At 46.1% G+C, this 576,716-nt stretch overlaps 2 protein-coding genes across 2 annotated transcripts; both read right to left on the reverse strand.

Moving 5' to 3' along the window:
* Positions 1-42,247: 42,247 nt before the first annotated feature.
* On the reverse strand, positions 42,248-309,844 carry LEMD2 (LEM domain nuclear envelope protein 2). Its single transcript, XM_086923192.1, has 9 exons — positions 308,953-309,844; positions 267,082-267,122; positions 210,079-210,154; positions 184,477-184,553; positions 160,386-160,465; positions 149,560-149,708; positions 59,815-59,916; positions 58,836-58,938; positions 42,248-43,745 (listed from the first exon to the last, which is right to left on the reverse strand). The coding sequence occupies exons 1-9, from the start codon at positions 309,740-309,742 to the stop codon at positions 43,601-43,603; spliced, it is 1,563 nt and encodes a 520-aa protein (XP_086779318.1). The 5' UTR covers positions 309,743-309,844; the 3' UTR covers positions 42,248-43,600.
* Positions 309,845-476,228: 166,384 nt separating this feature from the next.
* MLN (motilin) lies at positions 476,229-495,855 on the reverse strand. The gene is made up of 4 exons (XM_086920349.1): positions 495,606-495,855; positions 492,385-492,489; positions 481,185-481,293; positions 476,229-476,394 (listed from the first exon to the last, which is right to left on the reverse strand). Exons 1-4 carry the CDS (start codon positions 495,720-495,722, stop codon positions 476,387-476,389), a joined length of 339 nt encoding a protein of 112 aa, XP_086776475.1. The 5' UTR covers positions 495,723-495,855; the 3' UTR covers positions 476,229-476,386.
* Positions 495,856-576,716: the final 80,861 nt, after the last annotated feature.

A 576,716-nucleotide genomic window follows, 5' to 3' on the forward strand; every position in this document is an offset into this window, starting at 1 on the left:
CCTCCGATCCACGGGCGTCCATAGCAACCAGGACTCCACCCCTTTCCTCTTTGTTACAGGAACCAGTCCCGACGAGGGGGATACCGGAAGGGCTTTCCCGTGACCCCGGAAGTCCCTCCCCCAGCCCAGAGGCGGACCACAGAAAAGCCGGAACAGAGGACAACAGGGCGTTCAAGCAGGAAGACTCGTGGCAGGAGACAGCGTGCGAAGAACCCCGGGAGCCGAGCGAAGAAGCGGAAGGAGAAGACGATGTCTGGACGGAGGACTGGTGGAGTCCGGTGGAGGAAGCTGGAGAGCGGCCGCAACTCGCGGACAGAGTTGCGGCGGGCCAAGTGAGTACCGGCTCCCCTTAGTGTAAATATAGTAGAGTGTAAGTATAGTAGCGTATAGTAGCTCCTCCCTCACCTTTCACCTCGCACTGTGAGATAGTGTATATAGCCCGTGTGTTATCACTGTCACGATTGTGTATACTACCTCTCACTTGCCGGCACAGAGTCACCCTTCTCCCTACCCGTGCTGCCTCTTCCCATCTCTTACTCCTCCCCTCCCTACCTCACGGTCGCTTGACTTCCCACACGCCCGGTGAAGGTGAATGGCAATAAATAGTTCTGAGGATAAGAACTAACGGCCCCTTTTTTCTCTCATTTGCATACCTCCGAGGAGCCACCGTCCCGCTGCTGAACCGACCATCACCTCACGGGAACAGCCAACCCAGCTTACGACCCGGTGTCATCCCTGACTGAAGAACCGTCACCTCATCGTCGGAGCCAGCACCGACCCAGGACTCTGTTCTCCCTTTTGCCTCATCCTTGAACCGTGTACCATAATAAAAATCGGCTAAGAGATAGCCCACTACATACGGCCTCCACGCCTGTTATTCCGGTCCGCCCCCACTCCGCGCTTACAGCCACCTGTAAGTCTTTTTTGTCCAAGGTAGCTTGTTGAATGTCTTTTTCAAAGTCGCCATGAATCTTTCAATGGTGCCATTGGCCTGTGGCCACAGGGGCGTGATCTTGCGATGCCTGAAGTTGAGGTGCTTCGCAAATTCACTAAAGTCATGTCCGTTGAAAGGAGGACCATTGTCCGTCTTTAGTTCCTTGGGGACGCCCCAGGCAGCGAATACTTCATCTAGCCCAGCAATCGTGCTGGAGGCATTGGTGGAAGATACAAACTGTGCTATTGGAAACCTTGAGTATTCGTCCATTATTGCCAGGACATATTTGCCTGACTGGAGGGGTCCATAAAAGTCCATGGCAAGCTCTTGCCATACCCCACTGGGTAGCTTAGTCATTTGGAGAGGAGCGGGCGGTTCTCCGTGGCTAACCAATTGACACTGAGGACAGTCCTTTAAGGTGAGCTCCACCATTTGATCCAGCAGTGGAAACCACACCCTTTCTCGGAGAGCTCTTTTTGTCGCGACCACTCCACGGTGGCCCTCGTGGGCTAAGTTGATAACGCCTTGTCGTAACTGCCTCGGGATGACGATTCGATGATCTCGCAGTAGGAGCCCCTCTGAGGTGGCAGATAACTCTTCGCTGATGTGCCTGAACGCTTGCATCTCTTGGCGAACCTGAGGGTCATTCCTTTCTTACTCACTGTCATGTCTCCAGCAGTGTGTTCACAGTCGACACACCACCTTCTGAAGGATGTTGTCCTGTGCAGTGTCTTCCTGTATCGCTTTCAGAGGAACCGCCCGTGGCCGGGCTACGCCCACTACGAAGTGTATGTATTCTTCCGCGATTGAGGGAGGTGAGACCTTGGATGCTTGAGGATGTCGGGACATGTAATGCGCAGGATTCGCTGACTTCCTCGGTTTGTGTATTATTGTGTAGGTGTATTCCTGTAGGCGCAAACCCCACCATTCGATTCGAGGTGGCATTTTGGCTCTGGGGTTTCCAAAGATGGTGACGAGCGCCTGATGATCAACCACCATAGTAAAATGTTTGCCATAGATAAATACATGAAAATGTTTGCAGGCCCATACAACCGCAAGGCTTTCTTTTTCGGGTTGGGAATAAGCCTTCTCAGTGTCTGATAGGCTGCGGCTGGAATAGGCCACTATGTGTCGTTGATCAGTGTCATTGTCATACTGAGCCAGTATTGCACCCAGTCCCACTGGACTGGCATCCACCGTTATCTCCGTCTTCCTCTTGGGGCTAAAATAGGCCAAATTGTCCGCTGATTCTACAGCTTGTTTAATCTCTTGAAATGCCCGCTCACACCGGGGAGTCCAAACAAACTGTTGTCCTTGCTTGGTGAGGGTTTGTAGTGGGTGACTGATGGTGGCGTAATCTTTTATGTATCTGGCACAATAACTGGCCATGCCCAGAAAAGATCAGATGTCACTCACATCCTGGGGGCTCTTGGTGTCATTTTGTGCTGTCACTTTCTCTGGGTCAGGCTTCATCCCGGCTCCAGAGAACACATGTCCGAAGAACTTGAGAGTAGATTGATGGCACTCACACTTGTCTTTATTGAGGGTAAGGTTGGCTTCCAGGAGAGCATGGCATACCCGATCTAATGCTTTGTCAGGTTTGCATTATTTTCCAAATTCCCATTTGAAATTGGGGGCACACCCGTCAAAATAATAACAAAATTAGCCGAGTCTGGGGGGAGGTCTATTATGTTCCTACGATTTGATGTGTGTCTATGAGTGGAGTTATTAGGTTTTAAAGCCCCTTGATTTGCAGATGGCTTTTTTCCCAATGGAGTTGGCTTATTTGAAGCCAACATGGGCTTCTCTTTAGCAAGGTTAGTGGAGCAGGGAGGTTTAGATGGCAATTGGGAAGCATTAGATTTAGTATTGCAATTGGTGTTACTATTGTTTTTGTGGGGCTTACTAGGAACAGCAGTGTTAGCACTAGGCTTTGATAATGGAATAGGCTTGGAACTCGTTGAGTGGGGTGTAGCGGTTGAAGCCAAGAAGCGATCCATTTTATCTCCAAGGATCCTAACACGCTCCAAAAGAGGGAGCATATATGATTTTAGGAGTTTCTCGAATATATCGATACACTCCTTATTGAACCCAGTAACGCAATCTTGGGGAAGAGATGGTAAGTGAGGAATACCTGAGGGAGCCTCAGTCACGGGGAGAACCGTGAGATCAGTAATAGGATTTGCTATAGAAGGAGAGGGAACCTGATGACTGGTACCTTTTCTTTTAACACCACCCTTTTTCCTTGGTGGGGAACACACAGCCCTTTTAGAGTTCATAGGCTTAGATCCAGTCTCACTGTTAGTATGTGGCAAGATATTCTCGCATGGACCACCACTGTCTAAAGAGCGATTAGTAAGGGTTGAATGCAGGTTGGGAGCTATAATCTGGGCAACAGGAGTGTTAAGGTCAATAAGACTAATAGAGACGATGGGAGGGCTATTTATATTACCCTCACTATTGATTACAGAGTGAGTGGGGGAGGTATTGGGGGCCCGAAAAATACTGGGAATTTGGTCAGTACTAAATATATCAGCCTTTCCGGCCGTCCTCCCGGTACTGGCCACTTCTTGTGTGTTATTTAATTCTGGTTGAGTAGACAAGGGTTTTTTTTTTTTAAGATGTTCTATAGAGCGACGACGCTCCGCGCGTTTCTCAGCTAGTAGGAGTTCTTTATCCATCTCCTTATTTGCCTTCTCGAAATATTTATCGAGAGGCCCAAGGAACGAAACTCCGACACAGGGTGGTAGTGAGCTAGACATATCAATACCTGGACAGAATTAATAATGTACCTCAAAAACTTACTACACCTATGAGACAATACAGCAGAATAAATAAAACAGAGAGTAGATGTCAGAGACCGGGCCCAGCCCAGCCTCCTTCGGCCTCTGACGGCCACAGACGGTCCCGTCCTTGTCCCGGGCTTCTCCCGCGCGCTCCCGCGCAGCAGGACTAGGCTGTTGTATTTGTAAGGTCAATGTGAGAGGGGGGAGGAGCATGCAGGGAGAGCGGCCCAGGTGCTGGCTATTGAGACTGGTGGGCGCTCCTGGGACTTGAAGTCCTGCGCCCGCAACTCGCTCGCAGCCCAGCACAAAACAAACACCCACAAACACAGCCTCAGGCGTAGGGTGACAGACTCCTCAAACGAGCTTCTCTGGTGATGCTGTAGATCAAGGCCCCACACAAAGCGGGTTCCGCGAGCAGTAGCGGCAAGAGCAGGGAAAAGTTCAGCAGCTCACAATCCCAGCGTGAGCACAAAGGAAAAGTGTTCCAACAGGTATCCAGGGGCAAAGGTTTTTAAAGAAACGATGGTGGGGAGGAGCATGCAGGGAGAGCGGCCCAGGTGCTGGCTATTGGGACTGGCGGGCGCTCCTGGGACTTGAAGTCCTGCGCCCGCAACTCGCTCGCAGCCCTGCACAAAACAAACACCCACAAACACAGCCTCAGGCGTAGGGTGACAGACTCCTCAAACGAGCTTCGCTGGTGATGCTGTAGATCAAGGCCTCACACGAAGCGGGACCCGCGAAGCGGGTTCCGCGAGCAGTAGCGGCAAGAGCAGGGAAAAGTTCAGCGGCTCACAATCCCAGCGTGAGCACAAAGGAAAAGTGTTCCAACAGGTATCCAGGGGCAAAGGTTTTTAAAGAAACGATGGTGGGGAGGAGCATGCAGGGAGAGCGGCCCAGGTGCTGGCTATTGGGACTGGCGGGCGCTCCTGGGACTTGAAGTCCTGCGCCCGTAAACTCGCTCGCAGCCCTGCACAAAACAAACACCCACAAACACAGCCTCAGGCGTAGGGTGACAGACTCCTCAAACGAGCTTCGCTGGTGATGCTGTAGATCAAGGCCCCACACGAAGCGGGACCCGCAAAGCGGGTTCCGCGAGCAGTAGCGGCAAGAGCAGGGAAAAGTTCAGCGGCTCACAATCCCAGCGTGAGCACAAAGGAAAAGTGTTCCAACAGGTATCCAGGGGCAAAGGTTTTTAAAGAAACGATGGTGGGGAGGAGCATGCAGGGAGAGCGGCCCAGGTGCTGGCTATTGGGACTGGCGGGCGCTCCTGGGACTTGAAGTCCTGCGCCCGTAAACTCGCTCGCAGCCCTGCACAAAACAAACACCCACAAACACAGCCTCAGGCGTAGGGTGACAGACTCCTCAAACGAGCTTCGCTGGTGATGCTGTAGATCAAGGCCCCACACGAAGCGGGACCCGCAAAGCGGGTTCCGCGAGCAGTAGCGGCAAGAGCAGGGAAAAGTTCAGCGGCTCACAATCCCAGCGTGAGCACAAAGGAAAAGTGTTCCAACAGGTATCCAGGGGCAAAGGTTTTTAAAGAAACGATGGTGGGGAGGAGCATGCAGGGAGAGCGGCCCAGTTGCTGGCTATTAGGACTGGCGGCGCTCCTGGGACTTGAAGTCCTGCGCCCGCAACTCGCTCGCAGCCCTGCACAAAAAAAACACCCACAAACACAGCCTCAGGCATAGGGTGACAGACTCCTCCAACGAGCTTCGCTGGTGATGCTGTAGATCAAGGCCCCACACGAAGCGGGACCCGCGAAGCGGGTTCCGCGAGCAGTAGCGGCAAGAGCAGGGAAAAGTTCAGCGGCTCACAATCCCAGCGTGAGCACAAAGGAAAAGTGTCTAATGCTTTGTCATGTTCCTGGGTGTTGGACCCATACACCAAGATGTCATCACTGTAGTTCAGCATATTGGATATGTGTCTGATGGTCTGACGAATGACTTCTTGAAATATTTCCGCCGCAGTGGAGATACCAAAACTCAGCCGTGTGTATCGAAACAAACCCAGATGAGTGGGGAACGTTGTTATGTATCGCAACTTCTCATGCAATTCCAGCTGGTGGTATCCCTTGTTTAAATCAAGTTTGGAGAAGACTCTTGCTCCATTCAATGCGGATATTATGTCACTCAAATGAGGTCCTGGGCGACGCTTTCTTTCTATGGCAGTGTTGGGAAGCCTCATGCCCACACATAGACGCACCTTCTCAGGGGTGCCCTTCTTTGGTACAATGACGACAGGTGATACCCAGGGTGTGGGGCCATCAGTTCTTTTAATGATGTCTGCTTTTAACAATTCCTGAATTTCATTCTCTACCGCTTGCTGAGGATGAAAAGGCACTCGCCTGGGGTGTTGTGCCACAGGACGCACTTTCTCATTAATGTGTAGTTGAATCAAGCATTTGTTCATTTTTCCAAGCCCCGTGAACAACTTGGGGAACTTGTGGATAATCTCTGGATCATCACGGACTCGGTATAAGATCTCAACCAACCATAGGCGCTCCGCAGTAGGCAGACTGAGGCAATCAGCTTCTGGACCTTCAATGACGTGAATGTATGCCGGCACAGAGATGGATTTGTGTTGGAGTGTCGTTGCAAATTTGCCCAGACATGGAAGAGGTTTTTTAGACATCCAGGTGAACACTCTGACATGTGGCAGAGTCAAGGGGGGTGACGGCTTCATTTTCTTGTATTCAGTTACGGGGATGTAATTTAGTGACGCCCCGCTGTCTAACACAAATTTAGTTGCATGCGTTCCCACACTGATATCTAATGGGGGATATTTCTTTAGTTGATCCGGGTCCGCTACCATGCAAACATATTCATCCATGTATTCGGATTCCAGAGATGCCGATCTCGATTCTCTCGACGGCGACCTTCTCGGTGACCCTTCTCATCCATTGGGACTTGTGAGACTCCCTGCTGGAGTGAGAAGAGCCGGAGGATGACTTTGCTCGATCCTGTACTGCTTGCGCATGATGTCACCTTGTGTCCGGGCGAGACGACCTTGTAGCTTCACTCATTCTTTCTTTGCTATATACTCCACACATCACCTCAAAGTGATTCTTCCGTCCACACTTCCGGCATTGTTGACCCATCGCTAGGCACGCATCTATGTGTGGGAAGTCGTACCCACATTGATAGCACTTTCTTGAGCGATCTGGTTTCTTGTCCCTCCGGCCAGACTCGTAGCGTCTGTGTCTTGTGTATTGATGGCGGGATACTGGTCGGGACTTTCTCGGTCGTTCTTTTGATCTTCTGCGAGTGCTGTGGGCTTGCATCCTATACACTTGTTCTCTTCTTTCACTACGCCCTGTCTCCATTCTTTTGGCATGTTCCTCCGCCTGATCATGCACCCTGGTCATCTCCTCAATCTCATCGAGATTATGGCTTTTCCTCAGCAACCGCCTTTGAAGTGTCTCAGAGTGACAACCATCAATGACTCGAAGTCGGATGGCATCCTCCGTTGAGAACGCGCCAAAGTTGCAATATCGAGACATTCGGCGTAGCCTTGAGATGAATGTGCTCATCATTTCCTCCTTCTCTTGACGGGCCTGATGGAAGATGTATCTCTCATAGTCCACGTTTCTTTTGTGTAAGAACTTTTTGTTTAATGCATCTCGCACTTTGTCATATGTTCCTGTATCGTCTGTCGGCAACTCCTTGATCAGTTTGCAGACTTCCTTTCCCACCAGATTGTGCAGTGCAATTAATTTATCTCTGTCTCCCGTGACCTTTGATTCTTCAATATTGTCTTTAAAGTCTTCAAACCACTCTTGCCACCTAGGGCCCATGCTTCCGCCAGCTACCAGAGTCAGGGGTTCCGGGGGGCGCAGATTTGAAACTCCTGTTACAACTGGTGTGGCTGCAGCTGCACCGTCGCCATTCCGGGGAGGTGAAATCGCCATTTCAGTGCGACTGTGTCAATGACACTCTCCACCTGCTTGCTTCTTTGCCACTGCTTCTTTGCTTATTTCTTACCTTTGCCGGTGCCTGTTGTGCTTTTACCAATGTTTGATTACTGGCCCCTTGTCTTTGCCAGAGCTTGTTTAGTTCTTGCCACTGCTTGTTTTGCATTTACCAATGCTTGTTTGTTTACTTCTTGCTTTTGCCAATGCTTGTTTTGCATCTACCAATTCTTGTTTGCTTGCCTCTTGTCTTCGCTCGCCAGTGCTTGTTTGGTCTTTGCCAATGCTTGTTTGCTTACTTCTTGTATTCACCAATGTTTGTTTTGCATTTGCCAATGCGTGTTTGCTTACTTCTTGTCTTCGCCAATGCTTGTTTGGCCTTTACCAATGCTTGTTTTGTGATGTCTTGTACTGCCCGACCTCAAAATGGCCGCTTGCAATCTGCACAGAGGGTTTGTCCTATCAGATGCCTGGTTCCAAGATGGCCACTGCTAAGGAAATCTCGGTTCCCACGAGATTTCAGCTTCATTCATTCCCCTCATGCAGATTCAGTCACCGGGACTCACCGAAGAACCGGTCTTGCAGGCAGCAACACAGTGGCAGCGCTCCACACACCCTCACTTGCTGGATCATCCAGGTAGGATCGGGGTGGGCTCCCGACTTCACTTCTTCACTCTCGGGCCATTTCCAACGCCATGCTAAATTGCACGCATCTGGGGTGAGCTCCCAACTTTGGCGCTAAGTAGCGCTCGGCTCCGATTCTATTCAGCGCTCACTCTCGCTGGTCAGGTAGGGCTCCACGCGATCAACGCATCGCGGAGCTGAGGCGCCTACCGCTGGCCTTTGGCTTCAGGCGGCGGTTTCTCTGGGGGAACACGTGTCACGACGGCGACCACTTTTCTCGTGCTGCCCGGGACAGGACGTTTACTTCTAATCATCCAGGGATGGCAGGTCACAGCATCCCACCCTCGTCGCCAGCTGTAGTGTCGTGCATGCAATAATGACTGACACTTACTTGATGGTTATGGAGCTTTACTAACACACTTCTCATTCGTCCCTGTCCCTACTCTAACTGCCCGTTTCCTGTCCTCGCTCCTCCTCTTCCTCCAACCCCCTAGCTCCACCCACACCCAGCTACTAGACTGCTCACATCATTACACCTTTCTCGCTGCTGGCCGTAGCGCTGATGCCTCCACTCTGCTTGCGAGAAGCCCAGGGTCCAGGGCAGTGTCTAGCCCCCTGTAGTCGTGGCCGGGAGTCACATCAGCCGTTGGCGCCTTGCGCGCCACTCCGTCGCGGGCCCTGTCGCCGCCAGTCGCCGTTCGCCTGCTTCTCCGTGGCCCCGGAGCGGGACCCGCCGGGCTTTCGCCGCATCCTCACACCAGCCCCCAGCAGTGCAGGCCCAGAGAACACCTCCCTCAGGCAAAATGTCAGGATAAGGGGCCTCGCTATGGAGCTCTACTCAAGTGCGTCTACCATGTTAGCAGGCTAGCCACCCCCCCCCCCCCCCGAGGGGTCAGATCTTCTTGACAAGAATTACTATTACCTTTCGGGTGCACCTGGAGTTTCCAAACCTCATCTGTCGGCTGTCCACTATAAGGTTCTCCTCCCGAAGAGATCGGCGCTGCCCTTCATACATATGACACACCCCCTCCCCAGTAGCTCACCTTGTTGGCACTTTGTTTTAATCCCTCAAGCCATTCCGCTCCTAAATCTCTGCGCCAATTTGCAGAGGTTCCTGTTTTCAAACAAGGAACAATTTTGTGTGAATGGTGGGTGCTGCTTGGCCCGGTTGAGCTTGCCAAGAACATTGTTTTTCATTCGCCCATTGCAGGCTTCCTGCAGAGCAGTGGTTACATTTCTTTAAATACCCCCTGCGCCCCCCCGCCCCTGCTGTTAGCAGCCAGGCATAAAAGTTTATACCTGCTCTCATTAACCAGGGCTGCTTGTGTTTTTTTGGTACATGTTAAATTGTGGCGCACATTATTATTACAACAGTTCTCTCTCTCTCGGATCTGGCTGTGGAGCGAGGCACAGCGCTTTTCCTCAATTTGTATCTGCATAAATCACTGTCGATTCTAGCATAAAGGTGAGGGGCTCGAAAACACATGTATTATACACACTGCTATTCTCAGACCGTGCAGTACAGAACTGCCTAACAGCAGAGGTGAACCCGCTCCGCAGCATCGTCTGCCGTCCACATTGCAATTGTATCCAATGCTTTCTATATTTTTACACCATTCAACCCCAGGTAAGCTTAGGCTCCGCCTGCATGTCTCCTACACTCTCCCAGCGCTCCCCAGCCCACTCACTGTGCTCCAAAGCCTCTACCCCCACCCCTGCGCCCCTACCCAGTTAGCAGCCGGGTTGACAGATTGGGCTACATCAACAATTCGGCAATATTTTCCTTGATTTAATTATGCAAATGAAAAAGTTGGGCTGGCAGCCACATTTTGGGCAATAATGACAATCCACGCAGTGTACATCCAAGTCACACAATTATCCCTTGCAGCCATATTGGGCCCTGGGGTTGCTTCGCCACGCCCCTCTTCAGTGTTTGCCGCCCCACAGTAACACCGCAGTCAAACATCCTCTGATCCATGGCCTATAAGGGTGTTGCTGTTCTTAGATTCACCTTTAGCCTGCCCCCATCAACCTACAGACCTGCCCCTTGGTTCCTTTGACCCAATTGTGCTCAGATGCATACCTCACTGCTTGGGCCAGTTAATTCAAAGGTAATTAAGTTAAAGAGAGAGTGCCTTTCTGGTGTTTAACTTTCAGCACCAAGGAAGCAGCAGCGTGTGTAACAGGAGTTGCTAAAAGGTGCGAGAGAGCTAAAACATTGCCTAGTAAAGCTCAATAAGGTTTCTGCTATTCCACACGGTAATGCATGAACGTGTCTACAAAATAACGTGGACAGTCTTCTTTATTGCTGTGGGATCGGAAATGAGTGTAGAACATTTTCACTGATGTGGCACTAGAGGATCTCTAGTGTCATCCCTTACCGGGCACACAAATATTTGTCTTCCCACTCAAAGAAGACTTTCAATCCAGTGTTTCAATTGTTCATGAAATTTATTTTATATTTTTAGAAGAATTTATCATCATCATTTCATGTAGTTCGTTCAATATGATTCTCATGTTTGTAAATCAGACATTGTCATAATAAGGCATCCAATGCATTTCGGGCATTATATAGCATGCCCTTCATCAGGGAAATAGACACTGTAAAACAAGGAATAATAAAATCATATCATCAAAAAGGTTCTGTGTGAGTCTTATTAACATCAATCATGACATAAACAATATAAGGTCTGCTTGATATGTGCTTATAAGTCAATATGAGCTGTGTGTGAATCACATGCTGTGGTTAGTATTAGTGAAAAAACAGAAAGAATCTTCTCAAAGAAAAATACTCTAACTCACATGGCTGGGTCTCTAACAGTACTTGTAGTTCTGCAAATCAAAAATAAAGCAGTGTTACAAAAACAGCCTCAAATAGGGAGGCAGTTCATAAGGCAAAAACATACTAACAACCAGGCTGGTGGTCTATAAAGTCCCTCACAACTAACCTTGCTCAAGAATAGGCGCGCGATTACGTCCTTCTCTCCTCGTACTCCGCGATGGCTCAATGAAATGCCGATCGCGTTCACCTATTTAACCTGGATTTTGGTCATGTGACGAGTCACATGGCATGGCCATAGAAGAAAGACTCATTATCAAGGGTAGCGAACCAGAATATGCTGTCTTAAGTAATACCTGAGTCACTGATCTAAATGCTGGTTATCATGATGGGTGGCCAGGAGAACCGGTTGCGAAAAAATTCTAGAAAATATTAAAAAGGATATGTGTAAGCTAACGAGATTAAAAAAATTAAGTTAAAAAATAGAAAATGGTTAGAAAGAAATACCGGGAATCGAACTAATCACTGCTGGGATGTTAGATGAGCTGTTCTATGGTTAGTGCTATTGTAGAAAGTGAAGAAATGGAAAAGAATATAAGAAGTGTAAGTGTCAGATGTGTATATGAACTCACATAGTATACACAAGGAACAGTCAGGGGAGCAATTAATTATAGGTAACATGCAAATTCAATTCTTTCATTTAACCCCAATGGTTTCTGGCAGGATAAATTTTGTATCCAATAGTTCTCTCTCTGCAGAAGGTATTTGGAATTGTCTCTGCCTTCTACTTTCTGGACCGTTTCAAGGATGATGAATTTGATCTGGGAGATATTATGATGTTCTTCAACAAAATGGGAGGATAATGCAGATTTCATATTTTTCAAACGAATGTTGGACTTGTGTTCAGTTAGACGTACTTTGATTCGACGTTCCGTCTTACCAACATACATTTTGCCACAAGGACATCTGATTCCATAGATGACATTACTCGATTCACAGGTGGCATTTACCTTTAGTTTGATGGGGTAACCTTTTGAAGGATGACAGAATGTGTTACCACGGATTACGTTGTTGCAACTTCCACAGTTAAGGCAAGGTTTCGTACCAGAGAATTTCGTTGCAGGTGTTGAGGTTGTACATATTTTGTGTTGAAGAATTTCTCCAAGATTCTTTGATCTAGTGTAAGCAAAGATGGGAGGTTGATTAAACGACTGTTTGAAATCGGGTTCAAGATTCAGTATGGACCAATGTTTTAAAATGGTTTGTTTGTATTTCCTGCTGGATGTAGAATATCTAGATACCACCACTGTACGTGTTTGTTCAGATTTAGTTTTGATGGTTAGAAGTTTCTCTCTGTCCAATGTTTCAACCTTTTTCTTTGATTCCTCGAGTTTTCATCAACCCAACTTGATTAACAACTTGCCGTTTTCACAAATGGCCAGAGTAAAGAGAATTACCTCAGATGAAAATGCATTAGGTCTCAAACTAAGAGAAGTCAAAAAGAAATTCTTGGATAGAGGTTACCCTGAATCTCTACTAGAGGAATCAAAGAAAAAGGTTGAAACATTGGACAGAGAGAAACTTCTAACCATCAAAACTAAATCTGAACAAACACGTACAGTGGTGGTACCTAGATATTCTTTGCTTACACTAGATCAAAGAATCTCGAGTAATGTCATCTATGGAATCAGATGTCCTTGTGGCAAAATGTATGTTGGTAAGACGGAACGTCGAATCAAAGTACGTCTAACTGAACACAAGTCCAACATTCGTTTGAAAAATATGAAATCTGCATTATCCTCCCATTTTGTTGAAGAACATCATAATATCTCCCAGATCAAATTCATCATCCTTGAAACGGTCCAGAAAGTAGAAGGCAGAGACAATTCCAAATACCTTCTGCAGAGAGAGAACTATTGGATACAAAATTTATCCTGCCAGAAACCATTGGGGTTAAATGAAAGAATTGAATTTGCATGTTACCTATAATTAATTGCTCCCCTGACTGTTCCTTGTGTATACTATGTGAGTTCATATACACATCTGACACTTACACTTCTTATATTCTTTTCCATTTCTTCACTTTCTACAATAGCACTAACCATAGAACAGCTCATCTAACATCCCAGCAGTGATTAGTTCGATTCCCGGTATTTCTTTCTAACCATTTTCTATTTTTTAACTTAATTTTTTTAATCTCGTTAGCTTACACATATCCTTTTTAATATTTTCTAGAATTTTTTCGCAACCGGTTCTCCTGGCCACCCATCATGATAACCAGCATTTAGATCAGTGACTCGGGTATTACTTAAGACAGCATATTCTGGTTCGCTACCCTTGATAATGAGTCTTTCTTCTATGGCCATGCCATGTGACTCGTCACATGACCAAAATCCAGGTTAAATAGGTGAACGCGATCGGCATTTCATTGAGCCATCGCGGAGTACGAGGAGAGAAGGACGTAATCGCGCGCCTATTCTTGAGCAAGGTTAGTTGTGAGGGACTTTATAGACCACCAGCCTGGTTGTTAGTATGTTTTTGCCTTATGAACTGCCTCCCTATTTGAGGCTGTTTTTGTAACACTGCTTTATTTTTGATTTGCAGAACTACAAGTACTGTTAGAGACCCAGCCATGTGAGTTAGAGTATTTTTCTTTGAGAAGATTCTTTCTGTTTTTTCACTAATACTAACCACAGCATGTGATTCGCACACAGCTCATATTGACTTATAAGCACATATCAAGCAGACCTTATATTGTTTATGTCATGATTGATGTTAATAAGACTCACACAGAACCTTTTTGATGATATGATTTTATTATTCCTTGTTTTACAGTGTCTATTTCCCTGATGAAGGGCATGCTATATAATGCCCGAAATGCATTGGATGCCTTATTATGACAATGTCTGATTTACAAACATGAGAATCATATTGAACGAACTACATGAAATGATGATGATAAATTCTTCTAAAAATATAAAATAAATTTCATGAACAATTGAAACACTGGATTGAAAGTCTTCTTTGAGTGGGAAGACAAATATTTGTGTGCCCGGTAAGGGATGACACTAGAGATCCTCTAGTGCCACATCAGTGTTGTGTATCTTGACGTCGCAGGACCCTCGACGCCACCTTACGGTGCACCAAAAAAACGACTAACTGTTGAACTTTGAGAGGTAACAAATCGCTGTGCATTTATCCAATTCTAATATTGTAGCACATTTTCCACATACCGGGTCGTCAAAACGAAGATTAAGGTCACCCAAAATGGTGAAATTAGCAGCATTGGGAAGGTGAGGGGTTACTAGATTAAGAAACCACAAAGCCCATGGGCCAGATGGCCCAGGGGGGCGGTAAACCAGAATGACCGAAAAAGTAAACTGGGGAGTCAGATTGAGTTGAAATCAGGAGGTCTTGCAGCCCATAAAGGGTAAGTCTTCGAATTTACAATCGAAAGACTTATGGTACATTACTGCAATGCCTCCCCCGATCTTAGATTTCCCGTCTTTCCTAACAATGGCATAGTTGGCAGGCAGTGCTGCAGCTACATCAGGGCCAGAACACTTATGCAGCCAGGTTTCAGTAAGAACAAGCATTTACAATGCAATGGTTTTGCCTTTGTTAAAGTTAGAGCTATTGGCATTGCTCTTGACATTATTTTTATTTATGGTTTTTTTAACATAAATAAATGGCATTGTCATTTACAATGCCACTAGCTTTATCTCTCGCAAATGACACACACAAAAGCCCACAGAGAGCCCCCCCAAACACACATAGAGCCCCCCCCACACACACAGCCACACAGAGCCCCCACACAAACAGCCACACAAAGCCCCCCACACACACAGCCACACAAAGCCCCCCACACACACCCACACAGAGCCCTCCACACACACCCACACAGAGCCCCCCCCCACACACCTTCTGGCCCATTATCTTTTCTCCTCATTAAATAACTGCCACGCCCCTTTCTTTGTTCTGAAAATGTGCCTACATGTAAGAGTGCAAGAGGCTAAAATGTGAATGCACTAGTGTTTAAGAGACCCATGGAACTTCAGTTCTAATTGATATCCTGATGCCGGTAAGCAGAAATGTCAGCAATAGATGTTGGCATTCTTTACATGCATTTCACTTGTCGCCGTAAAGCTCTACTTTCGCCTCTATTATAATGTTTCACCTTGAAAACACAGTGGCACTCTTCGAGTTGGTGGCACCCAGTAGAACACAGGAACAAGGACTTCACACTACCTAAAATACATGGACGAGCTACAAATGATCACGTTCGCTGTCCCATGATAGCTACAGCACAACAGCTAAATAAATGGCATTGTCATTTACAATGCCAATAGCTTAATCTCTCGCAAATGCCACCCACATACACCCACACAGAGCCCCTCCACACAGAGCTCCCACCCACAGACACAGGGCCCCCCCACACAGAGCCCCCCCACACACCCACACAGAGCCCCCACACACACTGCGAGCCCCCCCACACACCCACACAGAGCCCTCCACACCCACACAGAGCCCCCCACACAGAGCCCTCCCACACAGAGCCCCCCCCCACACACCCACACAGAGCCCCTCCACACAGAGCTCCCACCCACAGACACAGGGCCCCCCACACAGATCCCCCCACACAGAGCCCCCCCCACACACACCCACACAGAGCCCCTCCACACAGAGCTCCCACCCACAGACACAGGGCCCCCCACACAGAGCCCACACACAGAGCCCCCCCACACACTGCGAGCCCCCCACACACCCACACAGAGCCCTCCACACACCCACACAGAGCCCCCCACACAGAGCCCCCCCACACAGAGCCCCCCACACAGAGCCCCCCACACACCCACACAGAGCCCCTCACACAGTCCTCCACACACCCACACAGAGCCCCCTACACACCCACACAGAGCCCCCCCACACACTGCGAGCCCCCTCCAGGCAAAACCTAAAAAATGCAAGTCCCAAATATTCATGGATTTACCACAAACATAGCACCTTTACGCAGGACCAGAAGCAATTAAACCATGAGGCATTTAAAAGTTTCAGTACATTAGTTATTCAGTTGCCATGAAATAATGCTTTAGGCCCTGGAACACCAATGGTAAACACATGTAGCCGCCTGTCTCAGTCCCTGTGTTTTTATCTATTTATTTATGCAACTTTATATAGCGTGGACTTTAGCCGAAGGTGTCAGAGCGCTTCACAGAAGTACCAATAATGAAATGAATGTGTGGTGACTTGTGGTGACATCGAGTTGCATCACTAGCCTGTGACATACGAGAAGGTCGTGTTTTTCAGCTGGCAAATGACGGAAGTAGAGTGCCCCATAGGGTCTGCTTCAGTGTTCATTGTTGGCTTTACCGGGGAATCCCCTGGCACTCTTCAAGCACTGCTCTTCATGCACACTCTCGTCCTTCAATTCCCTCCCCTAGTACTCTTCCCACACGGTCTCCTCCTCTTACACTACACTCTTCCCACCCGTCCCTCGCCCATCGTCTGTTGTGAAGAAGATTGTCTATTGAGCAAGTGCTTGCTTGACTGTTTGTTTTTTTTTGCTTTTAATTCGAGTAGCCTTTTTTCGCATTCAGTTGGGCCAGACTAGAAGCGATTTTGAGGAACCTTTAGTGGCCCAAACCCAAACATCACTCTTTAGTTAAGCTTAAAGGGCACTTTTGTCTGACACGAAACACGCTTTCCTGTCCCTTCCACTGAAGCAGCTGCAGTTCGCTGTGAGTAACTAAACTTGGAGTCAGAGGAAAATGTGGTTCCTGGCTTTATCCCAATACAGGGTAATGTGGCGCATCGTCCATCGGCATAGAGTGAAGTTTCTTACCTGTTGGAAAGGGAAAGGAGTTTAGGCTTAGTGGTAACAGCAGCTGGACAGAGAGCAGCAGCAGGAATGAGCTATCCTCAATGACCCTCTGCGTTTAAACCGCCCTCTTCTGAAACGATCAGCTGAGATAGGCCCTGGGACTGTTTGTGTAGCCCACACAACCAATTAGAGTAAAGTACTGGACTCGTTTATTGCTCTTACTCCAGAGCGCGCCTCTTGCAAAGAAAGTCACGTAACTGCGCGGAATCCCAAAACGACAATGGGCACAGTTTATTTTTCCTCCCTCTTCTATTTAATTTTCGCACCATTGCCCTTCGGGCAGTTTACCGAAAGGGACGGCTTTTCAGGTAACCGTCACTGCTCCTCCCTCGCCGCTGGCCTGTCCTCTCAGAGCGCCACCTCCACACTGCCCGGTGCTCCCTGCTGCCTCCCGAAGCCCTCTTCCAGACACACTTCACCCTCACCCTACCGAGGTCCTCCCCCCTCGCCTGTACTCACTGTGCCGCAGTTGTACCGACCTCCTGAGCGCCATCCCTGCTGTTCGCGGGCATCTTGCGGAACAGGCCTGCTATATATACATCGGGAGGCTGCCAAACCGAGCATGGTGTCCCCGCGGTCGGTAGTAATTAAAACAAGCGCATTTCTCTCACCGCCGCGGGTTCAAGTTCCACTTTCTGCCCTGCCTCGGGCTCCGGGGAATGGTCGGCGGCTCCTTTAAGCGCATACAAAGGCTTCTCGCTTCTAATGCACTGACGGCCACTAAAGTTCAAATGTGGTCAGAGCCTTCGTGTTCCCTCTAATTCTGTCTGCTTTGTGCTGTCCTCTATGTCGCAAGAAGTGGCCTAAACAGTCACTGCTGCAGTGCCGTCTAATCTGCAATTTAACACTTCTCTCAGCCGAGCCCCTAGGCTTGTACTGCCTGACCCTTTCATACTCCTCTAACAAAGAAACAGTCCCTGCTGCTGCCAGCACCTCACAAGCTGCATTCAGGGGTAACATCCCTGCCTGCGCGTCTCACATTATCAATACATTCCAAGGTCACTTCTAAAGTGCTAAAGACTAAAAGGCATTCGAGCTCCGGGCCCTTCCTATACCCATTCACAGGGCCCAATCCTGTAAGCACATACATATATACCCCACTTCAAGACAGTACACTGGTGCGATAAACACCAAAGTGCCTGCAGTCTCACAGACCTCACACACTTCCCCACAGGTAATTAATGGATTTTGTGTAACATCCGCGACCCTAATGCATTCTGGGCGTCATAGTCTTGTTTTGCTACAACTGAACTGATTAGACTGAAATCAATTGTGGTTTAGTTCATGGCTGGCTCAGTGTCCGCACCCAGCTAGAGTAGGGCGGCCACGCTATATCCACATTCAAATTGTTACCACTTCCTAATTACTCTTAGTGCTGCATCTACATAGACTACACCCCCCTAGAACACTCAGCAGTAAATGCATTTAACCAAACGCGTCTTTGCCACACGCTAGCTCATTGCAGTGCAACGGACGAAAAAGTATATAGCACTGCCCAAATATAACAAAGGTGCAATAAAATGCCACTACTTATTTGCAGATTCCACCAAAACCAATGGTAACAATGAAATGTCCCTTCGTGAAATAAGCCGCTTTCCTTTCACCTTAAAAACGTTTTATTTTTAAATAAATGGAATCCTTCACAAATTAGCAGAAAGACTCACTGTAACATTCGACAAAACACACCACAAAGAATGTCCGTGACGAGCTCTTGAGACAAAGGTACACTTGCTAGCTCCGAGGTTAAAGTAATTTCGCACGCACATCTTTTTTTCCTGTTAGGCTTCGAAGCACTTCATTATATATATTTTATTTAACTTTTCGTTGTGGTTTATGAGTTACGAACACGGGCTTTATTAAGAGCGCTTTACATGTCATACAAAGTTACAAGTGAGTGGCAAAAGTACAAATGTAAAGGTATTTCAAAATAAAATAAGCACAACTGGAAAAACGAAGGCAACAGTAGCAAAGGGAAGCGATTGTTGCCATTGCCAGCATAGGGGCATGTTCCTCCACACAAGTTTTCTAGACACCCCCATTGGGGTCTGGGGCCCCCACTCTTGAACGACCCTGCCTTAAGAAGGCCTGTTCCCCGACGCTATGCCGAAATCGTGTCTGATGGGGACTGTCGGGTGGCCAGCGCCTGGAGGTAGCCTCTCTGGCGTGAGGCGCTAAACAGAGGCAGCGTGCCTCATTCACACACTTACCTCGCTGCCCGCGATGGGCCGGAACCCAGCCGGCATGGCTCCGACCTGGGTGGGACGCTGTTCAGGCCTCGACCTTGGCCAATGTGAAAGGTCACAGGAGGGTGGACCCGCTGAGCGCTGCTCCTGCAAGAAGTCCCCAGGAAGCCATGGGATGGGGGCACAGGGAGGGACCCTTGAAGGATGATGGGCGCCGTGTGGGCGAGGACGTCTTCTTGGCGCTGCTTCTGGGAGCTCTGAGGAGTGAGTGGGCAAGGAGGGGAGTGAGTGGGCAAGGAGGGGTGTGGAGGACGGGGTAGGGCTGGCACGGGAGGGTGCAGAGGGGAGGTGAGTGTGCTCGGCTTCACAGGGGCTGGAACGTCCTTCAGAGCGGAGTTCCTGCCCTCCGCCTGCCCCTCCCCGCCACACCGCCCCTCATTGGTCGGGAGGAGGGTGAGATGACACCCGAGGAGCCCTGCCTGACGCTCACTTAGTCTTCGCTGGGGGCATTGACGGCAGGGAGAGCAACTCTACAGCCAGCTGACAGCCTTCCGAGGGAGGAGGCCCCGCGGAGTCGAGGTGTGCACAGGAAGTGCACACTTGTGTGCACACACAAGCCGCAGCTCACTCCTCGTGTGCACACAAGCTGCAGCGCAATCCTCGTGTGCACACAAGCTTCACGGAGGCTGACAACTGGTCCGGGGCGCTGCACTGCTCCACACCCCCACAGGTAGAGATGACTGGGTTGACAGAAACGCTGCAACCTCCCCTCACCCGGCAGCCAAGACTTCCGGCCACTGAGGCCAGACAATTGGTGAGAAGATTGGAGACGGCCAGGTTTGTCATTAGCAGCTTGTACGGCTGAAATCGGCATCGTGCCTTTGGCAGGGAGTGCAATGAGGGTGGGTGCCGTGAATGCAAGCACAGATTCGGGGGCGTTCCCGAGAACAGGCTTTCGGCTGACGTAGCCAAAAGCCAAAAAATTTCGGGAACGCCCCCGAATCTGGTCCGAGATTGACGGACAGAGCCTTCTCCCAATGGCTAGCCTCCATTTATGGAGCTAGCCAATGGGAGAGTGGGGACGGTCCAGTCCCCACACACAGAAATCATTACGTTTTTCCTAGCGCATGCGTACTTCGTACGCATTGGCTAGGCAAAACCTAAAAATGGCATCAGGCTACTCATTGATCAGAAGATCAAAGATGTCAGCCTTGTGTTTGGGAAGTGATCGACCGTTAATGTTAACAAGCATTTGCAATGCAATAGGTCTCGCATTAGGAAAGTTTGAGCTATTGGTATTGTAAATAGCTATTTTTTTTAATTTATGTTTTGTTTTTGAAAATAACGAAATAAATAGCTTTGTCATTTACAATGCCAATAGTTCTAACTTTCGCAAATGGGACACCTATAGCATTTGTAATGCAATATGTGTTGTATTTACTTGACTTATATGTATTGATATTACAAATAACAATGGCTTTTAATTTTTTTAAATAATTAATACTTAAATAAAGTTTATTGTAATTTATAATGGCAATAGCTTAAACTTTTGTAAATAACTTTTGTGAAGATTATGTTCAGTGTATTTTATTGTGACGAAAATCAAAGAACAGAAGTGAAATATTAACATCTTTTTGTTACATTTGTAATGAAGCTTGAAACATTGAGAGAACATATTCGAACCAGTTGTTGTTGAATGGTTGCAGATTGATGCTGTGGTGGCGCTGAGTGATGTTGTGATGGCGAACGAGTGATGTTGTGATGGCGAACGAGTGATGCTGTTGTAGGGCAGTGATGTTGTGGTGCCCCTGAGTGATGCTGTGGTGGTGCTGAATAATATGCTATGTTTTGCTTCCTATGTTTTGTTTCGTAATGCTATGCTTTGTTTTGCTATCCTATGCTTTGATTTGTTATGCTATGCTTTGTTATGCTATGCTTTGTTATGCTATGCTTTGTTATGCTATGCTGTTTTGTTATGATATGCTATGTTTTGTTGTGTTTTATTATGCTATGCTTTGTTTTGCTATGCTATGTTTTGTTATGCTATGCCATGTTTTGTTGTGTTTGGTATGCTATGCTATGTTTTGCTAAGCTATTATATGTTTTGTTATGCTATGTTTTGTTAAGCTATGCTATGTTTTGTTGTGTTTTGCTATGTTTTGTTATGCTATGCTAGGTTTCGTGTTGCTATCCTATGCTTTGTTTTGTTATGCTATGTTTAGTGTGGCTATCCTATGCTTTGTTTTGTTATGCTCTGCTATGTTTTGTTGTGTTATGCTCTGCTATGTTTTGTTGTGTTAGGTTATGTTTTGTTATGCTATGTTTTGTTGTGTTTTATTATGCTATGCTTTGTTTTGCTATGCTTTGTTATGCTATGCTGTTTTGTTATACTATGCTATGTTTTGCTATGCTTTATGCTATGCTTTGTTATGCTATGCTGTTTTGTTATGCTGTTTTGTTATGCTATGTTTTGTTATGCTATGTTTTGCTATCCTTTGTTTTGTTATGCTATGCAATTCTTTGCTATCCTATGCTTTTTTTTGTTATGCTATGCTTTTTTTTGTTATGCTATGTTTTGTTATGCTATGCTGGTGAGGGTGGGTGAGGGTGAGGGTGGGTGAGGGTATGTGAGGATGAGAGGGTTGAGGGCGAGAGTGTGTGAGGGCGAGAGGGTGACTGTGTGAGTATGTGTGAGGGTAGGGTGTGAGTGAGGGTGAGAGGGTGTGTGAGGGTGAGTGGGTGTAAGAGTAAAGGGGTGGGTGAGGGGGTGTGTGGGTGTGAGGGTGTGTGTGAAGGTGAGGGTGTGTGTGAGGGTGTGTCAGGATGAGGGGGTGTGAGGATGAGGGGGTGTGAGGGTGAGGGGTTGTGAGGGTGAGGGGGTGAGAGGGTGAGGGGGTGAGAGGGTGTGAGGGTGAGGGGGGGTAGGGGTGAGGGGGGTGTGAGGGTGAGGGGGTGTGAGGGTGAGGGAGTGTGAGTGAGGGGGTGAGTGAGGTGGGGGTGAGAGTGAGGGGTGAGGGTATGTATGAAAGTGTGAGGGTGAGGGTGTGTGAGTGGGTATGAGGGTGAGGGGGTGGGAGGGTGTGGGAGGGTGTGGGAGGGTGTGGGGGTGTGTGGGGGTGTTAGACGGGAAACCTGAGGGTCGGCCGAGTAAGGGGGAGAGGCCTTCTGGCGAGGGTCCTCTCCTTAGATCGTACGGACGAGCAACCACCCCCCTACAGATGGACACCACACAAAGATAGGTTCTTAACTCTTTTATCAGTATTCTTTGGCAGGTTATCGTTCGATACAGTAGAAACGGGATTCGAGGATCCCCTTGAATTTATTCTCTATGGGAAGGGGGTAGCGGGACAGTCTTGGTACCGGTTTGGTACAGGGATATCTGGCGGACAGCTCTCAATCCTCGAGCTGGAGGGTTCTTCGGAGGGGCCGCGGCAGCGCCAGCAGGACTCCCAAGATGGTTCAAGAGGATGGGCCGGGGCAGCGCCAGCAGGACCCCACGATGGTTCACGAAGATGAGCCGCGGCAGCGCCAGCAGGACTCCAAGGATGGTTCACGAAGATGAGCCGCGGCAGCGCCAGCAGGACTCCAAGGATGGTTCACGAAGATGAGCCGCGGCAGCGCCAGCAGGTCTCCAAGGATGAGTTCGTCTCGGTGTCTCTCGACTCCAGGATACAACTGCCTTCCTGCTCTGGAGCTGCCCCAGTTATAGGTCTGGTGCTCTTTGATGTCCGGACCCTCGCACGAGGTCGGGGGGTCCGGGATGTGAGAGTCCAGACACCCAGCAGGGGGGTGGAGCCAGCGCCCAGGGAGGCTGTGGGCGATCAAAACTAGGCGGATGGGGGACCATCGAAACTCCTTCCCCCATTGACTCGCCAAGTGGTCTCTTTACCCCCTGGTCAGATCGTGGTGCCTCAATGTCGGGGCTTTGCTGGGCCTGCGGCTGGGGTCGGCCCGAGGCCACGGGGTCTGGTCGTGGAGGGTCCAAGATGGCGGCTGGGCCGGAGACGATGGTCCGGGAAATGGTCCGGGCCAGCCAGGAGAGTTGAGGAGATGAGGTCGAGTTCCGTCGGGGGAGAGCTGGGGGCGGCCCGGAAGGGCGGCACTCGTGGAGGGTGGAAGGTGCCGTTCTTGGTCGTAGAACAGGGGTCGAGGTAGTCCGGGACCTGCCATGCGGGAGGAGTGGGGCCACGCCACGAGGTCCTGTCCAACACGCGTCCCCCCCAGCTGAAGGCAGGGAGAGTCACCCATCTTCTTGGGTATTCTCCTTGCCGAGGAGGAAGAAGCGGGACAGGCCGTCTGCGTTGGCGTGGTCGTTGCCTGGGCGATGCTCCACAGTGAAGTCCATCCCTTGCAGGGAGATGACCAACGCAACAGCTTCGGATTCTCTCCTCGCATCTGCATCAGCCATTGCAGAGGACGGTGGTCGGTTTGGACCCGGAAGTGGGTGCCGAAGAGATAGGGTCGGAGCTTCTTGAGGGCCTACACCACGGCGAAGGCCTCCCGCTCAATGGTGCTCCAGCGCTGTTCTCGGGCCAGCAGACGTCGGCTAATGAAGGCTACTGGCTGGTCAATCCCCTCAGCGTTGATTTGGGAGAGGACTTCTCCGACGCCGTGATCGGAGGCATCGGTCTGTACTATGAATTCCCGGCTGTAGTCAGGGGCTTGGAGCACGGGGGCGGTGCACATTGCTGTCTTGAGGGTCTCAAAGGCGGCCTGACACTCCGGTGTCCAGTGTACTTTCGGTGGGTGTTTTTTGGACGTGAGTTCGGTAAGGGGGCCCACAATGCTGCTGTAGTCCTTCACGAAGCGCCGGTAATATCCTGTGAGCCCCAGGAAGGCTCGGACCTCGGTTTGGGTGACCGGGGGTTCCCAGGCACGGATGGCGGCGATCTTTGGTTGGAGGGGGGCCACCTGGCCACTTCCCACCTGGTGCCCCAGGTAGGTCACGGACCCTTGGCCGATTTGGCACTTGCTGGCTTTTATTGTCAGTCCTGCCCGTCCGAGGGCGGCCAAGACCTCATGGAGGTGTTGGAGGTGTTCGGCCCAGTGGAGACTGTACACCACAATATCGTCTAGGTACGCAGCGCTTAATTCCTCAAGCCCCGCCAGCAACTTATTCACTAGTCTCTGGAACGTGGCGGGGGCGTTTTTCATCCCGAAGGGCATCACCTTGAAGTGATAGTGGCCGTCCGGGGTGGAGAAGGCGGATCGCTACTGGGCGCCCGGGGTGAGGCCGATCTGCCAGTAGCCCGCAGTTAGGTAGAAGGTGCTCAGGTAGCGGGCGGCCCCCAGGCGGTCGATCAGTTCATCAGCCCGAGGGATGGGGTGAGCGTCGGTTCAGATGACGGCGTTCAAGCCCCGGTAGTCCACACAAAATCTGAGTTCAGGGGCGACGCCAGGGGCGGTGGCCTTGGGGACCAGAACGACCGGGCTGGCCCATGGGCTGTTGGAGGGCTCGATCACTCCAAGAGCCAGCATCTTGGATACTTCTGACTGGATGCAAGCGCGTACCCGATCGGGAACGCGGTAGGCCTGGTGCCGTATAGGTGGGCTATCCCCGGTGTCGACATCGTGGAGGCACCATGGGGTGACCCCGGGGGTGAGAGAGAATAGATTGGCAAATTGTTGTAATAGGTCTTGGCAGCTTTGGCGTTGTGCTGGGGTCAGGGTGGAAGAGAGGCTGACGCCTTCCACGGAGCCGTCTTTCTCGAGGGTCTTCAGGAGGTCGGGCAGTGGCTCAGAGTCCTCTTCAGCCCCGCTGTCAATAGCCATCAGGAGGCTAAGTTCTGAGCGAACAAAGTGAGGCTTGAGTCGGTTGGCATGGAGGACCCGGAGGGGGTTCCTGGGGGACTCCATGTCCACCAGGTAGGTGACAGGCCCCTTGCCCTCCACCACTTTGAAGGGCCCCGTCCATTTGTCCTGGAGGGCACATGGTTCGACCGGGGACATGACCCAGACCTGTTGTCCCGGCTCGAACTCGATGGACGAGGCGTTTTGATCATACCACCTCTTCATGTCTTCTTGGCTGGCTTCGAGGTTGGCCTTGGCAAGTTCCCTGAACCACCGAGTCTGGTTCCGGAGGGTCAGGAGGTACCGGTACACATCAGGGGGAGCATTCTGGGGGGTCACCTCCCATCCTTTGATCAGACTCAGGGGACCCCGGACGGGGTGCCCATACAATAGTTCGAAGGGGCTGAATCCCAGGGACTTCTGTGGGACCTCCCGGTAGGCAAATAGGAGGCAGGGCAGCAACACGTCCCATTGGCGTCGTAAGGGCTCCGCCAAGCCCATGATCATGCCCTTGAGGGTGCGATTGAAACGTTCTACCAGTCCGTTCCCTTGCGGGTGGTAGTGTAGTGTAGTTCCTAGTTTCCCACTAGGCCCTGCGCATTGGAATAACAAACAGTAGTATCGACGTGGAACTGCGGATATTCCAGGCCTCCACTGACTATGCTAAACTTAATTGGGTGTGTTACCAACTAGCTCAGAGGTCACTGGAAACTTTCTTCTCTGCATGGGAAGTGATCAGCTTCCCTGGCACAGACAAGAAGGGATTCAGCTTTCCAACAACCGTGCAACATGACAACTTTGCTCCTCAGATCAGTAGTCAATCTCTAGGGTCGTGTGAAACAATAGACAGGTATTTCACTCAGTCAGGTTAGTGCAGTTTACTTTCACGATATGTAGAGAATAGAGAGACGGGCGTTTGTCAATAAAGGATTAACATTTATTGAACAGTCTTTCTTCTCGTACAAGAGAAATGTATTGCCACAATTGCAAGACTTGTTATTATAAAAAGTACGTACAGTAAGATAAGAATTGCGAAATAATACTGTAAAAGCATTGATATGGTTTCTTAGCCATACAATGGTTAAAAGTAATAAAACATATATACATTCATATATACATTAGGCTAAAATACTCAACTGGTGCTTCTAACTAAGCCTACCCCAGTGTGCCTGACCTAAGCCTAACACGTGGAAGGGGAGTAAGTAAGTAGCTTTAAGTTAAGTTGGTTTTGCCAAGGTTTGCTTCAAGAATGCTCATCTAAGGGTTTAGTCAACACCATACCTCTGAATAGAATGATGGAAGTCTGGTATTTCCTTCAGGGGGAAACTCGATATCCCAGCCACCCGCGAGGGCAGACCAGAAACGCTGGAGCTCTGTTCAGCGCGTCGAGAGGAGGAGGGGGGACAGCGTCCGCGGGCAGCTTGGCATCTGCTGGGCTCTTCGCAGAGGGACGGCTGTTCAGCTCCTAAGCTCACCACACCATCGTTCGCGCTTTAGCAGCGATAATGGTATCAGTAGCTTCACCAACAGCAGCGGGGCAGCAGCATCAGCTGGCAACAGGGTAGCAGGCTGCAGCACAGGCTACGGGCCACAGGCTCAGCAACACAGCATTTGCTTAAGGCAACGTTGGTAATATTTATACATGACAGGTGCCGGGTTTGACGCAAGTTTGCTGGACATAAAACGTCAATTAAAGATGTCACTAGGAAGTGATAGCTATCAGTTGCTCATTAGAGTTCCATTACTAATCAAAACACAGCAAGCGGGGATTTCCAGGTTTGCTGAGTTTTTATCTTGTTGAAGAACTCGGAGTGTTAATCTAGGAATATCAGATAGTGACTTCTGCTCTGTCATTGCACTAATTGGTTGCAAAGGAAGTGGCAGAGAACTATTCTGGAATGTGGCTCTGTTCGTGTGAGGCCAGAGATGACTTTCTGAATATCGCACTTGAACGGTTATGCCAATATAGGGAATAAATGGATTTATAGCCGAATAGGGGCATAAGGTCGCAGTATCGATCAGGAACCTAGATAAACACGCAACAGTAGGGGGTCGTGAATTTGTAGGTGACCCCACACTGTTGCCAGAGGGACTTCATGTATCGGGAGATGAAGTTCGTGCCCCGATCACTGACGACTTCTCGGGGGAAGCCCACCCGTGAGAAGATCCCCATCAGGGCTCAGCCCACCACGGGCGCTGTCACGGTCCGGAGGTATGGCCTTGGGATAGCGGGGGGCATGGTCCACCAGGACGAGTATGAACCGGTGACCTTGTGATGTCCGGGGCTCCAGGGGCCCCACAATGTCAATCCCTACCCGCTCAAAGGGAGTGTTGACGACCGGGAAGGGTTGCAGGGGAACTTTTATTTTTCTGCCACTCTTCCCGCTGGCCTGGCAGGTGGGGCAGGCTCGGCAGTGATGGATCACGTCGTTCCTCATCCTGGGCCAGTAGAAGTGGGTCACCAGGCGGCTGTAAGTTTTGTCCTGCCCCAGGTGCCCGGCGAGAGGTACATCATGAGCCAGGTTCAGGAGGAAGTCTCTGAATCGGAGGGGGACTACCAGAACCCGGCTTGCCCCGAGCTCGGCAATCTTCTGTTCGCTGTAGAGAAGCTCATTGTCCCAATAGACCCAGTGAGCCCCCGAGGCATCCCCTGTGCTCTGGGCTGCGGCTTGCTGTCGGAGCCCCTCGAGGGAGGGACACGTTTTTTGTTCTTGGCGGAACTGTTCTGGCTTTGCTGGGCCTGCGGCTGGGGTCAGCCCGAGGCCACGGGGCCTGGTCGTGGAGGGTCCAAGATGGCGGCTGGGCCGGAGACGATGGTCCGGGAAATGGTCCGGGCCAGCCGGGAGAGTTGAGGAGATGAGGTCGAGTTCCGTCGGGGGAGAGCTGGGGGCGGCCCGGAGGGGCGGCACTCGTGGAGGGTGGAAGGTGCCGCTCTTGGTCGTAGAACAGGGGTCGAGGTAGTCCGGGACCCGCCATGCGGGAGGAGTGGGGCCACGCCACGAGGCCCTGTCCAACACGGTGTGTGGGGTGTGAGGGTGTATGTGAGGGTGAGGGGGTGTGAGGGTGTGGGTGGGGGGTGTGAGTGTGAAGGGGTGCGTGGGTGTGTGTGAGGGGGTATGTGAGGTTGAGAAGGTGTGAGGCTGGGGGGGTGAGGGTGTGTGAGGGCAGGGGGTGTGAGGGTGAGGGTGTGTGAGGGCAGGGGGTGTGTGAGGGTGAGGGTGTGTGAGGTTGAGGGTGAGTGGGTGTATGAGGGTGAGGGGATGTGAGAGTGAGGGGGTGTGAGAGTGAGGGGATGTGAGGGTGAGGGGGTAGGGGGTGTGAGGGGGTAGGGGGTGTGAGGGGGTAGGGGGTGTGAGGGGGTAGGGGGTGTGAGGGGGTAGGGGGTGTGAGGGGTAGGGGGGGTGGAGGGGGTCTGAGGGGGTGAGTTTGTGTGAGGGATGGTGAGGGGGTGTGAGGGTGAGTAAGGGTGTGTGAGGGTAAGTGAGCTGGTTTGAGGGTAAGTGAGCGGAGGGGGTGAGAGGGTGAGGGGGTGAGTGTGTGTGAGGGTGAGAGGGTGTGTGAGGGTGAGAGGGTGTGTGAGGGTAAGGGGGTGTGTGAGGGTAAGGGGGTGTGTGAGGGTAAGGGGGTGTGTGAGGGTAAGGGGGTGGGGGTGAGGGGGTGTGTGAGGGTGAGGGGGTGGGTGAGGGTGAGTGTGTGTGTGAGGGTGAGAAGGTTGTGAGGGTGAAGGGGTGTGAGGGTGAGTGAGGGGGGTGAGGGTGTGTGAGGGCAGGGGACATGAGGGTGAGGGTGGGTGAGGGCGTGTGAGGGTGAGAGGGTGAGAGAGTGAGTGAGGGTGAGAGGGTGAGAGGGTGAGAGAGTGAGTGAGGGTGGGTGGGTGAGGGTGTGAGGGTGAGTGAGGGGGTGTGAGGGTGAGTGAGGGGGGGTGAGGGTGTGTGAGGGCAGGGGGGGCGAGGTGAGGGTGTGTAAGGGCAGGGGGTGTGAGGGTGTGTGAGGGTGAGGGTGTGTGAGGGTGTATGAGGGTGAGAGGATTGTGAGGGTGAGTGAGGGTGTGTGAGGGTGAGAGGGGTGAGGGTATGTGAGGGTGAGTGAGGTTGTGTGAGGGTGTGTGGGTGTGAGAGGGTGAGAGGAGTGAAAGTAAGGGGGTGTGAGGGTGTGTGTGAGGATGAGGGGGTGTGAGGGTATGGGGATGTGGGGGTGGGTGAGGGGATGTGGGGGTGGCTGAGGGTGTTGGGGCGTGAGGGTGAGGGGGCGTGAGGGTGAGGGGGTGTGAGGGTGAGGGGGTGTGAGTGTGACAGTGTGAGGGAGGGTGAGGGGATGTGAGGGTGAGGTGATGTGAGGTTGTTTTTTCTGTACTGTCTAAATATATGCCTGTGTTTTGCGGCGTTGTAGACTTGTTCCCTGGGTGCACATGTTTGGGTGACCGTTCTTTGTGGAAAAGGATGCAGGCAGCAGTCTGCAAGCAATGTGCACTGGTCCCTGGGAAAACTATTTTCCACTAAAAATTAACGTAAGTAATCAATCTTTACTCAGTATAAACTCTTTACTGCAGAAAAAGCACAATTCTTCATAGCAAAACAAATTCATCATTTCTAAATATGCAGTACGTATTGTGTACATACAATCGTGGGTACTGCTATCCAATGTTTAGACCAAAAAACATTGGGTATCGGGTTTCTAGGATACTGTGGTCGTCTTTTGATATCAGGTTTCTAGGATACTGTGGTCGTCTTTTGATACAGAGAACACACAACAATGGAGTCGATGCCCATGCGTACTATCACCAAAAGGAGGAGTCACCTTGGCTTGTGATTGGAAAATACTTTATTTGAAGAAAACAACTTGCTAACATCCGGGTACAACACTAGATGGCAGGAGTATGCAAAGCATGTGTATCTACAGCACACATGCCTCGAACATTAAATTTAGGTACAACTAGTACCGAAATACTACAATTTCCCCACGTTTCTCCCTCAGTCTTTTCCTGAATGTCAAATGTGCTGCACTTCATCTGAGACATGGGTACTCGCAAACATTTCCCCAGGGGGCCCAGAGTACGGTTTGTAGCATAAAGAAAAAGAATCCTACTCACAGTGGACAGGGAGAGTGTAGACCACGGATGTGGGGGACACTCAGTGTTTTGTAAAATACCCCTCACACACCAACAGGCCCCTTGGTGTCATGCTTCATCATCGGGGTCTTCGCACCCCTCTAACGGGATGCGGCGTGCTGCGACCTGCGACTACGCGGGAGCACTGAAAGTATAGACTATGTGTGGTGCGTGTGATGGGAGTGGTTGGGTATTTTAAATGTGAGTGGTGGAGTATAGTGAAGGTTAAAAAGTACCTGGCTCGTAGGTATCAGGAAAACACTTTATTCACAACCTCGGGCTGGTACTAATAAAAGAAGTGCAGTATGAGGTAGTTAATTGTCGTAATTATGGACATTACCTCTGGTGTGCGTCGACATGTTTCGGAGCTTGTGCTCCTTCTTCAGGACGGGGGCACAACTTCCCCACCTTACTCATGTTTCTCTATTAAAGGTGTAAATAACTAAAAGTGAAAGATTATTTACAGTGATAAACTAAGGCTATAATGTGCCTACAGCGGTATTGGTCCATGCAGTTGCATGACCTGAAAGAACAAAAAAATAAATTTGGTTGCCCTAATTAGGCTGGCTCAAACAGGTGCAGTCGCCTGGAGCACCAATGATGCATTGATCCTGTAAAGGGAAAAGGACCTACAAGACACACAACAATAATGACACACATTGGGTTAAAAGAAGCACTATAGTCATACTCATTATGCAAGGTTTTGTGGCTCCATGAGCATTTCAAGAACGTCGGGGTTGGTTGCTAGATTCGTAATCTATATGGACAAAAAGACGGTTTCAGTACTCTTTACTCACTGTTTGGGTAGAGAATGGTGATTTGGTTTGTTTACTCAATACTCACAGAATCGGGACGAGACTACCTCCGTGTTACCCCTTACGCTGCTCCGCTGGTAATGGCTAAGGGAGTGCGCCCTATCTTATCATTATTGACAATCCCCCTTACAGTGTCATAAACCAAAGCACATTAGAACTACCTGCCATCTACCTCGTAATGGCCCAGGACTCTTCGCAGGCGCTTTGAAATCGTTTTCCATTTAAATATAACAAATACAGAACTTTCACTAAAAGGTACATTTGCGCTGCACCAAGAGTAGCGTAACCGCATTGAGAATTGACGCATGCGCTTTAGAGATCGCTACCAGTAGGCACAGAGACGTCTCGAACACGCATGCCCCTCACGGACCTCTACACGTAGAAGTAACGGTCTAGCACAACGCGTGCGCACATCAATAGACTTCCGCGCATGCGCCCCACGAGCCGTCCTTGCTACAACACGGGCAAAATCCTTACGTATACCTAATAAGGCGAGACATTTAACTGGCCAGCAAATGGATTACCCATGTATGGGCTTAGTGCGCATCCGACAATTAACCTATTACCAGTCAATCAATTAAGGAATTCGAGCATATATAAGATAGGGCGCACTCCCTTAGCCATTACCAGCGGAGCAGCGTAAGGGGTAACACAGAGGTAATCGAATATGCTACTTACCAGTATGCATCTGTTCTTGGCATGTAGGGCTGCTGACATTCATATCTGTGCATAGATTGCCGCCTAGTGTTGGGTCCGGATGATTGCACATTGTTGTCCTGGAAGAGTCTTCAAAGTATCACGAGATAGGTGGCTCCTCCCCTGGACTACAGTGCGCATGGGCATCGACTCCATCCTCAGATTGTTTTTAGCCATTGTGGCCAAGATGGAGTGAAACTCAGTGAATGATGACCATGCTAGAAGTATATGTGAATTCTGCAGCTGCTACAGGCGCCGGGGAGGAGGGCGGGCAATATGAATGTCAGCAGCCCTACATGCCAAGAACAGATGCATACTGGTAAGTAGCATATTCGGTTCGAGGCATGTGGGCTGCTGAATTCATATCTGTGCATAGAATACATAGCAGTCCCTCCATTAGCGGCGGCCGCCCGTGCCAGCTGCAGCAGTTTGGAAAAGTGTTTTGAGAACAGCCTGCCCTACAGCTGCCTGCTGTTTGGAGTGCACATCAACACAGTAATGCTTTGTAAATGTGTGTGTGGTAGACCATGTGGCTGCTCTACATATGTCTTCCAAAGGAATGTTTCCAAGGAATGCCATAGAGGCCCCCAACTTTCTGGTGGAGTGGGCTCTTGGTGGAATGGTAAGGGTACGTTTTGCTTTCAGATAGCAGATCTGGATACATTTAACGATCCACCGAGCAATACCAGCCTTGGAAATAGGGTAACCTTTGTGGTGTGGTGCAAAGGCGACAAAGAGTTGCTTAGTTTTCTTGAAATCCTTGGTCCTATCGATGTAATACATTAGCGCCCTTTTGACGTCAAGGGCGTGGAGCATCCGCTCCGCCAATGACTCGGGATTTTGAAAGAAAACAGGTAACTCAATAGTCTGGTTGATATGGAATTGAGACACAACCTTGGAAAGAAATTTAGGGTTGGTGCGAAGCACTACCCTGTTGGAGTGAATTTGAATGAATGGCTCGTGGATAGTAAGGGCTTGTAATTCACTAACCCTCCGTAGCGATGTAATTGCTATGAGGAAAGCCACTTTCCACGTTAAGAACTGAATCTCGCAGGAATGCAGTGGTTCAAAGGGAGGACCCATCAGCCTGGTGAGGACCACATTGAGGTTCCACTCCGGAGCTGGTGGAGTCCGCGGAGGAATGACTCGTTTGAGTCCTTCCAGAAAAGCCTTAATGGCAGGCACCCTGAAGAGGGAGAGGTGCTGCCTATTCTGGAGATAAGCGGCCATTGCAGATAGATGAATGCGAATGGAAGCATATGCCAGATTACATTTGTACATATGGAAAAGGTAACAGATGATATTCTGAATAGAAGCATCTAGCAGGTTAATGTTGTGGTCTGCACAATAAATTACAAACCGCTTCCATTTGGCCGCATAGCATGCTCTAGTGGTGGGCTTCCTTGCCTCCCGAATGATGTCCATACAGCCGGAAGGCAAGTGCAGGTAGCCAAACTCTAGGACTTCAGGATTCAGATCGCCAGGTTGAGCTGTTGCGGATCTGGATGCTGAATGTCGCCATGGCTCTGCGTCAGAAGGCTGGGTGTGAGACGTAGCCTCTGATGCGGTACCACGGACAGTTCCAGAAACGTGGTGTACCATGGTTGGCGAGCCCACGTTGGAGCAACTAGGATGAGAGTCATCGAGTGCTGCCTGAGCTTGCGTGCCACCAGCGGTATCAGAGGTGCTGGGGGAAAAGCGTACGCAAATTTGCCTGACCAGTTCATCCATATCGCATTGCCCTGCGACTGTGGGTGTGGGAACCTGGCGGCGAAGCTTTGGCATTTTGCGTGCTCCCTTGTGGCGAAGAGGTCGATCTGTGGATGACCCCCACCTTCGGAAGTACGGTTGGAGAACTGATAGATGTATCTCCCACTCGTGCAATTGGTGGCTGTGCCTGCGGAGCAGGTCCGCCATCTGATTGTCTTTGCCCGGGAGGTGCTCTGCCATGAGGAAGATGTTCCTCTGAATGGCCCACTTCCACATGCTCTGAGCCAGATGAAACAACTGCGGAGAGTGTGTCCCTCCCTGTTTTTGAATGTAGTACATTGCCGTCATGTTGTCTGTCCGGATCAACACGACCTTGTTGCACAGATGTACTTTGAAGGCTTTCAGTGCCATGAAGATCGCCATCAGTTCCAGAACATTGATGTGCATCTTCCTTTGCTGTTGCGTCCATAGGCCCTGCACAGTGTAATGGAGTACATGCGCTCCCCAACCCTGGAGAGAAGCGTCCGTCGCCAGGATAATCTGTGGCACAGGCTCTTGGAACGGTCGGCCCTTGCAAAGGTTTCGTGGATTCCACCAATGCAGAGAGTTGTATGCCCGACCGCTTACCAACACTAGGTCTTTCAACTGCGCCTGAGTCCACTGATGTGCTAAGCACTTCTGAAGCGGGCGCATATGTAGTCTCGCGTGCGGGACTATGGAAATGCAGGAGGCCATCATGTCTATCAACTGCATGAACACCCTTGCTGGAAGTGAGTGTTGAGGCCTGAATTTTTGGATCAGCGATTGAATGCTGCTGACTCTCACTGAATTCGGCTGTGCTGTGGCCGCCAGAGTGTTTATGGTCGCACCCAGATACTGTTGTATGTGGGCGGGCTGAAGTTGGGATTTTGGGTAATTCAGTGAGAATCCCAGATCGTGCAGGAGGTGAATGGTGTGGGACATGTGGGCGGCACACTGCTGGGCTGACTTCGCTTGGATAAGCCAGTCGTCCAGATAGGGGTAGACGTGGATGTTTCGTCTCCTGAGATGTGCCACCACTGTCGCCAGGCACTTTGTGAACACCCTGGGTGCCGTGGTGACACCGAAAGGCAAAACCTTGAATTGGTAGTGCTGGTTTTGGATGGTGAACCTGAGGTATTTCCTGTGTGAAGGGTGCAGTGGAATGTGAAAGTACGAATCCTTTAAGTCTAAAGTTGCGAGAAAATCCCCCTGCCTGAGCAACGGGAGCACTTGCTGCAGGGTCAGCATATGGAAGTGCTCCGTCAGGATGTAGAAGTTGAGTGGCCTGAGGTCCAGGATGGATCTGAGGGACCCGTCCTTCTTTGATATCAGGAAGTACAGGGATTAGACCCCTGTGCCTCTTTCTTGCACAGGCACGAGCTCTATTGCCCCTTTTTGCAGCATGACTGCGACCTCCTGCGGCAATAAGTGCAAGTGCTCGTCCGACATAGGACGGTGTTTTGGGAGCATGTTGGGTGAAGTGGACGTTAACTCCAGACAATAACCGTATTGGATAAGTTTTCTGACCCACCTGTCCGTGGTGATGGACTTCCAGACGGGCAGGAACTGCTGGAGTCTCCCCCCGACCGGTGTTGTATGGTCGGGGGGCAGTGACAAGGTGTCACTGTTTGCAGGCGGTAGAGGACCTGGAACTGTTGTTGCCACGTCCTCTGCCCTTGGCGCTGTTGCCGCGATATACACCTCGACTCTTGTTGGCATAAGTAGTCTGGGTGTTGCCCTTGTAGTATTGCGTGGATTGGGAAAGCTGACCCCTTGAGACGCCTCTAGTGTTGGAGCGACGAAAGGACCCACCCCGAAACTGCTGGGACTGCAAGGCACCCATGGATTTTGCAGTGTCAGTGTCCTTTTTCATTTTTTCTAGGGTGGTGTCAACCTCCGGTCCAAACAGGTGATCTGGGTTAACCGTTTGGTTCAGGATGGTGGTTTGGATGTCTGGCTTAAATCCAGAGATTCTCAGCCAGGCATGTCTCCGAAGCATAACACTGGTGTTAATAGCTCTGGCAGCGGTATCGGCTGCGTCCAGAGCGCACTTAATGGAAGCGTTGGAGATTAGCTTCCCCTCTTGAATTAGCATCTCAGCCCCTTCTTTGTATTGATCAGGCAGGTGTTGCAACAGGGTCTCTAGTGTATCGTAGTGAGCCCTGTCATAACACGCTAAGAGCGCCTGTGTGTTAGAGATGCGCCATATGTTGGCTGCCTGTGCTGCTACCCTCTTCCCCGAAGCCTCAAAGACCTTGGATTCTTTGTCTGGGGAAGGAGCATCACCCGTAGTCTGAGAATTGGCCCTCTTCCGGGCATTCGAGACGACAAGGGAGTCCAGAGGCAACTGTCCTTTAATGTAGGTAGGATCAGTAGGTGCCGCCTTGTATTTCTTGTCAATCCTAGGGTTTATCACCCTCGCCCTGGTAGGTTCCTTAAAGACCTCAGCAGCATGCTTTAAAACACCTTTTAGTATAGGAAGAGTTTTCACAGTCTTTTCCGATACTGAAAAAGTGTCAAAGAGGAAATCCACATCCACAGGGTCAGCATGCAGCTGGACATTGTGATTGTTAGCAGCCTGTTCAATGAGGGCATTGAAAGCAGCAGAGTCTTCAGTAGGTGAAGTCTTAGCAGAAAAGAGTTGAGGGTCTTGTCCCGAATGACGATCCCCAGGGTCACCACCAGCTGCCCAGGGCTCATTTGTATCCTCAGGGTCTGTATAGACTGGATAACTGTATTCATCCTCGTCATCACCCTCACCAGCGTCCACATCAGAGTAAGTGGGCGACACATCATGAGTCTGTGGTGAAAGGGGTTCCACCAAGACAGGAGAGCAAGTAGAGTCCTTCTTCTTCTTGAGAGGGATCTTGTAACAATGTCCGTGGCCGGGCCCGAAGGCGGGCCGTGGAACCCATATCAAGGTCTTGGGTAAGGCCCGAAGGCGATCCCTCGACCTGGGCCTTATAGATAGGCACGGCCTCAGAGTCTGTTTGAGGGAGCTCCTCGTCCGAGCTATCCTCCATGGCCCCGAGGGCAACGTCGTCGTCTCTTACCTCCTCGACGACTTCTTCGCTTTCGAACACCTCAGCATCAGCGTCGTAGTCTTCTTCGACGTCCGACGCGGGGTTCGATTCCGGAACGTCCTGGATATATTCTTCCTCGACATCTCCAGCATCGAAAATGTCCGTAGGCGCCCGAGCAGATTGCTGGGCCTCCAGGCGCGCAGCTCGTCGGAGCTGGAGTGTCTTCTTGGACCTAAACCGTGAGCAGGCCATACACTTGGCCTCATCGTGGTCCGGTGACAGACACTTGTTGCACACCGGATGAACGTCGATGTGTGGGTACTTCGAGTTACAGACCGGACATCTTTTGAATGGACTTCGTTCCATGATGGATTGTCGATAAGTCAGGAGCGTCGACTAGGCCTTCCGCGCCGTGAGCACGCGGAAGTACAGAAACCAGCTCGGAGCCGAGCTAGAAGAAGTGAAGCCGAACGCAAGACAATACCGACGTATAGACTAAAGACCTTTTGGTCTTCAGAAAGTTTTTCTATCGATTCCGACAACAGGGAATTAAAGACATCCGAACCCAATGGCGGAAAAAAACAATCTGAGGATGGAGTCGATGCCCATGCGCACTGTAGTCCAGGGGAGGAGCCACCTATCTCGTGATACTTCGAAGACTCTTCCAGGACAACAATGTGCAATCATCCGGACCCAACACTAGGCGGCGATCTATGCACATATATGAATTGAGCAGCCCACATGCCTCGAACCTCGTCCTGATTCTGTGAGTATTGAGTAAACAAACCAAATCACCATTCTCTACCCAAACAGTGAGTAAAGAGTACTGAAACCGTCTTTTTGTCCATATAGATTACGAATCTAGCAACCAACCCCGACGTTCTTGAAATGCTCATGGAGCCAGAAAACCTTGCATAATGAGTATGACCATAGTGCTTCTTTTAACCCAATGTGTGTCATTTTTGTTGTGTGTCTTGTAGGTCCTTTTCCCTTTACAGGATCAATGCATCATTGGTGCTCCAGGTGACTGCACCTGTTTGAGCCAGCCTAATTAGGGCAACCAAATTTATTTTTTTGTTTTTTGTTCTTTCAGGTCATGCAACTGCATGGACCAATACCGCTGTAGGCACATTATAGCCTTAGTTTATCACTGTCAATAATCTTTCACTTTTAGTTATTTACACGTTTAATAGAGAAACGTGAGTAAGGTGGGGAAGTTGTGCCCCCGTCCTGAAGAAGGAGCACAAGCTCCGAAACATGTCGACGCACACCAGAGGTAATGTCCATAATTACGACAATTAACTACCTCATACTGCACTTCTTTTATTAGTACCAGCCCGAGGTTGTGAATAAAGTGTTTTCCTGATACCTACGAGCCAGGTACTTTTTAACCTTCACTATACCCCACCACTCACATTTAAAATACCCAACCACTCCCATCACACGCACCACACATAGTCTATACTTTCAGTGCTCCCGCGTAGTCGCAGGTCGCAGTACGCCGCATCCCGTTAGAGGGGTGCGAAGACCCCGATGATGAAGCATGACACCAAGGGGCCTGTTGGTGTGTGAGGGGTATTTTACAAAACACTGAGTGTCCCCCCACATCCGTGGTCTACACTCTCCCTGTCCACTGTGAGTAGGATTCTTTTTGTTTGTGTAACAGTGCCCGTGGAGTAAGAATCCTATCTCTATACTCTACCTCCCTTCTGTTGTTATTTTGTGGTTTGTAGCATGCCTGATGGCTGCATTGTTGCAAGCAGGATGTGGGTTGGGGTGGTGTAACGTAGACATAGGGTGAAGCGAAGCATATCCATGGTGTGGACAACAAGCTGACCTTTCACGTGACTTCTGTCTGCCAACCACACTCTAACCTCATGCACCAAGAATTACAGAAAAAGTTTCTCATTCAGTGGCTGAATTGCACAATGTGAAATCAGAAAGCCTGGGATCAATTTCAGCTTCCCCACTTTACCAAATTGTGTGATCATAGGCAATTATTTTATTTAACTTTGCCTCCATTTTCTTTGTTACCACTTAAGAAAGCACTTTGAATACACGAGTTCAGGATGTGTGCTGTACACTTGTGTTTCATTCAATAAACTGTATTGTTGCTCTAATTATAATAAGAACCTAGACCACAAAGAAAGTGCATCTGACAAATGACGCCTCTTGCTTCACGAATGCCATTGTTGTCAGGAGGAAGGGCATTAATGTTTCTAAGTTCATATTTGAAAATTATTACTTCTAATGCAGTGATTTAATCTTCTGTACTTAGGTGAAACGCTACTGCATGTAACTGAAAGACATTTTTAACATTTGAAGAGAGTTTCCCACATTTTTACATGTTTAATGCAAGATGTCTTCAAAAATGAAAGTATTCCTCAAGATAAGTTGTGCAGGACATATTTTTTGCTTCTTTATTTTATTTGAAGTGCAAATACATGTGTGCCCAGCTTTCTTAATGTTCGTGCTCTGTCAAGTAGTTCACCAAGGCATGCGGCCCCCGTGGTATCCCTGATCTGGGATACCAAGCATGGGCCTGTAAAACAGAAAACACCAGGGGCCCTCATAGTGGCTCAAAGAGCACATGAAGGTGCAATTATTTACCGGCACAGCCTTTCTCTAGAGGCCAGCATGTCTTTTTCATCCCTGCTTCCATTCTGAGCTCAACAAACAATAGTGTCCAGTCATTAAATGCCTCCCTAGACCTGCAGCCTGTAGCGTGCTGTGCCCAGGCGGCATGAGCAACCACAGTTCTTTTTTAGGTCTCAGCCTGCGATGGCTGCGCTTGCGCAGTCTCGTTGGCGAGATTTAATGAGATAGAGAGAGCATCACTAGTGAGGTTAAGCCCCGCCCCTCTTCTCCATTGGCTGGCCTCCTAAACAGTGGCCAGCCATTGGAGAAGAGATCCTAGTGACGTTTTTCTTTCTCTTGAAGCCCCGTCCTTTTCAGATTGGGTTCCTTGACTTACTGCTGAATTAAAGGTTTCTTATCTTCTTCATGGGTTCAGATGGCCCCATAAAGAAGATAAAGAACCTTTTACCCCAGCAGGAAGTCCGGGAGCCCAGTCTGAAAAGGACGGGCTTAAAGAGAAAACTTGCGTCATGGCGAGCAGTTTTTCCATCGCTTGTGGCAAGGCGGTACGTGTTCCATGTTCATTATTTCGCTTTTTCGCTGCTGGTCATTTAGCAGACCTTGCGATTAGTGACCTCCAGCTATTCGGAGTCGACAGTGGCAGCAGAGTGCGGGTTAAGTGTGCCCGGGCGCCCCTTCGCAGGGAGCCCAGCACTAACCCGTCGCACAATCTACCCTCACGCGCACAAGTTAGAGAGGCCCACATCTGCTCCAAGGGGGAAACAATCCCCGCCGAACTGGAAGCATCACATGCCAGCCGCCTCCGCGCTACTCTGGAAAATCCGTGACCGAGGCGCACAGGGGCTGTGGGAAGAAATCTGAAACCGGTGCCGCTCTGGGGAGGCGGGGACAAGTGTAGCCAAGAATACCGAAGCTCAGGGGTCCATTATACCCCGCAATCAATCCGCCACTGGGAGCAAGCACTAATAAAAACAGCAGCCACGTTCACAGACGGCTAGCACGTGAAAATATGTTGAGGCACACAGATCCACAGTATAAAGTCCGCCTCCAAAAAACTAGAAGAGAAGGAAGAAGTGAGTACATCCGGGCTAAAATGCAGTCTGATTTACAATCCAAGCATTCTCCCAAGGCTGCTTATTTGCATGATGAGGGCTCTGTGAGATTTTTGTTCTTCAGTCTGAAGTCCTTGACCCCTGTATTGTTTCCACCTGCAGGGTGCCAACTGTGCGGAGGTGATGTGTGTTTACGGACAGCGCCGAGGCGTCGATGAGAACTTCACCCCCTCCACTCCCCCCCACCCCCTTTCAGGGTTGTTCGGGAGGTGTGGAAAAGTTCACAGAGGGTCCATTTTCTGTCAGACACCTATGTATCTTTGCTGGTTCTCTGGGTATTTTCCACAAAGGCAACTTTTATTTTCAGCCATCAGCTTGGATGGAGCACAGCGCCAACTGTACCAAACATTCCAGACATAACATTCATCTTAACACCAAATGTGATTGTCACGAGGAATTGTTAAATAAACAAAAAAAAAGATAATTCAGCACCCTGTACATGGTTTCAGACTCTGCTAAAACAGTTACTTTAAACGCAATATTATTGTAGAGTATGCATTATGTGTAGGTATTGTATACAACCTCCACACCGACGACTAACACATTTAACAACTTAATTTATCACACGTCTGTTGCATGTGTTACTTTATTCAAGCGCATTTACTCCAACACGAATGTTATCTGTTGTGTATCATGTCGCAAATACAGACGCATTTTGAGTCAGACTAATGCAATTAGAGATCAGGTGCCGCGTTACACGTGAAAAATACGTGTTATAAACTAACATATAGTTAACTGTGGATTGTGTTTGCATAACACACATCTTAGAATTTCCCCCTTATGAAACACACTGGACGCTTGTGACTCACACCCATCTCTCGGCGCGCCTTGTGCCTGGGGTGTGTGTTGCAGTTTTATCACATGTTCTGGCCCATGCATGTTACCGCCACCATTTACAATAAGGAGAGCCATAGGCCGGAAACGGCAGAGGTACGGTCACTTAGCTTTTGGCTTGAAGGTGCACACCCTCTAAAAGAAGACAAAAAATAACCCCCCTTGCAATTGCCCCGCAAACAAGGATTGTAGGGGCAAAGACCGCTACTCGGGTCTGGCGCAGAGATGCAAATACCGTACTGGGTCCAACAAGCATGCTGTCAAGGGTACCTCCTCAATAGGCTACACTTCCACCTATCTACTGTCACACCCTGCACTTTTTTTCTGAGTTGCAAGTTTGCACTACAGTGGGGAACAACGGCAGAACAACTACCAAACCACCACCACTACCAAACCACCACCATCACCACTTTCATCACCACCACCACATCCACCACCACCACCACATCATCCACCACCACATCTACCACCACCACATCCACCACCACTACATCCACCACCACCACATCCATCACCACCACCACATCCACCACCACCACCACCCCCACCACATCCACCACCACCACCACCACCACCACATCCACCACCACCACCACATCCACCACCACCACCACATCATTCACATTCACATCCACCACAACCACATCCACCACCACCACATCTATGTGTGTGGCTGCATGTGTGGCTCTGTGTGTGTGTGTGTGTGTGTGCAAATGCAGTAGGTCTCTCATTGCCGAGAGATTAAGCTATTGGCATTGTAAATGACAATAACATTTATCTGTTTTCAAAATCAACACATACATAAAAAAAATTGTCATTTACAATGCCAATAGCTCTAAATTTTGCAAGGCGAGACCGTTGCATTGTAAATGCTTGTTAGTTCATGGCAGGGACACGGAAAAGGTCAAAAAACATAGCACAGCACCAAGACAACAACACAAACAGAATCACCTTTAGGTGCTCAGCGTTTTTCTAACCATCTGTACACATTTTTCATGTGCGTGAAAGGAGACAGGCCAGAATAAAATGTTTTGGCCATAAAGGCGTAATAGTGTTGAGTGAGAATGCCATGGATAGCCTTTAATGCTACACTCAACAATTATTAAACCAAACAATTACTAAATCCCATCTCATGCCCGATCACACAAGACCATTCTAATCACCAGGAACTCACCATCGCATGTCTGTACTCACCTGACCTAAAAACTGGTTCCTGTCTCCTGTATCTATTAGCATAATGCAACAGCTGCCTAAAACTAGCGGCTGACTACCCACTTTGTCCAGAGGCCCCATAACGCTTAGCGTGCACGGGCCGATGGTCAGCCATAGTATCACAGCCATCCCGAGAATGAATATACTTTAGGTATTAAGTATTTTTCTCAATATTCTCCGCCCTTGTAGATAAAGGAAGCAAAGTAATTATTTACTTAACACACACACTCGCGCATACATGAGAAAAAAATACACTTTTATTTGAGCGAGGTTTTTAGACAACGTCAAGCATTCGGAGTGGGAGAAGTGGTGCAAACGATCTGAATTTCAGGGGAGAAAGTCAAGGGTTAGGCATGGACGGAGTCACCCGGGCTTCCGATTTCAAAATCCACTTGCCCCAAGACTAGCTAACAGACAGCAGCCCACATCTGGAGAGCAATAACTTATGACAATTTAACTCCGTTAGTAGATAAGCTTTTCTGTCAGGCAAACACGATTGTGAAAAGGCCCTATTTATAGCTGCATAAAAACCAACAATTTTAAGGTTGTGTGGTTTGCTTTTGCTTTGCAAATAGCCTATGTGCAAAACGTTTGCTTTGCAAATAGCATATGTGCAAAACTTATTAAGATGGCCTATCTTCACTGGAAATCTAAACCAAGAGGCGATTACACAAAAACATTTCGAAAACGGATCTAAATTCAAGATCAACTAAAAGCTGTAAAATGTAATTGTTATATTGCATCTGGATAGTCATAATTCATGACAATTTAACTCGGAGACTAGATAAGCTTTTCTTTCAGGACAGCACGATTGCTGAAAGGTCCGATTTATAGTTGCATGGCACTGCCATTTTCAAGTAATGGGAGTACGGGTTCTTAAAATCTGTGCTTGTGCACTTGACAACATTTGACTAACAAAACCCCAACAAACCAAGGAAACATTCCCTAGACGTCTCTTTGGCATGGTAAGAGTTCCAAAGCTTCTGCCGTGCGTTCAAAATGCCCCACGACCCTTGTATTGTGCCCTACGAGCACCATTCTATCCAAAGGTACGATCTACAGCAATGTCATTTTGTGTTCAATGCACTGTGTACCCAGCTCTAGGGCAGCGAGCTCCCTTACACCTACCACAGGCTGCCTTTTATGGAATTCACTAATCGATTTCCTGCATTTACAAAACTACAGCAGGTCCACCCTGGGTGAAAGTCAGGTGAAGTTCACACAGGTTTGTAGTCAGGTGCAGTTCACACAGGTTTGTAGTCAGGTGCAGTTCACACAGGTTTGTAGTCAGGTGCAGTTCACACAGGTTTGCAGTCAGGTGCAGTTGACATAGGTTTGCAGTCAGGTGCAGTTCACATAGGTTTGTTCTCATGAAGCAAGTTTACTGCTACTGCAGAGCATTCTCAAAATTTGGAGCAATTTTTGCTGCTGCTGTTCACACGTCAGAGCCTGCGCCATCACCCAATTTACCAACGCAAATTTAATTTCCTGACATAAATATGTGATATGAAGGCTGAAAAATCGCTGGCTACTTGATGTCCACAATCGGTGACATGAGAAGCATGGTCTGCTGTCCCTCAGATGCTTTTTAGGAGTCAGAATATTTGGCAGAGCGAGTCCAACGCCAAACAAGCATATCCTCCCCTGCGATGCGGTGCGATTCGGTCCTGATCCGGGATTCATTAGCAGACAGAAAATCTACTGCTTTGTGCCAGACTGGCAACATTTGTTTCCTGCAACAAAAAGCAAGACAAATTAACTTCAGTAAATCAGAAAACAAGCTGTGGCAGTAAGTCAATGAATGGGTTTTGACCTCAACTTGATTTCTAGGGATTGAATTATAGCCAGGCAATGAGCAATGAGACTATATGCTTCTCTATGGTTTATAAAATTCAGATGGGTTTAGAAGTGAAGGTTCTGCATACATCGTTAGGTATTTCCAACTCAACTAGTGTCGGATCGAATATGCGTAAGTGAAACACGACCATAGGAATGTCTGTTCATCACTTGACATTTATTCATATAAGTGATCATCATAAACATCTGCCTATGAAATGGGACCCAAAAAATGAAATCTTTCTCAAATGATTTTAAAGTACATTGCCATTTAAAGAGACTCATGTTCTCAAATATAAATACAATTTGATTTAATAAGCACGGCCTGAAAAGCCCTTTTTAAGTCCTCTCACAAAAAGGAAGAATAAAGCAGGATACGGAGATACTTAAGCAATACCCAGATTAGGGTCCCATTTTGATATTACTTTACGGCAGTAAAAGTGGCCAGCTCCGCTCCGCTCCTTCACTGAAAGTTTTGGGGGGATTCGTGAAGTGGGGGCTGAGAAAAAAGGGGGTCCCAAAACGTGTTTCCCCATGTTAATTTCCATAGGATGGTCTGACAAGTCTACAGCCCGAACCGCTGAACGGAATAACGACAAACTTTGCAAAATTGTAGGGACTGGTACGCAGATGTGCCTTTGCTATGCTTGGTGAAAATTGCTCCAGTGGTATTTATGAAAATTAACTTCAAAAACACATATATATCTGGGCGGAGCCTAACCACACATCTGATCTGATTGGCTGTTAGCACTTCATCCAAGAAGTGTTGGCAGCCATCTTGGGACCAATATACATGATAGCACCTCATTAAAAAAGCATTGTAGTTAATAGAGGGTTTTAGGACTTTAGTTACATCATAAATCATTTGTTGAGGGTACCATACTCATTTTAGGAATTGTGGTGTGTTCTAAGGTGATTTTACCATGTGAAAAAGCCTTCTGCTGTGATATCATGAACCATGTTTGAAAGAAAACGATTATCTCATGCTTTTCCCACAGTGGTTTGGAAGGGGATCTATAAGCTAAACTGAAAGCATATTTTCTGTACATTTACATTATCTTTCTCAGTCATGTGAGAATGAAGTCTGACATTCTCAGTAAAACATGTACATCCAACAAGGACAGAGACTGTCAGTTGATTCCTTTGTGTTCTACTGCAGCCTCCTAGAGTGTTCTAAAGAACAACTAGAGCGCTACCAGTCCTACTTATTACAAAGGTATAGCACACCTGAAGCCATCTTGATTGGAATAAAGTGGTAACTCTTAAAACATTTAATTTAAAAAGGAACACAATGAGGGGGTATATTTTGCCATAGAAAGTATGATTAGTGCTGCAGAAAAAAAAAATCAAGGCACATTTTAAGTGACTTCTCAAATCCTCTTCAAGTTCATTAAAAAATTCTGACATGCAGTCTCCCAAGATGACTACCAGAGACAAAAGAGCCTAAATGTAGCCCAAATATCACCCAAATGTAGCCCAAGTATAGCCCAATGACAGAATGTCCCAGAGTGTTCTAAAGAACAACTAGAGCGCTAACAGTCTTACTTATGACAAAAGTATCAGCAGTATAGACAACAATTGGTCCTCGACATAAATTTATCATTAAGAAAAAATCATAGTACTTAATCCAGTTGACTAATTCCACGTTGCGACTGAATCGGTCGTCTTAGTAGTATAGAACAATACTAGCCCACAGCCTCAAAAATCATTTACAACAGATGCCCATGGATTAATAAAACCAAAAAGAGGAATCGAATCAGGATAGTTAGTTTAATGTAACATATGTCAACGTATAGACTATCAATGCAATATACAAATATTTACATAAATCATGACGTAAAAAACATTTTCTTAAAAAGAGGGGAGACCGTGCACAGAGAAAGATAAAGTGTGTGCTCAAGTGAATGATCAAGAAAGATCAGAAAGAACAGTGTGAGTCATTTATACAAAGAAGAACATTGAGCCTGTGCTACGTAGTGCTTGTAAAAAATAATTCTTTTTTACTTTGCAGAATGCTATTTACAATTCCTTGGTCCTTAACCTGAACCACTGGCAATAGGATCGCCAGACAAAGGAATGGGGGTGGACAAGGGGCGGGGGTCAGTAGGTACAGGCTCCCAAAGGGGAGTGTCGTCGACGTTTCGACCCAACCATGTAGTGGGTGGTTCAAGTCCTCAACAACAGGTCTTCATCAGGACGGTGAAAATGGGGGAATATCTCTCAGAGTGCACGTCAAGTTAAAAGTTCGTAGGGCACCCTTCCGTGGTGCCTTTACAATACAAAAGTGCGACAATTGGTCCGCACTCCGAGTGTGTCAGTATCCAAAGTTATACCAATGCGTTCAACTAGCTGGTAATTCTGTTGCCCATTTAATTTGCACGCAAAACTTGCATCAAATGCCTGTTAGCTTAGTCGAGCTGGAAGGAAATGAATCCGTAGCTCCGTGTATCCATAACGCGGTTCCAGACGAGAGGCTGGTCACGGATACACGGAGCTACGGATTCAGTTACTTCAACTGTCACAGTGAGTTCGCAATATATGTCCTGACGTGTACCTGTGGCCTACGATATGTAGGCAGTACCAAACTACAGGTGCACGCCAGGATCTTGCAACACTTACGTGCCATCGTGAACAGTGACAACACGTACCCAGTAGCACGTCATTTCAAGTCCACACATAACAACGATTAATCCAACTTATCATATTATGTTATTGATGTGGTTGCGCCCCTCGCACGAGGAGGCGACAGAGAAAGACTGCTACGAAAAAAAGAAACCGAATATATCATTGAATTAGACAGCAAGTACCCCAATGGGTTAAACACCACTGAAGACTTACATCATCTGTTGTAGTCTTACTAATTTCAATATTCTCATGTGGTTTTCTCCATATTTTTCTCCTCAAGGTCGTTCTGAAAATAACAACTGATACCAGATGGCGCCGACTAGGCATCATATGGGAGTCCAGCAAGGATTCAACTATCATACTGACCTTGATGTGTATTGCCTTCTTGTAAATATTATCTCTCTATCCATTCAAAAAATATTTTGGGGACTAATGAATCTTAAGTCAACCAATAACTTGTTTTTATCTCACGATTTTGCACTTTCACTATTATTTTTTTAATATAGATCATATTAAGATTTATCACTAGTGGGTCAATCCAATATCAGTGTTGCCATGCTATAAGTATATGTACATATTGATGTTATACATTTTTCCAAATTATTGTTATGAATTATACATTGATATGTGTCCATTTGTCCATCTTAATGCCATGAAAGCTCTAAATTGGGTATGTAATAGATGTAGATTTGTAAATAAGAATGGAGTATATATTTTTGTAGAATATAGATATGTATAGATATATATTTATATATATATTTTTTTACATAACGTTAGGATATTGTACATAGATAGTTGGTATATATATATTTTTCTAGGTGTATATAGATGGATTTGAATTCAATGGACACGTTTCTGTATGGTATTGATAGGTGTGTATATAGTATATATGTATTTGAATATATTTTTTGTACATGGTCATGGTTTAATGAGTTAAAATAATTGCATTCATGCAGATATAATAATTTTTCTCAATGCCACCAACACTGGTATTTGTTTTGATTGTAAATAGAGGTGTGCACGTAGTATACAATGAAATACGTGTTTTTTCTATGTCTACACCTTGTGACTCACGAAAATGGGTGGAGCATCACTGGTAAAAAAATGTACAAATTTGTAGCTGACCTGGTGCGCGGTGTGTGACAAAGGGCACTAGGTGCTCGAAACGCGTAACCAGCGAGGTTTTTATTAAAGATATCCTTGACTGCAGCCATTGGGTCCGTGTCTTCGTTTCCACGACAGGAGTGTGGTTTATTTGAAGATTACTTGGTATATATATATATATATATATATATATATATATATATATATAAATGCATATGCATATATATGCATATATATATATGTGTATAAAACAATACTCGTCTGGCGCAGCCTGCGCCCCCAATTAGTACTTCAATTGGATTTAAGAGCGAAGAGTCGAACAGTCACTGACCTTGAATGATGTAATATGTGACATCAGCAGTGGATTGCGGGTGCGTGAAATATAGTTAGTACAATTAACTATATAGGAGCAATTTCAATGGTTTTGTAGGAGTGAAATGTCCAGCTAACTATAACACCCCTAAAACGAAGTTTTTTGAGTGAATTTTAAAGGTTTTTTAAATGCTAATTCCTAACTATATAAGGCCTGAAACCTATGGTTTTTTCAGTGAATATATATATATATATATATATATATATATATATATATATATATATATATATATACACACACACACACACACACACACACACACACACACACACACACACATTTTAAACAAGCAATGCATCTAAGAAGGAAGGAAGGAAGGAATTTTAAACTCAGAACAATTCTAAAACCCAGAAATACTCCTCGCAAGCCACTACTTCTGTGAGCAGAATGCAAAACAGACCTATTTTTTTCCCAACAACCTCTTGCAGGGTGAAAGGTTAAAAAAAACAAAAAACATGCTAACGTTTTCCCATTAAATTAAAATTGCATACAGACGGAGTCGTGGCTTGTTAAGCCAAGATGGTGGATGTGAGCTAAGTGCGCTCTGTCCGGCCTCATCATTTATCCTTCTTTATCCTGTCCTCCGGTCCTAATCTCTCCGCGCCGATCGTTTCCCTGGTGGGGCGCGTGTGGGGGCTGCGATCGGTGCTTTCAGTTGCCCCGTTTCCTGGCAAGAAGAGCAGTGGTGGCAGAGGCCTGGGCTGCGGCAGGGGGGCACAGGGCGGAGCCGTGGCATGGAGTGGAGGCCAGTACCCGTAGCGCGGTGTGCCTGTGGTCCCGGAGCAACTGCTGCACCTTTGGCTGTGCCCCTGCGGCGGCGGCTTGTGAGGAGCAAGGGTAGGCAGAGGCGGCTTGAGGGACTCGTAAGCGGAGCCGTTCATGTGCTCGTCCCCCTACCCGTGCGCTCCTGCTGGATCTGAGGCAGGGAGGTCTGGGCTCTCGGCGGTCGTGTTGGACTGCTGGGGGAGCTGAGCAGAGAGGGCACAGAGATTTGTGCCTGGCGACAGCTGTGATGCCCTGTGCTGGGATTGTGCCCCCATGGGCAGCGGAACGACTGGCGAGCCCTCCTCTGCCCTGAGCTTTGTTGATGGCACCATGCCCTCGCCCCGGCGGCCATTTCGGGTCGCGCAAGCTGGCAGAGACAGATTGCAGGCAAGTTGGAGTTGGTAGGGATCCTCGGATGACTCTCCTGGATGTAGGGCATTGGTATCTGCGTGGGCCCCGAGGCAAGTGGGGGTGGCCCTCCCAGGATCTCCAATACTGAACCCTGGGAGCTGCGGCCACTACTTTGGGTGCGATGCCTTATTGCAGTGAGTGGGGGCCTTGACGTTGGTCCGCTGTAACCTGGCTGACTGCCAGTAGTTCTGCATCCGGGCTTGCTAGTGGGGGATTTTAGACTGGCCAGTGACGGTCACAGGAGTGTGACGCCTTTCTGCTTCTGCGGACGGCCCAAGAAGTTGAGGCCAAGTGACCCGACAGTCGGTTGGGTCCCGCAGGAGCAATGACGAGGGACAAGACGAGTGGGGGCTCGGCCAAAAAGAGCACGCTGGATAAATACATGGCCCCAGGGGCCACCGCAGCTGCGCCTGGTGAATCTCAGGGGGCTGCACCAGATATTCCGGACAATGCTGCGCTCATGGCCGCTATTATGCAGTCCAGAGATGTCCTTGATGCTAAAATTGGGGCGGTTGGATCGGATGTCATGCTCCTTCGGCAGGACCTGCGGAACGTTGTAGCCTGCATCACCGAAGCTGAAACGCACGTTTCAAGAGTGGAGGACGAGGTAGCTGGCTTGCGGAAGCGGGTGGCTGCCCTCGAGACATCCCAGCGGGGCTGGGCGATGCTCGTGGAGGATGCGGAGGGCCAGGCCAGGCGCAACTATCTGCGCTTGGTGGGCTTTCTGGAGAGTTTTGAAGGGGGGACCTGGAACAGTTCCTCACTCAGTGGCTTGAGAGCTGGCTTCCCCTGGAGATCCTGTCCCGTTGTTTTATCATTGAGCGGGCCCACAGGGCTCTCGCTCAGAAGCCTCTGCCTGGCGCACGCCCAAGGCTAGTTTTTGCAAAGCTTCTGAACTACCATGACAGTGATGTAATAATCAAACAGGCCAGGGCCAAGGCACCTTTGCTCTTTGACAATCCGCGCATATTGATCTTTCCTGACTATAGGAAGTTAGTTCAGCAGCAGCAGTCTTTTTGGCAGGCAAGGCCCGACTACGTGATCTAAGCTTCCCTATGTGCCTCAGTACCATGCCCGGTTGCGGGTGGTCTATCGATCCCGCATGCATTTCTTTGATTCGCCGGAGCAGGTGTTTCAGTGGACAGATGAGACGGTGCGCCTGCGTCCCCACACGCCTCCTTGGAGGGAGTCAGATTCCTCTTCCAGCAAGGCAGCTCGTGGGTAGCCCCACAAGAAGCTCATAGATCACAAGCACTCCAGGTCTAATCGTCGATCACGCTCCTGCAGTACGTCCTCCTGGGCCGGCTCGGTCTTCCAGCACACTCCATCGGCTTCCTAATTGGCGGGGAACATTGTAGTCCTCTATGACTTTGATATTACTGTTTGGATCGAAGGACTCCATGTGTGGGCCGGCTTCTCTGTTGGACCTTCCGAAGGAGTAGGGGCCTGCTGATTTTGGGCTGTAACTTGGGGATCCATTGGTTGAGGTGGGCTGGGACTCCCTGTTGGGGTCGGCGGGCCGCACTTGCCGCAACAGATGCTTCATTGTTCGATAAGTATTGGGTGGGGGGGATTGTTGGATTGTTTTTGTTTATGTTGTTTTCAACAGGTCGCACTGTGCTACAGAATACTTAGGTCTCCTTGTATGCACCACTTGCTTTCTCATGCACAGGTGTTTCCCATTGGGATCTTTCATGGTCGTCTCAGGTGATGGCTCTCGGGCGTCCCCGGGGACTCTCAGAATAGTGAGCTGGAATGTCTGGGGGTCCTGGATAAAATTAAGCGGGGCCTGTTCTCCAGCAGGCTAATAGGGCTCATGCTGATGTACTCATGCTCCAAGAAACACATTATGGGTTCGAAAGTGCTCTGCCTCCAACCTTATGGCTATGTCCAAGTGTTCCATTCAGGGTTTGTAAGGTGGTCACGGGGTGGCGATTATGATTCACCGCAGGGCCCTATACACACACGTGTTCCTACAGGGCATGGCCAGACAGGAACCGGTGATTCTAGGTTGTATACATGACCCGCCCCTCTGCTTTCGTGGGGCTTGGTGGAGCGGCTTATGTCCTTATGGGTGGATATGCCTGATGGCCTGTCTGTAGTTGGAGGTGATTGGAATAACTGGTTTGATATGACTTGGGATCGCTGGAGGCCGGGGGAGGGTGCGGCCTCTAGCAGGGTCACAAAGCTTTCCTCTTTGGTGTCTGGGCTTGATTGGGTGGACACATGGCGCCGGATGCACCGGAATGTGCAGGGCTATACGTATCTCCCTGCGGTTCATAATTCCTTCTCTCGCCTTGATTATTTGTTTGTCCCTCGGGTGGCAGCAAGTAGGGTAGCAGAGGCAGATATCCTTCCGAGGGGTCTCTCAGATCACTCGCAGATTACTTTGATGGTTCTGATGGGCTGGGCACAGCAGCACTTCCGCTGGCGCTTCTCGACGTGGAATCTCCAGAAGGCGGATTACAGGGAATGCCTGGACGGCGCCATTGACCAATAACTTGGCACTTAATGTTGGGTCGGTCTCTGGGGCTGAACCTCAATGGGAGGCACTGAAGCCCATTGTACGGGGCTTTGATATCTCCTATTGCGCTGCTGCCCGCAGGGCTCAGAGGGAGCTCTGCTATTGGGAGAGACTAATGTTGCAGAGCTTGAACATCGTAGTTGGGGTGAAGGGGGTGAGCACATATGTCAACAGTTGCTGCTGGCGGGGTACGTGGATGGTGCTTGGCTGGCGGTGTGCATGGATGGCACTTGGCTGGCAGTGTGTGCGGAGCCGTTTTTGTCATCAGTGGGACATTTTCCAAACTACCTTTCTGATCTACTAACCTGTTACACCCCACCCATAACCCAAAACCTGTTAATCAGCACCTATTAACCAAATCCAAATTGCCCTTTATTTAGGGGCCCCCTTACTGGAACGCATTTCCACTGTCTATGTGTTACACTCCTGAGGCAAAAACAGCCGGGAGATTGCTTGTTTGTTTTAAAATCTTCTTGTGCTTTATTCTGTGTTTTAAACCTCACTTAAACCTCACTTACCTGAAACTGCTCGCCTTTTACAGCGGATTTAGCGCTGTTGGTGACCCGGCGCAGGACCCTCTCCCCAGCGCCTCGCCTCGCCCGTAGGCCACGCCCCCTTTCGAGGCCACCCCCACCCAACATTATATAGGAACGCTGACTGAAAGCGCCGCCATTAGGGTGTTACACTCCTGAGGCAAAACAGCCGGGAGATTGCTTGTTTGTTTTAAAATCTTCTTGTGCTTTATTCTGTGTTTTAAACCTCACTTAAACCTCACTTACCTGAAACTGCTCGCCTTTTACAGCGGATTTAGCGCTGTTGGTGACCCGGCGCAGGACCCTCTCCCCAGCGCCTCGCCTCGCCCGTAGGCCACGCCCCCTTTCGAGGCCACGCCCACCCAACATTATATAGGAACGCTGACTGAAAGCGCCGCCATTAGGGTGTTACACTCCTGAGGCAAAACAGCCGGGAGATTGCTTGTTTGTTTTAAAATCTTCTTGTGCTTTATTCTGTGTTTTAAACCTCACTTAAACCTCACTTACCTGAAACTGCTCGCCTTTTACAGCGGATTTAGCGCTGTTGGTGACCCGGCGCAGGACCCTCTCCCCAGCGCCTCGCCTCGCCCGTAGGCCACGCCCCCTTTCGAGGCCACGCCCACCCAACATTATATAGGAACGCTGACTGAAAGCGCCGCCATTAGGGTGTTACACTCCTGAGGCAAAACAGCCGGGAGATTGCTTGTTTGTTTTAAAATCTTCTTGTGATTTATTCTGTGTTTTAAATTTAGTTGGCACCTACTCGCTAGCGCTCACCTGTAATCCCCAAACAGCTGATCTTGAACGCTGTAAAGGGCAGGAATCGCTTGGACGGCACCATCACTCACCTCGAGGAGCCACGGGACACGCCCACTCCTGGTGACCACGCCCACCCCCCTAACGCCTAGAATCTCCTCCATAAACCATGTGTCAGCACAGGGAGCGCAGCGGACGGGCGCAGCGGGCGCGCCGTCAGCGCGCCGTCGGCGCGCCAAAGGCAAGCCCGTCTGGGCCCGTCCGGGCCCAGCCGGCCCCAGGCCCTGCCACTCTGCCCTTTGTAGTCAGGCACGCCCGAACCTACTCCCGGGAGGAGCTAATAGCCTTAAACACCCATACACATCCCTTGAGCACGCACACCCTGATGAGTGACAACCATCTCGCCAGATGCAACACCTGCATTCCTGTAGATCTGACCCCGGCGCATAAGGGCTTGCACCTAAGCTTACTCAACTGCAGGTCGCTCGTGAAGCACTCACATGAAGTTAATATGCTAATCACAAATCACGCCCTAGACATCTTGTTTCTGACAGAGACCTGGCTCACCCCTAGTAGTGGCCCCGACATAGTCCTGGCACTTCCCCCCGGGTACTTTATGTGCTCACAGAATAGACCAGAAGGCAGAGGAGGTGGACTAGCCATAATCCTTAAGGACGGCCTCTCCTGTAGAACCTCGGACGGCAACATCAAGGGGCACGAAAGTTGTCATTTCACTATTCAAATCTCCCCCGTCACTTCTCTATCAGGATTGCTGGTATATCGTCCACCGGGCAGCCTAGGAGACTTTCCAAATAAAATAATTGATCAGATCTCTATTAAGTGTACGTCCTCCACCAATTACATACTATTGGGAGACCTTAACATACACTTCCTGGACCCAGGCAATAAGCAGGCCAGTGAATTACTTCAGGACCTCACTTCTATTGGCTTTGACTTAAAGAATCCACAGATCACCCATGAAAAAGGGCAATTGCTTGACCCCTTCTTTTCAAACTTTTCTAGCTTGACAACTCTTGATCACATCGCCCTCCCCTGGACGGACCACTTTTTAGTTCCCCTCGTGTGGGACTTCGACACTCCGTCCCCTCAACCCCCCAAAGTTAAAACTCACACCAGGCGATGGCAGAAACTAGAACCTGACACATGGGCAGCCAAACTAAGGGAACACGTCCCCCTCCCATCCTTAGACCCCATAACTGGGGACATAGAGTTTAACACCTGGATCACCCAATCTCTAGATTCCGTCCTGCCTAAAACCCACTCGCTAAAACATACCAAGAGAGTTAACCCCTCACCCTGGTACACCCCTGAACTCAACACTTTGCGCAAAATGTGTAAAAGGAATGAACGTCTGTGGAGGAAAAGTAAAACAGAGGAAAATAAAGAAACATTTCGCACCTCCATAAAATCTTATAAAAAGGAGCTACGCAACACCAAAATTCGCTTCTACGAGAGCAGAATTAAAAATGCTGCCTGCTCGGCCCACGAAACCTATTCTGTTCTCAAAGAACTCCTCCATGCCCCTGACCCCCCACTCAAAGCCCTCGATCCCAAGGAGGCAGAAAGTAAATGCAGTAACTTAGCCACATTCTTTGACGAGAAGATCCAAAAAATCCTTCTGGACATACCCCCTCTTGAACCGGCCCACACGGATCGGAATCTCACCATCACTATCACCAATCCCATCCCTCCGGCCAATAACCCTCAACCCTCTCTAAACGCCTTCGGCCCAGTGACAATGGAGGAGGTAGAGGCAACAATGGCCTCAATCAAAAGTGGCTCTCCCCTCGACCCTGCACCCCTCCGCTTCCTGAAAAAAGTGTCCAGGACCATCATCCCCCCCCCTCACGGCTCTAATTAACTCCTCCTTTTCGGAAGGTATAGTCCCCCCCGGCTGGAAAGCGGCAGCTGTTAAAGGCCTCCTAAAAAAAACCTCCTTAGACCCGAAGGACCTTTCCAACTACAGGCCCATCTCCCTTCTCCCAGGAAACAGCAAGATCACAGAGAAGTTGGTGAACAAACAACTGTCACTCTTCCTAGAAAACAACAACCTATTGGGGGTCTCCCAGACAGGGTTCCGTCCAGGTCAGGGCACTGACATCGCCCCCCTGGCGGCAGTAGAGAAGGCCAGAAGCATTCTGGACACGGGAGGATCAGTGGCAGTGATCCTCCTGGACCTCAGTGCGGCCTTCGACACTGTAGACCATCCCACCCTAGTCCAACGACTGGGAGAAATTGGAATAAAGGGTATGGCCCTGAAATGGCTAAAATCCTTCTTAGCAGGACGATCCTTCCAGGTTTGGGAGAACGACAGCCACTCACCTATCATCCCCCTCCGATGTGGAGTACCGCAGGGCTCATCCTTGAGCCCTACGTTATTCAACGTATACATGGCTCCATTGGAGAAGAGGATCACCCCGTTCGGCGTGTCCTTAATTAACTACGCCGACGACACCCAGTTGGTTGTCACCCTCACCCATCCCCATCATGCCCCTTCTGACCTTCACAGCTGTCTCTCGGAAGTCCATCGATGGATGAATCTTTCATCGTTAAAACTGAACGGATCAAAGACCGAGATACTACTGTTAGGTCACACGGGCCCCACCCTTCCACCTCATCTCTGGCCCAGCTGCCTGGGCGACCCTCCCGCACCTAAGGACGAGGTTAAAAGCCTAGGTGTGTGGATTGATAAGGACACGACCTTCAAAACCCAGGCAAATAAAACAGCAGGGACTTGCTTTGGTCTCCTCCGGGCCTGCAGGAAGATCTTCCCTCTGCTCCCAGCCACCGCAAGGAAGCTCCTTATACAGGGCCTAATCCTAGCGAGATTAGACTACTGTAACGCCATCTACCTGGGAGCTCCTGAAGCCACCCTTAATGTGCTGCAGAAAGTCCAAAACGCTGCCGCCCGCCTTCTCACGGGCACACCTTCAAGATCTTCCGCCAAGCCAGCTCTCAGGTCTCTGCACTGGCTGCCAATCAGAGAAAGAGTCATCTTTAAGGCCCTCTGCCTGGCCCATAAGACCCTCAACAATAACGGCCCCCCCCTTCTCAAAGAAATCTTAATCCCCTACAAAGTGAAAAGAGACCTCCGGTCCAATGGAGAAAATCTTATTTCAGTTCCCAGAGTTAAAAAAGCCAAAACCGGTGGCCGCCGTTTTTCGGTCCATACGGCCAAACACTGGAACTGTTTACCACGAAGTCTGAGGACAGAATCAAACCATCTTCGGTTCAGGAAATCCTTAAAGACCCTCCTTTTCCCCCAAACATAACTTCAGTCAGATGGCCGGAAGCCTCAGGAGAAACAGCTAAGCGCTGGGATGCTCATCGAGTTACTACGCGCTTTATAAAACCATTAAATAAATAAATAAATAAATGTAGTCAGTCACTTACTACAGAAGTTCATAACAAGCTGTTTTTTATGGATTGCATTCCTACTGGCCATTACAGTGGCCTAGTGAAAAAAAGCCTCTCTTTCAACAACTCTTTCCCTGCATTATATAGTAATGCATTTTGCGTCTCAACTGACGAAAAACATGCTTTTTTTCAATTATGGACCTACCCGTTCAAGTGTTACAAACCTTTAAACAATCCATTTCTATAGTGGTAAATATACTTTCCTTCTAGCAGAAGATCAACAAGCCTCTACCAGGAAGGCCTAAATGCAATGCCACAATAGTAAAGACAGCCACTCCTGTGCTCCAGGATGAACACCTTATAAGTGACATTTTTGGGATCACCAACCTCGAGTTCAGTTTGTGCTTTTGCCAGGCACAACTGTTTGGATTCGGACTACATAGATGACACTCAAGCTTCTACAAAACATGAATGCTAGTAATTAATTTTACCAGTTTCGTGTAATATATGAACTATTAGTTTCTACTCAGTCTTTCTGAATAGCACAGCAAATTAAAGAAGAAGCAAATGTTACTCGTAATCTTAGTTATCTATCATGAAGTTGTAAGTAACCCAACCTGTCCTCGAAATACGAGAACAAAATCTGTGAGGTTAGCCATTAAGATTCCCTCATAGGCTCTTAAGTGAAAATTATCTGTTTCCACATCAAACTGCTCTCATGAACAATGGAGCTGCTGGGCTACTTTACAGCTAGTGTGAGAAATCGCACTAAAGGTGATGCTTACCTGCTACATTTCATTCTCTTCAACAGCTCAACCAATTAGATTTAAGAGCAGAAAATAACTAAGCAGAAAAGACCATTGATAGGCAATTCCCTTAACCACTTCGATGCTGATGACTAGCTCAGCTCGTCATCAGGCTTACCTGCTGTGTGCTGATTTATTTATTTATTTATTTGTTGGTTTATATAGCGCTTGAATCCACTCCAGCTGGAGTATCTCTGCGCTTTTGGAACCGGTAAGACAACGGGCGTGGTATAGAGATGGAATTAGATTTCATTTTTGAACAGGATGGTTTTTAAAAGTTTTCGGAATGTAAGATGTTCTTTGCATTGTCTTCGAGACAGAGGGAGTTTGTTCCACAGGATGGGACCAGTGATGGACAGGGCTCTACCTCTGTGTCTAGACTTTTTGATGCGAGGGACCACAAGGAGGAGATTGCTACTTGATCTGAGGGATCGTGCTGGAACGTAAGGAACAAATTTCCGCTCAAGATAAACCGGCCCCTGTCCATTCAAACACTTATGGATCAGGCAGCATATTTTAAATTTGTCTCTTTGTCGAATTGGGAGCCAGTGCAGCTGTTCAAGGAGGGGCTTGGAGGCAGTTCTCGGGGGAGCATTCAGCACAATGCGGGCTGCCGTGTTCTGAATGACTTGTAACTTAGCCAACACTCCTTCATTTGCCGAGAGCAGCAAGCCATTACAATAATCGATCCGACTAAGGATCAGTGCTTGGACAAGTGTTTTCCTAACAGAGTCGGGTAGAAGTGGGAAAACTTTGCGGAGCAGACTGATGGTATGGAAGCATATCCCTGAGATGTAGCTTGTATTTTGTTTTAGTGACAGGTCGTGATCAAGCCGAATTCCCAGATTCTTCACGACCTGTTTAGGTTCAGGGACTGCTCCTAATTCTGCTGGCCACCATTCCGGAGTCCATAGTATTTTAGCCTCCCCAAACAACATGACCTCCGTTTTGCTGACATTACATTGGAGATAGTTGGTAGATATCCATTTTGCCACTTCCTTCATGCCTGAAGAAAAGGAGTTTCTAACCTCAGCGGAAAGAGTTTTAAAAGGAAAGAGGAGCTGTGTATCATCTGCGTATGATACGGGGATGAAGCCGTACCTACGCAATACTCCTGCCAGGGGTGCCACATAGATATTAAAAAGAGTGGGGCTCAAACATGAGCCCAGTGGCACCCCCTTAGAAATCTCTATTTCCGCTGAGCGATACGTACCCATGGTGACTCTCTGGGTGCGATCAGATAGGAAACTCTTCAACCAGTCAAGGGCTTTTTTCTTAATGCCAGCGTTCGACAACCGTTGAGTCAGGATGGTATGAGACACGGTGTCGAACGCTGCCGACAGATCTAATAGAACCAAGATGACTGAAAGGCCCTTGTCCTGGTACAAGGAGCTGAGCTCGTCATGCAACGCAGTAATTTTAAAAATGCAGCACACAGCGGGAAAAGCCGCCGCAGCGATGCGGTTAAAAGAGTTTAAGAAAGATAAAATATACAACAATGCATAGATCTTTTCTATCTGGTACACTGGACAAATGTCACAACTTAATATCAATGCAGTTTCGAGATTACGTGCCACATTGAGCCATTAGTGCCACACACACAATTCCCAGACAACTGTCAGTTGGCGATTAGACCATGGACTTTTCATCACTGAATGACAAGGAAAAATACAAATACTCCTTTGTCTCCTTATTCTATTGGCTGGTCTTACCTGCTGCGATGTGGAATGAGGGTGTCCCGTACATGGTAAACACCAACATAAGGAAATGTCTCCATACCACTCTCCCAGTCCTTATAATGATCCCGTACAACGTCTAGAAGGAATCAATGGAAGAAAACAAAATTATTTGTTAGTAGGAAAAAGGCCAGGTCAACTTTAGAATACAAAACGGCTTACAAAATAATTAAATACACAATAATGGATCATGCATTAGATGAAAGTAATCATACCCTCCAGAAAGATAGGTATCCAGGGTACAGCATTGTGATGGACACAAAATGTTCAATGTATGTAGATTTCTGACAATATTGAACTTGTGGAAGTACACGAAAGGAATACTAGAAGTTTTCCTTTTCCATTCAAAGTGAGAATTTCCCCATTAAATTTCAGTTTTTTAAGAGAATGCTAACCTCAGTGTGAACCTGAACACAAATATGCCAAATTATCACACATGGAGTGTCTGTGGCCAAAGCAACTAGGTCTTCAACTGTGTGAAATTAAAGCTAGTCATGAACACGTCTTTGTTTGTTGGGCTCATTCCATACTGCTCCAAAAAGAAACTAGATGTATATTCCTTAGACAATATCGTAAAAAGTAATGCAAACAGCTTCAGGTAAAACTGCATTTCAACTAGAAAACGCAGTTTATTCCGTTTGTACACTTGAGGATGACTGCGTGTTTAGTAATTAAGGTTATTTTTGGGACTATTTAAGCACAATATATAGCTCTTACACAGCACTGAACTATTGTGACAGTGGAGCAACTGAACTGCCTCTATGTAATAAAGGTAAAATTCCTGTTTGATAAAATTGATAAATAGCAATAACAATGAACAAAAGTGGATGTGTTTATGCCTCCCAATAGTGTTATCTTTTGATATCAGTCAGCAATATCATTCAACTGTTAAATAATTTGAAAAGATGTATTACCTGGAGGACATGTGTGAAGCGAACTAATGAACAGAGCATACCTGTGATTTTATTAACCATATCGTACATGGCCTGCTCAGCTTCTTCTATTTTCCTCCATCGATACTTTAGAAAGGCGAGAAGGCCCCAGAGAAGCGCCAATGCTGTGCAAGGAAAAGAAGGAGATTTGGAAAATGGTGTAAATGTAGGCAAAGGGTGCCCATCATTCAAACATATACCAAACTACTTCTTGTCACAAAGACAGATGTAATTCATTTCAAAACAGCAATTAAGAGAAACTGTAAGATAAAGGTAAACGAGTATTCAGGAAATCATGAACTGAGAAACCATACCTGGATAAAGTGCAACAGTACATGGAGAGTAGCACAGTTTCCTTGAACAACTTTACTTGATGAAGTTGTCAAGCATGAGCCTAGCATCGACACACACTGGAGCACAGTGCCACATTGAGCCATTAGTGCCACTCACACAATTCAAAGGGACGGAGGCATTTGACAATAACATGAGGCGGTGTGAGACAACAAGAGGATATTTTGTGGAGCCATTTATAGTTTTCTACATATAACCACAGTCTCTCTAGAGATCTCTGGCCAGGCTTCTCTCCTTTTATTTAGCAAGGCCTTAAAAACATGACTCTTTAATTGACAGTCCTTTAGCTCTATTCCTTTCTGTGTTCCGTTCCTTTCTCCGCAACAGCGCCTTGATGCCCTTGGGCTAAGTCTGCGCTTAACAAGATTACATTCATTCATTCACATATACATGTAACTGTTCACATTAGATTATGTTTTCCATGTTAGGAAAACAGTTAGAATGATTGTGGAAATGTGGATGGTGTGAAGTCAAGACGCAAATGGGAAACAGATGGGTCAAAGACTTCAAAATATTCAGAGATCCAAATGCTGTTCCACATTTGTGAGGGAGGGTGCCATACATACTGCAAGGAATGCTATCACACTGAATAGGGCATAGCACAACCAAGAAGGTAAGGGTAAGAATCGTGTGGTACAGTTAAAGGTTTCAAGCTCCATACCTCCCACTAGGACGACGAAGTACAACAGGAACATATACAGGTTATTAACCTTGTTTTGCTTGTCATTAGTAAATTGCATCAGCATTTTATGGAGCTGTTTGCACTTTTTTCTATTCAAAAAAGCACAATTTGCTTCACAGTCTCATGGATTAAAACTTGTTAGCAAGCGCAAATATATATTTTTTAGGGTAAACATATGGTGCATTTCAGGCGAGATAAAGCAGCTACAAATTCTTTTTTAACAAATGTCATTAATACAAGACTTTTGTACATATGCAACGTGAAAAGAAGGACCCATATTTCCAAAACATTACTCTTATCACTCCACAACACATATCCTTGTGGGTCAGGGCATTCAGTATAATCTATTTACTAAGGCTCTTGGAAAGCATACCTCAGTTGGGTTCTGGTTCCTCTCATCAGAGGGTGGGTTAAGCCTACCACTCTATTCTACTAATCATTAATATTAGAAAGACTCCCACGACAGACAAGGAACAAACACTGGTATTGTAATGGATACATTCTATATTCATAAATATTCCATACTTAAGATTATTTGTTTCACCTAGGTGTCAGTTTTCTCACTGGTGTCAGCCTTACTCTAGAAGCGCCTCTTCCTCAGATTTGAAATGCCATTTTAAGGTGGGGTTTTCAGTCAAATGCACTTTTCTTGACTGATTGAATTTGAATTGAATGCACTTAGTAAATAAAGTAAAAATAAGGCCTACAAAAAGTCATGTTTTCTTCACGTTTCTCGCAATCGTAAATACATATAGTTGTGTTTCAGCATCCTGTTCAAGTGAATGGTCCCCATGATGGAGAAAGATAAAGTTACCTTTATATGAATCTATTACTTCCACAGAGTGCAAGGTGCGCTTGATGTGCAGATTGTGCAAGTTCCCGCAGCCAAGAATGTAGGAGGATGTGAAACCAATATAGAAAGATCATTCTAATTGTTCAGATTACACTCCTAAAGTACTTTGAATTTGAAGGAAGGGAGAATTCAGACAGCACTGTCCCCATGCAACAGATTTTGTCTCAAAAGATCACTACATATGCTTTATTATAAATATACATATAATGAGGAGTCTTTTCTCCACCTTTTCTTCAAGCAGATTTCTGTATTGGGACATTGCCATACTGTACTACTCTGTATCACACTGGTATGCCATTCATCAAGTGGGTACAGGTAATAAAAAAAAATATTTACTCCACAATGCGCACTTTGTGCCTCACCGCTGTGATGGTAGAGGGGAGGTTTTGAGGGGTAGGGTTACAATCTTGTGCTATTCATTTATTTATAGGTCGTTCCAAGAACATTTCATTGTATTGTGTATTGTGGTATACTTATATAGCGCAAACCTGTCACCACCAAGGGCATCCTGGCGCTTTGACCTATGATCCAGCAAATTCAGCAGCTTAGCCTGTCCTAGGGAAGAGGTAGGTTTTCAGCGCCTTTCTGAAGGCCAAGAGATCCTCAAGACTTCTCAGGGATATTGGCAGGGAGTTCCAGAGTTTGGCCGCCGCTACTCTGAACGATCGGCCACCCATCCTCACTCTCTGGAAGCGCGGAACTATTAGTAGCCTGGATGAAGAGGAACGTAAAGCTCGGGATGGAAGGTACCAGGCAAACATTCTCCGCAAAGGGATTGGGCCCAGGCCATGGATAGCCCTGAACACAATGCACGCTGCTTTGTAGCGACCGCATAAATGGACCGGCAGCCAGTGGAGTTCCTGTAACGCTGCCGTGAAAGAGCTGTGGTAGGGGCGGGAGAGGGCGAGTTTGGCAGCCATATTTTGCACCCTTTGGAGCTTGCCCAGAAGTGTTACCGGGGCCTCCAGAAGTAGTGCGTTACAGTAGTCGAGTCGACTTAGGATGGTACTTCGCACTACTTCGGGTCTGGCTTGCTCAGGGAGGAGGGGTAAAACCTTGCGCAGCATGCGGATCAACATCATGCACGTTGAGGTGGTCATCTGCTGGTATTGAGCCCTCGGGCCATGAAGAAATTGCTCAAAACAATGCAACAAACCATGTTGCCTAAAACATAAGAAAACAAGTTACTTACCTGTAACTTCAGTTATCCAGTATTGGTATCTTTCATAGATTCATATGCCTGAATCATTCCCCATCGCCGAGGCAGGAGTCCCACGGTACATAAAAAAGCAGTGCCAAAAGTAAATTATAGTAGTAGGCCCTAAATACAGGCCTGAGGCCTAGATTGCAGTAGCCTATCTACCTCAGTATGCTGAAAAGACCCAAGTCTTTGCCACAACCAATCAGCTCACAGCACCCTCTAGAACCCTCTCTGCAGAGCCAGTTCTCCTCAGATTTTCGGTAGCACAAGTGGGGAATAAGTATCCCAATTTAGAGAACTGACTCTCCGGGGAGGAGGGTGGGTGCATGTGAATCTATGAAAGATGCCAATACTGGATAACTGAAGTTACAGGTAAGTAACTTGTTTTCTTATCCAGTATTGGGGTATCTTTCATAGATTCACATGCCTGAATCAGACTAGCAAGCAGTAAACCAGGTAATAGTCGGTTGTGGATGGTGGGAGACTTATACTGATACACTCCCAGTAATACCATCATCAACAACCTTACCAATGCTACACCATCTTATTTTCACAGACAAAGATGACTATAAATCTTATGCATTCGTTAGAAACATTAGAATGGACATGTAATATTAACATAGTAGCAATCATATTGAAATGACCTCCTCTACAAATGAATATACATAAGAACATCAAATATATGTTACCTGAAGTTTTCTTTAAACAAAGAGGTGTCGTAAGACGGCTTGGCCAACTGCTGCATCTCTCTGGCTTGTCGATTGCAGGCAGTAATGTCTGGTGAATGTGTGAACATTCTTCCATGTCGCAGCACGGCAGATGTCCTCGAGCGTCACTCCTGCAAATAACGCTGTAGACGCTGCTACAGCTCTTGTAGAATGTGCTTTAACATTTCTTGTCAACGGTCTGTGTGACTTGGTGTGGCAGAATTGGATCGCTGATGCTATCCATCTGGAAATAGTAGCCTTGGTGACCGCTGTTCCCAACGTAGTCTGGCTGTAGGCCACGAACAATTGATCAGATTTTCTGAAGCGTTTTGTTCTCTGTAAGTAGAACTTTAGACAACGTTTAATGTCCAGGGAGTGCAGCGTTCTTTCTGCTGGTGTAGTAGGATTTGGAAAGAAGACTTTCAGTCGGACTGGTTAATTTAAATGGAATTGTGAGGGAACCTTTTAGGTATAAATGATGGGTTCGTTCGAAGGGTGACACAATCCTGTGAGAAATGTAGGAAGCGTTCCTTAATAGTGAACGCTTGTATCTCACTCACTCTTCTAGCTGATGTCAAAGCTAGGAGTAAGGCAACTTTCCATGTAAGGTATTTGGTCTCGGCTTTATGAACAGGTTTGAATGGATGCTTCAGGAGCTGTGAAAGAACCGTATTAAGTTCCCATTCCGGTGGGGGATGCCGAATCGGAGGATAAGCTCGGAACAGTTCTCTCATGAATTGTTTAATTAGAGATGACGAACAAAGTGAAGAAACGTTAGACACCTTCCTGAATCTGGACAGAGCCGCTAGGTGAATCTTTATTGATGAAAAAGAAAGGCCAGAGCGAGCTAAGTGCAGCAGATAAGGAAGAATTTCCTCTCCTGGAGCCTCAATCGGGTGTACACTATTGGAGACACACCAGGAGCAAAACCTCGTCCATTTTAGACGGTAAGTTTTCAATGTGCTTTGAGCTCAAGACTTCCTTAAGATATCCCTGCAATCCTGCGAAATCTGAAGGTGTTGAAACTCTAAGAAATCAGGAGCCATGCATGCAATCTTAGAGATTGAGGATCCGGGTGAAGAATCTGTCCCTCGTTCTGTGACAGTAGTGTGGGAGACGGAAACAGGCGAATTGGACAATCTTGGGATAACAACGGAGCCCACACATACAGCGGGCCATGTGTTGGATTGTATCTGCACGAATTTGAAGTCAATAAATGTCTCTACGCCCCTACCCCAAACGTGGACAGATCACAATTTCATTACATTTCACCTTAAAACGGAAGAAATGAAAATGTCAAAACCAGATAAATTCAGAGATGAGAAGCCAACTCCTTGCTGGACCAAAATTATTGAACACCCGAACCTACAAGACTGGGTTAGAGAGAATAAACCAGAGACAGTAGGAAACGTTACCATTGACAATCTGAATTATGATAAATGGATGAGAACCATAGGTGAGAAAATGACGTCAGGAAGAAACAATAAAAAATCCACATCTAAACAGGGGAAAACATCAGCTCCCTGGTTCACAGAAGAACTAAAAGACACACGACGCACAGTTCGTAGACTCGAACGCAAATGGCGCAAACAATATGACGAGGAAGATCAGGTCAATTTTAAAACTGCCAGGCAGAACTACCACGCACTTATAAAAAGAACTAAAACAACTTATTATACCAACAAAATAGAAACTTCACAGAGTGACCAAAATGAAATTTTTCGTATAGTCACAAGTTTTAGAAACCCAAAAATACTATCTCTCGAGATACCACCATCACAAAGTTTCTGTAATGATATTGCAGATTACTTTGAACAAAAAATTGTAAACATCACCAAAAATTTCCCTGCAATTACGGAAAATAAAGAACATAATTCGCAAGAAAGTAACCATGGGATAACAGCTAGATGGAATACTTTTGACTCAATTGAGAAAGCAGACACTCTGAAAGTTCTATCAAAAATCAAATCCGGATCGCCACTTGACCCCTGCCCTCCCTCACTAATCCAGGCTATTAAAGAGGACGTAAGCCCCATGATAAATGACATCATCAACGCCTCACTTCAATCTGGAGAAGTCCCCAATGCGTGGAAAACAGCCATTGTAAAGCCATTACAAAAAAAGACTTTACATGACCCATCTGTTCTAGCTAATCTACGACCGATCTCCCAACTCCCTGCATTGTGTAAATGCACTGAAACCCTGGTCAACAGACAGTTAACAACGTTTCTGGAAACAAATAACATTCTACATCCAAACCAGGCTGGTTTCAGAACTAAACATTCTACTGAATCAGCTCTGTTATTTACAACAGAAACCATAAAAACTGCACTAGACCAGGGGGGCAGGGCTGTTCTTGTCCTCCTTGACCTATCGGCAGCATTCGACACGGTGTCCCATACCATATTATTACATCGCCTAGCAGAGGCAGGTATAGGGGGCACCGTGTTGAACTGGTTTACAAACTTTTTGGTAAACAGAAAACAAATCGTCAGGTTAGGACAATTCTATTCAAAGGAGAAGGAGATAGGCTCAGGGGTACCTCAGGGCTCCAGTCTGAGCTCTACCTTATTCAATTTGTACATGGCTCCCCTGATCAGTCTTATTGCGTCCTTCAATGTGAATACGGTCGCATACGCTGACGACACCCAACTGGTCCTGATTCTGGACAAAGATATAGCCAAAGCAGAACGAGACCTAAAAGAGTGTCTGACGGCAACCTTTAAGTGGATGCACGAAAACCATCTAAAATGCAATTCTGCAAAGACAGAGATTATACCATTTGGAAATAATAACTTATTTTCCCCACTCACCTGTTGGCCACCGGATGCGGAAGCCCCCCCGACACCATCAATGCCACTCGAAATCTGGGCATAAAATTTGATAACTTGCTTTCTTTTAAGCAACAATCCAAAGAAATAGCAGCTGCCTGCTTTAACATCATGAAAGGGCTACGCACATTTTTTGATTATCTACCATTGCCCGCCCGCCGAACAGTAGCAGTTGCCTTAATAACATCCAAAATTGACTACTGTAATAGTCTGTATGCTGGAGTAACAAAATCCACCTTACATAAACTACAGACTATTCAAAACGCGGCAGCGAGATTGGTCCTAAGGTTGCCCAGAAGATCATCAGCATCAGCTGCCCTGAACAAGCTACATTGGCTTCCTATTCAGAAGCGGATCTTATTTAAAATCATTGTGATCACATTTAGGTGTTTTCACAAACGGGGCCCAAAATACCTAAATGACAGATTCCACAGGTATTACCCCTCGAGAGAACTTAGATCAGCCACAGCCAATTTGATTATTGTCCCCAAGTTTAAACTCACCACCAAGGGGGGAAAATCTTTGGCAGTTCTTGGGGCCAAGGCTTGGAACACACTCCCTACAGACCTTCGTCTAATATCTTCAGAACAAACTTTCAAAAAATCTTTAAAAACTTGGATATACGGACTCCCAGAATCCAAATGCAAAACTCTGGTCTGATTATATTTAAATGTTCCAAACACAGTCGAAACATCATACCACCGGTTCAGCAATGAAGATAAAGCGCCAGGATGCTCCCTGGAGTGACAGAGCGCTATATAAAAAAACCACAAACTTCAAACAACATTAGCTCCTGAAACCAATACTGGCGTGGCCAACTTGGAGCAATCAGTATTAGTCAGCAACTCTAGAACTTCATCTTGCGCAACACCTTTGGTATCAATGTGATCAGGGGAAAAGCGCAAGCATAAATCCCTGATCATCGCATGGACAGGGCATTCCCCCTTGATACCTGCTGGCGTAAAATCGGCATTTTTTGTTCTGCTGTGTTGCGAACAAGTCCAACATTGATTTGCCCCAAGTCTGGAACACCTTGTGCAATTGAGTTTGGTCCAACTCCCACTCGTGGCAATCCGACAGGGATCTGCTGAGTTTGTCCGCCAGTGTATTGTGGAGGCCTTTGACATGCTCTGCCCTGAGAGTTATGTTGTGAAGTGTAACCCAGTCCCATAACTCTTGAGCTTCCTGTGACAGCATCATAGATCTTGTTCCTCCCTGCTTGTTCACATAGAACATGCTAGTGATATTGTCGGTTCGGACCAACACCAAAGTTCCTGCGATTCTGGGGAGAAATGCTTTCAGAGAAAGGAAGATGGCCCTCAACTCCAGACTGTTGATGTGACGCTGTCTTTATTCTTGAGTCCACCCGCCTTGGACTTGCAGATCTTGAAGAGGACCTCCCCATCCCTCCATGGACGCATCCGATGTCAGTATGAAGTCTGGAGGCATCTGCATGAATGATAGTCCTTGCTTCAGATTGTGAAACTGTGACCACCACTGAAGAGTGCTGATCATGCATGGAGTGACTTTGATAATGTCCTCGAAGGAACCTGTTGCCCGTCTCCATTGATGATGCAGCTCTTCCTGCAGAGGTCGCAGCTTGAGACGTGCCAAAGGGATGAGGTTTATGGCTGATGAACACATTCCCAGGAGGGAGGCAAACAGTTGAACCGAAAGTGACTTTCGTTTTGACACCTGGATTGCCAATTTCTGCAAACGGAGTTGTCTCTCTTGCGACACGAACGCCTTGCATTTTATTGTTTCCAGATGTGCTCCTAAGAAAGGCAGGACTTGTTTTGGACGCAGTTGGGATTTGCTCAAATTTACCGTTAGCCCCAGAGAAGCAAAGAGAGCACGACAGCTTGTCATGGCATTCTGAACACTGTTTAATGAAGGGCCCTTGAGTAACCAGTCGTCCATGTACGGGAATACTTGGATTCCCCAAGAGCGCAACGTTGCTGCTACCGGGGCCAGGCACTTTGTGAATATTCTTGGTGCCGATTTGAGGCCGAACGGTGGTACTTTGAACTGATAATGGGCGCCAGCCACAGTGAATCGGAGATACTTTCGATGTTTGGGATGGATGGGGATGTGGAAGTATGCGTCCTCCATGTCTAAGGAGGGCAAAAAATCTCCTTTGTTAAGACAATTTAGGATCTCTGAAAGCGTGACCATGCGAAACCCCTGCTTCTTGAGGAACTTGAGGCTGCGCAGGTCTAGAATTGGTCGCCATTCCCCCGATTTCTTTTTTATAAGGAAAAATAAGGAATAGAAACTTGTTCCTCTCTGCTGAAGCGGGACTTTTTCTATGGCGTTCTTGAGGAGCATGGTTTGAACCTCCTTGAACAATAAGTGAAGACGAGGGGGAGGGGGTCCCTTGGGCGGAACAGTTGGCGGCTTGGTGACAAATTCTAGGGTGTGTCCATGCTGTACCAGATCCAACACCCACTGATCGGAGGTAATTTTCTGCCACTGTTGATGGAACAAAGATAATTTCGCGCCCATAGGAAGGGGAGAGGATGCGGATGGCGCCCGGTTGAACTCACTTGCTCTTGTGAGTGTCTCGCCCTTGATTGTTGGAGCGTTTGTGGCCTCCTTGGCGAAAAACCAGACGTATTTGGTTCACGGTAAGAAGATTTATAATCTTGACGGTTGTGTGATTGGTATTGCCTGCCCTGCTGATGGTAATTTCCTCTAGAGGAGTAGCCACGTCCTCTAGCCCCTCTGTAAGAGCCTTGTTTGAACTGCAGGGAACCTAAAGACCTACCGGTATCCGTGTCTGTCTTGATTGCCTGGAGGGCATCGTCAATGTGCTTGTCAAAAAGAGACTCGCCGTCGTAGGCCATGTCTAATATCTTTAACTGAACCTCTGGTCTGAAGGTGATAGCTTTCAGCCAACCCTGGCGCCTGAGGACGTCGGCTCCAGCCAACTGCCTGAAATTCGTGTTGGCGATATCTAGGGCACAGTCGATAGTCTCTGAGGCTGCGCGTTCACCCTCCATCAAAATTTTGTGAGCTTCTCCTCGGTTGTCTTCAGGGATCAAATCAATGAAAGGTGTCATCTCTGACCACATTTGGCGATCATAGCGCCCTATGATCGCCAACGAATTTGCTACCCTGATAGAGGCGGCAGCCATGGTTGAGAACTTCTTACTGATAAGGTCAAGGCAACGTCCCTCCTTATCCGGAGGAGTAGTGATGGGCGTAGCTGGATTTTTTGACCTCTGCTGTGCAGCCAGTGAAATAACAGTCTTGTCTCGGGTGACCCACAAGGCAAGATGGACTGTCGGATGTTGCACAATACTTTTTATCAATCCGTGGTAGCACGGCTGGCACAGAAGCAGGATTCTTCATTATTTTGATGCCTTCCTTCCGGATGTAATCAATTATTGGAATTGCTCTGGAAATTTTTCTAGTGTCCTCCTTAAAATTATGTAGAAAACAATCAGTTTGTTCTACTGTAACTGGAAGCTTGAACCTTTGAGGCTCTTTGAATGAGATTGTGGAATTCACCTATGTCCTCAGGTGGTGATTCAGATGGCTGTGGAGTCGGCGGAGATGGCATGGGGATAACGTATGAATCCAACGGATCTAAGGGAGGATTCTCAGGAAGTTCTCCTTCTTCTACCTCTTCGTCCGAGGATGTATCAGGCGTACGAGGAGGCGGAGCAGGCTGGTGTGTGTCTGCGGTGAAAATCAAATGGGGGTGACCGCAAACCCAAGAGAAGGGGTACCACTGGTAAGTCAAATAAAAGGATTTCTCCTGGGACTGTTACAATCCCCACCAATCAGTATTGACGGTGGAAGGTTACCCTAACCAATAACTCCCACTCTGCTATATCATGCATCCATTCATAACGGGTTCAATTCCTCAAAAAGTGGTGAAGTGACATCAAAAGAACAACATAACTAAATATGAAAAATACTGTGTGTCTTTAATAAAATTGATAATAGTATGTTCTACAGCATTTATAAAACAATTTGTATATACAAAACAATTAAAAAGTCCTATTGACCAATCATTCTAGCACAATTCTAAAATTAAAAAAACACAATATACAATAGAAAGATACCACTGTGTACATAAATCTGAATATATGAAAGCTAGCGACCAAGTGTAGTGCAAACAAATAAAAAGCATCTCTAGTTGATTACTCCATATAGAACTCAATAATTATCTTTTAGAACAGGTTAATTCATCAAGAGCGACACCCGTATGGTTCTTTGGATGTAACATTCAATGATGCGTCGACGTGTTTCGGTGGCTCATGTATTTCTCTATGCCACCTTCTTCAGGACAATATGTATGTGTAAGGCAAGCTTTCTTCTTACAACGGCATATATGACCTTGCTGATTTTGAATGGCATCCCTGGGAAACTGTTGATTTGGTGTGTGTCTGCGACCGGAGACATGGGTGCCGGAGTTTGAGGCTGAGGCATCGGGTCTGGTCCTGCCGCAGAAGTAGGCGGTGAAATGACCTGCTGCGATGGAAATCGCTGCCTGTAGTCTGTCAACATGGCCTGCAGGTCCTGAATGAGGTTATGAGGCAGATGGCTGGTATGTGCAGTCCGTGGTTAACTTGCTGTGATGGAGGAGTTGCAGCGGGCTGGAAAATCAGGCAAGGAGGCCGGATATAGTGAGCTATGCCGGGGTTTATTAAACAGAAATGTCAATGAACAGGCGGGTCGACAATAAACAATGAAGTCCAGGGTGGATCCGAGTCCTTCTTCGGGGCTTGCTTCCGGATCCTTTCTTGGGGTTCTTGTGCTGGGTCTGGCGTCGGGGAGGAACTTCGGAGGGCAAACAAGAGAACAAGATACTGTTTGTCCAGGCGGGGACTCTGTGAGCCTGCAGTCACCGACACCCGGGCAGTGCGGAAAGGAGCGAGAGGCGTGAGGAAGGGAGGTATCGGGAAAGAGGGGGTTGAGATGAAGGAGAGGACGACAGCGAAAGAGTGCCAGATACATGCCTGAGTGGGAGGAGGGCTTTCTACAGTGTGGGTGCTTTACATACAACTATACAGTGCAGTCGCTACAAGATTGGTGCCTAAGACAGGGATACGTACACAATTTACAAAGAGGATTACGGGTACTCATACGGTCTGCCGCAACTCTCCAGTGAGCCGCGGCCGCTCTTCAGCCACCTCCAAAGGACTCCACCAATCTTCCGACCATGCTACGTCTTCCGGGTTCTCCTCGTCTCAGTCTTCTGCACCAGTCCGAGTGTCCTGCCACGATGCTCCGACGGCGTTCTGGGCGTTGTGTTCGGTTTTCACTGGTTCTGGAGCTGCCTCAGGGGTGGGACTTCCGGGGTCGGAACGGAGTGCTTCCTGTCAGTGGCGGCCGCTGGTTGGCTCCTGCAATAGAGAGAGGGGCGGGGAGCTTCGAGTCATGGTTACCGCTCCGGCAATGCTGCGAGTCACAGGAGGACGGCTGAAAGGGCTTGTGCTTGGCACCCCAGATATCGGCATGTTTCTAGGGGGGTCTAGTCCTGGGGGGGAGAAAGCGAGACCGGATCACATCCCCTTCCCCTAGCTGTCCTTCCAGTATGGGTTGGGGAGGAGGGGTATCTGGATAGGAAATCAGCATTACCCTGTTCTGTTCCTTTCCGGTGTCGAGTACTGAAGTGGAAGGGCTGGAGAGACAGGAACCAGCGGAGGACCTGGTCGTTATGTCCTTTATTCCGGGCCATCCACTCCAAGGGGGCGTGGTCTGTATAGATGGTAAAGTCCCGACCCTCCAGGTAGTACCTAAGGCTCTCAATGGCCCATTTGATTGCGAGTGCTTCTTTCTCCACTACAGCATAGTTTTTTTTCTCTGGGGGGAACAGCTTCCGGCTGAGATATAGGATAGGCCTTTCGTTCCCTAGTTCGTCCTTTTGGGATAGGACCGCCCCTAGTCCCTGGTCAGAGGCATCCGTCTGCAGAATGAAATGCCAGGAATAGTCAGGGCTTACCAGGACAGGGCTGGAGGTCAAAGCTCCCTTCAGGTCGGTGAATGCCTGCCATAAGAGGGGTGTGGGTTCTTTCAGGGCAAGTTCGGTGTGGGTGGTTTTGTTCAGGAGATCAGCAAGAGGAGCTGCTCTCTGGGAAAAGTTGGGAACAAATCTCCTATAATAACCTAGGAGTCCGAGAAAAGCTCAGAGGTCTTTTTTTGTCTGCGGAAAGGGAAGGGTCTGGATAGCTTCGGTTTTGGTTTTCTGGGATCTGATCAGGCCTTCACCCAAAAGAAAACCGAGGTATTGGACGGTTTGTGCACCAAGGGTGGTTTTGGCTGGGTTAATGGAAAAACCAAAAGAGCCTAGGGAAGAAACAACATTGTTTAAATGCACTAGGTGTTGCTCCCAGCTATCACTGTAGATGACAATGTCGTCCAGATAGGCGCCTGCATAAAGAGAGTGTGGACGTAGAACCTGGTTCATGGCTCGCTGAAAGGTAGCGGGGGCACCGTGTAGCCCAAAAGGCATGACGATGAACTGAAATTACCCCTCAGGGGTAGAAAAGGCGGTCTTTTTTTATCTTGGTCTCTGAGGGGTATCTGCCAGTAGCCCTTGCAGAGGTCGAGGTGTGGATATATATCTGGCCTTCCCTATTCTTTCGACCATTTCGTCAACCCTAGGTAAGGGATATGTGTCGAATTTGGATACCTTGTTGACTTCTCGAAAGTCTATGCAGAACCTGACAGACCCGTCAGGTTTTGGTACAAGGACTATAGGGGAGTTCCAATCCCTGACCGAAGGCTCTATGATCCCCATCTTTAGCATGTCCTCGATCTCCCTTCTTATGACTGCTCTGCGAGCCTCAGGGACTCGATAGGGTCGCAATCGAACTACCTTCCCTGGCTCTGTTTCGATAGCATGTTCGGTGACGGTAGTCCGTCCCGGATAGGAGGAGAAGACCTCCTTCACGGGTGACAGGGCTTCTCGGAGTTCCCTGGTTTGTACCGTGGTCTAAGCGGGATCTAGGCAAGGGTCGAAAGGGAAGGAAGACGGCAGCCTGGACCCAGTTAGGACAGGACGGGGTCCTTCCGACTTTTTCAGGAGGTTTACGAGATATATCTGGGACGTGCCCCTTGTGGGGTCCAGTTCAACCTCATAGGTAACCGGGGTCACCTGTCGCCGGATGGCATAGGGCCCTTGCCACTGTCCCAGGAGTTTTTGGTTGGACGAGGGCATCATCAAGAGGACTAGGTCCCCGATGGCGAAAGCACGGGCTCTTGTGCCCTTATCATACTGTTTTTTCTGTGTGTTTTGTGCTCTTTCCAAGTTCTGTTTGATTATTTCACGTATCTCCGCTAGATGAGTCTTCAGGTTGTCCACATACTCGGGTAAAGGACGGGTGCGATCAGGTTCAGCTTCCCGGGCTTTTGAGCCATGTCCAATAGTGTACTAGGGGGCCGCCCATACAACAACTCATAGGGGGAGTAGCCTGTACTGCTCTGTGTCTTACACCGTATGGCGAAAAGGGCCAGCGGTAAGATTCCCTCCCATCGTTTGGCTTCTAGCCCTAGCAGTTTCTTCAAGGTCTGTTTTAGGGTGGCATTGTAGCGTTCGACTAATCCGTCGCTTTGCGATTGGTACGCAGACGTCCTGATTTGTTTTATGCCTAGCCGCTCGCAGACATGTTTCAGTAGTGAAGAGACAAATGGCGTGCCCTGATCAGTGAGGATCTCCCGGGGAAACCCTACCCTGGAAAACAGAGTTATAAGGGCTTTGGCTATGTTCTGTGCTGTAGGTTGGTGTAATGGAATGGCTTCAGGGAAGCGTGTGGCATAATCCACGATGTCCAACGCGTAGCGACACCCGCTTTGGGTAGGGCAGTAGAGGTCCTATAATGTCCATCCCTATCCTACTGAACGGGATGTCAATGAGGGGGAGTGCTTGTAGCGGTACCCTAGGTGGTCGGTAGCGACTATGCTTTTGGCAGAGTGCACAATTCGCGACAGTATGCTTTAATGCGCTGATGGACACCGGCCCAATAGAACTTTTCAAGGACCGCCTGGCTGGTCTTTTCATCCACAAAGTGACCCCCTAGAAGGTGGCTGTGTGCTAAGAAGAGGACTTTGTCTAGGAAGGGACCTGGGATCAGTAATTGTGGGTTCTGGAGTGGTCCTCCCTTTCGGTACAACAACCCCCTTTTCTTGAAGAAGTAGGGACCTACTTGCGTGGGGTCCTCGTTGTCTAGGGCCCTTCCCCAAGCTTCTTGTAGGAGCGGGTCCTCCTGTTGCACTGCTCTGAACTCTTGGTCGGTTTGCCAGGGATGTTCTTCAACATTCGTGGGGTAGGCATAGGGATGGTCGTTCTTCTCTTTTCTTTTTTGGCTTTTGGTTTTGCGTGGTTTGGGTTCCTTATTTGTGGAAGACAGTCCCTGGGAATAGGGGGCCTCTTTCCACCACTGGGCTAGGGAGTCAGTAGTGTCCTGAAGGAGCTTAGGGAGTCCGGGGTAATCACTCCCCAAAATGGCTTGTTCGGGTAATGCCGGCACAAGACCGACCGTGAGGTTGGTTCCTGGATCTCCGGGGTGTTGTACCCACACCTGGGTGGTGGGGTACCTTTTGGTGTCCCCGTGGACGCACTGGATAGCTACCACTCCTGTTGGGGCACTCTGAGGGAGAGCCATGTCTTGAGGATAAAGGACGCTTTGGCGGCAAACAGTATCAGCAAGGGCAAGGACCTCCTGTCCGTCGAGAGACACGGGACAATGAAACGGAGGGGGAGCAGCCCCCGGCATGTGGCAGACGTAGTTTCGTACCAGGCCTATTTCCATCGGCACCTCCTTCTGGGGACATACTCGGGCTATATGTCCAAAGTTACCACAATTGTAACACTGAGGTCCGGGGTTGGGAGGGCGGTACAGGATCGGAGAGGGCAAGAGGGGAGCAGGTTCTGGTCTCCGGGACAGCAGAGGGCGGGGAGGACGGGTGGCGGTTGTGTGATGAGGCCTATGGACGGGTTCCTCCTTACTGTGTTGCAGGTCTTGGGCACGGCCATAAGCATAGGCTATTTCCACGGCCGTCTCCAGGTCGAGCCTGGAATGTTGTCGCACCCATCTCTGGGTAGCTGGATGTAGAGAGTTCAAGAACTGTTCAAGATAGATCTTCCCGAGGATGTCTTCTTTCGTGGATGTTTCTGGTCTGAGCCACCTATTGGTGAGATCCTTGATCCGGAAAGAGAGGGCCCGTGGGTTTTCTTGGGGCCCTTCTTTAGCTTGTCTTAGCTTTATTCTGTATGTATCGTCGTCCACTCCGAGACGCTCCAAGATACACTTTCAGCATAGGGGTTGTTGCCCTGGATTTTGGCCTGGTGGTAGGCGGCCTGCAAGTCCCCGGTCAGAAGGGGACCCAGATATTGGCCCCATCGCTCAACAGGCCAATTCGCGGCCTGTGCCAGCCTCTCGAAATTGGTAAAGAAGTAGTCTGGGTCTTCCCCCGGGACGTACTTCTGTAGAACCACGGATGGGAGGGAGGTCATAGGTCTTGGTTGTCCTAGGGCGTCGGTCAGCTTGCCCATAGCCTGTTCATGCACAGTCCCTTGGCCCTTGAGAACATCATGCAACTGACCCCTATCATCCTCTGCGGTTTTCAAGAATTGTTCCATTAGTTTCCCCAGTTGTTCCTGGGACTCAGCCATTCTTTTCATGAAGGCCTCCATGCTTCCAGCTAATCCCACTTCTGACACCACTTGTGATGGAGGGGTTGCAGCGGGCTGGAAAATCAGGCAAGGAGGCCGGATATAGTGAGCTATGCCGGGGTTTATTAAACAGAAATGACAATGAACAGGCGGGTCGACAATAAACAATGAAGTCCAGGGTGGATCTGAGTCCTTCTTCGGGGCTTGCTTCCGGAGCCTTTCTTGGGGTTCTTGTGCTGGGTCTGGCGTCGGGGAGGAACCTCGGAGGGCAAACAAGAGAACAAGATACCGTTGGTCCAGGCGGGGACTCTGTGAGCCTGCAGTCCCCGACACCCGGGCAGTGCAGAAAGGACCGTGAGGAAGGGAGGTATCGGGAAAGAGGGGGTTGTGATGAAGAAGAGGATGACAGCGAAAGAGTGCCAGATACGTGCGTGAGTGGGAGGAGGGCTTTCTACAGTGTGGGTGCTTTACATACAATTATACAGTGCAGTCGCTACAAGATTGGTGCCTAAGACAGGGATACGTACACAATTTACAAAGAGGATTACGAGTACTCACACGGTCTGCCGCAACTCTCCAGTGAGTCACGGCCGCTCTTCAGCCACCTCCAAAGGACTCCACCAATCTTCCGACCATACGTCTTCTTCCGGGTTCTCCTCGTCTCCGTCTTCTGCGCCAGTCCGAGTGTCCTGCCAGGATGCTCCGACGGCGTTCTGGGCGTTGTGTTCGGTTTTCACTGGTTCTGGCGCTGCCTCAGGGGTGGGACTTCCGGGGTCGGAACGGAGTGCTTCCTGTCGGTGGCGGCGGCTGGTTGGCTCCTGCAATAGAGAGAGGGGCGGGGAGCTTCGAGTCATGGTTACCGCTCCGGCAATGTTGCGAGTCACAGGAGGACGGCTAAAAGGGCTTGTGCTTGGCACCCCAGATATCGGTATGTTTCTAGGGGGGGTCCAGTCCTGGGGGGGGGGGGGAGAAAGCGGGACCGGATCACACTTGCGTAATGAGGAACCACAATGTCCTCCTGATAATAGTGCGCAATGTAATCCTCCTCATCGTCGTCTTTACATTTGATTATTAGGTCAGAAGTTTGGCGAGCTACTCCAAAGGCTCCTTCATTCTCGTCATCATCATAATCTCCTTCATCCTGAGCGTAAGTGTCCAAGAGGTGAGAAGGCGCAAGTGGCGAGATATACGAGTATTCCTGTCTCTGGAAAGATGTGAGCTGGAAACTCTTGGATGCAACAGGCGTTGAAAATGTCTGCATCGTTGATATAGATTTATTTGAAGTTGTTGCCAGTGCTGTGGATGGTACAGCTGTTATTGGGCTCTTCTTTTTCGCCGTCGACGGACTCGACGTCGACGGAGGCATCGTCGACGGACTCGACGTCGATGGAGGACTCTACGTCGATGGAGGCTTCGTCGACTGGGTCATCGTCGACTGGGTCGTCGTCAAAGGACTGGACTTCGTCGACGGGGCAGTCGTCGTCAACGGCATGGATGATGACTTCTCGGACGACGAAGATGTCGTTGACTGAGTTCTCTTCGACGAATACTTTGACGACGAGGTTCTTGTCCACGATGGAAATCCTAGTTGACAGGATTGGTGAGGTGATAGCAGTAGTAAAAACAGTAGCCGTCGACGATGGCGTTGAAGATGTTATATTAGATACAGAGAAAGCTGAAGACAGAGCAGCTTTTACTCACGGTTTTGTGTTTCTTAGAGTCCTTAAGAGTAGATGGTCCTGAAGAAGCTGATGGAGTTCTTTTAGAATGACCAGGAGTGGAGTGGGAGGTTTTCAATTGTTTTCTCCCCTCACTTGATGTACTCTCCTGAGATCTTGCTCTCTTGCTTGATGTTGAAGCTGCATCATCATCATCATCATCAGCTTTAGAAGATTTGAGCCATAACAGGACTCTAGCCTCCCTATCCCGTAGGGTTTTAGAAGGGAAGGTTTGGCAAATCTTACAATTCTGTGCCTCATGAGTAGGATAGAGGCAATAAATACAGTTCTTATGTTGATCATCAACATGGACTCTCTTTTTGTCGCATGTCCGGCAAGGCCTGAACAAGGCCTTCCTGTCCGACATCCTGAAGGAAAAACTGAGTAGGCACTCAGGGAGACTCCCTTCCACATGACGTGCGGTGAAAATCTGAGGACAACTGGCTCTGCAGAGAGGGTTCTAGAGGGTGCTGAGAGCTGATTGGTTGTGGCAAAGACTTGGGTTTTTTCAGCATAATGAGGTAGATAGGCTACTGCAATCTAGGCCTCAGGCCTGTGTTTAGGGCCTACTACTATAATTTACTTTTGGCACTGCTTTTTTATGTACCGAGTGACTCCCGCCTTGGCGAAGGGGAATGATTCAGGCATGTGAATCTATGAAAGATACCACAATACTGGATAACACATTCTTTTTAATCATGTGCAATCCAGCTTTATACAATAACCAATTTGAACTGACACAAATACATTTTCAATTATTTTGAGATAGTCTGCGGTTTGAGGACATTACTCATAAACGGAGCACAATTTACATTCACTTTAGACTAATCACAAGGACACAAAGTTTCTTAACATAGAGGATGTTCAATGTGTAATGTTTACTTAATGCAACACAGTGGTAGCCTTTTCTATCATACATGCTGAAAAGGACGGGGCACTAGGGTTTTATCATTATCATTATCCCCAAGGTTGCTTCGCAAGGTGCATCCTTTTTAATGTAAATGCTTACATTCATTATGTAGTGCACATGGTTTGTGGTTGCCACAGCATAAAATCTTTTTGGGGGTGGGTACTGGGAGCCTGGACACTTGAGAGCAAACACGAATGGTGCTAGTTGAATGTGTTTCAGCTTGAGTGGAGGGGGCTCTACTATCGGAGCTTAATTTGAGCCAATGTTTTCCAGTGCTCAGAACCTACACCAAATTCTTAACATATGCACCAATGGCAGTCACATTACAAATGAATAACACCTGCAGCTCGCACAATTCTTTTAGCTTTCAGTGGCCTGGAGTAGTTTAAGTGTTCCCACTTGTCGACGTGTGGGAGCCTGTAGTTGTGTTGGTACGGTCATTGGCAGTGCTGGTGGAGCAGGGGGTGGTGCAAGCTGCAGTGACCTATGAAGGGACCTGACACTTAATAAAAAAAAAATGAAGAACTGCCTACTGCATTTATCCCCTTTACTTCTTTTGCTTAGAAACAGAAGGAAAACTTTTTTTACCTAGTGAGCATCTGTTCGTGGCTTGTTGTGCTGTAGATTCACATGCTGTGCATAATCCTGCTATCTAGTGTTGTGCCCGGATGTGTAAAAGTTGTTTTTCTTCTAAGAAAGTCTTTTGTGTCACGAGGTACAGTGACGCCTCCTCTTGCTGGTAATCCACATTTTCAATGACTCCCTGGTTAGATTGTTTTCCCGCACGGCACTCAAGCATGGAATGTGAAAAGAAGTGTTGTACAGAGAGATGTCCATGCGAATAAAGAGGATATAGAAAGTTGATTGCAACAGCCACAGGCATCTAGGAAGGAGGGTGGGCACATATGCATCTACGGCACTACATGCCAAGAACCGATGTTTACAGGGTAAGTAAAATTTTCTGTTCGATCCATGTGTGGCTGTAGATGCACAAGCTGTACAGACTGTAAAGCAGTCCTCTCCAAAAAGCTGTGGATAGCCTTTGGAAGTTGCAGTGGTTTGAAAAGGTGTACATACAACTGCCTGGCCAACACTGGCTTGTTCACGGGCTTGCACATCTTATCAAGAATGCTTTGGAAAAGTATGTGGTGTGAGCCATGTAGCTGCTTTACAGATATTAACTATAGGAATGTTCCCCAGTAAAGCCATAGAGGCTCTATTTTTCCACGTGTTGTGTACTCTAGGAGGAATGGGCAAGGTCCGTTTATCTTTAGCATAGCATGTCTGGATGCATTTAACAATCCATCTTGCAATGTCTGACTTCGATAGGGCTTTCCCTTTGTGGGGTTTAGAGAAAGAAACAGAAGCTGTTCCTAAAGGATTTACTTCTGTTCATAAAGGCTCGTTTGACATCTAAGATACAGAAAGCCCGCTCCACAACAGAGTCAGGTTGCTGGAAAAAAACAGGAAGTTCTATGGATTGATTGAGGTGGAAGGAGTAGTTTCTGTCCTGTAACTCCAGTTCTGTAGTAGGGGTATCTCTGTTATAGTCATAATCTAGTGAATAGTCCCGCCCATGTGCGTGGACCCCGGCAATCAAAAATAATCTCTTAAGTTGTCAAAATAATGCAGAAACTGCAAAGACACTTAAGAGAGAATTTAAAGACAAATAATGCAGCCTATATCCACAGGCTACACTGTCCAGTACTTCAACTAGAAATTCCACCAAAATACACCACACACAGTACAGCCTGCTAGTTTCTACCATAGAGAAACCTGCCTCCCCCAGTCAAAGACTCAGGAATGATAGAGAGGAAGGCAGGGACAGACAAGCCCCATAGGCTGCCATTATGTGGCTTAAATAGGATACTGTGCCTTTAAGAGAACTTTCCAGAACTTCTCCCAGTATCCCAGAATGCATAGCAGGTCCCTCTTACTTCAGTTCTTTTTGAAGGCGAAGCACGCCAGACCTGTCGCATTCTTGTATGATGAAAAAAGTCTCCACCGGGGAGGAGGGCGGGCGCTTATGACTATAACAGAGATACCCCTACTACAGAACTGGAGTTACAGGACAGAAACTACTCCTTCTGTAGTAGGGGATCTCTGTGTATAGTCATAATCTAGTGAATAGAATGGCAAGCCCATCCCCACACCAAAGCGGCGGTGGAGAATAAATACATAACGCCACTACTGTGCGAACAAATTCCGCAGCGAAGCCTGGCCAACCTGAGCGTCTGCCCTGGCATCAGTGTCCAGGCATTAATGCTTAGCAAAGGTATGAACCGACTTCCAAGTGGCTGCCTTGCAGATTTCAGCAATCGGCACGTTACGGAGCAGAGCCGTCGTGGCAGCTTTGCCCCTGGTGGAATGAGCCTTAGGCTTACCTCCTAAGGTCTTATTAGCCTTCTGGTAACACAATTGTATGCAGGACACAATCCACCTAGAGATGGACTGCTTCGAGGTCGCAAGACCCGTCCTGACCGCTCCATAATTGATAAACAACTGGTCAGACCTACGAATATCCTTGGTTTTATCCAGATAAAATTTCAACACCCTCCTAACATCCAGGGAATGGAGAGACCTCTCCGCTGGGGATGAAGGGTTCTGAAAAAACGTAGGCAAAGTTATAGTCTGGTTGACGTGAAAATCAGAAATAACCTTGGGAAGAAATTTAGGGTGAGTACGCATAACAACCTTAGCAGCATGAAATACAGTATAAGGTTCAGTACAACACAACGCCTGAATTTCACTCACCCTGCGGGCCGATGTAATGGCCACGAGGAACGCCGCCTTCCAGGACAGGTGCTGCAACGAAGCCTTATGAATAGGTTCAAAAGGCTCCTTCATCAATCTGGACAGCACCACATTCAATTCCCATGAAGGCGAGGGAAGCCTGACAGGAGGGAATACTTTCTTCAAGCCTTCCAGAAAGTCTTTGATCACAGGGATCTGGAAAAAGGAAGTCTGTGAAGGGCATTTCCTGTAGGCAGTCAATGCAGCAAGATGAACCTTAATGGAATGGACATGAAGGCCAGACTGTGCCAAATGCAAAAGGTAAGGAAGGATGACATCTTCCTTGCATGTCGTAGGGTCATGGTTCTTAGACTGGCACCAGATACAAAACCTCTTCCACTTGTAAGCATATGAAGTCCGAGTGGAAGGTCTCTTAGACTCCTTCAGTATGTCCATGCAATCATCGGGAAGATTCAGATGGCCATATTGCACTATCTCAGGAGCCATGCCGCCAAACTCAAAGACGAGAGGTTGGGGTGTAACATCCGCCCCCCGAACTTCGTGAGAAGGTCCGGCCTGCACGGCAACCGAATGTGAGGAAGGAGAGACCGGTGAAGTAGGTCCGTGAACCACCACTACCTGGGCCACTCCGGGGCGATGAGTATCATCCGAGCTCTGGACCGGGCCAGCTTGATGAGTACCGCCGGAATCAGGGGAATGGGAGGAAAGGCGTACAGAAAGCCGTTCGTCCAGTTGATCCATAACGCATTCCCCAGCGTCCCTTGCTGGAAGTACCTGGAGGCGAAGTCTCTGCACTTGCTGTTTTCGGCGGTGGCGAACAAATCTACGTCTGGAGTTCCCCACCTTGCGAAGACTTCTCCTAGTACTTCGTCGTTTATGACCCATTCGTGGTTTTCCTGAAGCAGTCTGCTCAGTGCGTCTGCCTGAACATTCTGCACACCTGGTAGATGGGAGGCCGTTATCGTCAGTCCTCTGGCCAGGAGCCAGTGCCAGATCGTCTGCGCCTCCTGTGACAGTGTGCGCGATCTCGAGCCCCCCTGCTTGTTGAGGTAATACATCGTGGTGGTATTGTCCGTCTGTACAAGCAGAGAGTTGTTCTGGAAGGACGGAAGAAAGGCCTTCAGCGCCAAGTGAACAGCCCTGAGTTCCAGGAAATTGATGTGATACGTGGCCTCCATCGGTGACCACGTGCCCTGAATCTGCAAAGTCCCGGAGTGCGCTCCCCATCCCAGAAGAGACGCATCCGTCACGACAGTCTGCGTGGGAATGTCCTTGTGAAAGGGAACCCCTCTGAGGAGATTCTCCGCCGAACACCACCACTTCAGAGACTGAAGAGCATGCAGCGACAGTCGAATCTTGTCGTCCCAAGATCCTTTCCTCTGATCCCACTGGTCCTCCAAGCACTCCTGCAGCGGTCTCATGTGCAGCCGTGCGTGTGGCGTCAGGAAGATACAAGAGGCCATCGATCCCAGTAGAGAAGACACCGTCCTCACTGTTGTAGATGGAGTCGTCATAAGAGCCTGAGCCTTTCGAAGGAGTGATAATCGTCGCTCTTCCGAAGGAGACACGCTTGCTGACAGCGTATTGATGGAGGCTCCCAAGTACTGTATGCATTGGACCGGAGTCGGGACAGACTTGGCCATGTTGATGTGCAGCCCCAACTTGTTCAAGAGAACGCACGTCTTCTGGAAGTGTGCTCGCGCTTCCGAGAAGGAGGATGCCTTGATCAACCAATCGTCCAGGTACGGGTAGACGAACACCTTGTTCTTCCTCAGGTGTGCTGCTACCACCGCCATGCACTTCGAGAACGTTCTCGGCGCAGACTTCAGTCCGAATGGGAGTACTGTGTATTGATAGTGATTGGTGCCGACTTGGAACCGCAGGAACTTCCTGTGTTTGTGTGCAATGGGCACATGGAAGTAAGCATCCTGTAGGTCTATAGCGCAAAGCCAGTCCCCCTGTTGCAACTGAGGGTAAATCTGATGCAACGACAGCATGCAGAACTTTTCTCTGCGAATCCATTTGTTTGCCTGTCGCAAATCCAGAATGGGCCTGAACTCGTTCTTGTCCTTCTTGCGAACCAGGAAGAACCGGGAGTACAGACCTCTTCCTCTCTGAGACCGAGGTACGTCTTCTATCGCCCTTTTCCTCAACAGGATATCCGCTTCCGCCTGAAGCTCGCGCAGCTGAAACTGCGAGCTGACGGGGGGAATAGCTGGAGGAGGGCTGGTGAACCGAAGACTGTATCCATTGCAAACAATATTCAGCACCCACTTGTCCTGAGTAATTTTTCTCCACTCTGCCAGAAAAAGTTGGATGCTTCCCCCTACCGGAGTGGGTAACGGATCCGGGGGAAGTAAGTTCCTAGGGCCTAGGCCCCGCCTGGCCCTTGGGCGCCGGAGCCGATTGCTGGCCTCCCCTGCCCCTCTGCTGCTTCTGGAACGGCTTCCGGAACTGCTGCTGCTGCTGGGAGTGTCCTGAGGCCTGTCCTCGACCTCGGCCCTGTCCGCCGAACCGCCGTTGGAAGGGGCGGTACTGCTTCTTGGTCTCTTTGGGCTTTTCCAGGCCCACAGCCGTCAGCGTTTCGGCCTCCGCCTTCATGCGGGCCATTTCATCATCAGCATGTTTCCCGAAGAGGGTCTCACCGGAAAACGGCAGATTGGCCACCCTCTGCTGTGCGTCCGGTTTCAGGGACGTAAGCCGGAGCCATGCGTGACGCCGCTGGTTGATCCCGTGGCAAAATCCGTGAGCCGCCAACAGGGAAGAGTCCGCAGCCGCGCTGATTATCTGGTTGGCTACCAGCATCCCCTCACTCAGGACTTCCGTGAAGTCTTCACGCTGCTCCCGTGGCAAATGCTCCGCAAAGCGCTCAAGGGAGTCCCAGAGGGCGCGGTCGTAGCGACCCAACAAAGCCGTGGCACTCGCCGCTTTCATGGAGGTCGCGGAAGTACCACAAACTTTCCTTCCTGCCGAGTCCATCCATCTCGATTCCTTGTCCGGGGGAACCGTGGAGGTCGGGGTGGTGGCATGCTGCTTGCGGGCCGCCGTGACGATGACGGAGTCAGGTGGAGGCTCAGCCCTCAAAAAGGCCGGATCCGATTCGGGAGCTCGGTACTTCTTAAGTAATCTCGAAGGGGCCGCCCTCGTCACAGCCGGGGTGAGAAACAGAGCCATAGCAGGTTCTTCCAGGCCCGGCACCAGGGGCAGGAGAGGACGAGACAGATGCCTCTGATGCAGCGTCTCGAAGATGACCGATGTCTTCGGTGTAGGCACCGTCAGGGAGATGCCGAGCTTCGCTGCGCCCCGCAACAGTACGTCCTGAAAGGCCACCAGGTCATCTATCGGGGACACTCTGGTGTCCGGAGACCCCGATAGGGTAGGTGAATAATCCCTGGTCCCAGAGGACCTCGTGTGAGAGCGAGACTCGCGCCTCCTATGGCGGTGCCTCGACCTCGTGGATGATCTGTGCCTCGATCTGTCCTTCCGCCCAGAGCGGGAGCGAGACCTGCCAGCTCGTGGGCGCTCCTTCGGTTTGCGCGGAGGGGTCTTCCTCGGCTCATCACGAGGCGTCTTCGGTTCCTCCCGGGGTTTCGGTTTCGGAGTCCCCTTGGGAGGAGCAGGCAGGGACGGCAGGGAAGTGGACCTCGGAGGAGGAACCTTCGGCTGCGGTGCGGGCCCATGCGGAGGGACCGGGGGTGGAGGAGTGTCCCCTGACGGCAGTGGTGGTTTGGGCGGAGGGTCCTCCTTAGGCACGGGGGGGGGGGGAGTCGGAGTCCTGGGCCGGGACGGAGTGTACACTTCCGAGTACACCGAGCCCGGTGTCCCTCCAGGCGAGGGGCGCGGAGATCCATCCCCATCCGCAGGCGACCTTTTCCTCTTGCGACCACCGCTGGAAGCAGCGTGACTCCTGGGACTAGAGTCCCTTCTCCGCCGTTTCGGAGCGGGCGACCTGCTCCCCGACGCTGACCGCTGTCTGCTGGACGCAGAACGACGCTTCTCCGGCGTCGAGTGACGTCTCCTGGACTCCGGCGTCGACCGCCGTCTCCTCGGCGTCGACCGCCTCCTCCTCGGCGTCGAACGCCTCCTCCTCGGCGTCGAACGCCGACTCCTCGACGTCGACCTTCGGCGTCCTCGACGTCGGGCGGTCCGCCCTCGACGACGAGCGCCGCCGTCGCCTTGATGTTCCCGACGTCGAGGAGCCCCTCGACGTCGATCGGCGGTGTCGCCGCGACGGAGATCGACGGTGTCGCCTCGACGACGACCGACGGTGTCGCCTCGACGGCGAGCGCCGGCGCCGCTTCGACGGCGAGCGTCTATGTACGTCACTGTGCCTTCGGCGTCGGTATGACCTCGACGTCGACGAAGACGATGACGTCGACGGCAGCCTCGACGTCGGTTTCTCCTTCGCCGTCGAGCCGTCGCGCCGTCTCGACCCGGAGCCCCGGGGAGAAGGGGAGCACGCCGTCGTCATCCCTCTCGACGCCGTCGTCGATGCCATCGACGCCGACGGAGAGTGGGATCGTTGGCTGGACTTCCTGCCCCTGGGGAGCCCCCCAGGGGCCTCAGCAGAGGCAGAGGGATCCCTCCCAGGCTGCCCAGACCCACCTGCAGCACGTTGGCGCCTATCCTCCAGGCCAGCCAGCCTGATCTTCAATCTGTCCCTGAGGGTCCTAGCAGAAAGTTGCTGGCAGATAACACACTCCTCAGGGCCATGATCTTCTGGAAGGCACACGATGCAGACATCATGGGGGTCGCTTTTGGCCTTCTTCCTCTCACATGCTGGGCACTTGACAAAAAGGCCAGGCATTTCGGAGCCCCAAAACGCCTAAAAACAGTACAAAAGTGAGAAGAGAACACCAAGCAGTAACAGCAACACTTTTAAAAGTTAAAAGTGCAAAAAAACGAATTCAATAAACCCTTGTAAAAGGGAGAGCTCAATGCCAGGGTCCTGTAAGCAGGAGCCGGAAAAAAGAACTGAAGTAAGAGGGACCTGCTATGCATTCTGGGATACTGGGAGAAGTTCTGGAAAGTTCTCTTAAAGGCACAGTATCCTATTTAAGCCACATAATGGCAGCCTATGGGGCTTGTCTGTCCCTGCCTTCCTCTCTATCATTCCTGAGTCTTTGACTGGGGGAGGCAGGTTTCTCTATGGTAGAAACTAGCAGGCTGTACTGTGTGTGGTGTATTTTGGTGGAATTTCTAGTTGAAGTACTGGACAGTGTAGCCTGTGGATATAGGCTGCATTATTTGTCTTTAAATTCTCTCTTAAGTGTCTTTGCAGTTTCTGCATTATTTTGACAACTTAAGAGATTATTTTTGATTGCCGGGGTCCACGCACATGGGCGGGACTATTCACTAGATTATGACTATACACAGAGATCCCCTACTACAGAACGGAGAGACCACCTTTGGGAGAAACTGGAGGTTGGGGCTGCGGACAACCCTATTTCCGTGTTACTTGAAGAAAGGTTCTTCCAAGAATAGTGCCTGAAGGTCACTGACACACCTGCGTGAAGGGATGGTGACCAGAAAAGCTACCTTCCAAGACAAAAACTGGAGGGGGCAAGAGTGGAGGGGTACGAATGGAGGGCCCATTAATCTTGTTAATACGACGTTAAAGTTCAATGTCGGGGTTGCCAGGACCCTTGGAGGAAGGACTCTAAGACCCTCCATAAAGGCTTTAATGACAGGAATTCGGAAGAGAGAAATGTGTTGCCTGTTGTTGGAAAGTGCCCTTTTAGGCATTATAATAGGAAGGTTTATAAAGCGCGTGGTTACGCACACCGGCGTGTCCCCGCGCTATGGTAAGTGGAAGCAGCACAGTCGCAGCAGCCCAGAGAGGCAATCTACTGACCAAATAGGTGAGTTTTCAACTTTCCCCTGAATCTGGACTCAGACGGTTCCAGGCGCAATTCCAGCGCGAGTTTGTTCCAGCTTCTGGGTGCAAGAAACCAGAAAGACGTGCCTTTTTCACTTTGGGGATTATCAATAGCCCAGAGCCAGAGGATCTCAAGGCTCGGGCTTGCTCGTAGCGAGTGATAAGGTCCTGTAAAGGCTTAGGTGCTTTACCGCCCATAATGCGGTGGCACGTGCACAGAGCCTTAAACTCAATTCTACTTCTCACCGGAAGCCAGTGAAGTGCCTGTAACGCGGCCTTCGAGGCGGATCGTCTGGGCAGCCTCAAGACCAAACGAGCCGCAACATTTTGTAACACCTGTAGGCGGTCAAGGCTCTTGCTAGTGGCACCCAGGTAGAGAAGATTGCCATAATCCAATTGTGCGGTGACAAGGGCATGCACCAACGTCCTCCTGGCCTCCGTAGGGAGGAGCTCAAGAACCTTCCGTAGGCCTTTCAGGACGCCAAAGCACACCCCCACCACCCGGCTGATCTGGGGCACAAATGTTAGTTCAGCATCAAGCCATACACCCAGATTTTTGGCTTCCTGACAAGGTGTTGGAGCCGACCCTAGACAGGAAGGCCACCATGCCGATGACCACACCGAAGGGGCCCCCCCACCACGAGCACTTCCGTCTTCCGCCATTCAGCCTCAGGCAGTTGGTCGACATCCAGGAGGCAAGCTCCTGCATGCATGCTCTGAACCTGTCCGCAGCAAGATCGCGTGCACGCGATAGGGAGATGACCAGCTGCGTGCCATCGGCATAGGACACAATACGCAGCCCATGGCTCTCAGCTATAGTTGCTACTGCGGAGACATATAAATTAAATAGAGTTAGACTCCGGGACGAACCCTGTGGTACGCCCTGACCCAAGTGAACCATTCTCGAGAAGCAGTCCCCCTGCTGGGCCTGAAAACCCCGGTCCGCCAGGAAGGATTGGATCCATTTCAGTTCAGCACCCGAGATCCCACCTTCGTTCAGACACTGTAGCAAGGTGACGTGTGCTACAGTGTCAAATGTGAAATGCTGCACTTAAATCCAGGAGGATCAGGGCCATAGTTTGGCCCTCATCCACCCCCTGCCTGATGGTCTTGACCATCATGAGCAGAGCCGACTCCGTAGAGTGTCGGGGTCTGAATCCAAAGCGTGAAGGAGGCTCGCTTCCTCCACATATTCCATCAGCTGGGTACTCGCAACCTTTTCCGCCACTTTCGCCATATAGGGTAGTAATGTGATGGGGCGGAGGTTCTCCAATTTCTCAAAGCTGATATTCGGCTTCTTTTGAAGAGGGAGAACTACCGCCTGCTTCCACCCCATAGGCATCGTGTGAGTCCCAAAGGATACATCCAGCAGATGTCTAATATAAGGCTCCAGGATCGTGAGTCATTTAGCCAGCCGCTTGGGCGAAGCAGGATCCCTAGGGGAGCCTGACTTTATCGATCTGCAGATCTGTATTAGTGCCTCTGGGGAGGGGGTAGTAGTAAAATTCTCAAGAGCGTATCGTCCCCTAACTCCCCCAACCGCTTCTACAAACTCAGATCCATTTTTGGCCTGTCCCGGAAAGGATGAGTACATTTTAGCAACTTTTTCAGCAAAGAATTTTGCGATCCGATTGCATGAGTCTACTGAGCAATCCTCAGGCGCAGCGGCGGACTTGGTTGCTGAGATAGATTTGTGAATCATAAACAATTCCTTCGCGGAGTTCTCCGCGTCCCTAATCCTCTTTGCATAGTAAGCTGCCTTTGCCTTTCTAATCAGCCCATGGTAGGCCCTCCTCTTAGCTAAATACTCGTTTGCATTGCGCCTTAGCTAGACGCAGTTCGGTGCCCAGCATTGGTCAAACAGAGAGGGACAGTACAATCTAGTGCCTCTGTTATACGCTTATCCAGATTACTACTAGCCGTTTCCACATCTAATCCGCCCGGCCAACCCTCCCTTAGTGAGTGCTTCCTCAAACCTAGCCTGAGAAAATGTAACCCATTTCCGGCTAGGATAGTTACGGGGTGGCTGCTCCAGTGCTCTTGCTCCTGGAATCTGCACCACAAAGGGCACAAGGAAGTGGTCCGACCACGGGACCGGGATGGTGGGATTTACCTCCACTTCCCCCCCAATTGGCAAATATCGGGTCCAGTAAATGGCCCTGCTGATGCGTGGGGGTCTTTACTCTCTGATCGAGCTGTAGTGCCTGCAAATCCTGACAGAAGCCTGCCGCCCCTCTGTCGAGAGGGTCTTCCAAATGTATGTTCAGATCCCCTAACACGAGGAATTTATCTCTGCGTAAAGCGGCTTCCGTGATTCCCTCCACCAAGCTATCTGTGAACCGGGTGAGGGGACCTGGAGATCTGTAGATCAGGAAGCCCTTCACTGTAGTGCCAGCGTTCACCCTAATAGTCAAGGCACCTGCCTCACTGTCTGTTACCATCACTTGCTCCATTTGGAAACACAGTGGTTGTTTGAAAACAATGGCTATCCCCCCACCCCCCCTCTACCTATTGGCCTGCCCTGCCTAACCATCAGGTACCCCTCTGGTAGAGCCTCGCTGACATCCGAATCTGAATCAGCGTCTAGCCATGTTTCCGTGAGGAACAGGAGATCGAATTGTTTCTCTGTAAGTAGATCATAAATGTCCAGTCTGTGTTTGCGCATGGATCTGACATTGAGTAGCCCACATACCAGGTTGGTGTACTCCTGTTTTCCCTCGCCTCCTGCGCAGAATGCATACTGACAGTACTTACAGCATACGTCCTCCTCCACTCTCATGCTATGATAGCATGGATTGGGGGTTTTAGTGCGAAGACTCAGGAGTTGATCTCTGCTCCACTGTGTTCTAACCCCTGTTGGACCAGGGGTTAAGGCCCTGGCCCGCGCCCGGCCATGGACGGGCGCAGACGGGCATGCCTTTGGCGCGCCGCCGGCGCTCCCGCTGCGCTCGTCCGCTGCGCAACCGAGCGAACAACAGCTTTTTATCTCCCCCAGCGTCCAGATAGCCTAGACTGCTGACCGTCCTCCCCGCGCACCGGAAGTGGCTGCCTCGGACGTTCCACGCGCTCCGCACAATCGGTGCTTGTCACCGTGTCAGAACAGGGCAGGGAGAAAAAACGAAGGCAGCCCCCCGGAGCGGTGACGCGTGCCTGCAGGTAAGCATGGTCACCCCTCACTTTTTGCCTGGTACATGATGTGATTTTGACTCCTACTGCACCGGGTTCCTGCTAACCAGGTTCCCAGTGCCAGCTCTCTTTAACCAAAACTGTACAATTGTGCCTCTAATTGGCTACACCTGTAAGTCTCTGGTAAATGGTAGCCATGGTGCCTAGGGCTTGAAGCAACTAAGGAGAGTCCCCAAAGGCTGCAGCACGAAGTGTGCCACCATAATGGACCCCACACCAAACCCATGCAAGGCTGCCAATGCAGGCTGCGTGTTTTGGTGAAGTCACTCCTACAGAATGCCTTACAGCCATAAGGCAGGGTGCCTTATATTACATGTGAGGACCTATCTGCATTAGCAGATATGCCCCAGTGCTGGTCAGTTCCATTGCTGCAAGAACAAGTGATCAGAGAAGCAATTTTTAAACCACGTGCTGGACAAAGGTGAAAACTAGTTTCTCACCTACATGATGGCTTCACTGAAAATAGAGGTGTTTGGTATTGAACATCTAGTATTCACAAACACACTCAAATTACAGTGGTGGGTTTGTGAGGACATACACACAGAGTGCACTTTAGAAGTGCCATTGAAAACCTACCAGCCTCTCGTGTGTTGGCGGACTGTTCTCTGCCAGCCTGCAACCGAGACAGAGTTCTGACCTCCCAGAGTGAGGGCCTTCAGGAGGTCAGAAACAAAGCCGCCCCGGAAAGAGGGTGTTCACGCTCCCGCCCTCAGGATGACCTGCTGATTAGCATTCCAAGGCAAGGGACCTTCAAAGAAACCCCACCTTTGAAATGCAAATATGGCTCCACTCGCAGGAAAGGAAGCTGGCCTTCTTTGTCTAGAGCCTTTTGGCACCTGGCAGGTGGAATATTAGTAAGTCAGGTAGGCGTGCCCACCCCCCGGCTAGTACCACTCCTAAGGAGGGCTAACTGAAGTGGGGGCGACCTTTCGGAGTTGGCCATCTTTGTGATGGTAAACGAAGGAATTCTGAAAAAGGGTTATGACCACTTCTCCCAGAAAGTGGTCATATAGGGGGCATGGTTACTCCAGGGGCAAATAGCCCACTTGCTACTACCCTACACTCATTTAACACCCAGTAATTCAGTATTTAGGGGAGCCCCTGTCACCAGAGAAACAGATCCTGCCGACCTAAAAGAAGAAGACCGACGTGAAGAGTCACAAAGAGCAAGAACAGAAGACCCAGTAACTGACTTGGCGCAAACTGTGCCGGCCTTCCCTGCTGACTTCGACAATAGTGCCAAAATACTACTTGTCCAGCAGCTGCTAAGTCCCCAAAGCCCGGGAGACCTGCCAGCACTTTACCCAGTAACCAAGACTCCCCGGAAGCAGCAAACCTGCTTCCCTGCAGGTAAGCAAAGACTCCTGAGAGGACTACGTGACCACAGAAACCAGACGCTGGAAGACACCACTGCACCAGTCGCTCCAAGCCCTTGTTCAAGGGGGCCGACAGTGTCATTGTGGTCCCCCAGCCCTCCAGAGAGAGTACACAGTGTTTTCTCCCTCAGTGAACACTCAGACATTACCTGCAGCCTCTGCACATAGGCACCCTCTACTGCAACTGTTTCCAGTAAGGAATAAAACCAGAGATTTCCTATTTAAAACAGGAATTTTTTTCTATGTAACAATTGGGAGTAAATCATCGAGAGAACTAAATAGTGTCTTGATAAAGATGGTTTAAATTTATGAGTTTCATCAAAACGCGTCAACGCAATTCCTTACACAATTCAGTGTTTGATGGTTCAACAGATACCTTTAGAGGAAGGGGTATCGAGATCCAGTCAATAATCTGTTCTCTTCACGAATGTGTTACAGTTAATGACAAAACGGACTGTATTATTTTCTCTCGGGGTGTGGTTTTTTTATGGTGGTATTAGCTTTCTGTTCCCCATTTCAGGAAAGGAAAGAATAGTATATAAAATAGTTTTTGGTGTTTTCTTTTTTTGACAATATTACTTACATGTATTATTTGTAAATATTGTGGATTTTATGATTAATTTTAAAGAACATTCTGAAATAAATTGTGTATTGAATTCTACTTTGGGCTAGTTCTGTTGAATCTATTGTTTGGGCTACACTGCATATTTACCTTTTATATGTGTTGTTTGAGTGATAAGATACAAGATTGAGTTGTTATTATTTGTCTAGAAACCAAGGGAAACTTAGCTTTCACTTGTTAACAGTATCCTATTTTCCTTGGTGAGATTAAGGAGTCCCTCTCTTTTTTGCACACAACTTCGACAATTGTGCCAAAAGACTACTTGTCCGACAGCTGCTGAGTCCCAAAAGCCCGGGAGACCTGCCAGCACTTTACCCAGGAAACAAGACCTCGCCAGAAGTAGCAGACCGTCTTCCCAGCAGGTAACCAAAGACTCTTGAGACACCACTGCACCCGTTCCTCCAAGCCCTTGTCCAAGGGGGCCATCAGTGTCATTGTGGTCCCTCGGCCCTTCAGAGACAGAGTACACAGTGATTTCTCCCTCAGTGAACTCTCCGACATTACCTGCAGCCTCTGCAGATAGGCCCCCTCTACCGCGACTGCTACCAGTAAGGAAACCCCAATGCCTAAAGACACCTCTGCACTGGTCGCCCCAGGGCTGTAGAGAAAAGGACCAAAGTTGCCCTACGTCCCCAAGCATGAGGCCCGAGCCCCCCTGTTGATTCAGTCCGACTGGCCTCCCAGTCAAAGCCTGCAGCCTCTTTACGCAAAGACAGATCCCCATAGAGCAACACTGGGCAGCCAACACTGTTTTGCACCCCTGCACACGGCCACCCTAGTGCTGCTCGTGCTATCTTTGACCTTGCCCACCTCTTAACCTTAACTCCTGGAGACGGTCCTGTAAGTCGCTGTTCTGTAACCGAATACTGCACCTGCTTTTCCTCACATAAGATAACATAGCAGCTAATCGAAATTGCACAGGTCGACTTTTTAAATACAGAAGTATTTTCTTTTGGAAACTGTACGTACCTGAACAAATTGATTCTGGTGCATATATATATATATATATATATATATATATATATATATATATATATATATATATATATATATATATATATATATATAGATATATAGATATATAGATATAGATATATAGATACGTGTTATTTTTATACATTTCTGTGGATCGCCTTATTGAGTCGTGTGTCTCACTTATTGACTATTAACTTAGCTTTCACTTGTTAAGAGTATCCTAATTTCCTAATTGTGATTGCCCAACACTCCCCTCTGATAAGCTTTAAACTGTTCGACCACACTACCCCCTAGAAGAGCACCTTGGGATTGCTAGATCATGCCCCTGTCCACTTATAAGGGAACCCCATGGACTGTTTGCACAATATATTTTATTCTGATATATAATATAAACAGTGTTATGAAGGTAGCGGCTACATCTGCTAGATGTAGTGTTATGATGTGAAAGCTAAGCCACAAGTTTGCAAGTGAAGCAGGTAGCAGACAATCCCTTGTACTCCGACTGCTAATGGGTCAATATGTTTGGAACAACAATAGTAGATGAATCACATCCACTTGGAAGCGTAAAAGGCACGCGTAGTAGACCTATGCCCCTCCTAAAGAATGTTCATGCATTCGGGTGGAAGATTAAGGTATCTAAATTCTAGGACTTCAGGAGCCAGATCACAAGATTGAGGGACCTGGGATCCGGGTGCCTGATTACTCCATGGTTCAGCGGGAGAAGGTCCGGTCGGTTGAGGAGTCTCTCATTGCGAAACACAGGGTTCGAGGAGCATGGCCAAGGTGGTACCCACCAGAATGAGTGTGAGAGATGTCCGCTAAATCCTCTGAACAACAAACTGAAGTAGTGAGAGAGGAGAAAAAGCGTAAGCAAATATCCAAGGCCAACTCATCCATAGTCTATTGCCCCTGGACGGTCTGCATGCGAAGTTTGGACACTTGGCATTTCCTACAGTGACAAAGAGTTCCCTCTTGTAGACTTGTTGCCATATCCTGAGGAGGAGGTTGGCAATGTCATTGTCCACTGTTCACAAGTGTTCCGCTAACAGATGGATCTTGTGCCCCAGGACCCACATCCAGAAGCTCTGGGCTAAGTGAGAAAGAAGAGAGGATCTGGTGCCCCCTTGCTTCTGAAGATAATAAATGGCTGTTATGTTGTCCATTTTGATCAGGGCTGCCTGCCTATCAGGTGGGGAAGGAAACCTTTTAATACACGTTAAAGAGCTAATAGTTCTGGGTAATTTATGTGGAGACCCCAGTGACTGAGTTTTCACTGGCCTTGGAATGTAAGGTCATGTGAGTGCACTCCCCATCAGTAATGGACGCGTCCGTTGTGATGGTACTCAGTGGAAATGGGCTGAGAAAAGGTGGTCCCTGCAACAAGTTATTGAGGTTCCACCACTGCAGAGTGTGACAAATTTGACTGCCGATCAAGACTAGATCATCCCACTGACCCTCCACTTGAGATCACTGGTGTGCTATGCACTCCTGCAATGGGCGCATGTGTAATTTGGCATGGATTACTATGGAGATACAGAAGCATTCATGCTAAGGAGGTGCATAACTGTCCACCATGTGACTTGTTGGTCGAGTTGAAAAAGAAGGATGAGAGTCTGGAAAGACTGTATCCTGGCAGCATTTGAGTAAGCCATGCCATCGTCAGAGTTGAGAATTGTCCCTAGGTAAGGTTGGATCTGGCGGGGATGGAGGTGGGATTTTGAGAAGTTGATAATAAAACCTAGTTTGTGAAGTCAGCTCATGGTGACCTGAGTGGGTTTGCGGCATTTCTGACTGGTGGCACTCTTAAGGCACCAGTCATCCAGCTAGGGGAAGAAGTGATGCCCTGTCTGCACAGGTGATACACCACTGCCACGAGGCACTTGGTGGACACCTTGGGTGCGGTGGTAACTCCGAAAGATAGCATCTTGAATTGTTAATGCCGTTCGCCGACAACAAGTCTGAGGTACTGGCAAAGTGCTGGATGGATTGGAATGTGGAAATATAGGTCGAGTGCAGCTATGAAGTTCCCTTGTAATAGTAGCAGGACAACTTCCTGAAATGTAACCATGTGAAAGTGCTTTGAGAGAATATATTTGTTTAGGGGCCAGAGGTCCAAAATTGGTCTGAGGGACCCATCTTTTTTGGGGATCAAAAAGTATAGAGGGTATACTCATGTAGGGCGCATGGACCCATTTCGTCCTCAACAGGGCATTAAGGACTGATGGAGTCTATAGCCCATTTATGAAGGAGCGCTTGGACTCTAACCAGAGTAGCCTATTGTGTTGTGGAGAGTTTGAGAGCGCAAAATGGAATGTTAGGAGGTATGGAAGTTAGCTCCAGACAATAGCCATGTTGGATAATATCTAATCCACAGGTCGGAAGTGACATTTCGCCAAGTGGGAAAGAACCTTTGGAGACTACCTCTGACAGGTGTTTTAAGGTCGGGGAATGAAGAGTCAAATCAGGGCAGGCTGCTGGTGGCAGCTCCTTTGGGGAAGTCACCTTTTTGTGGACTCTGTAGGACCCTTTGGAAACAGCCTCTGGGAGAGGACTGGTGGGTGTGTAGTGTTTGAACCTCCACAGTAGGGCATGCAACAAAAGGAGCCCAGAGGGGAGGGGTTTAAAGGGCACCAATCGCTTTAGACATTTCCATGTCATTCTTTACTTTTTCAAACAACTGGTGAATCTGTGGTCCGAGCAGATGCTACTCATCGAAGGGCAGGTTGAGCAAGTTTTGATGGACTTCCGGCTAGAAGATACTGGAGTTGACATCCCCCTCCCCCTCCCCCCTTGCAGCATTGTCCGCAGCATCATGTGTGCAGCGAATGGTGGTGTTGGAGATCTGCTTTCCCTCAGACGATCTCATTACCCCTTTTCCTGTGCTCCTCTGGGAGATACTGTAGGAGTTCCTCAATTTCATCCCAATGGGGACAGTGATACCTAGAGAGGAATTTGCAATCCGCCAGAGGTTAGCAGATTGTGAAGCTACCCTTTTACCTGCAACATCTGTTTGTTTACTCTCTTTATCTAGTGGAGGGGCATCACCAGTATTTGAGTTAGCCCTTTTACTGGTGGTAGCAACTTCCAGAGAGTTGGGTGGAAGCTGGCCGCGGATGTAGACAGGGCCAGTTGGGGAAGTTTGTATCTCTTGGCCCCCCTGGGTCTAATGCCTCTGGCATGGACCGATCGTGAAAGATGTCCGGGGTGTGACGGAGTATGCCTTTAAGCATGGGGAGGTACTGTGCAGGAGGAGGTCACAAAAGGAAATCCTCCTCTAAAGCTCAGTGTAGAGATCCGCCTTGTGGAAGGAGGCAGCCCTATCAAGGAGTTTGTGGTAGGAGGTGGAATCGTTAAGACAGTCAGGGTACAGGTTGGGATCTGTGTGCCCTGGTGGGTCAGCGTCATAAGTGTCCCAGGGATCCCTCTGCGGAGGAAAGTCGTGGGTATCCCCTCCGCCCTGTAACTCCAAGTCTGAATGTGGCGACCTCAGAGGTGACCCGAGTCAGCATTGTGGAGCCAGAAGAGGTAGTGATGGAATAGTTACAGCAAAGGGCTTGTAGCCTTGTCCACTTTCTTGTGCTGCTTCTGTGGAGGTTGACTGGGGTGAGTGTTTGCAATGTTCAACACTCCAACCATCATCCCTTTTGGTTTTGCTTCTGTGGAGGTGGTATATGGCTGTAGAACGAACTTGGAGGAAAGATTACTCGCTAGAGCAGAGGTCTTCAAGCTTTTGGTTGCCGAGACCCCCCCAGTCAAAATTTTCAGGCGTAAGGACCCCCTCCTGACAAACAATTCTAAAACTATAGGCAGAGCTACTGGAATTATGAGGCAGGTGAGGACCAAATTATGCGGCAGGCTCGATTAAATTGTATGGTCAGAAAAAAAAATAATACTATGTGATGCTGCATATTTTGGGATACTATTGCTTCATTATTGTGACATTTTTACGCACAGTAACACTGAGGTAAAAAGATTTCATCTCATCAGTACCAGTTTATAATGAAAATACAGCAATAAACAACAGAAAGATGTCTAGTTAACCTTTGTAAAGGGCCTTCCACTCCGCAGGAATAAGTGCTGCCACATTAGAAGCCCACCTGGCACTGGCCGGGAGCAGCAAAGTTCCCTTAAAACCCTGGCAGCCTTATGCAGAGTTAAGCAGTTTACCCATGCCACTTTCCTCTCACCCTCCTTTCCATCCCTCTCTCCTCTTCCAACCCTGGATCCCTCTCTTATTTTGCAAGCCATTTTTACAACTTCGGAACTCTCCCCATTCAACCTCTCACTTTATGTTTAATCACCTCTTGCCATTCTGTATTTTCACTGCCCTCCTCTCTCGAATTTATCTAATGGCCTCTCTGGACACATCACCTCTCTCTCCCCTCAGCACCTATCATTCACCTCAAGTCTCTTCCTTCAAATTTTTGTCTATTTGTATCTTACACCTCTCCAGTCCACCATTCATCTTTCACACCACCCCTTTGTTCTTCCACACCTTCTGGAACCAATGTCCCTCTCTCCTATTACCTCAGCACCCACCTCAGTAGTCCCTCTCTTCCCTCATCGCTGTTGTCCCTCACCCACATCATAACAAATTCTCTTTTTATGTCACAGATCATCACTCAGCTATCTTCTCTCACCGTTTAACAGTATCCTTCCTCTGTGCCCTCACCTTTCGCTCACACTCACTTCTCCTCTTGCGTTTCTGAACTTCTTCAGCACTTCACATTTCTCCTCATCATTGACCTCTTCAATCTAATTCTCTCGCTCCCATTCTGTCCTCTCTCATCCCATCTACTCTCACCCGTTCATCCTTCCTCACTGGGCATACCCGTATGCTCCTCTCGGCCTGTGCCAATCTTCTTATTGTTCCCTACTGCAAAAAAACATGAATAGTCAGCCTCACTGTTTTGGTGCGGGCCACTAAGTTGTAGAACTTTCACCCACCTTTGCTTCACTCCACCATTGATCTATTATCCTTTAGAAAGCTATAAAAACCTGGCCCTATACCCTGTGGGTTACCCCCTTTGGCTTGTTCTCCTTTCCCCTCTGTGTCTTTCTTATTTGCCATTTCAGCCAGCAGATGTTATTAGCCCCAGGACACCTTTTTGGAAATAATAATAATAGACAGAAGTGTGACCTGGAAGTTGGGACCCACTTTCTATCACTCCACGACCCCCCTGGGGGTCGGGCCCCACAGTTTGAAGACCCCTGCGCTAGAGAAAGAAGATCATTGCAGAAAAGCTATTGAAAATTACAAAAAAGCTGTCATTGCGGAAAAATCATGCTTTTTCTCTGAGAAAATTAACTCGGCAAAAAACTCAGCCAGAGAGCTTTTTAAAACAGTTATAACCTTATCTAAACTAGACGAGAGCAAACAGCACATTCCCAACGCTGATTTCTGAGATAAATTAGCTGATTTCTTCCTCAGCAAAGTAAAAAATGTCTTTGACAAATTCTTTAGCCATCAAACTGCAGACTGCCTAGAAATAATAGATAGTCTAGAGAAGGGGAACGTGACAACGCAGGCCCAGTTTAGCTGTTTCAGCCACCTAACGTCCAAGCAAGTGGAGAAACTTATCCTATCTACTAAATCAGGCTCCACATTGGACCCCTGCCCAGCTACGGTTTTCCATTTAGCACCTAGCACCTTAGTGGGCCAATTAGCACCTCTTTTAAATAACATCTTAAAAGATGGATCTTTCCCAAAAATGGAAAAAATCTCTAATACGGCCCATCTTGAAAAAAACCTTCTCAAGACCCCACATGGGTCAAAAATTATCAGCCAATTTCCTGCTTGACGTTCCCTTCTAAAATTCTGGGAAAAGAGCTTAACGAAGGGCTGCTGGATTTCCTGGGGTCAAATGATAAAATGGACCCAGAACAACATGGAATTCGACCTTTACACAGCATGGAGTCCGCCCTCATAGCCACCGAGGAGATCAGCATCCAGTTGGATGGAGGAGGGAATACAATACTTATCTCTCAGTGGCATTCGACTGGGGAAATCATCAAGTTCTCATTGGTTGTCTAGCCGAAACGGGGATCACAGGTGTAGCCTCTAACATACTAAAATCATTCTTAACAAACAGAGAACAAACTGTTACGATGAGTGGGCACAAATCACATCCTTATGCCCTACCATGTGGAGTGCCCCAGGGGTCTTCAATAGCCCAAACACTGTTCAATGCCAATGTGACCCCTCTTGCCAAACGTATCCGCTCTCACGGTTTCACCACTATCTGTTATGCAGACGACACACAACTAGTGGTATCTTTATCATCAAACCCTGGTAACGTGGCAAACAAATTTAACAACTGTATGGTCCATATAATAGGTTTGATGCGTGATAATTGCTTGAAATTGAACACCGATAAAACCAAGGGGCTACTTTTTGGAAAAAACACGCCCTGTGGAATACAGATTGGTGGCCTGAAGGATCCTGCCCATCCCCTTAAAGAAGGTAAAAAGTCTAGGCGTCCTTCTTGACGATCATTTATCAAATCAGGTTAATTCTATTACATCTTCCTGTTATTACACTCTGGAGCTTATAAGACAAATTCTTTTGTTTATCCAATGGATCGAAGGAAAACAGTAATCGTAACCCTAGTGCTATCAAGGATTGACTACTGTAATGCCCTTTACTTAGGTGCAAATAAAGGGACCATACGTAAACATCAAACACTTCAAAATGCGGCAGCACGATTCCTACATAAACTGCCCAAATTTAGCTCAGTGTCCAAAGGGATCCAAGAGCTGCACTGGCTGGCCGTCCACACAAGGGTACAGTTTAAGTCCTTGTGCACTGTCCACAAGACCCTTTACGGGATAGGACTTGCGTATTTTAACAATCGAATTAGATGGCATATTACTCTACGCAGTCTTAGATCATCGACTGCCTCGTGTGTTGGCCGTAAAGTGGGGTGGAAGACGTTTCTTCTATTTGCACCTAAACTTTTAAATACTCTACCTTTCAACCTTAGATGCCAAACTAACAGACAGCTGTTTAGAAAGACGCTTAATACTTTGTTGCTTGTGCCCAATTCCAAATTTTAATCTACCCCCTCTGTTTCAGGATGTGACGGCTCCAGCACTAAGACGCCTTGGCATACACACGCTTTATAAACCCCTCCCACACACACGCATTTTGCCAGACCACTTTGACTCTATGTGCCCTGGGTCCCTGCCAATCAGGTTCCCCAGGCCAGTGTTCTTTCCCAAAACTGTACCTTGTACCCCTCAATTGGCATCTCTCTGGCCACATGTCAGACCCTTGTAAACGGTACTGTGGACAGGGAAAGGCCTCTAAGGTCTGCAGCACTTATTGTGCCGCCCTTAGAGGCTAGATATATATATATATATATAAATATATATATATATATATATACACACACACACACACACACACACACACACACACACACACACACACACACACACACACACACACACACACACACACACACACACCCACCCACACCCACACCCACCCACACCCACACCCACCCACACCCACACCCACACACACACCCACCCACCCACCCACCCACCCACACCCATTGCAGGCTGTGTGTTTTGGTGAAGAACAAAGTAAAGAGTCAACATGGCACACATCCCTGTGGGCCATGCCCTCAACCCAGTGCCCTGGCTTAGGTCAGCCACCCCTCTAGTTGGGTGCACTATACCAGTGGTGAGGGTACGGGTCCATGAACCCTGTACCCATACAGTGTCTAGACCAATTCTTAAACACTGCAAGTGCAGTAATGCCATTAAGAGTATATGGTGCTGGGAGTTTGTCATTACAAACTCCACAGCACCATAATGGCTTTACTAAAAACTGGGAAGCTTAGTGTCAAACTTCTCAGCACATAAACCCACACTGATGGCAGTGCGGGATTTAATGGAAAATGCACTCAGGGGGCATCTCGGAGAAACTACAACTGTACAAAACAGATTTTACTAACCTTTTCTCTAGGAAATGTCCCAGTGTGATATCTAGGCATATACAACACTGAGTAGAACAAGTAACTTAAAAAGAAATATGAAAAGTAACTGAAAAGTCATCTGAAAAGTAATTTCGACTTACCTGTATTTCAATCAACTGCCTTTGAACCTGCATTCAATTGTTAACTCCTGCATATGATTGTGCAGAGCATTTATTTTGCTTACCTGTGCCAGGCTTGGCTTGGTTCTAGAAATAAAATAACTTAATATTTGTATCCAAACAAAACTGGTCTGAGTTCAGTCTATGAGTGTGTGACATAATTTGCTGACAGAGTGTGTACAACAAATGCTTAACACTACCCTCTGATAAAACCTTACTGCTCACGCACACTATCACAAATAGACAGTAAGGTACTATGTACTTTTACCTCTGCCTACCTTTTGGGTTCCATTGGACTCTGTGAACACTATACCTGATTTTGGTATAAAGAGCTAGCTCCCTACAGCATCTCCAAGGCTTCTTTGAAGCACAGTTCCTGTTTTGACTCTTGAGCAGTAAATCTCAAAGAGCGGGCGAATATCCTGCCCGTGTGGGGATGTATCATGACATGTTTTGCTGGGTGTCTATCTCTTCCTAAAGTTTCTGAAGAATCTGTTTGACGGTCTCCGTACTGGTGCAGATTTTGACTTCCATGCCAAAGTTGTGGGCTGGGTCTGAGATGGTAGCGCTCGGCCCCAAAGCAGTCAGTCTCGATTTCTCAACGTCAAACTGGGGTTGAGTGCTATATTAAAAGAAGGTGGGCCGAGGCAGACCATGGCCTTATTGCATTGCCGGTCCAGCAGTGTCTCTCTGGTGCCCCAGAGTACCTGGATGATCCTTTGTAGCGTGGGACCGGTGTCGAGGTGGGTGGGGCACTGTACTCACATCTGGCTGTGCTGGTGGAAGATCTTTGATTTCCAGATTGGAGCCGTAGGGGGAGAAAGCCTCTTCGTCCACAGCCGACAACTGTGGCTGTTGTTCCCCCTAGATATCCTCAGTACCAAAAAAGTCTGGGGTGTCATCTCTGCTCCTATGTGACCTCTTGAGTTGTCCGGTTCGACGGTCGCACAGTGTCCCCCCCCCCCCCCCCCCCATGAATTGAAGGAGTGGCAGGCGCTGGGTGCAACCTCGTTGCTTTAGGAGACAGATACAAATTGCAGACATGAGGGAGCTCTGTCTGGGATATTTCATGCAACAGCGAGGAGAGAAGCAAAAAGGACTCCATTTGATCACAGTGAGGACATGGTTGGGGGGACGAGGTTGGAGATGGAAGCAGGCCCCAAAAGGCAAAGATCCACATGGGTCTGAGGTTGATGGAGAGCCATTCGGTCAAAGCAGAAATCGCTGACTTAAAAAGAAGAGAAAAGCGATAGAGAACAATACGGACGGAGGTAAGGAACCTGGGTAAACCAAAACAGTGCACCAGGACGGTGTCACTCAGGAGCACACATCAGACCCGGACATCAGAACGAAAATCTAACAATGGAGTTGATGACCATGCGCATTACTAGCCAGAGTAGAAGTCACAGTACCTTGTGACTCAAAAGACTTTCTTCTTAGAAAAACAACTTGCATACATCGGTGCCCAACACTAGATGGCAGGATTATGCACAGCATGTGTATCTACAGCCGCACATGCCTCGAACATAAAGTTACCATGAAAGAATGTGACAAATACATGCAGCTCTTTTTGAGTGGACATGGCCAATCACCATGGGAGTCAGTCAACCACTTGACAGAATACTTTTTGTCCTTGGGCAATGTAAGACTAGAAGAAAAGAAAATAATTGGGTTTTACTTCTATCTAATAGGATCCATCGTAGATAAGCACATTTTCCATTCATTGATTCTGTTATGGCATCTTTATGCGACTGTGTCATCTTGGCTTCGACTCGGAGACCTCAAACAGGATGCTGAGCAGAAGTTGCTCAATCTGCATCACATATTTCATTCCAAACAGTTGTCTACATGCTAAAAACAAAGGAGGACACTGATGACTTCCCTCTTTAGTGGGTATTTCCCCAACTGCATTATTTTGTATTATGTATCCCTTTGTTTTGGACTTCTGCTTAGGACGTTAGTTTGCTAAACAGGCCTTAGTTTTCTGTGTTAATGGTGCCTATCCCATCCCTCTGTTCAGCCTCTGCTTATGGCAGAGCAGACCCAACAAGTGGCTTCCATACTAGGACACTGAAAAAGTGTAAACAATAACTTTGCATGTAACAGTAGAAATAAGAATGATTATCCTGACTGTTCACTAAATAGATTTGACGGACAGAACGTCCCTCAAAATGTAAAGGAGTTAATGTACCATATTTCATTCTCAATTCATATGGTCCACCGGTACCTGCATTTGAAGGGGCTAGTAACTAAGTAGGACAGACAAAACAGATAATCCATGTGGAGGAATCCCAGTTAAATGGAATAAAGGAGGGCAGGGAGAACAGGGTTAAGCAGTTTCCAGTAGGGTATTTGCTTCCCTTTCCCCCATGCTTTTGTTTAAGAAGAATGACCACAAGGAAATACATACTGAAAAACGTGCAACATGCGAACAACATGATTCAAACAAATGTAGCCACGTTTTGCCCAGTCCATTAGGCTCATAGGGCTGGTGATTAATGCTAGATTTTCAGGGGTGTAGTGATACCCGCAGATGAACTGTATTAAACAAACAGGTTTCTGGTATTCTGTTATACTACAGCACTATATGTATGCATTGATGTGTTCTTTGCAAAAAGCAAACCTAACCAAAAAGATTGGAGGGATAGCTGGATTCTGGGAGGAAAGTGGACTGTTACCTTGTGATTTACTGTTTTCCAATGAGGTGTGTATTCATTTCTTTCCCAAACGGAACCATGTTCAGGATAATTTGGGGCAGGTATCTTCAAGTGTGATGACTTCGTAGATCTAGTAGAGGTTTTTTTAGGTGGTGGGAGTTAGCAAGGGGGCCAGTGCAACTCCATCAGGGTCGGCGTGGCCATATTTCCTCAAGCCCTTGATGAGGCATGCTGCTGTTTGTACGATGCATTTAAGGGGCAGTGTGGAGACTCTGTGATTGGCAGGAATTCTTTTTTGGTACGGTTTAGCATCAGATAAGTGCAGGCTATCCAGTTGGGATGAGAAAAAAGGTAGTACTTTAGGCGTTAGATGTCTGGAGCAAAGTAGGTTTTTAGGGAGGATTGTGTCAGAGTAGTGGTACATTTTGATGCTCTTATTGGTGAGTAGTCCCAAGGGAATCCAAATTGAGGTTGAGGATGATGGGGGACAAGATGGATCTGGAGATCTGGAACTTCTGTTCTCTGGACATGCCATGTGAACGCAATTATGTTGATAGGATAGGGAAGAGACCCAGTGAAGGACCGTACTAGTGAATCCCATTTGAGACTTCAGGATGTCGATGATGGTGGCTCGGTCAACAGTGTCAAGGATGTCTAAGAGTCGTAAGGTAGCCATGCGATTTGAAGTTAGATTTTCACAAGATGGAAGAGAATGGGATCATGCAGTTGTGCGTAGATTACACTTTCAGTTTTCGACACTGCTTTCAGTAGAAAAGCAGGATGAGTTCTAAGAATAACCCTGTTGGAATGAAAAAAACTAATATTCCCCTGAAGATAAAGCTTGGAGCTCACCAACTCTTCTTGCTGACGTGACAGCCAGTAGGAGTACTTTTTCCATGAAAGATGCTGTAATGAAGCCTTATGAATGGGTTCAAACAAAGGATTCCATGAACAAGGATTCATGTCTAGTAAGAACGAGATTCAGCTCCCATGAAGGAGATAGGTTACTCACAAGGGGAAATACTTTTTTGAGGCCCTCCATAAAGACTTTGACAACAGGAATTTAAAGAACGAAGTTTGATAAGGTGATTTTGTGTATGCTGTTGTGGCTGCTAGGTGAACCTTTACGAATGAAAATTTGAGCTGGCATTTTACTAGATGTCATAAATATGAAAGAAGAATTTCCACTGGCCATGAAATCAGGTCATAGTCGTGTTGGCAATCCATTGTACTGGCTAATGAGTCCAGGGTTTAGGCTCACCGTGACTTTATGAGAGGAATCAGTTCATAAGGATCATTTTCACCTCTTCCTTGATGATGTGGATCAATGGGTTAGATCGAACCTTGTGTGGTAGGGAGTTCCAAATCCTCGGAGCTGATCCTGAAAAGTAAAGTGTGTAAGTTTTTTTGTTTTCTTAATCAGGGAGGCTCAAGTCAGAGAGCTCGGGCTTCTGAGGAGGAGACGAAAACCTCCTGAGATTCTAATTTTTTCTGCTAGGTACTTTGGTTTCTTACAATGCAAGGCTTTATGTGGGAGGAGGCCAATTTTCAGTTGAGTTCTGGCCTTGAGAGGGAGCCAAGGAATTTAAGGTTTGGTGTAATATGGTCAAAGTATCTACTGCCTGTTATCAGTTTAGCTGCTGCCTGGAGGATCACTAAGTGGGGCTGTTCTTGATTTGCAAAGACCTGAACCAGTCGCAGATCCATTTTCTAGTGTTGATACCACTTATGATTGTACTGCTTGTTTGATGTCTGGAGGTGACAGGCACGGTTTCACTTTCTTCAGTAGATGGAGTAGCATGTGGGTGCACTGATGTGTGCTAGCATTTTCAGATTCTTGTCAAGCGTTCGTCCAAGGTATTTAGTGGAATCAATAATGGTCGGTTTACTTTTGAGGGTGTCAAGGTGATTTAGCCAATCTTGGATGCCTGTGGATCTGTTATGACGGAGAAAAGTAGGAATTCTGTTCTCAGAGAGTTGAGCTTGAGTTTGGTTTGCGCTAGCCAGGTCTGAGTTTTGACTCAAGTGTTATTTAATTGTATAACATCCTTTGGGGAGGATATCTTTAAGTATAATTGTGTGTCATCTGCGTGCATATGGTAAGCAACGTTAGACTGTTTGAATATTTCGGTTAGTGGCTCTATATTTAGGTTAAAAAGTGGAAGGAAATGGTAAACCCTTGTGGGACTTCGCATCTCACTGGTGCGGTACCTGAGAAAGAGTTGTCTAGTTTGATTCGTTGTGAATGGTTCTACAGGAAGGATGCGAACCAGGAGAGCACTTTCCCGGACAGCTCCATTTTGTTTTCTAGCATTTTAGTAGGTTGTTGAGATTAACCGTGCCACAGGCCGAAGAGAAGTCTAATAGGATGAGTAGACCGATCTTAAGGATATCATCCATTATTCGAACAATGGACGATTCCGTGATGGGACTTGGTCTAAATCCGGATTAAAATGTATCAAGAAGGTTGAATTGATCAATGTGCCGTCTCAGTTGGTTGTGTACATATTTTTCCAACAATTTGGCCAGAAAGGGAATGTTCGACACTGGGCAAATGTTGCTCAGGGTTGTAGTGTTGGTTGGGCAAGAGGAGTCACTTGCCCAACCTTCAGACAGTTTGGGATAATGTTCTGTTTTGGCGATGCATTTACAATTTTCGTCAGTATGGGAGAGATGAAGTGACGGAGTTCCTTTACTGTTGTGGAGGGGATAGGGTCGTTGAAATGTGAGAGTTGGTTCATGGATACTAAGGCCTAGTGGACCTCCTCCTCAGTGTTTCAAAATAACTCCAGAAAGCTTGATTCTTGGCCTTGAATGGGCGAGTTGTCATCTGTTCCTCCACTGGGTAAGGAGCTACAACGTTGGAATGGAGACTCTTACACTTTGTCTGTTACAATTTCCTTTTCAATTTTTATTGAAAAATGACGCAAAAGCTTCACAGTTTGCCATGCAGTTATTGCTGATCTTGGTTGCATTGTTTGCTCAAGTTTGTTAGTTGATGATTTTAAACAATTGCCTTAGGCGATCCTTTGCAATTCAGAGTTGGGATCTGAAGGACATGCTTTTAAGTTCCAAAGATGGTTTTTGTTGCAGTTCTATCATTCATGTAGTTTGATTAGGAACAGTGCCAAAGGTCCCTGTCTCCATCGCCGTTCTGCAGGTCTAAGACTCCTCCTTTCCTCATTTAGAGTATGATTGTACCAAGGTTCGGAGGGTTTAATTTTTTTTCTTTTGAGTTTAGTTGTGCTACTGACTATTATGTTTCATATTGTCTGGTTATAGTGCTTTGTTAATTGGAGAACATTGTACGTTACTGTTGTAGGCAAGAGGTTTTTCTTGCAAAGCATGGTCAGTTCCCCCTTGTCCATGTTTTTGGCATCTCTGACCCAGCATTTCAGTTTGGTTTCTTGTCCTTAGTCCTCTGTGTGTGCATGTATTTAGGTGGAAAATGATTGAGTGATGATCATACTAGTCACTGGGTGTGATTGAGTCAACTGTCAGTGCTCCTTCTCTGGGTATGATTAAGTCAAACCTTAATCCATTGTTATAAGTTGGGTTTGTGCATGATTTGGTCAAGTTCTAATCTGAGAGGAACTGTTTTAGAGTAGATACCAGATACCTGTTCCAGTGAAGGTTGAAATCTCGGAGAAAAATAGCACTGGGGTGTAGCATGGAGTATATGGTGATTGTTTCCATCATATGTTCAATGAACAGTTGGTTGTCTCCTGGAGGGTGGTAAATGAGGTGTACTTTGTCTAGGGATTTCTTTACTGTTGAGATTTCTACACTCATGTATTCACAGGATGTGAGAATGTCTCCTGTCTAAGTCTTAGCTAGTCGGAATATCTTTTGAATGATTGCGATCCCTCTTCCCTGTTGCCGTTGTCTGTCAAGATGCTGAATAGAGTAATTTGGAAGCACTATGTCAAGCATGGGTGTGGGCCATTGATTTAGCCAAGTTTCGGTCTGTAATAGTGTGTCCAATTTGTGATGAAGGATATTTTTGGCAATGTCTGTGGCGTGTTTGATCGCTGATTTGCAGGTGAGAAGTATGCATTTTAGGGTTGGGTTTGCTATGCACAAGGGAACATTTTGTGTTCAATTATAATCAGGTCACCAATACCCGTATATTCCTTTAATAGAAATGGGAGCTTATTAGCACTCCTTTACATGCTACCAGGTTGTTCAGAGTAACCTCCTCTATGGGCTACGGGGTTGTTCCAAACGAAAGGAAAGATCAGCCAGTGTAGGCACACTGAAACCTTAAGTCTGGTCTGTGGAGCAACGCGCTACAGGATGTTATGTCAGTTTCACTAGGTGAAGCACAACCACCCTTTTGACTGCGATTGGAGAGATGGGGCCTCCAAAATGGTGGGTTAGCCACAGACCAGTGTGATCACTTCTAGCTGCCTAAAAGTCATAAATTGGTAGACTTCGCGTGTAATAAGAGTGTCATAGGTCCTCTGAGTTGTCCTCCAGTCCTTCTTTGCTATTATTTTTAATAGCATATTGGAGATTGATAATTTAAGTTGCCAAGTGCAATTGTGGACATTGCTCAATGTATTGTGATCTGCCACTCTGGATGCAAAGTCTAGGTTTTGTGGCAAATAAATCAAATGTTGGAAAACACCATTAGTGTGAGATTATATGAAACTATTTAATCGTTTAAGACCCATTCATGATTTTCTTTGTGATGTCTGCTGAGAAAATAGTCTTAATTTTCCCCTTAGATTTGGATCACTGATAGGTTTATTCCTCTGGATTGAGGCCAGCACCAAATCACTTCTGCTTGAAGGGACAGGTGCCATGATCTGGCACCTCCCTATTCGTTTATATAGTGCATGGTGGGGGTATTGTCTGTTTAAATCAATAGGTCCTTCATGAGAGTAGGAAAGCAGTCAGGGCAAGATGGACTGCTTTCAGTTTCAATAGATTGATGCAATAAGTTTTGTCCTTTGGAGACTAAATGCCTTGAATCGTAAGACGCTCTAGATGAACTCCCCAACCTTTTTTGGTATCTGTTACTATTACACTCTGGGATTTTCTTTTGAAATTATACTCCCTCAGATTCACTGTGGCCACCAAGGTAGAGATTATTTTGCTTGAGTGTTAGAAGATGGTCTTATCGATTGTTTCTCATCTGTGACCATTGGCCTTCTAAACACTGTTGATGAGGCGGCATATGGAGTCTCGCATTTGGGACTATGTAGATGCAGGATGCCTTGCATGGTAGTAGGTAGGAAAGTTGTTGAGCAATGGGATAGCAGGTTTTCTTTAAAGAAATACTTTTGTGCTGGATAGATGGTATTTTCTCCCCTGCACTTTATCTGACTTTTCTATCGATTAGCGCTCCAAGGTAAATAAGAGCCTGCACTTGGTCTTTCATTGGTTTTTGCATGTTGATATAGATTCCTTGACGTCTCGCTTGTGAAGTTATTGGCAGAGCGATAGTCCTCTCGGATATCACCTATAATATTGAAGCTTTTGATTTTGCTTTAGTAGAAGCTGGTAAGGCCATTTTGGGTGTTGAACCTGCTGGAAAAAAACTGAGTTCTTTAGCCTATATGATCTATAGACCTTCTGTTTTCCAGTCCAACCACCTCAAGAGTCTCTGCTCCATTCATTATGTAAAGCATCTCTAGTTCAATATGTTAGCCTAATAAAGAGATGCTTTAGGATGGAAGGGAAGGTATTTTTAGTTGACCGCAGGATTTTTTTTTGTTTTTTGTGGGGGGGAGGGGAGGGAACGAGTACTGGCTCTGTCCATCTGGTATGAGGTAAAGGCTTCCAGAGTGGTTGCATTAGAGTCTCCGCCATAGCTGGTACAGGGAAAAGAGTTCTTAGATGTAGCAGTCTGTAGGGCCCCCATGACTTTGCCTTTTCAGTGCCTTTCTTAATTTTTTCTAGGACCTCTTCGACTTGGGGTATGAAGTGATTTTCTTCATCAAAAGGGACAAACAAGTTACTTACCTTCGGTGACAATATATCTGTAAGAGACATAGATTAGTTAGGGATTCCTCAACTTAGAATTACCCCCAGACGACAGACTAGATCCAGAAAACCTTTTCCGCAGCAGTACCTCTGCACATCGATAGGTGGTGGCGGTCGACTCCACGTTCCGTCGTTGGCATCGTGGTCACCGGAATGATGTTGCCGCACCTACTTAGACGCCACCGTACCGTGCTGATGTCAGTTCTTTACATGACATTCCACGCCAGAAGAGCAGAGCCAAGCAAGACACTGACCACTGGTGCACGAAAACTAGGGTCATGAAAAGGGAGTCCCTTACGCTAGGAGTCAGTGCGCAGAATGGGGATGATAGGTAGAGCGGTGAGGAATCAATAAATTAATCTATGTCCGTTACAGATATATCGTTACCAAAGTTAAGTAACTTGTTCATCTGAAAGAGACAATTAGTTATGGATTCTTCACCTTAGAATAGATACCCTAGCAATACCAACCCCGGTGGTGGGTCGGCGAACCAGATTCACACTAGAAAGTCCTGGAGAACCGAACGGCCAAGGAAGCCGTCTCTCTGGACTTGGCTGTCCAGGCAGTAATGTTTGGTGAACGTGTGCAATGAAGCCCACGTAGTTGCCTGGCAGATGTCATGAAGAGGGACTCCACGTCCCAAGGCAGTAGTAGCTGCCATTGCCCTGGTGGAAAGGGCCTGCATCCCTACTGGAGGCACCTTTTTCGCCAAGGAATAGCAGATATTTATACAAAGAACGACCCATTACGAGATGGTCCGTTTGTGTACGGCCTGACCTTTCTTGGCACACACACGTAGCAAACAAAGAGTTGGTCATCCCCCCGGAATTGTCTTGCGCGATCCAGATAGAAAGAAAGTGCACGTTTTGGATCCAGACGCTCTTCCTCTTTGGAAGGATGCAGAGGTGAAAAGATGGCAGGCAAAGTGATGGTCTGTCCTATGTGGAAAGAGGTAAACACTTTGGGAAGGAAAGAAGGCCTAGTGCGAAGGACTAGCTTGGCCGGATTAACAGCCAAGAAAGGAGGCTTAGAAGAAAGGGCTTGAAGCTCACTCACCCTGCGAGCAGAGGTGATGGCAACCCCAAGAAGCTAGTTTTCAAAGTTAAAAGCCTGAGAGGACAATTATGGAGCGGCTCAAAGAGAGCACACATAAGAAAAGTTAGAACCAAGTTCAAGTCCCACAGAGGCATTACGAATGGAATAGGAGGGAAAATATGAGTAATTCCTTCAAGGAACCTATTTACAATAGGGGACTTGAAAAGACAAGGTTGATCAGGAAGCCTAAGAAAGGCTGAAATGTCAGAGAGATAGCCCTTAAGAGTGCCCAGAGAAGAACGGAGGAAGAAGAGAACTTCAGAAAGCGGGGCGCAAAGGGGATCAACAGCCTTTGATGTGCACCATGCCACAAATTTGTTCCATCTGCAGGTGTATACCGTTTTAGTGGAGGGACGCCTGGCTGCCAAGATAACATTACAGACTTTGGAAGGAAGATCGAGACCGTCAACTGCCGCCGCTCAATCTCCACGCAAGGACGTGGAGAATGGACACGTTCGGATAGGGGACCGTCCCCTGCTGCTGCTACTGAAGATCCTCCCAAAGAGGTAGTCGGATCGGAGGATCGATGGCTATGTGCAACAGCTTGGGATACCAGACTCTTCGTGCCCAATCCGGAGCTACAAGAATGAATAGGGACCAGTCGCGCTTGATCTTCTTCCGTACTCTGGGTAGAATAGGCTGAAAAGCATATAGAAGACCACAACTCCACTCACGACAAAAAGCGTCGCCTACCGAGTGCCGCCTTGGTATTTCCAAGGCGAAGAACTAACAACATTGCGCATTCTCTTCTGTGGTGACCAGATCTAACCAAGGCTCTCCCCACTGCTGAAAGAGACCTTGCAGCACCTCCGAGTGAAGACACCATTCGTGATCCATCATGTACCTGCGACGGAGATTTTTCGCTCTGGGGTTCAGAGAACCTGCCAGGTGTTCAACCACCAGGGATATGAAAACAAGTTACTTACCTGTAACTTTGGTTCCCCAGTATTGGTAACTTTCATAGATTCCCATGCTTTGTATCATTCCCCGTCGTCGGAATGGGAGCCTCGGTAAATAGAAAATACCATAGTAGTAAGCACAAAGTGAAAAAATAGGCCTAGGCCTCATCTCATTTTGTAGCTTATCCACCTCTTTTTGTAAAAGAGACCAAAATTCTGCAGTAGCCAATCAGAGCAACCTCACCCATAGAACCTTCCTGAGAGAAGCTCAGAGCCTCAGATTTTCGTAGCCGTTGTGAACAGCTAGCCACCAAGACCAGAAGACTGAGCTTTCCCAGGGGAGGTGGGTGGGCGCATGGGAATCTATGAAAGTTACCAATACTGGGGAACCAAAGTTACAGGTAAGTAACTTGTTTTCTTGCCCCAGTATTGGAACTTTCATAGATTCCCATGCTTTGTATCAGAGTAACCAGCAGTAAACAGAAAAAGCATATTTTGCCACATATGAACCTGAAAATGTGATACATCTCTGATCAGAAAAGCAGAAACACATTAGGATCATAAAATACGACAAGAACACAGCAATACAAAATATGCGAATAGGAAGGCGGGATAGAAAGGAAAGCTCACCGACTTATTGGAACAGATTCCTCAGAACTGCTTGGCCCACTGCCGCATCCTCCTTCACAGAAGAATCCAAACAGTAGTGGCGGGTGAAGGTGTGGACACTGCTCCACGTTGCTGCCCTGCAAATGTCCTTGATCGGGACTCCTGCGAATAGAGCCGCAGAAGAAGCCATTGATCTGGTGGAGTGAGCACGAACTGCTCGCTGCAGAGGTTTCCCAGCCGCCTGGTGGCAAAATTGTATAGCACTGGAAATCCAACGGGAAATACAAGCTTTAGAGACTGGACAACCCTTGCGTGGAGCACTGAAGGAAACAAAGAGCTGTGAAGATTTTCTGAAATGCTTCATTCGTTCCAGGTAGAATTTCAGGCATCTGTGAATGTCCAGAGAGTGCAAAGTTCTTTCCGCGGGTGTAGAAGGCTGTGGAAAGAATGGTTTCAAGACTACCGGCTCATTTAGGTGGAATTCCGAAGGTACCTTCGGGATAAACTTAGGATTTGTCCGTAGAATCAGAACATTATTCTTAAACTGGAGAAATGGTTCCTCAATCGTGGAAGCTTGGAGCTCACTTACTCTTCGAGCCGATGTCAGGGCCAAGAGAAGAGCCAGTTTCCAGGAAAGAAACTTAAGGTCAGACTTATGAACAGGCTCAAAAGGGGCTTTCATGAGAGATGACAAAACTAGATTCAAATGCCAGGCCGGTGGTGGCGGCCGGACTGGAGGAAAGACCCTGAATAAACCCTTCAGGAACTGTTTGATAATCCTCGCTGACCATAGGGAAGGACCTGAAGATGAACGTCTGAATCTAGAGATGGCTGCCAGATGGACTTTTACAGAAGATGGAGCCAATCCAGATTTCGCCAATGAAAGTATGTAAGGCAAGAGTTTGTGTGGAGAAGAAGTATATGGGTGTAAACCTTCCTTCCGGCACCAAACACAGATCTCTTCCATTTAGCACGATAGGTCTTGTTGGTACTAGGGGCTCGAGCCTGAGCCAGAATGTCTCTACATTCCCCTGATAGATCTAAACCTTGGAACTCTCTGAACTCAGGAGCCACGCTGTGAATCGCAGTGACTTCAAGTCCGGATGTAGAACCTGTCCGTGAGACATTGTTAGTAAAGTTGGAACAGGATGCAGGAGAACTGGCTGGTCCTGGGAGAGGAGAAGAAGTTCCGAGTACCAAAATTGTCTGGGCCATGCTGGAGCGATCAGAATCATCCTGCACGGTTCCACCTTGAGTTTGCTGATCAACATCGGAATCAGTGGAATGGGAGGAAAGGCGTAGACAAAGGCGCCTGACCAGGCAATCAAAAGCGCATTCCCCAAGGATTCCCGATGGTGAACCCTGCTTGCGAAGGACAGGCATTTGGCGTTCTGGGGAGTCGCAAACAGGTCGATGGATGGTGTCCCCCATCGTGCAAAGAGCTCCTCCAGAAGTGTTTGATCCAGTTCCCACTCGTGAGAGACTGTTCTCTGGCGACTCAAAGCGTCTGCCCTGACATTGAGTGTCCCCGCTAGATGTTCCGCTGAGAGGGATACATTGTTCTGGATTAACCAATTCCACAGCGTCTGGGTTCCTTGGAGAGAATGGAGGATCTTGTTCCACTCTGTTTGTTTATGTAGTGCAAAGCTTGCAGAGCCAAACGGATAGCGAGAAGTTCCAGGAGGTTGATATGGAACTTGCTCTGTACTGGACTCCAATGACCGCTGATCTTTAGCTCTTGGAGGACCGCTCCCCATCCTTCCATGGAAGCATCCGTTGTTAAAATAAGGGGAGATGGTGGAAGTCGGAACGATAATCCCTTGGAAAGATTGTCTTTCAGCAACCACCAGCTGCCTGCTTTCCTCATTTCCTGGGTAACGACAATCCTGTCGTCGAAGGATCCTGTGACCTGCCGCCACTGTCTGTCCAATTGCTCTTGTAGTGGTTGCATCCTGAGCCTGCAGTGCGGAACTAAAGGTATGCAAGATGAAATCGATCCGAGAAGCGATTTGTACCTGCAGACTGTCAGTGTCTTTCGAGATTGGAGAAGACGAGCTGAACACATTAGTTTGTTCTGGCGTTCCTCCGATGGGAGGGCTAAGCAACTGTCTGTGTTCAGGATGGCCCCTTGGAACCTTGCTGACTTGGATGGGCATAGAACCGATTTTTCCCTGTTGAGTCGAAGACCTAGTCGCTCGAACAGATCTTTGCATGTCCGTACTGCATTGGACGCTTCTAGAACAGATGGAGCCTTTAGCAGCCAATCGTCCAGGTATGGAAATACTTGAATTGCTTGCTTCCTGAGAAAAGCTGCCACCGGAGCCAGAATCTTTGTGAAGATCCGCGGGGCGGACCGGAGACCAAATGGCAGTACTTTGAATTGAAAGTGGCTCTTGCCCACTGTAAAACGGAGATATTGCCTGTGAGCTGGATGAATTGGAACGTGGAAGTAGGCGTCTTCCAAATCTAGGGTCGCCATATAATCCCCTGGATTGAGCAGACGAAGGATGTCTTGAAGAGTGACCATCCTGAAGGACAACTTCACGAGATAAGTGTTGAGCTGCCGTAGATCTAAAATTGGACGCCACTTGTCCTTTGTCTTCCGAACCAGGAAGAACCTGGAATAGAACCCTTTCCCCTTCTGCGAAAGGGGTACAGGCTCTATCGCCCCCTTGGTGAAAAGTTGGTGGGCTTCGAGATGAAGGAGCCTGAGATGTTTGGGAGGGAAGGCATCCGGCGCTCTTGATGGAGGAAGGTCTTGAAACTCCAATGTGTGTCCTTCTCTGACAATTTGTAGGACCCACTGATCCGATGTAATAATCATCCAGTTGTTTAGGCAATGGGCAATCCTGCCCCCCACTGATGTGAATGAGGGAACAGGAACAGTGGAAAGAGCCACCTGGCCGCTATTGTTTCCTGGTGTTGTCTCTCCTTTGCTGCCCCTGACGTCCTTTAGGCTGCTGGCGAGAGAAAGAACCCCTTTGAGAGTATTGAGGCTTATACGTCTGGCCGGACTGTGATCCAGAAGAGTAGCGATTTTGATTTCCTCCACGATAAGAAGAAAAACCTCTACCTCTAGCCCCCTGAAAGGCACTTTACGATACTGCAATGTACCCAAGGACTTAGCTGTATACGTGTCCTTTTTGATGCCTTGCAGGGCCTCATCGACGTGCTTGCCAAACAGCATCTCACCGTCGTATGGTAGATCCAAGATCTTATTCTGCACCTCCTGCCTGAACCATGTGGCCTTTAACCACCCTTGGCGTCGCAGAACCGCCGAGCCGGCAAGTGCTCGGAATGCGGTGGTCGCTATATCCATTGCCACATCAATGACCTCCGAAGAGGCTCGTTCCCCTTCGAGCAAAATCTTCTTCACCTCCTCTTTAGAAGAATCCTGCAGTTCTTCTACAAATGGAGCAAGGTCGCACCACATTTGCCGATCATAGCGTCCCAGAATCGCTAAAGCATTGGCTGCTCTAACCAGGAGACTGGCCATAGCTGAAAATCTTTTGCCTACATTGTCTAGGCGCCTGCCCTCCTTATCCGGCGGTGTAGTCATCGGCGTAGAAGGATTCTTGGATTTGCTCTGGGCGGCCTGAGAAATGACCGAATCCGGTTTCGGTTGGCCAAGCAAACATGCCGGACTGCCATCAGGTGCCTTGTACTTCTTTTCCAGTCTCGGTAGCACCGGGAGGACTGTGGCCGGATTATGCATAGCCTTCAAGCCCTCAGACCAGACATGCTCAATGATCGGTATGGACCTCACTGATTTTCTGAATGGCTCTTTAAAGTCATATAAGAAGCAATCCGATTGAACCGTGGTCACTGGGAGACCAAATCTTTTGGATGCCCTGTCCATTAGGTTGTGAAACCCTCCAACGTCCGCTGGAGGCGAAGTATTGTTATCTGGATCTGTGTTGTCCGGATCTATAGGGTCAGTAGTATTCCACGGCGCCTGTTGATCTTCATCCGGATCCGCTTGTTGGTCTGCATCTGAAGAAGCAGCGTCATCATCAGTATCCTGCACCCGTACCACCTCCTGTGGGCGCACTTCCGGCGCAGTGGCACGCTCTCTTGGAGGCAAAGAATGGTCTGCCACAGGTAGTAATGTCTGAGGCGGAGGTGTTGGGGGACGCACTTGTTGGGTTTCTGGAGGAGCAGGGAAACGTTGCCGGTAGTCCTGCAACATAAGTTGTAAATCCGCAACTAAAGTGGATGGTATTGCCACCATCCCTTCAGGTACCTGACGCATAGGCTGCTGTGAAGGCATGTGCCTGGTAGTAGTGCGCTCCTCCGCATAATAATGTTCTGGAACATAGTGCTGTCGTTCCATCTGCTCTTCCTCAGAGCTAACATCCTGAACCTTAACCTGGAGGTCAGATGGGCTATAGGCTTGCCCAAATTCACTAAAAGTCTCTTCATCAGAGTCCTCTTCTAACAGTAGGCTAGGTGGTAATCTCTGAACCTGGTGAGGAGACGTCATCTCTGGCGTTATTTGCCTCCTTTTACGCGAAAAAGCATGTTTTTCAGAAAATTCCGTCGTCGACGAGGTAGTCGTCGACGAGGCCGTCGTCGACGGCAAGCTCTTCTGGGTCTGCGTCGACGGTGGAAGTGCAGACGTAGACACTGTCCTCGTCGTCGGGGATTGCGTCGTCGACGAGGTGAAACTCATCGTCGACGATGGTGGTATCGTCGACGGGATCGTCGACGAGCTCGTCGTCAGCAACATGGTAACCGGCGTCGTCGACATCGTCGTCGAAGTCGTCCTCGTCGTCGACACCGCCGTCGACGCCAGCTTTGCAGTCATTGTCGTCGACGTGGAGATGGTCACTCTCGTCGACGACGAACAGGAATCTGGAGCCTTGAAAACCGTCGACGGTGTAGGCGTCGTCGACACAGCCGTCGTCGACGAGCCCGTCGACGAGGCAACCTTGGCAGAGTTGTCCTTTTTAACACTCGTCGACGACGTACCTGACAGTTTAATCGTCGACGACTTCTGCCTCTTGTCTGAAGCGACCTCCTGAACAGGAGTTGAAGGCTTCTTGACCCCTCGATCCTTCTCCGAGGGAGGTGAAGAGATTGTTGAAGACTTTTTCACCTTCTTTGAGGACTGTTGTTCCTCAGGCTTACCCTGCCTCTCCTTTTCACCGTGGTGAGGAGATTTTTGGGCAGCAGGCCTGTCAGACCTATCAGAGGTCCCTGGTAAGGCCTTGTGACGGGACTCGTCTGAAGCAGAAAGGGGGGACCTACCCCTCTTCAGAGACTTCCTGGATGACACCATCGACGAGGAGTCCTCATTGTCCGAAGAGATAATATCCTTCCGGTCCTTCATCTTTTGAAGCCATGTGAGGAGACGTCCTTCCCTGTCCCTCAAGGTCTTTGCTGAGAAGGATCTGCAAATCGGACAGCCTGTTGGTTTATGGTCCGGATACAAGCAGTAGATACAATCCTTGTGTTTGTCCTCGACAAACAACCTCTTTTTGGAGCAGGTGGCACAGGCTCTAAAAAGGGCTTTCTTCTCCGACATGATGAGAAAATATCCAAGTAGTTGAAGAAATAACAAGAAAAAACTGAAGAAAACTGAGCAGAGCTCAATGGAGACTCCCTTGCACAACGTGCGTTAGAAAATCTGAGGCTCTGAGCTTCTCTCAGGAAGGTTCTATGGGGTGAGGCTGCTCTGATTGGCTACTGCAGAATTTTGGTCTCTTTTACAAAAAGAGGTGGATAAGCTACAAAATGAGATGAGGCCTAGGCCTATTTTTTCACTTTGTGCTTACTACTATGGTATTTTCTATTTACCGAGGCTCCCATTCCGACGACGGGGAATGATACAAAGCATGGGAATCTATGAAAGTTCCAATACTGGGGCAAGCCCTGATGTTCCAGCCATGCTCAAAGGTGGAGAGCCTCTTGACATAGGGTCCATGACCCCACCCCACCAGTTTGTTGCAGTACCACATGTCGGTGGTATTGTCTGTGAACACCTGCATTACTCTTCCCCGGCCTTTAGTGCAAGACTAATCGCCCAAGCTTCAGAAGGTTGATGTGGAGCCCGGACTCGACCGGAGACCAGAGGCCTCTGATCTCCGCTTCTCCCATGTGGACGCCCCACCCCAGAAGTAATGCATCTGTCACCACTGTAAACTCTGGCTGGGGAAGCGAGAGGGATCTGCCATTGACCCAATCCTGGTTCGTGAGCCACCACTGAAATTGTTTAGCAGTGTCTTCCGAGATCTGGACGCAATCAGACTGATTCCCCTGATGCTGTGACCACTGGAACTTCAGGTCCCATTGCAGAGCCCGCAAACGCCATCTGGCATGATCCACCAGCAGGACGCAGGAGGCCATGAGGCCCAGCAGCCTCAGGGTCCTTCTGACTGAAACCCAGGATAGAGGCTGAAAGATCGGAATCATAGACTGAATATCCCGAACTCGCTGCTCTGGAGGATACACCCGAAACTGCGCCGTGTCCAGAACCGCTCCGATGAAAAGGAGCTTCTGAGAAGGAGTCCGGTGTGACTTTGGCACGTTGATAGTGAACCCCAGTGAATCCAGGAGGTCGGCTGTAGTCTGGAGGTGGGAGACGACTGCCTGGGGCAAGCCCGCCTTCAACAACTAGTCGTTGAGATAAGAGTGAAGACTGGAACCACTGATCTGCGCAGATGAGCAGCGACCAGAGCCATCACTTTGAGCAACGACCAGCACAACCACTTTCGTAAACACCTGAGGGGTGCTGGTAAGGCCAAAGGGGAGCACAGTAAACTCAAAGTGCTTGTGGCCTACCGTGAACCCCAGGTAACGCCAGTAGGTCGGCAGGACGGGGATGTGAAAATAAGCATCCTGCAAGTCCAACGCTACCATCCAGTCTCCATGGTCGAGAGCAGACAGAACCTGCGCCAGAGTCAACATCTTGACCTACTCCTTCCGGAGGAAGCGGTTTACATTCATGAGATCCACGATAGGAATCAGGCCCTTGTCCTACCCGGGCACCAGAAAGTAGGGGGAATAACAACCACAACCTACTTCTGGGACAGGAACGCGCTTGATGGCTCACTTGGTCATGGGAGCCGTAACTTCCTGTTGGAGAAGGGCCAGGTGATCCTCCGACATGCGATGCAATTGAGGTACATGGATGGAGGGGTAGTCTCGAAGGCGAGGGAGTAGCCCCTTTGGACTATCTGCAAAACTGTCTGACGTGATGTTGAGCCAGTGGGGGAGGTGATGGTGAATCCTGTCGCTCACTGGCGAATGATGGGCCTGAAAGGTCGGACTAGGAGGGTTTGGAGGCTGCTGATGAGAGGGCGCTGGTGGACTGGCCCGCCCATTTACCCCCTGGCGGTGGGATCCAGGCCCTCGGCCGCACAGATGTGGAACAGCTTGCGCAGGCCTGTGGCTCTGGGCGGGACGTGGAGGGCACCTCTTCGGTAACCACGAAAGGGGCGAAAGGCAGGTGGAATCGAGGCCTAAGGATCTGGCCGTAGCTCTAGAATACTTGAAGCGCTTGAGCACGTTGTCTGCCTTGTCGCCAAACAAAGTAAAACCAAAGGAGATGATGGACGGAGTGTTGAACATTGGAAGCACTCACCCCCCGTCAAGTAAAGAATGATGATGGATTAAACCCAGATAAGTTGACTGGGGTGAGTGTTTGATTTGCTCAAGCGCTCCGTCCATCATCCCCATTGGTATCCCTTTTGTCACTAAACAGGCAACAGCCATCAAAGGCCATGTCAAAAAGCGTTGCTTGGAGATCCCCTGAAAAACCAGCTGACCTCAACCAGGCGTAGTGCCTCAGTGCTACGGACGTGGAAATCGTCCTGCCCAGTGAGGTGGTGTCCAGCCCACACCCAATGGTGAACGTTTCTGCGTCACTCCCTTCTGCAACAGTATGGGAGAGCATGGCCAGGGCCTCCTCCGGGCACTGTGGCAGCACCTGCGCAACCGTTTCCCACACCAATTGTGAGTAAAGGCCCAATAGGCACAGTGTTTACCGTCCGCAGCCCCAAGCTGGAGGAAGAAACAACTTCTTCGCAAGGTGGTCCAGCTCCTTGGATTCCCCATCAGGTGGTGCGTAAGGGAATGCGCCTTTGGAGGCTTGGACTACCAAGCTCTCAGGGGTAGGATGGGAAGAGAGGAAAATGGGGTCGACCAGGGCAGGGTGGTGGCATCGGGCAATCATCCTGTGAACAGGAGCCCCTGTGTTGGGCTTGGACCAAGTGCCCAAAAGGATCTCTGTAAGGGCCTCATTGAACAGCAGCAGGGGCTCCGAGGAGGCCACTGCTGGTTGAAGCACCTCTGTCAAGAGGTTAGTCCTGACTGCCACCGTAGGAAGCTCGAGGTTCAGAGCCTCGGCTGCACTACGCAACACCACTGCGTAAGATGCACCCTCCTCCATAGCCACAGTAGGGGGGAGAGCATGCCAAGGTCTGGGGAGGTGTCCAAACCACTGGCCTCTCCAAACTACTCTCTCCAGTCCGGTTCCTTCAATTGGTCTGCAAGAGGGTCCACAGACCCCTCCCATTCCTCCTCACCCTCTCCTGTGAGCCCTCTCCTGTGAGCCACTCATTTACTGAGCACTGTGTGCGGTAGGAAACATAAGGAGAGAACAGGGATACAAAAGTACCGGTCGGCGCTGTGTCCTCATTGAGGGGGAGGCTGGGATCGACGCCGGCTGGGGATACAACCGGCGTCTGAGGTGGCGGAAGTGTAGTCACTGGATTCGGCGCCAATGCGGATACAGGCCTGAATCCGTGGGGGCCCTGCGGCGCCGAAATCGAAGGCCTAGGACCCCCAACCGAGTCTGCGGGGCCCGAAGGCGTGCCGGTGGAGTCGGGCTGCCAGAAGATTGAATGCAAGGCTTCGTAAAAGCTACAAAGCTGGGCAGGGGTCGCTCTGGGTCCCCGAAAAAGAGGGAAGGCCGGAGTTGACCCAGAAGTCTCCGAGGGCATAGCCAGACTCCTCCCTCCCACGTCCTGCCTTGCGTTGGCTGTGGGAAGGAGAGAACGCGAAGAGCGATGATGCTTCTTAGCCTTCCTCTTGTGCTTCGACTCACCCGAAGACGAAGACTTCGATGACGAGTGGTGGTGGTGGCTTTGCGACTGGTCCCGCAACCTCCCTCTCGACCGGGACCTCGAACGGCGTGGGCCTCGAGAAGCTTTTGGGACTGCTCCTGCAAAGACTTTGGATTCATGGCCTGGTAGTCGGAGCACGACTTTTGGTGCCTGGAGCGCGACCACGACCCAAGGCACACGAGGTCCGGGTCCATGACCAACATCAATTTGTGACAGGAGCCACAAGCATTGAAGCCGGTCCGATATGACATCCCTCAGAGCACCAGGAGTCGATCGACTCAAAAAAGATTTTGACAAAAGTGGCAAAATCGAAGTAAAAAAGTGATTCGAGGTACCGCTCTCTCCGGATCTGCACTGGCTGGCACGGAAAAAGAAAGAACTGACGTCAGCGCACAAGGGCGGCGTCTAAGTATATACCGCGATGTCATTCCGGCACCATGACGCCAACGACGAGCGCGGAGTTGACCGACGTCACCCAACAACGCCGCCGAGGTACAGCTGAGGAGAAAGTTGTCCAGATCCAGTGTGACGACTGGGGTACTTCTAAGGTGAGGAATACATAACTAATTGTCTCTTTCAGATGTGGAGAATACTCTGTTGTACCTCAGACTTGGAGCCTGAAATAAGCAACCAAGTGTGTTGTTTAGGGAGAACACTATTAATACCCCTGGCTGCAGTGCCAGCAGAGTTAAGGGCACATCGAGATGTACTGGATTTAAGTTTTCCCCCTGCAACTAGTTCTTTACCCCCTTTCCTGTGCTCATTCTAGAGATTTTGGAGGAGCTCCTTCATCTTCTCCCAGGAAGCACAGTCATACTTAGAGAACAGTTGCAACCCTTTCCCGCGTGGCGTCAATTCTTTGACTTTTTTGTCAGGTGGCGGGGTATCTCCAGACACTTGGGAGTTGGCTCTTTTCCAAGCACAAGTGACTTCCAAGGAATCCGGGGGCACTTGCCTTCCGATGTAGACAGGGTCTGAGGGAGAGGGTTTATATTTTTGGTCGACCTTGGAGTGATAATATAATCCCTAACTGGTTCCATGAATTTCTCCGCCTTTTGTCATAGGCAGTTACTGTGTGCCCTTTTGTGCAGAGGATAGTATGTTAAAAAAGAAATCCTCTTCCAGAGGTTGCCTATGGAGTTGAACTTCATGAAATGTAGCCAGCCCTCACTATGAGCTTCTGGTGGTTGAGTCATCAGGATGTGGTGAGTGTGTTGGCTAGAAGTCTGGGTTTGTGACCCCTGGTGGGTCAACATCATAGGAGTCCCAGGGGTCAGTGTCTGGTGGAACATGAAGAGAGTCATCCCTAGTTTCAGGGGGACTAAGTACATCACCGGGGGATCCCTTAGGGAAGACATCTAAGGGATCTATGTCAGTCAGTCACAAATGCCTCGAACATAGGTTTATTCTGAGGTTTAAAGCTCAGCAGTGTTACTGGGATCCTTCTCACATGTACTGGAAAAATGTAAACTTCCAGTACAAATTCAATCCAAATGATACTTACAAAATCAATCTAAATGATACTTATAAAGCGCACAGCTACTCAAACTAAAAAGCATCAATAAAAAGCCAAGTTTTCAAACTGTGTTTAAAAGAGACCACATCCCTGCTTGCAGAAAGATGTAGTGGGAGGGCATTCCAACTAGCAGCAGCTAGCGCGGAGAAAGAATTACCTCCCCAGCTATTCCATCTCATCTTTGGCCTAAACACCAACAAAGCATCTGCTAAACAAAGGTTTCAAGAAGGATGGAAATTGGAGAGACGCTTGGATAGAAATGTAGGGCCTATGACATAGAAAGCTCTATGGGCAAGCACCAAACCCTTAAACTTCACTCTAGCTCGTATGACAAGCCAATGTAGCTCCTTAAGATGGCGCTTAACAGAAAAATTCTTAGGATTTGTGAGCAAGAGCCTAGCAGCCGCGTTCTGAACCAACTGGGGTCTCCTAAGCTGGTACAAAGGGAGACCCCAGTAAAGTGTATTGGCGTAATCCAGCCGAGATGTTATGAGGGTATGGGCTACCATCTTCCTACAAAAAGCTGGAAGAAGAGACAGAAACTTCCTCAAAAACCTGTGAGGGCCAAAACATATTCCAACTGTGCTCTCCACTTGTGGTTTGAATGACAGGTTATTATCAAACTTCACTCCCAGGTACTTTATCATCATGGAAGGAGTAGCAGAACTAAGCCAAACTTCACCCCCACACACTGGGATTGCGGGGGGAGGGGGTGGTCGGGTGAGTGGGGGTCATAAAAGACCAGTACCTCAGTTGTGCTTGTGTTGCACTGAAGATTACTCTGGCACATCCATTGAAACACTGCTGACAGGCACGCCTCAAATCTGCGTTGGGCACCAGAGATGTTCCAGTCCCAAGATAGAATAATTCCGTGTCATCAGCACAACAGATGATCTGCACTGCGATGGATTTACCCAGGGTTGCTAAAGGGGACATATAGACACTGAACAATATTGTGCTCAAGGCAGAATCCTGGGGAACCCCAAACTTAATGGACTTCGAATCAGATGCAAATGGCGGCATGCACACAGACTGATCTCTGCTCAATAACAAGCATTTGCAATGCAATAGGTATCGCATTTACGAGAGTTTAAGCTATTAGCATTGCAAATGACTATGCCTTTTATTTGTTTTAAAAACAAAAACATAAATAAAAGACATTGTCATTTACAATGCGAATAGCTCAAACTCGAGTAAATGCGAGACCTATTGCATTGCAAATACTTTGTTTTTTGGTAGGCACCAGAATATTAAATGATTTGTCCAGAGTCACAGGATGTTGAGCTGATGCCGAGACTCGAACTAAGTTCCCTAGGTCCAAAATCATCATGCATTGATGGCCCAGCATGGTGGCATATGCATGCTATGATGGCCCAGCCTGGTGAGATATGCACTCATAAGGCATGCCACATGCATGCCATTTTGATGACTTTTTTATTCACCTGTTCTAAGAGAGCAGACTCCACTTGGAGTACAAAAAATCCTCAAAATTACAAAAAGAGAAACCCAAATAAAGATGCCTTGAACAGTAAACCACCTGGTGTAGGTGGAGATCCCTAAAACACTTACATTGAGCAAGTTTTCCGGTGTAACTTCAGAACTCTTGATGAATAAGTACTTTTATATATTCCCTTTTTTGCATTTTAAAATTTCGCTATCTCGACCCGAAGTTATGGGGCGCTTTACATGAGCACCAGATAATTCAGAACCACAGATTTACTGAAGCGGGGAGAGCACCGTTTCCTGTGAATAACACTGCACAAAAAAGTGTAATGTAGCATGTGTTACGAGTCTCTGCTGACCCAGGCCGGGATCTACGGAAGTGGAACTGGACCGAGGGGACGCTGACCTCCAGTTTATGTACAGAAGATTCATGGGTGATGTAAAGAAAGGGATTCGAGAGACATACCAGAGACATACACAAGTCTAGGACAGCTGTTTCCATCAGAAATAAGGGTGCACAATCCGTGCACAAACACAGGTGCTTAAATTAGCCAAGAAAAGAACATGGGAGTGGGAGAGATAAAACACTGCAGGATTCATCATGGCTGCTGCAGTGTTTCCACGCCACATCTAGAGTTGCCAACTGGGCTCATGACATGAGTGACGACATCAGCCAGCCTAGTCATTTGACCAACTGCACTGAATACTGTGATTATTTAACCTATCGCAGAAACTGGTGATAGAATACGAGCCCCAGCATGCAAAGTGCTGTCCAAAACAGCTAGGACTAGCTGTAGGTGTTCCAAGTGGCAGATGCAGTGACGTAATGCAATTAATACCCCCTTCCCCGCAGAATGCTAAGAGGACCCCCATACCTCACAGATACTCATTGTCCTTTGGCTTATGATGGGTTAGTGGGCCCCTGAAGGGTGGCGCCTGCCTCTCTGCAGTTGACCCGTGTTTCTCCGCTGTTCTGTATACAAAGTTTAAGGTAGTATACAAAGTTTAAGTCAGCATCAGGACAGCGTCTTTCGAGGAGCCTCAAATGTTATGATAAGAGGGGATTAGGGTACAGAGTGATAAAGTGCTTTGCTGAGGATCAGAAGGCAACAGGGCAAATTTAAAGCGGCAGTAGGCCACGCATCACTGCACATTGTTGAAAGTATTGGCAGAGGGGGAAAGGGTTAATGATCTGTACATGCCGTAGGCGCCAACAAAGTTAACAGAGGCAGGCAATGGGCGAGTGCTGGGGGGGAAGGGGGATTCGCAATGCGAGGTCTCAGCGTTGGCTCTCCCCTGTGAGAAATCCACAGCTGCGTTTATGCTTGCAGGGTGGAGAGGGCTGCAAACACAAGGAGGGAGGGGAAAGCCAAAAACGAAAAGGGGGCAACAGAAGGGAAAGTTAAGGCGGGGGTAATATCAATGCTGTTCAAAACATAAATGAGTGGAGGGGGAAGGAAAAAAAGCTTGCCAAGCATCCGCTGTTTATTTTTGCATCGTGCTTTCACTGTAAAGTGAAAGCGAGATGCAAAAATAAATACGCGGCGCCATGTCTCCTTTTTTTTCCGGCCCAATCAGAGAGCCGGACTGGCGCATGCAAGGCAGCGTGATAAATCTTCTAATAAGAAACTTCGTCACGACAGCCGTAAAGCAGGCAATCCAGTCCGGATGGGCCGGGCAAAAAAGCCAAAGGGAGGTAACACAGAAAGCTCATTTCCAATGGCAGGCCACTGTTTAGCATAAACGGTGACGCCAGCCAATGGAAATGAGGGGCGGGCTTAAAGCCCTTTTGTAAAAGTACTCATTAGCAATAAATCTCGCCGAGCGAGCAGCACATGTGCGCAGCAACGCTAAACGAGACCTAAAAAGGAACACAGCCAAGCCAGGGCGGTCCCACCCAACACAATATCCCACAAGCACTGAATCCAGATGGAATGGAAGACCGTATCAAATGCTGCTGATAGGCCTAAAAGCAGCAAAGCTACTTTCTGCCCATTGTCAACCGCCATTTTAATAGTGTCTGTGACGTCAACAAAGGTAGACTCAGTGCAGTACCCATCCCGGATTGGGTAGGATGCAGCAACTAATTAGCTTTGAGGTAGCTGGAAAGTTGGGAACTGACTAGACTTTCGAGGACCTTGGCGAAGGCTGGTAAGAGGGGAATTGGCCTGTAGTTGGCTAGGACGGACTAACCCGCCAAAGGTTTTTTGAGCAGTAGGATCAGCCTGGCTTTCTTCCAGCAACTGGGAACACAAGCCTGGCACAATGAGTTGTTGATCAGCACATTCAGGGTGGGGTTTATGGCCACTATACTGGCACCAAATATTCAGTGAGGACAAGGGTCATCGGGAGACCCCGACTTACAGGCTCTAGGAGCAAGCTCAGAGTCCTCCAATAACATGGGGGGGGAAACTCTGGAAGAGAGGAAAAGGAGCTGTCAAGGGCTGATCTTCTTGCCCGCGTGACTTGCTACTATCAGCGCCAATGGATACTCCTAGGCCATCTAACCCATAAGAACAAATGCTGCTGTTAGGACCAGCAGCTTATAAGGGTCAGACGATGTCTGAGATCTTGTTCTCAAAAACGTCTGATAGTTGAGAGGATTATGGTACTTACCCACTAAGCATCTATTCTCGACATGTAAACATGTTATGTTATGTTAGACACATTTATAAAGCGCATGACTGACCCAGCAACGGGGCGTCCCAGTGCTAGCGGACAAGAGGCCAGAGAGAATTAGGGCTAGATGGAAGAGAAAAGCCAAGTTTGAATCAATTTCCTGAATGCCCAATGATCTTGTGTGCCCGGGCAGTCAGTGGGATGGAGTTTCATAAGGCAGGAGCCTGAGCCTTAAAGGAGCGTCCCCCTGCTCGACACCTGCACACCAGAGGAGCGCAAGCTAGATACAGGTCAGCAGAGCGCAGAGTTCGCAAAGGAACATATGAAGTGCACAACCCCTGTAGAATTTGGAGAGCCTGGCCATGGAGAATCTTGTGAATGGTGCAGAGAGTTTTAAACTGGACTCGCTGTTTGATTGGCAACCAATGAAGGCAGTGAAGAAGTTTGGGAGTGTAACAGTGCTTTGGTAAGGCGAAAAGAATTCGTGCCGCCGCATTCTGTACCCGCTGGTGTCTTTTAATGACTTTTTTATTCACGCCAAGCAGAAGGCCATTACAGTAATCCAGGCGTGATCGGACTACAGATTGAACAATCAGTTGGCGTGTAGGGGGTCCAAAAACCCCAGAATGGTTTTTAGGCCGCATAGGAGGCCAAAGCAAGTACCAGCCACTTTTTTATTGTGATGCTCGAATGAGAGGGCGCTATCGATCAGGACCCCCAAGTCCTTGACTGCAGTTTTAGGGTGTGGGGTGGGGAGGTACCCAAAACCCAGGGCCAACATTGGTAGTCCCATTTATGAGTATCACAGCCTACCAAGAGCACATCCGTCTTGGCAGAATTAAGTTGCAGATAATTGTCCGCCATCCAGTCTGAGATAGCCAGGACATCTTCACGGAGTTTCAGTTGGTCCTGATCAGGATTGTTGGAAAAAGTGAATATCAACTGGGTATCATCCGCATAAGATACCATATCAATATTCCTAGCTTTGGTCATAAATGCAGGAGGGCGGACATACACGTTAAACAACATGCGACTCAAGGCAGCGCATTGAGGAACGCCACAGCTAATGGGGTACTGGATAGATAAGGGGGAGCCAGGACCTGAAAAGAGCGCTCAGATAAGAAGGAAGTAAAGCATGCCAAGGCCTTGCCTTTGACCCTGATCTCCCCTAACTGTTGGAGAAGAGTCACGTAGGAGACCGTGTCAAAGGCCGCACTGAGGTCAAGTAGAAATTCCATTCAGCGAGCGGAGCAGTCCAGCAAAGAAGTCTTCAAGATTGTTCAATCTTTTTTTAAGCCCTCATCTATTGAGACTGAAGTCACTCCGTCGGAGAAACTCTGCGAGGATATCTCAGATTTTTTTGATAAAAAAATTGAGAAGGTTTATGCCTCTTTCATTAGCCCCGAGCCCACAGTATTGACGGATATGACCGACATAGTGCTGCCCTCCCCCTCCCTAGCCCATTTTCACCCCATTCCCTTGGCCGAGGCCCTGTTGGAAATAAAAAAATGTAAAGCAGGGGCCCCTGACGACCCCTGCCCGCCTAAGCTTTGGTCAATGATGTCGGAGGCGATCGCTTTACCGCTCTTACACATATGGAACACGTCCATTGCATCAGGCATATTTCCGGATTGTTGGAAACATGCCACTCTCCTTCCCCTGAAAAAGAAGCCAAATGGCGCTCCGGATGATCTAAGTAATCTCCGCCCAATCTCCCTTCTAGCAGCCCCGGGCAAAATGCTCGAAAAATTGATACAACGTCAATTGAACAGATTTATCGAGGACAACGAGATTCTGCATGAAACTCAATCAGGCTTCAGATCGGGATTTAGCACCGAGACTGCCCTCATTGAGGTGGCTGAGTCGATTAGATGGTCTTTAGATTCAGGAGCATCAGCCATGCTGGTAACTCCTGGATCTATCAGCCGCATTTGATACGGTGGATCACGACAGATTGATCTCACGGCTGAAGGATATAGGACTGAAAGATAAAGCGTTGGGCTGGCTACAATCCTATCTTACAGATCGCTCCCAGAAAGTAGCGCTGGGCACCTTCACCTCAAAACCAAAACACCTCAAGTGTGGCGTCCCTCAGGGGTCGGCTCTCAGTCCATTACTTTTTAATGTTTATTTAGCCCCACTCTTTACCTTGATCTCAAAATGGGGAGTGAAGGCAATTTCGTATGCAGATGATACGCAATTAGTCTTCCCTTTCTCTGACGTATCGGAGGCAGCCTTCAGCAAATTGAGGGATGTCTTCGGGATATTTCCAGCTGGATGAATACTAACAAATTAAAACTGAATGCTGGCAAAACGGAGGTTGTCTTTTTTGGCAAACATAATCGTCCTCCCTCTGACTTGTGGTGGCCTCCTGAAATGGGTCCCCCCCCTCCTCCTAGCACCTATGCGAAGAACTTAGGTGTCAGATGGGACGAGGGTCTCTCCTTTTCGTCACACATACAACAAGTCACAACTGGCTGTCTTTTCAAACTTAGGAACCTTCGGAAGTTCCTTGCGCTTTTGCCAGCAGACTGCCGAAAAATGGTAGTCCATGCAACAGTTACATCCAGATTGGACTACGCGAATGGCCTATATCTTGGCCTACCCAAATACTTGGTACATCGCCTGCAGATCGTGCAGAATGCGGCTGCGAGACTGCTAAAACACATCCCTTTTAGACAGCATGTCTCTCCGCATCTACACGACCTGCATTGGCTCCCTGTGGCTAGTAGAATAAAGTTCAAAGCTCTAACCTTGGCGTTCAGAGCACTTAAGGGGTCCTGTCCTGATTACTTAAAACTTAGACTCCCCAGGTATCACCAGGAGAGGCACCTGCGTTCTAACGCTCGGCTTCAGCTCCTTGTCCCTCGCGCCAAAAAAGCCAGACTCGGTGGCAGGTCCTTCTCTGCTAACACGGCAATTCTTTGGAATACCCTGCCGGTCGCCATCCAAGCTGCCACGACTGAATCCTGTTTCAAGAAGCTAATAAAGACCTGGCTTTTTGCCCAGAAAAAATAAGCACTCTCCCCCCTTTTTTGTTTTTCCTGCCTAACAAGAGTTGCCCACCTAGCGCCAGGACACCTCCTTGTGAGGTAGCTGATCGCGCTTTAGAAATATCAGTATTATTATTATTATTATAGAAATAGTGCCGGAGTGCTACCCTCATCTAGAAGCCCACAGCTGCTCTGTAACCGCCAGAAGAGCAAATTCCGTACTGTGTCTAGATCAGAACCCGTTTTGTGAACTGTCTAGAATTTCATTTGCTTCCAAATATTTAGTCAGAATGATGTTAACATGGGACTCCATAATCTTGGCCAAATATGGGAGCAGAGAGAAGCCGAAAGTTCTCCGGCAGCGATGTGTCTAGATTGGGCTTTTTCAACAGTGGCATGCTTCCATGACTTGAGGATCTCTGTTGACAGGAGCGATCTATTAATGAGTTCACTACCCTGAACCATAAGACAGTCATAGAATTTCCTAAAGATGTCTAGTCTTATAGGATCGTCAGGAGAACCTGATTTAACCTTAGCTGCCAGGACCTCCAAGTTTTTAAGAGAGATGGGTGGGAGATCCTGCAGAGAGTAAGGAAGGTATATAGAGGTGGACATCATCGCAGATTTCTAGGTCCCCTGCCTCAAGTGGAGTGTGTTATAGATGCATTCAACTTTATTAATGAAATACCTTGCTAGTGATTCATATTGGGTATTAGTTGATATAGTGTCGTTAGTTCCTGTTGGGGATTTTAACATATCTTTCATCAAAGAAAAAATAGTTTTGGAGGGGTTGGAACTAGACAGAATTGAATTGGCATAGAACGAGTCTTTAATCTTTTGCACTAATTTGTGGTAGGCTTTGCTTTTCTATAGATATTTTTTGCAGTGGCGTCGTAAGAGCACCTCCAGGCACTTTCCAAAATTTTACAGTTTTTCTTTTCCATCAACAGAGTTTTAGAGTACCAAGCGTCCGTTTGCGTGCGCTTGGCACCGGTCAATTTCTTCGGGATACAGTGGTCAAGCGTATTGTTAATCCAGCCCCTAAAAGCTCTATCAGCTGCCTCCAGATCAATTGGCCAATCTGGGCGAGACGAGTTTAAGGCAGATTTGTGCCAAGTGCGCTTCATGGATAACTTACAAGGGGTCCTCAAGGGGGCGCCTACAATACCGATGCGTATTGAAATACGAAAATGGTCCGTCTAGATCAAAGGAAGGGGTGTGTTCACTGTCAGAGTTTCAAGATTCGAAAATATCGGATCAAGTAATTGGCCTGCCAACTGTGATGGTCACTTCACTAACTGAGTTAGTTGGCAGACATCCAGGTCATCCAGGTAGTTGGAAATCTCCTGGGAGTCCCGGCGTTCCAGATGTAAATTCAGGTTTCCTATGATGTTCAAGTTAGCGGACTCCAATGCAAGAGTAGATACAGTATGAACTAAGGTTTTTTGGAAAGCCTTGTCTGGCCCTGGGGGATGATAAACAAGAAGGTAAAAATATGTGATATGGTCATTTTAAACAGGGCGCTTTCACAATCTGAGATAGTCTGGGAGGACAGTGTACAGTGGAAGGCAGATTTTAATATAACCGCTAGACCCGCCACCCCCTCCCGCTAGGCCTGTTTTGTGTAAGAATCCTGTAGCCTGCAGGGAGAGCCAAGGGGGAGATCGCCACGGAATGTAGATTCACATGCTTTGCATACTACTGCCATCTAGTGTTGGTTCCGGATGTTTGCAAGTTATTTTTCTTCGAAGAAGTTTTTCCAGTCATGATATAAGATTACTCATCACTCATGGGCATCAACTCCATTGTTTAGATTGTTTTCCTGTAGATGCCCCTATTTTGCGTGTGGAATGTGCTCTAGGGGGTATAGATAAAGTTCTTTTAGCTTTTGCGTACCAAGTTTGAATGCATTTAACAATCCATCTCGAAATGCCAGATTTAGAAATAGGATTGCCTTTGTGACGTGGTGTAAATGAAACAAACAAAAATCTTTTGTTCTTTGAAGATAATACATTGAAGCTCTTCAGACGTCAAGTGTGTGAAGAGCTCGTTCTGCTACTGAATCAGGGTGAAGAAAGAACACAGGCAACTCAACTGAATGGTTAATATGGAAAGCAGAAACCACTTTGGAAAGGAATTTGGGATTGGTGCAAAGTACTACTGTATCTTAATGAAGCTGAAAGAAGGGTTCTTCTAAGGTTAATGCCTGTAGCTCACCAACTCTTCTAAATGACATGATTGCAATTAGAAATGCAACTTTCCATGAGAGAAACTGTTAAGGACACTTGTGTAGTGGTTCAAAGGATGGAAGCGTAAGTCTTGTGAGTACAACATTAAGATTCCACCCTGGTGCTGTTGGAATTCTTGGTGGTATAACTCTTTTTCAGCCTTCCATAAGGCTTTGAAGACAGGAACTTTGAACAAAGACAAATGTTGACTGTTTTGTAAAGACACAGCTATTGCTGTGGGGTACAACCAAATAGATGTGTAAGCTAGCCCACATTGCTGTAGGTTTAGAAGGTAACAGACAATGTTCTGAACAGAAGCATCTAGAGGTAGAATTTTGTTATTTCAATAACCAACACATCGCTTCCATTTTGCTGCATAGCAAGCTCTGGTAGTGGGTTTTCTAGATACTTTCAGAATAGTTATACAATCTGGGGGCACATGTAAATATCTAAACTCTATGGCTTCAGGAGCCAAATTTATTTATTTATTTATTTATTTATTTATTTATTTATTTAAACCATTTATAGAGCGCGACTGTCACCTGGCAGGTATCCTGGCGCTGGTAGCTTACTCCTGAGTTAGAAGCAACGGGAGTTAATTCAGGGGGGGGGCGGGGTGGAAAGCTGGGGGAAGAGCCATGTTTTTATTCGTTTCCTGAAGGGTAGGAGCTGAGGAATTTGGCGAATGTCGGCAGGCAGACTGTTCCAGAGCTTGGCAGCAGCTACTCTGAAGGATCTTCCCCCGATCCTAGCCTTCTTAAATCTAGGTACTGTCACAAGGCAGGCAGTCGCGGATCGTAGCGTTCTGGTAGGGATGTACCAAGAGAACAGATGTTGAAGAGGTCTAGGTCCTGAACCGTGTAGTGCCAAGCAAAGGGCCTTGAAGGCTATTCGTTGCTTCAAGGGCAGCCAGTGCAACTCGGCCAAGGCCGCAGTGGCCGAGGATCTCCTGGTCCATCCTAGGGCCAGTTTGGCTGCTGCCGACTGGACTCGTTGGAGTCTGTCCAACAGTGTCGAAGGAGATTCAAGCAGGAGGGCGTTACAATAGTCGAGGCGACTCAGAATAGTGCACCTGACTATCAATGCTCGGGCTGGAGGTGGTAATAATGGAAGGATTTTGCGCAGAGAGCGCATAAGGGCTGAGCAGGTGGCGACTGTTCTTGTAACCTGCGTTTCCATGCTAAGTTTGTTGTTTAGCATGACGCCCAAATTGCGAACGCTGGCGACAGGTAGTGGATTGTTTCGGTTTTCCGGGGGCCAGAACTCCGCAGGCAGAAGGCGAGGTATACGGCTCGCAGGACAGAACAGAACCTCAGTTTTCGAGGAGTTGAATTGGAGGGAGTTCCGGTGTAACCAGCCTGCGGTGTCTCTTAGGCAGTTGTGGAAGGCTTCCAGAGGAATGGAATCTTCGCCCTCCCAAGAGAGAAGGAGCTGGGTATCGTCCGCATAATTTACTGTAGTCATCTTGTGGGATTTGATTAAAGTGACCAGTGGTTTTAAGTACACATTGAAAAGGATCGGACTGATAGAGGAACCCTGGGGTACACCGTGAGGGACAGGGGAGAAGGCAGATTGGAAAGGAGGGAGGGATATGGCCTGTTTTCTATCTCTAAGATAGGAGTGAAACCAGAGCAGGGCCGTGCCATCAACCCCAGCCTCTCAAGCAGGGTCACGTGGTTGACAGTATCGAATGCGGCAGACAGGTCTAATAAGATCAGTGCCACGGCTTGGCCCCTGTCTGCACGCACTCGAAGTTCTTCTATGGCGGTAAGCACTGCTGTTTCTGTGCCATGGGCTGGACGAAATCCGAATTGGAAATCGTCCAGAACGTGATGCTGCTCGAGGTGGGTTGAGAGGCAGGTGCTGACCCAACGTTCTATCACTTTCGCCGGAAAGGGCAGAAGTAATATGGGGCGAAAATTGGAGAGGCATTCTGGATTCAAAGTTGGTTTCTTCAGTAGCGGGGTGATGAGCGCTTGCTTCCAGGGGTTGGGAACGAGGCCACAACCGAGAGATTGATTGCATATCCTCCGGAGGGTGTGGAATAGCTCATTCCTGCATGCTTTCCAGGTTTTCGGGGGCAGAGGGTCAAGGGGGGATCCCGAGGTAATGCCCAGTGCCAGTTTCTCAAATTCTGCTTCAGGGATCTGGGGAAAGGGCAGGAGACTTTCCCTAGGAGGAAAAGCTGAACTTGGAGGATCAAGGTTAGCGGAACCAGCTCCAGGGGGGGGGGGGGGGGTTTGGAGTGTTATGTGATGGGGGAGTTGCCAGGTTGTTGATGATGGTCTCGATTTTGTCTGTGAAAAACTGTGCGAGATTGTCACAGAGGGTCTGAGATGGGGGAATAGATTTCTTGGCGCAGTCCGGATGTATAATATTATCCAGAATTTGGAATATGCTTTTTGGACTGTTAGCTGCGTTAAGTATAGTGGAGCAGTAGTAAGTCGATTTGCTCTCTGCAATGGCAGATTTGTAGTCACGGAGCGTATTTTTCCAAAGGGTTTTATTATTGTCGCAGTATCCGTGTCTCCACTTTCTCTCGGCCTGTTTACAGGCTAATTTAAGAGTTTTCAGGGAGTCATTGTACCAGGGAGCCGGTGCTCTACCTTTGGGTTTGCAGTGTTTTAGTGGGGCAACAGAGTCAGTGATGGAAGAGATTCTCGAGCTGAAGGCCCAGTAGTTGTTTTCCACCGAGCTGGTGGGAGAGAAGCTATCCTCCACATCAAAGACTTTGGTGGTGGCGCTGAGTTTTTCTAGGGCTTCCAGTTTCGGTAAGAAAATTCAGGTAGAGCGCTATTATCGGACTTTCTTATTGTGGTGTTGGTAATGTAGAGTTTAATGAGTGAGTGGTCCGTCCAGCTCATTGGCAAAATGTCGCCTACTTGTATTAGATCAGGGCTTGAGAAAATAAGGTCAAGTCGATTGCCTGCAGAGTGGGTGGGATCCTTGATCAATTGGTGAAGCCCCACGCTGTCACAAGACAGCAAGAGGTTGTCTAGGCCTGTGTCTAGGCTGCCATTTGGCCAGAGATTGAAGTCTCCTAGAATAACTAGTTTGTTGTGGGAGGTTGCCATGTTTGTAATGATAGTAAGAAGAGCTTGCTGTTGCGGGATGGAAAAGGCCCCTGGAGGTCGGTAACAGATGATCACCGTGAAGGTGACTCTTGGGTGGCAGTTTATGGCCAAACCAAAGAGCTCAATTCCAGGCACTGGGTCTATGTCTATGGTGTTTATTTGCCATGAGGCTCGGAAGATAATGCCCACTCCGCCGCCGCGGCCTTTGGGTCTGGGGAGATGCAGGATGTTAAAGTTTAAAGGGCAGGCAGATGCTAAGTCGATATCACAGTCGGCATGTGCTAAGTTGAGCTCCTTGGGTTTTGGATGCTTGATTTCTCCATGGTTCAGAGTGAGGAGACTGGAAGCGAGATGTAGCTTTTGATGTGGAACTAATGAGAGCTCCAACAGGGTGGTGTACCATGGTTGACAGGCCCATGTGGGAGCTACCAAAATCTGTATTAGTGATATTTGTCAGAGTTTCCGAAGTAGAAACGGAAGGCATGGGAGAGGCGGAAAAGTGTAGGCAAATATCCATGACCAATTCATCCATCGGGCATTGCCTTGGGACAGAGGGTGTGGGAACCTGGAGGCGAAGTTTGGGCATTGTCTACTGTGGCGAACAGATCTATTTGTGGGTGTCCCCAATGTAGAAAGTATGGAAGGAGAACTTGGGGATGAAGTTCCCACTTGTGTATTTGTTGTCTCCTGCAGAGGAGGTCGGTAATTTGATGGTTCACTCCTGGGAGGTGTTTTGCCAGAAGGTGAAGCTTGTGATCGATTGCCCATTTACAAATTATCTGAGACAGGGGTGACAGAGTGCCCCCCCCCCTGCCGCCCCCCCATTTTTGAATGTAGTACATTGCTGTCATGTTGTCTGTGCGGACTAGGACAACTTTGAATGTGAGATGAGACTGAAAAGCTTTCAGTGCTAGAAACACTGCTAGAAGCTCTAGATAGTTGATGTGGAGACGTTTCTGTTTTTCGTCCCAGAGACCTTGAATTGTGTAATGAAGGAGATGTGCACCCCAACCCTTGAGAGATGCGTCTGCTGTTAGCACGACTTGTGCAACAGGATTGATGCAAGACCACCCTTTTGATAAATTTCGTGGGCTCCACCACTGCAGAAAGTGATGGGTGCGGCTGTCCACCAACACTAGATCTGTTAATTGACCCTGTGACTGATTCCACTGACGTGCTAAGTATTCTTGTAATGGAGGCATGTGTAGCTTAGCATGAGGTACTATTACAATGCATGATGCCATCATTTCCAATTGCAAAAACCACAGGTGATGGACAGAATGCAGAACAATGTCATACATTCACCCCAGTACAGAGATCTGGGCCTAAATCCATCGTTTTTTGCACTCCACCCCACCCCAGTTCAGACATGGCCATATGCAAATCAGTCTGACCCTGTGCCTCATGGGAACAGTCCAGCCCGAACTGCCAAGCAATTGCCTTCCCTGGACCGGAAACAAGCTTCCGAGGACCGGTTTCTGGCATTCCAGCCGTCTTCAGCCCGGCTTGCTTGAATCCAGTGGTGTGGAGTTCATCATTCCCAGTGGCAGCATGAAAGTCCTGGCTGGCCAGGTTTGGTTGGTTTGGAACTGCAGCAATAGATTTTGGATATTGGAAATTCTGGCTGCATTGGGGAAGGCTAGAGCTGTGTGAGTGTTGAGGTTGGCTCATAGATAAGATTGTTATCTGAGAAGACTGTAGGTGAGACTTTTGAATGTTGACCATGAAACCCAATTGGTGGAGTAGGTGTAGCGTGGTCTGAGTGATTTGTAAACACTTTTGGTGTGTGCTGGTTCTGATGAGCCAGTCGTCTAGGTACGGTAAGACATAAATTTGTTGTCTTCTGAGATGAGCCTCTACTACTGCTAGGCATTTTGTAAAGACCCTGGGAGCAGTAGTTACTCTGAATGGAAGTACTTTGAACTGATAGGGTTTGCCTGCTATCACAAATCTGAGATACTTGCGATGAGCTGGATGGATGTGAATATGACAATATGCGTCTAAAGTACATGGTGGACAAAAAAACGCCTTGCTGTAGGTGAGAAAGAACCTGGTGAAGCGTTACCATAGGGAAATGTTCTGACAGTATGTACTGGTTTAACTCTTTGAGATCCAATATTGTTTTTAAGGAAACGTCCTTTTTGGGAATTAGAAAGTAAAGAGAGTAAACCCCAGAACCTTGGTACTGAAACGGAAATTCTGGCTGCATTGGGGAAGGCTAGAGCCGTGTGAGTGTCGAGGTTGGCTCATAGATAAGATTGTTATCTGAGAAGACTGTAGGTGAGACTTTTGAATGCTGACCATGAAACCCAATTGGTGGAGTAGGTGTAGCGTGGTCTGAGTGATTTGTAAACCCTTTTGGTGTGTGCTGGCTCTGATGAGCCAGTCGTCTAGGTACGGTAAGACATACATTTGTTGTCTTCTGAGATGAGCCTCTACTACTGCTAGGCATTTTGTAAAGACCCTGGGAGCAGTAGTTACTCTGAATGGAAGTACTTTGAACTGATAGTGTTTGCCTGCTATCACAAATCTGAGATACTTGCGATGAGCTGGATGGATGTGAATATGACAATATGCGTCTAAAGTACATGGTGGACAAAAAAGCTCCTTGCTGTAGGTGAGAAAGAACTTGGTGAAGCGTTACCATAGGGAAATGTTCTGACAGTATGTACTAGTTTAACTCTCTGAGATCCAATATTGTTTTTAAGGAAACGTCCTTTTAGGGAATTGGAAAGTAAAGAGAGTAAACCCCAGAACCTTGGTACTAAAACGGAACAAGTTCTATGGCTCCCCTGCACCTCTTGTTTGAGTAACTGCAAATGGCCTGAGAGTTTGTGAACACAAGGTGGAATGTTTGGTGGATTGGAGGTGAGCTCCAGGCAATAACCATGTTGGAGAAGGCGGAGTAGCGATTTTCCGGTTGTTATAGATTGCCACATGGGGAGAAGCTGTTAAAGACTTCCCCGACAGGTGTTGAGTGATCGGGGGAAAGTGTGGGCAAGTACTGTTTATTAGGGGAAGGGTGTTACGTGGTGTGGAGCCTTTACCCCAATCTTTGGAATGGTTTCCTCTATAGAAACCTCAAGAGGGAAAGGATTGATTATTGCCCTTGTAAGAGGAAGCATTTGGATCGGAGGATGTTGTTTTGTAGCCTGCTCTGTAAAATTAGCGGTGAAAGGAGCCTCTATTGGATGGAGATTGGAGCGCTCCCATGGATTTTGCCACTTCAATGTCCTTTTCATCTTTTCTAAGGACTGGTTGACCACAGGGCCAAACAGGTCTTCCTTGTCAAAGGGGATGTTTAAAATGGACTGTTGAACCTCCGGCATAAAACCCCGGATCCTAAGCCATGCATGCCTTTTAAGGAGAATGCTGCTATTTATCTCCCTTAGCTGCGGTGCCAGCTCTTCTAAAGTACATCTTGCAAGCATTAGACACAACTAGGGAGTTAAGATGTAATTGTCCCTTAATAAACACAGGATCAGATGGTGAGAGTATATATTATTTATCTACTATTGGAGTTCAAATATGCCCTCTGACAGGGTCTTTGAAGATAAAATCTGCATGCCTCATCATGCCTTTAAGCATATGGAAAGTGTTTGACTTGACCTATGTGTGGACTCAAGTGTTTCAAATACCACTGAAAGGTGTCCCTGAAGAATTAAGGGTCCTGATTATGTAGCGTCTATGAGCAATGCAGAGGACCTTAAACTGACTTCCCTTTCAGTTGCCCTCATTTACTGATCCAGGTACTCTATGTGGTGTGTTTTTCATTCAATAATTTAATACTTATGGAATTCGTAATCACAAAGGCATAAATGTTGGCTTTTGAGGTCACAGGAATTAGAGTATATTTCTGTTTTATTTTCCAGATTCAACTCCTTATCAAACAGATGGATAAATTAGAGAGAAATTTGGAAAGGAGGACCTGGGGCCAGATGTACAAAGCTTTTCTGCATTCACATAAGGTCTGATTCGCAAGATTGGACAGTTTGCAACCACAAAAAGGCTTTTTGCTAGGTATTAAACTCAAATGGCGATTTGGTAACACGCTACAGAATCGGCAATTACAGTTTGTGACCACATTTTGATCTGTATTTGCAAGGGTGTGTTTAGGGCATCCCTTCCAATTACTAAGTCAGAATGAGATGAGTTAATGTTTCCCAAATGAAATCTGACGGCTAAACTTTAATATTTTACCGACAACACAAATGTTGTGGTAACCCATTCACATATGAGAGCGGTCTCCTTGGGAACACTTCCACTTTATGAATGTTAAGGGAAAAAGAAATTAAGAGTAGGTGGTGGTCCAATGGGCCACTGCCCACAATAGTAGGAGTGGTCCAATGGACCACTGCCTACTCTAAAAGATTTTTACGAAAACATTTAATTGAAAAAGAAATGCATTGTTTATATAAAACTGGTTGCATTAAAAAATGTTTAAAAGCATTCACATACATGATAGTCTACTTACCTCAGCAGACCACCATCTCTGTGATGGCTGTGGTTTATAGTGAGCAACTTGCAACCTACCTTATTAATATTAATGAGGTAGGTCAAATTGCAACTGCAAAGAAATTCCTCTACTTGATCAATCACGGCCAAGTTTCTGGACTGATGCCACTTGTTTTTTTACTCTAAAGGTGCACTGAGCCCTGTCGAACAATCCTCAGTGCCAGTGCTCTGACCCTTAAAACGTGTATGCCTGACTGCAAATTGCAAAAGTTAATTTATTTATATCTCCCTTTTACATGGTACTTTGGGCCTGTAAGTGAATTGTCCTTTGTGGAACGCAACACTTACTGCGCCACAACGAGTGCGACAAAGTACTCTCTGATTCTCAGTTAGTTATTACCAGTGGGCAGAGCAGTTTTCAAACTGCTAACGACTTTTGGCATAGCCTGAACCTCCGCTTTTAATTTTAATTAATATTTGCAAGTCGTCTCTAAGGCAGGCCCACTGAACCCTAAAGGTAGGGTGCATTATATTAAAAAGATAGATATGTGCTTTATTAACTTTGTGTGTCTTAGCCGTAAAACACCCATAGTGTTATTTTTTTACTGCAGAAAGGATAGTAACCTCATTGGCGAATATGGAGGTTCATGCTGACAACTCAGCAGTGCTAACTTTCAAATATGGTACTTCAAGGTATCAAACGGATTGTTACTTGCTTATCAAGTCAAATGTAATGTCACCTTTATATAAAGGGCAACTTTAAGAAGTTGTCACTTTGTTGCTCAAAGTTTCCAGTAGCCGCTGACAGTTGCACACTAGCCTTAGTCCTCGAGACAGCCCTTGCCCTCCTGGTGAGAGCTGTGACCGACTCTCTGGAAGAGAGACAAAGAATCTGCCAAGAGCAGGGATGTGTCCTCCTCGTCCAGGGCTGACAGATTGGGTGAGAGCCCAAAAGGGGAAGCTACTTTTGAAGGGAAAATAGTAATTACACATGAGAGGGGCCGTTCTTTTGTTGTAACAGGCAGGCTCGCATTTCAGACATTGTCAAATAGTTTTTTCATGGGCATGTAGCCACACCTATGAATTGGGCTAAGGGGATCCACCTTACGATATTGGTATTGGGCACAATGGTGCATTTTGGGATGGCTAGATGGCACACTTCGCAGGAAGTTGTCACCAGGCTGGAGGTGACCTGGTAACCCATTGGCTAATTTGTAACCACATCTTGTTAGGCTTCTAGTGGGCATGAAAGTTGCACCTGTAACCACTCAATGCCTCAGATCACATCTGCACTGAAGAGAGGACTGAAGGGCTGCCCTGCTGTTCCCTGTACCTAGAAAAGAGAGGATGCACCAAAGGCTAGACTTCACCTGCTACATCTTGGGCTGGAAAAAAAAGGACTGTGGAAAAGTCATCCCAAGCTCATACAGAAAAGGTGACTCCAAGTGTCAGATGGCTAACTCCCTGTTACAGCCACAGGGCCGTAAAAGCTAAGAAGCCTGCTCCTCTGAGAGCCCAGCGATAAGAAGCCTGATCTCCAATGGAAAAAACGAAGTGTAGCGTGAGAGACAGAGACCCGACCCTCAAAAGTTCCACTGAGTCTCATGGACCCAGGAGAGTCATCGGAGTGCAGTTTGGCCACCAAGCACAAGTGCTACTAGAAATGAAAGAGAATTGCTAGTTTTGCTTTAAACAGAGACAAATAGACCAATGGCAACTGGTTTTGTGCTGGACTTTACCGGGACTTCGTGGGACATCGACCCCCATGAGCCGAAAGCGCCCCCATGCTAGTGGACCAATGGGTGGCCACAGGAAGGTCCTCAACACTGGCTCTGCATCCTCAGTAACCTTGAGCACCTTAAGCATCCTGCATACCGTGCACCAGGACTACTCTACTGGCTTCTATAGTGGTTCACGTATAGACCCTGGGCTGGAGACTGCTTTAACTGTGTGGTAACTATTAAACCCCACCGTTTTAGTCCCCGTGACGGACGCCCTATCTGAGTTGGCCCCCCAAAAGAGTGCCCTCATAGGCATTTTCAAGTTACTTGTTGTGGCTAACCGTAAACCGCGAGTCATAGTAGATTTCAATGATTTATTTCATGGAGTGAAAACCTGTGTTTTATGGTTTCATAAAAAATCCATATCTTCTCCTGTGTATTTTTGTCATTGGGGTTTCTACTTGAAGATAAAAAAATACAATCTACTTGTTTCTTTGATAAAGCCGGACTGCTCTGGGCCACAGTTATTCAGGACTCAGCTAAGGTTTTACAAACAAACCTGACAGGACCCGATACAGAATTAGAATTTTATCGCACAGACAGCCACATCCTTATAATTGCTCACAGCGACTCAATATGAATAAGGTTTTTGTGAACCAACCTATTAATACATAGGTTGGTTCACAAAAGCACAATGTATTTAGTATAAGTTGGGTCACAATTTACAACAAGTTTTACATAATTCATTCTGAGTATATCAGACCCAGGTTATTTATGTCAGGCATCAACAAAGAATAACGTAATGCTTCTCTTTATAATGCGTTTGAGAATCCCCACATACATATAGTGTTTGTGAATCTACGGAGAAACCCATGTTGGAGCACTAGTAATACAAAAACATTTCTTCCTACATGTGTATCATAAGAAGTTAGTGCTTGGCTCTTCAGCAATCAAGGATGAGTTTTTCATGTAATCTGCTCACATTCTAGTATAGAACAGACTACGGTCTTCAAATTGCAAATGCTACTTACCAGTATGCATCTGTTCTTGGCATGTAGGGCTGCTGACATTCATATCTGTGCATAGATCGCCGCCTAGTGTTGGGTCCGGATGATTGCACATTGTTGTCCTGGAAGAGTCTTCGAAGTATCACGAGATAGGTGGCTCCTCCCCTGGACTACAGTGCGCATGGGCATCGCCTCCATCCCCAGATTGTTTTTAGCCATTGGCAGAGATGGAGTGAAGTATGTGAGTGATGACCATGCTATGAGCATATATATATATACATATGAATGAATACTGCAGCTGCTACAGGCGCCGGGGAGGAGGGTGGGCGATATGAATGTCAGCAGCCCTACATGCCAAGAACAGATGCATACTGGTAAGTAGCATTTGCAGTTCGAGGCATGTGGGCTGCTGAATTCATATCTGTGCATAGAATACATAGCAGTCCCTCCATTAGCGGCGGCCGCCCGTGCCAGCTGCAGCAGTCTGAAAAAGTGTTTTGAGAACAGCCTGACCAACAGCTGCCTGCTGTTTGGAATGCACGTCTACACAGTAGTGTTTAGTGAAAGTATGTGTGGTAGACCATGTGGCTGCTCTACAGATATCTTCTAAGGGAATGTTACCTAGGAAAGCCATAGAGGCCCCCAACTTCCTGGTGGAATGGGCCCTTGGTGGGATAGTGAGAGTGCGCTTAGCTTTAGCGTAACAGATCTGAATGCATTTCACGATCCACCTAGCGATCCCAGCTTTGGAGATAGCGTTTCCCTTGTGGTGTGTGGCAAAAGCAACAAAAAGCTGCTTGGTTTTGCGAAAATCTTTTGTCCTGTCTACATAGTACATCAAGGCTCTCTTAACATCAAGGGTGTGGAGCATCCGCTCCGCCAGCGTCTCTGGGTTTTGGAAAAACACCGGCAACTCAATTGTCTGGTTTATATGGAATTGAGATACAACCTTGGGTAAGAATTTAGGGTTAGTGCGGAGCACAACCCTGTTAGCATGTACCTGGAAGAAAGGTTCTTGGATGGTGAGCGCCTGCAGCTCGCTAACCCTCCGTAGCGATGTAATTGCTACTAAGAACGCAACCTTCCAGGTCAGAAACTGAAGCTCACAAGAGTGCAGTGGCTCGAAGGGAGGACCCATCAGCCTTGTAAGAACCACATTGAGGTTCCATTCTGGAGCTGGTGGGGTCCTTGGTGGAATGACTCTTTTGAGTCCTTCCAGAAAGGCCTTGATAGCAGGGACCTTAAAGAGTGACAGGTGTTGCCTATTCTGGAGGTATGCTGCCATAGCAGACAGGTGAATGCGGATGGAAGAGTACGCCAAATTGCATTGATACAGGTGGAACAGGTAACAAATGATGTTATGAATGGAAGCATCTAGCGGGTCAATATCGGGGTTAACACAGTAGATGACAAACCTCTTCCATTTAGCCGCATAACAAGCTCTAGTAGTGGGCTTCCTTGCCTCCCGAATGATGTCCATGCAATCGGGAGGAAGATTGAGGTAGCCAAACTCTAGGACTTCAGGAGCCAGATCGCCAGGTTGAGCTGTTGCGGATCTGGGTGCTGAATGTCGCCATGGCTCTGCGTCAGAAGGCTGGGAGTGAGATGAAGCCTTTGATGCGGTACCACGGAGAGTTCCAGAAACGTGGTGTACCATGGTTGGCGAGCCCACGTTGGAGCAACCAGGATGAGCGTCATCGAGTGCTGCCTGAGCTTGCGTGCCACCAGCGGTATCAGAGGTGCTGGGGGAAAAGCGTACGCAAATCTGCCTGACCAGTTCATCCACATCGCATTGCCCTGTGATTGCGGGTGTGGGAACCTGGCGGCGAAGCTTTGGCATTTTGCGTTCTCCTTTGTGGCGAACAGGTCTATCTCTGGATGACCCCACTTTCGGAAGTACGGTTGGAGTACTGATGGATGTATCTCCCACTCATGCATTTGATGGCTGTGCCTGCTGAGCAGATCCGCCATCTGATTGTCCTTGCCCAGGAGATGCTCTGCCATGAGGAAGATATTCCTCTGAATGGCCCACTTCCACATGCTCTGAGCCAGATGAGACAGCTGCGGAGAGTGTGTGCCTCCCTGCTTCTGAACGTAGTACATGGCCGTCATGTTGTCCGTCCGGATCAACACAACTTTGTTGCACAGATGTACTTTGAACGCCTTTAAGGCCATGAAGATTGCCATCAGTTCCAACACATTGATGTGCAGCTTCCTTTGCTGTAGTGTCCAGAGTCCCTGCACTGTGTACTGGAGTACATGCGCTCCCCATCCCTGGAGAGAGGCGTCCGTTGTCAGGATAATCTGTGGCACAGGCTCTTGGAATGGTCGGCCCTTGCAAAGGTTTTGTGGATTCCACCAATGCAGAGAGTTGTATGCCCGACCGCTCACCAACACTAGGTCTGTCAGTTGCCCATGAGCCTGAGTCCACTGACGTGCAAGGCACTCCTGAAGCGGACGCATATGTAGTCTCACGTGCGGGACAATGGAGATGCAGGAGGCCATCATGCCTATCAACTGCATGAACACCTTCGCTGGAAGCGAGTGCTGAGGTCTGAACCGCTGGATCAGCGCCTGGATACTGGCGATTCTCACTGAATTTGGCTGCGCAGTGGCTGCCAGAGTGTTGATTGTCGCGCCCAGATACTGTCGCACGTGGGCGGGCTGGAGATGGGACTTTGGGTAGTTCAGAGAGAATCCCAGATCGTGCAGGAGATGAATGGTGCGTGACACGTGGTCGACGCACTGCTGTTCTGTCTTTGCTTGAATGAGCCAGTCGTCCAGGTAGGGGTAGACGTGGACTTTCTGGCGACGGAGATGCGCCGCCACAGTCGCTAGGCACTTTGTAAAAACCCTTGGCGCCGTGGTGACCCCGAACGGCAGAACCCTGAACTGGTAATGCTGGTCTTGAATCGTGAATCTGAGATACTTCCTGTGGGAAGGATGCAGGGGGATATGAAAATATGCATCTTTCAGATCCAGCGTAGCCAGGAAGTCCCCCTGCTGAAGCAGGGGGAGCACTTGCTGTAACATGAGCATATGGAAGTGCTCCGAGAGAATGTACCAGTTTAGGGGCCTGAGGTCCAGGATGGGCCTGAGGGATCCGTCCTTTTTGGGGATCAGAAAATACAGGGAGTAAACCCCTGTTCCCCGTTCTTGCAATGGAACGAGCTCTATTGCCCCTTTTTGCAGCATGACTAGAACTTCCTGCTGCAACAAGGTCAAGTGCTCGCCGGACATAGGACGGCTCCTTGGGGGTATGTTTGGTGGAATGGAAGTAAGTTCCAGACAGTAACCGTACTGGATAAGAGACTTGACCCACCTGTCCGTGGTGATGGATTTCCACGCTGGCAGGAACTGCTGGAGTCTCCCCCCGACCGGTGTTGTATGGTCGGGGGGCAGTGACAAGACGTCACTGCTTGTTGGCGGTGGTGGACCTGGAGCTGTTGTTTCCACGTCCCCTGCCCTTGACGTTATTGCCTCTGTAGCCACCCCTACTGTTGTTGTTGTACGAGGTTTGGGTGTTACTTTTGTAATACTGTGTGGACTGCGATGCCTGACCCCTTGAGGTGCCCCTGGAATTGGAGCGGCGAAAGGAACCACTCCGAAACTGCTGATTTTGGAGGGCCCCCATAGACTTGGCAGTTTCCGTATCTTTTTTCATCTTTTCCAGTGTCGCATCCACCTCAGGGCCAAACAGGTGGTCAGGATTAACTGTTTGATTCAGTATTGTAGTTTGAATGTCGGGTTTGAACCCTGAAATTCTAAGCCAAGCATGCCGTCTAAGCAACACACTGGTGTTGATCGCCCTGGAGGCTGTATCTGCCACATCCAGTGCACATTTTATGGATGCATTCGTAATGAGCTTTCCTTCCTGAATCAGCATTTCTCCTGCCTCCTTGTACTGGTCAGGCAAGTGTTGCAGTAGTGATTCTAAGGTGTCATAATGAGCCCTATCATAGCGTGCAAGTAGGGCCTGTGTGTTAGAGATTCTCCAAATATTAGCTGCCTGTGCAGCAATTCGTTTGCCTGAGGCCTCAAAGATCTTGGACTCTTTGTCTGGGGGAGGAGCATCACCAGTGGTCTGCGAGTTCGCCCTCTTCCGAGCGTTGGAAACAACCAACGAGTCCAGTGGCAAGTGTCCCTTGATGTATGTTGGATCCGAGGGCGCTGCCTTATATTTCTTGTCAATGCGAGGGTTGACGACACGCGCCCGGGTGGGCTCCTTGAAGACCTCCGTTGCGTGTTTGAGCACCCCCTTAAGCATTGGCAGTGTTTTGACCGACTTTTCAGCCACTGAGAAAGTGTCAAATAAAAAGTCCACATCCACAGGGTCCGAGTGCAGCTCGACATCGTGGTTAGCCGCAGCTCTCTCGATCAGAGCGTTGAAGGCCGCCGAGTCCTCCGTCGGTGACGTTTTGGCCGCAAAAAGTTGCGTGTCCTGGCCCGACTGCGGGTCCTCCGGGTCGCCTCCGGCCGACCAAGGTTCGTGCTCCTCCTCCGGATCCGAGTACGCCGGATAGTTGTACTCGGCGTCTTCCTCGTCCGCATCGCCTGCGGCGGAATGCGTTGGCGAGTGTCCTAGGGCTTGTGGAGACATAGGTTCTACCAGAGCCGAAGATTCCGCAGAGTCCCTCTTATTTTTGAGAGGGATCCGAAAATGTTCCAACACCGGCTCCGTGGTGATTTTCCTCTTGAGGAGAGACAGTTTCCCGGTGTTGGCGTCGATGATGACCTCTCGACGTTCCTCTTCAGCAAGCGGCTGGAGCCGAAGCTTTGACACCACCAAGGCAGCTTTCGGTGTCAATACCTCCTTTGAGGGCCCGCCATGTTTCGGCGCGAAAGCCTTCGGCGTCGACTTGGGCGGCAGGGTAAAACGGATAGGCGTCTGCGCCTTCGCAGGCTTCGGCGTGAGCTTAGGCGCCACAGTGTCCTGATTGGGAACCACACTGTCCTTCCGTATCCGCTGCAGGGATTCCGCTACCTTCTTTGTTAAGGCCGGAGAGGGCTTGACCGGCTCGAGCGAACTTCCCGCGTCGAGAGTCGGATCGATGGCAGGCACCTTCTTCGGGGCCGACACCTCACGCGCCTTGTCCCCAAGGGCCCTGTGCGCGTCGTCGCCCTGACGCTTCTTTGGAGCCGTCTTCGGGTCCCCGACCCCTTTCGGCGCCGACGCAGCCGCGTCGGTCGACTTCGCCTTCGGCGCCGACCCCGAGGGCTTCGGGTCGGCCATCTTGGCGTGGCTCTTCAAGTCGGCCATCTTGAATTTTTGGGAAGTTGACGCCTCCAGAACCTTCTGCCCCAGCGCAACTTTCACTTTCGGTTTCGCATCCGAGGGTGCGTGACCAGACGGCTTCACTTTCGTTTTCTTCAACGGGAGTGGCGCCTCAGAAATGTCCGGGCCCGGAGGCGGGGACGTAGGACTTATAAGTAGATCTTGGGTAAGGCCCGAAGGCGATCCCTCGACCTGGGCCGTATGAAGGGGATCGACCCCTGAGTCTAGTTGGGGATGCTCCTCCTCCGAGCTATCCCCCACAGTGGCAATAGCCCGATCGTCGTCCCCTACCTCGTCGGCGACTTCGTCAAAGTCCTCATCACCCGCGTCGTAGGCATCTCCTTCGGACGCAGGACTAGATTCCGAACCTTGTACGTCGTCCTCGTCTCCAACAGATTCTTGGAATAGGTCGTCTGGTGGGGGCGCCGCGGTAGCCGAGAACTTAGCCTGGAGCCTATTGGCCCGACGAATCTTCAGAGTTTTCTTGCACCGGAATTTCGAACACGCCATGCAGCTGTCTTCGTTATGGTCCGGTGACAAGCATGTATTGCACACGGGGTGCACGTCGAGGTGTGAATATTTGGAGTTACACACCGGGCACTTCTTAAACGGTGTCCGCTCCATAGCAGAAGTGTAGTGTAGGCCCGTCCGCGCCGAAAGCACGCGGAAGGGTAGCAAGAGTTCGGAGCTGAGAGTCAGACAAGAAACCCGAACGCAACTATACCGACGCCCAGCCTAAAGACCTTTTGGTCTCGAGTAGAAAGTTGAACAACTATCGGTTCCGACAGAGGGAACCGAAACACATCCGAACCCAATGGCGGAAAAAAACAATCTGGGGATGGAGGCGATGCCCATGCGCACTGTAGTCCAGGGGAGGAGCCACCTATCTCGTGATACTTCGAACACTCTTCCAGGACAACAATGTGCAATCATCCGGACCCAACACTAGGCGGCGATCTATGCACAGATATGAATTCAGCAGCCCACATGCCTCGAACTTATTGTAGCGGCACAGCTAAATTATTATCCTGAAGACCAAGAAGTTATCACTTCAGGTGGTAGTGTATTAATAAAAGGACTGACCGAACTTGTAAAGTCACGCATCACATTTTCATACTATTTTTTTTTTTTAGATAATTGCTTCTTTTGTCATACAAACAAATATTTTTGTGTAATTTCTAATGCATATGCGGCAAACATTGAAGAAACAGCTTCCGTAAGCATAGTGGTAAACCTGGAGTCAAATAAGGCCCACCTGCCATTAGCAAGCTGTGGAAGACCTTCTGAGGCAAACATTTTCAGTTATTATTAACGGCATTCGGCTTATGGCCAAGGAACTTACCCCAGAACAAGAGGATCAGATTAGTGACAGCAGTAGAAAGGGCTCGACTGAGCCGACAGCTTAACCACAGCTCTGGGCGAGTGGACTCCAGGCATGCTACCTTGTCCAGAGAAGCGACTGGCTCCGAAAACGGATCATTGCCTCTCACCCTGGAAAAAAGGAGACCTCATATAGTATGCTATGTCAAGAGACATCTTATATTTATTAAAGGTACTGCCTGCAGGTCCACAATAGTCATTTTGATTGATCCTAAGCGTTCACACTCCCACCAACTAGACTCCATAGCAGTACAACAATGAACTTCTCAGACACCACACTATGTAATGGTTGGATCACAGTTCAGAAGGTCCTCCATGGTCCTTCTAAAACATCCAAATAGTGCAATAGCCGACAGCATTGTGCAACTTATGAGATGACTGCATAGTAGCCAGAAGACTGCAATTGTTTTTTAATAGTGTAGTGAATAAACCCAAATGTAACAATAGGTTACATCATACCCAACTTCACAGAAATCATGAGATTCAGCCCTTTTCTAATCTATGAATGCAGCATCTTTCCATGTCCTAGATTCGATACAAAAGTCAATCAACTAAAAAAAATAAAAAAATGTGGCAAAATCTTAAAGGAAAAAAATTACTTACCTCAGGTAACTATCTTTCTAGAGGACACTCCATCTACCTTCAGATTCCTCGCCTTTGAATAACTGAGACATGGAGTTGATCAAAAAATAATTAAGTATTACCTTTCTGGTACCAGTGGGAGGTGTCGAATTTGTTCCCACGTCAGATGTGGACTTGTGGTGAAATCATATATAGCAGAAAGACTTGTGTCCTAATGTCAGTCATGCTCTGTTTTGCGGTGACTTTCGAGGAGTATTAAAGAAGAAGAAAAACTGGTGTATTAGTAACTTTGCTTTTTTTTTAAATGAGAAAACTAGAAAGGCTTTCTATACAAGAGGGGATGGTAGGAGGGCCATTAGGAGTCTCTAGCTAAATCCACCAGAAAGATTGTTACTGAAGGTAAGTAACTTTTCCTTCCGATTGATTATTCTACCTGCAGATTCCTCACCTTTGATTAAGCAAGCAAGCAATAACTTGAAGGAGGTGGTTGTGGAGAAAAAACTGTTTAGATAAGAAAATCTTGAAGTAGAGCTGGCAAAGGGAGTGCCTCTGAATCCCAAAAATATTATTTCTCGACACATAGTCGTTCTGCATATGTCTGCTACAGGTAAAGCTGCTGTGGAAAGAACCCTTATTCCTTTAGGCAGACCTATTGTAACCAAGGTGTAACAGATTTTTATACTTTTTATACGTAGTATAATCTATCTGGAAATAATGTGTTTCTGAATTTGCTTTACTATTTTGGCAACCAGTGTAACCAATCAACAGCTGGTCTTTTTATCTGTATTTAGTATGCTTGATGTAAAAGTTCACTGCTCTTCTAAGGTATAACCTGTGCAGCCTTTCTTCATCCTTAGAAATAATGTGATTAAAAAGGTTGGTAGTGTGATAGATTGTCCCAGATGGAATGGGGACAACACATTAGGAAGAAAAAAAGTCTTAGTTTGCAGCACCAGTTTGCCTTGGAAGAAAGAGCTTGAAGTTGTTAACTGTTCAGCTGAAGTAATGGCTACCAAAAACTGTTTGGAGGGTTAGAAGCCTCAACTGACAAATGGGCAGGGACTCAAGAGTCCCCATGAGAAATGTCAGAACTAGGTTAAGATCATATTGTGGCACAATGAATGGTATTGATGGATACAGGTTTGTCAATCCTTACAGAAATTTCAATACCAGCAGAGATTTAAACAGAGAGGGTTGGTCAGGTATTTATTTAAGAGTTTTATATAGCGCTGGCTAGACCCGGAGGTATCAGAGCGCTTTACATGAGGTTCCACAAAAATTACAATTACAAGATTACATCAGGTCCAAATTACATCAATTGGTAGAAAAACAATTGCAAGAGCATAGAAGACGAGATAATTGAAGTGTAGAGGGGAAGTAGTGGGGGGTAAGGGAGGTGAGAAAGTGAACATAGGGGAAGAGACAAACAGTAGAGACGAAAGGAAGTCTGTCTAAAGACCAACTGGGTAGGTGATGACCAAGGAGGTTATCCACAGCCCATCTCCCCTATAGCTAAACCAGGTAGCTCCATTGGACATCAGACAGAATAGGTCAGTCTCACTACATTGAGAGAGGAGAGAAGGAGAGAAATAGAAAGAGGGAGGAAGCGAGCAGAGACGACAAGAGAGATGAAAGGAAGTCTGTCAAAAAACCGACTGGGTAAGTGACGTCCAGGGAGTGAATCCCCGGCCGGTCTCCCCTATAGCTAAACCAGGCAGCACCATCGGGCGTCGGACAAAATAGCTAGATCTCAAATGACGAGGGAAAAATTCACAGATAGAACGGGGGGACTAAAGGGCCAGGACAGGTGAGGGCAAAGGTCAGAAGCAGGAAAGTGGAGAAGAGTAGAGTGGGAGGAGTAGAGTAGAGTTATTGCGAAGTTCCTTTTTGGAATTTTTTTAAACATAGCCGCCAAACCGCTTTTGTGATCACCATTGCAGTGGCTCCTGCGTCATCTTGCAGTGTCGGGCGTTTGTCTGAAGGAATGAAAAAAAATCTGAGACTTTACCTGTCTGCTTGCTCATTGTCTTTTTTGACGGCATGGGGTGTGGACCAGGCTGGCCCCTGAGTAGTTGTCTGAGATGAGGCTGCTACACTCCCAGTTCTAGGTGACTGAGTGGGGAGATTAAGGCAAAGTGACAGAGAAAAAGTGAGAAGGCAAAAAAAATCTCAGTAGTTACCACACAGCCTTGTTAAGGACAGAGCAAATTATAGCACCTATTCCTAATTCAGTGCACCTCCCTGAATAGATCAATTTGATAGAAGGGTGACATGCCAAAAGGATCACATCCATCACTTCTGATGGGAGTTGAATGGCGCTTAGATTGCACTGCTCAATCTCCACGCATGAAAGTGTAAGCTCTGAAGATTTGAGTGCTGGATCTCATGACTTTGGCCTGGGCTTTCTGAACCTTCCTTAAACTTGAGAAATTAAGGGGTATTGGTGGAAATGCATAATGAAACGCATAATGAAGAAATTTCCACATCAACTGAAATGCATCTCCAAAGCTCCATGTAACAGATCCTGGAGGGCGCATAATTTCAGGCAATGAGCGTTGCTCTGAGTTGCGAATAAGTCATACTGAGGAAAGATCTGAAAAGATCTAAGACTGCCTGTGGGTGAAGGGACCAATCATGGTCGGCAAGCTGATGCCAACTTAGGCTGTTGGCTTTGTTCAAGGAGGCTGCCATGTGATTTTCTACTAGCCACTGGCCGTGTTGATGTGCCCAGGTCCAGAGCCTAAGGATTTCAGGAACTTTAGCCCATAACTCCCCCTCCCCCCACACACACTTTTTTGTTTAAGTATCAGACTGCGGTTGGATGTGGTGTCAGTTAAGATCTGCCCCGGCCGACCTAGAAAGGAATGGAGAAAAGCTTTTAGCACCAACCGGAAAGCCCTCAATTCCAGCAGACTGGGGAGCGGGGTAATCTCAAATCCTCTGAATTCCTCTCAACTCCAAATCATCCAGATACTACCAGGATCATTGGTGAATGGGGGCAGAAAGGTCTCTTTTGAACGCGGTTGTCTTCTTTTTCCCACCAGCTCAATTCCACTCCAGTGTCCCTAGAGATCACCGTACATTCGGTCTCCCAGAGCTGCGTCGCACATGTCAACTTACCCGCCCAACCCATATGGCGCCTGTGGCTCTCTGCCAGACCTTTATTGCCACCTGGGTGGCCGTCAGCAATCGTCAAACTGTTGTCCCCTGCATAGGAAGTAGAGACTGGAGCGGCTATTAAATTGGTTGCGTTCCAACCTAGAAGTGTAATGGTCCAGAGGTGCAAACGCCCAGTCATTCACCGCAACCAGATACACTGCCCAATAGTAAGCCCTAATGTGGGAGAAAGATACCCTCTTTGTAAGAGTTACGTTAAAGCATGGTGCAGGCTATTCTAGGGTGCTTACCACACCATAGCAGGGAACACAGATCACTCTACAGCTTGACAAACACAGACTCGCAGAGCGGGTAGTAAGTATTCTGCAAGGCATATAATAGTTTTGGGAGTGTAACAATTTTGAAAATGGAAGCTCTTCTCAGCAATGTGAGGGGAAGCGCACTCCACTGTTCCACGTCCTCCTGAAAAGCGTAAATCACTCTCTTAAGGTTTCTGGTAAAACATTGCTTCCGGTGCTGTGTGACAAGTACGTCTAGATATTGAAATCCTTTTGTCGCCACCTGAAGCACCAGAGGCAAAACTGTGGGCTCCAAAGGGGTTTAGAGATGGCAGAGCACAAACCTATTCCAATTAATATGGTAGCCCGAATGGGCCCAGCAAGACTTGAAGGTATTTAGGATCACAGGTATGGTAGCCTCCGGTTCAGTGACATACAGCAGAATGTCGTCGGCATGGAGAGATTTTTTTCGTTGTCCCTAGCCATCGCAGAGATCTTGTACCCCCGGATATCCAGGTGGGAACGGATCACCGCCGCCCGTGGTTCGATGTTGATAGTGAACAACAAGGGGGATGAGAGCATCCCCATCGGTGCCCAGTTCTATTAAAAACATAGAGGCGAGAACCCATTTCACTCCGACTCCGACTTCCGTGCTTGGCAGAAGAAGATCCATTGTCGAAAGTAGGGACCGAAACCAAACTTGCAAAGCACCTGGTGGAGAAAAGGCCAATGTATGGCATCAAATGCCTTTTCCACGTTCAATGCTAAGAAAATATGGGGGCTTCTCTCAAAGCCACCTTTGACATCCAGTTGTGGAGGCATCAAAGGTTAATTCTAGTAGACCTACCCAGCAATTAAGCCATACTGGTCTCTGTGAATGAGTGGGGTAATCACTGTCCAGCGTTGCGAGGCAAGAATGGTAGCCAGCACCTTCACCTATATATTTCACAGATGGGCCAGATGGAGCGGCAGTTTGTTTTGGGCTTGCCCTGTTTGTGATCACGAAAATGGTTGCACATTGTAGATCCTGTGGTAATGCTCCACTGTCTCTCACCTCCCTAAATAGGTTGAGCATTTGGGGGGCTGATAAACGTGAGCATTTTTTTTTCTCCGCTAAGAGGCCGTTTGGTCCCAGGGTTTATCCGGTTTTCATTTTTGCGATGGCAGCCCTGACTTCTTCCAGAACATTATCACCAAGTGCCTCCGATCCTCAGAGGACACCACAGGTAAGTCTAACCAAGCCAAATACTCAGCTATATTAGGGGCATCTGCCAATAGGTGGGCCTTATAGTAGCCAGCAAAGGCCTCCGCAATGGCAATATCAGTCAAGTGGTGGGAGAGGGGGGCACCACCTCGGTCTATAATGCTCTGAATCCAGTAAGATGCTGCATCCCGCATTCCAAACCAGGCAAGCAACTTGCCCCCATGGTCGCCTGCATCATAAAGACCATGCTGTGTGGTAAATAACGGACTGCCAATAATTGACTGTGGGCCTCTTCTGTGGCCAGATCTTGGTATTCTCGCCAGAGTTCCATGCATGTCTTTGTAGGGTTACAGATGCTCTGATAACTCTAGCTAAAGAGACAGCAGCATCAAGAACAGCATGCATCAAGGCCAGCTTTTATGTTGTGTATTGACGCATTTACCCATTGTTTACCACTTCTTAAAAATTGTCTTTGAGATGGCCCATTAGACTGAGGGAAGCTGATACTGCCATGTCCAGAGGGCATGCATATAATGGCTAAGGAGGCATGCAGCATTAAGGGATCTGAGGGCGAGACTTCCTGCAGAAAATTATTTCTTACCCACAGATTCAAGTGTTTTAGATTAAATATAAGATGTGTCTGGAATGCACTTGCGTTGAGTTTTGAAGTGGGGGGAACTCTTCACCACCAAACTCTCTGGTGATGGGTGTGCCGTTAACAACACTGGATCATCAGGCGCTGGTCTATATCGGCAAGCGGTAGTTCTTTGAAAGGCCAAGGACGTGGAAGTTTGAACCATGGCGGACCTGACTTCTAGTAGTGCTCTATGAACATGTTCAGTGATCTCCATGTTGTTGCATTGCAGATGACTAGGACGCAGCACGCTAACGCAATGGTCGCAGCCTTGGCTCTGGTGGAGTGAGCTCGGGGGCTGCTTTCTTGGCCACTGCGTAGCAGATCTTAACGAACAGGACAATTGATCGCGAGATGAGTCTCCTCTGTAATGCCTTCCCTTTGTTTGCTCCCACATAGCCCACGAAGAGTCAATCATCCATCCGGTAGTCTCTGGTGCTGTCAAGGTAGAACGACAATGCTCTTTTTGGATCCACATGGTGGAGTCTATCCTCTCTTTGGGGGGATGAAGTGGAAAAAAGAAAGTAGGCAGGGTGAAATTCGGACCTCCATTGAATAGAGTTCCAACCTTCGGAAGAAAGGAGGCATGTGCCTAAGGGACAAGTTTGTGCGGGTAGTCAGTAATGTAAGGAGTGTGTACTGAGAGTGGCTGGAACTCGCTGAATCTCCTCGCTGAGGTTATTACCACTAGGCATGCTGTTTTTAAGGTCAAATGCTTGAGAAGGTACCTGTGAAGAGGCTCGAAGGGTGTACACATGAGAAAAGTGAGAACCAAATTGAGGTCCTACTGAGGCATTATGAATGGTGTAGGGGGAAACATATGTTGCAGGACTTTAAGGAAGCTAGCCACTATGGGTGACTTAAAGAGAAAGGGTTGGTCCGGCAACTGCAAAAATGACGAGACGGTAGAAAGGGAACACTTAACTGTGCCCATGGCAGAGCCTTGCTGGCCCAAAGATAATGCAAACAATAGGACTTTAGACAGGATACATAAAGGAGGTCAATTTTGTGGAAGGGACACCATGACACAAACTTGTCCCAAGGGCAGGCATATATTGACTTGGAGGAGGGATGCCTGGATGATAGAATAATGTTACAGCCTTTGGGAGGAAGGTCAAAAGCTGTAAACTGTCGCCACTCCTTCTCCATGCATGAAGTGGAGAGTGTGCAGGTTCGGGTGGAGAATCCACACCTGTGTTCAGATAGGAGATCCTCTCGAAGAGGCAGCCAGCAGATCGAAGATCATGCTCAACAGCGCGTGATACCAGACTTTCCATGCCCAACCTGAAGCAAAAAGAATTACTTGGAACTGGTAGTTTCTGATCTTCTTGAGCGCTCCGGGAAGGAGGGTTATTGGCGGAAAGGCATACAGGAACCGAGTGCTCCACTCAAGACGAAAAGTGTCTTCAAGAGAGCCGCTTTGGAAACTCAAGCCCGCCAACCTGCTGACATTGCACATTTTGGGGGGTGGTGAACAGATCTAACCAAGGCTGTCCTCACTGTTGAAAGAGACCTTGCACCACCTCTGAATGGAGATATCATGCTCTGACATTCCAGCCATACCAGAAACGCAGGGCCCCCTCCCTGACAATGGGTCCACAGCCTTATCCCGCCTTATTTGTTGCAATGCCACATAGCGATAGTGTTGTCTGTGAACACCTGCACCAGCCTTCCTCTGATCAAAGGAAGAAAGGATTTCAGTGCCAAGCAAACAGCCATGAACTCCAATAGATTAATGTGGAGTTCTGCCAGAGACCAAAGGCCTCTGATCTCCACCTCTCCCATTGGGTCACCCCAGCCCAGAAGTGATGCATCTGTCATTTAAGTTAGCTCCGGTGGGGGAAGGAGAGGGGTCTGGCACTGATCCAGTTGCAGTTCATTACCCACTACTGCAGATCTTTGTCAGTTGCCACCGAGATCTGAACCATGTCTGAGAGATTTCCCTGATGCTGTTCCCACTGGCACTAAGATCCCACTGTAGAGCCTGCATAAGCCATAGGGCATGAGTAAGAAGCAGGATGCCGGAGGCCATGAGGACCCATCAGAGTGAGGCTCATCGAAATCCAGGATAGAAGCTGAAACATCGGAATTGTAGCCTGAATATCCTTGACTCGCTGCTTGGGGAGATGGGCCCAAAAAAGGCACTATGTCCAGAACAGGTCTGATGAAAAGGAGCGTCTCAGAGGAAGTCAGATGTGAATTCAGCATGTTGATAGTGAACCTCAGCGAATGCAGAAGGCTTGTCGTAGTTGGAGGGTCTGAGATGCCTGGGCCGAGCCCACCTTCAACAGCCAATCGAAGAGGTAGGGGAATACTGTAATCCCAGACCTCTGCAGTTGAGCTGCAACCCCTGCCATCACTTTCGTGAACACCTGAGGGGCACTGGTAAGGCAAACTGCAGGTAATGTCCGTGGGAAGGCAAGATGGGGGATGTACAAATGTGCATCTTGCATGTCCAACGCTACTATCTAGTCTCCCGGGTCGAGAGTAGACAGGATGTGGACAAGAGTGAGCATTATGAATTTCTCTTTTTACAAGAAGAGGTTGAGAAAGAACAGAACTAGGATAGGACGAAGTCATCAGTCCTTATTTGATACCCGAAAGTAGTGGGAATAACAACCAAATCCTACTTCTGATGTAGACATACATTCTATAGCTCCCTTGGCCAACAAAGCCTGCCCTTCTTTATGGAGTAAGGAGAAATGGTCCTCCGATCGTATGTGAGTGGCATGGGTGGTGGGATAGAAAAGTAGCCGCTTTGGACAACTGTGAGGACCCAGTGGTCTGATGTCACTGACCGCCAGTGGTGCAGGTGAATGGTGAAACCCCTCCCAATGGATGCTCATGACGGTCAGAAAGCTCACTTAGGAGGCTTGGAGGCCGTGGCTGCTGGGGCATCGAGGTCTGTGGGACCCACGCCGTCTGCCATGAAAAGGCTGGGAAGTCTGTTGGCTGTGATGACTTGGAGGGTAAGGGCGCAGTTGAAGACCCCTTCCCTGGCCACGTAAGGGACAGAAGGTGGATTGGAGTGGACGAGGGCCCATAGACAAACACAAGGACATGGCAGTAGCTCTGCTGTCCTTAAAGTGATCTAGCGCAGAATACCTCTTCCATGCAAAGAGGCAAGACCCATCAATGGGCATGTCCATGAGGAAAGCCTGGCCATCCCCTCAAAAAAAAATTCTCTGCCAGGCATGGTGCTGCAAGGCAATTGACTAGGGTCTCACTCTCCCCAACAAGCTAGTCGTGTCTAGCCCACACTTTATGGTGAACTTTGCTGCATTTCACCCGTTTGCAATAGTCTGGGTGAGTATGGCAACTGAAGGTCCAAGACCTCACCTGTCCGCCGCACAACCATTGCAAAAGAGGATCTCTCCTCCTTAGCCACGGTAAGAGGAGGGACCAGGACAGTATTGGGTGAGGTGTCTAGTCCACTGGCCTCCACCAGTTCCTCATAGCAGTTTCCTATTCCGGCTCTTCTTCAGGAAACTGGTAACCATAAGGGTCTACAGATCCTTCTCATTCATCTCCCTCTCCAGGCCTATCAAGTAAATAACGGTACAAAAGGGGGTGGTGATGGACGGAGCATCTGAATCAATTAAACACTCACACCAAAAGATCTGGGATTAATCCATCACCGTTCTTTAGACCACTCTGCCACCCCAGTTCAGACATGGCTATATGCAAATCAGTCTGACCCTGTGCCTCATGGGAACAGTCCAGCCCGAACTGCCAAGCCATGTCTTCCCTGGACCGGAAACAAGCTACCGAGGACCGGTTTCTGGCATTCCAGCCATCTTCAGCCCGGCTTGCTTGAATCCAGTGGCGAAGTGAGCAAGGGACTCCCGTCTGAGCATACCCTGCCACACTTATGGCGGCCAAAAGCGGTACAAAAGGGGGTAGTGATGGACGGAGCATCTGAATCAATCAAACACTCACACCCAGTCAAAAGATCTGGGTTTAATCCATCACTGTTCTTTAGCCCACTCTGCCACCCCTAGGATGCTTGTTTCCGGTCCAGGGTAGACATGGCTTGGCAGTTCGGGCTGGACTGTTCCCATGAGGCACAGGGTCAGACTGATTTGCATATAGCCATGTCCGAACTGGGGTGGCAGAGTGGGCTAAAGAACGGTGATGGATTAAAACCATCCAGCTCTGAACTGGGTGGTCCTTTGAGAATTTGGTGGATTCCGACCATATTGAGGAAAAACTTGATCTTGCTCAGTACCTTGTTCGACAACAGCTTTTATTACTCTTTGGAATAAACCACAAACAAAGTTTGGACCAACGTTCATTGATGGTCTTAAGGTGGCATCTTTTCTAAAGAGTTCACACAACGATGTGTCATGCCTCGAACCAAGACAGTTGTCGTGCAGGCGTGTGATGAACATCTTTGTCCATGACAGTGTCCGGGCTTAAAGTTCAAGTATTTTGGGGGTGACATGTCCCTACTATACTAAAATGTTGTCTTGACCTTGTGAGAAATCCCCTCACTAGGTGTTAGAGCAGAGCTCCCGATCACGTTGATAGACGCAGAAAATAAAAGATTTATGCTATGGCATTAGTTCTGAGGCTTCATGACTCCGATGAGGTCATCACGACTTCATGTATGAATGGAATTGACACCATCTACTGGTGCCACAGAGCTATTGCAAACGTTTTCCAAATTGAATCTTCCACTGGGAAAGTCAAAGCTGAAAAATTTGCAGGTAAAAGTATCCATCAGAACGGTCTCTTCACATGTAGTGCTACCCACTTGCTCTGAAGTGACAATGAACCAAAATGTCCTACAACTCCTATATTAATAAATCTTGTGCCCCTGTTTTGCTGCTGCCCCCTCTTTTAATGTCAATCTAGTGTGCCAACTGTATCTGGTAATGTAGCATGAGCTCTCTACAAATAGGTGACAAAGCCTGCTGAGATGTCATTAAAAAAAAAGGCAATGCCATCACAAATTCCAAACACTTACTCACCAGATCCCTAAATCACGGTTACTATTCATGACTCTCTGCAGTGCCAAATCGAACTTCTCTGGAGAGTGCCCACTGATATTCTATCAAAGAAAAGCAGAAAAAATATTATTATGTCATGTCTGTGAGCAAGACAGACTTGCATATTTAACAGATGGTTTGTAGAGCCCTTAACATGCAATCTTACAGTTACATCTGTGTTATCTAGGTACTGCCAAAGGCCGGTGTTGACAATTAGGGTCGAAGCTTCATGATGCACACCTATCTTGCTGATCATTTTAGCATAGAGATGCACCAACGAGTTCAGCAACTTTCAGGGTAAAATGTGTTTAGGTGAAAAACTGTACAGGGTTTGAGGTAAGCAGGCATACTGGATGCAGCGTATGAAGAGTGGTGAATAGAAAGAGGTGCATTGTAAATATGTGATTCTACTGTAGTATACTAGTCACTGAAGAACTGTCTGAACTCTAAAAGATGAATATATTCAGGGTCACTCTTTACAATTATAAATTTGTCGCATTTGCCACATATTCCATCACCTGTTTGCTGCATAAGTTGCAGATTTGACTAAAAACCTGTTTCAGATGGATACTTTAAAAAAAACATTTTTTTAGGTTTTATTACACAACAACTTCAAAAGCATACAGTTGTGCAGAGCAGCCCGCCTGAAGATTTTTTATTTTTTTTGCGGCAGCGCCCCCCTCCTAGTTAATACACAGCCATAATGCCAACAACTCAGCATGGAGCAGGCGGCGCTTTGTGCACAGATCATAAACATTAACACCAAATAGAAGGAGTCCTTTCGAATAGTGCTGCGCGAGTCTCAGCGGTGTTCCTGCTGCTTTCTATCCGGCGATATCCCAGTACATCAGTGGTCTACCCCCCACTGTATCGACCTCAATCGTCAAGGCCCCCGGCCCCGGCCACTCTCTCCATCTGCATCTATTCCATGTGTTCCCCTACTCTGAGTGGACACTTTAGATGTAGAGCCAACCCCAAGTCCCTCTCTCCGTTCCAGTTATATCCATCTAGTCGTGCTCATTCATTGTGCGGTACAGTATGTTGTATTGCTTCCTCCCGAGGGGGTTCAGCTCCATCGGAAGTGCTTCCCCATTCCCACTGGGCAATTGTGTCAGAAATAGCCCCCAGAAATGTTTAGGTCTGCTGCGTGGTGGGAGCAGTTCGTTGTAGTTTCCAGACTGCGTGCAGCAGTACAGCACATCATGTGTCAAAGCGCCTCACCGTAGGCGTCGGCCCCCTCATCCAGCACAAGGCCACCACCCGTTTAGCTATTAGCATGCCCATATCCACCAATCTGGGCTTTGCCTTAGGCAGCCTTTTGGAGTATCCCAGGAGTGCAATCACTGGATCTGGGTCCAGCGATATTTCTGCTATTCTACTCAATTCACTGAAGATCTCTACCCAGTACGCATGTATTCTCGGGCATAGCCATGCCAAATGCAAAAAATCTGCTATCGGCGCATGGCATCTCTCACACATCCCTTCCTCCCGCAGCCCGTATCGGCACAAACGTTCTGGTATATAGTATACCCTATTGATGTATTTAAAGTGTATAAGCCGGTGCCTACCATGTAGCGAGATTCTCCTTATATTTGTACAGCAGTATCGCCACATGTCATCATCTGTCTGCATTTGTAAGTCCAGTTGCCATGCCAGCCTTGCAGCCGTAAACCTGGACTCCCTGTGAGACATTGCTATTTTATAGATATTTGTAACTATCTTGCGTGGAGATTCAGCCTTAATCACATAGGTGAGTTCAGGGACCTCCTGTGGCGCATCTAGGTCCGCTCCTAACTGTTCCTGTAGGGCCCTACGGACCCTGTAAAATTGGAAGCGTTGCAGTGCTGTGCCTACTCCCGCAGTCTCAGATGCCTGTTCCAAGGTCTTCATCTTCCCATGCAGAAACAAGTCCCCTACCGTTAGTACTTTCAGTTGGTGCAATGCTCTTATCACCCCCACGTCCCTGCAGGGAGCTAACCAAAGGGCCCACTCAAGCGGCATATTAGGTGAGTACAAAAGCACTCTCCCCTGCTGCTGCAGCAAACAGTGCCATGCATGACTGGTAGCAGTTATCGAATCTAGTATTCCTGTTTAGCGGTCAACCGGCTGGAGTATCTTGGCCGGTAAGGGGAGAGGGTCCGCAAATAGGTTTTCCATCCGGACATAAGGAATATTCGAGTCACCATGCATCCAGGTATACATGTGGGCTCCCTGTGCAGCCCTGTAGTACAATTCGAAGTCAGGGGCTCCCAGGCCTCCCATTCTATATGGCAGCGTAAGGACCTGCCATCGTACCCGGGCCTGTTTGCCCGACCATGCAAGTTTAATCATGGTTTGTTTCAGTCTCTGAAAGAAGACCCGCCGAAGCACCATTGGGATGTTTGTGAACAGAAACAACAGCCTAGGTAACACCACCATCTTCATAATGGAGATGCGCCCCATGAGTGGGACTCGGCACCAGGCCTCTAAATCGTCCTCCAATTTGCTGATGGCAACCCCATAATTTTCTCGAAATACTATCTCAGAATCCGTATACAGTTGGATCCCCAAGTACCTGACGGAATCTGCAGTCCACTGCAGTGGAAACTCCATCTCGAATTCCTTCGTGGATGGGTGAGAGGGAGAGCTAAAGACTTCGTCCAATTTACCTTCAGACCAGAGAGCACGCCAAAGTGCACCACCTCTCTAAGCACCGCCAACAAGTTGTTCTCGGGGTCGCGAACGTATAGCAGTGTATCGTCCGCATAAGTGGAGACTACGATCCTGTATGTCGGGAAGCCAATGCCCTCGTTTCCATGGTATTCTCTGAGCGCGCACGCCAACGGTTCCGCGACTAGGGCATACAGCAAGGGGATAGCGGGCAGCCCTGTCTGGTCCCCCTGGAGAAGGTAAGGGAGTCCATGACTAAATTGCCCAAACGGATCCTCACCCTGGGGTTAGTGTATAGTGTACCAATCATATGTAGGAACACCTGCCCTAGTCCCATTCTCCGCAAAACGCGGCTCATTAAGGGCCACTCCACGGAGTCAAAAGCCTTCTCCATGTCTAAAAATACCGCCACTGCCTTCGTACCTTGATTAACATGCTGCATTGTTTCAAAGACAGTTTGAATGTTATATGTCAGATTTCTGCTCGGAATAAACCCCGCCTGTTCCGGAGCCACCAGATGCGGAGCCAGGAGCGGCAGGCGATTGGCTAACATTTTTGCATATATCTTGGCGTCAACATTTAAGAGGGAAAGCGGACAATAACTACTGCACTCCTCCAGCGATTTTCCTGGCTTGGAGATCGCCACCAAATTGGTCTCCCTCATCAACGGCGGCATACTACCCGCTTCGCACAGATCATCAAAGAGTGTTGCCAGGTGTGGGAGCAGGAGATCAATAAAGGATTTATAATACCCCACCGTGAGGCCATCAGTTCTCGGGGCACTCCCGGTCTTCATACCTGCTAGGGCGTCCACAATCTCGCCCCTCTCAATGGGGAGTGTTAGAAATTCCCTCTGAGCGTTCGTAAGGTACGGAAGATCAATGTGCTCCAGATAATCTAGGATTTCCCTATCCAGGTCTCCTATTCTTGTTGTGTATAAGTCTGCGTAATATTGTATCGAAACCGAGCCGCAATATCTGTTTCATCAGTTAAGGGCTCTCCATCCGCCGACCTTATTGTCGTGATTTGCGACTTCCCCCGCTCCGCACTTAGCACCCTAGCAAATACCCATCCCGGCCTGTCTCCTCCTCCTTCCCCATGTGCTTGACCTCCCTGTCTGCCTCCTCATGATATTCACTTAACAGTTCCTTCATCTCCTCCTCAAGGCCTTTATTATTGTATGACACCAAGCGTTCCTCTAACTGCCCCAGTTTCAATTCCAAGTCCCGTAGCCTCTGCCTTATGGTTGGGAGGACCCCTGAGTGTTTAGTCATCACTATGCCTCTAACATAAACCTTAAAAGCCTCCCATATTGTCTGAAAACTATTCACTGTTCGTATATTTGCCTTAAAATATATTTCAATCGCCTCCGCAAGCTCCCCCTTGAAGAGTGGATCCAGCAGTGAGTAGGGCGGGAAGCGCCATGTAAATGGTGGTATAACTTTCTTAGGGGCGGTCAGCACTAATAGCAACGGTGAATGGTCAGAGTGTACGCGGCAGGACCTGACAGTTCTGGATTTGGCCTAACAGTGACGTGGAGGCCAGCCAGTAATCTATGCATGTATGCAGATTGTGAAAGGCTGAGTAGTGCGTGTAGTCCCCCTGTCCCAGATTGCACGTCCGCCGTACGTCATCGAGGCCCAGACTAAGCATCACGCTGTTCAGTGCGAGTGCAGCCACAGCAGGTCTCCGGGGAGGACCTGCTGACCGGTCTAGGTCTGGATCTCTTACCAAGTTGAAGTCCCTGCCCCATAAAAACTGTGCATTGTGAAAACCACGTTTAGCCGTAGCCAGCGATGTGTAGAACTCTGGGCAGTTGTAGTTAGGTCCATGCACGTTTACTATCACCAAATCAGTACCCCACCCTCTACATCGGGATATAACAAAACGACCCTCCATGCCAGCCCTCAACAACTCCAACGTGTATTCGGACTTGGGGTTCACCCACGTCAGTACGCCTCTACCGTGTGTGGGGAATCTGCTACTGTTATGTTGTCAACAAGACCTCTGCAACGCGGCATCGTGCTTGTCAGTGGTAGGTGGGTCTCTTGCAGTAGGGCAATGTTAATATTGTGACGGTGCAGGTAGCTCAGAACCCTACGTACCTTCCGATGGTCATTAAGACACCTGACATTCCAAGACAACGCTCTTACATTGTGGGCCCGACCAGGGCTATCAGCCGTATACTGTCCCGCCATCGGTGTGATCGCTGTGTCTGGCGTCCCCCAATCTATTATGTGTACGTGCACCGTACTCTGCACGCCTTAACAAAAAAAGAACTCTAAAACATACAATACTCATCGCAATCAACCCCTCCCACAGCTGACCGCCCCCACCATGGCCACGCAGTACCCCAGGTCCCACCCTACCTGCCCATTATAACTCCCCGTAAACAAACCCCAAAAAAAACAAGTACTGTGGTGCTCAGCACGTGTGGGCAGAGGTCACTCTGTGTATAAAGTATGTGACTGTATCACTGTTTGCTAGGTGTCCCCCTCCTGGCGCCGCCGTGTAAAGCCTCATGCATCACTCAGTTCTGGAATTGTACTTGTATGTCTAGCTTATGCCTACTAGCCCGTTTCATTTACACATACCTTCTACCCAGTAGTTACCATACTCTGTCTGCCCTGGGATTTAGCAGTGTCACAACGATAGTTATGCTGTCCAGGATCGCGGTCCCACCCCCACGTGTTCAAAGTGTCCTACTTTGTCAGTCCTGCTCCTCCATCGGGCCACCTGCTGCCTCGTCCAGCAACTGACTTTCTGTACTTCTGCAGTGTTCCTTCGACCACCTTTTTAACGCCTGCGGGTCCGTGAATAGATGGCCCCTGCCGATTGACCCGGAGCCTCACTCGGTACAGCATAGCATAGTCCATTCCTAGGTCACGTAGTAGTCTCTTTAGCGGAACAAAATGTTTCCGTGCTTCCTGCTCTCGCACTGTGAAGTCAGGGTATATCGAAATATCCGAACCTCAGTGATTTATTTTCCCGTGCCGTGTCTCTGTCTCTATAGCAAAGCAGTTTTGCAATAATGGGTTGCGGTGGGGCATTCGGACGAGGTCGAGGTCCAAGGGAGCGATGTGCTCGTTCCACTACATTGTCGAAAAAACTCCCTCCCCGAGCAGCGTGACCAGCATCTTCTCTATGAACAGCTCCATGTTTCCAGTAGGGGTAGTCTCCGGCAGGCCCGTGATCCTGAGGTTGCAACACCGTGAGCGGGCCTCCAGGTCCTCAGTCTTGTCCTGCAGGGTCTGCATGAGTTTCCCCAGTTTCTTGTGGTCAGTGTCCAGTGTGGTATGCGCTTCTTCCACTTCTGTGATCCTCCTCTCCAACATATCAAGTCTCTCAGCATGCTTATCCAGTCTTTCTGCCACTCTATCCATCCTGTAAGGGGCCCGACCGCCTTACAGGCCTCCTCAGATGGATACTTCTAACAGTAGATTCCTAACCATGTGAATATCCCAGTGGTCACACTGGATCCAGTGATTTTTCGCAGCAATTCCCACACATGAAAGTAGGTGACATTGGGTGGCTCAGTGTTGACTGTGTCCCACTCCAGAAATGAAGCCAGAGCCACATATAGCCAACACCCCTGCGCCCTGACATCAGTTCCTTTGTTTCTGTGCCTTCTGATGCAGACTCAGAGCCTTCTCCCTCGTTTTTCTGTCTTTTGACTGAACTTATTTTGCCAAACTTTTTACAGTGTGCAAGGGGCAGGTCTCGATGTAAAAACTCCAGGTTTCAAAATCTTTAAGGACTGCCTTAAGCAGATGTTGGTGACGATCCCTCAACTAGTTATGTATCTGGTATCTGTGTTACTCACACAACATGAATTTGTAAGACTACTGCGCTAGGAAGAACCCGAGACCGCAAGGCCAGGCTCTATATCGCTGAACACCATTGGAAAGTGTGTAAGGACCGGTCTTGCTCTAAGTCGCAGATACCCACTTGCACTCAAGGCTGTTCTAGACAGAGTTCCTCTTTCCACTCCAATCACCAGTTAGGTTGTAGTCCAAGAAAAACAAAAAGAATAAACGTAACTTCTCACCTTTCGCCACTAAAGAGATGTCAGATGGATGTAAGGGTGCTTTCCAATCAGTCCAATCACCCGTAACCGATCCCTCAGTTCATCCCGACCCAACTTGTATACCCAAATCCTTCAGCGACTCTGCAACATGTTAAAGATTTTAAGGAGAACATGTTGCTTTTGTTTGGCACCCTACCAGCTCACTTTGGTGCACCTTCAGGCCTCATGATTCCGAGGAGCCCACTAGACATGCTACCACCAGTGGATCAGTCCCAGATAAACTGTGCCACTTGACTGCATAACAGGACCTGCCATAGCTTCTTACCGGGCGCAGAGATCCTCACCATTTCCTCATGCACCAGTGTCAGCACTGTTGCCACAGGAGGACCACCTCAACTGAAGTCACGCCTATTTCGACCACAGATGCAGCCCTTGCAGCCCCATTCTTACTCAGATGGAGCACTGCTACTACCAGCAATTTTTTCAGAACCGAAACTCCATGATGGTGATAACGGGGATGACTACTCCTATATTATGATAAAAATCTGTTTTTGGATCTTGAAAATTCCAGCGGCCTAGATGCTGCCCTTGGCACTGACATGAACGCTCAAACTGGCCCTTCCACTCGGGAGTCAGCATATAGAGGGGATGAAGAAGTTCTTAACCGCCAACTGTCATCAGCGGAGTTAAAACCTAATATTCTCTCAGAAGCTCTGCAGAGTGGCCACACTTCGTCAGAGCCACTCCTCCATTCAACAAGCCCCTAACAGATACCTCAATGGGGATTTGTGCCAAACCTGAATCTTGAATGCCTGGCAATAGGAACATTTCTAGAGGAAATAGGCCTGCTACTGGGGACATTTCTTTCCACTTCCAGCACCCTACACCATACAGCCTTGTGGTGCAAGTTTCTACGAGCAGGTTGACCCCTAACTCTTTCTCCACTACTTCCCTAGATAAGGAATCCAAACACGTGAAGGCCTTTCAGAAGAGCCTAGCCATCAGATCAGACAACTCAAATTACCTCTCAGGACATTACTAGAACATGCTGTGGGACATAGTGAGTGAAATCTTTTCGATTGTCTCTGATCAGTTTCACGTATGTTTGGTGCAGATCATGCAAGACGCTGTGAAGTACAAAACACCAGGTCGGTGTGGACATCACAGACTGCTTGGCAAGGGCAGATGGTACTATGGTCATGCTTCAAAGCTACACCTGGATGAGATCCACATGCTTGCTATTCACCCGTCCTCCTAGGTTTCCCACACCACAGTGACTTTCAGGGGTCCACTTGCCCATTGTCCACATGAAAGTTCAGGCTCTTTTGGCCAAGGAAGGTGCACTATCAGAAATAGGGACTGGATGCTACTCCTGTTATTTTCTGGTGCCGAACAATTACAGAGGACGTAGTACTAGTTTGGATTCTCACCCTCTGAATGTCCCCCTAGTTACAGTCCAAAAACAGGACAAGCATTTTGTCACGTTGCCAGACCAACTCAAAAGTGCACTCTGGGTTCCACCATGTCACCACCCTCGTAGTGGATCGATTTCCACACTGATAAAAGATACTCTTTGCTCTCCCGCAGATTTCTGGACCACAATCGATTGATGAATGGTCCACACACAACAAACTTCAATGTAGGATTCCCACCTCCCTTGGGTAACATGAAATCAAAGACTAAGTGTTTCCTCACTTTTTAGAATAGATTCCGATCCTGTTTCAGGTCCGACCATCATGCAGGAACTCATGATCAGACAAAAGCATGCAATAAGAAAAATCAGCCAGATGCACCAAATAAGGTAGCCATAAAGCATCAAGCATAACAGTACGTTCTCCGACAATATTTTTATGAATAAGTGGAATTAATTCCACACGGTTCAAGTTTTTGGCATACAAGGACTCTTGCCCCCTATCACAAAAGGGCCTAGTAGTAATGTTTAGCACTACACACCAGAGGACACGAGTGGCAGAGATCCCAAAGATAAGACATTACAGCACACCAGACAGGCAACTTTATATGTTTTGTTGCATGCTTGTAAACAAATCCATGAGCTGTATTCAAGACGTGGTGACATTTTTGTTGTATATAAACGGTCTTCTGGCTTAATCCTTTACATGTATCCAAGAAATTTTGTCATGTTAGTTTTGTTTTCTATACAAGTTTTGTCTCTTGTTATGTCTGTAAACATGTAGCATGTTCTCCTTAAAAAATATTTCTTATAAAAACAAGCAAAGAAAAAATGGTATGTTTTAAGAAAAAACTTTCAGTGATTCATTCTAAACAAAAGGCTTAAGAGAGACATACACAACTGCTCAGCACCAGGCTACCTCCTGGGTGATAGTGTGCTCTACAAATCTGCATAACATATCAATTGGACTAGGACTGGACCCTCCTGTTGGCCTCTGTCTGCCAACCTGCGAGTCTCAAAGGACCTCCCCTGAGGTCCTAGTGGGCTTTAGAAGTGTAGTGCTCTGGTGCATTGGGAGTTAAAGGACTAAAGTCTGAAGGTAAAATCTGTGACCAGGAAACACCTGGTGCGTGTATCGAACCTGAACTCCATCGCAGTCAGCGTTAAATTGTGCATACATGCTGTTCAACTGCAACCATTGACTATCATTGAACGTTGTTCTTCTTGGCAGCACTTCAGCTTAAAACTTTAAAATGAATATCTCCAGTTTCCCTTATGGGTTTTTGTAATTTTGGTGTAATTTTGTTAATTACATTTTACTCTCTATTTCTACTTCCTTTCGGGATTTTTTTATTGTTTTGCATTTCAACTTTATTACTGTTCTAGTTCTGCATAAATACTTTACACATTGCTGTTAAGTCAAGCCAGTCTGCTCTGTGCCATAATTAGCAGGATGTTGAGCTCGGGTTTATTTGGTGAATTTAGTGGTTCACCCTGACAAGAAATCAATAGTTACTTACCTGTACACTATGGTTCTCCAGTATTATCTTTCATAGATCACATGCTTGTATCTTCCCCGTCGTCATGGTGGGAGTCTCACGGTAACAGAATGACCATAGCAGGAAAAGAAAAGTGCATAGAAATCCATAGGGGACAACATTATTTGGTAACCAAACCTCATCATTATTTGGTCCAAAACTCAGCCAATAAGCTGCCAGTCCTGACATCACACTCCCCAGCAGAGGCATCATCCATCAGATTTCCAGCCCCAAGTGAGAGACATGGATATATCCAGAGATAAAATGGTCTGCCTGAGAAACGGGGAGGTGGGCGGGCCGCATGTGAATCTATGAAAGATAATACTGGAGTACCATAATGTACAGGTAAGTAACTATTTTTTTCTCCAGTATTGAATCTTTCATAGATTCACATGCTTGTATCAGAATAGAGAGCAGTACACGTACCAACTTGCGTTTCCAGGATAGAACCCTCTATTGTCACAGGGCTCTGATCCTAATCATTAGGATGTATGAACTCCTAGACGCCATCCAGTATTAATGAATAGGCAATGAGAGGAATTTATATGCAAAGACAATATTCATATAAGAATGGCTATTAATATACATAGCTTCAGATCTACATCCATACTTTTGATATATAAGAATATAGTTTGAGAAATACCTTATTGAAATAAATGACGGAGAACTATTTGTCCCACTGCTGCATCTTCCTTCCACGCAGTGTCTAGACAATAGTGTCTAGTGAAGGTGTGCACAGTCTTCCATGTCACTGCTCTGCTTATGTCTGGAAGCGACACTCCCGCGAACAGAGGTGCTGAATTTGCCATTTTTCTCGTGGAGTCAGCGTGCACTCTGGATCGCAGAGGTTTTCTAGCTTTCTCGTGGCATATGGCAATGGCAGAAGTTATCCATCTCGAGATACTAGATCTGGATAGTGCAAGACCTTTTCTAGGCCCAGAAAAGGCTACAAATAGTTGGTTCGTTTTCCTAAACAACTTCGTTCTGTCAACGTAGAATTTCAAACATTGTTTCATTTCTAGAGAGTGCAAGGCTCTCTCCGCTTCCGAAGAAGGATTTCCAAAGAATTTAGGCAACACTACAGGTTCATTGAGATGAAAAAATAGAAGGGACCTTAGGAATGAATTTTGGATTTGTCCTAAGTATAACTTTATCTTGTTGAAATTGAAGAATTGGTTCTGCAATTGAGAAAGCTTGAATCTTGCTGACCCTCCTAGCTAATCCTTATCCTCGGAAGCGCCGGAGGGACTCTGCAGTAGTGGCTCGCATCATTGAGGAGCCATTGGTGGACGCGTGATCTATTAACACGAAGTCCAACAGGTGGTGACCGGTACACACTGATTGGTTCACCATAAGGTCCGATGATACATTGTATATGTGAAATTTGAGAATAGGAAAACCCTCATATGCCCTGAAGAAATTGCTTAAAATAAGAGCAATGAAACATGTCGGCTTGAGGAAGAATCTGCATGGTATTTAATTAACCATTTTTAAACGGGAGGTTTTTGCAGCACCAGAATAAAGGATAAGTAGCCAGCAAAACTCTGCCCGGTCTTAAATTTGTTTGTGTGGGGGTTTATGGTTACACGTTTGTGTTCAGTAGTGTTTATGTGTATACACTGGTTTGTCTTTGTTGCTATTCTCACGTGTGCACTCTGTATTGTGTCTATGTGCACTTCTGTTTTCTTTAATAGAGTGAGTGACCATTGACGAGAAGTGGGTATACCGGTGATTGCTAGCCGGGAACCCCCTCGGGTGTTGCTACCGTGAGGCACTCACTCTATTCTTCACATATTTTTCACATTTCTTCTAGTCTATGAATGTGGTGACCTGTGTTGTTGTTTTTGTTGTGTCAAGTTACTTATACATCCTGACCATTGGAGTAATGCTATTTCACACACCCTAGGTATATGTATTAAATTAGGATACTATACCCTTTGAACTGGTCTGGCATACGGATGACTTTGATTTGGTGGGGCAACTGTTGTTTAATCTTGCGAACAGATCCAACAATGGGGTGCCCAGCTGACGAAACACTCAGGAGTGGACTTTGAGCTAGCTCCCACTCGTGAGAAACACTGGCTGATCTGCTCAGGATATCCGCCCTTGTGTTGTGTATCCCTGGAACGTGCTGAACTTGGAGAGAGATGTTGTGAAGCAGTAGCCATCTCCTAATCTCCTGTGCTTGTTTCTATAGGAGCTTTGACTTTGTACCTCCTTGTTTTAATAGGTAGAACATTGTCGTTGTACTGTCCGTCCTGACCATTACCGTAGAATCTTCTGGGGAGGAACTCCTGCAAACCCAAGAACACTGCTTTTAGCTCAAACAGGTTGATATGAAGTTGAGCTTCGTGGTCGGACCAATGCCCTTGCATTTCGAGTTTTTGGAGATGCACTCCCCAACCTAGAAGCGATGCATCTGTCATCATAACGTAACTGGGGCGTTGAGGCTCGAATAGCAAGCCTTTTGTCAAATGTTTTCTGATCCTCCACCATGACACGGGGTCTTGAATCTGAGGAGTGATGGTGATCCGATCTGCGAAGGACCTTTGGGAATGTATCCATTGTTTGTCTAGAAGCTCTTGTAGAGGCCTCATGTGCAATCGGCAATTGAGAAGCAAGGGGATACAGGAAGACATCATCCCCAATAATTGCTTTGTGTGAAGCATGGCCCCTAGAAATTGAAGGGATTGTGACGGAATAAGGGACGACTTTTCTAAGTTGATTTGTAGACCCAGACAATGAAAGAGATCAATGCAGCATTGTAGGGAGATCAGAACTTCCTTGTAAGATGAGCCAATCGTCCATATACGGGAACATCTGGTGACCCTGTAGCCTCAGGTGTGCTGCTACCGGCACCATGCACTTTGTGCAGACCATTGGTGCCGATTTTAGACCAAAGGGCAAGACTTTGAATTGGTAGTAGCGCCCGCCACTACGAAATGCAGATATTTCCTGTGATTTATGTGAATCGGAATGTAGAAATAGGCATCTAAGAGGTCCAGGGATGCCATGAAGTCTCCTTTGCGTAACAGCAGGAGCATTTCCTGAAGGTATAGCATACGAAAGGGAATTTTCTTGATGAACTGGTTCAGACTTCTCAGGTCCATTACCTGCCTCTATTTTGAGGTCTGCTTTTTCTTTATCAGAAGGAAATGCAAGTAAAATCCTTTCCCTCGCTGAGGAAACGGAACTTCCTCTATTGCCCCTTTTACTATAAGAGATAATACTTCTGCTTTGAGAGCGGACAGGTGTTGTTGCTGTCTGTGAACAGGTGGTTGATTCGGGGGCTTCTGTATAAATTCCAGAGTATGGCCTTGATGAATCACATCCAGTACCCATCTGTCTGTTATCGACAGCCATTGCTGAGAAAAGAGAGAAAGGTAATGATCATTGTTGATGTCTGACCAGGTGGCGGGCGCCTTGAGAAAGACACGGTCGACTATTGGATTGTTGAGCTCTTCCTCTCGCAGCATTCTTTCCTCTGGATTGCTGGTGATAAGAGGTGTTTTTGGAACAAAACTGTTGGTTGTTCGAATACTGGCGATACCCCTGTTGACTGTAAGGTTGGTACCTATTGGACTGGTACGAAGGCCTTTGATTGTATGGGCCTCTAGAACCTCTCTTCCGAAAGGACTGGAATCTGCCTTGTTGTATAGAACCCAATGCTTGCGCTGTGTCCGTGTCAGCTTTGATTCCCTGGAGAGCATCGTCTATATGCTTCCCAGAGGAGATTCTCTCCGTCGGAATACATGTCCACAATTTTTGCTTGTTCCTCTGGTCTGAATGAGGTGGCCTTAAGCCATCTTTGTCTTCCGAGAGACAAGGCTCCCGCTATTTGTCTAAACGCTACTGATGAAATATCCAAAGCGATATCAATGGATTCCGAGGCCGCCCTAGCCCCGTCTTGTAAAATGTCGGACGCTTCTTCCTTTTTGTCATCTGGGAGGTGAGCCAACAATGGCGCTATATCTGACCACATTTGTCCGTTGTAATGACTGATCAGAGCTAGAGCGTTTGCAGCTCTAAAGGAAGCTGCTGCCATCACAGCAAAACGCTTCCCCGTGCCATCCATCCGTCTTCCCTCTGTCAGGGGGGCTACTGAAGTCAAGTCAGGATTTTTGGATTGCCTCTGAGCCGCTTGCATCACTATTGATTCTGGGCCTGGATGTTCAATCAAGCATGCAGGTGAAGACTCTGGCGCACAATATTTCTTTTCTATTCTGGGCACCGAAGCCGCCACAGAGGCTGGAGTTATCATGATCTTCAAGCCCTCGTCCTAGATATGCTCAATAACGAGAATTGATCTCATAGACTTCCTTGTCTCCTCCTTGAAGCTGTATAGGAAACACTGTGCTTCTTGCACTGGAAGCGGAAGCTCAAATCTTTTTGAGGCTTTTTCCATAATGTCATGGAATCCTCCAAGGTCCTGTGGTGGAGAGTTTGCTGGTGACAGCGATGGAGATGGTGTCGTAGGCAAAATATATTGATCCCATTCAATACCTACAGGAGTATCTTGAAGAAGTTCACCTTCTTCTGGTTGGTCTTCTCCCTCACTCTCTGCGAAATCATCCCTTATTGTGATATTTGGGGGGGGGAGATCGCATCTTTTGCACTGTAGGCGTAGGTTGAACTACCGGAACTTGTGCTGGAGCGCCTGAAGTATTTGAGGCAGGAGCGTTAGCTTCAGGAAAACGACGGTAATAGTCGATCATGTGACGTAAGTCAGTCACCAGAGAAACAGGCATCGAGATGGACTCTTCTCTCACCTCAGGATGCGTTTCCTTTTCCTCCTCATACTCATATGACTGTTGGAACGACTCATATCTTTTGGAGTCGGACACTGGGCGATCTTGAAAAGAATAAACCTCTTGATCCTCTTGGCACTCCTCTTCATCAGTGTCCTCTTAATCTGTAGCTGAGGGGGACTGTAAGCTAGACCCATTGAATCTTCATCCTCCGATTTCTGTAAACCCAGCAGATTTGATGGAGGAAGGGGAGAAATTTTCGTCCATGTAGTGAATGCCGTAGTTTTCTTGACCGTTGATGAGCCAATCGACGGTTGAAAAGACCTTATAGATATTGATTTTGGTGACTTAAATGTCGTAGACGGAACTCCCATCGTCGATGCTACCGTAGATGCTGAAATTCGAATTGTCGTAGACTAGGTCGTCGTCGATGGTGTCGTCGACGAGGTTGAAGCTCTTCCCATTGACGGAGTCGTCGACGAACCTTTTCTATGTCACTGTGGTCGACGTCGCTGTCAAGATTGTAATCGTCGACTGTGTTGTCGACGTCTTCACAGGAACCAGTGCCGGAGACGCCACAGATTTTGTCGACAGAGCTGAAGACACTACCCTTGACTTTGAGGATTTCTTCAGAGGAGTATGAGGGAATGAAGATGTCTCTTTGCACTTAGTTTTTTGCTTCTTAGGTTCCACTGTTCCCTCAGAAGCAGATGACTTCCTCTTTTTTGAAGATTGACTAGTAGATTCCTCTTCTGAGTCTGATTCTGGGTGGCCTTTATTTCTGAGTCAACAAATATGCAGCATAACTAGGTCGCAAACTCATTCGCACTGCTTCCGAAAAATGCGTTACAAACTTTCAATCAATCAATCAATCAAAGACATTTATAGAGCGCACTACTTACCTGTAGGGTCTCAAGGCGCTGGGAGGGGGGGGGGGGGTGCCGTTACTGCTCGAACAGCCAGGTCTTCAGCTTAGGAGAGGTGGTCTTGGGTCAGGCGCAGGTCGGGAGGGAGGGAGTTCCAGGTCTTGGCGGCCAGGTAGGAGACTTTAAGCTCATTTTATTATGAAATGTTCAGAAGTTATCCAGCTTGACTTGATTGATCACGATAAAGCTGTCCAAATATCCATAAGCTTCCCACAAAATAATTGTGTCCATCCAGGCCTCTTATTACATTGCGTCAAGTACATTTAATTCATGAATAGAAGCAAACGTCTTATTCCCAATGCATTTCGAGCATCTTTAATTGCTCTTCGTCAGGGGAAGCTGTTTCAATAAAGTAAAACCTATGTTAGTGCTCCATTTTTCTACTCCGACATGTTCATCAACCTTGCATACTGTAAACATAACCTGTTTTTTTGCCCTTTTGGCTAAATAATTCACACACTAATTAACCCACAATACCCTACTGCCAAAGTGGAAAGTTTACTAAAGGCGGTAACCTCCCCCTCTCCAACCTCGATGCAAAACCTGCCAAAGTTGCGCCCGCGTTGTTAAATAAACCCTAAATATCCCCAGTGCATTTAAAGTGTCCTAAGCATCTAAAAACACAACTCTCTACTCCCAGTTATCTCACATATGCTCAATGCCTACATTCCCATCATGTATAATTAAACAAAAATATCCTCCAAAATATCGTGGACTCAAGGTTACCTGCTTCAGAATGCTGATCGTATCTATTATGTGCCATCTCTTTGCTCAACCTTCCCTAATGTTATTGAGCACGCTATTTAAACTTTCACTTGTGCGCAGAATACACCCGAGACATCCATTCCTTCACCTTCAACTGCATTTTTTTCTCAAGCCACAACAGCAAACGTGCCTCTCTGTCCCTTAAAGTTTTAGCCGAAAAGGTCCTGCAGTGCTTGCAGTCCTTAGCCACATGTTTGAGATGAAAACAATACAGACAGTCTTTGTGGGGGTCTTCAGAATAGAGTCTGACTTTCCCACAAGATCTGCAGGGCCTGAAAAGCCTCTTTTTAGATCTTTCAGCCATATTAGATACTAGATGTAAAACAGTACCTTAAATCCAGAAGAAAAACTTGTAGATGGAAAGTTCAAAAGTTCACTCGGGAACAAAACTGAGCAAGGCTCAGGGAGACTCCTTCTCACACAAAGGTGGTTGGAAATCTTGGGATGATAGCTCTGCTGGGGAGTGTGATGTCGGGGCTGGCAGCTGATTGGCTGAGTTTTGGACCAAATAATGATGAGGTTTGGTTACCAAATAATGTTGTTTCCTATGGGTTTCTATGCAGTTTTCTTTAACTGCTATGGTCATTCTGTTACCGTGAGACTCCCACCATGACGACGGGGAAGATACAAGCATGTGAATCTATGAAAGTTTCAATACTGGAGAACTATGATCATCTGAGGTGAGTACATACACACGCTCAAAATGTATTACCCAATTTCTTACAATCAGGATGGACCGGGACAAGTCATCTTAGTGGCCCCAACTTGGCAGGGCGGTGTGGTACCTGAATTTCTGGCCGCGAACATCTATTCTTCGATCCGGCTGCCACTTTTGGAGGATCTGCTCTCGCAGCAACATGGCATAGTCCTCCACCAGGACCTGCGCAACCTACACATCCATGTGTGGGGAGTGAATGGAAACAGTTGAATGTTTTTGATCTCCCTACTATAGGCATAAATGTCAATTTGTCAGCTGGGCATCAATTTACCATGACCATTAGTGGTGGACACCTGGAAAACATTGTCACTTGGTGCACTTCTCAGCACATCCAACTTTTGCAGGCCCACCTATCTGATGTGGTGTTGTTTGTTTCATCACAAGCACAACAGGGCCTTGCTTTGACTACTGTTAAAGGTTATTTGCCAGCTCTTTTTGCCCATATGATCAACTATAGTTATCCAAAACGCCTGTTGTGATTTTATTTTTTACAGTGCTAACCCACGTTTCCACCAAAACCCCTTGTGATGCCACAGAAGGACGCTACCTTGGTGCTAACATTATTGATGTGCACCCCACTTGAGCAGCTGCATAGCTGCTCTCTGAGCCTGTTTACACTGAAGACAGTTTTCCTCATAGCGATAACATCGGCTCTTCACATGAGTGAGTTGCAATCACGGTCTGTCCCACAACCAAAGATCACCATTTTCCCAGCCAAACTGGTGCCCAGAAGCAGGGCAGCATTCCTACGAAATGTTGTGGTGGAGTTTCACGTCAGACAGTCTATCACCCTTCCTGGAGTACTTTGCTTTGCCACATCTAGCCAAGAGGAAGAGAGGCTACATCGCTTGGATCAAAAAAAGCTCTAAGTTTCCTTGTTGATTGTACCAGAGAACACCAAGAGGACGATCAGCTCTTTTGTGGGGTTTGCAGCAGCAAAGAATGGCAAAGCAGTGCAGAAAAGAACACTCTCTAGATGGATAGCCCTCTGTATAAAGATGTGCTAAGCAATGGCCAAGAATCCACCTCCAGAAGGGATCAGTACCCACTCAACCAGTGCCAGGATACCACCTTCATATTGGCACGTGGAGGGCCAGTCTTACAGATCTGTCAGGCTGCTGAGTGGGTGCCAGTACATACGTTGACAAAGAACTACTGCCTGCAAGATCCGTCGGGAGGGACACTTTGTTCATCGAGTCTTGCAGGACTTTCTGGTCTGAGCCATGCTACAGACTCACAATCAAGGATACTGCTTTGTTATCTATTCACAAGGTAAGTAATCTACAGTAAGAAGTAGCCATCAGCAAAACAAGTTACTTACCTCCGCTAACGTTCAGTCTGGTGGATACTTCAACTGCAGATTCCTCACCGAAACACTCATCTCCCTATTCTATGAGATGGACTTTTTTTCCACCTAGTAAGATTCCAATTTAGAGATCAGCATACTAATGAATCTGTATTGCCCCACGTTTAATGGTGTGGACAGAAACTGACGCCAGCGCACAGGGGTAGCAGCTGTATGGGACTTCAGTATTATGTATGGGGCAAGGCAGAGTTGGCACAGAGCTGCACGACGCCACCTACTAGCACTCAGTGGAATTGCTGAGAAAAATCTCTGGAACCAGTCTGGTGCCTCGGAATATTCACAAGGTGAGGAATCTGCTGTTAGATAGAGTATCCACCAGAAAGGGTGTAACTGAAGGCAAAAAGCTTGTTCATTTAGCGCAAGTGGATCAAAGTTCCTAAAAACATGGCAACACATGTTGCTGTGCCGTGGTAGCACTTGGCAAAAGTTGCGTGAACAACTTTCTGTTGTGTATTACTGTATTTGGGTGTCAAAGTTACCGTAGCGAGGCAAAATGGTTGCCCTATTAGCCTTAAAATGTATAAAACTGACAAAATAATGAATTCTATCAGAAAATGTGCCACATTATACTGCATATTTTGCTTTTTCTAGCTACATAATTTAGTCAACCCTGACGTATAATTCGGTACTTGCCTGCAACTTTATTCCAGTGGCTCTGCTTATGTGTGTCCTTTAATATATAAATGGAATTTCGGAAAAGCTGCTACTGAGTGCAGGCCCCTCTATTGTTTATTTGTAGTTGTAATTTTGATTTGTAGCGCACGTTATCACCCAAAGGTCTCTAAGAGCTGTCAGAGGGCGAACCTGAACTAGGTGGAGAAGAGGGGGGAAAGGCTGCTTAAGTCGTGCCCCATGCTTCCAGGAAGAGCACGGTTTTAAGCTTCTTCCTAAAGGGAAGGAGTTTCACTTCCTAGCGTAGGTTCACCGGGAGGCTATTCCAGACCAAGGGGGATAGCAGTTGAAAACGCTCTCCCTCCCATGGAGGACCGTTTGAAACTAGGGCAGACCAGTAGGATGGCCTCTGCTGACCGCAGTGCCCTGCTGGGAACATAGGTGGCAATGCGGTCCTTGATGTAACTTGGAGCTTGGCCGTACAGGGTTTTATGTGTGGTGCAGAGAACCTTAAACTTAATTCTCTGCCTGATTGGGAGCCAATGAAGCTCGCGTAGTAGGGGTGTGGCATGTGCTCGTCTTGGTCTTTTAAAAATTAATCTGGCTGCATTGTTAATGCCGACTTTTAATCTGGCCAACAAATGTTGTGGGAGGCCAGAAGACAGAGAGTTGCCTTAGTCCAGACGCAACAGTATCATTGCTGAAACCGCCCGTCTGAGCGTGGCAAAGGTAAGGAGTGGAGACAGTTTTCGCAGTTATCTCAGGAAGCGGACACAAGTTCCTACGACTGCAGGGACTTGTTGCGTAATGGATAGTTTGGCATCAATTTTGATTCCCAGGCCTTTTCACGGCCACGGCTGGTTCAGGAAAAGGCAAAAGTTCTTTTGGCCAAAAGAGGTCATTCCATGGGCTGGAGACTGCGGTAACCGCCAGTACATCAGTTTTGTCAGGGTTTATTTTTAATGAGTTAGCCGACATCCAATTGACAGTGTATTTTAAGATATTTTGCGTTCTTAAGTGTGCTGTTGGAGAGTTGTCAATTTGGATAATGATTTGAGAGTCGGCAGCATAATTATAGATACAGCACTCCATCTGATTCAGTACGGCGATCAGGGGCTGTAAATCGGCATTAAAAAGGAGGGGCGATAATGCTGAGCCTTGGGGCACTCCGCCTGAGATTGTAGCTGGGTTGGATACCAGATCCGCTAGCTGGACTCTCTGCGAGCGTTTTTTTAGAAAAGAAGTGAGCCAAGAAAGGGCTGTGCCCTGAATGCCTAGATCCACCATCCACGACAATAGTTGTTCATGGTTGACCGTGTTGAATGCCGTGGAGAGGTCTAACAGCACCAGGGCACAAGGCACTTTTTTGTCAGCCCCGAGTCTCAGTTCATCCAGCACAGAAAGCATGACCCATTCCGTGCTGTGATGGGCCCTGAAACCGGCCTGATTAGGTTCTAGGAGATGATGATCTTGAAGATGATGGGAAAGGGAAGGAAGAACATGCTGTTCAAGTACTTTGGCAAGGAAAGGCAGCTGCAAAATTGGCCTAAAGATTTTCAGAATCTTAGTGTCAGCGCCTGGTTTCTTTAGGAGCGGAATAACACGGGCCTCCTTGAAATTGGCAGGCACTAGCCCTGTTTCAAGGGAGCGATTAAGGAGGGAGAGCACAGTCATCGATTCCCGCAAGGGCCATCTTGAAAATCTTGGGTGGGCAGGGGTCTGCTGGTGAGCCAGATTTCACCCGCCCAGTCAGGATAGCCAAGGACTCTTTAGTGAGTAATGGCAGGGTGGTTAAAGGATAGGCAATCGTAGGGAGTGGGAGGGTGGGGCCTGTGGGACAGGGGAAGTTCGGAGTACGGTGAACTTCCGTCAGGAGATCCTTTATTTTCTTAGTAAAAAAGGACTGGAATTTATTACAGTCTTCCTGACTAAAGGAGGGTTTTTGCCCCTTATCTTTCCTTAGCTCATTCAGGACCTTAAAGATTTCTTTCTGGGGATTAGTGGCAGCAGCAATCCTGGCCTCATAGAATTCAGCCTTCCGTGATATGATGGCCTATTTTAGGAAGCGTACGCTGATACATAAACCGCCCGAGCGCTAGGTTCATAAGCTTTACGCCATGCTCTCTCACTCTGGCGGAGAGATTGTTTCAGTATCCTAAGGGCATCATTCAACCAAGGGGCACCTTTGCCCTTGCCCAAGATTCTCACCCTCGTGCAGGTGCTACTACATCTATGGCGCTCTTAAGCCTTAGCGATCAATCATTCAATCAATCAATCAAGGCATTTATATAGCGCACTACTCACCCAGAGGGTCTCAAGGCGCTAGGGGAGGGGGGTCCGCTACTGCTCGAACAGCCAGGTCTTGAGATGTTTCCTGAAGGCGAGGTGGTCCTGGGTCTGGCGGAGGTGGGTGGTCCATGTCTTGGCGGCGAGGTACGAGAAGGACCGCCCCCCTGTGGTGGCTCTTCGGATGCGGGGGACGGTGGCGAGGGCGTGGCCGGTCGATCGAAGCTGGCGTTTGGGAGCGTAGAAGTTGAGGCGACTGTTGAGGTATCCTGGGCCTTGGTTGTGTAGGGCTTTGTGTGAGTGGGTGAGGAGACGGAAGGTGATTCTCTTGTTGACCGGGAGCCAGTGCAGGTCTCAGGTGTCCGGAGATGTGGCTGCGACGGGGGATGTCCAGGATGAGTCGTGCTGAGGCGTTCTGGATCCGCTGGAGTCTCTTCTGGAGTTTGGCGGTGGTTCCGGCGTAGAGGGAGTTGCCGTAGTCCAGCCGGCTGGTGACGAGGGCCTGGGTGACCGTCTTCCTGGTCTCGGTGGGGATCCACCGGAAGATCTTACGTAGCATGCGCAGGATGTGAAGCGATAAGGTGGAACTATCAGCCTCTAGGTCGTCCTTGGGTTGCATTAATAGATCTGGGTGTCTTAAGGTGGCTATCAGTTCGTCCGCGCTAATCTTGTTCCAACTTCGGAGAACTTTCCACTCTGGCGGTGGATTTACCGATCGACATGGAAGGGAGAGTCAGCCCTGGATTAAATGATGGTCAGACCAGGAGCAGGGGGAGATAACAATCGGGCTGGTCAGCAAGAGGGATGACCAGATCAAGTCCAGTGTGTGACCCTTCTCATGCGTAGACCCAACCACCCTTTGGCAGAGTTCTAGATCACTGGATGCAGGTCGTGAAAGTGTGTCATAATCATGTGCAGATGTACTGGGCTCAGTTTCTGAATGCAAGTCAGGACTCCACCCCAAAATGCTATATGAATAATACGCGCAGCTTTCAGTGTACTTCAGTTTTCCACCAGCAGGGCCGGAGCAATTTCAAAAGGGTGTTAAGTATGCATTAAGGCTGCTTTAATATATATCCTTTTTAGAGGTTGGCTGGCCCCATCTGCAGTTTGTTTAAATAGCTTAAGTATGAAGTGGTATTTTATAAGTGAAATTTTGCCTTGAGTTTCACCTAACAAGGACCCATAGGAGTTGTAGTGGCAATCAAGCTTCTTGCATTCATGTGCTAAGCCTGTATATTCTTCTCCCAGCACTTCATGTGCTTAGTTTGCACCCCCTTTCATCCGGATTATGGAAAAGTATGGGGACCCTCGGAATTCGTATATGAAGGACTCATCCCCCTGCCTATTCACGAGACGGTCGCCCCAGGCATTGACTCTATGAACCCTCCATCGACAGATGAGACCCAGCCATTTTGACTGACGCCTTGTGGAGCTACCTCGCGAGCTAAAGAGGAGACGGGCTATGGATTCCCTCCTTGGCCATCACCTACCCAGCCGGACTTTAGGCAAACGCTCCTACGTCTCTCCTGACCTTATCTCCCCCCTCTCTCCCTTCCCTCAACCCTCTCAGCTCCTACTCTTTCCACCTTCTGTCCTTTGCCCCCACCAACTTTGTTTTTTTTGGGAACTTCTTCCCTCGCCACTTGAGACTGAACTATTTTGTCTGATGCCCGATGGAGCTACCTGGTTAAGCTATAGGGGAGATGGGCCGTGGATTCCCTCCTTGGTCGTCACCTACCCAGCCGGTCTTTATACAGACTTCTTTTCGTCTCTCCTTGTTGTCTCTTCCCTTATCCTCCCTTTCTCACCTCCCCTGCCCCCTCCACCACTTTTATCTTTCCCCTCCTAATGTATTGCCTATGTTTTGATGTAATGTGTAATTGTTGATCTTTTTCTGTTACATTGTTGATTCTCATGTAAAGCGCTCTGATACCTTCGGGTCTAGCCAGCGCTATATAAAACTCTTTAAATATAATAAATAAATAAACGCTGCAGACCAAGGCAGATGCCCAATAGGCATTGAGGTATAATACATTCATCATCAAAGGAGCAGCATGTATGTGATGATGACCAAGGGTAGCTGGCACTCTTCAAAGGAACCGAGGAGGGGTTTTGGAATAATACACCCGACCCCAATTCTCTTATGCATTATATGGCTTTTTTTAGGCATAATGAAAAACCCAAATTGTGCAGTGATATGTAGAGCATCTTGGTATTATGCAAAACAGAGCAACTGCAATGAATATATGTGGATAAACATAAGGATGTGGCATATCCTCAACACAGAGGTGACAGAACAAATTGAGTATATTTATCTATATATACACACACACACAGCTATATATCCAAATTTGCATATGTAGATATCTGACACATATATGGGTGCTGTTACTGCACAAAATAGAGTGGCATAAAAACAATAAATAACTGGGGCACATGAAACGTGGAAAATATTCATGGGTCGCTTTGGAATGAGGGTTTCAGCTTCATAATGACATCCCTAAATCAGTCTGCAGAGAGCTTTACTGTAGTACAATGTGTATACAACAGTCTATTCATGAAAGAAAAATCTAAATCTAAACATTTTAATTCCAATAATGGGCCACCATTCCAGTCTACAGACTTTCTGTTTTAATAAAGCAAAGGACATTTTATTATAAAACGCTACATCATAATCAAACACATTTATCGTTTTTTAGCCACAGACAGCCACACAATACAATGCAGTTTTTCAATACAGTTGCCATTAAATATTTTCATGTTTGTAAAGAGACACGCTTTTCAAGCGAACTTTCAACAAAAGTAATCACATGATATAAGATTTAATTAGGGGTAACGTATGCAATAAATCACATTCACGTTTAACATGTGACATTTACAAAAGACTCGGCCATAGTACCATATTACTCGGTTACCCATTAAGCATCTTCTATACATATTTGATTTGGCTGCTGGACATGTGACCAAGATTTAGTGATGGTAGAAAGACATCAATTATAAAGAAGGTTTGATGAGAATACTAACCGCCACAAACGCTCTTGCTTCTTCAACAGGAATGCATTTACTCTTTAACCGATCAGGATTTCCACACTCAAAGCTACCTAAGTGAAACAAGGAGAAAATAGACTAATGAGAGGATATAATAGCAGAAACTGAAACAGGTATGTAAATTAAATACTGCGAGTGCAGTATAAAATGAGCCAGAATTCACAAAAGGTTGAGTTTTTTTGGTACAAGGGGATTCTGAAGCAAAAGACGCTTTCCATATTTCTAACTGCAAAAAGGCTGTTACAGCACACCTTCAAAAGGCTGATGATCCCTTTGCAAGTAGTGCTCTAACACTCCTTGAATGACAAAATGACCCAGCATGTGTAAAATGTAAGACGCTGAACTTCATAATCCATACGCCTTTTGTTAATCGCCATCAGTCTCATTCAAGTACTATCAAACGAGGGCGCTGATATGACGAGGAAGATAAATGAAATCTTGCATAAAACAAAAGTTTAACTGCCATTTCCAATGGAATCTTTATAAAGAGTTCTTCTTTCTCATTCCACATATGCAAGGTTTTTTTTCAGTGCTTTTACAAAGATGTGTTTTCTGCCAAAACGAGGTTTCTGATGAACAAAGGTGTGGTCCCTGGTAGATCCATCCTTTAATTCAGCGTCTGCTTTCGAAATCAGTGGCTACTTTCTAGCTACAATGCCTCCTTGTATTTTGCAGAACAGAAAACTAAAATGGTTAAATAGCGGTGGTGTCAGAGTAAAATGCGAAAGCTGCTCTCTTAACTAACAGCATTTACACATACATTGTATGTCATCTGACATCTGCGAAATATTACAAACACTTTTAGATCCTTCATTAGGATTGCATGCTATGTATTTACAAATTTAACCATGTTGCAAAAAGTTCTGCGATTTCTATATAATTAGCTTCCTTCCATGAGTCTTTCTGTCAGTGCAGCAGGCGACAAGTCCTGCCCCTGGTTTGATCACACAGTAAAATCACTTCTTCTTTAGCAATCAGTGGCCAGCAGATAGACGCTTCTGGTGCAGTAGTCAGAAAAACACAATATTTTTAAGTTACGCACCTTGGAGACGAGCCTTTCTTACAATTGTATACTGAACAAACAAAGGTTTGGTAAAGCAAAACATTAACTGAGCATGCGCCCATGCCCTTACCCTGTTTTTAGGTCTCGCCTGGCTTTGGTGCGCGCATGCGCGCCTCACCCTGCGAGGGCTATAGTCAACAAACCAATTAAATAACAAAACACTGAATCCAATCGAAAGAAAGTAAAGTAAATCTATATTGTAATTTCTAACAGGAGTGGGCCTTTTTTGAAAGTTGCACATGAAACACTTACAGGCACTACACACCTGCGGCATTCTAGAACAGCAAATAAAACAAGAACGGTTCATCTGACGCCATAATCCCGAAGAGCCACCTGGATGCAGAGGAAGTTTACAGACCATCATTTATAACAATCATTTGCAATGCAATAGGTCTCGCATTAGGAGAGTTTGAGCTATTGGTATTGTAAATGACAATTTTTTATTTATGTGTTGGTTTTGAAAATAGCTAAATTAATAGCTTTGTCATTTACAATGCCAATAGTTATAACTTTCGCAAATGTGTCACCTATAGCATTCGTAATGCAACATGTGTTGTATTTACGTGACTTAAATTTGATATTACAAACAACAATGGCTTTACATGTTTTTAAATAATTAATACTTAAATAAAAGGGATTGTAATTTATAATGGCAATAGCTTAAACTTTTGTAAAGATTATGTTCAGTGTATTTTATTGTGACGAAAATGCAAGAACAGAAGTGAAATATTAACATCTTTTTGTGACATTTGTATAAAGCTTGAAACATTGAGAGAACATATTTGAAATGGTTGCACAGATTGATGCTGTAATGGCGCGGAGGGATGTTGTGGTGGCGACGAGTGATGCTGTGGCGTTCAGTGATGCTGTGGTAGCGCATAGTGATGCTGTGGCGTTCAGTGATGCTGTGGTAGCGCATAGTGATGCTGTGGAGGCCGCGAGTGTTGCTGTGGAGGCCGCGAGTGTTGCTGTGGAGGCCGCGAGTGTTGCTGTGGAGGCCGCGAGTGTTGCTGTGGAGGCCGCGAGTGTTGCTGTGGAGGCCGCGAGTGTTGCTGTGGAGGCCGCGAGTGTTGCTGTGGAGGCCGCGAGTGTTGCTGTGGAGGCCGTGAGTGTTGCTGTGGAGGTGCTGAGTGTTGCTGTGGAGGTGCTGAGTGTTGCTGTGGAGGTGCTGAGTGTTGCTGTGGAGGTGCTGAGTGTTGCTGTGGAGGTGCTGAGTGATGCTGTGGAGGCGCTGAATTATGCTGGGGTGGCGCTGAATTATGCTGGGGTGGCGCTGAATTATGCTGGGGTGGCGCTGAATTATGCTGGGGTGGCGCTGAATTATGCTGGGGTGGCACTGAACTATGCTGGGGTGGCGCTGAGTGATGCTGGGGTGGCGCTGAGTGATGCTGGGGTGGCGCTGAATTATGCTGGGGTGGCGCTGAATTATGCTGGGGTGGCGCTGAATTATGCTGGGGTGGCGCTGAACGATGCTGGGGTGGCGCTGAACGATGCTGGGGTGGCGCTGAGTGATGCTGGGGTGGCGCTGAGTGATGCTGGGGTGGCGCTGAGTGATGTTGGGGTGGCGCTGAGTGATGTTGGGGTGGCACTGAGTGATGCTGGGGTGATTCAGAAAAGGGGGTGGTGATGAACAGAGTGTCTGAATTAAGCAGACCACTCTTACCCAGTCCAAAGATCAGGGCTTGATCCATCACCGTTATTTATCTCACTGCACCATCCCAGCTCAGAACCTGGCTATATGCAAATCAGTCTGTCCCTGGCCCAGTGCATCATGGGAACAGGGCAGACTAAACTACCAAGCCAATTCTTCACCAGAAAGGAGACAAGCTACCGGGGACCGGTTTCTGGCATTTCAGCCTTCTTCTGCCCGGCTTGCTTGAATCCTGATGGTGCAGTGAGAAAGGGACTCATGTCTGAGTATACCCTGCCACACCTATAGTGGCCAAAAACGATTCAGAAAAGGGGGTGGTGATGAACAGAGTGTCTGAATTAAGCAGACCACTCTTACCCAGTCCAAAGATCAGGGCTTGATCCATCACTGTTATTTATCTCACTGCACCATCCCAGCTCAGAACCTGGCTATATGCAAATCAGTCTGTCCCTGGCCCAGTGCATCATGGGAACAGGGCAGACTAAACTACCAAGCCAATTCTTCACCAGAAAGGAGACAAGCTACCGGGGACCGGTTTCTGGCATTTCAGCCTTCTTCGGCCCGGCTTGCTTGAATCCTGATGGTGCAGTGAGAAAGGGACTCATGTCTGAGTATACCCTGCCACACCTATAGTGGCCAAAAACGATTCAGAAAAGGGGGTGGTGATGAACAGAGTGTCTGAATTAAGCAGACTACTCTTACCCAGTCCAAAGATCAGGGCTTGATCCATCACCGTTATTTATCTCACTGCACCATCCCAGCTCAGAACCTGGCTATATGCAAATCAGTCTGTCCCTGGCCCAGTGCATCATGGGAACAGGGCAGACTAAACTACCAAGCCAATTCTTCACCAGAAAGGAGACAAGCTACCGGGGACCGGTTTCTGGCATTTCAGCCTTCTTCGGCCCGGCTTGCTTGAATCCTGATGGTGCAGTGAGAAAGGGACTCATGTCTGAGTATACCCTGCCACACTGGTGCAGTGAGCTAAAAAACGGTGTTGGATCTAGCCCTGATCTCTTGACGGGGTGAGAGATTTCTGCTTAATTCAGAGACTCTGTCCCTCACCACCCCTTGTTGTAAATATTTTTGTCCACCCTAAGCGTGGAAGGGTATTCTCAGATGTGAGACCCTTGCTCATTGCACCATCAGGATTCAAGCAAACCGGGCCGAAGACGGCTGTAATGCCAGAAACCGGTCCCCGGGAGCTTGTTTCCTTCCCAGTGTAAGAATTGGCTTTTGTAGTTTGGTTTGCCCTGTTCCCATCATGCACTGGGACAGGAACAGACTAATTTGCATACAGCCAGGTTCTGAAACTGGGATGGTGCAGTGAGCTAAAAAACGGTGTTGGATCTAGCCCTGATCTCTTGACTGGGTGAGAGATTTCTGCTTAATTCAGAGACTCTGTCCCTCACCACCCCTTGTTGTAAATATTTTTGTCCACCCTAAGCGTGGAAGGGTATTCTCAGATGTGAGACCCTTGCTCATTGCACCATCAGGATTCAAGCAAACCGGGCCGAAGACGGCTGTAATGCCAGAAACCGGTCCCCGGGAGCTTGTTTCCTTCCCAGTGTAAGAATTGGCTTTTGTAGTTTGGTTTGCCCTGTTCCCATCATGCACTGGGACAGGAACAGACTAATTTGCATACAGCCAGGTTCTGAAACTGGGATGGTGCAGTGAGCTAAAAAACGGTGTTGGATCTAGCCCTGATCTCTTGACTGGGTGAGAGATTTCTGCTTAATTCAGAGACTCTGTCCCTCACCACCCCTTGTTGTAAATATTTTTGTCCACCCTAAGCGTGGAAGGGTATTCTCAGATGTGAGACCCTTGCTCATTGCACCATCAGGATTCAAGCAAACCGGGCCGAAGACGGCTGTAATGCCAGAAACCGGTCCCCGGGAGCTTGTTTCCTTCCCAGTGTAAGAATTGGCTTTTGTAGTTTGGTTTGCCCTGTTCCCATCATGCACTGGGACAGGAACAGACTAATTTGCATACAGCCAGGTTCTGAAACTGGGATGGTGCAGTGAGCTAAAAAACGGTGTTGGATCTAGCCCTGATCTCTTGACTGGGTGAGAGATTTCTGCTTAATTCAGAGACTCTGTCCCTCACCACCCCTTGTTGTAAATATGAGTGATGCTGGGGTGGCGCTGAGTGATGCTGGGGTGGCGCTGAGTGATGCTGGGGTGGCGCTGAGTGATGCTGGGGTGGCGCTGAGTGATGCTGGGGTGGCGCTGAGTGATGCTGGGGTGGCGCTGAGTGATGCTGGGGTGGCGCTGAGTGATGCTGGGGTGGCGCTGAGTGATGCTGGGGTGGCGCTGAGTGATGCTGGGGTGGCGCTGAGTGATGCTGGGGTGGCGCTGAGTGATGCTGGGGTGGCGCTGAGTGATGCTGGGGTGGCGCTGAGTGATGCTGGAGTGGCGCTGAGTGATGCTGGGGTGGCGCTGAGTGATGCTGGGGTGGCGCTGAGTGATGCTGGGGTGGCGCTGAGTGATGCTGGGGTGGCGCTGAGTGATGCTGGGGTGGCGCTGAGCGATGCTGGGGTGATGCTGAGTGGTGCTGGGATGGCACTGAGTGATGCTGGGGTGGCGCTGAGTGGTGCTGTGGTGGTGCTGAGTGATGCTGGGGGAGACTTTTCTAAACCAGGGTTCTGTGCTTGGTGGTGTGAGAAGTCCTTCTTGCACTCTCCTCATAACTGCCCTCTTCATTCGCGTTCCACACTAGGGCCACTGACTGAACCCCTGTCAACCAAATTATTGATGCAACCCAGGTTGCAGGACTCGATTTTGAATATAAATTGAAAAGAATGACAGGTAGGATGGGAGTGCGGTGGGCGTATCCACTTGTAAAATCTAAACAAGTGTATCAGTTGAAAGGTTTGTCATTTATTTAATTTCATTGCCAAAACTCTGCTGTTGCCCTCCCTGCTCGTACACTGCCCTTTCTGTTTCCCCACCACTTCTGCTCATCAGTAGTGTAGAGTACCTTTGAAAGTGACAGGGAAATCAAAACTGGCTCAGAGACTGGGACTGCGAAAACGTTTATTTCTTATATAGAAACACAGGTATATGCTGCGACACCTATAAACTAGACACACCCTCTCATGAAGACACTATACCTCAAAGTACGTCATTAAAAGTCACCAGATGAGTTAAACATTAAGGCCATAATAAAAAAGAATGATAATGATCTGGGATGCACAAAACATGATGTCTAATAAAAATGCTACAGGCCTGTATATTGCTTTGTGAGGATTATAGGGCACATCTCCAAGACATACGAAGTCTGTCTGCAAACACCAAGGTACCTTTATTAACTATCTGTACCGTAATATGATTGTGAGTCCTCTCTGGAAGGCAGTGCGTTGTGTGTCTACCTCTAGCAAGGCTCTGAAGCGCTATGTGGATGGAGGCCATGGATGCTTACAATATAATTAAATTGTTTATTTACGAGTGATGGGTTCTGGACATAAACACGTTGAGGTCGAGAGAGATGATTCAAGGGAAACCGTCTTATAATTGCAGGGTTTCAGAAGCCAAGCGCGGACGTCAAGAATTGGACTTTCAAAAGTATAATATTCAAAAATATTTTCCATAACAACAAAGCATCGTATAGACTTACCTTTTGCTTCGGCAGGAGACGCCAAAGGGTTACTTTGAACTGTCAGCCAGTCTCCAGTGATCGTTAACAATTTAAAAAAAAATAGGCAGTCTGTCTCCGTGCGCCGCACACATGGATCTGGACTCAGTAGCGAAAACTAAACTTACCAGGCTCGCTTCGTAAGCTGTCTATGGTACAAGCTCACTCGCGCGACCCAATCCCAAGGCGCACAACAGAATCAGACTCTGCCATGCTTCTTAATGTGCGCGTGGCATCTCTTGTCTCCACTCATTGTCGGCTGAGCCGACAGCTATAGTCCTCGCGGCGAGAGCGTGCTTTCGCCAGGGCCAGACCTAAAAAGGGGAACTTTAATCCATGCCCCTGTGTCTCGACCGTTTCCAATTGGCTTAGGTCGTGAATAATGTTTTTTCCGTGCTTTTGGTTTGCTGGCTGTCACCCTTGCAGTTTTGTGATGCCGCCCATTGTGACAAGCGCATCTGTTATCACTCAGCCCAGATGCAAATATAAGGGGCTGAATGGAAACAGATGGCGAGCGTTTTTTTTTTCTCTTTGTGTTATCTTTCTCTCTTTGGCAGGGTGTGTGTCTGTGTAGAGAATACTTGTTATGGCGATGTTCCTGCCAGCAAACAGTTATTTTTGTTTTGGGTCTGCTGGAGGTGGGTCGCGTTGGCAGCCTTTGTACGAGTTTAGTAGATGAACCTGGTGGGATTGGGAATAGAATGACACCAGTAGTTTCCCTGAAATGTCTTTAAAGTGCTCTCTCGTTTCAAGAGAAGTCAACTTGTGAAACAACGACCCTCTCACCTTCCTGTGAAAGAGATGGCACAGTCAAACTGTTTTCAAAATATGGGCTTTAGATTATTATTATCTGTGTAAAACTGCTTTGGGTAAGGTGCTGGGAAGCTCGGATATGGTCCGGAAAGCTTCAGTCTCCCGCGCCGTACCAGACTTGTGAAAAACACAGTGTCAGGGGGCTGCTGCTGTTAGCATGTGGTAGCTTTCTGTTGTGTGGCTATAATGCTTTGAGGCTGGTGTGTGTACGTGTGGCTGCAATGATTGGAGGTTGTGGTGTGTACGTGTGGCTGTAATGTTTGGAGGCTGCGGTGTGCAGGCACAAAGTAATGGTGATTGTACAATTTTGTGTCTTCGTGCTCCTACATCAGCACCAAGTGAAACCAGTCTCTGACTTCTGTGTTGGGTGTGATTGTTAAACTGAATAGTACTGAGAGGATGCGGCCTCCGGTGCCGGCTGACGGAGGTGAACCTGCCCAGACAGGGTTTGAGACGTGTGCGTGTGGGTGGGCCTCGGCTGTCCTCGGTTGCCCTCAGTGTGCTTGGAAGCGGTTTGCATGAAAGCAGGGCGTTGTGTCCCTAATCTAGTGTGCGAGGCAATGGGCATTGTATATCACACATTTTCTGCGTGTAATGAGATCATGGTGTTTACTGTTGGTGTAGAGACGTGCGTGTATGTAATGTGTTGGGTGTCTCTCGTGCACGTGTGGTGGTTGCTTGTTGTTTGCACACCAGGCCTGGTTCTGCGGCGTGTGGCACTATACAGCATTTGAACATCTGTGCCAAGTGCCTTGTTTGGAAATTGGTGCTCGACCTGTGGTGCAATTTATTTAGGTGTAGCATGTCAGGGGTCAGTGTGCACTTTACCTTTTAAGAATTGGACTGGATTTCTTTATTAATTAATGCATTTACAATTCAATTCATGAAGCTTTTTTCGGTTCATAGAATACAATGACCATAAAAGCACATAAGCAAATGCATGGGACAATACAATACAGTTTAAAAAAGGTAGATGATAAAAACAAGGCAGGTTAAAAGAAATAAATATTTAAAACAGCATGCTATTTCTCATCTGGATTGATTTGGAGATAAAAGTGGCAATATAAAAACATTTATCCGGAGAATCCATATTATAAACTAACTTCATCGCATCCTCCACATTTCTAACACCATATTTTACAAAAATCGGTTTCAGGTAGGCCACCCTAACATGCAAGAAGAGAGTACAAATTAACATAAAGTGCAAAGTGCTTTGCTTGGAATACCCATCACATGGGCACGGCCCTACAGGTTGCTTCTTAGGTTGGGGAAAAGCAACCAAAACATGAGCCGTACCAAATCTTAGTCTGTTTAAGACAAACCTGTGGGCAGGTCTAGTTACCATACTCAAGTATAGCTTTGGTAAATTACCTTCAATGTATTTGTTGTAGAGACGGACAGTAGTGAGGCGGCTGTTAGCTTCCAGGCGTTTGTGCTCTGTACTGCAAAAAGATGTTTTTCATGTCTACTTTAGTGATATTCCCTGCAGAACATGGTTCTGCTAGTAAATTGAGCCCAAAAATATTCCTGAAGCTGTCTAGAACATACTTAAGCCACGGTATTTTGATATAATTGTCTAGGTCAAGGTAATCCTTGATGACGCTTTGGTTAAAAGCTGTTTCATCTTTCCCCTAGATCGCACGCCATATCATCAGGGGTCTCAACGAGATGAAGCCGCTTAAATAGGCAACATCCAATTCTCTATGGCTCAGTTCATTTGGGGTTGAAGTAGGTAGACAAAGGAGTCTTTTGAGGAAATTATTTTCTTCTCTTTGTACTACATCTACATTAGTATAACCCCATATCCCAGCTCCATATAATGCGATTGAGACACTCCTAGCCTTGTAAATTGACAGCATATCTCTAATCCGTCTATCGCCGATCTTAGATGCGAACTTAAAGATACCGTGGGCACACTTTACCATTTTGGACCTGACATTTGAAAGTTCTTCTGACCAGCTACTTTTGTGCGTAAAAGTGACACCCAGGTAACAGAGTTTCCACCTGCTGCACTTTCACCCCCTTCAATAAAAAAGGCGTTCCTTTTATTACATTTGGCTCCACATGTCATGACAAGAGTTTTACTCTTATTAATCATCAGCTTTCTCTCACTGATGAAATCAGAGAACTTGTCCATCAAACGTTGTAGACCTATAGGGGTCCTTGAGAGAAGCACAGCGTCATCTGCATAAAGCAGTACTGACACACTTAATCCATTGACCCGTTGGGCATCAGCTTGGACTTTGTTCAAAACAGCATCCATAGCATTAATGAAAAGGGTAAACAACAGGGGGGCAAGATGGCAACCCTGTCGAATACCACGTTTAACGTTAAAATTAGGGGTGCACTCTCCGTTTATCCCATAGCGTACACACGTTTGCATCTTTTGGTAAAGTCTTGCTAAAAAAAAAAGATAATGGGTTCCGGTGCACCCATTTCTAATAGGACTGGCCACAAGATTGAATGATCAACTAGATCAAAAGCACTACTCAAATCGGCAAAGCAGAGGTACAAGGTACCTTGCTTTGCCGAAGTGTACTTGCCAATTAAAAGTTCTAAATTCAGGCACTGATCTAGTGTCCCTCGGCCCTTCCTAAAACCATACTGTGAGCTTGCGAGGATCCCTTCATCCCCTACCCAAACTTCCAACCTGGACAATAACACTCTGCTCATAACCTTCACCAACGAGTCTAACAGACTGATCAGGCAATATTTACTAGCTACTGACCCTTCTTCCTTTTTTATAAATTGGGACGATAATAGAGTCAGCCCAGGTGGGCGGAATCATAGTTACTACAGATGCATTAAGGACCAAAGTGAGGATAGGTCCCCACATTAGTGGAACGGCCCGATACACATAAATGGGGACTCAGTCAGGCCCTTGTGCCTTGCCCCCCTTGCTGGCCCTGATACACCCTTCAACTTCTCCCAGTGAGATATCCAATGGGAGTATAGGCCAACGATTTTGTTCTTTTACGGTGAGACCATTGGCATTAAATATAGCCGAGAAGTGAGTCACCCAGGCCTCACTGCTAACATTGGATGCAAGATGTGGGGCTTTGTCCTCCCTTAAAAAGGTGAATTGACCGTTGACCAGAACAGGCAACAATCAGAGGTTTCTGCAGCACGGGATAAGTTATCCCATGCTTCCAGTTGCAGCTCCCTCTTCCTTTTAGAAAGAGCTGTTTTATAGTCCTTTCTCAGGAGTGAAACTTCATTTTGATCCCTCGGTCTTTGTGATCAGGCATGTTTGAGTTGTACATGGAGTGCCGTACATACGTGATCAAACCAGCCCTTATTGCGTGTGGAGTTTCCTGTTCTACATCCTGTAAATATAGTATTAATAATTTTACCGATATGCATTTACAATAAGGAGAGTGCGGGCTTAATATCATTTTTAATTCAATAAGGACGGCGATTTATAGCTGCCCTCAAGTAATGACTGGGTGATTGTTCCTCAAGGTTCGAGCACCTTAAAAAAATTAAAAAGGTGTTTTTTTTCTGTGATGTTACAGGATTAATAAGTATGGTACCGCACTATTGCTCCAGGCTAAGGTGACTATGCGTCCAGTATTTGCCACTCTTACACCACAAACTATCTCACCATAAATAAACACCAATACTACAACTTCTTCAATACCGCTACCACAACCACTACAAACACCACCACTACTGCCACTTTTTTACATACTTACATTATAAATAACCTTATATGTATTTGTTACTTTTAAAACAAAATAGATAAAAAAACAACTCCATTTACAATACCAACAACTTTAAACGTTGCTACTGCAAGACCTATTGCATTACAAATGCTTGTTTATTCTTGCAGTACAACCTGTAGCAAACAACTTTATTACAAATCCGAGGATGAAGTTGCCATTCTGATTGCCAAGTGACTGTTAGTCCACGAAACAATGAAAAGAAAACTAAGAATAGCAATAATGGCCTATTTTATTTTTTCTGCCACTCAAAAGACAGGATTTGAGTCTAATTAAGTTCAAATTCTCTAATGATGGCTTTTACTTTTCATCTCATTCTGCAACTCCCTTTGTAGAGGCAAAAAACACATTGCCTACAGTAGTATGTGGCACTTCCCTACAGCAAAACCCAAGTTTAAATCCTACTCTCCTTTCTGGTCACTAGCAGTCACAGTTCAATTTCGTCTTGGTTATATTCCTGCACTTTGGAACAATAGAGCTTCTCAAACAGGAGAATACCCATAGAAATCATATTTCCTGATTAGTCCCGCCCAATTGTGCGGACCCAGAAGCACTTTTTCCCAAAGTCACGTTTTGTGCAGTTTCTTCATCTTACTTCGGAAATGCCAGGAGGCACATGTGCCAGCCTATAGTACCAATTTCACTTACTTAAACAGAAGGCAGAAAATATATACAGCATTCAAGTCACAAAATATAAAGTGCAGAGATTGTGGCAGCAAGTATGGCAAAAACAAACCTGCACAGGCTCTGAATGCTATGTTTGTCAGATAGTCATGATCCCAGAAGACAAACACTCCGAGTGACAATGAGAAGGTTCACCTACATGGCCAAGAAGAATAGTGCCAAAAAAATGAAAGATTCCCTCAAGGGAGACACATCAGAGGTGTGATGAGAGGCTGCTTCCTCTACCAGTGCTCCATTCGCACAGTGTGAACCAAGACGAGAAATCAAGGTGAGAGATGACGTCCCCATTCAATGCACAGCACCAAATTACTCTCCGTCGAGGGCTGATTCAACGCAGAGGACACATACGACAGAAGAGGAAATTGATAGACGTTGATGGGTTCATCGATGTCAAGACATCAGTCATCGTTGAGACATGGTTCAACATCAAGACACACATCTGCTGCCGAGAATAGCAGTGAGGGTGGCTTTCAAAAATTAAGGTGTGCATACTCCCTCAGAATAGGATTGAGTACTTCAAAGTCTACTTGCCCTCTAAGCCAGCTTCTCCAGTCATCATATTAGATACTCCTCCTACTCAACATGCGGCAGAACCTCCACAGACACCTGCAGATTCTCCAACTCTACCAGTAATTCTTGTGGTAATTCCACCAGTCATGCCTTTCGGGCCTCCACAAACACCTGAATCAGTGGCACCTCCACCTATGCGCTTCAGATCTCGGTTCCTAACATACCAGACTTGTCCTCATAGAACGAGGTCTGAGTCACAGTTTTACCATTATTACTACAGCTCAAGGTCACCCAAATGGTCTAGTTGAAGATGAAGGTGGGATTCTACATTCCAATCGAAGTCATCAAGATCCTACTGCACAACCACATCTCTGGCCATTATTCACCTACACTTAAGCTCTCTTTTCCAGCACGGCTATCTCCTGTAGACAACATTAACACTTTCCAAGAAGTACTCAAAAGGTGCCAATAAATGAAATATTCCACTTCAAGCTACCATGGCCTCTAAGTCTGTAATTTTTGAGACATTGCACCAATGGATCGTCTAAAGACCACTTCTCCCTTTGGTCCCACATCTCATTGAACTGGCCATGGATCTATTCCGGACTACAGCCTCTATCAAGGCGGCCCCTTCTCACTTACAAAACAAATACAGGCATCTTGACCAAGATTCAATATTCCTCTGTCTGGATTCCCCTCCTGACTCTGTGATTAGAGAAATTGGGTAGAAAAGTATGTAGCACTTCAGCTTTCATCATACAATCAGCGAGCACTTCTGCTCCTCTGGGGAGGACTGAACAGGCCACTCTGGGACTCACCACAACAATTCATAGAAGACTTGCCCAGACACCATCGCAAATATTTCCAAGAAATCATCAATAAAGGCGCAATGGTACCCAATCAGATCCTCAGTGCTGCACCGGATACATCCATCCTAGCAGTTGATGGATACTGCCATTGGAAGGCTTTGTGTCTCTCCTCTTGGCTCAAACTCACAGGACTGAAGCCTGAAGCAAAGCACATGATCTTAAATCTCCCGTTCTCAGGGACCACACTGTTTGGATCCAATGATAAAAATGAGAGATCATGCATAAAAACAGAGCTTATCAGTTTGGAAAAGAGGAAAGAATAAAGACATTTGTGTATTCTATGACCGCCGATATGTCCACCAGAAGAATAAACCCTTTGCTGGCCTCAAGTGCAGCAACAGAGGCATCAACAGCAGACAGAAGTGCCAATCAAGAGCCAGAGGAATGCAACAGCAATCTACATCAGCCAATAAACCCAATGCCAGTGGCAAACAATGAATTTTTTCTTCCCTCTCCTCTGCTATCACTCCGGTAGGAGGAAGCAGTACATCTTATCAAAGGAGTGAAAAAATATCATCTAATAACGGATACTGCCTCAGGTTCAAGTATTCTCCACCAGCAATGACACAAAATAAGTCATCCATACTTATCAAGGGTAACTTCAGCAAGAAGTCTCCATTCCCCTGAAAAAAACAGGCAGTGGAAAAGGTTTCAATTCCTCACAAAGGAATTGGAATTTATTCCTGTTAATTTCTCGTAAAGAATAAAGGACCAAATAAAGAGTTCATTCTAGAGCTGAAGAAAGAAAACAAGTGGAGCTGCATAGAAAGGTTCAGAATGTTAGCTCTTTATCAGGTCTACCAGGTGGAATTTGCTATGCTCTGTAAACCTGCAATATCGATTTACACATATCGCTAGCCAAAAAACAATGCAAATTCCTGAGGTTTAAAGGGGGAAGTGACTATTACCAATGCAAAGTTTTTCCTTTCGGTCTCCAGTTAGAACACATGACCGTCTCAAAATGCATGGGGTTGGATGAAGCACATCTCAAAAGGCCAAAGATATTGGTCTGACCCCTATCTAGACAACTGGCTCATCAAAGCATCAATATATCAGCAAGCGTGGCAACAATAACACACAGCCGTTGTTACCCTCCACCGTGTGGGACTGCAAATAAATCCCCCAAAAACGTGTTTCCATCCCAGTATAATCCCTTTAATACTTGGGAGTAGTTTTGGATTCGGGAAACACAAATAAGATTCATTCAGAAGAGACGTTTATCTATCGTCAGAAATGTCGAAACTTGAAAAGAACAGCTCATCCTACAGCAAGGCAAATATGGTCTCTTCTGGAATCAGTGGCACCTTCTTGGTACGAAACACACACTTTTTTTTTCTTCAGAGTTTTATGTAGCGCAAACTTGACCCAAAGGTATCCAGTATCAGAGGGCTTTACATGAGAATCAGTTGCATTACATGAGGACACATTCATTACGCTTGAATATGAGACCACTGCAACAGTGTCTGAGGGATCAGTGTGATCAGCTCTCAGGCAAATGGGAAGAAAAAGTGATCCCAACAACTCGTGCAGAGTAATCAATTAGTGGTTTCCTCCAAAAAATGTTGCCAGGGAACAAGTTTTCTTTAATAAATCGCAACAAGGAAGATCATACCAGATGCCTCCCTGTCTGGATGGAATGCTTACATGGTCACCTTCATATCATATCAAATCTTTATTTCGATTTAGTAACCATAAAAGATATACAAACACACATATAAAAGATTAAACACGTATTAAACTTATCCAGGCCCATTTTCTCAAAATTTCATCCAAGTGCATTTGCGGGTTAAATTAATAAATACATTTTTTTAAGTCTAAAAATAGATTCATGAGATAATACTATCTAGGCGTAATCCAAATTATTTATAACGACACACTAATAAATAGAATAATTAATCCCATCGCAGTACATGATCTCACTAAATGTATAGACATAGTATTGATTCCCATCTTACTTCTTCAACTGAATTACATTAAAACTTAAAGCCCATTCGCCTTCATACAATTTCAACAAAGAAGAGATACCTACTTACACTAAAAACAATTGATTGAGTTGTATCTGTTCTAAGAATTCTTTCTGCTTCCCAACAATGCACAAATCCAAACAGACGACAGATGGGTTTTATGCATTTTTTCCTTGGTTGCGAGTAGGCAGGACAGAAAAATAATAAATGTGCTTCATCCTCTTTAGCATTTGTACAGCACAATTCACATTTGATTAAATCATCCTTTACTAGGGTACCCTTCTTACACAACCATCTTGAGGTGTTTGATTTAACCTGTGGAACACCGTAACAAAATTTTAAATATAGTGTCTTTGCTAAAGTTGGTAGAATCTCATCCATGAATGGCTCAAATCTACACTCCATCTTCACCGTGAGAAACTTTAGAGATAGCGACCCCAGATATGAGTTGTGTAAGTTAGAGTTTCGGGTAAAATTCCAGTATCTCCCCTTCAGCTGCTTTTTGCAGCTTAAAGTGAGGGACTCCGGATCCGTCCAGTAGTGACTCAATCCTAGATTGACTAGCCAATCCTCGATATGATTCAGCCATGCCAGTCTAGTTGTGTTTTTTATTTTGATAATTTCCTTTAAAGCCTCTCTATAGTCCACTAATTCATCTGTTGACCACATGCGAACCCAGTACAACAGTGGGCGTAGCGCCGCGTGGTCACCAGTTCGATTGATATCTAAATCCAACATCAAAGGAAGAAGGGGTGTGCGTTGTGGAACTGATAGTATATTCCTGAGATATACTCATGTATTGCAAAAGCTTGATTACCACAGTAACCCCATAATTCTGCTCCATATGGTTAAGCCATTCAGATTCAAGGCTCTATGTTACCAAAGGAAAATAATTCCCACATCAACTATCTAGAGTCGAGTATATTGCATCTAGCTCTAAATGCCTTCCTTCCGTCTGTCCTTCACAAAGCACTCCCTCCTTGTTCAGACAGACAATATAACAAAGCACTACCTGAACATACAAGACCCAACCCACTGTCCATCAAAGCACAAAGAATCACAAAATGGTTAATCTACAGGGCTCTCAGGATTACAGCTGTCCATCTACCATGCATCAAAAATGTTCATGCGGACATTCTGAGCAGAGCTACTAAAGAAAACCACAAATGGGCATTATCCAACATCGTCCTCTAAGATATCTTTTACGACTGGGTTGCCCTAAAATAAACCTCTACGCAAATGGAGAAAACAAATGCCCATATTTAGCCTCCAGGGTTTACCAACCAGGCATTTTTGGGTACGCCCTATGGATCAATTGGTCAGGCAAATTGATTTATAACTTTCCTCCAATTCCCCCTACTGCCTACAGTGATCAAGTTGACTCAATTGATGGCCAGAATGATTCTCCTGAACTCTTGGAATGCAGCATCAGAATCTTCATCAGGAGTGCTTATACATTTTGAGAGCAGTCGGAAGACCATCTACAAGAATGCCCTACTGCTTTCGATAGAAGAGTTTCTGTATCTGTTGTGCTCAGAACAATTCTGATCCCATGTATTGCAAAAAAAGAGGTAATTCTAGCATATCGCCACATTTGTCTGAAGGGATGCTGCAATTTTCTTATTTAAAGCCTATCTTGCAGTAACCATGCATATCAAAAATGCCTTTTACAAATTTTCTTTATTTAAATTCCTGCAGTCAAGGATTTTCTTAAAGGCATTAAGAAAATCTATCCTGCTATAAAGAGACTATCAACTCCGTGCGTGTTGAATATTGTTCTCACACCGCATTTGACGTCCTTTTGAGCCTATGCAAAAAGTTTCTCTAGAACATCTGTCCTTAACCCCTTCCATGCTCATGACGAGCTCAGCTTGTCATGAGGCACAGTTGAGCTGTGCTGATGACGAGCTGAGCTCGTCATGACACCAGCAAAATGGCAATTTCCAGCACAGGGGAAAAATAACCACAGCAGCGATGTGGTAGGTGTATTTCTAGTCACTATTACCTCTACACACAGTTGGCGAAATCCACAGCCTATGTTATCACAAATCATGCAAAGTGTTGTGTCCACAGTATAAGGGTAGCGAAGAGAACTCACTCCAAATTTGTTCCAAAAGTGGTTTCAGACTTATGTCTATCAGTTTATGACCTTACCTACTCTATTTTCAAAACCACTTATTTGTTGCAGAAAGAACTCTACACTCTTGATGTGAAAAGGGGGTTACAATGTTATCTGGACAAGGCTAAGGACTTGAGAAAGTCTAAACTATTGTTTGTAAGTTATGGGCCTTTGCAAATGGGGTTTGCCACATCAAAACAATCCTCATTTCGATAGGGAGTCTCTTCCATAATCCTGTATTACCAGTAAGCTAACAAAATCTTACCTGGAAAATCAAAAGCCCATTCAATCAGGAGGTTAAGCGGCTACCTCTGCATTATTTTGAACTATTCCAATCCCAGAGATCAGCGAGGCAGCAACTAGGAGATATGGCCACACGTTTACAAGACACTATTGTCTTGATTCAGATTCTAGAGTTGATGCCTAAGCAGGACAAGCTCCTTTGAGAAATCTCTTTGCTTTACGTTTACCTTTCTCTCTTACTTCAGGCTTATGGGATGACCTAATCGTTCTATTCAGTGCTTATGATTATCAATAGAGATCCCCTGAGAGAGAAGGAATGGTTTCCAGGGATGTGGAATTCCTATGGCCCCACGCCCGGGACATATTGTTTGGAGTCAAGGACACAACGTTTTTATGTGTATTTTGTCCTTGGGACATGTAGGCCCAAACCCTACAGCACAAACCCTTTGGATGCCACTTTACAGTTACACATTATAGATCAGGGAAATGCATTGCCTGCAGTTAAGGTAATATTTGTGTCCATGTGTTAATGCTGTTCAAACTTGTACTGGTGGTTCATTGATGCAAAGCCTTTATTATTAGGTTGAACGCTATAAGTAAATGTTGTAAGCTCAGACTGCACTACTAACAGTGGTTCCAAAAAAAGCCTTTACACATGTTTTCAATGTTTAGCAATATGAGGCTTTGCATACTGCTCCCAGAATGCTCTGATAGATTCAAATATTTGCAGAAGCTTGAAAGCAAGATTGATGATGTTTTGCTTTCAAAATAAAATGTTCACAAAAAAATGCAAAAACATTTCGATATACTACTGTAAAATTTCGGTACCATTTCTTTGCAACATCATTTAGTAAAATGTGTTGATGTATACTAACAATTTCCAAAAATATTCATAATTGAAAAATAGTGTGACCAGTTTTAATAAGATTATAGGAAACAAAAATAAACAAGCATTGGTAAAGCCAGTAGGTCTGAAATTGTTGGTCCGCTTTTTGGTTTTGTCACTGCATGACTCGTTTTGGCATGGTTTTTGTAACATGAATTGGGTGTGGGAGCTGCCGGGCCCTCACCATTATAACAAACATTGGCAAAAGCAAAATTAGTTTTGTTCTCAAAAAGCACACATTGCTACAGTAGTTGCTTTTGGACAAAACGACTGTGTTGATATGCTCCTTGTGAAAGAACAGAATGAGGTCAATTAGTGAAGCAGAGAAATGGAGATAGAGAATTTTTAATTAACACAAACGGTCATGTTTAATGCCAAGCCTAATTAGGGGCCCAATTATTAAATAAAGTCTCAAAAGTGCACCCATGTCCTTGCATTAAGTGCAGATATACTACTTTTGTGAATTCACACGAATTTACACAAGAAGGCCAAGAAATAGTACTCCGAGGAAATATTTGTGAACTGCATTTCAGCATGAGCAAATATCCAGGTGTAGGTTTGCTCATGCGAAAATCTGAGTGTTTGCAAGATCACTTTCCCTCCAACCACTTTTTTTCCAAATACTGGAAGAAGTTTTAGGTCTGCCATTGTCAGGAGTAAATTTCCAATCTTTCTCAGAATGGGAAAAGATTAGAGAAGAGTTGGTGAAAACCCTTAAAAAGTGCAAGTTAGTAGGTTTGCACAGACTCAAAAGGGCATTCCAAACCTGGAATTGTTGCTTACCATTACTTTCATCCCCAATATGTAGATCTGCAGTAACATGGCAACATAAGGGAATTGCTAGTATTCAAACCCCATTATGGAAGGAGCCATGGCATATTAATCAGGGAGGCTATTTCAGTACTCATATATAATGAGACTGCTGCCATAATTTGTCGCCACATTACATGGCACAAAAGGGACAAGTGGATTTTGTTACAGGACAAGTAGATTTATGAAGCATTCTGCCCCATGGACAAGTAGATATGTTATTAAATTCCACACCCCTGGGTTTCGAACCTGTAATCCTAGTTCTATCTTAGGGATATCTCCACTGAAATCTTAAGCAACCCTTCCTTATTTCAGATGTATGAGATAAGGTTCAGTTAATACTATCCCGTTAAGTTACGGTGTTAAAAAGACACTCAACTGCCATTTACAGGGCATGACATGGAAGGCCTGGGTGCCCTTAAAAGTACAACATTCGGGTGGCGTGGCCAGCGGCCGACGGGAATGGCCACACACTAGTGCGGCTCTGGAGCCCTCACCCGATATCCCACCAAAATCTGACATTAATCTCAGTTCAAGGCTGTTGTACTTGTCGGACTATGCCCCCGGGACATCGGGCTTCAAGGTCCGCCAAATAATCAGCTCAATTTCACTGCAGACAAATACCAAAAGCCTGCACTGCTGAGGAGAGCGAATACCTAAAATGGCGGTGCCTCCAGTCCTGCTCGATCTATAGCATAGTGAAGGTGAAAATACAGTGAGTCATCCGGATCTCAAGATCGGCAGTCCAACCGGAAGCTGCCGGTGAGAGCAAGTCATCCAACACCAAGACCCGCATAGGCAGCGGTGCACTGAGGACGTCGTGACGGCGTCTGCACTCCGGATTTCTCCTGAGGTGCCGCGTGGGTGGTGGAAGTGTACCAGCGCTGGGTAGAGTGGAGGGCTTGCACAGCTCCCCAAGTTGAGACCCGTCGGGGGAGCGGCAATGGGGTCCTGGAGTGGCGAAGGGAAACAGAAAAGGAAAATCTCCCTGCGCCGCCGAGAACGTATGACGCTGCCTAAAGAAATTATGGCTGCCGAGCGGAGATCGTGGACTGCCCTGCACACACAAATATGCTGGCGGCGTATCTCGTAAAGAGATCTCCAGTGCTTGGAGCCCTGGAGGCATTGAGGCGCAACGTAAGGAAGCATGGACAGCACAACACCGGCAAAGTGAGAGAGCGCTCCAAATCATAGTACCACCCCAGTGAAAGAAGGATAATTGCGGCCGCAGCGCAGTTTGGGTGCCAGCTCCAGGTCGTGATAGTAAGCGGGGTGAGCGCAGGCCTCGCCCCAGATCTAAGGCTAGACGTTATAAAGGATACAGAGACACGCCAGGTCCCAAGGGACTAACATCCTAGGTCGTGGCGGTGAGCGGGGGCAAGCGCGGGCCTGGCCCCAGATCTAAGCCTAGACATCATAAAACATGCAGAGACGCGCCGGGTCCCAAGACCTAACATCACAGGGGCGACATGAAACTGCAGCATTTGATCCGACAAAGAAGAGGTTCCCTCCAGCAACTACACCACAGACTGGGTGCCTTTCTTGTCATGGTCACTGGGCCCCAACCGCCAGCCGGTCAGCTGAATCAAAAAGAGCAAACAAATGGCAATCACCCCGTGGACACGTAGAATTCTGCCCAAGCCTGGACCGCTGGCTGGTCTAAGTGCCCACTGCCACAAGCGTGGTATGACCAAATCTGGGGGAATAATCCACTACTGGAATTCACCAATACAGGGGTCTGGGCATAAAGTAAATGTGCGAAACAAGACTTATGAAAAGCCGGACATCAGGCCCACGACTCATAACTCAAATTCCCTCCTATTGCGGTGCAGCCAAGCACAGAATCCGGACACAGACTCTTGTTAGGGAGGTGGTAGTTTAAAATCCACCTGCAGGGCGGCAGGGAGGAGGGGGGGGGGGAATAGTTGGGAGTGGTGGGGGGGGGGATTAGTTTGAAAGTTAATCAGGTCAAGCACAGATATCTCAGACTTCGTCAAAGAAACTCACAGAAACACTTGTAAACTTCACACACTCACATCACAAACATGGGTCCGATCGAAGACACGCCAAAAGACATTACACAGAGCATCCTGTAGGGTTTTTCCCGGTGATGGGACATCAGACATGGTATAAAATGGTTCACGCAGACAACCCCTATTTGTGTAATGGCAACAAATCTCACTGAAACCTCACTAAAAATCCTTACGTGGAATGTAAACAGGCTCGGGGACAAGTTAAAAAGGGGGATAGTGTACAATACCTCTTGTGACATTCCCCGCATATAGTTTTATTACACAAAACCCACCTCGTGGGTAACAGCAGCAAAGCTTTAAATAGATGGTACAAATTAGCAGTAACCACTGGTTTCACGTCTGGTTCTAGAGAAACAGGCATTTTATTCTGCTAGAATCTTGCATTACGTTCACAAAGAACCTGGGCCAAACCACAGGGCAGATTCGCTATCCTAGAAGCAATCTGGGAAGGGACGTCGATAAACATCATATCGGCTTATGCCCCCCACACTCCATATACCAGCCCTCGCAGACTTGGAGAAGATCATTCTAGAGCAGCCAATTGGATCGTTAATCCTAAGAGGAGAACTTAATACGACATGAAATGACTGTACTGATCGGCAGCCATCGCGCACCCCAGCCCGAAACGCCATTCCTCTCAGAATTTCTCAGCGCTATGGGCCAGACGGACATATGGTGTCATTTTAATCCCAAGTTTCCCAATTTACATTCTTCTCAGGTGCCCACATCAACCTATCGTGTATAGATTATATTCTGACGCACACAGCAGACATAGGCAACTACAGGGAACCACGCTGCCTAGCACGTGGTGTATCAGACCACTCCGCTGTCTTGGCCACTTTCACCTTCATGAAACATCGGTATAGACCCCCTAGAACACTAAATCCATGGCTTCTCAAAATCCCCAGTATAAAAAGAAAACCTGATACAACACATGGACAACTATTTCAGAGAAAACAAAGGTTCGGTAGAATCAGCGCAAACACTATGGGAAGCCTTCAAAACAGTGCTAAAAGGCCAAGCTTTAGCACTCAAGTTGGGATACATTAGAAAACAAAGAGGGGAAAGGATAGAACAACTCGATAAAGAGCTCCAGAAATGTGAAGAGGTGTTTAGACCCCAAATGAAGCCAATAAACGCAACATAAATATAAAAAAACTCGAGTACAAAGCCTCGTGACAGAGATGGCCAAAGCTAAACACAGGATAGTCCAACAAACTATACGAGCTGGAAGACAGGGCGGGTAAACTGCTGGCTTGGCTAGAAAAACGGGCGCAGGCAGCACGTTGGGTCCTGCAGCAACAAATAAATGGCACTGACATTATCAAAGACCCACAAGAGATTGCGGAGGCCTTTGGTGACCATTTTGAAGGATTATACACCTCAGTCGTCACAACCACATCATAAGACTCATGGCAATTACTCTCAGAAATTTCTTTATTAACCCTGTACCCCGAAGACTGAGACCCGTTTGAAGGAGACCACACTGAGGAGGAAATCCGCTCAGCAATTAGTAGTATACAGTCCGGAAAGGCAATGGAGCCCAATGGTCTCTCTATTGAATTCCTTAAACTCACAGCATCTCAAATCCAGTCATATTTATGAGATATGTATCTTGAAAGTAACAAGAAGGGCACCCTACCTGAAGACAAAGGTTAGCCTCAATAGTAGGCACTAATAAGAAGGAGAAACCAGCTGAAAACTGTGGCTCCTATCTACAGATTTCTTTAATAAATGCGGAGGCCAAAATCCTCGCAAAATACTAGCCTTCTGACTCGCCCTCATCATTACCAACATAGTACATGCAGATAAATCGGGTTTTATGACCAGCCGCAATTCGGTCTTAAACATCCGTCCATTGAATAACGTCCTGGGTAGGAAACACATAATAGCGGAAGATGTGGTGATACTCTCACTTGATGCCAAAATGGTATTCAATACAATTGAATGGCCTTATCTCTTTGAGGTCCTGAACCGAATAGGCTTTGGTCCGAAATTCGTCAGGTGGGTTAAGCTCCTATACACAGACCTCAAAGGTTAAGTTAAAGTAAATAACCGCACATCGCAGACGTTCCCGCTGAAGAGTGGCACTAGACCGGGATGCACCCTATCAACACTGATTTTTTTTCCCTAATGCTTGAACCACTTGCAACCTGGGTTAGAGGTGATAGATTGCTAAGGGGACTGAAATAGGCTGAGGGACATTGCTAACAACATTCTGCTATACCTCGCATCACCAGCAAAATCACTAAATCGGATTCTCCACATTTTTACAAATTTCAGCTAATACTCAGGCTACTCTATTAAGTGGTCCAACTCGGTAATTTACATACTCAATGAACCGAACCAAAGACTGCCACCGAACTGTGTGGCTACAATAGCAGTGGCGGGGCTTTCGTTATCTCGGTGTCTTTATAACCCCAGACCCAGATCTTTTTTACTCCAAAAACCTTGAGACTCCCCTACACAGATAGCAAAACGATGTGCAACACTGGAGGGAGCTGCCTCTATCATTATTGGGAAGCCAAGACCTTTTTAGAAATGCTGGCACTGCCACGTTTCCTATATATCCTAAAGAACAGCCCCTATAAGGTTCCTAAATCATACTTCAAAAGCATAGACAGTGAAAATAAGTCATTGCTTTGGGATGGCAAAACGTCACGCATAGCCACACATAAATTAACTAGAAGTTGGTACGACGGGGGGATAGCACTCCCCGACATGCACCTTTACTACTGGGCGTCCCAGCAGGTGGCTATTAATTACTGGGTGTACTATCCCCAGCCAGAACCCGCATACCAGTTGGATAGATACCAAATGGGGAAGAAAGGATAGAACAGGGCCCTATACTCAAACCCCAAATAAGGCTGATATATTGGCCCTACCACCGTAACCACTGACTTCTGGCAAGGTACAATAACCCAAGCCACGCCACTGTGGACAACCCAGACCCAGCGACTGAGGCATTGGGTGCACAGCCGATATTCGACAAATGGGACGCAATTGGTATCTCCACCGTTCGTGACTTATGGAAAAAAGGGAGAATTCTCTGGGTCTCAGAGTTGCAAAAAGAATACGACCTAGGCCAGCGAGAAGTATTTTGTTACATGCAAATCCGCCATGCTCGGATTACAACCATCCCTACACAGGGTGAGATATCAGTGGCATCCCAGTTAGAAGATAGACTTCTATCAGAACCCATGAGTAAAAAAGCCATTTCTATGACATACCAAAAACTCTGCAACAACCTACCTGACCCACTCAATTGACTTCGTGAAAAATGGCAAGTAAAGCTAGGGCCACTTGAAGACGAAGAGTGGCAAACCGCGTTAATGTGCCCCCTGTGAGGCTGCTATCCCACTAAAATTCCTCCTCATAAAGCTCCAAATACTGCACACAACATACTTAACTGGGACTACCCTCACTAAAATAGGGTGTAGAGAAGACCCACGATGCGTCAGACACTGCAATGAGAGGCCTCATTCTATCATGTGCTATCGAGTTGTCCTAATATAATACCATTCTGGGGAAAAGCCACACAGCATTTACGGAACGCAATGTGTAAAGATATCCAACTAACACCTAATTTGGGACTCCACAATATATGGGATGCCACAGATCTCACCACAGCAGAACAACAATGGCTCGCTTTGGGGTTCACATTGGTCAAATGCAATATTGCGAGGCGTTGGGCGGCTGATGATGCATTAACCTCGAGGGTATGGGCAAAAGATATGGATAAATGCATGATTTCTGAAAAGAGTGTTTAAAAGCAAAGGGTGTATAAAAATTGGGATAAAAAGTGGGGTAAATGGAATCTAAATAGAGGAGAGATTTGCATCTCCGCATCAACCGAAAAAGCGGGGAGGGACAGGGACAGGTGCTGATGAACCTGAGAGTATGCACTACAGGAGTCACATAGGAAATGTGTCTTTTTTAATGAATCTACAAAATGTTGTATTTATAATGAACCACCACAATGACCAGTACTCTGTACTACTGTGAAAACCAATATAAAATGTTTTTTTTAAAGTGCAGCGTTCTATTGTATTTCTTGCATTGCTGTAGCCATACAGGTATGTTGCCCTATTCTTCCTGGTCATGCACTTAAAAGAGAATAAACAGGATTTGGAAGGAGGTTTTCAAAATTTCACTTTGTCCTATATTTAGTGACATTTAAAGGCTGTATGAATGTTCTTCCATTTTTTAAAGTAAAATCAAAGAGCTGCCAATATAGCCTGTCTAGGGCTGAAATATTTGTATCACGTGTATCTTCTGGCCTTTCCGATGTTGCGCGAAGATAGTACACAAAATGTGAGTTTGGAAACTGTCTTGAGATTCCACTGAGAGAGAACTAGGATTACAGGTAAGAAACCATTGCTTTCTTCTCACCTGATCTTAAAAAATATGTGGTGGGAGACAAATAGTTTAAATTAAAAATAAAACGGCAAAAAATTAAATCTCACAGGCCTGAAGAATTAAAAAACGATTTATTTATGGTAATAATCTATGCAAGGACAGTTTGTTAGGGTTTGGGTCTGGTGAACCAGCAGGCTCCCCAGACACGTTGGTACTCACCTGCCTGCTTCGCCAAGAAGTTATACAGTTCAAAAAGCATTTGTTGGACAATCTTCTTCTGTTCTCTCTGGCAGTACTGAAAGGAAAAAACACTGAATTAAATACAAGCAAGTGTGTCTTGCCCAGGACAAACAAGACTATTGAGAGAAAAAAAGGCTCCTGCGTGAAAATGGTTATTGAAGAATGAGATGCCCAATGTCCATACCCATTACATGGTACATAGTGAAAGAACGTCCAGTGACGGCAAGGATCACATTCTTTAAAACACCAATTTTATTGCAATGTGTCTAAAAATGCAATAAAAAAACACAGGGGGAGGAGGTGATGGGGTGGAATTGCTCATTCTTCGCTGTAATAATTCACATCAGCAGGATAGTTTACAAAGACAAAAATAATGATTGAAAAGCACCCTAGCAAGGTTGCAACATTTTACATGATTGATGTGTGACCACATCTCTAAGTTTGGTGCTCTCACTCTTTTTAGGGGATTATTATGAGTAGCCATTTGTTTAATGTGGGAATACAAGGAGCCTAAAATTTAAGATTGTGGAAAGTATCCTCACACCAAATGAAGTAGTGCTGTTCTGGATGGTATCCGCAGTGGGGCAGCATAAATGGGTTGGCAAGTCATGAAGGCATTAGGCGCGAGGATACTATTTTTAGTAATAGAGCGCGCTACAAAAGCCTTTATATCATATATCATATCATAAGGAGCCTTGCAGGGCCTGCAAGAGAATGCGAAGGTCACAGCAGAGGTTTGCACAGACCAGTACTCACTAGGAAGCACAGTGACCAGGTAGAGAAAAAGCACTGTGGACTAGCAGGAAACGTACAGATAACTGAGTTATTTGACATTAGTAATCTACAGACTCTCACGTAGGATTAACTTGAAAGTTACTATGGGGTCTGGAATGCATTCATATAATATATGGACTCATAATATATAAAATTGTAGATGGTCAACTGGAAGCAACGTGGACGTTTTTCACTGATGGATAGAGAGGAACATCAAATAGACAATGAGAGCCATCTCTCCCCATAAGCTTTTCCAATTGCTTTTGCCATTAAAAACTGGGTTTAAATTACATTACAGACTCTATAAAATCTACCCATCGTTTGTTATGGGTCACAATTTTGAACAACCTTAAGGCAGTGTTATTTAGACTGCCTCAAATATGGTAATAGTTCACAGATCCTGCGGCTCAATTGTATAAAATTGGAGGAATTGGGCAGACCTTTACTTTTGCACACCCCTCCAAAATAAAGAAACCAGATCAAAATTGGCTTTTCGTTCATGAAGAGGTCCCTTATGTCTAGGTTTAAACTTGGTGCCATATGCCCTCTTCTATGCTTTCCTTCCGGCCAGCATAGTAGTGAGTCAGTCAGCCTTTGTCCATGTGACGAGTCATCTTAGCAGTCTTCACTGCATTTTATGTTTTTCTGTAAATGTTATCGTCAGTATGCAAATGCTTTTTTAAATTCCTCTGCTCAAAAGGTATACTTTTAAAAGATGTAGACCCAAACGTATTTGTCCACAGTTGTTTATTGAGCAGGATGTATGCCCGGCAATGAGAATCTTTTGAAAATCAGTTTTGGGTCTTCGTCAGTGTAGCTTTTTTAAGATTTTGTATTATAATAATTTTAATAATGATCTTTATTTGCGTGATCACTTAAAACCATTGCAATGATAAAACAGCAGTATTGAAAGCCTCCAAAGTTGAAACCATAATGTGTACCAAAGTTTACAGTTTGCTTTTACACCAGGACTCTAGATACCACATTTGGACCATGTACAAGTAAAAAAAGAAAAAATGTTCAAATGTCCAAGGATACAGGGATGAAAGGTCCATGGTCAACGGCAACGTGCAAAAGCCGCAGTGTACAAAATAGCTCCCTAGACAGCACGTGTGGGCAATGTGCAAAATCAGCTGTGTGCGAAAATAGTGCTCTAGTTAACCAGATCGATGGAAGTTAATAGTCGTTGTCCAGCTGCGATGTGAAGAGTCAACAGTGTACGGAATAATTATCCGAGCAGCAGGAGCGGGCAATATGCAGTCAGCAATGGGTGAGACAGTTCTCTGAGTAACTAGAGCGATGGTGGCTAATGATTGGTTGTTGAAGGTTGGGGCCAGATTGGGCAATTAAATGCTGGTGTTTAAAATGTTTCCACTTGTGCCCATAAATTGTAGGAGGCGGCAGGCCAACTGAACGTCTCCACCTTCAAACCATGCTTTTACTGCCTGCCTGCATGTTCTTATCCCCTTAATCTTTGGGGTGGGGTTTAACAGAAGTCTGCTTTCGTTTTTTAGTCTCCCAGATATGCACAATAGATGTATCACATCCTCTTTTGCTTTCCCGCATAGGCGACAGGTAGTTGCTGTCTGTAGTATTTTTCACGGAGGCAAGTGGAGCAGCGATGGAAGAATACCTAGTCGAAGATGAAGATATTTTTCCTTTGTCGCTTTCGTGAATCTTGTTCCTAAGTAAGATTGAGGGGAGGCTTTAACTCTGCAGGACGAACCATCTTTATGCCCTTTCTTTTAGCACAGCTTTATCCTCCACGTAGGACACCATTTTGACTGTTTTATTGACAATTTGTTTGAAGCTTTTATGGGTCCCATCAGCCTCCCAAAGTTCCCGTAGGCCCAGTCGATCTATTGATTCTTGTAGGAAAATCATGGCCATGCTGTCCTTTTTTTTTTACTTGAGTCCCTTCCATTGAAATGTATTCAGAGTACCGGGTTCGGCTCTCTTGATTTTGTACCACCATTTGACAAAGGTGCCTTTGTGTGCCATTTGTTGCATCTGCAGGCCAGCTTCTAATCTTATTTGCGCCAGGGAGGTGTATTTAGGTAGGTTGAATATTATTCTCAGAGCTCTTGCTACTTACTGTATCGTCCAGCATACTCTCGTCCTTTCCCCGTAGACACTCGCTCCAGTAAGTCATTGTTGGAATAAGCTTTGCTTGAATCACCTAGAGCAGAGGCTTGAGCCGGTAGTTTTGCGATTTATGTTTCTTAATGCAACTGCAGTTAGGTTACTTTTTCTTATCATGGCCTGTATTTGATCTCAAATGTACATTTGCTATCCATTATGACACCTAGGTATTTAAATTCTTCGACTGCTTCTAGCAGGGAACCTACCAAATGCCAATGATGTCTGTGAGCGTTCTTTTTAGCTTGGTTTAACCGCATTACTTTTGATTTGTCTAGGTTTATAGGTTATCCATTGTCAGCAGAAAGGTTTTGCGTGGTGTCTAGTAAGTGTTGGCGGCCAATCAGAAAACGGCAGATCAGTACAAGATCATCGGCATAGAGTAAGTTTGAGAGGGTAAGTTCTCTCATCTTTGTGACATAGGAGTTGCATTTGTCCTACCCTGTTGAAAGATCTGACATAAAAAGATTGAAAAAAGTCGGGCCAGTACGCAGTCTTGTTTCAGCCCCTTAGTCGTTAGTATCTTTCTGGATAGGCGGTCGCCAGCTCCCAGTTTTATTTGGACCCAGGTGTCAGTATGTAGGAGGATCACCTGATTCAGGAGAGCAGATTGAATTTTTCTTTTGGACACTTTATCCCAGTTTCTTCCTGTTGATATTGTCAAAGCTGGATGAATAGTCAATGAAGCAAAAGGAGTAGTAAGTTGGCTTCTCTTACAGTATCTATCAGAAGGGTGAGGGTAAGTATATTTGTTGTAGTTCCTGTGTGCTTACGGAATCCCGTTTGGTTAAGGGGAATGATTGCCCTTTTGGTCGCCCAATCTGTGAGTTCTTCCAAGAGAAGGCCATTGTAGCATTTGGTATCACTGTCTATTAAGGCGACCAGCCTGTAATTTTTGCTTCATTATTATTGCCTTTCTTTTGTATTGGGGATATGATAGGCCCCTTCCAAGAATCTGGTATTCTTTCTACTTCAAGAATCTGTTTAAAAAGTGGTGGTAGTGCTGCCACCCAATAATCCGGATCTTGCTTGTAGCGGATCGGGGGGATAAAGCTGGGACCAGGCACCCTTCTTTCCTGCCTTTTGCTAGCCTTTTAATAATCCGTTTGCCAGTGAACACAAAAGGGATAATTGGCAATGATTTATCTGGGTCAGTTTACCCACCGAGCATGAATTCAGATCTCTGTTCTTCGTGCATAGTGCCGGCAGGTTCTGTATTGAACTGATGCCAGAGAAAGGTGGCCCAGGCTTCATCTGTGAAGTGTGATCTGACTACATGCACACTTGGGTTCTGCAAGCAGTTAATTGAGTGTCAGAATCTTGCGCTGTTGTTTGTTTTTATGCCATGTAAGAGCTTGGCCCACAACCTTTCTTCGGATTCTATTTTCGATTGCCAAATTAGCCATTCTTGCTTATTTTTAATTGCCTTACTTAATTTTGGATGCCATAATCTGAACCTGACCGGCAGAGCCTCCATATAGATCTGTTTGCATTCTTGAGATGCCTCTGATGCGTATTTTGTGTGGTCGAGAGATGACTGCATTGTATGCTTTGTGGCATAGGAGGAATCCTAAATTGAGGAGTTTCTCTTGTTGTTGAATGAGGCTATTCCCTTGCTGTGTGGGCTCTGCCGCGTTTTTTGTGAAGATTTCCCAGCAAATTAGCGTGCTTGTGTTGGTGCCTTTGTTTTCTTCCCAGAGAGTCTTTGCCTGGGCCAGTAAGTTTTCTGGGATGTGCATTTTGCATTTGATCCTTCTGTAGTTGACTGTACGTATGGAGCTTGGGTCCTCCACTGGTTGAGTTAATGTTATACCTTGTATGTTCATTGCGATTTCTTGTAGTAGGTGGTCGCATGGTCTGATATTCCTATCTGAAAATCTACGATTTTGCTGATCTAAGGTAGGGTTACGAAGGTGTAATCTATTGATGTGATGGTTGATATATTATGCAAGGTTGCTGCCGGAAGACGGTTGCCCGGGAAACCCATGTTTAGTGCGACCAAGCTCAAAGTGTTCCAAATTCTTTAGAAGTTCTTTTGGTAACCTGGTCTGCTTGTCCCATTTGCATTCTTCCTGATGACGCATGCTCCATGCGGACAATTGTTCTTCCAATAGTTGGTCCCTGTCTGGGGACCCTGTTAGATGCATGTTAAAATTGCATGTTACCATTAAATTTGGCATAGAGTCTTCGGATAGTATCCTAGTTATTTAAGTTCCCAGAAGTTTCACTCTATTATTTTTGTTGTGAGGATGGAGGTATATATTTAGTAATATTAGTTGTTGATGTTGTGATCGGCTCTTAGGTCTATTTTAGTTGACTTTATGGCATTTGTTGGTGTAGTTTTGACTTCCAGTTCCTTAATTGTGTTTATATTCTTGATTGAGAGACCTCCTTTTTGGTGCCCGAACTTGGCACTTTTTACACCAGGAAGTGATATGTTTTGAATCCTTGTAGATGGTGCAGTTGGTCTAGCCAGGTCTCTTGTAGGTGGATGAGGTCAAGGATTTGAAACTAGAACAGGAGCCGCGTATCAATAGTCTTATTTCCCAGGCCATTTATGTTCCAAGAACATAATCGTAACTGCGGATTGACTGTTGTGGATTGTTTTGCTTCCTGTCAAGTATTCTTTCTCCCTAGATTTTTTGTTCCGGCAATCAAAGACCAGTCGTCTGATCGGGTGCCGGTCCTCTGTTGCCACTGCCTCCTGTCTTTTGTCTTCTTCGTTGGTGTAGAGGTACTGTGTGCCCCTTTGAGCACAGATTGGGTCTTCCTCATGGTGTATGTGTACATGGGGTGAGAGATTTCCTGCTCTTGTTGATCTAACAACAGGGGCTCCGGGTAGCCTGTTTTTTTTTTATAGAACTTTAGTTGAATCCCCCAGGCATTTAATTGAAGTTCCTCATTCAGGATCTTCTTTGCTGTTTCGTATGTGGCCTAGGTTGCCTTTGTTACCTTTTGGTCTGATGTTTGAGTTTCTTCAACACAATAGATTCCAAATTGTGCGATCTTATGCTAGCCATGTTGCTGATTACGGTTAGTAGTCACAGGATATTCCCTCTGTTGAGGATATCGACCCGGCCTTTGGAATTTTACTCCAGGATGACCAAGATGGTGCGGGTATTAGGGTCCACCTGGTGGTGGTCACTTGGGGCGCTCGCTGGATTTACCTGTTTATCATTTCTGTAGGTGATGATGGTACTTCAGTCCTTAAAGTGATTGAGTGATACGAGGTGTCCCAATTTTTGATCTCCCTCCATTGGTTTGGGAGTGTGGTTAGTCTGGCAGTTTTATCTCCTTTATCCTCCGGGCTCTGCGCACTCCGTGGTCGCTGGGTCTGACTGGTTAGAGAGAATTTCTGTGGCCGATGAAGTTAACAATACCAGGATTAACTTCTGTAGTAGACTTTTGCTTGTTGGGAATGTAGATGACTGTTTACAAATATGCCATTATGTTGGTCTTGTTTCTTTCCTTTTTATGATTATATTTTATAATTGAATGAAGTTTATTATGATGATGACTACACACCTCATACAAAGGACTTCACTGATTACCCACCCCTGCATACTGTGCTTTAAGCTGTGAGCAACAGCTGTATACCTGTAATATAGTTGTAGCAAGGGGCCATTTTACCATAAATGTTCTCCACAGGGTTGTGAATACCAGAAACAGAAATGTGCTCCGAAAGGATTGGTTCACCCTTAAGTATTTAGGGCAAACTTGAACTTTACCGGGCTTTTGCCAAGCCAACTGTCTTGAAGAATAGATAAAATCAAGTCCATCTTGCTTATCGAGTGTTTATTGGAGCTCTGCTTACCAATGTAAAGAAAGGACTGAGCCAGAGATGGATTCCATGGCTTTATCCTTAAAGTTATTTTGGCTAAATTCCTAGGACTAAGGAGAAGACCTATGCTGCTAAGCTTTGCTAGAGAGGAGGTAGACTGCCTTGTGTGCTTTCAACCTACTTTGTCCTTCCTGAGCTTGAGAAATGCTGCCATGGGGTGCTTTGAACTAAGCTTGACTACGACCAGCTCGACTGCCCAGATGCACCTCTAAAGAACACCCGAGCAGCCTGCTCATGAAAGTACTGCAGGCCAGATCCAACTTGTGATCATGCACAAGACAACCAATGAAGTGGCCCATCACGGTTGAGACACTGGTTTTTCCAGCAGATGCGAGCTACGAGTGACCTTGCAAGTGAAGCCAAGAGTGGTGACCCATCGTACTGCTGCAATCTGAACAAATCTGTACTAAAGCCGGCATTCCTGGATACATAACTGCAAGCAAGCTGCGGTGACAACATTGTCTCCTTGCCATACCCATGACTGCCTCTGTGATCCATGCAGTTCTGCCTGCAGCCATCCTCTGCGACTGTGAGCCTACCGTAGACAGACTGGCACTGCACAGGAGTTCCAGCCACTGCTGGAAGACTGTGTGCCGTCACTAAAGTTCCTCCACAGACACAGTGAGACAGGCTACAAACACTGCATGACCTTCAATCTCCCTGGCGGGGCATTGAATTTTGGTTAGAGTATACAAACAGTATGATAAGCATCCAGAGTAGTACAATGTTAGAAAGTAGGCATAGTACTTGGTAAACCCTAGATTCAGTTTGTATAACTTTACCCGTGATTGCCCATGCCTTGCCTTACTGAGCATAGAAGTTGGTAGGATTGCATTCTGTCCTTAGTAACTCAATGTCATAGACTGTCTTAACAGTACTACGGACTATACTTAAAATGTTAAGTGTTATTTCATTTAATTTCACATACTTTATTTTGGTTGATTGACCACAAAAGTGCAAGTGCGATAAAACCATATATTACGTTAAAACAATCATTTAAAAAAAAAAGAAATACACAGTCAAGTAATCAACAGAGTCGTTGGTTACAAATACTCTAAGACGACACCCCATCAGATATCTAAAAAGGGGTGCACAGAATAAATCTGAGCCAATTAAAACATGCTACAGACATAGAATATTCAAAAAAGGTTTAGCCAAAGTACATAATCAGATAGACCAATGAAGACCTTAATTTCATACGCGATTGCCCTCCACCAACCATAACACATTATGCCCTGTTTTACTCAAGCAAAATGTGTGCCAGGTCCCTGATGGACTACCTGGTCTCACACATGCACAACTCTGGGGATATGTAGTTCCTAATCTATTTTTACATTCAATTATTACAATTCATCAATTGTTTTGCAATGCATGTATTTCATTTAATCAGCATATCATACTCTGAAAAAATCTTTCCACAGTTCATACAATCATCTTAAACCACTAAATTATATTTATACATGTGTTTCAAAACACATTTTACCCAAGGGAACCGGTTTCAGAAATAGATAGTTGTGATACGTTAAATTAGGGCATGTCCTATATGACTGTTGGCTTAAGTCAGAGTACGAGCCCAAAATCGACTTACCGCACACCACATAGAAAGTAGGAAGAGTGAGACAGCAAATACAGTTGGCATTTGAGTTTTGTATTTCATGGGCCTAAATGCATCCGCTCAGTGCTTGGTCCCCAATATTTACATATTTATAACAACCATCTATGACTGGCTTTTTAATAGCCTGGACAAAAAAAAGAGTGTGAAGTTGTCTCCACCTCATTGCTACATGCCGGACAGCCTAGCCGAGAGGTGCCTGCTCATTTATTGGAAAATGAACGCAGGGGAAGAGATTCATGTCAAAATTGGACATACAGTTTCCTTGCTAATGCTGGTTGTATAACATCCAGAAAAGACTTAAGAATGTAAAAATATTTGATTCTAATAAAGGGGACTGTTAGAGAACAGATTGCTGAGCTCTCCTGTAAATAAGCAAGTTTCCTTTCCCAATAACTCATGGCCAGTGCATTCCTTGTGGTTGCAGGATATGCTACCTCTGTGTTATTCCATAAGTTTGTTTTACCAATACTACAGAGTGTGTCCTTAATGTGTGCAAACCACGAACATTTTCCTGCACCAAGTAGACCCATTACCTCCTTTAGCTCTGACCTGTATACAACCAATTACAGGGTCACCCATAGGCAACGACAAAAGATTAGCTGTCTGAGACCTATTTCTTCTGCAATCAAACTCACCCCTAGGTTGAAACGCAGAGGAACAAGTGGGGTACATTAAGGGAGGCCATATAACTGCCTGGTGAAGTTATTTTCAGACTTAATATTTTTAATAGGACAGTGCTCCCAAAGTTCCACCCCATACATTGCAGCACCCCTTGTTTGCACTTTATCTCGACTACTGGACTTATAGAAAGAATTCCTCAATAGCTTGGCCAACCCCCTGTGGTCTGGGCTAGCTTGAAGCTTGTTTTATCTATTTATGGTCCCAGTCCATTTTTCCGGTTAGGGTAACACCTAAGTATTCAAATACAGGTACCCTCTCGAGCGCGATGCCATTCAGACTAGGATTGGAACGTGTCGTAGTAACTGGGTTAAAGACCATATATTTTGTCTTTTGAATGTTGGTCTCCAGCCCCCATTCCTTGCAAGAAGCTTCAAAGCTAACAAGAATCCTCTGAATGCCCATTGGTGACTTAGAGAACAGGAGAGTGTCATCAGCAAACATTGCCGATACTTTGTTCTGAGCTATACTAGGGGTATCTATGTCCTTCTCCTTCTTCAATAAGTCAACCGATGCATTAATAATATGCAGACAAACCAAGGTAGGGGCTAGCACACATTCCGGTCTGACTCCTCTGTTAACTACAAGGGATGAAGTAAGTTCACCATATTTTCTGTACCTGATTTGGGCAGAATTGACTTCATGCAATCATCTAAGCATATGCCAGAGATAAGTAGGGACCCAGATGTCACTTAATACAGACCATAGTTTATCCCTGGGTACCAGGTCAAAAGCGTTTTTAGATCTACAAATATTAGATAGAGGCTGCCACCCTCTATTGCCACCGTTTTCCAAAAAGGAAATTGGAGCCTGAATATTTGATCAATCGTGGAGGTGTTTTTCTTAAAGCCACCTTGGAATGGACTCAAGATATTATGTTCTTCCATTCAGTCTGAAGACGTACTAACAGTACCGAGGCAAAGATTTTTTGAGTGACATCAATTAAACGGATGGGTCTATAATTGACTGGCAAAAATGGTTAACTCTTATATACAATGGGAGAATTTCAGCTCCAGCACAAGTTACGGGGATTTCCATTCCCAGCATTATAGCATTGAATAAAGACCAAAAGTAAAGCCCCCAGATTGTTGGTTCTGCACGAAAGAGATCCCCCAGAATCTTATCTAGACCAGGTGCTTTAGACAGGGCTATTTTGCTTATGGCACTAGTTATTTTAATCAAGGTTATCTCAGGGGTCTCTTGGTATATTCGGCTGCGGACTATTTACTATATCTAGGATAGTACTCTCAAACTCTGGCATAGTATATAGGGCCCGAAAGTGCCCCTTCCAGATGTCTGCAGCTATGTTGAGCTCAAGAGCCAGTTTCCCTTTACTACACCCTGTATTAACTATATTCCAGAAGGCCTTCATATCATTAGATGATAGAGCCCATCTCAAAGAATCACATTTATCCATCTACCAGGTTTTTTTTGCTAAAGAGATTATTTATCTGTAATGTGACCTCTTGTTTTGATTTTAGACCGGTCCCTGGATTTAATGGTGTCAACCAGTGCCAGCTGTGCCTCCTGACAGCTATTGTCAAACCAGGAATGCTTGTCCTTTTTTTCCCTCACTACAAAAACCTAATGGAAAAAATAAATCGACCAGTCTGGATGTCAATGCTTCGTGTGTCTCTGCAACTCCGGTTAAAGAGGTAAAGGTGCCTTCTGTAGTTATCAACGTAATCGTTTTCAGCAGGATTGGGACGATAGTCTTGTATAAAGAGGCCATCCTGCCCGGAGATTGTTCTATTACCGACCATAGTCTTCTTCTATTACTGGTTAGTATTAATCTATCGTCTCTCTGTGTTTTATTATAGCAGAGTTTTCCGGGATACCGGCAGCTCCACCTCCACAATCAGAGCATTATGATCACTATCATATCGAGGCAGGACAGCAAAAGGAACAAACATATGCCACATCCTGGTTTCTATCAGGATGTAGTCTAAAATAGAGGCTTGGCCAACTCTATTGAATGTATGCTTCCCAGGAGAATTGTATTTGGTATGTCCATTACAAGCTGTGAGCGAGTGATTTAAAGAAAGGGATATTATCTGGAGAGTCAGTGGGGTCCAGGCCCTAATAGGCTGAATATTTGCTCTGGGATTGCCCAAAGATTGTCTTCTTCATAAGAAGTTGCACAGTTGAGATCAATCGGAGGCTCAAATCGGCAGTTAAAATCGCCTCCGATAACCATCAAAGCATTTTCAGTGTCAGAAGAGATAACAAGCATTGGCAAAGCCAATAGGTCTCGCTAATGGTTTGTAGCCATGCTGCACAGCTTCCGCAATGCAGTGCAACATAGCAATAGTAAAATGTAAAAAAAGCATTGGCATAGCCAATAGGTCTCGCCTCTGGGACCTTATAAGTGTTTAGCCATGCAACACTTGATGTTGTTGCACCAAGGATATTGTGCTGGATAATGAAACCCTTATAAGGTCCCAAAGCTGAGACCTATTGGCTATGCCAATGCTTGTTTTACATTTTGATGTGGTACCCAGGTTGATTTTCTGTCCTAGCTCGACCCTGAAAGTTAGTGTGTATTTGGGTAACAATGACCTACATTTGGCAAGCTGGGTTGTATCGGTGAACATTATGTAAGGCAAACTCTTCATGCAGTACAGAAGGTTCCATTTTAACATCACCGAAGTGGACAGGGGTATGGTTTCTACGGAGTCAGAAGCTGCACTGCCAGTATTTTTGCTGACATTACCTTATTAAGCATCAGATCATATTACACTTTGTAGAAGCAGGATACCACTATTTCGGTGGTATCTGCCCCCGAGTACCAGACCATTCCCGTGGTCCCAAATATGATTCTATTCTGTTGTGTCTTTTCACAATAAACATCTGTTATGCATCGCCAAGATGCCCTTCTGGGCGTGCGCTTTACAAATACATAGGTTATGCTATGTTATGTTATGCTATGTTATGTTATGTTATAGAATGTTATGCTAGGTTTTCTTATGTTATGGTAGGTTATGTTATGCTATGGTATGTTATGTTATGCTATGTTATTTTATATTATGGTATGTGCTATGTTATGGCCGGCTCACTCTGCGTATTTCAGACATGAAAGCACTTTTACAAAGGTACGAAGTAGAACCATGTCATTTTCAATGGGTCCGGCTCCAGAACAGTATTCCCTTTTTTTTGCCGTTTTTCATAGTGCAAACTTGAACTGAGGGTTTCAGGGCACTTTACATGAGAACCCGATTAGACATTTACAAAAATATCACCATATCCGAGTAACAAACAATATACACCCAATAGGACAATATATTTGTAAATGATTTTGAAAGCACAATATTTATATCAGACAACGTGACAACCAACCGTGCAATGTATTTTTTTACATTCGTATTTCTGTGGTTTTAGTAGCAATGGCTGCTGTACGTTACCTTGGCAGTATTTCCACTGTTTCTTTAAAGTGACATGCCATTAAGTCAATAGGCAACAGTACTGTGGGCAATTCATTTCTGACACCTTCTGCCCGCCTCACATGATTTTATTTAATTTGCTGCCTCGAGGCGCTAAGCCCCGGTTGCTGGGAGGGCTCCGACCCAGAGTATGCGGTGCTGCTCGAGCGTGACAGACCTGACCGCAGGCGGGGCTGAGAGAGAGGCCGCCTGCTACCGCAAAGCCTGGAGTAATGCTTTATGCAGGAGCTAAGACCCGGATAACTCCCTGAGACAGGTGGGGGCTGGGAAAAGGACTGGGAGCTGTCAAGCCTTCAAAGCGCTAGCATGAGGATTTAGTCGCTTGGAGAAAGGGAAAGGAATCTGCCAACCAGGAGAGAGCATTTCCACCATGAATAAGCATGCGCGCCTCGCGCCCAAAGTAAAAAAATATATCTATATTTTATGAGGAGAGGAGGAGGCAACAGGGGGAGGGGAGAGGAGGGGGTCTGCTCCGGTTTTCCTTGCGGGGGCTGGCAGGAGCGATAAACAGATGGTTTCAAAGCTCACTCTCGCAAGCAAATCGCCAAAAGTGCACGTGTTGCCATTGAAAGCAATGCAACGCGTGCATGTTTTTGGGCCAAAAACTGAATAGATTCTTAAAGGTCTCCTCCTGTGCAGAGCATGTGCGCTGCATAGGCGAGACCTAAAAACTTTGCATGGCTGCCAGCCTCACTGTGTAGGCACCATGCAGGTTTGTCGACAAAATGGCATGGACACTTTCTGTTTTTAGATACTGATCCAAAGAAGATCGGTAATCAAAAATAAAACATGCAAAAGCATTTTTTAATACATTTTAAAGTAATCCGGGAAATATAAACAACAGGGAGAGCAAGGGGTGAAGCAACATGGAGAGGGCAGGGGAACACAGCAGCAACACGGGGAAAGGCAGAAGGACACCAAAGGAACAGGAGGATGGCAGAGATGTAAAAGCAAGATGGGGTGGGCGGGGCACACAATCAACAAGGGGAGGGCGAGGTACACACAAAAGCAACAAGGAGCGGGCGTCGGGGGGGCGCACTGAAGCAACATGGTGAAGGGCTGGGTGCACAGAGGCCACAAGGGTAAAGAGTGAGGTGCAGTTACAACATGCAAAAGCACAGGGTTATGCGCAACATAGAGGGGTTAAGGGAGAAGCTGTGAGGACAGACTACAGCACAAGAAGGGGGCAGAACCTGTACACCTTTACACAAAAAAACAAGCCTGTAGAAGATTGTACGGGTCATTAGAGAGTGAGCAAGCTGCGAAGGTCTGGTATGCATCACATCTCCCAGTGCGTGAAACATATGAAGGTGTCCTGTGGCACTGTGACCTCCGGGGAACTGATGCGAAAGCCATGGAGCCTCAGAGCCATGTTTGGAGCAAAGATGTAAGGCAGCAACAGTAAGTGGCCGGTTCGATATTCCTGGAGCCAGTGTTGCAAATGGAAACTGGTCTAGAGTATAGGGGCTGTATACCAGACTTCCGCAGACGCCATGAGCCCACCATCAGTGAGAGCATGGAACTACGTAGCAGTACTGTTCGGAGATGAGCCGCGGAGCAATCGGACCCACTCCACTCCGCTCCAGAAGATCTGTCACAGTAACTCTGAATTAAAGATTTATAAGCAGTTTTGATCACTAGCCCAGAGCTTCCTAGGAGAGCTCCTCTCCGTCTGCCATCTTAGATATGTGCTTATTTTACGGGAATAAAGAACAGCAGTCCTCCACATTTTTAGCACCTTGTCAAGCGGATTAGATTTTCTGCTTCAACGGGGGTGCAGGGTGGGTTCAAAAGCCCTGCAACACTGTCAGTCAGTCAATAAGCTTTATTCGGTTGAAACAAAGCAACCATAAAAGCACAATACAGTTATTAAAATACATTCGTATCTATACAATATAAACGGAGATACCATGCGAAAGAGCAAATAAGTTCATACATAGAATAAGTTTACCAAAATATTACAAATGATTTTTGAGTAGTACGTAAAAAAGTGCAGAGTGCATTAACAAGAGATTTCATTCATTTTAAAAAGGGGGATACAACCCTCGCTCTGTCAATATGTAACCCATATAATCATAGCAACTTTCCCACACTTATTACCACCTCCCCTGCAGTTTTCCTGGGGTAGCAATAACAATGATAATAAGCAACCCCAGGCATCAGAATATTAGTGTCAGACCCTTCATGATCGGGTTGTCAGGTCAGTACACCCAATCTTTATCTTTGTGTACAGAAGAGCAATTGCGAGTGAATAGCTTGTAATTACTGAGTGTATGGCCATTGTTGCCCCTACAGTAATTCCTTCCAGTCTTAAATCTTACTGGGGGCCTGTATGCGGCTCTGGGGTAAAAATCTCTCAGTTCCCTTAAGACTATTGGGCCGTCACTCCTTTGAGGCTGCCAGCCCAGTCGATAAGGGACAACACGAGGATCCCTAAAGTTTACAAGAACCAGGTCAGAGGACCCAACCATTTCACCCTTCTGACATTCAAGATATTTCCATCGATGTTTGGTGGAAGGGGCCTGTTCTTTGTTAGCCAGAAAGTTACCTTGTTTGCCAACTCAGTTTGTCCCTCCATCTTTTTTCGGTACTTAGTTCGGGCACACCTGATAGAATACATACAAATGGAGCTGCCTCCTGAGGAAGATCAATTCGATTAATTTTTCTTTGCCTGTAACCTTTTTTGGATGAGGACCCCTCTAAGGGCATTGGATCTTTAGATGACCCTTCTCTTTTATCAGGGCTCTGTGGTGTTACCGTTTTCGGTGTTGTCTGCCGAATATTGGTTGGCAGTGGCTTTAGATTTTTGCGGTGCAGATGACTGGGTTGGGGGGAGTACTGCTTTGTGTCGAAGTTATTTGAAGATCGGCAGTGACTGCGGGTGCTACTTTGTTAGCTCTTACCAGGCTTTCTAGAAGGATAGCGTTGGCCTTCATTGTCTCTTCTATATAAGTAACTTTTTCCCCTATTACCATAATTTTTTTGACCAGTGGGGATATTAAAGATTTAACAATATGTTCAATCAGGGCCAATGGGTCAGTTGGTGTGCAAGATAGGGGAGAATCAGAGATTGAGCATGCCCTAAATGATTGCGGAGAATTGCTGAAGGCCAAGGGGGAACTTACATGCCGCTTTCTTTTAATAGGGGGAGTCTGAGGATAAGTTGTTATAAGAATGCTATCTTTAACCGTAGTTAGAGAATGGCTTCCCAGGTGAGTTATTTTGGGGTTGGGTGGTGTATTATGCTTAGAACTTATATTTATTGGGGCGCCTGTTTGTTCATTTCCTTCTTGAATCCAGATGTGATTGGTTTTACAAAGCGCATTAAGTTCTTCCAATAAGGATAGTGGTTGGCAGTAGTTAGTTGTCGCCAGAGGGGAATCACAACTGAAATTTAAATTATCCAAACTACTGTTCCCATGCCCCCCACCGGAGTTAGTATTTTTTATGACCCCTTTATCGGTCATAATGTAGGTAGCTTTTGTATATGAAAAGTAATACGATAACAGCAGCAAACACCAATGCTGAGCCAGTGTACAATGTCAATAATCCTTTGCTGTTTGCCAAATGTGGATCAGGCAGTCACTATTAAAAGTCAATATAGTTTACCTCCTTTGTCCGGTGGAAGGCAGAAGGGATGTAAATGGGATGGCCCTGCCCTGCCTCCTCGTGCCTCTGAGCGCCACAGAGGGCCCGCCCTTTGCCCGGGCTTAGCCCGGCGCGGTCGCGCATCCCGCGACGCGGAGGGAGCCTCCGCTTTTTCTGCGCCTCCGGGCGTGCTGTGCCAGGAAGTGACCCGCTCGGCCTGCTGGGAGCTGTAGTTCCCCGGCGGCCGTGTAGCTGGAAATCACCGGCGGCGGAGGGGGGGGGGGGGGGGGGGTGGGGGGGGGGAAGGGACAGGCAGCGTGTGGGCCCCAGCAGCGGCGTGTGGCGTGTCCCAGGTACGGCGGGACTGAATTTGACCCCCGCTCCTCAGTGGGAGCCTCCGCTTTTTCTGCGACCTCCACTGGCTCCCCGTCCACAAATGTGCAACCTTCAAGCTTCTCACACCCATGTACAAAGCCCTACACAATCTAGGCGCCCACATACATTAAGAGGCAAGTCAGGGGTCATGTGTATCCTATATGTGGCTAGATTTGTATTTTTTATGACCCCTTTATCGGTCATAATGTAGGTAGCTTTTGTATATGAAAAGTAATACGATAACAGCAGCAAACACCAATGCTGAGCCAGTGTACAATGTCAATAATCCTTTGCTGTTGGCCAAATGTGGATCAGGCAGTCACTATTAAAAGTCAATATAGTTTACCTCCTTTGTCCGGTAGAAGGTAGAAGGGATGTAAATGGGATGGCCCTGCCCTGCCTCCTCGTGCCTCTGAGCGCCACAGAGGGCCCGCCCTTTGCCCGGGCTTAGCCCGGCGTGGTCGCGCATCCCACGACGTGGAGGGAGCCTCCGCTTTTTCTGCGCCTCCGGGCGTGCTGTGCCAGGAAGTGACCCGCTCGGCCTGCTGGGAGCTGTAGTTCCCCGGCGGCCATGTAGCTGGAAATCACCGGCGGCGGAGGGGGGGGGGGGGGGGGGGGGGGGGACGGGACAGGCAGCGCGTGGGCCCCAGCAGCGGCGTGTGGCGTGTCCCAGGTATGGCTGGACTGAATTTGACCCCCGCTCCTCAGTGGGAGCCTCCGCTTTTTCTGCGACCTCCACTGGCTCCCCGTCCACAAATGTGCAACCTTCAAGCTTCTCACACCCATGTACAAAGCCCTACACAATCTAGGCGCCCACATACATTAAGAGGCAAGTCAGGGGTCATGTGTATCCTATATGTGGCTAGATTTGTATTATATATGGAAAGTTTAGTAGACTAAATCAAACAAAAGTTTTTTGTACAGAAGACATACTGAACATGTACATTTGAAGGTTCTCTCATATGTGATAATGAAGAAAAGGCCAGCTCAATTAATTAAATTATTTTCCCACAAACACAACATTTGTAACCAGTTTACGGGTCAAGGGCACTAGTAATAGGTCAACTAGATTATTGAAGTCACTAGACTGGCAGGTCTAGTAACATTTGTATGCTTTTTGGAGGCCTACTATGTCACAAGTACAAGAGAAAGAGAAAAGTGTGGTAACATTTTCCACATTTGAAACATGCTGTGTTACTGCCAAGGATACCATTACTCAGACAGCATCTGGAGTCCATCTAGAATCTTTCTGTAGGAGCCTGGAAATTAGCTGGAGCACCGTTCTCTATTTTAAGGCAATAAGTGCAAAACTGGGTGCACCGTGAGCGGCACTGCTGTACACTGTGCAAAGAAAGTGCAGAGCCAAGTTTAGAGGCTCAGCGGACTATAGCATCCACTCCATGAGTCTCTTTGACCTCAAGGTCTCATTTTCAAATCCAAGACGTTCCACTCACACTTTTATCCCTCGATGTCGATAAAATAAGAACCACTGCGTTGGACACCAATAACTATCTGTTATTCGGGACCAGAATGCTCCATGGTGTGACTGTGCGCTTTATACATGCATGGTATGTTATTACAGCATTGTGTTCATTAGAAGCAGCCGCAGCTGGAGGAGTGGGCAAAGGCAAAATTGAGATATATCGAGAATATGAGACCAACAGTACGCCAGTTTATTACACAAGTTATTTGGAGATATTTTTAAATAGATTGACACACCCTGCACAAAAACGGTGTGTGGGGGAGGGGGGCAGCAACATTGATTTTCAGTACTGGAATGGTCATTAGTGAGGGCCAGAGACAAACATCCCAAAGCGACATGAGCCTTGGGACTAACCCCTCAGCCTCCGAGCCCAGTATTTGCTCTGGCACTACCCGCAGCGCCTTCGCTTCTACTCACCCGGGCTCTCAGTTGCCGGTCTCTGTGCGTGGGGGTCCTCTGAGGACACTGTGTGAGGGCCTAAAGAGCTGCTGTGAGTAGGTATGAAGGAGGGAGTTAAGCCACGACCCTCTGGGGAAGTCTGGCCGGCTTCGACTGTTGATGAGGAGATGCTGTGCGGATCCGAGCTACGGTTGGGCCAAGGGGCGCCGTGGGGGTCAGCAAAGAGCCCTCACTCCCATGAGGTAGTACAGTGGCCGGTCCGCTAGATAGCACTGCTATCACTGGAGATTTTCTGTGGATTCTTTTAGTCGAAAATGTTTAGGTTTTCACTGACATATGCAACTAAATATAAGGTTAATTCAACCATATATATATATTTTTTCTTCTTCTTCGGATTGTACTGTAATGGTTCCTTGCTGTGAGCATTCTCTATGTTCAATAGACATGCAGTTAGCTGCTCTTTAAGCATGAGCAGGCCTGTCAGCTTTTTCCTCAGCATTAGCATCAAGTTACAGTTTGCCATGGCCTGATTGGTGGGTCCGAAACACGAATGAAGTGAGACAGTTTTTAGGAGCAGTGGTATTATCTTCGCCAGCACAGCCTTTCATGACCCACCCCTTAATTATTTAGTTTGGCCAACTCCAGTTGTCTTTTTTCAAGTGAAGTACAAAAAACGAAACGAGAATTCACTTGAATTCGGAATTTGTCAGAAAAACAAACAATATGAACATTCTGCCATTCGTTAGTTTTAAAACGTCATAGCGTATTTACTACGACTACTGGGATGTTCCACTGTTCTTACTTTGTGCGATAATTACGAAAACAATTTTGAAGCAGCAATCGTTGGCACGAAGTCCATTTCGAAAGTGTGGAACTAGACGGGAGCGTAACACAACTTTAATAAAATGTCAAGTGCTGTCGCAGTGGAACGGGCCTAGCGTTCCCTCGCCGGAAAAGGACTTCCATGGTAACACAAATAAATATCACCCGGCAGTAACCGTTACTCACGTGCGCCGTTGTCCACCGGCGAGGGCTCTGTTGACGCCATCGATTCGGTTTCGCTCTCAGTGTCCGCTAACCTGTCCCGAAGTAAAGTACAGACTGAGCGGAACAGCTGGGCGCAGGAGCCTCGTGTTTTTGATCCTCTGCTTGCTTCCTGACCCTCCAAACCTGGCACGGGAGACAGCGCATTCTCCTCTCAAAAAGGGAGGGGCTGCGCTGGTTTTTTGCAGATAAAAAGCTCACGGCGCGTGACCTAATCCTGAACTGTGCACGAGAACCGTGTCGCAATCTGATTCTTTCGGCCATGCTTTCTAATGCAGAAGCTCACGGACGCGACCTAATCCTATTGGAAAATGATGCGCGTGGCCAGCTCTTGTCTCCCCTCGTTGTCGGCTGAGCTGACAGCTACAGTTCTCGCAGCGAGAGCACGCTTTCGCTAAGGCGAGACCTAAAAACCGACATCCAAATTCTTTACCTGCGTTAATGTTTTCTGCTGCCATGGCAAATGGCACGAACACGGCTAATCTAGCTTCTAATCAGGGGTGTGTACCCTGCCCTGGCATTATGGTGAACCGATGAACCAGGATAGCTCTGCGTTTAGACATCCTGGCTGATTCCTTCCAATTATCCTTGAGGTTGCAGCACGCAAATGCAAAAATAAGTTATGTGACACATAATTATATCCGAGCTGTAGAGATAGCCGTAGAAGACCATATAAACAAGCCATCATTGTAAACAGAGGCTCCGCACTGAAGCTGCAGCAACACGTCCACTGCAGAGGTTTAATTATAAGACCGCATGTGTTTTATCTGCAACAAGTCTGGAAGAATGACTCAGTGCAGACATGTAACTATGCAGTTTGCACCCTTGCGAGAAGAAAGTAGGCACCTACTGTAGAAAGGGGAAATTCCCATCTGCACATCTCTGGCTCGTCCGAAACAAAGAAAAGTCCTAGCAGTGCTTCATGACTGACATGTTAAAGCATGAGCCCCTGCCCCAAACAAGAGACAAATCACGCGGAAAGTGGGTGGGAAGAGGTGGGAAGACGTGACAAGGAGCTAAGTGCAACACGTAGAAGCAATGAGGAGGAATTTAACTGGAAACGGTTAAATGCTGGAAATCGAGAGATTAAACACACAATGGTATTTACTTTGTGACAAATTCTTGAAAAGAGCCCTCGAGGAATATGCTTAAGGCAGTGGTCGAAGTGGGGAAAAAAAAGTAGGGGAACTGTGGGTGGAGAATCAGGGGGCGGGAATAACCAAAGATTGAATCAGTAAGTGGAGTCAGGGGTGTGGCTAGAAATAGCAAAACATACCAATTTTTTGTACGTTTAGCATTTTACTGACCAGTTACAGCTAATAACGTTATTTCAATAAAACAACGGATAAACATGTTTATTTGAGGTTTAATTCAGGAGAAAGCAAACACTCATAGAGAATACAGGTTCATGTAAAGCGTGTGAAAAATAAGCAGGAACAACATGTTACCTTCATGCTTTTACTCTCATTGCTCAGAAATCCACGATTATTTTTTCGTCTCAGACATAGAGGGCATTAATACAGGGCTCCTCCTGTACACATGTGTTAAGCAGGGCTCAGAAGAGAAAGGGACTCTTCAGGAGAATCTAGACTCACGGAAACCCACAAAGGCTCCTTCATATTCATGTCAGCCAGCTAGCTGCTCGATCATAATATAGCAAAAAGAACAACTGGTGGACAGAATGCAGAACAATATCATACATTCACCCCAGTACAGAGATCTGGGCCTAAACCCATAGTTTCTTTGCTCACCACGCCATTCCAGTTTGGACCCAGACATATGCAAATCAGTCTTGATCCTGCACCCAATGGGAACAGTCCAGCCAGAACTGCCAGGCCAGGTCCTCCCTGGACTGGAAACAAGCATCCTAGGACCGGTTTCGGGCTTTCAGCCCTCATCAGCCAGGATAGCTTGATTCCGGAGGCATGGAGAGCACGGGACTCATGTCTGAGCAAACCTGTCCCACTCGGGGTGACAAATGCAAAAAAAACAATTGATGGACAGAATGCAGAACAATGTCATACATTCACCCCAGTACAGAGATGTGGGCTTAAATCCATCGTTTTTTGCTCACCATGCCATTCCAGTTTGGACCCAGCCATATGCAAATCAGTCTTGATCCTGCACCCAATGGGAACAGTCCAGCCAGAACTGCCAGGCCAGGTCCTCCCTGGACTGGAAACAAGCATCCTAGGACCGGTTTCGGGCTTTCAGCCCTCATCAGCCAGGATAGCTTGATTCCGGAGGCATGGAGAGCACGGGACTCATGTCTGAGCAAACCTGTCCCACTCGGGGTGACAAATGCAAAAAAAACAATTGATGGACACAATGCAGAACAATGTCATACATTCACCCCAGTACAGAGATGTGGGCTTAAATCCATCGTTTTTTTGCTCACCATGCCATTCCAGTTTGGACCCAGACATATGTAAATCAGTCTTGATCCTGCACCCAATGGGAACAGTCCAGCCAGAACTGCCAGGCAGGTCCTCCCTGGACTGGAAACAAGCATCCTAGGACCGGTTTCGGGCTTTCAGCCCTCATCAGCCAGGGTAGCTTGATTCCGGAGGCATGGAGAGCACGGGACTCATGTCTGAGCAAACCTGTCCCACTCGGGGTGACAAATGCAAACAAGCATTTGCAATGCAATGGTCTCGGCATCATTAAAGGTAGAGCTTTTGGCATTGCTCATGACATTTTTTTTCTTTAAATCAAAAATAAATGGGCATTGTCATTAACATTGCCAATACACAGCACTCTGCACTCAACAGCACACAATGCTCTGCCCACTCGGCACTCACCACCACTCGGCACTCACCACCACTCGGCACTCACCACCACTCGGCACTCACCCACCACTCGGCACTCACCCACCACTCTGCACTCACCCACCACTCTGCACTCACCCACCACTCTGCACTCACCCACCACTCTGCACTCACCCACCACTCTGCACTCACCCACCACTCTGCACTCACCCACCACTCTGCACTCACCCACCACTCTGCACTCACCCACCACTCTGCACTCACCCACCACTCTGCACTCACCCACCACTCTGCACTCACCCACCACTCTGCACTCACCCACCACTCTGCACCACTCACCACTCTGCACCACTCACCACTCTGCACCACTCACCACTCTGCACCACTCACCACTCTGCACCACTCACCACTCTGCACCACTCACCCACGCACCACTCACCACTCTGCACCACTCACCCACTCACCACTCTGCACCACTCACCCACTCACCACTCTGCACCACTCACCACTCTGCACCACCCACCACTCTGCACCACCCACCACTCTGCACCACCCACCACTCTGCACCACTCACCACTCTGCACCACTCACCACTCTGCACCACTCACCACTCTGCTGCACTCACCACTCTGCACTCACCACTCTGCACTCACCACTCTGCACTCACCACTCTGCACTCACCACTCTGCACTCACCACTCTGCACTCACCACTCTGCACTCACCACTCTGCACTCACCACTCTGCACTCACCACTCTGCACTCACCACTCTGCACTCACCACTCTGCACTCACCACTCTGCACTCACCACTCTGCACTCACCACTCTGCACTCACCACTCTGCACTCACCACTCTGCACTCACCACTCTGCACTCACCACTCTGCACTCACCACTCTGCACTCACCACTCTGCACTCACCACTCTGCACTCACCACTCACCACCAGGTAGAGATAATACTAGCACCCTAGCCCGCTCACTGCCTTTTGTATCTGAAACCTGCAGGGACTTTTGTACAGGCTGCATGCAAAGCTTGACATACATACATCTTGGAGCACCTTGGAAGTGTTGCAGCAGAAAGAGCAGTCGTTTTAATTTAAGTAGACTTAGGTCATATTTTGAAAATGGTTGTACGTCCTGAAGTAGAAGCAAAGATGCTTTTCATTTGCATCAGTTAATGTAGTAGATTCTGCCTGTGCAATGTACCAGCGTGTTTGTGATTGGGTTATTTGCTGTTGTGGGTCTCCAATCACGCTCCTACATAGTTTCTGAAAAAGCTTTCTTAGTATCGCGGCCGCCCCGGAAGTCAGGCACGGTCGCCTGTGACGGGGGCGGGGCCACGTTCACACCAGAAGAGGAGGCAGGCGGAGTCGTAGCGTCTCGCGGCCCGGGGCTCCTGTGAGCGGTGTAGAGCCCGGGGGCCGCGCCAGCAGGAGGTTGGGCACCGCGTGCTGAGGTAAGGTAAGTTCCAAAAGGCTGGAGCGCGATTGGTGCACTTGTGTGTGTGCATGCTCGTGTGTGTGTGTGTATGTATGTGTGCGACGGTGACGGCGGGGGAGGGGGGGCCTCGGTGCACTTGTGTGTGTGCGCGCGTGTGTGTATGAGTCAGGGGTGGTGTCTCTGTATGTATGTATGTGCGTGCGTGCATGGGCGCGTGTGTGTGTATGCGCATGCGTGTGTGGTGCTTGCGCTTCCCAGGAGACAGCGCCTGGCCACAGCGCGCGTTCCAGTTACAAATCGCCTGGAAGGATGCGCGTGGCCGGGACTGTCTCCTGGGAAGCATAGTCCCTGACAAAAGATCTCCGGCGGAGACGCGCTTCCGCGCGTTGACGCCGAGACCTAAAAAAACAATTGATGGACAGAATGCAGAACAATGTCATACATTCACCCCAGTACAGAGATGTGGGCTTAAATCCATCGTTTTTTGCTCACCATGCCATTCCAGTTTGGACCCAGCCATATGCAAATCAGTCTTGATCCTGCGCCCATGGGAACAGTCCAGCCCGAACTGCCAGACCATATATATTCAAGTGTCCTTTCATTCGGGAAGTGAACACAAAGCAGTACCCACTGAACTATGCACATAACATATTGCTCTTTGATATGCATGGTACATGTTCTTTGCAGCAGGCATATTACCCCTCTGCACTACCTTAGATGAGTAAAACAGCCACTAGACAAAACATGCTCCCATCTCTCTCCAGCAGGTACATTGATCACCAAAGTTATCTTCGCACTTGTATTGTTGACCGAAACCTGCTGAATATACAAAGAACTTTGCAGTGTTTTTAAAACTCCTGCACTTGTACAAAAACGTCCCCCCAAACTAAACTGGCCCCCTACCCTTCCAGGCGCCCTGGGAAACACCTGCTCCTGCCCTTTCACTGCTCCTATCCAGTCAGTACTCCTGCTCGATCAACACTCCTGCTTCGTTTATTCCCGTACCCCCTCCCTTATCCTGGCCCGTCAATTCTCCTGCCTGTCACTGCTCCTGCCCCGTTCACCGCTCCAGCCCCGTTCACCGCTCCAGCCCCGTTCACCGCTCCTGCCCCGTTCACCGCTCCTGCCCCGTTCACCGCTCCTGCCCCGTTCACCGCTCCTGCCCCGTTCACCGCTCCTGCCCCGTTCACCGCTCCTGCCCCGTTCACCGCTCCTGCCCCGTTCACCGCTCCTGTCTGTCATCTCCCCTGCCCCATCACCTCTATCCGTTCACTGCTCCTGCTGGTTTCCGCTCCTGCCCCATCACATCTCCTGTCCCGTCACCGCTCCAGCCCAGTCACCGCTCCAGCCCAGTCACCGCTCCAGCCCAGTCACCGCTCCAGCCCAGTCACCGCTCCAGCCCAGTCACCGCTCCAGCCCAGTCACCGCTCCAGCCCAGTCACCGCTCCAGCCCAGTCACCGCTCCAGCCCAGTCACCGCTCCAGCCCAGTCACCGCTCCAGCCCAGTCAGCGCTCCAGCCCAGTCACCGCTCCAGCCCAGTCAGCGCTCCAGCCCAGTCAGCGCTCCAGCCCAGTCAGCGCTCCAGACCAGTCAGCGCTCCAGACCAGTCAGCGCTCCAGACCAGTCAGCGCTCCAGACCAGTCAGCGCTCCAGACCAGTCAGCGCTCCAGACCAGTCAGCGCTCCAGACCAGTCAGCGCTCCAGACCAGTCAGCGCTCCAGCCCAGTCAGCGCTCCAGCCCAGTCAGCGCTCCTGCCCAGTCAGCGCTCCTGCCCAGTCACCGCTCCTGCCCAGTCACCGCTCCTGCCCAGTCACCGCTCCTGCCCAGTCACCGCTCCTGCCCAGTCACCGCTCCTGCCCTGTCACCTCTCCTGCCCTGTCACCTCACCGCTCCTGCCCAGTCACCGCTCCTGCCCTGTCACCTCTCCTGCCCTGTCACCTCTCCTGCCCTGTCACCTCTCCTGCCCTGTCACCTCTCCTGCCCTGTCACCTCTCCTGCCCTGTCACCTCTCCTGCCCTGTCACCTCTCCTGCCCTGTCACCTCTCCTGCCCTGTCACTTCTCCTGCCCTGTTACTTATCCTGTCACTTCTCCTGCCCTGTTACTTATCCTGCCCTAACACCTCTCCTTTCCTGTCGCCTCTTCTGTCTGGTCACTGCTCCTGCCCAGTTCCCTCTGTGTACAACACTAACAAATTACACAAGGTGTCAAGTTGCCCACAGTAGTCTGTCTATGGAAAGCTCCTCTGTAATCACCAACGCTGATCTCACAGGCACTTGATATGCTAAAGGCAGAGGGCGGGCGAATTGTCATTCGAAAGGGGATAATCAGCCTCAATCGGAATGACAATGGGCCTGCCCTCGGTCTGTGTGAGCTCAGGGAGGGGCTGCTGCAGCATCTGGAGTTCAACAGAGAAGTGCGAGCAGCTCCTGGAAGCTGGAAAAAAGAAGTTTTCGTTTTTATGTAGGACTATTCTTGCCGTCCCGGGATGTTGTTTTGAAAGTAAGAAGTAGGGGAACGGAGTAAAAGAATTTTTAGAAGTAGGGGCACGCCGTGCCCTTCCGATCCCACCCATTTCTACCACTGGCTTAAGGAGGGAAGATTAGATGTGCAAAAAGAGGCGCTGAGCTGCTCAGTCTACCCAAAGCCACTGGTAGACCTCGACCACACCCAATACATGCATGCTGATGGAAGGGGCTTGGCACAACCTCTGTACCCTCTAGAACAGTGGTCTTCAAACTTTTTAAAGCCGTGCCCCCCCTACCCACCCACAGCTGGAAAAAGAATCATCAGGCTTCCCTCAGAATTTTTCACAATTATTTTATTAAATTGACAATGTTTAAATAGGTCTATACATATTTAAACATTGACGTTACGTTCTGTTACGGTTTTAAAAATTCAATCATATACAATGATTGCCAAACATACTGTTCTTGTCAGACAGGCCTTACTAACAGGTACTAGTATCCACAATGTGACAATTAGAAGTGGGGGTTAAAGAATATTTGAAGTCCCTTCCCTTTTGACACCATCTCCCAGAGAGAATATTAATAGCAAAAGATGTCAGTTATGGCCCATTACAGAGCCGATTGGTGATGCTCATTTTTTTTAATCTTAAACAAAACACTGTTGCCAGCATGTTTCTTTTTGGTCAGAGCATCAACCCCCATCCCCTCCCAGGTGGGCCTGCCCCCCTAGTTTGAGGACCCCTGCTCTAGAAGATGCCACGTGGGAGGAGTTGTGGTCTGCTCATCTAGACCGTGATGTGAAGTCTGGACGCCAGAGCTCGAATTGTGGCTTTCTCCGAGGTACGCCAGATGATACTCAAATAGTTATTGTCATGTTCCTGTTTCACCGTAAAATAACTGATTTAGGGTTAACTGTGAGCAAGCTTTGCAAAGCTCTACTGAAAACTGTGCAGCTGTACTAATGTTGTAAAGTTGTTTGCATTCACGGATATGACGTTTTATACTATTGTGATCGTCAAGATTTACAAATGTGCTTAACGCTAACTAAATGGTTCTGCGGAAGATTTACATCACAGTAAAGAGGCTTTTTATTGACAAGCTTCTTGGCAAATCTCAAAGTGACACTAATTGGGACTAGCAGCAGAACCAGGAGCATACGTTTTTGAGAACACCCCGCAATTTTCACCAGTCAAAAACAATGGAATATAATTAAGAAAAGTGCTGGGAAATTGGTGAAAAAGTATAGAAATTGGTGTCCAGAACCTCATAATGCAGCAAGACCATGCCCAGGAATTACCGCAGTGTCGGTAATTATGGCTGTAGATTTCCGCATCAGTTTAAAGCAGGACTAGTAATGACCTGCTCAGTGCTTCTTTCCTGTGCAGTGCCGCTCTGCATACATAAACTCACAAAATAAAGTGCAGGAAACAATTCTGCAATATTTGCCATTGTAAATCGAAAAGCTTCACAAAAGTTTAACCTGCAGATACGTATTCTGGGAAGGTTGTCCGAGCGGGGTCACTTAAAGTGAAAATGATTTGCGGCGGTGGCATTTCTTTGCACCTGGGCGACTAGACCATAGTTTGCATACGCCTTGCTTAATGGGTCACAGCCTCGGACCCTGCCAACTCATTCTACGGAGCTGCCTACTGTCATCCATTTCAGAAGGCACCCTTCAGCACCCGGGTGGTATAGTGATGAAAAAGAAAGTAATCAAGACAGTGAGGATGAAGAAAAAAAGATATCTCCAAAGGCAACAAATAATTACTAGATTAAAGCAACGGCCTGTAGCAATTCAGTGGTTAACCAGGTCCTTGAAAAATATTATTTTTCTTCCAGAGTTAAAGGAGAGGATTTGGCCTAACCGGTAGAGCTGCCAACGTTAGAGCTAGGGAACCTGGTGCGAATCTCGGTGTTGGCTCAACATCCTGCGTTTCTGGGCAAATCACTTAATCTCCCAATGCCTACGAAAAAGAGCAATTTCCTAGCGTAGCATAACGTAACTGGCACTTATGTAAGGTAATCCAATACCTCTGGTTTGTCCTATATAAAAATTTCAAAAAAGAATAAGGGAAGCATTAATACGAAGTGAAAGGCATGGTTTATTTTCTCACAAGATGTATTGTGGCAATTTTGATTGTGTAAGGGTAAATACAAAGCACTTCAATAAATACATTTGCAAACCGAAAGAGGAGCCGGTGGGGATGTATATAGTGTATTTATCGGTTGAGGAAAATCAATAGCTCCAGTCAATCCGTATGCAGAATAAAATAGATTATGTCGCTTTAAAACTCCCGACCTGCCCACTAGAACATTGAAGCAACTAAGACATTAAGGGAATGCATTCGAAAATTTGAAATAAACACGCCGTCACTGTAGAGAGGCTCGACGCCGCAGCTGCAGCAACAAGTCCACGGTATGTCTGAACAGGAAAGAGAGCACCAAAGTGGATGCCCCCTTTGGCCAGGGAGAACTACTGAGTGCACGCGAACCTGAAAGCACTCAGGCAGGTGCCTCCTTGTGCCCGGGTAGTACTAGGACGTGCTCGCTTGTCTGGAGCGGGGAGCACGACAAAAAGTATGTCAGAGGATCTCCACAGCCAGGATGGCAGTGCGCCGATACCACTGCACTAGGAAAGCGCTGCAGAAATGCTGGGAAAGCCAAATATAGTAAACTGCTACTTATTTCCCACGAGCTGTGGTGAAAAATAAAATAAACAAGCATTAGAAATGCAATAGGTCTCGCAGCATTAGAGTTAGTGCTTTTAGAATGGTTTATAGGTTTTTTGTTCTAAATCTTTTGCATTTTTTTTTGTAGGCAATGCAAAAGAATTACAAATCAAAAAAGCAATAAGCAAATGTAAAAGCTTTAACAAAAAATCATGGGAGACCTATTGCACTGTGTGAGGGGTTGAGGGTGGGTGGGGGTGAGTGAGGAGTTGAGTGTGAGTGAGGTGTTGAGGGTGAGTGAGGTGTTGAGGATGAGTGCGAGTGAGAGTGAGTGTGAGAGAGTGTTATTGTGAGTTAGGGTGAGGGGTTGAGGGTGGATGAGGGTGAGGGTGAGGTGTTGAGGATGAGTGAGGATGAGTGAGGGTGAGTGAGGGGTCGAGGGTGAGTGAGGGTGAGTGAGGGTGACTGAGTGTGAGTGATTGTGAGTGAGGATGAGTGAGGGTGAGTGAGGGTGAGGGTGAGTCAGAGTGAGTGAGGGTGAGGTGTTGACGTTGAGGTGTTAAGGGTGAGGTCTTGATGGTGAGGTGTTGATGGTGAGGTGTTGAGGGTGAGGTGTTGAGCGTTATTGAGTGTGAGTGAGTGAGGGTGAGGTGTTGAGGGTGAGTGAGTGAGGGTGAGGTGTTGAGAGTGAGTGAAGTTGAGGTGTTGAGGGTGAGTATTTGAGGGTGAGGGTGTGAGGTGTTGAGGGTGAGTGTTTGAGGGTGAGGGCGAGTGAGGTTGAGGGGGTGAGGTGTTGAGGGGGTGAGGGTGAGGTGTTGAGGGTGTGTCATTGAGCGTGAGGCTGAGGTGTAGAGTGTGAGTGAGAGTAAGAGTGAGGGTGATTGAGTGTTTTAGTGTTAGTGAGGGTGAGGTATTGAGGGTGAGTGAGGGGAAGGGTGATTGTGGGATTGAGAGTTAGTGAGGGTGAGGTGTTGAGTGTTAGTGATGGTGAGGTGTTGAGGGTGAGTGAGGGTGAGGGTGAGTTAGGGGGAGGGGGAGGCGTTGAGGATGAGTGAGGTGTTTAGGGTGAAGTGTTGAGGGTGTGGGTGAGGAATTGAGGGTGAGGGAGGGTGAGTGTGGGTGAATGTTTGAGGGTGAGTGATTGAGGGTGAGGTGTTGAGGCTGATGTTTTGTGGGTGAGTGAGGGTGAGATGTTGATGGTGATTGAAGGTGAGGTGTTGGGTGAGGCGTTAAGGGTGAGTAAAGTTGAGTGTTGTTGAGTGAGGATGAGTGAAAGTGAGGGTGAGTGAGGAGTTGCGGTGAGGTGTTGAGGGTGAGTGAGTGAGGGTGAGATGTTGAGGGTGAGTGAGGGTGAGTGAGTGTGTGGTGTTGAGGCTGAGTGAGGATGAGTGAGAGTGAGGGTGAGTGAGCATTTGAGGGTGAGGCGTTGAGTGTGAGGCGTTGCGGGTGAGTGAGGGTGAGAGTGATTGAGTGTGAGTGAGTGTCAGTGAGGGTGAGGTGTTGAGTGTGAGTGAGGATGAGTGTGAGTGATGGTGAGTTAGGTGTTGAGGGTGAGTGAGGTGTTGAGGGTGAGTGAGGAATTGAGGGTGATTGATGTTTAGGGTAACTGAGGGTGAGGGTGGATGAGGTGTTGAGGGTGAGGTGTTGAGTGTGAGTGAGGTGTTGAGGGTGACTGAGGGTGAGTGAGGGTGAGGGTTGAGGGTGAGTGAGGGTGAGGGTGGGTGAGGGGTTGAGAGTGAGTGAGGGTGAGTGAGGGTGAGGTGAGGTGTTGAGGGTGGGTGAGGGTGAGGCTGAGGGGTTGAGGTTGAGTGAGGGTGAGTGAGAGTGAGGGTGAGTGAGGGGTAGAGGGTGAGGGGTTGAGGGTGAGTGAGGGTGAGGGGTTGAGGGTGAGTGAGGGTGAGGTGTTGAGGGTGAGAGAGGGTGAGGGTGAGTGAGGGTGAGGGGTTGAGAGTGAGTGAGGGTGAGGTGTTGAGGGTGAGTGAGGGTGAGGGTGAGGGTGAGTGAGGGTGAGTGAGGGTGAGGTGTTGAGGGTGAGAGGGTGAGTGAGGGTGAGTGAGGGTGAGTGAGGGTGAGTGAGGGTGAGTGAGGGTGAGTGAGGGTGAGTGAGTGAGGGTGAGTGAGGGTGAGTGAGGGTGAGGGTAAGGGGTTGAGGGTAAGGGGTTGAGGGTGAGTGAGGGTGAGGGGTTGAGGGTGAGTGAGGGTGAGGGATTGAGGGTGAGGGGTTGAGGGTGAGTGAGGGTGAGGGTGAGTGAGGGTGAGGTGTTGAGGGTGAGTGAGGGTGAGGGGTTGAGGGTGAGTGAGGATGAGGGGTTGAGGGTGGGTGAGGGTGAGTGAGGGTGAGTGAGGGTGAGTGAGGGTGAGGGTGAGTGAGGGTGAGTGAGGGTGAATGTGAGAGAGGGTGAGTGAGGGTGAGGGTGAGTGAGGGTGAGTGAGGGTGAGTGAGGGTGAGTGAGGGTGAGTGAGTGAGGGTGAGTGAGGGTGAATGTGAGTGAGGGTGAGTGAGGGTGAGTGAGGGTGAGTGAGGGGTTGAGGGTGAGTGAGGGTGAGGGGTTGAGGGTGAGTGAGGGTGAGGGTGAGTGAGGATGAGGGGTTGAGGGTGTGTGAGGGTGAGTGAGGTTGAGGGTGAGTGAGGTTGAGGGTGAGTGAGGGTGAGGGTGAGTGTGAGTGAGGATGAGTGAGGGTGAGGATGAGGGTGAGTGAGGGTGAGTGAGGGTGAGGGGTTGAGGGTGAGTGAGGGTGAGTGAGGGTGAGGGTGAGTTAGGGTGAGGGGTTGAGGGTGGGTGAGGGTGAGTGAGGGTGAGTGAGGGTGAGGTGTTGAGGGTGAGTTAGAGTGAGGGGTTGAGGGTGAGGTGTTGAGGGTGAGTGAGGGTGAGGCATTGAGGGTGAGTGAGGGTGAGGTGTTGAGGGTGAGTGAGGGTGAGGGTGAGTGAGGGTGAGTGAGGGCGAGTGAGGGCGAGTGAGGGTGAGTGAGGGTGAGTGATGGTGTGGGTGAGGGGTTGAGGGTGAGTGAGGGTGAGGGGGTTGAGGGTGAGTGAGGGTGAGGGGTTGAGGGTGAGTGAGGGTGAGGGGTTGAGGGTGAGGGATTGAGGGTGAGAGATTGAGGGTGAGGGGTTGAGGGTGAGGGTGAGTGAGGGTGAGGGTGAGTGAGGGTGAGGGGTTGAGGGTGAGTGAGGGTGAGGGGTTGAGGGTGAGTGAGGGTGAGGGTGAGTAAGGATGAGGGGTTGAGGGTGGGTGAGGGTGAGGTGAGTGAGGGTGAGTGAGGGCGTGTGAGGGCGAGTGAGGGTGAGTGAGGGTGAGTGAGGGTGTGAGTGAGGGGTTGAGGGTGAGTGAGGGTGAGGGGTTGAGGGTGAGTGAGGGTGAGGGTGAGTGAGGGTGAGGTATTGAGGGTGAGGGGTTGAGATTGGGTGAGGGTGAGGGTGGGTGAGGTATTGAGGGGGAGGGGTTGAGGTTGGGTGAGGGTGAGGGGTTGAGGGTGAGTGAGGGTGAGGGGTTGAGGGTGAGTGAGGGTGAGGGTGAGTGAGGATGAGGGGTTGAGGGTGGTTGAGGGTGAGGGAGGTTGAGGGTGAGTGAGGGTGAGTGAGGGTGAGTGAGGGTGGGTGAGGGTGAGTGAAGGTGAGTGAAGGTGGGTGAGGGGTTGAGGGTGAGGGGTTGCGGGTGAGTGAGGTTGAGTGAGGGTGAGGGGTTGAGGGTGGGTGAGGGTGAGTTAGGGTGAGGGGTTGAGGGTGAGTTAGGGTGAGGGGACGCGCTGTCAGGCAGTCAAAGGTGCAAAAGCATGCCCCATTAGTAAGGTCAGCGTATGCAAGGACTGATGAAAAAAACGGTAAGAATTGCAGTTCCGCAGTATTAAATCAAGTGGTGTCTTCAAGGAGAAGCCAGCGGAACTGTAAGCAACGTTGAAGGGATAAATTAACCATAGTGTGTGTCCTGAGTATAATAAGGAGAATGTGAACCGATAAAACAGAGCCAGCGTCTATGTGGATGTAGGTAAACTGTTGGTGCAGTAAAAACAAATTACCAAACATGACTAAGCACATGTCTACGGCGCACGTAGCATGGTTAAATGACAGGTACGGGAACAACTGGTACTCTGAGTAGCACATGGGCAGGACTAAACTGCGTGTAAGCAGCACGCGTTGTGAAATTGATGGCAGGTTGGGGAATGATAGCTGCTACAGAGCAGACTAAAAGCGCGTGTAGGAGAACTAATAGTAGATAGGGCCATAAGTGAGGCTATGAAATACAGGCAGAAAAAAAACTTTGGGACACGTGCGTAGAGGAACAAAGGGAGGAGGTGGAAAGCTGATAGGGGGGAGGGGGGTGGTTGGTATTATGGCGGCGCTTGCATGCAATATACCTGTGAGGCATCGGTAGTGAATAAGTCCTCGGCGGTGGCTCGAACACACATCAGAGGGGGCTGTGATCTGTGGGGAAACAGGGGTTTAGGACATTGGGTCAGGTAGGCGTGATCACGGGAGGTGGGCGCTAGAGGCAGTGTACCTGATTGGTCTCTGTAGCCACTCGCAACAGGGTAGTAGGTAAGGACGTGGATCCGGCGGACAAAAATCGATGTCTTCTGTCCGGTTGAAAGTACGGTACATCCACGGGGGTACCGAAATGGCCGATACTGAATCTGAGGGGAGAGAGAGAGGTACTGGTCAAAGGACTGCGAGGCCAGCGCAAGTAGCCAAAGTAGCAGCCTTGATGATACACATACCTCTGGACGTGTATGGAGTGCTTCCGGGTCAGTCAGGAGCCTCGGGCGTAGTCAGGGAGACCAGAAATGTCTGGAAGGAAGTAGAGAGGGGGCGAGGCCAGGTGACGTGGAATCGTCCAATAGGTCTGGGGGAGGAGGTGGGGAAGGGGCGTGTCGCACAGAGGGGTTCGCACTGGTATGTATACACAGGGAGAGCGAAAACCCATAGGAGTCCGAAGGACAAAAAAACAAATAACACGGCGGGCAGGGGAGGGGGCGGAGAGGGGAGAGGAGAAATGCGACACGGAGGGAAGGGGAGGGGGCGGAGCGGGGAGGGGGCGGAGAGGGGAGAGGTGCGACACGGCGTTAGACGGAAGGAAGAGAGGGGAGGGGGAGGAGAAAGAGAAATGCGACACGGCGGGAGGGGGCGGAGCGGGGGAGAGGGTGTGTGTGTGTTGTTAGGAGACGGACGTGCACGCGCACGCGCTTTTAAGGTCAATGCGCATGCGCATAAGCTCAATGCGCATGCGCATTGACCTTAAAAGTCACGGGCACTGCAAGGAATCGCCACGATTCCTTGCAGTGTGGATAAAGAGTGGATAACTCGCAATAGTCTCGCTTGCTCGATGCGCATGCGCATCGACAGGCGAGACCTAAAAACCTTAATAAAAATAATTCCAGAAAAGCAGATGGTAACATACTTCGAGGATGGGAAACTGATAAGAAAAGCACACGAGGCACAACAGATGAGGACTAGGAAACAGTATGCGCAAGAGGGACGGGTGGGGGGGCTATGAGCCCATTTTAAGACTTCTATTAAATACAATACATTTCCAAGTGCTGTGCAGGCGAAACCTAAAAATGATAGTTTTTAAACATTCCAGCCCTCTCTCCCTGACATTGCCATTGGTGAACTAAGGAGAAAGCCACGTGCCACGTGTACTCCATTATATGTGGCTTAGATTCATAGATGAAGCAACATTATAATCTATTAAATCAAACACAAGAAATTTACGTAATGCACACATTTTAAACTTTTTACACAATTTTATGAAACAGGGAACCAAGGATCCCGGGTTTTCAATTTCCTCATTGAACAGCTCAGCCACTAAATGAGTATATCTTTCTCTCGCCGGTTTCACATCTGTTTTGGCTACAATTCCAGGGCGCACGAGGGTAGGTGGCAGACAGAAGCCACATGAAAGCTTGGGTTGCTTTGGGCTCGAGGTTCCAAGAGGAGCCTGGTTCGAGCGTTCAGAGGCTAGCCCACACCTAAGCATCATTGAGTCGTTTTTGTTTCTCTGTGTAGTTTAGGGTGTGTGTAGATGTGGGTAGGAGCCAGAACAGCCCCCTCACGAATAATTACAGCCATCACACAGCCATACCCACCAGTGCTCACTGCCCTGCTTATGAGGAAGTCGGGATTGGCTAAGGATGTTGAGGCAAGGCAATGTCCCCATTTTAATTGAAAACCATCATGGGTACCTTGGCAACAATTGAGCCAATCGGCAATTGAATTAATTGGATTCCCAGTTAACCCCAAGGTCACTGGAAAATAAAAGTAAATCCTGTATATCAAAATGTGCCTCCCTCTGATGGGGTGCGATGAGGTGTCTTCAACTTGGTAGGCTGAAGGAATTCCAGGTCTAAAACGCAAATGCGACAATGTGGTGGGGAAAATCTCGGGGCCGGGCCCCGAGCATTGAACAATGCGATAAGGAGTTGCCACAATTGTGTGGAATATGCCACTTGATCCTGGGACGATGATCATTTGGCAGTCCAGTGTCAGAAGTGGGCATATCAGCAACTGGTTGGTGAAGTCCATGCACCTGCCTGCAGGTTGGTGACCAGGTAGCTGGACCTTGTTGGAGGGAAGCCTCTGCTAAGGTTTAAACGATGCAGTTAAATATGTGTAAAACAGTCCTCCGGTGTATCAGCAAACATTCTGCCCAGCTCATCTGCTAAATAAAGCAGGACTAATAAATAATATGACAGTGCTACATGTTCAAAATTTAATTTCCCATGCAGCGTAACTTTAATTTTTTGTCAGGGATAGTCAAAACAACAAGGCAAGTCTATTTTGAATACCTTGAAGTGAGTGTTTTTGCATTTGTAATGAATCATGGAAACATATCCACATTAGTATGTGTGTGCTAAGAACTGCCTCACAGCATGTAATACCGCCCCCTGACCAGAACCGACTTGCACTGTCAGTCTCCTTCTCCCTATGAGCACATGAAAACTAAATAGAGGCAAGCGTGGGTGTGCAATAGACTTTTGGTTATACAGATATTGGGCAAAGGTTTGAGGCCAAGCACCTTGCATTCTTTAGCCACACAAGACGGTCTTCATACCTTCCCCCCTCAACCCCTTGCCTCAGCCTCTCACTATATTAATGATGAAGGGCTCTTACATTGTATTTTAGCAGCCTCTCAAAGTTTATCATCTAAATCTGTTCTATGGTCACTTTAGGCTTTGCACCGAGAAAAGTACTTCAATGTTAACAGGCCACTAAATGCCACACGATGGGTTGATGCCCGATTCCTAGTATTTGTTGCCAAGATTACCTTTGTCACGGGTAGAATTGATGCCCTCATCTGGATTTAACATCTACTTAGTGCAAAAACTAATATAGTTTAGCAAGTGTCTATCACGAGATACTTTTACTAGCATTCATCCCTCTGCAATCTTTCTTGGGGACACCTACACTCAGTCCCAGTGGGTCCTCCTGATCCCCTTAAAAATGCACCCAAAGAGTTAGTTTCACCGGAGTGTGTGAAGACGGCCCCTTTGATGGAGCATGCTTCCTTGGGTGGGTGAGGCCTTGGTCCTGGTCTACTTTATCCGCACTTTCCCTTGCCCCGTTCTTTTTTCAATGCACATTCGTGGGATTCTATTACCAATACATTTTTTGTGATTGCAGTTCAAGATGGCCAGTTATACAGAGGGAATCTGTTTCAGTTGGAAGGAATTTATTAGCGACTATAAGTATCACTCTATTTAACACTGCATTAAACATGCATTACGTTAAGTTGACCGATGGTGCTCTCTTTTTAATTAATTAACCACTGCTGGAAGGAACTAAACCCACTCAAATATACATAAGCTTATTCGTTTGCACACATGCCTTTATAGAATTGACCAGAGTGTAGAGCTGACACAGCATCAATAAAACAACTTCAGGGTCAGATACATTAGCCTCAAAGTTATAAGCTGAAGAAATAATACATTGTATAAAAGGTACATCATGAACTCTACTATAAATGAATGGCTATTTTAAAAGGAATGTGCATCCTTTCTGTTAACAATGAGACGTGATGGCTCATTACGATTCCTCAAATAATGTCCAATTGTTATTCATAGTTATCACACACAGAGAAAAATAATTAGACACAAGCACAGACAGTTCACTTTGTGGGTGCGAAGAGTTTAATCAGAACAATGCACACCACCTGAAGCAGTAAATAGAGGATACCATCTGAAGCCTTTATTCTGAAATTACATGGCAAATTAAAAGTTGCATTCTTAGATTTGTGACATCTTAAAGGCGACATTGAACCAATGAACATTTTCACCCATCTTATTAGGATGTCTCCACTGCCTGTCCTGAGAAGACCCCGCCTGATGATTAATTATCACGTTGGATTGTTGGGGTTGACATGTCGACGAATATGTCTACCACTTTTTTGGGCTGCCCGTTGAATAAGAAACTTATAAGTGAACCAGCCTTAATCGATGTATAGTGGCAGACTGAAGAAATTGGTTATAACAACTTGGCTATATCATCTTTATCTCATTCCCACCGTGGTTCCACAAGCACCTTTAACACATGGTGCTCCGTGCACAGAGCACTCTGTCCTGTTTTTTCTGTAGTGAAAATATCTTTTCTGAGACAACATACTTATTTCTACAAATGGAACTGCTTTTTTGTTTCCAAGTATATGTGCATTCCAGACCTTGGTTGGCTGAGAGGAGGATCTTTTGTGTAAGATCTCTCTAATAGTGAGATAATGTGAACATTGATCAGACAGAACCATACTTTTAGTTGTATACCAATAGTAGCCCAGGGTATGAAGAACACGGGGTAACCCAAAACTTTACTGGGCTATCTTCAGGCACCGGGGCACAGAGAATAGTGGGTGCAGTTCTACTTTCAACTGGACCTTCCAACCTTTTCTGTTCCCGAGTGTACGGGGGCATCTCTCCTGATCCTCGAGAAGCACTTACAGTTTCTCATACAAGGTAGAAGCACGTCAAGCTTTCACCTTTAGCAAGAGGTGGACAGACAACAGAGTAATCTATTCCTGTTTTTTAACAAGTTCAGTCATTTTCTGAGGAGATGTGGTGGAGCACCTTATTGTAAAGGTCATTAGCGCCAGCGTCTGGTAACCACTGGGCCAGTTCTTAAACAATTCTTCACAGCCCACCCTGACCACTTTCTCATTAGCTCCAGTATGCCTTACAGTATACTCTTCTTGAAAACCGTACGCTGGAGTCTTTTAAAATGGTGGGGTTCTCCGATTAATATTCAGAGCTCTTGGACTCCACTCACAAATTGTCCAATGAAAATTTGGGAACACCAACTGCAAACTATCCCTAGCTGTTTCTAAGGTCTTTTCCACACCTATAGTCATTGATGGCACTGTCGCTGGCACCAGGCCAGCTTCACAAGAGACCCTGACACCACAGCAGTGATTGGTATACATAGGTTGCTCGTTAGTTTCTCTGGAGGTGTACTGTTACCCCTTCTCCTGCTCTCTCTCACTATCACTTACTTCCCATTTTTCTCACCAGTGCTCCTACAGCAATCTAGGTCCCTTTGTACTTTCAAAAGGCCAGATGGGGGTTATTAAACACGTAACTTTAATGCCATACTGTTCATGTTTTTTAAAACAGTATGTGAAGTGTTGCTTTATATACACTTTTTTGCATTCGAATGGGGCTTTCACACCAAATGCCTCCTTTAAAATTTGTCAGTGGCAACGTAAAAGTTATGAAAAGAAACCACGACAAAAACCACAGAAATTCACCAGTTAGCAGAGCCAACTACAACTTGCACTTCTCCCATGCACTTCTTTTGTCCTCGCATATTAAATCACTCACGACATCACTCATGACATCATCCACTGAGTGTGCTAGTTTATTTTATAGTTTACGTAGCGGCAGGTAACTACCATATTACTTTTCTACTTAATTTTGTGCAGGCTGTGTCCAGTTAACGGGTGTGTAGGAAGGTGGATATCTGACTATGGTTACCCCCAAAATTTTTGGCTGGTGTTTAGCTGGTTTTTGACATAGTTGGCCTGGGATCCGGCTATTCAGGGCCCCAGGCTGATCGCTCTCTCCTTAAAATGGACTCCATGTACCTTAGGTGCATACACAATTGGAACTGGTTCACCTTATTGGCCCCTGTAACATGTACCCTAGGTACCCAGGGCATAGGTGTTTCCAAGGCCTGCCAGGGGCTGCAGCATGTATTGTGCCACCCCTGGCCTGGCCTCCATATTTTGACACAACTGGCTGATCACTCAGCTGGGGTAAGTTGATGTAATCACCTCTTACTTAGGTATAGTATCCCTATATCTAACCCTAAACTGGACACATATATTCCTATCAGCCACTCCTATGGAAGGCCTCCTCAATCCTGGAGGCAGAGTGCTTGGAAATATGTGAGATGGTGCTCTAGCATGAGCTGAGCCTGTCTGCAGCTGTCGGGAACCACTCCCTTAGCTGTTCCGGGATATTTCCATACCATATACTCTTAAGTGCATTATAATCCTCGCGGTTATTTGCTAACTTTGGTTTGGCTTTATCAAAACATGTCGAGTAAGGTGTCATACGATTTGGAATACTATCCCCTCGACAGTTCTGTCGACGGGGATAGCATTCCACCCTTCTAGAGGGTCACGACAGGTGTGTAGCCTTAACCCCGGTTAAAGTTAACCAGAGCCTCAGCATCAAAAAATGGATGCTGCCACCACAGACACAAGTCTGACCTCCTGCTGCTGGGAGTCCTTCCAGCGAGGGAGGCTTGAACAAAGGGTTTCCTGCCTTGGGAGGTGCGAGCACCACCCCAGACAGGATTTTGTGTATTGGGTTTGGACAGGGCTGAATAGATGGAGACATGCCCGGGGCACACAAAGTGTCCCCCTTCATAAGCCAGTCCAAACCGGTCCTGGGACTTTCCAGACCCAGGCCTGGCGAGGAGCTGGACAAAGGAAAGGGGGTGTAACCGCCCCCCTTCCTGGTCCCACCCAGAGGAGGGACCTAGTAGGTGATCCACCCCTCAGATTGGGAATAAGAGTGGGAGCAGTGCCATTGCACCTCAGATCATCCGGAAATCAACTTTAAACGAAGAAGACGACTGGACTTCGACATTCTGCTGCACAGAAGACTGAAGAGAATCTCCCTTGTGGCCTAGGAGTGGCCACCCTGTGAACACAGGCACCAACCAGCAACTTGACGTCTGCTTTGCCGCCGCCTCCCGCCGGAGCCCAGAGCCTGACAAGACCCAGACTCCCAGACTTCTCACAGCCCGATCCACAGTCCCTGCAAAGAAGGGACCCGTGGAGGCACCGAGAGACGTGGGACCGGACCTCTTGGAAGACACTCGAAAAGCTGACTGCGCAGCATCAGAGGCATCCTCGACGTTGTGCTTTGGGGACTGAGAACCCCCACCACCGAGCAGCCCTTGCACCGAAGATCAGCCCCCCAGCATCTCCACGATCTGCGTGGGGCCCTTTAGCATTGTACCACTCGACGCGCCATCCCGGCCACTAGCCACGTGGTCAGCGGCCATCTTGGCGACAAAACCGACTAACTACACAGCGGGTCTGGTTGCTCCAGACATGCCCTCGCTCCTGTAAAAGGAAGCACCCGCTCTGACCTTGCTGGTCTGAGTGGTAAGCCTTTTTCGATCCCGGCGTAGCTTGCATTAGCCAAGGCCTGTTTGCTCTGATCAAGTTGCCGACATCGCCAACAGCGGGAAGCCTGCGTGGGACAGCTCTTGACCGACTCCTGGACGTCCTTGACCCCCGGTGTCCACGTGGCTGCAGAGAGAAGCTACACCTTAACGCCTGTGTGCACCCGACATCGCCTGGTTCCAATCTGGTTCCACAGTAGTCACTGGCTAGTGACTTTGAACATTGTCCCCTCTGCTTTCAGGTCTTCACAACTTCAGATCCATCCTTGGATCCACCGGAACTCTTCACATCGAGCCGTCTGCAGCATCTTCAGCTCCAAGCACCATCGGCCAGCGTGACGAAACCCGACACTACTTCGACCCTATGCACCCGCTTCCTGTGGGTGAGGTAACTCAGCTACGCCGGTGTTCCCACACTGGTACACACCTCTAGGGCCTGTGTCTTAAGTTTCAGCTTTCTAGGTCACTCGTAAGGTTCCGAACTAACTAACTTTCTAACTTTTACGCACCATAGACTTTGCATTGGTGAGTGCGTTCACTTTAAACACTGCACCAGAGTCCCGCGGGCCTTTCCCGACTTAGTCACTGCTAGTCCCGATCAGCTCCAGCGATTCCCAAGGCCCTAGGCCTGTTTCCTTTTCATTTGGTATCTCTTATACCACTTTCTTAGTATATGGTTTAGGTGGTCCCTAGGGCTCATCCATATTGTGCAACTTTTGTGTATTTTAAACTGTGTTTTGTTTACCGCTTGTGCTTCTGTGCTCATAAAGGAGTTCAGGGGATATTTGTAGTTAATAAATATATATTTTCAATATATATCTGTGTGGTGTCCTTTCATTTGGTATTCAAGGGGATTGTGTATGGTAATACAGCTGGCTTCACATGCCTTTCAGAGTTTAGCCTAAGACTGCTTTGTCCACGTTACCACTAGGATAACTGGTCTATAAGGTTGACTTACAACCAATCATCATAAGGGTTGCTTGGCATGGTACAAGGAGATCACTAGAACTAGTGAGCATCATATACCAGGCCAACTTCTCACAGGGTGTAAATGTGTACAAAACGCATGTGCTTCATATACATCATAAGTGTGTAGAGGTACTGAACAAGTATTTGTATAGACAAGTTACTCTGTGCGCAGATGATAGTTGAGGACTTGTGTCCAGTATGCTCCCCTCAAGTTTTTTGGTTTGCAGAAAATGTTTCCAACAAGGCAAAGATTCTACGTAGTAATTACGGAGTATTGTAAGCAGCTTCCAGTTATTAGACAGAATCATCGTAGCATGACAATTTCTACATAAAAGATTGAGTGCACCAGGGACTAACCGATGTACATGTGCTTATTTAGCTTCAAAAGATGGGCTGTAAACTTTTAACCTCAGGATGCAAGTAGTATGATCTTTAACACCTTTGGACATTTTTTATTTTAAGCGAATAGTGTCTATTTTGATTGTTTTAAACAGATACTTTTTTAGGTCTCGGACCGTAGGCTGCGCTTGCGCAGTCTCGCTCCGAGATTTAATGTTTCTTAGTATGGGGGCTTTAACCCACCTCTCTTCTCCATTCGCTGGCTTCCTAAACGGAGGCCAGCCTCTGGAGGAGAGGCGCTTCACTCCGTTTCAGCCCCGTCTTTTTTGGATTCAGGGGCGTTTTTTTTCCGCTTCTTGTTTTCTTTCTCTCCTCTTCCCATTGGCTGGAATTTTACATTCCAGCCAAAGGGAAGAGGAGAGAACGAAAACCACGCCCCGAATCCGAAAATCACAGGTCGTTTCTCCGAAGCATTTCTGCCTGGCCTCGGAGAAACGTGGTGTTTCCGGAGCTGCTCAGCTCCGCTCGCGCCCCCCCCCCCTTCCTCTGCCCGCAGCTCTCCTCCGTCCCGCTCTCGCCAACCCCCCTCCGTCCCGCTCTCACCTCTAACCCAGTTATGCAATGAAATCCTGCTTTATAGCCTTAACCACCATGCATACCTCAAGTCAACGCTTTCCGTGCTCAAGTTATACCCACGTGCGAGAGCTTTTTACCAAGAACATAATGCATTTTTACTGATAATCATCCCCACTCAAGATGGCCGCTGTGAAATGGAGTACTTCAAAAAAGATCAAACGAATACGAACAGACCGTTCTAGTCTCTATTAAAAATTGATTGACTGGGGGCGACAGAAGGCAGCAATCCCCGGGAAGCTTCTTCTGGCAACCGCACAGGTTCAGAGAGACAAAAGAAAGACAGTGAGATTTGGTACTTGGCGTTGAACTGATGAATACGGCACCATGGCGTAGTTTCCTCGATTTTAATCTCTTTCGTACACACTCGCTTCATGTGTGCCTCTATTGAATGGGTAACCGTCACATACATGCCCACTGTTTAGACTATTCATGTAAACACGTACTCGCAGCTCTAGAATAGAATAGGCACAAGCCGACTTGAAGTGTTAACGTGAGCTGTTTATATATAAGGGATAAGTTGTTCCTGGTTCGGCTTTGATTGTGCCTCATACTACCTGAATGGTAATCCTGCACCACAGGACACATGGAGCTCACCCACACTCAACATGTCCAACCAGTGTCCTGCTGCCTTTTCGCTGTAGCCTGTAGTTGTTTACGCACCTCGTTCCTGACGTCACAGCCGGCGCTCTGCCGAAGCCGAGGGTGGGGGCAGGGTAGGGCTCGGCCACCTCCTGGCGTGCGTCACGCGCAGTAGCAGCAGCTCCTCTGAGTCCCGAGCCTCGGCCGTACGCAGCACCATGGCGGAGAGCGCCGGCCTCGAGAATCACCGCATCAAGAGTTTCAAGAATAAGGACCGCGATGTGGAGGTAAGAATACATGCCGCCGTTGGCTGCCACCGGAGGGGAGTGCAGAATAGAGGCAGGCTCCGGCCTTCCTGGGCGCGGTCTCTTGCACAGGGGGCCCCCGAAGAGGTGAAGCTGTCTAGGTGCCACTAGGACCCACACCTATCAGATGAGCCGGCTAAATGGGGCTGTAGGGAAGTGCTGAATGTAGCGGCAGCCTATGCGGGGATTTAAAGCCATGAGTGCACTGACAGCCTCACAGAGGGGCCCGGTGTCCCCGCCCCACCTTCGGCTCATTGAGCTCCTCTGTGACTGCTTGTTGTACGGTTTGGGAAGTAGACTCAGAGATGAAATTATGTCAGAGCACTTTATAGCTATTCTAAGTATATTAAGTAGCAGTAAGTACCATCCATTGCACCCGTCCTCTTCCAAATGTCGGTATTTCGCCAATCTCCTGCCCCCTCATTGTTTGTGCTTGCTCTCCTGCCCCCTCGTTGGTTGTGCTTGCTCTCCTGCCCCCTCGTTGGTTGTGCTTGCTCTCCTGCCCCCTCGTTGGTTGTGCTTGCTTTCCTTCCCCCTCGCTGTGCTTGCTTTCCTGCCCCATGTTCCCTCGTTGTGAGCGTTTTTTCTGGCCTCTGTTCGCTGTGTGTGGCTCTGTGTGTGGCTCTGTGTGTGGCTCTGTGTGTGGCTCTGTGTGTGGCTCTGTGTGTGGCTCTGTGTGTGGCTCTGTGTGTGTGTGTGTGGCTCTGTGTGTGGCTCTGTGTGTGTGTGTGTGGCTCTGTGTGTGGCTCTGTGTGTGTGTGTGGCTCTGTGTGTGGCTCTGTGTGTGTGTGTGGCTCTGTGTGTGGCTCTGTGTGTGTGTGTGGCTCTGTGTGTGGCTCTGTGTGTGTGTGTGGCTCTGTGTGTATGTGGCACCGTGTGTATGTGGCTCTGTGTGTATGTGGCTCTGTGTGTGTGTGTGTTTGTGTGTGGCTCTGTGTGTGTGGCTCTGTGTGTGTGTGGCTCTGTGTGTGTGTGGCTCTGTGTGTGTGTGGCTCTGTGTGTGTGTGGCTCTGTGTGTGTGTGGCTCTGTGTGTGTGTGGCTCTGTGTGTGTGTGGCTCTGTGTGTGTGGCTCTGTGTGTGTGGCTCTGTGTGTGTGGCTCTGTGTGTGTGGCTCTGTGTGTGTGGCTCTGTGTGTGTGGCTCTGTGTGTGTGGCTCTGTGTGTGTGGCTCTGTGTGTGTGGCTCTGTGTGTGTGGCTCTGTGTGTGTGGCTCTGTGTGTGTGGCTCTGTGTGTGTGGCTCTGTGTGTGTGGCTCTGTGTGTGGCTCTGTGTGTGTGGCTCTGTGTGTGTGGCTCTGTGTGTGTGGCTCTGTGTGTGTGGCTCTGTGTGTGTGGCTCTGTGTGTGTGTGGCTCTGTGTGTGTGGCTCTGTGTGTGTGGCTCTGTGTGTGTGGCTCTGTGTGTGTGGCTGTGTGTGTGTGGCTCTATGTGTGTGGCTCTGTGTGTGTGGCTCTGTGTGTGTGGCTCTGTGTGTGTGGCTCTGTGTGTGTGGCTCTGTGTGTGTGGCTCTGTGTGTGTGGCTCTGTGTGTGTGGCTCTGTGTGTGTGGCTCTGTGTGTGTGGCTCTGTGTGTGTGGCTGTTTGTGTGTGGCTGTTTGTGTGTGGCTGTTTGTGTGTGGCTCTGTTTGTGTGTGGCTCTGTTTGTGTGTGGCTCTGTTTGTGTGTGGCTCTGTTTGTGTGTGGCTCTGTTTGTGTGTGGCTCTGTTTGTGTGTGGCTCTGTTTGTGTGTGGCTCTGTTTGTGTGTGGCTCTGTTTGTGTGTGGCTCTGTTTGTGTGTGGCTGTTTGTGTGTGGCTCTGTTTGTGTGTGGCTCTGTTTGTGTGTGGCTCTGTTTGTGTGTGGCTGTGTGTGTGTGTGGCTGTGTGTGTGTGTGGCTCTGTGTGTGTGTGTGGCTCTGTGTGTGTGTGTGGCTCTGTGTGTGTGGCTCTGTGTGTGTGTGGCTCTGTCTGTCTGTGTGTGTGGCTCTGTGTGTGTGTGTGTGTGTGTGTGTGTGTGTGTGGCTATGTCTGTGTGTGTGGCTAGCTTTTTTTGTAGGTGGTTCTGTGTGTATGTGGGTGTGTGTGTGTGTGTGTGTGGGGGGGGGGGGTGTGGGGGGGGTGGCTCTATGTGAATGACTGTGTGGGTGGCTCTGTATGTGTGGGTGGCTTTGTGTGTGTGGCTCTGTGTGGGTGCAAATGCAATAGGTCTTGCATTTGCGAGCGAATAAGCTATTGGCATTGTAAATGACAATGCCATTTATTTATGTTTTAAAAACAAAAACATCAATAAAAATAATGTCATAAGCAATGCCAATAGCTCTAACTTTAAGAATGCCGAGACCATTGCATCGTAAATGCTTGTTAATACTCTGTGTTGTATTTCTCACAAGAATTTCACAGTCTGCAAATAGTGTGACACACAGTAAGCTCTCGCCATAGACTAACCCTGGTATGGGGTTGGCCACGTGCCCCAGGTTTTTTTTTTTAAAGGGTGTGGGGCTATGTGGCCCCCTCCTGAGCCTTATTAGGCCCTTGGGACCCCATCTCCAATGCGGTTTTCTTTTCATTAAGGGGAGGGGATACATGGGCTCCCTCCATGAGCCATAGTAGACCCTGAGGACCCCATCCCTCAGGGTTTTTTTTTTATGATGGGGAGGGGGACCACGCATTCCCCCTGCCCAAACCTTATTATGCCCTGGGGATCCCATCTCCAGGTCCATTTTTTTTAAATTAAAGGCGAGGGGGTCACGTATCCCTTTCCCTGAGCTTTATTAGGTCCTCAGGGCCATTTCTTTTTTATCTTCAAGTGAGGCGTGCCCCATAGCTCCATTCCTCATCCACTTTAGGCCATGGGGACCTTATCCCCAAGAAAGTGTTTTTGGGGAATTAAAAGGGTGAGGGCCCACATAGCCCCCTCCCTGAACCTTAATAGGCCCTGGGGCCCCTGTCCACCAGGGTCTTATATTTTTTACTAATGAACCGGGAGGGGGGTCTGCATGACCCCCGTTCCCTAGCCTTATTACGCCAGAGGTGCAAACCTGCAGTGCATACCTCATTCCATTGGAACTTTTTCACTGGTGCATTTTCCTGCACCATATTACTGTGACCGTGTTAAGGAGTCAGGTAGGCCAACCTGAGTAAATTTTAGTTATCACTTCCAAGCACCCCAGACCAAGCAGTGCCCAGAGTTAACAAGCATATTCAAAACTAACAGGTTTCACCTATGCAAGACCTATTGGCGTTGTCTCTAGTTTTTTTTTTTTTTTTAGACACAACACAGCAGCCAAGGCTGGTTTGCAACATGGCTTACGGTATATAAAAACAAACCTCTATTGAGCAGCCAAGGTTCACCGCATCGTATCGCTTTATTTGTCTACTTTAAGCCATATTGCATGGCAGCAAGCTTCTGTGCAACATCTTTAAAACATTAACAAAGCCAATTATCTCTGAGAGAGTTTTTTTGGCTTTGTTAATGTGTTTTTTTCCCGGCAGGCCAGAGGGGGCACTTAAAAAAATGGATGCTGTGGCGTTGAGGGATATGCTGCGGCGTTGAGGGATATGCTGCGGCGTTGAGGGATATGCTGCGGCGTTGAGGGATATGCTGCGGCGTTGAGGGATATGCTGCGGCGTTGAGGGATATGCTGCGGCGTTGAGGGATATGCTGCGGCGTTGAGGGATATGCTGCGGCGTTGAGGGATATGCTGTGGCGTTGAGGGATATGCTGTGGCGTTGAGGGATGATGTGGCATTGAGTGGTGCTGTGGCATTGAGTGGTGCTGTGGCATTGAGTGGTGCTGTGGCATTGAGTGGTGCTGTGGCATTGAGTGGTGCTGTGGAATTGAGTGGTGCTGTGGAATTGAGTGGTGCTGTGGAATTGAGGGGTGCTGTGGCGCTGAGGGGTGCTGTGGCGTTGAGGGGTGCTATGGGGTTGAGGGGTGCTGTGGCATTGAGGGGTGCTGTGGCATTGAGGGGTGCTGTGGCGTTGAGGGGTGCTGTGGCGTTGAGGGGTGCTGTGGCGTTGAGGGGTGCTGTGGCGTTGAGGGGTGCTGTGGCGTTGAGGGGTGCTGTGGCGTTGAGGGGTGCTGTGGCGTTGAGGGGTGCTGTGGCATTCAGTGGCGCTGAGTGATTCTGTGGCGCTGAGTGATGCAGTGGCGTTGAGTGGTGCGAGAGCTATTTACCAAGAACATAATGCATTTTTACTGATAATCATCCCCACTCAAGATGGCCACTGTGAAATGGAGTACTTCAAAAAAGATCAAACGAATACGAACAGACCGTTCTAGTCTCTATTAAAAATTGATTGACTGGGGGCGACAGAAGGCAGCAATCCCCGGGAAGCTTCTTCTGGCAACCGCACAGGTTCAGAGAGACAAAAGAAAGACAGTGAGATTTGGTACTTGGCGTTGAACTGATGAATACGGCACCATGGCGGAGTTTCCTCGATTTTAATCTCTTTCGTACACACTCGCTTCATGTGTGCCTCTATTGAATGGGTAACAGTCACATACATGCCCACTGTTTAGACTATTCATGTAAACACGTACTCGCAGCTCTAGAATAGAATAGGCACAAGCCGACTTGAAGGGTTAACGTGAGCTGTCTATATATAAGGGATAAGTTGTTCCTGGTTCGGCTTTGATTGTGCCTCATACTACCTGAACGGTAATCCTGCACCACAGGACACATGGAGCTCACCCACACTAAACATGTCCAACCAGTGTCCTGCTGCCTTTTCGCTGTAGCCTGTAGTTGTTTACGCACCTCGTTCCTGACGTCACAGCCGGCACTCTGCCGAAGCTGAGGGTGGGGGCAGGGTAGGGCTCGGCCACCTCCTGGCGTGCGGCACGTGCAGTAGCAGCAGCTCCTCGGAGTACCGAGCCTCGGCCGCACGCAGCACCATGGCGGAGAGTGCCGGCCTCGAGAAACACCGCATCAAGAGTTTCAAGAATAAGGACCGCGATGTGGAGGTAAGACTACATGCCGCCGTTGGCTGCCACCGGAGGGGAGTGCAGAATAGAGGCAGGCTCCGGCCTTCCTGGGCGCGGTCTTTTGCACAGGGGGCCCCCGAAGAGGTGAAGCTGTCTAGGTGCCACTAGGACCCACACCTATCAGATGAGCAGGCTAAATGGGGCTGTAGGGAAGTGCTGAATCTAGCGGCAGCCTATGCGGGGATTTAAAGCCATGACTGCACTGACAGCCTCACAGAGGGGCCCGGTGTCCCCGCCCCACCTTCGGCTCATTGAGCTCCTCTGTGACTGCTTGTTGTACGGTTTGGGAAGTAGACTCAGAGATGAAATTATGTCACAGCACTTTATAGCTATTCTAAGTATATTAAGTAGCAGTAAGTGCCATCCATTGCACCCGTCCTCTTCCAAATGTCGGTATTTCGCCAATCTCCTGCCCCTCGTTGTTTGTGCTTGCTCTCCTGCCCCCTCGTTGGTTGTGCCTGCCCCCTGTTCCCTTGTTGTGAGCGTTTTTTCTGGCCTCTGTTCCCTGTGTGTGGCTCTGTGTGTGTGTGTGGCTCTGTGTGTATGTGGCTCCGTGTGTATGTGGCTCTGTGTGTGTGTGTCTCTGTGCGTGTGTGTCTCTGTGCGTGTGTGTCTCTGTGCGTGTGGCTCTGTATGCGTGTGGCTCTGTGTCTGTGTGTGTGGGTGGCTCTGTCTGTGTGGGTGGCTCTGTCTGTGTGTGTGTGTGGCTCTGTGTGGGTAGCTTTTTTTGTAGGTGGTTCTTTGTGTATGTGGGTGGCTGTGTGTGAGTGTGGGTGGGGGGTGGCTCTATGTGAAGGACTGTGTGGGTGGCTCTGTATGTGTGGGTGGCTTTGTGTGTGTGGCTCTGTGTGGGTGCAAATGCAATAGGTCTTGCATTTGCGAGCGAATAAGCTATTGGCATTGTAAATGACAATGCCATTTATTTATGTTTTAAAAACAAAAACAGCAATAAAAATAATGTCATAAGCAATGCCAATAGCTCTAACTTTAAGAATGCAGAGACCATTGCATCGTAAATGCTTGTTAATACCCTGTGTTGTATTTCTCACAAGAATTTCAGAGTCTGCAAATAGTGTGACACACAGTAAGCTCTCGCCATAGACTAACCCTGGTATTGGGTTGGCCACGTGCCCCAGGTTTTTTTTAAAGGGTGTGGAGCTATGTGGCCCCCTCCTGAGCCTTATTAGGCCCTTGGGACCCCATCTCCAATGCTGTTTTCTTTTCATTAAGGGGAGGGGATACATGGTCTCCCTCCATGAGCCATAGTAGACCCTGAGGACCCCATCCCTCAGGGTTTTTTTTTTATGATGGGGAGGGGGACCACGCATTCCCCCTGCCCAAACCTTATTATGCCCTGGGGACCCCATCTCCAGGTCCATTTTTTTATATTAAAGGCGAGGGGGTCACGTACCCCTCTCCCTGAGCTTTATTAGGTCCTCAGGGCCATTTCTTTTTTATCTTCAAGTGAGGCGTGCCCCATAGCTCCATTCCTCATCCACTTTAGGCCATGGGGACCTTATCCCCAAGAAAGTGTTTTTGGGGAATTAAAAGGGTGAGGGCCCACATAGCCCCCTCCCTGAACCTTAATAGGTCCTGGGGCCCCTATCCATCAGGGTCTTATATTTTTTTCTAATGAACTGGGAGGGGGGTCTGCATGACCCCCGTTCCCTAGCCTTATTAGGCCAGAGGTGCAAACCTGCAGTGCATCCCTCATTCCATTGGAACTTTGTCACTGGTGCATTTTCCTGCACCATATTACTGTGACCGTGTTAAGGAGTCAGGTAGGCCAACCTGAGTAAATTTTAGTTATCACTTCCAAGCACCCCAGACCAAGCAGTGCCCAGAGTTAACAAGCATATTCAAAACTAACAGGTTTCACCTATGCGAGACCTATTGGCGTGGTCACTAGTTTTTTTTTTTTTAGACACAACACAGCAGCCAAGGCTGGTTTGCAACATGGCTAACGGTATATAAAAACAAACCTCTATTGAGCAGCCAAGGTTCACCGCATCGTATCGCTTTATTTGTCTACTTTAAGCCATATTGCATGGCAGCACGCTTCTGCGCAACATCTTTAAAACATTAACATAGCCAATTATCTCTGTGAGAGTTTTTTTGGCTTTGTTAATGTGTTTTTTTTCCCGGCAGGCCAGAGGGGGCACTTAAAAAAAATGGATGCTGTGACGTTGAGGGATATGCTGTGGCGTTGAGGGATATGCTGTGGCCTTGAGGGATATGCTGTGGCCTTGAGGGATATGCTGTGGCCTTGAGGGATATGCAGTGGCCTTGAGGGATATGCAGTGGCCTTGAGGGATATGCAGTGGCCTTGAGGGATGATGTGGCCTTGAGGGATGATGTGGCCTTGAGGGATGATGTGGCCTTGAGGGATGATGTGGCCTTGAGGGATGATGTGGCCTTGAGGGATGATGTGGCCTTGAGTGGTGCTGTGGCCTTGAGTGGTGCTGTGGCCTTGAGTGGTGCTGTGGCGTTGAGTGGTGCTGTGGTGTTGAGTGGTGCGCATTGAGTGGTGCTGAGTGATGCTGTTGCGTTGAGTGATGCTGTGGGAAGCTAATAAGGAGGATAGATAGATGGTAGGAAAGAGAAAGGAGAGAAGAGGGGTGAAAGAAGGGTTGGCGTGGAGATGCAGAATACTCGACCCAAAGGTAATCAGAGTGCTTTACATGAGCACCAGTTGCGTTACAGACCGACACATTCTGATTAAGTGATTTTCAATGCTTGTTTATTTTTGTCCTACGATATATGGGAGAAAATTAACAGGCATCTCATATTAACAGCAGGTATCAACGTGATATGATTAAAATATTTGAATGTCTCTGAATTATTTACAGTGGTTAATCATGAGCAGTAGACAGAACAATATGCATCAAACAAATTATACAAACTGTGCAGTGGGTGAACATCACACTTAAGGATACCAAATCTATGCTTTACAAAACAAAAGCATAACTCCGAACAGTTACAGGTGAGCAAACCTGTGTATTTTCTCGGAACATCATTCAATAGCTCTAATGCAGTTTAGGTTTCCAAAATAATAGAGGTGTGTGTAACAACAGTAAGTGAATGCCGAGATTGTTAAAAAGAACACACCTAAATGAGAAGAGTCGTGCTGTCAGAGTTGCATTAAGCTAAGTTTTATGTTTATAAAAACAAAGCGTGAAGTGAAAATCAATATAACGGCACATGGAACTTTATAAAGCAACCACTTAATTTAGGGAAGACAGAAGGTTGTTAAAAGCCCTCATAGAGACTCGTCAACCAGTGAAACCAGATGCTTTCACATTTGAAGTGTGCGTACAAGAAACACAGGGGACAAGGGAGAGGGCAAGTTAGAGGACGGGCAGCAGGAGAGCGAAAGAGTAAGCAGCACACGATAATGGGTGGAGAGGTACAGACAGGGCCTTAGGTGGAATGAACACGCCAAGCATTCTTTCCGGGAACTGATGAAGTTCTGCACTCACTGGTTTTATTTGTTTTGGAAGAGGAGCAGAGGCTGTGCTCGGTCCTGTGCTGCTTCTGACTCTATTTCGTCAGATGGCTTTGAGTGCTGGGGCTATTGTTTGAATACAATGGCGCAGCACAGGCTGGATTAGAGAGGGTCAGCAGGGGGCCAAAGTGCAAAGCGAGCGCGGGCAGCTCCTAAAGGACACTCAGAGGCAATAGCACCAAGCTCTCGGCATTGCGGGGGGGTGGTGTAAGAGACGATTGTTGGTGTGCGAGGCTTCCTTTCAAGTCGGGGGGGGGGGAGCAGGGGAGCAAGCGAGTGGGAGGGGACGAGCATATGGGGTGTGAGTGAGGCCAAGCGCGTGCTGGCGAAGCGTCACGCTTCAATAGATCACATGGCCAATAGGTCTTGCTTTTAGGACCTTATAAGTATTTAGTTTTGCAGCACAATATCCTTGGTGCAACAGCATCAGCTGTTGCATGGCTAAACCTTGTACCTTATAAGTGTTTAGCCATGTAACAGTTGATGTTTTTGCACCAAGGATATTGTGCTGAAGTTATCCAGAGATGAGACAGGCGGGGCAAGGGGGTGAAAGATTGAGATAAAGGAGCAAAATAGAGAAAGAGTGAGGTAGAGTAAAAACGAAAGGTAAACGGAGTGGGAAGGGAGTGGTCCAGTGAGAAAGAGTGAGGGGAAATTCGAAGGCAGTAGAGTAAAAAAAGGGAGTGTTTATGAAGGAAGCAGAGCGAGAGAGGGATGAGAGCGAGCGAGATAGAGAGAGGTGGGGGCAGGGGAGATCGGAGGAGGAGAGGGCGCGGCACAGTGCACGTGGAGAGCTCCTCGGCAGCTTGCACAAATGGTGCTCCAGATGTATGGCTGCTCAAGACAGCCCAAGGCAACAATTCGAATCAATACTAATGTGATAAAATGCTGCAGGGGAAAGTGCACAGAGGCCTTGGCTTGTGTAAAAAGAACGTATAAACGCAGATGAGGTGAAATGCGAAGGCTGTAGAGGAAAACAAGCCTGTTTACCTCTGTTTGAGACCAAGCATCACATTTTCTAGTGTCCTCTTTGTAATCTGCATTCCTGATAAAAGAAGAAGTATGGACTGAGTCATGCTGTGACATTGCCTTAGTTTCTGTTTCACAAAATGTAATCAATGTCTAGAGTACAGTAGGGTGTAATCCATTTGGCAACTGTTTTGTATGTGGTGGTGTGCGAGGCGGATGGGGGTGGGGGGACCGGGGAGCGAGCGAGTGGGAGGGAACCAGCATATGGGGTGTGACGAGTGGGAGGGAAGGAGCATGGTGGTGTGCGAGGCAGATGGGGTGGGGAGCGGAGGAGCAGGGGAGCAATGGAGTGGGAGGGAACCTGCATATGGGGTGTGAGCAAGGCCAAGCGCACGCTGGCGAAGCGACATGCTTCAATAGATCACATGCATTGGGAGGAATCCGCTTCGAATCCACTTGGTCAAAGAGTTTGTTTCAACTACTATACTCTCGTCTATTTATCCCTGCGGGATAAAATAGTCTAGACGTAAAAAGAAAAAAAAAACAAAGGACCTGCAGGAGCCTGCATCCAGTGGAAGGACAACTGCCGCAGACAGGAAGCTGTACTTGGTCCATGATCCACAGCAGACACTATGCTGAGGCCCGGAAGGAAGCAGAAAGGAGCAGCAGGTGCCAACCAATAACAAGCAAGGAAACTACAGGGACAAGGCAGCCAGCAAATGGTAAGTAACAGTGGGCTCTAATCCTCTTGTAAGGTTTAATATTTTTTTTGTTTACAAGAGATTTCGCAAGATCTGGAGGCCATGCGAAAGCAAAACAAAAACCCAGGGATGTGGAATTCCTATAGCCGAGGCCCAGGACATATTGTTTGGGGTCAAGGGCAACAAGTTTTAATGTGTATTTTGTCCTTGGGACAAGTAGGCCCAACCCCCTGCAGCACAAACCCTTTGGCTGCCAGTTTGCAGTAGCACATTAAGGGCCAGGGAAGGGCACTGCCTGAAGTTAGGTTATTATTTGTGTGCCTATGTTAATGCTGTTCAAACTTGTATTTATGGTTCATTAATTGAAAGCCTTTATTATTAGGGTGAGCGCTCTAAGTAAATGTAAGTTCTGACTGCACTACTGACAGTGGTTACAGTATAAAAATGTGTACTCACGGTTTCAAAGTTTAGCAATATGAGGCTATGCATAATACTCCCAGAATGCTCTCTGATTAGATGCAATATTTGCAGAAGCTTGAAAGCAAGATTAATTACTCTTTGCTTTCAATATAAAATGTTCCTAAAAAAATGAAAGTAGGAAAAAAAACATTTTGCTAAACTACTGTGAAATTTCAGGTACCATTTCTTTGCAGCATCATTTAGTAAAATGTGTTGATGCATGCTAGTATTTTGCAAAAATATTCACATTGGAAAATCAGTGTCACCAGTTTCAATGAGATTATGAGAAACATAAAAATAAACAAGCAAAGCAAGTAGGTCTGAAATTAGTAGTCAGCTTTTTAGTTTTGCCAATATGTGACTTGTTTTGGCATGGTTTTTGTAAAGCCTTCTTGATGTGAGAGCTGCCGGGCCCTCACCATTATAACAAACATAGGCAAAAGCAAAAAAAAAAAAAAATTGGTCTAAAAAAGCGCACACTGCCACAATAGTTCCTGCCACTGAACAAAACTACTTTGTGTGCCAATATACTCCTTGTGAAAGAGCGTAATGCCATCGCTCACAGTGAAGCCAGCTAATACAGAGAGAGGGACAATTTTAACACACACAAAAGGTTGTGGTTAATGGCAGACCAAATTGGGGGCCCTATTATTAAATAAAATCTCCAAAGTGCACCCTTGGTGTATGTCCTTGCATTAAGTGCAGCTATATGGCGTTCGTGAATTTACAAAAATTTATAGAAGTAGGGCAAGAAATGTACTCCTGGAAAATGTGTGAGCTGCAGTTTATCATGAGCAAATATGCATGCGTAGATTTGCTCATGCTAAAACCAGAGTGTTTGCAAGGTCATTTTCCCATAACCACTTTTTTCCCTACTCTGGAAGAAGGTTTACGTCTGCCATTGTCAGGAGTAAATTTCCAACATTTCTCAGTATTGGAAAAGGTTAGAAAAGAGTTGTTGAAAACCCTTAAAACATGCAAGTTCGATTTGCACAGACTTAAAGGGCATTCCAACCCTGTAACTATTGCTTACCACTACCTTCAGTCCCAGTATGTGGATCTGCAGAAATGTGGCAACATAAAGGGATTGCCAGTATTCAAAAACGACTATGGTATTGTGAGACGTTAGTCTGGCATATGATGTCCACTAGTTCTAGTGGGCACCTTGCACCAGTCTTTTCGACCCTTATTGATGGTGGTTGTAAAGTCAATCTTATAGAAAGCTATCCTAGTGGTAGCATGAACCAGCAGTCTTCAGGCTAAGACTTCAGTAGGCAAGTTAAGCAAGTTGTTTTACCATATATAATCCCTTGAATACCAAATGAAAAGACACCACTCAAGGTATATAGCAAATATATATATATATATTTAATCTAAACACAACCCCTCTGCACTCTTTATGAGGCAGAGGTATAAATACAATACAAGTCACACAGTTAATATACAATAAGTTGCACAGTATACGTTATGCCCTAGGGGCCTTCCAAACCATATACTAAGAAAGTGGTATTTAGAAAGCAGACCTGGGACCTGTGGAATCGCTGGGGCTACACTAAACAACCAAAAGTTAGGAAGTAGGAGGCCCACGGGAGATGCGTGTAGTGTCTAAACACAGTCGCGAGTTACCATTGACTTTCTGACTTACCAATGACCAGAGGAAAATCGTCCGGGTGGATCGGTGATGTGAAGAACCTGAAAGCAGAGGGGACAGAGTCTGGGTCACTAGCCAGTGACCAGGAAGGAACCAGGCGATGTCGGGTGCTTTAAGGTGAAGAAGGTGAGTTTGTCTCTTCAGCCACAAGGTCCAGGAGGCATCGACGATGACCAGGCGCTGGATTCGAGCTGTCCCACGATGGATCTAGATGCCTGCAGTGTCGGTATCCAGATTGGATCCAACAAGCCTTGGCAACCGCAGCCCACGCAGGATGTCGAGATTGGCTCTGTTACAGACCAGCAAGGTCTGTGGCGCTTCTCCTTTTCAGGGAAGCTGGAGCAAGCCTGGAGCAACCAGGAAAGCAAAGTAAATTCAAGATGGCGTCTTCAGGGGGCTCACTAGCTAACGGGCAAGTAACCGGGAATACGCATCAAGCTCAAATGCAAAGGCGGGGCCCACGGGACACTCGTGGAGTGTGGGGGCCTGGGCTTCGGTGCAAATGGTGCTCGGGGCTGTGGCTTCTCGTACCCCAATGCACAACTTACTGAGGCTTCAGGAAAGGAGTTCAGGTAGCAAAATGCAGGATGTCCAAGATGTCCGGTCCCACGTCTCTCGTGTCCGCCACGGGTCTCAGATTTGCTGTGAATGTGGAACGGGATCAGAGAAGTCTGGAAGTCCAGTTCTTGAGTCACAGAGTCTTCGGGTTCCGACGGGAGCCTTGAAACTGCAGACCGGCGAAGTTGCTGCTGGTGCCTGTTTGCACTCCTTGACCACAAGGGAGATGTCTTCCGTCTTCATGCTGGTGGCCCTCATGCTGGTGACGAGCTCAGCTCGTCATGGAGTACAGCGGCCGCACCCGTTTTTGGAACATTCAGCACAGCGGGGAAATTAGTCCCGCGTGCGAACGTTCCAGCACCCATGAGGTTAATGCCTTTAGATATTGATTGCTTAAATGTCAGCATACAGCAATATTTTACCCTCTAGCTGAAGAAGATGACTGACACAGGCTATAGATGGTCTACCCAGTGTGGCTGGACCGGATTCACAAAATTTGTTCTGGAACAGTTTTGAGCCACTTTGCTCTCTCTCATCAAAGTGCAGATGTAAGTATAGATGTTCACCAAGACACACTGTACGGTATGCCACTACTCCAGCCTTTTACAGTCAATGTAGCAACTCATGGTCTATAACACTGAAAAAACTTTAACACTATTAGAGATGCCCATCGCCACCCATCTCTAGCCCAAAGAAGGCAATCCATATTGAGCAGTGATGTTTTCTTCTACCATGAAGTGAACCGGAAAAAGGGTATGTGGGCTGATTTATTTTAATATACTTTGCAGGGCATTGGCCTGCGGTATTGCCACCAAAAAGTTTAGGCCCATCACCTCACTTTGAAATTGGCCAAATATGTGCACTCTTACCAGGATATATTTTTAGGATTTGATTTTTTTAAACCTAATTTTGCATAGCAGGTGCAGCGGTTAAAATATGATCTTTTACATATGGGGGAACAATTTATGCCCAATCAAAAATCTGAAGCTAGAGAAAATCTTGAAGGATAACTTACTGGATCCGTTCTTCCCTCGCAGTCCATTGGCATCTGCTGCACTGTAAAAGACAAGGAGTCATCATAAGAAGGTAGATTTTCAAACATTAAGTGATGTTCACTGATCCATCTTAATATTTCAGTCATCTGTATCTGAGCCCACGTCCCATCACCCATTCTGCCAAAAAGACCCTCTCTCAGGTGAACTCTCATGCGGAACGGATGCCAGCACTCAGTAGTTCAACCCCTTATGCCTCCCCCAATCCAGTCTCCTGTTTAATTGTTAAGCCAATAGTCCAGTCATCAAGCCAACTGGTTTTCATCACCTCTTGTTGACCAATTTTTCCTATAACGGTATCTACCCAGAGCACGTTAAACCTGTCCCGTCCATTCTAACTAAGTAGACTGAATCTCTCCTACTTCGCCTTCAGACTGAAGTACCATATGTGTCCAAAAGTGGGCCAGTGGGCCCTCTTTTAGCCACATATGGTACTGCACTTGCAGGGGAGCCTCATTGCTCCCCTGGAGGATTTCATTAATATAGCCTAAGGTGACCAATGTTGCATGGTGGTGGTAGCATTCTTGGTATTCAGACCAATCTCTACACATCAAACATGCAACTTCGAAATGTTCTGTGTAACTTAGCCCTCTTAACTACTGAGAGAAGAGACTGAATGGAACTGCATTCCAGAACTTACAAAGCAATCCAGTACTGCCTCTCTCTTTACCTTGGTGCTATTTTATCAACGCTTGTTGGCAGATAGCATGCTTGTAGAAGTAATGGTGTTTGTGCTGTAATATGGAAAGGCATGACATTTACAATCCTACCCTCCTGATTGAACCACATCCTTGTCATATACAAGACAAACAAGTTATGTACCTTTGCTAATACCCTTTTTGGCGAAAACTGCAGGTTCCCCATCTTGTGAATGTGTACACTAGCAAGACTGGATCCGTCCAACTCTTTGCAATAGTTACTGCATGCTAGCAGGTGGCACTAATGACCTTGGTTTTGACCGTCACAGTTCTGGACAGGACAATACACAGCTGCACATAGGCACCGCCCCGTCAGTTTATTAATTTACATTTTCCACGCCCTCACACACGGAGCGTGACTGACACATTTGAGAATATTGACAGTGTATGACCCAACTTAAACTTTCCAGTGATGAATCCGCACTCTCTCAAGACAACCGTACGCCATCAAAGGGTATGTGCATGAGAGGGGCTTTATGTCCCCAAAAAGTGGTGTGCTTCTAAGCATGACATCCGATCAAAAGACTGTTGCTTACAGCCAAAGCAACACAATTCACAATGCCCAGACAGAATTTCAAAATATTCTTCGCAGCGTCCTAGCCATCCTGTACATTCGAGCGAAAGATTACTGGAAATCCTCAGGCAGGGTGGGTAAAAGCTTAAGAGTTTATCTCTGAAATTATGGGTGTAGCAACCCTCAGGGCACACCGTACGGATCAGTCGGGCCTGATGGTAAGGAAAAGTGCACCGATACCATTTGAAAAGCTGCACATTGACTTCCTTGAAGCCCGCAATCAGTGGTGGAATTGAGGATAGCCCAGGAAACTTAGGGTGCACCGTCTCTAGAACAGTAACCAGATCTGAAGCGTACATCAAAGCTTAGGTGCCTTCATGCAGAGACTTTGTTACTTCTAGCTCGAGTGCAACCAACAAGAATGCGAAGAGCCTTCCTAGGACTTTTTATGCTTTCTTCAGGTTTTGTCCTTCACCTTTGTCCTAGACTTACCCTTAAGAAAGGAACATGAATTATTTTGTGATTTGCAGGTGAACTAGTGTCGCTTTTTGTGTTCAGCAACGTCAAACTCAGCTTTCTGCTACATGATGGCCTTCAGATGGATTAGGGAACATTTGTCTTGGGACTTGACGTTGTGTGAACAGTGACACTAAAGATAGTTATTGTGCTAGTCCATGACAAACATCTGCTTGCAGCATGATTTAAATGATGTTTATAGGGGCTGGGGGTGGGGAGGAGATATAAGGGTGTCATCCTTGCACACTGTCAGAGTTTTTCAGAAAACTGCATCAAAGGTCACTGAAAAAAGGCACTGACATTACCGTGCAACCTATATGTGGTTCTATGCCATCATGTCCTAAGAATGGATGGAGTCACGATAGAGGCCGATGGCACCACCACCAGCTATAAAGGCACCAATGAAGAGAGTTTTCTGGATCCAGTCGGGCACCAGGGGAGATTCACAAGATGAGGAATCTGCATGAGCCACAAGAAAACAGTGCCTGAAGTCTTTAGAAGCCAAAAGAACAACTGATTCACAGAATGTTGAACAATGTCAAACATTCACCCCAGTACAGAGTTCTGGGCCTAAATCCATTGTTTTGTTGCTCCCCATGCCACTCCAGTTTGAACCCAGTCATATACAAATCTATCTTGACCCTCTTCCGTAGTAGTAGTTATGCTAATAATTCTTGATTTTTGAATAGTAAAGCACTCTGAAGTGGATGCATGGTGACAACTTTGACAGTAAAGATGACCAATGAATACTAAAATCACAAATCGAGGTCCCATCAAATAAACCAGCCTCTTCCCTCTATCTTAAGTAAATACAGTTCAGGCTAAGCCAGTTACTAAGGGCACAAAGCCCTCCAATCTGCCATATGAAGCAATTCATTCGAAAATAATTTTTTAGATTTTTACTTTGTCAAATTAAATTCCAAAAATCTTTGCAAATCGGTACTGCCTCCATTTTACAAGATGCCATCCAGAAAATAATTTGACAGAAAGTTGACGGCTAAAGAAAGGCGGACACATTTCTAATATGCAGTGTTTTACAGAGAATGCTATCATTTCACTGTCCTGGTGAAAACATACAAATTTTTTTTGGGGGCCGAAACACTGACATACTGAGTTTATTGGCTAGCTATTCATTGCATCAACACAAAGGCTGAGCCAACAGTTTGGTCAGAGCTTGTACAAAAGCATTATTTAATACAGCAAATACTCTTATTTTTCTATTCAATTATGCACTGCAGTACTTGCCTTACTAATCACTGGCTCAGTGCGGTCAAGTGGAGCACTTGCTTAAATTCTTATGGGTGGGTGAACATTAATACAGGTCATTTATTGCTTTCATCAAGAAACAGTCAATTGGGTGTCCTTTATAGAGTTAATTTGTGTAGTGTCTCGTGCTGGCTTGCGCTGCCCTCCAGAACAACATTGTGCAGGTATGTATTTACTTTTAATTATGTCTTCGTGTTCTGGTGCGCCGGGTGCATTTAGAAAACATTGAAGACAGAGGCTGTACTGACTGCTGCGTCCATTCCTGCTCTTCCCTTGCTGCATGTCATCATTAAAAGAAACATATATACTTAGTGTTTCAGAAGATTATTTAACACAACAATGGCGACGAGGACAGCTTTTGGATTTTCTGTACGATGTTGAATACGTTCCTAGTGTACGCAACAGAATCGGTGTACACAAGAGAATCGCTGATTTTTTAAGCAGGAGTCCTTTGGCTCATTGAAAATTTTGATAATGATTGGGACCAATTGTTTGTAGCCACTATTATCGGTAATGAACTCATGAGCATACCTCATAGCGAATGGGTCAAGAATATTTCTCTTGACCAAGTGATCCAAGACGTGTCAAAACTTGTCCAAAAAGGTTGGCCAGACAAATCTGTCTTTGATGGAGCACTCATTCCTTTTTGGGAAGTTAGGAATGAGCTTTCCTTTGAAAAGGACTTGCTCCTTAGAAGGGGGAAATTAATTCCACCAAAGATCTTTTGTGACAAGGTTATAAACCTTTGTCATGAGGAACACTTAGGTATTGTTAAGACAAAATGTAGAAATAAGCCATCCTATTGGTGGCCTGGAGTGGATAAAGACATTGAAAGAATAGTACGGGAATGTTTTGAATGTGCTAATTCAGATAAAACCTTGACCACCTGCAAAACTTTGTTACATCCTATTGTGATTCCAAATATGCCTTGGGAAAGGATCGGCATAGATATTTGCGGTACCGTCAAGAACATCAATGGTCTGCAGAAACATATCAGTGTTGGTAGATCATTTCTCAAGATGGCCCGAGTACAAAATTGTAGAGAAAGCCAACACTGAAAATGTGTTACACTTCCTAGGTGAAGTTTTTAGTAAGGAAGGTCTTCCTAAAGACATAATTTCTGACAATGGTGGGTAATTTGTTTGTGACTGCTTTAAAAAAATTTATAAAAGAATCTGGGATTGTTCATAGAACAACCTCAGTATATCACCCAGAAGGTAATGGTAGCGTGGAACGCTTCAAGAGAGTAATAAAGGGTATCATTGAACTCTCCAACAGTAATGTCAAAGATTGGGAGGATGAATTGATGAAAACTATTTATGCTTCTAGGATTACCAAATACCAATCTTCTGGTTATTCCCCTTTTGAACTTATGCGAGGACTTTCTCCCCGCACCAAAGACAATATGGGTTGGCTTAATTGCACTAAGTTGATTCCATGGTCAGTCAAGAGTGTCAAACAAAACCTTAAAAATAATCAAAAGACCTTGGTTGGAAAACAAACAAAGAAAGTAAGAAGTGTAGCCCTTAAAGTTGGTGACATTGTCAAGGTAAAGAAAGGAAGAATGGTACGTAAAGGCGACAGTTAGTACTCTTCACCTTTCAAAGCAAATAAAGTTCTTTGCAATTCTGCTCTGTTGAGTGCTGGAAGAGTGTGGAATGCTAATAGAATTGCTTTGTTCAGGGGAAATATCAGTGTACATCCTGAGACAAAGATGTATAATGTTAAGAAGTAGGAGTGTTAACTTCCCAATCTACTAGTTTTACTTTGCAATCTATTAACAATTCTAATGAACCTCTTTACTGTGGTGGACCTTCCAGTTGTGAACCCTCAAGTAAAAATGTACAGAGTGCTAAGCTTGATGTCTCCGTGTACAGAATAATATTCATTTGAACAACGACGTGGTAGTTGTTCCACGTTCCAAACGTGTTTGCAGGAAACCCAAAAGATTTGAAGATTATGTCACACATATTTATAGTTTACGTGTGCTCCTTTTACTATGTTTACTCTCTAGCATTTCCATTGTATTCACTGTTTTTTCATATTAGTGCTTTGTTTACTTTTGTTGTTTTAGTTCTGGTTTTTGGTAGGAAAGGGGAAGTGTAGTGTCTCGTGCTGGCTTGCGCTGCGCTCGAGAACAACACAGCGCAGGTATGTATTTACTTTTAATTATGTCTTCGTGTTCTGGTGCGTTGGGTGCATTTAGAACACATTGAAGACCGAGGCTGTACTGACGGCTGCGTCCGTTCCTGCTCGTCCCTTGTTGTAGGTCATCATTAAAAGAATAATTTGACCCGCCCTTGGAAATCAGCCAACGGCGCACCGGTTTATAAGGCGGCTTTTAACTCAGCATTTGAAGAAGTCCTTATGCTTACTCTTATCTACCCCGGGAAACGCTGACGCCAATTGTCCAACATAAGGAGTTTTAACAACACAAGGAGCCTTTACATCACGGACCAGCTGTACCTCAGATAAAGAAGTCCTATGTTTAGTCTTTGATCGGACTTACCCGGACTAATTTTCTTCACATTATCCGAAGATATATATAACAAGATGGTAGTGCCCTGAGGAAGACACTTTCGACGTGTCGAAACGCGTAGACGGAACCATCTCTCCATTGTATCATTCAGTTATATAAACAAATAATATGTATCTGTTACATATCAACTGAAAGAAACCCTTTTTATTGTCTTTTTAATCAGTTTGTCAATTAATTTTCTTCATGACACTTTTATACAATTTATTACATTGAAATTTCTGTGCTAATCTTAGTGCCTCATTACTTATTACTTATCATCAATGTGTTGCTTGAAACTGTGCCAGTGTTTATGTGTTGCCTGGGTGTTTTATTTTTCATAAATTAATTGCCCTGACCCAGGAATTCCATCCTTATCAGGGGGTCCTTGTTTTTCCCATACTAACAGATTATACATTTCAGGATGGGAAATGCAGAATCTAACCTAATTTGAAAATTCTTTCAGTTAACCACTTCACAAATTAAAGTGCAAATCCCTGAAGGGGAGGTGCGACTGTATTGAACAGTTAACAGATCAAACAGGCAGACTGACGAGCAATTCTAGACCCTAAGTTATTAAACAAAGCACTCCTTACGGCTGGGGCCTTCCCTTGAACTCCAAAAGGCCCTGGTGGCTTTGAAACGGATGTACTGGTTGCTGTCACCAAGAGCTGACGCCTAGCATGCACTTCATCGGTTTTATTTGCCTAGACCCAGCTGTCGGCAGACCCTGCACACAGCATCGAGAGCCTTTGACACTCACTGCTGAACCATGAGCAGGGAGGCTCCGCTCGTAAGACAGGCTGCAGCAGCTTTGGAGTATTGAATTGTAATGTGAAGCATTACAAACAAATAGCATGGGAATGGATGTCCATTTGTGTGGAAGGAAACAACTGAATTAATATTGGTGGAGGTCATACAGACTAACGACTGCCCTCCTTCCATCTGTGCTGCCGGAGAAATGCAACATACATTATCTCGTTATCGGAGACATTGAAAACCAATTCCCATGTCATGCGAGTGATCCTGAAAATTCAAGCTTAGGCAGCTGATAACCAAAATGAACACATCTGCTGGAAGGGATGCACTTTTTTGTGGAAGTACACAACGTCTACACAATCAAAACATGTACACCTGACTCCAAACATGTGGGTAAAGCCAAAGCCCACTGAAGTGACACTCACGTATTTGTCTGATGATAGCTACCCTGTCAATCCACACCACAAAAACATACAGCAGTGCCAGCCCTGAGCATACACACATGAATCTAACAAGAGTAACTCCACTACGTTGAGACACCATATAATCAAAAGGAGAAAGGAAAATATTAACACTGACGATTAGCCATTCGTTTCAAATGCAATCAAAGAACATTAGTAACCCAAATAAGTGCCCAATGTTTGTTTAGAACACACACAACTTACCACATAAAGGAGAGAACAAACAAAAAAGACGAGACGGAGCGAGTATAGGGAGCCCCAGACAACTTGAAATCACTGGAGCAAGATGCACACGTGCTCGCCAGTCCAATAACTATCGCGTTTCTCCAACTTCATCTTAGAACGAGGACACGGACAGTGGGCGGGAACAAAGACACGGACAGCGGGCGGTAACGAGGACACGGACAGCGGGCAGGAGGGGGGTGGGAACAAAGACACGGCACAACTTACCACATAAAGGAGAGAACAAACAAAAAAGACGAGACGGAGCGAGTATAGGGAGCCCCAGACAACTTGGTAATCACTGGAGCAAGATGCACACGTGCTCGCCAGTCCAATAACTATCGCGTTTCTCCAACTTCATCTTAGAACGAGGACACGGACAGTGGGCGGGAACAAAGACACGGACAGCGGGCGGTAACGAGGACACGGACAGCGGGCAGGAGGGGGGTGGGAACAAAGACACGGCACAACTTACCACATAAAGGAGAGAACAAACAAAAAAGACGAGACGGAGCGAGTATAGAGAGCCCTAGACAACTTGGTAATCACTGGAGCAAGATGCACATGTGCTCGCCAGTCCAATAACGATCGCGTTTCTCCAACTTCATCTTAGAACGAGGACACGGACAGCAGGCGGCGAAAACAAAGACACGGACAGTGGGCGAGAGGAGGCAAAGCCAGCCTGTTTATCGTCGCCGCGCGCCCCTCTGCAGACTCCCCCTGCTCCCCGCTGCCCTTCCCACGCACGCCGACTATAAAACCGAAACCTAAAGCCTACCAAACACAGTCATGTGAACTGTTCACGAGGCGCGCGTCGTGATCCTATTCTTTCTGCCACGCGGTCTACGGCAGAAGCTCACGCGCGCGACCTAATCCTATTGCAAAATGCTGCGCGTGGCAAGCTCTTGTCTCCACTCATTGTCGGCTGAGCCGACAGCTATAGTCTTGCGGCGAGGGTGCACTTTCGCAAGGGCGAGACCTAATGAATGTGTGTCCTCATGTAACGTAATTGGTGCTATGTAAAGCGCTCTGATACAGGATTCAGATTCAGGTCAAGTTCGCGCTATATAAAACTCTGCAAAACAAAATATCATCAAGCCTTGCTTTTCTCAGATGGCTACCCTAAAGCCTATAAGCATTTTCTAAACAGTGTGCATAACCTACAAGCTCTCCACATGAAAAAGTTATTTTATTGAGCTCAAACTAAAAACCTCTGGTGGCATTAGGGTACTGGGGATTGATTCAGCCCCACACACAGAAACCTTCAAGTTCTAACAAACAATGGCAAATCCAATAGGTCTCCCCTATGAGAGAGCTATTGGCTTTGCCAATGACTTTTAGCCATGTTCAGCCTGGCTAAAGGTTAGTGGCGTAGAACAGAGTGGCAATGAGCAGAGTGGCATGTTGAGTGGAGTGGAGTGAGGTAGAGTAAAATGTTGTAGAGTGGAGTGCCGTAAAGTGGAGAGGAACGGAGTAGAGTGGTGTACAGTGGCATTGTGTGCAGTTTTATAGGGTGGCGCAGAGTAGTAAAGTTATGGGTGTGCGCAACTTAAACTAGGACCTGTACTTAAAATTAACATAAACGTTTGAGGCATAAAGGGGGTGAATGGCTGAAAGGCAAAGAAAATAGGACTACGGCAGCCAGAATCATGAAGGTGTAAATGTATTGTTAAGTGTGGCACTTAAACATTATACAAGCACGTACAATTTTATTTTATTTTAGCTGTACGAGTAGACCAAAAGATGAAGGCATAGATAAACAATGTCCAAGAATGTGTTTTAAAACAGAACGAATGGACAAAGCAGCAAAAGAACTTGAAACAGAGGACCTGTCCTAAGTCTTAAAATAGTACCCGAATCACAGTGCGAGCATAGGATGGACACTATTTAAGATTGATTTATCTGTGCTTGTCCTGTGCTCCGCAGAAAGAAAAGGAAGTGACACCCGACATTTGCTGGCAATCACAGCTTTGTATGTCATTATTTTGTATTTCTTTGCTACATTAAGAGGCCGCTTCCTTCCTGTGGCAATGTTGTTAAACACTCATTGCAAGTTCTTGGTTTGAGCGATGTATGATGGACAAGTGAATATAGGCAGGTTGCATTCGTCAACAGTGAGCCACCAGGGCGATGCGTGATTAATTTAAGGTAAGTAACTTGTGGGACCTTTCACGCAACAACATGGAGTGGAACGGGAGGTGGGGAAGACAACCTGCAAACACATGCACTCTCATGGAGTATGGCAACAAAAAGAAATAATACAGTTACATTACCATTTATACCACCCCACTTTTTCAGTGATGCTCATGCCTCTATGCTCTTATTCGATAAGGTAGGAGCTGCACATTCGTTTGATGTTACTGAACCAATAATGTGCATCTAAATAGTTTATGACACTACTCTTCTAATCACTCCACACTCAGATGAGGGCCACTTGTAAAATCTGATGAGGGTCCCAGATCAATTCAGCAATGCTGTAAAGAAACTACTTCTGTAACAACTTGAATGTGAATACTACTCCCACCTTTCTCTCTGCACACCAACACCACGAAAACATTAGGCTAAGAATAAATTCTCGATACAGAGTAGGACGCTTGTGTACACCCCACACTCCCAGTAGGACCCTGAAAACACAAAGCAGATGGGGAACAATGTACTGACAGCGTTAGCTACAGTGAGGAGAGTCTGCATCCTGTACAATACAGATCCCAGAAACAAGTCACTAAATGCTAGCAAACACCAGTAAAAATACGAAGGCGGAGAAGCAATATCGTGGCCATGGCTAGTGCCAAGCAAGAACTACGGAGCACCGCCTCGGGAAGGAGCCAAGCCGGTAAACTGTATGCCAACTGCAGGATGGGTATGGATTCACAGAAATCCAAAATAAATTCGCCATTTTGCTGCAGGAATCAAGAGGAAAGGAGGAAGTAGTCACCCTGCATGCACAATTCCACAAAAGGTGCCAGAAAGGACAACCATAGAGATGGATGTAGTAGAAAAGGAATGCATTAATAAACAGACATCTTTATGCAGCAGCCATCTTTGAGCTGGAGAACATCCAGTTTACCAGGTTGCCCGCGGGCCTTGCAGGTAATGTACCCATGGCCCCCCAGAGAGAGAGTGAGAAAGTGGAGAGAGAGAGAGAGAGAGAGAGAGAGTGGAGAGAAAGACTGACTGACAGACTGAGATACTGACTAAGAGAATGACAGAGAGAGACTGAGCGAGAGAGAGACTAACAGAGAGAGACTGACTGACAGAGAGAGAGAGAGAGACTGACAGAAAGAGAGAGACTGACAGAGACACTGACAGAGAGAGAGAGAGAGAGAGAGAGAAGGAGAGCGAGAGAGAGGTGACAGAGAGACTGACTTACAGAGAGAGACTGACTTACAGGGAGAGAGAGAAAGACTGACAGAGAGAAAGACTGACAGATACTGACTGGATGAGAGAGAGAGACTGACTGACAGAGAGAGAGAGAGACTGACTGACAGAGAGAGAGAGAGAGACTGACTGACAGAGAGAGAGAGAGAGACTGACTGACAGAGAGAGAGAGAGAGAGACTGACTGACAGAGAGAGAGAGAGAGAGAGAGACTGACTGACAGAGAGAGACTGACTGAGAGAGAGACTGACTGACAGAGAGAGAGACTGACTGACAGAGAGAGAGACTGACTGACAGAGAGAGAGACTGACTGACAGAGAGAGAGACTGACTGACAGAGAGAGAGAGAGAGACTGACAGAAAGAGAGAGACTGACAGAGACACTGACAGAGAGAGAGAGAGAGAGAGAGAGAGAGAAGGAGAGCGAGAGAGAGGTGACAGAGAGACTGACTTACAGAGAGAGACTGACTTACAGGGAGAGAGAGAAAGACTGACAGAGAGAAAGACTGACAGATACTGACTGGATGAGAGAGAGAGACTGACTGACAGAGAGAGAGAGAGACTGACTGACAGAGAGAGAGAGAGAGACTGACTGACAGAGAGAGAGAGAGAGACTGACTGACAGAGAGAGAGAGAGAGAGACTGACTGACAGAGAGAGAGAGAGAGAGAGAGAGACTGACTGACAGAGAGAGACTGACTGAGAGAGAGACTGACTGACAGAGAGAGAGACTGACTGACAGAGAGAGAGACTGACTGACAGAGAGAGAGACTGACTGACAGAGAGACTGACTGACAGAGAGAGAGACTGACTGACAGAGAGAGAGACTGACTGACAGAGAGCGAGACTGACTGACAGAGAGCGAGACTGACTGACAGAGAGCGAGACTGACTGACAGAGAGCGAGACTGACTGACAGAGAGCGAGACTGACTGACAGAGAGAGAGAGAGAGAGAGAGAGAGACTGACAGAGAAAGAGAGAGAGAGAGAGAGACAGAGAGACTGACAGAGAGAGAGACTGACAGAGAGAGAGACTGACAGAGAGACTGACAGAGAGAGAGATTGACAGAGAGAGAGAGGGACTGACTGACAGAGAGAGACTGACTGACAGAGAGAGACTGACTGATAGATAGAGAGAGAGACTGACTGACAGAGAGAGAGAGAGAGCGAGAGACAGAGGTGACAGAGAGAGACTGACTGGAGAGAGAGAGAGAGACTGGCAGACCGAGAGCAAGACTGACTGACGGAGAGAGAGAGAGAGAGAGAGAGAGAGTTGACAGAGAGACTTACAGAGTGAGAGAGACTGCCAGGGTGAGAGAGACTGCCAGGGTGAGAGAGACTGCCAGGGTGAGAGAGACTGCCAGGGTGAGAGAGAGTGAGAGACTGACAGAGAGTGAGAGACTGGCAGAGAGTGAGAGACTGGCAGAGAGTGAGAGACTGGCAGAGAGTGAGAGACTGGCAGAGAGTGAGAGACTGGCAGAGAGTGAGAGACTGACTGACTGACAGAGAGAGAGAGAGAGAGAGAGAGAGAGAGAGAGAGACTGACAGAGAGACTGACAGAGAGAGAGAGACTGACAGAGAGAGAGACTGACTGACACAGAGAGAGAGAGAGAGAGAGAGAGAGAGAGAGAGACTGACTGACAGAGCGAGAGACTGACAGAGAGAAAGAGAGACTGACTGACAGAGAGAGAATTCCACCATGTTTATACCCACGTCCCTACCATAGTAAGTCACTATCCAGTATATTCGTATCGAACTAATCGAACAGCAAAGCAGCCATTAAGTATTTATTCAACATCTCCCTTCCTGAAGGCCTGGTTGCACACCCATGTTTGCTATTTTTAATGCTTTCAGGGATAGCCTCGAACTTTGTGTATCGAAGTTCAAGAAGGTGACAGGTTACATTGATTCAGCCTTCCATGTAGCAATTCTCGCAGAATGTATTTTCCTCAACTTCAGTGAAAAGTCTTGTTTAGCCAAAAGCAGCCCTAGCCACTGAAGAACTTTTTTGGCTTGAGCAAAACCTTTTTTTAAGAGGCTTAGCAACGCAATCTTTGGGGTGAGACCGATGAGGTGACCCAGAACCAAATGAAAAATCAATCCTATGCTATCCCAAAAAAGCGCAAATGATTCTGCAGGACTAAACCATGTAGAGGAAATTGTCTTCTTCAATCTTGCAGCTGAGGAAGGCAGAAGAGGGCCCCCTGCCTATGTCAACCAAGCTGGGGGTGAAGTAAACCAGGTACAGATATTTAAATAGCGTCAAGTTATATATATATATATTGTATCAAACATTCTTAATAAACCACACCATAGAAATAAGGTTCATCAGCTATTCGGAGGGTTTCCTAATAAAAGACTTAAGAAGCAAATAAGATGTGGTACTACGGATATGATTGAAAGTTTTGTGGCGAAGGAACTCTAGTACAACTGCGACCTCTCTTCTAAACCTTCGTTCTGGTATTTTGAGGAGGACAGACCTTCAGTATCTGGATGACAGAGCCTACTCCAGTTCCGTCTCCGAAATAGTGTTCTAAATGCCTGATGGTAGTACATTTGCCAGCCCTCTCAGTTTAGAGTGGAGAGCTGAATGCTCATCTTTCACAGTCCATCACAGCTGGGTAAAACCTAACAGTTATGGACAGTAACAAAGTTTGAATGACCCCTACCCAATGGGAGACAACTTGTATGGTGTGAGGGTAATTAGTTTTTTTTCCCAAAAACAATCATTGCCTTTGGAAGTTTGCTTTTGAAAAACCAGACAGTGGTTCCTGTCAAAGACTAGAAATGTATGCAGAGTCAGCAGACCACTCTAGATACAGCCGATAGAGTATTTTAAATCAAATCCTTAATTTGCTATTCCTTTTCAACCTATATATTCTTTTTATGTTGTGTCCTCTTGTAAACCATTGAACATACTGCGTTTACATTACAGAGTTATTCTGCTTATGTTTTATCAACATGTGATTCGCCACTGAGGCCTTTGGACACTGGGCTTTTTCAAGGCTGTAAAACAACTGTAGTTCGTTTTTGGGACCCACATCTTTAACACCCTTATACATCCAATTGACTTCACTCCAGCACTCATGCATCACATGAGGAAAATTATTTGTCTATATGGACATATGTCACTGACCATATCATGAATGATGTAATATGTGATGTCATCAGCAGTGCATTTTGGGGGCACGAGTTATAGTTAGCTGAACTAAATATAAAGGTGGAATTTCTCTGGTTTTGTACGAGTGAAATGCCCAACTTTAACGTCCCTGAAACCTATGTTTTTTTCTGTGAATTTCTAAGGTTTTTTAAATGCTAATTTCTAACTATAACGTGCCTGAAACCTATGGTTTTTTCAGTGAATTTTAATGTTTTTTAAATGATAATTTCTAACTATAACATAGCAGTCGCGTTTGCAGAGTGGTGGAGAAAGGTGAGCGTAGCCTTCAAACACCTCTTAGCAATCCCACTGTGTGGGATTTATTGGAGGTAACAAGAGGAGTAGTATACCCCCAACGTCAACCTTGGGGGCCAACTACCCCTTTTATTACCACCAGTAAGTCCCACACAGCAGGATTGCTAACTTCTTATATCAGGCCCGCCACCTCCATGCTCCACTGTGCAAACGCGCCTCCTAGCACATTGTAAATTGGAGGATTAAGTCCCCTTGAATCCTGAGGGTCCCTGTGGGCCAACAAGCCCACCAGGTACCTCAAGAAACTACCACAGAGCTTCTTTGCAGAGAGGTGGTCCAAGGCTACGCCCCCTTTTACACCTCTCTGCAACACAGCTCTGTGGCGCTTCATACTGGAGGTACTTGATGGCCTAGTTGGCCCCCAGGGACCCTCAGGATTCAAGGAGACTTAATCCCTTAACTTACAACATGCCACAGGGCGTGTTTTCACACGTCGCATCAGGCCCTGCCCCCTCCCTTCACTACTGTGCAAACGCGCCCTGTGGCGCATTTTAAGTTGGGCGGATTAGGTCCCCTTGAATCCTTAGAGTCCCTGGGTCCAACTAACGCACCAGGTACCTCCAGTAAGTACCACAGAGCTGCGCTGCAGAGAGGTGTAAAAAGGGGCAAGGCCTCAGACCTCCTCTCTGCAACGCAGTTCAGCGGCACATACTGGAGGTACCTGGTAGGCTAGTTGGCCCCCAGGAACCCCCAGTATTCAAGGCAAATTAATTCCCCAACTTACAACGTGCCACAGCCGGCTTTTCTTTTTTTGGGGAAAAGGGGCCAAGTGACCCCTCTCCCGGGTCACTTCTAGCCCCGGGGACCCCATCCCTCGGGGCCTGGCCACTCCATTGGGGATCGTGGGGGGAGCCCCAATGCCCACACAGTCCCGCCAGCTCCCCACCTCCTACGTGAGCTGGAATTGCTTTTCCACACAGGGCGCTTGTGACATCCAGCTCCTCTTGTGGGAAAACAATCTGCCTTGGATTTTGAAGGCGAGAGCAGGAAACCTGCTTTCGCTTCCAAAAGTCAAACCAGTGTTTGCTCTGACAGGGTGGGAGCCGCAAGGCTCCCGTCCTGAGATAGCAAATTAATATCATTATTATTATTATTATTATTATTATTATTATTATGCTGTTTTGTTACGCGCTCAATTACTGCCGGAGTATCCTGGAGCGAAATGAAAAATGAAGAAACAGAAAGAGAGGAATAGACCGTGGGGAACAGCTAAAAGGCCATCCTGAACAAATGGGTTTTCAGAGCTTTTATAAAAAGACCAAAGTTCAGGGTAGCTCGCAAGAATAAAGGAAGGTCATTCCAGACAGAAGCTGCTTTAACCGCAACCGACTGCCCCCCCCAGCCGGGAACGCCGGAAACGTGGGACATGCAGCAGATGTTGAGCGGCAGAGCGCAAAGGTCTATTGGGAGAGTAGCGACTAAATCGTTTCCTCAAGTAGGCAAGTAGGCAGGACCATGACCATTTATAGCTTTATGAGCCAGTGTGAGAATTTTTAAAATGATCCGTTGTGGGAATGGCAACCAGTGTAATCTCTGCAAATGGATCTTTACACTCACACGGCTGGAAATATTGCTTAAGAGTCTGGCGGTAGCATTTTGGATTACCTTGAGACGCCTCACCAGATAGGCCGGGGAGCCGCTCAGCAAGGCATTGGCATAGTCAAGGCGCGAGAGAATTAAGGCCCTCGCTACTGACTCTCTTGCTGTGGAAGGAAGAGAAGGAAAAAACTTGCGTAATGCTTTGAGGGTGCCAAAGCAACCCCCCGTCAGTTTCTTAATGTGTGCCTCAAACCGGAGGTCTTCTCCGAACCAGACCCCCAAATTCTTAGCGGGGACATTAACTGAGCAGGGCAACGGAAAGCCAGCCAGCCAAAGTGCTTCTCTGAAGCTAGGGGGAAAATGACCGGACAGCAAAATTTCCGTCTTATCCTCATTACATTTCAATTGTGAGGCAGCTAACCAGTTAAAAACCGAGGAAAGACAGGACTGAATCAGCTCTGTGTCCAAGACATCACTGGGCCACGTAAAAAGCTGCTGCGTGTCATCCGCATAGGCAAAAATGTTGGCCCCCAGTTGTTCAGTCATCTTTATCAAGGGGGTCAAATGAACATTAAAAAGCAATGGGCTCAATGTGGAGCCCTGAGGGACCCCCGTCGAAAGAGGCTTAGCCGTAGATGAGAAGGGGGAAGCCAGACCTGCTGGGATCTGGACGAGAGAAAAGAACTCAGCCAGTCCAAAGCTAAGCCCGTGACACCAATATCAGCTAGCCGAGAGAGAAGGCGTTGGTGTGGCACAGTGTCTAATGCGGCAGAGAGGTCCAATAGAATTAGAGCCGCTCTGCCGCCATTGTCCAGACACTCCCTAACCGCTTCAGAGATTTCCACCAGTGCAGACTCAGTGCTGTGAGCAGCACGGAACCCGGATTGGGCCGGGTGGAGAGCCCCTGAAGATTCAACAAACTCGTTCAGCTGCCGGAATGCCATTTTTTCACCAATTTTTGCCATAGCCGGAAGTAGTGAGATCGGCCGATAATTAGCGAGCACAGCAGGATCAGCACCGGCCTTTTTGAGCAAAGGCAGCAGCTTAGCCTGTTTCCATTCAGCCGGCACAATGGCCAACTTGAATGAAAGGCCAACGATGTGCGAAATTTCCTGTGCCACCACCTCAGTTACGCCGGCGAGCACCCGCGCCGGACAGGGGTCAGTTGGTGACCCTGATTTCAGGGATTTAACCACTTCCAAAGTGTCGTCTGCTGACGGTGGCACAAGCTCTGCCATCCTAGGGGAGGGTGACCCTAAAGGGGGGGGAGGGGTCGGGAATGAAGTCCAAAGTGCAGCTGGACCTAAGACTAGACTGAATAGCAGCAATTTTTTGCTCAAAGAACGAGGAAAGACTCTCGCACCACGCCACCGAGGCAGGTACCTCCCGTTGCTCTGCGCAGAGGGAAAGAAAGCTTTTGACAATCGCAAAGATCTCACGGCTGCTATTGTTAGCCTTGTCAATCCTGTTTGCAAAGTACTCTTGCCCCCTTTGCTGTTTTAATACAGGCATAGTAGTTCCTCTATGCCCCCCGCAGAGCCGCCTTAGCCAGGGGGCAGTATGCTTGACGCCAGGACCGTTCTAGCTTTTTGCAGGCCAGCTTAAGTGCGCGCAACTCGGGAGAAAACCAAGGTTTGGAAGGGGAAGAGCGGGCTCTACCAGTGTCGCTACCTTTGGATGAAGAAGCCACCCCAGCTGCAACCCATGAGTTGAAAGTCAGCACCGCCTTGGCCAGCACATCGCCCAGCACGGGCCGGCTCCCTCTCAGGGAGGCAGCCAGAGTGCACAAATTAATTTTCTTGCCACACACGGTTTTAACCGCTGTAGGGGTAATTTCCTGGGCTGATCACGCAAATCTGATCAGCCGATGATCCGACCACGTGAGGGCTTGCGGGGGTTCCACCCTAAGGGGAAAGTTTGAACAGATCACATCGAGCGTGTGGCCCCAGAGTGCGTAGGCAGAGAGACCCATTGAGAAAGGTGGGCCAGATTAAAGAATTCCAACAAAGCTTTACACTCCGGAAGCTCCGCCACCGCAGCATGAATATTAAAATCACCCAGCAGCAGAAACACGGAAACCTCAGGACCCGAGGCACCATAGCCTCCAGCAATGCTTTAAGAAATGGACCTGAAGGCCCCCGGAATGGCCAACTCGACAACCGGTGCACTGGCGCTGTTAAGCCAGGTTTCTGTCAAAAACAAAATATCCAAGGTGTCATCCGACAATAGTTCAAAAATGTCCTCAGAATGTTTGCTCATAGATCGAGCGTTAACCAAAGCCGCCGAGATAGCATGTGAGGCACTCTGAAGAGGTGGTGGCACCGTCAAAGCAGAGGCACAGCTAAAACCACAGACTGAGTAAGGAGCAACAATGATCAGTCTGCTATATGTAATTCAAAGACTATGTTATCTTTGGAAGAAACCTTAAACCACGGTTAAAGAAAATATATTCCGGTTTAATTTTTCTGTATTCATGTTTTTACAATATTTTTTATATCAATGAAAAGACACATAGGTTGCCCGGAAACAGGAGCGTGCAAAGGAAAGATGTGATCCAGAAATTGAAAACAAGTGAAGGGGGAAAGGAAAATGCACAGTGGTGATTAAGAGATAGTTTGCATTGTTTTACAATCAATACTGGACATAAAATTCGCTGTATTGAACACCTGGCCAACAACGTAGTTTATATTATTGTGATCAAAAATATTGTAGTACATAAGCCTAAATGTCCTCAGTTTTGCACTGTATACAATGCTGAAAAAACAATTGGTCCAAGGTATATGTATTGGAGGTGTCGACGTTTCGACTCGACTTATTCCCAACCGGTGAGTTGGACCTGGGGATTGCGAGTCTTCATCAGGACTAAGAGCAAACGAGGCAACCAGGGGATATTGGATAACCCTAAAAAAGAGGAATTGAGGAAATTACTATCCGTGGTGAAGGTTGGAGCCTATCCCCCCACATGGGGTATGGCAGTTTCTCTTACCCTTCGTAATAGAGCAAGCGATGTAGGGTGATCCGATTTTACCACATCTCAACAGGTGTCCTGTAGAGACAAATTGAAATCCAGATTGTATCAAGATCAACTATGTGCAATTCGCCAATAATTACTACTATGGCAGAGGCATCATATTACCTTGAGTTCATATCTTTGTCCATGTCTAGGGGACGCTACTTCATATATGACATGGTGAGGGGTACCTAGAATTAATTGAAATAACATCAGTATGCCATGTGCAAACTAACTATTAGGTACCAATGTATTTCCATACGGGGCGGTGTCAATTACCTTATTGTTGTGAAATCAATCACTGCACTCAAGTCGGTAATTTGCGAACTTCCACTCCGGGATTCAAAAAAGCTATAGAAATGACAATGAATCGTCATTCATTATATGCCACTAGTACCACTATGCTAGATTTTACAAGATTCATTAAAGTACAAAGATCGAAAAACTTAAACTTGAAAACAGCTTACCTGAATTAAAATGTACTGTTTTTCAGGTAAGCAATAACAGAGATACTCCTACTCCAATTTGAAAGGAGCTGTGTTGAGGGAGACACAAAAATCATTGAATTTAGGTCTCGCTCGGGGTACTGGAGTGGTTGTGTGTAAAGTGACCAAACGTTTTAAGAGGGTCCACACCTACCCGCTATTTTGGTAATATCATCGTATACATCCGAGCCTCACGGTGCTTCCGGATGTCCAGGCGAACTAGTGTCAGGGATACTCCTACTCGTTTTTGGAAGCTGTGTAGAGACACATACACAGGACTTAGTTTTGATATGCTCCATCACGCTTCCGTCCCGAGTGATAAGTCGATCAATAGTTCCAAAGTGATCTCCACCTACCCACTCTTCCGTACGAAAAAATCGTCTACATCCGAGCCTCACAGTGCTGCAGAATGCCGTCGGAAAACGCGATTGTCCTTCCGCGTTGGTAAATACCCAGACTGCTTCGCACAGCCTGCATAGAAAGGGGACTGATTGTTGGTGCGCTTTAGAGTGTATTGCTACGTTTTTCACCCGATTGAAAAATATAAATAATGTGTGAATAAAGCGTTATATTTGGCTGCGTGTGCTGTCAAATCGCCTCGTGTTAAATACCGGTGATGTCTATAAGTCAAAGATCATTTTTGAAAAACGGGGGCGATATTATAATTAGACCGCCGCAAATGCTTGAATATTTATTTACCACTAAGGGTAAATGGTGCACCCATTCGAAAGAGTTTTGCGAAGGGTGCTCGATTCATATTGAAGAATAGAAAATGTGCAATTTCGCGCTGCTGGGTAAAGATAGACAAAGGACCAAGGGATGTAATGTGGACCTTTTAAATGTCTTGGGTGCTATAAATTCACAGACAAGTTGGTATATAGGATAGACACGGTGAACAGATACATCAACATCATCTGGGTAATGACTTGGTTACATAAGTGATTTTCAAATACAAAATTCATACCATGATGGACAGTAGGATATTACTTATAATACAATGACAGAGCTACAAACAAGGCTACTTTATCTTAAATTATCAACTCATGCAACCCATGCTGAACAACTAGATGTTACTTATAGAGTAGTAACAAAGATCTCTCATAACTACATCAATAGTGTTTCTTTTGTGGATAGTGTTAATAACATAGTACAATCTATTGAAGTTAATAACATAGTACAATCTATATAAGAAACATTGGACTGTTCAAGACATAACAAAACCTATCGCTGCCTACTAAGATGTATTCATGTTCCCAACAGTGCCACTTGTTTGTTCATTTCCTCAAGTTCATTCAGCCCCTTATTGACAGTGTTAAGGGTGTGTATCCATTTACACTCTTCTATTTAAGATGTTGTGTAGGTCACCTCCTCTGGGGTTAGCTGTTATTTTTTCAATGACCCACCACCGTAGGCTGTTCTCGGGGTGTTCAAATCTGCTGAAATGATCAACCAAAGGTGCACCCTGAACTTTGCACCTTATACGGCTCATGTGTTGCAGAATCCGGCATTTTATTTTCTGTGTGGTCTGACCCACATACAGAAAACCGCATGGGCATACAACCGCATAGACTACCCAAGATGTGTTACAGTTGGTGTGTTGGGTGAGCTTGTATGTTTGCTCATTGTGATCAAACTTGTTACACTTTAGTGTGAGGGGGCAAGCCTTACAACTCCCACACTTTCTGTGGCCTTCTACCGGTGACGCACCCCAGATCGTCGGTTGACTTGAAGGAAGTTTGTGTGGTAAGAGTGCTTTCACCAGGTGGTCCCGGATATTTTTGCCCTTACGGAATGCATGTAAGGGTGGCGGCATACCACCCAATTCACCACTGATTAAATGCCAATGGCGATTTATACATTTTTTGATATTGTTACTTTTGGTGTTGAATGTCGTAACACAAACCAGCCTGTCTTCCTTGGGTTTTTGAGTGGTGTGAAGTAAATGCTCTCGATAGTTATGCCAGGCCCGTTTTCTAGCTTTTTTAAGGAGCCTAATGGGATAACCACGCTCACTCAATCTCGACATCAGGGTGGCGGATTCCTCTAGGTAATCGTCCTTTTTGAAGCAATTTCGGCGCACCCTCAGGCATTGCCCAAAGGGCAAATTGTCCCTGAGATTGCGTGGATGGTGACTCGTATACCTGAGGAGAGTGTTTCGCTCACTGCTTTTTCTATGCAAAGTTGTGTATAGCTTTCCATCTGCTGTTTTAATTTTTAAGTCTAGAAAATTTATGGACAGTGAATTAAATTCCAAAGTAAATTGGATATTGTTGGAGCAGGTATTAATCCAAATATGGAAGTCCCTAAGTTCAGAATCACCACCATGCCAGATCAAAAGAACGTCATCAACATACCTTACCCACAATAAAATATTATTGAGGTAAGGATTATTTTGATTTTGAACAAATCTGCTTTCATATTCACTCATATAAATGATGGCAAGATTCGGAGCAAAACTCGCCCCCATGGCTACTCCGCTTGTTTGAATATAATATTCCTTTTGGAAAACAAAGAAGTTTTTTGTCATTGCGATTTCCAAAAGTCGAACAATGAAGTCTGTCGGACTCTGTGAGGGGCAGTTCTCATATTGAGGGCACGCTCTACACAGGACAATGCCTCATTTTGAGGGATGTTAGTGTATAACGATGCAATATCCATCGCAGCCAATATACATGTGTTGTGGTCATAATTGAAGCCTTCCACTAGTTGAATTGTATGTGCGGTGTCCCGTACATATGTTGGAGTCGCCGTGGCTATGGGCTTCAGAAACACATCGATATACTTACACAACGGCTCTAAAAGGGACCCGCACCCCGAAATTATAGGTCTTCCCGGGGGGGTCTTCTAACCTTTTGTGCACCTTGGGGAGCGTATATATAGTCGGTGTTCTGGGGTTCTTATTATTTAAAAACTCATATTCATGTTTGTTAATAATCCCCTGCTCCGATGCTCCTTTTGTTAATTTTTGAATGGAATCCCTGATGGTTTTTGTTGGATCCTTCCTCAAGTGTACATAATTTCCTGGTTTACCCAATTGGCTGAATGAACTTGAGGAAATGAACAAACAAGTGGCACTGTTGGGAACATGAATACATCTTAGTAGGCAGCGATAAGTTTTTTGTTATGTCTTGAACAGTCCAATGTTTCTTATATAGATTGTACTATGTTATTAACTTCAATAGATTGTACTATGTTATTAACACTATCCACAAAAGAAACACTATCGATGTAGTTATGAGAGATCTTAGTTACTACTCTATAAGTAACATCTAGTTGTTCAGCATGGGTTGCATGAGTTGATAATTTAAGATAAAGTAGCCTTGTTTGTAGCTCTGTCATTGTATTATAAGTAATACCCTACTGTCCATCATGGTATGAATTTTGTATTTGAAAATCACTTATGTAACCAAGTCATTACCCAGATGATGTTGATGTATCTGTTCACCGTGTCTATCCTATATGCCAACTTGTCTGTGAATTTATAGCACCCAAGACATTTAAAAGGTCCACATTACATCCCTTGGTCCTTTGTCTATCTTTACCCAGCAGCGCGAAATTGCACATTTTCTATTCTTCAATATGAATCGAGCACCCTTCGCAAAACTCTTTCGAATGGGTGCACCATTTACCCTTAGTGGTAAATAAATAAATATTCAAGCATTTGCGGCGGTCTAATTATAATATCGCCCCCGTTTTTCAAAAATGATCTTTGACTTATAAACATCACCGGTATTTAACACGAGGCGATTTGACAGCACACGCAGCCAAATATAACGCTTTATTCACACATTATTTATATTTTTCAATCAGGTGAAAAACGTAGCAATACACTCTAAAGCGCACCAACAATCAGTCCCCTTTCTATGCAGGCTGTGCGAAGCAGTCTGGGTATTTACCAACGCGGAAGGACAATCGCGTTTTCCGACGGCATTCTGCAGCACTGTGAGGCTCGGATGTAGACGATTTTTTCGTACGGAAGAGTGGGTAGGTGGAGATCACTTTGGAACTATTGATCGACTTATGCTCCATCACGCTTCCGTCCCGAGTGATATCTAAACTAAGTCCTGTGCATGTGTCTCTACACAGCTTCCAAAAACGAGTAGGAGTATCCCTGACACTAGTTCGCCTGGACATTCGGAAGCACCGTGAGGCTCGGATGTATACGATGATATTACCAAAATAGCTGGTAGGTGTGGACCTCTCTTAAAACGTTTGGTCACTTTACACACAACCACGCCAGTACCCCGAGCGAGACCTAAATTCAATGATTTTTGTGTCTCCCTCAACACAGCTCCTTTAAAATTGGAGTAGGAGTATCTCTGTCATTGCTTACCTGAAAAACAGTACATTTTAATTCAGGTAAGCTGTTTTCAAGTTTTTTAAGTTTTTCGATCTTTGTACTTTAATGAATCTTGTAAAATCTAGCATAGTGGTACTAGTGGCATATAATGAATGACGATTCATTGTCATTTCTATAGCTTTTTTGAATCCCGGAGTGGAAGTTCGCAAATTACCGACTTGAGTGCAGTGATTGATTTCACAACAATAAGGTAATTGACACCGCCCCGTATGGAAATACATTGGTACCGATTAGTTAGTTTGCACATGGCATACTGATGTTATTTCAATTAATTCTAGGTACCCCTCACCATGTCATATATGAAGTAGCGTCCCCTAGACATGGACAAAGATATGAACTCAAGGTAATATGATGCCTCTGCCATAGTAGTAATTATTGGCGAATTGCACATAGTTGATCTAGATACAATCTGGATTTCAATTTGTCTCTACAGGACACCTGTTGAGATGTGGTAAAATCGGATCACCCTACATCGCTTGCTCTATTACGAAGGGTAAGAGAAACTGCCATACCCCATGTGGGGGGATAGGCTCCAACCTTCACCACGGATCGTAATTTCCTCAATTCCTCTTTTTTAGGGTTATCCAATATCCCCTGGTTGCCTCGTTTGCTCTTAGTCCTGATGAAGACTCGCAATCCCCAGGTCCAACTCACAGGTTGGGAATAAGTTGAGTCAAAACGTCGACACCTCCAATACATATACCTTGGACCAATTGTTTGTCAGCATTGTATACAGTGCAAAACAGAGGACATTTAGGCTTATGTACTACAATGTTTTTGATCACAATAATATAAACTACGTTGTTGGCCAGGTGTTCAATACGGCGAATTTTATGTCCAGTATTGATTGTAAAACAATGCAAACTATCTCTTAATCACCACTGTGCATTTTCCTTTCCCCCTTCACTTGTTTTCAATTTCTGGATCACACTTTCCTTTGCACGCTCCTGTTTCGGGGCAACCTATGTGTCTTTTTATTGATAGAAAAAATATTGTAAAAACATGAATACAGAAAAATTAAACAGGAATATATTTTCTTTAACTGTGGTTTAAGGTTTCTTCCAAAGATAACATAGTCTTTGAATTACATATAGCAGACTGATCATTGTTGCTCCTTACTCAAATATTGATTCATCTTTGATTTGATCAAATAAATACTGTAATTTATAGGTTCAGGACCATTGTTTGTTTATAATTATATTCACCCAGGTCCATACCTTATGGGCTACCCCATTCTCGTAATGGAAAACCACAGACTGAGCACGGGACAACCAGATTTAAGGACCACGGCCGCTGCACCAAGCCCGAACAGCTGGGGGATCTCAGGGAAAGCAGCTGCTCACGTGTGTAGGAGATTGCTACATTTCTCTGGCCGTAAGTCGCTTGGTCGGGCGCAGACGGGCTGACCTTTGGCTTACCTTCGGCACGCCAGGGCGCGACCGCTGCGCGTTCGAAAGGGCATGTTGAATTTATTGACGGGCCACCGTCCCCCAGCTAGACAGCTGCCACAGGTTCAGCCGGGGTCCAGGACTACCAGTAAGATGGCGGCCCCCCCTCCACTCTAACGGCACACCAGCCGCGGTGGAACGGGGCAGGGAAGGCTCACCTCACCCCCACAAAGTGACCAGGTAGGTCGAAAAGCCCCCCAAAAGTTTTTAAAATAGTTTCAAATCACAGATAAAGAAAATACACAGGCGCACGAGCCTCCAAATGTGCAGATTTAAACGAAACAGAGGTTAAAATATGCAGCAGGTCAGAACATAGAGTAACACTTCTATTTTAGCGAGTTATGGCCACAAAGCAAAGCGGGTCTGCATGGGAGCAGCCACCAACCCACACTAGCAAACAGCAGAGTCTCTGGGGTGGCAGTGGGAGGGAGCAGTCCCCAGGGCCATCAAGGGCTCCTGGAGGGGGGCCAGGCACCCCCCTCCCTTCGGTTTGAAAGCCTGAGGAGGTGGTGATCCCCAAGGCTTGGGGGAGGGGGGGGGCTGTGAGCCACCACCCTCGTTATTTAAAGAAGCTCCATGGAGGTGGTGGTCCCCGGGGCTTGGGGGGGGCCTGCATGCCCCCCCCTTGTTATTTTTTATGAACCATTTTTTATTATTTGAAAACAGATAATCAAACACACTTTGGCAGGCGTTTCAGTGATTGTGCAGTAATGGCTCGGCTACACAGGTATCTCCGTTCTAATACATTTACACAGTATTAGAGGCAGCCCCCAGCTTTCTTCAGTATTTTTAGTAAGACCTCCTTTCCCCCAGTTTCAATCCTCATCTCCTTCTTCGTCAGAACTGGCAATTTCATCCTCCGGCAGAGGATCACATATTTCCCCCCTGAAGACATTCCAAGGAGTCCAAATCTTATTCCATCTGCGTGAACTTGCCCTGGTTGTATATACAGTGCGCTCTGTAATCATTACCATATCCATATTCCTACACCACTGTGCTAATGTGGGTAGGTCTGTTGCGCCCCACTTCTGTGCTATATCTCTCTTTACGACCATCATGCCTACGGTGCTCCATGTTTGACCATGCCTAGATAGGTTGTTTGGGTCCCATATATTCAAAAGACATTTGCGTGGCTCTGGTACAAGGGAGACCTCTAGGGTCTGTGAGATAGTGCGCATTACTTGCCTCCAGTATTCGGTTATAAATTGGCATTCCCAGATAGTGTGGATAAGCGTTCCTTCCTCTCCGCATCCGCGGAGACAGTAGGGATGTTGGGCCCGCTGTATATTGTGTAGTGTGGTTCTAGTGCAGTGTTCTTCAATCTGAGGGGCGCGCCCCCCCCCGGGGGGCGCGACACCTTCTCAGGGGGGGGGGGGGGGGGGGGGCGCACTCCACGCTGACCTTTGTTCCCTGCTTTCCCTGTCTTCTTGGAGGACTCCGGTATTTGAAAGGGGGAGGGAGGGGAGATCGATGGCATCTTTTGTGTTGTTAAGTCTCCCAGGAGGGGGTTAATTTGTAGGTGACATGCTCGAGCTGCAGTGGGAGGCAAGGAGTCCCTCTGCTAAAACTGAAAGAAAACAAACAGACACGCTTTTAGTTTTGGCAAAGGAGATCCCTTGCCTCCCACTGCAGCTGAAGCATTTCAGCGCAATGAATTAACCCCCTCCTGGGAGAGTTAGCTCTTCGCAGAGAAGTTTACGGCATGGGCCCCAGCCTTTCAAAGGGGGTGTGAGGGGTGGGGGGGGGGTTTGAAAGAGCCAGCTCTATTCCAGTGGCGTCACTATGGGGGTGCAGACACAGTGACAGTTCCACTGGCCCACACTAGGAGATAGAGACACTCGCAGACAGACACACAGGCAGTGGAGGATCACAGAGATGCACACAGGGTCACGGACATCTGCTTCCATTTCCAAGTTCCTAGAAAGACGGTGACAGAAAAGCAGTCAGGCGGAAACTCTGGCTGCGGAGCCCCCATACAGGGTGAATTGACAGGCAGACACCCAACAGAGGCGCAATGAAAAACACACACCCATGCACAATGAGAGCCAAACTCTTGAAGGGGGGACGGGGTGGGGGGCGGACCAGCATTGCCTCAGTGTTTACTTGTCTTCCGGTGTCGGTTCATTCGCCTCATCACACGTCGGTAGAGACGAGCTCCATACCAGGCGACCCAAGCTCTGTGTCCCTGTGTCTGCGGCCACGGCTCACCCTTTCACATTTATTTATTTATTTAATACATTTCTATATAGTGCAGACTTCACTTAAAGGTGTCAGAGTGCTTCACAATAGAAGCATGTGCGTTACATGACGAACATTTACATGTTACAGATGCAAACGAAATAGATGAAAAAGTAAAATAAAACAATAGGTGGTAGCGACATCAAAAAATAAAAGCACATTCAGATTCATAGTAAAGGCTTAGCCTGTGTCCGGGGTAGGCTAGGATGCGAGCCAGGAAGACCTCAAGGTCAGGCTGGAACCGTGCAGACAGGGGTCAGACATGTACAGGCATACTTTGACCCCCACCTCTCTTCATGTTTCCCTCTGTGACTCCCTGACAGATACTTGTATGTCTCTCTGCTCTTATCACAGCCTCTCTTCCCTGGTGTCTCTCTTTCGCTCCCTATCTGCTCTCTTCTCGTCTTTATTCACTTTGCCCCACTTCTATGTCCCTTTCTTTCGCTTCGCCCTTAATCTGGAGTAATCTCGACAGTTTTGTGCCACTCTTGTCACGTCTCTTAGTTGGCGGCCACATAGTAGAACGAGTTAAGTGATAAGCTAGCTGTGTGCGAGTTGCAGGTTTAATTCCCGCTAGTATTGAGTCAGCTCCAGTCAGAGGTCACTGAAATCAGTATTGTCTTCGACTGAGGCAAAAATGATGTATATAAAAATAACAGTGGCGTCACTAGGGGGGTGCGGGGAGTGCGGACCGCACGTCACCTGAGTTACCGCACTGGGTGACACCAACCCTAGTGACGCCGCTGCTCTATTCTACAGTCTTGCCCTCATGACCTTGAATCCTTTTTAAACACAATGTTGTAAATAGCGTTTTTCAATCATTCATTTTTTATGTGTAAAAGTCTATTACATTGGTAAAGGTTTATAGTCAAGTGAAAACACAAAAGTAATAAACCACAAATAATGTAATTACCAATATATACTAACAGATGAACTCACCACTCACCAAATTATAAGCGTTATTTTGTATATACTTATTTTATCCTGAGAATTTACATTTTCATTTTTTTGAAAATATTCATTGTATACAAATATATCTTTTACATGGAATTACTTATAATACATAAACATTAAAAACCATTGGAAGACAAACATATGACACAACGAGTGATTTATGCAATATGGCAAGGTAGGTCACAACGCGCGTTTCGGCTGGCTAGCCTTCTTCAGGTGGCCATATATTGCACTGAAATGTTAAAAACAATGTGAGTGAGAGTCAAACAATTATGCATATTTTACGTAGGTGACATTAAACAAACAACATTTCATAGAAAAATATAAAAAAAACTTATTGTCTACAGTCAAGCTAAACAGTATATATCATAGTGAGAGACATATGTGAGACAAAAACCTGTGTGCAATCCTAAAGTATCCAGTTCCTTATTGATAGGTGTTTAAAACATCCTAAATACACATCTATATTTACATTTCATGTCAAATTGATCCATGGATAGCCTGAGCACTCATTGTTATCTTAATATTGATACAAGGTGTTATTAAATCTAAATCATTTGCATAATAACATGATGTAAAGCCACATACATGGAAACTTCAAATGTGGCGGATGCAAGTCATTTGCTCAATGCATAGAGGGCAATTCAATATCCTATAATGAAATAAAATGAATGAAACTTATATAGCGCATGACTTACCCTGGGGCATCTCAGCGCTTGCTTAGGGAACCCGTCCTGGTATTCCCCTGTGAGATAACCCTGGCAGGGTATCCACAAGGTGAAAGCCAGGCATCCCACCGCGAGGGGCCGTTGTGGAGATTAAGCAAGCTATTGCCCAGAGTCGCAGAGTGTGAGCCCGTGAGTCGAGGAGGCACCGGAGTGAGAATTAACGAGTCCGTGGAAATTTTGAGCCCAAGACCCGCCGAGCCACACTTCTCCACTAATGGCATTACCGTGACAAGCAAGGGTATAAGTAATTGCAAAACAAAGAACCTGATATACCTTCTGTTATGCCCATGCAAGAAAGCTTATGTTGGGGAAACCTCCAGATCCCTGAACACCCGCTTAACAGAACATAGATCTGCCATACGCACCCAAAAACTTACCGCACCACTGGTATCACATTTTGTGGAACATAATCACTCTCCTGATGATGTTACGTGGTTTATACTAGAAAAAATTACACCCACAGCAGGGCTCTGCTGTGATAAAGTACGCAAAAAGAGGGAAGTTTATCACATATTCATGTTCAACACTGTCTCCAATGGTCTTAATTCAGACATCCAGTGGGCTTACGCTATCATGTAATCGGCTTATCTGGCTAACATTGAAATTACCGATCTTCAGGAGTAAACAGCTATACACATGGAGATAGATCCATTACAGATAAACACTCTACATTGTTACTATAATGGTCTCAATTGTGAATAATTGTGAGATCATTCGATCTTATTCTAAAAACTAGAAGGCTGGTTGATTATGAAAATACGAAATTCTAGAAACATCTACTGTAAATAAGTAAATATTGAATATTATGTATATGTTGTAAATAGCACATGAATGTCAATACCATTTTTTGTACATTATTTGCATATACTGATGTAAATTACAAGTACTCAGTCACTATCTGTGACATAATATCCTTCTTTCATTCACATCGATGGTCACCTCTTATACATATTACTAGGCGATAATCCACTGATTCCATCTGGGTATTTAATTCCCGTGCAGAATCCTGGACTGTGATCTTAGAGCCTCCTTTTCATATAATATGTCCCATGCGTAGATAATTATCATGTCTATATATATTTTTTCCCCACTTTTTGTTTCACATTTTCTTGCTGTTTGAATAGCATGATTATGTTCCCATTTTCATTTGTATCTTCCTAATAGGCCCTTTATTATTTTCATTTATTCTACTAATTTTGGTATGTAATCAGTCATTATTTTCTCTGGATGCACAGTAAAATGCATCACCCTTGTAGCGTTTTTCTCCTTTAATTTACTATTTATCGTGCCCCATACTGATACAATGTAGTCCTTCGTCCATCACCTGGATCCTTCGTTCTTTCACGCACTAATCCGGCGCCGACTCGAATTATTCGCAGTCCTATTTCTATGACCACACTTGCCGATCGTGGTTCATTGGCTTTGCGATAAAAGGCGTTCAAAAACTTTACGTCGGTTACACACGTCCTTCCCTGGTGAGAGATACGCCGTCCACCACCCCTACGAGAGCCATAGCCAGCTGCTTTCAATTGAAGTCACGGTAAGCCCTTTGACCCGACGCCCATTAGACTTTTTACGGTAACATAGGCACCTTAGTATATTTTTTTCCCCTCTAACTTCATCTTCGTGTTTGTTACATACTTTACAGACCACAAGAATAATTTACTGCCCATGACCCCTGACTCTCGGAGGAACGACTTATGAGCTCATTAGGTAATTCGTAGTTACCTTTACTTAGTTGTTTGTTAGTCTAGCCACGTGTTTAATTTTGTTAAACTTTCATGAAATACGTAGGTTGCAGATTTCCATCATATATGCCCTTGATAGTCACAATATTAAACATTATTCTTCATGACTCCGTACAATGTGTTTTTCTGCACTATAAATACCACCTACTTGGAGGTATCTCTTTCCTATGCAGTGACGCAGTGGTCGTCTATTTATTTCAGGAACTCATCTAAACATGTATCTGTGCGCCCTTGTATCTTCGCTGCACAGCCGACCCTGTCCTCTATGACCGCTTTGAATACCCTACGCAGCTAACATGTTATAATACGGGACTATCATAAAGCCCGCTACTCAGGTAACCTAGAATCTATCCCGCTTTCCTACTTTTAGCACCTCCATGTACATGTGTGAAACCTCAATTCTTATATTGAATATTTGTTATGTTTCAGCCCCTTATTCTAAAAAGAAATATCTTCATGGAAACTGCCACTTCATTTAATTATGTAACGTCGTGCGGATGGAACACCATCCTCTAAGGTACACCTTTACACTGCATGTACATCTCATTATAAATATACAATGTGTATGTTTATTTATACTGGTCCTTTATCTTGCTTTTTCCTACATCAGATATAATTTCCATACCTAAGCCCAAAAGGACGTGTAGTCTCTCTTTCTTGCAACCCAATTTAGGTAAGCACGCTTGCATTAGTTTTATTTCATGCATAAGATATCTGCAATAAGCAGTAGGCATCTTTACCTCCATACGTCCGGTTTCGCGTTCACATATATTAAAATGTACTATGGACTTTACATCAGGTTATTATGCAAATGATTTACATTTAATAACACCTTGTATCAATATTAAGATAACAATGAGTGCTCAGGCTATCCATGGATCAATTTGACGTGAAATGTAAATATAGATGTGTATTGAGGATGTTTTAAACACCTATCAATAAGGAACTGGATACTTTAGGATTGCACACAGGTTTTTGTCTCACATATGTCTCTCACTATGATATATACTGTTTAGCTTGACTGTAGACAATAAGTTTTTTTATATTTTTCTATGAAATGTTGTTTGTTTAATGTCACCTACGTAAAATATGCATAATTGTTTGACTCTCACTCACATTGTTTTTAACATTTCAGTCCAATATATGCCCACCTGAAGGCTAGCCAGCCGAAACGCGCGTTGTGACCTACCTTGCCATATTGCATAAATCACTCGTTGTGTCATATGTTTGTCTTCCAATGGTTTTTAATGTTTATGTATTATAAGTAATTCCATGTAAAAGATATATTTGTATACAATGAATATTTAAAAAAAAAAAATCAAAAAAATGAAAATATAAATTCTCAGGATAAAATAAATATATACAAAATAACGCTTATAATTTGGTGAGTGGTGAGTTCATCTGTTAGTATATATTGATAATTACATTATTTGTGGTTTATTACTTTTGTGTTTTCACTTGACTAGCAAGTGTATCATTTTTATATATAGGGGTCCCCTTCTTTCCAAATTTTAAGTCTATTACAGACATTTTGCAGACAAAATGTGTTTATGCGTCATGCGACATCCATATAAAAAGTTTATTTTTGATCAATACATTACCTCACATATGAGAAATAGAAGGGTGTGACAGATTATTTGCAGTAATATTAGTGAACTGCTGTTTTGTTACATAGTGAAAACAACACATCACTATCCCTGAATATCCAATGTACACACATTTAGTATTTGACCAAAGAAGGCATGAAAGAGCTGAGACTGGATCATAAAATCAAAGCTGGTCCGAACAGGGGCCCCAAAAATACATTTGGCCCACAGGCCCCAAAATCCTTAAACGTCCCTGAAAGTTATTTTTTTTTTAATTACACAGACAGGCACACAAAATACCAGTCAGCCATGTGTTGTTTAACCCCTTGCATGCTGGTGACGAACCCCAGCCGTCACGCTCCGCGGTGCCGTGTGCTGATGACGGATGGGGTTCGTCACGGCCACGCCCTGTTCGTTTGTTTACCGCACAGCGGCGGAAACGGGCCAGCAGTGAAGGGATTAAACAGCTTGCAGGTTGCTAAATTGGTTATAAATAAGAAGTATGTATTCATTTGTAATGTTAACAAGCTCCCGGTCCCCCCTTCTTTTTGTTGATTCATTTGTAATGTGACTTTTCTATATATGTTCCCTTTTATTATCAGTCATGGATCATTCATGCAGCTCTAGAAAACAAAAGTTCTTTCTATTTATGTTTGCAGTTCAAAGTATGCACAGACAAGTGCTGAAAATAAATCTTTAGGTTACTGATTATTTTTATACCATCTGTGACATCAAAATAATGAGATGGCAACCCTAATCATAAGACTGGAAGTTTGTTGAGGGATCAGCACATTATTTATTTGCTCCACCCTCATCCCTGGTTACTGCTAATAGCAATAGTTTAACACATTTGAAACCCTACGCTGCCGTCAATAACATGCTGAGTTACCTTAACTGTCTGGGAATGCACCCTGCATTCAGACAACTCACTCCTCATTCTCGCCCTTCACTTTCACCCTCACCCAGCACTCACACTGACCCCGATACACTCACACCATTCACCCACTTACCCTCCACTTACAGAGATCACTCTGCACTCACAGTGATCACAATGCGCTCACACTGATCACCATGCACTCACACTATTCACCCACTCACCTTCTCACCTTGCACTCACACTGATCACCATGTTTTCACACCGTTCACCCCCTTACCCTCCACTCACAGTGATCACTCTGCACTCACAATGCACTTGCGCTGTTCACCCTGTACCTCACCCTGCAGTCACACTAGCACCCTACTCAACCTGCACTCGTGACACTTCACTCACCTGTCCGCCTCACTGTTCAATCTGCAATCTCACTCGAATAAGCCCACCACTAACCATACATTCATTCATCCCAGTATGCACTAACATGCGCACCCAAATTCATATGGTCGCCTCACTCACCCCTGTACACAAGTATGGGCATGTCGTGCCCCATTAAGGTTTTCGTCCTAAATTACAAAAGGAGACATCTAAATACACTACAATCCAGCCTTCCAGGGGCCACTTGATAGAGACAGTTCAGTTTTTTCCCTGATGGACTGGAATAATTCCTAAACAAATTCTTGTAAATACCGTTTTGTTTAATTTCTTTTTAATGTAATTGATGTGAGGGCGTCTATTACTATTTGTAGAGAAATGTTTGCTTCATGCAACAACCATAAAAAACTTATTGTATTGAATGTTATTCGCTGAATATGCCCGGAATGTGCTCGCGGCGGTCGAGCCAAGAAATTTCTGTCAGGTGGTGGGGGCCCCAACATCTAAAAAAATTCAGCTGGGGGCTCAACCTAAAAAAGTTTGAAGACCTCTGTTCTAGTGTAATATATCTGATGCAGGATTTTGAGCTGTACCAGGCGGAACTTGGCCGAAATTCCCACCTCTCTCGGTGACGACAGTGCTTCGTTCCATTCCGAATCATCCATGTCGCCCAGTTCTTCCACCCATTTCTCTCTTAGTTTTAGTGTAAGGTCTGGTAGGTTGTTGATCAGCTTCCTACATGTGAGGGATGTGGCACTATGCTGCATGTAGTCTGTGAGTAGTCGGTCCTCTAATGGAGACGCTTCTGGAACTTCTGTATCTGCCGGTATTGCGGTTAGTAAAGCATGTCTAATTTGTACATATCTATACGTTTCATTTGGTCCCAACTCATACTGTTGTTGGAGCTGGGTAAATGGAACCACAGTTCCCTTGTCCCACAAGTCTCCCACCGTGGATATTCAGATATTGTCCCACTGTGTAAATCCCTTGCTTCGTCTTAGTTGCCCCAATGCTTTGGTGTCCCATAATGGGGTGAGTTTAGTGATTACACCTTTCCATCCCAGTTTCGCCTGCGCTGCATGCCATATTGTGGCCGAGTCTTTTTGGGGTCCTATCAGTTTCGTTGCCATTCCTCTGTTATAGAGTGCTGTCAGCATACTGTTCGTGCCCATCTGTATTCTGTCGGCCCTATAGGCTGGATCATCCTGGGGTGCGTGTATCCATTGATTAATGGTTTTTAGCTGCGCCGCCCAGTAGTACATTTGTAAGTTCGGCAGTGCAATCCCCCCCTCATACCAACTTTTATTCATCTTACTGTGCGCAATGCGTGCTGGGTGATTACTCCATAGTAGGTTAGACACCATTGCCGTCACTTGCCGGAAATATCTCTGCGGCACCGAATATGGTGTGTTGTCCAGAGCATAAAGAAATCTCGGCAGAGCCATCATTTTGTATAGTGCTGCTCTGCCCAGTAATGTCAGGGGCAGAGTCGCCCAGTGTTTTACATCGTTTCTTAGCGGCGGCTTCAGGTTTTTGTCGAAGAATTCCGTCGAGTTACTGGTGATGTGTATACCAAGGTATTTGAAGGAGTTTACTTCCAGCATTAGTGGGCAATCAGTGGCGAGTGAGGGATTCGGTCCCCTTAGGACGTATAGTACTGACTTTGCCCAAATTATTGTGTATCCCGATGCCTTCCCATGGGTATCACAGAGTGTCAGAAGTGCCAGTATGCTACGTTCCAGGTCCATCAAGTATACCAGCATGTCATCCGCGTAAAGTGCGAGACGATCTTCCCATCCCTCCGTCCAGCCAATTCCTTTCTGCAATGGGGTTGCTCTAATCAGGGTCGCTAGGGGTTCTAACACCATCGCAAATAGCAAGGGCGATAGGGGACAACCTTGACGTGTCCCTCTTACCAGCTGTATTTTATGAGAAATTTGGCCGTTCGCCGTAACCTGGTCAATCGGGTTAGTGTACAGGAGGCGTACCCATGCTATAAATTTAGGGCCAAACCCCATATGCGACAGGACTGCAAAGAGATATTGCCATTCTACCATGTCGAACGCCATTTTCGCATCGAGTGATAGTATCACTGCTGGTGCCCACAATAATGATGCCCTTGCCAGTACCCCATGAACACGCCTAAGATTGAGAGCAGTGTTCCTATTAGGCATAAAGCCAGATTGATCTGGGTGGATCAAGTGCGGGAGGTGGGATATCAGTCTATTAGCTAAGAGTTTCGCCAAGATTTTTGCTTCTGCATTCAGAAGAGATATTGGGCGGTAAGATGAGCAGTCCGTCGGTGGTTTTCCGGGCTTTGGAATTGCTACAATCATCGCGGTCCGCTGGTCTAGCGGGAGTTCGGTATTCGCTAAACTCTCAGTGTACATTGCTAGTAGTGGTTCACTAAGTGTTTCAGACATGAGTTTGTACCACTCTATAGGGATCCCGTTAGGTCCCAGAGATTTTCCGGACTGCACCGCGTGTATGGCCCGTTGTATTTTGTCAGCCGTGAGGTCCGCCTCCAGCTCGTCGACTGTCTCTGGTGTAATTGTTCGGGTTATTATGTGGCTGAGTGAATCTAGTGCCGCTTCTTCCGTAACTTCTCTGTCTGGGGTATAAACTGTTTCAAAGTATTCTGCTACTATGTGTACCATCTCTTCAGGGCGTGTCTGAGGTATTCCTTCCTTCGTGTATAACTGCTGTACTCCTTTAGTACATCCCCCTTTCTTATCCTACCAAGCTAGCATTTTCCCTGCCTCGTCTCCCACATCGTAGGTTCTATGCGTGGTTGCCAGAATACTGTCAATTGTCTGTTGTTTTAGATAGTCCCTGTAGTGCTGTTGGTGTAATTGCAGGGTATGAGCATTATCTGGTTTGGGGTCTGCCATATGTGTTACATTCGCTGCGTGCAATGCTAGTTCTAATTCTGACAGTTCTTGCTGTCGTGCTCGTTTGTATCCGGTGATGGATGCCAATGCCTGTCCCCGAAGTACTGTCTTGTACGCTTCCCAAAGAATGGAGGGAGAGGCTACCGACGACGTGTTTTCGTCAAAGTAGTGTTTAGTCATTTTTTTGAGGTCTTTCTTAATTTTGGGGATCTTGAGATAAGTAGCGTCTTCGGAAGCCCGCGCCCACGGAGTGCCTGGCCAGAAAAGTAGTGCTGGTGACGCAGGGCTCTCATACCCCTGGGAGAGCCCTGCGGAGGCTGCAGAGTCCGGCGATGCGGTGGGTGGGGTTAGTTGGGGGGGTCTCTCTGTATGTGTATGTGTGTGGGCGGGGGCGCCGCGGCGGGGGGGGGGGGGAATTGTCTGTGTGTGTGTGTCTCTGTGTGCGTGTGTGATCCATGGTGACTGAAGAGCCTGCCGGAATCGGAGCGCGGGTTCACGCATGACCTGATCAGATTCCGGCAGGCTGCGTGCGCGTGACAGTCTCTTGTCCGCTCTGGGTAGTCCTTGAAAGCAAAAAGGACTGAAACGATTACAATAGACTCGCTCTGCAACAGCAGGGGCTTTCGCCCCTGGAATCGCAGGCGCAAGACCTAAAAAACGCTTTTCTTATGGAAACTACGTCCTAACTATAACTAACTACAAAGCTAAATCCTCACATACTCAACACATCATTATCCCAGTTTAGGCTCCCCCACAATGACTTGCATGCAGTATCATTAGTGTAATCATCTATCTTCACTGCCCATATTTATCAAGTCCCATTCCTTTTCATTAAATTACGTTGTGCACACTTTCCCTAAAACATCACCACAGAAACACTGACTACACGACTGCCTCCACCATACTATAACCACACTACACCTTAAAATGACTCACCTATACTCACACGCATTGCACAACAAGGACAACCAACTATCTCCTTAAAATTATAAAAGCTACATTAATACACACGGTTTGGCGGTGTCTCTCTTTAGATCGTTTCTGGAGGGGGGGGGGTTTCAATTGTTTGTCGGAGGTGCTGGGATGGGATCTTCCCCGATCGCCGAAACTAGCATTCTTACACGTTATGGAGGGGATAGGCGGCACCGTCTATAAACGCCTTTTGCTGCTGTTGGGTCTTACATTAGTTTCAAGTTTATTTATATTTGTTTGATTAATTAAACATTAGCCAAACGGGACATAGCGAGGGCGTGGAAGGCACCAAGGCCCCCCGCATTAGTCACATGGAAGAATGGCCTAGACTTTTGCATGGACCTAGAGAAACCCATCTTCATCGCCAGGGGGTGCCCCCTAAAACATTTTAAAATATGGAAAAGGTGGACGGACTATCGGGGATTGCTCCTAGAACCGGTTCTATTAGAAAGGGGCCCGTGTTTATGAGATGGGGTTCATACGGGAGGATTCAGGGGGAGGGGTGGAAGATGGAATCCTGGTGGGCACCTCTATTCTAACATTGGACTGGTTTTGTCTAGAGTGGGAGTATAGTGCAATCAGGGGGAAGGGTTGGGAGGGGGCGGAGGGAGTTAGATTTTGATTGTATTGCCTTTAATTTTTTCTCCATTATTACTCTGCCAAATGATGTATGTTCTGATTTTGTGGATGTCCCTGGGGTACAGGGCCCTGCAGTATATGTGCCACTTGACAAATACAATTTGTTTTCAAAAAACTATAAAAGCTGACAATCCTTACTCATTTAAAATACAGAGTGGTCCTACCTCTCATAAAAACAAAATGTGAAATAAACATTGCTAATCATTCTTTTCTCTGCGACAATCAGTCACTATCTCTACTTGCTTTTTTCTCCAAAGTACTCAAACGACTTTCCTTCATGTGCCTCTCTATCCACAAACAACCTCCTTAATGCCCTCAAATCAGGCTTCCGCACCATCCTCGATCCAAAATGTGCACTTTTACGTGCATCCAACTTCATGACCAGTACCCATCACAGTCATCTTTCTACGGTTCCTTTAGACCAATAAATATACTGATTGATACAGAGGACAATCCAACTCTCCTTCCGCTCAACTCTCTGAGGTCTCTAGTTCACAAATAGCAAGCCTCATACGTTTCTGGGCAAATAATTTAGTCACAATGGACACCAATACATCAGAGCCCACCCCACTTCCAGTGGGCGTAACAGAAGGCTCTGTTGTAGGCTCTCTTGCTTAATCACTATAAAGCAAATCCTTTGGGAACATCTTCCTTTCTTGCTAACAAAACTTAATTATTGTCATCTTTCCCTTCCATTTGCCTCTCAGCTTCAGTCACATGACTTGGCTTGTCTCACTGCAATTGGACACTGGATGGCTCTAAGACGAATCACATTAAAAGGACTACCCCCCCTCACCCCCCCCCCCCCTTTTGGAGGTGTTCGATGTCTCACCTTAGCTGCAGCATTTTCTCTAACTAACCCAATCCAGATTGAACTCAGAACTTCTGTAATGTAACTCTTCGAGCAGAAATCATGGTGTTCTTTTCAACCCGTCAATGGAAATTGAATCCTACATAACCATCACATCAACTTCAGACCAATACGGATTTATGATTATAAAAGAGATCCACACTTGCTTAACACCAAAATACTTGCTTGTTTCACTCACTAGTACTCAGCAAGCTTGACTACTGCAACACTTTACTAACGGTCCTTCCCCACAACTCCTTTGCATCACTCAAAGGGGACTAAAACCTTTCAACCAGAATTCTGTAAAGCATACCTAAGCACTATCCCACCTCATCATACTGTCACCAAACTGGCTGCCTCTCAGTTAATCAAAATAGGGCCTTATGCCAGCTAATGACCCATGTATTCATGGTGATGAATGGCATGAGACCTATCTATTTCTCTGGTGACACGTCTGGCCAGAACTGAAAATCTACTAACCACAACATTCTTGCCATGCTCAACCTACCCTGTACCACCTTCAAGTGCAGGTCCTGCAACTTATCAGATCCTCTGCAGTCTTAAAACCATGTCACCAGGCATTCGGGCAACCCCCTCTCCAGTTCAAAATGGTGCTGAAATGTCATCTACTTTAACTTGAAGGAATCTACAGATTTAAACATGAATAAGTTCTTCCTGTATGGTCAGTTAGATGACAGTAATGTGGGCGTATGATTATCCTAGCCAGTGGTAACCTTAAAACCAGAGCAATTACCTTAACCTTTGCTTCTAAGGTTTAAGATTTTATATTAACCACCTCGCCATTACTGTCGTAAATACAGCCAGTGAGGTACTTGCTAAATGTTTCGGATTGAAATATTATTGTTCGTTAAATAAATAACACATTTGAAAACAAAATGAAACTAAAATATATTTTATTTCTTAAGAAACAAGTTTAAGTAGAGACCTGTGTGGGTGCAAATAACTATATTAAATTAGTTAATCTGTAAATATAAAATGTTAACTATTGTTACATTACAATGCATCACAAGTTGCACTTTTTGTAACATTTAATTCATTTGCGCAAGAAACATTTCTATTGAAGTCAGCAAAATATACAACCCTGGTGGAATATGTAGCAAGTTTCGTAATGCAGAAGAAAACGTTGCACTGGTTGAATCACAATTTTGCAGCTGCAAAGACTATATATCCATATTCACATTTAGCTTGCTTTGACTAGGTATGTTAATGATACAGAATTACTGTCTACCTCCCTCACAGCAGCCTCACTGTGTCCAACTCTGAGCGAGAAAGCCATCATCCGAGTGAATCATGGACCAGTGCTTTAAATAGGCATGCTCTTTCCTAAACGTATTTAATTTTGAGAACCTGCACTTCTGCAATACATTTTAGGGAAGAGTAGCAGCAGTTCTAAAGAGGAAAACAGGTACACTATACAGAGAGTACAAATCCTCCTACCTTTCCATGTAAATCACTGGCTAGGACTGAAAGAAAGAAAACAAGCATTTGCAATGCAATTGGACTCGCATTTGTGAATGTTAGCGCTGTTGGCGTAGAAAAAGGCAGTGTGTTTTACTTTTGTATACAGTGATGATATTGCCATTCGTATAACCTTGCGGAGCTGGAGAACCAGAAAATGGGAAATAGGTTCTGAGGGAGAGGAGACAAGAGTAATATGCTTACTGAAAAAACAAGCATTTGCAATTCAATAGGTCTCATATTATTTAATTTTAGAGCTATTGGTGTTGCAAATAATAATGTGCCGGAGAGTGCCAACGGCCGAGCCTTGATTTCAATTAGCTGGGGAGCAATGTGGTGCGCCGTGTGAGGCGTCAGAAGACTGCCCGAGCTCTCAGTGTGTCGTGCAAAAGAGAAAGCATGCAAGAAGATATGAGCATGAAGCGGGAGACGCGGCTGGAGAGTGCCAATGGCTGAGCGTTGATTTCACTTAGCTTGGAGCAGTGCGGTGGGCCGGGTGAGGCGGCAGAAGGCTGCTCAAAGCTCTTGTGTTGTTGCACCGAAGTCTGGCCGGAACACGGCATGCTGAAAGATCAGGCAGCCATAAAACGTGAGCTGTTCAGTTTGAGTCTTGGCATCATGAAAAATTGCACAGCAATAACAAGCTGATTATAGGAGGGCAAGCATTGCTGTGCAAAACAAAAAGAAAGTGCTGTAATACTTTTTAAAAAAGAGCGCGCCGAACTGGTAGTGCTTGGTGTCAATGCAAAACAAGTAAACAGAACAGTTAGAGAGCAAGGAGGCAGGCCACAAAAAAAAAAAAAAAAAGTGTCATCTCTAAGTATAAAGAACCTGAACAGTAGGAACACATGTAAGGGGGCCAAATACAAAATTCCAAAAGGAGGTGTATTTACCAATGAAAAGCAGTATTTCTAAAGGACAGCAACCCATTAAAAAGATGGGTATTTTTTCAAGCACATAGTCCAAATACGACATGTCTCAAAGAGACAGCACAAGCCGCTGTCTAGACGAGACTTAACAACCATCTCTAAAGCTAAGTACTTAGAGTTAAATACAATGTGAAATAATTAATAATTAGAAATGTAAAGAATAGCACAAACTAGTTCAGTAGCTGAAAGCAAGGGCGGAGAAAAGCCTGAGGCCAGCACTCAATTGCTTAAAACTGGCCATCATCAAGAAGAGAGCCAGAGGGGCAAGCCAAGTAGGCCTCTGATCATAGGACAGATGGACTAAACCAGGGGATACGAAGTGGAGAGTACCAGAACAGTTATCAAATTCGTAGTCTGAAGACCAGCCAAAACGCCAAAGTCTTCTTAGTAGACAAAAATGATGCACGCTGCGCTTTCAATATACTGCAATATTATAATATGAAGGTAAAGTTCTGCACTACATATCAGACCACACTTCAGCCTTTTTCCGTCTACCCCTTCACTAACAGTTACTCAATCCAATAAAATCGCCCTACAATGTGGAGTCCCATGTGACAAGCAATAGGCCCTAAATAAGTATGGAAAACTTTGCCACAGCTTAACCACAAATGTGCAACTAACAAGAGAAACACTAATTCAGTTTTAATGGGCGTAAGGTCGTAACTTTTTTAATGCATGGGTAGATAAAGTGATTTGCCCAAAGTTATTATATTGAACAGGCACTCGAATTTGGTTCCACGGTCGCAGCCCTGGTCGTTATGCCACATTCTCTCCCCAAGCCCCCCCCCCCCCCCCCCCCCCCCCCTCCCTTAAGATAACTTCTGATGGGCGGGACTTTCAACAGTATTCTGAAACTAATAACCCAACCCAATCCACGCACACCGTAAATTTATCGCATTTAGCCCAGATTATTAATTTTGTCTTCAACTCACAATTTTCTGCCACCTTCTCCCTCGCGGGGCTCCCGGAGCTTTTCACCCACAGGATGCCCAGAAACACGGCCAGCAGGGCCACTGAGGCGCCGATCAGCAGCCAGGACAGGATTCGTTCCAAGGCCCGCGGCCTGCGGCTAAGAACAGGCCTCCTGCACGGTACCTGGGGTTTCGATGAACCCCAGGGGCGCCAGGAGGAGTCCTGGACTCGGGGCGCCTTCTCCTCCTCCTCCCCTTCCGAATCCCATGCCGGTCTGACCCTTGCCCATGGGGTAGGAGGGTCGTTGGGTCCACGGAGCCAATTAAGGCGGGTACTGTGGGCGCTCTCCGGGGTACGGGGCCGGGTAATAGGGGGCGCAGAGGTGGTGAAACTTCTGGCGGTGGACGGCGCCAGGACTGTCCTCTCTCGCGGGGCAGTGGGTGCCGAGGAGATCTGATCGTGGCGAGTGAGCGGACTCGTGAGGATCCAGGGGCGGGAGTTGGGAGAGACCCTGTATCGCAGCCCTGAATCCTCGCTGTCATCATCATCATAATCGTCGTCGTCCTCCTCCTCCTCTCTTACAGTTCTGCTGCTCACAGGTTTCCTCTTCTCCGGGCCAGCCCAACTCCTTCGGGCAGGCGCTGGACGCGCCGCGGCATTGGCACCTGTGTGCCCCACGCTCCGTCGCGCCTCAGTCCGTAATCGGCTCAGCTTCTTTTCGTATAGCTCGCGCGTAGCTGGGGTGATGGGACCCGGGTTGTAGCCCAGCGCCTTCAGGTTTCGACGAAGCTCCGCGTCCGACATACTCATGCTGATAGTGAAACTTGAAGCTGGTCTAACCGTCAAAGCGTTTCCGGGACCGGGAGGCCCGGCCAACCACAAGATGGCGCGCAAGTATCATACCGAATCCTGTTATGTTTTACCAATCGCAGTATGGTGGACGGCGCTAACGTCAAAGGTAAGGTCAGGTCTAGACAAGAGGCTAAACCCGTTTCCGACATCAGATCTGCCAAGTTACACTCGTCAGGGGTAGACTAACGAATTTTAGAATGGTTTCCGCATCACCGCACTATAATGCGTTAGTCAGTCATTTATAGCAGTACCCTGACACCACCGCACAAGGCCTGTGCTTGATTAAGGAGCTGTGCTACCGTAAGCAGACCCCCCCCCCCTCCCAGGATATTGCAGCATAGATTTGCACATTTTGGGCACTTTAATTCTATGTCAGGACGGAGGCGAGGATTATGCAGTCCTTTCTTCTCTTTATTTAAATAGCAAATTTAAAGTGGACCAATAAGAAAACTTTATAGAAACTTCAACTCCCATGAGCACATGGGCCACAGTGTCCATAACAACTGCCATCCAATCACGGGGCTATCCACTGTATAACCGGTCCTGACGTCCCTTCCTCTTCCTCTTTCTTCTCTGCTCGTCAGAAAAGTCATTTCACATTTTTTCTGACGTATTGTGCTGTGTTATTAATATTGAGTTTATCCTGTGCAGTATTCTGCTTCTGTGGTTTTGCCTTTTGTATTACTTGTTATCGCTGCGTGTCAGCGCTTCTAACGGCAGCCTGACTAGCGACAGGCGCTGCTTGCGCCGTCTCTGCCGCTGGATCGCGGAGCGTGTGGAGCGCGCTTCAGCGTTTCCCTGGCTCTGTGGGGCGCCCACCTCTAGTGAACGGCTGCGATCGCGGTCTTCGCTCGAGTTACAGGCGCGCTGAGGCAGGAGTTCTCTCAGCCTCACCAACCCTCGCCAGACACCGGCTTCGGCTTCAGTGATATTGACGCGGACTTCGGCGCAACGCCACCTAGTGGCCGCCCAGTGGTACAGCACCTGTTTTGACAGGTTTTACAGGTTTTACACGCAGATTACGTCCTGAGCACCGGCGAGGGGGCTACCTCAGTAAAAGTTAAGAGGTGTTAGGTGTTCACACCCTCCAAAATGCAAACTAGTGAGCAATTGAATACCTCCACTCAGGAGGCAGAAGAGCTTTGTGTCTTCCAACCCTTGCCGCCTGCGGTTGGTCGCGCGCTTTCGCAGGTGCTGGACTCTGTCCTAGCGCCGCTGAGGGAGAGAGTGGACGCACTCGCCCAGAGCATCCCTGGGGTGTTTGGGGGCTCAGCGCCTGGCGACCGTGGCCCCAAAGGAGGGCAGGGTGGTGGCAAAGTCTCAGGGAAACATCACGCGGGGCACCTGGAAGAATTCGATCGCCTCAGATATTCTTTCCGTAAGAGTGTGCGACGTTAAGGAATATACCCTGCCGGGAGGGATTTTACCCCGGAGAGGATGGCGACGAGGTCGCCCCGGACACGGACCAGGAGGATGGTTTTCCCATGGAGGGAGAGGGTGTTTCTGACGACGATGCCTCCTTGGGGGATGAGGATGATTACTCGGGTCGACCTTGGCGCCCGGCGTCTCAGTCCTCAGAGTCCCAGAAGGGTGACGATAAATACTCTGACATGTTTGATCCAACCAGAATTTACCATCCTAGATCATCGGAGTGGATCCCTGATCCTAAGGTGGCGAAGTATGTTGCGAGCAAAGTTCGCCAACCCCTTGAAAGGGAGGTTAGGACCCGCATGCGGGGCGAGTGCCCTCGCCTGAAATTGGAAGGCAGGGTGGCAGTCACCCCGGATATTGATGAAAAGCTCTGCGCGTTTTTTGCCAAATTCATGAGAGACCCCAAGAAGGGTATAGACCGCTCCTGGCGCAACTGCCAGGATAAGCTCCTGGACGCAGTAGGACCTGTAACTCAGATCATCCAGCTGGCCGAGAGGGCCAAAGAGTCGGGGACTGCGATGTCCATGGAGATCGTGGCAGGTTGGGCCCAGCGAGCCCTATGCTTTTTGGGCAACGCGAATTGCGCATTAGCGGCAGAGCGGAGGAGGTCTCTCCTCATTAAAATCGACCCTAAGCTAGGTGACTTGGCCACCTCAGAAGCGGGACCCATTGCACAGGGCAAACTGTTTGGCGAACCATTTATCAAAGAATTGAATAAGTTTGTCACTACCTTTTCTGCCTTAGACAGGGCACAAACGTCAATTAAAAAGATTTTTCCCGGACGGGTTTTTGGAGGGGCCGGAAGAGGTAGGGGTCGCTCCTCCGGCCGCCAATTGCAGCAAGGCCCTAACAATAGAAACCAGCAGCGTCGTAACAATGGATGGAACGACGGCCGACAGGGATATTTCTACCCCAGTAGAGGCGCAGGCAAAGGGCGCGGCAGAGGCTACCGTGGCGGAGCCAATGCACCTGGAGGTCCATCCGGTGAGTGTTTCCCTTTTTTCCCCGTCCGTTTTAGGGGGGAGGTTACAGGACCACTTTCACAACTGGTGCAAGATCACCTCAGACCCTTGGGTTCTCCAAGCGGTGCGAGGTTTCCAGATAGAATTCTACGGAACTCCCCGTCAGAGGGTGCGCCCTCGTCCCCTCGTCTTCTCTTCGGAAGACAGGATCCTGATCGACAACGAGGTAGCAGATCTCCTCAGGAAAGGGGCGATCCGCCTGTCACGGTTACACCCTGCGGGCTTCTTGAGCAACATCTTCCTAGTCCAAAAGAGGGACGTAGGTTTTCGCCCGGTAATAAACTTGCAGGAATTCAACGAGTGGCTGGTGTACCGCCACTTCAAGATGGAGAGGATCCATCTACTTCGCGATCTTCTCCTCCAAGGGGACTGGATGGTGCGTCTGGACTTGAAGGACGCCTACCTAACGGTTCCGATCTTCCCACCACACCGGAGATTCCTCCAGTTTCTTTGGAACGACACGACCTTCGAGTTCAAGCTCTGCCCTTCAGCCTATCGTCGGCCCCTTGGTGCTTTACGAAACTCCTTCGACCGGTGGTGGAGACCCTTCGCGAGAGGGGCATTTGATTAATCATTTATCTAGACGATAGATTGATTTTGAATCAATCGCCAGAGTGTCTCCAACTAGACTTGAACATGACTATTGCATTACTCCAGGACTTGGGCTTTGTGATAAACGTCCAGAAGTCCGAACTCCGACCGTCGACTCAGATTACGTTTCTGGGATTCCAGATAGACTCAGTATCGGCCTCCCTCAGCCTTCCCTCTCAGAAAGTAACCAAAATCCGCAAAGAACTCTCCCACGTCCTCCGGAAGGACAGAATTTCTCTACGCCAGTTGGCTCGAATCGTGGGGCTCCTCTCCTCCTCGATCCAAGCGATCTTCCCGGGCCCTCTTCACTACAGAGCCCTGCAGCGATTGAAGGCGCTGCACCTCAGGAAGGGGCTCACGTACTCCGAACTCATCTCCCTCACGGAGGAAACAAGGACGGAGTTGCGTTGGTGGATAGAGCACATGAGTGCGTGGAGTGGGAGAGCGATTTTCGGTTCCAGGCCGGACCTGGTCATTGAGTCGGATGCCAGCAGAGCGGGCTGGGGTGCTCGCTGTGGCAACATCACGATGGGAGGTCGGTGGTCGGAGGAGGAGCTTCACCTCCATATCAATTGTCTGGAACTCCTGGCGGGTTCCTTCGCGGTGAGATCCCTTTCACGGAACAAGGTATCGTGCTGCATTCTGCTACGCATGGACAATGTGTCAGCAGTACAGTATATCAATCGCCTGGGCGGCCCACGATCTCAGGCCTTGGCGAACCTGGCGAAGGATTTTGGGCATTATTGTCTGGAGAAACAGATCTCGGTGAGGGCAGAGTATTTGCCGGGCAGGCAGAACTCCATTGGGGACTGGCAATCCAGGTACTTCCAGGATTTCAGCGATTGGCGACTGGAACGATCGGTCTTCCTGGCTTTGATGGTCAGGTGGGGTCCATGTTTGTTGGACCTGTTTGCATCCCAGCTCAATCGACAACTCCCGAGATTCGTGAGTTGGAGACTGGATCCGGAAGCGTCGGCAGTCAACGCGTTCTTGCAGGATTGGGCTCAGGAACAAACGTATGCGTTTCCCCCCTTTCTCATGATTCCGCGAGTGGCGGCTCAGGTTCACCGTCAACAAGCTTCCATGATCCTGGTGATGCCCTTCTGAAGGGCTCAGGCATGGTTCCCCTCTCTGTTGGAACTATCATGGGACTGTCCCATTCTACTGCCCTTGTTCCCTCGTTGCTCTCGAGGCCTCAGGGGGAGCCTCACCCTCTGGTGACCCAGGGGGTCTTGCAGCTCATGGCATGGAGGATTTCAGGGGACACTGGCAGGACGGACGCCTTTCGGCAGACGCTGAGGACCTCATCCGTAGAGCCTGGGCTCCTGGGACGGTCAAGAGGTACCGCTCGGCTTGGCAACGGTGGCGTCGTTGGTGTTTGGGAAGACACACCGATCCCGTGGGGGCGGATGTTAGCCACATCTTTAATTTTCTAGCTGAATTAGCCCACTCAGGACTGGCCTATCGGTCTATCAATTCTTTCAGATCAGCCATTTCGGCTGGGCATGCCCCTATCAATGGGAGACCGGCAGGAGAGCACCCTTGGGTTTGTAAATTGATGAAGGGTGCTCAGCTGTCTAAGCCCCCGGAGCCCAGATATGACTCCCTCTGGGACGTCAATATCGTTCTCCGTTTCCTCTCTGTTTTTGGAGGGACAATCAATATCTCTCCAGAAAGGAGTTATCTGCCAAGTTGGCAATATTGCTCTGTTTGGTCTCGTGCAAGCGTGTCTCCGATGTCAGAGCTTTGGACATTACTGCACGAATGTTCACCCCGGAAGGAGTCACCTTTACGGTGGCTAGAAGAACGAAGACTAATATCAGGTCGGTATCTTACCCTATTTTTCCAGACCAACCCAAACTCTGTGTGGTACAGTGCCTCAAGGCGTATGAGGACTTGACGTCAGAATACCGCCTCCCGGGAGAACGTCAACTCCTCATTGCTCTGCAAAAGCCGTTCAAGGCGGTTTCCTCTCCAACCATCGCCAGGTGGGTCCGTTGGATCATGACCGAGGCAGGGGTGGACGTGACCAGATTCAGAGCTCACTCCACGAGAGGAGCAATGGCTTCTAAGGCTATTCAGGTTGGCGGCCGCTTAGAGGATATTATGGCCGCAGCGGATTCGTCTTCCGAGTCCATATTCAAGAAATTTTACTTCAAACCCATCTGTGGTGCAGCAGAATTGGTGGTGGACAGGCTTTAAACCTGCATAATCCTCGCCTCCGTCCTGACATAGAATGAAAAATTTCCTAGCTATCGTAACGGAAAGTTTCAATTCTATTAAGGACAAGGAGGCGAGGATTATCCCTCCCGAGACTTGATGGTCTAACCCCACCCGGAGTCTCCGTAATCTCAGTAAGTAACCTTTCGAATGTGTTTGATAATGTTAATGCAACTGTATTGGTTTCAAGTCGATTGTGAGACTATTGAAGTTTTCATTATCAGGATTATGGGCATATGTGACTACTCTAAGCTCGTTTATGACACATTTTCAAATGTTACCTAGTTATGCAGCTCTGTATATTGCATTCTCTACTTCCGTATACGGAAAGGAATCAAGATAACGGTTTGTCTTATATTGGTTTAGGACAAGACCAGAAGGAATGATGTACGCCCTGGGAATCTTTCCTCGCAGACAAGAAGAGGAAGAGGAAGGGACGTCAGGACCGGTTATACAGTGGATAGCCCCGTGATTGGATGGCAGTTGTTATGGACACTGTGGCCCATGTGCTCATGGGAGTTGAAGTTTCTATAAAGTTTTCTTATTGGTCCACTTTAAATTTGCTATTTAAATAAAGAGAAGAAAGGACTGCATAATCCTCGCCTCCTTGTCCTTAATAGAATTGAAACTTTCCGTTACGATAGCTAGGAAATTTTTCATTTACTCGCAGTAATTAATTTTCAGCCTTAAATCAATGGAACCTGTTGTAGCAGAGTGTTGCTCTTTGAAAGAGTTTAACATTTTTGCTGCTCTATGGAAGCACAGCTCCAATCTCTGGGATGGGGCCCATGTATACACCGCTGCCGCCGGGATCCATTAGGTATGACACCTCCTCAGGCACCATGGGCATAGGATCGTAGTGGGTAGAGAAATTCGGGGTAGTGGAGATTCACAGTAACACAGGCATAAGGTAAATCTTATACAAATATTACTTAGTGATAGTCTGAACAGAAATAACAACTCTGCCTCAGTCATTTCATTTTTCATTTTCATTTCAACAAACTTTATTCGGCATTTAAATAACACCATAAAAGTAAAATGTTTAAAATATTCCGACATTTCATTAAACAAACAAAAATAAAAGATAAATATACAAATCAACAACACACTAAATCCACAGTTCAAACTAGCCGAAGGAAGCTAGAAGACCGTTTTGTTGTCCTTTCAGTACATTAACAATCATCATAATTCAATAGTGGACCTTAACCTGACTGTGGTTCTTGAAAAATTTGTCACACAGAATAAAATCAGGGGATCTCTAGATACTTTTAAAAAGACAAGGGCATCTCTCGCTGATCTAAAATTAGCCTTCTTTAAATGATCTCTTAAAAAACGGCGCTTAGGCATTAAATAAAATGGGCATAACTGTACAAAATAAAGGGTATCCTGCGGAGATCGTTGATCGCAGCTGCAGGTACCCTTTGACCCAAGTAAATCAGTGAACCCCACGGGGTCGGCTAATAAGTGGTGAAATAAATTGAGCCTAAAACGCGTTAATAACAACCTATCATGTGGGTTGTATATGAGGGCGAGATATGGCTCGAGTCCACTGCAAGATTTCAACTGCACGTATGCTTGAACAGTCTGCATATTCTTTACTAGTGCTTCCCGTGATGTCACTTTAAATTTAAGAAGCTTTCCAATTACTATTGCTTGATTCTGTTTCGTGATGCTCTGTGGGTTTGACAACCGATTTCCACAGCCAATTCCCTCGAAGAACCTTTTCACATATTTTAGCCAGGGAATGAAACTACCTTTCTCCCTGCCCAGACAGTCTAAGATTATTTGTTGGGTCAAGGTGGCTTCTTGGCTAACCCATATTTTTAACCATGCTAAAGCAGGCCTCAGTTTTACTCTGTCTTCCAGGTACTTACAGCCTAGTTCCTCATGTGCTATATAGGCTGATGTGCCCTGAGGAACTTTAAGAAGCCTCTTCAAGTATTTATTTTCCTGTTTTTGCAGTGTGTCTACGTTCGGCATCCCCCACAGTTCTGCCCCATATACAACTTTAGCAACATTGACTGATTTATACAAAGTCATCATTTGCTCTGGGGACCAACGTCCCAAACGGCGACCAAAATTCATGATCGCACCAGAGCTAGCTGCTAACTTATTTCCATGACCCTCAATCAGAGGTTTAAAAGTAACATTTCTATCAAATAGAATGCCCAAGTATAAAAAAGTCTGTACTTTTTCCAGACTTATGGAGCCTATACTATAATTAAAATATTTCCCCTTACGCTTTGGGCCCACCTCCATGACATACACTTTTGTTAGATTTGCCGATAAATCTAATCCCTTCATGATCTCGATGAACCCATCAATCAGACGCTGCAGACCTAGTGGCGTACGTGCCAGCAGGACCGCGTCGTCCACGTAAAAGAGGACAGGCACTGGTCTATTTCCTATCCTTGGGGAATCCACTTGTAGGTTAATTAAAAAACTTTCAAGTCCGTTTATGTAAATGGAAAACAGGAAGGGTGCTAGGATACATCCTTGCCTCACCCCGCTTGAACAATTAAAAGAATCGGTCAGGCCTCCCTCTAGGTTATACCTCACTTTTGCAGTTATGTTGTGGTGGAGGGCTGTCAGGATATGAATAAGTTAGTATATCAAAAGGAGACTAGCTAGAGATGGGGTTAGTCTGACATTATTGTTATTATTGTCATAGCGACTCAGTATCGTTTTGCCAATTGGCAGTGGCACCTGTTGGGTGTCTTTGGAAAGCCCTCACCCACCAACCTAGTTGGTGGCATGCTTCATCATCGGGCCCACCCAGTGACACCTAGCGTGTCCCGGGTGTGCTTCGACGCCTGATTACAGCGGAGCAGGTATGTCACTGTGTGTGCGGTGTAGGGTGTTCAGGTATGTGAAGTTAAAACGGCTTGGCGGATGGTCCCTGGGGTGAGGATACTTTATTAAAAGGGCCTCCGTCAGCGGTTAAAAATAAGGCTGTGGGACGTTAGAGGCGAGTTACGACCTCCTACGTCCTTAGAATGTCAACATGTTTCAGCCAGTGCCTTATTACTAATCTGGCTTTCTTCAGGACAATAAAATATGTGTGGTTTAAAATAGGGGTTGTGTAGTGTAGTCTATGTGTCTACACGCCCTAAAGTGTATCTAACTGTGAGAGGGGGGATTCCCTTCTCAAGATCACCTGTACATTTAACATTGAAGGACAGGTACAAGACAAACATGGGAGAGAAAGAGTCACTAGAAAGTATTGATCATATATTGACAGCCGGCTTAATAGCGCATTAGTGCAGGCTATGAGCGGCTCAAGTGTAATGATACTGGTGGTACCATTATTGTGGAATCGCACTAGAACTTCGAGGGTGAAGTGATTTAAAACAGCGGTAAGAAATACTGCAGTGAATAGTGAGGAATTTTGGCGCAAGGACCATGTCTTACGCTTTCAAGGCTTGCTTTTGCTCCAAGGTTATTGAAGTGGCAAGATGTGGCCCTAGTTGGGAGAAAGAGGTAGGACCACTGGGGTTAGGAGACCTGTGGGAGAAAATTTGGGAAGCGCTTACCTATTGTAGTGATGTACAGCATACTCACAGGATTTCTGGCCAGCACCAGCGTGGGACCTGTTGTGCCTCCTTCGCAGAACCGGTAGTGAATGGCTGCTGTTGCCGGTTTTTATACTGTCGTTGATTGAATAAGTGAGGGCACCTGGGGGAAAGAGCAATGGTGGAAAGACTCGCATAGCGGGTCTTAATAGCGCTCAGGTGTGTGCCCTTCGTGACGCGCTGATGCGCGGTGTAGTGCCTAATCTTTAGCGCCTGCGTGGGTGTGAGATGCTGCCGGGCGCTTGGGCGGCCGTGAAAGTGATTCGCGCATGCGCGGCCGAGAAGTGGTCCGCGCATGCGCCGTAGGCGGATGACCCTGCTCGCGCTAGCGCTAAGCTACCTACTGCCCTGGCTCCTCGTTGGTGACCGGGGCGGTTTTCATGGCAAAGTGAATAGCGCTTGAGACACAAGGTTGTTCTCAAGTGCTAGTATGGAAAAATTGATTGTTAGCCTCCTTCCCTACTGAGTATCCCCATTGTGGGGTCTGTATTGCACACATATGGAGTGGTAAAGGACGATTTTCATTGAGCCAGAAAATACACTTGTTTTTTAACTCCATATATGTTTCCCTCTTTCCTTGCTCAAGCGATGGCACCCCTGTTAAAATTACCTCGTAGGGGGCTGAGTCTGGGGGTAGATCTATTGTTTGCAGGTTGGATACAGGACGGGTAATAGGCGGTTTTGACACTAACAGGGGTTGGACTGCAAGTGGTTGTAATACAGGGTTACTAACCCCCCCAACACCATCCATACCTAATTGTTCCGATTGGGTAACCCCTGCCAAATAAGTCTGGGGCCCCATAACACTGGCTGTCACCTGGCTATTTACTACAGACGGGGGACTACCAATTGTAAAAACATCAGAATTTAAGGGAACATTAGCAGTAATATTAGTACTGGTACGTTCAATACCTGGTCCTGCCACTTTTGGCTCTGCACAATGTCGCTCGCTGCCCAGGTTGCCCCTTGTTTGTGCTGATGCGAGCAAAAGTTCCACACACACCAATCTCGATTCAATCCGGTCCAGTCTATCGTGAATCGGATGAATTGCCTTTTTCACAATGTTTTCCAGTCTTTTCCAGAAGGAGGGGTCTGGCTCATCCACTACTGTACCCTCCCTGTTTATCAATCCATTGACTCCTTCATTTACTGGTACCAAATCATGTGGGCTTAGTGAGATGCTAACTGTCAAGCTCTCTTTGGGCATCGCCTCTTTAGCTTTTTTTGCCTTTCTATCTGCGGCTTGCATTTGTGCACCTGTGCGTTTCCTTTTTAGCGTTAGCGGCCCCTGCGGTGACCGTACCAACCCAGTTTTGGCACTTCTAGCTGATCTGGTCTTTATATTTGGTGACGGGTGCCTTTTTGAAAAATTACTTCTCTGTGGCCAAGTTGCTACGGTGTTTCCAACTGGATCCAGGGTTACAAGGGACTCTTCTGGATGAAAAATGGGGCTTCCCTCATCCCCCTCACTGAGGATCAGTGTATCCTGGGGGTCAGTCGTTCGGGTAACAGGCGATTTTACCCATGCCAGACTTCCCATTGATGACCGTTTATCCAATAAATTGTCAAGGGATAACCTCTTTTCGGTCAATTCAATGTCTTTGGCCAAGGCGCTAGACACTCTGATCAGAAAATTGTCCAGGGTGCCCATTAATGTCCCCCCTGTGCTTCTTCTGCCATTTACTCCTATGGGTGGTGATATAGCCATAGTGAGCTAACTTACAAATGTATCTGCGACAAGATGACTCTCGTTACGGCCCACACTAGATCAAGCAAACAAAAAGGCTGAATGCAAAGAGTCACTAACCTCTTTTCGAAAGGCTGTAAATATGGATATTAGGGGAGTGGCCTGTCCCGTCCCTGGCCGGGCTTGAACGGGCCCACCCTTGGCCGGGGCTTCGCCCGGTGCCCGTCCGCGCAGCGGAGGTGATGATGCGTTATGTAGGCGCCGGTCAGCAGCAAATGGTTCCCAGGTGCGGGCTTAGGCAGCGTGCCCCCTGGGAGTCGGAGTTCCTTCTCCCCCTATCGCCTCCACCAACAAAAAACGGTGAGGCGCTAAGAAGGAGCCGGTCAGCAGCAAATGGTTCCCAGGTGCAGGCTTAGGCAGCGTGCCCCCTGGGAGTCGTAGTTCCTTCTCCTCCTATCGTCTGCACCAACAAACACGGCGAAGCGCCTCAGTCATTACAAAGGAATGCATAATGTACTCCTATAAGCAAATCTTTCATGTTTCCTCTCATTACTGCTGAAGCCTGCATGAATTCAAAGCAGCAGCTTGACATTTCAATATTTACCTGGCTAGCACAGTGGTAGATCAAATAGAGTTTTGAATGTTGGATGTGTATACTGAACCCTGACTATTCTTTGATAGAGTCCTGCAGAGAAACTGCGCTCTGATATGAACTGTGAAGCAAAAGGAAAGCATTGAGAACAAGAGAAGTAACTAGGCTACTTTGAAAACGATTCTTAGGGTAAATCAGGCAGGGGATAAGATTGGGAGCAGTGCCGTAAAATAGAAAAATATTTAACCGGAATTGAGCGCTACAGAGAGCCAGAGATAATAGTTTGACTTTTGTAGTTAGCAAGGTTATTTCTGGCAGTGAGAACCTGCCCGTTGCGTGATACTCCCGCATCCGTATTGTCTTCCTTCTAATGGCCTCTATTTTTTTGTACCAATAGTTAATTTAGCATATGCCTAGGAATAACTGGGTTCCAGGAGTTCTGGATCCATCAAAATTAATCAGCATTATTCACTACAATCTTAGAAGTTTTTATGGGTAAGCTGTTGTCAATACTTTACTTTTGCGAGTGCAGGGAGGAAAACATGGCGGCCGGCTAGTAGCGGGTCGCGGGTGCGGAGAGCGGTGGTGGTCCGAGTTATTCGGCCCAAGCGGCATATTGGTCCTTTTGCCCAGGCTTTGATGTTTGCTGGTCGCGCCCATGCTTACCGGGTGTGTGTGAGTGAGTAGAGACGGCATTGACGACATTTGGAGCGGCTTGGTTTCACTATCTGCCGGGGAGCCTTGGCTGTGTACGGCGGCTAGTGAGGCTGAAGGATCCCGGCTTTGGCTATGTTCTGAGCGGCTTGGTTGCGCTGTTTGCCGCGGAGCCTCAGCTGTGTATGGCGGCTAGTGAGGCTGAAGGTTCCCGGCTTTGGTGACGTTTGAAGCAGCTTGGTTTCAGTATCTGCCACGGAGCCTCGGCTGTGTATGGAGGTTAGAGAGGCTGAAGGAAGCCGGGGCTGGAGAGAGGTGGAGGCGGAGGCCGAGTCAGTGGTAACGGCAGCTGCAGGGAGAGCTGAGTCGGGCTGCTGGAGGAGAGCGGCGTATGAGTTGGGAAGAGGTCGATGCGCCACAAGCAGAATTGGATACAGAGGTGTTGGTGGGAGCGGTGGGGGAGCAGATACAGCCCCACTGAACAGAGATCTGACGGTCGTTAAAAAAGATGAAGGTACTGTTGTCGCAGCCTTTGGTATAGTGGATCAAGTAGAGCTGAATAAGTTGGCTGAGGCTGGTACTGTAGGTGCCTCCGGCTATACACTGAAGAGTGTTGGGAAGGGGGTGGTGAAAAGGCGCCTGTGAATTCTTCGGGTCCCCTCAAACTCAAAGTTAAAAGTCCACAAGATATTAATTTAAAAAAGCCGCAGAAAAAAAGAATAATTATAAACAAAACAGTAAATTAGGGAAGCATAGCACTTTGGAGCTAAAACTTAAGACAACTCCATCTCTAAATTCATTTTTTAAAACCGTCCCAAAGACCTTAATATTAAAACCTAACCTCGTGCAGCTCAGTCAAAGTACAAATATTGAGGTGGAGAGAGGGAAGGCTGCTAGTGGGGAGGGCTTACAAGACTGGTCCTGCCATCTGAGTCCAAAGCGTTACCAGGCCCTGGTGTTAGATATGGATGGGCCTGGGCAAGATGTGCAAGAAAAAAAAGAATCAGCAGACTCTGTAACACCCAGTAGAGTTCAGTCGGATCTTCCAGGAGGATGCCCGGAAGCTACAGCCAGCATTAATATCTCTGATCATGAACACAATTCTTTAGAGGATAAGGAGTTTGAGTCAGATAACCCAGATTTGCCAGTTATTGTTCTTTTGAAAAAACTCGATATGGACATGCACAAGGAGTTTGAAATTTCAAAAATGAATCAGGAAAGTATTTGTGCCTCATGTAGCATATTAGAGGCAAAATTTAACGCGCTAAGCTTTCGCACCGAGCTGTTAGAGGCTGAGGTTAAGGTGATCCGGGAGTTGGCAGCGGATAATCGTAAAGAAATTGAGGAAATTAAGTTCAGAGAGAGGGCACAGGAGGAAAGAGTGGAAAGGCTTGAAAACATGCAAAGACGTAACAACTTGAAAATCTTGAAACTACCTGAAGGGAAAGAGGGCTCGGATATCAAGAAATATGTGGCACACCTTTTAAAGTCTGAGTTAGAGTTAGAGGATGATGAAGAGGTGATTCTGACAGATATACAGAGGATCCATCGTGACCCCTTCAGATTGAATCCGAATCGTACCAAGCCAAGGAAAATGGTAGTAAATTTTTTGACGTACAATTTGAAAGAAAAAATTATTTCGGCTGCTCTAAAGAAGAAAAATATTTTAGTTGATGGGGCAAAAGTTGAAGTAAGGTCAGATTTGTCACCAGTGACGGCTAACAGACAATTGGAGCTAGGTAAGCGAATGGAGCCTCTGAGGAATTTGGGCGCCACGGTACAGCTTAAGTTTCCGGCATTTTTGAAAGTTATGTGGCGGAATAAGATGTACCCTTTTCGAATGGTTCAAGAAGTAGATACATTCATTGAGCAATGTCAAGAGGCAAGTCAAGAGGCGAGTTTGTAATCTAGTATCTTGATAATTTGTAAATTAGCCTAAAGTATAGTTTTTGGGATTAAGCTTGTACATATTATACTTATTAACATTAGTTAGAGATATAGCACCACCACTGTACGCACCCTAAGGGCTGCGGCCATGGGTAAGTCGGTTGCGTTTTCCAGGGTAGGGTGGGTAGGGGTTGGGGTAGTAGGGAGGAAGAATGGGGTTGGGGTGGTGGGAGGGTAAGGGCATGGGAGAAAATACTGAAATAAAACCTCAGAAGCTTATTTGTCACTAGGTTGATTGGAGTATTTTGTTTTGAGTTTGATGAGTGGGGTTAGTTCAATAGAATTAAGATTTCTTTCATGGAACGTGAATGGCCTACGTGTAAAATCCAGAAGACAGATAATATTAAAGAATTTAGAGGATTCATCGGCCCAGATTATTATTTTATAAGAAACGCGTTTAACTGCCACTGAGAGTAAGGGCATTTTTGCGGCCCAAAGGTGGGTTGCCTATTCATTGTACACACCTCAAACCATAGTCACGAAAGGGGTGGCAGTCCTGGTTAGGCAAGCAGTTAATATTATTGTGGAATCTACAGTGGCAGACTTGAAAGGGAGATGGTTGATTCTGAAATTAAAGGTTGCAGGGGAAGCATTGATCATTATCGGGTACTATGGACCTAATCAGGATGATGAGCGACCTTTGGATGCTTTAGCTAGCAAACTATTAGGCCTTGCAGGAAAAATCATCATGGCAGGAGATTTTAATACGGTATTGGACAGTAAGTTAGACCGGTCAGACAAATCTAGAGGGCTGGTAAATTCTAAAATGTCCAGTAGGGTCAGGTTACTGATTTCTCAGTACGGGCTGTGCGATATCTGGAGGGTAAAGTCAGGGCAGAGGTTAGGCTATACATATTATAATAAAAAATATAATCACAGATCTAGGATAGATTATTTTTTGCTTGATTCCAGACTAAAAGATTATGTGATCAAGGTGGGACATGTAAGGGTTCATATTTCAGACCATTCAGCTATCACACTGACTCTAAAGTTAAGGATGTGCGAAGCGGATTCAACCTGGAGGTTAGATCGAACAGTCCTTCTTGATCAGGAATGTCTAAAATTTGTAACTGAAGAGTTAGAGGTTTTTTTGGAGAAAAATTTGGGCTCGCAAGGATTGAGATAGTCTGTGAGACCTGCAAGGCTTTTTTGAGAGGGAGATTGGGAGCTCTGGCAGCAAAGAAGTGGAGATCTTATTATATCAAAGTGTCAAAGTTAGAAGAAAAAAATTGCTTGAGAGAAGCTAAGATCATAAGCAACGGCGAATCTGAAATAGGGGAGCAGGCTCTGTATGATCTGGCAATGTTGAAATCAGAGTTTACAGTAGTTTTAACTCACAGAATTAAAGAAAAATGGGAAACTAGCCAACTGGCCCACTTTAGTTACGGGGAGGGATGCAGTAAACTCCTAGCATGGAAAGCGAAAAAAGATCAAGTTCGCAACTACATTAAGGAAGTGAAAACAGCGGAGTCAGATATTACTATTACAGATAGTAAGGGAATAGCAGATGCTTTTTTTGACTACAGAGAAGATTTCAATCCCGAATCATCAGCAATAAGGGGTTGGCTACAGCTCATGGATCCACTTCCAGCTGAGTTTAAGCAGGTTCTAAATAGTGAAATATCTTTATTGGAAGTAGAAAAGGCTATAAAGTCAGGAAAGAGGGGTAAGGCTCGAGGGCCGGATGGCCTTCCAGCTGAGGTGTATAAAACCTTGATAGGAAATATTGCTCCTATAATGACTCAATTATTTAACAGCAGTTTTCAGGGGGGGGGGGGCTGCACTGCCTCATTCATGGAATGAGGCGACTATTATTTTGATACGGAAACCAGGGAAATCACCTAAATATTTGGATTCTTATAGGCCAATATCGTTATTAAATTGTGACTACAAACCTTTTGCGAAAACTATGGCAGACAGGTTAAGTCTGGTTATCCAAATATTAGTACATGATGACCAGAAGGGATTTATAAAGGGCAGATATTTAAAGGAGCTTACTTTTTCACTAATAGGCGCAATGGACATGGCATCGGTTTATAAACTTCCCCTGGCGGTAATAGCACTTGATGCCGCCAAGGCTTTTGACCGAGTACATTGGTCTTTTTTAAAGGCCCTTTGTAATGGCTGGATTTTCTGTTTAGATGGGATCAGCCCCCAGGGGCCCCTGTGACCCAGCCAAAACGTACTCACCTTCCGTCCTCAGGACTCCTCTATATCCAGGCACCTGGTACCTACCTGAGGATAGGGAACTCGCAATATACAAGCTCATATTATTAAGAACACCACTAAATCTATAGGGATACTAAGAATACTCACTGATTACTAGGGATATCCATACCCTACACCACACTTATTCACATCAGTTGGTCTCGCGGCCACCCTGACCCAGACCGTTCTACCCTAGGGCAGATCTGACACACAATCTGGTGCGTCTACACACGGGCCTGCAGAACCCAATGCTCCCTTTTCCAAACCGTTCGCGATCCTGCGAAACTTACACACTAGTTCCACTACCTAGTGCTCTCATTTAGTTAAGCCACAATCTGGTGGATTTACACACTGGTCTCCTACCCAGTGTTCTCATTAACGCCGCATATCAACGACGACCACATTCCTATGAAACATTATTGGGACGATATCTCAGCAATCTACTTGGGATGAAACTACAATGATAACTTTGAATATGGGTCCAGATTATTATGTATTACCTGCTCTTGGCATCAAAGGTCCACTCACTCCCTATTTATGTGATCACCACTTACCTGATTGGGATTACTCATCCATTCATGTGCCTAGTGCTCACCTAGGAGCTTCATTTACCTTCAGTGAACAAGAATAGGGGCTACACACCAGTTTGTTATAAACTGGGGGTTATTTATTACAGTAATATAAACATTAATACATATCTGACAAAGGCTATAGGTAGAACACACCGCTTGAAAGAGAAGAATTACACATAACAGGAACACTCCGCTAAAAAGGGAAAAGATTAAGTGTAGAGTGTAAATGTAACTAATTCAGACTACCTCACCTATTAGAAGGAAGATTTCTCTCTCTGCCTCTGGTGGGATTAGGGCTCTCTCTGTCTCTCCCTCCTTCACCACATCACCACGCCTCTGGTTCAGTTGCTCCAGCTGACAGCCTTCTTTGATGCTCTCTGTACTGCATTCTCTCTCCTCATCTTCAGCAATCGTCTGCCTTCTTTCTCCATTCAAGAACTGCACTCTATTCTGCAGCTCCCAGCAGACATCCTCTCTCTCTCTGCAACTGGCTATTCGGAGCTCCAAGTTGTTCTGGGCTCCCAGCAGTCCTGTGCTCCAAGCTGTTCTGAGCACCACGCTGAACTGCACACCACGCTGCAATGACTTCCAAAACTGAACTGACCACTCCTCCTCTCCTGTAGCTCACTAATATGGATTCCTCTCCCCTCATGGAAATTTCCACAGGAGGGCTGTCTCCTACCGAATTCCTGTGCCAGCTCCCAGGCTTCCACGCAACCGCAGTGCGCCTCTGCATGTTACGTCTGGGCCCAAGAGAAAAACACATTTCTCGGATAAGAAGCAGTCCTAACTGGATTTTCCCTCCAGCACAACAGCCTTAACTGAAAACATTGCCTTTGCCCTAAAAAGCCTCTCTGCTTCCATCAAGATGGAGTCTCTCTAGCTTTAGGCTTGTAGGCCTGAAAGGGGTGAAATGCTCCTTAGCTCTGTCAGAATACCTACATAAACCATACCAATATGTCTAATATGTCAAAGCCAATAGGCAATAGACAAGTTAAAGTCAAGAATAAAGGCATATTAAGCAGCTATCCTCTTCTAGGTCTGGAAAAAGGGCTTAAAAGGGCCAACACAGGCTAAGAATGCCTATACTAGATGCGAGCAAGAATAATGATCTATTATCACTACTAAATAAAGCCAAAAACCCTGCCATTACACTGCACCCTAGATCCTTATCTTGCGAGCATCTTATAAACAACAACAACCATCTAAACAAACATCAACATAATCTATCCAACATAAGCTAAAAATACCTATCCTAGATGTGAGCAAGATTAAGATCTATATCACTGCTAAATATCTCTGCCATCCACCCTTAGATCCTTATCTTGCGAACATCTGACAAACAATAACATCTAAATAAACAAACATCAACACAATCTATCAACAAATCAAAACCTAAAAAACTCCCTAAAAACAATGACAACTCAAGGAAATTCCACCTGAAACTCAATTGTAGGGAATAAAAACCTAAAAACAAATCAAAGCACCCTTGACTCGAATGCTGAAACATATCTGAGATTGGATCTGATAACAACAGAAACTAACCAAAGCATCCTCAAACTAAATGTGCCTCAACTTCTAATGATAACCGGTGAAATCTAGTGATGTAGGGACTTATGTGTTGAATGAAAACAGCAAGGGGCCTAAATGGGCCTACTTCGGACAACTTAAGGCTAAATGAGGCCTACCTACTAATGTCAAGTTAAAAACTAAATGTGCTTCAACTCCTAATGAGAGAACAAGAAAGGGCCTAAATGAGCCTTACGTACTATAGGCAACTTAAGCTAATGATGACACATGAAACTATTGGTGTAGGTGCTAATATGTGAGATGAAAATAACAATAGGCCTAAATGAGGCCTACCTGCTGACATTTGTCAATTTAAAGTGAAATCTGAGAAATACAATTGCAAGGTCTGGGCAAACATTAATACATGACATTTGTCAATTTAAAGTGAAATCTGAGAAATACAATTGCAAGGTCTGGGCAAACATTAATACATAATCATACTAAAAGACACTCTACCCAGAACAATCCAAATTTTAAGGTAACCACCCATTGATCAATCAAGGTGAAAATGTAAGAACAGTAAAAAACCCCATGTTTATAAGATAGCTAATGAAACATCAAGCTTAAAACAACAAAAAACATTTTAAATCGCATGGTGAAACACATGTGCGCACCATCATTGAAAAAAGTCCTTCATTTGGAAAAACTACAATAGGTGACATATTTTTTTTTAAAAGTGGGGCCTGCTTGTAGTGATGTCAAAATTGCAGGCCAGGGAATTAAACAACTTAGTCATAATAGGTGACAACGTCTTTTTTTTGCTTCAAAAGTGGGGCCTGATTGTCCAAGGGATTATTTAATGTCCAAATTCTTCAGTGTAGGCCACCACCCTGCATCCTCGGTACTTCCTCCAATGTGGCCATCCATCACCCGGTCTGGTCTGGTCTGGTCTGGTCTGGTTCCATCATCCAAAACAATAAACTAAAATAATAACATGAAAATAAAAAGCTAAAACAAATAAAGGGAGTGGGCAGACGCACGCACGCACCCCAACTGCAGCAATCCTAGAAACAAGAGAAGAAGTATCATTATTCTTGTAAAATAAAATTTTCCATTTAAAAAGCACCCCGGGTGCCTTTCATTATTGAAAAGAAAATATCCTAATTAATTAAAAACATTCAAAATTTAACTTTTAGTAACATTGAGTGGGGCCTAACATACCCTAATCCTAACTAAGCCAGTCCCACCCTTCTGGGCAAGAGCCATGCTACAGTGTGAAAAAAAAATTGTACTACTGCCAAATGATGACAGCATCAGCAGGGCACTGCAAGCCTCCCATTTTCCCTGGTCAGAGTCCGCCCAGGCCCATCCAACTAACTAACTCCCAGGGAAGAGCAAGGCCACCCCGCCCTTTAATAAACAAGCCGTGCGCGGAAGAAAATTGGATTGTAGCCCATCATAACACACTGGGACGTGATCGAAACTTGCAGAATGAAAAAAACTCATCTGCGCAGACCAGCTGGTCTGCCAAGGCCAAAAAACAAATTTCTCCTGCCTTATTTTGTAACTAACAGAAGCTCGAATTTAACAAAAACAATTCTGTTACAGTGCATTGCCAATTAAAAAAGCTCCAGTTTTTTTTTTTTAAAAAGACGTTTGTCCAACTAACTCAACTAAAGGCAAGACATTTAAAGGGGAAACTACCTTTGGCATACAATATTATACATGTTGCATTTGAGAAACGAATTAACATGGTCCATTTGTCAAAGAGAAATAATTTGTATTGAAGTTAAAAGCATACATTTTCATTTTAACATTTTTCATTTCAAAGGCAAATAATTGCCTGTCACTAATTAAAAGCACATGTTACCATGCACAGTCGGGCAAGATGTATTATTCTTAAACCAACACATTCCTGTCTAGATGGAAACCCCTCACAGAAATAATTAATGAAAACAGCTCGTAGCGTGCACTCTAACGGGCTATCTTTTTAACATTTCACTCATTTTAAAAGAACACAGCTTTCTCCGTAATTCACTGGTTGATTTATAAGCACATCAGTTCCAAGGTGAACCCACACAAATTCGTAGACGCATTTCAAAAGGAATGTGAAATGAACAGAACCCTTCTCAAAACACAAGATGTTACCTTTCCGTCAAGAAACTGACAAAGCACGTAGGCTGACCAAGGAACCAAAAAGAAAAAAAAAGTCAAAATCAAACCATCAAAAAATCCACTGACTTTTATAGTCAGGTCAGATAACCATGCATGTTGACAGCATGTAAAAAATAAAGGCTGCCATCTCAACTCAAGATATTAACCCTTTGGCAGCTCAAATAGAAACATTTCCCAACGTCCATTTATACATGGGAAAATCATTAGCACATTTCTTCACGTTTACAAATGACACGTACACATATTTTCAAAAACGTTATCCCCAAGCACCCGAGAAAGATCCAGCTCTCTCCTGCCAAACGTAATGATAACATGCCCTGTCCAAGCCATGACCACATGGCGCTATTCACAAGCCATATTTACAAGACAAGCCTTTCACAAACAACATTTCCAAGGCGCAATGCACAAGGAACACAGCAGATCAACATGAGAACATGCACCTCACAAATCACAAAAATATGGCGCTATTCACAAGTCATATTTACAAGACAATCTTTACACAAACAATGTATCCAAGGCGCAATGCACAAGGAACACAATAGATCAACATGAGAACATGCACCTCACAAGTCACAAAAATATGGCGCTATTCACAAGTCATATTTACAAGGAGCTATATTCAAAGAACTCCACAGATCATAGAACAATGAACACATTTCACATTGCACAGCATAAGCAGATGCAGCAAGCAATTGAATGGGCAATTTAAAAGCATTTTTTACACACATTTATACAATTGGACCATCACAAAGATGTAACTGGCTTTCTCATGTAATGCCATCCTTCAACTCTGACAGTTTAAACACCAAGATGAAAACCATTCCTTCCACCCTGAATAAACCAAATGCCATGATGTAATGCAATCTCCTCACGCTGCAACTGTTCAAGCCAATAGGTCTAACAGGCTACATAAACTGCAACATTACGCCAGATGGAACTAGCGTTCAGGGCACTCCCTCAGAACACATGGCCAGGCACACAGGCTTCGTAAACTGTCCGACTACGCCAAAATGTAATGGCGTTCATGGCACTCACTCACAACACATGGGAAACAATCTAAGCACATGGCCAGGCACACAGAGTTCGTAAACTGTCCGACTACGCCAAAATGTAATGGCTGGATTTTCTGTTTAGATGGGATCAGCCCCCAGGGGCCCCTGTGACCCAGCCAAAACGTACTCACCTTCCGTCCTCAGGACTCCTCTATATCCAGGCACCTGGTACCTACCTGAGGATAGGGAACTCGCAATATACAAGCTCATATTATTAAGAACACCACTAAATCTATAGGGATACTAAGAATACTCACTGATTACTAGGGATATCCATACCCTACACCACACTTATTCACATCAGTTGGTCTCGCGGCCACCCTGACCCAGACCGTTCTACCCTAGGGCAGATCTGACACACAATCTGGTGCGTCTACACACGGGCCTGCAGAACCCAATGCTCCCTTTTCCAAACCGTTCGCGATCCTGCGAAACTTACACACTAGTTCCACTACCTAGTGCTCTCATTTAGTTAAGCCACAATCTGGTGGATTTACACACTGGTCTCCTACCCAGTGTTCTCATTAACGCCGCATATCAACGACGACCACATTCCTATGAAACATTATTGGGACGATATCTCAGCAATCTACTTGGGATGAAACTACAATGATAACTTTGAATATGGGTCCAGATTATTATGTATTACCTGCTCTTGGCATCAAAGGTCCACTCACTCCCTATTTATGTGATCACCACTTACCTGATTGGGATTACTCATCCATTCATGTGCCTAGTGCTCACCTAGGAGCTTCATTTACCTTCAGTGAACAAGAATAGGGGCTACACACCAGTTTGTTATAAACTGGGGGTTATTTATTACAGTAATATAAACATTAATACATATCTGACAAAGGCTATAGGTAGAACACACCGCTTGAAAGAGAAGAATTACACATAACAGGAACACTCCGCTAAAAAGGGAAAAGATTAAGTGTAGAGTGTAAATGTAACTAATTCAGACTACCTCACCTATTAGAAGGAAGATTTCTCTCTCTGCCTCTGGTGGGATTAGGGCTCTCTCTGTCTCTCCCTCCTTCACCACATCACCACGCCTCTGGTTCAGTTGCTCCAGCTGACAGCCTTCTTTGATGCTCTCTGTACTGCATTCTCTCTCCTCATCTTCAGCAATCGTCTGCCTTCTTTCTCCATTCAAGAACTGCACTCTATTCTGCAGCTCCCAGCAGACATCCTCTCTCTCTCTGCAACTGGCTATTCGGAGCTCCAAGTTGTTCTGGGCTCCCAGCAGTCCTGTGCTCCAAGCTGTTCTGAGCACCACGCTGAACTGCACACCACGCTGCAATGACTTCCAAAACTGAACTGACCACTCCTCCTCTCCTGTAGCTCACTAATATGGATTCCTCTCCCCTCATGGAAATTTCCACAGGAGGGCTGTCTCCTACCGAATTCCTGTGCCAGCTCCCAGGCTTCCACGCAACCGCAGTGCGCCTCTGCATGTTACGTCTGGGCCCAAGAGAAAAACACATTTCTCGGATAAGAAGCAGTCCTAACTGGATTTTCCCTCCAGCACAACAGCCTTAACTGAAAACATTGCCTTTGCCCTAAAAAGCCTCTCTGCTTCCATCAAGATGGAGTCTCTCTAGCTTTAGGCTTGTAGGCCTGAAAGGGGTGAAATGCTCCTTAGCTCTGTCAGAATACCTACATAAACCATACCAATATGTCTAATATGTCAAAGCCAATAGGCAATAGACAAGTTAAAGTCAAGAATAAAGGCATATTAAGCAGCTATCCTCTTCTAGGTCTGGAAAAAGGGCTTAAAAGGGCCAACACAGGCTAAGAATGCCTATACTAGATGCGAGCAAGAATAATGATCTATTATCACTACTAAATAAAGCCAAAAACCCTGCCATTACACCCTTTTAGGTCATCTTAATTTAGGGACATACTTTACTAATTCTCTGTTATCCTTATATCACTCACCTACTTCAAAAGTATTGGTCGACGGGATTTTATCTCAGTCTATTAAGGTGATGCATGGGACGAGGCAGGGGTGTCCTCTGTAACCCCTACTGTTCGACCTGTATATAGTGCCCCTTGCTTGCAGGATTAGAAATTTGGAAAAGATCCCCCCTTTTGTTGTGGAGGGGGGGTTTAAGAAAATATGTCTATATGCAGATGACATAGTTATTCTTACCCCTAAATTGCAGCAGTCAGTTCAAGGTTTATTAGAAGTAACCAAAGAGTTTGAGCTTGTTTCAGGGTATGAGATAATTGAAGACAAGACCAAGATTATGTCTTGGAATATAGATATGGAAGGGGTAATATGCAAAGCGGAGATGAGATACTTGGGGGTAAGGATCACTCACAACATTGGAGAGCTGACTAAGATCAATTTTTTAAAGATAAAAAGGGAAATAGTTGCAACTTTGCAAGAATGGGTTATCGCTAACCTTTTATGGCCGTACTAATTTGATAAAGATGGTGATTTTGCCAAAACTGACTTTTTTGTTTGAAACTATTCCCCTGGCATTTAAAAAAGACTGGATTAACAGGTTACAGAGCGAGATTAGCTCTTTTTTATGGGCCTCGAAAGGATCTCTAGCAGCGCTTTAAAAAGGAAATATTGAGCCTGCTTTAGTGATTACCAACAGTAGCAACTTTTCCCCTCCTGAGGCAGAAGCCGGGAGGTCTCTCTCCTTTACTTTGTGCAATTTAACATTCTGCTTGCATTTTAAACTTCGTGTGTTTTAATTCGCTTGATTAATAAGCGTTAGAGACTTCCTTAGCGCTCCTTTGCGCTTTGTGTTCCTTCCCCCCTCCCCTGCCTCCGGACCGTTCTCGGCCGAGTATCGACGCCGAGGGCTGGGTTCCCGGTTTTTGGCGGGCATATTGGGTGTGGGCCAGGCGGGTGACGCGCTCTAGCAGCGCTTTAAAAAGAACGGCTATGACTCCGCGCAGCGGACGCGTACTGCGGACGCGCCGGAGTCCTGCCAGAGTCCTGCCCGTCTGCGCCCGTCCGCGACAGGACGGGACCAGGGGCCATGGACCCGACATCTACGCCTAACACATCTGCAAGGACCCCCCACATCAGGTATACGGCGCAAACTCTGTTACACCTCAGACCAACCCCTCTCACAGAATGCTCCAGAGATTCCTGGCCGTGCCCCGAGGGCCCTTTCTCTTGTATTCACTGCAAGTTTCAAGCTTCACACACCAAACCCAGTACTGAGATGTCCGATAAAAGGGAACAACCTCCACCCAAAGGGACAAAAGGACAAAGTGCCTCCTCCTAAATGTCCGCTCCCTACCTAGACACCAACTAGAATTATGGGACCTAATACATACAACACAACCCGACCTCTGCTTCCTAACGGAAACTTGGTTGAAACCACATACGGTCCCTGCTATTGACATGGGGGTTCCTCTAGGCTATAAGTTTGTCCATTTTGACCGCCCAGAGAAAACAGGTGGTGGCCTAGCCATCATGCATAAAGAACATCTGAAGATCACAATACTAGAACAGAAGCACAGCCCTCTCCTTGAGATAATAATTTTTAAAATGCATTATGCCACAAACAGATTCTGGAAAGGAGCCTTAGTCTATCGCCCCCCGGGGCCCACTACAGGCTTCTCCCTTGCACTACTGGAACTCCTGGCCCCACATTTTAAAGCAAAGGAAGACTTTTTCCTTCTCACGTTGATAATTCCGCACTTCCGGAAACAATTTCCCTGGTTTCTGAATAATCATCCCTCGGTCTGACTCTGCAAAACCACAAACCCACCCATATAGGAGGTCACCTCCTTGATCTGCTATTTACCAATTTCCCCAAAGTACAAGGTCTTTCCCCGGTTCAAATAATTTGGTCCGACCACTTCATCATGGAATTTTCAATATCTAAGGCGGATAAGTCCTCTCATAAAAACTCCCTACCACCTGTCTGGCGTCGACAGTGGCATAAAGTCACCGTAGAGGAATTGCAAAAGGAATGGAAGCAGCCCATTCCCACAGAGACAGATAGTATAGAGACCGCATTGGCCAAATTCAACAACTCTCTTACAGAAGCAATTGACAAAATAGCACCTCTAAAGCTACACAAACAATACCCTGCCACCAAACAGGAAAGATGGTATACTGAGGCGCTTAGAACAGAAAAACAAAAATGTAGGAGGATAGAAAAGAAATGGAGAAAAACACGAACTGAAGAAAACAAGATAGCACATCATGAGGCCCAGACCAAATATTATAAAAATATCAAACTTGCTCGGAGGAATAGCCTCTCTCAACAACTTGCAGAAGTGGGTAATCGATCTAAGGAATTATTTAAAATTCTTCAGGAGTTTGTAAAACCTACCGCATGCAAAAGCCCTGATGACTTCTCCCAACAATTATGCGACGAAATCTCCTTGTTCTTCGAAAATAAAATCAATTTGATTTGCGAAAAAATCTTACAGGCCTCCAATCAAAAAAGTAACAACTCTCTCTCTTCTCCTACTCTGCCCACACGGAGTAAAACCACACTTACGCATTCCCAGCAGTCAATGACTCAGATCTCACCTCCCTTATGAGCCACATAAAATCTGGATCCCCAGATGATTTTCTATCAGCCAAAATAACTGCCTCCCTGCAAAATCTGCTTAGGCCCTATATTTAAACACTGATTAACCATTCTCTAAGGGAAGGATCTGTGCCCACAGAATGGAAAAAAGCAGTGGTGAACCCAATCCGAAAGAACGCAGCAATTCCATGGACTGACCTCTCCAACCTCCGACCCATCTCCCTCCTACCCCTTCTCAGCAAGATGACCGAGAGACACGTAAACACTCACTTGTTCAAATACATCGAGGCAGCGGAGGGCCTAGATTTCTCTCAATCTGGATTTAGGCCCAATCACAGCACAGAATCTGCCCTCCTCTCAGTGACCGATAACATCAAGATGTCACTGGATGAAGGAGACTCAATGATTCTAGTGCTGTTAGACTTATCCGCTGCCTTCGACACTGTGTCTCATGAGATACTTCTTGATCGTCTGAGGGAGAGGGGAATAGAAGGTGTTGCTCTCTCCTGGCTGGAAAGCTTTCTTTCGGATCATCAACAAGAGGTAAGATTGGGCTCCCATCATTCTATCTTAAGGGAGCTCACCAAGGGAGTGCCACAGGGCTCATGCCTAAGCCCCACACTCTTCAACGTGTACGTGGCCCCCTTGGCGGACATTGTAAGATCTCATGGGTTCACCCCGTGTCGTATGCTGACGACACTCAGCTCTTGTTCCCCTTTAAAACCCTAACGCCCGCAATACAAAAATCTTTTGCGGACGGAATGAGGGCAATATCTTACTGGATGGCCACTAACCGCCTCCAGTGCAATGTAGGCAAGACTGAGGTAATGCTGTTTGGGGAGGCCACACTTTTGTGGTCCCCGGATTGGTGGCCCCCGGATTTATTACCAACACCAAGCCCCAAACAGATCGTAAAAAATCTCGGTGTGGGTCTAGACAAAACACGTCTGTTTAAAGAGCACACAAATCAAGTAGCAGGTTCCTGCTTCCGGGTCATTGAACTGCTACGACGAGTCTTCCCATTCCTATCAGATTCTTACAGTAAGTCTCTCTTCCAGGCCTTGGTTATAAGTAGACTGGACTATTGTAATGGCCTGCTGATCTCGGCAAATGAGGAACAACTACAGAGACTACAGGTGGTCCAGAACACTGCTGCGAGACTAGTTCTCAACGCCCAGCCAAGGTCTGCCTCACTCCCCCTCTTGACAAAACTCCACTGGTTGCCAATTAGACAGTGTGTAAAATTTAAAATCTGCTGCACTATTCACAGATGTTTGTTTGGCAATGGACCTAAATATTTATAAGAAATATTCAAACCCTACAAACCCAGCCGTACCCTGCGCTCCAGCAGTCAGCAACAACTGCAGGTTCCAAGGATAAAAAAAGCTAGGCAGGGAGAGTGAGCCATGTCCTACAAAGGCCCCATCCTATGGAACTCACTGCCCCCTGCCCTCAAAAATACTACCAATTTTCAATCCTTCAAGAAGTCCCTGAAAACTTTTCTATTCGTCCCCTGTTAGGATTCTCCCCCATCCTTTTCACAGTTCAGAACTAGGTCCTGGCCTCTTGGTAAAGCGTAAGCGCGGAGATACCCTTTCGGGGGTTGAATTCCAGGCCTCAATATGGGATGCTCCAGGGTCACCTCTCTGGACTAGGGACGCATTGGCCATGCCTCTGAAAGCGGCGGGACTTGAGTGTTGGAGTGATTTATTTCCGGATGGAAAGTTGATTGCCTGGGATCAAGGCCAATTCACAGTTGGGCAAGTAATGTGGATAATGTTGTCGGACTCCAGAAGGAGTTTGAAGAAAAACTCTTTTCAGCCTACTCTTGCAAAAAAGAAGTTGCTCTCTGGTACTGGTCAATACTTGAGATGGAAGACGGCCCATTTCTACTTCCTGAGGTCTTATGGAGTGACTGCTTGCCAGACATCGCAACAGAAACGCAATGGCAAGTAACTATGGTTATTTTATACAAAATAGGTAAATCTGCAAATCTAAGGTGGAACCATTTCTTTACAGTCCACAGGGCATACTGGTCACCTCGCAGACTGTCGAAATTTAAGGCTGGCGGTGTGGTGGAGTGCCCCAAATGTAAAAGCCCGAACGAGGATGACCTGCATATGTTTGTGGTCTGTCCGAATATCAGAGAGTTTTGGGAGGACATAAGTAACTGCTTGTCACAAGTCTCAGACCAGAAGATTGAGGTAAGCCCTGAATTAATTATAACTGGAAGATATGATCTGCAAAGTAAGGGCACTAATGATAAAGCCAAACTTATTTTTTATGGTGTTCTGTTTGCCCGGAGGGAGATTTGCAAATTGTGGGTTTCTCCAATATCTCCTACAGCTTTTGTTTGGTTACGAGCTATGAGACACATTGCCAAATTGGACACCTTGGATCAGACTAAGAAAAGGCGCAGATTTTGGTTACCTATTTTGTCATGTTTTGGGTGAGGGAGTAAAATCAGGCTGGGAACAAGATAATTAATTAACAATAATCCAATGATTAAGGCCTTGGCCTATCTCACCGGCGGTTTTCCTCTCACTCAGGTAACAATTAAATAAGGTAGCGGTGCTCTAAAAGGAAGTTTCTTGCTGGTAAGAGCTCCTTTTACTCGCAGCAGTACTGCACAAGCCTTTGTCATCAGAGTCGATATCTGAGATAAAAAGCCCATGGGCGGTATCGTGTACAGAAAAGGGTGGCGAAAAGGCTAATGAGGATTAAAAAAAAAAAAATACTTTACTTTTGCCACTGAAAGTGGCCACTAGTCTAAATGTGAATAAATATTTTTTCGAAGGCCCTTTTGTGTGGCCCAAATGCTCCTTGAGCTCCTGGCACTCGTTTATTTAAAACTACCCCGACCCCCAGCTAGTCCTCTAGGGTCTCATTACCTGGAGAAGCATTGCCTAACAGGTGCCCAGCCTTGATTAGTGTTGGTTTGCACAAAATTACTCAAAAACTTATGGTAAGGTCTCGTAAGCTTCTGACTTTAATTGCCCATGTTTTTTAATGGGTTATAAGTGAGGTTGTCATTACGAAAGCAGTAGTGCTATCATTATCAGTGTTAGCTATGTAAGATGTGATCCCACTGATAACAATTCTGACACCCTTCACAGTGGTAAGCAATTGAATGTAATATTTCGTTATTAAGGTAAGCTTTTCTATAGGATTGTATGAGGATAGTCCATTTCTCTTTGCTTTCTGTTTTGGTAGCCAAGTCTTGGCATGGTACCAAGTCCGAAAAGGCTATATGGAGAACCCCTCAATTTTCAACCAGATACTCATAAAGAATCAAGATGCGTTATCACTCAGTCCTAGTCCAGTACATGGATGACCTACTTGTGGCGTCAAATGCGCAGGAGGCTTGCAAACATGACTCAATTGCATTGCTGAACCTCTTAGCTGAGAATGGACATAAAGTGTCCCCAACCACGTTGCAGTCTGTAAGGAAGACGTCCTGTATCTAGGACATCACATTGAGAAAGGAGCAAGCAAATTGTCACAATAGAGAATTCTGTTGATTCTGAATATGATTCCACCAATAACCCAGAAAGAAGTCCGAATGTTTTTGGGAATGGTGAGCTACTGTTAACAGTAGACTCCCAACTTTTCCCTGATGGCCAAGCCTTTACAGAGGTTGACACACAAAGACGTGTCAGAACCCGAACCATGGGATGACAGCTACATGCAAGCCTTCTCAGAGGTAAGAGAATGTCTCTGCTGTGCACCGGCCTTGGGTATGCCTGCTTATGATAAATGTTTTGCTTTTTTTTGCAGTGAGAAAGAGAGTTGTGTTCATTCAGTGCTGACCTAGATGCACAGCAATGGCCGCAGACCCATGGCTTATTTGTCTGCCACACTTGACCTCGTAGCTGCTGTTTTGCCTGGCTGTCTGAAAGTGTTTGCTCTGAGCAAACAAAGTGAGAACATTGTTATGGGTCACCCTTTGACTGTTTTGACTGTTTTGTACCCCATTCAGTGGAAATGTTGTTAATCCATACTAGAACACAGCACCTCAACAATAGTCTGCTTAACGACTATAAGCAAGTCATCCTCTGTGCTGAAAAGTTTACACTTAGAAGATATACTATATTGAATTCTGCCACCCTATTGCCCCTTCCAGGAAACAAGATGATTTAAGGTGAAGTTGAGCTTGACTGTCTTGATATGTTACTGAACTATGTTCCAAGCTGAGACCTGATTTGTGCCACTACACTATTCGGATTATGTGCTGTTCGTTGATGGTTCTTGCTTATGAGACCATGATGGAAGTCTGAGAGCTGCTTATGCGGTTTGTACAGTCTCTGGTGTAGTCGCAGTCTCCTGGCTTCAAGGAGTCTTTCCAGCACAAATGACCGAATTCATTGCTCTTACTAGAGCATGGTGTGTTTCAGACAGGCTAATGGTGACACTTTTCACAGATATTCAGTATGGCTTTGGTGTCATTCATGAATTCGAACAGATATGGTCACAACATGGATTTATGACTTCCTCAGGTTCACCCTTCAGAAATGGTGAGAGTATGAGAAATGTGTTACATGCTTTGCATTTACCTGCCCAAATTGCTGTGGTGAAATGTGCCACCCATTGACAAGGCACTGATTATGTGACAGTGGGTAATAAATATGCTGATGAGGCTGCAAGGTACTGCACGTTGAATAAATGCACATCTAATGGGGAGTACGTCAATTAAAATTCTGCTGTCACGATTTGCAATCTGTTGTTAGCTGTAGTCGATACTTGGTAGGAAGTTAAGAGGTTACAGGAAGCAGTGGCAGAAACAGAACAGTAAGGTTGGATCAGAGCAGGTTGTGTCAAAAGAGCTGAGGATGACATTTGGGCTTCCGAAGATGTAAGACCTGTTTTCCAGATAGCTCGTTACCTCCAATGGCGAGGCATTATCATGGCCCTGCACATGTAAGGAAACATCATTTAGCACCAGATTCAGATTGATGGCTGAAAGTTTTTGTTACAGATGTGTTGTGTGCTAACAACAAACATAGACAGAAGAATAGCAGTAACACTGAATCACATAGGGAGATCAGGAGGTCCGTTCAACAGAATGCAACTGGACTTCATTGATATGTGCATTTGCAATGGGTTGAGATATGTCCCAGTGATTGTGTACATCTTTTCACGGTTTGTTGAAGCTTATCCGACTAGAAGAAATGATACTCTTAAGGTGGTCAAATTGTTAGTAAAAGTGTTAATACTGTATTTAAGTTTCCTCACATCTTTGGAGTCCGACTGAGGAACTCATTTAACAATGAGGTCCTGAAGATGTTATGTCTAGCATTACAAGTTGAGCAGATACTACATAGAAGTTACAGACCAGAGGCTTCTGGAATTCTGGAGCAAGTCAATTGCACTTTGTAATCTATATCGGCTAAAGTGTGTGCTTCGACAACTCTGAAGTGGCCTGATGCTTTATCTCTTGTGTTGAGTCTACACAGTACTCCAGATAGTAGGATAGGATTGTCGCCCCATAAAATCATCATGGGCAGAGCCATGAGGCTGCTAGCTGTGCCTGCGAATGCACTTGTGTACATTACAGATGACATGATTCTTGATTACTGCAAGGACTGGCTGATGTGGTGCGTTCTCTCTCACCAGGTTCAGCAGGCTACAGCACCTTCTCAATAGGAGCAGTGCCATGACCTCAGTCCCAGTGACTGCGTTCTGTCTCACCTGGTTGGAGAGGCTACAGCCCCTCCTCAACAGGATCTGTGCCATGGCCTCCGTCTCAGCGACTAGGTTAAGCTGAAGAAGCACTTGCACAAGACGTGCTTGGTGCCTCAGTGCCGTGGGCCATACCAGGTGATTCTTGTCATCACAACTGCTTTGAAGTGCGGAGGTCCCCCATTGTACATGCTGCCCATAATCACAGATTCCTGAGTGCCCTTGATAATATAACAGTACCTATTCCTGATTTGTCGACGGTTACAGTGAGACCGAGGGAGTAGGTTAGACAAGCTGTTGGGGATTAGAAAACAGCTGGGACAGCACTTGTTTGGCAAAAGGAGGGTCAATAGTTGAAGTTGGTACAGGAGGGTCTCAGCCAGTAGTGTTGACTGCCTCCGATTCAGACCCTGGTGAAGGACCTAGTGCAGTAGTAATGCTAGTTGTACTTAGAGACTGGTGGCCAAGAAAAACAGTAGAGAGGAAGATGAAGTCTGTCTGTCTGAAGTACATGTACCAAGTCAAGTCAAGTCAAGTCAGAGAATTTATATAGCGCACTACATACCCAGAGGGTCTCAAGGCGCTTAGGAAGGGGAGGAGGATTACTTGTCAAATATCCACGTTTTAAGTTGCTTTCTGAATGCTAGGTGGTTCTGGGTAAGGCGAAGGTAAGCGGGGAGTGAGTTCCATGTTTTAGCAGCCAGGTATGAGAAGGATCTGCCTCCCATGCTGGTCTTGTTGATGCGAGGTACAGTGGCGAGGGCTTGGCTGGAAGAACGTAGTTGGCGGGAAGGGGTGTAGAAGGACAGTCGTGAGTTGAGGCATTCTGGTCCGATGTCGTAGAGTGCTTTGTGTGCGTGGGTTAGCAGTCGGAAAGTGATTCTCTTATTGACGGGTAGCCAGTGGAGGTCTTTCAGGTGACCAGAGATGTGTTCGTTGCGCGGGATGTCTAATATGATCCTGGCTGAGGCGTTTTGGATTCGTTGGAGTTTCTTCTGGAGTTTAGCGGTAGTACCTGCGTAGAGGGTGTTTCCGTAGTCCAGTCGGCTCGTGACCAGAGCATGGGTGACTGTTTTCCTGGTTTCGGTGGGGATCCAGCGAAATGTTTTTTTGAGCATGCGAAGAATGTTGAAGCAGGATGAGGATACGGCGCTGACTTGTCTGTTCATTGAGAGTGAAGAGTCCAGGATGACGCCTAGGTTCCGTGCGTGGTCTGTCGGGATGGGTGCTTTTCCAAGGGCTTCCGGCCACCAAGAGTCGTCTCATGCAGAGGGGGATGTACCTAAGATGAGGACTTCTGTTTTGTCTGAGTTCAGTTTCAGACGGCTTTGTTTCATCCATTCGGCAACTTCTTTCATTCCTTCGTGTAGGTTAGTTTTGGCGGTGCTGGGGTCATTGGTGAGAGAAAGGATTAGTTGAGTGTCATCCGCGTAAGAGATGATGTTGAGGTTGTGTTGGCGGGCGATGGCCGCGAGGGGGCTCATGTATACGTTGAAGAGGGTGGGGCTGAGTGAGGATCCTTGTGGTACGCCACAGATGACTTCAGTGGCCTCAGACTTGAATGGTGGAAGGCGGACTCTCTGGGTTCTTCTTCACACTATCATGGAAGATGCTGAAGGATCTGGCCTGAGTGATAGTGATGAAGAAGGGCAACAGTAAGGAGATCAAAGAGAGCTACAGTACCCTGTCAGAGGTTCTCTTCACCTGAATGAACTTACCTAGCAGTCAATGATTGGGAGAGAGCATTTTTCACCTTTTGCTAGAACAATTCACATCCAATTGAGCCTCCTTCAACTGAACTTTGTGATTGTACTGAATTTTGAAATTACATTGCCATTAAACAGACTAAGTTAGCCTATCCTGTAAGTGATCATTAGTGAGTTTGAACTGTGCATTTTTTAGAGATAGAAGTTTATAGATTTGCCCAAACTACAAAGAAGAGTACCATGGCCAGATTTGGTGGGTGGCGTAAGGTTGTTCCTTAGAAGAACACGGAGTATGGCTAAGGAGGTCTTACGAAGATGATTGTACATATGTTGTTGAAAAGGCACTTGAACTTTCCTTCCTAATAGCAACTCCCAAAACCTATTTTGCGAGTTGGTAAAAGTTACCTACTCTACAAATAGTGGTTGTATTTGCTACAACCCTTTTTTAGCAGTCGCAAACGGGTTGATTTTCCATTTACGACCGCTAAAACAGTCATACACATGACCCATTGAGCCTAACTCTAATGCTAAAAGACGTAAACGCATATATGAAGGAGTATTTATTGTTGTGACTTTAGTGCTAATTCCCTTATTAATAATTTTTAGTCCACCCCATTCTTCACGGGTAGAAGAGTTTAGATCTATAAGTGCCCCTTAAACACTACTTCCTACTGACAATAGTTTACCTGCAATTACCTGCATCTGTTGCAGGGGGAAAACATACCACTACCTCCCCTTAACATATGGAGTTACTTGTAGCATATTGCTGAGCTTACTTTATGGAAATTGTAATTTTTAATACTATTACTCAAATCATAACTTTGTCTTCTTAGAAGTTCCTATGCTGAAGCACTTCAATCAACAGCCTGATGCTAAAAACACTGAGATAGTGGGACCTTTTTTTAGATCCACCATGACACTGGACACTGCGTGTGCACATAAGATACAACTTAACTTGATTATTAACAGATGTAGAAAAGAAATTCACAGACTCAGTAGAAGATAGGAGAGACATCTTACCTTACGCTACAAATCATTCAAAAGTATCATAATGGGTTAAAGACAAAAGTGAACAGATTAGGTGGGTACATGGCACCATTAACTTTAGATTGGTAACAAAAGGGAAATTATGCATTTTTATCAGAAAATCCACAACTGACACAAATTTTATAGGTACGAGTAAATGTGACCATACATTCGAAGTTAGAGGAAACTGGTGATTATATTTAGATGGAGCAGATCCTGTTTTTCCTGGAGTTTATTATATTTGTGGGAAGAATGCATTTTGCAGGTTACCCAAAAGATGGTATGGAACATGTTACTTGGGGATAGTTTTTCCATAGATTCATCATGTGGGACAAATTAATGATTTAACAAGGGAACAACATATGAGAACAAAGAGAGGTGCTAGTGTTAGTGAAATTGTAGGTGACATCTTTGGTGCTTTGAAACCATTTTTCTGAGTGATTCTCAACTTACACAGGATTTGAAAGCTTTCTACTATGGCTGAGCATGTGGTCCACTTGTAAAGCTGAAAGATTTTTAGTAGTAAATACAGAAATGGTTGCTATTTGATCCATGGCTTTTCAAGATCAACTTGCTGGATGTCCTTCTCCTAAAGGAGGGAGAAGTTTGCCGGATGTTAAACGTTCAACAATGTTGTACTTACCTTCCAGACGAAAATAAGGACTTGAAGAGATACATTAGCAACATTACTGACTTGAAGCAAGATTTGAAAGGGCTAACTGCAACAGGTGCTTGGAAAGCAATAGGGAATGGATTTTTCTGCTATTAACAATTGGTTTGGAAACCTAGTTAGTGGAATTGCTGGAAGCATTGTAAACCCGTAGTGATAATTTTTCTTTGTGGACTATTCTTGTTTTTAATCTGTAAGGTGTACAAACATGCTCAGGTGAAAAAGGGAGTGAAGGGAAAGAGAGCAGACCTGGAACTGCAGGATAGACAGAGTAAATACTATGATCACGCTCTTCAACCATTTCATCAAGTCGGGCAAGCCATCCTTTTCTGTGTATTCAACTTTTTGTCTTAACCATTCCTTGGTGGCCTCTGTGTGCCAAGTTGATCACCATCTGTGTCAGGCTGACCGGGTTTACCAGTCTGCAACCCCGTATCAAACACCCCTCTTGAGACACAGCACACTCCTGCTGAATGTTGTACAAGGATTCCACCGGCAGTCTAGTGTCAGGAGTCCTTCTTAGCAAAGGGGACTACAGGCAGTTCCAGTTCCCAATCTGGACAGATTCCACAGCCACTTGCAGGCAGTTTTCTTCTTCAGTAATTTTCATAATCTCTCTCAATGAGATGGGCAAAGATCATGAACTCTCAACTACTAATCGCATGCATTCCTTGATCTTGTGCTTGGACTTCCTCTTTCTTAGTTGCATCTTGTGATACTGGGACCCCGGTTTGTATACCATTATGGAGGAGTACTCCTACAGCTACAGGATCCACTTTTCAATTCTTGGCAGTGGGGTTGAGGCTGACCTCTGGAATGAGGTAATGCATGGCTTGTGAGCAGTGTGTACCACAAACGGATGGCCATAAAAATCCAAATGAAAATGACTTCCCCCCCCGGTGTATCTCCATGACTTCCTTCTCAATTTGGGAGTTGAGTTGCTCCATCGGGTGAGGGTTCGACTGGCGTAAGCCACTGGTGCCCACCCTCCACAAGCCTGCAGCTGAGAGAGCACTGCCTCCAAGCCATTTGAACTGACATACACAGATAACTCTGTGTCCTTTCTGGAATCAAAGTATACTAGAGTAATTTCTGGTGATAATGCAGCTTTAGCGTTTTAGACATTTCATGTTCCTTAATTCCATATCCAACGTACTAAACTTTGGTGAGCTCGCAGATGGGCTGTGAGTTCTGTCAGGTTTCGTATGAAATGCCTGAAATAATTCACCATGCCCAGAAAATGCCTCAATGAAGTAACTGAGGATTAAGCTGGAATTAATTTGATATCCCTCACCTTCAGAGGCATGGGAGCCACCCTTTCATCATAAAATCAGTGCCCAAAGAAACTAATGTCCTTCCTCATGAAATCACATTTATCACTGCAACATGAAAGCACTGTTTTTAAGCCTCTACAGGACTTTCCAAAGGCGAGGATGGTGTTCCGCAAGTGTCGGGGCAAACACCAAGATGTTGCTTACGTTTAGTAACCTTGGTAATCCTATCAGCATCTACCTGATTGAGACAACCCATAGGGCAGGATATTCTAAAATGTATCTTGGAAAGGAGGCCTAAATCTGTGGAAAATGTAGTATTGTATATTGATTTTGGGTCTAACATTATCTGATGGTAGCCAGATCTCATGTCCTTTTTGAGAACCATTTAGATCCTGCAACTTTGATGACAATCACTGCAACCATTGTGGAAATGTTTCTCTTGATCGCCATATTCGGAAGTCGCATGTCTGTGCTCAGCTGAGCTTTTTCCGGCTGTTTAGGTTTCTTGTCACTACCATGGGAGACGCCCAAGGAGTCATCTCTTCCACCTTTATTATGTCTGCTTCTTCCAGCTTTCTGATTTCCTCTTCCACCTTTGGTCACAGGTGCAAAGGGCCCCTTTGGTGGTGCAGTGTCATGAGCTGCACTTACTTGTTGATATGGAGCTTCACTGTCATTCCCGGAGACATTTCATACCATTAAAAACATCTAGGAATTAATCTAACCATCCATCAGAGCTTATGGTGTGGTAACTCAATGCAAAGTGTTTTGGGTTCAAGTATTCTGGCATTTGACAACTCAACAGGAGCCATCATCTTTCGGAGCTGTACCTGAACCAGTTACGAAAGTGAGAAACTTGGGTGTCATCTTCGATGATAACCTAAATTTCATGGCTCACGCCAATCAGACGGCCTCCAATGCCTTCTACAAGCTACGATTGGTAAGGAAGATTCTTCCTTTTCTTCCTACCAATGTGGGAAAGACATTGGTTAGCGCAATGGTCCTATCAGCCTTGGATTACTGTAATGGCTTGTTTGCAAATGCCCAAGTTAAGACAATTAAGAAACTGCAAACAATCCAAAATGCAGCAGCCAGACTTCTCCTCAACATTCCCAAATTCAAACCAATATCCGAATCCTTGAGGAGTCTCCACTGGCTACCTGTCAGGAACCGAATCAAATTTAAGACGTTATGTATTGTCTACAAGGCACTACACCATCAAGCGCCTCAATTCCTGTGCGACCATCTTGTCCCGTACATTCCCACTCGAATGTTACGATCTTCAGGACAGAATGACCTGGTAGTGCCACAGACTAGATTGGTCAATTGGGGAGACAGACGTTTTTTAGCTGCCGCCCCAAGATTATGGAATACGCTCCCACAAACCATAAGATCAAGTCCAAATCTATTGTCCTTCAGGAAGAAATTGAAAACCTGGCTATTCAACCTCTGAAAAACTGCAAAGATCATATAGGAGGGTAAAACAGTACAGCGCCGAGACGCCTGCGGGCAATTGTTCGCGCTTAATAAATGCCAAAAATAAAATAAATAAAATAAATAAATAAATAAAAAAATAAAACAGTATACACACCACCCCATGTGTGACTTATATCTTTGCTCTCACAGTTTTGTCCTCACAAGCTATGTCAGCTCTGAACTAGGGGTGGGCTGAAGTCGCGTTATGCAAAGTTCAGCAAAACAGTAAAAAATCTCAGCGAGCTACATAGAATTGCTTGTTGCGCCCATTCGCGATGTGCATCTTCCTTATCAGGAACTCTGTTTGGGTGGTAGCAGGGAAATATCTCACAAACTTGCCCATGCGGTCACCAATGGGCGCGGCCATCTTGTTTTTCACTTGTCCCGCCAGTTCGCAATGCTATTTCCTGTTCCGGGTCGCGTATTGCGTGCTCCTGCCCATTCACGATGAGTATTTCCTGTTCGGGAACACGTATTACATGTTCGCGACGCTTTGTGCATGCTCGGGGAATATCACGCGAACTTGCCCATGTGATCGCAAAGGGCGCAACCATCTTGTTTTTCACTGTATTGCTGTGGTTCTGAGCCTGCCTTTCTATCCTCCCTCTATCTTTGCAATCCTTTGTTTCTGTACACTTTAAAAAAATCTTTTTTATTTATTATGTTTCTCTCTATTTTCCTGAGTCTATATATTTATTTTTTTAACTTTTTTGTGACTTTTCTAATATTTTTTCACTCTTTTTCTATATTTTGCTTTTTTAATTTCTTTTACATACTTTTCTAATTCCTCCCTTTTCTTTTCCTCCCCCTCCACCCCAAGTCCCAGAACCATGGCCAAGGGAGATAGCAAGGGCAACAAGGGAAAGGGCAAGGCTACCACTCGCAGCCGCGATCGCCTTCCCTGCTGAAGGCGGCGCCCACAAGCGCCATCTGCCCTTAACCCTAGCAGCTGGCAGCTGGCAGCAGGCCTGGTTCTGGGTACGGGCTCCGGGAGCGTCGGCAGCGGTGGGGAAAGGTGCACAGGGCAGTGTTTCGCTGCTCTGGTATCCAGCGCACTGATACCCAGCTGACGCACCAGTGGTCCGATATCCTGGACCGGGAGCTGGACCTGCTGGACCTGCTAGGTGTGGTGGTCCCGGGGCTTGGTGAGTAGCTATTTAATATTACTACTTTGTGTTCTTCTGCTCTTTGTTATATATTGCGAATATATATTTCTTCCAAACAGCAAGAATGCTGTTGCTTACATTGTAGGTAAATTACGTTTAAAAATCTTCTGTGATTGTTATGACACAGGTGCTCGGCGCTACTAATCTTACTTGTTTGCAACTTTGCACTCACTTGTTCTGATTATGTAAGAGTTTACTTTAGAGAACTTAAGGTAGGCAATGCTAGAGAGACTCTAGTCCTTCCCTTGTCCTCTTGCCACTAAAAAGAGACAGTGGTGGATTAATAGGTTTAGTTACTTAGTAGTAGGTACTTTTTTAGTGGTCTGCGTGATGCATCCTTTGTCATGTCATGTGCTACTGAGTGCTGCTTACCCTAGTCCTTAGTAGAACCTTTTGTAGTTTGTTTAGTGAGTGGTGATAGGCTTATCACTAGCAGAACATCATCAGCAACCAACCAACAATTCGGTGTATGCAATAATGTATGCATTTGTCTTCCATCTATGCATTTTTGAGGATTAAAATAAATGGAAATGCAGACTTAGTGAACAATTGTCCTGTCTGGAATAGGTGGGCTAGGTCAGGTGGTACTTAGGCTTAGTTAGTATTCTGGAATCAGAATGGAACACTGGATTAGTGTTCATAAATAATAACTAGACGGTCCGTGAATCCCGCTATACTATTAGTCGATCAGATTGGATGAGTACATTTTATTGCAATTGTTGTTTCCAAAAATGTTTTTTGAGCGTTTTAAAAAATATTTTATTTGTTTCACACCAATCATTAATGTCTCTTTCTTTATTATATCTTACATGATCAGCATCCAGGTGCAAGAAGGCGGGGTCAAAGTCGTTGAGAGCAGGACAAGATTCCTCCCAGGGCCAGGACCGCTCCTCTACAGAGGGCTCTGCTGCTGGCCCCAGTAAGTCCTCCAGTGGTTAATATTAATAATTATATTTCCCTAACTTTTACTGCACCTTATTTTTTCCGAACTATTATTTCTGTTTCCTAATTCTACTTTTTTACAAACTCTTTGATCTAGACTATCTGTTTCTAAATTATTGTTATCCCTGCCTCTAACTGCCTCTGCTATGACTCTGTACTACTACTATTAGTCTGTCTGAAGCTAAGCTTGCCCAGTTGGCCACTCTTTATTTAGAAGGTTTTAAATAAAACTCAGATTCACCAATAGTTCTAGCCTTTTGGTTGTCCCCTTCTAGTCTTCTTAATCTTGAGGCTTTTCAAGAATTCCCACCAACAAAATGCCAAACCAGATGTTTTATTATTTTTGATAGGATAGTACATACTACTACTGTTGTAGGGATTCTGCACATACAGAACTTGTGCACAAGAAAATAGAATATTGGTGATTGGAGGTTGGACCTGTCTCACACCTCATAACCCACAATCCCCTGACTGACTAGCTATAGCGTCTCATTCGCTCCCTGAACCCCTCCAAAGATACCCAATGATTAGACAACCCAGAACATAAAACTCCCTACCTCTCAGAGTCGCGGAAGCAATGCACACCCTTTTGCTCCCTCACTCGTGTAAGTCCACACCAAATGCTACAGAATCTATGTAAGCTCAAAATGTCTATTTTCAACTAACAAGCTTTGTATGTTCTATAATGCAGTATACGAGCCAGCACCAACATCAAAATGCAGAAGATTAAAACAATAAACATTGTTACAACTACAAGTCCATAGAAGACAAAAGATCTCTGAGCGGATTCTGGGGGACCCCTCACCTTAGAACCTAAAGTACTGGTTACACCATAAGCTCTGCAAAACTCTGGTTCTTAGAAGTGAATCTTCCGCCTGTTATGAGAAAAATGGTGCGCGTTAGTATAATGCAAGCATTTCTCAGTCGTGCCAAAAAGTGTAGCATGTTATGGCTAAGCAATATGGACTGACCAGAACTCCATAACAAAGTGGCTTGTTTTTCGACCTTGTACGCAGCGCTCCGACAGTAGCAGTATGAGCTCATGTGGGCTCAAAGGCGTCTTACACAACAAGCTGCGAGGTAATGTGCGCAAAAATAAAAGTCACAAAACTAAAATGGTTGCATAGTTCAGACTAACTTAGCAAAGACTAGAATGATCCTAGGGACCATATAACACTACTAGTGTCTACTCTACTCTAGTATCCCCGATTTGTACCAATGATGTATGTTGTATATGTATGTATTCACTTTTTTTCAATCTTGCTAGTGAAAAATTAGAAATAGGGGCAGGTGTATATGGCATCTAAAAAATGTGTAATGTTTTTCTAGGCGTACCAACGATCACCAGTGACGGGGCCAGCGGCGATGGCAATGGCCATTTCGGAGGGAGCAGGAGATGCGGCAGGAGCTGCAGGGGGTGAGCCAGCAGCAGTGGCGGGCGGCGGTAAGTTATATTCCTTACTTATTGATATTACACTCGCTGCAAGTGTGTACACTGTACTGGACTTAGTAAGTAAGAAGTTGTTGTGGCCAATGTTTGAAGAAGACCTTAGCATTAGTAATAGCATTAGAGGCGGGATTGAAGTATCCAATGGCTTCTTCTATCTGACTTCAACTCAGCTGTGAACGTTTTATGGAGAAGACTAAAAGTCAGATCAGATGACCTTGATGGATGTGTTGAACGAAAAGGGAAAGAAGGGTGGAAGGAGGAAGGACGGGCGAGATGTAATATGACTGGCAGAGAAGGATACTTGGGAAGCATGCACAGGTGGCTGATAGGAATCAGATGCATGGGTGTTGGTGAAACAAACTAAGGTTTGTTGAGAGACTAAGAAGAACGATAGACGTTTACTTTGAATAGATGGATGCTTGGATGGTATTCATCATAGGTGGAGACTGTCCCTGGATGAAGAGTCTTAGTTTAAAGAGAATGTAAAAGAAGCCGCACCAGAGTAGCAAAGCCAAGGAGAATATAAGTTGTATTTTCAAAATACTCCCTTGTCTCACGGTAGTTTGCAAGCACAGCATATATATTGTGTATATGTGTAGTTATCAAGCACCTTACTCCGAGGACCACTCCCTACCTATGTTAATTTATTTTCGACTGTGTCAGCAAACCTGCCATTGGTGGCCTATCGGCTGGTTTCACTATCAATCAAAACAAAGTACCTCATGTCGTCCCATATGTAAGCAATGATCATTGGATCAGATATCATCTGCCTTTTTAGGTCTTGCTAAGCAGTGCGCAAGCGCTGCTTAAAGGGACCTCTTGGAATCGCTCAGCACTTTTCTTGAAACTCGTGCATGTTTTGCACAGTTTCCTATCAGTACTCGTGCATGTATGGTGATTCCCTTGCGGGAGCCAGCAGCGGCGCCATCTGTAAGCAATTATCGCGCCTGCGAGGCCGTGCTTGTCTTTCAGCGCTGGTCTTCTTTGTAGTTTGCTGGCTTTGTTTTTCTGCCATCAGCTTTCTTCCTATTTCAACGGCTTCCAATGTTTGCTGAGGGGTGAAGATGTGGAGCCTGGCTTCATAATGCCGCCCCTGCCCGCACACCCTGCCCGCTGTCAGTTCCCTGTCCTTTCCTTCCACCCGGAGGGGCAGCGCGCTGTCAGTGCCGTTTGTTATACGAAACGACCTCTTGGAATCGGTCTGGCCTTTTCACACGCTTGTGCGTGTGAAAAGGCTTGCGGTTGCCATCTGTTTCTTTGTGTTTAGCAGCAGGCACAAGTCTGCGTGCACACCACTTCAGTTTTGTGGGGGAAGTGTCACCAGAGCCCTTCCTTGTGCCGTCTGCCTGCTGCAGAGGTAACAAATGACCTGCTGGTGATGCTGAACTGTCTGCAGTGATACAAGATTTAGGCGTCTTTCATCATGCTGGTAAAGTTTGTGGTGCTCTCCACACATTGCTATTGCATGTCTTTGGCCATGAAGACAGAGTATTAGAACCACCCTCACAGCGCTTGCAGATGTCTGTGCTCAATCCCCAAGTACGTAAAAGGATGCCTTTAAGTCTATGAAAAAAGTGAAAAAAAGATGAGATGAGGACTTTCCTCCCACTATGGACTCGGATATGTTAAACATGTTGCATGGGCCCTCTTATTCACAGTGATAGAGTTGTTGCATGTTTCAAGCTTTGCTGTAAGCCATGTCTGATTTTCTTAATATTTGGTGATGGGACATTAGCAAATGTGATCGGCGTGGGAAGTCAATCTCTGCTTAGATTGTTAAAGTTTGTTCAGAGCTAAGCTCTTGGAAAAATCAATAATATCGAGGGGAGGGGAGGGGTCCTACAGGCCTGGTCAGAGCTCGAATTGCCATTAATTTAGTGAAAGCAAATTAATAATATATGTGCCTTTAACAAGTTTGTGTTTGTGGACCACAGGCCATTTTTGCACAAGTGTGCACTTGAAGATGTCTTCCGCACCAGTAAAGAGCTTTTTAGAATGGTTCACGGATGCTATGATTTTCTGACTCTAAACGGTGTTTGTTTAGTTGAAAATGAAACGTGTGTTTATCATATATTTGCTAAAGTCCTGCTATACAATCACAAGCAGACGATCGTCCCAAATAGATGGTTCACTACTCATGTGTAATGCACTTTGGAAAACATACAAATGATGAGACCCTAGCTGTGGCCAAAGTGGAAAGTGTGTTACATTTATCACACCAGATATTGTATCCGCACCAAAATCCTCAGTAAATATGTACTCAAACCACAAGTCTCATTATTTACCAGAGGTTTTCCGACAGCACAATGTGATGGTACTGACATGCTAAACTTTAGCTTGGAAATTCAGGGGGTGCAGTGCCTGTCACACACTTCATAATTGCAATATGTGTGGTAAAATGAGCTCAAGAGCTCCCACACATAGTACCTACCAGGTTCAGGGCAAACGCAGGCCCTCCTACAGTTTTCCCAAAGCCACTATAGGGTAACCCATGCGAATAATTGTAACAAGGCGAAATTATTCTACATTGTGGAGTGGTTGCCAATAGTAAATAGTGCAACTGGTTGTACAGGGTGCTTCATTGTTTCCTCGTTGTGCAGAAGGTTACAATGAAGCCTTGTGCTTACATAGTTATCCGCTGGTTACCAAAAGGCATTTTGTACCTGCCTCCAAGTGACTGATGGTTAATGCAGGCAGCTTTTATTTGTTTTTTTATTTTGTGGTTGTGACCTACAAGGTGCACTTGCGTAGGTCATGTTTTATTTTCTGATTGAAGACATTGAATGATGTGCGAGTAGTTGAATGATGATATCAATGAAGATTTGATAATAGTTGAAATAGAGTATCAGCGGGCATCTTCCATACAAGAATTATTGACAATCGAGCTGCTGTGTGAAATGACGTTTCACGTGACTGAAAATAGAAATCCTATGGTCTTCTTCGAGATACTGTTTTGTGCGTTTGTGAACATATAGTAACAGCTATGAATTGGGCTGTGCATACATCAGGTCATATGCTATCTGGAGCCATCATTGAATAAATGGACAGGAAAACTCCTAAATTACAGCTGGATAGAAATAAGTATGAACCCTGGTGCTGTACTAGCCAGCAAGTGTCTCCATAAACCATACACAAGAAGCTTCCAATAAACCTGGACAATTACAACCGTTCTCTTGAGGGAGAATGTCAGCTCTTGTCTTGGAGCCAGTTAACCCTTAGTTGTTCGTGCCTGCACGACTCCGCCACTTTATTGGGTACTGTACAGTACAGTGCAAACAAAAGGAGTGTTAGTGGGAAGCAGCGCCTTTATGATAAAGAGCATTGTTCACTTGTGCATGGTTTCATTGCATTATATTCACGCCTGGGTGTACATGCAGTATGATTATTTAAGTGGGCGCACGCACTGCATGACCCGTCAGTGGTTATTCGAGACAGCAGTTACTGAGCCATACTGGCAGGACGTGTCGCTTCGTGGGCGTTCCTCTTGGGGAATAAAGTCCTCTTTCAAACATACTGAGCTTTGTGGGTCGCCTTTATATTACCTTACGTTCTTATAATGTTTCCAAATGGGTGGCTTCGAAGGTTTTATGCATTTTCAGCTAAAAACATTCAATTTCAATGCTTCACTATTAGCAGGCGACTGGCAGACCTTTCCTAGTGCTCATTTGGAAAAAGTATGCTATGCTGACATCAAAAGAAAACAACGTTTTAATAATAAACAGTTTTGAGTTATTGCACCTGTTATTATGACATGTCCTGCTCACATGAAACCTGATGCCTTATACCACAGATTTGCTAGTGGTGCTTAAAAAAACTTCATCTATCAATCTACTTGTACTGTCGGTAGTACTAATATTTCACGAGCTAAGAGTCACTGCTCCCGTCTCCCGCCGTTTGTCGTCTTGATGTTATTTTGGGAGTATGATATGTCCCCACGGCAGGCTTAGCAGCCCCACGTGTCTCTCAACTTAGGCTGATGCAGTTTCATAAACACGCCCCATCCCCCTTCTCCTACTGTTTCACTACTGTGGGCTGCGTGACCATTTACATCCCATAGGAAACGGTTAATAAGGCTTTCCAATACATTCGGTAAATACCTACACCAGTGGTTTATGTTTTGCAGAGGCCAAAAACACTTACAATGATGCTTCTTTCACGAGGCATGTTCATGTTATTCACCTTTAACATGTCTCTACAATCCCTAATTCACCCCTGCCGTTGCTGCTCTGGTGTTTATGTTGGTTACCCCTGGCCTCATCCCAGCTGTTTCTGCTTTCTTTCCCAACCCACCCCGTCCACCTTTAATTCCCACCAACATTCTTTCCCCCTCCCTCATGTTGCTGGTTACAGCTGGCACAATAGTAATCACAGTAACAACACCAAAAGTAGATAATGCATTTTTAGCCAGTCTTTGAATAAAATATGTGCAAACACACCAACCTGTTAATTGTTTCTACCTTTTAATGAAAGCAAATTTTTAACATGAAAGCATCAAGCAGAACATAATACAATGCATCTTTATGTCAGAAAACGAAGCCAGGTGAATAACATGTCTCAAAACAAACTTCTTCCTCCAGCACAGGCGACCTAAAGGCATTTCTCCTTGCTATTACTACAGAGCGCCCATGATAATGTGCAGCATGATTAACCACTTATACGGTCCCAAAGGCAAGACCTTTTGGCTATGCCAATGCTTGTTGTAGTAGTCAGGGCAGGGTGAAAGTGAAATTAAGCAGTTGCCCTTGATGTAACAGAGTATGGCCAGTGCCACCTGTAATAGGAAAATACGAGCTTCCCCACCTGCAGACAGTAGTTAATTAAACTAACGTGAGTCTGTGTCATGACTCGAGTATGTTTGTCTTGGGCACAAGTTGACTGAGCTGGCATGCCGGCTACAACAAGGTTACATAATCTAGCTAAACAAGAGAGAAGAAGAAGACTGGTGCACTGTGTACTCGACTCCATAGTGCTAGTATAATGTCTGAAACTCCCGCAAATGTTAGAGGCAGAAGAAGTGGGAGGATAGATACATACCACAAATGTTATGTACTGTGCTTGCGAGTGCTACTATGCCACTTTGTGTTGAATTAATTTTGTGTTACTGTTTTTCTAAGAGTATTAGTTACAATAGTCTTTTTTACTTTCTTGATATAGCTCCTCCCTCCAAGCAAAACCAACCAGGAAGGAGTTGGCAGCCATGGCCCGGCGCTGGAAGCTGGAGGCCATCTGACAAGAATACCGGCGGCTGGTGGTTCTGGTGGAGGAGGAGGCAGCAGCAGCTGCAGCCTTCTCTAATGCCCCAGGCCCCGGCCAGGCCCCTCCAGTGGTACGGCGGCGCCGTCAGGCAGCCGCCGCACTTCATCATCCAGTACTGCTGCCCCCCCGTGGATACAACTGCAGGGCATATGCACGCCACTTGCTCTTCCGAAATGCGCATCTAGGGGAGCAGTTAGAGGAATAGAAGAAGAAGATCAAGGTCCTGGAGAAGGGAATCAGAAGAGCCCGCCGATAACCCTGTTGTATTGCCTCTTTTTTAATCGTTTTTTTGATGGGTGGGAATTGGAGGTTGGGGTTTATTATGGACATTTTGGACATTGGTTGGGCTTTCTCGTTTTGGACATTGGTTGGACATTGGTTGGGGCTAGGGAGAGGGGTGGGTAGGGTGTTGTGGGATTTTTTACACAGTTTATTTTTGTTAGGGTATTAAATTATATTTATACTTAAACATAGACAATGTTGTTAATGTTTTGTGGGGGGTGTTACTGTTTTACATCATATGGTTTCCATGCTGCTGCAGGGCCGCAACCAGTGTTTGATTTAAATAATCTGCCGATTTTGTAACACACAGATAGATGCGGTACCCCTCACTGAGTGACTTGTCCTACTAGTACTGTCAGTCTCTCCTCCTAGTCCATTATTATACCTCCCCAAACTTCTTTTCTTTCATGTGTTTGATGTTTAAGTTGGGCACAGTGATGGCTGCATGACGATAATGGTTTGGTTTTCCAAGAGAATGGAGATGCCATGGTTGTGGTGGTAGTAGGAGACACTGGCAGTAGCATTTGCAAAAAAAGAAAATGAGACTGTCCATCCTGAGAGAGACTCTGGGAGGGGTAGTAGAATGAAGTAAATAAAACATAATGGTGGCGGGGATAGCCTAGTACAACAAGTTACAAACTGTAGTTGTATCGAGTCACTCGACACAAGCGTAACCTTTAGTGCTGTGTAGGAGGATGTTGATGAATCTAATCGATGCCGGAAATTAATTATTATGGATTAGGTTCCTTTGGAAAAAAAAATTACTTGCAATTTAAATATGCTGAGCATGGGTGGGCAAGCAGAAGAAGATCCTTCCTCGCCCTGTCTTGAAATTGAATTAATGTTGCTGTCACCACATCTGCCCCAGCAAGCGTGTGATCAGGTATTGGTGTACAATTAATTTAGTCAATATAAATCACACAGCCTGGGGAAAGAGGGTTAGGGTTTTTATGTATGGTTGGGAAGGGGGGTTTGGGGAAAGGTTTGCCAAAGAAAAACACTATGCATGGACAAACAACAAATTGGCAGTTCACCATATCCATAAATCTGTTAAGGGAGAAAAAGCAAATGCATGCATGATGATGATAACTTGATGGTTAATGATAAGTAGTACTTACTAACTAGCTACTACTAGACAATTAGACAATACACAGCAGCAGTATATTATGCAATTTGCTTTGCCTGTCTGCCCTCAGAGAGATCCAAAGTACATACAGTTTCTGTTCTTTTGTACCGGGCTTACTTTTAAAGATAGCAAAGAAAATTAAAAAATCGCTGTAGGGATGAATTATAAGCAGAGAGCAAACATAATAACAATACACAGTCGTAATGTTTGAAGATAAAAAATCAATCAAATTATTTAAAAGATGATGAATGTTGATACTGTTACTGTATGCTATCCTGGTCAAATTGGGGAGTTGCATAACCGCATTCCTCTTGGTCCTCCCTTCCATGGATGCTCCGTTCATTAATCTTGGGTGCCGCCACTGCCTGCCTGGCGGATGCAAATTGGTAAGGTAATTGTGAGTTGTTTTTCCCAGTATAGCACAGGGTAAGGGACGGCCTGTAATTGTAGATGGAAAAACAAAAGGGTTATTGAAAAATCAAGGAGAAAAAAAATGCATAAATTTCGGTGGAGTGAAACAAGAACACTTTCAGAGGCAGCATGGATACATCATTTCTACTCTGTCTCCAGCATTAACCTATAACAACAGGACAGAGGCTGCCCACGGCACCCGTGACCCAACCTCCATTTAGCTTACATTTTGACAGAGACAGACAAATCACATATACAGCAACGTAGCATTTTCCAAATTAAGTGATTAAATCAATGCACGGCTGTCAGTCATACCACTACGCTCGACTACACAGGCATGTAGGTCTGCTGTGGTTGTTGACTTGCTTACCTTTTCTGCCACTCATGAAACACCCTGAGTTATTCCATCAATCAGCTCCGAGCCTACTGAGTGACTGCGAAGATATTATGTCACTGTGGTCATCACCATGGTGTTGTCCAACTCAGTGTGCAGTGCAGAGTACATAGGGAGTCCGGATTCCATATTCAAAAATGCAACGGATCGGCCTGCAGTAGCAGCACAATTTTGTTATTAAATATCAAAAAGGGAAACATTGTCTTGAGTTACTTGTAGTGTGTAGATTAAATAATAATAGTACACAATGAATTCACTTCATGCACAACAACAACACAATCACCAATCACTCTCAGCGTCCAATGCATGCCATCATTCATTACCTGTTCCTTCTCAGCTTAAGTTAAGGGGCAGCCTCTCTCGGCTCGGAAAGGAGGATCGCTGTAGTAGTCATCATGTTCCACTTCTTTTGGAGGGACTCGACGAGGCAACTTTTTCTTGCTTGTACTATTATTATTCTACATCCAATCATCTGACTAGAGGGAAATGGATTTAGGTGCGAGTCAGGAGGATGGAGGAGCAGGCCTCGGAGTAGTGGACTTCAGTATGCAGACAGCTGCACCTCCAATATGGCAATAAAAAGACTAGAAGACGGTGGTGATGGATTTGTTGTGATTCAAAGTTTCGAACCAGAAAGACAGACACACACAAAGAAAAGTAAATAAGGAAGGAAGAAAGTAAGAAGTTTAAGCCTAGTTGTCAGGGAAGTATAGCTCATCTTCAAACTCTGGGGGTTCAACCAGAAGTAGGTAATCATCTAACACACTACTTCCGACACCTAAGCCGTTGTCCTCATCTTCCTGAGTTGAGTTATGTAATGTTTAATTCAGTGGTATAAAGTGCTGATTCATTTTGATAATGGTTAACCTCTCCACGTTTTTGTTGTGAGAGACTGGTGCTTTTCACTGTTACATTGGCACCAGCAGCATTGAAAACACGTTCAGAAGAGACACTTGCGACAGGGCAAGCCAGATAGTTTATCGCCAGCCTGCTGACCTCTGGCCATTGGCCCCTTTTCGAATACCAATACCGTAATGGGTTTTGATCTATGTAGACCTCTGTTGGGTCATCCATATAGGCCTGGACCATCTGCTCAATGATCAGGGGTGCTACACTTTGCTTGGCCTCTTTTTTCCTTGCATCAGCACTGGACCTAGCAAGCCCTTGCTGTAATTACCAATCCTTTGCCGATTTTACTGGGGCTGAACATTCGGTTCTTGCTGTTGTTGATATTGTTAGTGACAGCTCTGACCCAAATGCACTGCCCTCAGACTCTGAAGTGGAACTTGACGCCGGATGCCCTACTTGTTGTGGGTTTGAGTAGCGGGCCTTTAATTACCAGATGTTCATTTTCTAAGTCACTGGCTGCCTCAGCTATCCAAGTTTTGTACCAGGCAACATCCAGTTCTGTAAAAGGAATTAATGGCTTATTGTTCAGTGCCGATTTGTACAGTGGATCCAGATTTGTGGCAGAAATGTACTGTTTTTCTGTAATCATGCGAGTTTGTACCTTTATATTTTGAGCTAAGTGACTGGATAAGCTCTCCACCAACTCATATGCTTACTTTTTTTTCTCCACACCCATGTACGCTTCAGACGCCTCCTTCAGCTGTTGTTCTAGCATGTGCAACAATGGGATAACTTGGCCCATAGTACAGTCCTCCTTGCTGACTTCACATGTGAAGACCTCGAAAGGAAGAAGCATCTCTGTCACACATTTAACTAGGCCCCATTGGTCCATCTGAAGGATCCCCTCTTTGCATGACATATTCATTGATTTATCTGTACTGCTCAAACAAACGGTCAAGCATGTAATAAGTTGAGTTCCAACGTGTTACCACCTTCTGGATGAATGCTTTGACTGGCATTCTATACTCACTTTGAATGATCCTCAGCTGCTTCCAGGCTTTAAAATAATGACTGAAATGTGTGCATATTCTTCTGCAGGTGGTCAGTAACTTGCTGACTATGGCTTCTTTTTTCAGAAAGTCTTGAACAATAATGTTAATGCAGTGCACCAAGCACGGGACCCTGAAATAGGCACCATCCTCAATAGCCTTAAGTATTTACTGCCATTATCTGTGGCAACAAAACCAATCTTTAGCCCTCTTGGGCGCAGCCATTCAAAGATTCTTCCAAAATATTTGCAGCAGTATGAGATTTCTCCATGGCCAACATGGCTTCAGTTGCATGTTTCCGAGTAGCATGAAAAATCTAAGCAGTGTCAACAACACCTGCTTCAGATATCTTTTCTCTAACCCCCCCAGTGATGCACATGTAAACTGTGGCTTGGCAACTGGTCCACATGTCTGTTGTCAGGTGGATAGTGTGAACAGCACTTAGCTGCAAAACTTGTCTAAGCAATTCCAGCACATCGTGATGTAGTGCTGGAACAGCAACTCTGGCGAAATAGGACCGGCTGGGAACCTTCCATTTAGGGCAGATGGCTGACACAAATTCAAGGAAACCCACGCATTCCACAAAAGAAAAAGGGAGAAGGTCCAGTGCTAACATTTTATTCAGCTTCACATTGTACAAATGTGACATTGGGTAGTTGTGTTCGCCCTGCCCCTCCGACCTAAGCATGCTGTCAAAGGTAGGCTGGATTATTTTCCTTTGTGGTGCAGCTGATGCAGGTGACTTCTTCAACCCAGTTAGGCTCAATGACACACTTTTTTTCATTGCAGTACTCTGCTGCCTTGGTGTCTCAGTCTGACTGAGTCTTCTTACTACAGTGCCACTGAGATGTTGCTAAGTATTTGGGCGGTACTGCTACAATGCTGGGGACAGTGCTAGAAATGTCTCCTTCTTGTTAGCCTACCAACGCGATCATATCTTCTTCTACTTCTTCTTCCCCACCAACAGCAATGGGTGCAGTTGAACTTTTTTTGTACGCTAAGTAGGTGTGCCTCCCACTGGATAATGTGGTGTTTTTTTAGAATACTTGTTTGGTCTCCGGTACCATAGTTTGTACCAAACTTACCCAGACTAACAGTGTGTTGACAAATTGAGCATATAGCAACATTCTCCTACTTTCTGCTAACTGAAAAGAAGTCCCAATCTGGGGAGGTGAACTTTCTGGTGCTGCCGGAGGTGCCACTTTAATGCCAGATAAACTGGAGGGTGGGCTTGAAATTTGACTCTGTGCACTTACGGTACCACTGCCTACTGAAGTGATGGTTGAGCTCGATGTAGGTCCCTGCCGGGCCTTAGCAAATGCAAATATGGAAGCTGTAGGTCGTGTTGGTGGTATCCGTGCCACATCCGTCTCAGCAATTTGGGATGGGGTAATAATAATGTCGGTCTCCATCTCCACTGGGGCGGGAGTGACTGGCTCGTCATCACCCTCCTCTTCTACATATTCCTCCATAACTAAGGCTTTCTGGAACCTTCCTTTTCCCTATCCTTCTCGTGTGGCGTGCCTCACTCTCAGACTGAGCTTGTGGCTTCCAAGTGGTATCTAGATCATCAGAAGGGGGGTTTGAAGAAGAAGTTGGACTAACCCTCCTTTTCCTTGCTGGGGATATGGAAGACAATGGATCTTCTGAAACAGTGGCTTGCTCTCTTTCCTCTGCAGGAATCTCGATTTTCTGAACTGCTCCTAATTCGGGAGGAACGACTACTATTGTGGGCGGTGGTTGCGGCTGTTGTTTCCCACTTACCTGCTGAGTTTCTTCCATGAGTTGATTGGGTACTACTTTGCGATAATGACATTTCAACATCACTGCTTGTTGGCGTTTGCGCAAGTAGATTGGCTACCTTTGCGACACTCATGGGCTTGGGCCTTGGTTGGTGGGGTGGGCCCACTAATGCGGAGGTGCTGCTCCCAGCTTGGTCCCCGGACACCGCTGATGCAGGCATTATTTTTTGTTTCCCAAAAACATATTCGCCGGCACATCTGTCTTGGTAAGTGGCAGTGCCACTTCCTTCTTCTGTTCCTTCTTCTCACTGGCAACTTTCTTGGTACTGCAGGACCTGGTACCTTTCTTTTGGGCCATCTTCTTCCTTCCGATATCAGCCGGACACAGGTGCACAAGTTGCAGAGATGTCTGTGGTGACACGTGGACGTGACATTGTGCGCAGCAGGACTTTTGTCTGGCAGTACAACGGGTGATGATGACACCTTCTCCTCTGTCTTTTTGAGCACCTAAAAGCAAAGAAGCCAGGAGAAGAATATCAGTGAAATGTTGCATTTGTTGTTGTGGTTCAATTACTACTAGTACAAACAAACACATATAATATATAACTTAGTGTGTGGTGGTCACACTTGTTAGTGTTATATTATCACATTTTATTAACTCAGTTTAAGTTATAAAAAAATATAACAGTGTTTCCATTTTAGACTTTGACAACAAGGGCTTTCAGGGTATACTATGTACACTCGGGAAAGATAGGAAAGAAGAACAACAAAAATACAAATGGAACCTGTTTGGCATTAATTTGCTCATCACTCCATTCAGGGAGCTGTAGCTGGCAAAGGGGATAGAAGCAGTAAGCCAAGAAGAAAAAAGGAAACGCATGCAGACCTATATGGCAAAAGCAGCACACTTATAACTACCACCAGAAATGGCCACTAGCTACATGGACACTCTCAAGCAACAAGCTCAGGAGGCCTGGAAAACAATGAACTGAAAATGGCTGAGATTGTAGTGTAGTTCCTATTTTCCCAATAGGCCCTGCGCATTGGAATAACATAAACAGTAGTATAGACATAGAAGTGCGGATCTTCCAGGTCTCTACTGACTATGATAAACTTAATTGGGTTTGTTACCAACTAGCTCAGAGGTCACTGGAAACTTTCTTCTCTGAATAGGAAGTGATCAGCTTCCCTGGTACAGACAAGAAGGGATTCAGTTTTCCAACAACCGCATAAACATGACAACTTTGCTCCTTAGAATAAGAGTCAATCTCTAGAGTCGTGTGAAACAATAGACAGTTATTTTACTCAGTCAGTTTTGTGCAGATTACTTCCACCAATATGCAGAGAATAGAGAGACAGGCGTTTTCAATAAAAAGGTATTATTTATTGAACAGTCTTTCTTCTCGTGCAAGAGAAATGAATTGCCACAATTGCAAGACTAGTTATTATAAAAAGTGCGTACAGTAAAATGAGGATTGCGAAATAATACTGTAAAAAGCATTGATATGGTTTCTTAGCCATACAATGGTTTAAAATGAATAAAACATATATACATTCATATGTACATTAGGCTAACGTACTCAACTGGTGCTTCTAACTACGCCTACCCCAGTGTACCTGACCTAAGCCTAATACTTGGGAGGGGAGTAAGTAAGTAGCAGTTTTAGTTAAGTTGGTTTTGCCAAGGTTTGCTTCAAGAATTCTCTTCTAAGGGTTTAGTCAACAGCATACCTCTGAAATAGAATGTTGGAGGCCTTGTATCTCCTTCCAGGACTCGATATCCCAGTTACTCGCAAGAGTAGGCTGGAAACGCCGGAGCTGGATTTTCTCGGCAGGAAAAAAGACAGTGTCTCTCTCAGCGCGTCGAGGAACAGGAGGGGCAGCGTCCGTGGGCACTTGTATCTGCTGGGCTCTGCAGGGGGGCAGCTGTTCTGCTCCTAGGTTCACCACAACATCGCTATCATTGTTGTTGTTAAGACAGCAGCAGCAATAGTAACATCAGCAGCGTTTGCTTAAGGCAACGTTGGTAATATTTATACCTGAAAGGTGCCTGGTTTGACGTAGGTTTTTGGACATAAGACGTCAATAAAGATGTCACTAGGAAGTGATCGTCTCTTAGTGCTCATTAGAGTTCTATTACTAATCAAAACATAGCAAGCGGGGACTTCCCAGGTTGCTGAGTTTTATCTTGTTGAAGAACTCAGAGTGTAATCTAGGAATCTTAGATAGTGGCTTCTGCTGTGTCATTTGCACTAATAAGCTGCAGAGGAAGCTGCAGAGGAAGAGATTCTGAAATGTGGCTCTGATCGTGTGAGGCCAGAGAGGAGTTTCTGAAATATTACTCTTGATAGTTTATGCCATTATAGGGGAATAAATGGATTATAGCCGTATAGGGGCATAAGGTCACAGTATTGATCGGGGTCCTAGATTAGAACGCGACAAGATAGGCAGTGATGTATGAAACTGCCTTTATGCACTGTTTTTAATGAGGATTATAACAGATACTGTAATAAAATATTTCTCTGCTATGAATCCTTTTTAATCTGCACTTACACTTTGTACTGCACAAAACATTCCCATTTTAACATCTTTTTGTAGGATCACTTCTATAGGGTCGGTCTATACCTGATCTATCATATTTTTTGGTCCCTTCTGAAGACCCCCTTCATGATTTTATCCACAGTTCAACCCTCTATGATCAAGAGGTTAAGTGGACGGAAGGCTGGAGACCCAGATGATAAGTTTGATCAAGGCTACGAGTTTGATGGGAATCCAACCACTCATAAGGGTCTTGTTTCTACTCTGTAATTTTTCCGGTGTAGATATGGGTTCATGATCACTGTGGGCACACTTAGTGAGAACTGGTAATCAGTGAGTAGACCCCCGGGTTTTTCTGGTTGTTTATATGTTTACAGGCCTATATTAGCCAAGCAAAGGAGGCATGCTAAACAACGCAGCTTTAATGCAATAAAATGCAAAAACGAAAATCCACAGGGCTATACAAGGTCTGCAAGTTACACAACAAACACACTATACACACACACACACACACACACACCCCAAAGGCATTTATTTGACACAAACCAAAAAAGTGAAATAGCACCCCAAAAAACACATTCAATCCAATGCCATCCATGCCGTAAATTATGTTTAAATTCAACTCAACACACGTCAACAGTTGTTTCATGCACCCTTGACCTTCTCTGATCCTACTGGATGAAAGGCCTATTGGCAGACTAGGCCACAAGCTTGCAGGCCTATGGCAAAAGCACAGTGCCTGGCTTCATAATGGCCACCAGCCACATGGCCAAGCCCACAACAACAAGAAAGGGAAGACAAACAATGCAGGCCTAGGCAAAAGCAAAAGACACACAATTGATGGACGGAATACAGAACAAATAGAAAAATCACCCCAGTCAAGAGATCTGGGTTAAATCCATCATGCTTTTGCTGACCATGCCACCCCAGTTTAGACCTGGCTATATGCAAATCAGTCTTGACCCTATGCCTCATGGGAACATGGTCCTCCCTGGTCTGGAAACAAGCATCCTAGGACTGTTTTTCAGGGTTTCATCCCTCTTCAGGCAGGATAGCTTGATTCCAGTGGCACAGTGAGACCTATGGCAAAAGCACACTGCCTGGCTTCAAAATGGCCACCAGTCACAAAATGGCCAGGCCACCAACAACAAGAAGCCTAGGCCAAAAATAAACAAAGGAAACACACACAGGCCTATATGGCAAAAGCAGCACACTTATAACTACCACCAGAAATGCCCACCGCCACATGGACACTTACAGTCACAAGCAACAAGCAGGAGGCCTGGAAAACAATTAACTGAAACAGGCCTATAATAGCTAGGCAAAGGAGGCATGCTAAACAACACAGCTTTAATGCACTAAAATGCAAAAACGAAAACCCACGGGGCTAAACAAGGTGTACAAGTTACACAACAAAAAAGTGAAATACCCCCCCAAAAAACACATTTTGTAATTCAATCCAATGCCATCCATGCCCCAAATGATGTTTAAAATAAATTCAACACACACCAAAGGAGCAGTTGTGTCATCATGCACCCATGACTAGCTCTGGGCCTACTGACTACCCACAATTTTTTTTTTTTTAAATGATGAAAAGTACAAAAAATGTTGTTGCAGCAACTACAATGCCCCATTCAAATAAACAACACCAACTTACTTGTAAAATCTCACATCCAAAAGTCCTCAAATCCAATGATATATGATGCAGCAGACACAAAGAGTGATCCTTCCAACTCCAATCCAAACGGAAAGTGAACAGGACATGGTCAAAGCACTGAGAGGAGCCTGCTGGACAGGAACAGGAAGTTAGAGACTCTGGGGCACTTCCTTCCTCCCCCCCCCAAAAAAGGACTCCTTGGACAAAAAAGTACAGCCAAATGTCAATCTGAGGAGTTTTTTCACCCAAATCATCATTTTCGAGTAGGTTTTATGCTGCTCGAGAGATATCCGTCCGAATGACGTGTTTGGGATCGCACATTCTTGTGGGATAGCCCTGCCAGCTACCAAAATCTCGTGGCGCACGCGAACGGATAGGAAAACTCGTTGGCGAACGCAGGGATCCCTGTAAGTCACTACCGCGCATGCGAAAACGCATTTATAAAGCTCAAACACGGAAAAAAATCCTCTACGCCACTGATCGTGGAATTTTCAGTAATTCCACATTCTCCACGGAATGCGGAATTGCCGAAAATCTGCAAATTCTGCGAGCGGAGCAGATTTTACTGCCCAAACCTACTGTGAACATGCCTGCTAACAGGAGTGGAGTTAGGTGTCCGTATGCACAGGCTATGTAGTTGGTCTGCTTGAATATTGAACATTGTGTTAGTCTTCAGTATGTTTCTTGAGCCATGACATTATTTAAGGGTCCCAAGTCAATGATCGCAGTCACTGGTTTGGCTGCTACGATTAATCTAACACTTCAGCTGGAATCGTGCCTGGTTGCTGGACTGATCCATAGAAGTAATATCTTTTCTTTGGGACCTTTTACACAGAACGATCAACACACTTTTGACATAGTACTGCATTTTCAAAGTACTAACGTGTAAAATTATTTCAACATATAAATTAATAATGTTGTTTCTGATGATTCAGATTAGTACATATATGATTATTCCCTAAAAGTTTCAAAACATTTAGCTTTAGTATAAAAGTGCAGCACACTTTCCCCTTTTCTTACTTGGTGCACAATTTCACATATGCAAAATATGAAGTTTAAGACTGAAACCTTTCAATATCACACGTAAATATCTATCTCATATTAGACTACATTAAATTCTTATACAATAGTTAGAAATCTTAGAGCACCTAAATACATCATATTTACCCTTTTGTTACACATTGAATTCACAACTGAAGCAGGTCACTATGAACCTATGTTATTTAATGTATATGTTTCCATCTACACTACACTTTATGTGCATGCTTTTACGATGCAGTAACTAAGCCTTTTCATTGATTTGTTTCTCATTATTCTTCAACGTGTGGTTAGCAAAATTGGTGCATGTTTGTCATTTTCCTTTCAAATGTGTCACAATCGATTTTTTGTGTCAGCTAAAGGGATTAAGCAGTTCATCTGTTTCATCAACACAAAGTCACAATTTTCCCTTGGGTGGAATCACTTTTTCCCCACGTAATACCAAAACATCAATCAAACTTAATTCATCTCTGACCTCCCAAAATAGTCAATTTTCATCTTTTAGACTCCTTTTTTTTCCAAATCACCCCACCCATTCACTATTTTTTTCTCATTTCTTTCAAAACCTCGTCCTTGCTTTCAGCCTCTAACCACTCACTTCTGTCAAAAGTATCTTGGGACCAACTAATTTGCAAAACATTGGCTACCAAAAATTTGTTCCAAGGCTTTCTATCAATTTCCATCAAAGGCAATGACATTTTTTTTCTCAGTACATGTGCAATAAATATTTTTGTCCCAGCCACATACTGAATCTTGTACCTGTAATCCTGTAACCGCATTGACAATATAGCTATTCTAGCAGTAGCCCTTAAAAGTCCTCAGTTGTCAACAGTTTTGTCAAAGGTTTGTGGTCTCACCTTAGAGTGATTTTCTTCCCCCAGGAAACTCCTAAAATGCTCCAATGCCCAAACACACACTGGGTCTCTCATTCAATGACCAAGTATTTTTCCTCAGTGGGGGTGAGTGAGCGTGATGCGAAAACAATCAACCCCTCTCTACCATTTGTATCAATTTGGGTTAAGACACTGCCTAAACCCGTGCCTCTTGCATCAGTAGTGACTATTGTACTAGTATTAGGATCAAATCCTTGTATGTGTGGCACCATGCTTATTGCATTTTTTCTCCACAAAAGGCTGTCGACACGCTTCACTCCATTCAAAGGGAACATTATTTTGCAAGAAGGATCTCGTAGCATGATTTTTTTTTCTGAAAATCAGTCAAAGAATTTAGCATAAAACTATGCAAGACCCAGGAATGACCTACGGTCGTCATTTAATGTAGGCAGGGGTGAACCACTATAGCTTTCACCTATTCCTCTTTAGGTCTAATATCTTTATCACTCACCTCATGACCTAAGTATGTGACCCTTTTTTCAGCAAACCTGCTTTGCGAGATTTCAGCAGTTAATCCTTTATTTAATAGCACATTCATCACCTTCCTTAGTCAGTCATCATAGACATTTTATTACAACCCATCACTAGAATATTGTTCTGGAAAAACACCACAAATAGTTCCTTCATAAGCCTTTGGAACACAGTGGCTGCTAACGCTGGTCCAAAAGGCATACACCGGAACTGAAAACAGACAAATGGTGTACAAAATGCTGTCACATTTCTACTAGAGGGATGCAGGGAAATTCGGTGATATGCCAAAGAGAGGTCTGTGGTGGAGAACCACTAGGCTTTCCTGATCATAGAGAGCATTTGATCAATTTTTGGAAGTGGGAATTGGTCCACAAGTAAGTTGTCTTTCACATAAGCTAAGATCAACACAGTGCCTGATTTTTCCATTGGATCTTTTTAGGATGACCACTAGTGAAATCTAGTCGGAGGCTTCAACAGGCTCAATTATGACAGCATCTTGCTGCTTCATGAGCTCAATATTAACCTCTTCTCTGACAATTATGGGTATATTTCTCACTTTATGCGTGTTGGGAGAAGCTGAAGGTTTTATCCTGATTTTGTGAGTAAAACCCTTGAGTTTTTCGATTTTGCCATTAAACACATCAGAGAACACCTTGAGGACCCAATTCTTTGTTTCTTCCCCCTCACAAGCCACCAATACTTGCTCTAGACTATTTCGATCAAGAAAGAAATGTAAAGCCCATTGGTCTTTCCACCCTGACACTGATGGGCCATAAGCTGCTATTTGCAAGTTGCTAGTAGTTCTTTTGCCTTTGAATTAAAAAACAAGTGATCTGAATCCTAAAATATCAGTTTTCATCCGGAAATCTTGCAGGGTTCACATCCATAGGTTCTAAATGGGAACCTATGACATTTACAAAGGTTTCTTCCCATACTGAATGTGCTATAATTGTAAATGGAGGACCAGAGTCAGCTGCAACCTGTAAAGGAATGCCTCAAAATGTGATAACACATAGAGGTTTCTTTTACAATCGTCACCTTTCACATTTAGCACAACATTTCTACTGCTTTTCTTACGATGAGACCCATCTGGTACATCTTCAGACTCATTATCTAAAGAATCATAACCACTTTCAGTAAGACACTTTACTCGATTTTTCTTTTTATCCTTCCTAAATGTCCTAAATTTCCACATTCATTACTTTTCGCCATCTTCTCTGGGCACTTGTCGTATTTGGCAGCATGTGCAGTACTGACACACCAGAAACACTTAAAAACAGATGTGCTTGCTTAGTTAGTTCAATCCTTTCCAGTGACTTTGTTGCACCTAAAACGCATATTTGTATTTTTGGCAGAAGTCACCTTTACTTTGCTTTTCCCTTCTGAGATTTTATGTACAGATGAGCTGTCTGATGTCAGAGTCACCGCTTTACCGCCTTTTTTTTAAAGTTATGCTTTTTTACTTAGTGTAATGATATCTTTCAGAATAGATTCACCCTCAATCTTTAACCACTCTAGGATACTTTTGTTCCTTGTACACATCACATCACTGAAACAGGGGGTGCCTCAGGGATCGACCCTGAGCCCGACCCTGTTCAATCTCTAAGTCACGCCTTTAGCTGTGATTGCAGATAAATATGGGATCATGGTTGTGTCCTATGGCGATGACACTCAACTGGTGAATTCCCTTACACAGGCACAGGACACGGCATCCTCCAATTTCGTGGCATGCATGCAAGATCTAGCACTGTGGATGGCTAATAATTGCCTGGAACTGAATGGCAATAAGACCAAGGTGCTTATGATAGGGAAGGCCCCGTCAGTGTGGTCATCGGCATGGTGGCCCCAGAGTCTGGAGCCCACCCCCACGCCTTGCGCTCAGGCTAAGAACCTGGGGGTATGGTTGGACACCAAGGTCTCCTTTGAGCACCATACTAGGTGGGTAGCAGGTGCCTGTTTTGGAGTCCTGCGGTACCTTCGGAAAACCTTGGATGTGCTGCCTACTGCAGCCAGGAAGACCATGGTGCATGCCCTGGTGACAACCCGTCTTGATTATGGTAACATACTGTACCTGTGTGCTACAGCGAAATGCATGCAAAGACTCCAAGGTATCCTGAACGCAGCACCGCGTCTGGTACTTATGCTCCCGAGGAGTGCCTCGTCTAAGGGGGGGTTGGTTTCCCTCCAATTGCTGCCGATAAGGGAGAGAGTTTTGTTCAAGGCACTGTGCGTCTGCCACCGTATCATTCAAAGGACATGCCCATCATATTTGTTTGGTTTACTGACTCTCTACTCTCCAACCCGCCAACTGAGATCATGTGGGATGAGACAGGTGTGTGTTCCGGCCATTAAGAGAGCAAGGATGGGTGGCCGCTCCTTCTGCTTTCTGGCTGCACAGCAATGGAAAAACTCCCCGTGAGGCTCCGACTGGAGGTTTCGGAGGGCACCTTTCGGAAAAACTTGAAAACCTATCTCCTCCCTTATGGCTAGTTCTCCTGCTTAGGATAGGGTGTAGGTTCAAGGGCAGTTCTGCACCACAGGGCGGGGACACACTGGCCTAGTGTAAGCAGGCACTTTTTAAATGTGCTTGATTATTAATATTATTTATTATTATTATCTGATCTCAAATCAGCTCATCATGTAAGTTGAGAAATGGGGAACCATGTGACATTTATGTATGTGGTATACAAGCAAAATGTAACTTTGGTTTTTTTTAATGTCAAAACTCAATGTATGGATTAAACAGAAAAAATCACGTAAATTGTGAAATCTGCATTTAATCACTACGTTTTAGAGTTCAGCAGATTAATTGTGCTCATGCTTATGTTGGAAGAAAGCAGATCTTGTGACAGCAACACATACAATTGGTGAATAATGCTCATCCAGATATAAAATGGCAGATTTAAACACAGGAAAGTCACCACTTTTTCAGGTTCCTGCATTTGATTGTAAACTCTGAGACACTTTGGCCCCAAACAATGTAATAGGATTATTTTCTTCCTGCCAGCTGATAAAGCACAACCATTGTCCTCCAATGTTACAACGTAATTTATGAAATGCTCTTTCCACTCCTACCATTTGACATTTGTATTCCTAGGATTTGTAAGAAATTCTTTCGGTGTATTTAGCATTATGCCCACATTTGGTGTATGTCTGATCTAGTTCCAGTGCAGTGCATATGCGTTCCAGGAGTGCTGAGGGCTCTCGTGGCGGCTGCCATTATATTGGCGGGGATTGCGCAATAACAGGGAAGATGCGCTGGAGAGCTTGCAACTTCAATAATGGACCACAACAGCGCGCCTCAAAGGTTCACAAAACCGTTGATTGAAACTTTTTTTCCCTAAAATTTGCGAGAAAGTGCACATAAATCGCCAGCAATGTACATCACCAAAGGCGGCCCAAAAGTAATCCCTGAACTGGGCATCAACCGATTTCTTCATAATTTCTCTTCTTTTTCTTTTGTCACTGCAATACAGGGAGAATTTTAGGTTGGCTGACGAGTTGCACCAAAATCACGGCAGGGTTGAAATCCAGTCATCGCCAAAATTGTGCAAGTGTTCCCTTGTAGTAAATAACATCCAGCCAGCAATGAATGCCAACAACATTCTACAGTCGCCAACGTTGCGTCGCTGGGAAGTACTCAAATACATTTGGCACCATACAGATTATTTGTTTTCTGTTATCTGCATAGTGATGTGGTTTTAGTTTATAGAGGGCATAATCTGCTATTGAGGAATATAATTTAATAAGAGACATTTTGACTTTTTCAATGTTCTTCTTTCTTCTACTAGCTTCAGTAGCGTTAGCTGTGCATGCACTTCTCTGTATTTTAATGTGTCTTTATAAGACAATTTTTTTTCATTTCATAGTTTATTTGCTATGGCTCTATCCCTCATCAATTGGCATCTAATTGTGCAATTCCTGGCTGTTCGTAGAATCTGTGGGGCATTAACAGTTGGCTCATTATCGCCTAAGTTTGTTTTTATAAGGGACTTCAATTGTGAATTCTCTTCCAGGAGTTTTAAGCGAGATATGCCCATCCTCCATGGTTTCCTTTTAGTGATGCTAATACCCCATTCCATTTGAAGCCTAATTGAGGAGTCCTGTAAAATTTCATTGTCTAAACCAGAGTTCTTCAATATGTGGGGCGCGCCCCCCTGGGGGGGGGGGGGGGGGGGGGGCGCAACACCATATCAGGGGTGGCTCTCACTCCACACTAAAATCTTACCTTCCTTTGTCTTTCACTGTCCCACGTAGCAAGTCTTCACCCATTTCAAATGGGGATGTATGATTGGAGAACTCTGGGCACGTAGGAACGTCACCAATGAGGGGGACAGAAGCAGAGATGTTTGCGTGCATACAGATGCTGCAGTTGTCTAGTCCGTGCTGCCTTTCTTTCCTTGTTTCCTGCCGACACTTTCCTGAGTATTACTGCCGCCTCGCTGTGAAAGACTTTGCAGAAATCTACATCAACAGGAAAGAGGGCTTTGCTGGGCCATTTAGTGCTGCCCAGTTTTCAAAGTCCGAGGTGGGGGTGGGGGGTGCCACTGGGGGGAGGAGGGAGGAAATTGGCAGGGGTTCATCAATAACAGAGGGTTGAAGGGGGAGGGAAAGGGAATTGACGGGGCATGACGTGCCCATGCTTTTTTTTGTCATAGCAAGAGCTGACGGGGTTAATTGGTTAATTGCTAGAGCTGAAATGCTGTTACTTTTCCCTCGCATGGCACAGGCTTACCGATACATATGCCCCACAGCTTCACATAACTCATTAACTGGTGACTGATTAATGGCTACGGAGGCGTTCGACGTTTCCACAGTAATCAGATTTACGTTACAGGTGGGACTTCACTCTTCACCCCCACAGACCCCCGGCCGCCATGGCAAAGGCAAACAAGAAACAGCGCACAGAAGCAGGCCTGCGCACCCTGACACAGCGAGCCAGCGAGGTATGAGAGGTGCTCGGAGAGCATGAATTATTCATCGGCGCTGCTCCGGACAGTACCCATCTGTACAGGTCATGCAGCCTGAGAGCAGTGTGTGCAGCTCCTCACCTGGGGGCCAACAACATCTTCAGTACTGGCGCTGCTCAAAGAGCAGGGAAAACACACCTGCTGCAGTTTTACAGGTTGTGTTGTGTGGACTAGGTTAAATAAGATTTTCACTAGGGCAGACATGGCACAGACTGATTCTGCTTTATTTTTGCCCCTTTAACATATTCATTGGATAAAATACATGTCTCCCAGTTTTCGAAATATAGAGATGGGAACTCTTTGAGGCAAATCAGTTTGCTCCATTTGTGGCGTGTAAGTAGTAGAATCATTGCTATCTCAGATTGCGCTATATTTAATGATTCCTTATCTAGGACTTCTTTGCTGGTAACTATGGTACTCCTAAAATGACAAACTGCTAAAACTGGAAGCACCATGTGTTGTTTAAATGGCCGACAAAGACCAGGTCTGGACACTGAGTGACGGTTATAAATATTATAAATAAAGAAGCATGTATTTATTTGTAATGTGACTTTTCTGTCTTTGTTCCCTTTAATTATCAGCCATGGTTCATTCAGGCAGCCCTAGAACACAATTAAAGAGCTTTCTATTTATTTTTGCTGTTCAAAGTATGCAGAGATAAGTGCCTAAAACACAGCGTTAGTGACTGCTTATTTTTGTACCACCTGGGACATCAAAATAATCAACTGGCAACCCTAATCATAAAACTGGAAGTTTGTTGCAAGAGCAGCACATTATTTATTTCTTCCACCCTTGATCCCTGATTAATGCTATAATAGCAATAGTTTAACTTGTATCTGAAACTCTATGCCACTGTCAATATCATGCTGAGTTACTTCAAGTGTCTGGGAATGCACCCAGCATTCAGACAACTCACTCCTCATTCTCGCCCTTCACTTTCACGCTTACCCTGAATTTACAGCAATCACAATGCCCTCACACTGATCCCCATGCACTCACACCAGTCACCCGCCCACCCTGTACTCACAGTGATCACTCTGCACTCACAATGCACTTGCACTGTTCACCATGCAGTCTCACGAGCACACTATTCAGCGTGCGCTTATGTGACACTTCACTCACCTGTCCCCTTCACTGCTCAATCTGCAATCTCACTCAAATATGCCCAATACTAACCATACATTCATTTGTCCCACTCTGCACTTACATCTGCGCCCAAATTCACATGGTCACCTCACTCACCCTGCAGTCACTCCTCTTGCCTTACTCTCACACTGTTGCATCGTTCACTGTGCACTCAGATGGGCGGTCCTGCCACCCATACAGCTCATAGGGTTAATGTACCTGCTACAAAGAACGTGGACCATGCAGATCAAAGACCTGTGTAATAAGCCTGCCATTTAACCACACCCACTCACAAACCTGCAATCTACTAAACACTCTTATTGTGTGGAATATCATTTGCAAGATATGGCCTGGGATATATGGGTGGTGGTTGATTATGTAGTGTCCCAGATTCCTGCCAGGTGGTGGTGGGGGGGCGACTTCTAAAGGGGCTCAACCTACAAAAGTTTGAAGACCTCTGGTCTAAACTGAATGTTTCTGGGCCAAGGAAGTAATCCAGTAGTGAGAAAATACTGTGTGTACATGATAATTAAGTGTGCTTTCTGATGGATACTTCTAATTTCAAATTCCACCCTTGTGAATTTCTCCAGGCATGGGACTGAATTCAGATAACACGGAGCAATACTCCTGTAGGTGGCGCTGTGGGACTGTAATAATGACATTCCACAGCAGAAGTGACAACCGGAGCCACCTATAAACATACATGCCAACATTTCAAAAGACCAAAGTGGGAGAATTAAAAAAAAAATCGGGAGAATGGGGCCTTGAACCGGGTTACTGGCATGTATGGGCTTTGAAAGTATGCTGCTACAGGATCGGACATTTGAAATGCAAATGCACGTTTTTTTTACCTTTCAGATGCACAGAGCACAATGGCAGGCAGAGAGAGGGTGATGCAAGTGTTGTGCACTGGCCTGGCAGGTTGCTGGCAGTGCATGCACTCCTCCTCCCCCTCCTGTGTGGCAGCCCGGGCTGCAACAGCTTCCCCGCACACACACTGCCGCCCCAGTACTTCACAGGTCTTTAAAAGATCATTGCCTTGTTATTGACGCTTTGTTGGTTTTTCATCCCTTCGAGAGCCCCTGCATCGCCACTCTGAATATTGCTGGAAGAATTAGCACCATACACAATACCAAGCCCTGTCAGCTAAAACCCCTGAGGAATCGGGGTTTTGCTTGTAGGAATCAGGAGGCGGGAGACTAACCTTGAAATCGGTAGTTGGAAGAATTAGCACCATGCACAATACCAAGCCCTGTCAGCTAAAACCCCTGAGGAATCGAGTTTTTGCTTGTAGGAATCGGGAGGCGGGAGACTAACCTTGAAATCGGTAGTCTCACACCTGAATCGGGAGGGTTGGCATGTCTGTATAAACATCCCAGACCCGCTCTTACTTCAGTTCCCTTCTTTCTGTGCCTTCATATGCCGATCCAGAACTTTGCACCTTCCTTCTTTGCTATGTGAGAAGATTTCTTGAGAAAAATATTCTAGTGTGCAAAGGATTCCACCCACTAAAACTTGTGGGGACATTGGATTGAAAATGGATTCCTGTGACATCGCACGACTTCAAGGCCTGTGACGACTGTGCCCAGATGAACTTAAATACATCCTAAAGTGTGAGATGACGCTCTGCATGGCAAAATAACGAAAGGCTCCATGCCAGTCCTGCTCTAAGTTTAAGTCGAAAGCAACGTCGTTCCATGGCAGATTACCTCATAGTTGAAGTCTTCGGGTAAATCGAAAAAGAAACATACAATGTCCAAGCAGGACTCTGCCTCTTCCAGTCACTCTTCACTAAAGGCGCAAGGGCGTACCCACACCTCTAGGTCTTGCTCCTGTTCCCCCGAGGAACTGATTCCTTCCCTGGTCCCGATGCACTCGAGTTCCCAGGAGTAAGAAAGTGCCTCTTTTACATGCTCTCCTCCATTTTTTTGTGGACTGGTGCCGCTAGTTTCTCAACACTGTGCACTGGGACACTGCTATCCAGGCCCCAGTGCATTTGCTCTGACCCTTTAAAACATGTCAAAATTGGTTAACATCTAATAGGCAAATTTATCTTTTCAATTAGTCTGTAGTAAATGATTCCCAAAATACATACATGTGAGGTAAAATTAAATATCACCTATAGAGTACATTACTACTCTGCCATTTAATAATGTGACCAGGCAAACATGGCACCAGCAAAAACAATGGGAAGCAGTAATAAATATTAATTCTGTTATATACAGATTTTGGTACAGTTATCACTATTAAACCACTAGCCCAACTCAATGGTGATGTCAGATTTTTAATAAATATTAATGAAAAATTACTTTTTAAAACATACCTTTTCCCTGCCTGAAGCTCCTGGAGGCTAATTTGCATTAGCTCTCCAGCAGTAGCCCAGTGAGTACTCAGCCCTGATGAAGTGTGGAAATTGCTCCCAAAGCAGAGACAATGGCTTTTGTGTGGAGAGGTATTTTCTCTTCCCCTGACAGGAAGACTAGCCTGGGTCTAACCAGGAAGCTAATTTACTTCACAAAAGCCTTTCCCTTCACAACCAAATATTAGCTGAAGTAAAGAAAGGCCCCAACTTGTATCCTCCTAGTCAGGCAGGCAGCAAACCCAGTGAAGGGAGCGCCGCCCTGTTGTCATTAGGTTTTACCTATTTAGTACGTCCAGATTGTTTGCTTTTTGATCACCCGATTTTAGACTTTTTACTGTGAGTAAGTCTCTCTACTTGTGTCTCGCACAAGGTACTTACATGGTAAATGGACTGCATGTGGTTACTGTCAGTGTCTGCCTTCTAAGTAAAGCCTGCTGCAAAGCAGCTACGGTAAGGGGTGCTTTGCTGGTTGCACATGTTATGTTATGTTAATATATTTATTAAGCGCACAAATACTGGAAGGTGTCTTGGCGCTGAGGGTTGGAGTAGGCAGGTTCATGTAAGGCATGGGTCTCTATTTCTTAAACAGACAAGTTTTCAAGGCCTTCCTTAACGCAAATAAGGTTGGAAGTGTTCTAAAGGAGAAAGGGAGTGCATTCCAGAGCTTTGGGGCTGCCTCTCTAAAGCTTCTGCCACCCAAGCTAGATTTGAAAAATCTCGGAATTGCTAGCAGCTTAGCCCCTTCAGAGCGCAGATGCCTTTTTGGTACATACCAATAAAGTAGGCATCTCAGAAACCAGGGGCCGGAATCATGAATTGTTCTGTAGGTAATGCAGAGTGCCTTAAAGATGATACGATTCATAACTGGGAGCCAAATAGCCAATGAAGCTTATGCAAAAGTTTTCAAACTGAAAGGTGCCTAGGGATTTCACCAGAAGCCTGGCGGCCACATTTTGAATAGTTTGCAACTTGTTGAGTTGCTTCTCAGGCATGCCAAGATAGAGCCCATTAAAGTAGTCTAGTTTTGCAAGAATCAAAGAAGAAATTACAGTTTTCCTACTATCCGTGGGAATGAAAGGTAGTCTTTTTTTATTGTTTTAAGCAGCAAAAAAAACTTTATGAGGAGATGGCATTAACCTGTGCCTCAAAGTTCAGTTATTATCAATAATCACACCAAGGTTCTTAGCCTTGTTAACTGGAATAGGTGCCATCCCAAGGAGATCAGGTCACCAACTCTGTGACCAGTTTGGCAGAAAATTGCCTAAACTGACTACTTGTGCGGCTGCATCTGTGAGACTACTGTTGTGCACAACCTGGTAACTGCTCACAGGTAGCCTGGCACTAAGAGCACTTTGCAAGATTAGATCTTGACCTGGGGTAGGCCTTATATTATTAGAGGGCACTGATAGGTAATGTCAGTAGGGTTTACTGTTTTTTTCTACAGTAACACTTTATTATAACAATAGGGGGGAATCTGCCTCAGACTGCAGCTTCATTTCCGGCCCACAAAGTCCAGCAATATATCAAACTGGGTTAAACATATATGCCATGCTTGAATATGCAAGTACTAAGTAAATGTAAATGTACATGTACATTAAATGGGTCATCCAGAAATGTCATATTTCTCTGGCTCAGTGCAGAATCAGAGTAGAGGCCTTTTCTCACTCTGCTGGGCCAAGTTAATTACTCTGCTCCCTAGCAGAGGGAACAGAAGCCTCCCCACACTAAAGTAGTATTTAACAGTGCTTCACTCAGCTCCTAAGGAGGAAGGGGAAGGGAAGACAATCTGCATCAGTTTACTAGCTGTCACACTGTTCCAGGGTTGGGACAGCCTAGGCACACTGAACAAAGGAGGAAGCCCAGCTGCCTTTTGAAGTTTTGGTAGGAAAGTCCCTGGCAGTGATGTCAGCTAGGGGCGAAGCTGAGGCCTCCACAGGAGATGTGAACAGAGACCTCTAGACTGTGCAATATTGAATTATCCTAGTATGCTGTGCAGGAGGGATGGAAAGGAGTGGAGGGATGATGTTGCACCTTACGTTTGGCCAGGGATGACTGGCTTCTAGAACTTCCCACCTCTATTTATCAACACTTGCACAAGGGAGAGAAAGATAGTTGGACCCTAGACCTGAACTGCGACAGTGGCAACACCATGGAAAGCTGGACCACCTGACCCCTGGGCCAATGGATTTCTCTAGGACCATGGAGGCTGGTTCCCTTACACCCACTGAGGACCTGCTGGGGGAAGACTTGGACTCCACTACTGATCCAGATGCCCTGCAAGACAGCCAGTAGGCCATAGGGTACTGTGGTGGGCACAGCAGAGGAGAAGGCTGGCGCAGGGAGTCAGTGATACCATCTCCCTGCACAGTGTGCCTTTGTAGAGGGCACAAGGCTTGCTGAAACTGCTTCTAATGGCTAGAGCTTGTCACCATGAGTGAAATGAGAACATTGTAATCGGCCCAACATGATTTGATCTTTTGAGTAACTGACCACATAGTGCTCTGTAACTGGTTGTAAAGACTACATCCAGGGTGGGCAGGTCCCTGTGTTATGGCGCAAGTTTATTTCTTTTTTATGAGTCTGGGAGAGAGCATGCATGGGGCCTGTCCCCAGACCTCGGCAGAGCCCAGGGACCTCATCCCTTGCACCAACATGTGAAAGGAAAGGGCCCGGGACCTCATCCGTGGGCCCCTGAGGGAGTAAGGAGCAGTAGTGCCATCAGACCCCCCCCCCCCCACCCCACCCCACCCCACCCAGGCCTCAAAAGGCACCGCCAACATAATCGGAAAATACTCTGGAGACTGCTGGAGATGGAGCAGCCACTATACCTGAACTGTTAAAAATTAAGCTCATGTCTCCCAGATCCAAAAATCCATTACCTTTTTAAAGTATTTTCAGGGCACGAGCTTTTGCTTTTCAGTTCGAAGTGCAGCAATCTCTAGGGAATGGCTCTTTGGCTACAGTTTAATTGGCCTGAAGGTCTGTATAACGATCCAGACACATGTTGTGTTGATTTTCAATGCTTTATTGTCAATATATGGCTGACAGTGGTTTTTGATAAACATTGATATGCTTTATTGATAATATTTATAATTGCATTTTTAACATAGTTATTGATTATGGTGATATAATGAAGGCATTTTAGCATGTGGTTATTTGTCTGTTAGTGTGGTGAATCTTTGACAAAGCCAACAGGTTTGCCTTATATATTAATGTGGTGACCCTTGATAAAGTCAGTAGGCTTAATTTATGCATTGTTGTTCGTGATGACCCTTTGACAAAGCCAATAGTTCAACCATATTTAAAGTGATACCTCTTATATTGTGATGTTCTATCTGGTAAGGGTGGAGGGGTTACTATCTTTTTGATCCATTACGGACCAAATGTGATGGCAGAATGTCACCTAAGGTATTTCTATCTGTCTGTATACTTTAGTAAATTAATGCATCATATTTACTAGTTTGTGTGTGTGTATTAAATGTGCTTTTCCTTTTCAAAAGAAAAAGCTTTGGCTGGACAATCATTTATTGAGGGTTATTATTGTGTGCCAGCGAATGGTGATCACTAGCCCATATAACCTCACCTACGTAGGACTTGGTATGCTCTGCTTTGCTACTTTGAGAAAGTCAAGTACTACAGTGGGGTGCCTGGTTCCTTGTAGAAGGAAATATTGGACCTATTGCTTGCGCAGGCCCTGCACAACTAATAGCCTAATTTTTACATGCCCCAGAACACATTTGAAGGAACCAAGGAGGAGGGGACTGTTCATTAACCTGGTCAAACCTGTGAGTGGGCACAGAAGCTCTTCACAAGAGAAGAAGGGTTTCCTCTGCTTGGATTTTAGGAGTGAGTTGCAGCAAGACGAACAGGAACTGCTGCAAAAAGTATGCAGGCTTCCCCTCAAAGCATTTACCACATTGGTTAGGGAGAGGCCAGAGGCCCCCTCCACCCACTAGCTAATCAGATGCACACATGTGGCATCCTCCAGCACCCTCCTCAAAACAGTTTCTGGACCTGAGGAAGAGCAGAAAAGGACTGGATGTGCTGTCTGTGACCTGAAGAACTGGAACAGCTCCTCCTTGTATCAAGAGCAAAGAAGCGGACTCCAGTGGCCATCTGACTGATGTTCTGTGTAGCTACAGTTCTGTAAACTGCCTTTTCCTGAAGTTCCCAATGGACCACCACTAATAGGACCTGACCTAGACCCTGCTGGTGGCCACTGCTGAAGTCTGTGCCCAACTGGATTTCTCCTACCACTTCTGGATACCTGAAACCTGGCACTTGAAAATGTTTTGGATTTATAGGCCTATGCTGGGCTGGGGTAAACCATCCCAGCCTATGCGACCAAACTATGTCCAAGCTAGACTAAGAAATCAGGGGTTTCCATCTAGCAAATTCTATGTAGCAACAAATCTGGTTTAGCAGCCCGCTACGAGAGGGTGTCTGGCCTTGTGGAATTAAACATTGAATACAGCCTCAGTCTTGCCCCCCTGAAGTATTCTGAGATCCAACAAAAAAACCTATGGTCGGAATTAGAGTTTTGCAGAGAGGGCACTCTGCCATAACTCCAACTGAGTACCCTCTCCTTTAAACTGAAGGTCCTCCCACCTCATTTAGAGTAGGATGGACATTTAGTATGTTACCTGTGGAGATTACTCAGTCTCCATTGCTGACATACATCTCTGAGAGCCAGATGGATTGAGGACCGAGAGGTTTGCCCATTTGTCAATCTGTCTGTTTTAGAGTGAGAGGTCAAATGGTCAGTATTCACTGCCATGTAAAACCGGGCATGGGGACAGTGACAACTGCAAAATGTTGTGGGGGTGTCCTTAGCTTTTTTAATTTTAACAACAAAATCCCGCTTTAGGATTTTGTTTTTGAAAAATAAATATGGTAAAAGTTTGACACACCGAAACCTGGTGATGTCGGAGCCTTCTGTCAAACTTTTAATACATTGACAGTAACAACTGTGACAGCGGGTCCTGCCAATGTAAGCGATGTCCACTATGACATTAACACCTTGGCTGCTGTGGTCATTTTTCCCCTGTGCGGCTGTTTTCGAATAACCGCGTTAGATGACGAGCTCAGCTCGTCATCAGCACACGACCACCGTGGCTGATGACTAGCTGAGCTCGTCATCAGCATCGAAGGGGTTAAACATCTCCAAATTTACAGCACAGTAACTCCATCTGGGTGATGGAGTATTTTACTTACTGCCCTGAGAGAGTAGAATCATACTCCGCTCCTAAATCTGAAGGTAAACATCTTGGCTTACAAAAGTGCCTGAAGTATCGGATTTGTGAGAAGACTTCCCTATTTGCAAAATTTGAATATATCCTGCTCTGAGCATTTGCTGCCAAAACCAATAGCTTTAGCTGTACCTCGCCCAATGCCTATCTGACTTCTTGAAGACTTGTTCTGATACAGCATGCTGCCTTGCCCTACTGAAGGATTTTGACTTCCTAAAAAAGACTATGGGCCTGAGTTAGATGTCGCAGACCGGTCACTCCGTCCCAGCGGTGACGGATATCCCGTCTGCCAAAATATAAATCACTTTATATCCTATGTGTTTTATATTTCAGAAGAGGGGATATCCATCACCGTTGTGAAGGAGTAACCAATCCTCCGAGATCTACATCAGGCTGTAAGTTCCAAGGTAAAACCTCCAACCAGGTTTAACCTGGTTGGTCTATACGATGCTCCCTCGCAATCAGCCTGAAATCACCTGAAATCTTAACTACATCCCGGTTTACCTTGACCATTGGATACCATTGATGTTTAGTGCTTTCGCCTCTTTTTTTGTTGAAATGTTTAATGTTTAAAAACCCATATCCCTGGTTTCACTTATTAGATTTTGTTATTATGGTGGCATTTTAATCATTAGTCTTTACTGGGAAGAGGATCTTTTCCTGAGAGATCTGCCAGAACTCTCTGAGTTACATAGGGCAGGAGAACCCTACACGTAGGAATTTGGAGCCCTCAACTCTTGACGGTCTTCAGTGCTAGAACGGGGATATTAGTCGAACACACAGGATCTACTGGGAAGAGGGTGTCCTGTACAATGAGGCTTGGGACCCAAAATCTGGGGAACCAGAAGACTGGCAGTCCCATCATTACAGGGCATTTCTCTTAAGTTTAGCCCATGATATCACCATGGCTGGGCATTTGGGGCAATCCAAAACCTGGAACAGTTTAATCAACCACTTTTACTGGCAGCAGATGTCTGAGAAGGTGAAGGAGTTCTCTTGCTCCTGCACCACCTGCAGGGCTCGAAAATTCCACTTGACCGCTCTCATAGTCAAGCTAAATTTAACAAGGTCGAGCTGTTTTTAGGTCCTACTCGCCCTTTCTGGCGAGTAGGAAAACAAACCAACTTTTGTCCTCTGTCTGTGAAACGGAACAAATGTGACAAGATAACAAGATTTAAAAGCATTTTTATTGCTCACAAAGTTATTCAGCAATAAAGATGCCTTTAAATCTTGTTATCTTGTCACATTTGCTCCGCTTTCAGAGACGGAGGTCAAGTAGGTTGCAGTTAGGTCGAGGACATTTTTTAAGGTACTAGTCCTGCAGGACTAGTACCATTTTGGGGATTTTTCAGGCCCTGTCCTGTCAAAGAGTTGCAAGACACATGGCCAAACTAAGACTCCCCTCATTCCACTGCCAGTGGTGGGGATGCCCATTGAAAGAGTGGGTATTGACATTGTCTGGCTAAGGACCCTAATCCTAAGACAGCCTAAGGGGACGGGTGCAACTTGGTAGTGGTGTACCATGCCACTAGGTACCCTGAGGCCATACCTCTAAGGACAGTGACTGTGCCTGTAGTGGCTAGGACCCTGCTTGGTATCTTTACCAGAGTAGTGTTCCCCAAAGAGGTAATCTCATGTACTTGAAGGCTATATGAAATAAGTGTGGGATGAATTACAAGGTCACACATTTCTGGATATAAGTAATTTTCGGATGCAAAAGAGAAATCAATCATAGAATCTCCTCAGTAAACTTCAAGGAGGAAATCCTGGCTCCACTCCCAGATGGTGAGTTTTTATACACTTTCAGGCAGAGAAATCATACAGGCACCATACAGGCACCATGGTGTGAAAGAGAAGATACTTTGCATAACCCAATAGTAAAATAGAAAACCCATCACATGGAAAAAATTACTTTTGCTCTACATCTAATGAATAACCCTACATTATCTCTACAACAGAAAACAATACCACATTCAAAATATAATAAAGTAGCTTAGTTCAGTCAAAGGAAGTGGCTTTCATATGCATCCTGGACATTTTATAGCAAGTTTACTCCTTTTTGCTATTGACAAACTATGTGCGGAGTTCTACAACTTTGCACTCCCTATACTTATGTGTATGGATTTCTCTGAACACAGAAACTCCGTAGTCTCTGCATGCATACGTATAGGGAGAGTTGAGTTTTACTGTGAAGGAGGGACCTGAAGAAAGGGATCCTCGTCAAACTACTCAATCGAGTCTTATAATGTTGTGGCTCTGTGGGACTAGAATGTAAATGTAAATGTAAACAGGTATTTATAGAGCGCAAACTGTCGCTCCGGAAGGAGCATCCTGGCGCTGGAAAGGTAGCTTCAATGAAGTATCCAAAAGGTGCGCTAGATGGCAGCAAACACATATGAGTCTGGCAGACTATATAACCAGGTTTTAAGTTTCTTTCTAAAGGCCGCTTCAGTGTGCTGCATTCTGAGGTCGTTTGGCATGGCGTTCGAGGCTTTAGGGGCAAGGACGCCAAATGATTTGCCTCCTTTCATTTTAAGGTGAAATTTGGGAACTTTAGCAAGATTGAGCCCCGCTGATCTCAAAACTCTAGTTAGATTATAGCGACATAGGGCCAGATGTAAGTAAATCTAATTTACTGACTCATAAATACCGAATTTTACCGATTCGGTATTTATGAATCGGTAAATTAGAAGGAGGGAGATGTAGGTAATTTTTTATTTTGAATTACCGAACCTGTAAGATTCGGTATTTACCAATTCGGTAAATACCGAATCGGTATTCCCTATTGATTCCTATTTTTCCCATAGGAATCAATGGTGAATACCGATTCGGTATTTACCGAATCGGTAAATACCAAATCCTGCAAGGGTGCAGGGGGTGTCACTTTGACACCCTCTAGCATCCCAAGTGCAGGCTTGTGTGCCATGTGGCACACATACATGCCCTAAGGGCATGTCTGTGTGTCACATTGCACAGGTGTGCATGCACAGATGTGCATGCACACCTAAATTCGGTATTTTACCACCCAATAGGATTGGGTTGTAAAATACCGACTCTTAAGGGCCTGTGGCACTCTGTGGAGTGCCACCTACATCTTGATTTACCGAATTGGTAAAATTACCGACTCTGTATTTTACAGAATCTGTAAATTTACCGATTCAGTAAATTTACCGATTCTGTAAATTCAGGCCCCCTTTATCTCAATATCCAAACACCAGTCGGTAACGGCCGAAATCGGCCGTTACCGACCGGTATTTGGCGACCCACATCTGGCTCATAGTCTTTTCGACAGATACTTAGGTCCAATATCGTTTAAGGCTCTGTAGGCAGTTACTAAGATCTTAAAGAGAATTCTTTTATGTATCGGGAGCCAATGTAGAGTTCTAAGAGCCGATGCTCAGGATCTTCTAGGAAGTTTTAAAACTAACTCATGTTGAAACAGCTGCCTGCTAAATTTCTCACATGATGATCAAAGGAGAGGAAGGAGTCAAAGAGGATACCAAGGTTTCTTGCTGACTCCACCACGTCAGGAGGAGTGGCGCCTTCGGGCCACCATTTGTTGGGGCAAAAACTGTTATCTTTCACCATAGGCAGAATTTCCGTTTTATTTGAATTGCATTTGAGGTGGTTGATTGTCATCCACGAAAGACCTACGTTAAGTTATTTTGAAAGTTTTCCCCAGCTCTGGTGGTATTTTTATCCAGGAATAGAATAAGTTGCGTATCGTCGGCATATGAAGTAACGCATATGCCGAACGACTCAATGAGAGTGATAAGGGGAGCCATATAAATATTGAAGAGAAGAGGGCTCAATATCGATCCCTGGGGTACCCCTGCATTTATTTGTTTTTCTTTTGAAAGGAAAGGTCCTAAAGATACCTTCTGTGTTCTATCTGTGAGGAAGGAAACAATCCAGTCAAGAACTGTGTCCGTTACACCATTCCCTCTCAGTCTATTTATGAGGATGTCGAGAGATATGGTGTTGAACGCCGCCGACAGATCGAGCAATAGCAAGACGGCATTTTTTCCTTCATCTTGAATGGATTTTATGATGTCAGTTACTTCCATTAGGGCAGTTTCTGTAGAATGCTTACTACAGAAACCTGATTGTTGTTGATGCAGAAGGTCATACCTTTCCATAAAGTTGGGAAGTTCTTTGTGGACCATTGATTCTGTTATTTTCCCAAGAACTAGCAAAAGGGAAATAGGACGCAAGTTGGAAAGCTCCGAGGGGTCTTTATTTAATTTTTTCATTAGAGGTTTCACTGTGGCTTTTTTCCAGTCTCTTGGCACGGTTCCTTTACTAAGAGAGCCATTAACTATACTGTTAATAATGGGATTAACTATATCCACTAATTGGTGGAGAATAAACGGGGGGCATGAGTCAGAGGTGACCCTGATTTACAGGACATTATGGCATCCCTAGATTGGGCTACGGTGACAGGTGTAAAAGTGCTAAAGGCACCAGGTACCTTGATTTTGGGGTCTTTCATATCCATACCAGTTAGCAGCGCTGCTTGGGGAAAGTCTTCCTGAATCGGTTTTATTTTATCTTCGAAATAGTCTGCGATCCGGTCACAAAGGTCTTGGGAAGGTGGAATTTTTGGCTTCCGGGCTTTTGGATGGGTGAAAGTTTTCACTACAGAAAAGACAGTCTTTTGTCTATGTTGGGCCACTAATATCATTTTAGTATAGTGGCTTCTCTTTGCTGTTTTTATACACGCGAGATATTCCAGCCTTTTTATAATATAAAGATCTTTTTCTAGGTGATCATAATCCCTCCTCCATTTTCGTTCACATTTCCTGCACTGGAGGTGGGCTTCCACCAAGTCCTGTATGTACCATGGGGCACTTAACTTCCTAAGTTTGTTATTCATCTTATGGGGACACTTCCGGGGGGGGCTAATTCTCGCGTGGCAGCCTGTATCCAGGAGTGGAAGATTTTCGAGTCTTGCTCGACCTCTACGGACAGGGTAGGAACCCCTGACTGGACTGATTGCCTAGGACTGCTGTTCTTAGCTATCCCTGTCCAGTTTGTTAAGGTGTTGGGGGATGTACAGCCTTTTACTTCCTTTTTCGTAGGATGATATAGCTTTATGCTGAAAGAAATAAAGCAATGATCAGTCCAAATTTAGGGTATGTCAAGGATGGGACCTGAGGAGTTGGTAAGCCAAGTTTCGGTGAGGATAAGGAGGTCTAGTTCCTGAACAAGGATGAGATCGGCAAGGTCTGTGGCATGTTTCACAGCTGATCGACAGTTAAGTAACATGCATTTCAGGTGTGATTTGTGATCAGTGAGAGAGGGCTACGTAATGGGGATCTGCATGAGGTTATTAATGTTTAAGGCATTAGTGTTGAGTCTGGGAGCTCTGTGCGTATTAGATGAGATGCTTTGTGTAGCCTCCGTAATGACTTGCTTGGGATTAGTATCTCCAGGAGAGTTTATAGGGGACGTCTGAGAGGTTCCTGAAAGAATTGGGATGACCGAAAGAGAGGAGTTGTAAGCTCGGAGGAGGGGGAGAATATCAAGTTCCGATAAATGATTTTTGGATCTGGCGGGTCTAGATGGGGCATTAGGGTAGGGAGTGGTATTCCAGTTCGGGCCTGGGGGTTTCTGCCCAAGGTCCCTCGATAGCATAGTGGAGGGAGATGGTAGTTTAGGGTACTAGTAGATAATATATATAGGATCTCCTGCGAGGTCTTTTTGGAAGAGAAGTCAAGGTCCAGCTCTGAAGTGACGTTAAAGAGTTTTTGTATGTCAGTTTTGAATTTTAGAAGCTCCCGGTTTATTTCCTTGAGCTTAGATGCAGGACCAGATTGTGGTGCATAGCTCTTGGGGAGGGGAGGAGGAGGGTTGTTCACTAGGGTGGAGGTAGGCATGTCCCAGGAAAGGGGACGATGAGGAGGGGGGTCGTCCCTTGAGGAGGATTTCTGTCTCTGTTGGTCAGGAGAGCAAAGCTGTGGGAGCTAGAATTGGCATGAGGAAGGAGGATGGGTGGAAGGGGGAAAGGCTCTAGAGTTGAGGATTAGAAAGGGAGCGGGGTCTCTTGGTGTTGATGAGGCTAGGGGGAGCTGACTTCCGGGTGGAAAGTGGGCGAGCCTGTTGTGGAGAAAGGGAATTGTCTAGGAGAGAGTCAGGAGGAATAGGAGTGGGGGAAGTGTTGGTGAGCTTGTCGGAGCTAAGGATAACATTTGCTCCAGCATAACTGGAATGGAGGTGGTCAAGTCTGGGTGGTCGGGAGACGGTGGGTAAGTCTGTGGATCAAAATGTGTCGGAACTAAGTCCCTATGAATGTTCAAAGTAGGCGAGCCCTATGAATGTTGTTCAAGGTAGGCGGGGCAGTCAACAGGTAATTATGGCTCATTAGAGAGAGATCATGTAGGTCCTGTGGCAAAGTTAAGGGAAGGACGTACCTAGAGTGATTAAGAGTATCACTTTGGTCCAGCAATTTTTTTATGATGGAGAACCTGTTGTCAAAGATACACAGGTTCCGATCGAAGGCTTGAATTAGGATAGTACCATTGTTGTAGATGGATATGGTAGCATTTGCTCCGAATATGGGTGGCGTCACAGACAAGAGTCTTATGCCATGAGGAAATTTCTTAGCCGAGGCGATTCTGAGTAAAGAATGGACGCCATTCTCCTCTAAGCTCTTCTTTTAGTATAGTATAAAAGATCAGATCACTAGTAATAGCACCTTTTTTTAGGCAAAAATAGGGGTCAGAGATAAGGGTTTCAGGATTAGCTTTGAGCAGTCTATGTTTGAGGGATTTAATCGCGTTTTTGGACAGGTTGGGCGGATAATTAATTATGAAGGTATTCATACCTAGCTTCTCTAGTCTGGAGTCCAGTCTGCACTGAGCGAGGGAGGCCATGATAGAGAGAGATTTAATTGCGAAGATTAGTTGAGAGGCAGGAGTGGACAGGTTTGCAGTGGAGTGCTCGAGTGGATGGCAAGGTGATAGTAAGCGATCTTAGAAGGACTTCTCAAATTTGGAAGGGAGGTAGACAGTGTTAACAGTCCTGATTTGACTGCAGGGAGTCCCAGTCAGGTGTCTGGAGGGGATAGAGCAGAAACTAGATGATCACAACTGCCTTCATATTCATGTAGTCAAGTCTATGACATTATTAGTAAGCAATGAAGCAACTGTTTCACAGAATCAAATTTATGCTGTTGTGTTGCAATTATATCTTGCTTACTATGCATTATATTTATACTTTTAAATGCAGGCAATAACTGCAGGCACTTTCAACAGGGAACTGCTGTAGGAAGTCCTTCCTTCATTTGACAACTTTTGCATGCTTGAATAACACGATTTTGTGCAAAAAATATTTCTTTATTTCCCTCTCACTAGGACTTTACAGATCACATTTTTAACAGCCCGGATGATGACCTACTGACTGATTCACTGAGGTTGAAATGGTAGAAATATAGAAGTGGCTCCAATTCCACAATTTTTTAGGAGTGGTTTTAAAATAATATCTTGATCCTGGATTCCCTTCATTCGATTACCACCTGTGTTCCGTAATGGGAACTTCATTATGTTTTGTGAATTAATATGCACACTCTTTTTTTGTATTTATTTGTATTTTTCACTGAACATTGCACGATTTTCACCTGGTTAGTGTTTTCTATATATTTGAAAAATACATAGACTGTTGTTCTGCATGAAACTCGTATGTTTAATTATGTCTTTCTAATAATGTAGTATTGGCAACTGTTTAGCTCTGATTTCTGTCTCGGTTCTCAGGAGGAACTATTGTTGACTTTATAGTTAGAAAAAAACAGATTGTGGGGCCAAACAGTTACACTAGGTACATTGACTGATTACAACAATTTCTGAAGTCGTTGAAAACGTATCCTCTGTTAGCCGTAGTGAATATTCCAATCACGTCACACTGGCAGCTCAACCAATGGATTGCATCAATATACCCAAGAACTACTAGTCTCTGCTGCAGTTTGAGGCTCAAGAGGATATAGCGCACTTTACTTTGGCCAGTGTCAGACCCAACATCCAGTACCTCACAACAGGGTTGGATTGGGTTTAAAAATTGCGCCAGGCATGCAAAAAAAAGTGGCCCTCGTTTGCATATTGCTTTTTCGCAAAACAATGCTTCAGCGAAATTTTATTATAAAAAGGGGTGGGGGGGCGGTTTAAAAAAATGCAAAACAGCACAAATCGTTCCCCCAGGCTGCTCAAAAAAGCAGCCCACAGCTGGAATTCGGATGCCGGCCCCTCAGGAATTGCCCAAATGCTCGTGTTACCAATCCGATGCTGCCTCACAACCCAGACGCACAATGCCCATTGGGCTCAAAGGGCTTCAGAAGACCCACCGTCCCCCCATCGTATGTGGCAGCCCTGGCTGAGACAGCTTCCCGGGCACACACACACCCGCACCCGAATACTGCACAGGTCTTTAATAGACCATTTGCTTGTTATTGAAGCTTTGCTGTTTTTTTCTCCCTTTCTTAGAGCCCCTCCATCTCCACTCTGCCTATTGCTGGATGAATTACTCCCCCCCCCCCCCCCCCCCCCCCCCCGAAATATTTTCTTAGCCCCTCTGAAATTTGCCTCTATTTGCGCCTCTGTTACAACCCAAATGTGAACTGGGAACTCAAACCTTAACTATAGTGCTATTTGTTGGCAAAAAACAAATGGGAAAGTGTCTTCAATACTTGGGTCTCACCGACGCTACTGACTACGGTGCTGGTAATTGTGGAATGTGATCGAATCCAGTTCAAGAAGTGATAGGTGGAAACCACAATTGGGACATTCAGGGCCCTTTTTACTAACTGAATTTTGTAGTACTAGTATTACTAAAATAGTACTATTAAAGTACCAAAAACAAACCTGCCAAGTTTTCTGTTTGCTTATGTGTGACATTCCCATGTGTGTAGCATGTTTTATGTGTGACATTTCAAGCCTTATGTGTGACACGTTGATTAACACTTTATTGTGAGTGAAATAAGAAAGCTACATCCTTGACAAGAGATCATTTTTAGAAATTATATACCCTTTTCTAGTATGTGACGGTCCGTAATGCGTTGATTCACCCAGGGACACTTTACATGAGAATCCGATAGGTCTTTATTTAGCACAAGTAAGTTGGTTGGTTTCCTCTGAATCACAGAAGGCCGGGGTTAAAGTCCTCTTCTATGGTTCTACAGTAGCGGTCTTCAAATCCCTAGTTCGCTTTGCTTAAATATGAGTTTCTGTGTTAGTGGTTTATTTATTTCCACGTCGTAATATATCGAGAATCATATTTTTTCCATTGTACACCAGCCCCATCTTGTGGCCTTTGATAAACAGTACTTGAATTTAGCTTTTATGCGTCTTTCACTGATTTATCACACTTCAGGAAACGGTTCCATGCACAGCTTGATCAGATCAGCTGTGTATTGTATTGTAATTGTATTTATATAGCGCTTACTACCCATGATGAGGCGTCGAAGTGCTTTTAGGCGAGTAGCACGCTACTCCGGGACCCATAGAGGATTAGTTTTGAATTAGTATGGTGAAACATGAAAGTAATTTGAGTGGTGGATATGTTAGTCAGTTATTTAGATTGAGAAGCACGCTACTCTGGAACCCATAACGGATTAGTGGTGAATTAGTATAGTGGAATATGGAATTTGAGTTAGTCTGTTATTTTGATTGAAAAGGACAGTGGAGAAATAGTAGCGTGAAGGATTTGGATTTTTTTTTCTTTTTGAGGTCAAAGCAGTAGGAGGAAGCATTTGAATGAGTAAAAAGGGGTTTTGGAGGGGATGAGTCAGAGGGAAGAGTAAACTCTGCCACGTGTTTGCCTGACAATTTCAGGCATTGAGGTAATGCAGGGAAATTACTGAAAATGCGTTATTGTGATGCGAGATGCATGGCACTTGGCAGGACTGTAAAAATGCTATTCACTTACCTTCAAGTGTAAATCTACACCCCTGCCTCTTCTATCTTTTCTATTTAGAGATCCTCACCTATATAAGTTTACAACTTAGCACTAAATGTCGGAGAGACCAGGAGGAGTGTCTGGAAAAAGGTGAAAACTTACAACTAAATAGGAGGGGTTTAGAGATGAACAAGGAGGAGTTTAGAGAGGGTTAAAGAGGGGTTTAAAGAGGGTCATGCACCCACCCACAAACAGGTAAGCACACTGCTATTCACAAACTGCAAAGTAATGTATAGAATTAAAGAAATTTAGTTATTTATAAATCCCAAAAAGTTGTGAAAGTATTTTACAATTATTGAATATATGTTTTATCGTTGTAAATATTGTTATGTTTCATATAGGTACTCTAATATAGGCCCGGGTAACATCATACCCCTTCACCTACATTGCCCCCCTTACACTACAAAGTAACGGGTCTTTTAGGATTGAACCTTTACCTAGTTCTAGTCCTGGGCGCAGAAGGAGGGTTTTCCCTGAACAATAGCGGTCTAAAGCTTCATCCATAGACTCACAAGGTATGAATGAATAGTCAGAAGCGTTCTTGGAAGCCAGGCAGGGGCTCCACCACCTGCATAATATCTAAGTACAAGGTTCATCCCATACTTCATCCTCAAATCCAACAATGGCTAATACAAGAAACAAGGTACAAAGGAGCCCTAGATACTTTCTGTATAAATATAGCACATCTTGCCAGTGTTAGACAGAGGGAACCGAGACTTCCAGGCCAACACACTGACCAGAGTCACTGAGGCTCCTGCATGCAGATGCTCCAGCTGACAATGGTCTGACACATCCTTCGCGGGGTGTCCAACTCGAGACCAGGACGGGGTCCCACACTCTCTTGCTTCAGGTAATAGGGTTAGACTAAAACTGGAGGGATTCTTGGCTTCACACCTACCCACATGCTAGTTACACTTAGGTACATCTATACAGGCATTGTAGGAGTACGCGCTTTCTTTTATCATGCATTTTATATCCATGTATGTGTTCATGAATATTGCAAAATAAAATGACTGGACTATCCTTTTATATTCACTGCACTTCTGATCACATATATCTGCTACTGTATATCGGTTGTTGCAGCACATCTATTTTACACTAGAAGAACAACTGTCCATTACATTCTTATTGTAACACGCCCAACTGTTTCTTCTGTGTAACTCTCTACGACACAATAAGCGAAAGGTAGTACATTGTTTCCACGATCCTGGGGGATCAGGGTTGTCATGTTCTAAGGTTTCCAGAAACTATTCTCTCTCCCATAAGAGGAGATTCTAGTGGCACTTTGAGCTATCTAATGCAAACAGGCTAACATTCTCGGTGGGGGTGCTCAGAGCAAGTCTGCTACCAAACCCGCAGTGTATGTTATCCGAAAGCACAGATTCTGTATAGGATGTATATAGGAACTACACAACAATACTTTTGTAACTTTAAATTATATTCAGTTATAATTTTCAATAGGTTAATTTAATTTACCATTATTTCCTAATGGGTTTTATTTTATGTCCTTACAAACATTATTTTCAATGGGAGGGTATTGCATTATCAGTGGCGGGTCATGTGTGGTGCTTACTAGCACTAGTAAATTACACTTGCAAATTGTGTTTCATCTATTTTTTTCAGGGGATGGAGACTAGTAAGTGTACACTTTTGAGTAACTTGACACTCAGATTTTCTGAACAGCTACAAGCATTGAAGTTATAAAAAAGTGCAAGAGTAAATTACACATGTTATTTACTCATGACTGTCAGTTACCTTCATAAATGGGCCCGTTGTTGTTTAGATTGTCAACTGGTACAAGCAGACACATTATTAGCACATGCTTGGTGCTCAGATGAAGTCACAATTACCAGCAGCTAGTGTCCTGAAGACGGCTTCTTTTAGTCATGATTTTCAAGAGGACTCATAGACACTCACAAAGGAGAAATAGAGCACTGTAAATGTAAATGTAATTTGCACTTGTATAGCGCCTATCACCCAGGGGTCTCTAAGCGCTGTACGAATACCGCTGCGGAACCCTTCCTGGCCTGTTCCTGTGAGGTGTCCACTCCTGGGCACCCCCAAGGTGAAGCCAGGCATCCTAGCTTTGTTAGGGCCAGTGTGGAGATTAAGCAAGCTATTGCCCAGAGTTGCAGAGTGGAACCCATGATTAGAGTAGGCACTGAGGACATTGAGCCCAAGACCCTGCCGCGGCGGGGATTGAACCCTGGTTCCGGGCCAGACCTCTGCCTCAGGGTCTGCCGCTCTAATCAGTGAGCCACACTTCTCCACTGTGGTCAATCAATCAATCAATCAGTGACACTTATAAAGCGCGCTACATACCCGTAGGGTCTCAAGGCGCGGGGGGGGGGGGGTGCCGCTACTGCTCGAACAGCCAGGTCTTCAGTTTCTTCCTGAAGGAGAGGTGGTCTTGGGTCAGGCGCAGGTCGGACGGGAGGGAGTTCCAGGTCTTGGCGGCCAGGTAGGAGAAGGACCTTCCTCCTGTAGTCGCTCTTCGGATGCGGGGGACGGCGGCGAGGGCGTGGTTGGCTGATCGGAGGTGGCGTTTGGGAGCGTAGAAGTTGACTCGGCTGTTGAGGTAGTTCGGGCCTTGGTCGTGTAGGGCTTTGTGTGCGTGGGTGAGGAGGCGGAAGGTGATTCTCTTGTTGACGGGGAGCCAGTGAAGGTCTCTCAGATGTCCGGAGATGTGGCTGGATCGTGGGATGTCGAGGATGAGTCTGGCTGAGGCGTTTTGGATCCGCTGGAGTCTCTTCTGGAGCTTGGCGGTGGTCCCGGCGTAGAGGGCGTTGCCGTAGTCCAGTCGGCTGGTGACGAGGGCCTGGGTGACGGTCTTCCTGGTCTCTGTGGGGATCCACCAGAAGATCTTCCGTAGCATGCGTAGGATGTTGAAGCACGCCGAGGAGACGCTGTTGACTTGCCTGGTCATGGAGAGGGAGGAGTCCAGGATGAAGCCCAGGTTTCGTGCATGGTCTGTCGGTTTGGGTGCAGTGCCCAGGGCGGGAGGCCACCAGGAGTCGTCCCAGGCGGAGGGTGAGGAGCCCAGGATGAGGACCTCCGTCTTGTCCGAGTTCAGTTTCAGGCGGCTGGTCGTCATCCACTCGGCTACCTCTTTCATCCCTTCGTGCAGGTTGGCTCTGGCGGCGGCGGGGTCGTTGGTCAGGGAGAGGATCAGCTGGGTGTCGTCGGCGTAGGAGATTATGCTGAGGTGGTGTTTGTGTACGATGGCCGCGAGGGGGCTCATGTAGACGTTGAAGAGGGTGGGGCTCAGGGATGATCCTTGGGGGACGCCGCAGATGACTTCGGAGGCCTCTGACTTGTACGGTGGTAGGCGGACTCGCTGTGTTCTTCCGTCGAGGAAGGAGATGATCCATTCCAGCGCCTTGTCCTGGATTCCGATGTTGCTGAGGCGCCGTACTAGGGTGCGGTGGCAGACCGTGTCGAATGCCGCGGAGAGGTCTAGGAGGATGAGGGCCGCTGTTTCTCCATTGTCCATCAGGGCTCGGATGTCATCGGTGGCGGCGATGAGGGCGGTCTCGGTGCTGTGTTTGGCTCAGAAGCCGGACTGTGAGGGGTCGAGGGATCTGTTCGTCTCGAGGAAGGCGGCCATCTGCTTGTTGACAGTCTTCTCGATGACTTTGGCTGGAAACGGGAGAAGCGAGATGGGGCGGTAATTCTTGAGGTCGGTGGGGTCCGCTGTTGGTTTCTTGAGTAGAGCGCTGAGTTCGGCGTGTTTCCAGCTTTCAGGGAAGATGGCGGTGTCGAAGGAGGTGTTGATGATGTCTCGCAGGTGGGGTGCGATGACAGCGTCGGCCTTGTTGAAGACGTGGTGAGGGCAGGGGTCGGTCGGTGATCCGGAGTGGATGGAGTTCATCGTGCGGATGGTGTCTTCGGTGCTGATCGGGGTCCAGGCGTGGAGGGTGGTGGTGGGGGGGGGTGGCTGGTCGGTCGTGGTGTGCGTTGGTTGGTTGTTGAAACTGCTGTGTATGTCCGTGATCTTGTTGTGGAAGTATGAGGCGAGGGAGTTGCAGAGGTCTTGCGATGGGGTGATGTCGTTGTTTCCTGCGCTGGGGTTGGAAAGCTCTTTCACGATGTTGAAGAGTTCCTTGCAGTTGTGTGCGTTGTTGTCCAACCGGTCCTTGAATGCTGTTTTCTTGGCGGCGCGGATCAGCTGGTGGTGTTTCCGGGTGGCAAGTTTGTAGGAGGTCCTGTTGTCCGGTGTCGGTTCCCTTTTCCAGACTTTCTCGAGGGCTCGGCAGTTCTTCTTGGAGCTCTTGAGTTCGTCGGTGAACCATGGGGCCTTCTTGCTGCCGGGTCTGCTAGGCGGGGTCCTAAGTGGGGCGAGTTCGTCCGCGCAGTTGCTGATCCACTTCGTGAGGTTGTCGGCGGCCTGGCTGGGGTTCGCTGAGCTGGCAGGAGGGTGTTGGCTCAGGGAGGTGGCGAGCTGGTCTGCTGTGATCTTGTTCCAGCTTCTGCGGGCGGTCTGTTGCTGGTGTTGGTGGGTCGTCGTTCTCTTGAAGGTGAAGTGGACGCAGCTGTGGTCCGTCCATTGAAGCTCTGTGGCGTGGCTGAAGTCAATGTCTGTGCTGGATGAGAAGACGGCGTCGAGTGTGTGTCCGGCGAGGTGGGTGGGGGTGGACACCAGTTGCTTGAGTCCCAGGTTGTCGAGGTTGTCGAGCAGGGTGCTGGTGTTGTGGTCGTTGTTGTTCTCCAGATGGAAGTTGAGGTCTCCCAGGAGGATGTAGTCAGTGGAGGGGAGGGCATGCGGGCTGATGAAGTCGGCGATGTCCTCGCTGAATTGCGTGCGTGGTCCAGGGGGTCGGTAGATCAGGGTGCCTCTGAGGGTGGTGTTCGGGTTGGTGTGGATCTGGAAATGCAGGTGTTCGGCGCTGGTCAGGGTGTTGTCGGTGCTGGTCGTGAGACGGATGGTGTTCCTGTGGATGATGGCGATGCCTCCTCCCATCTGGTTGGCGTTTCGGTCCCTCCGGACGATCTTGTAGCCCTCTGGGATAGCGATGGCGATGTCGGGAGCTGAAGAGGCGTTCATCCAGGTCTCCGTGAGGAATGCAACGTCAGGGGCTGTGGCGTCTAGGAGGTTCCAGAGTTCGATGGCGTGTCTGTGGACGGAGCGGGTGTTGAGCAGGATGCACTTGAGGTGGGTGCTGCTGGAGTTCGACTTGGCGGGTGCTGGTGCGGGGCTGGTCCGGATGCAGGAGAACTTGCAGGCGTAGCAGCTGAAAGGTCCGTGGGTGCGTCTTGGAGTGGCTTGGTGGCATTCTGGGAGTCGGCCGGTGTTGAGAGCGATGAGGGTGGCGGCTGAGTACGTCAGGCGGGTAGGTCGAGGTCTTCGAGGTCCAGGGGTCCTGGCGCTGGTCGCGATCCGGTCGCGGACGGGCGCAGACGGGCTTACCTTTGGCGCTCCTTCGGCGCACAATCGGCGCGCCCGCTGCGCGTGACCGCTGCACGTTCGCACGGTCGCCATTTAAGGCGAAGTGCGCGGGTGGGCGGAGCAGCTGGGAGGCGGGAGCGGGGAGGGTTACAGAAGACAAAAAAGGGGCGGGGACAAGCGGCGGTGGCGGGAAGGGACGGCGGGGGGCGGCGCGGTAGGCGGACAACAAGGAAGGAGAGCAAACACGGGGAAAATGCAAATACAATCAAACAGGCACAAATTAACGCAAAAACAGGGGAAAAAGAGAGTTAAACCAAGTTAAACAAAGCAAGCACAAAAAACCGTCAAAACAAGGGCAAAAACACTTGCAACGGCGGCAGCCGGCAAACGAGGCAGCAGCGAGGCAGAGGGCAGGCAAGGGGCACACGCAGCAGCTGGTGGCCGTGCGGCGCGGGGGTGTCCCACAAGTGGGTCACACTCACCTGCGTCGCACGGTCGCCATTTAAGGCCAAGTGCGCGGGTGGGCGGAGCAGCTGGGAGGCGGGAGCGGGGAGGGTTACAGAAGACAAAAAAGGGGCGGGGACAAGCGGCGGTGGCGGGAAGGGAGGGCGGGGGGGCGGCGCGGTAGGCGGACAACAAGGAAGGAGAGCAAACACGGGGAAAATGCAAATACAATCAAACAGGCACAAATTAACGCAAAAACAGGGGAAAAAGAGAGTTAAACCAAGTTAAACAAAGCAAGCGCAAAAAACCGTCAAAACAAGGGCAAAAACACTCGCAGCGGCGGCAGCCGGCAAACGAGGCAGCAGCGAGGCAGAGGGCAGGCAAGGGGCACACGCAGCAGCTGGTGGCCGTGCGGCGCGGGGGTGTCCCACAAGTGGTCAGCAATAGTATGTTACTTCACTGTTAAGTGTTGTAAGAAATAGTAATAATACTCTAATGCTTCTTACTCAGGACAGCTGTGTCTAGGTAATGGGATGCAGCCAGGAAGGCTTGGATGATTGGAGAAATGACATGGTGCCTCTTGAAGGGGGCGTGGCTTGGACGCCGATCGGGATGGCGGCGTGAGCTCGCAGCTCCGCGCGGAATCCCGCTAATTCTCCTGTTTTCGGGACCCTAGGCGACCCGAAGACGACGTTCCTGCCCTCTGAAGTGTAAGGGGACAGCTGGGCGCAATCGGAGAGTCGCTGGGGGACTGCTGGCCCCGAGAAGATCGAGAGAAGAGGCGGCCGAGGTGTTGCCGGGGGTGAGAAGAAAATGGCGGCGAGGAGGTCGGACGGTCCCGAACTTCAGCCCTGAGCCAAGTTGTCGCCGAGTGGCAAGAGATCCTGCACTTGGCTGCCCGAGGCACTAGGATTGGCGGGGCTGTGTACTGAGACCAGGGGACGCTGACCTGATTCACCCAGGAGCTCGGGGACCCTCGTTGGCCACCGCCCTGAGACTTATCCTTCCCCCCTCAGGCCGGAGGGGGGTGACGGAATGGAGCCCGTCCACCTGGCCATTGTTCCTGAGAGCGTCGGCGGGGACATTGCGCTGCCTGGTGCCCGGAGACCGGCACGGAACCACGGGCGTAATCGCAAAACGGGCGACAGGACTTGTGACGCAGCACCCTGGCATGGCGGCGATCGGAGGGCCGATGCCCGGGAGTCGCGAGGGGGACCCGGCGACATCAACTCGGCTGAGTGAGAGTCCCTCCCCGGAGCTTGATCAGGAACAGCGGCTGAACCGGCGTTTGGATGCCATCCTTGATGCGATTACTTCCACTAAGGAAGCATTGTACAATGACATTGCCCAAGTGGCCACGGGCCTGGGGCTGCTACGCGCGGATCACGCGAAGCTGGCGGACAGGGTCAAGGACCATGACCAGCTGTTGCTGGACCTGAAGCCATCGGTGGTGACCGCGGAGCACAGGATCACGGACATTTTGGCCCGACTGGACTCACTGGAACGGAGGGCGGAGGATGCCGAAGGCCGCAATAGGCGGAACAACGTGCGGGTCGTAGGCCTGCCGGAACGGATTGAGGGGGAGGATGCGGTGGCCTACATGGAGAACTGGTTCCGCACTGTGGTGGCACCGGAGGGGCTTACTCCTTTTTTCACTCTGGAGCGAGCTCACCGGGTGCCTGCTCGCCCGCCGGGGCTTGGCCGCCCCCCCCGACCGATGGTGGTGCGGCTCCTCCACTACAAGGACCGGGATCTTCTCATCCAGCGGGCCAGGATGTCGGGCCCGTATGAGGTGGAGAACAGTAAGGTAACGATCTTTCCGGATTACACTCAAGCGGTCCAAAAGAACAGGGCATCGTTCCTCGCTGTGAAGAAGGAGCTCAGGGAGGAAGGCATCCAGTACTCCTTGCTCTACCCAGCCAAGCTGCGGATCATTATGGACGGCACTACGCACTTCTTCCAGACTCCGGACGAAGTTTGGCAATGGCTCGAGTCATATAGAGCGGGGACGGACAGATCACACCAAAGTAGGCGAGACCAACCCAAGCAGCCCCGGGTAAGGCAGTCACAACGCATCAGATCCCGCAACAGGCGCCAGCGGGAGAAACGGGAGGCTCAAATGGCGGCGGAGAAAAGGGATGCGCTCGCAGCGACGGCGGCCATTACAGGGTCGCAACAGGACAGTGAACGGGCAGGAACGGACTCGGGAGGGGAAGGCAGCAGAACAGGAGAGGAGCTTTCAGAGGCGGAAAGCTCGAAGGGGCCGATAGTGACCCCACAGACATCGGATGGTATTTTCTGCAGCTGAGATAGAACTGGGACTAGATCGGGACTTCATGGTAGGGTGATATCCTGTTGATGGAGGGCGGGTTGCCGGGAGGGGGAGCTGTGTGCTTTGGAGGGGATGAAGGTGCGGGGCGCGGGCTCCGCTAGCTGGGGTCGGCGGCGACTCACCCCCCTTGGGCCCTTAAGGTCGACTGTGGTGGAGACCACAGGGTAAGAGTGTGAGAAGTTGGTTCAAGGTTTGGATGGGGGCGGCCATTGGGTTCGTGTGCTCTGTCCTGGGGAGTGGGGTTTGGGAAGTGTTTCAGTTTTGGGAATGTTCGGGGCGGGGCAACTGCAATGGGGGGGCCATGGACCTTTGTTATTTGATTCGGACTGTACGAAGTTGGAATGGGGACATTACCTAACTTGAAATGCCTAACGTGGAATGTCCGGGGGCTGCGGACCATGGTGAAACGTCACAAAGTACATGCATATCTGGTACGCAGGGGGGTTCAGTTTGCTATGCTCCAGGAGACTCATCTCACCAAAAAAGAGTGCGCTGCCTTGCAGAAAAGATGGCGGGGCCAGGTGTTTGGCACCACTTACTCAGCGTATGCCAGGGGGGTGTTGATCTGGGTGAGGGCGGGGATACCCTTTCAAGTGCTGAATCAAGTAGTAGATCCGGATGGCAGGTTTGTGGCGGTGGAGGGGAGGTTATATGGACGGGATGTGGTTTTCTGCTGTGTCTATGCACCGAACACTGACCAAGGCCGATACTTTGATAGTCTCTCGGGGTCCTTGGCCTCTTTCCTGGCGGGTCTGATAGTGTTAGGGGGGGACTTCAACTCGATTACGGATGTTGCTCTGGATAGGTCCCATCCCCCCCTAGTAGACTCTCCGGTGCGCAGGCTGGCCGCGCACAGGAAGGACTGGCAGGAACGATGGGGGTTGCTGGATGTCTGGAGGGAGCGGCACAGGGTAACCAGGGATTATTCCTTTTATTCCGCTCTCCATGATCTACATGTCAGGATCGATTCGGTGCTTTGCGGGGGATCCCTGGCCCCATTGATTACCCATGCGGAGTACCTGGCTAGGACTATATCCGATCATAACCCCCTATTGGTGCACATTCAGTGGCAGAGAGAGCGCTCAGTGATACCAACATGGCGGCTTCGGCCGGAGACGCTAGAGGACTCTGTGTTCAGCGATGCGGTTCGGCAAGGCATTGATAGTTATTTCGGAGTGAATGAGGGCACGGCTGCGAGTAGGTCTATTGAATGGGATGCAATGAAAGCGGTGGTGAGAGGGGTGTGTTTGGGTAGGTTCTTGAATGCTCGTACGACTGTGCTGAATGACCTAATGAAAGCGGAAGAAACTTTAAGGGACTTGGAGCGCTGCAGGCCGGCTAGGCCAGGTCTACAGGCCCAGTTGTTGGAGGCGAAGGAAGTGGTTGCCACCGAGATGGAACGTTTGAGGTGCTATGACTATAGGCAGTACATCATCAGGGCACACGCAGAAAGGGACAAGGTGGGTACCCTCTTGGCCAGATTAGCTAACCCGGAACTTAGGGGCTGCCCGATTCTCGGCATTAATAATGCGCAGGGAGAGATGGTGTACTCCCAGGCAGCGGTATTGGAACGATTTAGGGGGTATTATGAGGAACTATACCGGAGTCAGCTAGGAGTGGGGGTTCAGGACATCGCGGAATACCTGGGGGAGAGGCAGCTCCCGGTCCTGGACGAGGACGACGTGAGGGAGCTGGGTAGCCCGATCACGCTCACGGAAATACGGGTGGCCATCAAACATATGGCCCGCAACAAGACGCCCGGGGTGGACGGACTGCCAATTGAATTCTATCAACAATATGTGGATAGCTTGGCGCCCAGGCTGCTGGTGGTGTATACGGAAGCCTTCGAGACGGGGGCATTGCCTGGGTCCATGCGGGAGGCCTTGATTGTACCGCTCCTCAAGCCTGGCCGGGATGCCGCGGATGTGAGGTCTTATCGCCCGCTGTCCATGCTGACGGTGGATTATAAGATCCTGAGCCGAATCCTGGCCACCAGGCTGGCCCCGCACATGACGGGTCTGGTACACAGGGATCAGGCCGGGTTTATACCCACGAGGAGCACGGCGCTGAATATCCGCCGCCTGGTGGGAATAATGGACGCCATCTTGGACAGGGAGGGAGCACCGGCGGTTTTGTCCGTGGACATCGAGAAGGCCTTTGATAGCTTGGAATGGCCTTTCCTGGATGGAGTGCTAGAGAGGTTTGGCATGGGCGAGGGGTTTCGGAGGTGGACGAGGGTCTTATTTACCTCGGCGACGGCGAGAGTACGATTGGGCGGCCTGGTGTCTGCGGCGTACCCAGTGGGCAGGGGAACACGACAGGGATGTTCTCTCTCCCCCCTATTGTTTGCCCTGGCGATGGAACCCTTGGCGGTCCATGCGAGGTCAGGTGACCGATACGCGGGGATAGTTAGTGGCGGGCAGTGGCATTATATATCGCTATACGCGGATGACTTGCTCCTGTACCTAGCTGACAACTCGGAGGCATTGGTTGGAGCGATGGACCTGCTGTCTGAGTTCGGCCGGCTGTCGGGCCTTAAGGTCAATTGGGCGAAGACCTGTGTGTTCCCGCTGCGAGCGGGATCGCCAGCCCCTAGCAGCGATTTGGGGGTAGTATGGGAACCCTCTTGCATCACCTATTTGGGTGTCCGCATTTACCACGCGGCTGCGGACCTATTGGAGGGCAACATTGGCCGCTGTGTCCGGGCGCTGCGGGGCAGCTTGTCTTTCTGGTCAACCCTCCCGCTGTCGGTCCTGGGCAGGATAGCACTGTTGAAAATGGTGGCGCTCCCCCGCTTCCTCTATTATTTCCGAACGCTGCCTGTCTGGATTCCCCAGGGGGTGTTTAGAGAACTGCGGTCAATGATAATTGGCTTTCTTTGGGGGCATGGCCGCCGTAGAGTAGCCCTGAGCACGCTACTTCGCCCCAAGCTGGAAGGGGGCATGGCTGTGCCCGACCTCGAGCTGTATTATCTTGCAGCGCAGTTGCAGGTCCTTACATAGAACGTAGCCAGGGTGTTCCGGGGCCCGGAGGAGGACCGGGATCGGGGAATGCAACGCCACGTGCTGTCCTACATCATCATGCAGCAGCGGCTCGAGTTACGGGCCCTCACCATGGAAGAGCGGACGCTCCGGCTGTGCTGGCAACGGAGCCTTCGGAGAGCGAGGGCATCGCGGCCCTATGCCCCGGAGATCCCGATCGGGATGTTGACGGCATTGCCGCACGGAGGAGATTGGTCCCCGTTGCTGGATTGGGAGGAGGTGGGACTGCAGGTGGTGGGCGACTTGTACATAGATGGGGCTTTGGCGCCGTTCGAAGTGCTCCGGGACCAGTTCGGGCTGCCTGCTGGGGGCTTTCTCCTACACGCGGCAGTAGTGGCTGCCATACAGAAGCACTGGAAAGAGGGGCTCCTGGAACCCACGACGACTATGGCGTGCCAATATGTGGTGATGGCGGCTGGTACGTTCAAGGCTGTGACGTGCCTCCATAATAGGATGCTGAACGAGGGGTTGGAACCTCTCCAAGGGCTCAAGGCTAAATGGGAGGTGAGCGTCGGCCGGCCCATACCAGATACGGCATGGGGTCACATCCTGCGACGCACGTGGAAGGGCACTAGAAACGCGCGTTTTCAGCAGGTGCATTTCTATGTGCTCCATAGGGCCTATTTAACTCCTGAGAAGTTACAGCGGTACTTTCAGGTGCCGGATGCCTGTTGCCCACGGTGCTCGTCCCAGGGAGCGGACATGGACCACTTGTTTTGGGGGTGCCCACAACTGGGGACCTATTGGGCGGAGGTAGGGGAACTTCTGAATGAAGTGACTGACAGGGAGGTGGAATTCGACATGGCGGCGTGCCTATTGCTCTGGTTCCCGCATACTAAGCACACCAGGGTGACAAGCAAATTCATAGACCTGGGCCTGATATTGGCACAGAGGGAAATATCGTGGCATTGGAAGTCCAGGGGGGGACCCTCACTGCGTAGATGGAAGAATGAGCTGCTGCGGTGGTCTGACTGCGAGAGTGTGCTCCGGATGAAGCAAGCTGTAAAGTTGGGGAATGAGAAGGCATTGGATGCGGCGCGTGCATGGGAGTTAGTGGTACAGGCTATGCGTGATTCTTTGGTAGAGGATGAGGATGGTGAGGACTAAGCCGCTGGACACCGCGGGGCGAACACAGAAGTATAGCACCACGCACTGTAGTGGACCCATCCAATTCGACAGGACGAGGCACACACCTTAGCAGTTGCCAGGGGAGGGGGGGCTTTGGGGGGGTTGGTTGTTGGGTGTTTGGGGAGGGCCGGAAGCCATTAGATGGTCGCTTGTTAGGGCCTTGGATCTACTGGGACGGTGGTTACTATGTGGAGGGTAGAATGGCTGGGTAGTGCGGCCAGGTGTGACGACCCGTGGCGCCTAGGGCAGGTCCCGACAAGGGCGACATCACTGACTATCACTGGGATGGCTGACGGGAATGTTGTTGTGGGTGGGGGGGTAAAAGCAGATACACAAAACGATCTTTCAACCAGGGTCCCTATGGGACGTGCACTGTGATGTGTTCCTCTTGAGCGATATGATATGCCGCCCGGCCTCCGGGATGCGGGCTGAATGGCTGTGTACGACTGGGAATTCTTATGGGACGGGGGGATCTCACAAGTGTACTGGCTGATTACTTGTATCCTGTGGTTTATAACTCTGCAATAAAAATATATTTTAAAAAAAATGGTGCCTCTTGAACGTAGGAATGGCTGACACTGTCCTCAACAAAATGACAGTGTTGTGTAGTGGCCTTCTATTGCTCCACATATCCATGATGAAGTTCATGCAGAGATGATTCACAGGCTGGGCCAGGTCCACAGGGCTGCAGGACCCCGTGGCACTTTAATAGAAATTTTCCCTGAGTTACCCTCTATACTTTTTTCATTAAGCTGGGGTTTGTGTTTGGCCAAGGACAGCTCCAGTCTTTCCACTGCAGCCCATAAGTGGTTCCTCCAGTCAAGGCACAACCACAAGCCTGATCCTTGAATTTAGGCTAGCCCATAGTCAGAATGGAACAACAAGGTCCTTGTCAGGCATCTCCTCTCAGATGATGTTGCAAAGCTTTCTCAGAAGTCACTACAAATGCAATCTACCAGCTCCTGAGTAGCTTTTTCTAAATAGAATAAGGATCATCTTTGCAGATTTTGTTAATTGGTTTCTAAATTTGAAGAAGGGAAGTAACACCAACTCAGACTCAGGGCATGAATGCTAGTGTGTGGTGCTTCCTTACTGTTTTGGCGGTAGGAACACCATCCCTATTGGCATAAGGTTAGGTTGGAAGGGAAGGAACAAGGCCAAAATATTGTGGACAGAGAAAACTGAGGACTGAGGAGAGATAGTTTCAGAAGAGGGTATCACAAAAACACGTTCATTTGTGGTTGGCTTAAGTATTCCAAGGATGTCTATTTTCATTTTGTTTTGGCTAAACAATATACTTTATTAACGTTTTACAAAAGAGTATATACATATAGGGTACATCTGAAAGAACACAGCAGCAAGAATGCTGAAGTTACTAATAAATGGAAGGAATATATGTAATAAAACAGTGGTCTGAATGGAAATGGAGAAAAGAATTCCGTAAGGCATGGAACATGTTCAGGTTTCAACTAAATTCTAAATATAGATGTTCCAAAGTACATCAATCCTCCATTTGCTGTTCCATTGTTACAGAGTGAAATTCCATCCCAGCATTAAAGCTGTTTTCTTGCTTTGTTTAACACCCATCAAAATGATATCCTTAAATGGGATAATACTTTTTGCAAGGCTTCCATATTGTATATTAAATTGTGTTATTCCTACAGAAGACTTTGATGCAGCGGAAACGTTGGGAAAACTTATATTCACCACGCGTAACCCAATTAATAACTACTGGTCATTTTACTAATGTAACCAAATTTTGCCCATATCAATAACTGGTCTTCTCTTGAATCTTTTGAGAGTTATCTGCTATGACAGAATATACCCCCCTGTGCCCGGGCGCTGCGGGGCAGCTTGTCTTTCTGGTCAACCCTCCCGCTGTCGGTCCTGGGCAGGATAGCACTGTTGAAAATGGTGGCGCTCCCCCGCTTCCTCTATTATTTCCGAACGCTGCCTGTCTGGATTCCCCAGGGGGTGTTTAGAGAACTGCGGTCAATGATAATTGGCATTCTTTGGGGGCATGGCCGCCGTAGAGTAGCCCTGAGCACGCTACTTCGCCCCAAGCTGGAAGGGGGCATGGCTGTGCCCGACCTCGAGCTGTATTATCTTGCAGCGCAGTTGCAGGTCCTTACATAGAACGTAGCCAGGGTGTTCCGGGGCCCGGAGGAGGACCGGGATCGGGGAATGCAACGCCACGTGCTGTCCTACATCATCATGCAGCAGCGGCTCGAGTTACGGGCCCTCACCATGGAAGAGCGGACGCTCCGGCTGTGCTGGCAACGGAGCCTTCGGAGAGCGAGGGCATCGCGGCCTTATGCCCCGGAGATCCCGATCGGGATGTTGACGGCATTGCCGCATGGAGGAGATTGGTCCCCGTTGCTGGATTGGGAGGAGGTGGGACTGCAGGTGGTGGGCGACTTGTACATAGATGGGGCTTTGGCGCCGTTCGAAGTGCTCCGGGACCAGTTCGGGCTGCCTGCTGGGGGCTTTCTCCTACACGCGGCAGTAGTGGCTGCCATACAGAAGCACTGGAAAGAGGGGCTCCTGGAACCCACGACGACTATGGCGTGCCAATATGTGGTGATGGCGGCTGGTACGTTCAAGGCTGTGACGTGCCTCCATAATAGGATGCTGAACGAGGGGTTGGAACCTCTCCAAGGGCTCAAGGCTAAATGGGAGGTGAGCGTCGGCCGGCCCATACCGGATACGGCATGGGGTCACATCCTGCGACGCACGTGGAAGGGCACTAGAAACGCGCGTTTTCAGCAGGTGCATTTCTATGTGCTCCATAGGGCCTATTTAACTCCTGAGAAGTTACAGCGGTACTTTCAGGTGCCGGATGCCTGTTGCCCACGGTGCTCGTCCCAGGGAGCGGACATGGACCACTTGTTTTGGGGTGCCCACAACTGGGGACCTATTGGGCGGAGGTAGGGGAACTTCTGAATGAAGTGACTGACAGGGAGGTGGAATTCGACATGGCGGCGTGCCTATTGCTCTGGTTCCCGCATACTAAGCACACCAGGGTGACAAGCAAATTCATAGACCTGGGCCTGATATTGGCACAGAGGGAAATATCGTGGCATTGGAAGTCCAGGGGGGGACCCTCACTGCGTAGATGGAAGAATGAGCTGCTGCGGTGGTCTGACTGCGAGAGTGTGCTCCGGATGAAGCAAGCTGTAAAGTTGGGGAATGAGAAGGCATTGGATGCGGCGCGTGCATGGGAGTTAGTGGTACAGGCTATGCGTGATTCTTTGGTAGAGGATGAGGATGGTGAGGACTAAGCCGCTGGACACCGCGGGGCGAACACAGAAGTATAGCACCACGCACTGTAGTGGACCCATCCAATTCGACAGGACGAGGCACACACCTTAGCAGTTGCCAGGGGAGGGGGGGCTTTGGGGGGGTTGGTTGTTGGGTGTTTGGGGAGGGCCGGAAGCCATTAGATGGTCGCTTGTTAGGGCCTTGGATCTACTGGGACGGTGGTTACTATGTGGAGGGTAGAATGGCTGGGTAGTGCGGCCAGGTGTGACGACCCGTGGCGCCTAGGGCAGGTCCCGACAAGGGCGACATCACTGACTATCACTGGGATGGCTGACGGGAATGTTGTTGTGGGTGGGGGGGTAAAAGCAGATACACAAAACGATCTTTCAACCAGGGTCCCTATGGGACGTGCACTGTGATGTGTTCCTCTTGAGCGATATGATATGCCGCCCGGCCTCCGGGATGCGGGCTGAATGGCTGTGTACGACTGGGAATTCTTATGGGACGGGGGGATCTCACAAGTGTACTGGCTGATTACTTGTATCCTGTGGTTTATAACTCTGCAATAAAAATATATTTTAAAAAAAATGGTGCCTCTTGAACGTAGGAATGGCTGACACTGTCCTCAACAAAATGACAGTGTTGTGTAGTGGCCTTCTATTGCTCCACATATCCATGATGAAGTTCATGCAGAGATGATTCACAGGCTGGGCCAGGTCCACAGGGCTGCAGGACCCCGTGGCACTTTAATAGAAATTTTCCCTGAGTTACCCTCTATACTTTTTTCATTAAGCTGGGGTTTGTGTTTGGCCAAGGACAGCTCCAGTCTTTCCACTGCAGCCCATAAGTGGTTCCTCCAGTCAAGGCACAACCACAAGCCTGATCCTTGAATTTAGGCTAGCCCATAGTCAGAATGGAACAACAAGGTCCTTGTCAGGCATCTCCTCTCAGATGATGTTGCAAAGCTTTCTCAGAAGTCACTACAAATGCAATCTACCAGCTCCTGAGTAGCTTTTTCTAAATAGAATAAGGATCATCTTTGCAGATTTTGTTAATTGGTTTCTAAATTTGAAGAAGGGAAGTAACACCAACTCAGACTCAGGGCATGAATGCTAGTGTGTGGTGCTTCCTTACTGTTTTGGCGGTAGGAACACCATCCCTATTGGCATAAGGTTAGGTTGGAAGGGAAGGAACAAGGCCAAAATATTGTGGACAGAGAAAACTGAGGACTGAGGAGAGATAGTTTCAGAAGAGGGTATCACAAAAACACGTTCATTTGTGGTTGGCTTAAGTATTCCAAGGATGTCTATTTTCATTTTGTTTTGGCTAAACAATATACTTTATTAACGTTTTACAAAAGAGTATATACATATAGGGTACATCTGAAAGAACACAGCAGCAAGAATGCTGAAGTTACTAATAAATGGAAGGAATATATGTAATAAAACAGTGGTCTGAATGGAAATGGAGAAAAGAATTCCGTAAGGCATGGAACATGTTCAGGTTTCAACTAAATTCTAAATATAGATGTTCCAAAGTACATCAATCCTCCATTTGCTGTTCCATTGTTACAGAGTGAAATTCCATCCCAGCATTAAAGCTGTTTTCTTGCTTTGTTTAACACCCATCAAAATGATATCCTTAAATGGGATAATACTTTTTGCAAGGCTTCCATATTGTATATTAAATTGTGTTATTCCTACAGAAGACTTTGATGCAGCGGAAACGTTGGGAAAACTTATATTCACCACGCGTAACCCAATTAATAACTACTGGTCATTTTACTAATGTAACCAAATTTTGCCCATATCAATAACTGGTCTTCTCTTGAATCTTTTGAGAGTTATCTGCTATGACAGAATATACCCCCCTTATGAAGACCTACAACAAAGGAAATATTTCAAAAATAATCTACACATTATATGTACAAATCTCATAAATCATGATCATTAATAAATGACAGACTCAGTTTTACTATTCATTTAGCTGTATCTATTTCTTTGGTAAGAAAATGAAAATGGTCATACAAAATCACGGTTTCATACTATGGCTCATCATACAAGAAAGGTAATGCACAATAATATCTCATTTAAAAGAGCATGAGTGAGTGGATAGGAAGAGAGACAAAGAGCAGTGTAACATAAACAGTGCAAACAGAATATTATACGAACCTAAGAAAATACTATAGCTCAGCATGCTAATAGTCTAAAGAGCTAACCCTCCAGCCGGAAGGGAAATCTGGGGCAACCTCACTAAGGTATGAGGAGCAACCATAAGAGTCATGTTCAATCATCTTCAGAAAATAGAGCTTAAGAAATAGCTCACAGCTCACACGTCTGCCAAAACCTCAACGCACGTCGCACCCTCTCCTGCAGAAAGAGATCTTACACATATATTTATACGCTAATTGTTAAAGTCCATCCCTAAATTAGTTACGAAGTCTGAGAGATTCTTAGTTCACATTGGTTCAGAAGCATGGGTGTTTAGTCACACCACTTCCATCGGACCTCACTCTTAAAAGTTCTTTGTTATGAGCCATGCGGACATCTTCGGCCTTCAGCAGAGGAAACCACAATATTCTTCTTCCTTGACTCACGCACATTTTTAGTCATGTTGCGACAGTTTACTAGAGCAGTTATCCTTTAAAATTAAACATTTGCCTGGGCAGTAGGAAGTTCCGTACAATAGCCCATCCACGTAGCCGTAAAAAAGAAAAGAACACAATAATCATAATGAAGGACAAATACATTTCTCTACAGCAGCCTACGTTTAAAAACCAAATTAAAACCTAAAGGGTTTGAGGCCTTCTCTGTAAAGCGTGCAGTTTCTCTTGGAGAAATAAACAGATTTCAGTTATTGGTTCACATGTAAAGCTTTTTTCATTAATTCATTTTAGTCTTCACATTATTCTTTTTTTTTTTTATTCTTTTTATTGACAATTTTTACATAATAAATGCATTCCCCCCCTCCCCGCCCCCCTTTTCCCTGACCAAGAGAATGCCAAAAAGAAAAATAGAGATAAATAAATAAATAAGTAAGCCACTAGTTATAAACATACAATAGAAATTAATCCAAAATGTGCTATAGGGATCCAAAGAAATTTACATGTGCTTAATACCAGATACTTATTATATACATACACCATCAGTTAATCTTAGCTACGTTATAGGGGTACAAAATAATATACATGTAAATAATACTATAATCCAAGATGTGCTATAGAGATAAAGAGAAGTACACGTGTATATAATACTATATGCTTATTATATACATACAACATCAGTTAATTTTCACTGTGCTATAGGGGTACAAAGAAATATACATGTAAATATTACTATATACACTAAATGCAATCATGTTTGTCTCTGGATCCACAATAGCATTGGTGACCAAATCCGCATGCCCGTTAATATTTTTTTAGCGCCTTTGTTTTTATAAATTGCAACCTCCAGACTACAGGTGGCTAATAACCTAGCCCCCCATTGTTGAAATGCAGGTGGCTCTGGATCTAACCAAGCTGATGCAATTGTAAGTCGAAGTATTGCCATGGCCACAAATATTAGCCCCTGAGTGTTTGTCTGCACTTCCCGATTTGCAACCCCAAGCATTATTTCCTCTGTTGAGATTTCTATTCTTGTTTGACAGACCTCTGATAGGAATTCCGAGGTATCATTAATCAGCTTAGTAAGAGTGTTACATGTAGCAAATATATGGATAATATCGGCCCCATATAATGCACAACGAGGACATGTTGTTCCCTTCCCTGTTTCCCATTTAGCAATTTTCTTAGGGGTGTAATATAGGCAGAAGAAGGTTTTATAAAATTGTGCCTGTAGCTTTATTGACATCAATGAATTCAGAGCTAAGTCATATGCTATGCGGGGGATATTTGACTGTACTTCCAGTTGTTCCTGCCAAATTGCGCATTGTTTCTCCATATCATCTAGGGCCATTAAATTCAAATATTCATAGATTTCCCCGATCCTGGGAGTTTCTTTTTTTCTACATAAATTATCAATCAATTGATTATTCAAGAATTTCTCCCGCCCACCAGTTTTCTTTGTTAGAAAGTCTCTAACTTGCAAGTACTTAAAAAAATCCCTATGGCTAATATTATGATCCTCATGCAAATCATCAAACATCTTGAGGCAGCCTTGTTTATAAAAGCAGCCCAGTTGCACCATCCCCGCCGATACCCATCTATTTATACAGGTATCATGAAATATTAGTGGTAGATCATTATTACTATTCATTGGTGTGTAAAATGAAAATCGCCCAAACCCCAACATCTTGCGAATGCTACTCCATGCTTTATACGCCCCTCTAATAGTCTTAAATTTGACTTTCTTAAAGTAGTTATCATTTGTATGTCGCCAAAAGCAACCGGCACAATCTTCTCCTAATAGAAGTTCTTGAGGAGATGGGATCTCTTGACTATTACTACCATTCGAAATCAAGTAGGCACAGTATTTTAAAACAGTGGCCCAGTAATACAATTTGAAGTTCGGTAGGGATAGACCTCCCTTTTCTTTCAGTAGTGCCAATCTTTTAAGAGCTCAACGGGGTTTCTTATATCCCCAAATAAAGCTTGAAAGCATGGAATCGATAGTCCTAAAGATTTGGGGAGGGAATTTGAGGCAGATGGTCCTAAAGAAATATAAAAATCGAGGCAAAAAAAGCATCTTAATCAAATTACAACGGCCCCCTATAGTAAGATGTAAATTATCCAATCGAACCATTTCCTTCTTGGTTCGAGAAATCAGAGGTTTTAAGTTAATATCGACAATGTTTTGAATTTTTGCACCTATTGTTACCCCTAGGTATACGGCCTCCTCAGTCACTCTTGGATCCCCATCACAATCTTGTTGTTTAACACAATCTGAGTTTTATTAGAATTCTGTTCATATCCAGACACCAATCCAAATAGGTATGCCTCCTCTTCTATCACCGGCATAGCTATACTCTTGTCTTCACATTATTCTGATGTTAACACAAACATTTTCAACATTTATTATATGTATTAAGTGTTACTCATTTTAAACTCTTTTTTGCAACGAGTTTCACTCACGTTGCAAATGAAAAAAACAAAACCTCTTTAACTATTTTCTCTGTTGTCTCTCATGCAGAACTTATTTGCGGCCGACAAGAACCATTTATAATTTTCCTGCATGTTTCTCGATGCTCTTCCCAAACACCCAATGTTAATATTTACTTTTTTTTGTTGTTATTTTTTTTATATTTATTTTTATTAAAAACAAGGCATAAAATCACTGGTGCACAGTACAGAAGTGGATTGGTGGCATACAGCGATACTTAATACATAAGACATTAAAGAGGGGGGAGGGGAATCAGGAAAGCAAATAATTGTACATAACAGGGATATGTGGAGGTTGGAATATCGAAAACAACATAAGCTGGTGGTACACATATGTCCCCTCTATAACGGTTCCATGATCCTCAAACAGTTGCCCATTTTCGAGGGCGACCCCTCGCTAGATACACAGTCTTTTCTCAGAACATGCACCGATCCATTGACTCTTTCCACCCCTCTAGTGTAGGTGGCCTCTCAGATCCCCACAGCTGAGCAGTATCACGTTTGGCTACCATATTACTTAAAGTAACCCATCGAATCTGTGTCGTGTTTAGATCTGTAGGCTCCCAGATATTCAGCCTCTGGTGGAACGGCCACCCCCAGTACTTCTTGCATGACAGTGTGTATCACGCCCCAGTAATCCACCATATAGCGATATTCCCAAAGAATATGAAGGAACGTCCCCAATTGACGACAACCTCGCTTACACAGACCGTCCTCGGTTAATCCCATCCGCATCAGACGTGGGCCTGTAACATATATTCTGCGTAAAATTTTTAACTGGACGAGTCTTAGTCGTGCTGGAATAGCGACTTCTTTAGGGGAGGACACCGCCGACTGCCAGTCCTCGTCATCTGGTTCGATACCATCTCTTGTCCATTTTTCCCTCAAATCAACTAACAGGTCTACTCGATTATTTATCAATTTGTTATAAATTAGGGAGATACTGCTATCAGGTAATTGACCATCTAGTATTTTGTCCTCCAGTGGTGAGGCCTCCGGTATCTCTTCCTCCCCTGGAAGTGCCGATTTCAATGCATGACTCACTTGTGCTTATCGGAAATATTCCGTTCTGTTCAGTTCGAATTCAGTCTGTAACTCCCCAAAGGATTTAATCCTTCCCTTTACCCAAATATCTCCGATCTTGGTGATCCCTATCAGGTCCCACTTATCAAAACCCTTGGTGTTCCAGAGCTCGCCCGATTTGTCTGATCCAAACAGTGGGGTAAGTCGGTCTCTCCAACCCAATGAACTAGTGGCATCATGCCATATTCGTACCGCCACTCTAGTTGGCCCCGTCAAACTTTTCACAACAGATCTGGTATATAGAGCTCTTTTATAATCCCAACCAGGGAGCAACCATTTATCCATAGCAAATCCCAGATCTGTCACAGGCCCATAAGTACCATCGTTTATGGCTCCCAATTGTGAAGCTCAATAGTATCTCTTAATGTCAGGAAGGACTATACCTCCGTCATACCATGAGAGCGTTAGTTTGGATAGCGCAATACGGGGTCTACCATCCCACAATAAGCTACGTGGCACCCCTTCCACCTCCCGAAAATAGCTAGACGGTACCACACCCAACGTATTTTGAAGGGCGTAGAGAAAGCGGGGCAAGGACATCATTTTGAAAAGGGCCGCCCGACCCAGTAGAGAAAGCGGAAGCTTCTTCCAACCGGCCACGTCACTCCGCAACCTAAGTAGAGGGGGGAGGAGATTTTTCTCATATCTATTTTTTTTCTTTTTTTTAAATTATTTTTATTTCCAGTTGGTATAAGACAATAATACATACTAAACGTGGAAAAACAAATGTTACATGTTGTAATTAATAAACTAGATTTGACGTACAACGTACATTGGTATTAGAATTTGTTTTTACATAAGAATAAAGTATAAAACCATTACCCAAAATATTTTACCGCCTAGATCCAATATAGTCCAGAAGTTAGTAGATAGATAGAAAGGTTGGTATTAGCCGACAAAGTATAAAGTAAGACAAAAAAAAAAAAATTCTATTCTAGCAATGATTATCCCTTTCTCGAAGCCTGATAATTCATTGATTACAATCATTCCTGATCCCCCCAAATTTTCTCAAATTTCTTTAATGAGCGCATACCTCTTAGTTCCGCTAGATTCTTCTCCATTGTTTTAATTTCTGTAACTAAATACCACCATTCTATAGCATTTGGTGCATTGCTGTTAATCCAGGCCCTTGCCAAGATTAGTCTGGCGCATGCAATTAATATCCCTGCCAGTAATGGGCGTGGAGGTTTTATTAAGTGTACACCAAGTAGCACCATAGGCGCTGTTATAGAGGAGTTTAGGATATTTTTTGTATTTAGAATTTTTCCCACCTCCTCCCAATATTTCCCAAGCATTGGACATGAGAACAGCATGTGTGTTAAATCCGCTGCATAGGCCGCACATTTAGGGCATTTGGTCTTATCACCTTGGATGTTACTACTGGACCATTTCGAAATCTTTTCTGGCGTATAATAGAGTAGATAGGTAGTTCTATATTGTTGAAGTCTGAGACTGGACGATCGAACAGAGTTGTGTATGTTAGTATAAGAATCGATTATTTGTTTCCCTGTAATACTTGTCCCAAGTTTCAGGTTCCATTTATTCGCAATTGACTCTCTATCGTCGGAGCTAAAGCTTATAAAGCATTTATAAGCCAAACTAATAATTGCCTTCTCTTTCCTAGAATTAACGCAGTCCCATATGCCCCCGCTGGATACGCTATTGATTTTATTTTTGCGCACCAAGAAGTCGTGTATTTGTATGTATTTAAATCTATGTATTTCCGACAAACCATATAAACACTTAAGGGTGGAGAAATCTAACATACCTAACGAATTATACAGATCGCCAAGACATGTTATGCCTTTCAGTTGCCATCCACGTGTTAGACCATCCCTAAATATGTCCGGCAGCCCTGGGTTATCCCATAGTTTAAGCTGGGAGTGGTAGATAGTGGTTTTACAATAAGTAAGAATGTATTTCCAGACTCTAATTATGTCTCGCGCCATCTTAAATTTAACTCGTTTGTAGTAATTTGGGTCAGTTATGCGATATAGGAATTGGTTCGAGTCATTCTTTAACAATAAATGGTGGTAATAAAGTGTGTCGTCATTATTTAATAATGAGCGTAGCCGTCTGACGAATGAAGCCCAGAAATATAATTTTAGGTCTGGGACATTAAGACCGCCTAGGTCAGTCTGATTTTTCAATAATTTTAATGACCTCCTAGCTTTCTTATACCCCCAAATAAAGTTTCCAAATATACTATCTAGTTGCTTAAAAAAAACCCTATTCAGTGCCAAAGGAATTGACCTAAACAGATATAGGTATTTGGGTATAATTTTCATTTTGATCAAGTTTATTCTGCCTATTAAGTTTAAAGGGAGTCGATGCCATTTTTTTAGAGTCGCAGTAGTTGTTTTAATCAACTCGTTATAGTTGATGTTGTTGATATCTTTAACATTTGATATAATTTTGACTCCAAGGTAAGTCGCGACCTTGCATATTTCAGGGACTGGTGTTGGGGGTTTAAAATTGGTTATTATTTGAGTTTTATGTGTATTTAATTTGTATCCTGATACTTTGCCGAAGTTAAGTGCTTCGAGATTGATGGCTTTTAAAGTCTCGGTTATTTCAGAGGAATAAATAGCAATGTCATCTGCATATGCAGTGATTTTTAGAGTATGCGGACCGGTCAAAAATGGAGTTATTTTAGGTTGGGAATCCAGAGCTTTTAAAAAAGGTTCTAGTGATAGAGCAAATAGCAATGGAGACAGGGGACACCCTTGACGAGTGCCCCTCAGAATTGGAAAGCATGACGAAATAAGCCCTCCATAACTAATATGTGCTGTTGGTTTGTCGTAGAGCGCCCGAACTCCGTTTAGAAATTGCCCTTCAAAACCCATCGATCCCAGTGTCTGCCAGAGATAGCCCCATCCCACCCGATCGAATGCCTTTTCGGCGTCGAGCATAATCATAGCCAGTGGGGTATTTTCTACCTCTGCTATATCGAATGCTGTAATTGCGGTGTTAACATGTGTCGACGTGTCCCTCCCTGTTATAAACCCATGTTGTTGTTTGTTTATAATTCTCGGCATTAATGGAGCAAGTCTGTTGGCCAAACATTTTGCATAAATTTTAGCGTCTGTATTGATCAAGGATATGGGTCTGTATGACCCCATCTCTTCTTTGGGTTTTCCCTTTTTATGAAAAAATATTATTTTAGCTTTGTTCCAGGAGTTAGGGGCCAATCCTGTTATCCCAATGTGTAATATGATTTCTAAAAGAAGAGGTGTTAGTTCGTCTGAGCATAATTTATAAATTTCCAATGGAATAGTGTCTTCCCCTGTAGCTTTCCCAGAGGGCAGTGATGATATAGCTAATTTGAGTTCATTTTTAGTTATCCCAGTAGCAAGAAAATCCCTTTCTGACGCCATTAACTGATTAGTGTGATTCTCCCTAAATATTCATCAATTAGAAGATTGTTCGGCATGTGTTCAGGAGAATAAAGAGATTCATAGTATTTGGCAAATTGTTGGACGATATGGATTGGTTGAGTGTATTTCTTGTTATCTAGTCCTGTTATTGGAGTAATCGTGGAGTCTACCCTGTCTTCTGCGACCTTAAATGCTAAAATTTTGCCTATTCTATCTCCACCCTCATAGTTGATGAATTTATATGTATGTGTCTGAGCACTATTTTTTTTAGTAGTTTCTCTTTAGTCTTACATTTTAATCGACTAAGCTGTGCGCAGGTCTCTAACGTGGGTAGATTATCTCGCAAAGCCAGCGCCAATCGCCTCTCTTCACCTGCGATATCAGTCATCAGGGCCTCATTGTTCTTACGTCTTTCAGAGTTTTGTTTCAAGACGTAGGATTGCGTAAACCCCCGGATACTTGATTTTTCTCATATCTAACTTTGGGGTCCATTGAGATATAGATCCCAAGATATTTAAATCCTTCCGCAGAGATCTGTATCGGGCAATTTCGCGGGGGGTGGGGACGTCACCACACGATACAAGCAAATGGGATTTCGTCCAATTAATAATGAGGCCTGAGTTTCTACCATAGGAGGCCAAAACATCACAAACTACCGTAAGGGATTTTCTGGGTGAGGTCAAATAAAGTAAAATATCATCTGCGTACAGAGAGATGCGGTCTTTGAATAGTGGGGACCATCTAATATCCCGAATCGAGGGCTCCCAATGGATCCAAGCCGCCAGCGGTTCAAGAGCCAGCGAAAACAAAAGAGGAGATAGCGGGCAGCCTTGCTGAGTGCCCCGCCCGAGGCAAAATGGCGCAGAGACTCGATTATTAACTACAACCTGGGCTAGAGGCTCAGTATATAACGCACCCAGTTGATGAATTCAGGACCAAAACCAAACTTTGCCAAGACAGCACATAAATATTGCCATTCCACAGTATCAAAGGCCATCGTTGCATCTAATGACCCAACAATGGCCGGTTCCTTTAGGGGATGTGCCCTGGCCAAAACTCTGTGTAACCAGCGTAGATTTAAGGCCGTGTTTCGATGCGGGATAAATCCAGATTGTTGGGGGTGTAGTAGTGCACTAAAGACCTTGATAAGTCTATTAGATAAGAATTTGGCCAATATCTTAGGTTCCGCGTCCAACAACGAGATCGGCCTACATGAAGCATAGCTGGTTTTTGGCTTCCCCTCCTTATGTATCACCACAATAGGAGCTACTCTATGGTCATATGGCAATAAGCCGCACTCTCGAACTTCCAGAAACATATCCCTAATGTAAGGGGCAACCCTGTCTGATCGGACCTTATATAGTTCAATAGGGAGCCCGTTCGGGCCCAATGCTTTGCCTGAATTCAAAGAGCGGACCGCAAGGCTACCTCATCCGCAGTAAGATGGCTATCCATAAATGCGCGATCCTCCTTAGAGAGGCACAGGAGTTGAATATCCCTCAACAATAGGCAAGAATCTTCCTCAGGTCGCTCTGATACAGAAGTATACATCGTCTGAAAATAGTTCGCAAAACCGTCTACAATTCCCTGGGGAACTGTTATGCGTGTTCCTTTCGCCGTCTCAATTTCAGGAACTACACAATCTGCCCTATCTTTCTTATCTAGCCAAGCAATCAACTTCCCTGCTTTGTCCCCGACATCATACAACCTACCCTGCTGCTCCCTACTCAGAGCTCTGGCGCTATCAGTAACCAACGTTCTACACTCGAGCTGCTTGAGGTTAAGGACATGTAATGTGGGGCGGGTCACCTCCTGCTCCAGTTCAGCTTCTATACCTGCTATTTCAGATTCCACTCTCACAACCTCTTCATTCCTCTGTTTTTTAACTTCTGATATCAGCGACAAGGCTTGGCCCGTACAACCGTCTTAAAAGCCTCCTATAGCGAGACTGATGATGACACTGAACCCTCGTTCTCCCGAAAATAATGCTCCATCGTCTTCAACAGGTCCCCACGGATTTTGGGATTACGCAAATACCAGGGGTTAATTTGGGCGACTCTACCTTTCGACGCGGGGGTAATCTTAATTTCAAGCCAGACTGGCGAATGATTCGATATGCCCCTAGCCATGTGTTTAACTTCCGCAACATATGTCGCCTGGGCCGCCGGTACTAGACAATAATCAATTCGGGAAAGACTACCATGCGCACCAGAATGGAAGGTATACTGCCTCTGATCAGGGTGAAACAATCTCCAAGCGTCAATCAGGCCCAACACATCTAAGAAATCAGGCAACCATCTTTGCGCCCGTCCTACATCTCAGGCGGATATCTGTCCATGGTGCCTGAGACAACGGTGTTGAAATCTCCACCCAGAATCATCAATCCCCTCGGGAGGTCCAGAAGAACCTTCCCTAAATCAGAAAAAGTAGTTGTTTGCAGACCTGGGGGGACATATATCGAGACCAAGGAAAGAGTGTTTCCCTCCCATCGCCCTGATACTGCTATGTATCTTACCCTATCATCTTCCGTAATCGAATCTACTACATCGGGAGTGACTTTTTAAGCAAGATCCCCACTCCCCTGGAAACGGAAGTGAATCCCGCATGAGCTATCAGACGATATCCCTTTCTATGCATCGCCTTACACGCATTTCCTACAAGGTGCGTTTCCTGGAGTAGGACTACACCAGGGTTATGATGTTTGAGGAACTGCAGAACCACACTTCTTTTAATTTTATCCCCTAACCCATTCACATTCCAACTCAACACCCTCAACCCTCTATCCCCCATCCTGAAGCATGAAGTGGATCCAACCCTTCTCCGATCCCTGGACCATAGAGAAGCAAATATTCGACACCAAACCTTGATATGCAAAGCCTTGAGCGAACACAAAAAACACACATACAAAACAAGAAAGAAACTCCACCCCCACCCCCCACCAAACTTCCCTTATCCTCACCCCCCACCCTGCACCCCTGCTTACGACTATCATGCTTCCCCAACTTGCAGTGTGCCTGTCGCCCCATCATCTAAACTAAACTACCAAAAAGTGAATCTAAGAAGGAGAAAGACCCGCCAATGTCCCGTTAACCCCCTGACATTATTATAATAAACATAGCCTTGAAAACATTATATCAATAGTCAGTTCCCCGACCGGCCCTGGATCACACGATAACGGTACTTATTCTTGTTTTTGCGAACCCTCTTCATCTTCTCTACTTTGTCTCTGGGGTTCCTCCTGAGCGGCCAAAGTGTCCAACCAATCCGAGGCAATTTCCGGCTTACCGAAGAAGTAGACCCGTTCGTCAAGTTCGACTCTCAGCCTGGCCGGGTATAGCATAGCGTAGTTAAGTCCCTACTCATGAAGCTTTTGTTTGACACCCATAAAGTTCATTCTCTGTTCCTGGACTTTCTGTGTGAAGTTTGGGAAAAAACCGATAAACGAGTTTTGATACTTCAGGGGGCCCTCAGATCTGGAGGCCTGCAGGATAGCGTCTCTGTCCTTAAAATTGAATATTCTCCCAATCAATGGCCAGGGAGGGGCTCCGACTCGTGGCCGACCTCCGGGAACTCTGTGTGCTCTTTCCACCGTGAAAAAATTACCCAGGCCTTTGGGCTTAAGATGGTTAGTTACGATATCTTCAACAAAGAGATCAGCCGCTTGTCCCTCCAACTTTTCCGGCACTCCAATAAGGCGTATAGTGTTTCTTCGGGCCCGTCCTTCAAAGTCATCCAGTTGACGAGTAACAAGTTCATTCGAGGCCCTCAAATTCCGAACTTCCAATTGTAATTGCGTCACATCATCATTGCGGCTGGCCTTCTTGATGTCCAGGGATTTCACCTTCTCACTCGTTTTCGTGAGATCTGCCCGGATCAAGTTAACCTCAATAGATACTGTGTCCAGTTTCTGAGCCAAAGTCTCCATCTTCTGACAGAGGGAGGATTTCACCCCATCCATGGCGGCCATAACATCCTGTAGCATAGGCTCTGCCGTCAAAGCTGAGGTCTCTCTTGCCCCGTCTTGGGATTTCCCCATTCCACTTGGCAACCCTTTGGATTGCGCATATCGATCCATGTTGTTGGACTGGGTATATCTCGTCCCTCTAGCGTTCTTCGATTGCCGTTTGTCCCCCTTCGATTTGGCCGCCATTTTGGGAGAGTCCAAAGAGACAACTACCAGTGTCCCGTTGTGGGGTGGCGTCACTGCACGATTGATATAGTTATTGCAGCGTAAAGATCTTCACTATCGATCCTGTTGATTATTCTACTTACTGTCCACAGTAGCGCTATGCCCGATAATCGGCCTGTAGTGTAGTTCCTATTTTCCCAATAGGCCCTGCGCATTGGAATAACATAAACAGTAGTATAGACGTAGAAGTGCGGATCTTCCAGGTCTCCACTGACTATGCTAAACTTAATTGGGTTTGTTACCAACTAGCTCAGAGGTCACTGGAAACTTTCATGACTGAATAGGAAGTGATCAGCTTCCCTGGTATGGACAAGAAAGGATTCAGTTTTCCAACAACAGCATAAACATGACAACTTTGCTCCTTAGAATAAGAGTCAATCTCTAGAGTCGTGTGAAACAATAGACAGTTATTTTACTCAATCAGTTTTGTGCAGATTACTTTCACCAATATGCAGAGAATAGAGAGACGGCGTTTTCAATAAAAAGGTATTATTTATTGAACAGTCTTTCTTCTCGTGCAAGAGAAATGAATTGCCACAATTGCAAGACTAGTTATTATAAAAAGTGCGTACAGTAAAATGAGGATTGCGAAATAATACTGTAAAAGCATTGATATGGTTTCTTAGCCATACAATGGTTTAAAATGAATAAAACATATATACATTCATATATACATTAGGCTAACGTACTCAACTGGTGCTTCTAACTACGCCTACCCCAGTGTACCTGACCTAAGCCTAATACTTGGGAGGGAGTAAGTAAGTAGCAGTTTTAGTTAAGTTGGTTTTGCCAAGGTTTGCTTCAAGAATTCTCTCCAATGGTTTAGTCAACACCATACCTCTGAAAAAGAATGTTGGAGGTCTTGTATGTCCTTCCAGGACTCGATATCCCAGTCACTCGCAAGAGTAGGCTGGAAACGCCGGAGCTGGATTTTCTCGGCAGGAGAAAAGACAGCGTCTCTCTCAGCGCGTCGAGGAGGAGGAGGAGGGGCAGCGTCCGTGGGCAGCTTGCATCTGCTGGGCTCTGCAGGGGACAGCTGTTCTGCTCCTAGGTTCGCCACACCATTGCTATCATTGATGTCGTTAAGACAGCAGCAGCGGTAGTAACATCAGCAGCGTTTGCTTAAGGCAACGTTGGTAATATTTATACCTGAAAGGTGCCTTGTTTGACATAAGTTTTTTGGACATAAGACGTCAATAAAGATGTCACTAGGAAGTGATCGTCTCTCAGTGCTCATTAGAGTTCTATTACTAATCAAAACATAGCAAGCGGGGATTTCCCAGGTTGCTGAGTTTTATCTTGTTGAAAAACTCGGAGTGTAATCTAGGAATCTTAGATAGTGGCTTCTGCTGTGTCATTTTCTCTAATGAGCTGCAGAGGAAGTGATTCTGAAATGTGGCTCTGATCGTGTTAGGCCAGAGACGGGTTTCTGAAATATTGCTCTTGATCGTTTATGCCATTATAGGGGTACAAATGGATTATAGCCGTATAGGGGCATAAGGTCACAGTATTGATCGGGGTCCTAGATTAGAACGCGACAGGCCGGTACACGGACCCCAGCCCCGTCACTGGCACGGTGCAGAAATAAAGTAATTGATCATGAGGATCCGGGTTTTCAGACTGTTAACATGTCTACATAAAGTAAGCCAGAGCCCTCTCGCAGGATCTTCACAGTCGTCCGTTGCATAACCCAGTAGGGGTACCAAGAGCGTCCCAGCCACCACAGGAATGAAACCAAGTCCCGACCTGGGGCAGGACCCGCCACTTCCGGTCTTCAGTGCCGTTGTTATTGCACTACTGCACGGGCACAATGCTCATGCAGGCCGTAAACTTTCCAACTCTCCAACTTCGGCGCTCGATCGGGACACGTTTTGCAGCGTCAGATGCTTCTTCGATTCCACAACAAGAATCACAGTATGGTGAACAGGATAAATGACAGGATATATCCGGGGGGCAAGGGGGGTCTCGGGAGCCCTAAGCTCACGCGGCCATCTTGGACGCGCGCGAAGCTCCTCCTCAATGTTAATATTTTCACAGTTGATTTCACAACTTGTGTTAATGTTTTTATACAAACAGAGGTTTAATCGGAGCAGGTTTTATTTATGGAAATCCTGCTCCATCAATCCCCCCTTTATGTATACTTAAGCCATCATAAATCCAAAAATCTGATTACAATCTGATCCGACTAGAACATAGTTGTCTTCAACTGTTTCAACCGAACCCCATTTATATCTTTCATTATCTGATGATAATTTCTCTTCCTGTCCTCCATCTCTAGTTGTTCTCTCTTTCTCTTCTTGGCTCTACGTTTTGTCTCTATTATTTTACCCTTACACTTGCAGTATTTATATATCAGAAAATGCATTAGTATTCCTGTATCAGTAGCAATTATAGGTGTTAGCGTTATCCCTAACAAGCTATTACCAAATGTTAAAAACCAATCCCCTACAGAGGACAAACCCTCACCAAGTTTTTCCCAAGCACCGTCAAACTTCAGTTCAGTTAAATATTCCCTTAAATGTGTAATATTAGTAATATACACCTCTAGATCTTACTTTTGTCAGGGATATATGTACACCCCTGTTGAATTTTTAACACGCTACAGACTACACCCTCTTTAGCCAATAATACATCAAACACAAGTCTATTTTGTAAAACCATTGACCTCATAGCCACCATTTCAGTATCAATCATCAAAAACCCACCAGCTGTATCGGTGGATAAACGATCAACCACAGTGAACAATTTTCTAATTTTGTGTCAATTTAAAATTACTCCAACTGAAGGTATCAATGCTCCAAAAATATCTCCCACAATTCCCACAGCTCTAATTCCCCTCTTACTATGTGTTAGTCCATTGTTACTCTTTTCCTTAGTTCCATGACTCTTGTCTACATGGTAGACTGTAGAAAAGACAATTCCAATGTAACAACACCCATACCAACATGCTGGTAACCTATAGTAGTACAAAAGGGGAATTTTACCTATGCCTCTAATACTAGTTGAAAAACAATTAATGCATGAGGAAGGATAAACCCAACTTTATTAGTTTATCCTGACATTTGATTTATGCCATTTATTTTTTGATAAATTATGAAACTTGTAACATTTTTAGCCAGAGAAAGAACATCATCAACTTCACATTATACCATACACCAATGTTGAAACAAGAAAAAAGCAATATTTACAATTGATGTGTGAAATTAAACATACAATACAAATGTGCTCTCAAATTACAAAACAAATCAATATAAACAAATCATTAAACAGTCGCCAAGGGACAGTACAAAAAACTGCAGTTGACAAATGAATTAAATTCCCAGGGGGTAGACATTATTTGATACCGCCCACATTCCTGTACAAATATTACTGTATTTGGATATTGTTTTAAACAGGGAATGAACAAATGCCGATGGCACAATTCCCTTACTGAATAAATGGATGCATCCAACAAACTCCTACACCTGCGTCTCCAATGTCCCAACTTACCGCAAACAAGACACAGATATTTCTTTTTCAAATCCACTTTGTTGGCTCTACCTCTTCCACCACCTTTTGTAACAGAAGTAGCAGTATTTTGAGCATCTTGAACATTTTGACCATTTCCCTGAAAACCTGTCTGAGTTTGAGGAAAATCAACAAAACCACAATTTTGAGCCAATTTAATCTGAGCGGCCATCAATTTCTCTTTCAACTTTTTTGACTTGTTTCAATGTCATCGCTACAATACTTTGCATAATGCAGTATCTCATCAATACTCTTATTTTGCCCACAAATTAAATGCTGTTGAATCATCATACTAATCTTTGGGCTCAACCCAAACACAAACCTTTTTCAAAATGAACCAAATCTTTGTCAGTGATACTCTCAATGCCACTATACTGTTTAAAGACTTGAAGAAGTCTTTCATAGTACGCATGCACTGTCTCTTTCGTCTCTTGAGTAGTTATATCTATTTTGACCCAATCTGTTTCTTTAGGTGAAATCTTCCCCTTTAGATAAGTAATAACCTGAATATATTTTTCATCCCTTCCTCAGATGGTGTTCCAGTCTTTGCATCTCTTGGATATTCTTCTTTCGGCCAATGCACAGCAATTTTACACTCAACCTACAAATCCACTGGAACTACAATATAAAAAAATCCAAGTCTTTCCGTAAGACTTTAGAATCTTTCACAAACCTCTCTACTTGTTTGTATCACTCCACTAGTTTTTTTCTCAATCTGGGAAATTCATTTGTAAATGACAATATGTCCTGTCTTGACAATGGGGCATAAAAATACCCACCTCCTGGAACTTCTCTCATTGGATATATAATTTCAGTCACCTCTGCACTTGATTCCCTCACTGGATTCAATGGCAAAGCCCCTGTAGTCACAACAGTTACTTCCTTCTTTTTAGCCCATCTACCTTTCCAACGATCCAACTCACCCCATCGTCTTAATGTGCTAATTAACTCCTTGGTTTGCAATTTCTTCCCTGAAGCATTCAAACTCTCCAGATCCTTGTCACAAAAATCGAATCTCTATGTTTTTTTGTAAAGCTTTTGACTTTTCTATATCCACAACATAAATCTGTGTAACTTCAGCAAACTTCTCATATAGATTCCTCACTTTCTTCGTAATATTCTTACACAAGAATAACAACTCTTCTTCCTGATACAAACTCAATCTATCTGGACTAATTGTACCTAATATCTTCCAAATCCGCTTTCAATTTACTCACATCCATGCTCTTGTCAATTTTATTAGATGTCATTCCTCTAATCCACTCATCAAATTCCTCTGGTGAAGGTCCTAACGACCGCCCTGAAGTAGGTGTCACTCCTTTTGTATTCTGCAACAATCTCCTTGGATCAATTTGTACACCTCGTTTTGGAGTTTCTACCGCCCTCTCTGAAATGTCAATCAACAACTCTGATTCAGTCATACCATTACTAATCCTGTCATTCCCTACAGGAATAAAAGTCTTATCTAGAACTGTGGGAACTGTTCGTGCATGTTCCTGCAAGATGTTCTATCCATTATTATATAATGGAAGTGTAGGACCAATGGTCACTGGAACTGTCAAAGTGTCTGCATTCAAATTCAGCTGATTAATTATTTTTGTTAAGTCTCCTTTTGCCTGACTCTCTACACTAGGGTTCTTCCCTTGAGGTACTTCTATCTGAATCAATGGAGCACTCGGTCAAGGTCTCTCTTGTTCCACCACGTATGGTGGCAGTCTGTTCAACAATAATTCATCTAACAGCTTATCACCAACCTCATTTGAATCTGTTTCTGGTATGCTCTTCTTCTTCTCTTTACACTTTCCTCCCTCTTGATTCTCCACCAAAACAACTGGATACATTCCTTGACCCCTACCTATCACATCTCTTCTACATTTCTTCATCTGTGCATCCCATTTTACCTACTCACAGTATTTCTATATTTACTCTCAGTCCGATCTTGATCTCTATTGTATGCCTCATGTTCCAATTCCTCAAGCGCTTCATATTGCATAGGTCTAGGACTTGGTCTGTACTAATTTATCTGATATCTCAAATTTTCTAAAATCCTGGTATTAAAAGTACCATATTCTGGAAACGCCAAATTACCCTCTCTTTCTGTATACTTCACCCAATCTTCCAACCATGTACATGGTTGGTAACTCCTTTCTAATGACATAAAAGAAGCAGGCGTACCCTAAGGTGCTACAGGTATTCCCTCTCTAATGGGAATACCTTTCTAAACAAAGTTTTCAACAATTTTAACAACTTTATTTTGTCTCGATTGCTAAACTTCTATTCACAAACTCCTTCCGTACTTCTTACAAATCTGATTCGTTCACACTGACCAATACCCGCGCTACTCACACCAACCATCCAATAGCAGTACACTACTCTTGAGATGATTCCCACTAGCTAACCCATGTCAGCGCGTCTCTCTGTGACGTCAGTTTAACTACTGCGACTGACCCTCCTTTTACAAAAAATATCAGCAACAATTGAAAAATAACTTTTTAAAACAAACAATATTAGAACACATAAGCCAATTCCACCTTGTCTGCTACACTAAGAGAAGGAAAGATACTATTCACTCTAAGAATTCTCCCGCTACTAGTGAAACCTCAACCAGCGTGATTCTACTCTCAATCAAGTGAAAACTTCTCCAAATGCGCTTTCTAAAGGTACCCAAATAAATCTCCACTATACAAAATTCAAAGTTCCCTGTGCAACACCGACAAGACGACCATTGCTCAGCACTGCACCAACAGCAGACAACGCAATTCTAGTTAGTGTATGCCACACTAAGACACACTCTTAGGCTTATCCCGGGATCTTAGGCCTACTCCTGGACCTACTACCTCAATTCCTTTAAGGTCAGCCGGTCTGACCACAACATAACAAAGGTATGTAAACAATATTAATAACAAATAATAATCTCTGTCATAAATCAATTGCCAGTATAATCAATCTGACTAACTATCCTAGCTCTGCTCCCAAAACCGGATGCAGCCGAGATGTGGGGATAACATATATTCACCACACGTAACCCAATTAATAACTACTGGTCATTTCACCTATGTAACCACATTTTGCCCATACCAATACCTGGTCCTCCGATGAATGTTTTGAGAGTTGTCAGGGACTGACAACTGTTATGACAGAATATACCCCCCTTATGAGGACCTACAACAAAGGGATATATTTCTAAAATAATCTATACATTAGATGTACAAATATCATAAATCATGATCATTAATAAGTGACAAACTCAGATTTACTATTCATTTTGCTTTATCTATTTCTTTTGTAAGCAAATGAAAATGGTCATACAAAGTCACAGTTTTGTAATATGGACCACCTTACAAGAAAGGTAATTCACAATAACATCTCATTTAGACGAGCATGAGTGAGTGGATAGGAAGAGATACAAACAGCATAGTAACATAATCAATGCAAACAGAAAGTCATATGAACCTAAGAAAATACTATAGCACAGTGTGCTAATACTCTGAAGAGCTGAAGGCTGAAGAAAGCTGGGGCAACCTAACTAAGGTATGAGGAGCAGAGTTTAAGAGTCAGGTTCATTCAGCTTCAGAAAATAGCTCACACGTCTCCCAAACCCTCAACACGCGCCGCACCCTCTCCTTCAGAAAGAGTTCTTGCACATATAGTTATACCCGAATTGTTAAAGACCATCCCTAAATTAGTTAAGTAGTCTAAGAGATTATCAGTTCTCATTGGTTCAGAAGCATGGGTGTTCAGTCAAAGCACGTCCATCGCACCTCACTGTTAACAGTTCTTTGTTGTGAGCCATGTAGTCATCTTCGTCCTTCAGCAGAGGAAACAACAATATCCTTCTTCCTGGACCCGCACACATTTTTAGTCATGTTGCAACATTTTACTAGAGCAGTTTATCCATTAAAATTAAACATTTTCCCGGACAGTAGGAAGGGTAGTAGGATAGCCCATCCACGTAGCCGTAGACAAGAAACACCTTGTCCTATGTTATTCTCTCCAAATCCCTCCTTCCCAAATTGAGTTTTGTCTAAATTCCCCCCTTCTTATTTTTGTTTCCCACCAGGCATGTCTGATCCTCATCCTCCTATGTACAATTTAGAGTATATTAACAAAATATTAGGAGGGCCCTCTCTTCTCTCAGACCCAACCGAAACCCCATCTGTTTCAAGTATCTCTCAAACAGATGATCTAGAAAAACTAAAGAAAAAAGAAGTTTGTCTATTACTTATGGTCAGACTTCTGACTGATTATTTGAAATCTAACATTATCCCATTAGGCCTACAAGTACGTAACGTACCGGGGGTATTTACTACTAACCCAAAATACCTTAACGGGTTTAGCTATATCAGCACTACGTGTTCCCGGCACTGGATGGTGCTCGGGATTGAAATTGCAACAGAGGAACTGCAAAAATTAAGCGCTGAAATAACTGACCTAGAGAAACAAATCTCTGATAACAATACCAACACAGAAACCAGTAAACTCCTTGAAAAAATAAACAAAACAGTAGAGGAGTTTCATAAGTTTGAATTAAACAAGAAACAGATCAAAGTAAAAAAGGATATCAAGAATTATAGCCAAGAACGTACATACCCGTACCTTAACAAGGACTATTATACCAATCGCCCTTACAACGGCCCACAACAACAAAGACCCTGGGGTAGGTTTAATAGACGACAACAATACGTGGGCTTCACTGACAGCTCAGCTGACTCATCTGGCAACTCAGACCAAAACGAAAGCCCAGGCCCCTCCAATAAGGATTTTTTAGAGGGAGGCCGGGGCCGAGGCAAAGGAAAAACATGGTCCAAACCTCCAAACCCCCCCGGCGAACGCTCTACACGCCGCCAGCACTACCGGTGGTAGTTGTACCAGATAGCAATACCTGTAACTCCTCCGAGAATATTTTAGAAACAGGCCTCCTCCCAATTTTCAACCTCACAGATCACATCCTGTCTAGCAATGAAATATCACTCCTAAGTAGGGGCTTATCCTTTGTCCCCACAACACGGCCCAACTTTCAGGAAGCTCAAATTGAACTACTGAGATTCTTCAGGAAAGTACGGCTAAAGGGCTTCTTTTCTCTTAATCCCTCTATCCCCAAAAATTGCAATACCCCCTTCAGACCACCCTCAAAATTCTCCCCTACAGCAGGTATGATCCCAGTTGAGATTCCCACATTCGAGAAACTGGTTTTAAAGGATTTGTCGGACCTTGCAGAAAAAAGGTCCTTCATTCCCTACAATATCACTCTGGAAGAAAAAAATGCAATCTCCTCCCTTAAAAATAACCAATCCCTTGTAATCAAACCAGCAGATAAGGGAGGGGGTATAGTGATTCCGAAGCCTACAAAAATGAAGTGTTCCGCCAACTTAATAACCATGAACACTATTGCAAACTCCCACGCAACCCCACGATTGAAATCCAAGAAATGATTACAACTGTTACAAACAGGGCTCTTGACTCAGGCTTTTTGTCTAAAAAAGAGTATGATTTCCTCAACACCAAATCTCCCCGGACCCCTGTAATTTATTGCCTACCGAAGATTCACAAAAATCCCCAATCACCCCCCGTCGCCCAATAGTTTCAGGCTGTGGTTCGATCCTAGAACCATTAGGGCACTACATAGATTTCTTCATTAAGCCCTTTGTCCCTGAAACCACCTGTTACATCAGGGACAGTATGGCTATGATAAATTTCATAGAAGACTATCCCTTCGATCCCACATCCAGCACTATGTGTACGCTGGATGTGGAATCTTTGTACACAAATATCCCGCAATTTGAATCTCTACGTGTAATAGAGAAGGTCCTTGAGTCAAGAGAACGACCTCATAATGTGCCCTCCCTGTTCATTCTTGAACTATTTGAAATCTGTCTGACAAAAAACTTTTTTCTTTTTGAGGGACAATTTTATGGCCAAGTGAAAGGGACATCCATGGGAGCAATTTTTGCTCCCAACCTGGCCATTCTGTATATGGACCACCTGGAGACCAATAACATTCTTCACACATCGAATCCTTTCCACAATGGCATCGCCTTGTGGAAAAGATATATCGATGATATCTTTCTATTATGGAATGACTCCCCTGAAAACCTGACGGGTTTTCAACACTGGCTTAATAACAACAGCGGTGGACTCAGCTATACCCTGTCCACGAGTAAGGACTCCATCCCTTTCCTTGACCTACAAATAAGACACACAGAAGGCCGACTTACAACTACATTACACCGTAAGCCTACTGAGCGTAACACCTTGCTCGAATATAACAGCCACCACCCAAGGGCCTTACGTGACTCTCTACCTTTTTCCCAATTCCTTCGCATCAGGCGCAATTGCTACTTCAGGGACGACTATTTTGCTGAGGCGAAAATACTCAGCAAAAAACTGAGAAATAGAGGTTACCCACGAAAATTGGTACGTAATTCCCTAAAAAGAGCTTGGTATTGCCCAAGAGAGAACCTTTTAGAACCCAAAGAAAAAAATGCACAAGAGAAACTTATTTGTGTAACTACATTCTCACCGGCGTCCAATGCCATCAGAAAAAGCATACTCAAACACTGGCCAGTTATTAATACAGGCCTTCTGACACTAGAGAAACCAATGTTCGCTTTCAAACGGTCTAAAAATGTTAAAGATCATCTTGTCAGAGCAGCTCTCCCTTCAAAAGCACAAAAAACAACCATAACTGATGCTTGGGGCCTACCACCACTTCTGGGCCATGTTAAATGTGGGGGATGTATATGCTGCGATACCACCATAGAGGGTAAAACGTTTGAATTTGGCAACATAAAATTTGACAGGAATTATTTCTCTAATTGTAATTCTGCGAACTTGGTGTATGCTATCCTGTGTCCCTGTAAGCTCATTTACATAGGACAAACAAGTCAGAAAATAAAGCTAAGGATTGGACAACATAAAAGCAGGATAAAATGCCAAACAGCTAATGCCCCATTGGTGGAACATTTTACTGCGAAAGGGCATACTGAGAAGGATTTTCTTTGGACAGTGATTACAATCATCAAACCACCTCCAAGAGGAGCAGACATGTCTCAGCTGCTAAACAAGGAAGAGTTACATTGGATCCTACGCACTATGTTACGACCCACGGAGTTGGGACACTGTGAACACTGCCCAGAGCCATGTTTTCCGGAAAAGACTACACTTCCCATGATTCCCGGGGGAGAGCGACGCGTCTGGCTATGACGTAGTTTCCAGGAAGTCTCAAGACGGAGTGAATCCCGCATCGCCTCGCCGTTTATTCTGGTTCCGGAATGCTGTTACGGTAGGATACCAATTCCCGGAGAGTGGCTGTGTATCCTTTTCAGTTCCCACTGTTTCCTTCCTTCGTGTATGTTACTTGTGTCCAGCAGTAACGGGTTCCGCTCGAGGGAATTTTCCTCTTAGCGGGTAACGGAGCCTTTTCCTGTGGCTTCGTGATTGTGGACCCGTTGTTCTTGTTTCCTGATTTTTTCCAGTGACTGTTTAAGGTTCCTGTGCGTACACATTGGTTGCAGGGAGGTTTTCAGACTTCCGCTTCACTGTTGACATTTGGTGGAGTTCCCACAGACAGTGGCAGCTCCTCGAGTTATTATTTTGGTGGACTCCATCGGCAGAGATTGTTTATCTGCTGAGGTGATTGAAAGAACATTTATTTTACGAACTAGAAGGCAGCATTACTTGGTTGGACAATCACACATGTATATATATATATGCTAGCTGGTTAAGGACCTAAACAACTGTGTATAACGACATTGCTCATTAAGGCTTCGGGTGACGTAACCCAGAAGTCTTTTCTTTTGGTGGTCTTGAGGAAGCATATTCCTATTATCGCTGTTTTACTTTTCTTTACACAACAGGGGTATAATGAGCTTCGCCTGGCTGGCTGTTTCCATTCTGCCCTCTGTTGAAGCCCCTACATTAAGCACTGCTGGTATGTGAATAATGCCATAGGATGATATTGCTGTATTACCGAGTATTCATTTAATACGCATTGTCTTGTATTTTAGGATTGTGCAGTTGTATTCTACACTTTGATGGCCAGGCAAAGCCTACCCTTTCCTACCCTCCAGGTAACTAGTGTTTAGCTACAGGACGGTATAGATTAGAGAATTACAAGAAGTTAGGTTATACAGGTATCATGGCAGGTTGTGATTATTGAATTTTGTTCTCTTTCAGCTTCTCCGCCCTCCCGTTCCTGCCCTGCAGTTCCTGTTATCCCTCGCTTGATCAGCACTGTGAGTCTGTTATTGTCAGACCCAGAGGTTATCGAGAGGTGGAACCCTTTTTGGCATCGTACCATCCCGAGGACATTGGGACCTGACAGAATAAACGGCCCAAGAATTTAGTCCTCCCGGTAGTACGATATCATGTCCACCCTCGAAGACATAATGGCAGCTTTGGCCCTAGTACAGGCTGAGTTACAGGCTTCTAGGACTGAAACTGCAACATTGCAAGCGCAGGTGGATAGACTGAGTAGAAACCCTTTCAATGCAGGCACCCAGCCCTCTTCCTCCGTGGTAGTGGAGGTCCCCGCCCGATACCATTGGCCCCTCCAGAACGATTCCATGGGGATAGTGATAAAGTGCAGGTTTTCCTCACTCAAGTTCTTCTACACTTTTCATGCAAACCTAAGGTCTTTAACACTAACCATGCCAGGGTGGCCTTTCTCATATCTTATTTGGGTGGGGATGCGGCTCAATGGGCGGTACCACTAGTAAAGAGAGACGATCCTTTGTTAAGGGATTGGGAGGCTTTTAAGTCAGATTTCGAGAAAACCTTTAACCGTAGGTCTGCCACCTTGTCTGCAGATAGGGACCTGCTGGGATTAAGACAAGGAAATAGGGATCTGATAACATACCTTAATGACTTTAGGAGGTTAATCACTGAAACTGATTGGCCTGAAAATAAGCGCTTAGCCATCTTTTACAACGGATTGACTGGTGAGATGAAAGACGTCCTGGCCCAAATAGACCCCCAGCCCAGTAATTGTGAGGATATGATTAGCTTGGTGTTGAGGTTGGATCATCGCCTTAGCGATCGAAGGGGAGATACTCGGCGAAAGGACAAGACCGTGTCCAGTTATGAGCACTCCAGAACAACAGAAGCCACGTCCGCAGCAAAACCCGAGCCCATGGAAATAGGAGCAGTTAGATCCCCTTTGACGGCGGAAGAAAGAGAATACCGAAGAAAGAGGGGATTGTGTTTATATTGTGGCAGGAAGGGGCACTTCATACGGGAATGCCCAACCCGGACAAAAACTCGGTATGAAAATCGGAAGGTGTCTGTTCTGTCTTCCGATCAGAAGGCGGGAAACGAGAAGGCTTGAAGAGGAATGAAGGGTGCCCTTCAAGTGAGTTGCATATCCCTTCTTTGGATAGAAACAGCACAAAAGAAGCTATACATTTCTATGTGGATATAGGTGTGGACATACGGGAGGAAAGGATATGGACCAGAGCAATGTTAGACTCGGGGGCGACTGGTTGTTTCATGGATCAGGCCACAGCCAGTAGTCTAGGTTTGGAGCTGCAAGAGAAGGAAACCCCTGAAGCAGTGTTTGCGGTAGATGGGCGGAAGCTGAATTCCGGACCTATTCGGTTACAAACCAAGGAACTCTGTATGTCCATGGGTGAAGAACATCAGGAGAGGTTGTTCTTCAACATTATTCACGCACCGCAGTATGGGGTGATTCTTGGACTCCCTTGGCTGAGGAAACACAATCCCGCAATAGATTGGGAAAATCAGGTTCTACATTTTTCATCGGAGTTCTGCCAGAGGAATTGCTATCCGATAACACTAAGTCCTGCTATAGGTTTGGCTAGCATCCATCATATAGCCACGGCAGTTGAACAGGATGTGGAACTCCCGGCTGAATATCAAGATTTGGCAGAGGTATTTAGTGAGACAAAAGCGGAAACTTTACCACCCCACAGACCGTATGATTGCCAAATAGATTTAATTCCTGGGGCTAAAATACCAGCAGGACGAGTGTATGCTCTGACGGAACCAGAGACTCTGCATCTCCGGTCATATTTGGATAAACTGTTAGAGCTCGGATTCATCAGGGAATCTAAGTCCCCGGCCGCCTCTCCGTTATTCTTCATCCCAAAGGCCAATGGTGATCTTCGAGCCTGTGCGGACTACAGAGCATTGAACGCCATTACGGTGAAGAATAAATATCCACTTCCTTTAATCAGTGTATTATTGGAGCAGGTGAAGGATGCAGTGATATTCACACGGCTAGACCTAAAGGGAGCTTACCACTTAGTCCGAATGAGGACCGGGGATGAGTGGAAGACAGCCATAAAGACACGTTTTGGGCTATACGAATATTTAGTGATGCCCTTTGGGCTGTGTAACGCTCCGGCAGCCTTCCTGTTCTTTTTGGATGATGTTCTGAAGGAGTACTTGGATCGCTTCGTCATTGTATATATAGACGACATCTTGATTTACTCCTCCACCACAAAACAACATACGGGTCATGTGAAGGCAGTACTACGTACTTTATTGGAGCATCGACTATACTGTAAGCTCAGTAAGTGTGAGTTTAACGCTACCTCAGTGGAATTTCTAGGGGTCATGCTCACACCACAGGGCCAGGAGATGTCCGAAAGGAAGATTTTGGCAGTAAAAGAGTGGCCTACACCCAAAACCGTAAGAGACATCCAGTGCTTCATTGGGTTTGCGAATTTCTATCGCAGGTTCATCAAAAACTTCTCTGCTATGGCCTGCCCTATGACGAGACTATTAAAGAAGAAGGTGGCCTTTGTTTGGACAGAAGAAGCCCAACGAAGTTTCGATGAGCTAAAGAAAGCCTTTGTTTCGGCACCGGTACTGATGCATGCAGACCCTAGCAAGCCTTTTATAGTGGAAGCCGACGCTTCGGATGTAGCTGTAGGAGCGGTGTTATCGCAACGTCATTCTGACACGGGCCAGTTGCATCCGGTGGCGTATCTATCTCGTACGCTAAATCAGGCTGAACGAAACTATGTAATAGCAGAGAAGGAACTACTGGCGATAAGAACAGCCTTTTTGGAATGGAGGCATCATCTCATGGGTACTAGACATGCTGTAACCGTTTATACGGACCATCGCAACTTACAGTACATGGCTGCAGCACGCCACTTAACGCCTAGACAGATGCGATGGATGATGCATTTCGCAGAATACGATTTCATCGTGACCTACAGGCCGGGAAAGGATAATCGAAAGGCAGATGCATTATCGCGACAGTACACTAAAATGGACTCTGCAGACAGAAAGGAAGAGGCCATCATCAACCCTGAGAAGGTTATAGGTGTCACTTGTACCCAGATGTTTCTACGCAGCGTTCTTAGAAATGTACAGAGAGAGGAATGGAAGAAATGGTTACAAGCACATAAAGAGTGGACAATGGTGCAGGGTCTCCCCATGCGAAAGAAACAGTTGCTATTACCCATCCAGGCCCTACGGAAGCAAGTGTTTCAGTGGTGTCACAATGCGCCTTGTGCAGGACATAACGGCAACAGCAAGACGCTTGAGCGGATACAAAGACAATTCTGGTGGCCAAACATCAAAAAAGATGTGACGAATTGGGTGGCGGAGTGTCCGGTTTGCAGCCAGATGAAAACGTTGCATACAAAACAGTCAGGTTTATTACAGCCGCTCCCCACGCCTGATGTTCCATGGGAATGCATCTCTATGGACTTTGTGGTAGGCATGCCAGTAGATCAGGGGTGTACCGCCATCCTAGTGGTAGTGGATTATCTGACCAAAATGGCGCATTTTATTGCTTGCAAGAAAGTACCGTCTGCTAGTGTGTTGGCGCATCTAATCCTCCAAAACATAGTGAGGTTACATGGGTTGCCCAGAGTGATTATATCTGACAGGGGCAGTCAGTTTACAGCCAGATTCTGGAAAACGTGGTGTAAGGCTTTAGGTATAACATCCAGTACATCCACGAGTTTCCATCCTCAAACAGATGGGCAGACAGAAAGGGCAAATCAAACCTTGAAACAATATTTGAGATGCTATGTGGATGTCACTAATGAGGATTGGGTGGGACGGTTATGGTTGGCTGAAATAGCTTATAACAGCGCTGTTCATGGGTCCACAAAACATGCCCCTTTCTACTGCACATATGGCTTTCATCCTAATTTCACTCCGTTCCATCACCCAGCTTCCGCGTCCCCTGTCCCCGAGGTTCAGGAAAGGGTGCAGAATCTCCAGGAGATCTGGCTGAAGGTTAAGGGGCACCTAGCACAAGCCAAGGCAAAATACAAAACCTATGTAGACAAGCACAGGCAGATCGGTCCAGTGTACAAAAAAGGTGACTATGTATGGTTATCCACAAAGAACATAAGATTCAGGAGGTACAGTATATTCAATCCTAAATACATAGGTCCTTACAAGGTTCTTAAACTGGTGAATCCTGTGGTGGTGAAATTGGCTTTGCCTTCATCCTTGCGTATACATCCAGCATTTCATGTATCACTAGTCAAACCCACGAGGGTGGGTAAAAAGATCAGGCCTTCTCCTGTTGAGGTCAATGGTGAGGAAGAGCATGAAGTGAGGGGTATTGTGGATTCCAAAATCTATCGCACCAGATTGTGGTATTTAGTGGCTTGGAAGGGGTACGGAAATGAAGAGAATTCGTGGGAGCCTGCATCAGGTGTTCATGCTCCCAAGTATGTTCGGCTGTTCCACAAACGTTTCCCCCACAAGCCATGTCTCTGTCAGTGTTCTTCTGGGGAGGGATGTACTGTTACGACCCACGGAGGTGGGACACTGTGAACACTGCCCAGAGCCATGTTTTCCGGAAAAGACTACACTTCCCATGATTCCCGGGGGAGAGCGACGCGTCTGGCTATGACGTAGTTTCCAAGAAGTCTCAAGACGGAGTGAATCCCGCATCGCCTCGCCGTTTATTCTGGTTCCGGAATGCTGTTACGGTAGGATACCAATTCCCGGAGAGTGGCTGTGTATCCTTTTCAGTTCCCACTGTTTCCTTCCTTCGTGTATGTTACTTGTGTCCAGCAGTAACGGGTTCCGCTCGAGGGAATTTTCCTCTTAGCGGGTAACGGAGCCTTTTCCTGTGGCTTCGTGATTGTGGACCCGTTGTTCTTGTTTCCTGATTTTTTCCAGTGACTGTTTAAGGTTCCTGTGAGTACACATTGGTTGCAGGGAGGTTTTCAGACTTCCGCTTCACTGTTGACATTTGGTGGAGTTCCCACAGACAGTGGCAGCTCCTCGAGTTATTATTTTGGTGGACTCCATCGGCAGAGATTGTTTATCTGCTGAGGTGATTGAAAGAACATTTATTTTACGAACTAGAAGGCAGCATTACTTGGTTGGACAATCACACATGTATATATATATATGCTAGCTGGTTAAGGACCTAAACAGCTGTGTATAACGACATTGCTCATTAAGGCTTCGGGTGACGTAACCCAGAAGTCTTTTCTTTTGGTGGTCTTGAGGAAGCATATTCCTATTATCGCTGTTTTACTTTTCTTTACACAACAGGGGTATAATGAGCTTCGCCTGGCTGGCTGTTTCCATTCTGCCCACTGTTGAAGCCCCTACATTAACCCCTTCCACACTCATGACGAGCTGGGCTCGTCATGGTGTAGCCTCCTCAAACACTGATGACGAGCCCAGCTCGTCAAAAAACAATGTAAAAAAAGAATTTTCAGCACAGAGGGGGAAAACGCATAGCAGCCATGGAGTTAAGCACTGCTGGTATGTGAATAATGCCATAGGATGATATTGCTGTATTACTGAGTATTCATTTAATACGCATTGTCTTGTATTTTAGGATTGTGCAGTTGTATTCTACACTTTGATGGCCAGGCAAAGCCTACCCTTTCCTACCCTCCAGGTAACTAGTGTTTAGCTACAGGACGGTATAGATTAGAGAATTACAAGAAGTTAGGTTATACAGGTATCATGGCAGGTTGTGATTATTGAATTTTGTTCTCTTTCAGCTTCTCCGCCCTCCCGTTCCTGCCCTGCAGTTCCTGTTATCCCTCGCTTGATCACCACTGTGAGTCTGTTATTGTCAGACCCAGAGGTTATCGAGAGGTGGAACCCTTTTTGGCATCGTACCATCCCGAGGACATTGGGACCTGACACACTAACAGCATTCGGAATGGGCTAAATCGACTAGAAGATTGGACGTCCCTCCTTTGATTCTTCAAAATACCTTCTGATGTGATGCCACCTTGAAATAATTTTGTTGATGTACTGTTTAAACATGCTTATATGCATGACACCTGAGCACTATTCACCACTGTAAAATGGCCGCTGAAAAAACTGCCATCTCACTTCACTCGCGATAGTCCTTCCACGCTGTTCACTATCACTCCCCCCTCCTTTTTAAAAACAATCTCACGCGCACGTTTGATGAGCACCAGATCGCCAGACCCATGGCTGCTTCCCAGTTATCCCGAAGTAAGTACAAGTTCGAAAAGACCCCGAGTATTGCCTGATTTTAGCATGTAGATTGTAATCTCTGTGGCACCCTCCTTCCCTCCAAATACAGATAGCCATTGTGCATTTCGGCGTATCCAAACAAATGCTGTGATTATACCCACGCCGGAATTTTAAAACGAACCGCGAGGCTGCAGGTAAACCGTTTACTCACCACGGGTCACTGCTCGCTCTGACTACCTGACCTCTTTTTATCTAATTGATAGCTGTTTCCTCCACAGAATTTTCTGCGAACAAAGCCAGGTTAACTGCAAGAACCCAGGTTCACCGGCCGTCTTGATTCTGTAGGTCGAATTCACCCTGATAGCATGACAAACGCTTAGCCACAGCCATTTCGTCCAAGCTCGGCGATCACTTTTTACAATCCCCGCTCACTCGGCGTCCTCACAATAATTTCTTTCATGCTCGGCGCCCTTGTTGCACTTAAATCACTTGCAAACAATTCCTGATCGGCGTCCCTGTGTTAATTTCTCTCGCGCTCGGCGCCATGTTGCACTAAGATCACTTTCATTTAATTCCGGACCGGCTCACAGTCCTACACACTACCAATAATAATGTTGTTCAAACTCACGTCGCTGCCAATTCACAACCAATTGGCCACTCTAATTTTATTATCGTGCATGCCACTATTCACAACCTATTCACCCAGTTCTAAAAAATGCATTTGACTAGAAGCATAGAGGATTTAAGCTATATGCCTGTTATTTACGTTATTTTTCTTTGTTTTTTCCCCCCTTTTCCTTCCAATGTAAATAATGTTTATAATATAAATGTGATGGAAAGGCCAATTAATATGGTTTTAATAATTAAGACAACAATAATGTCATCCAATGTCCTGATGATGATGCCCACACTCTAGGAAAGGCATCGAAACGTCGACATATAAACCCCATATGCAAAATGTGTATGTAACATGGATAATTGCAATGGTGCGGTCTAACATTTGACGTCTGTCCCACTGAAATGCAAGTGTACAGACATATTTTGTGCTTTTTCCATTTTGTCCTTTTTGTTGTTGTCCTGTAAATGTTGAAGGTCACGGCTGTGCCCGCTTGACATTTTTTACAATCAAAACTATTTTTCCAATTTAAAATAAAACCCTGTCCGGATGGACAGAAGACATACAATCTATTTAGTGTATGATCATTGTTCACAAAAATACTTGTTATAGGGACCACTGTTCTTTATAATAAGTAGACAAGAAAAGAACACAATAATCATTATGAAGGACAAATACATTTCTCAGCAGCAGCCTTCGTTTACAAAGCAAATAAAAACTTAGCAGTGGATTGAGGCCTTCTCTGTAAAGCGTGCAGTTTCTCTAGGAGAAATCAACAGATTTCAGTTATTTGTTCACATGTAAAGCTCTTTTCATTAATTCATTCTAGACTTCGCATTATTCTGATGTTAACGCAAATATTTTCAACATTTATTCTATGCAATAAGTGTTCCTCCTTTTAAACTCTTTTCTGCCAACACGTTTCATTCACGTTGTACAATGAAAACAAAACCTCTTTAACTATATTCTGTGCTGTTTCTCATCCAGAAATCATTTGCGGCCTGCAAGAACCATTTATCATTTTCCTGCACGTTTCTCAATTCTCTTCCCAAACACCCAATGTTAATATTTTCACTCTTAATTTCACAACTCGTGTTAATGTTTTCACTCAAACTGAGGTTTAATCCAGAAAGGTTTTATTTACGAAAATCCTGCTCCATCAGCTTCATACGTAGACCTACCTGTAAACTATGAAATCGAAAAATGAGCTGAGTTTCTAGGTGGCGCAAAGTATGTACAACAAAAAGCATCATAGACCCAATTTCAGTGGAAATATCTTCACCAAGGGCCAATATAATTTCCACAAGATATTTTGCTTTATCATGAGGTTGGGGTTACACCCAATATATGTCAGACAGCTAACTGAAAGGCTTTAGCTATCTCTTAAATGGTTTTTTGTTCCCTGTCTAAACAACGTTTTACACATAATGGCACATGATCATTAAGATATACAAGATGATTCGATATTCCTGATACACTGAACAATTTGTCCCTAGACTCTCCATCCAAGGACAAGAGAAGTACATTCTAACACCAAAAGAGTTCATTGAGAGCACTCATCTACTAGAGATGCAAGTAACTTAAATTCTGATTTACCTCTTCTAAAAGGATGCTCAATCCCATAACTCACCTCCTCTAGGTTATGTGTTTTATTTCCGCAAACCAAGTTTTCTATGTGAAAACAGAATTATTCAGTTTCAGCTATCTATTGGTTTTGGATATTACTAATTTCTCAAATAATCCAGGGTATAGTTTGTTTTCCTCGAAAGGTGTTTTGTCAGCTGTTTTGTAGGACTCGCTGGCATCGAGGCAGATCTCAGCGATAATAGTATATATGTAGGTTTGGCATTTTTTCCGATATCCCATTGTGGTAGGTCTTTGTGGCTACGCCGCTGACTTAATCAATCTGTAAATAGCACAACGAAAAAATCATGATATTTCCTACAAAGATTAAGTTAATTGCACATCGTCTTTTATGTACCGGTTGGAAAATGTAATGACAAACTGTGGAATACATGAAAGCAACTGATTGCATTTACTACTCTGCTGTGACCTTTCAAGCTGAGCAATAGACAGGCCATCGGCTTGCAAGCCTTAGAAATATTACCATGACAACGCAATGTACATACAGTTCAAACACCACTTATGTAATGCATATTTGAAAATGGAATCAGTGGATATGTACCACTAAAATGTCGGAATACAATTTACAACCCACAGGAAACTTTCACCTAATGCGTGGATCCCTAGAGAGAATTCTAAATGCCCTTGGTACTCCCTGCCACACCTCTGTGTCCCTCTTAATCCAGTCTCTGTGACTCACTCCACTTCTGCACCAGTACATCGTCGTACGCTTGCAGGTCCTTTTTTTATCCCGCCTTTAAGGTCATTGTCTTTTTCTTCTCTCTGAATTCCCCCTTTTCTGCCTTTCTATCTTTCGTTCTGTTTCAAGGTCTGTTGCTAATACATCAGTCCCAGACCCAAAAATGAGTGGTGATGGGCCCCACGCGCAGCTACCGGCTCTAATTAAGTAAAGGCCGATAGGACCTCGAGACAAAACACAGGAAAGGGAGATGGGCAGAAACTAAACCTTTGGGTTCCATGCTATTCACCGGAAAGCACTTCAATTCCTCGTTAGGGATTGTAAGCACTATATAAATTACAATGTGCTCTTTTCAGGTAGTCTGTGAGATACTTTTAATAATGTTGGATTTGATTTACTCTACAACAGTAATGTGACAAGTGCAAGACAAGTATGGGAGAAAGTACTCATAGAAACACTGGCCTGGTTGCATCAGTTCATTTCACCCACAGTCAGTGTCCACACCGTGGTAACTAGCAGAGTTTCCTTTCCCATTATGTGACTGTGAGCAGCTTTGGAGAGTAGATCTAGAAGGACAAGCACGCCATTAGAAGGAGGAGGAAAGGGACACATTTTTAGAAGGACATATATGTTGGGGAAACAACCAGTACATCGTGGTCATCTAATTACAATCCAATTTCAACATCATCTATCCATATTACTTGTAAATGCTCATTGTGTTGTTGTTTTATTTAACTTTTACATTTTCATTCATACCCATTCGGGTTTGGAGGCATCAGTGCTTTACTATTGATCGATGTTTACATTCCAATCGTTGTTTATCTTATAAAATCTAAAATATTTCGGTAAGCCTTCATGACCATGAGCCATCCTTCTTTCATTGTTGACCACTGGGTGGGCATAACATAACCATGGAGTTAAACCGAGGTTATTTGCCTTTTTCTCAGTTGGTCAGCGTCGGTTTGTTAGACTTGAGGCATGCCCAACAAGCAGTAACAGGCAAATGAACCTTACATCCCATAAAAATTCATTGACAGAAAATATATTTTTTATATGAAGGACCTAATTAACATTGCAATTGAATGGTCAGGGAGAAGCACCACTCCAATGATGTCATACATTTTACTGAACTCTGACTCATACCACACCTCTCTGTCTCTGACTCAGCAATTCAGCCCCATTCATTCCCCAGATCACTGGACTCGTACATTTCAGTTGAGTTTACTGTACTTTGTTGTGTAGTGTCCAGTAAGTTTGCTGCTGAGCTATTAACAGGGCTTCAGTCCAGGGCAAGAGACATATTGAGTCATCCTTCACAGAAAGCGAGTCCGAGTTTTGCTTTCTGAAAAGCTCAGGTACCAAGATTGTGACAACAAATCAGTGTCCTAGCAACAACACTGTACCCAACACTATAACTGGAATGGAATGCAAACATGCTCATTAGAGCCCCATTCCCTCATCCAAAATGACAGGACAACATTATAAACATCTTTGGCAGCCATGCACTGATCCAGGCCCGAAAGGAGTCCATGTGCCAGTTTTGCAAAAACTGCTTTGCCAAAAGTGCATGCATTTACGAGCTATTGCATGAATTGCAGAAACAGGCAAACATATTAAAAGGCAGCCACTGCCCTAAATTTCATGGTATAAATTGTAATGCAGTCAAAAACAGGTACATGACTAATTCAGAATCTGTATATCAGAGTAGAACGTGTTCATGACACAGCCCCAGGATCACCAAGTTCAACTTTCATTCCTGCTGCCTCCAGGGCAAAATGAGACTTGGAACGTATGTGGCAAAACAAGTCATGACACTCAAGGGGGGCTGCCTCAGAACGGGGTGTTGGGGCGAGGGTGATGATTGGATTACAAAAGAAATGTACCTTAACCTTCCCTTTGCATGCCTCTCCTCCGTCCTCTTCCTCTGAACTGACAGCACCGGAACCCGACTTTCCCAGCCAATCACGACAGTGTCATGATTGGTCTGGGTGGCCTGTTTGATCGCTCAGCAGTGCCTAGGAGCCTGAGCGTGTTTTCCATCAGGCTGTGCAACACAGCCAGGTGGAGAACCTGCACAGTAGTCTACCGTTGGCTTTAAAGTGAACACTGAATTACATAGCCATAGCTCAACAATTTAACAACCTAATGGTGTGATCTGCACAGGCAAATGGCCAATGCTTCCTGCAAGTCATGAAGTTACTTTACTTCCTCAGCTGCTTCTTTATAAAGCAGCAGAGTTTGGTATCAGCTATGATCCTACAGCTAACAGTAATTGTAAATGTAAATGTGGGTGCACTTGTAAAGCGCACTGTGACTCCAAGGAGTTTCCTGGCGCTGAAGACCGCTAGGGAACCCGTCCTGGTTTTCCCTGTGAGATGGTCCCTTTCTGGGTATCTCCAAGGTGAAACCAGGCATCCCCGGCGTCTGTGGGGGGCCATTGTAGAGATGAGGCAAGCTTAATGCCCAGAGTTGCCGAGTGTGATCCTTGGTTAGAGTAGGCACCGAGGCGAGAATTATCAAGTCCATTTGACCCTGGTCCACGACCCTGCCACGTCAGGAATTGAACCCTGGTCCCCGGCCGTTCTCTGCTTATGGTTCTGCCGCCTCTAACCAGTGAGCAACACCACTCCACATCGGCATATTAACTGCTTAGCGGACTTCTCTCCTATGACCAGGTAGAGTAGGAAACTTTCAGAACGAATACAAATTCCACATTTATTGATATCTGGAGACAAACAACAGGGCAATGAGACACTCGGGTGAAATGAGAGCCCTAAGCACCAAACAAATTATGTGTCATGCAATAAGTTGAAATTCTTAACGTATTTAATCCTTTCCATTTGCCTAGAGCAGCAGGGAGGTGCCTTGTTTACCAGGTAGACGCCCACGATTCATCTAATACAACCGAATCCAATTGAGGGGCAAATATATCCTCATCTGTGCATATCCTAGGCGGAGGACAAGTCTGGACTGCTGGACGTAGGAGTTTGAATGCTGGGGAATGAAATAGGCAGGGCCGTGATGTAAATAACGAGAAGAGACAATTCAAGAAAAGGGTACAGAGAAAGGAATTAGGAAGAGGAAAGAAGGAAGAAAGAATTCACAATTGAAAGGAACAAGAAAAGGAAGCGTATAAAAACCATAGTCCCAACAAGCATTACAAAAACACTGTTTCCGTGACTTTTTACAGAACAAAAAAAGCAAACACTGATTACGTCTGATTTTTCCAAATTTTTAACACATTGGAAAACACACAAAAAAACCCATCAGAATTTACAACAAATAGAAACGGAAAACAGGAAAGCTGAGCTATGAACCATGAAAAGTAGAAGCCCTAGTGTAGGAGAGTAGCGTCTGCTTCCTATGGTCACCCCCACTTTTTGCTGTGATTCTCTGTTTGTTTGACTTTAGTGTGGCTGTGGGCCTGCTAATCAGACCCACAGCCCAGCTGTTCTCTCTCTAAATTGATACCATGTACTTTTGGTACATACCAGATTGGTTACTGGGTCACTCTTGTGAGCCCCTGTATAGTGTACCAAAGGTACCCAGGGCATAGGTGTACCGTAGGCCTACCAGGGGCTGCAGCATGTACTGTGCCACCCCTGGTTTGCCTTCACAACTGACACCACAGATCTGTTCACACAGCCTGGGTAAGGTGGTGTAATCAGCCCTTACTTAGATATAGTATACCTATATCTACCTTTACATATAGACACATATACACCTATAAGCCACTCCTATGGTAGGCCTCCACAATCCTGGAGGCAGAGTGCTTGGTTTTATGTGAGAGGGTGCCCTAGCATGAGATGAGCCCTTCTGCAGCTTTCGGAAACATCTCCTTATAGCTGTTCTATGATATAGCCATACCATATACTCTTAAGTGCATTATAATCCTCGTGGTTAATGCTAACTTGGCTTGACTTTATCAAAACATGTTGTGTAAGGTGTCAAACACTTTGGAATACTACCCCCCCCCCCCCACCAGTCCTGGTAGCGTGGGTAGTGTTCCACCCTTCTAGAGGGAAAAGACATGTAGTTACTGGTTTACCCGGTTAAAGTTAAACAGAGCCTCAGCATCACAAAATGGATGCTGCTGCCACAGTCACGAGTCTGACCTGTGGCTGGATGAAACTCCGGCAGGGGGGGCCTGGACAATAGGGTTCCTGTCCAGGGAGGTGCTGGCAACTCCCCAGACAGGGGTTTTGTTAATTGGGGCAGGGAGGGCTGCATTCAGTGAATGCTTCTAGACACTGCCTGGGCACACAAGGTGCTCCATGCATAGCCCAGTTCAAACCGGTAGCTGGGGCACACAGCCCCAGCTCTGGCTCAAAACTGTACAAAGGGAAAGGGGTGTAACCACCCCCTTCTCAGGTCCACCCATAGGAGGGACCTAGTCAGGTAATCCAGCCCCAATTCTTAGTATAAGTATAGGAGCTGTGTCCCTAGAACTTTAGATTATCCTGGAGGAATCTTAGAAAGACATGTCTTGGACCTTCGACATTCCATTCTGACTGGAAGATGGAAAACATCTCCCTTGTGGTCAAGGAGTGACCACCCTGTGCTAACAGGCACCAACAGCAACTTTGCAGGTCTGCAGTTTCAAGGCTCCTGCCGGATCCCGAAGACTCTGCGACACAGGAACTAGACTTCCAGACTTCTCTGACTCCAACCCACATCCACAGCAAAGCTGAGGCCCGTGGAGGACACGAGAGACGTGGGACTGGACACCCTGGACATCCTGTATTTTGCTACCTGCACTCCTTTCCTGAAGTCTCAGTAAGTTGTGCATTGGGGTGCTAGAAGCCCCAGCCCCGAGCACTGTTTGCACTGAAGCCCAGGCCCCCACACTCCGTGAGTGTCCCGTGGGCCCCGCCTTTGTATTTGAGCTTGACACTCTTCCCGGTTCCTTGCCCGTTGGCTAGTGAACCCCCTGAAGACCTTTCTTTGAACTAAACTTGCTTTTCTGGTTTCTCAAAGTTTGCTCCAGCTTTTCTGAAAAGGAGAAATGCCACAGACCTTGCTGGTCTGCAACGGAGCCAATCTCGACACCCTGCATGGGTTGCGGTTGCTAAGGCTTGTTGGGTCCAATCTGGATACCAATACTGCAGTCATCTAGATCCATCATGGCCCAGCTAGAATCCAGTGCCTGGTCATCGTCGATGCCTCCTGGACCTCATGGCTGAAGAGACAAGTTCAACTACTTCACCTGATATCACCCGACATCACCTGGTTCCTTCCTGGTTACTTCCTGGTCACTGGCTAGTGACCCGAGCTCTGTCCCTTCTGCTTTCAGGTTCTTCAGATCTTCGATCCACCCTTGGATCCACCCGGACACTTTTCCTCTGGTCGCCTGCAGCATTTCTTTGCAGCTCTCCATAGAAAACGACGACAAAACCCTACACAAAAAGAAACCTATGCACCCGGCTTCCCTGGGTGAGGTAACACGAGTACTCCGGTATTCCTGTGGGTCTTGACTCTCGAAGTGTCCTAGATTAAAAGGGCTCAATCCTAGTCCATCCGGAAGTGTCCTTAAATTGTATATTTGTATTTCTTCGTTTCCCATAGAAAGTCAACGGTAATCCGTGTCTGTGTTTAGACACTGCAAGCGTCTCCCGTGGGCCTCCTCCTTCCTATCCTTTGGTTGAGTAGAGTAGCCCCAGCGATTCCACAGACCCCAGGCCTGCTTTCTAACTCTCATGTGCTATTTATACCACTTTCTTAGAATATGGTTTGTGAGGCCCCTAGGGCATAACGCATACTGTGCAACGTATCGTATATTAACTGTGTGACTTGTATTCTATTTTTACCTCTGACCTCATAAAGAGTGCTGAGGGATTGTGTTTCAATGAAATACATATATATTTTTTATATACCTTGTGTGTTGTCCTTTCATTTGGTACTCAAGGGGTTATATATGGTAAAACAACTTGCATAACTCGCCTACTGAAGTCTTAGCCTGAAGACTGCTGGCTCATGCTACCACTAGGATAGCTTTCTATAAGGTTGACTTTACAACCACCATCAATAAGGGTCGATTAGACTGGTGCAAGGTGCCCACTAGAATTAGTGGATATCATATGCCAGGCTAACTTCTCACACCTGGCTTCCCCTCTTTGCCTTGCAACATGGATATCCTCTACTGCAGAACTGTTTCCTAATTTATTGGTGTGGTGCTACAGTGCTGAGTTTATAAGAAGAGAACTTTATGTTTCAAAGATTTGCAAGTTACTGCAGGAGTTGGCAGAGTATTAGTATTGATCAAGTGCTACTTGCTTCCTTCTCGATACTATTCAAGCACTCCAATACAGCAATCTCATTCAAGATCATTACAAGGGCTTGTAAAATCAATAATTTAGCTCCGTACCCTGCTGGTCTAGAGATCTAGTAGCATCCTAAAGGTCTGAACCATTAATCTCAAGGCCTCCATCCAGCCTCTTTCTGAAGACAATGAAATGTTTACCACTGTGTTAATAAATAACACCTGTTATAAGAACCTACAAACATTTCATTCCAATGGACACTTCTGAATGTAGGTTCCTCACCTTGTGAATACCTCCAGACCCCAGATTGAATCCAGATATTTTCCTAGCAATGCTTCCACATACTAGTAGGTGGCATTGTGTGGCTCGGCGTCAACTTTGTCCCATCCAGGAGGTGACACATAGCCACATATAAGCTCATTTTGGTGAATTTTTATACAAACATTTCTCAACTTTGTCCCATCCTGGAGGTGACACCGAGCCACATATAAGCTCATGTTGGTGAGTTGTTATACAAACATTTCTCTACTGTGTGACCCTCTAAAGATTGCAGGGTTTCAACCTTACAAAGAATGTCACAAACCAATATATGTGACAGACCCCCACAGATATGTTCTTTGGTGCCTAGCATTATCACATGACTCCCAAGCTTGCAAGAACGGCCCCAGGAAGAATCCCAAAGTGATCCATGACTGTGAAGTCAAGCTTTATGTCACCAAACATCATTGGAGGGTGCACAAGGGCAGGTCCCGGCCAAAGTCAAGGACGCTTACCTGTTTCCATTCTAGAGGCCATTTCCACTTCAGATCCTCTTCCAATTTCAAGTTATCAGGTAAGTCCAAGTTGTAGAAGAGTAGGGTCTGCTTCCTATGGTTACCCCCACTTTTTGCTGTGTTTTGCTGTTTTTTCGACTTTAGTATGGCTGTGGCCCTGCTAATCAGGCCCACAGCCTAGCTGTTCTATCTCTAAATTGATACCATGTACTTTAGGTACATACCAGATTGGTTGCTGGGTAACCCTTATGAGTCCCTGTATATGGTACCTTAGGTACCCAGGGCATAGGGACCCCAGAGTCCTAGCAGGGGCTGAAGCATGTATTGTGCCACCCCTGGTTAGCCTTCCAAACTGACACCACACGTCTCCACTCGCAGCCTGGGTAAGGTGGTGTAAGCACCCCTTACTTAGATTTAGTATACCTATATCAACTGGTGTATATATAGATTATAGACACATAGTAACATATAAGTCACTTCTATGGCAGGCCTTGACAATCCTGAAGGCAGAGTGCTTGGTTTTGTGTGAGAGGGTGCCCTAGCATGATCGGAGCCCCTCTGCAGCTTTCGGAACCATCTCCTTATAGCTGTTCTATGATATAGCCATACCATATACTCTTAAGTGCATTATAATCCTTGTGGTTAATGCTAACTTTGGTTTGGCTTTATCAAAACATGTTGTGTACGGTGTCAAACACTTTGGAATACTACCCCCCCCTCTGCCAGTTCCGGCGGCGGGGGTAGCATTCCACCCTTCTAGAGGGAGAAGACATGTACATACTGGTAAACCCGGTTAAAGTTAAACAGAGCCCCAGCATCACAAAATGGATGCTGTTGCCACAGACACTAGTCTGCCCTCTGCTGCTGCAGGGGAGGCCTGGACAATAGGTTTCCTGTCCAGGGAAGTGCTAGCACCTCCCCAGACAGGCTTTAGTGTATTGGGGCAGGGTGAGTTGCATTCAGTGAATGCTTTTCAGACACTGCCTGGGGCACACAAGGTGCTCCATGCATTTCCCAGTTCAAACCGGTTGCTGGGGCACTCAGCCCCAGCTCTGGCACGAAACTGGACAAAGGGGAAGGGGTGTAACCAAACCCTCCCCAGGTCCACCCATAGGAGGGACCTTAGAGTTAGTCCAACTACTAAACTTACTATAAGTATAGAACCCAGTCCCTAGGACATTAGATTACCCTGGACGAAATTCTGCAACATATATCTTGGACCTTCGACATTCCATATCGACTGGAAGACGGAAGAACTCTCCCTTTTGGTCAAGGAGTGACCACCCTGTTCAAACAGGCACCAACTGCATCTTTGCCGGTCTGCATTTTCAAAGCTCCCACCGGATCCCGAAGAATCTGCGACACAGGACATGGACTTCCAGACATCTCTGAAGCTGACCCGAGCTCCCAGCATAGCTGAGACCCGTAGCTGACACGAGAGACGTGGGACTGGAACTCCTGGACATCCTGCATTTTTGCATCTGCACCTACTTCCCGAGGTATCCCGAAGTTGTGCATTGGGGTATTTGAAGCCTCTGCCCAAGCTCTTTTTGCACCGAAGTACATAGGCCAACACTCCTTGAGTGACCCGTGAGTCCCCTTTCTTCACCGCAGATTGAGGTGCCTTCGCGGTTCCTAGTCCGTTGGCTAGTGAGCCCCAACGAAGGCCAATCCTTTGTTTCGTGAGCTTTCCTGGTTGCTCCAGATGTGCTCCCACTCCTCTCCAGAGGAGAAGTCCCTCAGATCTTGCTGGTCTGCACCGAAGCCAATCTTATCATCTTGCATAGGTTGCTGTTGCCAAGGCCTGTTGGGTCCAATCTGGATTCTGACGCTGCAGCACTCGACATCCTTCATGGAACAGCTCGAATCCAGCTCCTGGTTGTTGTCGACGCCTCCTGGTCCTCGTGGCTGAAGAGTCAAGCTTCACCTCTTTCACCTGAAATCACCCGACATTGGCTGGCATCTTCTGCTCGCCATCCTGGTCACTGGCTGTAGTGACCCAGACACTGTCCCCTCTGCTTTCAGGTTCTTCACATCTCTGATCCACCCTTGGATCCATGCGGACACTTTTCCTCTGGTCGCCTGCAGCATTTCTTCGCAGCTCTCCATAGGAATCGACAACGAAGCCCGACAGCAAAAGACACCTATGCACCCGGCTTCCCTGGGTGAGGTAACCCGTGGGTCTTGACTCTCGAAGTGTCCTGGTCTAAAAGTGTTCCATTGTAGTTCACCTCCAAGTGCTCTTAATCTTTAAAATTGTAACTTGTTCATTTTCCATAGAAAGTAAATGGTGATCCGTGGCTGTGTTTAGACACTGCACGCGTCCCTGTGGGCCTCCTGGATCCTAACCTCAGGTGGTTCCTGGTAGCCCCAGCGGTTCTACAGGCCCTAGGCCTGCTTTCTAACTCTCACGTGGTTCTTATACCACTATTTTAGCGTATGGTTTGTGAGGCCCCTAGGGCATAACGTATACTGTGCAACTTATCGTATGCTAATTAAGTTCCTTGTATTGTACTTTTACCTCTGACCTCATAAAGAGTCCAGAGGGGTTGTCTTTGGAATAAATAAATATATATTTGATATATACCTTGTGTGGTTTGCTTTCATTTGATCATTCAAAAGATTATAATTGGTAAAATAACTAGCTTAACTCGCTCTAAGTCTTAGCCTGAAGGCTGCTCTCCACAGCTACCACTAGGATAGCTTTCTATAAAGGTTGACTTTAAACAAGCCATCAATAAGGGTCGTTTTGACTGGTGCAAGGTGCCCACTAGAATAATGGACATCATATGCCAGGCCAACTTCTCACACAAGTTGAAAAAGAAACATAAGAAGTCGAAGCATGACTCTTGCCCCTTCCGACCACTTTTGTCAGGAGAAGTTAAGGTGCCTCTTGACCTCAGTCTATGTCTACTACTGTGGAACCGATCCCATAGTTTGTAGTGATTCATCCCAAATTAGCAATTTCAGCTGCGACACTGCAACAAGTTAAAGCCTTGAAAAAGGCATTGTTGAGCATCTTTGGCACCCTTCCAGCTCCAGTTGGTGCACCTTTGTGCCCAAGGATCTGAGGATGGATCCAGTTGGATTACCATTGATGGATCTGTCTTTAACACCTTCTGTTCCTTTTAACCCTGCTGTAGGGTCTGCTCGAACTACGAAGCTGACACCCAATTCGACTTCAAACCCAGTGCCATGATCTTTTTCTAGTCCCCGATGCCTCTCATGTTGGTGGAAGAACCAGTTATTTTTTTGTATAGGAAAGCGAATCTGACACAAATTTGACTGAAGTTGCACCCTCCAAAACTGCAATCGCAACCCATTCAACCTCACTCTGACTCAGATGGAATTATACCTTTCCCCAGACCATAACTATCATTGAGAGTGCTTCCGATTCTGAGCGCAGTCCCCATGATTATTCTGATGAGAGGGATGTGGATTCCTACTAATATGATGAGGAAAATGTTCATCAATCAACCAGGGGGTTAAAGTGCACTACGCACCCATGAGGGTCTCAAGGCGCTGTAGACGTTCAAGATGCCAGTAGGGAAGATACCTCCCTGGACACTAGGTTGAACTATCTCCTTACCCTTCCACAGTGGAATCACCAATTTTTTGCTGTTGTAATTAGTAGAGCTGCTGAAATTTAGACCTTCAACTTCCACCTATCGAAGTAAAGACTAATATCTTGTCAGAAGTCCTGCAGCCTAGACAGCCTTCCACAGAACCACTTCTTCTTAATGAAACCTTGGCAGACACCCTAATGGGCACTTGGGCAAAGGCTTAATGTTGTTCTCCAGAGAACAGACAGGTTCTAGATTGTACATGTGGGCTGTGCATTGGTTCTGAAGTGTCAGTGGTGCAGTAGGTGCTGAGCCCACTGAAATGTCAGTGGACTCAGCACCTAGCAAACCTGTTGGATTCCATACAGCTTTCAGATGAAACTGCAAAAGACTTGCAGTGGTGATTATTTGACCGCATTTGGGCTTACGGCAGATGCTGCTCCCTACCCCACCCAAAACCTACGAGGATGTTTGGTACATCACTTTTGGGTTGTGGAGATCATCCTGAACAGCTGATCAGAGGTCTCTGGTATACTGCAGAGCCCTTCCATCACACCAACCTGTTGAACTTGCGGGACATTTACTTGGTGTTGAAGACCTTCCTATCGTTCATTAGAGGGAGGCTGATCCATTCACTCACCATCACCACGTGTTACTACAACAAGAAGGGCTGAGAGGGATCCTGGGGGTTTTGCTGCACCTCTGCAACTGGCTGAGTTGGCAGGGCATGTCCTGGGTTGTGAACCACCTGATGGTATATTTAAAGGTTTACTTGGGATTGGATATTCTTGCACTTGTTGGTTATCATATTGTCATCTTGCCCTGGTTAGGTAGCGAGAATGAATTACTCAAGAGAAATAAATAGTATATATTTGTAAATACAGGCAAACAGCAGAGTTGCTTGTAATATATCTTATTTTTGTTTTCAACTTATCTGCTCTCTCTACCTAATGAGAGCATGATGCCAATATGATAACCGTTGGGTGCAAAAATCCCCAATCCCAAGCAAATTCATAACAATTTAACCTCTGGAATGGGGCCATACCCACTAGGGGATTTAACTTCTGGAATGGAGCCATATCCACTAGGGGATGCTAGGGCACACAATAATAATAAGGCACAACATCTTAATAAGGCAATTAATAGAACTACTTGATCCAGAGGCCCCACCTTTTTCTACACCAAAGGATTTTTAACTGCCAGGGCAGACAGACTCTGTCTGCGATGCCTTGCAGATTGTTGTATATTGATTTAGCTGGATTCTGTAACTTACTAATAAATATACACTTCTCTTTTGTAACTCTTGTGTGGACGTACTATCTTTTCCCTACAACACAGATCATGAATGGTAACAACACCCAGAGGTGGCTCAGGGTGTCTTCCACCATTAGGGAGAGCCCTGGCTAGATCTCTTCACCACACAAGAACTTGCAATGTCGATACTTGTGCGCAATGGAGTTCTGAAGAAAGATTTCTTTCGAAAACGCATTCCGCTGAGGGTGGAGCTTGGAAATCTCGTGCCCCAAGTTCTGAAGAACTTGGGGCAGTGTAAGTCCTATGTTTCTCATGAAGCCAGACGTAAACCCAAACCATGGAGTCGTGAATACTTATATTTAAAATTGCTGAACACATGAGTCTATGACTGTCAGATAATAAACCTGCCATGCAAGCAGAAGGTCACGAATCACTGATTTAAGAAAGAGAGAATATTACTCCAGCACGCCGTTGTAGTAACGCTCTGAGTATTTGTCTTATGATTCATTTGATGTTGTTGATGATGACGATGACAGGTATTTGTAAAGTGAGACTGCGAAATTTGAGGTTGTTGACAAATGTAAAAGGTCAAGTTATTCTAGTATTTGGAGAGCAGGAAAAAAGAGAAAGATTTCCTTTCCGGCCAGTAGCAGGAAATCCGAGGAAGCCTCGTCAGAACTGAGCTTGTGCCTGGGTGTATAGTACGTGGTCCTAGATTGAATAAATCCCCTACTCTGTTCAGAGCCCTAAGACAAATGTTGAGGGACTTAGTAAATGTGCAGTTTTCCACAGGCAGTCAGTCAGTGAAGTAATCTTAGATAACGAGATATGACAGTGTGGGGCAAGATGTAAGAGATGTGTGGCTGAATTAGTTGTATACAATGAAACTATTTTTGGAGGGAAACTAGTATACGGTGAATCTAAGTAGTTCGTGCATGACAGAACAGTTGCTTATACCATCGAATGCCGAAAGTTAAATGGTAGCAATATTATAATAGTACATAGCAAACATATGCAGTAGGAGCAAGAGGAAGTGAGAGCACTGATTTGGTTCACATATGTCAAGGAGACTCCCAGAATAAATCCCATTCCTAGAAGAATCAGCAGGAGTTGCACCTTGCTTCCACGGCCACCAGGAGGCAGATCCGATAATAGAGACAGTGTCAAATAACAGCAGGTAGGGGTTGCCTCCAGTTAGCTTGAGAGAATTCTGTGTCATCCAGAGAGCTACAGCCGACAAACATGCATAGGAGTTGTCGGAAGGAGCCGAGGCCTGTACAGTGAGCAACATTAGAGAGAACAAAAATCTACAGAGAAATCAGCCAGAGGGGTAAGATAAATATTTAAAATAGTTACATTTAGTGAAGGACCCTTGGGACACCGCACACCAGAGCTATAGAACATGGGCAAAATGGAGTTGGAAATACTGACTGAGAACATTGCTCCAAATAAGGCAGCGAGCAGGTCAAGTGCCTTGTCTTGAATGGCGATAGAGTTCAGCCATTGCAATGATATGGAATGAGACTGAGGCGGTATTGAATGTGGCGGTAGGATTTAACCCCTTCGCTGCTGATGACGAGGTCAGCTCGTCATCAGCCACGGTGGTCGTGTGCGGATGACGAGCTGAGCTCGTCATGTAACGCGGCTTTTGGAAAAAAGCCGCACAGCGCAAAAATAACCGCCGCAGCCATGCGGTTAAGAGCATTAGAATAGAACTACCTCCTCTATCTAATATCATGTGGTGGTCTTCAGTGCCTACCAGTAAGGCCATCTTGATGCCATAGAGGGAGCAAAAGCTTACCTGAGTAAGGTCCAGGATATTCTTAATTTCTATGACGGAGAAAATAGTACTGGTGCTAAATCGTCTAATGGCCAGGTGAAAGATGTGTGCAGAGCAAGGTTATTACAAGAGTCCAACTTAACAGCACGTGCACATGCTATAGTCACTTCAATTTCCATAGACTAAAATTATGAAAGAACATATTGCGAGATGCAGATAGAAGCATATTCCCTTGCCACCTCAGATACAGTGCTCTCAGTGTATTTTGAGGAATTTTATCTTCAAGCTATGCTGAGATGTCGTTGCAAAAGTCGGCAGAGGGAGAGATGGCAAAACTTTAACATCATCACCAAAATGGCCCTCCTTGAAAACATTCTAGAACATTGGTACTCACAAACTTTCTCTTGGGTGCCAAATTTACAGTGTGGTTTGTGTCTGAGGGCCGCACCAGTGGGGGCGGGGTCAGTTGGGGAGGGGGCGTTGCTAGAGCAACAAAAAAAAAATGACCATGAGGTTGATCACTGGTCCCTGCAGCGGACGCCTTCGTCCACTGAGCCACCAGACCCGGCATACACACATCTCTCTCGCTCTCTTTCTCTCTCTCCCTTCCTCACTCTGTGTCCCTCTCCCTCCCTCCCTCACTCTGTGTCCCTCACTCTCCCTCACTCTCCCTCCCTCCCTCTCCCTCCCTCACTCTGTCTCCCTCACTCTATCTCCCTCACTCTCCCTCTCCCTCCCTCTCCCTCCCTCTCCCTCCCTCCCCCTCCCTTTTTCTCCCTCCCTCTCCCTCCCTTTCCCTCTCCCTGTCTCCCTCTCCTTTGTCTCCCTCTGCCTCCCTTTGTCTCCCTCTCCCTCTGTCTCCCTCTCCCTCACTTGCCCTCTCTCTCCCTTTCCCTCCCTCACTCTCCCTCTGTTTCCTTTTCCCTCCCTCCCTCACACTCCCTCCCTTTCCCTCCCTCCCTCTCTTTCCCTCCCTCCTTCTGCCTCTGTCTCCCTTTCCCCCCCTCTCCCTCCATTATCCTCTCCCTCCCTCATCCTCTTCCTTCCTTTTCCCTCCCTGCCTCTCCCTCTCTTTCTCTCCTCTCCCTCTCCCTCCCTCCCTCTCTTTCCCTCCCTCACTCTGTCTCTGTCTCCCTTTCTCTCCCTCACTCTGTCTCTGTCTCCTTTCCCTCCCTCACTCTCCCTCTGTCTCCCTTTCCCTCCCTCACTCTGTCTCTCTTTCTCCCTTTCCCTCCCTCACTCTCTCTCTGTCTCCCTTTCCCTCCCTCCTTCACCCACCCTTTGCCCCCCTCCCTTTCCCTCCCTCCCCCTCTATCTCCCTCTCCCTCTATCTCCATTTCCCGCCCTCCCTCACACTCCCTCTCTATCCCTCCCTCCCTCCCTGTCCCTCCCTCACTCTCCCTCTGTCTCCCTCTGTCTCCATTTCCCTCCCTCCCTCACTCTCCCTCCCTTTCCCTCCCTTCCTCTCCCTCCATTTCCCTCCCTCCCTCTCCCTCTGTCTCCCTCTCCCTCCCTCCATCCCTCTCCCTCCCTCACTTTCCCTCCCTCCCTCACACTCCCTCCCTTTCCCTCCCTCACTCTCCCTCTGTCTCCCTTTCCCTCTTTCCACCCCTCCCTCTCCCTCTCTTTCCCTCCCCTCCCTCCCTTCCTCTCCCTCCCTCTGTCTCCCTCCCTCTGTCTACCTCTCCCCCTGTCTCCCTCTCTTCCCCCCCTCCCTTTCCCTCCCTCACCCTCTGTCTCCCTTTCCCTCCCTCACTCTATCTCCCTCTCCCTCTGTCTCCCTTTTCTTCCCTCACTCTGTCTCTGTCTCCCTTTCTCTCCCTCACTCTGTCTCTGTCTCCCTTTCCCTCCCTCACTCTGTCTCTGTCTCCCTTTTCCTCACTCACTCTCCCTCAGTCTCCCTTTCCCTCCCTCACCCTGTCTCTCTTTCTCCCTTTCCCTCCCTCACTCTCTCTCTGTCTCCCTTTCCCTCACTCTCTCTGTCTCCCTTTCCCTCCCTCCCTCCCTCTGTCTCCGTCTCCCTCCCTCCCTCTGTCTTCCTCTCCCTCCCTTTCTCTCCCTCCCTCTCCCTCAGTTATCTCACCCTGCCTGTGTGTCAACCCGGGCTGAGGCAGCTTCGGGGGGGGGGGGGGGGGGGGTGGGGTGGGGGGTTGGGGCACACACACACAGCCACACCCGAGCACTTCATAGGTCTTTACTTTAAAAGACCATTGGCATGTTAATAAGGCTGTGCTGTATTTCACCTCTTGGACCCCTGCAGCTCCACTCTGACTGTGTCGGGAATCGCCCGGCCCCCATAGAGCAGCAGAGTCTCCGAGTCGCGCTGCTGCAACTGGCAGTGTTTTCAGACTGAAAACACTGGTACGATGCCTACAAGGTCCGCGCGCCGCCAAGGAAGGCTTGCCGGGCTGTTGGCTGCCTGCGGGCCGTACTGAGTTCCCCTATTCTAGAAACTACCCCCTCTAACCATTCCATTAACCCCATCTTTAGTGACATTGCCAATGACTTTTACACACACACATTCTCTTACTGGCCCAGTCTGATAAACCTCTTCCTCAACCAAGGCTCCCTTCCTGCTGCCCTTAAAACAGGACAGGTTAACCCACCCCTCTGCTGAGGCAGAATATCTCAATAACTTCTGCCCTTCACCAACCTCCCTTTTCTTGCTAAAATTACAGAAAGGTGTGTGGCGAAGCCACTCTCCCAATATCTCAAGCTCAACTCCCTCCTTGAGGAATTCCAATCTGTTTTTACCCAATGCTGCATGATCGTAACAGCTCTACTTCAAGTTATCGATGATGCCCTGTGAATACTTGACTCTGGTGAATCTTCTCTCCTGATCCTTCTTGATCTTTCCGCAGTGTTTGACACTGTTAATCACAACACTCTTTTGAACACTTTAACACCTTGGCTGCTAGGTGTTTTCCCCTCCTATGCTACCTTTTCATTATTTCTATTGATTCATGACGAGCTCAGCTCGTCACCAGCACAGCTCAACCGTGCATCATGACGAGCTGAGCTCGTCATGAGCATGGAAAGGGTTAAAGCTAAGAATGGGTTTTGAAGGCACAATGCTCAAATGGTTCGAATCATTCCTCTCTGGCAGATCCTTGATTATCAAAATAGCAAATTGTCTCTCCACTTCAATGGCTGTTGGACAAGGCATCCCTCAAGGCTCAATCCTCGCACCCACACTGTTCAACTTTTACATCGAACTGCTAGGTAATCTCCTAAAAAAATACTTGATCCATTATCACTTATATGTGGATGACACCCAAATCTACCTACAGGTAAAATATCCAGCGCATCGACAGGAGAAGTACGACGGAATGCCCTTTTCAAAACATTGAAGCTAGAATATTCCAAAGAGGTAAAACACGGGTTGACATCCTCACGTATTGGCGCCTACATAGTGGATGTACATACAGAGCAGAAGCCAAAACGCTGCATCTATAGGAAGGACACCACTTAAAGAATAATTCATAAAAAACTGAAGTCAGAAGAATCCACAGAGGCAAAAGACGAGTTGACAAGAAGCCAAATTAATAATGGAGATGATACCATAAAAGTGTTAAAGAAGATTCTTACTTGGAGCTGCCAAGCATATACAGAAGCGTTATCCAGAACCCCCCATAGAACATCGCTCCTAATGCAACCGAACATGAATAACGTCCGAATATAGATTGAGCAGCTACGAAAATATTCAGGAAACAACCAAGCAGTATACTACGCTCGCAGCAGACGCTACAAATCCAGTTTATACGCTATATAGTCTGAATAGCTAAGCTACTATTGATTAAGAAAAGAAATATGCAGAATTCCTGAGGAAGGCGAACGGCCGAAACGCGTTGAAAGGAATAATCTCTGCGTATTGTTGAATGTTTTAAATATTTTCTATTGTACAGTAACCAAAATGTATTATATGTAATGTGTTAAAAAAAACTAAAAAACATTAATATATGTATAAATGAAAGAACAGAAAAAGGAGCCAAAAAAAAAGATAAAAATAAAAGATGAAATATAAATAAATAATTTGAACAATGAAAATCTGGTAGAATTATTGATTTAAATAGCGTCTAGTTTACTCAACAGATATAAATGTTAATAACCTGACTCTTTCCTTTCAAAAAAAGAATCTTCTCTCCTGATCCTTCTTGATCTTTCCGCAGTGTTTGACACTGTTAATCACAACACTCTTTTGAACACTTTAACACCTTGGCTGCTAGGTGTTTTCCCCTCCTATGCTACCTTTTCATTATTTCTATTGATTCATGACGAGCTCAGCTCGTCACCAGCACAGCTCAACCGTGCATCATGACGAGCTGAGCTCGTCATGAGCATGGAAAGGGTTAAAGCTAAGAATGGGTTTTGAAGGCACAATGCTCAAATGGTTCGAATCATTCCTCTCTGGCAGATCCTTGATTATCAAAATAGCAAATTGTCTCTCCACTTCAATGGCTGTTGGACAAGGCATCCCTCAAGGCTCAATCCTCGCACCCACACTGTTCAACTTTTACATCGAACTGCTAGGTAATCTCCTAAAAAAATACTTGATCCATTATCACTTATATGTGGATGACACCCAAATCTACCTACAGGTATCCTCTACTCATGGCATTTCAATTCTCAACTCCATTCACCACTGGCTATCAACTAATACTAAATCCTTCCGAAACAGAATTCCTTCTCCTCTCGACAACACTATCTTTTCCTCCTATCCAATCTTGGATGAACAATCGAAACATTTTCAACAACAAGCCTATCATTTTTGACAGTGCCAAATCTCTAGGCATCATCCTAGGCAAAAGGATCAACTTACAGTCCCATATCAATACCATCGCCAAAAATGCACGCTACCAACTGCGCCTTCTCTAGGGAGTTCGGTGCTTCTTTCCTGAGCAAGACCTAAAAACCTTCGTCCAATCATTGGCTCTTTCCAGATTGGACTACTGCAACTCTCTCCTTGCTGGCCTCCCCAAATCCTTCCTTTCCCCTCTAAAATGCATCCTACACTCAGCAGTTTGCTTCGTATATGGGACAAAAAGAAATGATCACATCACATTCATACTGTTGTCTCTTCAATGGCTTTCTATTGAAGCAAGGTCAATTTACAAGACTGCCTGTATTACCAACAATGGCTTGCACACCTTCACTCCACGCTATCTGGCTAATAAACTCAAAATCTCAGGCGGCTCTAGACCTTCACGCAATGCGGAAAACTTACTGCTCAAACCACCTACCTTCAAAAGTGAAAGATTTATGGCTGAATCCTTCACTGGTTGTGCTGCCAGAACCTGGAACTCACTACCTCCATCCCTCCGAATCACCACCTCTTTCCGGATCTTCAAAACAGATCTTAAAACTCTCCTCCTCCAAAGGCACTTCCTGGAATAATTCGACCCATTTCTTGACCCTTACAGCCATCTAGCACTCACATGAGGTTCAACTTTGTAAATGTACTCTTGTTTTAACCTAACTCTGACACCTTTTATGTTTACAATATAAATATGCAACTTGCTAGCTTTGTAACTGCATATATGTAACTTGTTAGCGTGCTCAGCCTATCTTGTGTACATTGGTGACTGTATATATGTAACTTGTTTGTGAGTTTAGCCTATTTTGTGTACCTTTTGTAACTTATCTCGTTCTTTTGTAAAGGGCTCTAATACCTTTGGATAAAGTTTGCGCTATATGAAGCTGCATTAAATAAATGTGCAGGGAGGTAGATGCAGGTTGTAAGAAATATGCCTTTTCGGGGTTGTCACCCCTCTGTTCTTATTGTCTATTTAATGTCACTCAGACCCCTTCAGTGTAAACCATTCCTTTAATTCACTGTTAACCGACTATAATTCTATATTTTCTTAACAGCTTTTATTGTTTAAAGGATCTGCATCTTTTTAGGTTACAGTATTTCTTTTGGGATGATTGATCTATTCTATAAAGGAATTTTTTAAGGTGTTAATTGGCAGTGCTACACTATTTTGACTAATTTCTACAACATTCTTAATTTCTGACATTGAGCTATTTTTTTTATCAAATACAGTATGAAAACTAATATTTTCAATAATGCTTCCATACCCTGTGCTTGAAGAGTTTCCCATTTGTTCTAGTATATTTTGATATACTTACATTGTTTGGGAAAATAAATCCTTTCTAACTCAATGTTCATTGGGTGAACAAATCATTTTTTCAGGAGAACCTTCTATGTGTGAGAGCAAACTTGCTTTCCTTGAAAACTCTATTGTAAGGAGTTGTAAAGTGCTCTGTGATAAATTCATTGTTTGTGGGAAGACATCTGTTCTAAAAGACGTTTTGCTGTAGAGGAATATGTATTTTGTACTGGAAACTGCTGTTGGTCGAAAGGATTATTTATTTGGAATGGTCATTTTGTATGAGGATTTTGTGATTAATAATGCCACCACTTGGGTAATTTATGCTTTACTTCAAACTATATTATTTAAGAGGCATATTGTTAGTTCAGAATCACTTCATTGATTTGTGGGGACGCATAATATCTTATACAAAATGCCAGTTCTGTGTAAGATACTCTTTATGTAATAGAGAACAAAAAAATCACAAAATAAATGGGCTCTCTGTTACAATGCAATCTTGAGAAGGCTCAAACAGGCTGAGGAACAATGCATGACATTCATTAGTCATTCTAGAATTAAAAAAATAACAGCTGTAATAAACTCTGGGAGAAAGCACCTTATCATTATCTTTGGAACTATTCAGAATACACCTTTAAATTATAGTTTTGTGAGGCTTCTTAACGGTGTATCATTGGTGCATTTATCTCATTTTTACATTACTACAATGTTGATGATTATCGTCTTATATTCATTTTGTTGCACATTATTGTTGCCTTTCTGAAGTAAAAAATGTTTACAAACATATCACATGAATTATTTTACTTGGCTTTTGCAGTGTCGCACAACTTTGCTCCCACCCACTTCATGAGAATTGCATAAATCGTCCTTGATTTCTGGAGCTTCAGGAAGTAGATGATATTAGGGAAACTAGTTTTAAAAAAAGTAGCAAAAGAAGAACAACACTCTCCCACCACCACTATCATAAAGGCTTTAATAAGCTGTAAAATTCTCCTGTAGAATGTTAACGGAAAAATCGCCCACCTACAACCTTTTTCAGGTTTTTTTCTTGTAAAATCTCTATTACCAGAATAGTAGAAATGTCGCAACCTTTCAAAGCAAAGAAATTCACACACTTTTCTTTGTATGAAAAATATGCACAATGCAAGTTTTAGCTCATTGTCTGTAGTAGAGTTATTCTTGTACTTCTGTTACCATTCTTTTGATGTATTGTTTACACCTGACTATTTGTACCAAAATGATGGCTTGCTAACGTTTTGGATCACGGGTTCTGAAAGAGGTTTTATATAATGTAAATTATATTTCTCTCGGGAGAATATCAATAACTACTTTTTGTTTTGTTAAGGCACTATGGGCAGATTTATGAGTTCTGGCGCCTCTCTGCAAATCAGCAGGGATGCGCCAGAACTGATGCGTCACGCAATTCCCTCCTTGCGGCACCACAGATGCGCCGCATTTACAATGCGGCGCACCATGGTGCAAGGAAGGGCAGATGCGTGACGCATCTTGTGGTGTACGGGCGGCGCATTGCTGGAGTAGCATCGCAAGTGCGAAGCAACTCCTGCAAAGTACAGAGGCCACCCATACATAACGTGGTGCGTCACTCCTTACGCCTGCTTCAAGCAGGCGTAAGGATTTGACGCAGCAGCCTCGTAAAACGGACTCAGTGAAATCTTGTAGATTTCACTGCGTCAGTTTTACAGGGCTTTCCTACGAGGGAACGCCCACCCTGCGACAGAACGCCCACATGAAACCTGACGCAGGTTTCATGTGGCACAGGGCTTTACAACGTGACGCATCTGCCTAGATGCGTCACGTTGTAAATAGGTCGCATGGATGCGCCACATTTCCGCGCCGTTGCGTCATGCAACGGCGGCGTAAACGTGGTGCAAGTCCGTCATAAATCTGCCCCTAAGGACGTAATTGCGACTCTTAGCAGAGCGGTGGCGCAGCGGTGCCAACAGCCGCGCCACAGCTCTGCTGAAGGTCACTGCCGCCCTCTCGCCAGATTATGACCCATTTTGTGGTCTGGCAGGCATGCGCTGCTGCGGTGCGTCTTTTAAAGACAGCGGTGCCTTTCAAAGAGGCACTGCAATGGGAATACCACACGGGGTTCCCGCATGGCATGGACTGGAAAGTACGTGCCATGCAGGAACCTGGGTGTATGCACACATGGGTGCACATGTTGTGCCCCCCTGCACACATGTCCAGGCTGAGGGGGTCAGAACCACTAGCCTTTCCATGAAGCAAAGACCTCCCTGAAACCGCTGGCGGTTCCGAAATTTGTAATATGCATGGCTGTGCCTCAGCGGCACCTGCATATTACATAATCCCTCACTGCTGCGCCATTCCCTGGCAGAGCCGGAGGTTCAATTACGGTCCGACCGCACGAGTCGTAATTCGACAGTCGGACCGCCGGTGTGGCAGTGGGTGGACTACCGCACCACCACGGGTCTGGTAGTCCTCGGACCGCCAAACTCGTAATTAGTCCCTTAATGTCTTGTCTGTAATACTGTGGCTTTCCAGTTGTATAGGAGATGGACACATGTTTGGCGAGATATTGCATACAAGGAGCATCCTAGTCTACATGGGAGTGCAATTCTGCTCCTAGCCAAATCTCGATTGATACCATTGGAAAACTGGGAAGTGCACTTTGATTTCAACCGTAACCCACTCAAAACTCATTTTGGTATTAACCTCCTAGTCTGAAAACAGTGTGATCATCGTGACTGGATCATTGTCGCATTCCTTTGTTGGCAATAGAAGTGAAGCATCTGAAGCATCTTAAATAGTCAAGTTGCCAAACTTCAACTTGGTCCCAAATGTGTTACAATGTTGGCAAAGTTTTGAATATTGACAATGCAATGCACTCGTTTTTGAGTGACTCTTACAATGAATTGTAAGTGGCACAGCAGAGATTCAATATCCTTTTCAGAGGGCTTCCTGTTTTTCTTGCTTATTATGCTGAATTGATATTCATTGAAATATGATCACTGGCTCGGCTGTTAACCTAGACTTATTCCTGCCTGTATTATTTTGCTCTTTTATGATGCATTTATATTAATTATTGTGTTTAATTAATTTGATTTGGAGCTGCTTATTTTGCATTGTGTTCCTAATTCGAAAACAATGATATAAGGTGATATGAAAAATGTATTTAAGGTGATCTGTCTGCATGTTACAATGTTCATATATATATCAGAGACATTGTCACAGTGATGGAATGCAGCAGGACACTCGGACCCTGCACACCCTGGCACATCGGTGGACACCGGACACTGCTTCCGGTCAGCAAGGGCGGAGCAGACTGTACAGGGGCAACCTGGGAGAAGGGGACACTTACTGAATACAAAAGGTGGTTCCCACATCGGAAGTGTAGCCCTTGACTTCCACAGCAATAGTATAAAAACAGATATAGAGTAAACCCCTTATAAGTGTCAGTTTTCAATAATGCGTTTAGTTCATTTATTTTAATGTGTCTTCCTAGTCAAGAATATATATATATCCATTTTTAACATTTATTATGCATTACTTAAATCATACAAAAGATAAGGTGCTCCTATAAAGTGATAGCGCAGTGAGAGTGATCAATAGTGAAAAAGTGTATACGTGCTATGTGCAAGAATATATATATGTGGCGGATAGGTATAATAGAGTGTTTGAAGTCAATATCTTCAAGCAAGTATTGATGTCCACCATCAAATTATTAAACACACTCAGTTTCTCGATATTTATTCTCTATGAGGTGGGTATGCCGAGCCATTCTAAAATTAGGCCCTACATAATTCGAATATCTCATCTCATTTCTGATTACAAACTTTTATCAACCCTATCTTTTTCATATTTTAAATGTCATAAATGTGTATTTTTATGTATTTTATACATTTTAAAACTTTTATTCGGAATTCTTTGACATTGTAATGCACATGCACTTTAATTTTGAGAAATTTTAATGTATGAAATGTGTCATACCGTTTATTTGTGCTTTTATGGCCATAAAGGCCAAAATAAAGAACTCTTGAATTGAATAGAGTATTAAAAAACAGTCCACATATGTTGATTAGTCGACGTTTTGACCTTTGAGCATAAGGTATTTAAAGCAGAGTCATCATAAGGACATAAAAAAATATACAAGAAGCACCAAAAATTAGTGGTAGAAGATTGCAGATTCATACAGAAATTGAAATTCTATTGGGTTAAATAATTTCTGGATCGATATGTAACACACAACGTCTAGTTGAAAATTGGGGCAATGCTGGATGCCAAAATCATCTGAAAATAAGCTCCTTCTTTAAATCTATTTTGTACATTGTGCTTTAATAAGCAGCTTCCAATGAACCCAGTCGAATAATGGGTGCAATGCTGGATGCTTAAGTCATCAAAATTTATGTTCTTATCTTTTAAAATATAAAGTACATCGCTCTTCAGTGAGCAGCTTGCATTGTCTCCTTCAGCCAGCTTGCAAGGGTCAAAACATTGACGAATCAACATAATTAGCACTAATTGTGGCAACGGACAATATCTGGTGTCAGGCAGAACGGGCGACGCGGGGGCATTCTTGTAATGCTTGACCTATCGGCACCATTTGACACCATCTCCCCGGGACGGATATCCCAAAGTCTATGGCAAGTCGGTGTACATGGTACCATCCTGAAGCTTCTTTGCTCTTTAACAACAGATCACAAATTGTCAGCTGCAGGGCTTTCAGGGAGGAAGCATTTAACCTCCCATGTGAAGCACACTAAGATTACCGGACCCTTTTTAATGTTTATGTGGCTCCCTGTCAGAAGAGGTGTGCTCCTTTGGGTTCCATGTACAGTCATACACTGATGACACACAGATCATCATGTCCATGTCCATGTCTAACAATCCTACTTCTATGGCAGAGATGTTCAGTCAATGTAAGACTAGTATCAGTAGGTGGATGATGGACAATGCCCTAAAATGAATGCTGATAAAACTGATGTTCTATTGTTTGGCACACAGGAATCCATCTGGTGTAACATCTGGTGGCCGAAGGATTGTGGACCCCTTCTTACTCCAGTCAAGTCAGCCAAAAACCTGGATGTTATCTTTGATAACACCTAAGTTAGCTGTACCACCAGTTCCTGCTTCCTCATTCTTAGGATCTTGAGGAAGATTTTTCCCTACATTCCCCTTGAACTTTGCCAATTATGATCGCCCTGGCCACTTCACAAATGGATTACTGCAATTCTTTATATTGCAACATTGGGAACTCTTGCCTTCATAAGCTCTGAATTGCCAAGAACGCTGCAGCACATCTGGTTTTCAATATCCCCAGACATGTGTCAGTCAAGTATGGGATCTGTTCCCTCCACTGGCTCACCATCAAAAAAGGATCACTTTTAAAGTTCTCTGTATGATGTTTTTAGCCCTGAATCAAAAAGGGCCCAGTCAACTAAACTCACTTTTTCGCTCGTACATCCCTAGCAGACCTTTCAGATCCTCGTTCCACAGAAAGGCAAAATTACCCAAATTCCGGAAGGCCATATGGGGCTGTCGCTCCATCTCGGTGACTGCCTGCAAACTTTGGGACACCCTTCCTCCCCACATCGCTGGTCTTGACTCCTTTTCTGTTTTTAAAAAGCATTTAAAGAAATTGATTTTTTTCCTGTTAATCCCATTAGTTATCCAAGTAACTGCTATAAATGGCTACACACTGCCTCCCAAAGCACTTTGACTCCTTCAGGTATAGTGCCCACTACAAACTCTGTTTACATAACATAACATGATTATTGGTTCATGGTACTAGATACTGGTAGCTTGTTACCTGACTCAGGGAGTTCTTCTTGTCTACTAGGAGGTTGGTGTTGCTTCCGCCACTTTGGACTCTGGGTGATGGATTCTCAGGTGTGTCACAATGTTTGAATTTGTATTTGATATCACAATACATGACGGTGCTAGCATTTGTTGAGATAAATTGTGCACTCTTAAAATTTGGGGTTTCTCTGAAATTATATCCCCCCATTCCTTTACATGCAACTTTTTCTTAATTGTGTGTACTGTAATGTATTGCAGCACTGGTGATGGGTTATAATTTAGTGACCAAAAAGATTAGTTTTTGGACATGGCTCTTCTTAGGGGTTTACCTAAAACGTTTTGCCTTCTCTTCTCCTGGTTTTGCTGATTCTCTTTTCTTGGCCTTAGGACTCTGGGCGCTTTCCTGTAATGCCCTTCCTACCCATGCGAGGATGTGGTACTTACACTTGATTAGTTTAGGTGTTGTACTTGTGAGAGCCCTTTAAAAAGGTACACTAAATATCCAGGGCAGGTACTGCAGTGGCTAACGGTGGGATGCAGCACTGATTGTGTCTCCCACCAGGATACCCTTTCAAATATATATCAAGCCTGCCATCACAGGCCTGTGCATGCGCAGTTGCGCCTATGCTCAGGTTGGCATGTCCAACTCATTAGCCAATCCTAAGTATGCCTTCAACTACCACTAGAGCCCCTTTAGGGTAAGCCCTGAGGGGTGGAGCAAGTGGTAGGCGAAAGGCAGAGCAGGTACACATGGGTGTTCCCTGCCCAGGTAATAAAGGATAGGGCTGGGCGTAGTTTGCGAAGTATCGCTACGTGAAGCTACGCAAAGTGCACTTCGCACTACGCGAGCTAAGCGTAGCACTACGCGAACTGCATAGTACCCTGTTCGCACTGTGCAAGATGCAGTTTTCAAAGATTGCACAGTGTGGACAAGCATCCTGCACTGTGCAATCATTGAAAACGGCATTCTTCACAGTGCGAGCTGTAGTTTTCTGCCGCACAAGTAGATTTTTACTCGAGCAACAGCTTTCTCAACGCGGACTGGTAGTTTCTCATCGTGAGCGGTCGCGAGCATACGCGACCACTCGCAATGAGAAACCTGACCTCCTCGCGACGAGAATCTCGCCGGGAGGTTTATTTTCCACGCTCGCGATCGGCAACTTGATGTTGCTGATCGCGAATGAGGAAAAAGTCTCGCCGGGATGTCATTTTGCTTGCTCGCGGTCTCCTACTTGATGTTGAGGACCGTGAGCAAGCAAAAAATGACTGCTGCACTACGCTACGCTACTCTACACATGTTTGCACTGTGCTACATGCAGTTTGTGTAGTGCGAAGTCGTGCAAACTTTGCAAACTGCTCGAGCATAGCGTAGTGCTTTGCCCATGGTTAATGAAGAACCCCTATGTGGTTTTCCCTACCTAGGAGGATGTCTCTTTCCATGGGAATTCACCGGGGTTTGATGTTTCTCTTTTAGTGGCCTTATGTCTCTGGGTTCTTTTCCCACTGTAAACACAGTGTGAAAGTGCATGCAACCTTCCTACAAACGTTAGGAAGTGGTGCTTACCTGTTGTTTTTAAACACGTCTCAAGCCTGCCATTGCAGGCCTGTGTGTACGCACTTGCATGTATGATGTTTTTAAAACCAGGCTCAAATCTGCCATTGCAGGGATGTGGGGACACACTTGCACCTAGGTGTTTTAAAATATTTATCAAGGTTGCATTTGCAGGCCTCTGTGTGCACAATTGCCCTTATGCTCAGGTTGGCCTTTCCAAACCACTGACCAAACCTGAGGGGGACCTTTCACCCATGTGGTATGGTAAGTTGTAGGTGAAAGGCAGGGCACGTAAGCATGTGTTCCCTGCCAAAGTAGTGAAGAATACCCATGTGTGTTTTCACTACCTATGTTTCCTATCATTGGATTCACAATCACAAACCCTCTCCTGTGCGGTAGTAAAGAGGGATTTGTCATTAATAGTTTAGAAATGCCACTTCTAGACTATGCTCTAAAACTCTTTGTTTACCTTTTAGTTTGACTCCAGACCACACTGGATTCTGGGGAGCACATCTCTATATTCATCAGAGACAGCTATAAACAGTGGGCTTCCAACTGGAATGACAGACCTCTGCCATTTGAGGGCCTGGCTGAACAGATTGGAGGAAGAGGTCTTGACGCGTGCACTCTGGGAGCTAGATCATGGCCTAACTAAAGCTTAAGATCTGCATTTCATTGCTCCATGGCAGACAGGACTGACATATAGGAGAGAAATCTGTGGTTCAAACTGAAACCCTCTGAGCCACCCCCAACTTCAAAGGCATACTGCAGTAGAACCTCTGGTGCCACACTTCAGCAGGGGAGAGATACACTTGTGCAGAAGTGGGACCGGAGAACCTGGAACTGCATGGTGCACACTGCTAGAGGAATCTGTTGTGCACAAGGAGGATTACTGCCATTGGAAGGGACTGTGCACCCTTCCTGAATAATGGCTGGCTTGGGCTGACTACATGCTGCTGTGAGGTACCCTAAAGTGCTCTCTCCAAGGACTTGTTGGCTTGCCCCCTCATCTCAGGAACATCAAAGACCTCCCATTAAGGAGCCACACTATCTACTTGTGACACCTGAAGGGTGGTGCCCTCTTAAGTACTTACATTGTTTGATGGATCCAAAATAGTAGCACAGCATGAGTGTGGAACAAAGTATTGTGCCTGGAGACCAGATTGCCTTGTGCGGAGCCCCAAAAGCACTGCCTGCATCTAAGGAGTATGACCCCTGCATCTTGGGGCCTCAACACGCATAAAGCATCTTGCTGGCGGATTCCTTGGTTGCGGGACTCAGCGTGGCCCACTTCATCGATCTTGCAGCATCTCTCTAGTGTGACATGCTGACTGCATGCTCATTGCGTGCGGTGTCCGATTCACACGGTGTGACCCTCGGAGGTGAGGGCTTATCCATGGTAGTGCCTCATTCTACCTCATGCAGCACTGTTGAATTTGCACCTGTGTGTGTGACTGGAATTGTCTGGTACAAACCGTATCAACGCCACCAGATGTTGTGCCCCATTTCCAGGTAGGCATGCAATTTGCAACTCTTCGTTATGTGTGACCGGAAAGGTGACCCGTATCAACACGCACCAGATGTTGTGCTTCATTTCCAGGGAGTTATGGAATTTGCAACTCTTCATTGTGTGTGACTAGAATTTTCTAGTGAGACTCAGATCAATGCACATCAGACATTGTGCCTCATTTCCAGGAAGTTACTGAGTTTGTGACTCTTCATTGTGTGTTATCTGAACAGTCTGGAGTGACTCATATTAACGCACACCAGACGTTGTGCCTCATTTCCAGGGAGGTGCGGAGGAGTGGATTTGTACCTGTATTGTTCTGGTTGTACCTGGGTTGTCTGGGTGCTACTGTGATCAACCTGTGCTTGACAGGGTGCCTCCTCCTTCCGAGAGGCACCCTTGCTTCATCTCCCATTCATCGATTGTTTCTTTTGTGTCCTCAGTGCGGCAGACCAACTGCCCTCTCCTCACCCGACCCTACAACTTCATTTTGCCAGGTAGTATTGCCCGGGCCGGGGTGGTGAAAGTAATTGACAGGGATGAGGAACTCTTCTGAGAGCGTTCGGAAGTGGGTCAAGAGACTGCATGACCTTCCCCCCAGTGCTTCTCAGAACTGGGCTGGTGGCAGAAGGCTCAGTGTGGAGGTCTTTGATTGAACGACTATCGAGCTCAGCCCACATCTGCGCCGCATACCATGAGTTTACTTCCAAAGTAGTGGCCAAACCTCCATTTGTCAACTGCTGCCTAATTAGCCCTGCTACCTAACCCTACCTTCTTCCCTGGGACCCTGGCTAAGAGTGACTCCTGCCACGATCGGTCTAGGATCAGGAGGGAAAGTTTTCTTTATCTCCGGCCCATGGATGCAGGGTAGTTGGGGTAGCTGAATGGTGGAGCAGGTCTTGGGAACGGGGTCTGCATGTGTATTATCATCTGACCTCCCGGATATCAGTTCCACCCCATTACACTGCTGTGTGTGTACATGTGCACTCTTTACGGACCTACCTGATATCCGTGGCTCTCTGTATCTGTGCTAAGTGAGTGTGTGGGATTGACTGCCAGTGATTAATTATCCCGCACGGCAGTGTTGCTTTACACATTTATCCCTTGTCAAAAGAATACTACAGTTGACATTGCTTTATACCAGTGCAACCTTGGCCCACAGTGCTTTTTGAAAGTGTTTTAATTATTTGTGTGCACACATTTTTTTATACCATTATGATCTGGGGTGCACCTTATAACTGTGAAGTATTGAATACAAATAATTGCCAGGGTGGGCTTAGTTCTGACAACGTTTTGCACCTCTTAAGGGTGCTGGTATGTAAAGTAGACTATTTCCCAAGTGTGCATATTACTGATGTCATTTTAACTTGGTTGGGCATTGTACAGCTATTGTTATTTTCAAATGTGATTTATGCCCAGAAATACATGATAATCATGGTGAGTTAATGAATGTGTGTGTTGAATACAAATTTTATTCACATACACCCTAAGCTTGAAATGGAAAATTAGAAGTGCAGGTACTCTGTAGCAGAGTACCTGTTTCTGAGAAGTGCGGGTACTCTCCAATTAAAAGTATTACTTCACTCTTGAGAAATGCCAGTACTCTCCCTCTCAAAATACTAAAGTGCTGGTACTCCATACCAGGCTGTTCCGGCCCATTTAAAGCACTGCATACAACACAAGTGAAGTCTCTATTGTGATGCTCAGTGTACTTATTGTGTGAGAGTGCTGTGCCAATACTTTCAACATTACCTCTGTGATAAGCTTGACTGCTCAGTGCCAAGCTACCCAAGGATGAGCGCAGGTTATACAGAGAGTGTAATCACCCACCCCTGACATGAGTTGTAGGTTCTGCCTGGCTGGGCCTCACCTCAGCGAACCACAACGTGCCAGTTACACCAATACTCCGTCAATAATTATTACAATTTGGTTTTATGTATTTACTCTAGCCAAGATCAAAACTAGAAATACAACAAAACATGTTGTCTAGAATTTAAGAAACGGGGATTGACTTAAGTGCAAATAAAACTCATTTGATTTCCTGTACTCTATGTTCAACTGATTGGGGATATCTAGGGAAATTTGGACTTTATCTAAATTTGTGGTGTGTTTGGGTGGCTCACTGTTAGGACTAGAGCTATATGTTCCCTAGCTACACTACGTAACCCAAAATGCTCTGCAAGGGAGGCGGGTTGTGTGCTGTCCCATACTGCTCTAGGAGTGATGGGGAGGTTCTTAAGCCTCCAGGTGCAATAGTGCAGTGCTTGGCTTCCCTTGCTCGTTTCCTGTTTGGTCCCGAGATTTGGATTACCTGTAACACACCTTGTTCAAGCTTTCCTGGATATAGTGTGCTGCCTGGAGAGTGCCCTACCCCTAGCTTCAAATTTTGGATACTGAGCGCGTTTTTAGCGGCAAATGTCCTGACAGGTTTTATACGCTGTTTTCGCACTCAGCTGTGCCCTTTTGAATTCCTCAGCGCGAGCCCGCGCTGCAACGAACGCGTAATCGTGACCCCCTTTGTTTGTTGCTTTGGAAGAATTTTATTCAGCTCAGAGACGCGCTGCAACGTCTGCTTGCCTTGCCTTGTTTTGCATATTTACCGAGTTAGAGCCTAACGCGAGGACACATTTGACTTATTCCAGCTACCGGAATTGTGCCGGATCTTTATATCTTTTTGGCTTTATTCCTCCCGCACTTGGACGCGAGGAATTGAGACTTGTTTCCTGTTTTCCTTTCACCTATCCTCCCACGGATGTCCTTTTATTTTTTAGAAGAGGTAAAAGATGATAACCAAATCACAACTGAACTTTAGTACAGAATAAATCTAGCAGTTGTGCTTGCTTACCAAGTAACCTCTAGAAGTACTCCATCTGAACTTTCCAAGTCAAGAGTCAATTTGAACCTGATTACTGTTTGATTTGCTGAACTAAAGGAAGGTCACCTCAGCATCTTTATTTTTTGTTACAAGTGAACTAGGAATATATTCCGGAAACATCCTGATAGACCTTCATCAGTCGATGCTCAAGTAAGTGTGGGATGCAAAAACAACAATTGATGTACAGAATGTTGCACAATGGCAAAACATTCACCCCCAGTCACAGATCTGGGTTTAATCCATCATTATTTTGCTCACCACACCACCCCAGTTCAGACATGGCCATATGCAAATCAGTCTTGACCCTGTGCCTCATGGGAACAGTCCAGCCCGAACTGCCAAGCCATGTCTTCCCTGGACCGGAATCAAGAATCCTAGGACCAGTTTCTGGCTATCAGCTGTCATCAGCCAGGATAGCTTGATTCCAGTGGCATGGAGAGCACGGGACTCACGTCTGAGCATACCCGTCCATCTCGGGGTGACAAATGCAAAAACAACAATTGATAGACGGAATGTTGCACAATGGCAAAACATTCACCCCCCAGTCAAAGATCTGGGTTTAATCCATCGTTATTTTGCTCACCACACCACCCCAGTTCAGACATGGCCATATGCAAATCAGTCTTGACCCTGTGCCTCATGGGAACAGTCCAGCCTGGACTGCCAAGCCATGTCTTCCCTGGACCGGAATCAAGCATCCTTGGACCGGTTTCTGGCTATCAGCAGTCATCAGCCAGGATAGCTTGATTCCAGTGGCATGGAGAGCACGGGACTCACGTCTGAGCATACCCGTCCCACTCGGGGTGACAAATGCAAAAACAACAATTGATGGATGGAATGTTGCACAATGGCAAAACATTCACCCCCAGTCACAGATCTGGGTTTAATCCATTGTTATGTTGCTCACCAAACCACCCCAGTTCAGACATTGCCATATGCAAATCAGTCTTGACCCTGTGCCTCATGGGAACAGTCCAGCTCGAACTGCCAAGCCATGTCTTCCCTGGAAAGGAATTAAGCATCCTAGGACCGGTTTCTGGATATCAGCAGTCATCAAAGAGAATTGTGTTCTAGTATGGGGACTATGATTTATCTTGTAGAACTAAGAACCAGAAGTATTTTTGCCTGTTTCATTTCTGTCCTTTATTTATACAGAGTCTTCGCCTCTACCTGACTTGGACCCACCTGATTTTAGCTGTTTGACGATTTTGGTCTGATGTTCTTCCTTGGTCTCTTCATTTTCTAAAGCTACTAACCCTTCTCTTGTGTGTTCCTTGGTGACACGGAGAGGGCGGTACCTTTGGAAAAGGTAGAGATTTTAGCTTCGCTCCTGGGGAACGGTTAATTCTGCCTGGGACATCTGTGGCACCCCACACTCACCCACTCTGGTAATGCACTGGCTGTATAGCTGGGACTTTATGACACATGTTTATTCTAGATAGTTTTTACTTGGTGTTTTGTTTGCAACATCTATCACCCAGGCAGCACATATCTCTGCATCATTGCTTACCATTGGTTGGCTCTGCTGTCAAACTGATTTGCCTGCTTCCAAATTGTGCTGGAGCTTGTCAATCTTGTGTTTGTCCCTCCCATGAACTTTACAATCTCTTTTGTTTGGCTGGCTTCTATGCTTACATAGCATGCTCTTCAAACACCACTTTTTCTTTTTGGTTAGGCACTCCACAAGAATGCACGTGTTCTCCAGTTGTATGTATTTCTTTCCCCCTATGCCTTTAATTGCACTCTGTAGCATGTGGGCTTCCCCCCCCCCCCCATTTTTCACTCGCTCTTGTATCCTTCACTCCGTATCTTGCTCTAATGTTTGCTTCTCCCCTGTCCACTCCGTGTTGCTCTCACACCCTATTAGTCTTCTGTCCATCCTGACCTCAATGTTGCTTCCATCCACCCACCCTCCATATAGTTTCCCCGCCTGCTCCCTCTTTCCCTATCAACCGTTCCTTCTTCTCCCCACCCCATCCTCTGTGTTGCTTCCATCCTCACCAACCTCCGTGTTGCCTCCTCCTGCCAACTCCATCTCTGTTGCGTCTCCGCAGCCCTGCGTTTCCTTACGTCCGTGCCTGCGCTTCAAAAAAGTTGTGTGCCAAAAAGCAGCCCGTGTCATCGTTTTTTTTCTTATTTAGCCATGCTGCATAGCTTCAGTGATGCTGTACAGCACGATTACAAAACATTGACAAACCCTTCTGCGTGTTCCCCATTTAAGCACTAGTCAGATTCAGAATGTTACGCCTCTTAAACCAGTGCTTGTTCTTAACTGTGGAATAAAATCAAGATGCACCTCTACACCTTTCTGAATTACTTTATTAGATCACACAATATCAACACGTTGCATCATAAAAATGATGTCCCGGTTTTCCGCAGTGTCCTCAAGTTTAGATAGGAATCAGGGTTGGGAAAGAAAGGGGGAAGCAGCCGGGAACGCCTTCTCCTTGGTCTCCGACCATCAATTCACTGAAATAAAGAGGAAACTGAAATCAGATGCACATCAACGCTTGCTCAATTAACCCTGTCACCAGAGACCATAGTTGTTTTTTAAGAGAACCATGGAACATTTACTGGGAACTTTAGACCAGATGTGACCTTGGCTCCCCAAAAGGTTCATTTTATGGCTATTGAGAACCCTCATTCACCAAACTGCTCTCGATTCTTCAATCTGCAGTGTTTGCTTACAGCACTGTTGCTTGTTGATGTTTTCCCTCTCGTGCAATACATACAGGTAAGAATAGGTGTCTGTAATAGTGCATGACTGCAGCGACGCCCTAACATACCATCCCTTGTATCCTCTACTGATTCCTGATTCCTACTGCACCATGAGATGCAATGCTGGCTGCTACACGTCCCACGTTCATGTGTGACTTCCGGTTGGATTAGCAGCTCTGTCTGCCCTGGCACGTGTATAGCTCCTATTGAGGTCAGGAAAATAGATTTTCTGTCAGATATGGCTAAGTAAGTCTTATCCTGAATTCTACATTATGCTTGAAATTCATAGTAGTCAACGCCAATTTACCCCCATGAACGCTAACCTATTCACAAAAAGATTTCAGTCATTTCAGTCATTCACAAAAGTTATTTCTGTTTTATAAGTTCACAATGCTTTGAAACATAGGTGAAATAGTGTTTTAAAAGATGACAAGTAACAATTCTCATTATTAATAATAATATTACTTTATATTGACACAGTTATTATTTTTTATGTTGTTATCAATTTTTATTCATATTATAATGCTTTCCCACAAGCCTTTAGGGGCGTCCCTATTGTCAGCCGGTTTCACTCTTCGGACTGTCTGCTGCTTCCCTTCAGAATGCTTTCAGCAGCAATTTATTTAAACGTATTAACGTGAGAGTTTTACAGAGCACAACCAGGCATCACAATAACATTATTTATAGGATCAGCTAGCAAGAAGCCTTTACTTTATAAGCCACCATACATTTTTTCAGCTGTTTCACTCCCCCTTGCAGCTCCTAATGCTAACCGTCCCTCTGCCTATCACTATTTGTTTTATTGCTTCCACATTCCACCCTGCTCCACCTATAGCACTAGGCACATATCCTTCTATCACTATATACCCTTCTCTACTGCTAAGAGATTCCACTGCATGCAGCCTCCACCTACCACAGCCCCATACACTACCCCTATCACGCCCACCTTGCAGAATCTCTAACACTACACACTCTTCCACTTGTCACGTTCCCTCAGAAGACCACTCACACCCAGTGTTGCAAGGTCTCCAACACTATACACCCTCCACCAACCTGTATTTACTTCTCAACTTACAACTTCCGCACCCTGCAGTGCTCCTAAACTACAAATGCCTCCACCTATCACCATTCCATTGTCAAATCCCTACCAATTCCTCACCTTGCACATCATCTGAAACTACACTACACTACATGTACTACTGTAACCTTATTGGGACTGCAGCACTACCATTCTGCACCTCCACTTATGCCACTAAGCCACATGCCAAAAGCCCTTCATCAACCCCCAGGACCTACCCGCTTTGTAACACCACAACACTAAAACACTTCCACCTACAACCACTTGCCTGACCGCTACCAATTCCTTTAGCCTTCCATTCTTTCTAATTTCATTTTAAGTGCTTGGGCAAACCCTAACTTAAAGTGCATGGCGCCATATGAACATGAATATATTGTACTGTCTTGTATTGCAGAATTTACTGGAAGCTACCTACCAATGACTATTCAGTATTCTTTGAATTGCTCCTGTTGTTATCGTGAATACTACAGGACCCTGATTTACAGTGTAGTAAATAACACAAAATGTAAAAGAAATGACCAGTGATAGAATTAAACAAATAGTGAAAGACGTATAATAGCAGAATGAGAGACGAGTGGAAATGAATCAAGAGCAATTCCGAAACTGACCAGAGAAGTCTTGATGGAAAATAGGTGGTGACAAAACTGTATTTAGCAAAGGGAAATTGGTATATCGAGTAAGCATGGGCGAATTTTGCGAATTCGCAATTCGCGAAATTGGGAATTCGCGATCCGCAAAATCCACCAATTTGCGGATTCGTGGATTTTGCGGATTGTGTGGGTAAAGGCCGGGCGGGAAAACAGTGCACATCACTAGTGTGAGGGGCAGGGCCAAACGGGCGAGGCTTATATGCGAGTTCACATATGCCTCTTGTGTGTATAAAAGGACAGGCACGGATCAAAGAAGCTCGTGGTCACAGGAACTGCACAGGGATTGAGCTCGTGAAAGTCAATAATGCAAAGGCCTCCATCATGCATCATAGCTATTTATCGACGATAGATATGGGGAGAACGCACACCTGCCCAGCCTCGACAAAACTCACATTTTTGGGGGGGCTGATTAACTTTGCCATCACACCGAAGAGCACCGGGGTCCCTCGAGTGAGCTGTCCTTCATAGTGGGTAAAGGGATGGAAAACGGTGCACATCGCTAGTGTGAGGGGCGGGCCAAACGGGCGAGCCGTATATGCGAGTTCACATGCCTCTTGTGTGCATAAAAGGACAGGCACGGATCAGAGAAGCTCGTGGTCACAGGAACTGCACAGGGATTGAGCTCGTGAAAGTCAATAATGCAAAGGCCTCCATCAAGCATCATAGCTAATTTTTCGACTATAGATATGGGGAGAACGCACACCTGCCCAACCTCGACAAAACTCACATTTTTGGGCTGTAACTATTTTAGGATGGCGCCGGCAAGCTGCCAGCGCCATCCTAAAATAGTTACTAAATTAGCTTCATCAGGAAGCACTAATAGATAAAATAAAGCAGGTGCTCGAGCACCTGCTTTATTTTATCTATTAGTGCTTCCTGTTGAAGCTAACTTAGTAACTATTTTAGGATGGCGCTGGCAGCTTGCTGGCGCCATCCTAAAATAGTTACAAGTTCAACAGGCTTGAACTTTTGCCCCCCCAAATCCGCCGCTCGCGGATTTCGCGGATTTTGAGTAAATTCACGGGAGTTCGCGGATTTACAGAAAATCCGCGAAATCCGCGAGCGGAACGGATTTTGCGCTCACCCTTAATATCGAGTCACAAAAGTAAAACGTGACAATAGAGCGAAACTGCTTATAGTAGAAAAAAACAGAGCTCCTAGGTGACAATAGATGTGCATATGACATTATACATTGTTTGTGAACAGATAGATGGGGAACCTCCAGTAGCTGGCCTCTCTCCCTTGCTCCACTGCCCATCTAGACCTTTGTACGGGTTGTCAGAATGATGCTAGGGCAGCAGGATGCTGTAGGATAGGAGGGTTAAGGCACGGATCCCAGTGTGAGCCCAGTCCAGCATCTGCAGGAGTAACTTTCTGAAAGAAAGCGCCACCCTGAGCTCCCAGGGCAGTTAGTACCCACTCAGGTTTTTAAGTGGGCCGGTTCTCACCAGTGCTGAACACCAGCAGTTTTTTAAAAGGGGCCTCAAAACGGGTCTCTATCAGGCTCTGTTTTGTGCCCTGGCACAGGCGGTCCTTTTTTTTTCTGTACTGCAGTGACAGCGGCACATCGATGTGCGCAAGCTCACAATGCTCACTTCTCACTAGTGGAGAAGTTAGGCCATGACGTCATGACAGGTGAGCGATGTAGGGGAAGCGAAATTCTTTAAAGAGAGTCATTTTCTCTCAGGATTTCCCTTCTCTTTTTGAAACTCAGGAGCAGCAACATTGTTGTGGTGTCACCAGAGCTGCAAGTGGAAGCTTTTTCAATATTAGATACAAGCCATAGTTGCTGCTTATTTATCTTATGCAACTAAAAACCACTGACAAAACCAATAGTCCTGACTTTTTGTAGGAATGATGTTGCTTGTATCATATATCGGGATGCAGTGACAGAAACAGAAAAACACAAGCCAAGCGGCACACTATGCTAAGCACAGATTTATAGCTTATGTGTTTTTAAGCCACACCCTTAATTACATTGACCATGCCCCTTTGAGAGACCCCACAGTTTTTTCATCCCACTTAAAGCCCTGACCCACCCCAATACATTAGGTCTGTGGCTTGACTGAACACTGTGCTCCAATGAACTAACTATACACAGCTACATCAACAGTGTGCCACGAAAAACATATCCTTTCTCTCCAGTGCCTCATCACTATGCCAGCAAGATCAATCTTTCACTCCCTGTTATCAACAAACTGCCGCCAAAAACACACCACTCAACTTCTTGTCATTACCACTTTGATACCCTTGGGTTTAGTGCCCTTTACAAATCAGAATTTCGTTTCATCAACACTGTCCCACCAAGGACACACGCCCTGACTGTCCATCAAGTCGCAAATGACATGTATTAATCAGGGGCGGGGTGTAGCTTCAGGGGCAGGATGTGGGCTATTACAATCGCCCAGTAAATGTATCGTTGAATAAATAGTTGGGAACAGGAGCTTTCAGATATCTGTTGATTTCCCCTTGGGATTTTTAACTTCTATCTCAGATAAAAACACACACACTCGTCTCTGCCTTGAAGCTCTTAAACCGTGGCTATTTTACTAAACACTGTTTTCAGTACCCCTTACAACCCGCACTTCATTCTCTTTCCACTGGATCTCACACCCCTCGTGCGCTGCTTCCCATATAATAATAAACATGATATGTACGAGTGATTGTGAGAAAATCAGAACCCCTTCCCCGCCCTCTCCAAGTCTTAACGACCAAGCTGCGCCCCTGGAACTAATAAATATAAACAAAAATAGCCCCTCAGACTCCTGTGAATCTACTGTTGGAACCCTCAGGTCATGATGTCACATCCTTACCGTTCCGGGGTTCCGGCAGCATGTCCTGCAGCAGGCTTTCCAGAGCCACCCGGCACTTCTCCAGCTGCCTGGCACTCAGCCTCACCCCAAATTCCACTGGAGCCGTCACCTGTGGGAGAGGCGGGAATGACAGTGTTCAAGCGTCAGCCTTCAAACAGGAAGGGGCTGCATAAAGGGCATTGATAAGGGGCGGTGTGCAGCACAGAAAAAAATGTCTCACAGTATACACACATAATGGTGCAATCTCCTTTACCTCCGTATATACAGTATATGTGGCATGAAGGGTACTACTTATCGTTACATTCCATCACTATTACACTGTTCGAATTGTTTTGCTTTTTTTGTTATTTGGTGTTTTGTTCAGCATTTTCCATGAACAGGTTTCAACCAAGGCCTTTCTCTGGCTTTGTATGAAGGTGGTAATAAAAATACAACAATTGTACTAAAGAAAATGAATGAAAGTGAAGCTCCTTGCAATCCCTGGCACTGTCTTTGAGACCCCAGCCATCAGAGGTGGCAAAAGTTAAACAGCATCTTGATGTGCACTGTTTACTATTTTGCAGCTTCCAGTGGGCCTAAGACATAAGCCTCCAGCTCTGTAAATGAAATTAATTCAGCAGTGCAAAGTGCAGTGTTCTGGTGAAATAAAATAATGAAATAAAAATTAAGCATATTTAGCATATTCCCCTCCTGTCCCCCTTGGAATTTGAGTCCCTTTGTTTGAAAATGAAATCGGGCTCGCTGGCCGAACCTCTGACACCTGCTCATTTTTACCAGTTTCATGCTCTTATTTCTCCAGTGAATATCGATCTGGTTAACCTTTCTCTGTCTTCAGCATTCGTACCTGGGACTTGGAAACACGCCAAAGTTATTCCGCTGCTAAGGAAACCTTCTCTGGATCCTGCTGAGTTGGGCAACTATCGCCCCATTTCCCAGCTGCTTTTCTTGGTGAAGCTGATTGAATCTCATGTGAACTCTACTCTCTCTGAGTTCATTGAGCAGAATGCCATCCTGGACACTTCACAGAACGGTTTCCGAGCACGTCATAGCACCGAGTCTGCCCTGCTGGCAGTGACGGCAGCAATCCGGGGGAGTCTGGATGTCGGTGATTCAGTGGCCTTAGTCCTTTGGGACTTAAGTGCCGCGTTTGATACCGTCTCTCACGCGATATTTTTAAAGCGCCTACAGGAAATCGGTATCAGGGATGTTGCTTTGGAATGGTTTCGGTCCTTTCTGGAGGGGAGGTCTTTTCTGGTCTCTGTGCCACCTTTTCATTCCCAGGAGTTTGCTTTGCAACAGGGGGTGCCGCAGGGCTCAATTTTGAGCGCCCTACTGTTCAACATCCATGTCCGACCCCTGGCTTCAGTAGCCAAAGGTAGAGGATTGTCATTGGTGTCGTATGCTGGCAACACCCAATTGATGATCATCTTCTCTAAGAGATGCAGCGCAAATCTGGACAAGTTTAAAGAGGACCTTTTATTGGTTGCGGACTGGATGGCGGCAAACTGCTAGCAGTTGAACGCCAGTAAGTCCGAGGTTTTATTGTTTGGCAAGGACCGGGAGTTGTGGTCTGAGCAGTGCTGGCCGGATCGTCTTAAACCCGCCCCCTTGCCCAAGGAGGCTGTGAAGAACCTGGGCATGTGGTTCAACAGCGGTCTGACCTTCGACATCCAACCAAAAGTAGTGGCAGGGCTCTGTTTTGGGCTTTTGCGAGGTTTGAAACCGCTGTTAGTTTTTTTCCTCCCAAAGTGCGTCAAACCATTGTCCAGGCGACAATTCTATCTAGACTGGACTATGGCAATTCCCTCTATCTGGGCGCCAATAAATCCATAATTAGGTGTCTGCAGAGAGTACAGAATGCAGTCGCTCACATTTTGGTGGCACTTCCGAAATCTTCCTCGGTTTCCCATGTGCTTCCTAAACTTCATTGGTTGCCTGTTGAAAAGCGCATTCAGTTCAAGTCTCTTTGTGTGTCACATAGGATCCTAAACCTACAGGCACCTTTAGGGCTGGCCAATTTGTTAAAGTTTTACGTGCCGCGGCGCTCCCTTAGATCTGCTGACCAAGCATTGGTCAGCATTCCTCGAGTTCTGAAAGCTAATGCTGGTGGCCGTTCTTTTCGCAGTCTTGCTAAAAAACTCTGGAATTCGCTCCCTGCTTCTATCAGAGTGATCTAGAACCACCTTGCTTTCCCTAAAGCCATAAAGACCTGGCTTTTCCCTGTCTAACTTTTCATTTTCCTCCCTTGGCTCACATCAATGGTTTTTGGTGGCGCTGGGACGCCCCGTCGCTGGGGCAGCTATACACAATACAAATTCGACTCAAATCAAAATCAAACAAGTTGTTGCCAATCTTGCTTATTGTAAATACATGAAAAAGATATTTTTGAATGAAACCTTTGCCTTTGTGCTTCGCAGAAGTGATTATGCCTTCTAAATTAACATAAATCTAAAGCCCTGATTACAAGTTCTGGGGAGAAAAGGTGATGTTTATTGCACCTGATAAAATGTAACTTCCTTGGGTTTCATCACCACCCCCTTTTCTGAATCATTCCTTGGGTTTGGACATTTTTGGGTGCAATATGTTGCACCTATGTAAAGATTTTGGGAACTAACATGAGGAGTTTAGTGTTTATTGGCCAAACATGTGCACTTCATGGTCAATACTGTACTCCCTCCCCCCCAACTAAATCCAGCAAGTTTGACCTGCAGAAATGTAACCTAGGATGCAGGCTTTATTGCACCTGGTACTTACTGGGTGTGGTAAACTCTCCACAATTCAGAATGATGGCCCTTGTGCAAACAGGTACTTTCACAGGGGTAGAATAATGCTGATCCACTTATAATCAGGGCTAAAATTGACTAATAATAAGAAATAATTAAATTCAATACAATTTTTCATATTCAATATACAGTTCATAACAATTAATACATGTGGACTTGACTACATTTGTTTTTAAATCCATTTATATTTGCCTCTCTCTTTGTCCCCTCCCCCTGGTATTTATCAAAGCATTTATTGTTGATGTATAAAGTAGGGGAGTATTGGCATAAATAATTTAGTTTTGCAGTACTGTTCAGCAGTTTGTGGAACTATATCACCTAAATATAAACTGCTCTTCTGGCATATTGCGTTAACACTCCAATTAATCCAAAACTAGATGATATCTAGAACACCTATTTATCTGTATTGTGTTATTATGTTAATCACGCAGTTATTGTGGTACTTCAGCATTGTTAGTTTTTGCGATGCCATCAGGGTTTAGTTCATTGACATAACTTTCTGCACAGATTCTCATTCAAATGTTATTTTAATGTAACTTCCTGTGGAGCCGTTGAGTTCAAAGGATGTATGATGTCACTTCCCCTATCCATGGCATTTTGATGAATGTGCACTGGTGGTGAAAAGCTGGAGGTGCCACTCTCTGCAAAGGAGTGTGAAGGCATACCATCTGACAGTAGAAAGACTTTTTTAATTCCTGACATGGGATATGACTTTACAAATAAGATTCCTCTTCTTCTTCTGAGCTTCTAATGAGACTTTAAGCATCTGTACAAGTTACACACTCAGCCATACGAATGGCTTTGAAGAACAGTTATACGATCACATATCAGCTTCCAGTGGCAGTTCCTCAAGTAACCCAATATTCCGGTCATTAAGGGCTCAGACGTGCCCATCAGGAACGAGACAAGACCAAAACTTGGCCATCATGCACAAGTCCACCTCAGGTTCAACATCAACAGTTAACACAGAAAAGGAGACGGTTTGAAAATGCAAATGTGTACAAAAGCTCCATCCAGAATAGTTAACCTCCCACTTCACCGTCACTCAGCTCCACACACAGCATAGTGCCTACTTAAAATGCCTGAACTTGCCTGTCTACCTGTTTGCCACCCGGTTGCTGCCCTTGTCTGGAGACCTGTTTTCGAGGGTGTCTAGGTGCCCTCTCCTGTTCTGGATGTATTGCCTGCCTGTGCTGCTCTCGCTGTGATCCTCGACCGCGCGCTGCCCGGACTCTAACTCCCAGAGGGCAGCGCGGTCTTGCAAGAGGCGAGGAGCATCTTCCTCCAATCCCGGGCCCATGAATAGTAACGCGGGCTCCCACGGCGCGGGACGCGGGCGTGCCAAGGGCGGGCCCGTTCTTGCCCGTCTGTGAACGTCTGAGGCCGGGCAGGGCTTATTCCCTTGGCTTTTCATAATTTTTATAATTCAGTGTTATGTATCTAGTGTTTTGATCTGCAAAGCTTAGGAGTGGCTGTGAATTAAGTTTCTTCTCTGCTCAACTTGCATCCAAGTTAGATTGTTGGTACTAGAATGGGCAAAAGAAAGTTACCAAGTCCCAAACCCCCTTTAGGCGCTAGGACCGTGGCTGATTCTCAGCTAACCTTGTTGAATTATCTCACTGGGGCAGTGGGGGTCTTGGATAAACAGATTTCCTCTGTTGAAGAATCAATAGAAGCAGGTTCTTCTAGGTTAAGCTCGGACCCAATACATCTAGATGAAATTCCCCTACCAGAGCAAGGTAATGCGAATAAAAGCGCTCCTAATGGTTGTATTCAGCTTAGCTCAGAGGAGATTTTACTCACTGATAGCGATTCCCCTACGCAACTACCCAAAAAAATTCTTAAGAACCCATGCCCTGTTGATATCCACACCATTGACAAAAGCATAGCCCATGCTACTAATGTTCAACCACAGTCCAATGTGACAAAAACAGCGAAACAGAACCCACAAGGGAAAAAACGGGAAGGGTGTAGTAAAGGTCCCAGCAAGGGTAAGGTTGAATCAAATTGCAACCTTTTAATACATAATGACATCAAGAACCTATCCACCCTGGTCAAAAGATTAGACCATTATTTGAGAGTCAGGCTGGACCAATTATCTTCCAGACTGACTATCATTGAGGATCTTATCTCTAGTAATTGTAACCAAGGGACGGCTCTAAGTCATGGTCGGGGAGTCCAAGGCACCATAAACAAGAGTGGGAAAACATCTATTGGCAAAGTAAACCACGTGCCAATAGGACCTTCTAGTACCTGTACTGGGAGAGCTACCAAAATGGATCTACCCTCACGAAAAATAGATCTATTGTTCATGAGAGTAACCGAGATCAACATGAGAAAACTCGTCCGCTGGCTAGCATGTTGGTCAATGAAGGCGATAGCACTCTTAAAAGGCCATTGGGAATGACTGGCCCTATTCAACCAACACACCCCTCCCAAATTCATCGACACGCAGCTCCAAACTTACAACGCCACCTCAGGGATCCCTCTGCGCCTGATTGTTATCTAGATCTTCCCCCGGACGCGACACCATACATTGTTGTTTTGGTAAACGTCCCAAAGGAGGCCGCTGAAGATGAATCATGTGAATCCTTCAGAAATAAATCATTTCATTGGTTAGGCAGAAGGGTAGGTTTGACTAAGCAATTATTTTGTGAGTTTAAGATGGCAAGAAGGGTACAGTGGGTGGGCTATCGAGAAAAAATGGTAACAGGTGATTGCATTGTTTTGACATTTGGCTCCCTGCTACTGGTCAAAGAAATACTTGGGGGGGGGGGGTGAAAATCATTTTATAGACGTGGCTGGGATTAACATACTACCATTAGGGTTCTTTTACCCTCCCTGAAAAAGCTACCAAAGTATTGCTAAGGCTAGATTCATTGCCCCTGATTATAGCCAGACGTATATTGCTCCTACCTATAATAGATTTAACCTGCTTTCAAGTTTGGAAGATAATGATTGTCTGGTTGATCGTGATTTATCTTCCTTAGGGCAAAGGCCCGTTCTTTTTAGACTGGGCCAATCTCAAGTGGAACCTTCAACGACATCTAACTCCCCTAGTTTTACAGGTGCAACCAATCTGCAAACTTTAAAATACTACTCTCCAGTAGAGACACTAGATCCAGCTCGATTAGGGTGTTCGCTGCCAACTCAGGAGAATAAAGTTTCATTAATGGTTCCTAAATCAAACGAGGAGCCAATTATTCAAGCACCTATAGGTTCTTGTATACCTGGAGATTCCAAACTCAATATAATTTTTTGGAATGTGGCAGGTCTTCGCTCTAAAACGTCCAATGAAATTTGGTTAGATCTGGTGGGAAAACACAATATCCTGTGCTTTCAAGAAACATTGTGAAGTACATATATCCATCTTGAGGGTTATAAAACCTACACCTTGTATGCTCTACCTTCAACCTCGGGGAGATCAAAAGGGGGTTTAACAACGTTTATTTCAAATATTTTAGAAATTAAGGATATAGTCCTGTTAAGACTGGAAGCTAATTTCCAGATTTTTATGCTTAAAAATAAACAAATCGGCTATCTATTTCCTGGTTAATTTCTATAATAATCTTCAGCAGGCAGACCTTATTATAGTCCTAAATTATATTCTCCACTCCCTACAGGAACTGAGAAATAATTATATTTATAAAGTTTTTACGTTAATTTGGGGCGGCGATTTTAATTTATCACTTTGCAAGAAAATAAACAATAAAAACTGTGTATTCAGGATGAGAACAAAAATAATCAAACTCATTTTTCCCTCACAAGTATTGGTAATCGTTTGAACTAAATTTTGCTCGTCATGAAATTGGGTTTTGCAAATGAGTTGGCGGCTCCCCCAGTCCCATTTACCACTACATTTAATGGTAGGGAGCTTTCTAGCATTATTGATTATATTTTCGTCTCTCGTTACATGGAGTCCACCATCCGGGATTTTTCAACCCTGAACACTGTAAGTGATCATTTTCCTAACAGTCTCTCACTATCTTTACCGATCAGCTTAGCAAAGCCTAATTCAATGAGCATTTTGGGGTTACAAACTTTAAACTTGGATAGACTAAATGGCTTCTCCATAGAATGGACGAAAATTGACCCAGCCGAAATTATTATTATTATTATTATTAATGACATTTGTTAAGCGCATGGTTGTACAAGGAACAGTGCGTCCCCGCACTGAAAATCCCACTAATCATCGTATCAGCTTAGCTCAGGGAGGAGGAGCACTAGGGCCGGGAGGGAAACTAAACTAATTATGCCTTGGGGAAGAGATGGGTTTTTAACCTCTGTCTGAACCTTGCTTCAGACGGTTCCATACTCCATTCGATAGGCAGGTCATTCCAATCTTTACTGGCCAGGAGTCTAAAGGACCGTCCTCCCATCCTTGCTCTGTGGATCCGGGGAACCACTAATAGCATGCTGCCCATCGACCTGAGAAGGCGCGAAGGACGATAGATTGGAAGCAAATCCTGGAGATATGAAGGTGCCTTTTTGTGAGCTATGCGATGGGTAATGCACATAGTTAGAAATTACATCTAAAGTAGTGAAGAATGCGTTGCCTTTAACTGAAAAATGTTTAAAACCTGATACCTCGCACGAAGAGATACTGGCTAGCTATACAAGCACTACTAGAATAGTACAAGATACCCTCAATCAAAAATTGAAATTCAAAGGGAACACCATTAAAGGGGGGTTCAACAAAGCGTGCACAAATGTGCCTATTCTAGTCTGAAAGCAGCCCTTCACAAATCACAAAGGGACAAAGAGGAAATTGTCCAACTTAGAAAGGCCTATAACAAGGCCTTAAAATCCCGTAAAGTAGAATTAAAAAATGATTTATGGGAACAACTCCACAAAAGCTCCACTATGAAAGATAGTGCCAGGTTTTGGAGAGTTGTTAAATCTCCTTTCCTCTTAGCTGAGAAGGAGCATCCCAAAATAGATGTAGCTGTTGACGACACTACATGGGTTAAGCACTATTCCCAGAAATTTAGCTTGGATCTACAGGAACATTCCGAGCAAATTGAAAAAGATGGGTTGGCCCCTTGTTCAACACAAACAGTCTATCCTATTCCACTTATATTTACGCATTCGGAAGTGTAAAATGCCTTACTAGCCAGCAAGGGAGGGAAAGCACCAGGTCCCAACGGGGTCCTGGTTGACCTTTTTAAATATAATCTGGAACTATGGTTCCCCATTTTGACCAAAGTCCTTGAAGCCTCATGCGCTGTAGAGCTAGTTGAATCATGGTCAGCCTCAATTCTTGTTCCCATTTTTAAAAAGGGTGATCGCCATAGTCCATCGAGCTTTCGTCCCATCTCCCTCCTAGACTCCCTTGGAAAGGTGGCTTGTCGTATTCTTTTGGAATGCCTCCAGAATTGGGCAGATGATTACAGCATAGTCTCTGACCTCCAGTACGGGTTTAGAGAGGGATTAGGTACAGTGGAGCAAGCCCTTAATCTGTCTCTATTAATGGTGAAATATGTTAGGGCAAAGGGCGTGCATTTACACATGGCCTACGTTGATTTAACAGCAGCTTTTGATTGTGTGAGCCATTCCAAACTATGGTTGATCCTTCTGGAAATGGGTGTAGACTTACCTTTGGTCAATTTTCTCCGTGAACTTTATTCCGGTGCTACGGCAAGAGTGAGGTAGGGTCTGAGGGGAGAACTCACTGCATCATTTGGAGTGGAGAGGGGGGTAAGGAAGGGCTGTGTCCTGGCTCCTTTCCTTTTCACCCTTTACAACAATGGGTTGAAATCAGCTATGTTAGAGGGGAGCCAGGACCTGCCCTTCATTGGAACACGTCCATTACCTGCCCTTCTGTACGCCGATGATGCCGTGATTTTAGCCAGAACTCCTTTGGAACTCCAACGTGCTGTAGAGAGATACCACAGTTTTATGGCTAGCTTGGATCTTAGAATCAATATTAAAAAAACGTTTGTAATGCTTTCAGGAATAAGACCCAAGAAAATAAGGGACATTTTTATTGATAATACAAAGTTGGAGAGAACAAACACATATCCCTATTTAGGGATTTTAATAGACGACAAGTCTTTATAGAACCAGGCCATTGAGGCGAGAAAACTACTATTCCTCAGGGCAACTACTGCCCTAATAGCTTTTGCACAAAGGCTAGGCAAAAGGCCACCAACTGATATGATCAAGATATATAAAAAAAAATGTATCAGCGTAGCAAGCTATGGAGCTAGGGTTTGGCGGCATGGTAAGGCGGACGCCCTTTAGAAAGTCGAGAACAGTTTTTTAAGATACTTACTTGCTGTTCCACAGAGTTCCACGACTTATTGTTGTCATTTAGAGTTGGGGATGGTATATATATCTGACACTGTTAAACTCCAACCAATTCTTCTATGGCATCGCGTTTGGTTGTCCCCAAAGACTGATTTATGCCAAAACCTTTTGCGCGATTGCCTGTCACTTGAAAACGAGCATAAGATCAGTTGGCTTGCTTACGTTAAAAAATTTCTCTATGACCTAGGTCTGGAAAAATACTATCATTTCCTGTTAACAATAACAGAGTTACCAAGAAAGGTATTAAAATTTTATGTATGTCACACTTGGAGCAGTTACGATTAACTACTGAGGTCGGAAAACGCTCAGTGCAGCACATTTTAACCATCCATATTACTTTTGTCTTGAAGCCTTATTTAACATATAAACTGAGATCCTACGAGAAATTTTTACTTACCCGTTTTAGGTTCAATATCTTCCATCGACTGGTGACCTTTCCACAAATAAATGATTGGTTTAAGAACCTTCCGGTTTGCCCCTGTGACAATGTATCTTCTCAATCTCTGATTCATACAGTTTTATTTTGTAAATTTTAACAAAGAGCCTAGGCAATACTGGATAATACCAATTTTAAAAATGCTGTGCCTGCGTAGATGTCGCCCTGCCTTTCTTGTCCTAAAATTCTTGGAAGTGGAACCTCACGCAAAAAACATTGCCTGCTTCCTCAAGTTTTGCGTTAAGCATAGATCAAATCTTGGTTAAAGCTATGCTTGGTTAACACTGTTTTAAAAACTTTGTATTATCTTATGACTTGATTTGTTTAGATTTTTTATTGTATTTTAATATCGCCTCTTTTTACAATTTTTGTAATACTGTAATGTGATGATTTATATATATCGATTACATGTATTTTTATATGCACTTTTATGGTTTTCTACGAAATCTTGGAAACCGAATAAAATAATTTGATTGATTGATTGACAGTCAGTATATTGAACACACGGAATGCGGCTACACTTTAGATTTAGTGCGCAAGGGACAACTTGCTTTCCACAGTTAGATACCAAATTAATCACAGGTATAGTCGCCATAAAGAGTGACTGTATATTTAGTTACTAGGCAGAAGCCTTGTTGGTTTAGCAAAGTGGTCAGAAGCACAGACTGTCCTGTGGCTTGCTATCAACACACTTTATCCCTGCCATGTTTTGAGGAGTCTGCATTGACATTGCAGATTTGGGATTTCTCCAGGTGCACAGCTAGTCACTGGTCACTTGTTTTTAAGAAGGAGCTTACCTCTTACCCGATGAAGGACAAGTCACTACTTGATATCAGCAGGATCTTGTGTGCACCAGTCTTGCTCCACCAGCTCTGCTCATACTGCACCCAGTGCTTGTGTGTTTAATAGGATCACATTTGTTTTGCAGTCATACACATTGGAATGGAGTGCATTGCTGAGTGTGCTAGGGTACAATTCCACATCGAATGATATACCAGAGCCCTGATATGTAAGAACCCCATTTAAATGCCTGTGAGTCCCCCTCTGTGGGATCTCAAAGTATAGCAAAATATGTGGCAAACAACCATGACGGTTCACACTCCAACGGAGATGCAGCTCTTGCACATCTAGAGGTGCATATGGCTACAAAATTACATGTATATTGATTTGTCGTGGGGCTGTTCAATTGCATCTGGTGACCTTTTGAAAAGAGGGAGAAACAAGTGAGACATGGACTGCCATAATGTTGGTGTGCGGTATCGAAACCAGAGTTCCAACATGTTATTGTCATCACTGAAGGTTGTCAACATTTGCTCTTACTAGAAGAAACCCAGGCCCTCAATGCTTTATCTTGATGCCAGTGGGCTCTACTAGGAGATGATAATCCAAGACGTTCCCACGTGGCCTTACCAAAATTTCTTTAGTTGGTGTTACTCAAATACTTTCAAGAGAATATTACTTTTGATTAACACAGGTACATTTAGATCAAAATATATTTCATATTGTTATTCTTTTTTTAGCATATATATCACAACATTACTTTTCTAATTCATTTACATTCTTCAATGTATTATTTTTTTCATATATATTGAAGAATGTAATGAATTAGAAATGTACCTGTGTTCGGAAAGGCCACAGTGAGTTTGAAGGGTGGCCGGTATATCTCATTTACCTTGATAATTTCATCTTCCTCCAAATTGTCATAGCTGCTGAGATCTGCATATTCCCCATCTTCTGATCGCAGTGATTTCTTCATTGCCTTGTTCCTCTCCCTCTCCTATAAAGAGACAAAAACAGACACAGCTTTGTCAGGATCATCGTGTGTAAACAAAGACAACATTCCTCAATATGATCATCACACCCAGAGGAATATAGTGCCTAGTACATAAACATCAGACATGAACTTGAATAAAAATAGTTTCCTTTGCTAGTCACATGGCTCTTAATATGACTGATATAAGAAGCCAACAGACGAGACCATACCACTCCAATCCTGGCTAACCTCAATTGGCTCCTAATCGAAGGTAGAAACTTCCTCAAGCTACCCTACAACATCCACAAAACCATTGACCATGGAACCCATGCATTACTCATCTTGCAAATGAGAAATCATCTCAGACGGATCACGTCTACTCAAAAGCACTGAATCTTTACGACTGGAAACGCTTCTGTTCAGAAAATCCCGCACAAGAAGCCAATCCTTCTCAGGCAGGCCCCCCCAGATCTGGAACTTCATCACACCAGCCATAAGAACTAACCCCTTCCCCGCAAACAATTTTCAAGAAAGAGCTCAGAATTCACCCCGCCAAGTAGTTTCTACAACCGTATTTCATTAAATCTGACCACTCCTCAAGACTATAACCAAACTCCGAAAAAATCATCAGGAACTCTCTGAAGCCCAAACTTTGCCTAGCGCCCACCGTCAACCAACCAATGCCTCAATAACATTCCCTTGCATGCAACAAATTCCTATTGTAACTTGCAATGATACCCTTCTGGGTCTGATTCACTCTTTATAAAACGGCAAATAAATAAATCATAATAAATAAGCATGAGCTAGGACCATCCCACAGCAGAGGGATAGATTTATTTGTTGGGCACATAGCGCTCTATACTGGGAAGAAGCTGGATGAACATCACAGTCAGGCGAAGACGGCATTCCTTGTTCTGCTTGAGAAGTGCAATCGAGCAACACACCTGAAGAAAAGACCCTTGCTTGCTAGGCACTTAGGGCTCGTTCACAACGCTATTTGCGTGCCTAAATTCAGTTTTGGTTTGCAAATAGCTTGATTTACCTGATTAAATGCACTTTTAATTTTCTGAAAATGTGTGTTAACGCTGAAAAAGAGATATACAATCAGATAACTCTTATGTGAGTACATCTTCTCAAGAGGTGTGGAGAGGGCGTTCCAAGGTCGGAAAGCCTTGGAAAGTGAGTGCATAAATAAAGAAGTTGGTTATTTGCATACTTTTCCATAGCCCAATCTCACCTTGCATATGGTCTGATAATTACTCCATATCGAGGGCAGGAGTAATTAATGGTTGAAAATGGGACAAGAACACCCCTTGGAATTGTTGAGAAAGCAAGTAAAGTATTTCTCCAAGGAAAAAAGTTTTTTCTGTTGAGGAATCAGAAATAAAATTAAGTGTAATGGCACTGCTGCTCTGCCTTTAGGTCCACTAAATGTACCCCAAAAATATTTTTGCGTGCAAAAATGCTTCTGCGTGATTGTACTTGGAATTCGCCGTCACTGGCATATTTCTGCGCTCCTTGTGAATTCCTGAAGGGACCATGCCCACGGGATAGGGTGACCAGATTCTCAAAACAAAAAAACGGGGACAGGGCATAGACATAGAAGTAGGACTACGGGTTGCAGTAACCATCAACATAAAAGTGGATTATTTGACAGCTGTCATAGACATAGAAAAGGGAAAACAACGACAGCTCCCTCCACAGACCGAGATGAAGCATTACAGACAACAAATCTGAGGTCTTTCATTGGCACCCCTCTCCTTCACACAGCAGCATTAGTACTTCTTATTACATTTACACTTTTAAGGACTACAGCATATATTTGCCAAAAATCAATAAAACATCACAGGCTAGCAAATGCCAGTGCAAAGAGAGCATGTGCGTGCATTCTCAACTGGAACAATGAAAAACAGGGACATTTCTGTGTTTACCTGGGACATGGGTTGAAAACGGGGACATTTGAGTCACTTGGAGAATAGTGTCGGGACACGGGGACACTTCTCCAAAAATGGGGACCGTCCTGGGAAAACGGGGACGTCTGGTCACCCTACCACGGGAAGACTGCGTCACTTGCTAGATACAGAAACCAAGATCTTCACAGCCATTTGATGGCTTTTGTACTGAGCGCCAGAGCTGAGAGCATCCTATCCAGAGGGGCAGAGCACTCCCTGCTAATCATAAACATGGGATACAAGAAGATGTTAGCCCCAGGGGTTACTCCTCTTATCCTGCTCCAGGCCTTGTTCAGTTCTGCCATTGACGCCGCCCTACCACCAGTCCTAATGAAGAGTGGGTGCCACATATTTACCATCCTGTGTGTGAAGCGAGCTACTCAGGTTATTCCTCATTGCCCACATGGCGCCTCGTCTTTGATGCGTGGTTCGCACCTCCACTGAAGCATGCTGTGCACTTCCACTGTATTTATATTCTGGGGATTGTTTAATGCACCTTCACATCTCGTCCGGATCACGCAGAGGGAAATGTGGACACTCCTGGATCCTGGTCATAAGATGCCGGGTTCACCGGGACACCCTCTCCATTACCTTCCTCGTGAGCATTGCCAGCCGTTTCTAATGGGCCTCGTGCAGTTAGGAGGCAGGACGGCTCACTAAAGTGAACGCTCGCTGCTGACACACTGTGATCTGCAGGTCACGAGTAGGAATCTAGATAAGGCTGATCCGCCTTCCATCCTTCCCGAAGTCAGTAAACTGAGTGCCATGAAACTGGATAATCATAACACACCTGTTATCATATGGCGCTTATAGGCCCAAATAAATGTTTTTATAATCAAATAAAAGCCCATTATTACGGTACTCTAGCAGAGGCCTCCCCGGGTACCACTACAGGATTAACTCACCTTTTCTCGTCGATATACCTCTCCTAACCACTCTTTGCCTTTATCTCTCTTTTCAATGCCGCCCATAGGAGTGTAACTCGTCAACATCTGGTGTGCAATAACCAAGGTGACTGGCAACGCCATACCTGCTGGGTGTACCGTCATCCCTGCAACCAAACCCACGCTTAACACAATCCCTGTGCACAGGCCGCCAACCTACGCTGACAGACCTGCACGAGGCGGGAAACCGACGGGCTCCCCGCATCTTCTTGCAAACTGCGCCGCCTGGAGGCGCCGTGCTCACCTGCATCCTCCTGGCGTCGCTGGGGCTGAAGATTGGGAGGAAGCCCTGGGCCTGCTCGGCCAGCATGGCGACCACGTAGGCGGCTAGCAGGGCAGCCACCACCTTCTGCGAGACCATGTCGAGTCTGGAGTGCCGGGCAGTAGGGCGCTGAGTTTTCGGTCTCTTTCTTCCCTTCTTCTGGCCTCTCTAGCACACAGTGGTTTTTTTCACTCTCTTTCTCTCTGCCCGATCTCTACCTGTGTGGGTCTCCTGAGGCTTCTCTCTCAAGCCCTTTTATACCCGAGGTTCTGTGGGTGATTTATTGCCCCGACCTTTGCTGAAACTGCAGTCTTCCGCTACCCCCCAGCAGGTGTCTTGGATACCTGGGGCTCGGGGTAACTGGAGCAGCCGCCCTCGCTTTATTGCATCGAAACCTCCATCACCACGGAATGTTAAGGGTTATTGGATTGTTACAAAATGGAAATAGTGATCCCGCAGCAATTCAGCGGCTGTGCACGTGCACGCGCTGTTCTTGCTGTATGTGCCTGCTGTATGCAGACACGTACGTCAGAAGTATGGCTATTTATGTGCAACGCGAACTCACATGTACTGTATATAACATTTATATAGCGCTTACTACCACTATGTAGTGCGCTAAAGTGCTTGCCTGCACGGGCAGCAATGCTACATACATGTTTGATCGGAAGTCTGTTGTCTTTGTTTGGACCTAATTTGGAAAGTGTTTCCATGTCCTGCGTCAGGATCACCAAGGTACATATCGTGTCATGGGACACAGCACTTAGCAGTGTGGTGGATGAAAAGGTGTAAGAGAGAGGCGCAGTATTACAACTTTTGTACATGTGCAATACCTGTACAAATAACCCATGTTAAAAAATGTATGTACACATGCAATCTGCCAGTGCTGGCTATGTGGGAGCACAAACTTACCCCAAATTTTAAGTATCCCACAATGTCTTTACCTTCTGCCATTCTTCCATAGTTAATCTTGCACATCAAGACAACTCCAAAACATCATTTAGCAGAGTAAACAATTCAGAATTACTCAATAATTGAGTTCTAGCCAGGGCTTTAAATGAGCCGTGTTTCACCGGGTCGGAGCTCCGGCAGTTTTTTAAAGGGGTTCTCGAAACGGGTCTCTATCGGGCTCTGTTTTGTACCCTGGCACAGGTGGTCCGTTTTTTTCCAGACTGCAGTGACAGCAGGCACATTCATGTGCGCTGCTCACACTGTGTAACGAAAGGGTGTGCAATTCCTAACAGGGAGTACAGGGGGAGGGGAGGTCTTTCTTCGTGATGCCCTCACACACCCCGCGTGATGTCATGCTTGATCATTGGGCCATGCTCCTCGTCGGGCCGGCCCTGCAATGCCCGACGGTTTCCCGTGAATGGGCTCTTTGGCAGAGATCTTTTGAAGAAGCCGTGAGGTGTGTGTGGGTGACCCCCACTAGCGCGATTCCTACCCATGATCAGTGGTCCGGAGCAAGGGTAGGAATCGCGCTAGTTGCCTGCCAACCTTCCCCGCAGAGCAACAAGGTGCTCTGCTTTCCCCGCAAGGCTGTAGACTTCCGTACTGGGGGTCTTCACTACCCCAGTATAAGTCTACTAGGGTACTATACTACCATGTCTGGATATCATGCCACAACTAGGGAACCAGAATGGTGGTACTGCACCATACACTTTCTTAGGTCCTGCTGAAGTGCTGCATTACCAGCTAGGGGCAGCACAGGCACGAAACATGTTGACCCATTACACTGTGATAGCCCTCTAGGAACATTGCATCCACGTTAATTAAGCAGGAAATACCTTACTTAATAAATCAATTCTGGAAAGGACTGCTCCAGACTTATTTTAAACCACCTCCTGTGCACTACCCTGCCCCCTCACCCGCACGCACCTCACAGCTTCTTCAAAAGATCTCCGGCAAAGAGCCCCATTCACGGGAGCCTGTCGGGCATTGCAGCGCGGGCCCGACGAGGAGCATGGTCCAATGATGAAGCATGATATCCATCGGGGTGTGTGAGCACATCTTGAAGAAAGACCTCCCCTTCCCCTGTACTCCCTGTTAGGAACTGCACACCCTTTCGTTACAAAGTTCTATTTGGAGCTTGTGTGCAGGACCTGTCTAAACACGGCTTCTGGTCCCCCTTCCTTTTTTGACGCGCTGCTCACACCGCTCATTTATCAATAGTGGAGAAGTTACTGCATGACGTCATGCCAGGTGAGCACATCGATGTGCGCTGCTCACACGGCTCACTTCTCACTAGTGCAGACGTTAGGGAATGACGTCATGCCAGGTGAGCACATCAATGTGCACTGCTCACACCGCTCACTTCTCACTAGTGGAGAAGTAACGGCATGATGTCATGCCAGGTGAGCGTTGTAGGGGAAGGGAAATCCTTTAAAGAGAGTAATTTTTTCTCTGTATTTCCCTTCTCTTTTTGAAACTCAGGAGCAGCAACATTGTCGTGGTGTCACCAGGGCTGTAAGTGAAAGCTTTTTCAATATTATATACAAGGAACAGTTGCTGCTTATTTATCTAGTGCAAGTAACAACCATTGACAAAGCCAATAGTCCTGACTTGTTGTAGGTATGATGTTACTTGTTGTATCATACATCTGGATGCGATGACAGAAACAGCAAAATATACATGGGGCGGCACACTATGCTAAGTACAGGTTTTAACTTTAGTGTTTTTGAGCCACACCCTTAATTACATTGGCCACGCCCCTTTGAGAAACCCTCCAGTATTTTTATCCCACTTAAAGCCCTGGTTCTAGTTCAATGAAAAGTTAAAGGGTTATATTACAAAGTTAAAAAATAAACAGTTAAAAAAACAATGCCATGAAGGCTCTTAGATACAGAGCAATACAGATAATGCAAAATCAAAAAAATACTTTAAGTCCTACATGAGCAGTAAGGTCAGACAGCATGCCTAGTAGCAGCAAGGAAAGCACAATAATCTCTAGTTTACTCCCAAAATCAAGTTTTTTTTATACATAATTCTTGCATGGAAAAATAGGGAAACTGCAAAATGTACTGTAAGAGCTTCAGTGTGTGTTGTGTCGTTGAGTTGACCTCACTCAACACGCAATGAAGAAATCACAGTACATTACTACCCACAACAACTCACTTGTTTTTACAGTGTCAAGGGAACCACCATTCCATTAAAACTCTTTTGGGGTTCCTTAGACTCTGCGCTTTAATAAAGGTGCTTCCCACTCCAACATAAACCTTTGCAGAGGTCTACATACAGAAATGTCAACGTAGCACATTGGATGCTCTGAATATTTCAAGTGATGTCACCTCAAATTCCCTCATAATGGAAAACAGAATTGTAGGCGTGATTCTGACATCAACAGATGATGAATGATGGGTGTGGCACATATAACTTTTAGATGGACATGTGATCGTGGACACTTCTAAGTGTACATTATATATACATGATTAAGCAATTACCTTGTTATGCATGTGTTACAGTGTCAGAATGGCAGAGATGTGTCGTTTACACTGTCTCTGATCTGTTTCGGACTTGATAGAAAAAGACACAGGAATTGGATTTATGTGGATTTAGAAAAACAATATGTCACAGTATGAAAATCAGGGCATATGACCATGACAAGCTGAACGATCTTCTTAGACTTACACTTGATATATCATAAAGAAGTTTCTGTTTGCCAACATATGATACAATGACATTTAATGGATGCATTTTAGAAGAAATGAGAAATGCAGACAATTACACATTTTGAAATACAGCCTGGAATACAGATGATATACTAATTCCTCGTGCATACTGTTAAACTCTCTGCCTCTCATTGTGTCACTCCAGCAAGGCTCCATGCAGGATCCCTGCCAAAGGTCCAGTGTGGAGGGAGAGCAGCAACCTGACAGCTGCTCAGCTCCTTATGATATTTTTGATCAATACAGGTCTGCGCTCACAGACTAAACAACTTATCACCTCCAACCGCCATTTCATGGCCTTTAAGCAATGGCAATTTTTACCCTCACTCATAATGCATCATACTTTGTGCATCCCCTAGTCATCCGAGCTTATCTTAGCTGTGATGAAGAGAAAAAAAGTGAAAAAGATGGAGCACCTCTTGACGACTTGCATGACTGTTAAGTTCACAGGAAGAAAACATAGTATTAGCCAGAAGAAATATGCACGACAGGACAGCATGTCTTCTCCGAGATTTGCTTAGAACTTTTATCCTAACAGAATTGCACCCTACCGCATCATGCCATCCAATCTCTATATCACACCATTTAAAACTATACCACATGACTCAACCACACAAAACCTTTTTCAGTGCATCATATTATACCACACAAAACACTGCTCTACACACCTTCACACCATTCACCAATCAACTATGATACCTCATGCATATTGTACTGTACAACATTACATCATTGGAACCACATCATATCACACTATTCACACCATTACACACTGTGCAGCATCAGACCTTACCCCTTCATATCACACCACAAAACATCAGACTGTACTACATAACACATATTACAGCATACAAGATTGTCCAGCACCGTATCACATAATCAGACAATACATCACACTGTACCACACCCCACTCTTCCTCATTACACTATACCATCTACTACCACATAACTTTCCCCTACTTTGCATTGCTCCAAACCATATGGCTTCACACTAGTTAACAAAACAGTGTGCCGTTCCACACCAAAATACACCTTGCAACACAGTGGAAAAGGCCACTAAATACCCCACCCTCTTTCAACCCTACTGGAACCCATGCTACATCACATAACACTACCGCACACCTCATCACTATGAAAAACAGTATAATACCACAAAGCAATATATTACATCGCACCATTCGCATTAAACCATACCACCCTGTATAACGACATATTACACAATATAATCAATCAATCAATCAATCAGTGACACTTATAAAGCGCGCTACATACCCGTAGGGTCTCAAGGCGCTGGGGGGGGGGGGGGGGGGTGCCGCTACTGCTCGAACAGCCAGGTCTTCAGCTTCTTCCTGAAGGAGAGGTGGTCTTGGGTCAGGCGCAATACAACATAATGTATCATCCAACACCACTTCGCACCATGCCACTCAATCCAACATCACATAATCACACCATACCTAACAACAATGTACCACATTACAAACAAACACTATGCAATGCCAAATCACACCTTGCATCATGCATCTCACTATACGATACACATACGAAGTATTACTCCACATTAACCCAGAGAGAACCACAAGAAACCTTCACAGTTACCACCTCAAAGCAGGCACAATACAGAAACATATACCTTGCCACAGCATGCCACACTTCACAACACCATTCCACATCATATCATGCAATACTATAGCACAACCCTCTATGCCACAAATCACTGCCCCCTCACATCTAACAATTCCACAACTTGACACATCTTTTTGCACCTTATCATGTAACACCACACCTTACAAGATAATAACCCATACCACACCAGAATACCCTTGACCACAGCACTCCATTTCACACTGCAACAGACCATAGCACAGCATACCAAACAAAACGACAACCACCACATCACACCATTTCAGTCACAATATCAGCCTGTATCCCGCCAATCCAATCTTAATATTTCAATATATCCCACCATATAAAACCACATCAAGCTATCTAATTATAACCTATCAATAAATAAACTTCGCATCATAGTATACTGCAGTATAATCAAACACCCATCAAATTACCACATCTTATGGCACTGCATTGCACCACATCGAATGAAACCATATCATACATAATTACTCTACGCTCACCACAATGTATGGGGCACTACTCAGGAATTAAATGTTTTGGCGATGGAGTGTCACTTCAAGAATCCCATGGGTAATAAAATAAATGGTAAATTACTTGATGGCTATTATCAGCTTAATGTGCTTTCGGTAGACATACCAGTTTTCTGTTGGACCTCTGATTTTTCTGGGTGGTTAGTAGTCTATGTCTATGTCAGTTACAAATTCAGAGTGATATGCATCATAATCCTAATATTAATGAGAGTAGAATGAAGAAATCTAAAGACACTGACGTGCACACCAAAGTAAACTAATAAAGCCAATGGTAAAATACATATCCTTTATGTCTGCAGACTCAAAAGGTTTTGGCAGAAAGAGGAAAGACTAGACCACCCATGGAGACAATTGTTGTAATACGCTACAACCAGAAAAGAGAAATCAGGTGGAAAAGAAACACAAGGAGGGGTAGGGTGGTAATGTACAGTCACATCAGACAGCACTAGCATAATATGGCTTCATCATTAAACTAGGGCAGCAAACATATATACACACAGGATGAGACAGAAGGACACAAAAACTAGTTTCCTTAAGCTCCCACTGGATGAGACAACCCTGCAGTAGGCATAACAGACATTACAGAACCATGTAACTGCAGAAATCATTAGACAATAAGACGATACACAATATAAAAAGAGCATAACATAACATCAAAACAAATCCAACCAAATGACATTTCATTCCAAGGTACAAAACACTACATAAACATAGCGGTTGTTTTCTCTTTCTTCTTCCAGCTACACCCCTTAAGAAAAAAACGTTACTTTTATTAAATGTAAGCTCTATTAATCAGCTGCCTCTCCTTTAATCTCCTCCAATATAGATTGCACCAAACAGTGTATCTTGGTCTTAAAATTACCCTATTAAAAAAGCTAGGAAGAATTAAAAACCTCACATTTCTCTTGGAATGCAGTCTTAAGCACTTTGGGCCGGTTTACCAGACCTATGGTGAGGCCGCTAGCCACAGGAGGAGTTTCCTCCTGTCTGGGGGGCTTTCGTTTGGTGTTCCCATGGCCTTGCCTCTAAAAATGGGCACCGCAATGGGAATGCCAAAAAACAGTTCCTGCACGGCATGGACTGAAAAGTCCATGCCGTGCAGGAACTGGTGTGCATGCACACAGGGTCCACATGTTGTGTCCCCCTGTGTGCATACTTAGGGCACAGAGGCACCAAGGGGCCCCGAAGGGCCCTCTTCGTTTCCTCTTTGCCAGGGTTTTTATGGAAGAGGTACCGCCATGAAAACCCCAGTGGAGAGAAAACTCATAATATGCTTGGAAAGCATATGGATGCCTCTACACCACCAGGGAATGGCAGTTCCCTGGTGACTGTGGCGGACCCACCGCCCATCTCGTACTAGCGTGGTGGGGACACAGCCACTGCCGCGTCCCTATGAGTCTAGCGGTCCATGGATCGCCAGAGTCGTAATCAACCACTAAGACTCGGTCTAAGTCCTCTATCTTATCCATTGGTCCTTCCATATTTCATGGTCGACTTTTCACATATTATTCCAATCATGCTTTAAACTGAGAAAGCAAGTCTTGTCTTGAGGTCCAACCTTTTCCCTCTCTGTTTGGGTTTCTTCTTGTTCTTGCAGTTGTGCCTCAGCCGTTGAATATATAGCAATGTAGTGTTGCTGGTGATAGATTTTGGTCCATGACACAAGCACCAGGATTAACTGGGCTGTGAGATGCCCACAATGTCCCCAGTAATCTGCTAGAAAGATCCAGTGACCCAGAAGTGAAGGGCAGCAAGTATTTTGTTATGTAGAGGGCTAGCCTGGGCGTGCAATGATTTAAGCTTCTGTTCCCAGTCTGCGACCATGTCAAGTATCAGGTGAGGAGCTGTATCCTGCTACTACTGCATCTCAGGACATACCAGCGAAGTTGATTCACTCCCTGTACTGTCTTTCGCTTTGCTTTCAAGACCGTTGGTATGAGGATGCAGTTGTACACCCTGGAGCACATCTTTAGTATGCAGGTGGTATGAGGCAAGAGATGAAGAGAGTCTAAAATTTGAAGCTGGGTGAACTTTGGGTTACATGCCATGGGAAAACATAAGCACAAGTATTTAAGGCAGATTCAGTGATTGGTAGAACGTGCACACCTCCACTTTATATTCAACCTGCTCCTTCATCCTTATAACTCCCTAAATTCATCATCTCCCCTCCTCCTACACCACCATACTGTCAACGTGCCTATATTGGTTGATCTTTTTGTCATGGGAGTAACCAAGCCTCACTTCCTCGTAAGGGATTTAGGGCACCAGAGTGGCATGGCCATCAGACCAGCAAGAAGGACAAACATATGATGGATCTTGGAGGTGGATGGGTAGAGGCACACAGTGGGGACTGCACTGCAGTCGATGTGCAACTGCTGTCTCTGGCACAGTCTTTGATCATGTCTGCTCCAGACTTTCAAGGGATATGACCATCAAAATTGGAATTTGTTGGTGGTCTCTTGCTGGTTAATGGCCAAGTGTGAGACTTTGAGTCACCCACTCTCTTTTGCCCTGTATTTAACTGACCTCTCAAAACCCAATTTAGTTACCCACTCATTTTCTCCTAAATTAGGGGGACTCTCATATCTTGTCTGCTCTGCGTGGATGACCTCATAATTATATATCAGATCCCTGTTGGTTTAGAAATAAAATTGGTGGACTTCGACAAGTACTGCCTAAAAAAATAAGTTCACCATCAATTTTGACAACATTAAAAGTATGGCCTTTGGCAAGAAGGTACATGCTTTTGTGTGGTCAATTGGGCAGACTAAAAGAGGAAATCACAGAATACAGGTATCTAGGTATGGTCTTTAATAAACCATTGACAAGGTCTTCCTGTATGAATTCATTAAAGACTATTGACCATTGGTTGGTTAAAAACATTTAAAGTTGTTTATGATGGGCCCTCGTTCCACTCAGTCCTAGTAGCTTACAAAGCATCGAACCCACCCCAAGTCCTATATGAAATAGAACTGCTGGACTTATGTAATGTTTCGATTAAGATAAGGTTAAAAGTATGCTATCCCTATCTGAATGTACAATTGCTCAAGCTATTAGAATGGAGGTCTGCACAGCTGGACTGGGAAAAAAAACCAGCCCTGGCAATCTACAGGACTGGCCCTATTTGGGGGAGGGCGGTAGAAGGGTGGTGCTATTGAGAAGCACAGTTTCCGCTACACCGCTCCCGCTTTTGGTACAAGGTGCCAATATTGCAGCACTGCTGCAAAACTGGCCCCCAGTTACAAAACCGGACCCCGCAGGTCCAAAACCGGACCCCACCCTTCCAGCCCACTGAGAAAACACCTAGTGCCCGTTACGGCCAGTCCAGCCCTGGAGGTCAGGCTCTAATCCTTGTCCATTACTACAGTGATATGCCCATTGAGGTTCTGGAGAAAACTGGTAACATCCGAACAGTACCAAAATAGCTACTCTATGTAAGGATGAGATTATTACAAGTGATCTCAACTGGGTTTATAACATTAGGAAGCAGCTACAGGTGATGGCAGATGTATTAAGGATCCATAAGTACAAAGTTGCACTTCCCTTAACTTATTCTAGGAAAGAACTATCTGAATTGGGTGGGACAGAGTAAAGAGAAAGGGATTCAGTGCTGGACATTCTTGTATGCTCTAATATGTGTTATGTAGTACTGTGTGATATTTTATGGTGTACTGTGAAGTGGTAAGGTATGATGCTGCACAGTGTGGAATGGTGTAAATAGTGTTATATAGTGTGGTTCCAATGATGTAATGTGGTATGGTACATTGTGTGTGTGGTATCGTTGGCTGTTGCATTGTGTGAAGGTGTGTGGAAGAGTGTGGTATAATATGATGCACAGAAAAACATTTCATGAGTTCCAGTGATGTGATAACGTTTTAAATGGTGCGATATGGAAATTGGATGGCAGGATGTGGTTGGGTGGGATGTTGTTGGGTGAAAGTCCTCTGCAAAGCTTGGAAAAGTTGTGCCGCCTGTCATTCGCATTTCCTTCAGTGAACCTGACAGTCATGCAAGTCCATAAAAGATCCTCCATTTTTTACTTTTCTGTTCTTCACCACAGTGGACTAAGCTCTGATGACAAGGGGATACATAAAGTATGCCCCCATCATGATTGAGAGTAAAAACTGCCATTGCTCAAGGCCATGAAATGATGGATAGAGGTAGCAAGTTTTTTGTTTGTGGGCACAGACAAATATTGACCCAACATATCATAAGGAGCGGAGCAACTGTCAGGCTACTGCTCTCCCTTCACATTGGACCTTTGGCTGGAACCCTGCATGGAGCCTTGCTGGAGTGACATAAGGAGAAGCAGAGTTTACCTGAATGGAGGAGTAATTCGTTTGATGTAATCTGTATTCAATGCTGTATTTCAAAATGTGTAATAGTCTGCATTTCTCATTTCTTCTAAAAAACATACATTGAATGTGATTGTGTCATGTGTTGGCAATCAGGAACTTTTTTATGATATATCATGTGTAGTCTAAGGGGATTGTTCAGGTTGCTATGTCCATACTGTGGCATATTGGTTTACTAAATCCTCATACATGTACTTCCTATGTATTTTTCTATCAACCAGACACAGGTCAAAGACAGTCTAAACTACACATCTCTGCCATTCTGACACTGTAACCCAGACATAACACAGTAATTGCTAAATCATGCATATATAATGTACACTTAGATCATATGTCCATCTAAAAGTCATGCATGCCACACCCATCATTCATCATCTGTTGATCTGAGAATCACGCCTATTATTCTGTTTTCCATTATGAGAGAATGTGATGTGACATCACTTGAAATATTGAGGGCATCCCATGTGCTAATGTGACATTTCTGTATGTAGAACTCTCCAAAAGTTTTAGTTGGAGTGGGAAGCACCATGTGTGATATTTGTAACTTTTTTACCCATAATCACATACTACTAAAATCAGGCATGCAGGAAAATCAAGCTTGCATGGGACAGGGGAGTGGACTACGTGACAATGTTAATTTTTGCCTCAGTAACTAATGAACAATGACAATGTATATGTTTATATACAAGAAGGAGTGTTACTGCTCTCCCTCCTCACTGGACCTTTGGCTGGGATCCTGCATGCTGCCTTTCAAGAGTGACACAAGGAGAGACAGTTTACCTCACTGATTGAGAAATGGTGATGTAGGGGGTTATTGACAATGTCTTGCTTGGGTGTAAGGTAAAATAAGCATTATGTTTATTTACTTACTAATAAAAAGGATAACCCATGCAGAGAAAAATTGTGCTCTGTCACTATAGTGCCTGCACAACCTTGGGGAAACCTAGACCTAGGTTATCAGCTGTGAACCTGAAGATTTGATCTCAGATTCTTCGTTCCTCAGTTAATCAAATTGTGTGATAATGGCCAATTCTTTCTCTATGTGCTTAAAAGTTTTCCTTATTAGGCAAAAGGAAGAGTGAATAGAAATGGATGACTCTCAGTATTTAGTATTAGTCAAACAATTTATTTTCTTTAAGCTGGAGCGTATATCTGCCCATGTCTTTTCTCTCGTGTTCATTGTAGGATGACTTCTTTCTCTTCCCCACAGTCCTGGGAAGTACCTGGATCCTGCTGGATCCCGGTTCAGGCAGCTATTCTGGGCCAGATCTGGGATCCTGGTGACCCTGGAAACATGCTGCATTGTCCTGGTGTCATTTCTCTACACCAGGACACATTTGAGCAGTGCCCACATGTTGTTGGCATTCAGAGGAGTAGCGTGCAGATGGCAAGGAGTATTCTTATTTACACTTTTAGCTGGGCAAAAAACAAAGGCACGACTAATGGGCTATAAACCCTCCTTTTGTTTGAGTATAATATTGTATGGAAATGATCTGGAGCCTAAGTCCTATATACCAAAGGAATTAAAGAAAACAAATGCCCACAGCATGCTATAACTTCACAAGTACACAAGAAAAACTATGATTTGAATGCAAGTTTTTTCCTCTGCTCAACTCCCCATGTAAAAGATATGCCTGCACTTTAACAATGTAAGATTTAGCCACATGAATGAGCAATTGCACAAATATTGGTGTAAATGGCACCTCCGGTTTTCAGTTTTTCATGTCTTCCAGTGCCGTGACGAATAAAGGACCCCTGCACTCCCACATTGCTGGTCTTGTGAGGGAGGCACACGGGTGAAGCGCATGCCAGGGGTGGACCTATCCACGCCCGTCAGAGCCCGGAGGAGGCTGGGCTGAGCCACCCCTCTTTAGACTGACCCCCAGTTTAAGGTACTGTGCCTACTCCCCCTTTCCCTGCCCCTGCACTTTCCACTCCCCCTGTCAATGTGCTGCCTGCTCGCTGTGTCCTTGCCTCTAGCTGCCCATTCCAGGTCCTTGCCCTGTGCCCAGGGCCACTAGGACCACCTCCCATGACCACTAATTGAGGCCGCCACAACCCACGCAGCGAATGCTTGCAGGGGATGCACTTCCAGTGTACCGTCAGTTGTACTACACCCAGGGCCAAGACCCCTGGCCCTCCCGCTACCTGCCAAGAGACCGTCAAGGAACTCCTTGACACTGGATGCCGAAACAGCTGCCTTGCTTCCTCCCCAGTATTCACCAAAGGACCCTTCATCTGCCAATACTGCCATTTCTCCTGTGATACAACCTACGAAAGATCCTGCACCACTCCCGCACAAAAGACCATGAACACCATCCAGCCGCTCCAAAGTATCCTGCTCAACACCTGCTCACTCCACAAATATGCCACAGAAATCTTGGACACCATCACCACCGTCTCCACGGATGTTGCCTCCAGCACCAAAATGTGGCTCAACCCCTCCTTGAACCCCGACATCACCACCATGACTCCTGAAGGCTACAAGATTATACACCGAGGCTGCGCCAACAAACAAGGTGGAGGCATTTCCGTCATCTTCAAGGAAAAAAATCAGATGCATCATAACCAACAATGAACCCATGCCGCTCATGGAACACCTCAAATTCCTACTGCAAACTGATGAGAAGACCACGATAAGAGGCACCCTTGCCTACAGACCCCCGGCACCCCAAACAACATTCTGCGATGCCATCCCCAACCTCATCGCCCCCCTTACAACCGACTCTCGCCACTATGTCCTACTCTGCAACCTCAACTTCCACATCACCGACCCAAATGACGACAACTCCACCGCCCTCCTGGAGAACCTAAACAACATCTGCCTCACCTAACTGGTCACCCAACCCAGGCACAAAGCAGGACACACACTCGACCCCATTGTCACCTCCAGTCACAGAATCAAATTCAGCCTACCACAGATCTCACCTGGACTGACCACAACATCGTACACTTCACCATCACCAACGCCCAGCACACCATCATCAGGCATCAGATCTCCTTCCTCCGCAGCAGGAGCAAGGTCACCAAAACTCAGTGGTCGCAGGGCCTCAACACCTTCCAACCTGAGGTCTCAACAGACCTCGACCAGGCCATCCAGACCTTCGCTGCCTGGATCACTGACTGCGCTGACAGAGTTGCCCCACTGAAACCTACAAAATCCAATAACACCTCCAAACAAGAGAGTTGGTACACCCCAGAACTCATTACCACCAAGCGCAACTGCCATCAACTGGAGAAACAATGGTGCACCACTAAGAACCCAGCTGACAGAGCAGCTCACAGAACAGCCTTCAGCAACTATCACCGGCACATCAAGGAAGTCAAGAAAGCAGCCATCACCACCCAAAAGTAATAATTCTCTAACCTGAAAACCATAGAGAACACCATCCACCCCTCCCAAGAACTCAGTGACACCCGCTCAGACTACTTTCACAGCAAGATCACCAACATATATAACAGTTTCAACATCCAACCTGCCACCTTCAACCCCACTGACTTCAACTAACTAGCGAATATCAGCCAAACCATTACCACCTGTTCTCTGCTCACCGCCCTGACCACCTCAGCCATCATGTCCTCCATCCACTCTTGGGCACCCACTGACCCCTACCCCCACTACCTCGGCAACCTCACAACAAACCCAATCAGCACACAACTCATTAGTGTCCTCAATACCTCCATCTCCATAGCAACCTTCCTGGACAAATGGAAACAGCCAGACCTCAGACTCCTCCTAAAGAAACCCTCTGCCGACCTCAGCAATCTCAACAATTATTGTACAATCTCCCTGCTACCCAACCAGGCCAAAGTACTCGAGAAAGCCAGCAACCATCAGTGCACCAAATTCCTGGAACAAAACCCCATACTGGACGCCTGACACTCAGGGTTCCGGGCCAACCACAGCACTGAGATCACGCTGATTGTAGCCACAGATGACATCAGAATACTACTCGACTGCTGAGAAACTATGGCTTTGATCCTCCTCGACCTCTTCGCTTGATTTGACTCCGTCTCCCAGAACACCCTCATCAACAGACTCCACAACATAGACATACAACAAGACGCCCTCAAGTGGATTACCTCTTTCCTCACAGGATGCACACAGAGCATCCGGCTGCCCCTCTTCACCTACGCACCCAAGGATATCATATTCAGCGTACCCTAAGGATTATCCCTCAGCCCTACCTTGTTCAACACCTACATGATCGCAGATGTAGTCAGATCACACAACCTCAACAAAATATCATATGCAGACAACACTCAACTAATCCTCTTGCTCACCAAAGTCCCCACCAATGTCAAAACCAACTTTTCCATCGCCATGATCAATGTATCCAACATGATGAGAGACGAATACCTCAAACTCAACTCCGACAAAACAGAAGTACTGATCCCTGGGAACAACACCTCTACCTGGGACCACAGCTGGTGGCCAACTTAACCCCCACACCAACAGACTGTGCACATAACCTAGGGATTATCCTCAACAGTCAAGTGACCATGAAATGACAAGTTAACACAGTCGCCTCGTCCTGCTTCCACACACTTCGCATGCTCGGCAGAATCTTCAGATGGACCCTAACCAACACCAGAAAGACCAGAAAGACCGTCACTCAGGCCCTCGTCACCAGCCGCCTGGATTATGACAACTCCCTCTACGCTGGCATCTCCACCCAGCTCCTGAGTAGCCTTCAGACCATACAGGACACTGCAGCCAGATTCCTTCCCAATCAAAGCCACATTGCCCCCCACCTGAGAGACCGCCACTCGCTCCTTCCCATATAGAAAAGATGCCAGTTCAAAATCATCATGCACTCCTACAAAGCCCTCCACGACCTAGGACCTTCCTACATCAAACATCGACTAAACTCCCATCAACCCTGTGGACTCCTGCGCTCCTCCTCACTCACTCTCGCACACACCCCCTGCATCGGTCACAGCTGCAGTGGTGGGCTTCACCATAGCTGGCAAGACCTGGAACGGCCTTCTCCTCCAGCTCCGTATAGCCCCCTTGCTGACAGACTTCAGGAAGAGACTCAAGACCTGGCTCTTTGACAGAGACACAACGCCCAGGTATTCCTAGGGGGGACAGTGTTGTGCTCTACAAATGCTGTTTGATTGAATGATTGTTTGATAATTTAATTATTTTTTAGAGCGACTCATCCCGGTGTAGGGTGTCAGAGCACTTTACATCACACACAGAGCAAACAATAAATCATACACATGTGTAAATCAATGTACAGGAAATGTTACATAAGACAATGAGTGTTACAATGTAAGGTGTAGGAATCACATATTATCCATACTTGGAGACATTATATTAAGAGAGCATGGTCTGGAGAAACACAAAGTCAGGATCTCAAACCTAACACAGTGGTTATCTGTACTGATAAGACATTATTACTTACCAAATAAACCCTTTTTTCCAACCTTAGAACAACAATAGATTGAGAAACAAATAATAAACACATGATTTACAGTCTGCTTGCAGGTCCTTGGTGCTTTTAAATAGAGCACTGTGCTATATTAGAAGTCTTTCAACATGAACTAAGTAACAAAATGATCTCAGTGTCAAAAGCAGCCCCCTTACCTAGCTAAATAAAAAGACATCTGCGATCTGCATGTTGCAAGATGTGCTTTGCAGCAGGCACAGGCACATCAACTCCGCTATGCTATTGTATGAGTGAAAGCAGCGACTGAACAAACCACAGAACAAACTCTTACAGAACTGTGTTAACCACTACAGTTGTCAAACTGCTATTATAATCTTCTCAAAATTGATGAGCACACAATTATATCTGCAGGAGGTGTCTTAAATCTGTAAGATATTTTAAAATACAGCCTCTTTGTGACCGATTGGGTAATCTAGAACAGATATACTGTCACATATGTCCTTGTTGGCAGTTTCTTTGAAGCATAACTGTTCTTTTAAAATAAAGGTATGTTGACTGTCAGACTCTTCTTTTCAAGCTTTGCCCTCCAGAATTTATCCCCTTTCCTCTGGCACACCTTAATCCACGATTTTTGTGTTCCTGGAGTAATTGTTTTTCTCCAATTTCAGCACTGCTCCCGCATTATACTTTATACGTCATCCAGTTATGTGAAGAGAGAAATCAGAGAGTCCCCCCCCCCCCCACCCCCAAGCCCTCTGCACCCTCCAAAAATGACGTTCTGCCATTGTTAATGAGCCTGCTGCATCTGCTGTTTACAGCCACATTCCCCGAGCCCTGGAGACCTGTTTAGCATCGGAGGGATCTGTTCTTATAGTGGCGGTGGTTTTTATGGTGTAGAAGCAGGAATATTATCTGTGAGGTCGAGGTATGTACCCCCTCCTCAGGGGCCCCAATAGTTATGGAGGGGGTGGGTGAAGGAAGTGTAGTAGTTTGGTGTAGTAACAGAGAGAGACCCAGGTATGTTGGTCCTCCCTGCCCTGTGAATTATGTTCCTCTTAATGGTGAGGCCGTGCTCTGAATTCTGCTGTAGTAAGTGAATCCCTGGATGCAGTCTGTTTATGACCCCTTATCAGAAACGTGAACTGTCTCTTGCGCAGGTAACTCTACACGGAAAGGTCACAGCTTCTGCAGTTGCTATGCTGTGGCCTAAAGTGAGTGAATGCTGTCTTTAATGAACCCTGCTGGTGCCAAGTACTCTCCCTCCTTGCCATCTAGGCACTTCTTAACATTTTACACTGTTCATGCTTAAGCTTTCGAAGCTTTATTCTACAGTTTTGCTCGGGTCAAAATTATTGTTATTCAAAGACAGTGGTCTCAGACACTTATTTATACTCAATACTAATCAATAAATGGCAACCATCTCTTAGTCATGGGGCATGTCCAGTGGATCAGCCCAGGTACATTCAATGATAATTAGTATACAATCAAGCCAAAAAAGCAACAGCAATAAATGTAAGTCCAGGGCAATATTTAATTCATGACAATCATTCCTATCTCAATATATAAAAAGAGAGAATTTAGTTTGCCCAAACGAAGTATGTGCAGGAAAATGAATATAGATTGCTAAAAATAGAAAGTATAAAAAGAACATAGAGTAAAGAGTACTTCAAAATTGTTATATACATGCAGTAGATTCGCACAATGTACAATTTTCAGATGACCTGGTGTGGAAATAGATTCAAACCACTTTCTTATGTATGGAGACATTGCTTCCAAAATTATATTGTACATGAAAGTATATGTCAACATCCAGGGCAAAAAAATTATATAGCGTTGACGTTTCGACTCGTCTTTAGGGCCTTATGGAAGATTAAACCTTGGCCTTGCGAGTCTTCATCAGGACTATTGATATGGGCAGCCAGAAGAGTAGCACAAGCCCTGAAACAGATTATATATATGTGTAAGGCTTTTGCATCACCAAAATGATTGTCCAAGTCTGAGAAATTGGTTATAAATGAGATTTTGGCTTACCTAACCAATGAAGGTGGCAGCAGGGGTGATGTTTTCAATCTCACACCCAGGGATAGGGAATTAATACCTAAAGACATAACAAAAATGGTCACTGGACCAATCCTACAGTAATTGTAATTCACTAGTAGGGCCTCCTAATTAATGAATTTACCTTATTCACAAGGTGAGCCTGGGTTGTATGTTAAATCCAGTATTGCAGGTACTAGAACTCTGCTTCTTCAATGTTCATGGGAATAAATCCTATTTACAAAGGGAGGGAAAGGGGACCCATGAGGAATTAATCTTAAAATTAAAAACACGCAAACGTCCTTTATGTATGGACAGAGATATTCAATATACTCTTACCCGTTTTGCTTACAAAAGGCCCCTTCAATCAGCCAGTTTGAGTGTAGAATCAAAGTCAAAGAGAATAGTGTAAAGCAGCCCTTCGGTTCTCGCTGCGTATCGAGTGCCTAAAGGTGCAATGGAAATCGGATCAGTTGCAGCGTCTGGCCAGATCAGAGTTATGGAATTCAAGGCGGTAGAAAACCACACTTACCAGTTAATCAATCAGTCACACGGAGCAACTCGGCGTTCAGTTCCGAGTGTGTCTGTCAACCGTCATTGAGAGAGAAGACAGACTAAACGGAGACGCCGGACTGAATCCACCGGCATGCCGGGAATTGAAGGCTTATATCTAGTAACTACATTGCTCATGGGAGTTTGAGTCAATTTCAAAGGGCTCCCATAATAATAATGAAAGACCTCATTACGTTGCGCAACTGCATTTAGTATAGAGAATGTGTAGTGTATCGGCCATTTTGGGTTGGGACCGCCGATCATTTCTTTCACATTGCAATACAGGGATACAGGGAGACTTAATCAGTCCGAAGGATAACATATCAAACCTATTTAGATTGTGAACCCGAATACAATAATATTTTACAATTCGGTATAATAATACTTACATTACAAAGTATGATATATATTAACATTTAGCTTAACACATTATGCATACTGTGTTAAGCTAAATGTTAATATTTCCTGATTCTTGCCGTTTTCACACACGCTTTATCCTGGGTTTGCTGAGATTTTAAAGATTGCCTTCCTTGCCTGAAAACTGCTCGCGGAACCCGCTGCGCGGGTCCCGCTTCCTTGGAGGCCATCACCCATCAGCGCTACCGAGGGAATCCTGCCTGTGACTGCGGGGACCTGCAGGGCTGCGAGCGTGTTGTGGGCGCAGGACTTCAAGTCCCAGGAGCGCCCACAACTCCCAATTGCCAACACCTGGGACGCTCTACCTGCAGGCTCCTCCCTTGGGCTCTCACTGCGGTAATAAGCCGCCCTTCTACTGGCACCAGCGGATTTTCCTGATTCTTGCCGTTTTCACACACGCTTTATCCTGGGTCTGCTGAGATTTTAAAGATTGCCTTCCTTGCCTGAAAACTGCTTGCGGAACCCGCTGCGCGGGTCCCGCTTCGTTGGAGGCCATCACCCATCAGCGCTACCGAGGGAATCCTGCCTGTGACTGCGGGGACCTGCAGGGCTGCGAGCGTGTTGTGGGCGCAGGACTTCAAGTCCCAGGAGCACCCACAACTCCCAATTGCCAACACCTGGGACGCTCTCCCTGCAGGCTCCTCCCTTGGGCTCTCACTGCGGTAATAAGCCGCCCTCCTACTGGCTCCAGCGGATTTTCCTGATTCTTGCCGTTTTCACACACGCTTTATCCTGGGTCTGCTGAGATTTTAAAGATTGCCTTCCTTGCCTGAAAACTGATCGCGGAACCCGCTGCGCGGGTCCCGCTTCGTTGGAGGCCATCACCCATCAGCGCTACCGAGGGAATCCTGCCTGTGACTGCGGGGACCTGCAGGGCTGCGAGCGTGTTGTGGGCGCAGGACTTCAAGTCCCAGGAGCGCCCACAACTCCCAATTGCCAACACCTGGGACGCTCTCCCTGCAGGCTCCTCCCTTTCCTTTTCCACATTGGATGGTTTATTTACAATAGCAGATCCCCGCGGCGCGGGCGCGCGCGGGAGGGCGCCGGGAGAAGCCCGGGACAAGGGCGGGACCGTCTGTGGCCATCCGGGGACGCCCGAGGACGGGACGGGCTACCCCACTAACATTTCCTTTTTTTGTTTTGGACCCAGACTGTAAGGTAGGCTCTTATTCATGGCGGCTAACACTGAGAACTCCAGTATTGTGGGGACCAGCAAAAGAACACTAGATAATTATTTCACTAGGGTTTCCGTGGACTTGGATAAGGATGACTCACTAGCTGAACGTAGGATTGAAAGACGTCGTTCTATTGAGTCCCTGAAAAATAGACCATTAATTGTTCTGGCATCTTCACCCATTACGTCGGACACTATTATTGACACACCCTATGAAGATCCATTGTCTCTGGACAAATTTCCTTTACTCCTCAGAAGTACTCCACCGCCTACGGGCTCCTTATTGATTGTTTCTTCACCTAATGTTTTGCTTTCATGTGTCCCCAGTCCCTCTCCCAATGTAGACAATGCATCCTGTCCCCCACCTAAGGAGCCGTCCAAAAGGTTAGGCAGACCAATTACTATGTCTAAAGCCCTTGGTCCACCACCTACTAAAAAGAGGAGGGGGTTAGGAGCTCCTCAAAGGGGCAAGCTCAGTCATACTGAGTTTGGTAAGCCATCAAAACTTAAGACCACTGGCGTCATTACATCTAAAACTACGGTACTAACTGATATAGTGCCCACAGCAGTACCAATTCCAGACCCACAACTTATACAACCCGTTAATACTCGAGGGAGGGAAAATGAGGCTGTCTCCACTCCAAGCTTAGTAACTACTCCCTCTATTGATACTGAGCGGAATACTGTTGAGCAGTTGCTTAGGTCCTTTATGCTCCCTATCCTGGATATCCTAAAAAGGGTGGAGCACCGACTAGGTAATCTGGAGGCACTGTATGCTGACAAGACAAGTGTTCTTATGACCTCCCCAAGGCCTACTATTGTGTCGACAACTCTACCCCAGATCCCAACTGTCTCTGCTCCCAACCCGTCGGCTCCAAATGGCTCTAACAGTGGTAATAACGGAACCACTAAACCCTCTGTTAGTAATAAACTGAGCTCTGTAGACCCTCCCAAGATCTCTGCTAAGGCAAACACTGTAACTAGTAAGCCCGTAAATAACAACCAGCAGAAAAACTTGGTCTCTCAACAGGTCCTGGCTCCTGTCCAAACAGTAACAAAATCTACGGTCCAGGTTGTAAGAGAACTCCAGAAGGGTGACGTTAATCCTAGTACTAAGAGCCAGCAACTGGGTAGGAGGAGGTTTGCAAAGCCGACAAATGATAAATTATATGGACCCAATGTTGAATTACCCCCAGAGTCGCTACCTTTTGTAGTTGTACTCACAGGTGTCCCCCCCATTAGAAGCAGGCAGAAAGGAGGGCCATCCCCAACTTAAGAATAAGATTCTACATTGGTTAGGACAAAACAGACCACTCCCATATTACACCGATGGGGAGATAATCCATGTTAGACGCCTGCCCTGGCTGGGCACTAGGGAAAAAAATATTGAGGGAGATATAGTTGTTATTAATTTTAGGAACCCAGAAGCAGTTAGGTCCATACTAACAGGGCCCCCTAGGAATCTGAATACTGCTATAGTCCCATACGATCTAACTTATTTCTATCCAAGGTCGTATGTGACCCCTGCTCTTTTCTCCGGGGGGTTACCTGACTCCAAAGATATCAGGAACATTCACATGCCTTCCACTAATAGTTATATGTGTCACATTCAAAGGCCTCTGCCTACCAGGAATAATTTAGAGTGGAACCTAGTCCCTGCTAGCGGCCGCAGTCTGCCCCTTGTGGGGCTAGAGCATTTGCAGGGGACTAGAAATATGGAGCACCTGATTCCCCTTACCCCATTGGAAATCTCGAACAGATATGGCGCCCTTTCCGGCCTCGACGGCTGCGATTGACTTCCCGTCATGGCCGCCCCCCCTTGCTAAAGATTTAAGTGTTGGTGGAGGGGGGCTAGTAGAGGAGGATATTCAGAGTGGGACAAGGTTTTTAACTACACCCCTCCAATGTGATAGTTCCCCCTCTAGTATACATGAGGTTAATCGCACCATAACCAACTATGAGATCACTATGGTACAGACGAGCTCTGAAGTGGGTGACCAAATTGTAGAAAATGCTATACCCCCTAATCAGCCAATTGACCAATTGTCTCGCAATAATAAAAATCTATTGTTGATATCATGGAACGTGGCGGGCTTGGGTGCAAAGCTAGATAGCACGGAGTGGTGTGACTATGTGGATAACCATGGTATCTGTATATTCCAAGAGACATGGGCCAGGGCTATCCATCATAGGATGGGCTTTGTTACTTATGCTGAGCTTGCAACCAAGGGACCTAGAGGTAGACCATCTGGTGGACTGACCATATGGGTGGGTGTCCATCTTGGGTTCTCGGTCAAAAGGATTAACACCAATACTTGTGATATACTCTGTATTCTCCTAACTCGCCCTAACACACCCAAAATAGCGATTATTAACATCTACCTACGTCCTGTCTTGGGGGGTGCGGTTTCTCATACTCTAGAGTTTTTAACTGCTCTATTAAACAGCTTCTCAAGCGATACCAAGGTGATAATGGGGGGGGGGGACTTTAATTGTCATTATGAACCACTTGGGGGGGTTTCTCAAATAACAACAGATGAGGATGACGCCTGCTGGATCCCACCCCCAAATGTTTATCAAACTAAATCTTGGACACCTATGGCCATGCAGCTCACTTCATTGACATATACATTCTCACTTAGAGCTTGCAACGGTCGCTTCCCGGGGGACAGCCCAGGAAGGAGTACCTACAATGGAATGGGCCACTCATCAAAAATAGACTATCTTATGGTTAGTATGTCCTTATGGCATTTGATCCGATATTTCCATGTATTTGACCGCTCGGAAAGTGACCACAACCCCTTGGTAGTAGATCTGGAATTGCCACTTCCCGACGGGAAGTACAAAGAGGATGATATGGCCTCCAGTAACATTAGGATCTTACAGGGTGGTAAAAAAATCCGATGGGCCTCCATTAAGTCTTCGCCAGATAATTTGGCATCATTGTATAAAAGTGTCATTCCCCAGTTTGAGCGACTAAAAACATTGCTTGAAAATGCCTATAATCTTGATAAAGACGCTAAATTTTTAAACATACACAATGAACTAATGCTGGCCCTAGCAGTAAGCTTTTTTAAACCGGCAAATCAGACTAACCGACAGGCACGTGCCACAAATCCCTGGTATAATCAGTCTTGTAGGAGGGCGAAGACTACTTTAATTTCTGCCCTCAAACTAGGCCATAGACCAACCATTATGGCCGCAAGGAATGCCTATAAGAATCTCCTCTCCCATGCAAAATCCGAATGGGAAACAGAGAAGTGGCAGGCCATTAAACAGGCACTAATAGCGAAAGATGCCCGAACTTTTTGGAACCTGGTCCATACTGGGAAACCAGAAGGTAAGGCAAAGATCGATCCCAACATCGCCGAGGAAGCCTGGTGTGCATTCTTTGGTGAACTTTACTCTAGCCCTGCTTCCCAGCATAAAGTGTTACTACCCATGTCTTTGAGATTGGCCCCTGGATGCCCTCCTCCACCCTTTACCATGTCGGAAGTTACACTTGCAGTTCAAGCATTAAAATGTAACAAGGCACCAGGGTTGGACAAGATCCCTGGTGATCTTTTCAGAGAAGAGCCGAAGATCTGGGTCCCCTACCTGACCGTCATATTTAATGCTATTCTTGACGGTCAAGAGGTTCCAAGTACCTGGCTGGGGGCCGAAATCATTCCGATTTATAAAAAGGGATCTCCGTTGGACCCGTCAAATTATAGGACAATCAGTCTTATTGACGTTACTCAAAAAATCTACGCCAAACTGCTTTTGCAACGCTTGCAAGATTGGATTAGTGAGAATAACATCCTCTCCCACCTGCAAGCAGGGTTCCGTGCTAAAACATCTACCATCGACCAACTACTAAGGCTCCAGGTACTTTACTGGAAGCATGTGGTCTTGGAAGGGGGTAGTCTCTACCTGACATTTGTGGACCTCAAATCCGCATTTGATATGGTGGACAGGAACCAATTGTGGAGTATATTAACAACAATGGGGATTCCACTCTACCTATGTCACCAACTTAAAAGACTCCACGAAGGAACCTATGCAAAGGTACGTTATGGCAAATATGGCCAGCTGACAAGAGCTTTTCCTATTGAGAAGGGAGTTAGGCAGGGATGCGTACTTGCCCCTACTTTATTTTCCCTTTTTTTAAATGGTCTTGTCGATGACCTAATTAGTGTACACAACATTGACGCCCCTAATTTAGCTGGCGGTAAATTTCCTACACTTATGTTTGCGGATGACACCCTGCTGCTCTCAAAAACATCTATGGGGATGCAGCGGGTGTTAGACCAATTCACCAAATTCTGTAGGAACAGGAATTTGGTGATTAATTTAGATAAAACAAAGTACATGGTGTTCAATGCCAGTGCAACTAATTGTCCACGCCCGTCAATGGATGGACGAGCACTAGAAAGGGTAAATAATTTCACTTATTTAGGTCTGACTTTAAATGATAAAATGAGTTGGGAAACTCAAATGACTAAGGCTAATTTAACCCTTTCTCAGTCTACGGGAGGGATTCTTAAAGTGCAGAAATCTTGTGTCCATAAAGTAGTCAGTGTACCACTGGAAATATATAAGGTTCAAACCAGATCATCCACCCTTTACGGGGCGGAACTCTGGGGCCACCGTCCAGCGAGTGAGATTAGCATAACAGAGAATAACTTTATTAGACAGCTGCTCTCTTTACCAAAAAACACTCCTCTAGTTCCTTTAAGGTTGGATATAAATCTGAGGCCCATTGCAGAAGCAATTGCCTCACACCCGCTCCTTTACTGGCGCAGATTGTGGAGTGTCCCGGAGCTTGAGTGCTATAGAGAAGAACTGAAGATTGTGATGGCACATCCGGGTGCAGGGAGGATAAAGGGGTTATCCTTTATAAGGGGACAGGCGTCTAGGATCGGCATGGAGAATCTCTGGTCTAATCCGGAGGACACATGCAAATCCATCTCAAAGAGAACCCTGGCTGAGTCTATAAAATATTATAACTTAGAAGAGGTCCTTCGATCAGCCAGGTCTTCTAGTCTCACTGACAGCTTTCTGGATTTCAAGAATGTCTACAGCTTTGAGAAGGAATTAGACATTATAGAACCTGTCTTAGCAAAAAAACTGTATCTACAGTTCAGATATGGTACACTACCCCTCCACTCTTACACTGATAAATGGAAAATGGGTTTAGTTCGTCCCTGCCCAGGTTGTAATGATCCAAACGAATCCCTAATTCATGTGATCTTGTTTTGTCCTGCTTATTCTGTTAGCAGAAAAAAATGGATCATACAGCTATGTGTGAACCTAGGAGTCAGGAACCATATAGAGTTTTTTAGAATTTTAAAAACTGATACTAATGCACTAATAGTTACTGCTATTGCTAAATTTTTGTTTTCAATGTGGCTAATTAGACGGGGATTGATTTGGTAGTAGCAAGCTACTTTAATGTAGGTAGACAGCTTGTCTTAGTAAAAACTAGGCTTCCACCGCGTTTTGAACATTTAATCTATGTATTTTCTTGTCTTAGTGTTTTTATCGTCACTCTATAAACCACATGCTAACTGATTTTACTGCAAATATCTAAAATGAGATGTAACTGTGTATTAGTCTATTGCTGTAAATGTATTTTTCTATTTTTGATGTACTTTTATGGTTCATAAACAAACCGAAATAAAGTTAAATTGATGATTTCCCTGTACAAAATGATCACTGAATTGATCAAATATTGGAGAAAAATAGGAGAAAAAGAGAAATGAGCAAGAAGTCAAAGACTGAGGTACGAAAAGATTTTACTGTGCCTTCTCCCAGACTTTTTTGGCCACAGAGGAATATAAATTCCATAGCTTTTCTGAAGACACGGAGAACTCTCAGTCACCAAGTAAGTAGTGGCTTGCAATGATTTTTAGGTCAAGCCTACCAGACAGTGCAAGCTATCTAGTTGCAAAAGGCATGTTGTGGTCTTATCAAGAATATACTGGGGTTTGAAGCCCATCCGTGGTATACCGTTAGTTGGCTTTCCTGTCACTCTCAATTATTCTTGTTTGATGACCTTTTTGTCGATCTTGTCCTTGTCCTGCTATGTAACATAGCCTCTTTACCTTATATTTGACTGGTTTGCTTTTAAACTTCCTCAGCTCAAATTTTTTCTTTTTACTTAAGCACTACACAAGAGTTCATGCCTTTTACAGCTATCTACTTTGTGTGCAATTTCTTACCCCATTCACACTTTCTCTCCATGTGCCTCTCTCACTCGCGCTTGTGTTGCTTCTGCTACCCACCTGCTGTGTTGCATTTCCGCATCCACCGTGGAGCTTCACCCACTGCCTCCACGTCATCCAACTTATCCAATGTTTTTTTTTCTAAAGGACTTTACTTCTATGTTTCAAAACAGCAACTTCATGCTATGTTTTTTTATAACCTGATTCATCTCGGATTGGTAAATTAAAGTATCTTTTTGTAGGCATGTGCCTCCGTGTTAAACACATACTTACAAAATGGTACAACAGTGGCTTCATTTTGTGTCTTATTAGCCATGCTGTAAATCATGGCTAACAAACATTAGCAAAGCCAATAGGTTTTAAAGGAGAGGCCTATGGACTTTGCCAGTGCTTATTCATTTTCTACTGACATGCATCACCTAACATTGAAAAATGTAATTAAATGAAACTGGGTATTGCATCAATGTATTTTTCAGTTGTATTAAAAACCATAATTTAGGCGTGGATGACATTCTTATTACCCAGAAATTATGAGTACATGCTATTTTGAGAGACTTTAGTGATCATTTTTTTCCTTACAAGCAAGTAGTTGGATTAGTTTCTCTGCCTCCTGTCCAGCTTGCATGCTTCCAAATGGATGAGCTTCTCTGCCTCTACCAGAACTTTTGGGATGCCCAGTGGGACTGATATGGCTGGGATGGTTCTAGCTGATGCAGCTGTAGAGCATAGCTGTTCTTCACTCCTGGAGTAGCATGATTTTAGCTCAATTATTTTTACTTTTGCCTAGGTTACATATATATATTTACACTTGGCTTTATGTACTCATGTGGTGCAATAATACACATCAGATGTGATGCACCAAAGGTATAGAAAGGGCATCTTTTGTGTGTTTTTATAAAAAAATATGTGTGTATTAAAGCTTTTTTCTTTTCAGAGATATCTAGATTGCTGATATTAATCTTCTATAGGTTCAGATTTTAAGGTGGTTTGCTAAAATGTATTTAATAGAGTGCATTCGCCAGGGATTAGTGAGGGTGAATCATATGTATGTTTGATGTTTCTTTATATATTGTGATCAGGATGTCGTGTTTGCTTAAAAATGACGTGTTAGTTATTGTGCCACATATAAAAGTACAGCACGATATAGCTTGATTCATTATTAAATATTTCTTTTCTTGGATTATAAGTAGGTTGTAGAACTAAAGTGCTGAAAAACAAAAAGTTAAGTTAGATTGATTGTGGGCCTTAAGCTTGCAGCCGAGATTGTTAATATTAACGTGAAAGTTGTTTTTCTGAATGTTTTTCTCCTTTGCAGGTACAGACCTAACACATTCGTTAGTTAAAGTCACGTTGTATTTAAGAAATAGTGAGGCAAGGAAGAGTTGGCAATGTTGAGTGATTTTAATTGAAAGAACAAAGGGAGTGATACCAGTTGGTACTATCAGAGAGCTTTGGAAGCAGAGACTGGAATAGGGAAGTAGTGAGCAAGGCACCAAGTTATTTCCTGGGAACTGGAAAACAAGTTATGACATGGTTCAGGTTATGTTTTCTCGAATGTCCTTTGAGCACTTTTAATTAGTGAACCCACTGGGTTTGGTTAGCTAACTTTTAGACTTGGAGGGGTATAGACCTTTCCTGACATCTCTGATTGTGTGGCTTCATGCTATACACGACTCCTTACTTGTAGAACTTCTACAGAGGTTCTGATGCTGACACCTTTCTTGCTTATGTGAATTAATAGTGTTTCCCTATCCATAGGTTAGTGTAGGCTTAGTAGATGCTGTAAATCTTTTCCATGTAGGGAGAGAATGAGCAAAATTATTTGTCCAGTCATCAAGTTCTTTTCGTCATACAGAGATTCTTATATGTTCTTTGTTGTTGAGGACCAATATTGTTAGACGCTTTGGTCTAACTTTGATAATTCTCTATTTTTACAATATCTTCTTAACTTCAGACTACTGATTCTGACTTTCAATGTATGATCCTAATGATCAAACTGTACCTTTAGATTTCAATTGTTGTTGGCACCTCTTCCTCTCAGGCTACTACAAATGTCTATTGACCAGTTTCCATTTGAAGAAGCAGCCCAGAGTGTTCTCACTACTGAGATGACCCATCCATCTGTGGTAATCCAGGCCTAGTGGCTGTCATGATAGGAAAGCTGTATGGCTTATGAACAGAGTGGTCCACCTAAAATGGTGCTGAGGCATGTGTCTGGTTTATGTGGAGGTCACTGGAACTGTTTGCAATTGCTTATGGAATTGATTTGTTCTTATCTCTGAAATGCCTGCTCTTTGCCTGCCTGTTCCCTGAGGAAGAGGACTTTCCAGTCAGGTTCTTGGTGCAAAACAACTGTCTTGCCTTGAAAAAGCATGAACGCCTTCACTGGCTCAAAAAAGAAGTTTAGGCCTAGCTGGTACGGATTTTTTTTTTGATAATCAATTTTATTGGCATTTTCAAAACAACAAGGACAAATCATGGGCAGCAGCTCGACAAACAATAGGCACAAATGGAGAAAATCAGCATCATACATAAAAGAGTTAATAGCAATCTTGTCCGACATCACAAACATTTGGATTGGGCAAGAAACAAAGCATTGATCAGGGATCACGGTGGCAGCAGGTTGTACCATTTCCCCCAAATTCTGGAGAACTGTTCCGGTGAACCCCGGGATTCGCAGAGAGCCTCCTCTTGGGCCCCGCACCAGTCCACTCCTCTCCTCCAGCCCCTCATCGTGGGAGTCTCGAAGCCAGTGACGCGCTATGCCCCGCTTCGCCACAGCCACCGCCGTCCCCAGCAGGCGTTTGTCTGATCTAGTGCCATCCAGGCCATCAAATACCCCCAGGAGCATCCGAAGTAGGTCATGAGGGACCTCCCACCCCAAGGCCTGTGTTAACTCCCTCTCCACTCCCCCCCAAAACCTCTCCAGCCCCGGGCACGTCCATACCATGTGGAAAAAATCTGCCGGGGAGTATCCACATCTAGGGCAGTCCGGGGAGGCTCTTAGGCGGGCTCAAAACAGCCTCTCTGGAGTGAGGTAGGACGTGTGCAGGTAGAATATCTGTACCAGCCGCAACTTGGTGGACGTGGTCAGGGTGCGTGGGGCCATCAGAGCATCCCTCCAGTCGGCCTTTTCCAGGGGTCCCACCCACTCCTCCCATCGAGCACGCAGGTGGTCAAGGGAGGCGGGGCTGTTATTGACAAGGGCACTGTATATTCAGGACACTCTCCCTCTCCCCAGGTCCCCCATCATTACTTGGGCTTCCAGTGGGCTAAATTCTGGGAGGATAGATGGTGCGGGGAGGTGCGCATGGAGGGCATGACGCAGCTGCAGGTAGCGGAAGTGCTGAGCATGGGGAAGGGCATAGCGCTGCTGCAGGTCAGCAAAGGTGCGAATGTGGTCTCCCACCCATACATCACCGAGCACCGATACCCCAATGAGATCCCAGCGTTGGAACCCGCCCAGAGATGACACCTCACAGAGCCAGTTCCCATGCCAGAGAGGCACTTGGCGGGTAAGTTTGGGGTCCCACCCCTTATGGCGCAGGGCAGTACGCCAAGCCAGCAAGATCGTTCTGGTAATGGGGGCCAGGGTTTGCGGAATCGGGCATCTGTAGAGGAACGCCTGGATCCGAGGGAAGTCTGTCTCCTCCAGTTCCACCCGGTATGCCGGGTCGGACCACCCGCCCACATACCAGTCGTGGATAACTATCAGTTTGGTAGCTAGATAGTAGAGGTAGAGATGAGTCACTCCTAGGCCTCCATCGTAAGGTGGGATGCGGCCGTGTGCAAGGGAGATCCGCGGTCGCCCGCCGCCCCAGAGGAACCTGGACAGAGTGCCGTCCAACTCCTGAAACCAGGCACGGGGGAGTGGAATGGAGGTGTTCTGCAGGGTATAAAGGAAACGGGGAAGAATCATCATTTTAAACAGCGCGCTCCGCCCCAGGGGATTAAGGGGAAGGGAGTGCCATTTCTTCAAGTCCGATCCCAACCGCGTCACCAGGGGCGCGATGTTCAGCGCCCATTCTAACTCCGGCAGGAGAGTTACCCATATCCCCAGATATTTGACCGAGTGGTGACGAAGAGGGATGGATGACTGCCAGTCGAAACACTCCCGGGAGGGGTGCAATGGGACCAGGGTGGACTTGGCCGCATTAAGTCGGAGGCCGGAGACTCGCTCGAAGTCCAGGAGGAGTTGCAGACATCTGGGGCCTGAGTTCGCCGGATCTGCGAGGTACAGAAGCACCTCGTCTACATAGAGGGCGATCTTATCTATGTGACTCTCATTCCAGGCCCACCCCCGGATAAGGCGGTCATGCCGGATGAGTGTTGCCAGGGGCTCCATAGCTAACGCGAATAGAAGCGGAGATATGGGACACCCCTGGCGCGTCCCTCTACGAATCGGGAACGCCAGTGAAAGCGTCCCGTTGACTAGTACACGGGCCCTGGGATTCACATAGAGGACCCCAATATAGCTGCAGAACCGCGGGCCAAATCCCATTTCCCTCAGCAGCTCCTGCAGATACTCAAAGCCCACCGTATCAAAGGCTTTCTCGAAATCGAGAAAGAGGAGGGCCAGATAGGGAGAGAGGCGGGAACGATGGGCCAGGGCCAGATGGAGGCGGCGGATGCAGTGACGGGTTCCTCTGGCCGGCATAAAGCCACATTGGTCCGGAAGGACAAGGCCTTGGAGGAGGGGCTTAAGCCCCTGGGCCAGTATTGTGGCGAAGAGCTTGATTTCGGTATTGATAAGTGAGATGGGGCGGAAGTCCGCACAGTTCACCGAGGGCAGATGGGTCTTAGGAATGATCACAATCGTGGCCAAATCCGACTCGGGGGGAAGGCACCCTTCTCTATCACATGGCGGAAGAGATGTAGCAGCTGGGGGGCCAGATTGTCTCTAAAGGCCACGTAGAACTCCTGAGGGAATCCGTCTGGGCCCGGCGTTTTGCCCCGGTTCAGAAGAGGGATAGCCTCCAAGACTTCCTCCAGCGAGAAGGGTTGTTCCAGGGATTCTGCATCCCCCAGGGCGAGGGAGGACAAGCGGACGCCAGCTCCGTCCAGAAGGGTGGTTAAGAGCGCCTCTGGAGGGCGTGCTGCGTAGAGGCGAGTGTAAAAATCAGCAAAGGTTCCTGCAACGGCCCCGGACGTCACCAGGAGGGTGCTGTCCGGTGCACGAATCTCCATAATGACGCGGTGGATCCTAGGGTAGGACACCAGGTTGTGAAGGAGTTTACCATTTTTATCCCCCCAGCCATAGATCCGCGCTACCGACGAGCGCCACAGTTGTTGGGCCGAACCGAGCGAGACCTGGCGAATCTCCTCTCGGATCAGCTCTAATTGCCGGGTGGGGTTCCCTCGACCGCTCATAGCCAGGTCAGCCTCGAGCTAGGCTGCTTGGGACTCCAAGTCGGCAAGTCGGGCCAGCCGGGCCGCTCGCTTGTCGTGGACCAGCCCCCTCGCCACTCCATGGATCACTGCTTTACTGGCCTCCCATAGGGTCCCCGCCGACGGGACGGAACCCTCATTTGTGGCAAAATAACGGGTAAGTTCCTGCCCCAGTTCCTCCACCAGAGCTTGATCTTGCAAGAACCAGGCATTGAGGCACCACACCACACGGGGTCCCCCCGGGGTAGAGCCAACACGCAGGGAGACCAGGGAATGATCCAATAGCCCTCTTGGCAAGATGCTCACCTCGGAAATCAAGAGGTAGTCCGTGGCCGGGAGCAGGGGAAGGTCTATGCGGGAGTGGGTGTGGTGGTAGGCCGAAGTATGAGTGTATTGTGTCTTCCGTGGGTTCCACACCCGCCAGACATCACAAAGCCCCAGGGCGGACGCCCAACACAAGAGGGCCGCCGCGGATGAGGAACGGGTCACCGAGTGGGGACCCGAGGTATCCCGTCCCGGCTGCATGACGGCGTTGAAGTCGCCGCCAACCATGGTAAGGCCGGGTGGGAAGTCGGAAAGGACATGCGTGAGGGAGCGCAGCGTCTGGGGTTGGAGGGCGGGAGGGACATAGACATTCAGGATGTTCAGAGGGCAACCTTCCAGTACGCCCGAGACTGCAACATATCACCCCTGCGGATCATAGTAGGCTTTAGTCAGGGTGAAGGGGAGACCTCTCTGAAGAAGAATCACCGCCCCCCGGGACCCACGCTGGAAGCCGGAATGCCAGGCCGTCGCGAATCTGTAGCGAGGTAGGAAGTGACATTGGGAGCCCAGGAGGTGGGTCTCCTGGAGAAGGAGTACATCTGCTGAGAGGCGATGCGCAGCTCGGATGACCACCGTACGCTTGATGCGGTCAAGGAGACCATTAACGTTCCAGGAGAGAACGTGGAGGGGCCTATTTAGAGAGTACGCCATTGCGGGAGGTAGGGTTGTGGGAGAGCGCAAGGGTAGCAGGGGAGCGCACCGCAGGGATAGGGCCCAGCACATCGCTCCGGGACTAGGGAGCAGGGTGCGCCGCGCATCTGGGGCATCAGAGGGACATAGGGACGGGGGTGGCGGCAGCCCGCTGACCCCTCCTTAGATGGCCCAGGGGGGACCCAGGGTTGCCAGAGCAACAGTATGCCATGAGTGAATGTCGGACAGAGCGTGCCCACCGTAGAACAGTAGTAGGAAGAGCTGCTACCAGCCGCTCGGGAGCGGTAGCTATGTAAGCCGAAAAGCGGCTGCACAATATCAACCTGAAAAAACAGCCTGCAGGTGGGCAGAACCAGTAACCACAGGGGAGATAACGGCCCCCCCTCCCACCCGCCCAACACCCCCACCCTACACTTCATAACAGGAAGCATCTGTCGCCCGAAAGTACAACACTCCAAAAGAAAATCCCTCAGCAGAGGACAGAGACTAAACTGAAACGATTAGTTGGGAGCAGTGGCACTAGTCCAGTGTCAATCATGGGAGGACACCCCACTGTAGTGTCGGATGAATAACAACAGCCGTAAACATCTAAGGGCAATTAAGAACCCCATACATTGACCGTTATCTGCATAATCATCCAAGACAGCATGATAGAAAGACAGAGATGAGAGAAAAAGACAGGCGTAGGAAGAAGGAGAAAGTAGGAAGGAAGAAGAAGGGACTAAAGGGGAAGTGCAGGTAGGAAGAGAAACATGAGTGAGACATATTGCCAGTTGCGGGTTGGACCCCCATTAGGGCACCCACACCCCAGGGCCTCCGGCAGGACCCGGCCAAAAGTGTTCCCCGCATCTCGGCCGTGCACTCGGGCAGCAACACATCACAAAGCCAGATTCAGGCCTCTGCCTCTTGTGGAAAATCCTGGATCACCGGGCTGCCAGACAGGTCAGAGTCCGACCTAGATTTACGCCGGCACATGTCCAAAACCAGGGGCTCAGCCGTGGTGGTTGCAGAGGAGGGCCCCACCTCAGGCAGAGAGCGACGGTTCGAGGGGGGAGGAGACGGTCGCCACCCAGTCCCTCCAGGCGAGTGGGAAGCTTCTTGACGTTGGTGGCCTCATCAGCGGGACCCGGTCCGGCGCCGCCGCAGCTTAGGCCCTTCAGGGGCGGGGCGGACGTCGGATCCTCTGGTGGGGGAAGGCGTCCGCCGCGGCAGAAGGGGCCGTTCCTCCGTGAGCCAAGTCCAGGCAGCCTGCGGGGTATCGAAGAAGCAGGATTTGTCCTGGAATAGGACCTTGAGCCGTGCGGGGAACAGGAGGCCGTATCGGAGACCTATCGCTCTGAGCTTCTGTTTGACAGCATCGTAAGATTTTCGTTGGGACTGGACTTCCCTCGAATAGTCCGGGAAGACCATAATTGTGGAGTTCTGGAATCTCAGGGGCCCTAGGGCCCTGGCCGCACCCAGGATGGCGTCCCGGTCCCGAAAGTTAAAGAGGCGGAGGATAAAGGGTCAGGCAGGGCCTCCAGGGGGGTTTGGGTGCTAAAGAGCGATGGGCCCTCTCTATGGCAAACCAGGGGGAAAGTTTTTCCGCCGGCATCCAGGAGCGGAACCAGGCCTCCAGGAAGTCAGCTACCCGGCCCCTCTCTACCCCCGTCGTGCTCAGTCGTCCGCATCCTCCGCCCTATGATAGAGATCAGACGTCAGGGTTTGAAGGTGGGCCACTTGAGTCTTGAGAGTAGCCAGGTCGTCCTCCGTCGTGGAGATGCAGGACTCGGCTTCAGTGATTTGCGCCGTGGCATTTCTGAGGTCTTGCCGGATTAGGGCAATGTCAACCCCTATCTCCCCAATTTTGGCCTCCACCGATGTTTGGGAAGCACCGATAGCCTGGAGGATCGTTGGCAAGGCCCCTCCCTCTGCCCCGAAGGGGGTCCGGTACCGGGGCTATGGTCCGTCTTGGTGAATTGGTCCATACGTGGTTGGGAGGAGGGAACCGGGGCTGTGTATGCTTTCCCTTGACCATGGCTCCTCCAAGTGGCTCGGGGTAGGGGGGACGCCGCAGTGGCAGGCGTTCATTTCAGCAGCCGCCCCGCACGCTCTTGCGGAGGGCCCCGCTATCCGGTTCTCAGGGGGCCACAGGCAGCCGGATGTCCACAGCAGGGCTTCAGGGACTTCTCCCCATGGGGGCGGAAGACCAGGGGGGGATCAGCAGTAGTCCAAGTGGAGGGAATCAAACCAGGGGGGGGGGGCGTCCCAGTCGCAGTGCCCCAGGGTCCAGGGCCTAGTCCAGGCGCTGGCAGGTTGAGCGGAGGTCCTGTAGCGCAGCCCCGGGCCCAGGGCAGCCGGACGATTCTCATTGGGGGCAACAGCGGGGCAACCAATGCCCAGGGAGGCGATCAGGGCCACAGCGAGTCCCCCTCCACTGCAGAGCCCCAGGAAGTCGATCAGCGGAGGCAACAGATAAGGAAGGTGCCTCAGGGCCTCCAAGCCCGGTAGGGTGACGGGGTAGCACAGCGTGAGGTGCGACTCCGCCGTAGTGAGGACAGTCAGCAGGAACAGCTCAAAAGGGCCCAGTGGCGCCGCAGGCCCCCACAGCGCCCCAATACCGGGACAGCAGACGATGTCACAGGGCGCAGGCCCACAGGGCCGCAGGTCGGGGGGCTCAGTGGGTGGACTCCTGTCCGGATCACCTTCTCAGGCCCTCAGGAGCATGCAGGCGCCACAGCAGGGCGGAGCAATTGGCCAGGCCCAGGTGGAGGGCGAGTGGGGGGACCGGTTTGTGGTAGGGCAAGGGGGGGGGGGCTATCTCTGCCTGTGTGGCACCCGGACATCAGTGTGGCCTGCAGGCAGGATCAAAGAAGGGCCCCCCCAGCCCAGGTCCCCTCCCATTCGCCCAAGCCGTTCCTCACCTGCTTAGCTCAAGGCCAGGTCTCTCCGGGCGGCACTTCAAATCCAGACGCCTGGGGGGGTCAGCCTCACCGGCGCAGCTCCGCTACCAGGACCACGGAGCAGTCCCCGGCCCCCATTCGTATCATCAGGCCCTCAGGCCGCGGCTCCATGCGGCAGGATCCAGAGGGGGGGGGTCTGGTGCAAGGGAGCCGCTCACCCTCCGCTGCAATATCTCGGCGGCCCCTGGTGTCAGCGGGCCGCAGGCGGACGTCGGCCCACCCCCGAAGTGCTCCGCAGTCACCGGCACTCGGGCAGTCCACTCCAGCAGGCCCCGGCGGATATGGGAGGGTCGGGCCGGCCAGGCGGCAAGGATGCACAGGAGCCGCATCCGCCGTCTGGGCTGGAAGAGCTGCCGCCGCCGTCTGCCCGGGTCACAGGAGGTGGAGTGCAGCCCGGGGGAGCATGGCGCGGGCCGCGCCAGTCGCGGTGCAGGGGCTGCCTTGTCTATTCCCTGGGGGCTGCCATTTTGTCCGGCGCACGGGCGTCAGGGCAGAGGGCGGCAGAGGCGGCAGGAGACTTCCTAGAGGAGCCGCCGCAGCACCGGGAATTGCAGCACAGTGAGGCAAGTACTGGGGGCCCACGTTAGCCCTCGATGGTGGCCGCTGGCCATGGATGGAGGACGGATGACGGATGGGGGGTCCTAAGCACACTTAAAGTGCGACCGCCATCTTGACGTCCTTGGTGCCCTGGTACGGATTTAATGGCACTCAATGATTTGGCTGTGACCATGCCCATCATTCTTTTTTTTAAATGTAAAATTTTTTTTTATTGAAGTCCAAAAGTTGCAATACATTAAATCCATTAAAATCAATACATCCATAAAAAGGATTACCTTTAGGCATACAAACAATTATCCAAAATAAATAATCTCAGTCAAAATATGTAGCCCATATTTTTACAAACATCCTGAGACCCTCACACGTAATGCATAAGTGCGTTCACTTCTTCTAACTGCTTTCATTTTATGGACCCATTCCATAAAAGAAGGAATCAAATCGGTACACCACCTTTGCAATAAAAGTGATCTAGCTACTGCCATCGCAATGTATAAAAATGTAACCAGATAGTCAGGAAGGGAGAAATCTGGATCAAAACCAACAACAATTAACAAATCATTCACTACTAATTGAATACCACATTCGATTTCCAAATAGCAAAAGATGTCCTTCCAAAACTTCTGAATCATAGTGCATTGCAACATAATATGCGACCAGTTGGCTGTAGGATGATTAATACAGCGAAAGCATTGCGGAGAATGATTGGCATACATTTTTGAAAGAGAGAGTGGGGTTCGAGAAAGTTGTCATTTACTAAAAAAAAGCATCCTACGCCAATTTGCGCCTCTCAGCGTGCTAAAATGGGGATTATTAATAGGTGACCACAAGTTGGCAGAAATTTCAAGGTCTTCACAATCCATCCATTTTTTGATAGCCTTCTGCCCAAGATCTAGAGCCCTAACTGAGGCTAAGTGCTTTTTCCAATCCCCCGGTTTCCTGCCAGATGCATCTTCTAAAAGTTCATTAGCTAGCTGATGTTGTTTGCTAATTTGAGAAACATCTAGCTCAGTCAGGAATTTATGAAAGGTGTTATATGACCACAGAAGAATAAAATCATTAGAAATCAAATATGACATTTCGGTCACAGTCAACCATCTTCCATTCCTCAGAAAATCTGAGACCTTACAAAATCCTACCGCATCCCACTTTAAGGTGAGTTCTGAGGATTGTGTGATCCCTGCTAGTGATAAAATGTCAGCTAGTGGAGTGGTTGAATTGATTACTGGAATGGAGTATCTTTTAACACCTTTCGTGCTCATGACGAGCTTAGCTTGTCATGAGGCACGGTTGCGCTGTGCTCATGATGAGCTCAGCTCGTCATGACACGCGTGGCGCTCACACGCAGGGCTAATTCCCCCACTGTGCTGAGCGTTCTGAAAAACGGGTGTGGTCATGACGAGCTCAGCTCGTCATGAGCACAGCGCCACCGTGCAGCGTGACGAGCCGAGCTCATCACAAGCACCGTGACGCTGCGCATGCACCCCTCCCCTCAGCACCGCGGGGGAATTTACCCCACGGTGAAGGGGTTATAAAGCGTGTGTCATTTTAAAAAAAAACAGTGAAGACACTTATAACGAACCCGTTTATGGGATCGGAAAGTGGATAATGGAGAATGGATTTGACTTTCCTTACACATTAAATCCATGAAACTATTAATAAAGAAATTTGACTGAGGTTGAGATTTAAATCTAGACAAAAACTGTGCAAAATATGCATAGTAATAATCCCTGAGGTTCGGAAGGGCGAGACCTCCTTGATCCCGTTCTTCATATACAGTGCTAAGTGCAATACGTGATGATTTTTTTGCCCAAAGAAAAGCTGTACACATCGACTTTACTTGGGTGAAAAAGGAATATGATAAAATACAAGGGATAGTAAAAAACAAAAAATAAAACAGAGGAAGAACAGACAATTTAATCAGTGCAATCTGGCCCAAAATGGATAACGGAAGGGTGTTCCAGCGTGAGAAAAAAGCCTGAATTTTTCGAAGGAGTGGTACAAAATTCAGATGATATAAATCATACACTTTTTCAGAGAAATATACTCCAAGATATCTTGTAGGTTTGGTGTTAACACAAGCAAGGATATTGGGGTGCAGAGCCAGGCTTGTCCCACTGCATTGTAAAATTTTGGTTTTCCTTTTATTAATGCGATACCCACCTAGGGCCTCAAAGTCGTCAAAGACCTGGAAGACCTTAGCCTGAACCTCTATCTCAGGATTGATGATGAGTATAACATCCTCGGCGTATAATTTCAATTTCGCCATTGTGGAATAGGGGGACGGATATCAACACAATTCCTATCGCCAGTGGTTCGATAAAGAAAGCAAACAAGACCGGTGATAAAGGGCACCCTTGCTTTGTGCCCCATTTTACTCTGACCTGTCCTGCCACCGAGGTGTTGACAATTACATTGGCTTCAGTGTTCTTATATAAATTATAAATCAGGGCCGTGATCTTGGGGGAAATGCCAAAGTGATCTAAAATCATAAACAATGTTTACCACACCTCAAGGTCAAAAGCCTTCTCGGCGACTAGTAAAAGGACTAACGCAGGTATCCTCTGGGTGGCGAAATAATCCAACGCCTCAGATAGATAATGAGTGTTGGAGGCTAGCTGCCTACTAGCAATAAAACTGTTCTGGTCCAAATGTATCAAATGCGCCGTGTGTTGGTTAAACCGAAGTGACAGCAACTTAGTGACGATTTTATAGTCAGAGTTTAACAACGTTATCGGGCGATAAGAGTTCAGATCCTCGCTGTTCTTGCCTTTTTTCAGAAAGCTGACTATGTTATCTTGTCTGAAGGACTCTGGTATTTCCCCGTCCTCGAGCATAGAATTTACCAAACAAAGGAGAAAGTCCACCACTGAACTGAAAAAAACTTTAAAAAATTAAGGTGGAAACCCATCCGGGCCACAGGTCTTGCGTTTGGCAGCTTCTTTATGACCCCCTCCAGCTTTTCTATAGTGAAGGGTCTTGCCATAGAGACTTTCTCTACATCCGAGAGTATTGGCGGGCTATTGTTCTGCAAAAATCTTCTAACAAGGTCATATCCACAGTTTGATGTTGGCCATAGATGAACTCATAATGCTGTAGCATTATATCCCCAATTTTAACTGGGTCCTCTATACGTGAGCCGGTTGAAGGACAAAGCATTAATCTGATTTGCAGCTGATTTCTCCCTGGCTTGCCAAGCTTAAAACCTGCCTATAAAATTGCTTTCCTCATATGTTTTCTGACGATATTGTTGGTAGAATGCTTTACTCTGAGTGTAATAATTGGAACTGAGTGCACGCTTAGCCTGCTCCAGTTGACGCTGATTAAACACAGAGGGGTTACTAAGATAAACCAAGTAAGGCGCTTGGATCTTCTGCTCCAAAATTCTCTTATCTTCCCTCACTTTTTTAGCAATTTCAGCGTATTTTTCAATAATTAACCCCCGGACGTAGGGAATCAAACTTGTTCTTGAAGGGGCGATTGATGCTTTTTGTTCAGGGCTTCATATTTCAGATTTGAGGACTTGAGACTCTATTGCCAAGGAGAAGTTCATGGTACTCGCATTTATGTCAGACAACTTCTGCTCTGTCGCTTTCATGCACAGGTTCATCAGGAACCTGTTCTCTTCATTTCTTGGTCATAGTCCAGGTGAAAGGAGGGATAGTTATCAAACTTGTGTCAGAACTGGATATCATTGCTTGGCATGACGGCTCTGGCCAGATGAAGGGAGAGATTACATGACTGGTCCGCTTCCTCACATATGCCTGTAGACTTGTCTACGAGAGAGAATGAAACATTACCCCCAGGGGAAGCTTCCATCACCACCATAGACTTTGCTGGTGACTCTCAGACCCAAAGACTGGACATCTCTTGAAGTCCTGGTATTTACTAACAAATTACATTGAGATGAAAGATTCATAAGAAGGCCTTTACCAAATCCCCTGTTCCTGCTTGATAACTTTGGATTCTCTGCCCATGTTTGGTACTAGTGAATTTGATGTTGCAGTCACCATTGCAAAAACCTAGTGTGACAAATTGGGTACAGCACAGAGGCGAATACTGCAGCCCGATCGACATTTAGATAGGAGACATTTGCAACACCTGATCCAGCTGTTACTGTTCCAGAGGTTCAGACAACTCCATGTAACCTCCATCGAGGAAACAATGCCTGAGGATGTGGCAGGCGGGAAGGAATGCACTAGGGACTGTAGTCTGATGACATGCACTGCTGTTCAAGTGATCAGATACTATGAACCCAGCTGCTATGCTGATTAAAATAGTGCCAAGTTCTGCTTCTCCAGGAAGTTGTTCAGTCAGGCAGGTGATGAGGTCACATACTCATTGGTGTGATGAGACCACACATATTAGGCCATCCTTTTAAGAGGATGGCTGTGGTTGCTTTCTGTTGCTCCCTAATTCTTCTTCTTTTTCATTGCCTTTTGTGTTTCAGAGGTGAATGGAGGTTTCATTGAACAGTTGAGGAGGTCCACCGCCTGTATTTCTTCCTGAGCTGTGGCTCTTTGCTGGCTGACCAGGCCACTCTCCCCTTCTTAATAGCCACATGCAATGCCAGGGGCAGGGTTTTACTGAAGGCTAGCTGGTAGTGAATGTTGAATGTCACCGACAGAACACAGGCATGCAAAGTATGCCCTTTCCCTAAGCATGAGGTGCAGAGGTTATGCAGTTCATCCTCTTCAAACAGCCAATAACAAGATGTATATAGGGTGAAACCAAAGCGTTGCAGCGTTGGGTATCAATTAGTGGAAGAAGGGGGTAGAGGAAAGAACAGCAAAAAATATAAGAAGGGAAGTATTGTGTAATGCCCTGATTAGTAACATCGCTAAGTGAGAGAGGCAGGTCACGATCCGCACTGGGTAATAGAAAACAAGCTTTGGCAAATCTAATAAGTCTCGCCTATGTAAAATCTTTTGGGTTTGTCACAGTAAGAAGCTTACAACAGTGCGATGACTGTCCGGACCGCTATCACCCACCACACTGAAGTACCGAAAATCATTTACAAACCCCCAATTATAGATATTTCCATAAGCAGTCCCATTCCCATTACCAATAATCAGTCAGGTGGCAGTGTAGAAGGTCCAAGCATTTATTAGAACAAACAAACTCTGCCAGAGGAGCTCCTTGCGACCTAACCCCACGAGGTCCGCCAAGAAGACTGCTGGCACATTGTCAGGACATCACATATATACAGTTGCATTGGCGAAACCATGGCCCAACATGGAAAAATACAAACTGGTACAGGTCGGTGCAGAGAGGAAAGACCATATATGGCACACAAAGAACTCATGGTTTAGCTCATCTTAGTTTAGCAAGGTTGAGTGGGTGACTCCCTTCTGCTGGCTCCGGCACTGCCCACCCCGCTCCCTCCTGGAATGTGCTTATCAGGCCCTCCTCGGCTACCTACAACCTTGACAGGCCTAACGAGCTGAAACAGCAGTTCTGCAACAGTTGGGTTATTTCTCAGGAGAACGCTGACAAGGCAAAAAGGGATGAGTGTGGTCTGTTAGTGTAAGGCTTCTAGCAAGGCCACAAAATGGCGCGGGTCAGGCTAAGAAAGTGTAAAATACGTGGAGTGGTGCAGGATGGAGTTTCTAAAATATGGCAGATGGTTTTATGCTAACGTTTGCGTACATATAAGGTGACATTTCGATACATCATGCTAATTATAAAATATCGATTATGTGCATGGTGTAGAGAAAATAATTGCAAGTTCCTCAATGCCCACAGTGAACCTTCATCAGACATGTTTGCGAGCACAGTCTGAGCTTCCAAGCACAATAGAGTTTTTTTGCCCTCCTCTGGGGAATAGCACAGACTGAGGATAAATAAAATAAAGCTTAAACTGCAAAGTGCTGCATGTTTTATCCATTCACAATTTGCTCCATTTGGATCTAAAGCGTACAGTACATGGCTTAAATTTTAAAAAGCTCTATGAAGTGGTTAATGCTGGCCGCATCTTAGCACTTTTTATTTTTACTTTAAGCAGGGTGAAGGAGAGATACTGTAGAGACTTTTTGACATGCACTTGTTGTGAACGTATCCAGGACCCTAATTAAATATTCCCGATTTATGCCCTTATGTGGTTATAACAAATCATATCCTTATAAGGCATTAGAATCATATCCATATTTAGTAGTAGCCAATGCAGTCCAAATACGGCAAGGCTACTTCCTTAGACTCCTAGAAAGTACAACGAGTTATTTAAACAAACCAAACCTCCAGCACCCTGGGAATTCCCCATGCTTTTGTTTTGATTTGTCCTAGAACTCCTGCGAGCCCTGAAAGAACTGCCATTTCTTAGTGACATCTTTTATTGACGTCTTATGTCCAACCTTACGTCAAACATGGCACCGTCCAGGTACAAATATACCAGCGTTTGCCTTAAGCAACACACAGTGGTCTGGAGCAGAGCCGCTATCTCCTTATCTGAAGCCCAGCTGATGCGAGTGCCGAAGGAAGCCGTCCCTCCCATTTGACGCACTGAGAAAGACACTGTCTTTTTCTCCTGCAGAGAAAATCCAGCTCCAGTGTTTCCAGTCACCCTTGCGGGTCACTGGGAGATCGAGTCCTGAGAACGAGATACAAGACCTCCTTCATTCTAAAACCCCGGTACGGAGCTGATTAGATCCTTAGAGAATTCTTGATTCAGATTCTTGGCAAAACTAACTTAACTTAACTCCCTTACTCCTTCCCACGTACTAGGCTTAGGATAGGTACACTGGGGTAGGCGTATCTTAGAAGCACCAGTTGAGTACGTTTAGTCAACTTTTATCATTGAATGTAATTGTATATATTTTATCCGTTTTAAGTATCATATGGCTCAGAAACCATATCAATGCTTTTACAGTATTATTTCATAATACTCCTTTTACTGTACGCACTTTATTTATAACAAGTATTGCAATTGTGGCAATTCATTTCTCTTGCATGAGAAAGAAGACTGCTCAATAAATAACACCTTTTATTGAAAACGCCCGTCTCTCTATTTCTCTGCACTCTGGTGAAACTAAGTATGCACGGTTGACTGAGTGAAATAGCTATCTATTGTTTTCACACGACTCTGGAGATATACTCCTTATTCTGGAGGAGCAAGTTGTCAAGTTTATGCGGTTGTCAGAAGCTAATCCCTTCTTGTCTAATCAGGGAAGTTAATTCCTCCCTGTTCATTCGATAAAGTTTCTAGTGACCTCTGAGCTAGCTGGCATACCTAATTAAGTCTAACATATTCAGTAGAGACCTAGTTGACCTCAGTCCTACGTCTAAACTGCCGTTTATATTATTTCAATGTGCAGAGCCTATTGGGAATATAGGAACTACACTACATGGCGCCCAACGTTTGGTAAGGCGATAATCTAACGCAAGATACTAGAGTAACTCAGTTGGGCTTTCTCACACAGACCCCTTTTCCCCGTAAAAACTCCAATAGATGTCTGGAGTGGGTGAAAGGTTAATATCCGCCGAAACTTAGTAGGAAGAGATTCCTATGTATTAGTTTTCGGTATAGTCAACGTTGAAGGATACAGTGTTCCAAAATATTGTGCACCTAATCTTTGTTTCCTCGAAACTTGCTCTGCAAGAAACTTTCATTAAACCATGTCAAATCACGGCGACAACAACGAAACTGGTGGAGCCGCAGTAGATGCGAATCAACCGGATGCAGACCTTACAGGGTTTAATGAAGATAACGACCCGGATGCAATAATCATCCCGGTCAATATAAGAAAAACCATAACTATAAAACCTATAGAAAATGGAGAAACATCAAGAGGTGGTACAGTCGTATTTGTGGTAGAGGCATATGAATTTCGGCAGACAGAAGTATTCTATTCCTGGATAAATTTTCCAGCAGCACATGCTGTAACACATGAGTTCCACTACTACAAAATAGCAGAAGCTCCAGCGGAATACTCTCCTTTCGAGGAAGTTGAGATTCCACTAACATACCAAGAGCACCTGCTCTGGTTTAATGGCGCCCTAAAACATCAAAATCACATTACCATGCTCGGTCCACTAGGTAGACCAGGAGCCACATGGCCGGTTCTAGCCAGCTACACACAATATCCGACATTAAAAAAATGTCAAGTGAAGAACTCTTGGTTAAAATAAAAGAACTAACAAAAGCATATAGAGATTTAGTTCAATTAACATTAGACAATACAACATACCGACTAAAACCCAGACTAATTGAAAATCCTGGAAAAAGCCTTTCATTAAAAATAGTCTCAATTCTCAAAAGAAGAAGTGGGAGGGTAATAAACAAACCACTCCCAGAGAAAAATAGTTTCAGTCCAGAGGAAGGTCTCCCCAACAAAGAAATAGATCTCCAGAAGGGAGGGCAAGTCTCCCCAATGGGTGCCCTCTGAAAAAAGATACAACCTTAGAAATAGGGACAATTTGAGAAAACCTGACAGATATCAAGATATTGATACACGTCCCTCTCGATCTTTTCAGACTTCCTCAAAGAAATCGGAAAGAAGAGGACGGTCAGAACATAAAGAAGAGCACGTCAAGCCAAAGACAAGGAACCTGCTCATCAAAGTAAAAAATTACAATTTCCCAGAAAGAAGGTAGCCAGTATTAAAATAAAACATGCTGAGAATCCTGAGGACATAACTGAAAACGGAGAGTGGACCCAGACAATGCTAGACAGCGCAGCGGAAGTGACCATAGCTCGCAAGATCCTGATGAATCTTCTGGAGACAGTGGACACGAATGAATACATTCAAGTGGAAACTGCAGACACCCGAGTTAGCGTGCCCCATAAACTATATGAAATAACATTACGTATAGAGGGAGATAAAACTAGGAAAATGAGAGGTCTCTTTTGGGAGAATCTATCTAAAGGCTATGATATCCTTCTAGCAGAGAAAGACTGGCCACCAGAGTTTGTCAGGGAGTGCCCACATGGCGAAGAAATGATTATGCCTGCCTTCTCAAATCACACTCCAATTCATAAAAAAGACACACTTGCTAGAAAATGGGCAGTGGCCCAAGCCCCTGCATTTTATAAAAATCATGTAGGATGGTATGAGGATTCTCCTCACCATAAAATCCAGTTAAAAAATCAACCTACTGCACAGAGGCAGTATCCTGTTAAGCAAGAAGCTAAAAAACAAGTAAAATAAATTTTAGATCAACTTGAATATCAGGGGCTGATTGAAACATGCTCCTCACAAATGAACAATCCTTTGTTTCCTGTCTCCAAGCCAGACGACTCATATCGTCTAGTTTTGGACTACAGACACTTAAACTCCTGCTGTAAAACTTTTGCAGTACAAAACTCACACAGTGCAGCACTAATGAATAACATCCTGCGCAAGAAATATAAAACGACATTAGATATTTCAAATGGTTTCTTCTGTCAAAACATAGCACCTGAAAGCAGATATTTGACCGCTTTCTCCAGCATGGGTTCCTAACAACAATTTTGTCGTCTCCCACAGGGATTCAAGAATAGCCCAGGATTATTTTCAGCCAGGTTAACAGAGTTACTACAAATTTATGATGATAAGGCATTATCTTATGTCGATGACATCTATCTTACAGACGCTGACCTGGAGACTCACTTGAAAAGAGTGAACACCATAATACATGGGTTCGCATCTGAAGGGTACAAATTTAACTTTAAAAAATCACAAATTGCCCATCTAACTGTCCTATTTTTAGGATATGAATTATTGAGTGAAGGCAAAAGCCTAGCAGACAACTTCTTAGAGAAGTGTGCAGTACTCCAAGCTCCAAAAACTCTGAAAAACTTACAATCAATACTAGGTTTCCTGAATTTCGGAAGAACATACATTCTAAATTATGCAGAGAGGGTTAAACCTCTCTATGAACTAATAAAACCTAATTTTAAACTAATTAATTGGACTCAAAAACACACAGAAATTTTAAGATCATTACAGACAGACATGTTAACTAAAACAAAACTGCAAACACGTGCAAACGAACGCAACCTTGTAATCCGAGTCATCCCAGGAAGATGTGGATTCACATACCTGATCTCTAATGAGGGAGAAACAGTACCAATAGCTTACGAATCACACTTGTACACACAAGCTGAAATGAAATTCAGTTCTACTGAACAAATTCTAACTGCGGTTCAAACTGCTGTAGCAAAAGAAAGAGCCCTAGCCCAAGGGAAGAGGATATCTGTTTTAACAGCAGTATCAGCTCTTGAGGCAGTAACAAGACCAGGCATTCCAAATGCTATAGCTCTAGATCCAAAATGGATACAATGGGAAAATTCTCTTGCTACAGAAGAAGTGAAACACGCTTTTGATCCGAAAATGAAAAAACTAGAAGATCTGGAATACGAACATGAATGCCCTCTGTCAGTAGAAATTCTGCCTCTCGTACAGTACACCAGTGTAATTTACACGGACAGATTTGCACACCACTAAGTTGTGGAAAAACAGATTTACAATGCAGCGTGCGCGATTGTTAAAGGTCGCTGGCGCTTAGGTAAATTCAGACCGATGGTCACTAAAATTGAATCACTCAGAAACTGTACAGCTCAGCGAGCTGAAATAAGATCTCTAAAGATGGTGCTTGAAAATGCCGATCGCGAATTCCTGACACTAATAGTCTGCGATTCGCATTACTGCGTCCGATCCTACAATAATTCCATGCAGACCTGGATAAAAAACGGTTACAAAGATGAGACAGGTGCCACAATAAAGCATAAAAAACTTTGGGAACAAGTACTTCTTTTGCAGAAAGAACTACAAAAGACTCACGTGGTACATACGCAGAGGCTTCAACGTGATGGTGTTCACGTTGCAGGGAATTCATTGGCTGACAGAGCCACAGCGGCAGCCGACCACTCGGCTTCCGTAGCTACAAAAAAAGCGTACGAAAAAAAAATAGATGGCGAAACGCTGCTTGCATTAAAAGCTTCAATGGAAGGTAATTATGCGGCGTTACCTCTAAACTATCCACTCGGCAATACATACATACATAATTGATGCGAACTCGGTTCCGTTTGCTCAAATCCCTGTAGTGGGGGATAGAGTAATTCCAAACACGAACCGGAGAGTCTTCTTGATACAAGAAGCACACATGGGATTGGGTCTGAGGCACCAAGAGATCCGGAAATCTCTGATAGAATTACAATCAAAATACTGGTGGCCGGGGATGAGCGTAGAAATTTATAACTTTGCAATGAATTTTCAGGACTGCAACAGAGATCGCAGTTGTGAACCGGACCAGACACCAGCCCAGACACCTCTATTAGACAGCATCAGGCTATCTATGCGCAGACATCCAGACGGAAAAATGCGATCCCATATTTATTAAGACGTGATCCATTTAGATGAGACCCCCAGCGCTCGGCTGACGCCAGAACTGTTATAAAAGATTTTCGAGTCTTTATCGGCACATTCGCAATTGGCATGCTACATTCTGACCAGGGTCCTGCGTTTAGCTCTCGGGCTTACACGGAGGCCATGGCCAGCATGGGCATTGCATTGCGGTATTCTAGTCCATTCCATCCCGAGGGAAATGCGGTAGTGGAGAGAAAAAACGGTGACATAAAGCAATCTATACCAGCGAGGGTATTAGGTTCGGGTGACGGGTGGGTCAAACATCTGATAAGTGTCCAACGTAGTCTTAATAACATGCCAAGAAATTCTCTAGGAGGTATCAGTCCGTACAAACTTTTATTTGGTACTAGAATGATCATCCAGGACTTGGATTGTCAGACTTCAGTGGTAAAACAAAAAACCTTTGATATCAAAGATCGTTTGGCTGTTTTACAGGACTTAAATGAATCAAGAAAAAGTCTGAGTAACGAAAAGCTAAAGCCAACAACCACTGAAGAAAAACCACCTGTCCCAGCAAGACCTGTCTGGATTCCAAAGATTGGGGATCTGGTCAGAGAAAAGATCGCAGTGAGAAGGAATTTGGGCCTTCTTACAGAAAAGCAGTACCTGTCTTAGCTGTCAGCGGAACAAGATCAATTATACTACCGCCCCTTGCTGGTAAAAAGGAGAACCGAGTTGTATCAATCGACCTGGTGAAACCACAACCATGTGGCCGATAATAAGTAGTAGGCCCAGTGGACTCCCAAGAAATAGCAGAAGACCAAATCTTGCAACAATCCAAGAGGTTCAAACTGAGAGACTAATCACATTTGATAAACCTGCAGTGATTAAAAAAGGACTATGCAACAAAGCCATGGAACTTGTGCCTCTTGAAACCCAAATTGCAACAGTTCATCAAGAAACACCAGTCTATAACGATGTAGCCTCGGACTATACAAATGTAACAAAAGAAAATCCAAAGATCAATGGAAATCCGGAAGCAATCCCACCAATTGACAGAACTGAATCTGGCTACTTTATCAACTTTGATGACTTTTCCGATGATCCAAGTGAACATGGAGACAAGCCAGCAACAAAAACTTTTAAAAAGAAAATCACAGAGCTCTTTCATCAACTGAGAGAAACATATCTAACTTCACCATGGATTAAATTATGGATTGTGTTAGGTTTACTTTACCTCCTTCTGTGGCTCATCTTAGTTTTAAGTTTGGGTAGATTTATTGATGGAAAATATAGTACAATGGACACAGCAAGTCAAAACATCAACTTAGTCCTGAAAGCACACAGATCCTCTCACATCGAAAAAGAGAACTATCATCAGTGAACATCACAGCCATTCCTATACCTGGTGGTTTGGCATGGGACAGAACTGACTATGAAATCTGTGGCCCGGTTGAGCTCTTGAAATATCCACACCAATTTAAGATTTCCTTAAGTGACTTTGTATCACCTAGTACCTTCTCTGATGATTGGGACTTTGAATGGGAACATTGTCCTACTCCGCCAAAAGGCAGTTCGAAAATATTTTATGGGAAATTTTCATACTTCTCAGGGTTTAATTATACTAATCCAGAAACGTTTTATTTCAAAATGTTAAATAAGACAGGAGTAAAAAACATGTTGACAAATACTAAACTGATTTATTCTGAAAAATGTTATGAAAAAATGTCTACATTTGGTTTTGAATTTTGGAAAAACAACATTGAGACAAAAACCATCTGGGGTACAAAAGAATGGCAGGTACAGGGTCTAGAATCATTGTTTAGAGCCTGCATGATCCCAGAACAAATAATGTTCCTGAATGACACACTTCAACAAACAACCTGTCTTGGTTTAGCCAAGATAAAAGATTTAAACAACCCGTCTATACCAAAGCCTATGCCTGATAGAAATACCACTACAGATGAGGGGTTAGATGTGTCCTATATTTTAAAACAAAACAGAACACTTCCTGATTGGAACAAATAGTTGATCTGGTCCACAGACACTAATAACTGTCAAGATGGATTTCTGAACAAAATACAGGGATTTATACAGAATAGGCCAGACCCAAGATATTCCCAGAGACAACATCCAGGGATAGTTACAACATACAGTGTAGGAAAACTATGCCTCGACTAGCTACAGAAATCCACACTTCCCGAAATTAAGCAACACTTAACTTTACTTAAAGAAGGTGCTGACTTGCGAGATTTCTTACTGGGACCTCGCAAACAGCGTTAAAAACGTTTCATATACGCCGGTATATACGCAGCTTACAATGAAGCTTGGAAGGTAACACAAATTGAAACTGCAGAAAAAATACGAGAAACTGATCGTATTCATTTGGAAAAACCCCTTTCTGTAGTGGACAATAGGTTAATGACTCTGTCCTCCAGAATTTATTCACTGGACAGCATTGTATCATCTGCTATTGATATAATAGAAGAGGATATGATAATGTTACAACATGGTCAATCACAATTGCGTTCTATTGTACAGCTAGGCTGGACATTACAAAACCTCCGTTCAGGCTACGTGCCATGGCGTCTAATCAACATAACGTCATTATTTTCTATCTTTAACCTTACTGATAGACAAATCTCGTTGGCACAAAAAGGAGCAGACTATACGGTGCTGAGCATTGAAAAACTACAAAGATTACCATTGACAATGTCAGAAAGACCTGTCATTGAATCAATAATACATGGCACCATTACAATCCCGATAACAACTTTTCAGTTTCAATACTGCCAAAAATATATACCAGCAGGCCTGTATGAAAGGTTGGGTAAAGGATACATCAAATCAACCTGGAATTTACCTTTTAAACATTAATGTTATAGTGAATGGAAAAAAGAGGTATTTCTTAGTGGTAACAATTGTAAAAAATCACTAAGCGGTACACTTCTGTGTCAAGGTATTAACTTGCATGGAGCCTGCGAAGGTTCATCAAACAACCTTTCATGTCATCTGCACGGCACCCCTGCAGCACAGATAGAGCCCTTTTTCAGACAACTTTCCAACGATAGCTACGTTATATTAAGTGACCACAGCTGTTGTGGCATGATGCCAGGAAAAACCTATCTCGTGAGCGTTACTTCCAGGGTCATTTGTTGTATGCAAGTATTGTATTCAAACAGCAATCCAGACATGGAGGCAGCATTATGGCCTTCTGTGAATATCTCTTCAATTCGAATTGATACGTTAAGCAGAATGAAGTCTATTCTTTTACAAACAACTGTGCCTTTAACCTTGTCCAAAGAAACGTATGACCTGCAAGTTGCAAGGACAGCGGCAGAGATACATACCCTATCATCGACAAATTGCCCCGTGCATTTCGTAGAAATGTTAAGCCAAATCTTAAACATGTCAGATACCAGTGGCATCGCACATGTATTTAAGAAAATTATATCGGGACTGTTAGCACCCTTTGAAACAGTTCTGGGCATCTTCTCGAATTTTGTGCATTCTCTTTTCGGTGACCTGCCTCTTATTTTGGGACTCATAGCAGGAATTTTATTTTTGTTCCTTCTGCTCCGATATGGCAAGCCAAGTCACAGACAAAACTCCGGGTACGATGGAAGAAACGATCCTAGCAATACGATACCGAGACCATATCACTAAGGTCCTCGGATTGGCCCGGCTTAGAGATCTGAATACTACCTGGTTTCTTTCATTCAGACCGATCTGGCAAAATTGCATCTTACCTGTGCTACGATGTCTGCTATACGGAGAAGAATGCGTGTTGGACGTCTGTCTTACACTACCATCATCAGTACCAATGCATATCAACGCTTTGCTTTGTCCGGTAACGACTCATGCAACGTGTTGTCCCCAGCGGCTACCGATTCTGATGACAGCATTCATTGAGACTTCACCATTACGATTAGGTGGCGGTGAAGTACGAGATGAAAGCGGCACCACACAGGTACAACCTTCTGTGAACATTGCTGATCTGAACACCGATGATGGCAATGCATCGCATATATGCACTATTTCTGATTTTTCAGCGTTGGCCCAACTTTCACCTACTGTTGTAGGCAAATTTTTTGCCGGTCTAGCTGAGGTAATGTTCTCTCCTAACAACGAGAATAACATTTGAAATAGCGAGCACACAGCGTTCCCTGAACTCTGAATTCGGCCTTCAGTTTTTATAAACAGCACTGCTGAAAACATTTGGAACTATTTTTTCCCATGAAAGCGAAAGTATTTTTTCCCAATTTCCAAAATACTTACTTTTTTTTGGCACATGATACTCTGCTTAAAGTAGAACTATTCTTAGAGAACAGAACTTCTATTCGTAGAGACTCTAGAGACAATATTTTTGAAATCAGCCTCTAGCACATGTACGATCTTTTATGAATATGTGATGAAATGGTATCAACCTTTTTTTCTGTATTAAGAGCCATTTCATGAATGTAAATTTCGTGATTCATTCAGTCAACATTCTAAATGTACAAAATGTTATCTGAATGATACCACTGCTTAAAGCGTACAGTATAATACTCATTTTCATGTATCTATACCATTTCAAATGCATTTGATGTATTTTGGGGTGGGCTGGAAAACACATGCATACTTATATGTTTATATATTGCTTAGTATTTAGTAATGATGGACATTATATGTGGAGTGGGTGTTGTGAACGTATCTAGGACCCTAATTAAATATTCCAGATTTATGCCCTTATGCGGTTATAACAAATCATATCCTTATAAAGGCATAATAATCATATCCATATTTAGTAATAGCCAATGCAGTCCAAATACGGCAAGGCTACATCCTTAGACTCCTAGAAAGTACAACGAGTTCTTTAAACAAACCAAACCTCCAGCAACCTGGGAATTCCCCATGCTTTTGTTTTGATTTGTCCTAGAACTCCTGCGAGCCCTGAAAGAACTGCCAGTTCTTAGTGACATCTTTTATTGACGTCTTATGTCCAACCTTACGTCAAACACGGCACCTTCCAGGTATAAATATACCATAGTTTGCCTTAAGCAAAACACGGTGGTTTGGAGCAGAGCGGCTATCTACTTATCCGAAGCCCAGCTGATGCGAGTGCCGAAGGAAGCCGTCCCTCCCATTTGACGCACTGAGAAAGACGCTTTCTTTTTCTCGAGAAAATCCAGCTCCAGTGTTTCCAGTCACCCTTGCGGGTTACTGGGAGATCGAGTCCTGAGAACGAGATACAAGACCTCCTTCATTCTAAAACCAAGGTACGGAGCTGATTAGATCCTTAGAGAATTCTTGATTCAGATTCTTGGCAAAACTAACTTAACTTAAACTGCGACTCCCTTACTCCTTCCCACATACTAGGCTTAGGTTAGGTACACTGGGGTAGGCGTATCTTAGAAGCACCAGTTGAGTACTTTTAGTCAACTTTTATCATTGTATGTAATTGTATATATTTTATCCGTTTTAAGTATCATATGGCTCAGAAACCATATCAATGCTTTTACAGTATTATTTCATAATGCTCCTTTTACTGTACGCACTTTACTTTATAACAAGTATTGCAATTGTGGCAATTCATTTCTCTTGCATGAGAAAGAAGACTGCTCAATAAAGAACACCTTTTATTGAAAACGCCTGTCTCTCTATTTCTCTGCACTCTGGTGAAACTAAGTATGCACGGTTGACTGAGTGAAATAGCTACCTATTGTTTTCACACGACTCTGGAGATATATTCCTTATTTTGGGGGAGCAAAGTTGTCATGTTTATGCAGTTGTCAGAAGCTAATCCCTTCTTGTCTAATCAGGGAAGTTAACTCCTCCCTGTTCATTCGAGAAAGTTTCTAGTGACCTCTGAGCCAGCTGGCATACCTAATTAAGTCTAACATATTCAGTAGCGACCTAGTCGACCTCAGTCCTACGTCTAAACTGCTGTTTATGTTATTCCAATGCACAGAGCCTATTGGGAATATAGGAACTACACTACACACTCTTTGAGTGCATGTCAAAAAGTTAAAAAAAGAGCGCCTGCACTGCAGAAGCCTGCAGTGGAAGGACACAGGCCACCAGAAGCAGTACTTGGTCCAGCCTTCATTGCAGGACAGCAGAATGAAAACTCAAAGGCCAGGAGACAGTTGGAGGTAAGGAGGAGGTGCTGACCAATAGTAAGCGAGGAAACAAAGAGTTACATAGGAGCCTTGTGGAGCCAGACAATGGTAAGTAAAGTGACGTCAGAGCCACATGTGAACTAGCCAATGGTAAGTAAGCAAAGTAAATAAGCAGGCTCTAGGCCCCTTTTAAGATTTTGGTTTTTTTAATACAAGAGATTTCAAAAGCACAGTGCAAGCGCTGGATAGGCAAAACCTAAAAATGTCTGCAGTAGGCACTTACATACAGGGCTACTGCAATCTGTGCATTATGTATGCATGTGTATGTGTGAGTAGATGTTTGTGGATGCTGAAAACTCTGCATTAAAATGCATGCTAGATAGTTTGCTGTCACCTCCAAATATCCATCCAACTTGTGTTAAAACACCTTTCCCAAATCAAATTGTTATGTTATGTTATATAATCTTATAGTGCGCACAGCTACTCCGAAGAGTGTCCCGGTGCAAGCCAGAAGAGGAGAGCGTAGAGAGTTTACATGAACAGACACGCCTTCAGGTTTTTCTTAAAAAGGCGGAAGTCTTGAGTACTACGGAGTGTGATAGGAAGTGAATTCCAGCGCTAACAGTAAAAGAACAACCCCCACTCTAGAAAGCCAAAAGCGGGATATATGGGCCAAGAGCCGGGAAGAAGACCGGAGAAGCCTGGTGTAAAACCGGAAGCGCTTCCATCGATAGGGGGGACCACAGGCATGAAGAGCCCGGTGGGCCAAGGTCAGGGCTTTAAACTTCACTCGCTGGGCCACCGGGAGCCAGTGGAGTAAACGCAAATGCTGTTTAACACTGGCTCTCATTGGAATATTAAGAACCAGCCGAGCGGCAGCAGTCTGAACAGGCCCCGCCCCCGCAGGGCGTTATACCGGGGCAGTGACATCAGGCGGGGGAGGGGCAGGGTGGGGGGTTTGAAAATGCGGGATATGGACCATTACAGGTTGGTAACGAAAAAAATAAATAAAACGAATTTCGTTGCCTATGCTGCATCACATTTGGCGTTGCAGCGCGGGCAACGAAATTCGTTTTATTATTATTTTCCGTTACTTACCTGTAATGGTCCATATCCATCTGATTCTGAACAACCTGAAGTTTGTTGAGAAGGTAACTCGGAAGACCAATGTACAAAGCGTTTGCCGACGTGCGATTGAAACGAGGGCTTTTAAAAACATTGTGCTAGCGCTTCAGCTCATATTTTATTTGGAACTTGGGGTCACTGTATTTTAAATTTGATGTTTTAAATACTGCTTTCTGCACTGTGTTCACGTTAGAGCCTACCTTAGATTAGGCTACTCTCCCCTGTCCACCAAGGCATTAGTTGTTTGAGTGTAGGGAGAGCAGTGCAATTTCTGGTTTTCGGAGGTTGGCGTACTAGCGGCCCCTATCCCTATAAAACCAGATGTCCGGCCAAATGCGCAATGGACGCGCAATTGAAACAAGGGCTTTTAAAAACATTGTGCTAGTGCTTCGGTTCATATTTTAATTGGAACTCGGGGTCACTGTATTTTACATTTGATGTTTTAAATACTGCTTTCTGCACTGTGTTCACGTTTGAGCTTACCTTAGATTAGACTACTCTCCCTGGTCCACCGCGGCATTAGTCGTTTGAGTGGAGGGAGAGCAGCGCGATTTCTGATTTTGGGAGGTTGGCGTTCTAGCGGACCCTACCCCTATAAAACCAGATGTCCGGCCAAACGCTTAGTGAATGCGAGCAGCAGGCGCGCGCAATGGGCGCGCCAAAGGTAAGCCCATCTGCGCCCGTCAGTGTCCCGGAGGCGGTCAGGGCGGGAAATTCTGCTGGTGCCACTACCCCTCAAGGTGAGCTTATCACTTACAGTAGCACAGATTTAAGGAGGCACACTCCCTTATCAAATTGTCACAGCCTTATTGAGCCAATTGGGGACAGTATCACCCTAATGAGTAACCATTGTAATTGGACTACTTCTACATGCTCAGTTAGGAAGATTGCGGCTATTGCAAAAGAGAGGGAAACAAGTATCTTAATGTCTGGGACTCTGAGGCAGGAGAATATCTGAGCCTTTTTAGTTAATGTACGCTCTCTAAATAAGACCGACCAACACATATTTGACCTTATACAAGAGTCTAAATTCGACTGAGACATGGCTCACAGAAACATCTAATCCCACATTAGAAATAGCTATACCTCCTGGCTACTCCATCTTGAGAAGGGACCGTATTACGGGGAAAGGGGGGGAGTTGCAATAATCACCAAACGTGACATCTCGGTCGAAATAATCCCCATAGACGAGATAGATGGGGCGGAGTGTCCCAGTTTTCACTGTACAATCTCCTCCCATCAATCTCTGACGGAAGTCCTAATTTATAGACCACCTGGGCATGCAGGGGCTTTCCTGAGGAACGTTACCAACACAATTGCTCCGTTAATCCCTAGATTTACACACGTCCTGGTCCTAGGAGACTTTAATGTCCATATGGACAATTTAGAGAGTTCAGACGCCATCATACTACGTGAGACCCTAGAGACCATGAACTTATTCCCCTATGTGTCTATGCCTACCCATGACAAAGGTCACACGTTAGACCAAATCTTTTCTTGTATCCTAATACAAACCGAGGAACCTATACCATTAGTCTGGACAGACCACTTCTTGATAGGTTTAAAGATACATAAACTAACAAAACCGGCTCATACCCTGGAGAAGCGGCTATCTTTTATATCAAGACCCTTCCATAAAATCACCCCTGATGCCTTGAGAATAAAGCTCACTTCACATCCCCTCTCCATGAGCAGTAAGATTGAGGATAACACCGCTAACCTAGAGAACTAGATAAAGCAAGGTATCTGGACTCTCGCCCATCAGACCTCACGACCCTGTCAAACAACAAGGAAATCCACGCCTTGGTTCAATGAAACCTTGAGGAAATGCAAGAGCTCTTGCAAACGCTTGGAAAGAGTGTGGAGGAAAAATGTTAGAGCAGACAGTAAAGTATTATACAAAAGGGCACTACAAATTTATCACAGTAGAATCCTGGAGGATGTTCTTTTCAGCAAAAATTGAGGCATCCGGGAATAAGAGCAAGGACATTTTTAAAATCGTGAAACATGCCAGTTAGCTTCCTTCTTCCATGAGAAAATCTCTGGTATTCAAACATCAGTTTCAGCTTCTCATGAGACGCAGGCCGACTCTCTCTCTATATCTCTTACCCCCATTCCGGTATGCAATGCTACCTTCCTTCACTTCCCTCCCATTACTTTAGAGTAATCTCTGAAGATAATGAAAATTGTAAAATCCGGCTCCCACTCTGACCCATGCCCTGCATAAACACTCGCTGCTATGGCGGAGATTAGGGATGTATGACCTTACAACGCATACTTTTACAACGCATACCTTCACAACGCATTTTTTACAACGCAACATCCATTACAACACATTCCATTACAACACATGCCATTACAACACATTTTTTAAAACTACCTTTACAACACATTCCATTACAACGCATACTACCTTTACAACGCATACCATTACAACACATAACATTACATTGCATGTATGGTAAGTATTGGATAGTGGAGGGGTAAAAATTACTATTCTAACTCCAGAGGGGTGCAACAGTTGGGTAAGTGTTGGAGAGTGTAGGGGTAAAAATTACTATTCTAACTCCATGGGGTGCAATAGAAGGGTAAGTGTCGGATAGTGTAGGGGTAAAAATTACCATTCTAACTCCAGGGGGTGCAACAGTAGGGTAAGTGTTAAATAGTGTAAGGGTACTATATGTTGTAATGCTATGCGTTGTAATGGTATGCGTTGTAATGACTGCATTGTAATGACATGCGTTGTAGTGGTATGCATTGTAGTGTCATGCATTGTAATGGTTGCGTTGTAATGGCATGCGTTGTAATGGATGTTGCATTGTAAAAGTTTTGTTGTAATGGAAGTGCGTTGTAAAAGTTGCGTTGTAAATGTTGTTTCCCGAGATTAGTAACCCGGAGGTCAATGCGGTTTTGAATCTTTCACTGAGCAGTGGCTAGGTTCCCTCCATCTGGAAGAGCGAGCGCTGTGCTGCAGAGGCGCGCTGCGTGTTTTTACCGCGTTTTAACTCTTTCTTCTAGCTGCAAATTGGTTGGTGTGCGCGCAGGCTGTGGGGTAGTTTAAAACTTGCCCTCTCACACGCACCGTAAATTGTGCCCCCCACCGCCGCTTGGCGGGCTTGGTTCCCGGGGTGGGCGCCATATTTGAGTGGGGCTGAGGAGCTTCATTTCGCTAGCGCTTACTGCGCATGTGTGGGTGAGTGGACGCCTACTAAAGGCGAGTCCCTCGGCGTTCCCAGCTGACAAGGTAGCGAGCGCTGTGCTGCAGAGGCGCGCTGCGTGTTTTTACCGCGTTTTAACTCTTTCTTCTAGCTGCAAATTGGTTGGTGTGCGCGCAGGCTGTGGGGTAGTTTAAAACTTGCCCTCTCACACGCACCGTAAATTGTGCCCCCCACCGCCGCTTGGCGGGCTTGGTTCCCGGGGTGGACGCCATATTTGAGTGGGGCTGAGGAGCTTCATTTCGCTAGCGCTTACTGCACATGTGTGGGTGAGTGGACGCCTACTAAATGCTCCTCCCTTCCGTAGCGGGATCGCGGAGCGGGCGCGTCCTCGCGTGGCCGGAGTCGTGCCAGAGTCCTGCCCGTCTGCGCCCGTCCGCGACTGGACGCGCTGGACGTGGCTGGACTCTGGCCCCCCTCCTGGTCGTACTATCTTTCATCATGCGGTGCTACACCAGAGATAGTCTGGTTGCCATTGAGAGGTCGCGGACGACCTGCACTACACCTTGGGTGGACCCCCTATGCGGCCCGTTTTCGTGTGGTTGCGGATGCTTTTCGCTGTCCGCCCCCGTAAGCAGGAGCTGCAGGGACGTCCTGCATGCGCCCCTAAGCCCGTCGCCTGGTATTTGTATTTGGAATCTTAATGCCAGGTCGCTTGTCAAGCACCACCTCGACATTAACGATCTGCTAGGCAGGGAGTTGCCTGACCTATTCTGTGTAACAGAGACCTGGCTGCAGGATGCTGACACGGCCATTGTCAATCTGGCCTTCCCGCCGGAATACTCGGTATTCACCTTGAATAGGACCTCAAGAGGCGGGGGTATAGCCCTTGCTGTCAAATCCTGTTATTCCTGTACATGGCATGGGCAAAAAATCCCGGGGTGCGAAAGCGCCCTGTTTAAGGTCGCTATTACATCTAACTTCACCCTGTCGGGACTAGTGATCTATCGGCCCCCGGGGAGTGAAGTGGCCTTTAGAGCAGCGTTACCTGACGCTATTAGCAATCTGGCTACGGGGTGCTCCAATTTTACCATCATTGGAGATTTAAATCTGCACTTTGACAACTCCTGTAGTCCCTCAGTATCCAGTTTCCTGGCGGACCTTGAGGCGTTACAGTTGAATCAGTTGGTGACGCAGCCTACACACTCAGGGGGTCACACCCTTGATCCGTTTTTTACCAATCTTACGGAAGCCTGCGTCACCAGCTACACTCCTCTGGCATGGACTGATCACTATTTGATACAGTTCCACTGCCCTATTGTGGCTAGTCCATCTAAGCCAGTGGTGTGTTCTGTTCCAAGACGACGCTGGAACAAACTCAAGCTGGATGAGTTCTTCCATCTCTTATCGGCTGACCCGCTTGACGTCTCGGGCCCGCCTGATCAGGTGTACGACAGGTTTAGCGACTGGGTCTCTAGGGCCTTGGACACGCTTATCCCCTTGGTGACCTGTAAAACTAGAACTGGCAAGGCCAGCCCCTGGTACGACGACTCACTGCGGGCTCTGAAGGTCTCTTGTAAGCGCGCAGAGCGGGCATGGCGCAAAGCCTATTCCAGCTCTAAGAAAGCTCTATATCGGTCAACAGTGAAGGTGTACCATCGGGCGGTATGTAGAACCCGTGCCGCTTTTTATGCGACACAATTCAGGAATAGTTCGAACCCGGCAAAGGCTATCTTCAAGGTACTGAAAGACCTCACTGCCAAAAAAGTCACAACTTCACATCAGAGCTCTGTGGAGCACTGTGAAAAGTTGGCAGAGTTTTTCTTGGAAAAGGTGAATGCCATCTATCGAGCCTTTCCTGTGGTCGTTCCCTCGGCGAATCCATCCTCTAAGCAACCACCATCTGAGGGACTATATTCTCTACCTTTGTTAACCTCTGATAGCCTAGGCACTTTGGCCCGCAGAGTGAAGTCTGGGTCCCCAGAGGATCCACTTTGCCCTGAAGTGTTCAAGGACCTGGCGGTACATGACATCTCACCGCTTTGTTCCTTGGTCAATTTGTCACTTACATCTGGCGAAGTTCCACTGAAGTGGAAGCGAGCCATGGTTCGTCCTATTCTGAAGAAACCTAGCCTGGATGGGAGCAAGCCGGAGAGCTATTGGCCTATTTCACTCTTGCCGTGGCCGGCTAAGGTGATGGAGGTACACGTAAATGCTGTTCTCTCGGAACATCTCCGTCGAGCTGATATACTCGACGTCACGCAGAATGGGTTTAGGGCAGGTCATAGCACGGAGACGGCTCTGCTTTATATGGTGGAGCACCTTCGCTCCGTGCTTGACGCGGGACAAACGGCAGCGCTGGTGCTATTAGATCTAAGCGCTGCCTTTGACACCGTCTCGCACCCTATCCTTCTGCTGCGTTTAGAGGAGGCTGGTGTTACCGGCACTGCTCTCGAGTGGTTCCGGTCGTTCTTAACCAACCGGGCCTTTAGCGTGACCGTCCCGCCCTATCAGTCCAAATTCCATCCGTTGAACCTGGGCGTCCCCCAAGGCTCCTCGCTGAGTCCTACGCTGTTTAATCTTTACGTAAGGCCGCTAGCTGAGGTTGTCAAACAATGGGGTATGACCATGGTGTCATATGCCGACGACACCCAGCTAGCGGTCACGATCAGCGGGGATGCTGAAGTCGACGCTCCCAGGTTTCAACAAGGACTGAGGGCGGTCGCCAGCTGGATGACGTCCAATTGTCTTCAGCTAAACGCTAGTAAGACCGAGGTCATGGTATTTGGTAGACAGCCGGAACTGTGGGGAGAGAGATGGTGGCTGGAGGAGTTGGGTTCTGCTCCCACCCCAGTCGCCGAGCTTAAGAACCTCGGGGTCTGGCTGGACCCTTCCCTTACGTTTGCATGCCACACTAAACGCACGGCTGCATGCTGCTTCGGCATCTTACGTGGGCTCCGTCCTGTGCTAAAGTTCTTCGATGCCCCACTAGGCAACTCATGATCCAAGCTACCGTCATCTCCAGGCTGGATTATGCGAGTTCCTTGCTGGCCGGGTTGAATGTAGCAGAGATCGGGCGCCTGCAAAGGATCCAGAATGCCGCGGCGAGAACGGTGGTAGGCCTCCCAAGATTCTGTCCTACCTCCAGCACCATACGGGCGCTGCATTGGCTTCCGGTGGCCCAGCGGATTCAGTTTAAGGTCCTCTGCGTCGCCTATAAGATCTTGAAGGGGTCCCCGGCAACGATCCTTACAACCCTCATGGCCAATTACATCCCAGCACGACCCTTAAGATCGGCAGACCTCGAATTGGCCGTGGTGCCGCGCTTTAAGCGAAGCAGGGCCGGTGGACGCTCATTTCGAGTGCGGGCCGCTGCTTTGTGGAACTCCTTACCCCCGGCAATTCGCGCTATGAGCGATTTGCTTTCCTTTCGCCGCGCTGTGAAAACGTTTTTATTCCCTTAGTTATATGCTTGTGTTGTTTTATTTAGTTGTGTTGTGTAGCTGCCTTGTCGGGCGCCAGGACGCTCCTTAGCTGGAGCATCTGTGCGCCAAATAAAAACCACATAACATAACATAACATAACATAACAAGAGGGCCAAAATACTTCCTTTGTTAAAAAAGCCTAATGCAGATCCCACAATAACATCTAACTACAGACCCATTTATATCCTGCCTTTCTTTGCCAAATCCATAATAAAATATGTGAACTCTGTGCCCACTGAGTTCATCGAAACCAACAACCTCCTCCACATGAGCCAATCCGGTTTCCGGGCAAATTTTAGTACGGACACGGCCTTACTCGAGATCTCAGAATCCATCAAAGAGGTCGGAGAGCGGCTCTGATTTTGTTGGACCTATCTGCAGCTTTCGACACCGTGCTCCATGACCGACTCCTACAGAGATCAGGGGAGTGTGGCCTTGGCAGCACGGTGTTAGAGTGGTTCTCCTCCTTTTTGGAGGAAAGAGCCAGGAGGTTTGGTCTCCCTCTTTTGCGGCCTGCATTCATTCCCCCTGAAAGTCGGAGTCCCTCAGGGCTCCATCCTAAGCCCGTTGTTGTTTAATCTGTATCTGGCCCCCCTCGCCCTTCAGGCAGAAGCCTGTGGTGCAACAATCACATCTTATGCTGACAACACTCAGCTGTTGTTTACCTGTACAAAGGGCGAGAATCTTGATGAAGAGAGGATTATCAAATTCTTATGCCTGGTTGTTGCATGGTTCAGACTCAACCAGCTACAATGTAACCCTGAGAAATCTGAAGTGATTATTTTCGGCTCATTCATCCATGATGCATGGAGGCAACGGTGGCCATCCAATATGTCACCCCCTCAGACATCAGCAGGAGTAGTGAGAAATCTAGGGGTAAAGATGGATGATTCTCTTGATATGAAAAGTTCAATCGGTAGCAGACACTTGCCAAGGCATCCTGAAAATGCTCAGGAGATTTCTTCCCCTCCTGTCGCTCCCCCACAGAAGGACTGTGGTCCGAGCCCTCATCACTTCGAGATTGGACTATGTAAATGTCCTATATTTGGCTCTCCTGGATTGTCTTCTGAACAAACTTCAGGTCATCCAAAATGTGGCGGCTAGAGCCATTCTTATGTTGGGTCCTAGAGTACGGATTTCTCCCTATCTGAAGAACTTACACTGGCTACCCATTTCTAGGAGAATTCAATTTAAGGCTCTTGTGTTGGCCTTCAAAGCGCTTCATGGCACAGGAGCCCATTACATTAGCAAACAGGTGACATTCTATACTCCCGGTAGAAACGTAAGATCGTCACTACAACATCTGATGACAGTGCCCAAATTTGCCCGCTCTCGCAGAGGGAGCCATTCTTTTCAAGGGAAGGTTGCCCGCCTTTGGAATGGGTTGTCTATAACACTCAGACAAATGACTGATTTATAGCTCTTTAGGAAACAACTCAAAACTTGGTTATTCCAAGAATAACCTACCAAGAGAGTCTGCCCTGTAAACGTTTTTAAGCACGTTCTGCTGAGCGCCGGGACACTCTATTGAGTGGCTGCGTGCTTTACAAGTATTGAAAAACTTAACATAACATAATCAATCTGAGAAAGAATCAAGGCCCGGCTCACCGTTTCCTTGGCAACTCTGGGGTGTAGCGGTAAACATTTCCTCAGGGTTTTAAGTATTCCACAGCAATTACCCACTAACTTCTTTATCTGGGTGGGAAAGGAGAGGTTCTCTGCAAACCAGACTCCAAGATTTTTTGCAGGATGCCCCATCGAGGCTGGCGAGGGAGAATCAGCTGGCCATAAGGATTCCCTAGACTGGGGGGGAAAGTCCCATAGAGAAAGATTTCTGACTTGTCCTCATTGCACTTAAGTTGAGCTGAGGTCAGCCATTGAAAAACAACTGATAAACATTTTCTGGCTTGAGATGGAAAGCACTCTGATTTGACCCAGGTAAACAAGAGCTGGGTATCATCAGCATATGCTACAATTTTGGCTCCTAAATCTTCAGCCAGATAAATCAGGGGGGTGACATGAAGGTTAAAAAGAAGAGGACTCAGGGAGGATCCCTGAGGCAACCCTGTAGACACCTCCTGAGTAGCCGAGGAGAATGGAGGCAGCCGCACTTGTTGAGTACATCCTTCTAAAAAAGATTTGAGCCAGCTCAGGGCAGCACCTGCTATCCCCATATACACCAAGCGGGTAAGCAGTAAAGAGTGGGGAACTGTATCAAATGCTGCAGAGAGGTCCAGCATAAAAAGAGCAGCCCTACCTCCCAAGTCAAGGAACTCCCGAATAGCCTCTGAGACTACCATCAAGGCCGACTGGGTATTATAGAGGGCTCTAAAGCTGGATTGATCTGGGTGTAGAAGTCCTGCACCTTCGACATAGTCGGTAAGCTGCTTATTAACCACCTTTTCACAGGCTTTCGCAAAAGCAGGAAGAAGGGAAATGGGGCAGTAATTGACTGGAATCAATGGATCCAATGATGGTTTTTTTGGGAGCGGCAAGATTTGTGCCTGCTTCCAAGCTGTAGGAACAGAGGCCTCTTGGAGAGACAGGTTAATCTATCTGTTAACTTCAGGATTTAGAGTCTCAGCAACTGAGGCCAAAAGTCTGGCAACACAGGGATCAGTCGGAGAGCCTGATTTTAAGGCCTTAAGGACACTCAATGACTCTGAAAGATCAATGGGAGAGAACGCTATCAAGGAGAATGAAACAATAGGTAGCTCTGCTGGAGCGAGCGCCTGATCAAAGTATAATCGCATAGTGAAAAAGACATCTGGATGGAATGAATTTTGTCAATAAAACAATTTGACAGCTCCTCACACCAAGCTTTGGAAGAGTGACTAGGGATACATTCTGCATGAGGGGCCATAAAACTCCGAACGATCGAGAACATTTATTTAGCATTATTTCTAGCTAAGTCAATCTGATCCACAAAGTAGAGGCTCTTGGCCTGGGATATAGAGGAGTAATACAACTTCTATGATAAAAAGCTCTGAGGCCGGGACTCATGTTTAGAACTGGATTCACTGCTTAATAGGAAGCCAGTGCAACTCCTTTATAAGAGGAAAAATAAGTGTCTGCCTTGGGACTTTCACTAACGTCCTCACAGCCGCATTTTGAACTATCCGCAATCTTTTCAGCAAGTAGGAAGAAAAGCCCAGATCTAAAGCATTGGCATAATCTTATTTTGAGGTTATAAGCATGTGTATTACTGTTTTCTGCACCTGTAGAGGGATCAGATACGCAAATGTCTTTACTGAATTTAAGAGCCCAAAGCAGGAGCCAACTACTGCCTCAAACGGAGAACCTAAAGTTAACTGGCAGTCAACCTTTACACATAGATTACCGGCTACAGTGGCCATAGGGGGAGGTGAGGTGGCAAATTCTGGCCAGCATTCCCTGCCCCAATTAGGTGGGGGTTAGCTAAACAGCAAGATCTCACTTTTGCTGCCATTATATTGTCGATTGCTGGATCACATCCACTTGAAAACTGCTGTCAGACAGTTTTTAAACAACCTAGGAGCTGCGGGAGAGTTTTTTCCATAGAGATAATAAGCTGCTTTTCGTCTGCATATGACACTATCCGAAACCCAAAGAACTCAACTAGGAGGGTCAATGGAGCCATGTTATATTAAAAGGGGTTGGGCTCAAAGCAGAGCCTTGTGAGACTCCAAACTTGGTCACTTAAGGGTCTGATGCATATGGTGCCATCCGAACAGATGGGCCTCCATCAGAAAGGAAAGAGTCCATCCATGCCAAAGCAGAATCTCTGGCTTCGATGTCTTCCAATCACTAAAGGAGAATAGAATAAGACACTATGTCAAAGGCGGAAGATAGATCAAGTAATATCTGCTCGGCCTGTTTCCTCTGTGAAAGTGCCAGCTTGATGGAATCTGTCACCTCCACTAGTGCTGATTCAGTACTATAACGTGGTCTGAATCCCGACTGTGAGAGGTGCAACAGCTGGGGTTGTTCCAAGTATTGCGAGAGCTTCTCACTAATGGGTTTTGTCAACATCTTAGACACCTCAGGTAAAAATAAAATCAGCCTGAAATTATTAAGCACTGATCTATCTACCAAGGGTTTTTTTAATAGTGGAATGAGCCTAGCCTGTTTCCAACAAGTTGGCACGATGGCAGATTGAGTGGAACTGTTTAACAATTGATTCAGAAGCGGATTGATCACCTACAGCTAGCAACCAAGGTCGGGGGGGGGGGGGGGGAGAATCATCGGGTGAGCCAGATTTACAAGAACAAATGGCCTGTTTAGATTCTTCCAATGATATATGATTGAACTCGCACAGATGGTTCAGCGAGGGTCTAGCTAGATCTATTCATAACGATTTTTAACATATAATCAGGACCAGTTTTACAAAGGGGGAGGGGGTCAAGTGGGTCAGATCCCCTCCAGAGTCCACAGACCACCCAAGGCTCGCTAGCAATTGAAAAGCCTTATGTGGGGACCAATCTCAGGTCCTAATTACTTAACTTTCATGACACCAAGCAAATATTGAGTTGTTTTAAGTGCCCGTGGGCAGATGTGAGCTAAGCAGGCATAGACGCTACTAACTCCAGGCACAAATAAGCTGCAGTGTCTGCTTACTTCAGAGAGGAAAACAGTGATATGATAGAATCGTGTGTAATGGATTTTGCATTCCCAAGAAAAAACTAATGAAAATGGACATACTATTTGAGGATGTACAGCTTGGTAGTAGTTTGTTTTATTTTCTTTCTATAGTGAGGCCACTCCTAATTTGCTCAAAATACATCTGGCATTGGCTGCCAAAGTAGCCTTTGGCACATAAGAGAAGTACTTTGCATCTGGATGTGTTCCGTGTGAAGAGCAGAATGCTGCCGTTTACAGTGAAGTTTACCAATGGCAGAAGTGGGCTGGCACGAATTCGGTAGAGAGTAGCAGAAAAATGTGAATATCACAATAACAAACCAATGGAAGAAGACGGCTGACTGAGAGAACCTATTAGTTAGTATGGAAGAATGAAACGTTAAGTCTGTCTAAAAAAAGTGGATAAGGAGTCTGCATCAGGTTAAGGAATATTCTATAGATGTTTCAACTTAATTTACATGATCTCCACCTGTACGCAGATGGGTGTATCTACATGGGCATATGTGCCAGCATTGTGCCTTCTGCATTTTTCTCTGTTGACTTGGAGGCATTCGCTTGAATCCCTGAAAGGAAATCTCGGCAATTCATACTTTTGAGATTTACAAATACTGAGTCAACTATTATGAACACTTATCATTTACAGTAGTAAAAAACGTCAAAACACACTGAAGCAAGCACCACATAACTGAAAGTTATTATATATTTGTATAGTGAAAAAACAACCGAGGTATCAATGGAAGTTAAAGTTACAAAAGGTTTAGGCTACATCACACATTAAAAAAAAGTCTCAGAAGTACTGAAATATATCAGGTAAGGAGTTTTCTTTTACAAAGGTAAAACATATATCATAGTAGTATGGTATTTATCCTAAGTATTACCAGATAATCTAGGGAACTATGTCAAGAAATGTTAATTATCATTTAGATTAAGATAAGGATTTTCTGAAGTACTATTATAGTTTTTTTTCAAAAGTTCTTTCACTCTTTTATATCCACATCTTTGAGGTCAATTTTAAGAGTTGTAGTCTGCAGCCATTGTACACTTAGCTCTAATTGAATTAAATCAATGGAGAAGTTTAAGCAGAGCTTTTGAACTATGGGGCGTATTTACAAGCCACTATCGCCACCACAACGTCACTTTAAGTGGCGTTGTGATGGTGATAGGAGTTTCGCCTTATTTACAAGGCAGCTTTAAGCGACTTAACGTGGCTTAACGCTGCCTTGTAAATAAGGCCCCCTTTCACACTACACTTAGGGTGAAAGGGTCGAGCAATGGGTGTTGTGGTGGGCGTTCTACAGCAACACCCATTGATTTTGACGCTGCTCCCTATTCAAAAGAGCAGCGTAAATAGGAGGTATCGCCAAAATTATGACTAGGGAAACCCTGGTCTTACCATGGCGAAACGAGGAGAAATGCTTTATTTCTCCTCGTTTTGCTGTTTCCATGTGTGTCCCCCTTCCTTCACATAAACAATCATTAAAAAAAAAAAAATCAGGTTTGCAACTTCTATGTGTGCTGTATTAAGCAGCACATATAGAAGTTACAAAACGGCATTTCAAGATTGTTAATGTGCAGGAAGGGGGACTTTCCTGCACATAACCAATCTTCCCCTCAACACAGGGACCCTTGCACTATGGTGCAAGGGTGCCTGCGTTGGCGCTAGGCCTCTAAGTTTAGTGCCAGCGCAGAGGTTCACCATATTCTAGTAAATATGGTGCAGCCCTGCGTTTCTAAAGTGACGAAGCGTGTCGTTAGCCTTCTTGGCTTAGCAGCACGCTGTGCCACTTTCATGTAAATATGCCCCAATGTTTTCCGGAATGAATAAGGTTCTTTTACGAACAGTTCGCTTAGTATATGTTAAATTGAATGCTGTGAACGGGATGTTATGCGCATAATATACAAATGTACATTTGTGTTGAACAATTATAGGTTCAGATGTACTTCAGTGGTTTATGTATGTATGTGTTGCAATTAATTTGCACTTGTTTGCGGGTATGTACATTCATTGGAACAATTCTACATTTGGAAATGCTCAGTTTCATGTGTTCCACATATCAAATGATGTGGACTTTGTGCCAGAATCTGCATGGAATGCCCATTTCAGTTTGACTGGAAAGAAACTGAATTTTACAAACTTGCATTGTTGGTGGGGCTCTGGAGTACTGATTTAGTTATTTCGTAGCACACCATACACACATCTTGAATACATTTTCAAAATGTTTTTTTTTTAATTGAAGACGTAGTTTTATCATTTATTAAGCTGCACATGTTCCGAGTCAGTTTTTATGAAATTTGAAATAAACCATTTTGAGAAATGTGTGCTTTCGAGTGTTCTTTGAAGGAATGTAATATACATTTGAGTGTACATACCAATAGCGTCAAGACAGTCGGACTAACTGTCTAGACTAAAAGGAAATCATTCTAATTCAACCAGATTGATTTTAAGTTACTTGTAAAATGTTTGTAGATCTTGATTTAAGTGCAAAAACAGGTTAAGCGAGTTCCACAAATCTGCCTCTTTATAAGAGAAAGAGTGTCTACTTGAACACGGGCATCTCATGCACGGAATTTTCACATATGCCTTATTCACGAACCTAAGAGTCCATGTGGACATACAGGAAAGGAGAGAGGATGTGGTCTGATGGCTAGGGCAGTCCACCTCCAATCTGGGGAACCGGGCTCCAGTCTCGGCAAGTATGCTTAACATCCTGTGATTCTGGGCAAAATCATCAATCTCCCTGTAACTAACAAAAATGAATATGTCCTTATGTAATACAAGTGATGCTCATGTAAAGCGCCCTGATACCCGATACCTTAGGGTCAAATTCGTGCTATATAAAACTCTGAAAAAAAGAAAAGAAAATGGTTTTCTTCTGAAAATACTTTAGTCCAGAAGCAGGGATGCTTTTATGAATCATTCGTATGGCTCCAAAAGTCATTCTCTTGGGAGCTATTGCAGCTTTGTCAGATGACCAGATATTGATTCAGTATTTCTCAGGCCCAGTAGCAGTCGAGTGGCCATGTTCTGGACTATCTGAAACTTATTAATCAGAAATAGACACTTGGAAAACAAGTATTTTGTAATACATGTGGATAAATGGGAGAACTTTCCTTAACATTCAAAACAAAAAACACAGATAGAAGCCAGCGTATTTTTTTGGTCAATAGAGTTAAGCCTGAAACAAACAATACCCATGATTTGTAGTATTGTTACTAGTGCCAATACCATCAAGAAGTTGTAGGAGTCAAGGCACAGGTCCAGATTGGAGAGAAGTCCGTAATAGACAAGCCCACGTGTCTTCTGAAAGTTTAATTCTAATGTGCTAACTGACATGTAACCGCATGGATCCGATTCACAGGATACCACTATGGATACTATCTATTGAACACTACACCCGTAAGTACTCTCTTTGTAGAAGACCGAGTCATTTTAATACTTGTTGACTCGACCGCCCGTTAATGACAATGTTTGGGCTTTCTTATATCTTCCAGCAACTCACATGTGGCGTTCATTCACCAGCCCGCAGGTATCGTTTATTTTCACATGCTTTTTACCATCCCCGTTATGACATTATGCAACGTATTTTTCACGTAGCTTCTACTTTCCTGTAACAGCTCGTACACGCTGCACGCTTTGTAAGCCTTAAAGAATAACACACCAATCTAATTCACTTGGGCATGTTCACTAAATCACCCACTTTTCATTGTACCATTTATGCACGTCCTTTAACACCGTTTATTTTTCATTCGTCATTTAACACTGCATGTTGGTTACACTGATGGTACCATACGTTTAACAGTAAGAGTCACAGCTATCACTCGTTGCTAACCGCAATTCAGATTTGAACGGCCATTTCCTTGATACCAGACCGTTATATCCTTTTTTGTTGCAGAAATTATCCCCTGACGAAGGGCATTAACTTGCCCGAAATGCATTGGGATTGATGAGAAAAACATGAATGGAATGTTTGATTTGATATAATCAACCTTAATGCCAGAAAAAAGGTAATTGAACATTGGAAATTATGAATTAAACACGTGAAACTTCTTTAAGTTTGGATCTACTTCATTATATCAGTTGTTGGTATCTCATATACTGTGCGTAGGGGGACAACTCCTAACAGGAATTGCATCTTTGACAGTATCTAACGCTTCTTAGGTCCAGAAAGCGAAGCCCCAGGAGAACACAACAACTTTTCACCCGGTTACCTTAACCTCCTGTGGTGCATGTCTTTCATCGTATACTAAATGACATGTAGCCAGCTACAGCTGAAGACAGGCTTGGAATTTAAAGGCAGTCTTGGCCACAGAGTCGTTTAGATGCACCAAGATGTGTGTGCTGTCTCCATATGCCTTGAAGACCAGGCCAAATTATTTGATCAGTGTCTGCATATGGGCTGTTTATGCTTAAAAGTAGGGCTCATCGAAGAAGCTTGTGACCACACAACACTTCAAGAAAGTAAAGCCTAACTTATATGGTGTCAATGGAGAAACCTGTTTTAGAATAGGGATCAAAACAGATTTTGAAGAATCTTTTGAACTATGAAATCCTTGTTCAAAGTTTACTATAATGCCAAAGTTGGGTTCTTGTGGCATTAGAATCAGACATGTTCTAGAGTAGATTGTAAATGCGAGCGCAACATTTTATCTGTTATGCATGCTTTTAGCTCACGGTTTTTAAAATAGGAAAGTACACATTGAAAGCACTGGAAGGGCGAGATTTTGATCGATACCTTATCACTATTGATCTAAAACCCCAATCTGGTCAACTGAACCTTTATTGCCTGTCATTGAGGGAAGAAAGTGCATCTCTTACCAAGTTAGTTCACCCAATAGAGGACTCTGCTCCAAAAGATCACAAACAACTTCTAGCTTTCAAGGGTTTATTACAAGGTTAAGATAAGTTGTAGGTACAGGCATCTCAAAATGAGATTCACAAAATACACGGGCCCAACTACATACATGTGCTCTCTGAAAGCCCTCAGACGAGCAACGGAAACTACAAGCACGAGTTCTAAGAATAATAAAGCTATCAGCATTGACACATACTGCGATCTCTCCGTCATGTAAGTTGGAGGGAAAAACACAAGTTAGGCTGTCCCTACCCTGCTCTAGATGGTATCCCTACTTAACCAGGTCTCAACCTAACCTAAGGTGTCAGCAGTGAATGACCCCCAAGGGAAGTCACCCACTCTCAGTCTCTCGGTGAAAACCTATAGTTCTCCAGTCATGACCCCTCTCTGCCTACCCATCCGCTCTCTAAGGGTCCTCAGGCTTCTGCTCCAACTCCACCCAGGGGTGCTGTCCCTAATACAAAAATACAACAACATTTAGGACGCCCCTCGTGAGACGCCCCTCACGTGGTGTAGCTTCTGGCTTTTTCCATGATGAGGCCTTGTGGTTAGAGTCGACCTTGCTTCTCAGACTCTTCTCCGGCCCGCTGATACCCCTTAAACATTCCGGAACCCTCCTCCATGTCTGGGCCGTCTTCCGAACAAACCTCTATTCATATTACTTATAATTGAATACCCCCTTTTCTCTTGCAGACAGACATCTGCAGCCAAAATCCCAATTCTCATAGACTTCCAACAGCGTTGCAACATTCCCCGGCCCAGACTAGTATGTGTAAATCAACGTTAAAACATTCCAGCCCTACAACATTTCTCATAATGATTATAGCATTCAACTTCTTCTTTAATTATTAGCATGTTAGTACTCTTATTCTATTTATTCGGTAAACACATCTATAAATCATGGCCTATTCGTTATTACTAAAACATTAGTGCAATCCATGTTGTGAAATTGAACCACCTTCCCCCTCCCTTCTAGCTCTGGCCCTGAGGCCTACCTCGTTCTACGTTTAACCGTATGCCATCTTACATTTTAGCAGCTACACAACATGGATTCAGGAATAATCACGTCTATTAAAGTCATATAGTTCACACAGTTTTTCATTAGTTCCATTTCTACTTAAATCTCTATATTAACTACACATTTCAGAATATAGATGTAGATACTATCAGCACTCATGGCATTTCTCTTCATGACTTGTGCTTACTACGTGTAAATGTGGTGCATTTATACATTTAGGTCAGTTTGCGCTCTCTCAGTTCCCCCCTTTGATGACCTCTCGGGGTCATCATTAATTTTTAAACTGCAGTGATTGCTAGCATAACTCGTTTCTGCGTTTCCAGAGCCCTCAGACTCCTGTACTGACTATCTTGTATGGCAGCCAATCTCTGCAGCTGTTTTCTCTGGGCCCTCTCTGACCTTCTTGCTCTGTACCATTTGAATACCCTCACCAATCCCCACAACATGATCCCACAGATCAATATTATGATGATAGGTTTTAGGATAGACCATACAAAGCTTTTGCCTAAGGTGGTGAGCCAACTTCCAGCTTCACTCATTCCATGGCCCACCTTTTCCCAGCCATTTTCTCTACTCAGGTCTTCGATCTCCTTGTGAATATTCGTTATGTTCCTAATAACCTTCTCAAGGGGCTTTGAATTGTCTGGAATGTAAGTGCAACATTCTTGGACCTTCAAAGCCTTACAGACTCCGCCCTCTTTTGCTAATAGGACGTCTAATGCAAGACGGTTCTGGAGAACCATAGCCCTTATCGATTGCATCTCTCCTTCTACCAGCATTAAGGACTGAGCAGTGCTGGCAGACAACCTGTCTACGACTGTTGCCAGTCGTCTAATTTTAACATCATTAAGGATTAGTCCCAAAAGCGGGAACACAGCTCCAAAGACATCTCCAACCATTTCTGCATCTCCTACATCTCTCCTTCCCCTCGATGATGTCTTGCCCTCGATGATCTCTAAATCTTGGGCATGATATATTTTAGGGAAGATAATGGCCAAGTAACATGATCCATACCAGTTGTCTGGTAGTCTCACGTAGGCATTTCTTCCACATACAAAATACACATTTGGAATCACTTGCATTCCCTTCAGGAAGTCCTTGGTATAGTACTCTAGATTGAAAGCATGTTCACAGCTAACTTCTCCCACTTATACATTTTCATAATACGTTTTGGCTCTATGAAGACATAACTTTCCTCTCTGCGTTCTATCTAAAGCTATTGGACCACTACTACCCTTTCTCTTGTGTGCCTTCTCTTCCTCGGTCCAATCTGTTTTCCATTGTCCTGATTTTTTCAAAATCTTTTGTCTCCTATTTCGATCATCCACCTGCCCTATGAACTTCTTCTCGACTTCTGACACCTTGCATGTCAAGTTATTTCTACGGGCATGTGAAGTATCTAAGGTAATCCAAGGAATGAAAAACTTCGCCAACCTGTCTTCACTTTTCCAGTAGTCCCATTTGTTCATTTGTTTATAATTTGGGACTTCTGGTAGCACTGCATCGTAATTGGAGAAATAGTATTCAAAACTATCTCTCCCATAAAATATACTAAGCAACAAGCTACATGTAATGCCATATGTCAGCGGGAGGTGATGATATCTAATGCCTTCATCTACAGACGCCGGCAACTGCATGCAAACATAGCAGTCCTTAACCTCCATGGCATCCACGTATTCATATAAAAGTTTAGCATAAGCATTTGACCTAAAGTCACCTTGGGACTCATCTACATGTAACCTGCGGGCTTCTGCAGCTAATAACGCTTTTTCTTGTGTGTTTTCCCCTTTCTCACCAGCAACGGTGGGTGTAAGCGCCTCTACAGATTTCACATCAGTTACCTTTGCCTCCTCCTCACGTCCCTCTACATAAGAGACAGTTACCACTAAAGCTATTAATATTATCACTCCTACTATTAGTGTACCTATTATACATTTCGCTCTGCGGTTCTCGGTGCCGGCCTCCATTTCGTCAGACAGTGTGGCTCTCTCGTAACTCAGCACAAAGTTCTTTCCTTTCCGCTCCTTTACAGTCTCTTTTATTCCTTTTGTCCTTAGAACCACACAACTGGAAGCTGACAACCTCTTTCGCAGCAGTCCTTTAACAGTTCAATACAGACAACCCTAGCCCTTCTCCATCAACTCAAGGGAAGGTCCCTAAGATTCTCTGCTTCCTGGGCGCTAGGTAATCTTCTTCTCTTCTCGCTTATTTACAAAGTCTTTTAAGCATCTACTATCAGGCGATTGCCTGCAGCTTCGACAGCAAAGTTCAATATTTCCATACGAAGATTGTGCTCTTCTTGGGCTGTTATCTTTGTACCAAAATCGGGGAATTGCAATTCTGTGAGAAACATGTGCTTTAACTTGCTGAGACGGGGAGGTCTGGGGAGCATAAAAGTTAGTGACCCTTCTTGTTCGACACCGGGTACTAACAGTCGTATTTCCACCGTGACGATGGGCTCAGAACTGGACACCACCACCGCTCGGATCCTCCCTGTCTCCGGTTTCGAAGACATTTGTCACCAGATATGTCCACTCAGGGGTGGAATATCTCCTGTTAGGCACCCGCACTCTTCTTGACCTCCTCAAGTCCGGTGCTTCAGCGCCCTGAGCACCTTCTTCCGGGTCTGAGTCCTCTGATATCGGAGGAAGGGTTCTCTCTGGAGTTGACCTCAGACTAGAGCTTCTTCTCTGTGGCCAATCAGCTTCTCCACGTACCCTTCGACTCCTTCTCCTTCTTGCCGGTTCTCACTCTCTGTCAGACCTGTCAGTGTCTGACTCGTACTCCCAGCTACTTTCTCCTTCCGTAGCGTCGTCTGTTTCGCTGTTGTACTGACCGTCCTCAGCTTGGTCAGACTCGTTCCCTGCTTCCGCTGGCACCTCTACAGCTTGGCTGGCCCTCTCTATGGCTTCTCGGTCCGCAGCTGGACGTCTATCCGAGAGAGGAGCTGTTTCTTCCAGAGGTGCTGGAACTCTCCGCGTATGCGACGCGTGGATCCAGTTGGGCAGGCCTCCCACTTTCACCGCCGTGTTCGTGATCAGGATGATCTGGAATGGCCCACGCCAACGAACATCCAGGCAGCTTCTTCTCACGTGTTTTTTCACCAGAACCCAGTCTCCAGGAAACAGGTCATGACACGGGCCCTGGCACGATGGAACCTCGGCAGCCTGCACCTGAAGGGACACAGAATGAATGGCGTCAGACAGCCCCTTACAATAGTCCAGGATCATATCATCTGTGATGTTAATCAGCGCAGCAGTTGGGACAGATGGCAACCTCATTGCTCTCCCCATCAACACCTCATGGGGAGACAACCCCGTTCTCCTATCTGGGGTACTACGGAGGCTCATAAGAACCAATGGCAAAGCGTCAGGCCAACTCAAGGATGTTGATGAACACACTTTCGCAATTCTGGCCTTAATGGTGCCATTTATTTGTTCCACTATTCCTGAGGCCTCTGGTCGATAACTGCAATGCAATTTCTGATCTATGTTCAAAGCCGCACAAATCATTTTCACAAGTGAGCTGTTGAAATGCGTTCCCCTATCTGATTCCAAAGAGGCCGGCACCCCGAAGCGCGGAATAAGCTCCCTAAGCAGTAACTTGGCTACTGTGAGGGTGTCGCACCTACGTGTAGGGTATGCCTCAACCCACCTGGAGAATACGCAAACAACCACCAAGACATAGCGGAGGCGGTGGCACCTTGGCATTTCAATAAAATCTATCTGCATTCGATTGAATGGACCTCCTGATCTCCCAATGTGGCTCAGTGCAACTGGTGTCTTTTTCCCTACATTCAACTGCTGACAAGTCACACAACGCTGGCACACTGCTTCGGCTGCTACTCTGAACTTAGGGTTGTACCAGGTCTGTCTAAACACTCTCAGCATAGCGTCTCTTCCCAAGTGGACGGGACCATGTATTTGTCTGGCCATTGGGCTCACCATCTCATTGGGCAACACTGCTCTGCCATCTGGTGAGACCCAGAAATGGGCCTCACCCACCACACATCCTGCCTTTTCCCACATTTCTTTTTCAAAATCAGGAGCATTTTCTTGCATGTTTTTCAGTTCGTCCCAAGTATCAACAGTTTCTAATATCATGGCTAATTCAGTTCTTACATTTATTCCACCCACTTCCACCTCTGTGAAAGAGTACCCCTGTTCCGCACAATACCGCGCGACTTCGTCGGCATATCTATTGCCTTGTGACACGAAGTCCATATTTCTGGTATGTGCGGTGCACTTCACAACTGCGATACCTGTTGGACATTGCAACGCCTCTAACAACAGGCGCACAAACTCTCCATTGCGAATGGGAGAGCCTGAAGAGGTCATGAACCCTCTTTGAGACCACAACTGCCCGTAATCGTGAACTACCCCGTAACCATATTGACTGTCAGTGTATATGGTGACTCGGATTTGATTGCTTGCCAGGCAGGCACGCGTCAGGGCAATGATCTCGGCTACCTGTGCGGAGTGTACTCCTTCCAGGCATCCAGCTTCCACAACTCCAGTAATTGTACAAACAGCCTAAGCTGCTCTCAACTGCCCAACTTCGTCTCTTACACATGAGCCATCAACAAAGAAAATTTCGTCTGGGTCAGTCAGTGGCTCATCTACGATGTCGGGTCTCGGTTTGGTGCATAGTTCAGTCACATCGAGGCAGTCATGGTCTGTACCTTCATCATCATCCTCAATATCGTTTGGAAGTGGCATCAAGGTAGCAGGATTTAAAACAGAGCATCTCCTGAGGGTCACGTTCTCTGCAGCAAGAATGACTTGCTCATAGCGCGTGAGCCTGCTGTTGGTCAGATGCTGAGTTTTAGTCCTGGTCATTAACAATTCAACAGAGTGGGGCACATGCACCTCTAACGGGTGCCCCATGACAATGTTCTCACATCTTTCAATGCTGACACCTGTTGCGGCAACGGATTTGAGACATCCGGGCAACGCTGCAGCTACTGGATCTAAAGTAGCCGAGAAGTAAGCGACTGGTCTACGGGCATTCCCATGAATTTGGACCAACACAGACAGCGCGCAACCCTCTCTCTCACAACAATAAAGCAAGAATGGTTTATCGTAATCTGGCATTCCCAAAGCCGGAGCACGACATAGGTCCTCTCTCAGCTGTAGGAACGCCATCAAACAGTCCTTGTCCCATGGTACCGGATCACTCACCTCCTTGTGCGTCAGTTTTTGCAAGGGCTTTGCTTTCAGTGAAAAGTTTGCAATCCACTGTCGGCAATATCCCACCATCCCTAGGAACATCCTGACTTCTCTCTGTGTTTTAGGCGCATTCATCTTCATGATGGCCTCTATCCGGTCTGGTGACACTTTTCGTTTACCTTTCTCAATTCTGTGTCCCAAGTACTGCACCTCTGTCAGGCAGTACTGCAATTTTCCCGGGGACACCTTGTGCCCATTCTCAGCTAGGTGATTTAACAAAGCAATAGAGTCTTCCCTGCAAGCTTCCTCTGTTTCTGACGCCACAAGGAGGTCGTCTATGTACTGGACCAGAACTGACCTCTGGGGCAGCACTAGACTTTCAAGATTTTTCTTTAGAAGCTGGTTGAAGATCGATGGGCTCTCTGTATACCCCTGAGGAATACGACACCATGTTAGGACGCGACCTTCCAGCTTAAATGCGAAAAGAAAATGGCTCTCTTCGTCCAAAGGGATCGAAAAGAAAGCCTGGCAAAGATCAATTACGGTGAACCATTCTGCTTGGAACGGTATCTGAAACAGTATCACTGATGGATTCGGTACCACTGGACAACACGAAACGACTATGTTATTAATCTTTCTGAGGTCCTGCACTATCCGGAATTTCCCATTTGGTTTCTGCAAACCCATAATCGGGGAGTTACATGGACTACCCTCGATTTCCTTCAGTATTCCCTGCTTAATCATGGACTCGATCACGGGTTTTATGCCTGCAATCGTTTCTGGAGTCAATTTATATTGAGGTGTTCTTGGAAACTCAGCATGCGGTTTCACTACAATTTTCACTGGGTCCACCCCTTTCACCAACCCAATCTCTTCCCCAGTGAAATCCCACACTTCTGGAGCTACTGTCTCTCTCAGATCCCAGGGGAGCTCATCTACTGTCAGAGTGGGATACAACTCCACACATATCCTGGAATTCGCGACTTTAAAGTCAGCATCGTCGTCATTAGTCAATACCTCCACTCCTTGTGGTGTGCAGTATATGGTGCAATTTAGTTTGCACAAATGGTCTCTTCCTAGCAGACATACAGGACTAGAATCGCAAACCACAAACTGGTGCTCATCACTGTACTTCCCTATTTTCACCTGCACGGGTTCAGTCAGAGGACTGGTCATTCTCCTGTTAGCGACCCCCACCACTTGTATGGTCTCTCCAGACATGGGCAGGCCTGGAACTGCGGCTGATCTGATCGTGGATCGGGTGGCTCCTGTGTCCACTAGAAATGTCGTGGGGAACCCTGCCACTTCGGCCTCAACATAGGGTCCCCTCTGGTCTACCTCCAAAGCTGCCCCGAGGGTGCAGTCATCCCTTTCCACCCTCCGTCCAGTTAGTGGGTCCACATAATAGCATTCCTCTCCCCCGACAAACAGTGGCATCTGTCTATAGGTCTTACCCATAGTCCCTACTCTGGGTGGCTGCGGGAACTGAGCTCGGGGAGGTGGGCCCCCCCCTTTGAGCACCTTTCCCTGGTATTGCGTTACCCCTCTTGTAGGCGCACTCTGGGTCTCTTCCTCTTCTACCTCTTGGTCTCCTATCTCAACATTATAGGGACACTCGCGTTTCCAATGCCCCACCTCGTTACACTGGTGGCACCTAGTTGTTTTCTTTAAGGCAGCTATATCTATCCTGGGTCTAAAGGTGGAGTTCTCCTCATTGCCCTTGTTCTGACTGTACTGTTTCTTTCCTCCAGTACCTGCTCCTGGTTGCTGTTGCTGCTGTCCCCCCTTCCCAGCTGCCTGCATCTGTACCACCATCAGTTTCTCCTTTAGTTTCTTTGCCTTGGAGTCTATCTCATCACAGCAGTACCTGGCATACCTCAGTATTTCGTCTAGGGGTTTATTTTGCCAACAAATCAAGTGTTGCTGTATCATTAAACTAATATCCGGTCTCAGGCCCAAGACGAACTTGGACACAAATTGCCCTATGTCCTTTGGATCCATTACATCCAGACCGCTATACTGTTTAAACGCCTTCAGCAACCTCTCATAGTATTCGTGAACCGTCTCTTTGGGTTCCTGTCTTGTTCGGTCAATTTTTACCCAATCTATGTCTTGCATTGGCACTTTATCTTTCAGCCAAGTCATTACTCTCTCGAATTTTGCCATCACACTCTCGGACGGCCCATTAGTCTTAGCATCTCTCTCGGGCTCTGTGGTGGGCCACTCAGCGCTAACCTTGCATGCGGTCCACAAATCTCCTGGCACTACAATGTCAAACAGCGTGTTCAAATCTATCCATAGGACCTTTGAGATTTTTACGAATCTCTCAACTTGCTTATACCACTCCACTGGGTTTTCCCGCAGTTTGGGGAAGGAGGTGGTAAAAGCAGCTAAATCCCCCCTACTCCAAGGGACGTGAACATAGGTCCCATTTGCGACTTCCCTCAAAGGGTATGTCTCTACTCCCTGCTGTCCTCCTGGTGTCATACCAAGTGTGCTTCTCCTGACGGTCCCTTTCTTGGACCACCTCTCTTCCCACTTATCCAGTGCCCTCCATGTCCTTATTCCAGTGATCAGCTCCCTTATGTGTGTTTTCAATCCGATGGTTCTCCTCTCATCTAGGTCTCGGTCTGAGTAATGTAGCCTGTGGTTGCCCTGTAATGCTTTGGTTCTTGACAGGTCCACCATATATTTGCCTGCTAGTTCTACCAATTTCTCATGGATTGCCCTCGCCTTTCGAGTTACGTCTTTTGCCATGAACAGAATTTCATCCTGCTCATACATGTCCATTCTTTCTAAGGGCAGGGTACCGTCTACCATATCATCCAGATCTGACCTTAAGCTGGAGACATCGAGTCTTTTGGCTTTTATCTCTGCTCGCAATAACTCCTTCGAGGGAGGTTCACAGGTTTCTCTCCCATCCCAACTCCGGGCCCTACGTTTGGGTTCGGGAGAGTTGGGGAGTGTTCTCTCTTGCTCCCATCTCTCCAGGTCCCATGCTCGGCCATCCGATCTTGGAAGGTGATGGAACACGGGCCTGTTACCCCCTATCTTACTTTGTCCATTCTCTCCTCTCTTTTCACAGTAGGACTCTCTGCTATTCTCCCTTCGGTCTCCATTCTCTCTCGGCCTAGTATCACTCAGTATCTGATACGATCCTTCCTGGTTTCCCATATTCCCTGGGCTGCGCTCATGCCCGTCATCACAGGGACTATGGTGCGACCTCTCGCAACTCTCATTCTGTTCTCTGTTGCCGGGCACACAGTGGATACACTTAAAGCTGTCTCTGTACTCCCGAGCCCTCCTGTCTTCATCACTACGTATTGGGCGAGACACCCCCCCGCTTCCTGGGCCCCTGTTCTCCAGGTCTGATCTACCTCCACTCCGGGCCCAATGGGTGACTCCCCTCCTATCCTTTTCCCTTCCGTCCCACTCCGGGCTACTCTCTTCAGCCCCGCAGTGAGTCCGGGCTCTGCTGTCCTGACTTTCCCTTTCAGCTTCCGCAGCTATGATGCTCTTGTGAGCCTCAACTGCCTCATCCCATTTCTTCATGTACTCGTTTAACTCCTGAAAGGATTTCCGTCCTGATCCCCTCATATCCTCTGGCCATCTATGGCACCCCGGATCTCCTGCTGTGTGTACTGGGGTGCTCCACTCTCTTGGTATCGGCAACTGACTTGGGGAGTTGATCGTATCATTCCTCCTTGCCATCTCTGCTCTTTCTCTGTCCCTCCGTACCCGTTCCTCCCCTCTAGCCCTCTCTGGGTCATACATCGATACTATAGGACCTATGGTAACAGGTACCTGTAGTGCATCGGGTAATGCGTAGGATGTGGCACACTCCGTCTCTGGCGCCCTTTGCACCACAAACCTCCCGACTACCTGTAGGTGTGGGCGGAAAATCCGTTCCGCTCGCGGATTTTGCGGATTTTCGGGAAATCCGCAATCCGCGAGATTTGCGAATTTCCCGCAAAATCCGCAAATCCGCGAGCAGCGGATTTTGCTCGCGCTGCTCGCACTGTTAGCGTGAGTTCGCGCCCCGCGAATAAGTGCGAAATTGCAGAAATACGATCTTGGCAAAACTGAAAGTAACTACTTACCAGGTTCAAAAGTTCAGGCACATCATTAGTAGCCATTTCCTGTAGGGCTTCCTGAGGGGCCCCTCCAGAGTTCAGTTGCCAGTTGCAACTATTATGTGACCCTGCTCTGAACCTCAGAATAGTTACACATATGCCACAAAGGTCCTGAATTACAGCTAAGGGAGACAAGCAGGAGCCAGGCTGGAAGTTAAAATCCATTAATCAGCCCCTAATTCATTATTGTCAGTTGGGGCAGGGCAGGTGTTGTAACTAATTTTGCAACAATGAAAGCACTTAGCAAGTGCAAAAGATCACTAATCAGGGCGCACTAAGGAAGCAGGTGCCAGCTAAAAAAATATTCTGTGACACATTAATCAGCCCCAAATTAATTC

This window comes from Lissotriton vulgaris, chromosome 5 (genome assembly GCF_964263255.1).
Source record: "Lissotriton vulgaris chromosome 5, aLisVul1.2, whole genome shotgun sequence".
Lineage (NCBI taxonomy): Eukaryota > Metazoa > Chordata > Amphibia > Caudata > Salamandridae > Lissotriton > Lissotriton vulgaris.

Excerpts from the sequence above, each read along its gene's own strand:
- LEMD2 (XM_086923192.1), bottom strand. The coding sequence starts at position 309,742 with ATGAGTATGTCGGACGCGGAGCTTCGTCGAAACCTGAAGGCGCTGGGC. Across the intron at positions 184,554-210,078 it reads CTTCTTGGCGAAGCAGGCAG|GTAGCTTTGAGTGTGGAAAT; the intron begins GTGAGTACCAAC and ends TGTTTCACTTAG. Across the intron at positions 58,939-59,814 it reads TATGGTTAATAAAATCACAG|ACGTTGTACGGGATCATTAT; the intron begins GTATGCTCTGTT and ends GATTCCTTCTAG.
- MLN (XM_086920349.1), bottom strand. The coding sequence starts at position 495,722 with ATGGTCTCGCAGAAGGTGGTGGCTGCCCTGCTAGCCGCCTACGTGGTC. Across the intron at positions 492,490-495,605 it reads GCGACGCCAGGAGGATGCAG|GAGAGGGAGAGGAACAAGGC; the intron begins GTGAGCACGGCG and ends GTCTCTTTATAG. Across the intron at positions 481,294-492,384 it reads AGGAAGATGAAATTATCAAG|GTGACGGCTCCAGTGGAATT; the intron begins GTAAATGAGATA and ends CCTCTCCCACAG.